Source organism: Peromyscus leucopus, chromosome 17 (assembly GCF_004664715.2).
Source record: "Peromyscus leucopus breed LL Stock chromosome 17, UCI_PerLeu_2.1, whole genome shotgun sequence".
In the NCBI taxonomy this organism is placed as follows: domain Eukaryota; kingdom Metazoa; phylum Chordata; class Mammalia; order Rodentia; family Cricetidae; genus Peromyscus; species Peromyscus leucopus.
Genome location: NC_051077.1, coordinates 49,970,351 through 50,547,066, shown reverse-complemented (window position 1 = coordinate 50,547,066; position 576,716 = coordinate 49,970,351). Strand labels below are relative to the sequence as shown.

At 41.0% G+C, this 576,716-nt stretch overlaps 2 protein-coding genes and 1 pseudogene across 2 annotated transcripts; 2 read left to right on the top strand and 1 right to left on the bottom strand.

The window, feature by feature from the left end:
* Positions 1-29,485: 29,485 nt before the first annotated feature.
* LOC114703124 (inhibitor of growth protein 1) lies at positions 29,486-31,137 on the bottom strand. The gene has a single exon (XM_028883857.2). It carries the CDS (start codon positions 31,080-31,082, stop codon positions 30,243-30,245), a length of 840 nt encoding a protein of 279 aa, XP_028739690.1. The 5' UTR covers positions 31,083-31,137; the 3' UTR covers positions 29,486-30,242.
* Positions 31,138-109,377: 78,240 nt separating this feature from the next.
* On the top strand, positions 109,378-559,333 carry Psd3 (pleckstrin and Sec7 domain containing 3). Its single transcript, XM_028883856.1, is given in 17 exon segments — positions 109,378-110,178; positions 230,243-230,351; positions 277,249-277,668; positions 277,671-278,328; positions 282,271-282,666; positions 334,410-334,613; positions 334,718-334,798; positions 337,225-337,337; positions 339,805-339,863; positions 360,111-360,200; positions 451,841-451,884; positions 474,244-474,437; positions 493,233-493,303; positions 519,859-520,016; positions 520,788-520,932; positions 527,888-528,031; positions 551,186-559,333. Coding segments are annotated over 17 exon segments (3,888 nt in total). The 5' UTR covers positions 109,378-109,392; the 3' UTR covers positions 551,402-559,333.
* LOC114703133 lies at positions 243,740-260,200 on the top strand (annotated as a pseudogene).
* Positions 559,334-576,716: the final 17,383 nt, after the last annotated feature.

Here is a 576,716-nt window from a genome sequence, read left to right as displayed (position 1 = left end):
TATGAACATTAGTGACTGAGTTTATTTATGTTAAGGGAAGAGAACAGAATAAAAACTTCCTGGAAGAATATGGACTCTCTGAAAAGCCTGCACCAGCATTCTGAAGGCACCGTCTAGCTGACATACATTAAAACACAGCAGTTTGTCCTCAGTGACACTGTAGAACCACTAACTCCTGGGATATCCTTCCACTCTTCTGCCCTCTGCTGCTCCCACCTGACATCCTCCATACTCTTAAGAGAGAGAGAAGCTTATGGTCTACATGTGAAATAGTCTATAGTGACATAATGAATGCCCTTGTTCAGCTCTGGACGCCACCTTTCCTGCCATCAGAGCTTAGCCTAGTACCCAGCTGGCTAAGTTCATGATAAATGGTAAAGTTCATGATATCTTCAACAATAGGGACTTGCCTTCAAGTTCTAGGAGGCAGCTATGGGCAATAGCAATAGCCTATATTGTTTGGGGAGTCTCTTGGGCTCCCCTGATCAACAACTAGAAAAGAGGGTTCTCATACCTGGAACTAGGCTATTTGCCTGTGGATCGTGGGGGGCACATAACACCCCAAGTGGCATAACTGTATTGCTCATCACAAACATCCTCACCCATGAAGAACTTAGCTTACAGAAAAGCTGGGGAGCTCTCAGTTGTGATCACAAAAGATGAGGTGAAAACCAGAGACATTTGGCAGGATGCAGAAGCTAGAAATGAGCTGCAGAAGTCCAGCTTTTAAACTTCCTCTTTGCCTGGCAATTTCAACCTTTATAAATGAGTCTTGGTTTCAGGAAGAACTAGAGTAAATCAATCAATGCTTATAATTAAGGAATAATGAAAACACTACCTGTCAAAACACGTGGAATAGCTAACAAAGAAATGGCGGGAAATATAACAGCCATAAACGTGTCTGACAGGAAAAATTAAAATATTATAAATTATAAGCTGCTGTTAGTTTGATTCTAAAGATTAGTCTGCAGAGAACAAAGAAAGCATAGCTGACTGCAGATGGGGACAGACTGTGGCTGACCCAGAAAATGAAAGGCTAAGTCTCAGCAGCCAACCACGTTCAAGACAGATGTGAGCTGTATCCACTTGGCTTCTTTGTGCCTCTCTTCCTTTCCTACACATCACTTCCTTTCCTCTACGTAGAAATATGACCTGCCCATATGGGCTTGATGTGGGGAAACTGAGGGACGATCTGAATGTCCCTCTTTTAAGCTGAACTGCTGCCCAATTTTGAAATCATAAATAAAGCCAAATAAGAACATAAAATGGCCCCCTCTGTCTCTCTCTGTGGGGTGTGTGTGTGTGTGTATGTTTGGGTGTAATTTTATCTTTCAACTCATCAGCTCAGGAGTATAGAAAAATAGTAACTGAAGAAACATAAAGAAACCCTGTAGGTGGAAGTTTCTGTGTCCGGCCAGCAACTCCTGGAGATGCAGCAGCTACTTCTTAAATAATTGACTTGGAGGTTTAATATTACTTATGAATGCTCAGCTGGTAGCTTGCGCTTATTACCAACTAGCTCTTACACTTAAGTTATCCCATAATTATTATCTACGTTTAGCCACGTGGAGTTGGTACCTTTTCTCAGTATAGCATTCTCATCTGGCTGTCGACTCCTGACTCCACCCTTCCTCTTCCCAGCATTCTTAGTTTGGTCACCCCACCTATACTTCCTGCCTGGCTACTGGCCAATCAGCGTTTTATTAAATCAATTCAAGTGACAAGTCTTTACAGTGTACAAGAGGATTATTCCACAGCAAAACCCCATGGGGGAAAAAAAAACAGAATTCCTGAGGTAGAGGAGAGGAAACTGCCAAGTAAGATGAACAAAATCATCAGGTAATTCAGATAAGAGAGAGAGAGAGAGAGAGAGAGAGAGAGAGAGAGAGAGAGAAGCCAGAATAGAGAAATGGTACAAATATACCACATATATACTGAAAGGGGAAAATAACTACAAATACAATGTTGTAAATTTTAAGGTGATGGACTATATTTTAATGAACTTGAAAACCTACATGAGTCAGATGACTTCCAAGAAATGTAAAAATGTATAAAAATAGCAGAAAGTTATTTTTCTAACCTAAAGAGACCACTAAGTATACAAGCTTCTATAACAGAATTGACACATTGTTCCTCCCCAGTAAAATACAGGTGTGTGTCTCTGGTGTTCACTCCCTTGTGTAATCTAGGCCCCTTGGGTGTGTGCTGTATCTTTTTTTTTTTTCCAGACAGAGTTTCTGTGTAGTTTTTGCTGTCTGTCCTGGATCTCGCACTGTAGACCAGGCTGGCCTCAAACTCACAGACATCAGCCTGGCTCTGCCTCCCAAGTGTTCGGATTAAAAGTGTGCACCACTACCACCCAGGCGTGTTCTATATCTTTTAATTCACCTCTTTCAAATAAAGCATGGCAAAAATGATTGAATGTCACTTCTGAACTTAGAGTCGAGGGAGACCATGGCTTCCATCTTGGTGTTTCTTGTCCATCCCTAAGTGCTTTCATAGCCCAGTTTCTGGCAGAAGCATTGTGCTTCTATGGAAGAGGTCCAGAAGCAAGGAACAAATACCTCTGGCCAACAGTCACTGAGAATCCAAAAACTCATGACTGAAAATGGAAGAGGATTTCTGAGTCCTTCCAAAAGTCAAGAGAACCTAGCCACAGATACCTTTCAATAGAGCTCTGTACTTTGATAACATCTCATAAGAGACCCCAAGTCTGAGGCACCTGAACTATAAGATCATTGTATGTATATGTTTTTTTCCTACAGTCATTTGTTACATGGAAATACACACATATATATGCATACACATACACACACATGCAGAGGGTCATGTTTGACTTGTGGATTCAAATGACTTAAAATAAATATTTTCTATCTGCCTTAGTTAGTACTCTATTTCTCTGACAAAACACCATGACACAGTCACCTTATAAAAGAAAGTATTTAATTTGGTAGCTCACAGGTCCAGATGGTTAGAGTCCGTGACCATCAGGGCAGGGAACATGGAAACAAACAGGCAGGCATGGTGCTTGAGCAATAGCTGAGAGCTTGTGTCTGATCCTCAAGCACAAGGCAGAGATAGCGACAGAGATAGAGATAAGAACTGGGAATGATATGGGCTTTTGAAGCCTCAATGCTCACTCCCAGTAATGCATCTCTTCCAAGAAGGCCACACCTCCTAATCCTTCCCAAACAGTTCTACCAATGGGGGACCAAGCATTCAAACATATGAGCCTATGGAGGATCATTCCCATTCAAACCACCACACTGTCTTCTAAAATGAATTCTAAAGGCTAGAGCAAAGATTCTCATCTAAGGAAATCTTGAAGGAGAAAGGAAGTGCTGGGAGGTAGGGAAAAGATAGACCCTCAGTCCTTGTGACCATGAGTTCACTGTCATGTGGATGTGAACTGACCCCTCCTTTGGGAGAAGAAGACAAACCAAGGCTCCTGGTGGTCATGAGTTTGCTGTCCTATGAAGAAGACAGACCCTTGATCCTTGTGACCATGGGTTTGCTGTCGGATGGGTGTGAACTGATTCCTTCTTTAGCACAAGCTTATCTGCCCTGTGCATTATTGCCAGACCTGGGGGCAGGAATCTTGCTGTTCAGAGATAGGGAAAGGGAACAGACAGATGAGCCAGAGGGCCATGGGCTCAACAGGCTAACATCTCAGCTCCAGAGAGTTCTCACGGCAGACCACCAACTCTCCAGAGAAAGAAGGGATGATCTGACTGTCAAAGAGGAGAGCGAGAGGTCCTCTTAGCAACCTGAGGGACAGAAGGAGGAAAATTAAAATGCATTATTATTGGCAGTGTCAATTTACTTTTCTTTCTTTAACCTTTTATTGATTCTTCATAGATTTCACATCATGCATCCCTATCCCATTCATCTCCCTGTCCTTTCATATCAGCCCTTTGCCCTGGCAACCTTCCCCAAATAAAAATAAAATAAAATTTAAAAGAAAAAACTCATCCTGGAAGCTGTAGTGTGACCCAGTGAGTCACATAGTATATCATTTATTCCATACATCTTCACTTGCAAGTATTCATTGCAATGAGTCAATGGTCTGGCTCAAGGCCTCTGGCTTCTGCTGCACTAGCAATACTGGCCCTCACTGGGACTCCTCTTGGATATCCTGTTCTTGCCCTATGTCATAGAGAGCCTGCAGCTTTGGATCTGCAGGACCAGCCCCTTCATGTGCCCCAGCATTTCAAAGATGGGGTGAATGTTGAGGTGAGTCAACTCATAGCCCTGTTTCTGGGCCTGGGTGGTAGCTGGGTTGGTCAGCCTGCCAGCTCTCCCTCATTCTCACTGCCAGGGCTCACCCAAGCTAGCTTATCCAATGCGATAGGCAGCAAGGGGTTGGCCCAGTTCTCCTGCTTTCATGCCCTCAGGGGTGGCTCATCCCCACACATACCACCTGGGCCAGCTCTACTGCACTGTCCAGGCAAGGTGCAGGGCCTGCTCTCCCAAGTGTTGCAGCCAGTGAGGAGCAGAGTCAGCAAACCCACCCTCATGCCCTGAGACCAGCTTTCCCACCAGCTGAAGGTGGTAAGAGGTGAGGGTCAATGGTGGGCATCTCTCCCTCATCCATGCCACAGCACGACAGACAAATAGTATGGCCAGCTCTACCATGCTCACATTCTCAGGACTTGCTTAACTGTGCCCCTGCCAACAGGGTCAGCTCTACTGTGCTGACCAGGTGAGGTGTCAATTTTCTTTCCCAGAATAGTAGACCTGTTATTCAAAGCTTGCTAAAACTTTTCATCTCAATTATTTCATCCAATTTTTTTTAAAAAATTAGTAAACATTTATCAGAAAGTCATTTCACATTGCCACATAATAAAATATATTCCATTACATGGTGCCTGAGAGTTAACAACTCAAAGTGCTAGCATTTAGGCTCTAATACAACTTTCAGTATTTTAAAATCACTGACTATGTAAGTTAAGTAATCATTATGTAAAGCAGAAAATGGTTTTTTAACTCCACTATGTATCTGGAGGCATTCAAATTTCCAAAGAAAGTGTTTCCATTCTTCCAACAGTTCATATTGTCTGATGAATGTATGTCTTAGTTTATCAGATTATGAAATTTTCTTGGATGGTTCTCGCCATCACCATCCTGTAGATACAGGGTATAACTATCACAAGAAGACATACTCTCCTTTTTAGGATAGCTGTTAATAAAATCCTGAGTTTGTCCATAACTTCCAAAATAAAACCAATTAAAAAAGGAAATTCAAAGCTGTTTTCCCCTGGTCCCGATAGACTCTAACAAGGTTCTTTGATACCTATGAAATCAACCACAGATGCAGAAATTAGTGTGTTCTACATGTACACTAAGCTCGAATGGAAGTACACTCTTACTTCATAAGTTTACTTTTCAATAAATGTCTCAAGGATAAGGATGACACTCAAAGATAATCAAAGCAGTGATGTCTACAGCGATGTTTCAGCAAGTGCTTAATTAATTGGAATAATTATAAAGGTGAAGAGAAAAATGTCTTATTGAGCCCAGGCCTTTGGCTCTTGTATCCATACTGCCTTTTCTATCTTTTGATATCGCCACAAATATGACATTCAGAATAACCAAGTAGAAATGAGGAGATAAAGCCCAGTAACAGCACAGGTCTGTCATCCTAGCACTTTGGAGGTAGGTGGAGGCAGGAGGATCAGGAAATCAAGGCCAGTCTCAGCCCTTCCACATAGTATACTTGAGGCCAGCCTGAGCTACATGGGACCCTGTTTCCAAAAGCACACACACAAAAAAAAATAAATGGGATTCCATTGTTTCTCAGCAGTAGGCAGTTAAGAGCAAAGTGTGAGAGGCTTGGTGATGGACCAGAATCAAGTTTGGAAACTTCGCTTCAAAGCCAACTCAGGCAAAGGCACCTAGAATAAGACGTAAAACTCATTTCAATAATTACATTCACCGCACAAGGCGAAAGGCCATTTTCCCCTTTCATCTTCCTGGCCGTCCTTTCAGACTCGTGATTTCATTTTCTTGATATGCTGAGCAGACCCAGCTATAGCTGGAACATGAGCCAGATGTCAAATAGAAACGACGCTGCTGGCATTGAACTTCCCTCTTCCTTTTAAGAACCACAAAGAGTAACGGCACTTACAGAACAAATTGATTCAAAGGCCCTGACATGAACTGTAGCTGCCTATATTTTCAACACACACTCTTCATGCCTGCATTTTTATTATTTTGCTACAGAATATAACAAGAAATTGATGCAGCTTCAAAAGAGAGGCATTTGGCCTTTGAAACACATCTTTGACTTATATCATATAAATAATTGACTTTTATTAATAGCATGGATTAATATAGTAACATTAAATTAAAATCTTATTTGTGGACTTCTATTTTTAAAATAATAAAGAAAATGCCTTCGTTAGAATATTTATTTTGTCCATAACTTAGTTATAAATGATTATCACAGTACCTTTCAGTATAAAATAAAACTCTGCCTGTCATCCTCCTATGCAAAGAACACCCTTTAAAGGTAGACATCAAGATAATTCAAATAGAATGTTCATAATAAAATCAAAATCCAAGACTAGGGGAAAGATAAAATGAAGAGTTTTTGGATTTGGGTTTTGGATTTGTACATCAGGAACTTTTTGAGTGTATGTGGTAAAAATCTGTGTGCTGGTTTGTTTTTTGTCGACTTGACACAGTCTATGGTCATCTGGGAAGAGGCACCTCAGTTGAGAACATGCTACCTTCACATTGGCCTGTAGCCAGGCCTGTGATCAATGATACACGTGAGAGCACCCAGCCCACTGTGGGTGGTGACACCCCTGGACAGGTGGTCCTGGATGATGTACTCAAGCAGGTTCAGAAAACTATGGAGAGCAAGCTGTGCTCCTCTGTGGTCTCTGCTACAGTTCCTGACTTGAAATTCTTGCCTTGAGTTCCTGCCCTGACTTCCCTCAGTGATAGACTTGTAAGATGGAATTGTAAGGCAAAATAGAAGCTTTCCTCCCCTGAGTTAGCTTTGACATTTTATCACAGTAATAAACAATAAGCTATACAAATTTTATAGTCATAGTCAGTATTCTATTGCTGTGAAGACACTGTGACCATAGCAACTCTTATACCAAAAAGTGTTTAACTAGGGTTTGCTCACGGTTTCTGAGGTTTAGTCCATTTAGCACGATGGGAAACAAGTCAGCACGCAGGCAGATATGGTGCTGAAGAAGTAGCTAACAGTTCTACATCCAAATCTCCAAGCAGAAGGAAGAAAAAGAAATACACTGGACCTGACTTGGGCTTTTGAATTCTCAAAGCCCACCCTCCAGTGACACACTTTCTCCAACAAAGTCACACCTACGTCAACAAGACCACACCTCCTAGTAGTACCACTCCCTGGTGACCAAACTTTCAAATCGATGAGCCTATGGGGACCATTCCTATTCAAACCACCACAGGATTCCTTCCCTTCAACTAGGCAAGGTGTTAAAGAAAGTTATTGGATGAGAGAATTCCCATGCTATAGTCATCTGTCTAGATCTTCCTTTATACCTGGCTGTAGCACCCAGGGTCTTCACATTTAATTCTGACTCTTGCACATCTTTAATAAACTTAGTCTTTTCCTCCAGTGAGACTTGTTGTTGTTGTTGTTTATTTGTTTGGTTTCTGTTTTTCGAGACAGGGTTTCTCTTTATGGTTTTGGTGCCTGTCCTGGATCTCACTCTGTAGACCAGGCTGGCCTCAAACTCACAGAGATCTGACTGGCTCTGCCTCCCGAGTGCTGGGATTAAAGGCCTACTACACAGCCGCCTAGCCCTATGGTGAGATTTTTAATGATTCCCTCTAATTAGGCAGCTCAGGATTCTTCTAAAGTTTTTCATAGAAACTGAGATGTAGCTCAGTCTGTAGCATGCTTGCCCATCATAAACAAAGCCATGGGTTCAATTACCAATACCCAATAAAACTGGACATGGTGATTTATCCCAGCCTTTGAGATTTGACATGTGGAGGCAGGGATATCAGAAATTCAAAATCATTCTTGGCTATGTAGTGAGTTCAAGTTCAAATAGAGTTTCATAAGACATGTGAAAGAAAGAAAGAAAGAAAGAAAGAAAGAAAGAAAGAAAGAAAGAAAGAAAGAGAGAAAGAAAGAAAGAAAGAAAGAAAGAAAGAGAGAGAGAGAAAGAGAGAAAGAAAGAAAGAAAGAGAGGAAGGAAGGAAGGAAGGAAGAAAGAAAGAAAGAAAGAAAGAAAGAAAGAAAGAAAGAAAGAAAGAAAGAAAGAAAGAAAGAAAACTGGATCACCTCTGACCTCAGTCCAACTGCTCTCTGAAATTAAGTGTAAGATCAAAGACATGAAAATTTGACCAAATTCCATTTAGGAGTCATTTTTCAGTTTCTTCATTTTAATTATTTTGCATTTGCTTCTTGAATTATGTACTTAGGAAACACAGATAATCTTCCTGGGTCTGGTTGAAGGAACATCTCAGGGCAACTGACTTAACAATGAGGTGATCTCAAGTAATCACACACGCACTGTATCTGACATGTTAGCATTTGTAAATTGCATTTGGTGCCTCAGATTTTGTGGGCTGAATTATGTCTCAAAAGAAATGGTCCTATTTAAGTCCTAACTTCTGGAATATCTGAGTGTCACCTTATTTGAGAATAGGAACTTTGTAGATATCATCAAAACGATGTTTTATTAAATTAGCTCATCCAAGGAGCTAGTGTCCTAAAAAAAAAAAAAGACAACTTTGAACAACAATTATACAGAAGATAGATGGGGACAGAGAGTAGAGTGATGGGACTTTAAGACAAAGAATGCCCAGGCATGCCATGCCAGCAACCTACAGAGACCAGGAGACTCACAAGAAGCAAGGAAAGTTTATTACCTGGAGTCTTCAGAGTCCTCATGCCTGCTGATTCCTTCATCTTGGGCCCCTTGGCTCCACAGTGATGAGAGAATAAATTTCCATTAGTTGAAGCTGCTTGTGAGACTGTATTTTGTTGTAGAAGCACCAAGAATCTAGTATATCATGTCTCACGGGATTGTCAGTGATTTGAATGTCAATGTCTTCACTAATATCCTCTTCATTGTACAGACAGGGTCTCCAACACACACACACACACACAAAAAAAAAAAAAAACACACACCTATTCAATTTACCAAATGCAATTTACATACACTAACATTTTAGACTCAGTGTGTATGCTATTACTTGAGATCACTACACTATAAACCCTGTTGCCCTGAGATGTTCCTTTGACAAGGCCCAGGAACCTATGATATATATGTCATATACACACACATATATATCCCTAATTATATATATGTGTGTGTGTGTGTGTGTGTGTGTGTGTGTGTATCCCTATATATATCCCCTAAATAGATATCAGCCAATATATATAGTGAGAGTTTTCAAATTTAGCTCTGACTGGTCTGGATCTTGCTGTATAGACCAGACTGGCCTTGAGTTGTAGCAATCCTCCTGCACCTGCCTCCAAAGTGCTAGATTTACAGCTCTAAAACACTATGTCCAAGCAAATGTAGTTGTTTTACTTTTGTGTATATGTGTATGATGTGCCTGCTCATCTGTATGAGCGCTACACATGCAGTGACTGAGGAGACAAGGGTGTTGGATCCCCTGAAACTGGAGTTAGAGGCAGGGGGCCACCATCTGGGTGCTGGGAACCAAAGCCAGACACATCTCTGCAGCTCCTCCCAATGTATTTTCGATGGCCGGAGAAATCTCATTGAGGTACTGCTTTGGTTTCCTTCTATTGCTGTGATAAAACATTATGGCCAAAGGCAACTTGGAGGAGAAGGAGTTGATTTTCCTTACACTTTCAGGTCACAATCTATCACAGGGAAGCTGGGGTGGGAACGCAAGGCAGGAACGTGGAGGTGGGCACCGTGGCTGAACACAGTTTGCTAGCTTGTTCTCCAGCCTCCTCTCAAGTTCATGATCAGCCAGCTTTCTTAAACAGCCCAGGAGCACCTGCCTCGGTATGGCGTTGCCCACAATTTGTTGGTCCCTCTGCATCAATTATTAATTAAGACGATCCCCTAAACCATGCCCACTGGCCGATCCAATGTAGGTAACTCCTCAGAAGATGCTTTCTTCTCAGAGGACTCTGAGCTCTGTCAAGCTGCTAGTGCTAAGTAGAACAGGTACATTGTGTTTTATTGTCAGTCTCTTGTGGTCCATCCCTCACCATCCTCAGAACTCATGTCAGAATGCTGTGGATATTACTCTATATAAATAAAACACTGTTGGCCAGTGACTAGACAGGAAGTATAGGCGGGACAAGGAGAGAGGAGAATTGGAGGAACAGGAAGAAGGAGGAGGAGACACTGCCAGCCACCACCAGGACAAACAGCATGTAAAGATGCCAGTAAGCCACGAGCCACGTGGCAAAAGTATAGATTTATAGAAATGGGTTAATTTAAGATGAAAGAACAGTTAGCAAAAAGCCTGCCACAGCCATGCAGTTTATAAGGAATATAAGCGTCTGAGTGATTATTTTATATGTGGGTTGTGGGACTGCGGGGCTTGATGGGACCTGGAGAGAAGCTCTCCAGCAACACAGAATCCTAACAATGACCATCAAAACTACCTGCCAGGAAGACATTCCAAAATGAGTTGAGAACAGATTCACACACAGACATTGTCCCATGCCATCTCATCAATGCAACCCTGGGCTATTGGAATAACCAACGCTCTCATTTTATCTGAGCCAAAGCTGCACAAGCTTCCAAATGTCTCATTCCCTGTGTTGTTTTCTTCCAGCACTTTCCTTACAGAGTCAGTGGAAGAAGAGGAACCAACTGCAAGCCCGAGGCTTTCTGGCAGAGCTATACCAAGACTCAGTCCAGTGATGAAAAACTGAACAACATGTTCTGCACAAAAGGCAGTGTAATCTATGGCTCATTTGTGGGCCTATTCCTGGAAACCCACAGAACAGAGTTTGTCACTGAAGACACAAAATGAGGACAGCCACAAGCCAACCGCACTTGCCTTGCCAACCAACACGATAACAGTGAGTTATCTTGTGGAACCAACTCTCTGATTTGGTGCTGTTTGAACTGGCAGCTTTTGGTATTATGCATACTCCTCACGGGACTGTTTTATCCCAGTTATTCCTTTGAAAAATCTGTTTCCTTTCAATTCTCTTTGCTCTCTGTTCCAGGAACAAGCAAAAGCACAAAGAGGCTGTGTAGGAGTTATAGTTAAAGGAAGTCACCAGCGTCTCCCAGGGCCTTCCTTCCACTGCTACCCAGATGGCAAGAAACTGACAACATGAAGCTTCACCACTGTCCCGTGAGGATGCTCTGTCCATGTGCCCATGGTGCCCAAGGATCATCAGCTTCTCCGTGGGCAGCAAGTTATGCAAACTGATCTGCTCCAGATCGTCGCCAGCCCTGGAGTGCCTGGAACGGTACTCCCTCTGCCAGCCCTGATGCTCTGTGTCCTTTCTTCCTCATGGATACCTATCTCTCTACTGAAGAGCTACAGTCTTTGATGCTACCTGCTACACCACATGTGCCATGGTCCCAACAGGATGATACTCCAACTAGGGCAGCAGTTCTTCTTCTACCAGCTGACATATCAGGCTCGTGAGCTATCCTCAGGCTTATGGTGGAAAGAACTGGACCAGTGAGATGAGGCAGCCACAGCAAAGACATGAAGACTAGTGCATCAGCACGAACACACGGACCGTGAACGTCCTGCTATGTTCCTGCCGTGTGCCCCTGTACTCAGGTTCCTGCAAGTCCCTCTGCAGCCCTGGCTTGGGCAGGTCTCCAGGAGTGCTCTAGGTCTGCTATTGTCCAAATAAGAACTCCTTACCAAGCAACCAGCTTCTCCCATGGCCCCCACCACCTCTACTCTTACTGTAGCAGCCTGGTGGAGCCGTCAGAGGGAGGCAAAGCTACGCAGGCAGAAACAGACAGGTGGCACGTGTGTTCTCTTGCTCTCCAAGTTCAACACCACTGGATCACTGCATACCCCTTGCTTCCTTCCCTCTTTCTCTAGGGATCCCAGTCCCTGAAATGAGTCACTCTGGGGTACGTACCTGTATTTGTATTTCTCCCACTGAACAATCTCCTCCCACCACATATCTCCTCCCACCACAATCTCCTCCATTCTGGTTCCCAGATTCTTCTACCACACCTGGCCTCAGCCTTCCTCCATTATAGGTAGGCAGACTCTAGGACACTTCAAAAACACCCAGGGATAAAACACATCAGGATGGCCTGGCAGTGGTGGTACATGTCTTTAATCCTAGCACTCAGGAGGCAGAGCCAGGTGGATCTCTGTGAGTTCGAGGCCAGCCTGGGCTACAAAGTGAGATCCAGGATAGGCACCAAAGCTACAAAGAAAAACACTGTCTCAAAACAAACAAACAAACAACCACACCAAGATAACACATACGAGAGCAAGCAAAAGGTATTCCTTCAGAGTTTGCTATGGATCCATCACTTGCCTCAGAGACTCACAGTATCCATCACTTGCCTCAGAGACTCACAGGAAGGCAGGGTGAGGAAGCTTTGTGGCATAAAAAAAAAATGATCCGAAGGTCAGCATCCCATGGGGGCTGTTTTGGAAACGGTGGTGGTTTGAAAGAAAATGTCCCCCAGAGGGTGTGGCACTATTAGGAGGTGTGGCCTTGTTGGAGAAAGTGTGTCACTGTGAGGGGACCCGGGCTTTGAGGTCTCTTTTTCTCAACCTTCCGTCAGTGTGACAGTCAGTCGACTTCCTGCTGCCTTCTGGTCAAGATGTAGCCAGCATCACATCTGCCTGCATGCTGCCAGGCTCCCCTTCATGATCATAATGGACTGAACCTCTGAAACTGTAATCAAGCTGCTTCCAACTAAACGTTTTCCTTATTCGAGTTGCCATGGTCGTGGTGACTCCTCACAGTAATAAAAACCCCAACTAAGACAGAAATTATATTTGTTTTCTCATTTTCAATCCCAAGTAGAAGTATGGGGTCAGCAAGCATGAGGGAACCCTGTCATAAATGGGCAAAAGTTGTCCCTTTCTTTGGCACCATTGATGAAGAAGTCTCAGACCTGGTCTTATTTTTTAATGAATGGACTAGTCGTCATTCCTTTGAAAAGTTGTATCTCCCCAATCATCCATCCCATCTATATCCCTAGGCTATATCATCTTTCCAGGACAGAACTTGTGGGTGGCTCTAACCTTCCAGATGCTGGGAGAAGGTATTTTTGAGAGAAATGCTTCAAGGGGCTGGCATTTCCTACAGGTAACTTGAGGCCCCGGCCTTCAGTCTTGTAACGAGGGCATCTGAGCTGTCTGGTTTTTGCATGGCGAGTCCAGAGCCCCAATCTACACCTCCCTTGTCATTAGGCTGCATTCCACCACAGTGTAGACATCCAGGGGCCACAGAAAACTACATATGGAGGTGGCCTGAGGAGGCAGCTCAGTGGAGTGCTGTCTACCATACAATAAAACCCTAAGTTTGCCCTCAACACCAAACTGATTTGGGGGTTCGTGCCTGTAATCTCAGCACTCCAGAGATAGACACAAGAAGCTCAGCAGTTCAAGGCATTCTTCAGCTCTGAGAGGAGTTCTAAAACAACCTGAGATACATGAGATCCTGTTGAAAGAAAAGGGACAGGGAGGAAGGGAGGGAAAGGGGGAAGGAAGGTAGGAAGGGATGGGGGGAGGAGATTGTATATAGTCAACATGTCATCATTTGTTCTCATGAATAATTTAGAAACATAGTTTGTACCACATGTAAGATTCTGCATTACACACGGGGGGGGGGGGGGGGGGGGGGGGCACAAAGGAAAGGATGCGGTGGACATTCTGCAACTACAAACTGGTACTAATCCCATTTCTGTATCCATGCATCCTCCCAGATTCGCTTTTGTTGTGGTTGTTTCTTCTTGTGTGGTTCTCTTGCACCATGATGTGGGAAGTAAGTGATGTCCTGATACCCTAGGCTTTTGAACATCTTTTGCAAATCTGCCAATGAGAAATAAGCATTCTATACTAGTCTTCCATCTCCCCCAGTCTGGTGAACAGTAAGTGATGGCACACTGGTGATTCATTGAGTGCTATTTAGTTCATTCTGTCAGCTGTTTATTAATCTGTAACTTCCTGCTGAGATGCATGGTGTGCTTTTTAAAGAAACCTTACACAGCACAAGTTTTATTTTGGGACCGGACACACTAATATACAAAGAGGATCTGCAAGAGTTTCAGAGTCCTACAAGGGGTTTTCTCGCAGCAAAAAGTTTTGTAATCACTCACTGGCACACCCAAACACTGTCCAGTGAAGTGGTAGTGTACAGATGGATGAACTCTCCTCAGCTTCAAGAAAATAATCATCTATGCCAGGGAACTGAAGGTAAGTACAATCTTGACATTCAAGGTCCATCTGAGAATCAAGAGAACTGGAATATTTTAGAGAATAGAAGGATGAGTACCATAGAAGACTCTAGAAGGGAGATTGATGAAGACTTTCAGCTAGTGGGTATCATAACAAAGCATCTCATTTTGGTGACCGTGGAGGGGACAGAGTAGACAAGGAAGAACTGGAAGGTAGGGCAATGGCTTGACAGTTATTCAAAGAGTTTCTTGCAAATGGTTTAGGAAAGAGGCACTGAAAACTTGAGAGCACAGGGAGGAAGCGGATGGGAGAGTTGAGAAATTTTCACTAAAAGACATTACAGGAGGAGGTGAAAGAGGACCTGAATCAGGGGCTGGCTTAGAATTCTTGGTGGATGGTTCTGTCTTCAAACTGAGTGGAAGAAGAGAAGAGGTGTGTTTAGGTGATGTCTGTGGGGATAATAGACTCACTTTGGGGACTGATGATGTTTATATGCCACCTGAACTGTGAGTACATTATTTGGGGCTATCTACATCATGTAGGGACATCATTCAGCCATGGGACATTAAATTTGCCATTTGAGAAAGAAGTACGATCTAGAAATACGTAATAGAGCAACATCTACCAACTTGGAAATATTTTTTTCCTCCATAGAACTTCATGAATAGCTAGTGCTTCAAAGATACATGCCTTATGTTTTGAAAGTGTTTTATACTGTTGGTATACTCCAGATCACAGCACTTTCACAGTGTCAGCTTCTATGTTGGGTGCTGGAGATGTTAGAGGAGAGAGAAGTACAAACTGAATATGATCCATCAGTTGACCTTTAGACTGTTAGTGCCTGCATGAAAGCATTACTTGTCTCTCACTATGAGAGGGCTTTAAAAATACACTGGCCATTCTATGGGAAACTGTTAGTTATACCTTATCTGAAGAACACTGCTGGGAAACTGTTAGTTATAGCTTATCTGAAGAACACTGCACAATGAAGCTCTTCTTCCCCCCCCCCCAGTAATTCTTATGCCAGTCCCAAGAAAATGGGCAAAATATAAGATATGTCTTTTACCATACAAGATGAAAATTTCCAGGATATCTTTTAGTGAGATTATCCTTTGTATTAGGGAATATGGACATAGCCTAACCCAGCTTAACCTAATCCTAGCCATAACATCAATGCTAACTCTGGTGTGAAGCCTAGCCTGAAACCTAATACTAAACCTCAGCTTCATCCTAAAGTGAATTCTGATCCCCAACACTAATGACAAATCTAACCATAGCCCTAGTTTTCAACCTAAATGTAGCACAAACTCTAACTCAAGCCTTAGCCCCTTGCTTGTTCCCTAAATAACCCTACAGGTGACATTTTAGGTGTTAACCTATTAGGTGAGGATGTTCTTTGGGACTCTACTAACTAGAAAAAAATAAAAGTTGACTTTTAGATTAAATAAGTAATTTCAAAGCAGGTTTCATCATAGAGTCTTTATCAAGATATCACTTCCCTGGCATTTCCAGAGAGGACAACCCAGGGTATAGTTTCATTTCTAAGTGTCTACAGGACACACTTGATTCTTCACTCTGCCATCAGTAAGTGGGGCTTAGGAAGAACCGCTTTAAAATTTTAGGAAGGCCGGGCGTTGGTGGCGCACGCCTTTAATCCCAGCACTCGGGAGGCAGAGCCAAGAGGATCTCTGTGAGTTCGAGGCCAGCCTGGGCTACCAAGTGAGCTCCAGGAAAGGCGCAAAGCTACACAGAGAAACCCTGTCTCAAAAAACCAAATAAATAAATAAATAAATAAAATTTTAGGAAATATTTCTAAGAAAGAAGATTTAAGTGGAGAAAGTACTTTCACATATAGCTTTCACAAAGTATAAGCTAATCTTAATTTCAGATTTTAAAAATCTCCCCAAAGAGCAAGAGTTTTCTATTCCTAGAGCCTTTCAGAAGGGCTGGGGTCACAAGCTCTTCTGTTTACATTTAAATCCCAGTGAGACTCCACCTGGCTCTTGCCAGCTAGAATGTATCTCGATTAGACCGGTGATCACTAGGGTGATGTGTGGCATTTGGCTCTGGGATTTATAGGCATAAAATAAGGCAACACACTGTACTGCACCTAGGAACTCATAGCCAAGCTGAGCAAGAAAAATGATTAACACACACAAGACAAGAAAGAATGAGATGAGACAGATGAAACTCAAATTCATAATTGGAAGATCATGAGGACACAAATGCTCCTAAGTGCTACAGTATGTGGCATTCTCCTGGATACTGAAATGACCCAACATTACAGATACCAATGGAAGCAGTAGATAATGTTTTCTCTCCTCTGTGTAGCATGAGAAACTTACCAGAACTTTGAACCATATATTCAATTCTTCCCAGGCTCTTATGAGGAGCATAGAGCATTGTTATTTGCATATGCAGAAACAGGCTTGGTGGAATTTCTTGTTTGTCCCCTAATCCCCCAGCAAGAATGGTAGAGATTTGGACTCGTGTTGCATAATTTTGAATGTCACAGAAACTCATTCTGTTTCACCGAATAGATAAGGCATGAACTATGCCCTGTCTGGAGGACTGAGCAAAGCTTAAGAGCTAGAGCAGGTAAAAAATCACTTTTGAATTCGAAGGGAATAAGAGGAAGGCAGGAATCTGGGGATGGGATTGCAGAGAGATAGAAAACATGGATACAAATGGAAACCACTGGAAGATGTGGTGCTTTGAGTGCCAGCACAGGTAGTGATACTTCATGTAAAGCCACGGAAAAGCCAACGGTGTTTTGAAACAGAGAGCAGAACTAATGAAAGACGGATCTGTAGTGGTGACCAGGGCAGACTAGAAAGCAAGTCCTAGAGGCCAGCTGGGTGACTTTCAGGGGTGACTTCAAGAGAGAGTCTGGAATGTGGTAGTAAACCTTAGTATAAAATTGACATACATGGGCTTATGGGGCAACACATAGAGGATAGGGTAGTGTTTGAGTACAGGGGATAAAGGAAGCAGAAAAATGAAAGAATTCCACAGTTTTAATAGCTAGATGGAGGCAGGCAAATCATGTGCTCTTTCTGGGTCTCTCAGGAAAAAGAATGATGGGGATGAGATCAGCCTCATGCAGACGGTACAGAAATCTGGTGCATACATGGGACTATTGCATGAATCCATCACTCTTAATGAATAAAAACAATTTCAAAATGGCAAGAAACATGATGTTTTCAATAACATTATTTATTATTTTCCTGACAGCTATAGGAAAAGGGAGGATCATTTTCTTTAAGGGTGTGGCCTCTGGGAAGTCTAGCATGCTCCGGCAGCAAGCCAAACACCCAAGAGTGTAGGAGCAGCACAAATTGAACTATGGCTATTTCTTTGTCGTTTGCTTTTTAATGACATAAAGTTGGGTAGGCAGGAAAGTGGGATGGATCTGGGAGGGGTTGAGGAAGGGGTGAATGTGATCAAAATACAATGTATGAAGTTTTTAAAGAACTAATAAAAATAAGTGTTCTCAATAACTATGTGAATGAAGGAAAAGATTGGTTAGAAGGAGTTATCATGGTGCTTTATATGACTAGATTGCATTACTTTGTACAGCTCTGAAATTTCCAAACTGGTTACAATGAGCCTTTATTTAGTTTTTATACTGAGAAAATCTTTAGGGACAGCTGTTAGTATTCAAAGAATTTAGATGTGCTATGTTTCAAAGCACATATCACACAATGAGCAAAGAAGGTGGATTCATCCTGCACTGCCTTAGAGAGTCGGAGTGGAATGGAATGGCTTCTGAGAAATGGCAAAGGAGGGGCGACCTTCACGGGAGACAGAGGACACAGCTCAGAAGACAAATGCAGCAATAACAGACAGAGCAGAGATACGGCCTCAACTGGACGGGACCAGAGTCCTCGTCAGAGGCAGGCTGACCTTTGGGAGCTGTTTACATCTCAGATAAATACAGAATCGACTCCGGAAGCAGATAAGAAGACAGTTATGTCCCAGTTGCAAACAATACCTCACAAAATACTTCAGGGGGGTCGCTAACCTCTGGGAGAGCTCTGCTAGAATTCCTCTCATTGCCATCAGGACTGTAAAGCACTGTGATGCATGTGCATTCCTGAATAAAACCAAAAATCATCCATCCAGGGGCACTACAAAATATCTCTGTGGAATTAACTTAGTGAATTTATATTTAATGAAATATAATGTTTCTAAGAAATACACTCACATGTGTGTCTTTGGGGAAAAATAATAATTGAAAGTCTAAATTATGAATATCTTAGAATGATATTCACCCATGCCAATGCCTGTTTTCCTGGCTGGTGAGCCGCTAACAGAGCACAAATCCACCACTCATGTGAGGAAATACGGAGCTGTAAACCATCCACCAGACTCCGGGATTTCGGCTACATGTGCTGCCTCGCATGACCTTGCACTCGACCACTTGAAGTGAAAACCATGGCAACTATCTCTGACAGATGAGTTCCTGACAATGGAGCCTTCCTTTCCACGCAGCTTTCATTTCACTTATTTTCGATCTGCTCAAAGTGCAGGAAGTTTTCCTCAAATTATTCTTTTCTTCTCCCCACAAAAAAAAAATTAGCCTTGCTCTTTGTTTTTGCTGCCCTCCTTCCCAATGTGGAACACCTCCAGGAAACCCCCTAAAATAACCAAATCTAGAAAGAGTCAAGATGTGGTTCTTTTCATCTGGGGACTGCTTGTTAGTTGACTTTCTATACACCTATCTGTGCCTGGCTCCTTGGCCGTGTTCACATTTGAGGGGAAATAGTGAGCACATGGAGCAGTGGAGGCGCCCAGATTCCTTGCCAGACAGTGTCCATGATTCCTGCGGAATCTTACAGGTATGGAATAAGCATAACTGTTCTGTATAGAGGTGGAGGATTTCCCTCAGTGATGAGATTTTTTTTTTAACCATTGGGGACTGTCAAAACAAACACAGCAAGATTGTCTGCTTATCTCTCCACACAGGAAGTGAGCAGCATTTGGAAAACAAAACCTCATATGCTGGTTGTAAAGTTTTAAAAGATGAACCTCAGACTATGTTTGCATCTTCAAAATATCAAAGGGGAGCCAGTGCTGGAGGAACATTTGACCTTATTTATAGAAACGAAATAATTCAACTTCAAATGGGTTTTTCTCCTCCTGCTCTCTCAGAGTGCATTTTAACTAGAATGGCTGTCAAAATAAGCTGCAACTTACCACACCGCATGGAATCAGTGTGACATCGGGACCTCCATAAGAGGCCACTGTTTGTCTAACTTTAGCTACCTCGTGTACTTCCTGTAGTGAGCTTTAGCTGGCGGAGCCGAAGGGTCCCATTACCCTCTGGCTAGCTTTGGGATCCTCTTGCTCTCTCTGCTGAGGTGTCTCCTTCTGCACTTATTACTTCTGGATTGAAAGGCTTATTCTGTTGATGAACTTATATCAGCAGAGAGCAAACAGAGTCATCTCCATCTATCTGGAAAAAGAAAGAAAAAGAGTTTCTGAATCCTTTTGCGGATGGCAATTTCCACTTGCTTGATTACATGTACATTTCATACAATTTGCTTGAGAAGTGAGCCAAGACGGTGTGTTTTTCATCCATGACTTGGTGTGCAGAAGAGGAGGAAGATGACGAAGAAAAGACCCTGAAGATTTTGAGGGGAAAAGGGACTGGAGTTTCACTGTGTCGTGGAGCCTGCTGGGATAAACAGCCATTCACACACATTTTGCATTTTAAATTCCAGGCACAACCTGAAACCCAAAGAGGAACGTCTGTGAGGAGGTAGCAGACTCCAGCCTGGTAAGTCACTGGCACTCTCTGTGGAAGGCACTAGCAAGAAAGTAATTTAGGGGGAAATTCTGTCTTTTCCATATCCAGGGTTTTGTAGAAATAAGAATTCTCACATGGTGGGAGAGGAGCTTAGGAACTTTGTAACAAGACTGTTTGGTGCTTGTTTTTCCTTCAAAGATCCAGAAAAATAGTGATTTTATCAACCTCATTCTACCCTGGCATAAAGATCAAATTGTCAGTAGCGTGGCAAGACTAAGAAGGTTAATGATGCAAATTTTGCCTTTCTTTTAAAATATTCCTAGATGTTGACTCTTGGTACCTAGGCTTTTCATGGGCATATGCTGAGGGATAGCATTGTATGTGTGCTCATGTGTGTTTGTATGTGTGGAAGTACATGTACACATGTGTATGGAGGTCAGAAGACAACCTCATGTGCCGTTCCTCAGGAGATGTCCATCTTATTCTTTAGAGACAGGAGCCTGCCCAGTAGACTAGGTAGGCTGACCAGTAAGCCCCAAGGATCCACTTGTTTCTGCCTTCCTGGGACTGGAACTACCAGTGTATGGTACCACACTTGCCTTTTGTATGTGGGTTGACATATCTGGGGATCTAACTCAGGCCCACAAGTCTTTAAGCAAGCACATCACTGATTGAGTTATCTCTGCAGCTTTTTTTTTTTTTTTTTTTTTTTTTTTGGTTTTTCAAGACAGGGTTTCTCCGTGTAGCTTTGCGCCTTTCCTGGAGCTCACTTGGTAGCCCAGGCTGGCCTCGAACTCACAGAGATCCGCCTGCCTCTGCCTCCCAAGTGCTGGGATTAAAGGCGTGCGCCACCAACGCCCGGCTTATCTCTGCAGCTTTAAGGGATTTTTTTTTATTATTAAAAACTTAATTGTATCATTTTGACAAGAAATTTAATTTAGATACACTAATAAATTAGAATAGAAATTTTGCTTTTTTGTCCTTTGTTTTATAATAGTGTTAATGTTAAAGAGATTAAAATCATCTGAAAAGCATTTAGCTGATGACAAGTCAATTATAAAGAAAATTTTAAGTGATATAAATATTAGACTAAGATACCACATATATTTTAACTGAGTAAACTTCAAAAAACAGTGTTACAAACAAAAACAAAATAAAACAACAAACCATAAAGAATATTTTATTTTTATTTATCTTTAATTCTCTCTAGTTTTATCATCAAACCCACCAAATTGGCTTTTATATGTCCTTTGCCCTCATCCTATCAATGAAGAAATATCTAAATGTGAAATTACTGCCATTTATTAGATACCAAAAAGAAAATTGTTCACTAGACACACAAGTATCCCGTCTCCATGTGGATCAGTTGCTAACAACAATATATGTAACTATTCTCTTGGAAGATGAGCAACCATACAAAGTAACGTAAGTTTATAAATAATTAGGAAAAATAATTTGACATCATGCAATCTTGTACTGTGCCATGCTTGTTCCTAAGGAGAATAGACGCCATGATTCATGCAGTGAGTAGCAAAGGCTAAGAACTGTGTGGAAGGTAGACACAATGCCAGCTTCATACCTCAGCCGTGGTGAGGTAAGTGGACAGGACAGGAAAGAGGAGCACATGTAGCTGGCGGAGTTTGGGAGTGCATGGTACACTTCCACGGCTGTGATAGTACTAGATTCTTAGGAAAAATTCTTGCAGCATCAAGCGATATTATTTCTGCCCTTCTCCATCTGGAAGTTTTCGTTTCCCTGAGATAGGGGAAGGGAGGGAACTTCCTTGGCCTCTTTAGGGCACCCTTTGTCCCCAAAAAGAAGGAATTAAAACTCTCAGTTTGGGATCCTAAGGAAACCAGAGCAACCCTAGGGGAGGCCTTTGGGATTCTAGAGGGTCCATGTTTGAATGGGTCTAAGAAAACATGAGGAGTCCAGGCAATTTTGTGTTGAATTTCTAGATAATGAATTTTGCAAATATCAGCGGAAAGGGACGTGCGTAAGTGGAAGAGAGCGGCTTTCACACTAAACCTGCCTTTAAAGCCAGAGCATCTGCCCAACATGTGCCCCCATATCTCTGACTCTTCATGATGACTTTCCAGAGGGTATCTGTGTGGATATGTAAAAGGACAGAGCCTTCCTCCTCTTTGTAAACAGATGTGGGTCATCCAGGGAGACTCAAAAAGATGGCAACCGGGTTAGTCTTGGTGACTGAGCATCTTGGCCGTGAGAGGAATGGGGGTGTCTTGGGGTGACTGTGAGTTGGCAAAATGAAAAGACAAGTGGAGAATCAGGATCCAGGTATAATGGATTGTAGGAAAGAAGAGAGGTATGTGATAGAGAACTAGATAAAAAGAAAAGGGAGGTTGGCTGCTGGGAATGAAGAAGGCACCAAGAGAGCCAGAAACTTGTGGCAGGAAGGACTTGTGATGATCTGAACTGATTCTGCTAACAGAGTATGTGTCTGTATTCTGGGTGGACTAGCCATGGTCATGGTGCCCAAAAGGTAATAGAACAGAATGGCCAAACAATTAGACATGGCTAGGAAATACAGGATTTCTCTTTCGTGCCTTCTAACTTCTAATATACGTCTCCTAATTGCTGGGTCTTTTGCCTTGATTTTAGATGCCCATTCAGTGTTGTACTGATAGGTTTAAATGTCAACTGGACACAACCTAGAATTATGTAGTGAGAGTCTTAATGAGGAATTATGTAGAGCAGGTTGGCCTGTGTGTATGTCTGTGGGGAATTGTCTTGATTGTTAATCGATGTATGGAGATCCAACCCCTTGTGGGCAGCACTAACCCCAAGGCAGGGGATCCCAAACTGTAATAGAGGAGAAAATACCTGAGATCAATAAGGATATTTAAATTATCTCTTTGATCTTGGTTATGGATGTGGCAAGACCAGCTGCTTGAATGCCTGTCATGATTTCCTTGAAATGATTCACTGTAACTTGGAAATGTAATCCAAACAACTCCACCCCACACCAGAAGAGGAAGGGAGCCACAGCAAAGCTGCCAGATGTTCATCCCCAGGTTTGTCATGTAACCAGAGTTAGGATCAGAATCTGTGCCCCCAGCAGCTATAATAAGCTGGGCTTGGCCGCACATCCCTGATAGGCTGATTGAAAGAGCCAAATTCATAGTGAAAAACAGATGAAGGAGGTTAATTAAGTGTAGGTGCATCGGGAAATGGGGCAAAAAGATTCATAGATAGGCACAGCCTTCATTCACCCACCCCAAACCCTGTCCATCTGTCCATCCATCTTTCAGGTCTTTAAATTGGGGCAAAGTTTTAATAGTAGGCAAGAGAAGTGCATAACTCAGCAGCCCATCACTGACCCGTCATTGCCTGCAAGGTGGTTGGATAAGTCATTGCTCTCCTGTGAAATCCCTTTCCTGGAGACAAGTTTCCGGCCTGCCCAGGTGTCATCCTTTTTCAGGATGACAAATGAAATTCAGGGGAGAAATTCCAATCAACTAGGTACCTATTTCAATAGTCCATGTAGCCAGTCTCTTTCGCACGTCCTCATTCCTTCCAGGCATGCTGGTTACAGTCTGTTGTAGGGTTCCTCTATGTGTGGTGGATCCTGACAGCTGAATGATTCTTCTGGGGAGTGAGAAGGCTTTAATATGATTTCAAAAATATTCCTTTGGGTACCTCCAGCTGGACTCCACTAAGGCGGATGTTGATTTTCCTTGTGGACATCTTCAACGTCTTCTTTCCCCTCCAATCCTTTGACTATGGCCTATTCCAGACTCTTTCTGCCCAAAGGAAGTAGGGCCCCTGGAATCAGGCTCAGGGAAACATTTTTAAAGGTTTTGCAAATGAGCCTTCCTGCTTATGTATGGGCCATTCGCTGACCCGAGTGAGGAGCTTGCCTCTGTACCCAGCCAGTGATGGAAGGTAATGTAGTTCTGATGTCACCCTTCTCTTCCTCGCTTGCTCTGGGGTACAGACTGCCATGTCAAGCCTGTGGTGAGTGCTTTGGCAGGCCTGCTAGAGCTCCTCTCCCCTCCTTCCCCAGGGCAGGGTGAGGGAGGTGGGGAAGCTCAGCTTTGTAACATGTAACACGCCTTGGTGGGCTTTGGAATTTTATAGTATCTGGAATTTATTATTTTTCCATCTTTAAGGAAAAACTAAAACAAAACCAGCCAGCCACATCCTAGTAGTCAGTTAAAAACAAAAGAAAAACAAAACAAGCAAACAAAAAATAAACAACAAAAAACTACAAAGAGAAAGAAGAAATGCCCATCAAATACAATAAAATGGGCTGAGATACCACAAGATTTTGTAGGAAAACTTAATCATCTAAATAGTGAATCCCAATATTGAATGTGTGTGAGCATGCACACATGTTCCTACTGGCATATGGATCTATGTGGGTGCGTGTTGGGGCCTGAGATTGAAAACAGGTATTTTCCTTAATCACACTGCACCTTGTTTATTGAGACAGGGTTTCTCACTGAACCTGGAACTCACTGATTTGGCTAGACTGCCCTGAACAGCAAGCCCCAGGCTTTGTCCTCCCAATCACAGGTTATGCTCAAAAACAGTTTATTCAGTGAATGCTTCTGACACTTCAGGTATCAAATAATAGAATCAAGGTCTCTAAAACTTCTTCCAAGCCCAGTTTTTTTTTTTTAGACAAATTTGATCGGCTAATTAAGCTTAAAGGGAACTTCATAGAAAAAGATAAAATTGGAATATTGTTAAATTCTTAGAAATGGACTTTTAATTAGTTCCTGCAAATCTTTTGCATATGTAGTTAGTCAAAGTAAGATAATATCCTCATTTAAATTAAAACATTTTAGAAAATAAAAAACATTTTTAAAAATGGGTTAGATTTAATTTTGATATGTAGAATTTCTATCCATTGACTTATCTGACATTCCCTTTCAAAACAAGGTCTAAAAAAACCAGATGAAGGTCTGAGACACCGTTTCTAATCTTCTACTTAAAAGTTGTTTGCTTTTGATGGCTGTCTCAGTATTTTCCTGTCTTTCAGTTTCCTCCTTGTTTGTTTGTGCTTGTTTTTGGAAACAGGGTCTCAATGTGTAGACCAGGCTAGGCTGGAAACCACAGCCACCACTTCCCTCAGCCTTCCAGGTGCTGGGATTTGTAGACACTAGTGAGCCACCACACCTGGCTTTTTCTCGGGCCTTTGGTTTGGAAATTAATGAATCGTGTTAATTTATGTCTTGTACTTTCAACAGCATGTTGTTGGCCTCTAGTGAGGGCCTTCTTAGGGCTGCTTCTGGTGTCAGGACGTGCTAGAGAGCCGTGAGCTGAAAGGCAGTGAGAGCTGACCGTTATAGCAAAGACCCCAACATAATAACCCATGGATTCATATACACCTCCCTCAGCCCCGCATCCCAGTGGCACTACACTGGTAGGTAAGTTTGAGAACACTTGAACTCTGAGGGAACACATTAAAATCATAATTTTGATATTATATTCATACTGAATGTTTTCATTTATACTATCTTGATTGTTCTTTAAGCCTACCTCACCAATTAGATAAGTGTTAGCTAGGTAACTCCAGCTTTATGTCTAACTGTGTCAAAGTAGACTATAAGGAACCCAGATTAGAGCACAGCATGTTAGGTTAACCAATAAATAACTAATAGAGTAAGAGGGCAGCGAAAGGCTTGACAGAAAAAGCAATAAATTTTCTGTATATAAAATATGTATTTCTTCGATAAATCATAATCTTAGGAAATATCTCAGAAGCATTAAAACAATAAACTTGAACTCTAGTTCATGAAGTAGTAAATATACCCAGGCAGTTGTGTTCTATCATGTCTTGCTCTGTACTGCACTACGTTGGTTATGCAAGAGCTAATGAATACTCTGCCTGTCTGGCACTTATGTTTAGAAATTAATGATAGGCTGAACTGTGACTAAATGTGTATCCAAGGATTGAAGCACTACCCTTGACCTGGTGGCAGCTTTGCTATTGGAAACATAGTCCGCATTTTACACATTTGCAGACGGAAACTTTTCTGACAACCAGCCCTTTAAAAGACTGAGAGCATTCGAAGGGGTTGTTGCCCTTGTCAGGTCAGTGTTGACATGCAAGCTATTTCCTCATTTCCAGTGAAACTCTAGTTTCTCAGAGCCAACTCTTTGATGGACTGTGTTGGAAGCAGTCAGAAAGCAGCCTGCATATTACCTGGTGACCCCCTCCTCCCCACAGACTTCTTGGTTTCCTTGAGCGCTCCATTAAGCTGGGATGGTTCCCCTCTTGTCTTGGCAGAAACCATAGCCTCCTGAGGGCTGTACCTGCAGCCTTGTGGCAGGCAGGCAGGTCAAGGGCACATGACAGCTCGGTCTGGCAAAGAGTCCCATACTGAAGGTAATCATTACCTTCCTTCAGCTGAGGCTACTCTTGTCCCCTAAGAGAGCAATTAACGCAACCACATTTTATGTTCAGAACTAGGGTCCTGATCCACTGTGGTTTCTCTTTCAGACATAACTGATGATGCCAATAAACGTAACCCCTGCCTGAGCGTCTCTTGTCTTCACATTTTAAAGTGCTGTTTGGTTGGAGGTGCAGTGATGAGAGGAAGCTGATCAAATCAATGGAGGTTCACATTTCTCCTCTAAGCTCCCTGTGGAAACCCCCTGGTCCTCCATTCCCTTCTCTCCTAGCTCCTGGCAGGAAGTGTGAATTCATTCCCAGGGTATTGAGAAGGGAGCAGTTGTGGTCTCCACGTGAAATGTCCCCTTTTGGCTCAGGTGTTTGAACTTTTGGCCTGTAGCTACCAGTTGGAACCTCTAGGAGGTGGATCACTGCAGATCAGCCTTAAGGTTTAACCTGATGCTACTTCCTAGGCACAGGTGGCTTCCTGACTCTGGAATCAATGCGACAAGGTGCCTCCCTCACACACTTGTCACCATGGAGCTAGGACTGCATGCCTTCCCCACCATGCAGACTGGGTCTACTGGGATTTTAAACCCAAATAAACCTTCCTCCCCTTGGGTTGGTCCTTGCCAGTCTGTCCTAACAGGTAACTAGTATGTGTTTTCCTTTGGTCTCAATTTCTTTCTTTTCTACCATATACTTATTTATTCTTGGCTTCTTCTTGTCTTAGGGACTTTTTTTGTCTAAAGCCACATTTTTCATTGGCTTTCTGATGGTTTTGATCTTCCTCATTTTCCACCTCGTCTGCATTTGTTTCATTAATTTTAAGCTGTCCTCAACTCCTTCCAGCCTCCCTGTAATCATACACACCTTATCTTAGTAAACGAAGAGAGTGACTTTTTGTGATAAAGTCCTTAATCATTCTGTCATATTCTTTTAAAACGGGTCAGAACACAAGAGGGCTTCTTAGGAGGGCCTGTGAACTCTTGAGCAATTCCTATTTCTTGGTGCTTTAAATGAACTCATATTGAAAATTAGACCACACTGCGCTATGCAATGTCTGTGAGCCTCCGTGGCCCAGTTTCTCCCTACAGGAGGGCGGCACATTCTGCTCCAATGAAATCATTGAGGAAAACATTTTGAGGTATAATTTTATGCTCATTACAAGATACCCTATAACTTCTACTCACCACATGAGATAAGCCCAGGGTGTCTCCTTGGAGAAGCTTCTGCATTCTCTGAGTGTGTTCCCTCACAAATGTCTCCAAAGCTAGATGGTTCATTGTCCTGTTTCTGTGTGCAGGCTCCAGTCTCTTAGTTACATCTCATGTCAGCAATCTTTCTTCCTCTTCTTCTCTTCCCTTTCCTTCCTGTTCATGGGGCTGCTTTCCTAGAAACTGTGAATGACCCCTTCAAAATGCACTTTCTGCTTTCTTCCAGAAATTTAATTCTTCAGATGCTGGAGTCATGTGATCCGCTGGGGCAATGTGGCTTTCACAATAGCCAGTGAGTGCTTTAACTTGTAAATTAAAAAAAAAAAAAAAAAAAGACACATGACACTCATGCAAATACTGAACAGGAAAAATAGAAACTTATGAAATAAGATATAAGACAGGGCAAGAGCCTGAGGGGGAGTCCAGAAAGCTCCAGAAACCCCAGAGGTCATCACAGCCTCTGAGGTCTAAAAGAAAAGAAATCTCAAACCCCAGCTAAGGGATTTAACTTTTTAAAATTTCTTTCATTTTTTGCTGATTACATTCCTTGGTAAATAAAGTTTACTCCCGGTTCTCATTAAAAACCACACAAACTGTGCATTTTTTTAAGAGGAAGTAAACATACTGGTTACATCAGCCCCAATTAGCCCTTGCTTTTCCTTTTAGTAGATTCAACTTATAGAGAAATGGGGACATATCTAGTAATCTCCCAAGAAGTAGCTCTTTCATCACACATCTGGACTGTCGGGAGGGTCTTCCTGAACTCTGACTTCTTTTGTACCTCTGGGTTGGTTGAAAAGGTTAGCACTGGCCTGAACTGATATAAAATGGAAGGTCCTTGGTTGGGAAGGGTTGATTGTGTTTATTCTTTCCTTCAGTCTCCCAAATACTTCTATCACATATATGCAAACACAATCCGTTGTTTATTCCTTTGTGTTTGGTTTTGTTTCTCGTCTAGTTTTCAAGTTAAAGCACTCACTGGCTATTGTGAAAGCCGCATTGCCCCAGCGGATCGCATGACTCTAGCATCTGTAACTATGGCACACGCCTCCTTAGGAATAACCCACTATGTCAACGGTGTAGATGTGGTGTCTTTTTCTCAGGATCTAATGTTTCTTCAGGAGTCACAGACTGAACTAAAGACTGATTTTTTTTTTTTTTTAGTGCTGATGGCTAGTGTAGTCCCATCATGTTCCAGGTGACTGAATAGCAAACCTGAGAGCACACCCAAAAAATATGACCCATGGTGGTTTTTCTCACTTAATTTATCCTGCTCTTACTGTAATCAGTAGTAAATAACAAGTATGTTCCTGGAACTCCGCCTGTGGTCATAATTGCCTGGAAGGTGTGTTAAAATGTGTATTGCTGGGCCTTCTTTCCAGTTTCTGATTCCGCCTGATCTAGAAAAGCCCAGTGATTTGCATTTATTTATTTTTTTTTTTTTTTTTTTTTTTTTTTGTGTTCCAATGAGTCTTTATTTATGGACACTCCAATCTGAATTTCATAGGACTTCCATGTAGCATGAAATGTGATTTTTAAAACCACTTAGACACACAGAGACCATTCTTAGCTCACAGGCCACACGAAACGAACGGTGGGGCTGGATCTCAAACACAGTCACTTTCTACCCTCTGCTCTAAGTATTGTTTGACATTTATTTGCTGGCATAGACATAATGTCTACTTCCTTATTACGTGAGATCAATAATATACAATTTGCTTAAGGCTTTGTCTAAACTGCTGGTGTATAAATTTTTAAGACAAAAAATTTAAAATGATTTGTATGTTAAAATTAAATGCTAAAGAAACAAACTGGCCAAGTCTCATTTATTTCTTGACGCAACATCTATACAGCTCACACACGCAGCGGGACGCACACCTCGGCTTCACAACAGCACCAGGCTGCACTTCCGGTTATAATACAGCAGGGCAAGGTGGCTGGAAAATGTACATTTATACACTTCATAAGTTAAAGGTGGCCACACGATGACCTAGGGTAGCAAAGGCAAGACCTGGACCCACCGCCTGGACCGCTTGTGTCTGACCTATTAAAAATGTACCCAGTCATTAAAAATGGCCAGTTGGGGAATAGGCCATGTATAAAATATGTCATGTAAAATTTACCCATTAACCTTTTTAAAAAATAATATTTAGACTTTAAACCTTTGACCAACTTGTCATGTGGATATACATTATGGCAGCGAGAAGCACACTGGCTGTACTTCAGCAACCTGGATAATTTTTTTTTTTTTTTTTTTGTAAACCATAACATTTTTGTGGAAACAGCCAAATTAAATCTCTTCTTTATACATCTGTTAGGTTACTTCCAAGTCACTCCCCAACCCCAAAAACCAGTCTGACACTTGCTGACATGTTTAATTCGAACCTATATTGGTAGTTTCTAAAACGCTGATCTGCAGACCCAGTCTGGTTACAGGTACACCATGAAGACACAGGCTGTTTCTGCCGTCCCGAGGAGAGGGTCCATTTCTACCAGTCTCTAAAAATACTCATCTGCCCATCCTGGGACTTGGGTTTGTTCTCCTGCCCGTGTGCACGTCCACACACTACCTGTTGTAAGCCCTCTCTTTCTTGGACTTTTCCAGGGCCTTGTCCATTGTTTTCTCACTCTCCCCCCGACACTTGGGGCAGTACCACTTGCCCTTTGGTTTATGGTTGAGTCCCACACAAGAAAAGTGGAACCACTCGATGGGACACTCATCGTTGTCGCAGCCGATCATCTCTCCATAGGAGACCTGATTGCACAGACAGTACGTGGGCTCGTTGGGGTCGATGGGGAGGTCTGCGGGAGAGGCTTCCCTCTCTGCTTTGGCCTTGGAGCGTTTCTTCTTCTTTGAGGTTTTTGCTTTCTTCTCCTTGGGTGTTCCTGAGGTGATGTCGTCGTGGTCGTGATTATTAGACGCGTTCTCTCGGTTCTCGTTGTTCCGCTGCCTCCGGGACCGCTTGTTGTTGGGCTTGTCCGCCTGAGAGATCGCCTCACTCTTCGATTTGTCCTGGCCGGCCTTGCCGCCGCTGCCAGTGCTGTCACCGATGTCCTGGTGTGCCTCGAAGAGCTCCACGTGACTGTCCACCTGCCTGGTGCGGTTCTCCACCAGCTCCACCATCTGACTCACGATCTGGATCTTCTCATCGCCCAGCTCCTGACTGCGGATCAGGGCCCTCTGGATGCAATGCAGTACCCGCCTCTTCTGCGTGCCGTCCGTCTCGCGCTTGAACTTCTCATAGTAGTCATCCAACTCTTTCAGGATCTCTTGGTATTTGGCGTCGATCTCCCGCATCAGCGAGACGTTCCTCTGCAGGTCGAAAGGCAGTGACTCGATGGAGTCCAGGTAATCCTCCACATAGTTCACCAGGTGGATCTGCTCCCCGTTGGCAGGACTCAACATGGTTCACCCCGGAGGTCCCCGGCGACTCGGCGGCTTTCCGCTTCCTCCACCCCCCGCCCCCTCAAGCAGCAGCACTGCAAAATGCAAAGCTCTCTCGCCCTCCCGCGCCCCCCCCTTCCCCGCCACTTCGGCCGGGCCGGCCGGCGGCTACATCTGGCGCCCGCCGCGCCGCCTCCGGGGCCGCGGGGACCCCGGCGCCTGCAGGCGCGGGCCGCGGCGGCCGAGGCTCCGGCGCACGCCCCGCCGGCCGTGCAGGCCCCCTCCCGGGCGGCGCGGGGGCCGTGCGTACGAGCGCGCACACACCCAAAGGGGGCCGGCCACCGCCGCCCACCCGCCACCGGCGTGGAGAGCGGAGAGAGCGGGGCCGGCAGCGGGGAAGGGCGCGCTCCACCGCCCGCCCGCCCGCCCGCCTCGCCGCACTTGTCCAACGTGGAAAACCCCGTGATTTGCATTTAACAAGCTCCCAGGTGCTGTTTCTGCTAGTGTAGACAGTGCTTTGAGGAACTACTGTTCTAATTACAGCCCTCCTCGGCAAGGATCACACACCGTGGTTCAAATCAGCTTCTAATTTTACTCTACATTGTGCAAGAGAAAGAGCAAGATTACTCTGGGAATTTGCGATTTTGATGAAGAACACATATTGAAAAAGATGTTATTTTTTAAAAACTTAATATCTATTCTCTTAAGCTTCAAAGGATAGCATGGGCAAAACAGCAAAGCTTAGGTTGCTCAGAGGTAATCTCCAGCCAGTGTTGCTTTTGCTGATGGACCAGGATTCAGTGTGTGAGCTGGGCTGTTCTTCAAGCTGGATCTGTTATATAGAAAACCCGTTGAACCAGCAAGCCTGTTGTGAGGTCCATTTGAATGGTCTGCTTACAATCTGCATTCAGTTGGCTGTCATCCATATAGCTCAAAGACTTGATGCTGTGTCCTTCTGCAGCCAAAGCACAAAACCGGCAGCATCTTCCTTGGAAAATTTTACCTCTAGGATTAAAAATCAACCAGGATTCCCCGAATTGCTATTCAAAGAAATATTGCAAACATGTTTTTTCTGATCTAGCTTTACTTTTCTTCCCCTTATCTGTTAGGTATTTATGGGTCTGAAGCATCCTTAAGGTGTTTGCCTTTTCATTTTTTCCATATGAGGTCACATCTGTCTCTAAGGAACACAAAGAGACAAGAGATCAAGGGGCTGTCACAAACACAAGTTCAGACCTTACAAGAATGAACAAGGGCTGAGGAGATGGTTCCATGGGTAAAGCATTGGCAAACATGTGTGAGTTCTGAGTTTGGATCCTTAGAGCCCTTTTAATCCTGGACACAGTATTGCATCTGTTACCATAGTGCTTCTACCACAAGGAGGGAGAAGGAAGGAGAGTCGCAGCAGTTCAAAGGCCAACCAGCCTGAGGTATCTAGTGGCAAGCAGGAGACCCTGTCTCAAACAAGGAAGAAAGCTAGGACAACACCCAAGGCTGTCCTTAGCCAAGCATGCCGACACTCACATCCACACACAAATATGCACAAATATAAGCATACAACCCATCACATGCACATCGAAGACAAGATCGAGACAGAGAGACAGACTGCTGCAGAATCACGGTGCTTGGACTAATGGGCGTGACTGTAGAGGCCAGTTCGACAGAGCCTTGGAGTATAAAGCGGAAGGAGGATGAGCCACACATCACGGAGGGAAGAGGAACTTCACAAACTGTGTCTGTGGCACTTGCTATACAGAGCTGAGGAAGAGCAGCGGGGCTAGTTTGACTATTAAGCACAAAGCGGCAGAAGTGCCTGCACATTATTGTTATTTTTTCCTTCCAAACCTCTGGTATCGTGCAGCATGACATACACATCCAAAGTCTGTGGGATCACTGTTGCTTAGCGCAGGTTTTAGGTGAACCAACTGGCCCAGCGAACAAGCCAGGAAAGGAAAGCTTGGCAAAAGAAATGAACCATGTTCTGTGTGGTTCGGTCATTCTCTTTCTTGACTACCTCGCCTGGCTTCTGCCTCTTGGATTTTCAAGTGGGCACGGGGCACAAAGATAGATATTGCCATTGGGAAGGAAGTAGGGAGCACTGAGGAATCTTTTCAACATTGGTTTCTTTCTTCATTTTTATCTGTTTTTTTTTTAACCATGCTTTTCTTTTTTCTAAATAAAATGATCATAAAACTTCATCTGAGGAAACTTTCTGTCTTCATAATTTGGCTAGAATAGATTTGTTCTCAGTTAGGTTTTCCAGGTTATTCAATCTGTGCTTTGTCTCCCTCCCTCACTCCCTCCCTCCACTCATCCTTCCATCTTTCCCCCCCTCCCTCCCTCTGGTAGTTAGCTTTAAACCCAACCTAGGCTCACCTAGAGAGTCTCACCAAGTTATTGTCTACATGGGGTTTACCTGTAGGCCTGTTTGTCAGGATCATCTTAATTGATTTAATAGCTGTGGGAAGACCCAGCCCATTGTGGGCAGCCATTCCCAAGGCAGATAATCTTGAACTGTATTTGTGAACAAGTCAAGCTGTGCACATGGCCTGTGAGCATGTATTCATTCATTTCTCTCTGCTGTTAACTGTGGGCATGATGTGCCAGCTGTCTGAAGTTACTGCCTTGACTGACCCAGAATGATGATGTCACTGGGAACTGTGAGTAAAAATAAACCCCTTTCTCCCGAAAGTTCATCTTTTGTCAGGGTATTTTATCACAGCAACAAACATGAACCCCTCCCCCCTCTTTCCTTTTCCATTTTTGATGGGGGGAGGATTTACTCAACTGTGAATGCTCAAATAATACAACTTTTCCTATTGTCCTCTCTGAAATATGGCAAAAGATAAATGTTCTACCAACACTCATTGCAAAAATCAATAAGAAAATGTGATTTTGAATGCTATTTTCATTTTTTGGACTATGAATCAAGCAAGACTCTTCATGATAATAGAGAATATAGGATCTTGCCTCATATTTTTAGTAGATACTAAATTATTAATGGTCCCTTCTCCTACCAATTTGATATTGTAAAAACTGACAATGTATTTTCACACTTGTCCTCAATTCAATGGCTTATTATATATTAGTATATATAATAATTTAATATATATTATAATATATATGATATATATTATTAAAACAGAATTTATTGTGTCTGACAAAAGGGTAAATTTTTTTCTTATAAGCTGGTTAGGCTTTTAAATTTATATATAAATATTTATATATGTTGATATATCTCAACATCCTTTGAAAATAAGTAGACTGAAGACTGGGAAGCAAAACAATTAGAAAACAGAATAGATATAAATTACTAATGAGCTATTAGTGAGTGAGTAATATCACAAGCCTGATGTAGAAAATGCAAGGTAAAGAATTATCTTTCTTTCTTAAGACTGCATATTTGGAGCCCCATAAATATCCCCTAACAAATCCAGCTGGTCTTGACATACCACACAGCCTTGTCCTGGATTGACATCATGTCTAGCAGTGAGTCTGAGATGTGATTACTCAGGAGGTTGAACAGGCATGTAGTTCTATACTGTTCAGGAAATGACCCCGAGTGAGCACTGAGGGGTGAGACACTTCTCCATGCACTCTGGATGGTACATGCTTCATGATGTACTCCTGGGGCAGTTAAGATTCATGGACTGTGGTAATGGCATCTCTCACACCTTTGCAGGAAAGGGCTTTACTTTACACATGGAGATGCAAAGTATGAGTCTGGCAAAGATCCTATAGAACCTGGCATCCTGGATGGTGACAGAGAACCCAGTAGAACTTAGCACTGGCTTTACAGAAGATGTTATAGAGAAGCCATGTTAGGTGAGGGCCTGAGTACTGGGGCCTTTGGGGTTCAGTCCCTGGGGTCTTGCTGACCTGATTTGGGGGATACCTGTTGTGCCAGCCTTTCTCAATAGTGACTGCACTTCCTGACTTTAACTATAGTATGTCAGAATGAGGCAGAATGGTGGTGATACATCAAGCCATGATTTCCAATAGAAAGAAAACTGAGAAGAGTATGAAATATTGGACCTGTTTTTCTGCTTGGGAGGAAGACACATAAAGCCAGTGAACTACATATTGATTGATTTAAATGCATCTTCTTACCCACAGGCTAATCTGTGCTCATTGGCTTGATGATCCCTTCAGAAGACAAGACTTACACATCCCTTTGCTTTCCCTTTAGACTCTGAGGTAGGCAAGAACAGGGAGACAGCCTGGTGGTGAGGGCTCAGAGAAGGGACCAGGTTAACTGAGACATGCTGCCTCTTCAGACTTGTAGGCTACTTTAATTTATCAATGATTATGGTAGAAATACAGAGGGTGGGAAAGAAAGTACAGATTTTGTTTCAATGTACTAATTATTAGAGAATGTCTTGAGCAGAAGCTGAGATGCCTGGTACTCACCACAAAATCATAATATGTAGAGAAGAGAGGCTTTCCTCTTGCCTGTGAACTTCATAGGACACACAAAATTTCACCAAGTGAGGAGAGTCTCATTTTGATAAATTTAATATTTACTTAAGGGGGTGAAAAACCTCTGAAATCACTGTTATTTATCTTAGTAACTACAATTTTGGGGACTCCCTTAAGCTTTGTATGCTAGCTTTGTGCCTCCCTGGCTTTCCCTTGGTTCCACTAGGGCAAAAGTGTACACTCTCTTAGTGTATCAGACTAATAGAGAAGGGAAGTGACCTATGAGGAGGTGACAGAAAGCTCAATTCTCAGAGCAGGGCAGAGGCCAGGGAAGCCAGACTGGACTGGTTTCCCATTTGCAGTGGGCACATGTAAAGTGTAATCATGTCAAGAATAAGCAGCTCATGGAATCTGTGTGTACGTGTCTTCTTGTATGTGCATGTGCAGAGGCCGGAGGACAGCCTGAGGTGTCGTCCTCGGAAATGCCGTCCACCTCCTTTGAACAGGGTCTGTCGCTGGCCCAGAGCATAGTCAAATGTTCTGGGTCTCTGACGGGCAAGTTCACCCTGTTCAGCTCAACGCTCACTTGAACCAGTGGCAATAAGTCTCTTTTTCTTGGTTCTGCTTTTCGGGAGAACTCTGACTCCACTGACTCTGATCTAGGATGCCTCCCACCCACACCCAGCCAGCAGGCTTTTGATGATGTTCACATCCTTGGCGCAGAGCGGTGCTGCCGAGCCATTCAGTGCTGGGGCTGCCAAGGAAAGTGAGTTACATGTATGGCAGTTCACAATGGAAAGACTAGTGCTGACGGAGACATTTTTATGTAGAAGGTGGGCTTTCAGCTTTTTTTTTTTTTTAGGATCAAATGCAAATATGCCTGAAAGTCATTTAATGGCTATAAAGTTTCCATAATGGCATCGGATTATATTTAGATTAAGATCTATTGTACTGCACACAGAATGATGATACCACTTATGCAATAAAATTGTAATAATTGTATTAATAGTTAACTGTATGAAACATTTGAATGCTAGGCACTATGATAAATATGTTACACTGCATATTTCCTTCATAAATATTAGATAAGGATGAGATAATGTGCGCACAGATTCACACCAGGGAATCCGAATGCATATCCAATGGCTGCAGGAATGGCTACCAGCTGCTCAAATGGGGCTCTAAGGATTAAGTGCTCTGGCCTGCCACAATGAATTCCACACATTCCATACAATCCTGTTGTTGTTGGAGCAGCGCTGGCCTTGTGGTCCAGCCAAAGCCACTCATGTACAAAGAAAACAGCTCCCTGACTCCCACAGTAAGCACTACTTTTGTCTTCTTAGAAGGAGAGAAGCCCAGTTTCGTCAGGTTCTTCCAACAGCCTACTCTTAATTTTCCACTGCCCTTTCCCCCGGGCCAGACCTGGGAAGGCTGATAAACACAGAGGTAAACTCGGGAGGTCATAGACTAAACACGACTCTGCCCTGGAAAGGAGTCAGAGGCGCTCAGCTTTCCGCTGGCAGGCAGTTCTACTCTCTCTGTGTCTTGCTGAGCTTTGGGGGAGGTTAAAAGTGCCTGTCTTCATGTTGTCACAAAACAGGGGTTCCATGGGATGGGGGAGATAAAAGCACAAGCGATACAAAATGAAAAACTGACAATGATCACAGCAAGCCAGTAAGCATCTCCCACCGCTGGGCCTGTATTAGGTGGAATGAGGTCAAGGCCAACATGAGGAGTGTGCTGTAGACGAATCTGACTCCATGTCTTCCCTTCTCCTGTGTTGGCTCTTGCCATTGGCTAGCCAGAGATGAATGTTTGGGCTGGTTTATGGTTCTCTAGACAAAAAAAATGAAGAGTTTCCACTTTCGTTGCTTATGTGATGAAGGGCACTGTATTCCAATCTGAGCTTTGATGGGGTCCTTCAGGGTCTACCATTCTGTGTTTCTCAAATTAAAGACCCCAACAAAACACTGAACCCCATGAAATTAGAGATGGCTGATCTCCCAACACCCAAAGGAGACAGAAAACAGAACCTAACAATGTAAATGGCCAACAGGTCGGCAATGACCAGGCCTCTACACAGCTTTGTTACCAGTCTCCCATGGCTACCAGGGTCAGGGACCAGGGCAGCAGACTATCAGCAAGAAAGGAATCAATAATTACCACAGAACGTCAGGTTGCACATCTGGGAGACAGGTAGGGCTAATTCCAGGTCCAACTCTGCCTTAAAATTGTCTTATGGCCATTGACAGCTGAAACAGCTTCTCTAGCTTCAGCTTTCTCAAGGTTAAAATGATATAGCTGTGAAAAATGACCTCCATGAACATTCCCTGAAACCAGAGGGTATGGCTCAGTATTGTCTTGATCCCCAGAGCCTAATGCTATGTCACTATAGGTTCCAAGTCTTGACTGCTGCTGGTGTCCTTCAAGCACAGAGCAGAGAGCATCAGCTCCAGGACATCAGAGCATTGGCCACACAGCTGGGCATCTGGGATTCTGACAAGGCTATGATAGGCAGGAAGTTATTGGCTTACCTCATACCACGGCACACACCACTAGTAAAGCAAGATATTTTCCTCAAAATCCCTTTCACCTCAGAGCTCCTAGAAGACACAACACAACTAATACATAAGATCAAGCTTAGCCAGGTAGTAGTGGTGCACAGTGGAGAGGCAGAGGCAGGCAGATGGGAGTTGGAGATCAGCCTACTCTAGTTACACAGAGAAACCCTGTCTCAAAAAACCAATTATAAATAAAATAAAATAAATAATAGTAGATTTGCTAGATTCAATTCATCACCCCTGCCCTCATCTCTTTCTTTGCAACTCAATGTTCTTCATTCTGTAGCATGAAAATGAACTGCTTTTCAATGGGAAATTCAGCTCTTATAGATGACCGTACTTTAATTAGGGACTTTAAATAATTGAATAACTTGGGTGATGGTGTTTGTGTTATTATATTAATGAAGAGGTATGTCCTTCTAATTTAGCACTGGGTAAGTAAGTAGTAGTGCATTTACCACATGAACATATTACTTGGAGAAGACAGTCAGCACATGGCTGGGCCTCTCTTTGGTCCATGGAACGCATAGAAAGCAGTTGCTCATGACACTGTGATAATACTGTTTTCTCAGTTCTGAGTAATGCTGTTACTCGAACCTCCTTGGGGAGATTTCCACAGCCTAACAGAGTTTCCAGCAGTTGGTACCAATTATCTTTGACTTAATCTACTCATTTGCTTTCATTTATATTGCTTTGCAACAGTCTTAGTTATTCATCCTTTTCCTAGAAAATGCTTACCATGATTATGGAAAGGCAGCTCTAACATCCCTTCCTGACCAGGACTAAGAATTCTTCTGAATGTGTATATCCCAATTGAGTTACAAATTCTTCTGGGATGTATTGCATCATCTCCCATGAATTTTTCATACTCTTCCTGGAATCATTTCCAGGTTACCTACACCAGGGCAAATGTGCTGCCTATCCACAGTAGCATCCAGTCCTGGTTGACTTTCTTCTGTCGATGTGATCATACTGTCTGGGTTGGTTCTTGATTCCCTTTCCTTGACACTTTGAAAATTCATATTTCATGTTTTCTCACTGAAAGATGGTTCTTTTCATAGCGAGAAACAGAGAAGATAAAACATTTGAAGAAATATTAGTTACTCTTCTCCCTGTTGTGGTCAAACATCCAGAACAAGCAAATTGAGGAAGGACAGCCTGTGGTTCCTGGAGTCAGGTGACTCAGTCCATCATGGCAAGAAAGGCATTGTGATTGAGGTAGCCCACGCCGGTAGAAGTTTATGGTGCAGTTTTTGTTTTTTGCTTTTTTTCATTCTTGGCAGATCAAGAAGCAGATAGTTTAGGTGGGAACCAGAAGTGAATACCAACTTTAACACCTACCCCATAAACCCACTTCTGCTAAGTACACACTACGGTATCAGATACCCCGCAGCTTCCCCAAAACACCAACATCGACAAATGGGGGTCAAGCATCCAACCACATGAGTGAGCCTGTGAGAGACATTTCACACTCAAACCATACACATAAAAGTCACACAACTGAGGAAGACTAGGATATCAGAATAAGACAGGAAAAACCAAGTCCTCACTATAATGCAGCAGACCCCCTAGTAGAAAGCAACACCATAGAAGGTTATGGTAGCATGCCTCCTCCACCTGAAAGACATTATGGAGGAATCAACACATACCCACACATGGTACACCCAACAGTATACACAAAACACCTTGGCACAGAAGGGGAGCCGAGATACGTGGGACATAGCCTGGAATGTTGGTTGGGGGTTAACATTAGGAGAAGGCTGGCTGTGGAGCTCATAAAACTGGAACTTCACATGGATGGGACTCTTCCAAGACCCTGGGGACAGGCTTGGCAATGTGTTTACACAGTCACATGTTCTTGTAAAATATGTGGAAAAAATATTTACAAAACTCTAAGTACTTTTGGTTGAGACCTCTGTCTCTAGTTCCTCCCTTTCCCCTCCCTCTTCTCTCATGTGGAAGTGTGCCCAGACTACGAGAGCTCTGTGGCTCCATGTGGGGGAAGTAGAGTCAGGGATAATACTGCTGGGTTTAATGGGTTATTGAAGAGGTTCATAGCCACTTGTATGTAGGACTAAGTCAATGCTCTCTCAATGTGGACATAAATTCCAAAATTCCCCTTGTTCTATACCCCGCTCCTCTTGCTGTGATGGGTAGGTATAGAGTCCAGAGCTCAAAACTATAATGAGAATATATTCTACAGGGCAGCACTGGTATGGCTGGATTGTAGCAGGAATCTTAAAAGTTCTTATTCATAAAATCAAACCCGAGGCCAGTTATTGGGGTGAATACTGGAAGGTCAGAGAGACAGAACAAGCCACAGCTATCTCACCTTGCCAGTTCCTCAGCTGGTCCTGTTTCCTCAGACTGGAAGCTTCTGTGTCCTCATCCCAATGGCTCTCAGCTGAACTGTGTTGCTCCAAAGACTGAAAGCTTAACCAGCCGAATGCTTAACCAGCCAAACGCTTCTAGTTTCTGGTCCTCACGCCTTATATATCTTTTTGCTTTCTACCACCACTCCCTGGGATTAAAGGCTGGCTTTCTGGGATTAAAGGTGTGTGTCACCATGCTTGGCTATTTCCAATGTGGCCTTGAACTCACAGAGATCCAGAGGGATTTCTATCTCTGGAATGCTAGGATTAAAGGTGTGAGTGCCACCATTTTCTAGCCTTTGTATTTAGTGACTGTCTGTTCTCTGACCCCAGATAAATTTATTAGAGTACACAATATTTTGGGGAACACAATACCACCACACTGGATGGTGCAGAAGAAACTAGGATTTAACGTGTAGAAGCAGAAACTCCTTATTGGGAAACTCTTCCTGTTATCCAATGTGTAAAATGATAGATAACTCCATATTAATTCACCTGGTCAAGATGGAAGTGTTAAGGAGGCAACTCAGTGGAAAAACATTTGCCTAGTGTGTGCGGGCCCTGGGTTCAATTACTGGCACCCCACCCCACCAAACCACCCCTGCACAAGCAAGGAGTGAACAGAAGCAGTCTGTCGAGAATAGACTGAAGAGGGGCTAGAGAAATGGGTCAGCCTGCTGCACAAGCAGAAGGAGCAGAACTCAGGCCCAGCACCCGTGCATGCCTGCAACCCAGCACTGAGCGAGGACAATCTGGGAGGATCACTGGGACGTGCTGGCTGCCGGCCTTGCTGCAGAACACAGACTTCATGTTCAGCGGGGACCTTGCTTCAAAAGAAATAAGGCAGAGAGTGACAGGGGAGGATACAAAGGCCGCTCTGGACTCAGAGCACAGATGCAGGCAAACATACAAGAACACACATGTACATACATATACCACACAAACATTGATCAGAAGCACACAAATCCATAGACACAAAGACACACAAAAGAGATTAGATTAAACCAATTTTATGTTTAAAATAATAGAAGGACTGCACAACATCTTTGTTGATAGAATGGGTGGGGTGAAAGGTCAGACTTCCTATGTGATTCTAGACACAAACAAACCCCAATGCTAGAGGGCTATCTTGATATAGCTTATGCTACAAGTATCCTATGTATAGCCTGCTGGCTCCAGAGGAAGCACCTTGGAAAACAGTCATTGATCTAGTGATAAAAAAAACCCTTGAATTCATTAACTAATAATTGGTCAAGATGTGTTGCAAAAGCAAAGTTTAATTAAATGCTCATACAGCTAAGTGGTATCATCACTTCATTTTATGTGCATGAGTGTTTCGCCTGCATGGATGTATGTGTACCCTGTGTGTACCTGGTGTACACAGAAGTCAGAGTGGGCATCAGATCGCCTGGAACTGGAGTCACAGGTGGTTACATGCTAGCATGTGGATGCTGGGCACTGAACTCAGGTTCCCTGCAAGAGCAACAAGTGCTCTTAACTGCTAAGCCAGCTCTCCAGCCCAAGGAATGCATTTAAATTGCTCCTATGTACACCTTAATTTTGAGTTAGTTGGATGCATATTTATTATTTATATTAAAATTCAAAAGGCAATATCCAAGAAGTAGCCTGCTAGATTCCCAAACTATAAACTGAATAAAAGACCAGAAGATGTCAAAAAGATCTTTCCTACATATCACTATAGAAACATAAGAGATACATAATAAAAATGATGCAGGAGAAATTAAAAAAGTGCTATAAAAAGCAAGAAATCAAGACCCAAAACAGGAAAGGAAAAAAGCAGAAAAACCATGAAAATAATAGTATAAGACATTTTTTAAGATTTCTTTATTATTTTTTGCTTACAGGTATACATGTGTGTCTACATGAGTTTATGTGCATCACATTCATGCAGGACCCACTGGAATTGGAGTTGTGGTCTCTGTGAGCCATCAGGTGGGTGCTGGGACTAAACTCGGGTCCTCTGCAAGAGCAGTAAGTGCTCTTAACTTCTGAGTTACCTCTGAGGCCCCCTAAAAGACATCTCACATGAGTAGTACCCAAACGCCAGCAGCAGCTTAAGGCCAATGTCTTCACTGATAAATACTGTGGTCTTGCCATATAGATTTTTCAAATTTCTACAGTTTTTACACAAGTCTACATAGGGTACAGCAAACACTTCTCAGGTGTTGGTTACTGGGCATTTCTTTTTATAAAAGCAACCCCTGTTCATGATTTTTAGCTTTTTGACAATGGGAAACTCATTTATCTGTGACTCTATCCAATAAACTCAGTCATGGGACAGCAGAGTCATTTTGAAAGGGGAACAAAAAAGCCACAGCACTCTTCCAAAGCATGAGTCATCACATTCCCTGGTCTCTTCCAAAGCATGAGTCATCACATTCCCTGATCTTTTCCAAGAAAAATCTGCCTTCACAGGACTGAGCGATAGATCCCTGCATCAGTTAGCATGTTTGTGTTTGAATTGCCTCTTGCTTTAGGAATACCACACAAACCACAATGAAATTTACTACATTCAAACACAGAAAAAGAAATAGGGGTGAGATGGAGCCCTGGAAAGATGGCTCTACTGGTTAAGAGCATTATATTCTCTCACAGAGGACCCAGGTTCAATTCCCAGCACCCATGTGGTGGCTCACAATTGTCTGTAACTCCATTTTAGGAGAATTAACATCCCCACAGACCTCTGCTGATACTGCATGTGGCACGCTTTCACACATGCAGGCAAAATACCCACATGTGTAAAATAAAAACAAATGAATATTTTTAAAGAAAAGAAAGAAAACAGTAAAATTCATCTTAACAGCATGTCTTCTTTGTAATCAGTAACATATAATTGAATATTTCAAATGTGAACATTAAATGTCAATATCTTTAAATATTTCTAACTTAAATGTATGGATTTTATTTATTTAAAAAAATTAAGAATAATTTATTTATTTTATGTGCATTCGGGCACCAGGGCCCACCTGACACTTTGTATAGATGTGACACTTCAATGAACTACTGAGCAAGCTACAGACTGGGTATCCTCTGCAGGTGACACCAGGGAGGCTCAGTTAGGTGGGCAGCTGGTGTGTCACCCTGCACTCTGGTGGCACTACATTGCCTCAAAGCCTCCCACACTGTGCCCTGAACCCCCAAAACAGCAGCACAAAGCTTGTCCTTGGGTCCCCAGGAATCAAATGCACAAAATTTTCCCACATCCAGATCTTATCAGCATGTCAGGCTCTGGAAAGCAGTATTACCCACTGGCCAGCTAGGTAGTAAGCTTTGTAAATATTCCTATTCCCTGGTTTCTAGAAATATGTCACACAAGTAGAGTCCTCACAGACTGTTCAGTAATTCTAAGTTCTGTTTGAATTAGTACAGTTCCTATTTCCCCCGGCTTTAAATGGGTAGAATTTAGACTTCAGGTATTGTCCTAAAGGAATGGAGACCAAACCACAGGGAACGAAGCACATTTGAATGAGAAACTTCTATGTAACTAAACATTGACTGTCTCCTCCTAAGACTTCCAGTTTCTGAAACATTTTATACATTTTTATGTATTAATTACTTATTACTCAAATACTCATCTGCTGCCCACAGAGCCTTCGTTATCCTAACACGGTTTATTCTCCTCAGTAGACCACAAAGATGACATGCATTTTACCCCTCTTTATTTTGCACTCTTAAATTGCACAGGACCAAACCCTGGCATCCATAGATTGTTTTTTTATTCATCTGATTTAAATAACCAAGTCTGAAAGTATTGATGTGGCCATTAAGCTAGGGCTGACTGGTTCATCATTATCTGAGCTGCTGAGAGACAGACGTGAACCCTGAGAGGTCAATTGACCTCTCATAAATTAATAACATAGAGACTGGCTTGGGTCCTGACCCAAGACACCTATCCTCCATCGGGCACTACTCAGTTCCTCATGTACCGCAGAAACATTAGGTTCACAGGCAGCGTGGAAGTCACAGAGGATTCTGATGAACTTTTCCTGCTACCGTGCTAATGAGTTATAATCATTGCCCACATTTGTTGAGCAGTAATAATTCAGGGCCCCTGCCATGTGTATAATTCACACTGCCCTGTGCAACTCTCACAAGCACCCTGTGGGTAGGTCTAGTATTTCCCCACAATTTATCTTGCGGAAACAGAAGGAGAGATAAAATAACATACTAGGGTATAGCAGAAGAAGGTGGGATCCCATTCTGAGGATGGCAGGCCTTCAAGTACTGTGACACATCAATAAAAGCTTTAGGCTGAAAATGCCATGTGCTGTCACCACATTGGTCAACTGAAAACGACGAGTGTGTCTGATACAGAGAAGTACCTGTCCTGGGGTAGCGACATCGTCTTTATGTCCTGACTCTCAGGCAGGACTTTTTGAGGAGGTGACTTCCATGTTGGTGTGATAATGGTCAACATTAGGTGTGTGTGTCTCACATCACTGATACCAAGGTGCTAGTTCTGAGGAGACCAGGTTCACATATAAGCACTGTCAGTGATCCCTCATGTCAACCTGGGCATCTTTAACCATCCTCAGCCCTGTTCTCTTCAGAAATTATCTACATATTTTAATAATATCCATTACATAGGGTTTTTTAAGAGGACTGAATAAAACAATTGATGTGGATGTTTATTTCTTGCACACACTAAGAACACTCCATGGCTACTAGCAAAGAATCAGACTTCTCTTGATTTATCTGTAAAATGAACCAGACATATTCAAGGACCCACAGCAGATGTGAACAACCACCCAGGCAAGGCAGGGAGAAGGAAGTCTGTTGGGGAATATTATTTTAAGGTGTATTACTTTTGTTTATGTTGTATTTGTTTAACTCTGTGAAGCTGTGTTATTGTGCCTGTCTAAAACATCTAATGAGCTAATAAAGAGCTGAACAGCCAATAGAGAGGCAGGAAAAAGGATGAATTAATAGAAGGAGAAATCTGGGAGAGGAGAGAGAGAAGGAGGAGGACATCGGAGGCCAGCCACCCAGCAACACAACCAGCCATGGAGTAAGAAAGAAAGGTATACAAAAATAGAGAAAGGTAAAAGCCCAGAGGCAAAAGACAGATGGGTTAATTTAAAGTTAAGGAAAGCTGGCAAGAAACAAGCCAAAATCAGGCCAGGTGTTTGTAATTAAGAATAAGCTTCCGTGTGTGATTTATTTGGGAGCTGGGTGGTGGGCCCCCCAAAACAGCAAACAACAATCAACAGAAGAAGTCCTGGTTGGGGTGACACCTGGCCCTGTGTGGAAGAAGCATAGATACTGCCAGTGCCACACTGGAGCTGGGAAGGAAGCTGAGAGAACGCATCTTTTATATCACAGGGTTGAGTCAACCTCTAAATTCTCTACCTCTTTAAAGAGATGTTTTTTCATGTGTCCACAATGTAATGAAACGAACCATTTTTGATTGTTAAAAATCTATTACTAATATGATCACAGGTTGAATATCTGTTTTCTGACGTGCTTAGAACTCACCACAGTGTTCCAAAGTTTACATTTTTAGGAAATTTGAAGATTTGCATATATGTAGTGAGATCTCTTAGTGATGGGACCCAAGAGTAAGTATGAAATTCACTGATGCTTCATACTAGCCTTATACACATAACCTCAAGGCAGCATCATACAATATTTTTAGTATGCTTCCATTTTAACTGTGATTTGTCATGTGAGATCAGAAGTGGAATTTTCTACTTGTGGTTCAACAAGTTTTATATTTTGGTGCATTTTGAGTGTTTAGATTCAAAATGTGTGTAGTTATAAAAAAACAAAACAAAACAAAACAAAACCCTCAATCTGGGAGGAGGGGACTGGACCTGCCTGGACTGAGTCTACCAGGTCGATCTCAGTCCTCGGGGGAGGCCTTGCTCTGGAGGAAGTGGGAATGGGGAGTGGGCTGGGGGGAAGGGGAGAGGGGCAGGAAGGGGGAGAACAAGGGAATCTGTGGCTGTTATGTAGAACTGAATGGTATTGTAAAATAAAATAAAAGGAAAAATAAATAAATAAATTGTATACCCCCCCAAAAATAAATAAAAATAAATAAATAAATAAATAAATAAATAAATAAATAAATTTAAAAAACCCTTTGGAAATGTAAAATTGATACTGTAAAATGTAAAATTAATCTAGCATGGTCACCGTAGTTAATGGTACGGGCAACACTATCTGAATATACATAATGAGGGCTGCGATGCCCAGCACCAGCTTGGGGCTTTCATGCAAACTATTTCCCCGATGAAGCCAGTACGGATAGTGATTGATGGTTAGGTCACTGCGAACGTTCTTTCCCTCTGCATCACTGGAAAAGTTACTGGAACCTTCTGACTGTCCAGCTGTTTCTAATCAAGTTAAATAGAAACTAAAGTTATGCTCTGAACAGAATCCAGGGCTCACTCTTCTTGCCCAGGGTTGTGGAGGTGGTAGGATCTGCTTAGCTCAATAGCATTGTTAATCCTGCGGAGATGTCCTCGGCTTTCTCAGCTCCCTGTCAGTTGTAGTCTCCCTAGAAGGATGCTGTGCCAAGCCCAAACATTTGGTTAAGTCTGGTGTTTGACATGGGTTAATACGATAACCAAGACCTCACTAACATTAGAAGCTCTGATGCCTGCCAGAGAACAAGGGGTGATTCAAACACCAAGTTAGAAAACATTTCTTCTGCAAGGCAACCTGGCAGCTTTGTCGGATTTGACTTTAGGTACAAACATCCAAAGTGAAATGTGAGGAAAACTTACTCTATAATATAGGAAAAGAATATAATAATAATAATATAGGAATTTGTTAGTGTGAAGGCTCTAAAAACAGGCAAACCATGGCTCCCTTCTGACTCCCCAACCTGGATGCCCCCGCACACATCATCCCACCTCTGAACAGCAGTGCACAAGTGATCACCAAGTAAATAAAATGGCATGGTGGTGAATACTATGCCAAGACGAAGATGTCTGAAAAAGTTTAGGTTCGTGGTCAGAAGACAGGAGTCTTAGACGTGTGCCGTTCTACAGCAGCAGCAGTGACATCTCAAACAGAATATTCCAGCAAGCCTCCGACTGCCGGCGAAGCAGCTGTTTTACGTGTTAGAGGGTGCACTATGTTGCTCGCCTTGCTGGCACGTTCCTCCGGTTTGTGGTACCTTTGCTTCCATTGCTCACCTCTTTTGCTTCTGTTCTGCACCTCCAGGGCCAAGTCCCACGTCCGCAGCAGCACTCTCCTGGGACACCAGCTGTGCAGGTGGGCAGAGTGGCCCCATCGCTTTTGATACACAAAGGTTGAGAGATGGACTCAAGTGACAGGGTGTCCTGTGTTCCAGCCTAGCTCTGTCACCTAGCTGTGCGATTCTGAGCTGGTCACTTGACCTCTCCGAATCTGTTTCCTCAGGGGACAGTAGAAATCTCAACCCCGTCAGAGATGGAGCTAAAGAGGACCTTCAGCAGCTCACTAGGCTGAAAGTGCTTGTGATCGTGGGGAAAGAGTGCGCAGGCGCCAGCATCGTGCCAGTAATAAAATTCCCCATACTTCTTTGTAGTCAACAGTTTAGATGCAAGGCGGGATTAAAAATCCAGTCCTTGCATTACTTGGTACAACAGGAAAAATGCCACAAATTCTTTAACTTGATTCCATCTCTTCTGGGCGTGGCCTTGTGAACTGACAACTGCCCCCTCTACCCCTCTTGCTCTGGGAAATACAGCTATGGGATTTACTCTAGCTTCATCATCTGGGTGTGACCTAGTGATGTGAGTATCTACCGAAAGTGCCAGGTGTTTAGGGTAACTTCTGGATGCCTATACTCACTGCCACCTCTCACCCAAGACTTACAGAGGGAGGGCAAATGGCTTGTCCAGAGGGCAGGTCCTCAGAGCCACATGCCCTCTGATCCAAGCTCCGGCCCTCTTTCCCTAGCTGGGAGACACTGCCTCTTCTTTACACCAGCACCCGCATTCTGAACTAACGCTCAGCTTACCCTGTTGGAGAAAGAGTGGGCCCCTCCTGGTGATTTGGCTTTGATGAATAGGCTCCTTAGAACGACTGTACATCTCCCATCCTGGCTCCTGGTCCGGGTGGTCAGCACCAGCTCTTTTTGCTCGATGCTACTCTTCAACTTAGCATCTCCAACTGGGCAGATATGTGAGGAGCTCAACAGTGAAGTCTCTAAACCTTTGCTTGAGCCTGCTTTGATTAATGTTGGGGCGCTCAAGTCAGCACAGGACTGACAGCCTCCTAAATTCTCCAGTACCCAATATTTCCAACATCCAGCAGGAAATACTACTTCTATTGGCCATTTTGTTCCCATAATCCCTTGGGGTAAAAGGGAGACTCCTAATTCTTCCTAGTTGCTATGTCCCCTTCCTTAACTCTGTGGTCTGAATCTCAGCTTTAAGTTTTGTATTGTTTTTTGTTTGTTTGTATGTTGTTTGTTTTTTAATGTGGTTTTTGCTAATCATCTCAGGCTGACCTCAAACTTGTAGCTATCTCCCTGCCTCAACCTCTGGAGTGCTGGGATAACATGTTCTACCATGCCTTGCTCATGGTCTCAATCTTAATACGCCTTCCTCCCTTTCCCATCATCTCACATCATTATTGTATCTGTCTTCCAAGCAAGCCTATTTTGTCACTGAAAAATTCCATTTTGAATACCAAACTCTGAGCGCTAATGTTTTCTCTGTCTTCGCACTCACTACACAATTTCAACCCCTTCAAGACAGATGAGAAAGCAGGTTTCCCTTGGAACACTCCCACATGCACCTACATACAGAACATGTGCACTATGTACCCATGTGTTTACCTCTCATTAGCCCTTAAGCTCTCAGGGTGGCAGGGTAGGACTGTCCCGTTTATTGAGCTCAGCTTCTGCCTACATTTTGAATCCTTACCTAATGACCTTGGACAAGTTACCTATTCTTTTTTTTTTTTTTTTTAATGTGTAAAATGCTAGTAAAACTGTTAGCTGGTGGGTGGGATTTAGGGGATTAAATTACATAATACACAGAAAGTTTTCCAATAGGGCCTAGAGTGAGTGCTCAGCACATGGGAATCAAGACTGATATTAGCTCAGCATTAGCCGAACTACTTTGCTCAAGAAATGTTAGATTAAATACTACACGGTGAGGTAGCCATAAAACTTAAGATGTGGATCAGGACATCTGATTATCAGTGAAGAAATGTGGTGTTGATTTCACTGTATCCTTGAAAAGAGGGTTGGGGTTAGAGCAATCTGTGCCCCCTTGTGTATGTGGAAGATAAGTTTAGCCTTTCTTTTACCTAACATCATGCATTTATGATATTTAGTACATCTCAGACTTAGTACTTTCAAACTGTGAGCTAATACAGAAAGTGAAGTCCCAATGGTAACAGCGTGGGAATGTGAAGGGTCAAGGTCAAGAATTAGAATATGTGCACCTGCAGGCAGATCTGCCTCATGTGCTGCTGCTGTTCTGTGTGAACCATGTCACTCTGTTAGTCCTCTCAAGCTCATAACCAATCATATTCCTTATATCTCTGAAGAAAGAACATGGAGCATTATGATCCAGATTTTCACTGCTGCATGATGATCTGGTCCTTCAATTTGGGTCAGCATCCTGTCAAAACCCTCTTGTGAACTGAGTTACTTCCACTCTAGAATCCTGGGATTCCAGGAGTCTTGCTTTTAATGGGATTCTTGTACAGAAAAAAAAATTTTAATGCATACACTTTGGAGAACTTCTTATGATACACTATTTTATTTGAAGACATTGGTAGATTTAAATATAAAATTCTATATAAATAAATTAGTAGCATCAGAAGTTCAAGCATCCCTTATTACCCACCAAATCATTCTTTTCTTACTTTATTTTATCTCATTTTTTGGACAAGGTCTCACCACAAAGGCCAAGCAAGTTTTGAACTTGTGGCAGTTCACACCAAATCTCTAAATATTAAATTCCCTTCTCTTTTTTTTTATTTACTCACCATGATGACAATGTAGGCAAGGATTCTTCTCCACTGAAACTTCTGTTGAAATGTAACCCCCAGTGCAAGGCATTACTAGGGAGAATAACTAAGAAATGACAGTGTCTGGGGGGAATCTGCTCTTGTGAATGTATTAATTCATTCTTGGATCAATGGATTAGAGGATTCATAGGTTATAGCAAGAGGAACTTGTTATAATAGTAAAGACTCCCTAGCTAGCTTGTTCTGGCCTTCATATGATATCTTGAATTGTCTTATGGCTCTACAGAGTCTCCACTAGCAAGAAAACCCCCACTTAATATGTTCCCTTGATCTTGGGTCTTTCAGTTTTCAGAACCTTGAAGTGAATATACTTCTGTTCAGGATAAATTACTCAGTCTTTAGTATTCCATTATAGCAGCAGAAAACAGAATAAGACAATATGAATGTGTTTTATAATGACCGCCTGCTACTTTCTTGCGGGCTACAATAATATATTATAGAGATTCAGTTGTATATTAAAGCTATACCTAGAAAATTCAAGGCATTTTTCTAGAGGAAGCCATTTATCAAGGAATATTTGGTGTTATTCAGTTTTTAATATTTCAGCTGTCTTCTCCTATGAATTTCTTGTGTGCCCATATACTACTAGGCCATTGGTGAACAGTATAAGCTTCTACTGCTGATCCACTAGGTAGCTACCACCCCTACAGGGCCCAGGAGACAGGAGGATGGTAGATGCATAGCTATGTTTCTTGTGCAAATGAAGCTCAGACCATCCCTTGCCTTCAGGCCTAGTAGCATGCAGAGCAGAGCTATTGACTCAGGACTATAGGGCTTTTTGCATAACCAGGTATAGTAAAGACTGAGGCCGAATTCCTGGCTAGAGCAGAGTCATGTGGCAGGGAGAGAAAGAACAGGCAGAGCCACATGGCTGGAGGAGAAGAGAACAAGGAAAGTTTCTGTAGATGGTAGGTAGAGCCACATGGCCAGAGAGAAGAGAAGAACGCAGAGTTTCTCAGAGCCAGGAGTAAAGAGCAAGGAAGGAAAAGTGGAGGACAAAGGAACAGGGGACAAAGATGAGTAGGTACAGAGAGGAGCTGAATGTGAGGATGGAGCTGACGCTGTGTAGATAGAAGTTTGTTATAGAGAAATAAAGTAAATGGATGAAAGAGCATGTGTACGTAGATTCCTTTCCCTCAGATAACCCCCCCCACACACACACACACACACACACACACCAGACATAGCACCTTCCCCCGGACTCTGGGAGGAATCTGTTCAGGGCAGGCCCTTGGGAAAATTCCATTACTACTTAAGAATATAGTCCATTATTGCTGGGCGGTGGTGGTGCACACCTTTAATCTCAGCACTCAGGAGGCAGAGACAGGTAGATCTCTATGAGTTCGAGGCCAGCCTGATCTACAAAGTGAGTTCTAGGACAATCAGAGCTGAAACATAGAGAAACCCTCCCTTGAAAAACAAAAACAAACAAAGAATATAGTCCATTATCTAACTCTTATAACAATGTAGCCCTAAATTAAGTAAGCCACCAGCTTGACAATTACGATGAGAATATAACTAAAAGTCAGCTGTGCTAATGGAAAGGCTATTGTCATTTCTGACTTTTTACCTTATTTTGGGGACATGATTTATTCTATTCATTATGTATGTATGTATGTATGTATGTATGTATGTATGTATGTATGTATGTATGAGTGCAGACACTCTGGAACAGATGTAGAGATTAGAGACAACTATTGGGAGTTGATTCTCTCCTGCCACTCTGTGGGACCTGAGGGTCAGACTCAGGTGATCGAGCTTGCATGTAGACACCTCTATCTTTTGAGTCATCTCCCTGACCCTAAACACAAATTCGTAACTCAGTAATTTTAATTTTCTGTGGTTTACTTCCAGTCTTCCAAATCCATCCCTTGTTGTTTTTTATGTCATCTTCAAATGCTAATTGGATTTTGTTTCTGGTATCATTTCAAAGTATCTTGTTTTTCCTTCTGAAATTTCTTTTCTATATAATAATTGTGCACTCCTTCCTGGAACGTTACACTTTTTACAGAATATTACTTGCCACATTATTTTTCTAAACTCTCCATTTAGCAAAGTTGTGCTCAAAGGCAAATTCCAAATACTGCAAACTTAAGAGCAAGGCTGTGTTCCCTTCATGAGGCAGCCAGTGAAGCTGAGAATAAAGAGATCAGGTGGTGCTTTGTAATGCGCTGTATCTGCTAGACTCTGCCAGGGTCTCTTCCACGTGGAAAACCTCACTCACTTTCACCTTGCCTGGGACAATTCTCTTCCTCATGGAGTGACCCTCAGTTCCTTGCAGTCAACAAAGCAGAGTTACTCAATTTGAACTAAAAGGCTGTTTCAGGTCCTGCGTTATTATTGTCTCTACCCTTTGCTCTTATAGAGATAAAATTCTAACTAAACCTTCAGGAAGATGAGTAAGTCATCTCTAGTAGACTTTGGTTGAAATGTATGCTACTCTGAGAGGGAAAACTAAAATGAGAAAAGATTTCATTATTGTATTAGTTTGTGTTCTCATGCTTTGACAAAAATCTCAGACAAAAGCCACTCAAGTGTCTGTTTAGGCTCACAGGTCAAGGGTCTGGTGCAGCATGGTAGAGAAGTCATGGAGAGAGGAGTTTGAGACAACTGGTCACAGACAGACACCATCACAGAGCAAAGATTTTCCACCATCACAGAACATAGAGAGAGAGAACATAGCACTCAGCTGCATCTCTGCTTTTTATGCAATCCAAGGCCCCAGCTCATGGTATAGTATCATCCACAGTTAGGATCCAACTTTGATTAATCTAGAAAATCCCTCACAGACATGTACAGAGGCCTAGTTCCTTGGTGATTCTAGATCCTGTTACATTGGCAATATTAACTATTGCATCATGAGGATGTTAATTTTAGTGGAAGAAAGATAAGGTCAAATAATGTGATAGTTGTAGGCTTGGAGATTATGAAGGAGTTCCAGCATTTCAGGGATGAAGAATTGAGGTCTAGCAGCTAAAGGGGATTTGACCAAGCTTCACTGAGAGCTTAGAAGTAATATCATCCCAACTCTAATGAAAATCCAGGTTTCCATCATTAATAATATATTCATATTTGTAAAATGAGAAGGTAGAGATGTTTTCATAGAAGCACTTGGTAAGGAAGGCCACATTCCCCAGGCATATCTTCAATGTAGAATAAAACAAATGTTCTATTTTTTTCTTCAGACTCTGAATGTTTCTGCATAGCTGTTAGTCCTTGAACCATCTATGGAAAATTAACTGGACTGTATTTTAGCAAATGGAATTAAATAAAACAATTATCTAAGGAAACAAAACATCCACTCAGAAAGCTGTGGTCCTGAATTTCTAAGACATATGGCTCATGGGAACAGCCTCCTGTGTGTGCAATATAACTGTTATTGGCACAGGCTTAGGTGAACAGAAACCTGACTATCTGCATATTCCTATAAGTAAACCTCAAGTCTACCCTAAACCTCCATTCTTTCTGAAGATGGAAAATCTATTCATTTTCAAGTTTGCCTATCACTTTAAAGATTGTCCAGTCATTTAAAATTGTTTCTGCCCTCCTTCATCCTCTTTCAGAAAGATGATATAAATTCTGGAGCTGTTTATCATCCAAATCTGGGTGGGGCTTCTGCCTGGGGAAAGTATGGGTTCTCCAGAGGTTCTCTGACAAGACAGCCATTGATGACCCCATCAGGGTCTTGGGCTTCAACTAGGCATCTGTCTGGCATCAGCTAGGAAAATTCCTCCTCATCTTCTGCTGGACTGTCATGAGGTCCACACTCAACATTTTATGTCCCCAAACCAGATTACTGGTTTTTCTCTAAGTGTACATTCCATGTTTCTGTTTTCCCACATGTTGCTTTCCTTCTGTTTGCAAAGTCTTACCCATACCAGTAATCTTGCCTCAAAACACTGTCTAATTCTGAAAATATTCTAAGGCCTGCACACTATGGGTCCAATGCCCGTGTTTCTGGATTCTACCCAAGTACAGCCCAGCTGCTATATAGTCCAGGCCTAACTCTGTACAGACATAGAAAGGGGCCCCAAATTACTGAGTTAATCATTCAGCTTTTTTTTTTTAACTGAACTCACTTAAAGGTCAGAAGGCAGGTGAAATGTAGTTAAGAATATAGTTATTCTAAATAAAACTAAGAACATTATGAAAATTAAAACACCCATCTCCAAGCCCCAGATTGACACTAAAAGGCTGTGTGGCTTGGAACAAGCTCCCCAGTTTATCTGAGCTCTGTTCTTCATTCATACAACTAAGGGATGGGAGTAGGGTATATGAAGGACTCTTCCAATGCTGAAATTGGGTTGAATCTGATGTATCTACATGTCATGAAAACCTCTGTGTTCTGGGTGAATTGACCTCACTCCCACCCCAAAAGTGCAGCTAGTATGTCTCCCATCTTTTTAACTAAGAAGAAAAGACAGGGCTGAGCACCAACCTCAACTGTAAAGAATGCTTGCTGATCTTCCAGAGATTCTGGGTGTGGATCCCAGCCCCCACATTTAGTGATAAGTTCCAGGGGCATCAGACAGACATGCACGCACGCACGCACGCACGCACGCACGCACGCACGCACACACACACTCGTGCACACACACGTGCATGCAAAATCAAAATGAATCTTAAATTAAAAATAAGAAAAGGCTTGTCATCATCTGAAAACCTGTTGTGTTAAATTGCTATAATGTTGCATTTGTAAAATTAAATCAATTTGTTAAGTTGCCTTCATCATTTTCTACACTCTATTATATACATCTATTTATAACTAAATATTTTTCTGTCAAATTGTAAGCATTTGTTTACTTTGCTTTCAATCTACATGCAATTCAGTTTTTAGCCCCTAAAATATCTATCCAAGAAAAAAATCAAGAAACACACACACACACACACACACACACACACACACACACACCTTTGTAACAAGTTTAGTGAGATCTGAGGCAGAAATAACCTCTTTCTGCTCTCAATCTCCTATGATTCCTTGTAGTTCACATCATCCAATACATAATTCATACTGTGGACATTCTTGTCCTTTTATTTCCTTGTAGATAATAAGGATTCTGAAAACAGAAGACATTAAATCTTGTCTTAGCCACAGCATTTAAGGATGCTCAAAATCTAGTTTCTGTATGGTTGAAATAGTGATGTCTTAGTAAGTAAGGCTCCACTGTGGTATCACTTTGCTTAAAAGAGTAATTCAGTGGCTATGCCACAAAGGTGGCTTTCTTCCTGGGGTCATGGACACCCTATGATGGCTCTGTTCCATGGTCTGTAGTCCGGGACTTAGCTAAAGAAGAAACTACTGTGTAGAGCTCACCCTCCCGTCATAGATGCATACAGGAACGTTGATGGAAAACCATGGGGCTTCTGTAGGTTTCCAGTTATCCCATTACTACTTCCTTCCTTCCTTGAACCAAGACCAGTCCTCTAGCCAAACCCAACTTCACAGGGAACTATATTCTTCCTGGGCTGCGGTAGGACAGGTTCATGGGAGATACTTGGTAAAATATAATACAATGCAAGGCAGAAAAACAAAGCTGAGAACTGTGGATGAATAGAAGCAGACATATGGGGAGTTTCAACCATCGCCATAGCAACCATAGCAAAAGCACCACCAGAGCTAGGTCATCACCACCAAAGATCTTTTGTGCTGTTTTCCAACCTTGAAAATTTTCTGCTTGAGGGGTTGTCAGACACGCAGCCCTAGGTTGCATGAAAAACCATGTGCCGGTGGAGTAAAATCCAGATGTGCACAGGTGCAGACTGTCCTCCAGAGGGTTTAAAATGGACAGCCCCTCTCCACATCAGAAGAGCAGAGGGAGCAATACAGATGTGCACAGGTGCAGACTGTCCTCCAGAGGTTTTAAAATGGACAGCCCCTCTCCACATCAGAAGAGCAGAGGGAGCAATAAGGAAGTCATTTCTTAAAAAAATTAATGTTATTATTAAAGTATAATTTACATGCCAACTTCACTCATTAACAGTATGTAGTGATATTGTGTTCCTCAAAATATTGTGCACCCTAATAAATTTATCTGGGGTCACAGAACAGAACAGCCACAATATTAAACATAGAGGATAAGCAGTGGTAGCACATGCCTTTAATCCTAGCATTCCAGAGGCAGAAATCCATCTGCATCTCTGTGAGTTCAAGGCCACATTGGAAACAGCCAGGCATGGTGACACACGCCTTTAATCCCAAGAAGTGAACCTTTAATCCCAGGGAGTGATGGTAGAAAACAGAAAGGTATATAAGGCGTGAAGACCAGAAACTAGAAGCATTTGGCTGGTTAAGCTTTTAGGCTTTTGAGCAACAGTTCAGCTGAGAGCCATTCTGGATGAGGATTCAGAGGCTTCCAGTCTGAGGAAACAGGATCAGCTGAGAAACTGGCAAGGTGAGGTAGCTGTGGCTTGTTCTGTCTCTCTGATCTTCAGCATTCACCCCAATAACTGGCCTCAGGTTTGATTTTATTGATAAGAACTTTTAAGATTCATGCTACAACAGTGTGATTTGGAGGATTTAATATCATCACAGAATTGTGCAACTATCAATGCAATGTAATTTTAGAACATTTCCATAACTTGAGAAATCAGTCTCAACTCATTCATTGCATTGCATTTTGTATTTACCATACCCCAATGCTAAGGAGCTCTGGATCTATTTTATGTCTCTGTAGATTAGTCTACTTTGTACTGCATAGAGATAAAAATATAAAACATATGACCTTTCACAACTTTTTCCTCTTATCTAGTATATATATTGAAGACTCAGTGAAAATATGAGAGAATAATGGGGGAGAGGGACAAATTGGAACAAAATATAGTGACCCCACACAGCCATGAAATCTACTACTTTGTATGTTATCTAAGTAATTGATAAAAATAACTGGGTGATAATGGTACACCCCTTTAATATCAGTACCCAGGAAGCTGAGGCAGGCAGATCTCTGTGAGTTCAAGGTCAGCCTGGTCTACAAAATGAGTGAGTTTCAGGACAACCAGGATTGTTACACTGTTGTTGATTTTTTTTTACTCTTTGCTTTTTTGGGGAGCTCGCCACCCAGCTCCCAAACAAATACACACAGGCTTATTCTTTCTTATGAAATGCCGAGCCTTAGCTTGTTTGTAGCCAGCTTTTCTTAACTTAAAGTATCCCATCTATGTTTTGCCTCTGAGTTTTTACCTTTCTACATACCTTTCTTTACTTCTTACTCCATGGCTTGCTGTGTAGCTGGGTGTCTGGCCCGTGGAATCCTCCTCTCCTTCTCCTTTTGCTTCCCTATCCTCTTTTCCCAGGTTTCTCCTATTTATTCTCTCTGCAGCCAGTCCCACCTATCCTTTCTCCTGTCTTGCTATTGGCTGTTTAGCTCTTTATTGGACCAATCAGGTGTTTTTGGCAGTCGAAGTAACATAGCTTCACAGAGTTAAACAAATGCAACATAAAAGAATGCAAGACATCTTTGCATCATAAAAACAAATGTTTTCATAGCCTAAACAAATGTAACACATTGCACAGGGTTTTTGAGACAAACCCTGTCTCAAAAAACCAAAATAATAATAATAATAATAATAATAATAATAATAATAATAAATAAAAAGACTCATCCATATTGTATCATATAACAGCACTTTAAAATTCTATAGTTAAGCAATATTTTATTGTATGTATGCATCTTATTTGTTTATTGGTTGATAGATATTTGAGTTGTTTTCACTTTGGGTGATTTCACAAATAATACAGTTATGAGCAATTGTGTTTAGGATTTTGTATGGACACACATCTTCTTTTCTCCTAAGTTCCACGTAGCAGTGGATTGTTGTGTTACATGTTAGATGTATGTTTAACCCTTTTAAAGGACAGCCAAATCATTTTCCAAAGCAGTGGCTCTGTCATATAATCTATTAAGCAGCACATAGGGTACCCAATGAATGCTTGCTTGAATCCAGACATCCTAGAGTTAATTCATTGTGGGTTTAATTTGCAGTTCCCTAAAGGCCCCTGTTAACATCTTGTGTGGACTCACTGGCCACTTGAATAGCTTCTTTGCAGTTTCTATCTATGGCTTGTTTATTCTGTATGGACACCAGTCTGTGATCAGTAAGTTATTTATAAATACTTTCTTTCTGTGGGTTGACTTTTCTTCCTTGAAGATATCACAGAATGAAGTTATTTTGCATAGGCCCTTAAGCTTACAACCTTTACGACTTCAGCTTGGACTTAGGTGCTTGAACAAGGAAGGAGAGCAACCTCACCTCCCTTCCCACACCTTTGTCCCCCAAATCTTGACTTATCTGTTTGGTTTGTCAGTACAAAATGAGTTAAATGATCCCTGGCTGTGACTCTACCTCCATAGATGCAACAATCAAGCCTTCTGTTTGTACACCAACCACACGGGACAAGTCACATAACATGAGCCAACTCAGCTGTGGCTTGAGTGGCAGCCTGTGTCTCTGAGGGTCAGTGTCTGCTCACCCTCCAGTGGAGTCATTTCTACCTCAGCCGGGAGTCAGGATGCCAAAGCCTTTCAGATAAAAGATGAAGCAAGGCTGCTGGTTCTCCTCTGGGTCATGTCACCCACTGTGAGAAGTTCCTTTGTGTCCTGAGAAGGAATTATTTAACTTCACATTTACTCCCAGATAATCTAATTAGAAGAGGTTGGCAGGCACAGTGCACGTTCCATGGACTTTAAATCAGCGTCTGTCTGCCTTCGAGTGGTTTCAGAGATAGTCAAGAACGCCTCATTGTTTCCAGCTCATGTTCCACGACCTGCCTGCTCTCAGTCCTGGGATCTAAAACCTAAAGATAAAAATGGGGACTGACTGAGAACACTAAACCCATCAATCCTCAAGCATAACTGTGCCTTTGTAAACCTGAAATCTTTTAAGAGCCTTGTGTTCCCATCATTTAAGGGAACTTTGGTGTAAGAAGCCTGCATTGAGTTTCAGGCGTCTGGACCAAATACAAGTATGCATGGAGCTGGTAGTGGTTGGATGTTCTTCAATTCATTACTAAAACGGACTCAAAGAACAGAGAAGTTAGGAGCGGTGAACGGGCACCCAGCTGTGTGGTCCGCACGAGAGATCTGCAAACACGCGTTTCGCTGCCCTCCGCTGCACACAACAGACTCGTGGCACGACAGCAACGCTCACCCTGAGGTAGATTCTGGGAACAGGTGCTGAGACAAGTTTGGGGTGATGTTTCAGGAGCCATGCCTGTAAGGATAAGGGGTACAGGCACAATGGGAGACTAAACTGTGAATTTCTGCCACGGGGAGGGGCATAGAGCTGGAAAGACCTTTCAGGGTTATCCAGAATGAAATGAGGAAACCTAGCTCTGTACCCAACATGGATCAGCCACAGGATATGGGCTGTCCCTAGGGTTGGGGATTAGCAGGCCAATACCTAAGCAATTCCTAGATAAAGACCATTGTGTCAGCTTGGGGCTAACACTCTGGCAGCTGGGGGAGTGGGTACCCTAGTTGTAAAATGGAGCATCGGGACGGCACTGTCCACTCCCCCCACCACACCTCACCTTTGCCTCCTGCCACTGCACCGTAATAAACAGAACAGAGTGTGTCCACCCCAGCCTGCCTACGTCCCCAAGAGTCTAAAGTCCCTCCTAGCAGCTGCTACTGTGGAATTATGTGTTTCAAGATTGGTGTTAGGAAGTGCTGAGAGCGAACTCTCTTTCATGGTGGGGTCCTGAGTTTCGCAGAGCAGACCTACCTAGCAGTTTCAGAGCCTGTCCTTGGACAACCAGGCCCTGGGGCTCCTGACCAGCTTTCTCTACCTTTGTCTGGGAGAGGGGAACAGACCCTCCAGCTTCCACATTTTACTCTGAATTGCTCTCCAGTTTTCCATTAAATTACTTCCCTGGTTTTCTTCTCTAAAATGTCAATCTACCTCGTGGCAATAGCCTTTCAATTCCACTGTCATTATAGCAGCCAATTTCTGCAGACTTTGAAAGTACCAGGTACCAGCTAACTACCTTTCCCCCTGCTAAGATAGTAGTCTCAGTTGGCCATTGGCAAACAGTTTAACAACTGGGCATGTTTTAATTTCCTAGCATATCTCCAATAAATGACCCCAAGCTATATGGCTTAGACAATAGGAAGTCCTTGCTCTGAGTCCAGAAAAGCATCTGGAATTGAGCTGTGGGCAGAAGAGTCATGTTTGTACTTGCTACTTTTGGTGACTCCAAGCATCCCTGATACTGTGACTACAAATCTATCTTCTACCTCTGTCTTCACGGGGCCTTATTCCCTATGTTTATTGCCTGTCTGTCTTCTGTTCCTACAAAGACACCAGTCATCAAACTTCGAGATGAACTTCAATTCAGGCTGCTTTAGCTAGCTCGAGGGCTGACAGAAACAACCCATTTTCAAATAAGATAATATTCTGAAGTCTGAAGCAGTTACAAATTTTGGAGGGATTCTATTCACTAGTTTGCTTGTGCTCAGCCTATCACTATCAACTCTAAAATTCCATATGACTACTCACACCACTCCTAAAATTATCCAGTTTCTCCAGGAAGCAGGTGTGCGGATGCAGGTTTGCATCTAGAAGGCTGTGTCTCCTTGGTAAAATACTTTGAATATACAGACACACACACATATACACATACACACACACACACACACACACACACACACACACACACACACACACACGTGCGCGCGCGCGCACACACACACACACAGAGGGAGTAGCTGCTCTTTAGTCTCTGTTCATCAGGACCTGGCTCATGGGAAAGCAAAGGAAGTATCTGGAGCACAGTATTTACAGAGGCACCTACTTTCCGGCCATAAAGCCCATGCCTCTATGATCCTGTGAGTGAAGATCTCCTGTAAGTGCCACACTGCTAGACACATGCGTGACTCACCCAAGTCCTGACTTCAATGTGTACATTGTTAACTTAAACAGTTGCTTGCCAAAGTGCTTCTCAGCGTGTTTGAACCGATTTGCATTCTCATCATCAACATCCAAGAGTATCAGTTATACCACATTCTTCAATTTGACGTCAGACTTTAGTTTTTGTGAATCTGATGGATGTGAACCAGTGTACTGACTTATAGCACATTTATTACTAGTAAATTTGAGCATACTATGTGTTTAATAACCATCAGGTTTCATTTTTTGTAGGTTTCCTTTCAAAAACTGTACCTATTTTTCTGTTTTATTGTTTTATTACTGATTTATGAATTACATTTATCAGCTAAGCTCTCCTGTGTTATATAGTAGCAGATATTTTCTGCTTTGATCTTTTTGTTTGTTTGTTTGCTTGCTTGCTTGTTTGCTGAGACGGAGTGTTGCTATGTAGCCTAGGCTGGCCTCACTCACGATGCTCCTGCCTCAGATTCTGAGTGTTGGGATTACAGGTACGCACCACCATGCCAGGTGTTGTTTTTCTTTTGTGGCATCTGTATAATATAGAATGCTTACATTTTAATACATTCAGATCACCTATTGCTGTGGAGGGCTTCTCTCCAGGTTCCACCAAGCCCCGCAGTCCCACAATCCAAGTATAAAATAATCACTCAGACGCTTATATTACTTTTAAACTATATGGCCATGGCAGGCTTCTTGCTAACTGTTTTTATAGCTTAAATTAACCCATTTCTATAAATCTATACCTTGCCACGTGGCTTGTGGCTTACCAGCGTCTTTACATGTTGCTTGTCCTGGTGGTGGCTGCAGTGTCTCTCCCTCCTTCTTCCTGTTTCCCCAATTCTCCTCTCTCCTTGTCCTGCCTATACTTCCTGTCTGGTCACTGGCCATCAGTGTTTTACTTATATAGAGCGATATCCACAGCAATATGATATAGATATATAGGATATAGAGATGATAAGAAAAAGGGTAGATTAATGAACCTACTTTTAAAGAACAGCAACTTGTTTAAAATGTTTTACATTGGTATAGATTTTAGTTTATGTTTAAAATGTTTTACATTGGTATAAATTTTAGTTTATTGATACAAACTTAAAGTTGATTTTGTTATCCTGTATATATATTTCTATTCTTGTTTGAGGTATTATGTTTATATAACTCATTTAAAATTGTAATAGATAATTAAAAAATAGATTAATAATTAGTCATCTATGATAATCATATCTGTAGCCATGTTAGTTAAGTTTTCTAGGTATACATAGATATATTTCAGATAGATAGGTAATCTTCAAACACTTCATAGACCTAGAGAATATGGCATTTAAATAACTTAGAATTCTGTTGACATGAGACACAATTGCTCCTGGCTACACCAATTTGATCCGGAGAGAATGTTGGGCTTCTAAGACATTTCCATTTGGAAGTTTGTCTTCTTGGCACAAAATGGCCTACTGGGCAAAGAACTGCCCTTGCCTTGATGGCTGACAGTACGAATGCAATGCTGTCCTTTCTGGACAAGCGGGACACAAGGAAAGTGACCACTGTACTCTGCCAAGACAGGGTAAGATGGTCTTTCAGAATTCCTGCTTCTGAAAATGGTCTGTCAGATACTCTAGGCCTGTAGCCAATTTGAATGCACCAACAATGCTGAGAAACATTAGGTGACTGTCCAGGCTGCCAACTGTCTTAGTCTACTCTTGCAAGATTCCCGAAAGTTGCTTGCATCCATCTACCATTTCTCAGGTACCATTATGTTCCTTCTCAGGTCTTTGATGTGGTTGAAGACTAGATAGTTGTAATTTCCTCAGTTATGATAAAAGATAAGTTAGATATAAAACCTTAAACTCACAAATATAAGATAGATAGGACATCTTCTTTAATATTGTAACTGCAATTCTTGCTCAATAATTGTTTTGTTATATGTAATTTTACCATGTTAAAGTTAAAACCTTCCTTTTTAAAAAAAGAAGAAAAGGGAAAGTGCTGTGGATATCACTCTATATAAATAAAACACTGATGGCCAGTGACCAGACAGGAAGTATAGGCAGGACAAGGAGAGAGGAGAATTGGGGAAACAGGAAGAAGGAGGGAGAGACACTGCAGCCACCACCAGGACAAGCAACATGTAAAAACGCCGGCAAGCCACGAGCCACATGGCAAGGTATAGATTTATAGAAATGGGTTAATTTAAGCTATAAAAACAGTTAGCAAAAAGCCTGCCACAGGCCATACAGTTTATAAGTAATATAAGCATCTGAGTGATTATTTTATACTTGGATTGTGGGACTGCGGGGCTTGGTGGAACCTGGAGAGAAGCCCTCCAGCAACAACACCACCATGCCAGGTGTTGTTTTTCTTTTGTGGCATTTGTATAATATAGAATGTTTACATTTTAATACATTCAGATCACCTATTGCTACCTTTTGGACTGTGTTTTAGATTCTTTTTCCCTAATGATGTCATGAAGGTATTTTGGGGAGTTAGAGATATAACTCAGAGGTTAAAAGCACTAGCTGCTCTTCCTGAGGACTGGGATTCAAATCCAGCACCCCCATGGAAGCTAATGACTGTCTGTGGCTCCATTGCTTGGGGATCTAATGCCCTCTCCTGGCCTCTGTGGGCACTGCACACACATGTTGCATAGACGTACATTCAGACAAACACTCATATATATAAATAAAATCCCCCCAATTTTTAAAAAGATATTTTTATGAATTTTATTATAACATTCCAAAGTTTTACTTATATGGAAACATTTAATATCATTGAAATGTATTTTATATACAGCATCAAGTTTTCCATATGAATACCCAGTTTCCATAAAGATAATCAGAAAAATATGCCTGAAGAGTTTCCATAAATTTTGACTCAGGAATTAAATTTATTAAAATGTATTCCAAAGTAAGAAAAAGAGATTATATGCAAAGACTTGCTGGGATAGGAATATATTACCTATCTGCATGAGTGAATTGCAGACAATCTACAAAACAGTATAAGGATGAGCAAATAAACACTGGTACAGTTGCATGGTAGAATGCTTGATATAAAATAAAATCACACTTGTCAAAAATGATGTCTACAAAGATAATGGAAGGATAATATTAAATAGAAAGAACTAGGTAGACAGATATTATTTTTTGGAAAATATATAGATACAAAAGAGCTGAAAAGTTCTTAACTTGTTAATAATTATATCTAAACTGTGAAATTATTAATAATTGACTTTTTCTAATGAGTATTTTTCAATTATTATGTATTACACTTTACTACCTTATTTTGTTGTCATTCTAATTATGATGGACAGGATTGTGGTTTGTGGCTGTGATTAGCTTTGAGTTCCCATTGTAGACCAGGCTGGTTGGAACTTCCAAGTACTGGGACTACAGACACAAGCTGCCATATCCAGCCTACCTACCATATAACAAAAAAAGAAAGTTCCTTTAAAACAATCAAACCAATAATTTCAGGTAGCAAAGCACTCTTGTGCTTAATGAAGAGTAAGTCACGATTGTATCTTGTACTCTAATTAGATCAAGGCAAAGCCCAGAATCTTTTGTAAAATTGTGTTAGTTCTTGAAGAATTTTGTACAAGGTTTTTTTTTTAACCATACTCACCCCCGGGCCCCCCCCCCCCCGACTACTCCCAGATTTTTTTTCTCTACCCACCCAAATTGGTGTCCCTTTTTTTCCTTAAGTGCATCAAGACCAACGCATGCATGGGTATGCACCATGTGCATACAGTGTTCCTGGGTTTCAGAAGAGGACATTGGATCCACTGGAACTGGAGTTACTGATGACTGTGAGTCACTGAACTAGTGTCCTCTGCAAAAGCAATGGTGTTCTTAACTGCTGAGGCATCTTTCCAATCCTTTGGATAGGTTTTTTTTTTTTTTTTTTTTTGAGAGAGAGAGAGAGAGAGAGAGAGAGAGAGAGAGAGAGATGCTTAAATTGTTTTTACTCCCTGCAAGGCATGCTAAAAGAATGATTTATTTAAAAAATATAATCCTTGAAAAATTTATACAAAATATCAATTAAGTTTTCATGTTTTTTTAATTCTTAAAATTTATTTTAAAAGAACCAGGATGAACTAAATTGATGCTTTATTTTGGGTCTTGTCTTGGTCCATGTGAACAGCCAGCTCTTAAGAGGGAAAATTGAGAATTTATACCAGTTGTCCTGGTTTCTACTATGGCTGGTTTTAAGGTACTGCCTTGAAACCATTGAATGATGAGTTTGGAAAAAGATATACACAATCAGCTTTCTCTTGTATGATCCATGTCTAGCATATTTCTGTTTGTACCTAGTGCCCATATGTATAAATATTAGCAATTTCAGATTTAGTGTATTTATTTATGAAAAGTAAATCTTATGGATAGTATCGAAGCTCTTTTTGTTTTTCTCCAAGGCAACATTCCCTTACCTTGCTTCCCAATCCCAAGAAACAACTACTATCAGTAATCAGGCATGTATTCTTCCAAATTATGTTTTTGTACATTATATATTATTATTATTATTATTATTATTATTATTATTATTATTATTTTAGTTTTTCAGGGTCCATCTGTATAGCCCTAGCTATCCTGGAACTCACTTTGTAGACCAGGCTGGCCTCAAACTCACAGAGATCTGTCTGCCTGTGCCTCCTGAGTGCTGGGATTGAAGGCATGCACCATCACTGCCCATTTAATACAATGCATAATTATGCTTTGAATTTCTTAATTTTATTTTTATTTTTATGTGTATGAGTGTTTTGCCTACATGTGTGTCTGTGCACCGTGTGCATGCAGTGCCCACAGAGGCCAAAAGAAGGTGTTGGATCCTCTGGAACTGGAGTTACAGAGGTTGGTGACGAACCATGTGGGTGCTGAGAACTAACTCAGTTCCTCTGAAAGAGCAAAAAGGATTTTTAACTGCTGAGCCATCTCTTCAGCTCCTGGAAAATTTAAATTTTATATTAAAAAATTCAATAGCACAAGCTCAAATTACTTAACTTTAAAATGAATAATAGTCTAAATAGACAATTCCCGAAAGAAAGCATACAAATGGTGAATAGTTACAGGAAAAAAGGTTGAGCATCACAAATCATTGGTGAAATGCAAATCAAAATTAAAATGGCACACCATCTTATTTAAATCAATAATTGTTCTTATCCAAAAGACTGAAGATAACAAAAGTACTGTTCAGCTTGTGACAAAAAGGGAATCCTGGTACACTCTTGGCTAGAATGTAAATTAGCCCATTTGTTATAGAAGACAGTATGGAGATTCCTCAAAACAGTAAAACTAGAAGTAGCATGTGATTTAGCAATCCCCCAGCAGTGTATAGACAAAAGAAATTAAATCAATATGTCAGAGAGACAGCTGCATCCCCATGCTCATTCTTGCTCAATTCATAACAGCCAAGAAATGGAAACAACCCGTGTGTATCAGCTGATGAATGGATGAAGAAAATGCAGTGCATATACACAACAGAATACTAACCAGCCATAAAAGGAATGAAATCCTGCCATCTTCTGAAAGACATATGGAAATGGAAATCATTCTAGGGCGTGAAATGAGTTAAACATAGACTGACAAGTGCTGTGTGGAACCATGTGCTTGAGAAATCTAAAGCAGTTCATCTTGTAAAAGTTGACAGTTGGATGGTGGCCATCATAGGCTGGGAGAGTAAAGGTGTAGGAAAGGTGGAAATGTAATCAATGTGTACTCATCGACAAAAACTCCAGTGTGTTATCTCATTTGAGAGTGGCTGCAGACAATAATAGCATACTGTATATTCCAAGGAGGAGAAAAAAAAATTGTCCACCAGAAAGAAATACTAGAAGTTTGAGAAGACAGAAATATATGCTCTGGTAATGTATTATGCAATGTATACATATAAAAAACATCATTTAACAGTTGCAGTTTTTTTATTTTCTTAAGGGTGAGTTTAACTTTTCAAGTATATTTTTATATTAAAATATGGAGAAGTCAGGGAAAGTGATTTTCTTGTAGGCAAATTGCAGAAATTGCACCCATCTCTTGCATTTGCATTCCAATGGCAAGAGCACTCCCCATGGACGCTTTGGCACATCCCTGAGATGAGGTTGGGAGTTACCACCGTTGGCTGGGCACGCTGTGTCCAGGAAGCAGGGTGGGCAGAAAGGGCAGACACTAGCATTCTTTACAAGCTCGGATTTGTTGAACTTTTAGGTTTCCTCTCCTGACAACTGATCATAGATTTTTCTTTTCCTTGGTTTGTCTTTTTTTTTTTCTGTTGATTTATACAGATGAATTAATGAATAGTTAGTGAGAGTCTTGACTGTCTGAAATAAAATATATGTTCTGGATTTGCGTATTTATACAATAAATTTGATCACTTAAAATGTGCTAGTGTAGATGCCTAAACAAAGCTGTTTCAAAATATGAAAGAGTTTTATTTAAATCATACCATATTTTTGTAAGTTCAGTTTTCCTCTATAAAAAATTAACACATATTCTGTTTTCTTTCTTCTTGAAATATGAAATCCTACCCACTGATTTTATTAAAAGTTACACAAGTCTATATGTTATTGGCTTCTTAAAATTCCTGAGATTGTGGAAAGTTCTTTAGGTGTATGTGAACTACTTAAAATTAAAACTTACTAGAGTCTGCTTCTTAGATCCAACTGCAGCTACAGGAGAATCAGAGATCTGATATGACCATGAGGGAATTCTCATGATCAATGAATTTCAGCGTTCATTCCTGTCTGTGTGGTATTATTTGTGATGTCTAATTAGAGATTGTTCTAAAGATTGAGCAAAGTAACCTGAAGAAAACACTAGAAAATGCAAAGCTCATGTCAGTGTTAGGAATTAGACATGCAAATAGTGTTTCAAAAGCACATAAGGATATCACTAGATGTCATTTAAACTTGTTTCCAGTTCCATGGACATATTCAGCCTACTGTTTTCACTGCTCTGGTCTTCCACAATCACTACCATATCTCTCTCTCTCTCTCTCTCTCTCTCTCTCTCTCTCTCTCTCTCTCTCTCTCTCTCTCTCTCTCTCTCTGTGTGTGTGTGTGTGTGTGTCCGTGAGCACGTGCATGCATGAGCATGCACATGTGCACATAAACATATGCGTGGGTGTGGTTGGAATAGCAAGCATGTGCCCAACCACAGTTCTATGAGTCAAGCTCTTCTGAGACTTGTGTTTACTCTGAGCTGTTCTATTCCTCATGGCAACACAGGGCTTTCCAGCCCAGCGCCAATCAGTTCCGGGAGAAGCCAAGCAGTTCCGGGAGAAGCCCATCAGTTCCGGGAGAAGCCCATCAGTTCAAGTTGTACTTCAGTTTCTTTCTGTCACTCTTCCAGAGGAGCACATGTCGTATTCATCTCTGTCAGCACTGGATCTGAGTCTTCCTTCATCTCCTGAAGTTTTCCATCCCGTTTGACCCACACAGTCAACGTCTGATTACTTGGCTGAGACCCCGGCCAGCTCCCCCTTTCAGTACCTCACCGGAGCATCTCTGCCCTCCGTGGGGGAATCCTCAGGCTTGGCTGAGAAGCAAAAAGACAGGGGTGTGTGGAGGCCAGTATAAGAACAGTCGAGAGTATGATTTTAATTTTATTAGAATTTTAATAATGTGCTGAAGAAATGAGCCTTTTTAACAACAATATAGAACTCATTATTTTGTCCATGCAGGTGAAGCTTAGCTTAGAAATCACCTTCCTGGTGGTTATTTTTCTCTCTGCAACCCAGTCCTGTAGATGACTGGAATGTAGCATCAGAAAGAAGAAATGAGCTGAGGGGAGAAAGGTGGAAGAATTAGATGGATTCCAGGCTCCTTCCTTCCTCTGACCCAGGGTGAAGTTAACGTTAATTTCTTTAATGAGCAGATACAACTGTTGTATTGCTAGGATACTCTAGTTGCTGAGATGTGGCAGAATCTGAGACAAGTGAGGTCCTGCTCTCATGGAGTTTAAATTAATATGCTAGAGGATAAAAGGACATACAGAGCAAGTAACAAAGAGACACACAACAATTGACAAACAAATAGGAATGTGCCCAGTGGTGGCAAATCCCATGGAAAGATTTTAAGATTTTAAAAAGAGTGACATGTAAAGTATGGTCATTAAGGTTTTATATATATATATATATATATATATATATATATATATATATATATATACACACATATATATGCTATGTTCTCATAAAGAATAGCATAGCAATCAGCTGTCTCTTTCATAAATTCATATTGAAATATTCATCTCCAATGTGAGAATATTAGTGGATGGATATTTGAAAGGTCATTAGATCATGATGATAGAGCCCTCATGGATGGGACTGAATGGGAATGGTGGCAGTTATAAGAGGTAGCAGAGAATACTCTAGCCTCTCACACTGTGTGCTGGCTCAGAGAGACAAAACCACCCATGACAACTTGGATCCTCACCTGGTGTTGACTATCCTGATTTTGAATTCCCAAGCTTTAGAACTGTGAATTATAAATTCCTGTAATTTATAAGTTTATATGGCATTTTTTTTTTTCGAGACAGGGTTTCTCTGTGTAGCTTTGCACCTTTCCTGGAACTCACTTGGTAGCCCAGGCTGGCCTCAAACTCACAAAGATCCGCCTGCCTCTGCCTTCCGAGTGCTGGGATTAAAGGTGTGCGCCACCACCGCCTGGCTGGCATTATTTTATGGCAGCCCAAATGAACTCAGACAGAAGTTGAGACCTTAATAAGAAATAAGCCATGTGAGCTAAGCAGCCAGAGTACACTGAGTAAAAGGCTTAGAAATAGCTAAAACTCAGGCCCCAGGGGACACAGGAAAGGGGAAGGCTACCTAGTGTGATAATGAGAATAGAGAGTTGGCAAGTACATGAGGTGGCTAGAGCCAGATCACACAGCCCTCCATCAGGTAGGGCAAGGAGCCTAGATTACCAGTGCAAGGTTTTAATCCAGAAAAGGGTCCATTCTGAGGAGCCTTAGGGACATTGGAAACGCCACAGCTGTCAGAATCAGGAAACTGTAAGATTTAGGAAGTCTGTGCGGGTTGTTTCATGGGCCAGTTGTTTGAGAGCATAAAGCAGACAGTGAAGAGAAAGGAGCCATTACAGAAACAGGATCCAGCTGTGGAGGAAAAGGGCAGCAGCGGGCATGGCGGGTTGCGTAAAGGTCTCGGTTGATGGGAGTAAAGCTCTACAGGGTGAATCAGACAGATCTTCCTGATGGAGACTGAGTAGGGTTACTGTGGCTCCATACACACCCGAGTACCTGGGACTCGGACAGGCCCCCAACACCCCATGGTGAAGGCTTGGAGCAATAAGCCAGCTCTAGAACCCACACATGTAAACCTGCAAGTTCTGGTTCCATGGGCAAATCCTCACCAGTAGGAGACCAAAGTCCACAAGCATTTTGGAGGACAGGGTAGCTTCATTGGGCTGGGGCTCACTAAGAGTGGCAACCCAGCAGCAATGAATCTTGCTTTTGATGGGTTTGGATCCAATCAGTGCTCTGTAGCTTTGGGTCTGGACACTGCTTAAACCAGGCCTTTAATGTTGATGTAAAGCAAGCCCTGATGAGGAACAAACATGGAATTTCTCTGCACCCAGAACCTGATTGTGCGTGCCACAGGCAGGCATGCCCTGGCTTAAGAAAAGACGAATCGAAGCTTCTTACACCAACAACACCTCAGAACAGCAGCGAGTGTCCATGCTTTAGTAGCCGTGCAATGTCTAATTGTATGGTCTTTAATTTTTATTGCAAGTAAAACTCTTCTATATGGCCCCAAAGTCCATATGCTTCATCACAGACCACCCTGCCTCCTAAGTAAACGTGTGCTTAAACTTTTTATTAATTGCAGTAAAATTGAGCCAAAATTATGAGTTGAAATGAAGCCTATTTCAAGGAGATGTAAGAAATATTACATAAAAATCTGTATAGCTGCTGACTTGAAACCACATAGGTAGCTCATGACCTGCCGGCATGTGTAGTATTTCCTATAACAAGGTAGCACCAAGACCATGGTTATTTTATTAGCAGCACTCATTTCTTGATGCCTTTCTGTGCTCTGGGGAAGAGGGCAGAACACGTTCTACATGATCTCATTCCCCTCTGCTCTTCCCCTGTTTGTGTATTTAGTAATGTTCCAGAGGAGCCGAAGGGCGTCGAGGGCCGTGTGCTCTGCCTTGTGTCATCTGGATTGCAGCCGCTTTCCCACTAACATGTCTTCTTCACCTCATGGAGCTCATGCAGTCACTCACGTGAACTGCCTTTGCTTTTCCTGAGAACAAAGGCAATAACAAATTACCTAAACTGGCCGCTTGGCCCACAGATATGCAGACAATAATGCACAAAGGGAAAGAGAGATTGAGGCGTCTGCTCTCGGCCACACAACTGCTGTCTGTTATACAGTGAACCCAGAATCCGACCCATCTTCTATTAACTGTCACTTTCTCCAAAACGGAACTTCGCGTGAGAGCCAGAGTTAAGCCAGTGTGTGCTCCGAGTTGGGACATCTCTATGTCAGTTCTCCTTGGCCAGTGCATTTCCAAACAATCAATGAATCAGATGGAGTCAGAAATGACTCCTGCAAATGCTATGTGGTGTTTTTAACTGGCCCGTGTGTAAGGAACTGGGGAAAGACAGCTAAAACAAAAACACTGTGGCTTGAGACCGAGTAAGCACCACCTGGAGGAAATAGAGCTTCGCTTCTCCGGCAGCCTCACCTGGGGCAACATTCTCCCCAGCTCAGGAATAAGTATGCCAGTCTCTGCTTTGCCACTTCTGCTCAAGTGTGTCCTCTTCATCCCCATCATCATCTGCTCACAGGCTGAACCTCAGCTCAGGACACCAGCGAGCAGGATGGAGCTAAAGAGAGAAGATGCTAAGATGACCTTCTCAGGTGGGTCGTTTTAGTGTGGAGGTAGTAATGAGCATTTCAGATCACTTTAGGGGTTTGTGTGTGTGTGTGTGTGTGTGTGTGTGTTGACAACATGGGTGATCTTTATTGATGGCTGAACCAGAGATCTTGTTTTTACTGACCCGCTGATGGAGTTCCCGGAATTGAATAGAAGCAGTCTTTTCTATCACGAAAGGAGCCAGTCACTGAAAAATCTCTGGTGAGACTAGAAAGCCTGACCAAACATAAAGGAGGCGTTGATTTAATGTAGGTGTTGGCAGTGCACAGGGAGCAAGGGAACGTGTAAGGTTTGGTGGAAGCCGTAGTGTCCTCTGAGAGGAAGAAACAAAGGAATAAATGAAGAGACCAAGAATTGAATGTCACACACCAGTGTCCCAGCCACCAGAGAGGCGAAGGCAAGAGGGGAGGGCCAACTAAACCAGGACTTTGGACTAACCTGAGCAATATAGCAAAAGCCCATCTTGGGGGGAAAAAACAAAAAGAGCCCAACCAAAGTGGGATGTGAAGCTATCACGTTCCTACTGAAGAGGGAGGGTCTCGAATAATGCTCACTTTTATGTAGTTTATTTACAGATAAATTGGATAGCCATCAGTAAGCACAGGGATTTAAATGAAGTGTGCGCCTGCTGTATCACACACACCACCATGCCTGTTGAATTACTCCTTGGTGATCTTCTTCTAAGGTGCTGTTGAGGAGGAGAGAGTAACAAACATGGCTGCCGTGGTGATATCAAGGCTGGCAAGGGAAGAGGGAGCGGGTGGGGGATAAACCCCAAGAACAAGCTGCATTCTGCAGGGGGCCTAGAGAACAAAAGACCTTCCTAGGTTGGAGCTCTCTAACTAGGAGGAGGAAACGGCCCTCTCCTCCCTCCCCATGTGGAAGTTTCATAAGCAGATCCAGGGTGTTGATGCTTGAGTCAGAGAGTGAGTCAGACCCCACTCCACCCAGGAACAGAGGCACAGTGGAGTCTTTCAGAGGACAGGTGTGAGTCATGCTGGAGCACGGACCCACACTGTGACATCACCACACAGCCTGTGAGGGGGCCACCAAGTGGCTGCAAAAGTAGTGGTGGCATCTGCCTTCAGTTGAGTTCTATTAGATTAATCATAGCAAGGTGAACAGCTGCTACCCGCTTTATGGACAACCAGAACTCTTGAGAATGAGTGTGAAAGGCTTTATTAATAAGGCTGTGATAATAGAAAGCTGGGTTCTGATTAAATTTTGTTTAGCATGTGTTTGTGGACACCAGTGTATCTTGTAGGGATTCTCAGAGGTAGCAATTACATTTAAAAACTGTAACAGCAAATATCCCTTAAAAAGCATCTTATAGTTAGTCATAATATATCCACACATATGTATATACAATGTATGTTTATATACACAAAACTGTTCACTACAGTGGATTTTTTAAATAATAAATATCCAGCAATAAATGATTGCTTGTTGGATATTACTTAATTAGATTATATTCTATCTATATAATGAGATGTTATAGAACTCTGAACAAGTAAAAAGATATATATATGATATAGATATGAACAGATATATATATATATAAATGAATGAATATATATTTATAGATATGAAATGAATAAAAATGAATGAAAGACAACAATTTTTTACAAATAACTATATAGTTGGATACTTTGGTGGTTTAAATAAGAATAGCCCTCATAGGTTCATATATTTGTACTTAGTTGGTGAAACTGTTTGGGAAGGATTTAGAAGGTATGGCCTTGTTGAAGGAGATGTGTCACTTTGAGGTTTCAAGAAACTCATGCCAGTCCCAGAGTGCTCGCTCTCTCTCTCTCTCTCTCTCTCTCTCTCTCTCTCTCTCTCTCTCTCTCTCTCTCCCTCTCCCTCTCCCTCTCCCTCTCCCTCTCCCTCTCCCTCTCCCTCTCCCTCTCCCTCTCCTTCTATCTCTTTCTCCCTGCACTGCGGCTGTGAATTAAGATATGAGCACTCATATGTTCCTTTGCTGCACCATTATGAAGTCTAACCCTCTGAAATATGAAACCCAATTAAATGCTTTCTTTTGTAAATTGCCTTGGTCGTAGTATTTTATCACAGTAATAGAAAGCTAAGACAGACACTTAGACACTTCGTGTGAAAAAGAACACTTGGGTTGGCAAGATCGCTCAGTGAGTAAAATTATCTCCCACCAAGCCTGATGACCAGAGTTTAAAACACAGAACCATCGTGGTAAAGGATAGAACAGACTTTGAGGAGTTGTGCTTTGACCTCCACACCTAGACATTATTTGGAAAGTTGAGGGAACAGCTATAGTCAGGTTAGATATTGCAGAAGAACTCATGTGCTTGTGGAGATGGAGTGGCAAAAGAAAGAACTGGTTTGTTAAAGTTAGCTCTTCTGCCTAATGTGTCCTTTAAAATATGTTAGCTCTATAGAAAAATGCATAAATGCTTTCAGTATTCAGAGACCAAGTCAGTCACCACATCATTGGTTGCTGAAAAACTTCTAAAATACTTCCAAGTTTCCATGAATAAGGATTCAAGTGCCCTGAAGCAATTTCATTGTTAATGTTTTCAGACTGCCATGTTTTCTCCTTAGCACCATTTTCAAGGAGTTCGGAGGCATTCTTTTCCAGGATGCTTCCTTTCTTAATTCAGACACTCATTGATCTAATCATAAAAGGAAGCCATTAGAGACACCCTATGCCAGATATTACTCATGCTTGATAAATTGCATGCCCAGAGGGATGGGAAAAAGCACATCCATAAAAATAGAATGTAATTCACATTGATTAAAACAGCATGTGCCAGGCAGCACTTTTTATGGAAGAGGAGAAGTGGCAATAAGTATCTAGGAACTCAAAAACTGAGTGCAGGAGATGCTGGGTCCCTGTGAGTTTCAATTACTTACCAAAATTTTCTTGACTGTTTATTTTGTATTAGGTGGTGCGTGGAGGATTAGCAAGAGGACAATATGGTGAAAGAATAAGTGAGGTCATAATTGCATAGCAGGGCCCAAAGTGATATATTACTATACCATTCTATTCACTTAGAAACAAGTGAAGAAGAGATGAGGTCCTAGAATAAGTGCATGCAAAACAGCATCTATCTATGGAAGGACGTGGGATTTAGAGAAAGGCAAATGTGCTGCTGTCCTTGTTGGGAAGGATGCAGACTTCAAATCGACTATTCTTCCCTACAACTTCATGTTAGAATCTAATAAGCATTAAAGCTTAATATACACCATGTTCCAAGTTGGGTGTCTTATTTCTCCATCTTTTCCCCCATGGGCTCTGGGCTCCTTGATGTTTCTTCTTTAGTTCTAGATAACTATTTCCTCCTTCTTTCCTTAGGCAAATGCCTAGAAGGGGTGTGTGTGTGTGTGTGTGTGTGTGTGTGATGCATGGCTGTACATGTGTATGTGTGGGTTCACAATCCGAGGTGTACACATGGGGAGGCTAGGAAAGTGCATTGGGTGCTCTCTTTCATTCTCTAAGGTAATCTTTTGAGCCAGGGCCTCTCCCTGAGTGTGGAGCTGTGTTTTGGCTAGACTGGTTGGACAGCAAGCCCCCTGTGTTCCTGTCTTCCACGCTCAGTCTCCAGTGCTGGATTACGGGCATGCATGGCCACACCGGACTTTACACGATTGCCAGTGATCTGAGCTCAACTCTTCACAATTGAAGAGCAAGCACTAACCCCTGAACCATCTCTCTAACCACTAGAACCACTACTGATGATGGTTTCTTCCGTGTTGTCCTAGGGAGATCATTTCTCCATCTTTGGTCTACAAAACTAAAGAGTTACATTATATTACAAGGGCCAATAGGTATTAATTTAAATATTTTGTTTTTAGTAGCTTGTAAGGGGTATTAGAACTAAGACTTGCCTGTACACCATATTGAAAGTATCAGCCAGTACTCCTGGCTCTGCTAAATAGAGCTCTGTGTGCCCTTCCCTGATCTCAGAGCCTCTAGGCTTCTACACTCCACTTGGCAGATAGTGCTCATTTGTACTACAAGACTGATCACGTAGTTCTCCAGTCTGAAATCGCCAAGAGCCCGCATTTCACTCTGAGGATAGACTGATTACATGGCCTAGCACCTCTGCTCCCTCATACCACCCCCTGCCCCCTGCCCACTGCCTCATCCTGCCCCCCCACCCCCTCATCCCGCCCCCTGCCCACTCCCTCATCCCGCCCCCTGTCTACTTTTCACCAGGACTTCTGCACCCAGCCTGGCTTACTTCTTCAGCCTCTACCAGACATGCTGGACACGCCCCCTCAGCCTCCAGTTTTGAATCACCTGTCCTTTTCCTTACCCTACTCCATCATATAGTGATCTGCCCTCTTATACCCTGTTTCTACTCATCTTTCTCTCATCTTGTGTATCCATGTCAAACACCCAGCATGTTTAGCATATAATTTGGTTTGTTGTCTGGCACCTACAGCCCACCCTCATAATATGAGCTCCAGAATGGCAAGGGTTTGTTTGGTTTCTTATCTGTTGTGTCCCCTCCATCTATGAAAGCACTCAGACTATTGTATGTATTCAATGCATATGGGTTATCTGTCTCCCAGCAGTCATGAATTGCCTGTAGTTCATGCAGGAGTAGGGCCTTCTGAAAATTTTCACATTTTATTGACATGTTAGCTGGTGTTGTAATTATGCAGGTTTTCTTTAGGTGAGCGTTCTGTTAAGATTTCATGGGCACAGCTTTCCTGTCTTATATAGAAGACACCATCTCGTGGCAGAGGTCCGGTTCTCTGCCCCTTACAGTCCTTCTGCAATATTTCCTGAACCTTAGGTGCAAGGGTCACATTGTAGATGCATCACGGGGAGGTTGGGAACCCCACCATGTGCTGTTCTCTGCATTCGAACCAGGTGTGTATTTCTGTAATGGTCTCCATCTGATGCAGGAAGGAGCTTCTTCAAGGGGTGAGGGCTGCACTTACCTGATGGTAGGAGGAGAAGGGGGGACCTCCCACTGCCAGTTTCCTGCATAATTACCAACTGCATCCTCAAAGCTTATCCTTATGCTCACGAATGAGTGAGGAATATCTTTCTAATGATGGAAGTCAACGAGCCTCAAAACAGAGAGACCAGGCTCATGGGTAGGATGATTCAATACTGTTCTGATGTCATTTCATCCCAGGGTGTGCTTTGGAGTCAGTGCAACTTAATCAAAATCCCAGAAGGGTATTTTGTAACTATTAATAAAATAATTATAAAGTTTACATGGAGAGGCAATAGACTCTGGATAACTCTACAATATTAAAAGAGAATGAAGTATGAGGACTTATTACCACAGTCAACCTCAAAGCTGTGAAGTTTTGGCAAAATACTAGAAAAATAATCAGTAGAATGAAACAGAGAATCCAGAAATTGGCCCCTAGAAATAGAGTGAACTGATCATCAACAAAGGAGCAAAGACTGAAGATTATCATTTTTTAGTGGATGGTGCTGAAAATATCAGACATTCACATGCAAAAAATCTAGACAAAGATTTACACATGTCATAAAAATTAACTCCAGTTGGATTCAAACCCAAAAATAAACTATGAAAGTATAAAACTCTAACACATGAGAAAAACCAAGTGACCTTGCATGTGTTGACAAAAATGAAAAGCTTCTGTCCAAATGTTAAGATAATTAAAAGACATAACACATACATACAGAAATATGAAACTTGTGACAAAATTATGTAAAGAATTCTTACAGCTAACTTCAAATGAAAAAAATTAAACAACAGGAAAAAGTTCTGCACAGGCACTCATCAGAGTCAAGGCACAAGTTACAAGTAAGATGTGGAAAAATACTCAATATATATCATCAGGGAACTGCAAATTAAAAGAGGCTATGCAACTATTCGGGTAGTTAACATCCAAAACACTGATAACTCCAAGTGCTGTCAAGGACACAGGCCAACAAAAGCACTCATTCGATGCTGGTGCAAATGCAAACTAGCACAGCCACTTTGAAAGACACTTTGAAAGTTTCTTATAAAATTAAAAATAGTCTTAGCATATGATACATGTTCCTTGTACTTTTCCAAACGAGTTGGCATTTATGCCCATAGTAACTTTAGTCACAACAACCCAATTGTGGAAGTAAAATGATGCCCTTCAATAGGTGAATGGATATTGAGTTGAATAGTATTTAGTGACAAGAATAAATGAGCTATCAATCAGGCCACCAAATGAGATTAGAGAGCCTAAAATGTATTTTGGTAATTTAAAAAAAAAATCTAGAAAAAAAAAACATACTATGATTTCAACCAAACAGAATTCTTGAAAAGGCAAAATTATAGACATAATAAAGTGGGCAGTGGGTATCAGAGGTTGATGGGGTATGAAGTTGAATCAAGGGACTAGAAGGGATTTTTAGGGCAGTGAACTGCTCTGTATGGTGCCATTATCTCCAAAGAAAGAGAACAAGCAGGCAATAAGCACATGTTATAACACATTGTCCAAACTCAGAAATGAACACAAAGAGTGAACCTAGTGTGAATTCTGGATTTTAGTTAACAACACATCAATATCGGTTCATCAACCTAACATATGTATGATATGAATGTAAGAGATTAGCAATAGGAAAAATTGTGGGCAGGATATGGAAGCTTTTCTGCTGAATTTTTCTATAAAATGTCTCTAATCATCAGTCTATTAAACTTGTGGTATTTTCTTCTACTTTCATTAACATGTATTAATTATGTTATTAATAGTTTTCACTGTAATATTCCAACAAATGTACCCAGCATACCAATCATCAAATCGAGCCTTCTACATACTCTCCCTCCTCATACTCCCAACCTTGAGTAATCAGTGTTCTAATTTTGGGTCAGCTTTATTTAGCTTCTACATATGAAAAAGAACATATGGTCCATGTCTTTCTGTGCCTTGCTTATTTTACTTAACATACTATTCTCCTATCTTATCCATTTGCTGAAAATAACAGGATTTCTCAAATGCTGGCAGAGAAATGAAGGAAAAGGTACTCTCATCCATGGTTCTTATGAAAAACATAATGGAAGTTCTTCAATAAAACTACAAATAGATATATGACCCAGCAATGCCACTTCTAAGTTTAATTATTATAGGTCATATTATATATCTAACCAAAAGAAATAAAATTAGCACAATGAAGGCTGGAGAGATGGCTCAGCAGTTAGGAGCACTTGTTCTTGCAGAGGACCTGGGTTCAATTCCCAGAGCCCACATGGTAGCTCACAACCATCTGTGACTCTGGTTCCAGGGGATCCAACACTTTCCTCTTATCTCAGTGGACACCAGGTATGCACCAGGCACATAGATATACATGCAAGCAAAATACCCATACATATAAAAATTTTTAAAAAAGCACAATGAAGAGATACCTGCCTGCCCTACTTATTACAATAATGTTTCTAATAGCTAAGATATAGAATCAGCTTAGGTGCCAATCAATGGCTGAACAGATAAAGAAAACGTGCTGCATAGCATCAAGTGAGATGCCCAGCACGTAAAGAAAATGTGGTGTCTATAGACAACATGATGTTATTCAGCCACAAAGTCTACTGATTTAAAAAAACATTTTAACTAGGGGTCCTCTGAGTTATTTGTCATCTTTAGGGTCAGAGAAGACTCTGTGGCTATACAAGGTGGGTGAATGAAGAATGGGATATGATACACTTCAAGGAACAGAGAGGACCAAATTTTTTTTTCAGAGAGGACCAAATTATGTAGAGTTCTGCAAGCCAGAGGAAGGAGTTTTGATTTCATTCTGTATATCATGGGATGTTTCTGGGGCAATTCTGAGTTCAAAAATTCTCTCTGGCATAATCATGAAGAGTAGATGATTCCTGTTGTGGAAGACATGAAATGTTTACAAGGTTATTGGTTGCATCAGTTAATGCATTAACCTCAAGGACACCAAAATGCATCCATGTTGCATTAAGGAATGAAAACACAGACACTTCCCCTTAGATTATTTTAACCAAGAGTGAATCCAAGTTGAATTCTCTGTTTCTCTCCCTTTGCCTTTTGTTTGTCTGTAGTTTACAGTAACTAGCCTATCTGCAATCTGGTGTGTGTGTGTGTGTGTGTGTGTGTGTGTGTGTGTGTGTGTGTGTGTGTGTTTCCTGTGAGTTGTGTCTATTCCTGTGTCTATTGCTCTGTCTGTCCCCCACAAAGGGCTTTTCTCTGTATCTATTGAACAGCACATTAAATATGGTATGGGAAAGAAATAAGGGATACTTTCAGAAATCTCTAAGAGTTTTACAAGAGAAAAAAACTTTACTCACTCCAAAAGCATTCATAAAAGCAAACAATACTGCAAAGAGATTTTATCAGCCTATATCCACGTTGCTTGCTGCATTTATGGTAGGTATGTGTTATATAAGGCCACTTCCAATCTCTTGGCTGCTTTCAGCCATCAAAATCTGAGTTTCTTTTATCCTTGTTAAGTCTGAGATGCCTATGAAACTTCCAGGTGGAGACATCACACTTACCGATATCATGAATGATGCTACTAACATATCAATATTGGCAATGGGAGAGAAATTGTGAGTTTTCAAGATGTTGAATTTGAGATGTTTAAGAGGGCTGAAAGGAGTTGTTGAGTATGCATGTAGAGATCTCAGTCTGAAACTGACAAGAGAAAGTCAAGTATGAAGATAACTTGTGGACATTTGCGTTATGTCAGCTACAGTTAGATGAAACTATGAGGTTGAAAAATGTTGCTTCTTGGATCTTGTATGCTGCATCCCCACTTTTCCTTGTAGTACCAGGAAGTCACAAAGAGGAATAAGCATGCTCTCCATGCTGACTCTTTCTAACCCTGGCCTGTAACTCAGGTCTTGTCTTCTGTAAATGCTTCCACTGGACACCACCCTCAAATTCATGGGTGGGCTAGAGATGGGAGCAGAATGCAGGGACGTGACATTGCTTCCAGTATTTTTATTTCTCTCAATTCTCTCTCTCTCTCTCTCTCTCTCTCTCTCTCTCTCTCTCTCTCTCTCTCTCTCTCTCCCTCCCTCCCTCTTTCTCTCCCTTCCTCCCTTCTCTCTGTCTCTTTCTCTGTGTGTCTGTGTCTGTCTGTCTGTCTGTCTCTCTCTCTCTCTTAGAAAGGGCCTGAAGTCCACATAGTCAACACTTCTTTGTACCAGATTCACAGTCCTATGAAGTTTCAAAGTCTCTCCATCTGTGTCATATAATCCAAATAGGATTGGGTTTCAGAAGGATTGAAAACAAGCTGGCAAATTCCAAAAATACACTTTGCCACAAGCATCTGATTCCTGGTGCGGATCTCTTTTCCATTCTATACATGCGTCTACATCCATCTGTCTAAATAGAAATTAGTTTAATTTTATCTCTGCACTGATGGAGAATTTCATATTTTGAGAACTCTCTCATCATTCTTGAAACATTTTCTCCTTTTTGTTTCTTGAGGAAGGAGAAATTTCTAAGGTAAAATTTCTCTAGGAATGAAATACTCAGAAGAGAGATAAAAATCTAATTTTGTAAAAACACTCATTAATGTATGAAAATATTGACCTTGGAAGTTATCTGGGGCTTGTGAAGAGCTATTTCTGCTCTATTCCATGCCCCAGTACATTTTTAAGCCAAATTTTGAAATTATTTTTAAACTGAATATCACATGAATAAAATATCAGTTTTCCTAATTGTTACTTGTGCATATTTAAGGTTTGAGTATATAGTATAAGCTATGTACTACATAATTTTTAAAAGCTTTGTTTTATTTCTAGAATACTGGAAAGAAAGTATGCTTCAGAAAATAGAGATAATTACATTATTTGATCTCTAGAAATGAACACTCAATCATTTGGTCTCTGGACACATTTATATTCTCAAAAATCAAGTGTCACTAGGAACTATGCACTGTTGTGTATTAAGATGACAGGTATGATAGATACACAAGATACAAATGTGTATTTTATATAAGTATATCATAAATCTGAGAAAATCATATAACGTAAGACTACAGAAGCACATATTCCATTATTTGTTAAAATGGTGACACCATGGTAGATGTACAGTGTAAGTGTGCAAAATCCTAGAATAATCATGATAGTCTGGACTTCAAAGGCTTCCTTGAGTCTCAAGGACTAGCAGTAGTTCCCAGGAAACAGCACAAAAAAAAATTGTTCTTTTCAATCTCAGTTCATACAGTGACATGAGATGGCACTGGTCAAGATAATCTTTAATGTCCTTGCTCTGGTTCTCTGCGATCTTAGACTCCAATGTCCGTGCATTTCAGCTTACAAATTCTTTCACATGTTCATTGACTCATATTTTTGGCAGGTCTTGTTTCATTTAGAAATCAGCCCTAAGGCTTGGACCTGCCTAGGCTCAGTGCACCAGGCTCTGCTGACTCCCCATGGGAGACCTTGATTTGGGGGATGTGGGGATGTGGGGTGGCTTGGGAGAGAGGGCTGGGGGTGGGAGGAGGGAGGAGGTGGGATCTGTGGATTGTATATAGAGTGAGTAGAAAATTTCTTAATAAAGAAAAATGAAAAAAGAAAAAAGAAAAGAAATCAGCCCTAAAAACTCCATGGCTTCAGAAGATGCTATGGAGGTCCAGTGTGGCAGAGGACTTGCTGCTATGACCTTAAGTAAGAGATCCCATCTCATTTTCAGTAAAGAACCTTCGTTATTCATCCATTTCATAAAGTTGTATTTCACAATAGATTTTATTTTACAAAATAGCCCCCCAAGCACTTGGACCTAATTAAAAAATAAAATAACAGTGTTCAGAATTGAGAGAACTACCTCCAAATCATATATCCCATAGAGGTCTAGTACTCCGAATATAGAAAGAACTACTAAACTCAGTCTTAAAAAGCAGAGCAGCACAGTTGAAAAATAGAAGAGATTTCAATAGATAGTTCTCAAAAGACATGCAAATTACAATGACATAACAGATGTCTAATATCATTAGTCATTAAGGGACTTTATATAAAAACCCCTGCATGAGTGTTAGTCATGATGCACTCATTTGAGTATCTATGGTAGATTTAGAAAAATACATAATTTTAGAAAAGATAACATCAAGCCCAAGGTTGTAAAAAAAAAAAAACAACTTAGAATTCTCACTTTCCACTTGATCCCAAAATTAAACATAGAGTTGTAGGATTTAACTCCACTCCAAACACAACAGAAGCAACAACTTAGATTTACACACAAAAAGGGCATCCAAATGTCCATAGTAACATTAATTTAAAACAGCCCCCAAAGTAGATGCAACTACAATATCTCTTAACTGAATAGATGAACTGTTTTAGCCATACAGTGAACACAACCTTGCTATTATTTTATGCTGTAACACTGATATACCTTGCAGACATTGTCCTAATTCATGGTGAGAATCTCTCCATGCTGGGCTATCTCAACAGCCAGATAAGATTTATTTTCCTTGTGTGTGTGTGTGTGTGTGTGTGTGTGTGTGTGTGTGTGTGTAACTACATGCATTTATGTGTACCACTTACATGCAGGAACCCAAAAGGCAGACAAAGGCATCAGATTTCATGAAAGGAGAGTCACTGGTGGTTGTGAGCTGCCATGTGGGTTCTGGAAAACGAAGGTCCCCTTCAAGAGCAGCAAGTGGTTTTAACTGCTGGGCCATCTCCTTAGCCTCCATTATCCTAACTGAAAAAATAAACAAGCTGGATAAGGTAGCATGTACCTGTAATCCCAGAACTTGGGAAGCTGAGACAGGAGGATCATATTATCTAAGAACTAAGAATCACTTAGTTCTAGGATAACTGGGGAGATACAAAGAGAAGCTGTAAGAAAGAAAGAGTAGAGGGGGAGGAAAGACAGAGGGAGAACAGAAGGGAGGGAGGGAGGAACAGAGGGAGAAGGAGAGAGGGAGGAAGGAAGGAAGGAAGGAAGGAAGGAAGGAAGGAAGGAAGGAAGGAAGGAAGGAAGGAAGGAAGGGAAATCAGAAAAGCAAACACAAAAGGCTACATATTATGTCATATTATGTGGTTTTATTCATAGGAAATGCCTGGACTAGGCAAATCCATACAGACAGAAATTAGGCCCCTGGTTCCCAGGGGAAGATAGGAGAGGAGAAAGGCAGAGGACATGTGTGATAAGATGGAAAAGTTCTGAAATTAGGTAGTATGGTGATCACACAACACTGTGAGTATACTAAAAATACTTTAAAATGGTAAGTGTTATAGGGTATGAATTAAATTCCATGGAAACATTGCAGGAAAGAAAAGGGAACTACATCCTACAGACATCATCACTTAGAGCAGCAGCATGTGTTGTGCATAAAACAAACAAATGAGTAGAAAATTCCTACTATAGAGTTTGTTGAGAAGGGATGTGTGGTGAATTCTTATTTCCACTCTGAACCAATCCTCCAGAGAAGCAGAGCTGAGCTTTCTTGGGTCACTGCTCTTGCTGGGCAGTGGCTCACAGACTCGGAGTTTGAAAATGCAATCATTTGAGCTGAGTGAACACAATTCAGCTAGAGCATATGAAAACCCAAGGACATGCATACAGGCCAGCTGGAGACGTGCTTGGGTTAAGGAAAAAAAATTTTGTTTATCCTTTTAAAGATTTATGTAGAGTGAAACTGATAGAAAAAAAAATCAAACAAAATTCCAAGCAAAACTACCACCTCCTGCAAAAAGCTCATTGAACTCACATCATGGATAAATACCTAGAATGCCTGTAGATGAATTTCTAAATGGTCTTATTAAATAAAAAACACAGAGCCAAATATAGGGGTGAAAGCCTTAGAGATCAGGAAAACAGGGAAAGTCACCAGCCAACCTTACCTCGGCAACTCTGCAGCTTCCAAAAAGAGCGACTTTCTGTCTACCCAGGCTTATTTACCTCGCTGTTCTGCCATCAGAACATCTGTCTAACTACATCACTTCCTCTTCCTGCCTAGCTCTGTCACTTCCTGTCTGTACAGGCCTCCAATTGGTACTGGGTTTAAAGGCATGTGTCGCCCCACTCTTGGCTCGGTTCCCTAGTGTGGCCTTGAACACACAGAGATCCTGCCTGCTAAGTGATAGGATTAAGGGAGTGTGCTACTGCTACCTGACTTCTTTGTTTACTTAAAATGGCTTGCTATTTCCTCTGATCTCCAGGCAAACTTTATTTATGAAAGCACAAATAAAATATCACCACAAATGCCCTTTCTTTGGTAATCTTGAGAGGGCAACTCAATTAAGATAGAACTTATCTGCATTCATCCCTAAAAAAACACAAAGAAAGGGAATCATGGTAAAATAGACCATGCTGTTGTGTTTTTCATGGCCCTATGGTAAGCTCATTACTAAGAAGCAAACAGCAATCGCCTAAGTCTTGGGAGGAAATGTCTGGTGAAGTTTGCTTCGAGTCGTTCACCGATCCATTGCTGAAGGGAATCAGATGAGGCAGGTGGGCAGTGAGAAACTCAGGCCTCAGTGGTGGCCCAAAAGAACAGAGAAAACTCTGTCATAATACAGATGACCTTCCAGCAAAGACCATCGGGATGACTCTGCATACCCAGCCTGCTGTATCTGGAATGGGAGTTGTAGCTGTCCACTTCTTGGGAGCACTTGAGATGGAACTGATGGCAGCATAAACCTTTCTGGATTTCCAACTATTGGTTCAGACAGTCCTATACAGAAAAGAAAAGAAAAAAAGAAAAAAAATCCCAAGCAACTTGATAAGTATAAACGAAACTCTCCAAGTTCCGAAAGAAACAAGATGTCATTCGCATTCCGTGGGCTGGCTGTGCTGGAGTTCCAAATGATTACTAAAGCAGTAAGGCTCAAAAGCAAACCGGCAGTCCTCAGATATTTGATTCAAACCGATGTATGTTGTAATCTATATAAATCTATATAATCTAAAGAGTTACGTATTTTACCCACATCCACAGAGAGAAATGGAATGTCCTTTCTTGAGGGACAATAAAAGGGACAGAATACACCCCTTTGATTAGCTGTCACCTCTTCTGTCACCAAGGAGAGTGAGGTCCCAACCTGAAGAGCAGGAAGCAGCAGTGAATCTGAGCTCTCCACCTGGAGCAGGGGTGGGAATACGACTGAGGAGAAGCTTCCGGGAGAAAAGAGAAATTCTCTCACCAAAGCAAGAGAAGTTCAAGTGTTAAAGGGACAGAGTCAATTTTTTTTTTTAATTTCTTGGGCAAGATAATTCAGATACAATTATACTTTTTTGCTGTCAGTTTCTTTCAAAATCCTTATTTTCATAGGAATGAATTGAAATTTTAAAGAGCCTTCAAGTTGTCTCGAAAGATGAGATTAGCGCATAGCTTCTCAAAGTAATTTACAACCATAGCAAGAGAATATCCCGTTGCTCTTTTCCCATAGCTCAGGAGAATTTTTTCCTCTCTATAATTGTACTAAAAAGGTTCTGTATACCTTTGATCTGTTCTCATGACTTGAGAGCAGATAGATGTAACTGCTCTTGCTTGTGCGGGCTTGTGAAGCCTGGGAACATCATCGAGAGATGGTATGTGTTGCCCCCAGCATGTGTTGCTTGTATCTCAAACACAGCTAGTAACAATCCCAGCCTGCACAGAGTTACCTTCAAGTTAGTGTGGAATTGTGTGGACGGGTACTAAAACAAGAAGACCAGAATAATCTAGGAAATGTGGCTGAGTAAGGGGAGTGACTGAGGAGGCAGGAAGACCGGTTGCTACTTCCCTAGTTCTGCACTGTGGTATCCCACAGGCTGGCTCACAATCCCTTGCCTGAAATCACAGGGTTAGATAAATTTCCAAACACTGAGTGTTTTGGTCTTGAGGAAAGTAACCCATTTCAGAGGTGTTCTATACACTGTGATACTGTGATACCCTTGGGGTTAGAACCGACAACTCAGAGCCAAGCACATCAACTTGCCTGTAGTTTTATCCTATGAACATCACACTAAATGATAAACAGACTAAAAATAGACTCATCAATTCAGATCAAGTCATTGCCTTCAAATAGACTCTGGAAAGCTTTTGGGATATAGACATATATAAAGATAGATAGATAGATGATAGATAGATAGATAGATAGATAGATAGATGATAGAGAGAGATGATAGATAGATAGATAGATGATAGATAGATAGATAGATAGATAGATAGATAGATGATAGATAGAGATGATAGATAGATAGATAGATAGATAGATAGATAGATAGATAGATAGATGATAGATGATAGATATAGATAGATGATGGATGGATGGATGGATGGATGGATGGATGGACGGACAGTGAGCTTGTAGCTTGCTGTTCAGTTATTCAGTTTAAGACACTACCTCTTTTTCTTGCTCAAAAGAAAATCTCCTCCTGGGCTATTGGTGGCAACTCCTCTGCAGTGGGTCCTCCACCCTCTGCTTCCTTTTGGCCTTTCACAAGAGAAACTGAACAAAAGACATCAGTACCAAACAGGAGGCCACCACTCAACAGTGTGTCTTATAAGATGTGGCCTTGACATCCAAATAGACAGATCGTTGTTAGGAATACTTCCAAGAGAGTTTTATAATTACTGGTGGGTTTAGGTGAATCATAGAGAATATGTGAATATCCAAATGATTATGTTAAATAATCTTTCCCCTTATAATTTACCTTTGCCTAAATTATATGCATCGCCTGTCCCAACTCCTTAGGCAATCTGATGTAAACAATGCTGATGATCCCTAGAGAACTGAAATGGCTGTGTTATTTCTACCCTCTGTCCTTCTGCTTCCCCCACCCCTCTCACCCAATTCCAAGTTAAGTAATAATTAAAAATATGAAGAGTAAGAAGACAGCACACATGGCAAGTATTGCCAAAGTGAATTACGTCACCATTTTGGCTCTGTACCCAGGCTTTACTTTGAACTCTTTTTCTTGGTTCCCACCTCCACTCAATGAGGGAAGAGGGGGCTGGTTTTCAGCTGAAGGACTGAGGGCTGTGTCACACCAGTGCATCCAACAGAAACATGTAAGGCACATTTATCATTTCAATTTTAAAATTAAAAAGGTGATATTAGTCTAATGATGTATTTTATTTAAACCAACATATACAAAACATTAACACTCTAATTAATATACAATAATAAGAAAATTAATGAAAATATATTTTACCTTCATCTATATTTTCATACAAAGTCTTCAGAATTCTATATGTAGGTACATTTCAAGGTTTATATGATACACATAGGTATTGGATGTTGTATTAAACAGCATAGGAAATGTAGACACTTAGAACACAAAGCAGGACCCAATTCCTCAGGGATTTATTATTCTGGGAAAAGAGTGGTCCCTATTTCTACTACACTTTTGAATCAGCTCTGCTATCTATTATAGCTGTAATTAAAAAAATAAATAAAAACCATCCGCTGGTAAGGATAAGTTCCTTCCACTACATCCAATCAAAGAAGCTAACTGAGTCCACATTGAGAGTGCTGCTGTCCCTTGGCTACTAAAAGTTACAACTTGGATCTAAAATTGAGGAAACAATACAACCAGAAACAGGGTATCAGAATACCCCATGTTTCTGTAAAGACATTTGGTGAACTCCAGATATTCTGTTGAAATTATACTGTAAAGATTCAAACTCATCTAAGAAAGGTTCAGTGTATATCAATATAGGTAACAGTGACTTGAAATGACTCTAAAATGCAGTTCAAGCTTATTTAGGAATCTAGATTCCTTCCCCATCGGAACTAGAGACTTTAGATCTTTTTTATAGTAGTGTTTATTTAAGAAACCAACTTTATGTAGAATTTTCACTAGTAGAAAATGAGAATAATAGCAGGATGTACATACTAATAATAAGACGTATTCCAGGCATACACCAGCACCACCGATTTGTTTACTATTCAACAGTGGTCACGTGATATCACTCTATTTTATTCCAAGTATAAGAAATTGAGACAAAAAAAAAAGCAGAGCAGTTTGCCCAAGATCACAGTTAGGAGACAACTGGATCAGAATTCATACCATGTTCCTTAAATTAATCATAAAGTTATTGTCATGTGTTTTATATAGATACAATATATATTTACACATAATAAATATATGTAATATATATCCTACAGGTATATAATCTGTATAGTCAGATTAGATATAGAATCCAGAGAACATATGATATTTTTCCTGAGTCCAGTTTATTTTGCATAACAAATGACTTCTGAACCACCCTTTTTCCTGCAGACATGATTCTTGCATTGTCCTTTACAGATGAATACGGTTCAACTGTGCATATTTCAATTCTTGCACAACTTGTGCAAGTGTGAGTTTGATAGGGTTATTACTGTGCAAAATTAGAGTTTATTTCTTAATCTGTTAATCATTGAACTTCAGAGTCTATTTCTCATCGGGCTGTGTCTAGGTGTAGACAGAACCCTTGTTCATCTTGGAGTTGACAGATTATGAGCACTGTTTTTTTTTTGGCTCTGCAAGCTGAAGCCTTCTCTTCTTTCACCCATCTAGCTGGTCATCCTCTCTCTCCTCTCTCTCTCTCTCTCTCTCTCTCTCTCTCTCTCTCTCTCTCTCTCTCTCTCTCTCTCTCTCTCTCTTTCCCTCTCTCTCTTTCTCTCTCCTCCCTTTCTCTCTCTCTCTCTGTGTCTCTCTCTGTCTCTGTCTCTCTGACACACACACACACACACACACACACACACACACACACACACATCCTGCTCTTCTTAAATAGGCATAGGAAATTAGAATTCTGTTTAAGTCACAGCCTTGAGAAAGAGGAAAAGATTGCAGAGGAGGTCCTCAAAACACAGAGCTAATGGCTATATACATGAGACTCACTCTATGTCATGGACAGTTTGGCTATATTACATATGACAATGCTTAATGGTGGCCCCTTGAAGCCCTGGGATAACTTTTATTCTTGGCCTTCTCTTCTCTCCCTTATTCCAAAAGAGACCAGAATGCAGTGACAGGAATTAAGGCACGCTGCCCATTGCAGAGGCTATAAAGTTGGCATCAATGCTTCCATTCATCTGCTGCTCTTCTGGGTCAAGAGGGCACAGTGACAGTATAGATTATGAAACAAAAATATGTTAACTTGAGGGCAGGAGGCAAAGGCAAAGTCCAAGTAAACAAACTATAAGGTCACTGCTAATGAGCAGAGAACTGGCTTCTCAGTAAGACTCTCCTGGTCTGTGAGGAACTTAATAAAATTAGATGGTGCATCTGTGACTGGTATGAGTGCAAAGCTGCATAATGATGATACAATTAGCCCAGTTCACACAAATTACTTGTGCACATTATGATGCAAGCTACACGATGGGATTAACTCCTTCCTCATCTCAGAGCACAAATCTTTATTTTCCTCCTGCAGGGATGGGCTGGAAAAAGTCAGTTGTCAATGATTCATCTATTTCTTCTTATTGGATCACCATGCAGAAATTAAATGAGGTGCCTAATGAGAATTTAAAAATCAACATTCTGTTGACCTAGAAGAAATATGGACATGCTTAGTTTGCATTACATTTCAGCAAATTTGTGTCATTCTGAGTTTGTTTAATTTGGATTGTGGAAGTTATACATGAATATAAATTATACTAAGGGCCCCAGGCCAAGCTATTTTTCATATTGTTTTTCAGAAGTGTAAGCATCAATCTGTTAAATCTAATCCCTAAAATCTGTATTCTGTGCCAGTGAAAACAATAGTCTCTTCAATATCAAATACTCAGCCATCAAACTGGTGCTTCAAACTGGTCCTAACGCAGTTAGTAGTGTTTTCCTTGAAAGATAAGCATTTTGGACAGCATTATAAGGATGTATTGAAAACCAAAACAAAACAAATAGTAAGGACTCACACTGCTAGTTTATTGAATATGTAAACATTAATAGACATTATGTACCAGTAGACACTGGCATGTCTCTGAGAATAAGAATTAGCCCAAAGGTGGTGCTCACCCAAACAGCTGAGCCTGTCTAAGTAGATTGCCTTGCCCCTTCCCCAACTGACAAGAGTGAGACATTTCATTACAATAGAAGCCAAACTAGGGTGTAATGTGGTATTAAACATTAGCATATGCATATTATCCCATAACATGTGCTGAATGTTCTATGGTTTATCTTAAAGCTGGTTCCTTATGTAGTGAATGGCTCCTGTTATCTTTTTAAATGTCACCATCAACCCAATATATTCTGAGCCCTCATTATCCAAGATTTGGGTAATTTTCCTTTTTCTCTTAGTCTATCAAAACTGATCACCCTTTAAGCATGCATAGGGTATTGACACCGCTCGGTACATAACACAGAGTGACCTGCAATTGCCTGTAATTGCAAGCTCAAGCTTCTCAGTCTAGCTTTATGGCCAGGCTGTCTTCTCTTCTCTTCCTTTACCATCTCTCTTCCTTCCTTTGTATTTTTTATTGAATTATAATATATAATACAGAAAAAATATAAGCTTCTTGAATGTAAAGATGATGAATGTTCACTAACCAAACAACCAAGTAACACTCAGCTCCAGAGAAACGCTGACTCCCTCCCTTCTAGGTACAACCCACCATCCTAATGGAAACCCTAACCTGACTTCCAAAAGAAAAAATTAATTAAGTCAATCTTAACATATATTAAGATTCTCCAACATGCAGAACTTGGAAGAAGTCTCACTTGGAGGACATGAGGATGCCTCAGATTCTCCAAACCTGACAGCCTATGACAGCAAACCTCATTCAAGTCCATGTGGTAGATGTATCCAAGTACCCTTAGGTATCATTGAAGTAATCACAATTTACCCAAGAACTCCCAGTTGGAGGTATCAGGAAAGGGATTGGTGAAAGCTGAGCAGGGGGCTGGCAGTGGGACTAGGATGATGGGAAGGAGCCACGTGCGGCTTCGCCTCCCTCCTATTTCCCAGTTCAACTCCTTAGTCATCTCCCAGCTTCCTACTCAGTGACATTTAACAAAGGACTCAAAAAGTGGTGCCTTCAGCTGTGACATTCAACTTGTGGAGTTTTCAGATTCTGCCAAAGACCTTTTGCCCTCCAAGCAAAATGGACACAGTGAAGGGATGGTCACTGGTACCATCTGTCCTCAAGAGTACCCTTCCTCCTCACCAGGGACAGACAAGAAACTCTTTTCTAAAATATATGTTTCTTTTTAATAAAGATGAGATGGATGCTAGTACTTGGTATGTTATTATAAAGTTGGAATTTTACTAAGTTCTTATATTGTAAAGGTAATTCAAAAATAGTAAATTAATTACTGTTGGAAAATCAGGGAGGATTACTCATAGTTCCAACCCCACTAGAGGAATACTGTATCTTAGGTTTTGCATACTAATCATCAGGTGGTGTCCACACAATGGATCCAACCTTTGCAAGGTTGCTGTAGTGATCGTCTCAGGAAAGTATTTTGTGCGCCTTTGATTTATTGTTTATCTAATCTCTACAGATAGATGCTTCATCTCACCTTGCCTTTTGGTAACATTTCACCTTAGCAAGAAACTCTAACTCTACGTATTCAAGGGAGCCACATAGCTGAGTTAAAATCAAAGATACTAGTGCAGCATGCCTGGATTATTGCCCCCTCCATCTATTAATATTTACATAAACAAAGAAATCACCTTACTGCGCATGTAGCTCAGCGTAGAGTACTTATTTGCGTAGTATAAGCTTGACTTTAGGTTCCATCATCAGCAAGGGTGGTGAGAACACAGGGGTCAACTCAAGCACCTCTAGTCTTAAAGGATGGAGGTTCACTCCTGTCCTACATACCCTACAGGATGTTTTATTAACTCAGTGACTTATTTTGAAAATATACTGTATATGTGGAGTGTTAATTGCTGGAGACTGTGGAAAGCAGTGGAGTTTGCATCTCCAGTTACTGAAGGCACATCTCATACAGCATCCAGAGACAGGGGAAGGCTCTGGTACAGGTGAGCTGATACACTGTCGCAGAAGAGGACTAAAATCGGGCTTCCGGAAAGAGGATTCTATGGTTCCCAGATGATGTCAGGCATCTGAACTCTCTGAGCTCAGGTCCTCTTGTCCATCTCAGTTCCCTCCCTAGTTCCACTTTTTCTTTAACTCCTCTTCACCAACCACACCTGGTTACCAGCTTCTCTCCAAAGTAGGAGTCCACTGTCCATCCACTTGGAGTCCCGGTCCTTAGCAACAACTGTATTTACCCTTCCTGGAAAGGAAGTGAGGGGACCTGGGAAATACATTAAACTCTGTTCAGTCTTTATTGTCTTCCCTCAAGAATTCACAGGAGATTTTCTTGTGCGAAATGTTTGAAAACATTCCTTTTCAAATCCCATATACCATTCTCCAAACATACTTTCAGAAGCAGAAATAGTCATTTCTAATTAGAAGGACCAGAGAGGACTTTGCAAAAATGTAACTTTTAGGACAAATGATAAAGACAGATAGAATTAGACCAAGTAGAGGAAGTCAAAGCATTTTGTGGGAAGACGGAAGTCAGAAGTGGCAGAAACTGAAGATATCAGAAGACTTCGAGAGAGAGCTACCACCCCTGATAACGGAGAAAGACCTGGATCTGAACGTCAGAATCCATGCTTCTCCAAGACGCCAACAGGCCCCACCCAGCATACACACCTCCCCTTGTCTCCAGCGTCCTCCTTGTCGACTGTCACCCAGGCACTCGTTGCCATAGTTTTATGTGAACCTGTTCTGACTTCTAGAACTTCCGAACTTCACTGTGTCTCTCTGTAACATTCTCCTCGTGTCCCTTCTGGAACGTGATGGCTTTCTGAAGATATTTCTCTTTAGATGCTGACGTTTAGAGCATCAGAACTTATTTTTTTTTCCTCCACAGTTCTGAATATCAGAGGCCCAGAGAGAAGGTGCTTTTCTGTCCCTCTCTTACCTTCAATTGACTGTTCCTCTTTTTCTTCAGAAGCGTCGTCCTTTGCAATACCTAGGCATGGATGCATCATCCCCCTCATTATCACTGTCTCTCCATCACTCTTCATTTAATTCGAACCTTGGTTCCTTGTTCTCAGTCTTTGTCTCATCCCAATTTTAGTTAGCCCTCAGTAATCCTAGGAAGGCAGTTTCTCAGGCTAGTAAGACAGATCACTGGTAAAGGCATTTGCTGCCAAGCCTGACCTCCTGAACCTTCACATACAAGGTAGGGTTTGTGCATGCATACACACACACACACACACACACACACACACACACACACACACACACACACACACTACAGTGTATGTTTTAGTGTGTATCATAAAATACAATTTTAATTCCCTGACATCTCAATTTATTTACCATTTGGTATAAGTAATACTTATCACAAATGATTTTTTTATTTCCATCTACTCTAGTTATTCAGTTCAATAGTTGTGTTGTCCTAGATCAATACAGTACCTCTAACATCTCAGCTGCCAAGATCATACCCTTGAGCCAACCTGTGTTGTGCTGGTTTCTGAGCTCGGTTATCTCTGCTATAAAAGCCCTTCAGCCTATCCTGGACTCCACTTCAAGATCTTCCCAATACCTCACTATTCCTAATATTCCCAAGACAGCCTCATTTCTTGTTTACATTTCTTTCTATATTCCACTATTTGTATCACTTTGGGTAAGTACAATGGCTCCTTTTATCTACCTCACCTCCGTGAATGAATTCAGCCATCTTCCTCTTCCTGTACTCGAGTACACCTACAGAAAGTTGTCATTTTCTTTTTTCATTCCAAAGTCTTGACTTCAGGCTTCAAACAAGCTCTAAACAGCTTATCACTGTTCTTCTGTTTTTTCCATGTCCCGTTCTCCTGTAGGGCCAGTCTCAACCTCTCTGTCACATCAGTGTTGACACACACTTTTACCTGCCTCTCCACATCTTCTCAAGCCAGCACACATCAACCCAGACCTTCTCCAAAGCTTTGTCTACACGGGTTACCTATTTCTGTGCTCATCCAATTTGAAACTTTCTCTCCTGGCAAAAATGTTTCTCTTCACCATGTACTCTGTTCATCAAACTCAATGGTCAGTTGTCTGGTTCACAATAGTGGCAGGCTGAGTAACAGTCCCACACAGACATTCAGAGAACATGATACCTCCTGTGGCCACCTTACAAGCGGGTCCAGTTTAGGCACTTCACATTTGCTGATTCCTCTGCCTCAAGGTCCTGGAGATGCTGTCCGTCATCATCCTTAGAGAGGAAACTTCTAGTGCCTTTTATTCTCTGTCACTGTTCCTCCTGCTTTTTTATGGAATTTCACAACTTCTATATATGAGCCAGCTCATTTTTTTTAATCATGCTGTTGTCTCCCTTATTCACTGGACTGAAGTTTCTTGGAAACCTGAGAACATAACTCTCACTTACTGTGGTGATTTGAATAAGAAAAGCCCCCGTCCGTTCATATATTTGAATGCTCAGTCCCCAGTTGGTGGTACTATTTGGGAAGGATGAGTACATATGGCCGTGTTGGAGAAGGTGTATCACTGGAGGTGAGCTTTGAGGCTTTAGAATCCCATGCTGTTTCTACTTAGCGCTCTTTCTCTCTCTGCCACCTATAAGATGTGAGTTCTCAGCTATGACTCCGGTGACATGTCTGCCTGCTTGCCATCACGCTCCCTGGCCTGGTCATGGACTAATGCTCTAAAACTGTAAACCCCAAATAAATGCTTTCTTCTATAAGTTGCCTTGGTAATGGTGCTCTGTCCCAGCGTTGAAAAGTAACTAAGATGCCTACCAACATTGAGTTATCAGTTAGCACAATTCAGCATACTCGGCAAATATTCACCAAGAGTTTGAAATTGAGAATGAGGGAGGTAGGTGAGTGGTTCTTGCCACGTGTTAAACTAGAGGCAAGGTAAACATAGGTAAACACTGGGAGAAGAACACAGGGAGAACCTACTGCTATTTTCAGACTTTATTGAAAAAGTAGAATATTTTAGGCAAAAAAAATCTCAAAATTATTTGGATCCATTTTATAGGCAAATATTCCTAATTACAGTACATGGGTTGAATTAGAAAGAAATTGTAGGCAAAGATGATGGAGATATATAAAATAATTTAGCAGATAGGCATATCTTTTTTGAAAGAAAAGGACAATATAAATACATTACCATACACAATAGTTATTTTCTTTACTGAGATTTAATATTTGACTTGATAAGATAGTTCAGCCTCATGTTTGCCTGTTCAAATTACCATGTTTGAATGAATGTCCTAGGTTATTTCAGAACATATTTGTAGTAACAAGCTGCAAAACATTTATAGTTTGTGGTTCAAGGGCTAATCAGGCTGAAAGACTCTTTCTACACTAATTGGAAAAAGGTTCCCATATTCATCCGGCTATTTTTAGACACTCACATCCTCCCACTCTTTCCAAATCAGATTGCTTTAAACTAGGAGAGCAAGTCCTCTTACTCAGGTATGTGTGTGCCAGCCCTGAGGTTCTGAGGCCCAGGTCCTTCCAACTATCTGGACTGAAACAGTGCCTGGAAAAAGTGATTAAAGTCACTCTGGCTCTCAAGTTTTTCAAAAATAGCCATTTTGTTTAAAAAAAAAAAGAAAAGAAAAGAAAAGATGTGCTTCATAACAAACAAAAGCTAATTCTATCCAAGTTACCTGGAAAAGAAGCCAGGCACAGCTCTGCTCAGAACACCAGGAGAGATGAGTGATGGAGCGGGTCGGGGAAGGCTCAAAAGGCTTGAACCGAGTCCACGCCAAGAGGTCCGCCTCTAGCAGACTGTTAAAAGGACAGTTGGTTCAGAAGCTGTTTTATAACCCAAAAGTTTCCACAAAGTGAACACTGGATGCAGTGTTGTACCTGAGGAGATCCCATGATGAAAGCAGGGTCTGGTGCCTGCTAAAGACATCTGCCTCAGCTACCCATTTCTGGGCATCTTCAAGGTTCCGCCTCCTCAATTCTCACCTACTGGATCATCTTTGGGACAGCAGAACCCAGAGAAATACGGAGAATATAGAGAAGGGGCAAACCAAGCGACCGTGAAAGGCAGCTGAGCAAGTTTGTTTCCATTTTTATTATTAGGACACAGCATTACGTCAATTCCTGGGTAGCCTGACATCTAGCATTAAGAAAAGAAGTAAAATTTAGTAAGGAAACTTTCACAGATGGATGCTAACGGACATTCCCAATGTGATATTATGCCACCATAAAAATGCATTAAGGATGTCCCATTGGCGTGTAACCAAAGCTTCTGGAATGAGACTATAGACTGAAAGGCACTGCACAGCAGTGTGGCCTGGGGATGAGGCCCCCCCCCAACTGGGCATGAGGCCCCTAGCTGGGCACCGGGGCATCTGTTGCTCTGTTCTTACTAACTCTCCACTCTTGGCCTGGTAGACTCACTTGATCTTTTAAACACCTTAAACTAACATAGAGGCATTTGGGTGAAGGAGGGGATGCATCCCTGAGACTAGCAAGGATAGGCATGCTGGAGTGGAATAGAGACCCTGTCTCTAGCTTGGGCTGCATTATTGACGTCAAGTTCATCCACGGGGGGGGGGGGGGGGGGATGAAGCTGTTTCTTCTACAAAGAAAAGCCTTAGTGGGGGCTGTCTTTGCCAAGCCTAGGAGGGATGCGGAAATGCTGATAAAACCACAGTGATTTTTACAAGCAAGGACAGATAGTGAGCTGAACAATGGCTCCTCAGGGGTGCAGCATTTCCCACTGGGCAGTGAGGAAATGAAAACCTTGAGCAGTGGACATGCAAGAGAGTGGGGTTCAGGAAAAGGACCTGTGGTCAAAGATCTTAAAGACATGGGGCAGGGTACATTCCCTTCTTGACAATTCATGAAGCCGAGGAGCATATGATAGGTTTTGAAAGTTGGGCATGGTGGTACATGGCTATAATCCAGAAGGCAGAGGCAGAAGGATCATGAGTTCACGGCCAACTTGAGATCTATAGCAAGACTGTCTCAATAAACAAAGCCCAGAGAAATCCTACACCACCTTCAGAAACTGAGTGAGTGAGTACAGAAACTCTTAAAAGATATGCTTATTAATAGATTATGTATGCATGTATTTGTGTATAATAATAATGTATACTGAACACAGAAGATAAAATATCGTTTTAGGATATAAATTGTGAGCTCCCTAACATGGCAGGCAATGCCCTCCAGGACGGAGCGCTTGTCACTGCCTGCCTCCAACTTCAGGCTTCACACTATTAAACCAAAGCACCTGGGCTCCTCTCTTCACAGCCCTGCCTCCCTGCAGGTCCGCAGGCCCCAGCCTGCCCTGCAAATCACAGGCCACAGGTTTCTTTGTATACGTGTATTGCCTCAGCAAGGCATAAATAATCTCCCTCCTCTTCCGTCACCACCTAATGACTATTTATTTTCTAAGCTTTGAGTTAGTCAGAATCTCTTCAGACAATGCATCTGTGGGAGATGTTTTGTAACTTCGAGTGAAGTCAACTATTAAGAAAAGTAACTCACTTACGTGTGATACCTATTTTATAAATTGCTTTCTTGTATTAGTGCCTGCTGCTGTTCTAGAAAACAGATAATGTTACAGTCATAATTTATAGATGAGAAGGTATAGGTCAGGAAATTCTAAGTGACTTGCTTAAGATTACCCCATCGGGAAACAGCAACAGTCCAGTCAGTATATGACTCATTAGAAATGAAAGACTCAGAAAACCCCAGGAACTGCTTTTAAACCAAATGAGATGCCTGTTCCCCTTCACCCCGTCCCTTCCCCAACACTATCCCTGTTGGCCCCTCGAATGGACCTCTGTGACCAGAGACCAGGATGTACATATCGTCTCTTGAGCTGTTGCTCCTTACAGTTTTTGACTTGGTTGGATTTTTTAAGATTTTTTTTCTACCTTAAATGCAAAACAAACAAAAAGCAACTGCATTCACATAAAGTCCCCATGCGTGCAGGTTTTCTTTTACATGCAAATATTCGTAACAAGAGGAACTTGAAGGAATGGAACCGAGCCTTCTTTCCTTTCTTCCTCCCTTTCTTTTGTGTTTTAAAAATCATTGACTGTATTTTAAAAGTTGAAGGAGAAAAAAAAAGCTAAAGGAAAGCCTGCCTGCCCCCCTCCCCCAGCTGTTATTGTAAACCCTGACTCCTATAGACTGCCGAGTTTAGCTGCCTGCCCTCCAGACTTCTGGTGAGTGAACCTAGGGTATTGGGTGCTGTTAAGGCTTATGCCTGACTTGTGTGCCCCATTCTCCACCACTACCACCCCGTCAGAGGAATAGCTGGACCTGGACAATCAACCAGATGTGTTAGACACAAAGCCCATGGGTCACATGGGATCTGGGACAGCTATGAATGTGACTGACCACAAAACTTTAAGTTTGCTTAATCCATTATTCACGGTTCTCAGGTAGCAACTATGTAGATAACAGTGTATCACAATGTCAAAAGGTTAGACAACCTGGGTAGAGAAGGAAAATGGGGAAATTCCTTGCCCTGGAATAATAAAGGTATTAGGGCTTTCTCCTCTTTCCATCACTGTAACACACTTGAAAGACAATCAGTTTATGGAGGAAAAAGGGTAATTCTGGTTCATGGTTTTAGAGGTTTCCATCCACAAGTGATTGGCCCTTTTGCTTTGGACAGCAAGACAGCAGAGTAGAAAAGAACTGTTCTCATCATGGCCGGCACATGAGAGGAAGAGGAGAAGGCAGGACCTCTCTATCCCTTCCTACAGCATGCTTCTCTTGACGGGAAGACTTTCCGCCAGGCTCCACCTATAGTGTTAATCATCTCCTATCAACTAGGCACTGAGTCTTAACATGTGGGCCTTTGTGGGCCAACCCAGATCTCAACAACACCACAGAGGAATCAGTATTTTAAAGTAGAGTCCACTGCTTAACCTAAAGCAATACTTACTCTAGACAAATGAAGTCACAGGGGTAGAACTTTCAGATCTGCGGCATCTTAATGGACCATAGAATTGAAGGCCCAGGAGGCCTTCCTGGCATTTTTCACATTTCATCCGATGGAAGAGTCTATTATTCTTCAGTTTCTAAATCCATTTGACCCTAGGGGAGAAACAATAACCCTAAGGAAGGAGATCTAATGTGAATACATGTTAAATGGACCAAAGAACCATTTTCTATCATCTAAATAACTACCTAGTGGAAATCGCTCTGGCCAAACAGTCTTACTTTCAAGTGTTGCTTTCTGTGCTCTGTCTCTACTCTTTCTTAAGCTGCCATGGTCTTTGAAGATAAAGAAGGTCTTTCTTCTGTTTCCAGGTTTCCATAGAAGGCAGAGCATGTGTGAAAAGCACATATGCTCATAGCCTGTCTGTATCCCATTAAGGGTGTCAAAACCACTTAAGGAGCCAGGCAGAGGTAAATGGGAGCCTCATGCCTATATCTATGTATATGTGCTGCTTAGCATGACTCACCCCACCATGCTGCAGTATCCCACATTGTCCTTCTCTCAGCAACAAAGATGCTCTGTGTTCCACAGGAAGCAGACGGTGACAGAGGGTGGTGTGGACATCTGGCTTCTGCCTTGCCTGTTACTATGTCTGCTGCTTGGTCAAGTAAGCTTCAGAGTCTCTCTTTACTTCTTAAACAGGGGGGTGCCAGATAAAAGGTAGCTGCTCAATTCACGTATTTTTGGTAATAGTTCTCCATTTGATGTGTAGGCATGAGGACCTGATCCCCAGTCCTCACGTAAATCAATGCGATGGTATGTGTTTATAACCCTAGTGTTGGGAGGCAGGGACAAGAGGATCCCTGGAGTTTATTGACAAGACAGCCTAGTCAATCCGCAAGCTCTAGGTTCAGTGAGACATCCTCCTATCTCAAGAAATAAGGCACAGAGTGGCCAAGGAAGAACCCCAACTCTGCACTTTGGATTCCACAGACAAGAACATACTCAAATATAGAACCCATTTTCACTTACCTTTAAATACTAGTTTATCATACGTGTTAGTGTCTCATACTCGGATTTCTATTCATGCTGCTAAATACATCAGAGTTTGGTAGTGTTTCAGTGAATTCTGTTATCTGTAATACATATATATATATATATATATATATATATATATATATATATATTACCAACATGAAGTTCTATTCAGAGTCTATAATTGAGCCAAATATTTTACTTATGAGAGACATTTGCAATGTTAAAATCCTTTGGATGATTGTTAAGTACAACTCCGAGGAAGTAAAAAGAAAACGTTGACAGCTCTAGCTTTTTTCCTGCTTCTCTTCTCTCTTTCCATCTTATGTTCATCGCAGCAAAACTGGCGTCAAAATGAGTGTGGCTGGAAGAAAGTACTAGGGAGGAGGGGACTGAGGAGAGGCAGTGGCTGGTGATGGCCTCACAGCTGTTAGGCTGTTGCCAAGGTGCAGGAGGCAGTTAGAGGGAGGGAGAAGGGAGGGGTCAGAGCAGTGGTCCTTACAGGGGGCCTGAGGAACTGTCCTGTCTTGGTGGAAACAGTGGAAAAGATGGAAAACAGGGACGGGTTCTGGCCAGTTCTGGGCTATGGTGGTCTTTATTCCAGAGACACTGATGCCCACAGAGAGTGAGCACAATCCAGTGTGAGTCTTCCTAGGCTAGCATAAAAGCAAATATAGAATTGATTGGAAAGGGGCTGGAGAGATAGCTCAGAGGTTAAAAGCACTGGCTGCTTTTCCAGAGGTTCTGAGTTCAATTCCCAGCAACCACATGGTGGCTCACAACCATCTATAATGGGATCAGGCGCCCTCTTCTGGCATGCATACATGCAGGCAGAACACGGTGTATTAATTAATTAATTAAAAAGACTTGATTGCATAGGCTTCAGTGAGCAATGGGGAGGATGGGATGGTGGCAGAGGCTGGTGAGACGCAGGCATAGGTCTGACCTGCATTCCAGGGAAACAGCAGAGACTCCGGAGCCCAGACAAGAGAGGCTGCAGTACTGGCTTTGCCCCTTGTTAACCTAGCCAACTCCCTCTATGCTACATCCTTCATTCCTTCATCCTTTGACCCTCAGCTTCATGGAGAGTAAATTGAGAAGCAAATGAGAATGACTTGGCCAGGGGAGAGCACAAAATAAAATGCAGTCAGAACCAAGTTCAGTGGAAAGGTACCTTCCTTTCCCCTAACTACTCATAAGGTGTGCTTTTAAAGGCAGTTCCTATTGGTCTGACAGAGTTTTGTGACTGCTGTTTCCAGGAAGCTCACAGCTATGTGAAATGACTCACTGGGGACAACCTGGAGCTTTCAGAAGCACGTGAAGGAAGTAGAGTCTGGATGGCACAGAGTACAGCCACCTCGGTCCTTCATCTGCACTCTCAGCCCCACAGCCACAGCCTCTCTTTGTAGAGAAGTGCTGCTCACCTCTGCCTGGCTGTGAGACCTCTGTGCTAACACCCAGTAAGTACCTCCTGCATGTAAAGGGCTCCAGAAGACATGAACCGTGGACATCTACACATGACTCACACCAGAGCACTGAATCTCCTTCTGTCTGTTTCAGCATTTTTCCCACTCACTTCAAAAGCAAATGGCCTGTTTGATCAGATGCCAGGCTGGGCACATATCAATTAAAAATACAAAAAATTCACTAAGAGCATGCCAATGTGTGCATGGGGTGGGGTGGGGGTAGCAAAGGAAATAGAAACAGGATGGAAATGAAAGACTTCCTAATTAAAATATTTTCCAAGATTTGCCATCTGCTTCTTCCGTAGATGATCACTGCAAAAGGGGTTCCAGACATGGTGTCATCTCTGATGACATGAGTTGGACTTGCCTGTTGAGAAGAGGCAAAAAAATAGTTACTCCAGCCAATGTGGAAAGAGTAGGAGGTTGAGGAGTCACAGGGACATGGGCTCTGGGGCTGAAAAAATGAGATGTGAAACTTTGGCATTTTAAAAAGCCTCTCCAAGTCCCGTATCCATGGCAGATAGAGTGACTCCTAGACACACTAATGTGTAGTGAAACAGTATGGCAGGAGCAGCTGTTCGAGCCTGGACAGACTTGGACCTGCTTCTGCATCTGTTTCATTTCCGTGTCACTCTAGGCAAGCAGCTTTACCTTCGGCAGACAGCAAGGCCAGCAACTCTGAGATACAGAATGTCATATATGCCACATTCTGGGGGTGAGAAGTGACGGAAATGGGGAGTGGGCCATGGGGGGTGTGTGTGTGGCTGTGCCATGAGTGGGAAAAAAGAGGCCCCAGAGAGAGCCCTTGCCCTCTCTGTCATGTGAGATTTAAGTGAAAGATGCCTGTCAAGATTCTGCCAGTACCATGGACTTGGACTTTTCCATCCCCAGAAACATGAGAAATAACTTTTTGTTGTTTATAAGTCACCCAATCTATGGTATGCTGCTATAGAAGACCGTCTTAGTTAGGATTTCTATTGCTGTGAAGAGACACCATGACCACAGCAACTCTTATAAAGGAAAACATTTAATTGAGGTGGTGGCTTACATTATCATCATGATGGGGTGTAGTTGGATGTTTTCTCCAGTCCTGCCAGGCCCCTCACAGTCCTGTGGTCCACTTACAAAATAATCACTCAGAAGCTTATATTAATTAAACTGCTTGGCCATTAGCTCAAGCTTATTACTGACTAGCTCTTACCCTTAAATTAACCCATAATTCTTATCTATGTTTAGCCACATGGCTTGGTACCGTTTCTCAGTTCTGCCTTGTCATCTTGCTTCCTCTGTGTCTGGCTGGTGACTCCTGACTCAGCCTTCCTGTTCCCAGAGTTCTCCTCATCTGCTCACCCCGCCTATATTTCCTGCCTGGCTACTGGCCAATCAGTGTTTCATTAAACCAGTGTACAATAACATTATCCCATAGCATTTCCCCTTTTCTGTCTAATAAAAAAGGAAGGTTTTTTTGGCCGGGCGGTGGTGGCACACACCTTTAATCCCAGCACTCGGGAGGCAGAGCCAGGCGGATCTCTGTGAGTTCGAGGCCAGCCTGGTCTCCAACGTGAGTTCCAGGAAAGGCACAAAGCTACACAGAGAAACCCTGTCTCAAAAAAAAAAAGGAAGGTTTTAACCCTAACATGGTAAAATTACATATAACAAAACAGATATCAAGCAATAAATACAGTTATAATATCTAGTCTATTTGTAATTGGCAAAATTAAAGAAAATATTCTATCTATCCTAAATTTGTGAGTGTAAAGTTTCATATCTAATTTATCTTTTATCATAACCAAGGAAAATTATAGCTATCTAGTCTTCAACTACATCAAAGACCTCATAAGGATATAATACTACCTAAGTAAACAGGAAATACATTGTAAGCAACTTCCAAAAATCTAGAATGACAGAGAGAGCTGGCTGCCTAGACAGTCACCCAAAGTTGTTCTGTAATGTTGGGGCATCCATCTTCAGCCTATAGGTCTAAATTCTCTCAGTCATTTCTCTCTGTGTCCTGTAGAATGTCTGGCAGTTTCTTCTACAAAGCAGAAACCTGAAGGACCATCTCACCTTGCAAAGTTCAGTGGTCACCTTCCTATGGGTCCTGCATGTCCAGTTTATATAACATCCTGTCAAGCAGTCCAAGCCTGAACAGTTTCTTGCCCAAATGGCCATTTTGTGCCAAGAAGAAGATAAACTTCATATGGAGTGTCTTCGATGCTCATCTTCCTCTTTGAAGTAAATTGGTGCTGCCAGGAGCAGACATGTCTCACTGTCCAGAAAAGTCTAAGTTTTTAAAACATTTTAAGGTCTTTGGAGTCTTTGACGATTACCTACCTAATTGAAATATATCTGTATATGCCTAGAAAACTTAACTAAAATGACTATAAGTGTGATTATCATAGATGACTATTAATCTGTATTTCTTAATTATACATTACAATTTCAAATAAGCTGTACAAACATAATACCTTACATAAGAGTAGAAATAAACAGTATAACAAAATTAATTTTAAATTTGTAATAAACTAAAATCTTTATCAATGTAAAACATTTTACACAAGTTGTTGCTCTTTAAAAGTAGATTCAATAATCTACCCTTTCATCCTATTATATCTATATCCCATCCCCCTTTTTTCTTTAGAAAGATATTGACTTCACCACAATGGAGAGCATGCAGCATGCAGGCAGACATGGTGCTAGAGAGGTAGTTTAGACTCCTACATATTTCAGATAACAGGAAGGGAACTCCATGTCATACTGAGTGAAGCTGGAGCAAAAGAGACCTCAAAGCCTGCCTTCACAGTGACGCACTTCCTCCAACAAGACCATACCTACTTTAACAAAGCCACACCTCCTAAGAATGCCACTTCCTTTGGGGTCCATTTTCTTTCAAATCACCACAAAGTCCAAAGACAGTAGCAACAATCACCATCATTATCAGGTTGTATCAATTTCACATCAAGCTCACTATGTTCCTCATAATGGGGAAAGAACTAGAATATGGGTGCCCAGTAGATGGGGTTTCCTGTAGTATTCTGAAGCCTGCTTGGTAAGGTGTGAGTAAGAGTGCTCAGTGTTTATTCTTGCATTTCTGACCTCCTGGGTTGTATTTTTTATTCTGTTTCTACATCCCATGCCCTTGCCTTCTATTCTTTCACCTCTTTACAGTCTCACCTAGCCCCAGCTCAGCTTTATCTCTCCATTTGTCTTTATGCAAGAATTCCAATCATTTTCCAAATATAATCCTTCTAACCACATTGATGAGGAGCTCCCCAGATAATATTTCCTTCTGATCCTACCAAGTTGTGAATACTCAGCAAGGCACAACCAAATTGGGTCAGGGACTCCCGAGGGCTCCAATAGAAGAACACCAACAGGGGACACCACCTACCCTCGGAAGAAACAGATGAGGACTGGGTGGCACAGAATCACTCCTTTGGGTTGAAACTGAATGGAATGCTTCTAGAACTACTTGGAAACAAACCTAGAGAGTGTGAGGCCAGAAGAGGCAATACTTGTAGGGCAGTGGATCCTTCTTCTAGAGACAGGAAGCACAGGCTAAACATACTGTTTAGATGATGTCTACTGGCTAAAGAGGGGCAGAAAGAGCTGGAGAGGTCAGTTTCTGCCCTCACTAACTATGTGACTTGAAGCAAATTATTCCATGTTCCCTGTTCATTCTTTGTGTTCCCAATAGGAGGGCCATGCTGCCCATCTCAGAAAGTTGTGACAAGTTGAAGTGAGGGAATAGAGTGCTCTGATACTTTTACACACATATCTTTAAGACTCTAGAATTTTATTTTTCTCTGTAGAACTGTGGAGAAGAAACTATCACCATTAGCTGAGACATGGTGTCAATTAAATTATATGTTATTTCTGTCTACATTGTATGAATCTTGACATAGTGGCAGGAAAATAGAAAGCTAGCTTAGAATCCTTTCAAAGGAACGAAACCATGGACTTCATTGAAACTACAGAGAATGACTTAGTTTAGAAGTATTAATAATATTACTATATTATTATAGATGGTAATATAGATGCCTATAATCCCAGTACTTGAGAGGTGGAAGCAGGAAGATCAAGAGTTTAAGGTCATCCTGAGCTCAAGGCTAGCTTAGGCCATCTGAGATCTTGTCTCAAAAATAACCCTCATGTATACATAGAGATGTGTGTGTGTGTGTGTGTGTGTGTGTGTGTGTGTGTGTACCTATGTCTGTGACTGTGTTACTATTACAGCACATCACAATTTCAAGCTTGTGCTTACAAATCATTTTTTTTCTTTTGGTTTTTTGAGACAGGGTTTCCTGTGTCGTTTTGGTGCCTGTCCTGGATTTATTATTTTGCACAGATTATCCTGTTTGACCTGTCAAAGAGTTCTATCAAGTGGGAATGATAGACCTGTGTGATAAATATGTTCCCTGAGGTTCAGAGGTTTGCTGTGAGTCACACTTAATGGATGGTTACTCCAAAACTCAAGCCTATGTCTTCTAACCCCAAACCCACTGCTGACTCTCACATGCCAAGTAATTCCTCTGCTCCTAGAGTCTTACTTGTCAGACAGGAAGCATAAAAATATGCAAATGGCCACCTGTTGTAGGTGAAAACAATACACATGTATACATACATATATGTGAAATGTAGATATCCATGTATATGATATTTTAATTGTTTTGTTGCATAAACAAATTTCTTCAGAGCTTCAAATGTGTGAAGACATTCCAAGAGAAGCAACAGTTATTGAGGAGTTATGTGCCGTGTGCTATTCACTTAATCCCTACATAGATAGCAAACTCATAAACTAGGTATTATTAGCTAGTCTTAGAGAAAATTTGTCATCGCAAAGAAAAATTAATTTTCCCCACATAGCCACCCAGTGGAAGGAAGATTCAGAGAAATGTTTGTCAGCAAAATTCATGTTTTCAATCATAACGCTGATTATATCTAATAATAACCATTGTTTCTCTGTACCTTACCTCCTACTTACCCAGAACCAAGGCTCCTTTAGTAGGCTTCCTAATATTTAATGATTTTTCATGGAGGTCTCCTACATGTGCCTTCCAAGCCAGCCTGTCATCAGTTCCCAAGTGCCATCAATTTCTCTATACTTCTTGTATTCCCCCCATGCAATTTAGAATTTGTCATACTGTCATGTTGTTGGTTATTTTCTGCTCTTTTCTCTTTTGAAGGACCTGCCACCCAACTCCCAAATAAATCACACACAGAGGCTTACTCTTAATTATAAATGCTCAACCTGGCCTTGGCTTGTTTCTTGCCAGCTTTTCTTAACTTATCCCATTTACCTTCTGCCTCTGGGCTTTTCCCATTCTATTACTTCTGTAAATCTTACTCTTACTCTATGGCTGGCTGTGTAGCTGAGTGGCTGGCCCCTGGAGTCCTCCTCCTTCTTTGGCTACTCCTTTTTTCCTCACTCTTTCTTCTATACATTCTCTCTGCCTGCCAGCCCCACCTATCTCTCTCTTCTGCTTTGCTATTGGTCGTTCAGTTCTTTATTAGACCAGTCAGGTGTTTTAGCTAGCCACAGTAACACAGCTGCACAGAGTTAAATGAATGCAACACAAACAAAAGTAACACATCTTAAAATGCTTTTCTACAACACTATCACCCCTGTAGTAAGTTCACAAATAAAAAAGTAGAAAGAAAAGTCCTGGGTTCACCACTTCCACCATCTGGGGCTCCTCAATCCTTTCTTTAACTAGAATGTTGGACATCTGAACATTAGTTATAAAGAGATGAAAGAGTTGTGAAGTTTCTCCTGTGATATCTTTCTAGCCTTGCCTACTTGGGCTATGTGTAGTACAAAAGCCATCAAGTCTAGGACCTGCCACCCAGGAGGAGGAGCCACCTGTCCCTTAACTACAGTGTCCCCTGCTTTACAGATTTGTGTTGTGTTGAATGCAACAATGGTATCTAAAGCACCTGATACAGAGTCTGGTGCCTCTAGAAGCTAAAACCAAATAGCGGATCCTTCTCACTGGCCTAATTCCCCGATCTTAGTGAAGGCATAGCTCCTCCCATTATGGGTAGCTCACCTCTCTCCAAACTATCGAATGATTACAATATCAAAGAAAGTTCTTTCGTAGGCTATTATGAACATTGCATATTTCTTGACCTATCGTGAAACCTTGATAGAAAAAACAAACAAACAAAACCTCTGAAATGATGGGAAAATTCACATTAGAATCCCAACCAGCCCTGCTGAGAATCTCCAAAGGCTCTAGTCAACCAGCCAGGACCCATACTGCTTCCTCACCATGGTGGGCGGCGGTGGAGCCAGCGGCAGGAAGTTGCTTTACGATCCAAGCCCAGGGTGGCAGGGTACAAAGACTCTAGCCACCTCTCAGAAGTTCCTCCTCTCAGTCACTTTGGCAACACTCGAATTTTAGAGACAACACCTTCAAATTATTGTACTGAATACATTGACCTGAACCATGAGAACCCCTAAGAAGCCATAGTCTTCAAAGAAGAGCTTCACAAAAAGGTTTAGATTATTTGCAACCGTGTTACACATATAGAGACAAAGGCCATTGAAAGTTGATTTTGAAGTTTACAGGAGGTTTCATTGATAAACCACATAGTGTCTTTCAGATCAGACTTTAAATCACAGGTATGGTTAAGAGAATTTAGGATTAAACAATAGAATGGACAGTAAAAAAGTGTGGAAAGTAATTCCATTTGGACATAGGCAACCCCCCCCCGCCCCCCCCCACATCTGTCACTTGTAGACAGTTCTCCACCAATCTGTTTGTTTTTGTGACTCTGAGCAGAGTCCAGTTCTCCAGCAAACACAGTCCTCTGGCCCCCAACTCGTCGGGGACTCCCCCTGGGTGCTAAAGGTGTGTTATTTCCTTCCACAGGCTGTTGGTGAAACCATGGGGCTGAGTCATGTCTGCCTGCAGCTGCTGAGGCACTGAGGTCCAAAACCCTGGCAAGGACCAGCCCTGCTCCCTTGGAGGAAATGGCCCAGCAGCCTCAGCAACAGCAGATGAAAACTTCCTTCCTCTTCATCCAGCTGCAGCCCCCCCCTACCCGAGCTACCCTGACTCTCCCCGCCCCTTCTCCAGTCACTGCAGCCTTAACAGCAGCCCCAGGGGGCCTGGAGGAGGGACACATTTTCCCAAGTCCCAGGGCAGGCTTCTTGGCGTGCTGGGACCTCAGATGTACACAGGATTTAGCTCCCTCTACTTTGAGCCTGCTGCCCGCCGCAGCCGCCGAAAGCCCTGGAACACAGAGACCAGCTGTTTTCAATTGCTGCTCACTGAAGGAAAAGAAGGAAGACACAGAAAAACTCCAGAATCTGGATGTAAGGAGGGGTGGTGTTTGCGGATCCCCACGTAGTAGGCGTTGCCTGGCCCCTGCCTCTGGGAGACTTGGCCAACCACAACCACTGCTATGCAGGCTTGCTAGCCCAGCTCCTACCATGAATGATGGAAGCAGCAGTCCGTCCATGGGCTGGAGGCACTGGCCAGTCACTTCTGCCCAGGAGGACCTGTGGGGTATGGATGCACAGGCCAGGAAGGTCATCGAATTCTCAGTTCCACCAAGTACCCTGCCCTATGGGGCTGACAGGGGCAAATGGACAATCCAGAGGAGAGGGACTGCTACCCAAGAGGTACTTGCGCAGAGTTATGGAGAAGAAACAGGTACCCCAGTCCTGGCAATAAGGGCTCAACTCCTCAGGTACTGCCCCACCATTCAGATCAGCCAGAGCTGCCTGGCCCCACCTGCTGCTGTGCCTCTCAAGGTAAGGAGCTGAAAATACTGCCACCCCCTAGACTCCAGCCATCACACGGCAGAGGGGATGGAGACAGGGCACAGACGTGCAAGTGTGGACCCTGGGTCCCCCTCTCCTGCGGGTCACCCATACCTCAGCCGCAGAGGTGCCCACCAGCTGCAGTATTTCTTGGGCTCTTTCCCATACTCTGCTACCTTCCTACCACCGATAACATCCTGTCCTAAAGGAGACAATGAGTATCAGTTTCTCAAGATGTCTGTCAAGGAGAAGTTGGGTAAGGGAGAGCATACTTTATAAGAGAAGGACAGAGAGAAGCACAGGGAAGTCCGCAGACATGGGATGGGGCCGTGGTCAGCTGTTACACTAGGTGTTTCCTCACATCTGTTCATTCTCACCACCATTCTGAGAAATCGAGGCTTGTATTTCCAGTTTCAGAAAAGAGAGAGTGTGGTAAAGCCAAAATCCTCTCCCTCCTTTCAAAAAAAAGAATAAAAATGAAATCTCTTTTCAAGCGTAGCTTTGAGGATACTAGGGAGGGGGGGAGGACTGGAGTGGGGAGCGGCATTTTTCAGAGCCTAAGCACAGCCTTGGAACACTTGATCTCCTTGAACACATGACTTTCAGAGCCCACATTCACCTGCCATCTGTACTGGGCACCAAGTGGATGAGCAGTCCTGGACACGAGCCTCTGACTGTCAGGAAGGGGGAGGTGGCCCCATGTGGCATCCAGGGTTCCTTTGGGCTGTTCCAGACCCTTCTTCTGACCACAGCCATGCTGTGATGTATTAGCATCCTGTTCTCTGCACCTCTGGACCACCCTTCTCAAGATGCTAGCTCCTGAGGTCCACCCTCTCCACCCAGTTCACGTGCACCACTCTCAAGATGGGTGAACAAAATTTAAAATAGTCTTTTTTTTTTTTTTTTCATTTTCCCTTTCCCAATAGCATGGGTATGTTGTTATACTGTAACAATAAGGGTTGGGTAAACTGAGTCTATATGTAAGGATTAGTAGAATGAGGTAGAAGAAAAGTGTGATGTATGTAGAAGGCCGACATGAAAGGAACTGTCAGGAAAGCGCAGGAGAGCTAGATGGAATTCACAGAAGCCTTCTGAGGGCTTGGGGGTGATCTGCTTCACCTGGATCCTGGGCCTGTCTCCTGTGCACTTCCACACAGCACCTCTCCTTCTCTTTGCTCTCTTAATTAGAGTGCTTGCGGAGCCACAGTTGAGGATGAGCCCAAGTTCTCTCTGGAGTGAAGCAATGTGAGCATACTTCCTTAAGAAATAGTTCACATTCCATCCAGTTCTTGTATCTCTCTTCCTGCAGGGACTTAGGAGGCATGACATTTGTGCATCTGAGCCCAAGTGTCTGGATGTAGGTCACACAGTAGTTATCTATGGACTTCGATACTATTCATCTCTGACCGTCTTCCCTCTGGTCTTTGGAACATAGGCTCAAGCTTCAGACCCATGGCCAGGTCTCCAGGGAGAAGGGCTTTCGGAGTTGGCCCAAGAATGTGGATCTCAGCGTTAGACACTTTATTTTAGCTTCCTAAGTGAATGTCGTCCCCTTCCCCATCTGTCCTGCTGAAACTAAAGGTTATGGAATTCCTAGGGGAAAATAGATGTCCCAAGTTTAAGTCCTAATTGTAAACAAGCCACCAGAACTGAGTTGCAGTTCCCTCATCTTGAAAACAACAGTATCCCTTGCTTGGCAGTTGTTATACATAGTCATTTGTGTTCTCGGGTACTAGTTGAAAGTGACTCTCAGTACCTCTGTGTTTTCTTTTCAAATCTTGTGGCCCTGAGGATTGAACCAAGGTTTTTGACATGCTGGACAAACACTGTGTCCCTGAGTTACGTCCCTAGCAGTATACATGTCTTGAGGGGGAGAAGAGAAGAATCAAGACTAATGTGACATTAAGGAGGACCAGAGAAGCCATGAGGTCTGAGGTGCCTCAGAGGGCTCCCAGAATCTAGTCAGGGAATATGGCTTCAGAAGCTTACCCTTAGTCATGCTGTCCAGAGGTTAATTCCTCTGCCATTGGGAGACAGGCACTGTAAAATCCATTCCCTTGGATCTACAAATCTTTTGAATGCTTTATAAGTGCTAGGTCAGGTGATCTGGCCTCCTGCTATGGTTTTTTGTTTGTGTTTGGGGTTTTTTGTTGTCTTGAGAAAAATCAGCAAAGAGTTTTTCATCTGTTCATCTTGGGTAGCTTGAAGCATCCCTGCACACCCCCAATTTGAAAGATTCTGATAATCTTACCCAGTATTTTCATGTTTGGGAATTTATCTATAAGAACATAAAAAGACTGAATAAAACATTTTCTCATTCAATCAACTATGAAGGGCAAGACCCTTGATGACTCAGTGGGCTCTTATAATTGATGTAGTAAAGAAAAGTACTGTCAGTTATATTTCAAGGGAAATGGTGATTAGATTTAGTAAAGTCTGCTCACTCCTGTGTATGTTGTAGAGTTGAGGTCCTTGTGTCAACTTTCTCAGAAAAAAAAAATGAATGTCAAGAATAAACCTTCTTTGCAGTAGTACAAATGATCAAATATATTTCCTTGGTATTTAAGCCCTCAGGCTGCAGAGCATAAGTCATGGGCTTATATCCTCTGTAAAGATGAAAGGAGGAGGTAAGGATGTAAGTAAAGATACAAGGAGGAGGTAAGGATGTAAGTAAGGATACAAGGAGGAGGTAAGGATGTAAGTAAGGATACAAGGAGGAGGTAAGGATGTAAGTAAGGATACAAGGAGGATGAAACGATGTAAGGATGTAAGGATATAAGATGTAGGGAAGTATGCAAGGAGTGAGTGCAGAGAATCAAAGCTCCTGGTTCTTCATTTGCAGGATGACTAGCATTAGTAAAAAGAACTTGGCTCTAGTTCTCTCACTCACTCCGTGACCTAGAGAGCTCACCAAGTGCTATTTCCCCTTCCTTGAGGATGTATGTGGCATCATTCCCAAATTCCAGATGAGAGAAGATGTTTAAAGACAGTCAGCAACTTGCTGGGACTCACAGCTAGGACCTGGTATCTTAGGACTGACTGTCAAATCACCTACCCTGGGCCCAGGGCTTCCTCAACCTTCTTTCATGACATCTACAGCTGGGGAGACTCCCTTGGAAGGTAACCTGGCACCTTTGGTTGACACTAGACTGATTTCCATGGTGGGGAGAGTCAGAGCTAACTAAGCCCATGTCACTCAGCACCACCAGCTTTCTGAGTCGGGAGGAGGTGGGGCTGTGGCTCATGGTGACACCATCCGAGGTCCTTCACATCCCCATGCCTAGCCTGTCAGAGTAAATCAGAAAAGTTCTGGGCCAGAGCCTGCCCTCACCTTGCCTCCTACTCCATGTTATGCTGCCCCTTTGTGGGAGCCCAAGGAACTGTCCACAGTACACCCAAGTTGGTGGCCTAAAGATATCAAAAGAAGGGTAATAGACATGATTCCAAAGAGGGTGTGGGGAAACCAACAATGCAATAATAGTTTCTGGAGTTTACAGATGTAAAAAAAGTAAGTCTTCATGTCTTACATGCTGTATACCTTAAATAGCAGTGACTACTTATATGTAAGTATATTAAAAAGTTAGTAGTAAATTTATTTCAAATTCCTGTTCCCCAAACACCATTTACAAACCCCACAAAATGTTCATAGTTCAAATTTCTAAAAAACCCGAAGAGTGTTTTTGTTTTTGTTTTGTCTTTCTTCCCTTCCTCTATCATGGTAAGAACTTGATTCTGGTTAGCTTTCTGAGCTTTCCTCACCAGTTTTTAGGAGTGTTTATGACTTGGGAAATGACACGTGGATGAGCAAAACAGACGTGGGCACAGTGGAGGTTTAACCTGCACCTTCCAATGACGGAAACAGCAGGGCAGGGGATTTTCTGATAGTCAGACCCTGTCCTGGGAGAATACACCAAATAGTTTTAACTCTCTGTTTTATATCATTGTTCCTTGAAATGAAACCAATGTTTCAACTATAAATCTTTAAAGCACATTAGATTTTTGGTAGAAAGTTTTGGTTTAGGGAAAAGGTCATCTGTACTGGGATCCAAGAGATTAAAAAAAGAAGAAGAGGAAGAAGAAGAAAAACTAAAATTTAAAAGCTCTGGTTCTGCCAATAAACTGGCCCGAGGCCTCTGATGACTAAAGCTAGCTCCTCTCCTGTGCTCTCTGGGGGCTGCCCAATGCTGTGCCAACTGTGAGTCCATGAGTCTGGAAAGGAGTGAAGGTGTTTTATGAGGTAAAGGACCAACACAATTTCACTTCATCTGTTGTACTCACATGCCTCTAAAGATGCATTCTCTTGTCACTTACCTCCATTGTTCCCTACAAAGGGGGCATGCCTTTCTTGGGGGACACTGGAGCTTCTGTGTAGAACTGAGAGTTCAACGTCTGTCACCAATTCCTGTCACAGAATGTTAGCATCTGTGTTGCCGGCTGTCAGATTTTACATAGATATTTCTTTTTCTGACCAGATCCTGGCTTGAATGAAATTCCCTTTGAAGACCAACCCTGAGCCTTGGACTATTTAACCCCCCAGGAAACTGTCACTTCCCTTCTCTGGGAAGTATTCCTTCCTTCCTCAAGCTTTTTTCACTTTTCTGGCCTGTCAGAAGTTTAGAAGCTATTCCACTCCTGACACGGTATCCTAGATAACTCTGTCTCTATTTTAATCTACCTTGGTGATTAATGCTGAATTTTAAGAAGGAATTTGAACAAAGAGAAAGCATGCACAAGTGCTCATATAGAAATTTAAACAGTGACAGCTGAACGTGCATTGGAGCATCCTGTTTAGAAGATTCTGATGTTTCGAAGACAGTGTTGATTGAATTGCAAGGTTTATTTTTAGTTCATTTCATGCTACATTGGTTTGGACAAAGATGTCTTGATTTATTACTAGAATAAATAACGGTTGAGATAGTAGAATGGGTTTCAATTTTCTCTCATCTCGTAATTTGCCTTGGTATCTCCATGACAACACCTCTCTTCCTCCCTTCCTTTGACATACACCAAGTCCTGTGGATGGTTGTACAGATGCTACCGTCTGTCGAGTAATTACAAAAACCTCTGTGTTTCTGTTCACCTACAGGAAGAAAGGGGCAAAATACATGGACTACTTTATAGCTATGTGTCCCTATGGAGAAAAGTGAACAGACTGGGAGCTGAGACCTGGGGGTTCTGGCTTTCTTTCTGATTCAAGGTAGTAAAGAGAAGACAAGTGTCTTCATTCTGAGCCTGAACTCCATGTTTGTTAGAAAGAGTATGCTATCTGGTCTGGTTCCTTCCCTTCCAACTCCACAGATCTAGGACCAATCTTGTCAATCCACTTGGCCTCTGTTGATAAAGTGGCTACTAGAGCTGTAGCTTTTGGTGGCACGTCTCCAAAATCCAGATATTGAGAAGCCTCTCTGTGTTAGAAACTTCCTTTATTTGTACAGTTAGATGTCTCTCCTGACTACAGTGGGAATAAAAAACAGATATGAGCAGCTAATTCAATAAATGTCCCCCAATCTCTTTCAGAGTATTACAAAATGATAATACAACTTGTAGAAATATATTATCTGAGCCTCTCAGATTTTAAGGCCTCCAGGAAGTTTATTTTAAGAGCACATCCTTGAATTCAATAATATGTCAGTTTCAGCAATGAATGCACACACTTGTGATCCAAGCAATCAAAAGGCTGAGGCTGGAAGGGTGCTGCAATTTCAAGGCCAGCCTGGCCTTGAAATTGGTATCAAGAAAACAAAAAGTGTCAGCTTCAAATCATTGCCTGTTAGACACTAATTATTGAACAAAAAAAAGAAAGAGAAAGAGAGAAAGAGAGAGAGAGAGAGAGAGAGAGAGAGAGAGAGAGAGAGAGAGAGAAAGAAAGAAAGAAAGAAAGAAAGAAAGAAAGAAAGAAAGAAAGAAAGAAAGAAAGAAAGAAAGAAAGAGGAAGGGCATGAGAAGGAGGTTTATTGTAGATAAAAGGGAGAGCATAGCCTGAGGCAGGGATATCTGGGAGAATCCAGAGTGACCCTGAGCAGAGCCTTGTGAAGAGAGGGGGGAGGGGAGAGAATCGAGCCAGGAGAGTAAAGGGTAGTCAAAAAGGGCCAGGTAACCAAAAGGCTGGATTATATAGGGAAGGGAAGCTGGGGGAAGGGCAGTCCAGCCCCTGAGCTGGAGAAACTTAAGGTGGGGGACAAGGTAAACCAGCCAGACCCTGTAACAGGTAGGGACTGAGGAATGCTGGGAGAACCAGGCAGCCAGGTCTGCTTTGATATGTTAAATAGGCACCTTGGTTAGCCCTGGTTTGAGACCTAACAATTATGATATGGCAATTTTTTTCTCCTTTAACGGGGTGTGTGTGTGTGTGTGTATGTGTGTGTGTATTTGAAAATATGGGATACCACAAGATCTGCTCATGCATGGTACTTAGTGAAAGAGAGTTGAACAGCGGGCAGGTTACCCTCACGGATTCTGCCTAAGGTCTCCTCAACTTTCCATCAGTTCACTGGGACACCTGACCCACTCTTTCCAAAGCCGGAACAAACAACAAAGTGAAGAAAAACTGCGTCCCTTGTGAGGATTTACACCCATTCCTTACACTGAACCGTGTCAGTGAAAACTGAACATCCAGCCGTGAGAGGAGGATGGTTACGGGCTAGCTGATGGAGAGGCTGTAGTTCCAGAATAGTCGCTCACTCGCATTTTGAGGTCATCGGCAGCTCTGGATCCTTTTTATCTGTCCTTTGTGCGTGTAGTTTCTGTGATTTTATTTATTTATTTATTTGGCATTTAACTTTCAGTTTTCAGGATGTATAGCTTGCATTAATCTTTTAATTATCTAGGTCCAGGAGATTCTGAGATAACAGTCCCAAGGTGTTCTATTGAAGTCCTCACCATTTTTTATCATTTAGAAATGCCTTTTGGGCTGGGAGAGGCTTGGGTATTCTTCAGCATGTGCTCTGCTTAATTGTATGGTGCAGTGGCCTTTGACAAACCGGCTCATTTGTCTCATGTCACAAGTGGAAGGGTCTTAGGAGAATTCAGTTATATATCTATTCAATCTTTCACCATGAAGATCCGGTGTCCCACACAGTGGCACAAATCACAAGTAATAAATAAAAGTAACAGTGAAAGATAAGTAGTAACAAATTGTGATGTGTAGGAAAAGTAATAAAAGTCAAGATCAAGGAAAGGTCAGGGTGGGATTAGGGAGAGAATCACAGGCCATAAAGAGCTACAGGGCTCATGTATGTAAAAATCAGACATTGGGCTTTCCCTCTGCTCAAGCTAAGGATGCATGCTTAGGATTGTAGGTCTTACTGTGAGAGAGAAAGGAGGAAGAAAGGAGTGGAGTTCTTTTTAACATGATATTAAAAATTAAATCTATTAGATATAAACATTGGCTTGCCCTTTGAAGGGCTGGAGAGAGGGCTCAGTAGGACTGGCCCTTGCTCATCAGCTGCGTACGGTTCCCAGGACCTGTGTGGTGGAAGGAGAAAACCAACTCCTGACAAATGTCCCCTGACCACCTCCATACATGTGCTGTGAGCACTCACACACACACACACACACCACATATGATACACACACCACACCACACACATACACACACACCACATACAACACACACACCATATATCACACACACAACACACGGTACACCTATGCACCACATACCACACACACACCCCACATATGACACACACACATACATAATACACACACCATATATACCACACCACACACATACACACACACCACATACAACACACACACCATCTCACACACACACACAACACACGATACACCTACGCAACACATACCACACACACACCCCACATATGACACACACACATACATAATACACACACCATATATACCACACCACACACATACACACACACCACATACCACACATACATACACCACATACTACACACACACACACCACATATGACACACACACCACACAACCATACATACACACCACACACATACACATATACCACATACCACACACACATACCCACTACACACATATACACACCACACATACCCATATAAATGTAAAATGAATAATTAGATAAAAATATTTTGAATAAAAATATTCTTTTTAAATCTTTTTTTCCCATTTTACTAAAAGTAGATTCTTTTCTCATATAATATATCCTGATTGCAGTTTCCCCTCCCTCTACACCTGCCCTCCCATAGAGATCCACTCCCTTTCTGTCTTCCATTAGAAAAGAACAGGTTTTGAGCCAGGCTTGGCGCACACCTTTAATCCCAGGACTTGGGAAGCAGAGGCAGGTGGATCTCTGTGAGTTCGAGGCCAGACTGGTCTACATGGTGAGTTCCAGGACAGCCAGAACTAGTAAGACATTGTCTCAGGAAAGAAGAGGAGGAGGAGGAGGAGGAGGAGGAGGAGGAGGAGGAGGAGGAGGAGGAGGCTTTTAAGAGGTAACAACAAAACAGAACAAAATAAAATAGAATCATCTAAAATAAAACCATCACATCAAAGTTGGACAAGACAAATTAACCAAAGGAAAGGAACCCCAAGAGAAGGCACAAGAGTCAGAGGCCCACTTGTTCACATGGGAGTCCCACAAACATACCAAACTGAAAGATTTTACATATGAGCCAGGCGGTGGTGGCCCACGCCTTTAATCCCAGCCCTCGGCAGGCAGGGCCAGGCGGATCTCTGGCAGTGGACTTGGTGGACACCTGTATTGGCTCTGTGCTGCTTTAGTCCCTGTGAGCTCATAACATGCTTTGCTCAGTTGATTTAGAGATCCTCGTTCTCCTGGTGTCTTCCTCCCCTCTGGCTCTTACACTCTTTCCACCTCCTCTTCCATGGGGTTCCCTGAGCTCTGAGGGGAGGGATTTGATGGAGTTTTCTCATTTAGAGATGAGTGTCCCAAGGTCTCTCTCTGCATAATGTCTAGCTATGAGCATCGGCATCTGTTCCCATCTGCTGCAGGAGGAAGCTTCTCTGATGATGGCTGAGCAAGTCACTGATCTATGAGTATAGCAGAATGTCATTAGGAGTCAATTTGTTACTTTTTCCAATGAAAAATTTCCAACTTCCTTGTATATTTACATGATATAACTTGATAAAAACAGATAGTCACTATAATGGCAGGTGTTTCTTGCTGATAGCTCTACATCTGAAGGATTATTTGCATCCATTCATAATGATACCCCAAGCCCCCCAACTAGCGCTCTCTCTCTCTCTCTCTCTCTCTCTCTCTCTCTCTCTCTCTCTCTCTCTCTCTGTCTCTCTCTCTCAGAGGTCTTTTTGCTTTTTTAGTACTAACTTTTCTCCATATGGACCATCTCTTCTTTCTGTTATTAGTATGTCTGCCACTAATGTACTTTTTAAAAACTTACTATAGCCTAGGAATCTAAACAACAGATTGGTTTAAATTATAAAGAAAACTTATTAATTCTGTAAAGAGGCAGTGAAAAGACCGTGTGAGGAGTTGACTGACATACCTCACCAAGGACCTCACAGATTGGTGGTTTGTGTTTTCTTTATCTTTATGTGCTTTGTGTGTCTGTGTGTGTGTGTGTGTGTGTGTGTGCAAGTGAATGCCATAGCACAAGTGTGAAGGTCAAAGGACATCTTCTGGAGTCCATCTCCCCTTCCACCTTGTCTGAGGCAGGGTCTCTCTTGTTTGCTACATACACCAGGCCAACTGGCCCACAAACTTCTGGGCAGTCTCCTGCCTCTACCTCCTCTGTCATAGCAGGAGTGCTGACGTTACAGATCCTTGCAGCCACGTCCAGCTTTATGTGGTTCCGAGGATTTGAGATCATGTTCTCATGCTAGCAGAGAAAGCATTTTACCCGCTAAAACATCTCCCTAGGCATCCTCGTGAATCTTCATGTCAACTTTTTCATATGACTGTATTCGGTTAGAGATGATCCTTTTGCTTTGGGGGACGATGGGTCTCAGTGAATAAAATCACTACAGAAAATGCTACAGTGTGTGTCTGGATTTCTAGCCAGATTGTATGTCCTTTAGAAGCTCATATATTAAAGGCCTGGTCTCCCCAGCTTGGTGCTACTGGGAGGCAGTGGGGGGTGGGGGAGAGCTGGGGACAAGCGGGAGGTCCTCAGGTCACTAGAAGGAGTGAGTGGCACCTCAGTCCTTTCATGTTCCTCTGTGAGCTACTTTATGCATTAAGTTAAGTAAGGATTTCTGTAAGGGCTCATGGTAGAGCCCAGATGGAGAAGTTGAATCCCTAAAACCAACGTTTAGAAAGCCAGGTCTGGTGTTACACAGTTAGAATCTCAGCACCAGAGAAACAGAGACAGTTAGATCTCTGGGGCGAACTAGCCAGCTGGGCAAGCTCCAGGTCAATGAATGAACCTGTTTTTTGTTTTGTTTTTTAAAGTGAACCACTCCTGAAGAATGACATCCGACATTGACCTTTGATCTCCCCATGTGTGCACATACATGCACTTACACACACACACACACACACACACACACTCACACACACACAGTGTGTATGTGCCCATGCATATGTGCATGTGTGTGTGTGTGTGTGTGTGTGTGTGTGTGTGTGTGTAGATTTCTTTAAATCTACCATAAAGTGGAATAACTCTCCAAGCTATCTCTGGGCTCATAAATCAAGCACAATGATGTTTTTGCAAACATTTTTCTCATGGTTTAGGCTTATGTTTAAGGAGTTCTTGAGTGGGCCTGTGGCCAGGAAGTTACAGTACTATTTCTCTTTGGCTGAGCTGCTTGACCTAGTTTTCTAAATCTAGTTTGTGAATAATCTTTGGGAAAAATGTGCCCTCAACAACTGGATCTGTTCTGAAGAATCAGCTTCACTCTTTAAACAACATGCAAAATAAACGTATTAAATATATTAAACTGAAGTAAGTCTTTCCCACTCTCTGTGATGTTTTAGAGAACTAACAGAAAATTCTCACCCTTCTTATTAATTAATTTGGGTCCTGCCAGGGATTGAACCCAGGGATTTATGCACGCCCGGCCAGCCCTCCACCACTGAGCTATACACCGCCACTCCCTCCGTTTTGTTTCTGAGGCAAGGTTTCAGTCATTTCTACAGGCTGGCCTCAGAGCCCCTCTGCAGCCCGGGCAGGCTTGGGACTTGCTTTCCTCCTGCATTAACTTCCCAAGTTCTTGAGATCAGAGGCCTGGGTCACTAGACCTGGCTACGGCTACCCTTCCTGTGCTCGATCTTTTTCAGTCGATGAGCTCTTTCCTGTGCTCACTACAAACTGTTCTCCCACCATCCTTCCTACCGTTGTGCGGACTGCTGATGGCAGTCTGCCTTTTGTACATGCCTGTTAGGGGAATTTTGTTTATGTTGGGTTCCGATGTCCAAATGAATAGAGCGCTTGGTTTGAGAGGCAGAGAAATCATGCACCTGGCTGGAATGGATCATGGAGTCGTTGGCGGACTCCAGAGGAGAAAGAAGGCCCTCGAGAGTCGAGCTGCGTCCAGAAGGTTGTGAGGGTCTTTGGGAATGGGGAAGCGAGCAGTGGTGGATTTTGTTGTTGTTGTTGTTGTTGTTGTTTTTCGAGGACGCTTGTGATCGTCTCAGGTTTTTATCTTTGATATTAGTCCGTGAGTTTTATTTTTAATAAAAAGAAATCGCAATACTAACAGTGCTTTGCATAGAGCCCCTGAAACTATGTGAAAAAATGATACAGCAGGAGGACAGAGATCCTGATCAGTGGGCGCCGACCCAGGCGTGGTGGCTGAACAGAAGAACTCTATGTCACTGCTTGCACATTCTGGTTTGAGAGGAAAACCCACCCTCTTTATTCCACTTAGTCCAGGGAACATTTTCAGTGGAGATGGACTTGAAGGTGAGTAGAGGAAAAGCTGGGCGAACTGCAAGAGTGGAAGAACATTTGAGTTTGGGGCTTCTCTCAAGTTCATGCACGGATTTCATAATCCATTATCAAGTGGTGGGACTATGTGAATGCAGAAAAAAATCATTTTCTCGTCTGGAACTTAAATTTTCTTGCTCGAAAATGTATCTTTTTATCCAGAGTTATGAAAAATTACAGTTAGCAAACTACATATATGTGAAACAATAAAATGTCATAAAAAAGGTACATATTTTATCATTAATAAATGATATCACTTATCTTCAAGATGACTCAGTGGTTAAGAGCACTGGCTGTTCTTCCAGGAGATCAGGATTTGGTTCTCGGCACCCACATGGTGGTGCACCACCATCTGCAACTCTAGTTCCAAGAGATTCAGTTCCCTCTCTGGCTCCCACAGGGACAAGGCATGCAAGTGTGCGCAGGCATACATGCAGTTAGGATACCTCTCCACACAGAATTTAAAAATATAAAACATTAAGGATGCATCCTCTAATGCAGCATTGGAGAATTTTAAATTAGGGGCAGAAAATTCGGGTGTAGATCTTCATGTGTACACTGGACCTGGAATGTTCTCCCTCGTTTTGAAAAGATTCCCTTTCCCAGGTGACAGGCAGTGGTAGCAAACAAATCATGCCAGCTTGGAAGATGTTGCTAAGAGACAGCAGAATCACAGAAATGGGTGCTGTGAATGTGGTCCAGGACCTGATGCTATTTCCAGGTGAAAGCCCACTGCGGTGAGCATCTGGATTGGGCTTGAGACACCACATTGAATGGGGCTCCTTGAGCAAGGACTGCAATTCTGGTATATGAGCAATAAATCAATACAGGTACTGCCTTTGGGAGTAAGCCTATGACCCTTGGTGATAAATGATGTCCAGATATGTGTGACATCTCTAACAGTATGCCAGTTCACAATGGTACTAACTGAAGATTTGCTTTTCTGCTTCTTCCACTCAGAGGGGAGATGATGGTTAAGATCATTATACCTGTCTTCATCATGAATGCCACACACAAAAATAATGCATCACAAAGAATTTATGGAGTTAATTTCCTTCCTTTTACACTCCTGCTCAGCCTCCACCACAGATGAAACTGATTTTTCTTTTATGAAAAAAAATTAGGCCCTCAGCAAGAAAAATCAAAATAAGTTATTCATGAACAATGAATACAGAAGATATAAAAATCTATCAGCTCACAGAAAGAGCCTTTTGATTATTTTAATAACATTATATTTAAATAAGGTTCCCTATCCTATACTCTCACATACTCTGAGGGTTTGTAGACCACAGAAGTTAGATGAGTGGTCTGGAGATATTTATGGCACCAGAATCTGAGTGTTCTTACCTTCCCTGTTTCATCAATTCATAGCCAGCCTAGCATAATATGGGAGGATATAGAGTTTGCAGACAGGTTCTTGCTCTGGCCCTTCTAGCTGGGGAGCCATGGGCAAGTCACTTGATCCTTCCCAACCTTTCTTTCCTCCTCTGTTAAATGAAGGTCATAGGAACAGAGGACCCCTAGCTGCTAGGATATCAGCGCTTGTATGAGTTGTAACCTGTAAAGGCCAGGGCGGGCATCGATCTGGCACAGAGAATGCAGACTTCGGAAAGCCTCTGTTTGCTAGTCTTCCACCCACTCTAATTATGACTGAGCTGCTTCCCATCCTGACCTTTTCTCTCCTGTGGCTGTACATCCCACCTGGCTGGGTTTGAGAGTTTGAAATACAGAATCTGGGTTCCTTCTCCTCTCTGTAAGTTTGAACAGAGATTATTTTTATATTTACCACCCCATTGTGATATGTTAATGACAAAGTTAAAGATTATATTTTGTTTATTCTTAAATTATGTCTCATGTGAACAGTGTCTTAATTCTTCACAAATTTGGCATTTGCTATAATTCAGAGCTAAAAGGATCTTGAGAATAGCATTGAGGCTTACAATTAATCAGAAAAACAAGTGAACTCGCTATAGTTTAAAAAGATAGTGTCACATGTGCCAAAGTCCTTTGATGAGGTTCAGAAGTGGAGGGCAGAAATACTAAGGTCTCGGCAGACAGTACTGACCACGAGGAAATCAGTTCTAGATGCACCTGTTCTTGCTGAATGTGCACCATGCCCCTGCTCACAGCCCACCCTGGGCACCGTGAGCAGCCTCTGGACTTCACACTGCCCTCAGCCCACCCTGGGCACCGTGAGCAGCCTCTGGACTTCACCCAATGTTCTTTTTACCCTTTTCGGTCTCCAGCAATGTATTTTAAACTATAAGGGGTCTCCTGGATTTACCTTGGCTTGGTTAGCTGTGAGTTCCAATGGCAAAGACTCAGTCAGAGGGCTGATAGCCAACGAGAGCTGAAGTGGGAGTGACAAGACAGTCTATTGGGTATGGGGAGAAAATGGCAGCACTTCTGTTCACAATTATATGCCTCATCTCTCTAATTTTACTTTTGTCTTTAAAATGTTCATGAAAGGGCCAGGGTGCAGGTCAGTGGTAAAATGGGTACTTGGCATGTACAAGGCAAAGCTTCAATCCCCAGCACATAGAAAAGTCTTCATAACGATAAATTGGCATATGCTTGATGTATTAATATGATGACATTCATATAATAGTTGTGTGTACATATAAAGTCCTCTGTTCTTGTCTTCATCTGTTTTTGTCTTTTGGTTTTGTTTGGTTTTTTGATACAAGACACCTATTATGTAGCTCTGGCTGTCCTGGATCTCACTCTGTAGACCAGGCTGGCCTGGATTTCACAGAGATCCACCTGACTCTACCTCCCAAGTGCTGGGATTAAAGGCACGCGCCACCACACATGGTCTTGTACTGGTCTTCTCGAAGGAAAGAATTCAGTCAAGAGACACAAATAGTTTAGTTGTGGGTTTTGAGGATGTTTTTTAATCAAGACTTATGAAGTCTGTGGCATATTCATGGGGAATGTGGCCCTGCTTCCTTTCCAAAATCACGGGAATCAGTTTTTCTCTTTAGAGTATTTCCTCTCATGGGGCCAGTGAGGTGATGGTTCAGTGGGTAAAGGCACTTGCTCCCAAATCCATCCGATGGCCTGAGTTTGGTTCCCAGAACCCCCATATGGTGGAAGATGGGCCGTGACACAAGCTGTTCCCTGCCTCCACATCTGTTCTCTCTCTCTCTCTCTCTCTCTCTCTCTCTCTCTCTCTCTCTCTCTCTCTCTCTCTCTGTCTCTCTCTCTCTCTCTCTCTCTCTCTCTCACACACACACACACACACACACACGTAACATTTTCTTAAAATAGAATATTTTAATAATCTTATAGAAAATCCTACAAGGGTAATGGCATTATAATAATGTCAGTCTTCGTTTGTACATGAGTGGCAACCAGGCAGGTGCTCACACTTTACTTTTGACATCACAGGAAGAGCCTAACTGTAGCTTCAAGGATATTTAGCCATCAGGGGACATTCTGATCACCAGAAGACACAGCTGACAAGAAACCACTGTTTCCTTGGTTTTCTCACATCTAAGGACCTGTTGGATCAGGAGGCACAGCTCTCAGGATAAATCTGCACTTTCCTGGCTTACCTCATAGCTATCTGCTTATTGGTTCAGGTCTTATCCTTTCTCATCACTCTTCTTTCCTGACTCTCTGTCTATCTCTTTCCTTTCTTATTTTGTAATGCACAGGAACCATCATTTTGGAATACTAGACAATGTTCTACCACTGAGCTATATTCCAAGCATATCTATGTATACATTTTAGATATATGTGCACCAGTGCTTTTGCTAATAGGGTTCAAGGGTACAGAGGTTTAAACATGGCTAGGCTTATCACACTTAGTACTATCAACATGACAATTCTTGCCAAGTTTTGTGTCTCCTGAGGCTGTAACAGCTCATCTGCAAAAAAGCTTGAGCACCTAGAACCACAAGTCTATTTCATAATACTCCTAACTATAGGAATCTCTTCAAATCTGGATTCCTTATACTACTGAAGAATAGCTTATTATTGTGAGATATAGTTCTCAGATTTAACAAATGTAGATATCCATCTTAAGACTATATTGATACTATAAAATCATCCATTATCTGAAACTCAGATTCAACTAGTGTCCTGTATTTCACAGATAACCTTAGTTTGGAGTCAGTTCTTATGGAAAAGTCTATCTGCCTGAGTGATCCTGATCGAATTACTTAACTTCTAGGGCTGGAGAAATGATTCAGTGGTTAAGAAAATTTGGTACCCTTAGCAGAGAACTTGGGGTTCAGTACCCAGCATCAACATGGCAGCTCATAACTGTCTGTAACTCCAGTCCTAGGTGATCTGATGTCCTTTGCTGGCCCCTTGATGAACCAAGCATGTTTATGATGGGCATACATGCGTGCAGGCAAAACAAGCACATAAAATCTTTTTTTTTAGTTATTAACTTCTCTGAGCCTCCTTTCCCCTCAGCTCTTGTGAACATCTTTTGGTAGCAAATGTAAAGCACTTAGTATAAGGTAAAGTCCTCATAAAATGCTCATCTTAGCATGCTGATGGCATCCATGTACAAATCTTATCTCCTTGACTAGCAGGTGGACTTTTCATCTGCACAGACAAGCACTTAAGGAGTGCATAGTTTGCCCATAAACACAACTTTTGCCCCAGAACGTTTGTAGAATCCGGTTTCCTGGCTGCTTGGCCCAGACACCTTTTTTTTTTTTTTTTTTTTTTTTTTGGTCTCCTGTTCCATTTTCTTTCCCCTCCTCCCATTGGAAACATGATGTCTTGTTCATAAGTTATTTGGGGTATGGAAACTGCTTTTAGAGGCCAAAGATCCCACAGTGTGTAGAAGATTTATTGCTCGTGTTGAATTGAAGGCTCTCCTGTATAATTCTTTGCAACCACAGATGAGAAAGGCTGGCAGGCACCAAGGCCACTCTAAAGATTTAATGCTATTTGCATGCAAGCTGTTGAAAGTGGTTATGATACTGGGTGGCTTTTCTTCTGCTGAGTTTCCACTGTTGAAAATAACTTGCTGTATGTATGTTTGACATTAATTCAGGGTGCAGGAACAGCTTCCATTAGAACTATTTGCTGGATGTGAGGGACGCTTAGATTTTTCTATAAAATTATGAAGCATAATGAGGATTTTGGAAAAAGTTGACCAGGAATTGTGGGGAGGACATGATGCATCACAGGTCTTCCCAGGCCATCCCTTGAGAGAAAAATGAAGTACCCAGCAGAGAGCAACATCATCCTTGGTCACATTCACAGCAAGGTCAACTGTAAACTGCCTGAACACAGCCACAAGTCCAGTGAAATTCTACCTCTACCAGCAAGAGTAAAGACCAGTATGAGAATCCAAGGCCACCTGGGACTGACTTTATTTTCAACTCCATGACTACTTCATGTATCATTGGGTTGCATACCATTCTCAGATATTTTAAGAGTTCCATCAAGTGCAGAGGAGCTAATATTGGGGCACTGTATGGTCACGACTATATTCCTGGCAGATGGGTGCAAACCACTAATTAATGAACTGATTGACCTTTTGGGTGAGTGGGAAAGCATTCCCTTTTACATCATTATCAGACAGTGTTTTCCATATGCCTAATTGATGGTGGGGCTTTCCGTCAGCTCTTAGGTGCTCCATGCTAGCAATCTATAAGGGAAATACCTGCCTTCAGCAGGAAAAACAGAGTTCACAGACACATGTCAGGAATGTTTCTCCAAGCATGCCAGAAAATATGTCCAGAGGGTGTAGTCTGATAAGCCCAGGAGTTACTCAACTGGCTTAGAGGGGAAAAAATGAGTCATGAGAGACAGTGGATCTGGGTTTCTAGGAACAGCTCTGGCCCATTTCACCTGTTATTGTGAGGTGACTTAGGTTCCTCAGTAGCAGATCCCATGCAGACTCTGTGTGAACTCTTGCTGCTATCTCTGGACATCCTGCAGAATACTCTGCACCTGGACCATCAAATCATGGTTCTCCCTTCCTGTCCTAGCTACATATTCACAGGGGATTTCCCATCCTTTCACCAGCTATTTGAACTATGCCCAGGAGTGTTAGTATTTAGGCTTTTGAATTTAACAAACACGTGGCAGGGTCTAAGGGCTTTGAGGGTGCTCTTTCTGTGAGAGACAGTTTTTTTTTAATGCTGTGATTCTTGCTGTGATGATGTCTTGCATGCTCTCAGATTAAGCTCTGGATGAGAAGACAGTTCTGGAGTTTCTCACAACTCAAATTCAATGAGCCTGAGCTGGGATAATAGGTATGGAGGCTTCAAGGGCTAAGATGATGATGATGATGATGATGATGATGATAATGATGATGATGATGTTTACAGCAATGATAATATAAAAAATAACCACATTGTGTCTTCTGTATTATCTTGTAAAGTCACAGCAAAATATTGTTTCTTTACAGTATTGATAAAAATCTGACCACTTCTTAAAAGTGATGGCATGTCTATCCAAAGGCTTCCTTAATCTTACAGTTGAAATAATAAACTCATTTAACAAATAGTAATTTCCAGGCTCTGTGCCAGACAATGGGATTACGAAGGATCATAATGTTTTTTAAAAGACATGTCCTTGAGATCTTTACAATATAGCTGAGAAGACAATAATTTAAATAATTAAAAGAATGATGAATGTCAGCCGGGGGTGGTGGCGCCCGCCTTTAATCCCAGCACTCAAGAGGCAGAGCCAGGAGGATCTCTGTGAGTTCGAGGCCAGCCTGGGCTACCAAGTGATTTCCAGGAAAGGCGCAAAGCTACACAGAGAAATCCTGTCTCAAAAAACCAAAAATAAATAAATAAATAAATAAATAAATAATAAATAAAATAAAAATAAAAAAGAATGATGAATGTCACAAGGAAAGGCAGGAGTCATGGAAATAAACATTTGGAGGCTCCAGGCCTGGTGAGCTGCAAGGAAATGCATCCTGGTAGGAGCAGCTAGCCTCGTGAGTAATAGGAGCTAACATTGACTGAGCATTTATTATGAACAGTCGTAACATATACATTACTTGCATCAGCACAGAACCCCATTTGCAGAGCCTGTTACTGATTTAATTCATAGATAAAAGAAAATCAAGGTCAATGAGCTGAAATACAGTAGGCTGGAGGCTCACAGCTAGTTTGAGGTGGTGCCCGAGCCCAGCTTAAGCAGTTGCACCAGGCTCTCTGTAACTCTAGGGCAGGAGGAAAAGTGGATGAGGTTGGGGATGACGACTAGGTTAGACTTCGTGGGACTCAATGGGCTGCAGTTAAACCCCATAGAGAAGTGCTGCCTAGGTGACCTAGGAAGGGGGTTTCCTTAGTGCCTTCTGCTCCTTTAGAGTTCGATGCCTCCACAAAACAAGAATGTGCAGCTTGCTCATTTACAGTTGAAGGAGGCAAGTTCTCTCTATACAGCCGGAGTTATAAGGCTTTGATTAAATTTTCTTAAAGGATCAGGCAGCCTCCCATCAAAAATTTTAGAAAGGCACTGAGCAGAGCAGCTGGGCCATACCTGCAGAAAAGTCGTGAACAAAGAAGAGAAATGGCGATGGGGTGTGACCAAGTCATTTTCCTCATGCGGCTTGAGTAGATCGGATTCTTCCCTCTGCTAGGGGCACCACACTCTGTACACGTTCCTCGTCTGCCAAGCTGGTTCCATAAACATCATCTATAAGCATCCTGAGGTAACAGACAGCATTTTACCCATCTTTGTATCTCACCTACTAATCCCAGAGAAGGGAACGCTATTGAGGTTCACTGTGACTGCTAATTCAGTCAGTCGAGCGAGACCCCTTGAGTTCCTCCACTGAGGAGCCCTGTGAATCTGTTTGATGAGTTGGCTTCCTCTTTCTTATTTCTGGTTGATTGCAAGCTTGGATGCTCAAACAATTGACTGAGTATAAATAAGCCAGGATGAGGGGAGCAATTAATGAGCCAAGAGAAGCATAAGAAACAGGGAAGTGCCTTTAAGAGCTGGTAATTCCTTGTGGAAGACGGTAGTGAGGGCAAATCAGGCAGGTGGATAATTCAATATAATTGGATGTGGTCAGGATGGGAGGGGGCTAGTTGTCAGGAAATTTGGGTAGAAACTAAAGCATCATCCTAAGGGAAGCTAAACTAAAATAAAGGTACTAAAGGGAGAGCATTCTAGATGGTTTAGTCATGTGTATAAAGTCTAGGATTTTTTTCTAATGTGTAAAAATAGTACCTGCCTGCTCCTGGTACACTCATAGGATTTGCAACCTGGCATACCTGCTCGTTGAGTCATTTGGCTATTAAGTGTGATTTGTCTTCTTACCAAAGATTAAACTAGACTAATTTTTCATTCCCTAAGTACTGTCCAATTTTAAGAATCTTGACCAACTGGATAACTTGATTTATTTAGCTGATTTTGTAAGAGTGGTATTGTTGTTCATGTGACTTTAAGGTGTTGCCAACTGTGAGCTCACATACTCCTTTAAAAAAAATTCCATGTTGTTCTAGAGAAAGGGGAAGAGGTAAGGATAAATGAAGCATAATCAGATGCCCCCGGTAGGGGCTGCCTGGCACCTGGCTGATCCCTGAGGAGCTTGCCAAGAGTAGGAAGGAAACCACGGTTAATGAATGTGCCCCACTGTGTCTGTGGATGACTGAAAGGATCCAAAGAAAGAGTTACTCAGAGTAGGTAGAGGCTAGGAGCCTCGAACAAGAGGGCTGTTGTTGTCTTGCCAAGGGAGTTATCTAGATAACCAGGGACAGGCACCTTCTGAGCCACTTCCACCAATAAACCTGATGCCCTTGAAAGACTGGTTGCTTCCATGTGTTGTCTTTCATTTCCTTCTTTCCTCAGCTAACTTTATAGCTGAGAAACCCATACAGAAGAATTCAAGCCTACCAATGGACAGTCGGTATAGTGATGCAAGAAATATTGACCGGGCTTGGTTGTGGAAACACCTGTCACACTACCAACATCTATTGATACATCAGTGTCAACCTACATAGGATGACTGGATTACAGATACAAGAAAACAGTAGTTCTATGTATAGAACTGTGGATAACCACATATTGATATATAGTTGGTACTGAAAGAAAAACTTCTCTATATTCATTCCAAGAACTACTTCAGATTTTAATTCAGATTTACAGTATTTTTTAAACTTTTCCTTCAGTCCTATACATACTCTTTAAATTCCAAAACTTCAAAAATGCTCCTTAAGCTGATGTTATTCACAAGTAAAAAAAAAAAAAAAAAAAGCCATCTCAACTCAACAAAAGCCTCCAAATAAATATCATAGTGCAACCTAAATTAGGTGTCATTTGGGAGGTGTGCTTGGATCATATACTCTCATCTCAAACTTAGATCTGAAGGTAGAATGAGAAGATTTGTGCACCCATTGGTTCTCAGGTCCGGTTCCATCACCTGGGATGCATCCCTGGATGTGGAGCAAAGCCAGGAGTTCCAATGACTAGAGGAGTCAGAAGTCAACCAGTTACCTTGGCAACAAGACTGGCTAGTGAGAGTCAACAGCACTTTGGCAGGCTGGAGGAAAATGGTCCAAGACAAGAACAGTCTGTATTTTTGTTTCTTTCCTATTCTTTTACCATCTACATAATTCATTTTTTAACCTTCCTTTTCTTCTGTTTTGGGAGTGATTAAAATTTTTAACTCAGTCGGTACTGTAAAAACAGGATCCTTTTTATTTATTGAATAACTGAGAACGAACTTTACTTTCATCCCTTCCTCACCTTCCCTACCTAGTGGGAAAGGAGGAGGAAGCTGACCTTACCCAGTCTCAGCTGATACTGGTTTAAATCTTAGACTTTGCTGAAAGTTGCAAGGATCCACCCTCCTCTTCAGACTTGTTCTTTTTCCACAATCAGCTGCTACTGCTGGTGGACAGAATGTGTTGAAGAGGGTTGTGTGCTGGCCAGGGGTTGTAGAGCACGCCTTTAATCCCAGTACGGGAGGCAGAGGCAGACAGATCTCTGAGTTTGAGGCCAGCTTGATATACAGAGCAAGTTCCAGGACAGCTAAGTCTACACAGAGAGACCCTGTGTTTAAAAAAAACAAAAATAAAAAACAAACAAAAAAAAAAAAAAAAAAAAAAAAAAAAAAACAAAAAAGAGCAAACAAAAAAGAGCCTATTGTGCTCTGCTTTCCTGGGCCTTCCCTTGCTCTGTCCTCCCCAACCCCACCTTTGGGTCATACCATCAGCAGAAGAAACAACAGAATTGGTGATTGGTGGGCAGGGGCCATCTTTCCACGTTAAGAAGAAGTTAAGAAGCCTTGGTGTATTACTCTTCTGCTGGTCCTCACTAGGGCACCATCCCATAGCTGCTTCCTGACACTATGGTGTACATTTTACCACAAAGAAATGCTAGTTCGGTGACAAGAAGTAACCCAGACATTAGACCACAGTAGTTCTGTTTTCCATAGTTACTGCGGATTGTATTTGGAGTCTCACCCAAGGGTGTATGTATTAGACTCAGTTACTGCCTCTGATGTTCTGGAGAGGAACCTTTGAGAGTTAGGGTCTAGAGGAAGGAGTTATATCGTTGGTAGGGTACTCTTTGAAGGGGTTTAGGACCCTAGCCCTCTCCCTTCCTTTTCTCTCCCTTTTCCTCTCTGTCTCCCTTCCACCCACTTTCTCCCCCTCTTCTTCCTCTAGCCTGCCTCTCTCCTTTTCTTTCTCTATCACTCTCCCCATTCTCTCTTTACTTCCTGCCATTAAATGAAGTCTTCAAATACCCAGTGTGCCACCACAGGTTCAAACCTCTGGAACTATAAACCAATATATTTCCCTTTTGAGTGGCATATCTCAAATATATATATATTTGTCACAGTGATAGAAAACTAGATGGAGATTTCAGCCTAAGTGGCACCTAGAAGTTTCATGAGCGGCATTCAACCTTAATACAACTAATTATCCCTAAAATACTCCCGGGGAATGGTCAACCTCTTCTGGAACTCATGACAGCACAATATGTTGTTTCTCTCCAAACTGGGCAACTCCATTTTGCAGAGAGAGCACAGACTAGAATGTCTCTGTTACCCAAGTGAGGTCAGCTGGAAGATGGGAGCCAACATTGGGAATTTGGGGAACTACCAAAGCAGTCAGAAAACTGTAGTTATAAAAGCTTAAATGCCTACTCTCACAGTCCTCAGAGATCTCTGATATGTTCCTCATATTGTAGTTTTGTCCCTTAAGAGTGAGGAAAAAATTGAAAATTTACAAAGAATGTCAAGTAAGGTTGAATTACAAAATCTGTTGAGGACTAGAATGGATGGTAGGAGGAGAGAGAACAGCAGTGGCATTTGGCCCCTACACTTAGAGCTGGAACTTCATGGGATAGAGAAAACCCTTTCTCTTTTGAGTTTGGATTTTGACTCCAAGATGTGGCTATGGCTACTCCTATCACTACAGTTACAGGATTAATTGTAACCTAAGACCTGGGGGATTGGAGAAAACAGGAAATAAAGGGATGATGTCTACCTTTTTTTTTTAATTGCAAGATCCTCTTGCTGCTTTTCAGCTACAGTGTTCTCTCTCTCTCTCTCTCTCTCTCCTTCCTTCCCTCCTTTTCTTCCTCCCTCTCTCTACCTCAAGTTCTCAAGTTCAATTTAGGAGAAATAGAGGAAAAGTAAAATTGAAAAATACCATTTCACTGTTGCTTTAAGTTGGGGTGCTGTAGCCACCTGCTAGTGTATGTCTCCTTCTCAGGATCTTCAAATGTCTGACACACCCATACTGTGTAGTTGTCTGGTTTCATCTACCTGTTGCATAGTTTCCGTCAGTGAGAACACACGAGCACACAGGCCTACTGCATCATATCTAGAAGCACAGGTTCTGAAAACTTTACCACATTTTTCGATCTCATCTGTTTTGTTTTGAACACATGTTGTCAATGGAGACATTGACATCATTGTATAGGATGAGAAGATGATTGGCTATACAGTATCTCCCCCAGCTTTCTCTTCTATAAAATAGGATAGTGCCTTTCTTTACAGTTGTTCCAAAGTTCGAATCACGTAACATGCTGTTTTAAATAACAAAGACTCCAGGTTGGGTAGAAAGATGCATTGAGACAGATTTCATGTCATAAGTTCCTTTGATAATACTGGCCTCCAGAGGCAGGGGAAGCTGGGAAGGAGCTCCAACAGCAATTCCCAGAATAAAGGAATTTCTTACATGGACAGACTTTAGAGGAAAGGGAGTCTCTGGCTTAGAAGGGGAGGGTCTCTCCATTTAGCAGATCAGTGATGGTTCTAGATAAGATACAGGGAAGTAATTTAGGAAGTTAATCCTATTGTCCCACCCTTCCTTAGGGCTGCTACATGCTAGGAGCTTAGAACTTTATAGAAGGTACTAGATAGGACATAAGGTGTGACTGGTTTTCTTCTGTATGGGCAAATCTGTGATCTAACACTTGTAAGATGTGACCTATTTAGGCATTTCAAATACATGTTCAGCTATCTGTATCTATCCATTGCTGGGTGAAGCCCTTCTGATGGCCACTGGGCTAGCACCAATCTATGAGTATAGCAGAATGTCACCAGGAGTCATTTTATTGACTTTTTTTTTGCCAGTTGTGTTTGGTTCTATCCTGGGTCTCTGAGCTGTCCTACCTCTGGTTCCTGGCCATCCAGGCAGTGTCAGGCACAGGCTTCCTCTTGTGTGAGCCTCAAGTTGGACCGGTCATTGCTTGGCCACTTCCACAGCTTCTGCACCACCATTACCCCAGCACATCTCCCAGGACAGATTGTACATTGAAGGTTTTGTAGCTGCGTTGATGCTCCAGTCCTACTGCTAGGAGCCTTATCTGGTTATAGAAGATGGCCAGTTCAGGCTCTGTATCCACCATTTCTAGGAGAGTTTGCTAGGGTCACTCAAGTAGTTTTCTACATCAACCACCAATTCCAGGCACCTCTCCTAGTACTCTCTCCCTCTGCCCCACCCTCTTCTTATCCTTCCTGTTTCCATGCCCACCTGCCCCCAGTGCACCTGTATATTCTATTTCCCCTTCCCAGAGGGGAGATTCATGCTCCCCCCAACCCCCACTCAGCCCTCCTTGTTACTTAGCCTCTCTGGCCCTATGGATTGTAGAATGATTATTCTTTACTCAGCAGCTAATGTCCATTTACAAGTGAGCACATACCATATTTGTCTTTCTGGGTCTGGGTTACCTCACTCAGGATGATCTTTTCTAGTTTCATTTATTTGTCAGAAAATTTCATGATGTCATTGTTTTTAACAGCTGAGTAATACTCCTCCATTGTGTAGCTGTACCACATTTTCTTTAACCATTCTTCAGCCGAGGGACATCTAGGTTGTTTCTAGCTTCTGGCTGTTATGAATAAAGCTGCACTGAACATGGTTGAGCAGGTGTCCTTGTGGTAGGATGGCACGTCCTTTGAGTCTATGCCCAAATGTATAGGGACAGCTGGATCCTGAGGTAGATCAATTTCTAATTTTCTGAGGAATCACCATATTGATTTCCACAGTGGCTGTACTAGTTTGCAGTCCCACCAGCAATGGAGGAGTGTTCCCCTTACTCCACATCCCTACCAACATGAGCTGTCACTTGTCACACCTGCTTCCTGAATCTCCCATAAAAGATTCCTGTGCAAAGGGCTAGAGCAACACCTCTGATGCACTCCCCACTATTGCTGTCCATTTGACACAAGGGGAAAGTCACATCAGAAATTCTATGTCTTCTGCCAGACGAATCTGTGCTCTCAGATATTCTTGAATAGTAATCTTCATGGACACAGCACCCATTTTCAGTTTTCCAAAGATAACTGGGAAGTGGTAGAGAATTTCTGTCAACCTCATGTTGAAAACTCACATTCCCACAATCAACAATTTAGATTCACCACTAACATTATGCTTTAATTTAGTTTAAATCTCTAAAATGTCAATATAGTTCAGCCTTATTTCTCCATTGAATAGCTTTAAATGTAAATGAAATTAAACTGTTAGTCTCTAAACTGTGCCTATTTGAATGATAAATGCGCTGTATGTACAGGCTTCATGGAAATGAGGTCTACATCAATTTAGGGTCTCATCCACCTCTCTTGGAATATCATGAAATATTTCCTCTTCTGTATTGTATCTGGCCTGAGTCTGCCCACCCAGTGACCATTCCCTAAACTGTTCAGCCACCAATGGAAGAAGACTTCCTGTGATTCTCTCCTGATACCAGCAGGGCTCAACTGAGAGAGTGAGAGCAATCTGAAAACCGGAGTTCTTCTCTTATACTGGGGGAGGTAGAGAACAGAGTGTATCCTTTATCTTCTGACTGCTGAAAAACTGTGAAAATTACAGCTTAGCCTGGGTTGGGCTGGGGAGGGGTTCTAGTGAGGTAGACAAACCGTAAAACAAGCAAAATTATACACTGAGGAAAGTACTCTAAAGTATAGGAGAGGGGCCTAGAGAAAGGCTCATCTTACCACCAAGCTTGATGATCTGAGGTCAGTCCTTTGGACCTTCATGATGGAAGATGGGAATCAACTCCCACAAATTGTCCTTTGACCTCCACATGAGTGCCATGGCACATGTACACACACACACACACACACACACACACACACACACACACACACATACACACTTGCACAAAAATAAATAAAAGTAAAAAAAAAATTATGGAGAAAGTGAGTGGATGATATCATTTGCATTGAGTACCAGAAAAGGCATCTCTAAAATGGAAGCTAAGACCAGAATAATGACAATAAAATTATATAAAAGAAGACTATATTTGAGGTGCAGTTTCTGAAGTTGGAAAAAGCTTGATGAATTCAGGAATGAAAAAAAAAAAAAGCCAATGTAATGAGAATCCCAGAACAAAAACAGGAAGTAGCACACAGAGTCGCATTTATGCGTGTAGTTTATTTCAAGTGCCATGGGAAGTCATGAAACAGTTTTGGACAGTTGGATGCTGTCATAGGATGGTATTTTTAGATTCCCCTAATCTCTGTATAGATAAGAGTAGGTATGGACAAGGATGGAAAGAGGAAGCATTCTGGGGGGCTGTCAGTTCAGGAAAGGGAAGACAAGAGAGTAGAGTAAAATGTATTGTGGAGACAGAACTGAAAGAATGTGGGGAGGGAGTGTGGATTCAGTGGGGACAGAGGAGAACTCAGGTAACTGGGCTATGGGAAAGACTAAAAAGAGACAAGTTGATGTTGCTGTGGTGGAACAAGTTTTATGTGAGACATCAATTAAGATGTGTAAGCTCTGAGGTATCTGCAAAGCATCCAAAAGAAAATTTAGGGAAATTAATTTATAAAACACCCCCTCCCACTCCTCTACCATTAGTTTTACTTTCTGTAGATCAAGTTAACAATAATCAACCACAGGCCAAAGTCTCAAATGGAAAATTCTAGAAATAAACAATAAATTTTAAAAAGCTTTTACTACAGTGTATTGCTGCCATTGTTCTACTGTGCTGATTTTTGCTCTTACTATCAGCTTGCTAATCAAACTTTGCTATAGTTATATATTATGTGCAGAACAAACAGTATATATACTATTGTTGTCCGTGATGTCCAGCATCCCCTGAGGCTTTAGAGATCTTGCACCTACATGTCAGATGGGGTTATTCTAGAGTCTTGAACTCTCAAAAAAAAATTAGTATAGAAATAAAAGTTTAGAAATTACTAGCATATGGCTTTTGGGAACCTGTTCCTCATGCTGAGTTGCCTCACCCAGCCTTGATGCAGGGGGAGGAGCTTAGTCCTGCCTCAACTCTTTGTGCCATATGTTGTTCACACCCATGGGAGGCCTGCCCCTTTCTGAATGGAGATGGAGGGGGAGTGGAAGGGGGGAGTTACAGGGGAGGCAGGTGGAGGGATGGGAGGAGAGGAAGGAGGGGAAACTATGATTGGGATGTAGAATGAATGAAAAACTTTAATTAATTAAATAAAAAAGAAATACACACAAAAAGAAATTATTAGCATATTGAAGATACTTAAATCCCTAGGAATAAGCAACATTTCTCAGGGAGTGAGTGTAGAGGGAATAGTGGACAAGTTCAGGATTAAACACATGGCCTGTAAGACATCTAGAATGTGGGCAGCAGAGAAATCTGAGTTCACAAAGATGAGGCACAGACATTGGCCAATCAGGGCACATACCAGTGGCACCCCTACTAGAAATGAGTACAGATACTATTTCTTCCACTCTGTGATTGAAGCAAATGCTTAGCTTAGCAGGGTTGGACAAGGAAGGCTGGGACACTGGTGGCTTGAAATAGTAGTTGTTGGTGTAGCATGAAATATTACCATCCAGCTACACTCTGAGTGACAGCCACAGCAGTACTTTAGTCCCTCACATTGCTATGTGTTCACAGTGAGGCTGCAGTGAACATACCTCATGATTAAATGTTTATCACACACCATTAACATGGTACCTAATATTTGATAATGATAGTAGATTATTGCTATTGCCTTGCAAATAAATATACTGTCATTGCTTCAAATAGTAGTTCATGAACTGAACAGAAAACCTTATTATAAAATAATTTATCACTGCTGGCGTTGGTGGCGCACGCCTTTAATCCCAGCACTTGGGAGGCAGAGGCAGGCGGATCTTTGTGAGTTCAAGGCCAGACTGGTCTACAGAGTGAGATCCAGGAAAGGTGCAAAGCTACACAGAGAAACCCTGTCTTGAAAAAAACCAAAAAAAAAAAAAATTATCACATTATACCAGCAGCAGCCTCATACATCTCATGTGTATCTCATCTTGTGATTTCATGTCAAGTGATTGACTTCCATCATTAGGTCTGTGTAACACACTCTATGATGTTCTCACAATGGAGGAATCACCTAGTGATGCATTTCTCAGAAGGTATCCCCATAGTTGACCAATGCAGGAGTATGTTATAGTAACTGGTACAGATCAGTTAAGTGACTAGCAGTCCTTGTATGCAAGGGGTTGCAGTAAAGAAACTGCTAAAATAGTCACTCCATTAGAGGAAAGGTTTTTATTGTGGGTAAGAGGAGAAAATATCCAAAGGCACCCAATATTTCCGGAGCAGAGAGAAAGAGAAAGAGATTAGACATGCCCAGGGCTCTCTGAGAAAAATGAGAGTGTGGGGGACATGAAAATGATGCAGGTTATAAGGAGTGGCTGTGGGAAGGGAAGCCTGTGAAGTGGAGCAGGTCTGGGAGTTGTGGCAGAAGGGGGATGAGAAGGGCTTTGGAATCTATAGTGAGTACTTGTGAGTAGGGACTGAGGGAGCCTGGAAGCTAGCATGGACTTGGATGTGCTGATAGGCTCCACAGGTATATGTCAATGGAAACCATGTGTGCCTTCTGCAAGACGCAAGGGAAATGACTTCTTTTGGGGAGACTGGGTAGGAACCAATTTCACACATTCCTGAGGAATGCTGGTTTTTATCTAACCACTAGAAATCCTTCTGTAATTCTACAATCCAGATTGAGTTCATTTCTGGATATATTGAGAACCTGAGATCTAACAGTCATAAATCCTGCAAGAGGAATATGAATATGTGACCAGAGTTACCCCAGTTGTAGGCAGAGGTGTGTCTTTATTGTTTTTGTTTTTAATATTTTATGGAAGCTTAAAAGATTGTGTCTAATGCTGTTCAGATGAGGCAACCTAAGAAACTTGGCTATAGTTAGTAGCAGAGAAATGAAGCTATTGGTAGAAGGGTGTTTAGAGGCAGTAAAGCATGCTTGTATGCCAATAGGAACAGAAGTGAGCATTGAAGATACCGAGTCCAGAGAATATCCAAGAGACACAGTTTGAAAGGGAATACTGTGATCAAGTAGCATTAAGAGCTCTTCAGAACTCTCTAGAGAAGAGGTGGATTCAGAGGCAGACATCAGGATGAAAGGTCACAGCCATCTGGGACATCCTATTTTCTTAAGTTTAAGCCAAGGTCATGGCCAAGACACAGCAAGCTTCTACTTGAACTTATTTTGTAGAGTTTTGTCCATTTAATCCCTTAATTTTGTTTTTTTTCTTTTCATCTTATTTTTGTTCATTTATTTTGAATCCAAGTAACTAAGAATAGGTTAGCAAGGGTTATTCAGACATATTTGCACCACAGGGATTATTAGTGTTTACATAGCTTCAGAATAAGGGGAGCAGACAAGCCTGGGATCAGCAACTGAAGGGGACAGACTGACGATGAGAAAGGCGTACAGACACAAAATGCACCCTGGAACCTCGATGAGCTGTCCCCTGCCTGCTGGATCTGGAAAGCAATAGCAACTACATTGCAGATGTGGCTTCTCTTTAGGCATCACTTGGTTTGCCCTTACATTTCTCCACACTTGTTACATTGTCCACATAGAATTTTCTATTCTTTCTATCAGGAGCCTGCTCTTTACCTTGTAATTCCATAACAGGCCAAAACTGTGACTTCTCTCCCACTAAGAGAAGCAGTTTCTAGACACATTTTATGTTGAATCCAGACATTCAGGTGTCCAGATTCAGGCTGTCTAGGTCCATTAGGATATAGGAGAGTGGGATTCATTTGCAAAGGAGTAACACGACAGATTTTCCGGAGTCTGTGACAGGTTGCCTTGGAGGCTCCTTGGTTTTATATTTTTACACTGGAAGGCTGTCTTTTAACTACCTCTAGTTGAATAAAAGATGTAAGGGAAGAGAGTTATCCTAAGAATTTGTTTTAAGTGATTCCTTTTAAATGAGGCTTCAACTCAACAAATAGCAACAAAGGACACAGCAGTCAATACCATGGAGGAAGAAAATAAATTAGACTAAAATGTATAGGTTTTCAAGATAATAGGAGGCCCTTATGGAACAATATATTCTTAATATGGCATGTAGTAACAGATTTACAAGCAAATAACTTAGAGATTGTCCCTTGCATGCCCCTGCACAGCTAACTGCTGAATTACACTGAGTCCTGTGTCTGCCTTTGTTTCGTAGACAGCTTTCTAGTTAATCTGAGTGTAATTTGAATACAGGAAAAGGAACCACTGTGAAGATTAAATCTCTGTGGCCACAGGTCACAGACCGAGGTGTGGATTCCACTGGGTCTGGGATTTCAATGTACTGGTTCAAATTATGTAACTTGGCATCGTCAATGCCCTTTATTACACTTGCCCTTTTTACACCTTGTGGATTTTCTTCATATCTTGTGAATGAAAAACATAGTTTAATCCTTTTACCACAGGACTATAATGTCATTGAGTGAGAAAGTCTTCAGGGTACCTAGGAAGTAGATGTGTCTCATTATGTATTGCTCAGAAGGATTGCTTCTTGAGCAACTCTTCAGTTAGAGAAGGCTAAGCTGTTCCTTGATCATTTATCACCCCTGAATCCCATTGTGTTAGTGTATCAAAAGTCTATGTCTTCTTCATACAAATAAAGGGAGAGTGATCAATCTTGAGAGCCATTGAGAAGATTTTAACTAGCTCTATCAAGAAATGACATAAACCTGTTTCAACTTATGCTGACCAGACCTACACATGGTGCACTCTCTACCTATAAAAGGGCTGAACCTGAAGTCTTCTATGGGCCCAAGAAGAAGTAAAGAGGATATGGTGTGGACCAGAAGTTTTTACCACAAATTTTCTTTCAGTTTTTAATATATATAATATTATGCATGTCTATAATATATATAATATCCTATTCTTTAAACAACTCAGTTAAAAACTTCAGCAAGCCCAAATTTATATAACAAGACTGAACATGATACTGCTATTAAGGGTCAAATTCATTGATATGATTCTACTTGAGAATTGTTTTAAGTCACATTTTTATAAAATAAATTCATCATTTAATTATTAAAAGTAAGCCTACCAAAACTCAGAATTCTCTGAATTTCGTAGATATTAAAGTGAAGATTCTTTGTTGCATGTCAACATACACAGAGTAGGAGAGATGTGGGAAGCAAAGAGGAGATTGTTTGGGCAAAGAAGTTAAATCCATGGCAAGATGATTTCAGCATCCTGCCGTATCATTTTTCCTTTCTCTTTCCTGTTTCCTCTTCTATTTTTTTCTTTAGCACCTATTATTCAACTTTAATATATGCCACAAATTGCCAAACACCAAGTAGACTTTCACAAACAAAGTAGCCTTTGTCCCTGTATTAGGATATGCTACTGCAGACAAACCCCTAATTCTCAGTGGCTTAGCATAAAAGCTTGCTAATAATCCCTGCACAGCCCAAAACATGTATTTTCAAGAAGTGGAAAGATGCTCTCTCTCTGATTCAAGAACCAGGATCCCTCATTCATGTGGCTCCAAGAATTAAACCTGTAGCTTCCAAAGTGCTTATCTACAGCCAATCAGCACAAGGGGAAAGTTTTTGGAGCCCCATATGGAGGAGATGTCCTTAGCCTGGCCGAGCAGCCTCATATGTCATTCAAACATCCAGGCTCAGGTTGAGAGCAGAGTAGCAGAGACTCAACGAGCTAGAGAGAAGCAAACCAGAGCAATTCTCTTCTGATTTAGAAGGCCAGAAACCAAGCTTTTGTTCAACGAATAATATTGAGAGTCTTTTCTTCCTGGCTTTATTGATGCTGTGGTAGAAAAAAAAAAAAAAAAAAACAGACAAAATCCTATCTTTATGGAACTAATGATGAGGTTTAAAATTCCCTTAGGATGCTAATGGTACCAACCAACTTCCATGTCTGGGCCCTTAAAAAAATATTGCATATGTACATAATGTTGTAGAATGTTTAAGAATGTTTAAAAGAACTAATTGGAAGCAATATTTCATTGATAGAAAAATATAGGTTTATATTATGTATTTATTCAGTAGATAATACATTGCAGATAAGCTGAAAAAACATGAGCTACTACTATCAAAATGAATAAATGTCATGGTCATGCAAAGTTGCTTATGCTAGTAATTCCATCACTCAGAAGGCTGAGGCAGGATGATCATGAGTTTAAGGTTAGTTTGAGCTTTCTAGTGAGTTCAAGACCAGTCAGGGCTACATAGCAAGATCATTTATTTAAAATATCATCATCATCATCATGATCATCACTATCATAACAAAGAGAAAAATCTCAAAAATGCATTATTTATGGATGCAAATATATATCAAAAAAAGTTTTTAATGCACTAGGGGGTTAGAGAGATTGCTCAGTGAATAGGTGTCTTTGCAATATAATCCTGAGGACCTGAGCTCAGATTTGCAGTCATGGCCACTTGTGCCTGTTACCTTGGTGCTGGGAGGAGGGGAGCAGGAGAATCATGAGGCTTGCTGGCTGCCAGCCCAGCTCCAGGTTATGTGACAGGCCCAGTCTCAATAGGACAACGAAGCAAAGAGTGGCAGAGCAGGACACTTCACATGCTCCATTGGCCCTCACATGGGCATGCATGGGCCTGCATCCCTCCGTATATGTACACTACAAACACAAGCAACATCCACTCATGGATGAGTGCATGCATACACACACACACACACACACACACACACACACACAATTTGCATGGGAAAGATGCATACATGTTCAGATTTTTTTCTCTAGAATGGAGCAATAGAGAGAAATGGATGGGAGGTATAGAGAATGTGAATCATAAAATTTCTCAGAGAATTTTGAAGTAAAACTTGATTAGATAAAACTAGATGCAAGTATACAGACGTTTAATGCATCACACTCTACTTTGCTATTACATTTGAAGTGTTTTTGGTTCCCTCTTTAGCTGGAGTCACTTCTTCCTAGCTTCATCTCATTCCATCCTATCCCCAGCAAACATCCAGCAAGGCCGCTAACTCAATCCCTGGGCTCCCAGTTAGGACCAGAAGAGGCTTTTCTCCTTCTTTCTCCATCAGCAAAGCATGTGAAGCAGTTTGGAACGGGCGATGGTGGGAAGGAGGGAAGAACAGAGCACAGGTGTTAGTCTCCCAACCACGAAGGCAGTAGTAACCAAGAACATGTTCCCAGTAGTTCACCTTGCCTGTTCTGTTTGCAGATAGCCTGCTAGCAGATTGCTGTTGCCTTTGTCATCTGGAAGTCAGCTCACTGGACCCTTCATTACCTCTTCTGATGTGAAGGGAGCTATTAATTTTATTAGATTCAAGAGAATCTAAAAACACTTGCACTTTTGAGACTTTTGGGGGCAATGCATGTGCTGGGACTTTATAGAACCCGGCTGTTCTTCTTGGAATAGTTATCTTTTATTAGGGCAGATGTCAAGCCCTCTGAGTCATCTTGATCCAAAAGACTGGTTCTTGCATTGGAAAAGAATTTCTAATTGTACCTATTTGAATGTCTGATCTCCAGCATATGACTGTGTGGAAAGCTAAACTTTGTCCTTGAACTGAACAATGACAGTTAAAGGAAAGGAGGTAAATCTGTAGCCATTGTTAATTTCCCAGCTGCATGATGGGTATAAGGACTCAAGACCAAGATGATCTTTGGTCCAAGGTGCCTCTCAGCAGAACGGTGTCTTCAGAGGTTACATTTTCTCTGGTTTGTGCTGTGGGATATTTTCCATTTTATTACAAATCTCTTTATCTTCTCATTTTATATCTCTTCGTTTTATAACACAACTGGCCTTGAAACCAATGCCCCAGTGATTTTCCCCATAAGATCTTAACTTTTTTTTTCCATTCTGTTTTACGAAAGGAAAAGGACGTGAATGGTTGTGGATATGCGTGTGTGTTGTGTGTGTTTGTTTGCATGTGGATGTGTTTGTGTACATGTGTGTTTGTGTGTGCAGGTGTGTGTGATAGGGTTGGGGGGGTAATTCTGTCTTCTTCACCTGAGTTCCAGAAACATCATTCTTCTTTGCTTGCTCTTAATACCTGCTTTGTGCTATTCAACCATTTCCCATGCTTCCTTCACCCACTTGTGTTGCTGGAGCTTTCTCCAGTCCTGCCCAGGCCCACAGCCACTCAGACCCAAATAAACACACAGGTGCTTATATTATTTAAACTGTTTGGCCTGATGGTTAATGCTTCTTGCTATCTAGTTCTTATATCTTAAGTTAACTCATTTCTAAAAATCTATACCTTGCCATGTGACTCGTGGCTTACCAGTATCCTTACATGTCTCCTGACTCAGCCTTCCACCTCCCAGAATTCTTCTCTCTCCTTATCCTGCCTACACTATACTTCCTGCCTGGCTACTGGCCAATCAGCATTTTATTTATCAATCAATCAGAGCAACACATTCACTGCATCCCCAGCACACTTGGACCTTCCTAATGTGACTTTAACACTTGGCTTGCAATTTCATCTTGGATTCTAGCACTAGCTCTCATGTTGAAAGTCTGCCCATGATCTTATTACTTCAATACAATGACCCCTGTGGGGATTATCCCTAGATTTGCTTGTGTGGCTGGGACCTTGGCTCCAGGTTGGTTATCTCCTAGCTGACCTTTATCTGATACAACCAGTGAGTGTGTAATTCTCATTAAGGCCTGATGACATGGGCAGGGTACCTACCAGTCAACGAGGACAGCCTGGCTGGTCCATTATCTGATGACATTCAAGTCTGTGACCAAGCACATGCTCTTCCTTAGTAGGACTAATTTCTGAGTCATAGAACACTTGATAGACTCATGTAGAGCTTTTCTGGGATCATGTCCTGACTTTCATCCATCATCAAGTTCCTAACCACTGGAGTCTCCCCACTTTGTCCAGATAATCAGTACCACTGGACTCCTTCCCAAGCCTGGACTCCTTATTTAAAGGTACTGACACCAGCCTCTGCCCATTCTTCAAGCTCTGGAGTTAAGTAGGAAAGCACTCTTGGAGGAATTCCAGTAAATATATTTATGTCAAGTCAATTCTCAGCTCTTGGCACTTGCTTTTATGACTTCCTGTGTATTTTTAATGAACATTCTGGCATTCTTACAAAAGTGGCTTTTCTAGACCATCTCTTCTTTCTTTAAGATAAGATCACTTTATTTTTTTTTTATTTGAGACAGGGTCTTCTCAAACTCAATATGTACCCTAGGCTGGCATCAAATTCCATTTCATTCTTCCTTCTATATTATCCCCTACTTTAGCATCTTTCCCAGGAAGGTCCGAATGTGGGCATATTATGAGCACCTAGTACAAATGTTCCTCTTCCCATTTCTTGTCAACTTAATCTATTCTTATTTTTACCTCTGTTCTCTCTTCCTTTGTTGTAACACTGGAGGAAGTTTTCCTAGTCGTTGCTAGAGTTAACCCATCTACCTCTGCTCTACATTGCTTTGCATCTGATCTGGGAAGTCCTTTACCCTGTTATTTTAGGTGAGTGTTATATGTTCTTACCTTTCAGTAAGTGTGTACATACATGCACTGTATGGGTACCTTGGATATAACAATGAATAAAATACAGCTCTTATGCAGGGGAAGATGGTAGCATGATACTAACTTGATTGTGTGGTAAATCAACATGACATAATAAATAGTCCTGCAAGCCCTCACCGGAAGCAGCAATTACTCTGATTGGAGATTTATTTCCTCTGCTGCTCCTACACCGGTTTCTCCATTCCAGCAGCAGAATAAGTAGAAAGGGATGAAATTTATGCAAGTATCCTCATTTTCTTAATCTGATCATCCATCCAGGAAAGATTGATTGGATGCCAACCGTGTTGCAGCACTATGTTGGGTGGCAGATAGTTGATGAGCAAAACCAGGCAATCATTGGGCTCATGGATAACCATAATGACAAGCTTTCGTCATTCAAATAAATGTGAGTTGTAGTATGTGTCATGATGAAGCGGGGATGGGCCATATGAGAGTGCATAATAAGTCATGTAAACTGTCCAAATTCTAAAAGTCACCCACAAACAGAGGTGCCTTCTCTATACTTAGGACAGTAAAACTGAGAACCGAAGGGTGAGCATTCAAGGCAAAATAGGAAGGGAAAAACAACCTAGAGGAAGTACACCCCCATAGGAAGCCTGGCCTGTGTGGAACCTTTCCAGAGGAAGGAACCTGATAAGGACATGAGCTTGGCAGGAGGCCTACAAGGGGAGCCAGTGGGACTGAAGGCAAGGTACATGCAAATCAAGCTGAGCTATCCCAGACAAAATGGTCTCTAGGGTGGCTTAAGAGATGCCTCTCTATATATCTAAGAGCCACGGAAACACTCAAGATTTGCTCAGAGGTCTGTGTGAGCAGATGGTTGGGGAGAAGACCCTCTAGCAGCACTGTGAGGAATGCTATAGAAGGATTTGAGTAAACTGTGGCAAGACTGGAAGAGCTCTGGCCTCAGAATCAGGAGTTGTGAATTATAACTTCAAGTTTTATGAAGCCAAAGATCTTGAACAAACTTCCATTGTTCTTAAACCTTGGTATCCTTTTGGGGACATCAAGACAGCTGAGAGAATATTTAAGACAAATTCATGGTCCACAGGGGTCTCATCCAATTTTCATTTTGTCTAACTCCCAAGTCCTTTATTTTTCTAGTAGGTGGACATGTTAGTGTCACATGTAGATCATGAAACCCATAACATTTCTTCTGCTCAGTACTTGGACATACTTCAAAGGCTTAGAAGTGACTGTGTCAATTAATTTTGAGCCTTTTATTTCTTCTCTTTTGAAAATTACAGTCTTCAAATACTAAGTCAGCACATCTGACACATAGTCTACATTGTAAGTAATGAGCCCCTGAGCTAAGAACTAGCACAGGCTCCATCAAGAGATTAGCATGTTGGGACAAAATGTTGTTTGAAAGTCCTGGCTCATTTTTATGTTTACCTTCCTGGTAGGTACTGGCTGGAACTGGAATTTTAACCGCTACATTCTTTCCCTTGTAATTTTTTTTTCAAGTACTATTAATGGTAAATAGTCAATTAACAGGTTAAGCTGATATGTGTCAGATGGGATTCAAAGACAAGGAGCTTTACTTTAGAGCAGTAGCACATTGTGTTGACCCCCAACCATAAAACTATTTTCTTGCTACTTCATAACTGTAATTTTGCTGCTGTTATGAATCATAATGTAAATATCTGATATGCAGAGTATCTGATATGGGATTCCCATGAAAGGGTCACTCAACTCCCAAAAGGAATCATGACCGAAGGTTTGAAACAGCTGTTTTAGAGACTCATGATGCTTTAGAAGCACATTGAGTCCAACTGCTCTCTTGTTTGTAAGACTGCAGCAGTGGGAGATATTTTCCTCTCTTAGAAAAGATCACCTCATTTTAGAAACATTTAAAGAGTAAATTGTGCCTCCCCATTCATGTCACTACCCTAGCTAATACCACAAAATGTAAATGTGTTTGAAGGTAAGATAAGGCTTGTTAAGAGGTAAGTAAGGTATAAGGTCACCAGAGAGAACACTAATGAAATATTGAAGTTACACACCAGTAATCTCAACACTCAGGACACTATGGCAGGAAGATCACCAATTAGAGGGCAGCCTGTGCTACTTATGTAGGTTCCTGACTGGCAAGTGTGGACCTGATGTGACACAAGGGCACATCCATTGGCAATCCAAGCAAAGACGCCCCAAGAAACCACGCCTGTGGACACTAGCATCCTCCAGAGCCATGAGAACGCAAGCTGCTCTTCGTAAAGCTTCTCTGTCTGTGGTATTTCTCTTTAGCAGCTTGAGGAAAACACAGGATCTCATACAGCAGCCCCAAATGTATGCGAAGTGAGACCTGGTTGTGCTTCCTTGTTTCCCTTCTCATGCAGAATAAACAGGGATGGTTTTCCATATGCTGTAAATGAATCTACTTAGAGATTCATAATCAGATTACATCCCTCCAGTGTTCAGCTCAACATTTTACAGTTCTGTGCTTATTGGCCACTTGCTGGTTTGGAGCCTCATTCTCTTTCTTCACAAGCAAGCACATTGGTGGTTAAACTGCTGAGAGTACTTAAAACTATTCATTCAACAGCTGAGTACTTATTCATTCCTTTATCCATCTATCTTTGCAAGCTAAATGCTCAAGGCTGCAACCATTTCTTCAGAAATCTGGCTTTCAAAGGTGTGGGCTTTAAATGGGGGAAACAAAGTACACTCTACTCTCATAAAAGGAGCCTATAAAATGTCTCCAGGTGCTCTTCTGTTTCAGGCAATAGATCTGCCAGGACTATATGCCCTCGGGGAGAATGTGAGGCCTGGTCTCTTTGAAGAGCCGAAGAAGACGGTTGGCTCCATTGTCCCACCAGGCTCCCTGGCGTTCAGGTTCATTTAAGTCCCAAGACGCCAACAAGCCCATTGGTCTCACCCTGGCTGCCACTTCTGGCAGAGACTTCTGCAGAATGAATCAGAGGCTGTCTGCCCTGGATCTTTGAAGTCTTTGAATGTGCATACTACTTGCTTTTAGGTTTGGGCGAGCCAGGGCTACTGCGTCACCAAGGATAGAAAGCAAATTTGCATAGTGCTTCGTTTTCCAACAAGTCTAACCAAAAAACATTCAGTGGCCAAACTTGACTGTGAGTAGACATTATCTGCCACCAGGAAGCCTACCAGCCTAAGACATCAGTCCTAGGACAGGGTGATATGCCAGCTTCTGCCCAGAGTACAAGTATCTCAGAGTTCTTTTGCTAACATGTTCTTGTCCTTAAGGAGGAGAGAGACAGATCTTGCTGGTTAATTCACATCACTCAGCATATTGCTACTGAGTACTTCCTTGTGCCAGGAGTTATGCAAGGTCCTGGAGAACAGCAATGAGTAGACATCTTGTGCTCTGCCCTTAGGGCTCAACAACATAACTCAGAAGAAGCAAAAGCTGTTTTCTCTACCCCAGGACTCACAGCCTTTAACTTTCTTACCTTTGTCTTTTCCTCCATTTATTTGTTCCTTGCACACGCCTACCTCCCAGGGCATTTCTACTGAAAAGGCTTCAGGAAGAGTGGTGATGCTTAACCTGAGCCATGAATCCCCAGTAGGGGAGTTTTATCATATAAATAATATTGATACGTGTCTCTAGTGGACTCTCTACTTCAGAGATCCCACATCCCTGTGTGATGAAATCTGTACTCTGAACCAGCTCTGCTGTACTCTGGAGGTTCTGTGAAACTTCTCTAGAGCTCAGGGAGCTGCCAAGGTCGAGAGGCACCTCAAGACTTGCAAGTCAACATTGAAGTTTGTCATTTGATAACCAGAAGCTGACCACCACTGCTTATGTTCTGAAGTACCTTGTCTACTCAAGCATCTAGCTTAGTTTCTGCTTCCTGCAGAGATTTATGACCCCATATCCATACGAATAAAAGTCCTGCTGGCAGACAGCCCCAGAGAGGCAGTGGGGTTTGCAGAGAATCACTGAAAAAATGTAATTGCTGGCAGCTGTTAGCCCCAGGGCTGCCAGCCATAAAATTTAACCCTTAATTATCCAGATATTATATGGGCAGAGACCTCTCTTGATCTAAGACAAGTGTTCACCATAGTCCTGTAATAGAGGACTGTGTATTTGTCATTACCCATTTAAAAGTCTTTGTTTCTGTTGCAGGAGTAACCAACCATTTCTCTTGCTAAGACTTGAATGATGGATGGTGAGTGCTGCTCTTAAATACTGTTCTGCAACATCAACAGCATTTCTTTTGAAACTTCTTTTGTTAGCTTCAACAAAACCTTGTCACCTCTTACTAAGGAGTTAGCATCCGGAGCTTTATGCAGTAATCCAACATTGCATCAACCTGGGAAGAAAAGACAGTTTGGCTTACCTTGAAAACTCAAGGCAAGGTTATGCTGTACTCGGGCGTTTCAAGAGGCAGAACAAAAGGATAAAGTGCATAATGCCAGGATTGAGTAAGAGTATGCACAGCCTTTGTTGAGTCTGACCTCAGCCAGAAGCATGGCTCTGAGAACATAATTTATTTGTTCAATGAATAAGTGAAAGTCTAAGAAAGGAAATTGCTCAATGCTGAAATGGTGGATAAATGAGAATCTCCATCAAACCTAAGACAACAAGGTCAAGTTACCTCATCCTGATACAATGCAGTGTTCTTATCTCCTATGGGGTCATCACAGTCAGAGTTTACTTAATGAATGCAACTTCAAACTCATTTCAACTGTAGCCATCTATTACAGACATGTCAAAAGCAATGATGCCTATGGGCTAAAGGAGAATATTCAGACTCTAGCACTGGTTAAACTAAGGCAGGCTCCCTGGAGAGACAGCTTAGTGGTTAAAAGTATTTATTGCTCTTGCAAAGAAGCTGGATTTGATTCCCAGCACCCACATCAGGTGGCTCACAACCAGTAACCCCAGTTCCAGGGGGTCCAATGCTCTTGGTGCACATAAATTCACGCAGACACACAAAATCTTTTTTTCCGTAAAAAAAAAAAAAAAAAAAAAAAAAAAAAATTAAACCAAGCAAGCCTTGAATTCATCTGGGAGTGATCTGGGAGTAACACTACCTGCCTGGCAGATAATGTGAGTGTATTCAACGCTATGGCATGTACACAGCATCATGTATAGTGTTGGTAGCCTAGAAGATGCCCAGTGAAGCTTCCCAGTCTCTCCCAGACCCCCAGAACTGGCTAACTTTTGGTGAGATCAGTGGCTGTTTTTTGTTTGATATCTTTCTATTCCTAGGATTTTCTTCCCTTTTTATTGGAGAAAAATATGATTGAAGAGTGAAATGATTACCTTTCTCTTGTTCTGTACAGAGATGTGATCTTTGTCAGTCCTAGAAGGCAGCTACTTAGAACTGTTGCTTTGAAGAGCTCTGTGCTGTTGCTTGGAAATGGCTTGTGTTCGTCCTGGAAAAAAAACCTTGGCTGAGTTCAAGGGACGCAGCTACTCTTTTCCTAACTGCCTCAAGACTCCTGATGAATGAATGGAAAGTAAGACATCTGAGAGGGATATAGGGACACCCAGCTCCTTCAGGCAAAAGTTTCCAGTGTGCATGACTCTTGTATGTGTGTTTGTATGTGGCATATGCATGTGTACGCATGCACATACAGAGGTCAGAGGAAGATGTCAGGTGTCCCCTACTGCTCTCCATCTTATTCCCTTGAGACAAGGCATCCCATTGAAGCTGAGCTCACTGGTTTTTGTTTGTTTGTTTGTTTGTTTTCATTTTTGGCCACAAAAGCCTCAATGACACCCGTTTCCATTTCTACCCCTATCCCCAACATTGGGATGATAGTCACATGTGGCAATGCCCAGGTTTTTAGATGAATGCTGGGAATCCAAACTCAGGGGTGCTCTTATCTACTGAATCTTAATTTTATTCATCAGACCCTTAAAGTTTTATCCCCATCACCACTAAGAAATAAAGTCACTTTTTACAATGGCATTTAAAGCCTTTTACAACTGGGACCTTATTTTCCTTGAAAAATCTTATCTTTTTTTCCTTGGAGTATACATGTCTATCCTGTGACCTTCCTGATTTCTCCACCCAAATCCTATTCATCCTGAAGAACCTTGTCTGTGAAGTTTTCCAGTACCACAGAGCAAGAATCTCATGCTACCTTTCTAGGTCTTTCAATATCACAGTCCTTTTCATATTTTATTTTCATTTCTTGGCTTCACTAGATTGAAAAAAAAAGTGACAGAAAAGTGGTTCTCAACTGTGGGTCGTGACCCACTTCGCAAACCTCTATCTCCAAACAATATTTATATTACAATTCATAACAACAGCAAAATTATAGTTATGAAGTAGCAATGAAAATAATTTTATGGTTGGGGGCCACCACAGCATGAAGAACTATGTTAAAGGGTCATAACATTGGGAAGGTTGAGAACTATTGTCCTAGAGACTGAGACTTGGACACTAAGGTCTTGCTTGACTAGATTAAAGACTGTTGAATAAGTTCATAAAGAACAAAATGATAGCAGTGGTGGCATGCTTTTAATGTGCCTTTAATCCCAGCACTCAGGAGGCAGAGGTAGGTGGATCTCTGAGTTCAAGGTCAACCTGGTCTACAGAGCAAGTTTTAGGACAAGCAAAACAAAGCAAAAATAGAACAAAACAGAAGGTAATTTATGTTTGTTTAACTGCTACATTGGGGCTGGAGAGATGGCTCAATGGTTAAGAGCATGTACAGCTCTTCAAGAGGACCCGAGTTTAGTGCCTAGCACCTATATACTAGTTCACAACCATCTGTAACTCCAGTTCCAGGGGCTGCAAAGCCCATGTCTAGCTTCTGTGGGTGCCTATACAGATGTGGTACCCATATGTACATTCAAGAAAAACATTCATACATACAAAATAAAATTAATAAAGCTTAAAAAAATTAATGCTACAGATAAGGAACTGGACTAGAAACATTCTAGAATATAATTTATATAATCTTATATAAGCCACTCAACAATTGAGTCAGGATTAACATATTTGCAGGTTAGTAAGCAAGTTTCAGGGTAGAATGACTCGTTTAGACTGATTCAGGCTGAACTTACAACTGCATCCTCTGTGATGTCCAGATACCAGGCTCTCAGCACCAACCCAGCAGCTCCAGAGAAGGCAAACGATACAACTGAAGATATAGGTTGTCATTAGTGAGCACCACAAACTTAAGAAAGATAAGGAAAGGTAAGGAAAAGAAGCTAGGAGACTATGCAGTAAGCTGTAAGGTGATACGGGCAAGGTAGGAGTAATAAATAAGAATCAGTAAAATGTGATAGGCATTGCTCAGGAGGTGCCAGACAGGGGAGCAATGTAAATGAAAGCAGATTCGTAGACACTGTCTATACAGCCCAGGACATGCTTGCTTGTGGTTGTGGCTGAAACAGTTGGCTGGTGGCTCTGAGACCTGTCCATTAAGAATCAGGCACAGTCCTGAGACAGGATTTCCTCAGCAATATAGTGGCTTTGGTTTTGCCACTGGAACTATGACACGGAAGCCTGTTGAACAAGAAACAAAAAGATTCAGGTCTTACAGAAGTCATGTGTGCTTAACATCTCTTTGCAATACGATACAGTGTGTGGCCACAGTATCTCCACCCATAATCATTAAAAAGAAACCTGTTGGTTTCTTTACCAGATAAATCCATCAAGTGTATCAGGGATATTGGCAACTGTATAGACAAACAGAATCCCAGTTCCATAAACCACTGATATGGGGGGCTATTAGCAAACTCTGATGGACAGATATCACAATGCACAGAAAATAGGGTGGTAATATTTCATGTATGTGTATCTATAAGTGCTGTGTGTAGATTTGCTTGGACTTCCATTCATATGGTCTACATAACTCCCGTTTCACTGAGCATCTGGAAGGGAAATATCTTTCCACAGGATGTAATCCTAGAAGCTAGGTCAGCTGGGGAATCACTTTGGAATTTGAAACCAAGATGGGGGGCAGGTGGGGGTCTATAGGGATTTCTGTCATATATGCAATGTGGGGATCTAGAATGCTTTCCTTCTCTTCTGCTGTGTAAGTTTGTCAAGCCACATGTCCATTCATCTGTTTCTCGTTAGTTTTGTTTTGTTCTAATTTAAATACACACACACACACACACACACACACACACACACACACACACACACACACTAAGCAATTTTAATGAAGAAAAATTCTGTTTTCCCTTCAAGTTTCTTTGGTGATGAGATTCACAGAAAGTTCCGAATTAAAAAGATGTACAAGTTAGAGTCCTTACTGGAATTTAAAACCAAATGCAGTTCTGATTGTCCCTTTGTGTCACTCTTTTCCTTCAAGTATGTTCCCTCTTTCTTTTGATCCTCCTTGTGAAACCACATAGGAAAAATTCAGCCTTGAAACAGTAATAGCAATCAGGGTTGGGGGTTCTTTTCAACAAGAAAAGATAATTCACCAGAAAGCCCTTGCTGACGCTATCCAAACAGATGTTCTGGTTTAGAGAGTGTTGGGATGGACCCTTACTCTAGTCTCACCCATTGAAAAGCTGTCTGCTTTTCTAAACCACATTGACTTTCAGCTTTAAACAGTCTTTATGAATGATCTGGGTTGGTTCAGAAGGTATAGCATTCTCCAAAGCACTAGCTCTTCCAGCAGCCTGATTTTCAAAGTGAAATGACACAGAAGGAAATATTTCATTGCACATTCTGAACTGACTTTCAGGTAAAGTGCAATCTATTGGATTTCCATATAGAACATATTTCTTCATGGTTGTTCCCACAGAGTCTATCACTTGATCTTCAAGGATTTGTATCTCTTTTATTTATGATAAAAGAAGTCCCAACAAAATCTGACCCTGAGTAGATAACTAAAATGCATGTCACATAATAGACATTTTTTCTATGGCAACACATCATATAACATTCAGAGCATATATACAAATATATGTAGAAAATTCACTTGACTAGCTCTGTTCGACTTTGTCTATCTCTGAAGTCATCTATTTCCCATTTTGCCTCAGAGTTAGAAGACAATAGTGAGCCAAATAGAGGCTAGAGAAGGTAATTTTTATATAAAAAGATCAAGCTTCTCAATGTCTTTCAGAGTATGATACTGGAACTCTTCGGTAGTCCAGAATATTCACTGGCCTCATTCCTGACTTGGCTCTCCCTTTTTGGGCATACCACTGGTGACAGGGGACATATTACTTCACAAATTAGCTTATGCAGCAAGATCATTACTTATCAGTAATATTCTTGTCCACACTCCCATAGTCTCTTAGCAGGTTGATTCCAGTAGATCATGAATCTTACCAGGTGGTCTTGCTAGTTCTTCTTTTCTCATAAATAACATCACTTATAGATCCTTCATACTGCAGCACATGATCTTCTAAAATGGTAGAAGATTTATGGGATCTAAAGAGAAAACAGAGCATAAATCATATTTTAACAATGAGAGAAAGCCAAGTTCAAATCCCCTAAGGTATATTTGACTACACATAAACTCCTAATGGGTTGGGTGTCGAAGCCCAAGGGCCTTCTACCCTCCCAGTCCCCTTCTCAAGCACTCTCTTCTGATCATATGGCTCTTCTTGTCCTTCCGGCGTGCTGTGCTATTTCTGTAGCACAACCTTTGTCCAAGCTCCCTCTGGTTGAAAGGCTCTTCCCATGGGTCGCTGTTGCATGCTCTCCCATTCTTTTATGGCCACATTCAAGTAAGATGAGTCCCCTCCCCCACTGAGTCACTCACAAACCCTTCAACTACTTCATCCTTCTCTACAGATCACAAATGGTGTCCCATCTGATGACACTTGGGATCTCCCAAACTAACCCTTTCTTCCTCAGGTCTGACTCACCAGCATAGAAAGTTCTACTACTAATGTATTGTGGACCTTAAGATTTTGCTTCCTTCGCTCATCATTAAGAACTTCTAAGGCTCGGGGATTAAAAGGTCCTTTTAAATCAAGGCATGGAGATACTAATAAGGACCAGAAGAACCCTTTGGTTGTTTAGGTTGGCTTTAAGGACAGGTAAATTCTAATTGTGTAGAGGAGGAGGGGCTGAGCACAGACGGTGCTAAAGAGAATAAGATATGGCTCTTGAAGATGTGCAGCATAAAGACATGGGTTGTTCTGAGAATGGAAATGCTGAAGTCAAATTTATCTTCCTTTACATCTTTGGCTTCATCTGGCACTAGGTGAGGACTGGATTGAGATGCCACAAGTCCTTAAAAAAAAAAAGCCTAGGTCTAACCATTTACTCACTGCTAGAAATCATCTCATTTATGAACTTAAAATAGTAAATTTAACCCATTTAAAAAGACCTAACCATGATGGCCAGGATGGCTCGAACCTGTATCCCAGCACTTGTATGGCTGAAGCAGTAGTCTTGCCTTGAGTTCGGGTCAGCTGGGATTTCAAGAAGGGATTCTGTTTCTAAATCAATAAATAGACTGAAGGTTCATGATGTGGTCTGCAGATAGACAGGGCATCACAGTTTGCTGGTGTGTAAGACTTCCCAGATTCCAGCCACATAATCCCACCAATGTCCAGGTGGAGTGCAGCCCAAGTCAGTCCAACCCCAGTACCCTGAGCTTGGTTAAATACACTATACTTTTTTTAAAAAAATTGAAAATATGCCTGTATTCAATTCAGGAAGTTGACCTAGAAGGATTTCTGATGGATTTTCCCACTTTAGATTGCATGACATCAGTTGAGCTTCAACATTCTTGGAGACTCAAGAAGTCATGGTGAGCAGCAGGTAGAAAAGGAGCAGTGGTGGCTGCGAATGTCCACCTAGGACAGGCTTGGGGACAGTCTGTGCAGAGGAGAGGCTGGTCGCTCCTCACAGTGCCCCATCTGCATGGTAAGGGAATTTTTTTTTTCAAGACATGGTTTCTCTGTGTAGCCTTCCTTGGTTGTCCTGGCATGAGTGGATGTTTTTAGTTCTAATGAATAAACATTACACAGAACTTGGGAGGGTGATAATATTTTGAGGGTAATCTACAACCCACAGGCAACCTCTTGTGCCATTTCTGGAAAATTTTTCAGGAGGATAGTGTGGTTTATTCCTCTAGTTCTATACCCACAACAATCTCTAGAATGTTATTTCAGCGTTATAAAACTAGAGAGCACACCCCTAACATTTGACCAGTAAATATAGTGACCAGTAAAGGGTATTTTTGATTTTATTTTGGCTGAGTCTTGTGGCAAAAGCCTGTAGTCTTAGCTACTTGGGAGGCTGAGTTAGGATGACCAAAAGTTCCAGGCCAGTCTGTGCAACATAGTGAGACATTATCTAAAAATAAAAAGGGAAATGATAGCTGAAAATATAGCTCAATGATACTGCTCTTGTCTAGTACGTATAAACAAACCCCTGCGTTCTACCCCTAATACTGCTAGTTACATAGGAAACACTGATTACCACTACAATACTTTTCTCTTTTGTTTGAATATACATTTGTTAAGACTTAGTCAAGGAATAGACTGGATGTTTGTTTGTTTATTTGTTTGTAGGGTCTCTCTATGTTACCCATGCTGGCCTTGAATCTCTGGACACAAAGAATCCTACTTCTTAGCCTGCCAAGTATCTAGGGCTACAAGCATACATCACTGCCAAGTTATTATTTTTTTTTAGAAGACAGTTATTATCATTTGAATGTCCTTCATAGTCATGTATTTGAACATCTTTTTTCTTCCGGTTGGTGGTACTGTTGGGAGAGGTTATGTAACCTTTAGGAGGTGCTGCATTGGTGGAGGAATATGTCCCTGGGAGCTGGCTTTGAGGGTGTATAGCCCTGTCCTGCTTCTTGTGTGCTAATGGGACCAGGTAACTTCCTTTTCTGCTAGCATCCTTCTCTTCCATCATGCACTACATCCTTCTGGAACTCTAAGATAGAATAAGTTCTTTAAGCTGCTTTCAGTCATAGTATTTTTTTTTTTATCACAGCAACAGAAAAGTAACTAAGACACCAGTACAAGTAACAATAGAAACAACAACAACAACAAAAAACCTTCCTAATGCAAGCGGGAGATTATTACTAGTAATATCAAGTGAATTGGTCTATTCTGGTGATAAACTGGTCACTTACAACAACTACATTAGAAGCAATTCTTAACACTGGCTATCTATTAATAGTAACTTAGTGCTTTATCAACAACTAATTAAACACACCTATTTTAACTGGTTGCCATGGTAGTAAATGGAGATACACAGAAATATTTACACCTATCAAATTTATTCTTAGCTCTTTAAACATAATTCATGTTAGGTACTAAGTCATTACTATGCAGTGCTATAAGGTGTTTGGAATGATATATCTGTGTTAGTAATGAAAAGATGTGCAAATATGCACAGATACATTTGTGACTGAATATTTATAATAACAATATTCGTGTTTGTTAATCATAAAAATTTCCTTAGTGAATCTGATAGTTAAAAATGAAAATGTTATTCATTATCATTACTCTTCTGGTAGATCATCTATTGTGTTGACTCTGGACATTCATCCACCCTGAGAAGGTAGTTGTCAGGATGGAAGAGACCTCAGCATTTTAGCAGGAGGTTGGTTAATATCTAGCCAGTGAACAGAGGAATTGTGGGAGGAGGTCAGGGAGAAATGCCAGTTGCACTCTGATGAGTCTAACACAGTTGATATGGCCTTGTACTCCAGGTGTCCTTATTGGAGATCTTTTAGTCCACTTTGCCGGGACACGACTTCAGTTGCATATGTATTTAACACTCTTCAGACTGGTCACTTCATTAAAGAAATCCCACAAAATTCAATCCAGCAGAGTAGGTAATAGAAGTCCCTGAAATTTGTCATGTTAATATATATATGTATTTGTGTGTGTATTTAATATTACTCTTTCATGAAGTGATTTTTTCCCAAAATGTAGTATAATAAACATTATAGTACTGTTAACTGTTTTTAGCATAGCTGACCCATTTACCTTTGGATAACAGAATTCTTTTGAAGCATATAACATCATTGCTATTTTCACTTGATTGTGTAAAGTTTTGACTAATTATTTATTAAGAGTAGTAGTATTTCTACCGTATTTGAAATCTTTCATTTCAGCAGTTACACAATAAAAAGGGCTATTTTTTTTCTACTTCCTGGAATGTGTTGACACATGTTCTGCTTGCTCTGACCTTGACAATTCTTTCATTAGGCAGGGAACATGGAGGATGTATTGGAGAATGTGTTCCAGGTGTGTATTGCTTTTGTTGACTGTCCATTAACCAGAACCAGTAATGGAGCCCCACCTGGATACCGTCATGCTGGGAAATACAGTCTTCTTCTGTGCCCAGGAGGAAACTAACTTGGTTTGGCAAACATATCACTGTTTCAGCCTTGCTTCTCTTTACTGATTTTAAACAAGATCAAGAAAAGTTGCCTACAAGGAAAATTGTTTATCTATCTACATTTTTTTATACCTCAAATCAGAGTGTCCCCTGAAGGCTATGGCAGTTACCAAGCTAAGTTCTTTCTGACTGAAATGGTTGAGAAATGAAGGCGTGGCATGTGATAGAAACAAAGGAGATACAGGAGCAGAGGATAATGCTGAAGAGGGATACGATGGACTATTCTGGAGTATGGGGATCATTGGAGGATTCTTTTTTGGATCTGGGGATAGTCTTAAACATTGGCTCCATAGTGATTTCTGGGTGCTCACTTTCTATCTCACTAAGTTTGAACCACTTTACCATCTACTCAATTTCTCCCACCATTGAATTTAAGATTAAACTCTTTCTAAGATGCAACCTTAAAAGCTAGAAAAAGAAAAGCAAATAAAATCCAAAGTAAATATGGAAACACTTGAGCTTGAAATCAATAAAATAAGAAACAGAAAAAAGAATATAGAAAAATCAAGGAGGGGTTGGAGAGACAGCTCAGTAGTTAAGAGCCCTTGCTACTCTTCCAGGGAACCTGAGTTCAAATCACAGCACCCACATCTAATGGCTCACAACTAACTGTAACTTCAGCTCCAGGGGAACCTAATACCCTTTGTGAGCCTTTAATAGCCTTTGTGAGCACCTACATACATGTGATACATGCATACATAGGCACATATGCATACACATATGAATAAAGATAAATCTTTGAGAATATATAAAAAAGAAAAACCAAGGAAATAAAATATTGACTCTTTGAAAGATCAGTAAACTTGATGAGCCTCTGGCCAAACTGATGAAAAACTAGATAAAGACACAAATACTCAGTATCAATATCACAAGTCATGAAGACATTAAAATAGTAACAGGGAAATACCATGAAATACTTTATCTCAATAATGTAGACAGTATAGATGGAATGAGTAACTCAAGAAGATATATGTGTGAATATAGTTATGACAAGTCTATCAAAAATGGCTATTTTTAAGAGGTTTTTTGTACTGGTCCAATACTTAATTTTGTACATTATGCAACCAGTAATTTGGTGAATTAGCTGATTTTCAAGTTCTAAATCAATTTATATTAATATGATGAATTCCATTTCTTCATGACATAGTATTAATGTGTTTGGCAGCTATGACAAAACACAGATTAAGTGGCCTAAGTAATTAAATTTATTTATTTGTTTATAATCTGGATGCTAAATGTCCAAGATCAAAGTGTGTCTTACTCATTTTATGAACATGAGTCCTCTTGGACTGAGGACCCACCTTTATGACTTTATTTAATCTATTTTGTTTATTTGTTTGTTTGTTCTCAGATAGGGCTTCTTTGTGTAACAGCCTTGGCTGTTCTGAAACTCATTCTGTAGACTCAGAGAGATCTTCCTGCCTCTGCCTCCCGAATGCTGGAATTAAAGGCAGTCGCTTCCAAGCCGTATCTGGCTTGTTTAATCTTAATCAATCCCTTAAAGGCCCTGTTTCCAACTTCACTCCTGTTGGCTTAGACTTCAACAAGTAGGTGTTTTATCTAAGAGGGTACAAGAATGCCCATGATAATTATCCATTTTATATGTTGCTGGATTCACTTAGCTAGTTATTTTCACTACATCAAGTTTTATAATAGATATTGCTCCATAGTTTAATTTCTTTGAAACTATTTATCTGGTTGGGTATCAAAGAAGTGCTGACCTTCCAAAATAAGTTGGGAAATGTTTTTCCACTTGCTTTAGAATTATTATTATTATTATTATTATTATTATTATTATTATCTGTCTGTAATGCCATTCAGGTATGTAATTTTCTAGCAAGTATTTTTAATTAGAAACTCGTTTTCTTTTAAAAGATGTATATACACATATACATACCTATATAAACACATGTCTAAACATATACATACTTTGTTGACAATATTCACTAAACTTTATCTCTTTAGAGCTACTGAAACCAAAGGAATTCTTAAAAAAAATAATATGCTATTGTTCAAAATAAGGAGAGAGAATTCATTCATTGTTCATGGACATTTGTTGACTATCTCCTATGTTCTATGTTCTAGGCAAAATGGTCAATGCTAGAGTTTTTGTTTTTGTTGTTGTTGTTTTAAGGTAAATAAATGATGTGTATTTTTGTGGTGGGCCAGAGTTGTGGATGGTGAAAATATTCACTCATAGAAGTCACCCAATAGCCCATGCCCCTTTGCAGTCAGTGCTCTGCCTCATAATGTAAATCTCACTAATGTTGAGTATTATCTGGTGCACTGAGTATCATCCCAATGGCCACGCTTGTTTTCACTTTCCCGCCAAACATCCCAGAGGCTTGTGTAGTCAGTCCTCTCCCTCAATGAAGCCATGTTTATTTATTAAATACACTCAAGGGATCAGGGCCCTGGCTACCCTAGAGAACTGTCTACTGTGATCCAGTGAACTAGGGCTGTTTATGCAAAAGAGGGATCGAAATACAACAGTTCTAATTGGTCAGTGTTGTGGTTCTGGGTAGGGCCTAGGTTCCTATGACAACCAGCTTTGTAGCAGGGGTAGTGCTTAATTTTAACTCATTGAGTGTTATGAAGGCCCCCTGAGGTTGATCAAGCATGCTATGTCCACAGTGCTCCTTAGATTTATTTCACCTGCCCCACACTTTCTGCCTTTTGAAGAGCTCCATTTAGTATGGATTTTTTTGGTGGTGGGGTAACAGTTCAGAATTAATTTCTTCCTTCCTTAATTTTTTTTTTTTGAGACAGGGTCTCACTATTTAGCCCTGGCTGGCCTTGAACTCACTATGTAGACCACACTTGCCTCAGACTCACAGAGGTAGGCTTATGTCTATTTCCCAGGTGCTGGGATCAAAGGCATGAATTACTACACCCATCAAATTAATGATAGCTTTTAATTGAGAGTTCTTTAAATCCTAGAATGGTGGAATTTGTAAATCAGGAAAGCCCATGTTTTCCATTCATAGAATAGGAAATGAAAGCCTAAGAAAGGACAAATGAAACTGTTTCTCCGTTCACACAGCACTTCTGACATTTTACTATGTGGAATTCTCCCTTACCAAGTTAGTCTTCAATTATTTGGGGAAACCAAATATGTGGCCTACAATCTGATCTCAGTAGTACCCACCTGCAATTAGCACCATGTCTCATAAATTAGAATATTTAGTCCCTTAAGGCTGTTCCATATCAACTGCTAATAGCAGGTCACACGCCGGAACCTCTTCTGCTGCCCATCTTGCCATGAATCAGTTCTGATTTATTTCCTAGAATGTCTGGGAAATCAGTAAGGCACAGTGGTGAAGGATGCATCCCAGAAGAGCCAAAGATGCACGGGCATGGAGATGGGCGCTGTGGTACTCGGGCTTTTCACACCCTCACAATACACAGTATGTTCAAACTTCAGACTCATCAAATCTCTGCCTCCTGTTTTTAAGAATGATTTTGAAAAAGAAAAGAAAGATTTATTTTTATGTGTATGGATGTTTTACCTGCATGGATATCTATTCCAATGGGCTTGGAGGCCAAAAAAGGGTATTTGATCCCCTGGAACTAGATGCAGATGGTTGTGAGCTACCATGTGGGTACTGGAAATTGAACCTAGGTCTTCTGGGAGTGCAGCAAGCACTCTTAACTGCTAAGTCATCCCCCCACCCCCGCTTCCTTTTTTTTTAATTAAAAAAATTTAGTTGTGTATGCCTCTCTACCCCCCCCCCCCCCCCCCCCCCCCCCGGCTCTCTGTCTGTCTCCCTGTCTTTCTCTGTGTGTGTTGCTGTGGAAGTTAGAGAACTTTCAGGAGTTGGTTCTCACTTTGTACCACATTGGTCACCTGATCTATCTTGCTTGTCCCAATTTTAAGAGTTTTTCCTGAGACCAATCCCTCGTACTTTCTCCCTTCCCTCCAGGTCAGTGGGTGGTTTGGGCTGAAGGTTCCAGCCCTTTAACCCGAGGAGATCGTTTTGAGGACCATCCTCAACCAGAAGCTGTCTTAATTAACCCACCTTAATGTTCCTCATCAGCATGAGCTTACATGGATTAAAGGGGTCCTTTATGAGTATCAAGGCACCCCTTCACTCAGAAATTCCCCCAGGTTTGAAGAGCCTTCTGCCATGAGCCAGGACAAAGGCCATATGTATCTTATGATGGTTGGATAGAAGTGAGCTGGGACCGCTGCTCCCTGCTGCCACAGCCTTCACTGTGCCCTCTTGTCATCCACTACAGAGCAGTTGCATCGCTGCGCTGTGCCGTCTCCTTGGAAACATCCCAAGGAAATTTTATAATTTGAATACACGCTGGAATAGGTAATTTCCATCGTTCATTTCTACCTTGGGGAAAATGTTAAAGTAAAATATTTATTTTAGTAAAAATATGTTTTTCTATGGAATCTCCCTTGCATACCAATGTTACTTTTGAAACCACGGCTTTTCATTTGTTGAATAGTTCTGGAAAAGTGGTCCGTGGCTGAAGGGAAGCAGGGACTTTTTTTTTCTCAAATGTTTTCAGGAATTGTTTGATGGTGAAACATTTTCTAGTACAGTGGGAGGATACAAGTAAAAGAAGAAGAAGGTAACTGTAATTGTGCGCCTGTACTGATGTTTGTGTTTTGTTTTTGAGGTTGCTACACAGTACAGAGAGGCTGCAGCTTACTATGGGGTTACATCCCAATAGGCCAGTCCCCAGTTGAGACTATCTTAACTCAGCTAAGTTGTGACATGAATCTTAAAAGGTCTTATTAATAAAAATACACCTGGAGCCAGGTATTGGGGTGAACTCTGGAAGATCAGAGAAGCAGAACAAGCCACAGCCACCTCACCTTGCCAACTTCCCAGTCGATCCTGTTTCCTCAGACTGGAAGCCCTTGAGTCCTCATCCGAATGGATCTCAGCTGAACTGCTGCTCAAAAGCCTAAAAGCTTAACAAGCCTAGTTCCTGGTCCTAATGCCTTAAATACTTCCTGCCATCACTTCCTGGGTTTAAAGGTGTGAGTCACCATGCCTGGCGGTTTCCAGTGTGGCCTTGAACTCACAGAGATCCGCTTGGATGTCTGTCTCCCAAGTGATAGGATTAAAGGTGTGTGTGCCACCATTTTCTGGCCTCCATGTCTGTCTAGTGGCTGTTCTGTTCTCTGACCCCAGATAAGTTTATTAGGATGCACAATTTATATTGGGGGATACAATATCACCACACTTAGTGGTGTATGCCTGTAGTCCCAGTTACTGGAGAGCCTGAGGCAGGAAGATCACTTGTGTCTATCAATTAGCCTGGATAATGGTGATACTCTGTTTAACAATAACAACAAAGTTAAGTAATGCAAAAATACATTGAATACACAAAGTCGACCAAACACTTAATAACTCAGTATAGTGCAGGTGTCGTTTATCATCTTGTTTCTTTGTTTGCTTTGAGACATTCTCCTATAGCTCTAGATGACCTTGAACTCCTGATCCTCCTACCTCCATCTCCAAGTGCTGGGATCACAGGCCATCCTGAATGTGTGGCTGCTGGGGAGACAGCCTGTATTGCCAGGGTATTTATTGCAGCACATATGATAATCAAGGAAAGGGCTTTTTGTTTCACTTTGAAGTATAGTTTCCACCACGTTTGTATTGTTGTTGTATCATGATCACCAAGTTAAAGAATAGCAAGTGAGTAAGTTGGAGACTGTACTGTACTGAAGAGCTTTACAGTCTGGGACAATAGACAACAGCGTCTTCTTATGCAACCTTAGGACCAAACATTCACCTGTCATTTATTCATTGCCATTCTCTGGGCCTGCACTCTGTGAGGCTAAGCGTCTAATAGACTGAACTGATGGAAATGGACCTGGCCTGCTCTGTCTAAATAACAGAGCCATTACCTACCTGTGGCTATAGCACGTGGGAAATGTGCTTTAGAGACTGAGAAACTGAATTTTTAAACTTAGTATTCTTTTAATTCATTGAAAATGACCACATGTAGCTATTGAATTGGACATCACAGGTGAGTTGAGTAGGAGAAATGAATGCCCAGTAGTCACAATGTGGGTGTGATAGATTGGGCCAAATGTAGATGTATGGTTATTTTTCCCCCAGTGACATATGGTTGCTGAGAACCAGTCTTTCAGAACCATCATCTTTAAACATGTGACCACACTTTGAACACTTTTTAATGGACTCTTGTTCCCACTCTGACTTACGCCAGGACTACCTCCTACTTGGATTGCTTCAATAGCTTACTAATTCACTTCCCAGCTTCCAGCGCATCCCACAGGGGGATCTTAGGGGGTGGGGGTGGGGGTGGGGAAACAGGATGATATTGTTCCTGTGCATGAAATCTTCCAGGGGGAAATTCAAAGCCATACAACAGACCCCTCCTGACATACCTACTCCCTCCGTCTTGCTTAGCCCTAGGCATGCTGATAGATTTGCTGTGCTGAGCACACACCAGAGAAGACCTTAGGAGTTTCGCATTTAGTTATTCACATGTTTGCATAGTTTTCATACCTCACCTGCTTTAGGTCCTTATTCAAATTTCACCTGCTCAGTGAAATCTTCCCTGAAAATTCCTTGCACTTGCCTACTCACTATCCCAGACCCAAACTCCTTATCTCCCCAAAGCAGTGTTATGTAGCATTCCATATACTTACCTTGTGTATTTTCTGCTTCCTCAAGCACCTTAGGCTGGAAGCTCCTTGAGGGAAGAGATATTTTGTGTCTACTATAGTTAGCTAAGTGTACCTAGTGCATAATAAATGTTCAATAAATATCACATGAATGTGTTAAAGAATAGCGGTCCATAAAAATGATAATAAAAATAATGGAGGCTAGATGTGTTTGCACACCTGTTTTTGTTTATGTGTTTGCATATCTTACACTCACCATGTGAAGCAAGAGAATCACAAGTTTGAGATAACCTGAGTATGTAGCAAGACTATGCCTTAAACAACGTGTATATATTATTACTGTTTTTCTTACCACACTTGGCCTAAATCACTTGGGTCACAGGGAAAGGTCGAGTTGAGTATGCTTGCCACTTCAGACCACCCACTGATCTTACCTTTTTAAATTCCAGAAGTCAGGCAATATCTCCTCCCCTCTCACTCTTTCCCATTTCTTCCATTCACCTGAGCACACTAACCACATTTTTGGGCTTTGTTTCTTACTTCTTATTCCTCTCATCCACCCAGCATTCACTCCACATTCAGCATATTTGTGGTGAATTTTGCTCAGACAGTATCCTCTCAGTATCATTTTGGGCTTTTGAAATTCAAGCACACCACACTTTGAGGTAACGTTGAATCGTTCTTCCTTGGGTAATGAAAAGCTTCATGCTGACAATTACTTGTTGAAGCACCATTCTGGGCAGGTACAGGATCAGGAAGTACAGAGAGGACAGCAGTCATCACTCTCCCTGTGAACTGTGTGTATGCAGTTGGTGTGTGCTTCATCAAGTATTCCATCTGCATACTGACGCATGTGCCAAAGGCCTTCTGATTGTGGAGGCCAATATTGTATGTGATCAGCAACCAACGCCTCTTTCTTTAAATGCATCTTCTAAGAGTCTTGGGTTGTTAAGTAATCCAAAATGAATAAACAAATAAAATAAAGAAGACTGAACCATAGACCGCAATGAGCAAACATTTAAATGTCTCACATTTTTAACACAAAATAATTCACACTTATGAAATATCAAAACTTGTAACAGAGAAAAATAAAATAAGCCAACGAGTTATACCTAAATCCTGGGTTCGTATGTAGCATGCAACCTTTCACATTTGTTTTTTTGCTATGCATTCCTTTCTGTACCTAAATCAGCCAGTTAGCTATCTCGGCTTTCACTGGGTTAAGGAACTTGCTTTGTAACTCTAGGAGAAAAAAAGTATTTCTAGACTTGGCCATTCATGAGCGAAGTATTCAGACTTACATGGTTTAAGAGTGTTTTGTCTGGTCCTAGAGTAACACCTCCCAGCTCTAATCTGAATACGTCACTTGATTCCAATTTTATATATTTTTCTTTTGAGGTTAAATTTATATACAGAGCAGTGAACAGCTCTTAAGTATAAAATTCAATGTTTTGATTAATATGACATCACCCAAGTAGAATATTTGCATACTCCTAGACAGTTCCCCTCATTCCTCATTAAAACAGAGCATTATCATTAATCACTGCATATAAAAACTCTGAAATCCTGCGAAAGAAACTTGATAGTTTTTCCAACATCTGACATCATAAGTATACACATTATTCTAAATAATTGATATGAAGGTAGAATTCCCCTAAAAGTCAAATAGATGACAATAATGTTGGTGTAGGTAATAGGATTCTTTTGGGGATGATAAAATATTATAAAATTAATTGTGGTGACGTTTGCACTTTTCTGCTAATAAACTAAACATCACTGGATTGTGAGTTTTAAGTGGGTCAGTTTTGTGGCATATAAATTCTCAATGGAGCTATTAAAAAAATTGTTCCGAAATGGAAATCAAGAGTATGCAGCCAGCTGGGCTCAGGAACACACCTTTATTCATAGCATTTGAGAGGCTGAGGCAGGTGGAGTTTTAAGAGTTCAAGGCCTGGTCTACATAGTGAGTTCCAGGCTAGCCAGAACAACACAGCGAGACCCTATCTCAAAAAAAAAAAGTCTCAAAAAATATATGTAGCCAAAACGTGGGAAAACGTATTATTGAAGCATTTTTAGTAAGTTCATTAATAGAAGTAGTTGATAAAAATATTATGTAATTTTTCTTGATTACAATTTGACAATTATGGAATTGTCAAATTTTGGAAATTTGTATTGATTTTCTTTTTTTTCACTCTAAATAATTACTTACTTCTGTAGCAAGATTATATTGCAGAGTTTGGGCTTTTCAGACTGTTAGAAATAGTAAGGGTTAGATAATAACGTATTGATACCTGACAGAATTCCACCCTTTCCTTTTCTCTCTTTGATTTCCAATACTGTATGCCTTCCTTGCAATTGGTTTCCTCTTTCCTTCCATACCACACATACCACTGCTCATGGTCCAAGTTAACGGAAGTATACTGTATTGAGTAATCATATACTAATGCACGCTTTTGGGGGTCGCTGCTGCATGCTTTGGAGGTCACTGCTGCTTAGCTGGTTCTTCCTCTTTTAGGGTGATATATGAGAATGCTGTGGATTGGAACCCCGGCATTCTTTGTATTAAGTAAATACTCTATCACTGAGAACACCCTAGCTAGCCCTCCTTCCTGTGTTTACAGAGGTGAATTCTTAGGCATTGAATGGTAACCCTTTGAACTGGGTTCCTGGATTCTCTAGGTCCCTCAATTAATAAGCTTATAGAAGTCAGGGTCCACCTCTCAGCCTATATGAAGTCCTGTCTGAATTTATGGAGCATGAGTTATTTTTCCAGGTAAAAGCTACAACAAGGTCAGTGGCCGCACCTCAGGATAGCAACTGCATTTTGTCCCGGGAACTCGTGATTCTTATCAACACAAATGCCAGGCTGGGAGAATCAAGGGGGCAGAAACTTAGAACATGGACACAGGGACTATATCTGTGAGGCTTTTCTATGCAAGGGAAGGGAATATCCACAGATGAGAAATAGTCCATTAACTGGGGTGCTTCACACCCCCATAAACCTGCCCTTACTGCTGGTCTAGCAGGGGGAACTGGGACAGCAGCTGACTTTCAGAAGCTGGAATGGATTTATTTCCCGGTATACTTTCTCGTTTGGGTTCCTTTGGTGGGTACCATAGTTGACTTTGATAGCCAGAGATGGGTCAATCAAGGAAAGTAGGTAGAAATTCACACACTTTCTTCAGTATTAAGAGAGCAGCTGAACTTAGAGATGGCTCACACCTAGTGGGGTGGATTTATGGGCCACCAGGAAATCTGACCCCTACCTCCCTCCTCCTTCCTCCTCTTCCTCCTCCTCCTCCTCCTCTTCTTCTTCCTCTTCTTCTTCTTTTTTTTTTTTTTGTTTTTCGAGACAGGGTTTCTCTGCGTAGTTTTGTGCCTTTCCTGGAGCTCACTTGGTAGCCCAGGCTGGCCTCGAACTCAGAGTTCCGCCTGGCTCTGCCTCCCGAGTCCTGGGATTAAAGGCATGTACCACCACCGCCCGGCTCCTACCTCCTTCTTAAACTTGGTCATGCTAGTCACTTCCGTCTCTTTGGTCATCTTCTACTGGTTATGTGAATAAGACAATAGAGCTGCAAGAGAATTACAGGACCACCATACAACTGTACAGGTGCCATTCTGCCTTTAGGTGCATGAATAGACTAGACATTCTTTCGACTGGACATGCTATTCCTGCCTCCTGGACGTCTAGGTTTGACAGTTGTGTTAACAGAGAACCAGGAATAAGAATCAGCACAAAACTCCTACATATATTCGTAACTCATAGACGGGAAACCGAAGTCCTGAAAGGGGGTGGACTCAAAGTCTTCCTCTCTCATTCCCAGTGGAGGGAGCTTTTCCAGCTCTTGTTTCTGCTGCAAGGATCAAATGGGGCAGAGGCAAGGGGCAGGGCAGAAGTGCGATTTCACTGTGGGACCGTCCCAACGGCAAGCTTGCAACGGGGACCAGGGAGCCTGCTGTATCGGGGTGAGGCCGGTTTCCTTGGGAAATGGGCCTTTACAGTTGGTCCCAGGGACTAGAGTCTCTGGATGGGGCAGGTGGCCCCGAGCACCCTCACAGGCCAATGACTGAATGAAGACTCTGCTCCCCCCCCAAACCCCGGAGGGCGCCCTCAGAGACCGACCGACCAGCGAGCGCCCCAACCGCGCGGCGACCCCGCCGAGCCTCGCGGGCGCGCGCACTGGGGCCCAGGTGGGACGGCCTGCGCGCGGCTCGCCCCTCCCGGCGCGGCGCTCCGGGGCAGAGGAAACGCCCGCGAGCGAGCGAGCGAGCGCGCCCCTCACTTTTTCCTCCAGGCTGGGGAAAAGTGTTGCGGAAGGAGACAAAGCAACAGGCAGCCGGCCGAGGGCTGCAGGACGCCGCCGCCGCTGCCGCTCCACTCCGCCGAGCGCAGCGAGCGTCGGCCGGCCGCCTCCGCCTCCGCCTCCTCGTCCTCCGCGCGCGCGGGCGCCGCCCCCGCCGGCCGCCTTCGCCTTGACGTTGCTGGGGGCCGGTCCCGGGTGCCCGCCGCCGCCTCGGGCTCCGCCAGCTACCGCCGCCGGGGTGCGCGCGGCCGCCGCCGGCCGTCCCGGGGCGCGCAACAAAGAGCCGCCCCGCACTCGCGCACCCGCCCGGCCCGCCGCCCGGGGTCGCCCGCAGCCCCGCGGTCGGTCCTCCCCGAGTCCGGAGCCCCGCGCGGGCGATGGAAGATGGAAGGAAGAAACGCTGCTGCGGTGAGCTCGCCATCCGACCCGGGCTAGGGAGAGGGTGTGTGGAGTCTTGACACGGTGGCCGTACCTGACCCGGGCTTTTCTTTTGGACTTGCCGTTTGCTCTGCCCCATCGGGATCTCTGGGCCACTTCACTTGGTGGCTCTGATAACTGTTTTTTCTTTTTCCGCCGTTTTCTTTCTTTGTGTGTGTTGGGGGGACCCCAAGAGGGCCAACTTTTTGTTGTTAAGGTTTCGTGTTTTTAATTCACCCCTCTTCTGCCTCGTAAACCTCATCTGGGGAGAGGAAACCTGAAAGCTGCTTCTTGCCTACTGGTCTAAAGAAGGAGGCATTAAAGAGGACCCGAGGTGCCCATGTTAGCCTGCCAAGTCAGCTCTCAGATTGATGATCATGTTTCTCTGTCAGAAAGAGAAAAGAAAACCCTCGCACGGAGAAAGCAAACAGGCAGGAGGAGATTATTCCGTGGAACATTTCCACTAGCTTTTAAAGACATTGAAGTGATTCTGTTTTGCATGCATTTAACTTTCGACATACATGTCCTGGCAACTGATGCAATGAAAAAAAATTGTTTTAAAAAAAAAAAAAGGCTAACACAGGTTACGAGGCTGAGTTTACCATGCTGTCAGTTCCCTCAGTAATAAGTGTTTACTTTAGCTACTGCTCTGGGTGTAGAACGATGTTAACCACCACCAGGCAGGAGATATAATGGACATTAGGATTGCATTTTCCAGACTCTGGCCCTCGAGATAGTGGGATCCAGGATTTCCGCTCCAGAGATTTTCTTGAGTGGGTCCAGGTGCGGGTATAGGGAGGAGGGAGATCTGGAAAATCACTTTAAGTGGGATTTTGGCAATCCATAGTGCAATTCATTATCTGCAATTGAGTATGTACAAAGGATGTTGCCAAGCCCAATGGCTGGTGAGTAGGACAGAATTTGTGCTCTCTAGGAGCCAGCTTTCTGTTAGGAGAGACTGAGTAGGTTCTGTGCAGCTTCCAGAGAAAGCAGAGTTCTGTCTTACAGATTTGGAAGTCCCATGAAGCAGCTCTGGCCCTTAAAGACTTGGGGTTGGTTGGCTTTTGTTTAGGTGTAGGGGAGAGGATGTTTCCTACTGAGAGAGAGCAAATACTCTCTACTCTCTCACAATAAATGCTTTTGCAGCCTTGCTTAGAGTATTTACAAATTCCCCGTAGAAGTTCTGGAGTGATTTGTCATGCATTATTCACAAACTAAGTCACCAGGGTTATGATGGGTTAATCTAGGTCTTGGTGAAGAGGTGCTGAGGCAAAATTGTGAGCATCAAGATGTGCATGCACGTTGGCCTCAGCACTGCCTTCTTTGAGGATTATGGGATAATGTCATTTGGCAATTATGAAAAGATGGTATTTTGGGGTTTGGGTTGGATTAAAAGATGAGTAATACATGCTGATCATTCTCGTTTTGTCTGCAATACATTTAGACTTGATTGGGCTTTAGGCTGACAGAAGAGGAAAATGTAACCAAAGCCTGCACTTTAGTATGTGGAATCTGGTTATGGAAGGTTGTGGGGGGCGGGTCTAGTCTAACCTGAACCTCGTTTGCTGCAGGTGTTCTCCACCATGTTCTTCCAGGACCATGAACGGCTTTCTTCCTGAGTTTTTTATTTTTATTTTATTTTTTTAATAATGCTAACATTCACCCCAGAGGCTGATGTATGCTATGCTCCTGCTTAGCTGTTTCCCTACACACCCCTGAGTTCTTTTGAGTTAAACCAACCTTGATTTATTTTAGGGGAGTGAGTACCAATGAAATTCTCTAGATTTCATGGTAGGGTGCTGATGAATTTCGCACATGAGCATTAGTTCATGTCTTGACAATCTGCTTGCATCTGTGAAAATGTATGTATATTCAGAAATGGAATGGTGCTGTTTTCCTGAGTACCCGTCTGTCTTTCTGAGTTATCTTCCAAAGCTCCATTTGTAGTGACGGTTTGAGTTTACGATGGAGAAAAGGATAATTTGAAGCATTCAGTTGACAAGTTATTCTCAAATCCGAATTACCATGCCTTGTTGGGAAATAAGGTGTCACTCATAACATTAATAATGAGCCTTTGCTTAGGCTATCTTATTTATACAAAAATAGCACACGTCCTTGCAATACTTGTTTGCCCTACCAAAAGAACGATTTTTTTCCTATGCCCAGAAGGTCAACAAACTGGAATCCATTTGGTGTTGCCAAATGGACAAGGACCTTGTTGGAACTCCAGGGCATGGGGGTGGTAGATAATTCTCTTTTGGCAACACCTGTGATATAAGGAAGCCTCCCCCCCCAGCTCTTCTATCCTCCCATGGCAGAGTCAGACTGTGAACAGGGCTGCCTTTCTTTCTTTCTTTTTTTTTTCCTTTTTTTCTTACTTAATTGTGACAAACAATGATCTTGTTTGAAATATTCCTTTATGATCCTAAATCAGTAGATACATCAAATGTCCTTGCTTATGAGCTGTCTTAAGTGGTTATTTTTGGAGTTAGAGATCTGGAGTGAGTGGAGGCATCTCATTTCTACCTGAGGCTGGGGCACTTTCCTTTTTATATGTTGTATTTTTGTGCACTGTGAGTTTGTGTATATGCATATATGGTATTTACATGTGCTGTGAGTTTGTGTATATGCCTATATTGTATGTACGTGTGCTGTGAGTTTGTGTATATACCTATATTGTATTTACATGTGCTGTGAGTTTGTGTATATGCATGCATGTATATACACATGCATGCAGGGCCAGAGGATATACGGTGCTGTTCCTTAGGTGCGATCCACTTCTGATACAGTCTCTCATTGGTTGGGAGCCTGCTGATTTATTCTAGGTGGGCTGGTTCGTGGGCTTCCTGTCTCTGCTTCCCCAGTGCTGGGACTGCGTGTGTGCCCTGCATCTGGCTTTAGTACGTGGGCTTTAGCGTGCAAATTCAAGCCCTTGTGTTTGCAAAACACTGATTTTCATGCAGGACGTGCCTTTATGTTTCATTTCAGGCCCTACCTTTTAGAAAATGCCTTCTTTACAGTGAAGTGCTAAGGTCACAGCTAATACTTTCTGAGTTCTGCCGTGGTGGACCATCTCCTGTCCCTGTGATAGCCACGGAGTCACTCCTGTCATCACCGCCAACTTGGAAGGCCTGGGAAATTTAGTTGCTCAGCATCCCACAGCTAATGAAGTTGCAGGGCAAATATTCAAACTCAAGTAGTCTAATTTGCTTAATCCCCCTTTCCTGAGTCCTCAGAGTTAGCACTGTGTGCTGTGGAAACTGAGGTTTAGGATCTAAAAGGTGATGGACGACGAATTCATCAGCAGCCGTCATTGGATGGATTTACTGGCTTGAACAGCAGCACTACTGTTACTTGGCTCAAGAGATAAAAGCTGTATAATTTCTTGTCCAGAGCACATTAAAGAGTTCCCTGTAGTCATAAATCATTGAAATAAAAAAAGCAGATTAACAATTTAAAGTTGAATGCAAGCCCCACATACTTAAATTTCTAATTATAACACCTCAGAGAAGTATCTAGAAGTTTCTGCCACAGTGGTGTTGACATAGAGAGGACTGCTTTTCCTTATTATTTCTTCCCAGGAGCTGGAGCTCAGAGCTTGTTGAGAATGCATCTGAAACAATAAGAGGGGTTGGGGAACCAGCAGAGGGCATTCCTAAGATCAGGCTACAGCTGCTCCCTGCTTGTCTGGCCTTCTGTTCTGGGACCTTTGCTAAGAAACAGTGAATTGTAGAAATGAAGCAGCTTGGCTCTTCCTGAGGCTGTTGGTCAGTGCACATGGGGAAGAAAACAGGTTAAAAAGCAGCTGTAGCTTCTTTTGCTTGGCCTTCAGGAACTCCTCGCTAAAGCCCTAATGGAGTTGCTTTTCTGTATCTAAAACTCTACTAGCTTTTTCAGAATTTGGGGTTTTGAAAACTTTTATTTTCCAAGAAGCTGCTGGGGAAGGTAGAGTGGTTCACAGGACACTCACTCCGTCACAGTTAGTGGCACAGACTCTGTGCAATTAGATGCTTGCTGTCTTTGTGATTATACTACATTCTAGCAAATTTACAGTGGAAAACTCTGTGAAATTGGAGGCAGGCTGTATGATCTTTCGGGGCATCTCCTGTGACTTCCCCTTTGTGTGTGGGAGAACTTGCAGCAGTACATGCTTGAAGAGCAAAGCTGCTCTCCTGGGTCTGGAGCTTTGTGCATGAATGCCACAGTTCGGGCAGCTGCTTTGGTTTTACAGATAGATTTCTGGTGACTCCAAAGGGTCCATGACCTACTTGCCCGGTCTGCTGACACCCATTTCCTCTCATAAAATATCCATAATAAAACAAAACAGACAAACAAAAAAAGCATCATTGCTTTCTGGCCATTAATATCTTAGTAGTAAGTTAGGGCAGAAATTAAGGTCCATACTTTTCATTCATTCATTCATTTATTCATGGAGTCTCCAAACAGGTTTGCCTACTGACCTAAGCTGACCTAAGACCATCCAGAGTCCTCAAGTCATTCTTCAGAGAGTCAAACTCCACAACTGGTAAATACTGACATTGCTGTTCCGAAGAATCCAGCTCCTATAACTGATGGACTCAGTCAAGCTCTTCATCAGCATTCCCTAGGAGAACTTTCTGTTCTCTTCAGAATGTCCTATATCTATCTCCCTTGTCCAGTAGCCAGAATTTGCATGTGGCTAGTGAGTACTTCATATGGCTGGTCTCAAGAACTGAATTTAAAACTCAATGAATTTATTTAGCTATTCAGTGAATTTAGACAGTCTCAGGTAGCTAATGACTGTTCTGCTACACAGCCAGGCACTCAAGCAAAAGTACTTTAAGGGATGCCCTCGTCTGACCTGAGCTGACACATCCCTCTTGAACCTCTGGCTGCTCTTGTGTGTTTACTGACTGGACTGTGATAAATTGAGGACTGTTCTTATTTATTTCGTCATGGCTGATAGGTACAGATGTGGGAAAAGTATATGGGAGGTATGAGATTTTAATGAAAGTGAATATAAATTAATTTAAAATGAGAGGAAAAAATGGAATTGCCATAGGAGCTATTAAGAGGAAAACAGGAACATATTTTGTAACTAGTATCATATAAATGGGAAAAGTTTTGAGTCTAGTCTGGCTGAGAGTTGTCTATTGGTTTAGCTTTATGGAAGAATGAGTGACATTGTTTTGAGAGCTCACAGAAATGATGGTAACATTGCAGTTGGCTTCTTTCTTTTCTGTAAGGTGAGTCTCATACTCTCACTTCAAGTTCTTATGAATCTGTATAGCATAGTCATGATGATCCAGTTGGACAGTGGTGGATATTGAAACAGTGAAGGTCTTTCTTGAAAAGCATACATCACTGTCTTGGAAAACCAGTAGATACTCAAAGAACATGAAGACAACAGGAAAATGCCTGGATGACATACATATTAACAAGAAAGGTGTGTTGGGCTTTATTCCTATAGAGAAGTGAATATATTCCTCTATATTCAGGCTGGCTTTGATATTCTCTCTTTTAAATGCTGGAATTACAGGTGTGAGCCACCCTTCATATGGTTTTGATTTGCATTTCTCTAATGTCTGATAATATTACGTTTCTTATGTATGTTGGCTACCTGTACATCTTCTTTGGAGAAATAATTGTTCAGATAGATTCTGGATTCCTATCTCCTATGTGATATGTGCTTTGCAAGCATCTTCTACCATTCTCTGAATTGTCTTTTTATTTTCATTTCTTGTCCTTTGCAATAAATGTTCTTTATCTTAAGCAAAGATTTATTATGCTTATATATTTGCTGAAATGAGTAGACAAGTTAAGCAAAGTAATTGTGTAACTAATATTTTTATACTTCTTTCTGGTAGAAAAAGGGCAGAGCTGGGCATGGTGGCACCTGGAGGCAGAGGCAGGTGGTCTATGTGAGTTGGAACTGCAGCCTGGTCTGCATAGAAGAGTTCATGCCAGCCAGGGCTATGGAATGAGACCTTGTCTCCTAAGGAAAAAAAAAGAAAGAAAAAAGCAAAAGGATTTAGCCTTGGACTGTGCTTCTTGAGAAGAACTCTGAAGACTGAGATCCATAGGTTGACTGAAAGGAAAAATTGAGACCATTTCTCTAGAGACTTTGGTATAGAACAGTACTTTCTTGGATCAGACAGAGACCCGCCTTTTAAAAGAAGACACTGAACCTAGTCAAATCTGCTTGATCTTTATAGATGCTATTATTTTGCCCTCTAAGTAATGTCTCCCATATTTTTCTGCTTTAGATTTCTAGGGATACTAGAAGATTCTGGTTTAGTGGCACTGTAAAGGGCCATCCATGTTCTATGAGCATCCTGTGTAATTCTGAAGAATGCTGGAATCTCAGCTCTAACCTGGAGACAATAAGGACTTTCCAGTGGGTGGCCTGCAGAATTTAGTTCCTTCTCTTTAGTTGGTGTGTTCTCTAGGTGACAAACATCCTTCCCTATGGGAGATCACAGGATGTTTGTTGATCTAGCCTTGCCTGCTTCTACAGCTGTGCTCAGGGATGTGTTTAGACCGTCTTGCCCTTGCTGAATCTCTGGAGGCCTCCTGCAGGCACACGGAACCCCATGAACCTGGTGGGGAGAAAAGGGCAGACTGAAAAGCAAAGTCAGCATCATTTTACAGAATTTCTACACCTTGATTCCTTTAGGTGGCTGGTTGGAGTCTCCCGAAGAATTTGCTAAGTGTATAGCCCCAAGAGGAGACTGTTTCCTCGGAAAGGAGATCTGATTCAGCAGGAGGCGGTGGTATGCAGTGGTTAGGGTGCAGACCTTCCTTAGTCTGATTCACATCTTAAATCTGTCACATAGGTGTATCACCCTGGGCAAATTATTTTGATCTCCCTGTGCCTCACTGCCTTGTGACATCATTGAATACCTCACTAACATCTACTGGTTGGGACAGGCTCAGGATTACTTGGAAAAGCAGGAGTAAGTGGGCAGTGACTGTGACCTTTGGATGGAAGTTATACTTATGTTTGGGTAGAACTATTATTGCCTTTCTTGAGGTCACATATATATTAAGTGGTGTACTGACCTTTCTGGCATCTGTCTGTGATTACCTGTAAAAGTGCTATATAGAAGTCAGAAGAAAAATTTTAGTACTTTGTATGGTGCTTTGGCACATAGTAGTCATTTAGTAAATATTTCTTCAATGACTTATTTAAATATTACAGACAATTAAATAGGTAAGTACAAGAAGCCTCCCAAAAAGAGACGGACAGTGAAAGTGCTCTGATGTTTAGCCTTATCTAACCATGGACTAGAATTTAGAGTGTCATCAAGATTTTTGGCCTACTAACTTTCTGCTGTTGGCCTCACTGTGGGCTTTTTGTTTTTATGGGAGTGGAATTCTCCCACTTTTTAGTCAGCATTCATGCGTTGCAAGTTTCAATGTGACTGGCATTATAAGTCTCAATAACCACCTAGAACAGAAAAGATAAGGGTAACATGGCTGTGAAAGTCCTCACCTTGCTCTTTGCCTCCTGGCAGAATCTTCTGGTAGGAGTAGATAAAGACTATGAGCTGTGTTTGCCTGGTGTGAGAAAATGGTCTTAGATTTCCCTTCCATTCATTCATTTTTTTTTCTTTGATTTTCTCTTCTCCTTTTCTTTTCCTCTTCTTCCCACCTTTTATTTGAAGACAGGGTTCCCTGTAGCTGACAGTGACCTTACTGTTCCCCTCTTCCTGTGCTCATGTTGTAGGCATGCCCTACTACTACACCACGTTTACATGGCACTAGGGTCAAACCCAGGACTTGGTGCCTGCCAGACAAGTACTTTATGAACTGAGCTACATCCCCAGCCCCAACTTTCATTCTCGACACATTTCTTCCTGCCTTCCTGTGAGGTTTTTTATGTCATAGTCTCTTGTACTGCTGAGTCCTGCTTTGGCCATGGGGAGACCTCTAATAAGACATAGTATGCTATTCTAAAACAGGAGCTCAAGTAAAGATGTGTAGCTTATAGACTTTGATAGTCTTAGGGAAACTAAAGCCAAGAATTTTTAATCATTAGGCCAGTATCTATATGTATATGATTACTCAAGTCAGTGAAATGTGATTTAATTATAAAATCATATATCAATAAGATTAGCAAGGGAGTTATAAGTTATGATCATTCTTTTCTCAACCTAGATAGTGTATATAGACATATTTGTACCATGAATTTTTATATTTTATAAGTAATGTTTTATTTTGCTTCCTTTTAGTAATGGCAATTTAAAAACAAAATGAAATTCTCTAATGATCACTTAACATCCTTTGGCCTGGAGCTCACTATGTAGCCCAGCTATCTTAAAACTCTTGTCAATCCTCCTGCCTTAACCTCCTTTGTGCTGAGATTAATAAGCATGTGTCGCTGTGCCTAGCGTGATGTCTTCCTTTGGGGGGGCAGGTGAGGAATCTATTTTAACTTATACTTCAAGGTCACAGTCCATTACTGAAAGAAGTCAGGGCAGGAACTGAAGCAGAAATCATGAAGGAATGTCCCTTACTGGCTATTAAAGCATTTCTTTTGGCATTTATGCTGAAACCACTCTATCTATGCCTATATTTAATTATTTTGGGGAATGTTTTGTTAAGTGTACACAATTTTAGTAGTAAGTACAGCCATCACAATTTGGGGGCAAACACACCCCCAAATTGTTCTTGGTAATCTCCATGTGAGCAGAATTTCACAAGTTTGCCCGAATCGTGGTGACCGACTGTGATTATTAGTGATAATGAACGTCAGCTTGGATGTCTTAGGCAGTGCCTAGTCATCTTTGAGGTGGTTAGTAGGAGCTCTTACTATGCATGTAGTAACTTCAGAAACAAAAGCAAACCCATTATATGCAAATTAGTATTATTGGGATATTAATATTAAGGTAGAGGAATTAGCACTTTTTAAAATTTAGTTTTAAAATCACTTTTGACTTTTCTCTGCCTTTCATCATTTTGTTGTTTGCAGAGATACTCCTTTTTGGAATAATTCAATTCTACACATAAACAGGTGCTGAAACTATTTTCCTTTTCTTTTATCTAGAAGACACTTTTAACTTCCGGAAAGTGGCTTATAAAAACATGACCTACCATGTTCATTTACTGCGTGTGCTACTGAAGAATAGCCGTTTTTTGTTTTGTTTTTTTGTTTTTCTGTTTTGTACTTAAGTCCAGAAGTTCACTGAAAGCGGGTAACACCCAGATTTTATACACCATTAAAACATAAAATGCTTGCACCATGCATCATAATTTCCCTTTCACCTGAAGAAATCAAAGTTCATTACATTGTCCTGGCCGCTTTCATCTACCTGCAGGAAGGATGCGTGTGTAGAGCTCTCATTTAATCTGCTAAAGCAAGATTTAGAGTTTTCAGGAAGTCTGGCATCCTTAGAATGTGTTAGAACGTCTGAGTTTAGAGAGCTGCTTCTTTATAGTGGGTCGTATTTTATGGGGCTAATTTAATGATCAAATTTGAGGTTTGTTTTCATATAATAACTGAATATGTGCTAGCATACAAAGTGATCTACTTAAAAATATAACTTTAAAATGTTACCAGAAATGCTGTAATAGATTCTCTGCAGCTCTGTCACACTGTCACCTTGCCTTTATTCCTGCACTTCATTCAACAGATATTTATTGAATTTCTCTGTCCTAGGAATTGTTTTAGGTCCTGAGATTTCATTGGTCAGCAAAACAGACTAAAAAAGATGTGTGTGTGCACGAGAGAGAGAGAGAGAGAGAGAGAGAGAGAGAGAGAGAGAGAGAGAGAGAGAGAGAGAGAGAAAGAGAGAGAGAAAGAGAGAGAGAATATGAGAATAAAGTCTTCCAGGGAAAAATAAAGGACAGGAGGGTAGTTGAAGGTTCATAGAATAGGAATTATGAAAAGCGTGGTTGGTTGGAGATGGTGACTGGCCTGAAACAGGAAGCAGCAAATGCAGAGTCTAGGCCAGGGCCACGCTTTCAGCCTTCCAGGAGCTGGGGAGTCCTGAGCAGAGAGGGAAGCAGACATGATCGGCAGTTCCTGCGGGGCCTTGCAGTATTGTAAGAGTTTTGGCTTGTGTCTAGTGTGAGGAGAGAAGATGTTGAATGAGTGTCAAGTAAGGATGTGACATGATCTGGCCCATGTTTTAGAGCAGCTGTCTCATGAGAATGCACCGTAGTGGGCAGGGTAAGGGCAGAAAATAAGAAGCCCGTTAAGAGGAAGTTCTTTGAGCAACATTGGCTTGGATGGATCAAAGAGAGATGGGGTTGATTTCCCCCCCCTTTCTTCCCTCACCCTATTCTCCTTGATCTTGGGACAGTTCTTTCCCAGACGTTCTGAGATTATAGACATGAGCCCCCATACCTGGCAAGGAACTCAGTTTTGGAGATTGTTTGCCCGGTTTTCAAAAGAGAGGTCCAGGCTAGAGATAACTGTTGGGGAGTTGTCAGGTGCTTTGACTAGATGAAATCCACGGGGAAGTAACTGCCAGTGAGAAAGGAAAGAGGCTCAGCCTGAAGAACTTGGGCTGCTGGGTCGCTGAAGGTGGAGAGGTGAGAGAAGACCACTCAATCAAGGAGAAACAAACAACTAGGGGGGAAAATCTTGACTTTGGTGTCACGAGAGGAGCTGAGTGAAGATGCTTCAGGGATGGGTCAGATGCTTCTTCAGAGGTCAAGTAAAGCTGAGGGTCAAGTACAAAGCGACTGGACACCTAGCCACGGGGAGATCGTGAAGGAGCTTCTTCATTTTGGTGGAGCAATGGTGAACAAAAATTGATTGCTGAAGGTGGAAGAGAGTGGGGGAGCAGAGAAAGAAGCATTCGATGTTCGATGTCAACGATTTCAAGGAATTTTTTTTTTTTGCTATAAAGGGCAAGTGGGGAATGTAGGGGTGAAAGGAGGTTTTACAATGGGAAAGTAACAACGTGCTTGAATAGTGGTCAGAATGACGGTGATGAGGGAAAGTCAGATGCTACCTAGTATAGTAGTGCAATTCCCATCCCAAAGCCTTGAACACAACCTGAAATCAGCCAGCTTCTTTCACAAACACTAATTCTTGTTAATGCATCCAGGATATGTGTATTGTGTACATTCATGCTTGTGTGTGTGGTGTGCACTTCCATGTGGTGTGTGGAGAACAGAGGTGGATATGAACTGTCTTCCTCAATTCCTTTCTACTGTCTTTATAAAATAAGAAGTATGTTTTACATTGTGTGTGTGTGTGTATACGTGCGTGCACATGTGTGTGTGTGTGTGTGTGTATGTGCATGCACATGTGTGCATGTGTGTGTGTGTGTGCAATCTGTGTGCACGTGTGTGCACATGTGGCAGGAATGCAGCTGCCCTGGTGTGCCATGTGATGGTCAGAAGATAGTTGGCCAGTCTGTTTTCTGTTTCTACCATGTGAGTTCTAGGATCACGTTCACGTCAGTCCAGCTGGGCGTTTAACCACTGTACTCTGTCACTGCCCTCCACCTTATTTTTACTCCCTGTGTGTGTACTGAAGGCACTTTGTGGACTGACACATACCAGCAGCTTTAAAACAGTGCTTTATTTATTTAGTTTAGGTGTATATCATTTCTGTTCATCTTAGTCACCCAGGACAGTCCGTAGGTGCAATATCCATGTTGCCTGAGGTATTCTTTGTCTGGATTCTGTTGGCAATTGATGGGGTCTTTAGCAGTCACTTGGAACACAGATTTACCGCCAACTTTTCAGCATGCATGTAATCTGCTTTCCTATGAACTTAACAGGTGACACAGTATTCACCGCCTGTGTTAGATGTATAAAGCCCTGTGTTCAGATGTAACAAACTCAAGGAAACAGATGGGTAATAAGCAATAATTTGAACAGTGCAGATGCCTCTAGATCTTGTGCGGGTGCATAGCTGCTTCTCAGATGTGGCAGAATCATGTGAGGACAAGGAAGATTCTGATCCTTTTAATCTGGGATGGGGACTGGGCTATGTTCCTAACAGGCCCCCAGAAAAAGCTGGGAGTGTTGGAGCATCTTCTGTGGAGTAAAAAGAGATCAGAGGGCAGTACTTCTTCTGAGTTCCTTTCTCCCCGCACTAGATTGTGTCCTGCACTTTATTCCAATGCTTCCCTACCAGTCCTCTTCTACAGGACCTTAGTGACTTAGAAAAATACAGCATTTCAGTGTCTCTGTCTTCCTCTCTCTTGGCATGTTTTTGATCTCTGACATAAGCCTGTGGGCATCTAGGTGTTTTGCAGAATTATCAGCTAGCTGAGGAGACTTGAAGCAAGTTCATATGCATACGCAGAAGGCCGGACTCCAGGGTCTCATTGAAAGGGCAAGGTCCTTTGTCTCTCCCTCTTGGACTCCTGACTACCTGTGCTGGTGCTGTTATTTTGTCAGTTTGGGTGTGTTCCCATTGTGTTCTAGACACCTGCCTGCCACAGGTGTCGAAGTCACTTCAGTAGCTGCCTCCCTTGTTGGAGGTCAGTCCTGTGGTTTATTATTTAAGGAAATTTGGTTGGTTTGTGGAAGATAGAGCAAACTGTTTACCACATGCTAATATCTAACTTCTGTCCTTCTTTATCACTTTGGCAGTATCAGGGGTGGATTCCATCTCCTTAAATCAAATCGAATAGTGGCAGGTGACTCCTGTACATTTGTGCCATTTTTAGTTTCATTTCGATATTTTTTTTCTCTTACTGTTTTGTTTTTGTTTTTGATTTTTCTTTTTCTTTCTTTTTTCTTTCCAGAGAAAGAACATGGAGTTGGGTGGGTAGGGGTTTTGGAAGAGTTGGGAGAGGGAAAATAGGATCAAAATATATATTGTATTAAAAAAACCAAACCAAACCAAACAAAACTTCCAGGGTGGTGAGGAATGGGCTGATGGTAGCAGCCTGCTTGTGACCTGGGACCAGGGTGACCTCCCGGCCTGGGCTGCTGTTTAGGACCATATCTTGGCCCGAGGTCTTACCACAGCTGGCGTCTGTGTTGATGTCCATGGCTTTAGTTACCATAGAAGGCCATGCAGATGACTGGGGTCTAGTCAGATACCTGAGTCCATGTTGGTGTCCAAGGGCCACACTGCCACCAAGGCCATGCTAATCTGGATGGTCTGTCTGTGTTGCCATCCAGGGCCAAAATGACATCTGAGCCTAGACTGTGGCAGAGGGCTATGTCTGTGTCTGTGGCCCAACCTCAGCCAGGGTTTGGGTTGATAGCCATGACTCCTGATACCACTGAAGGCCGTACAAATCCCAGAGTCTGGGCCATTACCTGAGGCCTTGTGGGGATCTGGGGGTTATGTTGTAGTTGGGGCCATACAGATCTGAGTGGCCTGCACTGCCACAAGGTACCATGGTGACATCCAGGCCTGGGCTACAGCTGAGGGCCATGTCAGGGTTCATGGATCTGCTGTAGTCAGGGTCTGTGTTGATGTCCATGGCTCCTGATACCATCAAAAGCCATGCTGAGGCCAGGGATCTGGGTTGCCACCTGGGGCCATGTTGGTGTCTGAGGACCATGCCAATCTGAGTGGCCTGGGCTGCCACTGGAACCATAGTGATGGTTGGACCCAAGGTACTACCTAGACACACACACACACACACACACACACACACACACACACACACACATTCCCTAAGTTTTGTGACTCCAGAGAACTCTGACTAACACAAACTCTATGCATTTAAAATGGTTGATGCTTTTAGATAGTAAGTTTTAGTAACATTATGATAATTTGCTTTTTGAGATAGCTTCTGAGTAATGTCATAGTAACATAACAGTGACATCACTGAGTGTTTAAAAGGCAAGTGTAGATGTAACCAAACATCTTATTAAAATGAGAAACACAGAACCAATGTAAAAGAGAAAGCTGAGAGGTCAGAGCTCAGAGCTAAAATCTTACCTCCTGCATTGCTCCTAGCTTCCCAAAAGAGAGCTACTTCCTGTGTGTTTGTCTTTAAATAGTCTTTCTGTTCTGCCTTCTCATTGGTTGTAAACCCAAACACATGACTGCCTTGTCACTGCCTGTAAGTACCACCCTCCAGGTCTTAAAGGCGTATGTCTCCAATGCTGGCTGTATTCCTGAACACACAGAGATCTACCTAGCTCTTCTACCAAGTGCTGGGATTAAAGGCATGCGCCACCACCGCCACACTCTTGCTTTGGCTCTAATAGCTCTGACCCCCGGACAACTTTATTTATTAACATACAATGAAAATCACATTTCAGTACAGATAAAATACCACAGGCAAGGAACTTCATGCCAAACAGACATTATACCTAAGGTCCTTGATTCCTTTATCTCTTATAAGGCAGGGAGGTGGTGTCTTCACATACATTTACAATGGAGAGCCTGAGAGCAGAAAGGATACATGATTTTTTCCTAGGTCACATAGAAGGATTTGAACTAATACTAGAACTTCCATAAATTCTGCCAGCACATCCAAGTGATGCATGCACTTACTTCATCTTCAAATTATATAGTGGGAGCCTAAGAATTTAGTAGTAAAAAGTGTGATTGTTTAGCTGATATAATCTACTTGCACTGGAAACTTTACTGTAAATTCTTAATCTAACTGTATCCTGTCTATTATTAATTTCAGTGTGAGTTTCAAGAGTTGCTTAAAGTCTTGATTTTTGATTGATCCACTATTTAAGTTTAACTATAACACCTTAATTTTATGCCTAATCTGTAGTCAAACTTTCTTTGGACCACTAGTTCCCAAATAATGACATGGAAACTTCTTATTAATTATGAATGTTTGGCCTTAGCTTAGGCTTGTTCCCAAGTAATTCTTGGGAACCTAAAATAACTTGTTTATATTAATCTATGAGCTGCCATGTGCTTCTTTACCTCGCCTCAGTTCTGTACATCTGACTCCCTCTGTGTCTGCCTGGGGAATCCCACATGTCTCAGATTCTTCCTGAGTTCCTCTCTCTCCCCGGAAGTCCCCCCTATTCTCTCCTGCCTAGCTATTGGTCCTTTGACTCTTTATTAAACCAAAGACACATCTTCACAGTGCACAAAAAGATTGTCCCACAACACTAATCCTTAGGGAATAAATAGCTAATAATATGCAATGATTTTTTTATTGTTATAGAAAGCTAGAGTTTACAGCTTGATTGTACAGATAGAAATATTGTGGCATTGTTGTTAGCAATCAAGAAATCATATTTATTGAGTGAGTATTGTTTGGCCAAGCCACCTCTGTGCTAATACTTTGTACTCATGTAATCATTAGAGCAGGCTCTAAGATTAATTTTATTATCATCAATAGTCAGGTGTCTATAGCAGTAACACCATAGTTGGAAAAGGTTAGACTCTAAAAACTATCTGATTATGAGAGTCTTGTATCTAAATTTAATTAATTAATTAAAAAACCTGGCTTTTCCTCTGTAGCCCAAATTGGCCTTGAACTCCTGGTGATCCTCCTGCCTCATCCTCCCAAGTACAGGGGTTAGAGATGTGTACTACCATACCTGGCTAGATGTTTGTTTTCAAAATAACGTTAACAGAGAAAGGGTAGATGAGTAGTGAGAAAAACATGGATAGGAGGAGCTTGTGGACATGGTGATCTTTAACCTAAGGGCAAAAAAATCAAGAACAATATATGTAAAAGTTGTCTTTCGGCATTTAGAACAAGGATATGTATGACCATAAGAGAAAAGAAAACAGAACATTTAAGACTTCTGTCTTAGCTAGGGCTACAATTGCTGTGAAGAGACACCACGACCACAGCAACTTTTATAAAGGAAACACTTAATTGGGGATTGCTTACAGTTTCAGAGGTTCAATCCATTATCATCATGGTGAGATATGGCGGCATACAGGCAGACAGGGTGCTGGAGAAGTAACTGAGTGTCCTACATCTTGCAGGCAATAGGAGTTGATACAGGAGTCTCTGTCACTGGGAGTAGCTTGAGTATAGGAGAACTCAACCCCACCCCCAAGTGACACACATCTGCTCCAACAAGGCCACACCTACTCCAACAAGGCCACGCCTCCTAATAGTGCCACTCCCTTTGGGGGCCATTTTCTTTCAAACCACCACAACTTTCTAACAGAGTTGATTAAAAATTAATCAACTTTTTGTCTTAATGCCTTTGAACAGACTAGGTCACTGCCTGGATGGTCTGGATTAAATGCTTACATTAGCAAATTTGGATATATAAGGACATAGGCAATAACTTAAAAAAGTGTTCAAATGTGAAGGAACCTTTAAGTTGTGATGATGTAATAAAGTGTGTTAAAAAATAAAATATTTTATAATAAGTAATAGATAAATAATAAAATAAGAATTAAAAAATTCCTTTTATAATTATGGACTTGCTTTGCAAAGGTGGAGATTGTGGTTTAACAATAGAATGTCAGAGCTCAAAAAGACCCTAATGACAAACCCTAAAGTCTCACTTCGTTTTGCAAATGGGGAAACTGAGAAAGTTAGAGAAAATGAATTAAGTGTACACTTGGAACAGAGCTCAGCAATTTAGTTCAAGTACACTGACTATATTATAAAAACAATTTCCAATATATAGATGAAACACATTTAGAAAATTTGAAAGTTCTTTTCGGTCTTTCTTTGTACTAACAGAATGACTTACAGGTCACTTTGTTTGTTCTAATTAGAGCACACTTGAGTTCTTTTGATTACCTTATCTGAACGCAGAGTCCAGTGATTTTCCTAAGGAATGTTTCCTCAACTTTATTTAATGTCCCCATGCTTCATTTCACTGAAAACTTGTGTCTTCGCAATAAAAGCAGAAGAAGGGATGAGGTGCCTTTGAGAATTTATTTGTTCTGCCAATACGTATTTCTCGAAATAATCTATTTTTATTTTTCCTTTTGTTTTTTATTTTTAAAGACATTTTATTACTTTTCTTTGAGAATTTCATACATGAGTATTGTATTTACATCTTTTCCTCCCTACTGTCTCCCTCCTTAAACCTCTTCCCTTCTAAGTCCTCCAACTCACTCTCACACTCATGACCTTTTCTTCTTTAATTATGGTTACACACACGCACACACACACACACACACCATACACACACACATACACACACACATGCACACACACACACCACACACACACACATACACCACACACACCATACACACTTATACACACTTGCACACACATACACCATACACACACACACCATATGCACACACTATACACACACATACACACACACACACAGACACACATACCTATTTTTGAGAGCCTCCTGTGTGCTACATACTTTTTCAAGATGGTAGTGTATAAATAACTTTGAACAGTAGATCTGGAGATCTGCAGTTGATTTTTTTTTTACACTTTGGGGGTCTGTCACCCAGCTCTCAAATAAATACATGGAGACTATTCTTACTTATGAATGCCTGGCCTTAGCTAGGTTTGTTTCTAGCTAGCTTTTCTGAATTAAAATATCCCATTTCTCTTTAACCGCATTTTGCCTGTGGGCTTTTTACCTTTCTTTATTCTATATATCTTTCTTTCCTTCTTACTCTGTGGCTGGCGGTGTGGCTGTGTGGCTGTGTAGTTGTGTGGCTGTATGGCTGTGTGGCTGTGTGACTGGCCCTGGTCTCTTCCTCTCTTCCTTTTCTGATCTCTTCCCTAGATTCCTCCTATTTATTCTCTCTGCCTGCCAGCCCTGTCTGTTTCTCTCTCTCCTGCCTAGCTAGTAACTGTTCAGCTTTTTTATTAGACCAGTCAGGTGTTTTAGACAGGCAGAGTAACAAACTTTACAGAGTTAAAACAAATGCAACATAAAAAAGAAACACATCTTTGCATCATTAAACACATATTCTTCAGCATAAACCAATGTAACACATCTTAAACTAATATTCCACAACAGATCTCTTTTTTGTCTTTATTATTAAATAACAGTAATAATTTAAAATCATTCCCTGTGAATTTCAGCAGACTATAGTTTAGTTTGCTTTGATTTAGTGAGCTATTCAGACTGCAAAGCAATTGGCATTGCTGCGGGTTGAAGTTTAATCTTGTCATTATTTAAGTATGTTCACAATAAATGCAAGCCACTTAAAAATAGTCCATCATATACTGGTTAGAAGAGCACCATGACTTCATGAGTAAATTTGCTGGATCTAGGTTTGATCTCACATTTTACTGATGGTCAGAATTTTGGGTAAATATATTCTTTTATTCTTTTCCTCGTTTCCCCTCTCCTTCTCCCCCCTCCCCCCCTCCCCTCTGGATAGAATTTCGTACTGTAGTCCAAGCTGGCATGGGACTCACTATGTTGCCTAGGGTTGGCCTCAGGCTCACAAGTATTGGGATTCAGGTGTGAACCACTACACCTGGCTGTGTTCACTTTCCTGAGGCTCAGCTTCTTCTTTGGTAAAACCTGGTTAATAGGCCTTTTGAGGATTAAATGGCTCCAAAGGAGATGGTACTTTTGAAATGTCTGGCATAGTGTAAATATTTATTAAAACATACTATGATAATGTGCCCAAGAAGATTTTAACAATGTACAGACAATAAACTGAGAGTATAATTTAGAACTTTATTTTTAGATAATTTTATGATTTGTGTTTAGAGTTCTTAGAAAATGTCAAAGTTTTGTTTGAAAGTCAATGTTTAAAATAACACTTCTGTCTTCACACCGGTTGTTCTGCATGTATGTGAGGTCATTAGCTCTTTTTGTAGTATCTTGAACTTGGTGTATTCTAAGTCTCCTCCTCATCCCACAGGCATCAGTTTGGATCAGTTCTGGAGGTCAGAGCAGGATAAGTTCTGCCTTCAGGTCACAACCTACCTGTAACTGGAGGACAGCCCTTGGAACTGGTGTGCTATGAGGACTCCCTGAACACTGTGGGTGTGTGTGAATGAGTGGGTATGTTTGTGTGTATTCTCTGGTACTCAAGATTTTTGTCTTCCCAGAGAGCAAACATAGCCCTTTAAGTTGTAGGTGAATTCTGTGATGCTTTTGTGTGCTTATCGTTTCTGGTGAATATAGTCAGACTTTAAGTTCAGTATCGTACTTGTTGCAGTGTCTGATCAGCAGCATTGTGAATTTGACTTGCTGCTGATCTCCCTGTGAGCCCAGGAAGAGACCAATGCAAGCCAAACTGCACCTATGCAGAACTCAGTCCAGTGGCTCCCTGTTCCCGCCAGGCTCTGCTTGTCTGCTTACTCTGCCTCAGTTCTGCAGCTCATCTTCCTAGGCCTAGGTATCACGAGCTGAGCGGATGAATTCATCTGAGTTGATGGAGGGTTAGAGGACTATTGTGGACATTTTAACTGTCTTGGGTGGCAATATTTTGTGCCTCCACCAGTTGCTGAGAAGCACATTAGCAAGTGCTGAGATCACTGTGTCCTGTGTTCATGTTACGTTTCAGCTTTCTTAGTCAATCCCTTTGTGGATGTGATCATCATGGGGACTGTAGATTGCAGATAAGGTAGATGCATGGAGGCATTATGTTTCACAAGCGTGAATGACCTTTTCTTAGGCTGTGCAATGAATTAAAAAAAAATTCCATTTTAAAGTGAAAAAAACCACAACAATGCTGGTGCTGGTGGTGCATGCCTTTAGTGTTTGAGGTGAACTTGGTTTATATAGTGAGACTCTACCTCAAAATAAATGAATAAATGAATGAATGAATGAATAAATAATACATTTTACTGTTTATAAAAAATGCCCTGATAATAGTAGATAACTCAAGCTATCCAGATGTATCTATAGAAGAAGAAAAAGAAAATTAGTTGTAATTTCTGGAGTTAAAACTGATAATCTTCTTGAGGCATTTCCATTTTTTGCTTTATTCTGAGTATGTGCATCATACAGTATACATTATTTTATGTTGTGTTTTACTGTGCTTAGCATTATATTATGAACATTTCCCCATATCATTAAAACCATTTGCAAATATGTTTTTAAATGAATAGTATTTAATCTTAAGACTATACCATAATTTATTTAGTCAGTTCATTGTTGTTGGAGGTTTAGGATATTTCAAATTTTTCACTTTGAGGCAAAACACTGTAATGTGATGACTACTGAGTATTAGTAGCTATATAAACTTTGACCTGCATCTCTGATTATTGCCCTCATCCACTGTCCTAAAGTGGAGTGGGAATCAAAGGCTTGATTCTCTGTTGTAAAGGTAGTATCAGTTTACATCTCCACATCACACAGTAGCAGATGGAAAGAAACTTCTATACCTTTACTGTGTTACTTTTTATTTCTTTACAGACAGTCTCACTGTGGCAGCCAGTCTAGTCTTGAACTTATATGCATCCTCCAAGTGCTTCTATTAGCACACCTAGCTTTAAAATGATGCTTGAAAGGCCTGACTTTGGTATAGCCACTAAAAGTCTAGATTGTCTTAAGGAGGTTGTGGACTCATAGGTGTGATTGGTCCTTAGGAAATATGTAATCCTACTTTGTGTTCCCCCAGTGAGAAAGCAGAGCTATAAAAGTTAATTGACTCACTCAGGACCTTGTAGATAGTAATTTGCAGAACCGCGATTAGAGACTTGACTCTTTCCTTGTCCAATATGTTTTCTGGATTCTGATCCTCACTTAAGACACAGTACTTGGCCAGCTTTGAATCATAAGTGACAAAGCCTGTGACCTAACATTCCCCCTGCCACAGTGTGCCCACTGCTTAATGTAACAGTGATATATTCATCATCTGACTGACAGTGTCTCTGTTCCCGGATTTCCAGAAATCTCCTTCTGATTAATTCTGATTAAGTCTGACTTGAGTTATGGGTTGGTGAATTGTGGATAGAGTACCTTAATGGTCTGTGTCATGTGTTCACATTCATGGCCCTGGACTGGGATGCTCGGAAATTGGCGGTTTAAGTCAAAATACGTACAGTGAGAATGAGAGAGAGATGGTTTTAGGAAGAGGCCAGAGGAAAGATGCTTGGCAGGCAGAAACAACAGATGTCTGTGGCAGATGAGATGGGGCTGGCCAGAGGAAGCATATGCCTTAGAGACAAAAGGCGTGTGGAGGGAAGAAGTTAGCATATGAACAAACAGCTGAGAGAAGGTGTGTGGCCTGAGTAGGAAAGATGGGAGGTAAAAGTGGAGACTGGCTGGAAAAGTAAGTGAGGTTAGATCATGAAGGATCTTACTTAGGTGTTTAGACCTTAACCAGTGAAAACAGGTAATTACAGGTGGAATTTAAGCAGGTTAGCTTTTTAGCAGTCTGGAGAATGTTGGAGAAGGCAGGGAAGGAACCAGGGAAATCTCTTAGGGGCCTGTAGGTGAGAGATGGTTTGGACTCTCAAGGTCGTAGTAGTTGAGATGCAGAAGTAGAAAGACAAATGAGACGCCCTGATGTAGATGAACAGAACTTGACAGTCAGATGGGGTGTTATGAGCAGACACCCTGATGTTGATGATCAGAGCTTGACGTTCAGATGGGGTGTTATGAGCAGAATGACGTAGATGCCTGGCTTGATTCACAGACCTCATGGGGCTGCCATTCTTGTGTTAGTTACTTTTTGTGTTGCTGTGACCCACATACTTGGTAGAAACTACTTAAGGGAGGAAACAATTCATTTTGGTTCCTAGTGTCACAGGGTCACAACCCATCAAGGCAGAGAAGGTAAAGCTGGACATTTCTGTGTATAGCACCCAGAATGTGCAGTCGAGTCTGGTTCACATGGTGTTAACACAGGAGACAGAGAGAGCAGTGGGAACTGGAGACCAGTTTAGCTATCGAAGGCCTGCCCCTGCTCATCTTCTTTGGTCAGGTGGGTGTTGCCTCCTAAAGACCCCACAATGTGCCAAAACATCGCCATCTGTTTGTCTGTTGGATATTGTTTTGTGGTGCTAAATGCCTCACACCTAGATTATAAGATTAGAATAAATATTAGCCACATTCCTATCCATCACTGATTCTAGATGCGCTCATTAAGGCACATAGTAGGCTTATAACTTGGTTAGTCATAAATTTAGGTGGGTAGTTGATTTGAAGGCTCACAGCCTTGAGAGGAAACATAAAGGAGCAAAAGACCTCTTTGTTAGAATGATTTTTTTTTTTTTTAAAACAGAAGGAATTGGACAGAGGCAGAGCTAAAGAGACTTTCACAGAAGCCATACCACAGCTATCTGGGCTTCTCTTGTGTAGGCCTCTGTTTATGTGGCACTCTTGTGGTATGCTTGGTTCTGGTTTGTTCTCAGGTTGAAAGCCCCACCCCTGTGAAAACGGCAAACTCCCTTCTACAAACTGGCACTATCTGAATACACAAACATATCATTTTTTCTATAGTTATTGAAAAGTGATGATTAAGAGAATTTTAGAAATCAAAGTTTTTGTGTATGCCTTTGAAGGCATATTAGAGCACTTACTTCTGTTTCCTAGGTTTCTAAGGAAAATGTCTCAATGCTTTGCCATCGTTTCAACTCCCCCCCCCCCCCCCAATAAATCAAGACCTGTTTTGACATGCTTTCTTCTGGAAAACTGGCTTTCATTTGCATGTCTGGAAGTAGATCTTTGGAAGGACTTGGCATGGGGGCAGGGTGAACAGTCTTGAGTTGGGTAATTAGCCACAATCATGTGGAAAGGAAGCAATGATTAATCTAATTAGGTAAGCCATTTTATAAGTGTTATGGTGGACCCCTGGGTAATGGCCTAGAAATACCTCCTTTCCTAGTTGATTTGATTGATGAAAAGCAGGTTTCACATGTGCAGATTTATTTATTTTTCAAAGTAGAGCTTTATTTGCCTGTTTTTTAAAATCTGTTTCTTAGATAACAGAGAGGCAGACATGTCTCGATAGTTTTGGGATAGGCTTTTCCTCCTCTTGTTTCATTACTCTGGTTTAGTGGAGCCCCTGAAAACAGGTACCCTTCAGTCTTTGTAAAGAATCTTGGTGCTATATTTGGATAGTTCAGAAGCACCTTTACTAGTGACAGCCTTTTCTGGCCATTTCTAGACAACCAAATTGTTCGTATTTGTCTTTAGCATTTCTTGGTACTTACTGTGTGCCAGGTACTATTAGATGCAAAGGATTGAAAGATAATCTAGCAGCTTCATTTCGACAGCTGCAGCCTGATGCTTGGTACATGGTAGGTACTCTATCAGTATTTGTTGAAAGACTGCATCCTTGTGCAGGTCTTATACAAGATGTCAGACCACTGAGAGTTCATAGGTGTCAGTACCCTGTTCTGTTAGGAAAACACTGGTCTGTTGTGATTCTTGGTAAAGTCACCATGCTCCAGTGTAGGCCTCACGACATCGTGGTATCCTTGTGGCCCAACTATCACGGTGGGCACAATAGTGTGGGGCTCAGAAGTGAGCTGACTTCCTTCTTCATTTCCTTCCTCACTCATGTCTTTGCTCACCCTACCACATTTGAGTTTTCTCTAAAGGTTACTTGTCTGCCTGTCTGTCTATCTACTTGATTCTTACGTTGCAAATGGATGCATTGGGCTGACTAGCCCCACTCTTTAGGGCATTCAGCAATATGTGAAGCATCCACCTTTTCAGAAACAGTATCAGTCACCATAGCCGCTAGCTTTGCATGTGGGGTGTAGCACATTCAAATGCTTGAGTGACTGATTTGGCAGACACTGAATGCTTTGTTCCTGTGTGGGCCATGCTTGCTTACCTCAGGGGGCGTCAGTAAGAAAGTGTAGTGAGACAGAGACTCTGGTGGACCTTTCTGGAGCTCCTGATTACTGTACTAATATTTCTGATAGAAAACCAAAGATAACAGTGTCAACCACTGTAGGATTATTTGGGGGAATAAATGAGCTAATTATCTTAAATTTAGTGTTATCTAAATGAAGTACTCAGTGGTTCACGGTAGAAATGAAATAAAATAGACAGAAACAAATTACTAAGCACCCAAGTGTGGGGTTCATTTCAGGCGCCTTTGGAAACTTTATAATTGAAGTTCTAATTGTAGTAATCCTTACCTAGCCACTAATGTAGTTTTTCCAAGACCTCCAATGTTAACCTAATTTCAGTTACTTTCTGTGTGAAAGTATCATAAGAGTTTCTTTTAAAAATAAACTTCCTGGGTTCAGTATCAGCCCACAACAATTTATCCAAAATAAATGGATTTTATTGCATCATTATGCAGCGAGTCCATTGCTATGCTACCATGTATTTAATGGTTTAGAAACTTTACAAAAAGCTCAACTCTTAGTTTGTATATATTTATTTTGATATGGAGTCATGTTATGTTGTTTAGTTGCCTTCAGTTCCCAGGCTCAAGCTATCTTTCTACCTTAGACTCCTAAAAAACTGGAAATATAGGAATGTGGCAAAGTGCTGGGCTGACTCTATTTTTAAATAGCATATTTGGTGGTAAAATGAAGCAAGCTATTGATAGCAAAGCTTAATAATATAATTTTAACAGGGATACTAATTTATAGTTAAGTATTCATTCAACTCATACGATTTAAGAAATAGTTGATTGGCTCTAGTAAAATGAAATACATTGTTATAATACTTTAATATTTGGGGAGAAAAAACTTCAAAGCTTATTTTTTTTACTGTTTTATGGAATATTGATAGACTATTATTAGAGTAATACTTTCAGATAATGTGGAATTGGTACTTCATTTAAAAACTGAAAATTGTTTCCTCAAATGATCAAATAAATAGTTTCCTTAGATATTTTTTCTTGTTTTTTAATTGGGCAGTACAGGGGATTTAAAACTGTACTACTGTGGTGATTGTTTTCTGGCAGCTTGACTGAAACCTTGGCATACTTGAGAATGTGGGAAAGAGGAATGTTATTGAGAATGTCACCAAAGATAGACCTGTAGGCAAGTCTGTGGAGGTATTGGTATTGCCTTGATTGATGACTGATGTGTAAAAGCATGATTTATTTAATACTGGAATGAATGTCTCAGTCCTATAAAGCTGTAATAAAAGTTAACAGCAAAATGCTAAAACTTTTTTTTTCTTGGAAAGAAGTATGCAATTAACTATATCAAAGCTATGACGTCTATTTTTTTTGTGTGTGTGTGAAAGGAACTATTGATGCTATTGATCCAAATGGCAAACATTTTCTTGTTAAATGGGAATGTGCTTGCCTAAGCTAAAATGCCCCTGATTTCATATAAGAACTACTTGTAATGAGTAGAGGGTGCTGTAGAATTCAGCTCTAGGGAAGATACTTTGTTTTCAGTTATACTGTATGAAAATCAAAACATGAACACAGATTGGATATACTTCTTGGCAGTAGATATTTGGGAAGCATTAAGTGAGAAATTAAAAATGGCTTTATGCTGCCTCCCTACGGTGTCCTAATGGTTCTCATATTCAGTGATTTCATTTGGACTTTGTAGAAGTACAGAATTTTGAAGCAGGAAAAAGATCTGAGAATCCCTTTTAGCCAATCATCTTGCAGATGAGAAAAGGACCTGTGGTTAGGCAAGGATGGGGGTGAATGATGGGTTTCATTCAGATAGAAGGATATAGACATTACAATTGTTATGGCTTTCCTTCTTGGAGGATTGGCTTGTTGCTGCCTAGTCCTGTAGCTCTGGCCTCTTTCTCCTTGGAATACTAACATTGATGGGAAGAGAAAAATGAGGGAGGGAAGGAAAGAGGAAAGAAACAGACAGTAAGAGAGAACAGAGAGGCTGGTAAAGTCAAAAGGTGGTCTGCTTTGCTTCCCCTAGAAAGTGGTCCCAGTAATGCAATGATCTGAACAGTCTGGTGCATCTATGAAGCCTGGCCATGGTGGAGACAAGGGGCATCCTATTCTTGCCATTCCCTGCTCCATTCCTAACCCATCTTGAGGTTGCTGTTTCTGTGTCTAGGTTTGTTTTTTCCTCTTTTTTTCTCTTTCTTTCTTTCTTTCTTTTTCTTTTCTTTTTTCCTTTCTTTCCTTCCTCCTTTCTTTCCTTTCCTCCTTTCTTTCCTTCCTTCCTTCCTTTCTTCCTTCCTTCCTTTCCTTCCTTTCTTCCTTTCTTCCTTCCTTCCTTTCCCTTCCCTCCCTCCTTTCTCCCTCCCTCCTCTCTCTCTCTCTCTCTCTCTCTCTCCTCCCTCCCTCCCTCTCTCTCTCCCTCCCTCTGTCTCTTTCTTTCTTTCTTTTTTTTTTTTTTTGGTTTTTTTGAGACAGGGTTTCTCTATGTAGTTTTGCGTGTTTCCTGGAACTCACTTTGTAGACCAGGCTGGCCTCGAACTTTCGAACTCACAGAGATCCGCATGCCTCTGCCTTCCAAGTGCTGGGATTAAAGGCGTGTGCTCCACCACCTTCCAGCGACTATCATTTTCTAACCAGTACATGTAGCTGCCTCATGCCATGCCAGGGAGAGAAAAAGCAAGCTCAAATACTATGCATGGTTGACTGTCAAGTTTCATAGTTTTCAAACCTTAGCAACAGGACCCCCCCTTTCCTTTCTACTTTTATATCTCCCTCCAATTCCAGATCGCTCTGCTTATTCAGCGCTTGACATTTTAAGAGAGGTTACACTAGAAACTCATGGAGCAGATGGAATGCATTAGTTATTCCTTGCCAGTTCACTCAGTCTTTTATTGATTTGTTGCTGTGAAACTTGTTGAAACCCAGCAACATGTGGGCATGGCTGCTGCTGCAATCTTGCTCACAGTGCCCTCTGGACTTGTAGCCGACTTCAGCCATAAGCTGTGTTCCCAGTTTTTACTCCTAGAGCACTTACCTGGTCTCCATTCTGATTTTGAAATCCTAGCATACTTCCCTGAGTCAAGTAGGAACTGACCTAAAAGAAATGGCAGGTTAGCTACTGGTTAGCTTTTACTGGTGTCCTGAGTAGTGTCAGATTCCAACTTATGTCTCTTAGGAAAGGTTGTTTACTTACTTTTACTTCGAGGCTCATCTATCTCTGGGTTTCCCATTGGAAGTCTTTCTATTTGGCCTCTTCCTTTATTGGCTTCTATGGTTGGAAGTAAACTCATAGCTAAAATTTCATTAGATAAGCAGTACACATTCTAGAAAAATCAGAAAATAAGGATAAGAGAAAACAATGTAAATTATCTATAATTTATCTGCCAGAGAAACCACTAAATAATATTTTGTGCACATCTGAACATTTTACATGTTTATTCATGTAGTGTTAAATGACTTTCATAAAAAAATGAGTCCATAATGTGTGTGGTGCTTTGAATTAGTGTTTCTCACTTGATGCATTTTATACATCTGTCATATAAAATAGAATTTTGTTTTTTTGGAAAGACAAATCTTCGTGTTTCAGTCTTTTCAAATAAAGCTAAGTATAAGGAAAAAATTTGAAAAGGTCCATTATCTTCCTACTCAGGTTAACATATTAAAATGATTAGCAATCAAACAAGTAACTAACTGGTTGCATGGTGTGTACTAAAGGCTGTTTATTTTCATTGCCTTCTTTACATCCCAGACAAGCTGTAAGAAGTGGATGTTATCATTAATCCTGCTATATTGGGGCTAAGTGTTTAAATATATCCCCAAACACAGATGTACCAGACTAGGATTCAGACTACTTGGCTCCTAAGGCTATTTGTTTTTAAGATACAATATCATACCTTTAGGGTTTTAACATGAAAATAACCAGTCAACCTTGATGGCAGTTTTAGAATGTTATCTATTCATTTGTGCCAAAACAAAAGGGATCACACACAGTTTCCTATATCTTTAAAGGGTGGCACATGCCTTTAATCCCAGCACTCAGGAGGTGAGGCAGGTGGATCTCTAATGAATTCGAGGCCAGCCTGGTCTGCAGAGTGAGTTCCAGGACAGGCACCAAAGCTACACAGAGAAACCCTGTCGTGAAAAACCACACACAACAAAAGAATTTAGTTAAATACTCAGTACTCCCAACACATATACACATAGCATAATAAACTTGAGATCTTTACCAACATACATAGAGCTACCTCATAATAACTATATAGATATTGATTATTGGTTTGGCTTAATTTTTGAATGCAGTGTTGGCAGACAGTTTCATTGTGTACAGATATTTTCAATGATAATCACCAGTATTCTTGTAGTACTAGTTTGTATTGAATGATAAGTTTAACTATTACATAGTAAAATTAGTCATTTCTTGTGAGTGGACCTTATATTGTAAGAGAAATTTATGTAGTCTTTAAAATATCCTTATGAACCACGTACTGCTATTGTCTCTGTTACACTTGAACAAAATAAAGCTGGAGAGATTCAGCAGGTCTTCTTTCACCATATGGTATGTGAAGTCCAAGATTTGAACCCAACGTTCCTGGAGATTTGCTCATATGTATATGACAAACGTCAAGGGAATAAGTAGCCATTGTTCCAGTGCTGAAGATGAGGCGGTCCTGACAGTCCTCATGGCTGCATACACTTGCACTGTGAGACCGTAAAAGTGCCTCTTTCAAGCTAAACCTTAGATGGAACAACCATTAAGAAGTTAAAAAGTGGTATGCTGCACTAATTTGTACATTGAATGATGGGTACGGTTGAATAATGCATGCTTACTGATCATTTCTGTTACTTTTCCTGGAAATTCCTTCAGTCATTTTCTGTGGTATAACAATTCCACAGACTGGGTAATCTGTAAACAACAAAAGTTTGTTTGGCATCTGGCTCTGGAGCCTGGCAAGCCCGTACATGGCACATGGCCTTCATGCTGAGTTATGACATAGCAGAAGGCAAACAAGCATGCCTAAGACAGATATCACACTGAACTCTCACCTTTATTTAGTGACCCTGGCCATAACTGCACTCACCCATACACGACGCGCAGCCCTCGTGACCTAACCACCAGTTAAAGGCTCTTCCTCTTAATATTGCCACATGACAGTTGAATTTCAGCATGAGTTTTGGAGGAGACAGATTCAAACTGTAGCTATACTTCTATTCATTTTTTTGGATAGTTTGTTTTAAAAATGATTTAAAATAGATTTATTCATTTTATGTATATGTGTGAGTGTCTGTCTGTCTGTCTGTCTGTATGTATCACATGTGTGCTAATGTCTTCAGAGACCAGAAGACTGTGTCCAGTTCATTGGAACTAGAGTGACATGTAGTTGTAAATTGCCTGGTATGAGTGCTGGAAACTGGACCTGGGTACTTTGTAAGAGCAGCAAGAATTCTTTAACCACTGAACCATCTCTCTAGCCCCTTTAAATGATTTTTATGAACTCTTTAAAATAAAGAAAAATTTTCACATGCATTGCAAATATTTTTCCAGCATAAGCATTTTTAATAATTGTTGATTTTCCATTACATTAATAGTGGGACTTTTACTTCCAGCTTTTCATTATAATATTCAGTAATTCCACTTATTGTTTTCTTAAGAAACTTCCTGGACATATAAATAGTAGAAGGAAGTAGATATGCATTCTATGCCTCTAATTAGTGGACTATAAGAAACTTGATCCACAGGGTATGATCTAATACCCATTTCCCGATAATATCCATGATATTATTCATTATTTAGAAAATCTTGACCAAACTGTATTTCTTTGAGTATGCATTAAGATTGAAATATTTTTTGATATGTTTATTTGTAGTTAATATTTCTTTTGTTTTGAATTTGCTGTTTGTGCTTTAAGGAGGATTTTCACTTTATGTACACGTATACACTGATCTAACAGTAGAATGAACGCACCTAGCTTCCTGTCACTAATGATATTTGATTAAAAGGTGTTGGACGTGTTTATGGAAAGGAATGAATGTTTATTAGCTTGCTTTGATATTAGCTTAGTGCTTCTTATCTGGTTTAATCTGTGGTTCAATATTAGAGAGGAAATACAAGAGGCTGGAATGGGTCATATGACTAGTGGTTGTACATATCAGTAATAGCCTGTACCCTTCCTGACTAACCTTGTACCACACCTTTCTTCCCTTCCACCACATAGTCTTCTGCTCCTCAGTCATCCCTTGTTTAAGGTCATTAGTTCATGCTGGCCAGTGGTGGTGCAAGACTTTAATCTCAGCACTGGGGAGGCAGAGGCAGGCAGATCTGTATGAGTTGGAGGCCAGCCTGGTCTACAGAGAGAGTTCTAGGACAGTGAAGGCTACACAGAGAAACCCTGTCTCGAAAAACTAAAAAACAAAAAACAAAACAAACAAAAAACTGAAAAAAAGTAATTCATTAACTTGCTGCTAGGTTGAAATGGAAGCTATATTCTGGCAAATAGTATAATGTGATGTGGAGTACTTGAGAAATTTGCTTTTCTTTTCTTTTATTTTTCTACTTATTCCAGTAGGTGTCTTAATGCATCAGAGATGGAAAACATGGTCAGGGTGTAGGCAAAGACCCTTTTCAGAATAGCAGTGACCCCTGGCCCCCCCCACCCTCACCCTCCACTTCCACACCCTGTGCTTCATTTGAAAGCTTTGCTTGCTGCCTGTCCCCTGCAGGCCTCAGCACTTCAGGGAGAGAAGTTTCTGTTGGCCTGTTCTCCTCACCTGTCCCTTTTTCTTCATCCCCTGGAGCTTGGAACACTGCTTTCTCTAGTAGCCTAACACCATGGCAACAGGCCATGGTCACTGCTTTCCTTGCAGTCAAGGGAAAAAGACTTCTTACCTTCCTTTCTCTGAAGCCTTTTGTTTGCAGTTAGCACTGTGATCCACCCTTTCCTCCAGTAAAAAACAAGGAAGTTCTGATCTGCACTCACAACTGCAGGGCCTGCTGGGTGTCATAACTATGTGGCTTTCTGCTCTTTTGTCCTCCTTTAAACCAAACTGTCCCTTGACCACTGTTGCTCAAATAGTACCCATTGCATCCTCTGCCCCTTCTTCTTTCTCTTTTTCTTTCTTTCTTTCTTTCTTTCTTTCTTTCTTTCTTTCTTTCTTTCTTTCTTTCTTTCTTTCTTTCTTTCTTTCTTTCTTTCTTCCTTTCTTTCTTTCTTTCTTTCTTTTCTTTCCTTGACATGCTCTGTATTTGAGTATATCTGGAGTTTGATTGATTGTTCTCTGTCTAGAAAGTAGTGTCTTGATGAGTGAGATTCCCTTTTTGCCCACTGCTGTTTGTGATCCCTTGGCCATAAGTATTTGTCAGATGGCCACAGGACTTGGTGACAGAAACCTTGATTTTGTTTCGTAGGACTTTCCCTCCTTGGATTGCTTCCCCTCTTGAAAGAAAAACATAGATTACATTCGCCCTTCACTTGGAAGTATACTCAAATCCAGGACATTTTGAAGTCTGTCAGTTCCAGGCCCAAGGCCAAGAGTGCAGTAGGAGTAGGTTATAGTTCACACAATAGAACTGAGGGTTTCCCATGTGAAGTCGCTTGACTGTGGTCTGAATCTTGGTGCTTTTGTGTTTCTAGTCACCATGGCTTTAAAGGAGCTTTTGGAGCCTCTTTCTTCATTTACACCACCTACCTCCTTGACTTTCCATGCAGCTTAATTCCGACAGCATAGAGAAGCAATGGATAGATAAGGAAAAGAGCCAACGGTGTGAATGTGATTGTTAGTGTTTTAATTTTCTTCCGATTTCCCATTGGTAAATGGAGTTATTTTCTCAATTATGTTGCAGGCTGTTGAATATAATACGAGCTGGGTGAGATGCCTATGGAATTTGACTACTTAGGATCATGTCTCACTGCTGCATATCAGTGTGACCCTGAGCAAGAGCCAGCCTCTAGATAAGGACAGTAGTAAATGTTCACACTACTCGTTTCTACCCTAAAGTAATGTTTTGGCCCACAGTTTCTCAATAACCTATAGTTGCTGAAAGTTTGATAGTTGCTCTCTCCTCTAGCTCTGCTATCCTGCTGTGTCCACTCCTCCCTTATAGAACAGTAGAGAAATATCAGCTTCAGTTTTAGATGCAGCCCTTCATATACTTAAGATTAGGTTCTATGATGAACTCAGTTGCCTCTCCCTAAAATTTGTTACATTGAAATCATAACCCATTATATCAGTGGTTCCCAACCTATGGGTCGTGACCCCTTTGAGGGGGGTGTCGAGCAATCCTTTCTCAGAGGTCACCTAAGACCATTGGAAGACACAAATATTTACGTTACAAGTCATAACAGTAGCAAAATTACAATTATGAAGTAGCAACAAAAATATTTTTTATGGTTGGGGGGTCACCAAAGGGTTGCAGCATTAGGAAGGTGGAGGACCAGTGCACTGTATGATGACTGTACTTGAAGATAATTAAGGTTAAATGTAATTATAAGAGTGGGGCTCATAGTCCACCAGTGTGTTCTTGTACGATGAGATAGAAGGAGTGTGAATGCATAAAGGGAAGGTCATGTGAGAGCACAGCAGTCATGAGAGGGCCAGGGAGAGGGCTCTGTCTGCAAGCCAAGGAGAGTGCCCTCACTAGAAACAAGCCCTGGAGGTCCCCTTGATCTGGACTTGCAACCCTTAGAACTGTGGGGGAAAGTGCCTACTGATCAGGTACCTTCCAAAGGCCTTATCTCATGGCCTATCATCACATTGGGGTTGGGGTTTCACCATAAGAATTTTAGGCAACCTAAACATTTAGTCCCCTGAACGGTGTTCTTAGCCATTGCCTTCTCCTGTATCTTCAATGGCAGGGATCCCCACAGTTTATTTTGTATCTTGTCACATTATTGGGTTCACTCAAATTTTCAGAGGGATTATGTGTATCAAATTAAAATCTGTTTAATTTCTACTCCTTGATTATGTCTCTGCTCTTTTGAGTAACAAAATGTGTGTTCTTACCAAACATGACAATTTTGGATATCCTTCTCTCCCCTGTTTTCAACATTACAGAACTATTTTATTCAGTATCGTTGGGACAGTTAATACCACTCTGATTTACCTTTCCAGTCTGGGCTTTTAAAAACAATCTGTAACAACGTAAGTAAAGTAGGAGCCTAATTAACACCGAGACACATTTTTTTGTTGTTCTTTTTGGTGAATATCTATCATCAGATCATTTTTAAAGTGGAAATAGATCGCAGAAATAGACTCTCCATTTTTTTTATATTTGAATCAGTAAAATCCATCGCTCTCTTTTCTGTTCAGTATGATACAGCCTTTCCTATAAATGTTATCCTATTGCACGTTTATCTTAACTCTTGATAGTATTACACAGACTAGAAGAGATCCTTCAAATGAATCCTATCTTCCAATCCTATAGTGGCAGAAAGTTTATCATTTTTTTTCTTTTTTGTGCCAGTCTCCTGTCCCATCTACTCAAAGGATGGGAGGTGAGCTTACCTCCCTGTACACAGCCAGTGACTGTGACTCCCCTGTCACCTCTGCTCATCAGATTGGGCACGTCAGCTGAGCACAGCCAATCTGGTCAACTCAGTCATTTTCTCAGGTGATTGGTTCTAAGGACCTATCTGTGATGGACCAGTATCTAGATGATGGTATTAGAGTTCAGAGCGATGAACTTGGAGGTGACATTCTGTTAGAGTGAAGTATCATTGTGTGGCGGCACCTGGGCTGTGTTGTCCTCTGTTTAGTCCCAGCCTGAGTCTGGGATTCCCGCTCTCTGCAGACAATGAGCTACTTTAAATTTCACAAGCAGAAAACTGGGCCCGTTTCTTGCCTTTGACCAGGAACCTCAAAGGTACAAGTTTATTTGACAATTTCCACGTCATCCACTAGGACACTGGTGTTCATTCATTGCCGCCTACACACATGTAAGGTCTGCATGTTCTTGTTAAGGAATGTCCTCCCTTGGGTGGATAACTGCTGTATATGTGTAGTTGGAAATGATCTCTTCTCATCCTTAACTGTTTAACTTTCAGAGGACTGCTTGGAAGAATTTTTTACCCTTTCCAAGTAGGTACTGACTGTTAAGAGAAGGCAGGCAGGCAGGCAGGGGACATGCCGGAATGCTGGCTGGTAGAACACAGGACATGTTTTAAAGGACCAATTTGTAATCCTGCAGCTTGTACACAGTTCAATTGCAAATGTCACAAGAAAGGTTGGTTTGCCAGTGGTCAGGTAGTTATTTGGGGGAAATGAGGTGGGTTTTCTTTGTTTCCCTTTGCTACCTACCATACACTTCTCACTTCAAAAGACCATATAGTTAATAAATAATCTATTGTAAGTTATTTTAAAATAGGAATTCTAGATGACTTGCTTGTGGTGGTGACTGTTTGAATGAGAACATTGCATTTAGATATTTATAGTCTGTTCTAAAAACAATGTTTACAGTTTCCATACAGTGTTTATTGTCTAGTAAAACTTTTCTCAGCACCAGACTATTTTGCTGAGTCATAATGGACTTGGGAGTAATTTCCTGAGCTGGAAATCTTATTGGGTTAACTAGGGGGTGACTGTTACTGAGGTCAGGGGCTCCCAATAACCCAGAAGCAGTGTGCAGTTTTGTATGGGTGTGTACAAGTAAGCTCCCGCACACCTCTCAAAGGGTCAGTGAGTTAGTGCCTTCTTAGGGATATAGGATCCCCAAACAATGAAGAGCAGGAAGGTCTTCTGTGTTTGGCAGTTTCAGGAGCAGTAGGAACATGGGCATAGGTTTCTGATTTATTCCTAAGTCTGGAACTGCTGTGAAGAGGGGGATTTAGTGTCTTGGGTGCCCATAGCTGTTTGGTGAGTTCTTTAAAAGTGTGTGGTTGAGTTTGGTGGTTGGTCTTTTTATTTCTCCTCCTCCTCTTCCTTCTCCTCTTCCTCTTCTTCTTCTCTCCCTCTTCTTCTCGTCCTCCTCCTCCTCCTTCCTTCTTTCTTCATCTTCTTGTTTTATTGGGAAGAGTTTCACTATGTAACCCTGGCTTTTTTTTTTTAACTTGCTCTGTAGACCAGGCTGAACCCAAACTCATTACCCTTCTGCCCCTGCCATCTGGTGCTTTAGACTTAGATATTTCTCTAGCTTCTTGTCAAACATCTTTGTTGTTGGAAGTAATTATTCTTATATCTTGGAGGGTTTATTTGTAAGTGCCTTCCGTACCTCCTCTTAATTTTGAACTTACACAAATAATTCTTAGAAAAATCCTTGTGTTTGCACCATCAGCTGATTTCCCTCATAATCTGCATATTACGTTTATGCACTTCCAACTCTATAACTAACTTGATTGATCATTTCTTTTATGGTTGATTTTAAAAAGAAGTTCATGTCCATTTGTCACTTCATTTCAAAATACATTTTAAAATAAAGTCAATTTTGTGTGTGTGTGTGTGTGTGTGTGTGTGTGTGTGTGTGTGTGTAGGTTATAGGTCAGACAGTGTTGGACATCTTCTTTGATCTCTTCCACATGAACTTTTGAAACATGGTTTCTCACTGAACCTGGGGCTCATGGACTTGGTTAGGCAGGCTGGCCACTGAGTTCCAGGGATTGCCTATCTATTTATTCCTAGAGTTAGGATTACAGATGTGTGGGGAGGCTTTTATGTACATGGCTTCCAGAATCTGAGGTCAGGTCCTCATGCTTGTGTGGCAAACACTTTATTAACTAAGCCGTTTCTCTCTTAGCCCCTAAAATGAGGTTTTAAATGACCATCTGTTCAAACTGAGTGCCAAGAAAACCTTCCTATTGGTCAAAGACCAACGGGTCCCTCTTTGGCCCCCTGCCTAGTAATACTGAGAACTCTAAGAGACCAATGTTTTAGAAGCACAGTTGTAGGCCTACATGGTTTCCTGAAGTCTAGGGAGGTTTTGAGTTCCCTATTATTGTGACGGGTGCCTGAGGGAAACAAACTAAAAGGAGGGAAGCTTGATTTTGGCTCACAACTTACGGAGCTTTAGTCCATGGGAGGCTGACCTCATGTTTCTGGGTCTTTGGCAAAGCACAAACTCACAGTAGAAGGGTGTGTCAGAGGAAGCTTGTTCACCTCTGGGAAACACACACACACACACACACACACACACACACACACACACACACACACACACACACACACACAGAGAGAGAGACAGAGAGAGAGAGAGAGAGAAGAGAGAGAGAGAGAGAGAGAAGAGAGAGAGAGAGAGAGACTCCTGTGACTAGTTTTTTCATCTTTTTAATTTTCTCCCTCAGTTATGGACCCACATGTCAGTTGTCTCTGGAGACATGCTCATAGACACATGGAAGAGTGTGCCTTACTAATCTTTGAGGTATCTCTCAATCTAGTCAGGCTGACAGTCAAAATTAGCCGTCATAGGAAGTGCACGTTTTAAAAAATTACTTTGACAGTCTAGTATCGACTGTGAAGACTGGGAAGTGGAATGGCGATATAGTGTGTAGCTGCTTTTCGGAGAATCCACCTCATCTTAGAGGCATTTCCTTTAAAGTGTTCCAGTATATTCCAGTTTACTGAGATGCCTGTCAACTCTTTCCCTAACTATAGGCTTGAGTGCTGGCAGTTAATACTGGGAAAAGTTATGCAGCCCATTTTCCATCTTATAAAGGGGGATTAAAATGCTTGCTGCCTACTCCTTTCATTGGGTGTTGTAAGGATTAATGAGATCATGCTAGTAATGTGCCTTAAACTCAATGGAAGGAGTAGGTATGGGGAACCCCAGGTGTTACATTGCTATTTAACTCTTGGCTTTTACTCTGCTATTAAGTTTCCATTTATTTTGTTCACATGTTGCTTTGGACAATAAAGCAAAAAGCTATATTAAGCTTGAGGCCCATCTAGTGGGAGTGATAATATTCATGTGTCAGATTGGAGGAGTGAGTCTAGTCACATGTTTTAACTTCCATCCACTGCAAAAATCACATAAGCTTGAACCATGAAAGTGGGGCTAGACACTTTTTCTGTGGTTCACAGGGTCATCTTTGTCTACTCAGTACTTTAATAATCTATAAGTGTTTACAGCATACTTTAAATTGAGTAGTAAATTGTCATCTTGGTAACTTAATGTGTGTACATTCTCACCAGAGGGTATGATGCATGCTGTCATATGCACTGATGTGTTGGGATTTGAGAGGAAAAGGCTGGCTGGCAAGCTTGTGGTTTCTTTGTGAAGGGTCCCATGGGGCTGCCGGTTCCCGAAGGACACAGCCCTCTCTCCATAGGTAGAGCTTTCCCTGATTCCGTTTGGAGAGGCTTCTTTTACCCTTTAGTGTTAACGTGTTCATATAGTTTCAGGTAGTATAAACTGGTGTGCATAACTGAGTGTATTATTCATCTTCATGCTCCAATCAAATACTGGAGGCAGACAACTTATAAAGAGGCGGTATTTACATGCTTGACAGTTTTCGAGTTTGGCTAGGGAAGCATACGTTGGCACATCATGGTGGGGACAGATGTAGTAGCAAAATGGTCACATCTTGAACTGAAACTGAGAGAGAAAGATGAGTAAGCTTCCATAATTCCTTCCCAAGCCCCTCAACTTTTTTGTTTGTTTAGAAAGAAAAAGTTTTATTCAGAATGAACCTTAATACAATAAAAAGACCACTCCCATCTAAGAAATCTACAAACGTCTCAAAATCAGGCAGAAAAGGAATTCCTATTAGAGTATAAAAAGGAATCTTTTGATGGAGACTTGCATACTTGGGGAAAATACCAGCCCCCTTTTCCTACACTAACAAGAAAAGTTCTCCGTGTGCCCAGTCAATCCTCAGGAAAAGCTATTGAGGAAACCAGTTCTTTGGTTGTTCGTTGGTTCATTTGTTTGCTTGGTCATTGTTCATACTTGACAAGGTCATAAAAGAAAGCAATAGATCTGATGTTTGGTAGAGACAAAGGGTAAGAGTGTTGGCTATGAACATTTGATCAGTAGTTCCCCTGTTGGTTAATGATACAGAGTCTTGTGAACATCATCAGTACTGGAGTAAGAGTCACTTTGAGGGTCATACTGAAATGACCCCCATGTGCTTCTAACGCTGGGGTATCAGCTTTGTAGCTTGTGGAGGCGATTCTGTCAGATTGATACGTGCAGGATCTTAGTGACAAGACACGTAAGATGGATGTGTCTAGTACTAACATTACAAGAGTAGCTATTAAAAAGTGAACACAGGATTAGAACCAAGGTCTGTAGCCAGAGGGTTGCTAATTGAAATTCTTAGAGTCTGAGCCACAAATATTCAGATTGAGGAGGGAGAACATAGACAAAGCTTCCAGTTCACAATCCCTTTTAAGGATACATTCTTATACCCTGCAGGACCCTCTCTCCACATGGCCTACCTCCTAAACATCCTACCCCTTCCCAATAGGGCCCAAGCATGTAACACATGTAACACAGCCTCTGAATTGTAGCGCTGGCTCTGAGTTTAAAAGTCATATTCCCAAGTGTTCCGAAAGATATTTATGAATGACCTATGAATGAAGCCATTGTGATAGATAACAGCAAAGTTTAAAATAATGTTGATATTCAGGATGGCAGTTGGGGTGGGGAGGAGGAAATTAGATGGAAGAAAAATAATTCTGAACTTTTTTTTTTTTATTCCAGAGAAAGAGAATGCCTAATTGTTAACATATTCTAAGCAACGAGTTGGGGAGTTAGGCACATTTAAAAATAGCAATTTAACATGAATGAGCTTTTGTATGAGCTGCGCTTCAATGAAGAATAAAGTAGTCATGGAAATTGTATTTTAGTAGTCTATTTTAAACATTGGATTTTTAACTAACATTTGAGATTTGTGAAAGAAAATGAAAAAGTCTGACCTAAAGGCAGCACAAGAGATTAAAAATCTGGATAAGGGTGTATACCCTGTGAAGCAATCTTGGTTACCTTATTTAAATGTTATGCTTTCTTTGAGTTTTAAAATAAGTAAAAGGGGTTATAAAAGAGAAACCACTAATTTGGAATGAGTTGAGAATCCATGTAAATGCAGGAGTCTTTTGTGCCTCTTAGCAGAAAAGTAATTCAAAGCCTCTCAGGACATTTTAACAGCTTTGGAGATCAAGGGAGGCCTTGCCTGGGGAAGTCAAGAATAGCCCAGGAGGTAACTCTTCAAGGAAGTAATCATTGCTTGTTCTGAGAACTGAATCTGAGGCAACTCAGTCTTTGAAATTAAAACAACAACAAAAGGCCAAAAACCAATAAGGGTTTTGGATTGTAAGGAAGTTTGTGTGGACAAATAAAGAATAATAAACTAGAATCAGGGACTATTTTAATTAATCTGTCTTGTCTAAATATGTAGAAATATATGTTGCCTGCTTAAAATATTTCTTTCCTTTGAACCTGAGGAGTTACTGCACCTATGGGGAATACCTTAGGTGGGAAATAATTTACCCAAACCAGGTGCCATCTGCCACAGAGTGGTAGTGAGCAGGGAGCACAGTGTGGAATATAAATAAATGTAGAGAGCAACCAGTGAAGAAACATATTATCAAGTTAGGGTTTCCACATGCACACATATACAAGTACATGTGCACTCCTCATCACACATCTGCCCTGTACACATATGGATATGCCACACACATGCAAGGAAAAGAGAAAATTCTTAATGCCATTTTGAACTTTTGTAATATTAGTAATTCATTTTTTATAATAGAAATCCCTTGACCATTCATTTCTTCAATTTCTCATTTCTTGTCCCCCCACAGCCATATTTATAGCTCCTTAAATTGTCTTTATCAGTTAATCTAGAACTCTGATTAGGAATGAATTAAGATATGTTAATCAGAATATAAAATGTCTTTCTATCTTCGTTTATCTTTTCTGTCACTGGTGTGGATTGAACCTGGGGCCTCTTGGATGCTGGACAACCACCCTTTCGTTGTGTGCATTTCTGGTCCCATCTCCTGTTCTAGTGAGACAATCCCGTGAGCTTTGTCCCCAAGCATACTGACTATAGCACCACTTAGAGTCCTCACCAACTTTCTTCTTTCCTTATTTATTTTAATTGTTTGGTCTTTGTGAGGCCGTTTCCCATTATTCTATGACTTTGGCTTTAATTTGTGACTGACATTCAAAGAGCCCTTTTCCTGATCACCTTTTAAGTAGCTTTCTCTGTTGCTGCTTCTCTTTGATCTTGTCCTTGCTGTGTATTTCTTGAATCCTAGTCAGATATGACAATGATTTTAATAATCATAATCTAAAGGTTAACCTTGAGAAAGCACCTCTTGGTCATGCTTTTCCTTTCCCATTACAATTCCTTCTTACCTACCTAGGACCACACTCCACAGGCTGACATTGATAGTTTCAAAACTCAAGTAGTAACTGAACAACATCTTTGTTGAGCATTCATCTGAGGGCTGAATGCTCCAAGAGAGTGACCTAAGATCATGGGACTTACTGTCTACTTCATCTTGATAGGGGGACCATTTACTGAATGAGAGACATTCTCCCAAATGTCAAATGAAAGAGGAGCAGCAGTGTTAAGTTATGTGTGCATCCCAAGGGATGGGCAAACTCCTAACTGTTGTCTACAGGGATGGAGTTTGTAAGTTAGTGTTGGGCCTTGAAAAGAGGTAACTAGCTGTGGCACACACACACATGTAATCCTAGCACCACTGCTACACAGTGGGTTCAAGGCTAACATGGGTTACATTGCAAGATTTTTGTTTTTGGTTTTTTGAGACAGGGTTTCTCTATGTAGTTTTGGTGCCTGTCTTGGATCTTGCTTTGTAGTCCAGGCTGGCCTCAAACTCACAGAAATCCGCCTGCCTCTTGTTAGTTTTCTGGCTGCGTTGTGTTCTTACCCTGTAAGGAAACGTCACGAAACACGACAGAATCCGCTTATAAGAGTTTATTAGAAAACAAAGGGACAGAGAGTGCAGGCCTGTGGGAGAAACACGTGCGTGGAGAAGAGGGGAGTGGGGAAAATGGCGCTGGACTTTTAAAACCGGCTGGGGGCGTGGCCAGGTCACATCACTACTCTACGCATGTGCGTAGATCACATGGTCACATTGCGCGCTTACATGACCATGCAATGTCACGGACCCTGATCATGCGAGACCCCTTGGCCCGGAGCTTGCTAGGCGGAGGTATCCGGGCCCACCGGGTATCCTAGCTACGAGACGCTTTTGATCCGGAAATGGCTAGGCGGAAGTGTCCGCCTGGTAAATGCGATCGTGTTGTAAACCCTTCACCTCTACCTCCTGAGTGCTGGGATTAAAGGTGTGTGCCACCACCAGCTGGCTCATTGCAAGAGATTGTCTCAAAATTTTTTTAAAAATAAGTGTTGATTATTAGTGATGAATTCTAGTTTCACTGGTATGATGTTTCTGTAATTAGGACTATAGAGGGAAGGAGAAGGTAGAAAAACAAGGTTGATGTAGTCAGTTCATCACTGAGTCGATGAGTGTGGTTGTGTTAGAATAATGGAAAAATATGAAGAGAAATGGAGAAGGAGGTTGGGGAAGTGATTTAGTAGTAAGTGTTTACCTAGCTTGGTTGAGGCCCTGGGATTGATCCTGGCATTGAAAACAAACTATCAAGATACAGCAAGTTTAAGCCAGACTATATAGAACTGAAATTTTGATAAAATTTCAAGAAAAGAATTTTGATAGAAAGTCTTTAAAGTTAGCTTCTAATAGACTGTGCCTTTTTATGCCTCGAGACATTGAAAGTGTCTTGGCAAAGACTCACTTTTCACAGTCCAGGCCACCTGGATCTTCTGTGATGCTCTTTGAACTCTTCTGCAATCCACATAGAAGTTGGTGATGTCATAAGCTTCGGAAGCAGTGACTTCCTGCTAGAGAGTCATCTGAGAACTTTGGGAACTGCTGTGTTCTGGACCAGTTGGGAGGAAAGGATACTAGCAAAATGCCCGTGATGAGGAATTGAGCTCACCTAACCTAAGTGATTCCTGTCTTTATTTTTTTATTGTAGCTCCCTTCCCAGGTCGTAACACAGTGACTGAAAGATTTCCAGCAATGCTGGATTCTTCCTGTCAGTCTCCCAACACTGATGGTGATTGGGAGGGACAGAAAGTGATGCCTGACACAGAATTAGCTGCTGGTGATTTGCCTAGGCCTTTTTCTCCTTTGCATTTCCCTGTGTTGAGTTAGTTTTCCACATTTTGAATAACCACCGTTCTTTCCTGTGTGAGTATTTAGTCTGTATCTGAGGTGTGTTCCGATGATACATGCTCCAAGAACTGATAGTCATTACTTACTGAATTTGAATGAGTTAGGCTCAGTGAGTTAGGGAAGGGAATGACTCTTGGTTACCCCTATGTCATTTTAATGAGAAGATCCATAACTGTGCCCTTGGTTGCCATGAAACAATGATAAAACAGCTTCCAGGAGCTTGAGCTATGGTTTCAGCTGAATGTGCAAGAGAAGATAAGGGGTAGGAAGAATAAAACTCTTAATCCATTCGTTTATATCTGCTAATTATCAGTTCTATTATTAACAATATATATTGTGTGTTTATGTATGTATGTATGTATTATGTATTTGAGAGATGGAAACCTTGCCAAAATAGCCTCAGAATTTTATATAATTAAAAACAGAGAAAATACTAAAATGACAGATAATATTAAAATGATTGATAATATGACATAATTATTTTTCTTACCTAGTTTTTCTTATGTGCTTAGGTCTCTGTTGCCTAGAAACTTTCCATGAATTCCTTTCATTCAGTTGGCTACCATAATCCAAAGCTTATTAGTAATACCTGTTTCTTTAGTATCACCATCTACTTATTGTTTGAAATATGCTTCATGGACCAGTAGCATCAGTATTGCTAAAAAGTTTGTGAAAATGCAGCCCTAGATACGACCCCAGACCTGCTGAATCAGGACCAGGATTTCAGCAAGATCTTCAAGCATATGGAAACACTCTGGTCTACTTCATTTTTCTTAGCCGTTCTGAGATAGCCCAGCTGTCATTTTTGGAAGCTGTTCTGTTCTTTTCCAGTGACCTGCCTTTCCTGGGATGATTCTGTTTTCCCAGAAATGCCCTTCTCTAACTTCCTCTCCCTTTCCTTCTCCTTACTCCTTTAGCATAGTTTATTAGATGTGTAAAATGTGCTAAGAACTGTGAGTTGGCTTGAGAGTCAACCATATATGAATATAGTTAATGGCCACTGCTGGTCAGACACTCTGGAGAACAGTTTGGAAACATAGAAAGACTTGAGTCTTACATGTATGCTTTCTTTGATTCTGTCCTCCTTCTTCTAGGAGATTTTCCTAATAGTTGGAAGAGAATGTAAACAAATGTAAAAAGGCAGGTCACTGAAACATTACTAACAATAATAAAAAATTGATAAGTTGCCCCTATAGCAGAGTTATTTAGTTAAGAAAGTAATATATGCATTTAATAATGAAATAAAAACATGTCAAAATTAAAAGTATTCCATATTGTAATGCTATTACAATATATGGTTCCTATATTTCTAGGAAATAAATGTGTAAACTAAGTTATTGAGATAAATATGTATAAACTAAGTTAACTATGTAAACTATGAAATTTCAAAATAGAAATATAACAATAATACTAACAGCAGCAACTAGTTTGATACTTTCAGAAGTCTGTGCTCTGTTCTGTGTCTATCTTTTCTTATCCATAAAAAAGTGTAAAGTCAGATCATTACTTGTAGATGAAGAAATTTAAGCACAGAGAGCATAAGTAACTTATGCCAGGTCACATGGCTCAAAAATGTTTAAATTATGATGTGTTGGCACATTTAAGATAGAGTGCATACATAAAGTTTGCAGGGGATTACTTGTTTCCCATGCGACTAAGACAGTGAGGAAGAACATTCTGGATTATATGTATAATGGTGTGAGAGGTAAGAAGAGAGAAGAGGTTCTGGGCATCTGAGGAAGTATGGAACAAAGTAGGGTAGGAAGTTCCAGAGATGAGGAGGGGTCAGAAGTGGATACATGCTGTGACAGTGATTTGAGGATTTCATCTCGGACATAGAAACAGTTAGAAAATTTTAATGTGGAAGAGCCTAGTTTTGAAATTCCCAAGTATGGGACAAAACTTGGAAAAAGATCAGCTCATCTTGACCCCAGTGGTTCAGGTCTGCAATGATGAGGTCACAAATGAGAGCCCCAGAGATGGATGGGAAGAGCATAGTGATCAACTGTGACTGTTGCCAGGTACTAGTCCGGGTAGGATGACATGAAGAGGAATATGGTTGTTCCTGAATTAAAAGATGATATTAGAGAGGTACTACAATGATAAAATTGACATTCCAGAAGATTGGTTAGAAGCAGAAGTGAGAGAGAAGAGGATATCTAGGGAGACTTCCTGACTGGCTAGCTTGCCTCTGTATGAATGTTAGTATTCCATAGTAAAATGAGGAGTATACAGTAGGCTCCTTTAGAAGTTCTACGTTCCATGGCCTTAGTAACCAGTGGTTAAACACTATATGAAAATATTAAATGGAAAATTCTAGATATAAGGTATTCGTAAGTTTAAATTATGTACTATTTTGAGTGACATGAAAAAGTGTTCTGTTTTAATGTCCCTCCATCCTGCTTGGTATGTGAATATGATTTTTCACAATGGCTTCTCGGCCAGGATATCTACTAGTGTTTCTTAATGGGAAGTGAAGTGGTCTGGGCTTCAGAATTAATTTCTTTTTGTGGCTCAGCTATCTCATCCTAGAATGAGTGGAAGTGATGGATATAAATTGTGTTGTTTGGCTCCAAAACCCTTACTGTGATATTACAGACAGGGTCTGCCTCTTTAGCCTGTGTTCCAGAATGAAGGTAGAGTGAGCTGATTTGTAGCCACCTTGTACCTGGAGCACAGCCATAATTGTCCCACAGCAGTCTCAGTAGCTGAGCAACAAATAAGCACTCCCTGAAAGCCACTAGCATTGGAAGGTTAATTATTACCTGCTGCAGCCAGATCTGTGGCAGCTGACCAATACCGCTGTCCCCTGCTTGACTCCTCCATTGTCCCCCTGCTCCTGGAGGACCCGTGTTATTCATCTTTTTTGTCATCTGTCCAATATAACCTGATGTCATTTGCCAGGTTGATCTAGTTCATTTAATTTAGGATGTATAGAAAGGTTAATTCACTTGTATTAGAGCAGTATCTTCTTGCTGTGTGATCCTTGAGACAGCTTTATTTATCAGAATCATGGAATTTTCTAGAAATCAATTCTTAGATGTCTTTAAGTTTGGGGACTACTAGACTCAAAATGACCTACCAGGATTTTATCATCCCACACTGACTGGTATGAAACAAATGCTTTTGCTTGCATTTTTCCCCTAGACCAGACAACTTTTGTGATATGGGGGGATGGATGAATGGATGCATGGATGGATGCATGGATTGTGGGTGGGTAGATGGATAGATGGATTGTGGGTGGGTAGATGGATGGATGGATTGTGGGTGGGTGGATGGATGGATGGATTGTGGGTGGGTGGATGGATAGATGGATTGTAGGTGGGTGGATGGATGGATGGATTGTGGGTGGATGGATGGATTGTGGGTGGGTGGATGGATGCATTGTGGGTGGGTGGATGGATGCATTGTGGGTGGGTGGATGGATGCATTGTGGGTGGGTGGATGGATGGATTGTGGGTGGGTGGATGGATGGAAGGATTGTGGGTGGGTGGATGGATGGATGGATTGTGGGTGGGTGGATAGGTAGATGGATTGTGGGTGAGTGGATGGGTAGATGGATTGTGGGTGGTGATGGATAGATGGATTGTGGGTGGTGGATGGTAGATGGATTGTGGGTGGGTGGATGGATAGATGGATTGTGGGTGGATGGATGGATGTGGGTGGATGGATGGATTGTGGGTGGGTGGATAGGTAGATGAATTGTGGGTGGGTGGATGGTAGATGGATTGTGGGTGGATGGATGGATTGTGGGTGGGTGGATGGATGGATGGATTGTGGGTGGGTGGATGGATAAATGGATTGTGGGTGGGTGGATGATGGATTATGGATGGGTGGATGGATAGAAGGATTGTGGGTGGGTGGATGGATGGATAGATTGTGGATGGGTGGATGCATTCATGCCCCGTTCTGTTTGCTTGGTCAGTTACAGGTGAGGACATTGTAGCTGTGTTTGATTGAAGGACCGGATAAGGCAGTCTGCAAGTGTAAAGAATCAGTGCTTGACCGATACCCTCTCCCTATACTCTGTTCTTGAGGTTTTGCTCTTAGAGGTTAAAGTTTACTTATGTAAGTCACACAGGAGCATGCTGAAAATTCAACACCTTACTGGTAAAATCAAGTTTTTCTTTGTACTTCTCCCTGAATCTTGGTCCCTTGTTACCCACTTTAGGATTTTTTTTTTATCCATCCAGTTTCTTTTTTCCCTTCTTCTCTCCCACCACCTGGCCCCCGACCCTTGTTGAGTCCCAGCCTCAGCCAGAGTCTTATATATACACGTGCATAGTTAGGAAATAACAAAATCTTTCAAAATTTCCCCTGTCAGAGCTCCTGGTGATCTTTTGAGAAAAGAATAAGGTTATAATAGCATAGATTTTTTTTTTTACTACTATCTACTTTGGTCATTCTGAAAAAAAAATTGCCTTCTGAATTGTGTTGGCTGGGTATTGTGCTTCATATAATAGAATTAGACCCCAATAATGTCACACTCCCTCACAGTTCTAATTCATTTGCTCTTGTCACAAGCTAATTTTGTTCTCATCTCCCTAAAGCACAATTAAGGGTTTGTAATCAGACTCATGTCGGGAGTCTCTGTTCACAAATTAATAGAAGCTATCAATTTCAGGTAGCCACATTTTATTATCATGGTTATCAATACAGTTTGTAGGCAGTTTTTGCACTTCATGTGTGGATTTCCAGAGTTCACTTGTAATCTAATTATTTGGAGCTCTGCTCTTATTTTCTCTTACACAAGTCGGGTTCCCGGTGTCCATCAGGTAACCGTCAAGAAGACGTGGTGAAATACTATGTTCTTTGAACCACATCTGTCTTAGGATTGTTATTGCTGTGACAAAACACCATGACCAAAGCAACTTGGCAAGGAAAGGGTTTATTTGGATTATGCTTCCATATCCTCACTGAAGGAAGAAGTCAGGGCAGGAGCTCAAACTTGGCAGGAACCTGGAGGAGGAGCTGATGCAGAGGCCATGGAGGGTGCTGCTTACTGGCTTGCTTCCCATGGCTTGCTCAACCTGCTTTCTTACAGATCCCAGGACCACCAGGCTACCCTCCCCCATCAATCACTAATTAAGAAAATGCCCCACAGGCTTGCACACAGCTTGATCTGATAGAGATTTTTCTTAATTGAGGCTCCCTCCTCTCAAATGACTTCAGCTTGTGTCAAGTTGACATAAAACTATCCACACATCTTCAGTAAAACATGAAGCGTTTTTTTGATCTAAACCTTGGAAGTGTAATTTATCACATTGTGTGTGTGTGTGTGTGTGTGTGTGTGTGTGTGTGTGTGTGTGTGTGTGTTCCTTTGATAGATGCCCAGAAACCTCAGAAGATCTGCAGAGTAAAGACAGAGGGGGTGGGATTGAGGTGGAGTTGGCTATATACTTAGGAAAGTGGTGAATCACTTATTCTCTAGTGTTTAAGAGCAGAGACCATCTGCATTTGCATTTTGTTCACTAGTTCATGTAGAGCAAGGGCGGTTTCTCCAGTGTTGTTACATCCCTTGCATTGGATGACCCCAAAGCAATTTCATGTCTCCCTGTTGTTCTTCTTAACAACACAAATTTAAAACCATTGAAAACAGCAAAGAATGAACACCTTTAACAAACTCAGAATAAGTCAGGAATGCTAATTTATCTATACTTGGTGGTTGTAGCTTGTATTACGGAAGTGGATGTGGCTTAAAAGGGATGGACTTCGCTCTTTGTCCTTGGGCCTTTTTAAACGTCACTTTTCTAACACGTGTAGCTGCAGAATGAATAGGTATGGCTCAGACGTCAGGATGCCTAAGCAGCAGCTTCAGGCATTTGGTCACCATACAGGCCCTCCAGCTCCACTCCTGGTGGTTGGGTGCAGCAGACCCAGGTGGTTCAAATTCTGCATTGGCCCACAGGCACCCCACATAGTGTGTGTTGCCGGTAGAAGCACTGTTCCAGAATGCCTCATTCTTGTGTTGTTTTTCTCCAGTGTGAGTCACAAGCACAATTGGATAACTTGTTTCTGCGGGTTATGTTGATGCCTTAGAGCACCAGGGAACAGTATGACATTCCTGGAGTGGTGACTGGTCAAATGGAACCTGCACGTTTTAACGGTCTTGAAGGAACCATCTGCTTAAGGAAGTTGCATTTATTGGAAGTTGTCAAGTTATAATTGTATATGCTCGCAGTGTTGTGACGAAGTGAAATAAGCCAGGTGTACAAAGAAAAAGAAATACTGTCTAGTTTCTTTTATGTGGAATCTAAAACAATTGAACTAGTAGAAGTAGACATCTGATCGGGAATTGAAAGGTGTTGAGAATGAGGCAGAATGGTCAAAGGGTACAAAGTCTTAAGGGAAGCAGTTTTTTTTTTTTGGGGGGGGGTGTTGGCGGTGGTATCTGTGTGGGATAGAATATTGCACAGCCTGGTAAATACAGTTAATATCAGTATAGTCAACATTTCCAAAATCAGAGTCAATTTTAGATATTCTTACCAGAAAATGATGTGTTTGAGGTGATGAATACATTCAGTGGAAAACTATAGAAGGTTTTTTTGTGTGTTTGTTTTTAAGGAAGAAATCTCAGAGTTTTGTGGGAAGGGATGAGAAAGTAGAGAAAATGATTATAGGAGGAGTTGGAGGATGGGAGGGTGCATATCTTTAAAATACAATGAATAGAATTTTCAAAGACTTAACAAAAATATCATTAAATTTTAAAAATGTATTTTGGGAAGTATTTACTTTTAGAAAGCATTCTGTTTCTTAGACGTTTAATCCTGGTAGCTGTCAGTGACTAGCTTCTACCGGGCATTTATTACAAGTGGTAGTTTGTATCTTTGTACAGTGGGAGGGAACTGTTTGATCTGGTCAGTGGAGTTAGTGCCCCCAAAGCCCTTCAAATAGTGAGGAGCTTTGGAAGCCAAGATTCAAATCATTTTGTCTTGCTTGTCTGCAGTCTTTTTAATTTGTTGACTGGCCATTAGCACTTGACTTGAAGCTAGCTTGTCAACAATTTGCTATTGAACACTGGGCAGTTCGTACATCCTGCTGCGCTGGTTGGTTTTCGTCAACAGGACACAAGCTAGTGAGGAGAGCCTCATTTGAGTAAGTCCTTGGAGACAGTTCTGTGAGGGCTTTCTCTTGGTTAGTGATTGCTGTGGGAGGGCCAGCCCACTATGGGTGATGCCACCTCTGGGCAGGTGGGCTTGAGTTGAATAAAAAAGCAATCTGAAGTCTATGGGGGGCAAGTCACTAAGCAGAGTTCCCCTGTGATCCAAACCATAGTTCCTGCTTCTAGATTCCAGCCTTGAGATCTTGCCCTGACTTCCCTTCATGGTGGACTGTAAACTGTAAGGTGAAATAAACTCTTTTCGTCTCCAAGTTGCTTTTGGTCATGGTGTTTATCACAGTAAGAGAAAGCAAACTGAAACAATAAAAACTTATCAGTGCAATTTGAAGAAACAATTTCCCTGGTAAACCACTAAAATAACTTTTAGAATTAGCAGGGGCAACCACATCATATATTTTACTGTCTTTATCCTCTTCAATAAAATGATGAGAAACAGTTCATCTAGACCACAAATAATTAATGTTTGCCTGAGAATTGGTATAATTTTTTTAGTACATTTCTGTCTTCTGGACATAATGTTCCTTTTGGTATCCATTTTTGCCTCAACTATATAGATGCTGTTTAATGGAGTCTCTTACCACATTCTGTGCATGTTGCTTGTTCTCAGTACCTGGCCATTTATAAAAGAATGCACAGAGGAGCTTTTATGAACCACAGTTATTTATAGTCATCTTGGGTTTTCACAGGGCTTCTGATTATGCTGTGTTGACTTGGATAGTTCCCTGACTCTCCAGGCCTCCTAGCACAGGTTCAGGAAAAGCCTCTGCATGTGGTATGGATGGCTGTAGAATTCTGATTGCCGACCTGGAGTCCAGGAAGCAAATTCAGGGTCTTAAGAGTGTTTGTTTTTATTTTTTAAAAATGTGAATCTCATTTGTTTCATTTATGAATTTTAAAGTACCACAAGTACACAGACCCAGAGCCTGAGGAAAGCAAAATACTGTCAGTTTGGGCAGGCAAAAAAAAAGAAAGGTAAACCAGAGACTTGACTCACTGGGCCTGTTCATTTGCTGTCAGAGGGCCCACCCATCTGTTATGACTAATTGTGAAATGGTGGGAAAGGCGGAGGAGGGGATCTTGTGAGCTAATAGATTTGGTTGTTAATTTTCTTTAAACCCTGTCTTTGAAGCTCCCCAGCTCTCTGGATACCTGTTATCTTCATGAAGGAGCTGTGAGGAAAACCTGACACTGGTATCTTGAATTTGCTTTATAGAAAGCTTTGTTATAGATGAATGTTTAGCATCTTATCTTCCTAACTCCCAGCATTCTACACCACACTTCCAACAAACAAACAAACAATAGATAAATAAATAAAACAGAAGTCACCATTTGCAAAGCTCTAAAGTCTTACAAGTTAGAATCATATCTAGGGTAGCTCAGATCCTTGCAGGAGGAATATAATCTTCCCACTTGGTTGGAAGACAACTGAAGTGGGTCCAAGCGAAGGTTGTCAGTGGAAGATGTGTTGGGGTCTGTGACAGGCTTGCTTTCATATTGATGGCAATTAGTGTGCTGCTGGGCTGTGCTCTGGAGCCCCGCTTCCTGCCCCCATTGGACCACTGGCTCTGACTCTCACCTCCCTTGGGGAGCAGCAGAATGTTCATTTGCCCTTGTCCCAGGGGAGCTGCTTTCAGGAAATGGGCATCGTGAATAGACAGCAGCTGGTAGGAAAATGAGGCTGGACCTCCAGGGGCTTTAAAAGGGGCATGGCTTCAGTTTTCGTCTCTTTTGCTCACACTGTTAAAAACAGACCGGCAGCCAGGCTATTGAGCGAGCTGACGACTGCTCTTTGCCATCGTCTTCTGACCCTGTGGCCCTTCTCCCGCGTCTTCCTTTTATTTGGATGGTCCTCTCTCACTTTTAGAAATGAAGGACTCAGCCCTTCACTTACTCCACTTTTCTGCTGGGTGCTTTTAGCTTCTCTGCTCTTGAGAAGCTCTGTGTCCCCGATTGATGTCGTTACTGACTGTCGGAAGATGCAGTTAGCCTGTCCCGGGAATGGGGAATGGTTGTAGGGAAAAGGTGTGTGGGGGGGGGACTGACCCTTCTTCCCAAGCATTAGTGTTTTCTTTTGTTTTTGTTTACAGGGAGGCACATGTCAGGTATATTATGAGCAAAAATGCACATGTTAGGATTGAATCTCCCTGTTTATTTCCAGGTCAACTGAACGAATGGATAGTTGTGTATACTTTTAGGTACTAGAGATTTTTTAATTGTAACAGGAATTTTTAATTATGGTGGATGAGCACCATATTATATTTGGATGCACTGTACTAACAAGGACAGTATAGGACAGCAAATTCCACGTTAGGCTTGTGATTATTTCATTAACAACTCATTGGTTCTCAGAGTCAGCAGAAATGTGTTTCCAGAAAAGAAATCATAGCCATGGCTTTTGTTTACAAAATCAAAGCACAAACAAATGTAGACATGGACGTGTGCATTTATAGGCATATTTCTGTTTCAACTTTAGTTTTCTGTGACTGCTCTAAAAAGCTTAGATTAAAACAGCACAGGTTTATTTTCTTAGAGTTCTAGAGGCCACAAGTAGTGTTAGGCTCTCAGTGTGCCAGCTTGATGGCAGTTCCTCTGGGGACTCCAGAAGATAATGTTTCCTTGCATACCAGATGTGTTCCATAGTCTTAGACCCTTCCTTCACTTCAGAGCACATTAGCACATTAGCATTTCTTCTGTGAGTCTGCTTTGCTGCTCTTTGTCACACAGCTTCTGTTTGGTGTCTCTCTGCTTCCTCAGGACAGCTGGGATTGCATTTAGGGCTCCCTTGAATAATACTGGAGAGTCCTGGAATCTGATTTAATTATGATTTGACTTTTCTTCATGAGTTTTCCATATGCTCCTGCTGCGCCCCCCCCCCCCCCCCGCCCCGGCACTTCCCTTTCTCTGGTCCAAGTGTGGCCCAAGTTTGTTCTTTGCTTCTGTAGACTTTTCCTAACTCTAGCCTTAACACTTAGATTATTTGCTTAAAAGGTGTCATGGCCCTTTTTATACTTATGGGTTTGTAATTAATATATATATGTATATATGTATATATATATATATATGTAATATGTAAATAAACATCCCCTTATTGTACTTTTAACGATTGTGGAAGACAAACATAGATGTGTCTGTTTATTTTGCCGTCTTACCTCCAAGTGATCACGTGATCTCTCTCTCCCTGCTCCTATCATCTCCCCCACATTTGTTCCTTCTTATTTTTTGCTGGAATCCTCTGACCCTAGTAGACCCTCAAAACGCTGCGTGTATAAACAGAAATCAGTGGCTGTGGCTGGGTGGATGCCGAGAGCTTGTAGGACTGGGAATCCTTTCCTCTTGGCCTCCCAGCCTTGCTGGTTGCAGGTAGCTTGATTGACTCACCCCCTTATCCAGCTCCCCGTCTCCTCACACCCTTGCTGCTCTGTGGCTTGACCGAAGGGTGCACCTTCTCATCCTTATTCCTTTTCTAGTTAAAAGGAAACAGCTGGGACTGAACTTCTGTCACCTTCTTAAAGGAGAAGAAGCTCTGGCCTGGTGAGACTGGTTCAGGAAGACCTGGTCTTTCGCTTTGGCCAAGGGACCAACCACCTCTAGGAAGGTGAGGTCAGGCGTGTAGGCGCACGCCTAATCAGCACTCGGGAGGCAGAGCCAGGCGGATCTCTGTGAGTTCGAGGCCAGCCTGGGCTACCAAGTGAGCTCCAGGAAAGGCGCAAAGCTACACAGAGAAACCCTGTCTCGAAAAACCAAAAAAAAAAAAAAAAAAAAAAAAAAAGAAATAGGTAGAATAGTTAGACCATTTATTTTTCCTTCCAATTTTTTTCTTTCCCTGATGCAATCACTTTATCAAGTATGAATTATTCAGGAAGACGTTTCTTTTTCTTCTTCATCTTTTCCAAGCCTGTGTTACTTAGCATAGTCTCCCTCCCCGCATTTTGAGCTTTCTTATTCTCGCTCTGAATTTCCCCTCCCCACCTTGTGACTGCTTCTTGGTCACGTGTCTCCCCGCTAAACCAGCTTAAATGGCTTCAAGGCCCCCCCCCCCTTCCATCCTCCTCCACTGGGCTGCATCTGCAATTTATGACTGGTCTGCCTTGGGGTTTTTCTTTCAAACTCTAATAAAATTGTCCTTGAGCTTCCTTTTGACTCTGTTCTTAAATTCTCTTACTAATGAGATTAGGAACCCCTAAAGAGGACCTCGATTTCCCATGTGTCCACCCTGGGCAGCTTCTTTTGTGCCTTCAGCTATTTCAGATTTGCTGTGTTTGTAGGCTGTTAGCACACCACAGACTGAGTGGCTTGTGCCGCAGAAATGAACTGTCTCATAGTTTTAGAGAGCAGCCATCTATGACCTTATGTTGTCACTGCTGAAGCCCCTTTCCTTGGCTTCTGGTGGTCACCTTCCCGATTTGTCTATCTCTCTGAGTCCCTAGTCTTGTTTTCTTAGAAGGTCACCAGCTACCCCAGATTAGGTCCTATTCTCATGATCTCATTGTAATGGTTTCCAAATACAGTTGTGTTTGAAATAGGGGGGTTAGGGCTTCAACATGCATTATCGGAATACAGTTCCGCCAGGAACACCTAACCATGCCTTCTGCTGTATCAGCCCTGAGTGTCAGGTCCCTGCCTGCATTTGGTTGGTGTGTGCACAGTACCCTGTTTTCAGTGGTCAGGGCTTTTGCTGGATAATGGGGACAGATGGGATTAAACAGGATCAAATGTGGAATGTGAATGCTGGAATTAAGTGTTGGTTTTAAGTGAGTTGTGAAATATTATTTTTATAGTGTTCAATTTAGCTTTTAATGTTTTCTGGCCCAAAGCAGCCTATAATACTCAACTCCTTGGCTTAGACTCTCTCAGATCCTCTAGCCATCATGTTGAAGTTGAGGTTCATTAGAAAAGGACAGTATGAGGTACCTGCCTCAGGCCCCACTCACATTCCCTCTCCCCCACTCCTGTGACCCCGGTCGTCCTTGCCTACTTCACTGAAAATGACTTTTACTTCTTAAGTCCTCTGCTTTTCCCTCTTCTTTTTTCTTTCCTATTTTGTAGCCAGACAGAAGTTCTTTTGCATCAGGAACATCTTTCTTTTGTGTAAAAGTGGTTATTATGATAAGATTGTGTGTTGAAGAATGTAAGTGAAATTCTTTGTAAGTGTTGAAAGGGTGTCACAAGTGAGGCTGAGATTTTTATTTGAGGCATCCTTTCTTTTACTGACATTCTTGTGCTTGTCTGCACAGCATATATGTTATATGTTGGTGATCTCGCCATTGTAACTTTATCACAAAGAAAAAAATTGCGACTTACTCCTGAATGAAGATTCGGAGGTGGTTCAGAAATATGAAGAATCATCGTGCTTCAGAATTAGAGGGAACCTCAAACAGAACTACAGATTTAGTATCTCCTATTGAGAATGCGTGGGGTTAGGAGTATTTAGATTTTTGATGTAAGTTTTAGTATGGAAATATTTGTGTATATATAATGTGATACCTTACGGCTCATATATACCATATATACATAGCCTGAAAGAAATTTCATATAATATTTTTACTGTGCCTTCATTTTGACTTTGTCTTGTAACATGAGGTTAAGTGTGGAATTTTCTATTTGTGATGTCTTGTCAGTACCTAAAAAGTTTTAGATTCCAAATTAAAGATGTTCAGTGCAATACTGGCTTTTCACCCTTCCTTCCTTCCTTCCTTCCTTCCTTCCTTCCTTCCTTCCTTCCTCCTTCCTCCTCCCTCCTCCCTCCCTCCCTCCCTCCCTCCCTCCCTCCCTTTTTCTTAATAGTGTCTCACTGTGTTGATTGGGTTGACACTGGATTGCCAGCCTTCCCACCTTAGCCTCCTGAGTGCCGAGATGAGAAGCGTGCATCACCACCATGTCAGCTATCCAGCCTCTGTGGTACTTTTATACAGCAGGGAATCTGAAGAGCAGACATTTATGTAGTACTGAGGAGTAGCAGGTACTAGCAGAGCCAGATTTTTGTCCTGATCACCTAACTTGAGACAGAAGTCCTTTACATCCTTTCAAATTGCGTCTTAGGTGTCAGGGATTGAACCTCAGCCCTCATGCATGCTCAGCATGTACTTCTACTGCTGAGCTCATCCCCAGCCTCTATTCTGTATGGTTATGGAAGAGATTTATGCCCCTGAAATAATTGTGATAAAGCAAAGGAATATGTTTTATTCAAGTAGTAATACAGACTGAGAAATGTGTTACTGAATCATGCATGTCTTTAATCAAGCTGATTATTTCAAATGCAATTTTTCAAAGATCTATAAAAATTATTGTAGAGATAAGTGAAGACTTAGAAGCATTAGTATGGGAAGAGCAGTATCAGCAGGGCTCACAATCTTAAGATGATTAATGTAAGGAGAATGAGTTTTATTTCACTTAGCGAGGTGGAAGGATATTAATGCTTTAAATCGAACCTGGATATCAGGGTCCCCACAATTGCAAAAATAATGGAGCACTTTTTAAAACTGAGACACTTTCATGTGTGTTACTCCTAGATAGAGTCTCCTATGAGACTCTGAGTATGCTTTGGACACTGACTGCTTCCCTCTCCAGCTTTAGAGCCTGCAGGTGGAGATACTCAAGTGTGGTCTGCTCAGTGTCAGACCTGCACAGTCAGTAGTGAGACTGCCAGTTGATTCTTACCTACAGTGAGGTATGAGAAGCACACCAGTCAGGAAGTGTGGAGTAGGCAGTGTGACTTCGGCATCATCAGCATCACCTAGCATATTGGTAGAAGGTGCACATTCTCAGGCCCGGGACTAACCGACTCTGAAGCTCCTGGTTGCACCACAGAAATTGTGTTTTAATAAGTGCTATGGATTGTGGATTATGTTAATTTGTGCTAAAATTTGGGAACTCCTTTGTATTTTTTAATAAAAATTTATGTATCTTGATCCTATTCATTCCTGTTTTTTCACATCTGCCTTCTGCCCCTGAACCTTGCTCCCCCGCAACCCCGGATAGAACAAAATTCAAGAGAAAATGGAGAAGATAAATGAGAAAAATAAAAGGAAGGAATTAAAAATCTCATCATGGAGGCTGCAGAGCGACCCAACAAGTCACTCCTTTGTCCATACATCTCTGCTTGCCAGCGTTCATTGCAAAGAGCCATTGGTCTGGTTCGAGGCCCCGGTCTCCACTACTTGTTCAATGCTAGGCATGCTAGGCGCCCACTCCTGGACATCCTGCTGGCACCCTGTGTTGTGGAGATCCTGCAGCTTTGGGTCTGTGGGTCAGGTCCATCATAGATAGGATGGATGTTGGGCAAAGCTGAGTCCTAACCCTGGGCCTGAGCAGCTGTAGGGTTGGTCTGTCAGATGGGAAATGGGGACAGCTCTCCCATGGTCACAATTTTGGGACTTGCTCACTCACACCTCTGTGCTAACAGAGTTGTGTGGTGATACTGTATTTCCCAAAATATCGTGCACCCTAGTAAACTTATCTGAGGTCAGAGAACAGAACAGCCACTAGACAGACACAGAGGCCAGAAAATGGTGGCACACACACCTTTAATCCTAGCATTTTGGAGGCAGAGATCTGTCTGGATCTCTGTGAGTTCAAAGCCACACTAGAAACAGCCAGGCATGGTGACACATGCCTTTAATCCCAGGAAGTGATGGCAGAAAACAGAAAGGTATATAAGGCATGAGGAACTGGAACTAGGGTCTGGTTAAGCTTTTAGGTTTTTAGCAGCAGTTCAGCTGAGATTCATTCCGGAGGAGGACTCAGAGGCTTCCAGTTTGAGGAAACAGGATCAGCTGAGAAGTTGGCGAGGTGAGGTTAGCTGTGGCGTGTTCTGTCTCTCTGATCTTTCAGCATTTACCCCAATACCTGGCTCCGGGTTTGTTTTTATTAATAAGACCTTTTAAGATTCGTGCTCCAGAGTTGGCTGTATTGTTTTGCCCTGGCGAGGTGCAGGGCCTGCTCTCCCAAGTATTGCAGCTGGTGGGGGTGAGGGGTGGCTCTCCTGCTCTTATGACCACAGGGCCAGCTCTCTCACCAACCTCTGGCATTGATGGGTGGGAGGTGGCTGAGAGGAGGGCACTTCTACCCTGCCCCTGTCACCCTAAGACAGATGGGTAATGGAGACAGCTATCCCATGGTTACAGTTTCTGGGCTGGCTCACCCACACCTGGCTAACAGAGTTGGCTCTATTGTCCTGCCCTTACAAGGTGCAGGGCCTGCCCTCCCAAGTATTATAGCTGGTGGGGGTCAGGGATGGCTCTCCCACTCTTATGACCACAGGGCCAGCTCTCCCGCCTGCCTCCGGCATTGATGGGCGGAGGACTTCTCCCTATCAGTGTGTTTTAAAAACGTGGAGAAATATACTTAAATTATGACTCCTTATACTCACTGTCCTGGTTAGTTTAATTGTCAACTTGAGACAACCCAAAGTCACCTGATTAAGATGAGACTTCCTTCCCCAAGTACCCCATGCTTGTTTGATCACTGCTTTTGAGATCCATGCTGCTCTGTCTCTTGGTCTCTGAACTGACTCACTTACCTGTTCTTCTGCACTTCTTGGCCTGCTCTTAGTATAGGCATAGGCTAGTCATTTTCAAATGGCCCCCTCTGTGTAGCATATGTTTCTGTCCTTCCCCAGCTTCTTAGCCTCGCCATTTCTGCAGATATCACTTCCTCAGAGAGCCTTCCATAAGCATCTTCCAAACTAGGTCACCTTCTATGGGAATTCCTGGGGGAGTTCCTCTTTCATTAGCAGAAGCTCTCTAAATACACAGATTATGATTATTTTCTCTCTGTTGGGGAAAAGGATAATTAACCTGTACTTGTTAAACACATCACACTAAGAAGAATTTCCAGAGGTGAATTTTGCACATTATGAACATTAAATGATTGCAGAGGTATTTTTAGGAATGCTGTCTCAAAATTCTGCAAGTTAACTTTTGATAATGGTATAGATCAGCAAGGTGGTAGGGGAGAGCCACTGGGCTAATGCCACATGCTGAACTTGTCTGTCGTGGGGTGGTGGAGTTGTCATTGGGCTTTCTGTCACTGTCAGTCATTTCCTCTTCAAAGACTAAAATAGAAATCCTAAGATACCCTTGTTTCAGGTAGCTTCTTGGTTGTCCATATAACCCTGAATGTCATTGTCCCCCAGGATGAAGGGTCAGTTGTGGGTCAGACACGTGATTAGATGTTTCACAGTCAACATAGAAACCAGTGTTGGCATTCTAAAGAAGCCCTGAGGTCACCTGGCAGCCCAGGACTGATAATGTTCCTTCTCTAATCTCTTCTCATCTCACTTCATATACCGGGATGTGCAAGCCTGACTCCTGTGGATGAAAACAGGATCTAGATGTTCTCCCTCACAGTAGAGGCAAGAGAATGACTCCTGATGCGTATAGATCAAATTTCATCCAGTACTTCAGTTAAGGCCAGAAATAGGAACCACTCAAGTTTTGACAGTTGCTTAAAGCAGTCAGGAAGGAGGTCTTGGGAATTCAAAATTGTGGTGAACCACTTCTTTCTTTGTAGATTTCCTTTAAACAGCAGCTTTTTTAAGAATTATGGAGGACACTGGGCAGATGCTCAAATTTAAGACCCGTAGCGTCAATGAAAGGGCTGGCAGTTCTGTGTATGCCTTGTCTAGCTGCATGGTGTTTCTGATGTACGGGTGTGGTCACTTTTGGAGAAAGACTACTCTCTTTTTGGTGTGGCTCAACAGAACCCATAGGGAAATATTTTAAATTTTGACTGAGTGATATTAATGAAGCAGAAAAATAACATAAGCAAATAGTTTTTGTTTGTTTTGTTTTGTTGTTTTTGTGGGACAGTGTTTCTCTGTGTAATAGCCCTGGCTGTCCTGGCACTTACTTTGTAGACCAGGCTGGCTCCAACTTGGAGATCTACCTGCCTTTGCCTCCCGAGTGCTGGGATCTTTATGCCACCAAGTCCAGCTTGTAAAATAGCTTTTTAATACCTAAAAAGAAACATAAACTTACTGTGAGTGTATGCATGCGAGAGCCTGTTCATGTGGGTGAATGTATGTGAGTATGTGAGTGTGGCTGTGAAAGCCAGGGGTCCATCCTTGGTGCCAATTCCTCAGGAGCCAGTCACTTGGAAACAGGGTCTCATTGTTCTGGAGCTCACTGAGTAGGCAAGGCTGGCCAGCCAGCCTTCCCAGGGCTGGGATTGCAAACTCCTGCCTCTAGCACCTGCTTTTTTTTTTTTTTTTTTTTTTTCAAACCCAAATTCTAGATATTGGACTCAGATATTTATGTTATATGGCAAGCACACTACTAACCGAGCTCTCCCCAGCCACATAAACTTTTTAGAACAGTTTGTCCTAAACCTGCTGCATGGTCATGGCAGGCTTTGCGTGTGTTCTTCTCTTCCCCCATGGATAGCATGTGTAGACTATGTTTTGTCTGGGGCCCACTGCTGAAATCGTGTATCCAGATTGTATTCTGATTTTTCTCGTTTCATTTTGAGTGATTATGCATCCAATGGTTTAATCATCCCCTTCGTGGGTAATTTGTTTTATTATTATTTGTTATGCTTTGGTGTAATGCTGTCTTTATTTGGTTCTCATTCTGCAGGCAGAGACATTCGTTTGGGTTAACAATGCGTCAGCACATTCCCAGAGTGTTGCCAAGGCAAAGTACGAATTTTTATTTGGGAAGTCAGAAGAGAAAACTCCAGATACTAGTAAGTGTTTCCTAACATTACTCTTGCAGGTAAAAAATAAGTGGCCGCACATATCTTTTATGTAAGCACAGTACTTCTGAGTACTACATCACTTCCGCTACCCCTGTGAAGCCGATGTGCTCCAGCTGTTGCCTAGAGCAGCCTTCCCAAGACTAGAATTGGCTGAAAGCTTGCTCTCAGTAATTTCAAGTCATGTTCTTTGAAGAATGTTCAGCTTATGATACTTCAAATTTCAAGAGTTAACTAATTCTCATTAAGATTTTATTGTCCACGTCTACCGTTGTTCTATATACCTACACTTTATTTTTGGCTCCAGTGTTATATTATGGAGAAGCAATTTCACAAAATTTTTCAGACACTGTAATCTTAGGAGAGATTTCATTTGAAAAACTATTTGTTCAATCTAACTGTCGCATTCTAAAATTAGAAGCAACTCTCTTCAAAACAGCTTAGAACAAGTACAATATCAGTTAACATCAGTAATTCTGTTGACTTAGCATGTCAGCGCTATACAATGTGCTTCGAATACGGTATCTTATTTGATCTTCATGGAAATCCCATAAATTGCTGCTGTTATCCCCATTCTCAAGAGGTGGAATCTTAAATAACTTCCTTCCAATCATAATTACTCACAACAGGTCTAGTACGTTAATCCATAGTCCCTGACCCCAAGCTTCGAGCTTTCAGTCCACTGAAGCATTGCATTTATGAGTACATTTTCCTAAAAGAAGGTGTAAATACACCTTTTGTAGAGTTTCAGGATACTTATCTGTGTCTGGGGGAGACCGGAGGTGAAGGGAGACACTGGCCTTTGGGAGGACTGAAAGGCTGAGAGCGTGTGCTTCGGAGGTAGACTTACTGAGTTAGTTTGAATCCTGGGCTTGTCACGCGCAACCTTTGTGGCATTGTGTAAATTACCCAACTTCAATTTCCTGATCTGTAAAAAAGGGATTATAGTGACGTGTCTCAGTTATTTGGAGGATTTAGAATGTGATTTGCAAAGGTCCCAGAGTCATGGTTGGTACGTAGCAAGTGCTTCTGGTTTTGTTTGTTGTCCCGATGAGGGTGAAGAACATGTCCTCATGTCCGTATCCCTGATCTTCAACAGTGACATTTAGAACGATCATCATTACTGTTTCCACCCATATCATTATCTAACCCTTGGTATCTGTTTTACACGTATAAGGAATTTGACCGGATGTGGCTGGTGTTTGGTTGAAAACAAAACAAGTAACTCTATTGTAGATTGGCATGTTGGTTGGGATTATAGAACATTTTAAGATTTCCAAGAAGTCAACGCATGCATATTCCCTTCATTCTTTTAGTCTTAAAGTGAATATTAATTAATATTTCAATAATCAGAAATGTTTAGATGCAGTACAAAGCAGTGTCGTGACTTAAGACCATCATTTTTGTTACAGTTTCTAACTTTAGAATCACCTTAATACAGTTTGAAACTTTTTGGCTACTCTTTGAACGCCACAATGTAATGTAAATCTTAAAATGTCTTATTAATAAAAACAAACCTGAAACCGGGTATTGGGGTGAATCTGGAAGATCAGAGAAGCAGAACAAGCCACAGCTTCCTTACCTTGCCAATTCCTCAGCTGATTCTGTTTCCTCAGACTGGAAGACTCTGAGTCCTCATCCAAATGAATCTCAGCTGAACTGCTGCTTAAAAGCCTAAAAGCTTAACCAGCTCTAGTTCCTGGTTTTCACGCCTTATATACCTTTCTGCTTCCTGCCATCACTTCCTGGGATTAAAGGTGTGAGTCATCATGCCTGGCTGTTTCCAGTGTGGCTTTGAACTCACAATGATCTAGATGGATCTCTGCCTTCCAAGTGATAGGATTAAAGGTGTGTGTGCCGCCATTTTCTGGCTTCTATGTTTGTCTAGTGGCTGTTCTGTCCTCTGACCCCAGATAAATTTATTAGGATGCACAATATATTGGGCGACATAATAATCACCACACCACAATGTGGTTTTGTGCTCTTTTCACTTTTTACTCTGATGAAGCACAATTTTTACTTAACTATGTAAACAACGTGCAGAATTTTCTGTGTCAAAAGTGAATTGGCAAGAATGTGCATCTGCTGGATCTCTTACATACAGTTATGGGAAATATTTAAAAAGCATGTGTGGAATATTTAAAAAGCAGTTAAGTAAAACATACACCTTTTGTACCACCTGGCCATTTTATTCCTCAATGTTTACCCAAGAGAAATTCAAATGTATACCCACTTTTATGGGAATGTTTACAACCTGCCTGTTTGTTTTGCTGTCTGGGAAGCCAAGCACATTAGAGTTTATGTTTTTTTTTGAAAAATAAGAAATGACTGAAATAAGGAAATGAATACCCAAGTAGTAGGTAGACTCTATGGTATTTTTCAAAACTTGTCATTTCTTCTTTAATACTAATTGACTTTGATTTAATATACTATTTATGGTGGAGTCTCTTCTATAGGCCCCTGAGATTTGACCTTGAAAACTAGAAGACAAGCTCTTGAAGGAATCACACACAAGTTTCTGGGTCAGAGGCATGCTTTGGCCCTTCCTTCCTTCCTTCCTTCCTTCCTTCCTTCCTTCCTTCCTTCCTTCCTCCTTCCCTCCCTCCCCCTCCCTCCCTTCTTTCTTCCCTCCCTCCCTTTCTTCTTCCCTCCCTCCTTCCCTCTCTCCCTCCTTCACTCCCTCCCTCCTTCACTCCCTCCCTCCCTCCTTTCCCTTTTTTTGAGATCCTTATTGCTAAGCCATGTAAGAACATGATTGAAAATTTAAGTCCAAACTGTAGAACCAAAGAATAAAATGGAAAGGGGAAGAGAAATGTTTAATTTTATAGTCTTAAGACTATACCAGTTAAAGGCTAATATTTTATAAGTCCTTTGAAATCATTATTATAATTTAAAATATAGTGCTATAAATATTGTATTATATTTTTGGCTGTGGGCTTAGCCTTTAACAGCTAAGCCATCTCTCCAGCCCTAAATATTATATTATAAATATATATAGAAATAACAGAATTTTAGAAACATTTTTCATTATAATGATAAAATACGAAGACCTATTTTCTACTTGAAGGAGCAGGAATACAATTTCATCTTAGATAGAGAGCAGCTCCATTGTAGAAAGTGACCTAAGCCTGAATCCAGGAAGTCCCCAGCCAAGTTTAGCCAATCAGCTAAATAGTTTCAAACCTGGCCTTATAAGGCTAAGGGGGCCCAAAGTTACAGGACATGGCTGTTACTAACCATATATGACTAGCTCTGTCCAGTCAACATGTGCCCCATGTAACTGCTCCTTGACTGACCAATTAGAACAAAGAGTAGCTCACCATGCTTAGAATTCCCCAAGTTCCTCATTAAAAGGGCGTGCGTGCCTTTGTCCAGGGTCGTCTTTGCCATTTTGTGTGGACGATTGACCCCTGCATGCTGGCTATTTCTGTTTCATAAATAAACGCTCTTTATGCTTGCATACCATTTGAGTCTGGGGTCTCCCTTCTCAGACCCTCACACTACTAATCCTGTTAAATGATTAAATGATATTTTTAATGTCCTTGACTTGTCACCTTGTATCTCCTGTTGTCAACATCTCATATTTCTGGTAATTGTACCCAAACTTGAAATTTCCTTAGGGTTGTAGAGTTGAGTTAATAGTATGGAGTATCCAAACTTAAAGAAATATATGGTGGTTCCTGTTACTATAACGCCCTCTAAAGTATGGAATATACCAGAGACTTCCTGCAGCATGCTGGATTGAGTTGATACAGAACAGGAGAAAACAACAGACCCTGAGTACATAGGAGAACTTGAAAGAAAGGAATCCCTTGTGCTGGACAAAGAAGAAACCAAACTCAGAGGAAAGCAGGGGCCCGTCCATCAGTGGGCCTATGAGAGGACTTTTTTTCCCCTCCAATAAGAACAATTTAGGTGCCCACCAGCTTCAAGACAAGAAACTAACATGGAATTTATGCAAAGTTGGACACTGTTCATGGAAATTATGACTAGCAAAATTGTACATTACCTAGAAGCTGTTATATGGGGGCTGTAGCTTGACATACCAATTTCCCCAGAGTTCTGAATGTAGGGGAAAATGGGGTATTAGGTAGTACTGAAGCCCAAAGTTGGGAGAGGGCACCAACAGGAGTCTGCAATTAGAGAGTGACATAAAACTAGTTTTAGGATGGTAAAATGTTATGCAAAATTACCCTGTGGTAACAAATAATTCCTAAAATGACAAGCTCACAATTAGTATCATCTGCACAAAGCAAGGAACCTTTATGGGAAGGAGAGTCAGCATTTACAACACAGATATCAAGACCCAAAGAGTGAGAGCAATTGACTGTTATGAAACTATAAAATAGTTTTCTGTAAGGATAAAATGGGGAAAACCATTAACATAAAGTAAGAGCATTTGAGGAAGATATGCATGTGCTTAGGAAACAGTCTGTGAATTTAAAAATACAAATAGTGGGCTAGAGAGATGGCTCAGTGGTTAAGAACACTGACTGTTCTTCCAGAGGACCTGGGTTCAATTCCCAGCACCTACATGGTACCTCACAACTCTCTGTAACTCCTGTTCCAGGGAATATGATGCCCTCATACAGACACACATGCAGGCAAAACATCAATGCATATGAAATAAAAATAAATCATTAAAAAAGTTTACAAAAAAAATACAGATAGTAAAGTGGGGGAAAAAAACCCAATGGGGTATTAGGTATAAGATTATTTGGTTTGTGGTTAGTTTAATTGTTAAATTGATACATTTGGAAGAGAGGCCCAATGACGGATTGTCTAGGCCTTTGGGCATGCCTGTGAAAGATTTTTCTAATTTGGTCTACTGAGGTGAACAGACTCATTTTGAGTGTGCGCAGCGCCATCTTATGGTTGGGCCCTGAACTGTATGAGTAGAAAAAGGGAATAGAGCAGTAAGCTTGCATGAATTCAATTCTTTGTGCTCTTGAATGTAGATGTAACCAGTGGCTTCCGGTTCCTGCCTTGGCTCTCCTGCAGTGATGGACTACACAGAACCTGGGATTAATTGAAAGGCAGATAGCCTCTCTCTGCTGTGTTACTTTTGGTCAGTGTATTTTTACCACAGCAACAGCAATGAAACTGAGACAGGGTTGTGTTCGGTTTCTGACCTAGAGCCTGATCATCTCGTTTCTGTTCTCATTGCCTCAAGTGATACCGTAGGAAGGTGAACAGGAGAGAAAGAAAGAAGAAAGAAGACCTCTCATTCCAAGCAGACTTTGTTCACTTTCACTTTTTACCTCTGATATCATTTATATTTCCATGTTCCGTATCCGAGTGTATGCCTCTTTGTTCAGTTGTCAGTAACAGATGACTGCTCACTACTCTGCACACATGTTGTTCCAGGCCTTAGCGGTCGTTTTTGTTTTCTATTTTATGTATTTATTTATTGACCATTTGTTTTTGTATGGGGGTGTGGAGGAGCAGACTCTTATCACAAATCCCAGGAACTGACTGTCCTCCTGCCTTATCCTCCCGAGTGTTTCCAGGCTGGATCCACCATATCTAGTAAGATAGTTTTAGACCTTAACTAATGAAAATCCCCATTTCTCAAGCTGCCTAACAGAAAGATTATTCTGGTGTATATATTCTCATTGCCAAATTTAATTAGGGAAATAGGCTAATCACTTTAAGTCTGTTATATGGTAGAGATTTATTTTTACTTAAAAATAATGTATTTTATCTTAAGTATAATGTGAATTTTAGATTTTTACTTCTAACACAATGTGTATGTGTGTCTGAGAAATGGAGTCTCGACTAAATGATACAAAAGAAATCAGGAGGGTCAGCTCCTGGCCCTCCCCATCTCTTAGGGTTCCACTGCTAACACAGTGGTCTTTAGCCCTTCCTCGTCAGCCTCAGCCAAGGCTCCATCCCTGGCAGTGAGTCTGCGCCACAGCTTCACCGTTTTGTTCTTCCTGTGCTCACGTTTGCTTTTATAAACATGGCTGGCAGTTGCCTCATAGATACTACTTACTCATTCTTTAATATAAAATTTTAAAAATGGCTTATAGTCATTCTAAAACAGATGTATATGATGAGAGAGAGAGAGTTCTTTTGCTCGTATTTTTGAGTATGAGTGTGTAAAACTTCACTTCTGAGGTGACTGAGCAGTCTGCTCATGACATCGTGGAATGAGGATGCGTGGTCTCTGCTTCTTCTCCAGCTTTCCTTCCATGAGAAGCTTCTGGGATCTGTCTTTACTCTTACCAGACTTGTGGCATCTCTATTTGATATTATAACAATAGCAGAGACTTTTGTACTTTTAATACAGGCTGACTGTAAACATTTGAACTTGCCACTTGTACTTGAGAACTGCCAAATCCAAGTAGTGTGTGTAGTTGCACCTGAAGCAGAAGTAGAGCCTATGTGTGCGCCCTCTGCTGGCCACTAAAGGTAGAACGCCCCAGAGCACTGGAAGGAACCTGGGGAGTGGACCAGCGTTTTGTTAGATGTACTGATTGGTTGTTGCTTTATTATATTTTTACTATGGTATTTGTAGGAGGAATCTGTTTTCCTCTAGGAGATATGCTTCTCAATCTAACCTGATGCTTTAATTTGTGCTAAAATTTTTCTAGGCCGTTACACAACGGTTCTCTGTAGACTTAAACTTAATCCTGAGTAGGTTCACTGCTTGGATCTCATGCCTCTGTCGTGTGCGTGTGGAGGGAGGGAGAGGGAGAGGGAGAGGGAGAGGGAGAGAGAGAGCGAGCGCGCGAGCGCACTGCACGCACATGTGCACCCATGTACTTCAGAAGGTCTAGATTGGTAAAATTTCTAAAGTCGTGTGTCTGGTGTCTGGATATTTTGTTCTATGCTTCACTGCTTTCTCCTCGGGAACCGATCTTAGCTCACCAATTCTGAAGTCCTGCCTTCAAAGTCCTTGGCCCCTTGGTGCGGGCAAGATTCTGATATTTGTTCCTTGTGTATCATCTGCTCATTCTTTCTGATCACTGTCCAGGCATCTTTGCTCTGCCCTATAGTCAGGAGGATGAGGAGTCTTACCTCTGGAGATGTTTATTCAATTATTTTTCAGCTATTTTCACTCTACTTATTTTGTAACTGTTACTGTTACTTCTGAGGTTGTTTGTTTGGCTGGTTTTTTTTTTTTTTTTTTGAGACAGGGTTTCTCTGTGTAACAGGCTGTCCTAGAACTTGTAACTTGTTTTGTAGACTAGGCTGACCTGGAACTCAGAGATCCACCTGCCTCTGCCTCCTGAGTGCAGGGATTAAAGGCGTGCGCCACCACTTCCTGGCAACTTCTGAGGTCCTTTTTGTTGTTGTTTGTTTGTTTTTGTTTTGTTTTGCTTTGTTTTTCTCAAGACAGGGTTTCTCTGTGTAGTTTTGGAGCCTGTCCTGGATCTCCCTCTGTAGACCAGGCTGGCCTCGAACTCGCAGAGATCTGCCTGGCTCTGCCTCCTGAGTGCTGGTAATCCCAGCATGCACCACCACCACCTGGCCTGGGGTTCTTATTACACAGATAATAGGTGGATTGAATTTATTTTCTGTGCCTCTTAGTTTTTCATTCCTATTTTAAACTATCACTTGACATTCTTCCTAAAACTTTTCTGTTTTGGTAATTGTATTTATAATTTTAGTCACTTTTCTTCATAACTATTGCACTACTGTTATGAATCGATGTAAATAATGATATGCAGGATATCTTCATTGCAGTCTGTTCTTCCATAGATACATCATTTTGAATTTCCAAAGAATTGATTGGAATTTATTTTCTAAGATTACCCAAAATTTCCTGAATTTATGCTTCCTCCCAGGTCAATTCTATTTCATTAAATTTTGGTACTCTTCTTGGAAGTTCCTATTTTACCTTAGATGTTACTACAATTTGTTTCATTACTGGTATGTGTAACTTAAGGTTTATCTGTAGGTGAGGTTTTTCTAAATGTGTGGAATATCCTTTTACAGACTAGGAATGGGATGAATCTTTGTGAGGCAGAATAGAAAGAACATGTAGACTGGCCCGGGGTAGGCTTCAGACACACTCATGTGGAGATCCCTGTGCAGGCAAGCCTCTGGGTAGCAGAACAGGCCAGCAGTGGGGCCATAATGGGCAGCTGATAGGTGGGTTACTTTTCTGTTAATCAGTGATGGCACATGTTCCATGACCTGTATCAGATGTAGGTAACGCTGGTGCTGGGTTCTCAGCTTCCCTGTATTCCTCCCTTTAGGGTAAGTGTGCTTGCTGGGTGTGTTAGGGGTTTTGACTTCTGATGTGTCTCATCAGTGATTGGAATGAGCCTATGTTTAGTTATGTGCTGCCTTTTAAATTCACTCTAGAGCAACCTTCCTAATACTGCAACCCTTTAATACAGTTCCTCGTGTTGTGATGACCACTAACCATAAAATCTTTTCATTGTTACTTCATAACTATTTCACTGCTGTTATGAATCAATGTAAATATATGATATGCAGGATATCTGATATTCTACTCCTGTGAAAAGGTCGTTCAAGCTTATCATTGGGGTTGTGACCCACAGGTTGAGAACCACTGCCATAGAGGAAAAAGGCAAACTTCTGTCCCTGTATGTCATAGTGATCCAGAAGAGAATAATTGTTTTATGTAGAAAAGGTAGAGTTGCCTATTTTATGTGGAAAAGGTAGGATTGCCTATTTTATGTGGAAAAGGTAGGATTGCCTATTTTATTGAGATAAAATTTATATAAAATGTAAAGCCTCCTATTTAAAATGTAAAATTCAGTGTTAGCCTGTTCATAGAATTATGTGTCCATGATTAGATAGATTATGGCATTTTTCCTCTCAAAAAGAAATGACCGCACTAGTAGCAGTTCTCCAGACAACCACACACACTTACTTCTTGTCTTCTATAGACTTACATTTTCTAGATACTTCCTATAGAGTACCACTAGAGAACTGGCTTTGTTCTCCAGTGGATTTTCATCCCATTAATAATGTCAGATGTCTTTTAATGTGCCTGCTAGCTTACTATTTGCTGTCTTTGGAGAAATGTCCATTCAGATCCTTTTTCTGTTTTTAACATGGCTTATCAGTCTTCCACTTTTGAGTTGTAAGAGCTCTTTAAATATTCTGTATACAAGTTTCCTATCAGATATGTGATTTGAAGATGGTTCTTTTCTTGACAGTATCATTTGTAGCATGAAAATTTTAATCATAATGTAATAAAATCAAATTTTATCTTATTTCTTACTTACACTTTTAGCGTAATACCTGTTTGCTTCCTCCAGAATAAGTAGGTTTTAGCCAGTGTTTTCTTTCAAGGTTTGTAGTTCTCTTATTTCTAGGTCTGTGATCCCGTTTGAATTAACAAATAAACAGACAACACTTGGTGGTGTGGTGGTGGTAATGGCGGTGTGTGTAGACCATAGGATGATATGCTAGGAACTAGGCTTTCTCCTTCTACCCTGTGGGTCCCAGAGGTCAAACTCAGGTCATTGGACTGCTGGCAAATGCCTTAGTAACACACCGAGCTGTCTTACGAGCCCATGGTTGAGGGTTTATGTTTTGGTTTGTTTGTTGTGTGGCTAGGTACTTCTTGATGATGGAGGGGACATGCTAACACATTACTGATTGGGTGGCCACTACTCGGTATACTTAAAATGAAAAGTGAAACTGAGACATAACAAGAACAGCAACAGCAGCGAACAAACACAAATTAGCATTGTAGCCCTTGAGGGCACAGATGAGTCCTTATTCTAATCTTTGCATGTAGCTGTAGAGTCTGTGAAGGCTGAGTCAGTACTTTTAAGAGAAACATGATTTGGCCTAGAAACCACAGACATACAAAGGAATGAATGAAAAATCCACTAACTATAAGGTTTTCTGTTGATTTATTTTCTTGTCTCCACCACAGATTGGAGTCAGTTTATAATTTTGTGGCGAGTCTTTTAGTAAGACTGTCTTTGGAACATTTCATTTAGCTTGTTCTTTCCTCTACCCAGACTTCTTTCTATCCCTATGGACAGCAGAAATGTCTTTATATTATTATATACAGTCATATGATAGACGTGCTCGGTATTACTTATTAAATGGACAGATGGTCTTCATTACTGCATCTGGACTCAGACCCTGCTCTTCCTCAGGCTGCAGTTTCATCTGCTTTTGGCTTGGTCAAGTGAGCTGGAGAGTGACTGTCAACTTGCTGTTTGGGGGGGTGGCTCATGTGATGAGCCCCCCCCCCAACACTGACCCACACATCTGCAGATCGAGCTCTTCCCCCAGCAGCCCCAGCTGCCTGGTTGGAACTACTTGGTGCTCCACATAAAGAGATAACTATGGAGTGTTGCAGACACAATCTGGAGGGCATGTTAAAAGTTTACGTCTTGTTCCTACTTTGCAGTACAGTATTTTTTCTGTCTTTTAGACTGAAGCTCATTTTTGTATTGCTTCCTTATTTGACTTGTGTGCTGCTGCTGTGGTTATAGGACCTAGTGCATGCTAGAAAAGCAACTTTAAAGATTCAGATACATAGCTGGCCCTGATTTCTTTTTCTCCCTTCCCTCCCTTCTTTCCTTCTTTTGGTAGTGTCTCACTGTGGTCCACGTGATCTTTGGACTCATAAAACTCCTGCTTCGAGCAGTAAGTGCTAGGGTTACAGTGTAGGACAACACTCCAAGCTCTGCTTTCTCCTCCCCTATGCCCCTTTCGTTCGCCTTTATCCCCCCCCTCCTTTGTCATGTCCTGTCTGCATTGAAAAGCTGAGGAGCCAGGGGCAATGACTTAGGTTTGTAATCTGGTTACTCGGGAGACTGAGGCAAAGTAATTGATCCCAATAGTTCAAATCAGTTTGGGCAACATAATGAGAACACACACACACACACACACACACACACACACACACTCCGATAAGGCATATTTAAATTTTTCTGGAGGGTAGAATTAGATCAACCTTGGAAAAACACTGGGATATTATAGGTCAGTTAGAACCAAGGTATTTTTATCCTTGGAAATTTGCTGCACCAAATATAATTAACACCAAGCTTTTTTGCATGTGCTTACTAACAATTTATGATTAAATTTAAATGATTTCCTTGTTTGCCCATGTTTTATGTTGAAGAGATAGTCTCTTACTGACTTATACAGCTCTTTGGATGCTGTTAGGATGTGCTAGAGTACATCCTTGAGTGTAGAATCCTGAAGGACTATTTTAATTGTTGAATCTGTTTCAGAAAGGATGTTTAGCAGTGTCTCCCTCATTTCTCAATGAGCTATCTAATCTTGAATTTCCTTTTGTTTTTATGCATCTTTCCACTTTTATTTTGCAAAACCAAGATTACATATTGACATCTTTCATTTATGCTTGATTTGATCCACTTGGGGGAGAACAGGCTGAGCTTTTTAACTGTGGGAAGTTTCATGTTAAAAATAAAATTCTGAAGCTCCTGGTGATGAGGTTGAAACTGCGTGGCACTCAGCTGGGTTATCACTGCTCTGATGTCTGTAAAAACCAGGTCCCCAGTCATCACCCCTCAGTGGTCTCACCCTGTGCCTCTGTACCAGTAGGCATATGACCTCATTATGGCCAGCATTAAAATCTTAGTACTTATGCCCAGGTTTGTGGTTATAATTTCAAGGAAGTCACTCTTTGCCATCCAAAGTAGCATTCCAGGAAGTCACTCTTTGCCATCCAAAGTAGCATTCCAGGATAGATTTTCTTGAATCTAATGAGTACATAAGGCTTTAAAGACGGTAAGGAGCATACCATACTGCTTTTCTTCCTCTTAAAGAGCTCCCTTTCCCTGAAACTGTATATGAGTTAGGACCACATATGATATGTGGATCTGCCTTGGCCAAGCATTAATTCGTGGAGGTCAAGATTTCTAGATTCTGTAGTGGGTGGGATCGGACAGTACTAGAAATAGTTGTTTAATATGCTCTGCACTTTAATGTGGTGAACATTCATTTGGTGTAAGAACAATGTGTTTCTAATTTTTTGTACTTAGGATATATTATATAAGCACTTCTGTGAAGGATCTTTAATAAAGGTTTTCCAAGACATAACTACCATACACACCAATGGAAGATTAGACTTTGGTTTTGATTTTGGAGATTTACTAAAAGCTGGTCGTGATGTTGAAATATCATCCCTCAGAAGGCAGAGCGAAGGTTCCTGAGTCGTGGTTCAATGCACGTGGATCCCTCTCAGCTCCTGCCTTGTTTGCAGGGTGATTGTCCCTTTAGGGACAAATTAGTGTCTCACTAACTTCAACAATCATGTAATTAATGGCAGCTAAGGTTTTGTTTTTCCTTTGCACTATATTTAAAAGATTATAATGATTCTTTTGAGTTTTACCTTTGGGCTGTTACATTGTTTATGAATTTTGTTTCAAGATAAAGGATTGTTGCAATCCATTTGCTATTTTTAAAAAGTTGAAACTTGCTTTTTAGACATCTCAGTTCTTAAAAAGGAATAAGTGGTATGGAATTTACCCGTGGAAGTTTTGAAAATGGTCACTGTGGCCTCCTAAGGAGCACTAATTCAGCAATTACTGAGGGAGCCCTGGGGGCTTTTGCACTTCAGAGAACACTTGGAAAGTACTGTTCTTCATATCAAGGTACACTGGAAGCACTGGATAAAGGCAGCTGCTTCCTTTTGTGGAAGTACTGCCCTGCCTAGGTCTTGCCTTGTTCTGCTTTCAAGCAGAAGTACTGTAGACACCTTGGATGCTTCTTATGCTTGTTAAAAACTCAGGTTCTTCTAAGTCTCTCCAGTAACTCCGATTCTGTATGCTACGGTAATGAACTCCGAAGATGTGCAGATCTAGGTAGTCTCACTGTGAAAAAGGAGAGGCCAGGCCCCTTTCTAAGGACATGAGAGCTAATGGTAAGGGATTTCTGAGATAAAGCGGAGTCATGGTAACTCCTGCTTCGTTGGATTTTCTCTATGAGTCCAATCACCGTGTTGGAGATGGTGTAACACACACCACTAGGAGATCGCCTGGCTCCTGTTACACCAGTTCAACTCTGAGAACTGTGACCTAAAAAGCTGGGCACATGTGCAGAGAAGTCACAGATTTATTGTAGGGTTATTTGGGAATCATTAGAAAAGGGCAGCTGCTAGAAAAAGGGGGTGGCAAGTCGATTTTAGAGAGGAGAATTAAGGAAATTGTAGCAATGGTAGTTTCAGGGTTCTCTTCAGCTGCCTGTTAGCAGATTAAAGAAAGTATTGGGGGGAGCTGGGTGTCCTCTCCAGCTGGTAGTGAGGTCTCAAGGATTGATGGTGGGAAGCAGACAAGGGTGCAGGCCAGCGTGGACCATCTTCTAGTTTAGGGGAGACCACATGGGTGGGGTTTTGAGGCTGGAGGAGTTGACGGTTAGTGAAATGGGAAGCCTGTGATGTTGCTGTAAGCCCAGGCATGAACATGGCGGGCACTCCCCGGCTCTCTGTTCTATTGGGATACCTTTATGGGGAGATGCTGGTATGTGGAAAACAGACCTTGGACAAATCATTTAGAGGCCTGGGCTTTCATTAGTGGCAGGTATCAGATCTCCTAAATGTCCTGTGTCATCTTGACACAAGCTAGTCATCAGAAGGAAGGAGTCTCAGTTGAGGAATGTTCCCATGAGATCCAGCTGTAAGGCATTTTCTCAATTAGTGATCAATAGGGGAGGGGTCCAGCCCATGGTGGGTGGTGCCATTCATTGGGCTGGTGGTCCGAGGCTCTATAAGAAAGCAGACTGAGCAAGCCAGGGGAAGCAAGCTAGTAAGCAGCACCCCTCCATGGCCTCTGCATCAACTCCTCCAGGTTCAAGCCCTGCTTGAGTTCCTGTTCTGACTTCCTCCAGTGATGGACTATGATCTGGAAGTACAAGCCAAATAAGCCCTTTCCTTCCCAACTTGCTTTTTTTTTTTTTTTGTCATAGTGTTTTGTCACCTCAGTGGAAAACCTTATCTTAGTGAGCATGCAGTGAATCATTACCTGTAGTTGCTAAACTGGAGAGAGATGAGTATACCATCTGGTTGGAGTAGCAGACAAGTACCATGATGGCTGTAACACAATAAGATTCCTGCGGAAATAAAGGCAGGGGCATGTGGCAGTCTTTTGAAGGCACATACTGGGTAGACTGGAAGGAGAGCATCCTCGATGAGGAGATTGTCTGGACCATGTTTCTGAGGATATGTTGGTAGGGGTGTTGGGAGGAAAACTGTTTTGACAGTGGCAGAAGCTGTGGTACTCTGCAAACATAGATTAAAGGAACAGTATCTTCAGAGGACAAATGATAAAAATTTGGGCAGGCAGAGACCAGTTTTATATATCATGCTAAAACTTTCTAACATGTGTTCTTATTGATTAAAAATGATAGGTTGCTTCTTTACATTATGTGTTTAGGAGACAGGTAAGAGGTCACTGTGAGATAAGCTGAGAAAGGTAAGTCTGGGGAAAGTGTGTTCCCACATGTGTTCATAGTAACAGATATCAAGAAGCTGTAACTAGAAGTGTTCTGGGGCCTCTCATGCAAAATACCTTTAAAGGATGGCTAGCACATGCCTCTTTGCCCTCCATATTCCCTCTTTTCTCTTTTTTGCTCCCAAGAATAGTCAAGAGCTGAAGCAAGCACACTGGTAGGTGGAAAATTCTCCAAATGATGGCAGATCAACAGGCTCAAAGTAGCCAGGACCACTCAAGTTCTGAATCATCTGTCTAATTTTCACAGAAAATATTTGCTTAGGCCAGTGTGTGTGTGTGTGTGTGTGTGTGTGTGTGTGTGTGTGTGTGTGTGTAATGCAGATGCAGAATCATCTGTCTAATTTTCATAGAAAATATTTTTCTTAGGCCAATGTGTGTGTGTGTGTGTGTGTGTGTGTGTGTGTGTGTGTGTGTGTGTGTGTAATGCAGATGAATGCAGATGCAGTATGTGTTTGTGCATGTGGGGCATGTATGTGCCAGAGTAGGTGAGTGGAGTTGAGGACAACTTTGTGGAGTTTGTTCTTTTTTCCACTTTTATGTGGGTTCTGAGAATCGAATTAAGGGATCAGGCTTGTGTGGCAAGTGCTTTTTTACCCCATACATCATCTTGCTGGTCCTTGACTTTTAAAACATTCTACGTATGAGATAATACAATATTGTTTTTCTTCTGTGACTGTCTTATTTTATTTAGCAAAATGTTCTTCATATTTATTTGTGTTGTTACAAATGACAGGATTTTTTTCTGAATAGTATTTCATTAGGTATTTATCTCACTTTTTCCCCCTCCATTTAATCCTCCAGAAATACTTAGGTTGTATCAGCATCTTGGATATTTTGAATAACAATACAAAAAACCCACAGGTGTTCTGTCCTTTGTGTATTTAGGAACAGGATTGATGGATTACGTGTTCATTCTATCTCTATGTTTGTAGGAGTCTCTATTCTATTTTCCATAATGTCTTACTACTCATTACACAGTGTGCATTCTTTTTCTTAATGCACACATTTGTTTTTGTAATGATTTCTAGCAGTATGAGTGCTATTGTTGACCTTCATTGTTCTCTTCCAGGTTGCCCGCAAATCCTTATAATACTCAGACGCTATATCACATCTTATGCGTGCAGCTTCTTGCTGTCTTAAATTAACCATATATCTATACCTGCACGGTTTGTACGTGCTTGTCTGGGTGCTGCAGTGTTCTGTCAGCTTCTGTTCAGAATTCTCCTCTCCTTGTCACCTACTTCTGCCTGGTCACTGCATCAGTGTTTATTTATATAGAGAAATATACACAAAAAATTAGTGTCTTAGTTGCTTTACTATTGCTGTGAAGAGACACCATGGCCAAGGCAGTGCATAGAAGGAAGAGTTGATTGGGAGCTTGCTCACGGTTTCAGAGGGTTGGAGTCCATGATGACTGTGGCGGGGAGCATGGCAGCAGGCAGGCAGGGGCGTTGCTGTAGCTGTAGCTGAGGACTTATCCTTTGATTCAGAGGCACTAGGCAGAGAGGGACACACTAGGAATTGTGTGGCCTTTTGAAACCTCCAAGCCTGTAGTGACACACCTTCCCCAACAAGGCCACTGCCCCTAACCCTTCCCAAACAGTTCTACCCACTGGGGAGAAAGTATTCAAACAGATGAGCTTATGGGGGCATTCTCATTCAAACTGCAGTTAGTGATACTGAGCATAGTTTCATGTACTTGTTGGCCATGTTTGTCCTTTTTAAGCTTTTGAGACACGTCTATTAGTATTCTCTGTCCATTTAAAAAAAAAAAGCCAAGTTATTTGTTTTCTTGGTATTGAGTTAAGATACATCATATTTATTAATTATCAGATGTTTGTTTTGCAAGTAGTTTCTCCCATTCTGTAAGTTCTTTATTCTGTTAACTGATATCTTTGCTGCACAACATTTGAATTTGCTGTGCAGACGGTTTTCACATCCACGTGGTCCTTGTTGTTTTTAATTTGAAGTAATTATTTTTTGAGAATTTTGTTTATGACTGCTGTCTTTAATTTTTATCCCTTCCTCTCCCCTTTTCAGTTCCTTCTGTTCTCCCTTTTAGTTTCATGCCTTTTTAAAATTATTATTGTACATATATACATATGCATATTACAAATGCAAAGTGCTGAGTCCCTTTGTTGCCCCTTCCCCTGTGAAGTGTGTGTGTTTGTGTGTGTTTGTGTGTGTGTGTGTGTGTGTGTGTGTTTGTGTGTGTGTGTGTGTGTGTGTGTAGGCTGACTATGTGGAATTGAATAATCTATCAGGGACTTGTCCCTGCAGAAAGGCTCTCCCCAGCTCATTTCTTAGCAGCCTTTTTTTTTTCTTTCTTTTATTTTGTCTGTGCTTTTGATGTCTCATACAAAAGTAAAGTAAAATAGCCTGTGCCAGTGCCAAGAAGCTATTTTTCTTGTGCTTTCTTCTAGTAGTTTTTAAAAGTTTTTGTTAAATATTTAAGACATTAGTTATTTGAGTTGAACCAAATATTTTTAATGATAATAGTCTTATATTAGATGTTTACTATCTTCTTGACAGACTAGGAGTATAATCTTCATCACCCTGGTCATCGACACTTGGGCCTTTGTTCCTGTGACAGGACAATAACTTCCTCTTTGAAGATAAAATTTTGGGTACCAGGCTGGCCTAGAACTCACAGAGATCTACCTGGCTCTGCTTTCCAAGTGCTTGGATTCAGGCATGTACCAATAGCCCTGGAACATACTATGTTTTTATGCAGTGTAGGGAGATATTTAAAGCAGGAGCCATCATAAAATGGCTTGAAATTTGGTGGGGCAGTTGGGTCCTGGCTGTCACTGATCACCACTTTCTCTCAACTTTTGCAGCAGACTGCAAGTGAGGATGGGGTTTGTGGTGGGATTGAAGCAGTCCTGGGCAGAATATAAAACTACATTAGGAGTCTTCTATTCCTTCTGGTATCATCTTTGACCTAGAGGCATGATGCATTGACCCACAGGCCTAAGCGATTGGTGAGGTTGTGATGCCGTTGCAATCTGATTAAAGAAATAGAAAATAGAAAAAAATGCAGCTATCCCTTCAAATATGAGAATTCTTCTTCCTAAGAGCTTAGAAATGTTTAGGAAGTAGTTTTGTTTCTGATTGTGTGGTTAAGTTCTCTGACTAGTTAGACAACACCCCCCCCTGGTGGGCAGTGCCTGTGATGCTCTTGGGTATCACTTCCCCAGTTGGCAGGGGCTGTTTCACTTTCTGGCCAGCAGATAGAGGGAGGGATAGAGGAAGGTAGAGAGTGGGTATCTTTTTTGTCTTCTGCTTAAAGTAATTTGGAGGCTTAGTAAAATTCCAGTTTTACCTTAGGACCATTAGGAAATCATGAAATAAAGATGTAGAACTTTCAGACTTTAAAAATACTCACATTTAAAAGATAAGAGACATCAAAGAACTCTGCTTCCTGTTAGACATTTTGGTGGGCCATCAAGAGAAACCAAGTGTGAGCTCAAGATGAACAAAGCAGTGTATGAGACAAGGGCCGGGATGGTGCTTGTTTTCTCAACTGTAATTTTTTTAAAAAAAAAAATTCTGAAGAAATACTTACAATTGAGCATTCAGAAATAGAGAGATTGATGTGGAAGTTTTTAAATTGGATGCTTGTTAACTGATAGTGTGTGTGTGTGTGTGTGTGTGTGTGTGTGTGTGTGTGTGTGTAATTTTGGGGTTCAATCTGCTTTCTCTCCTCCAATTAACTACTGACCTATATGCCTATACCCATATTTGTGTGTATTTATACCCACATATCTATACTTTGATCTCTGATATACACCTTTATAATTCTAAATAGCTATACATTTATCTCTACAAATCTTTAATCTGCATATTTATACATTTATCTCTGACATTTATCTTTATAATTCTAAATATATAAAATGCTATCTGGGAATCTGGGAAGCAAAGGTTAATTGCCCAGTTTTAGAGTTCCTATAAGATATACTCTTCTGCTACTTTTCACATTGTTCTTTAGCATTCAGAAGGATCTGATGCAGTAATCTCTATTTTGCAGATAAGGTGACTCAGACTCATCCTGGATAATTTACTACCTCAGGTCACATAGCAGCTAAGACCTGTTGCTGGCATGCCAATTCATTTGTACATTCAGAAGCTGAGTTTTCTCAGCAAATCCTGCAGCCTTACAGACAATATGACTTAAAACAATTCTTTAACTTAAGGTTTTCCTGTCTCCTTGAGGGTTAGGGAAGGAGGAGAGAGTATGAGTCTCTGCTTCCACCCCCAGTGAACCAAAGCTACTGCTTAAGTTCTATTTGTTTTACTTACTGAACTTCTGCAAAAAGTTTGAAGGAACATATTTTTTTTTTCTGCTAAGATAAAAACCAAAAACCTTTCTGGATATTGACTTACAGCCGCTTCTTTTATTTTTCTTTTGGAAGGGAAAGTATGTGTTTATAGCCCAAGACATCAGATTATTTAGTACAGATTGCATTCAGTTCTTAGCATTCCAAAGCTGATGACATGGCCATTAAGGGGGAAAACGAAAAGTCTTCATGGAGCATTCATTTCTGTCTCAAGAGGCCAAGGGGAATGCATTCTATGTTCCTTACAATTGGAGCACCTACCCGCCACTTTTTCTTGTATAACATTCAGGACTCCAGGTTAGAGCCCCTACAACCCAGCCGGACATTGTAATGTCAGAAGATGAAAGTGAAAAATATGCAAAACATTGATCTTGATTGCAAGTTACAATTTCAACTCTCAATGCTGTCAAGTAGAAATTTCTTAAAAACAAATACAAAATAACAATGAAGCAAGAACCAGCATCCATTTACCTACTGCTAAATAATCTCTCTCTGTAGCTGGAGTTTTCTCCAGTTCTGCTCTGGCCCGTGGACCCAAGTAAACACACAGAGGCTTATATTAATTAAAACTGTTTGGCCCTTAGCTCAGGCTAACTGTTGACTAGCTCTTACACTTAGATTAACCCATAATTCTTATTTATGTTTAGCTACATGGCTTGGTACCTTTTCCCAGTTCTGTCTTTACATCTTGCTTTTCATGGCGGCGGCTGGCAGCATCTCCAGACTCACTCTTCTACTTCCCAGAATTATCCTCTCTCTTTGTCCCACCTGTACTTCCTGCCTGGCTCCTGACCAATCAGCACTTTATTATTAACCCATCAGAGCAACACATTCACGGCATACAGATATCCACAGCATCTGTCTTTGTTACTCTTGCTGTCAGAGACTGAAGTACCTAGGGATCATTTATTAAGCTGCTGGTATTAATAAGAACAGGGCCATTAACGTACAGATAACCTTAATTTTACTATATGAGGAACTTAACAGTATTATTATTCATAAATGTTCCTGTTGTTTAAAATTGAACCTTGAGATATGATAGAGGTAGCATAATGTAAAACAGAACAAAATACCTTATCTTTTGAAAGACTGAGCCTTGCCCTAGAACCCAGGCTGATCTTGAGTTCCACTGTCTAGCTCAGGCTAGCCTTAAACTCACATCCTCTGCCTTAGTTTCCCAAGTGCTGGTATTATACACCTGTGAGTAGGAAAAATCAGTTTAATGTTTAACTTTTTGACAGTTAGTGACTAAATATTTCAAATTTGGGCCTTTTAGTTTTCCTTGAAAGAACTGCCATGGTGAACTTGGAGTTAATCATGGTTAAAATAAATAGAATTAAACATTGAGATCTATTTAAAACTTTTAATTACAGGAAAACGGCTAGAGACTCTTTTATGTGGTAACATGTTTTCCATAATTTGTTGGGAACTGAGATACATAGTTTGGATTTTTATATCTAGATAGTTTAAAAGAAAAGAAGGACCAGTAGGTTATTAAATAAAAATCCTAGCACCAGGGATGGGCTATCTTCCTATGAGTAGTTAGTTGGTCAGGGAGACCCCCAAGCCCCCAAAACGATACAGGTCATTGCTCCAGCTGTTCATTGCCCACCAGAACTAGATGACAAGATCCTGTTGCTGAAGACATCATATGCTTTGGTTTCAGAACAGAGAAATCAAGCTGGAATTGAGCTGGAAGCTTCCTCTCTGCTGTCTACATTTCACAGTGCCAAAGGAGGGTGCTATTCAGGTGGCTGGGGGAGAATTGTCATCAGTAATCTTCCTCAGCTGTGGGCTGTGAGTGCTACACTATCAGCTTGCTGGACAAGATGTGCCCAGTGGTACAATAATGACATGACTGTTAGGATAACTAACAATTTTCTAATTGGATTGAAGCTTTCTAGGGAGCAGGGAATTCACACCTAGTATTGTAAGCCCTGAAGTCAATAGCCAATAGCTGGGGAGGCCATGCACCCTAAGACTGTTTTTTTTTTTTTTTGCTAAGTGAATGTGTTGTCAAACTACCTTACTTAATATTTATATTTATGTCCATAGATTAGTGGTGCTGTATGCTTCGGTCACTGAAGCTTCTCTTTTGCAATGGGTGGCAGGTTCTGCAGAGACTCAGAACTGAGAACAAATAATCAGTGACTGCTCAGCCTTAACTGGGATGTCTTCATTATCTCAAGGCTCGGGACATCAGAAGAGGCAAACAGAATGTTATAGCCAGAGGAAGGAGAGAAATAGCATGGGCTTTTGTCCTTTGGGCGTGGCACAGCTCTTGTACTCTTAAACTCTGAATAGCTGTATCACCTGCATAATTTCTACAGGCAGTTAATGGTTGCTGAGGAGAGAGATTTTCTTTCCTGGCGTAACCAAGGTAAGTTGCCTAAGCTCCTATCTGGAGACCTAATTTCAACGTCATTGGGTCACAAAAGAAAGAAACCTAAAAGTAGAAGGGAGACTAGTGAAAAGAGAAAGGGAATCAGTGGGATCAGGAGGGGACTAAGAGAAGGTAGAAGGGGTGCATATGATCAAAATATGTTTAATGCATGTATGAAGATATCATCCGTTGTTTTGTATAAGCAATTGTCTTAGGGTTTCTGTTGCTGTGAAAAGACTCCATGACCACAGCAACTCTTATAAAGAAAATGTTTAATTGGGGGTGATTCGCTCACAGTTTCAGAAGTTTCATCTTTTATCATCATGACGGGGAGCATGACAGCATGCAGGCAGATGCGGTGCTGCAGTATTAACTGAGAGTCCTACATCTTGCAGGCAACAGGAAATTGAATGACACATAGGTGTTATCCTAACTAAGCATAGAAAACTTAAAAGGCCACCCCCTACAGTGACATAATTCCTCCATCAAGGCCATATCTACTCCAACAAAGCCACACTTCCTAACAGTACCACTCCCTATAAGATAATCCAGGCCAGTTACATTCAAACTACCACAGTATTACATGCTTATAAAAAACAGAAAGGGATCTTCAACACTTTTAATTAACTTATACAAATATTTTGAGTCTGCTGTTTATCTTGCATTGCTAATCTTGACTCATAAGGAGCTAATGAATTAACAAGCAGGACAACATTCATACTAGGAACCATTTAATAGGAAATGATACATAATTTAGTGTCAAATGATTGATACAAATCTCATGGAAGGGTGATTAATTCTGTGCTAAGAGCCCTTATACAAACAGAGAAGCTTCTGCAAGGTGAAGGAAAGTAAGTGCCAGCAGCATTCCATATCCTCAAATACAACTACAAGTGGTTGTATTGGAGATGAAGATCAACAGTGATCCTGGGGCTATGTGGTCAGCAACTGGATAGAGGAAGAGGGAGTGCAAGGGCCCTGGGGCATTGGGGGGGCTATGAGAGGGTGCTTTTTGTTCTTTGCTTGGAAGGGTAGGTGTCAAGTGGAGGACAAAAATGAGAAGAATGTGCTACTCTGGAGCAGATGAGAGTGAGTATAGGGTTATGTGGAGGACAGTCGAGTGCTGGCGCAGGTAGAGAGGTGAGGGAGTCAAGAATTGATCATTGAACTAAAGTGTCAAGTAAACAAGCAGTGGTGATCCAGGGAATGTGTGAGATCCACAGAAAACCTGTGCTGAGCCTTTTCACAGAGGCCTCCAGAGTGGTCCAGGAAGTGCTGAAGGAACTAGAAATCCTGAAGACTGGTTACATTCTCCCTCTCCTCTCCATGTCTTTGCTCTTCGCTATAAATTTCCCTTTTTCCATTGATTATAATTTTTAAAAATATTTTTATTTTGTTTCGTCTGCATGTATGTCTATGCACAATACGTGTGATTTGTCCTTGGAGTCTAGAAAAGGGTGTCAGATCTCCTGGAACTGGAGTTACACACTGTTACTAGCTACCATGTGGTTACTAGGATTCAAAACCTAGTCCTCTGGAAGAGCAGTCAGTGTTGAACCACTGAGCCATCTCTTCAGCCCTTGTTTATGTTTTTTGATACTAGAGTGTAATAGTTTGCGTCTAAAAAAAACTGCACATGCTTTTAATACAGTGAAATTTCTATAAGTGTCTTATATCAAAATGGAAATTTAATTTAGGCTGTGAGCAGATAATATGAGACCTTCTGAGGCATTTTTTTTTAGCTTTTTAAAAATAAGCCCTTTTATGCAAAATTTGTATAAATATTTGTGTGTATTATCTATAGGAGGAAGATTGAAAGGGTTTTCAGTGAGATTTCTCTTAGATCTAGGTAGCAGAAAACGGTTTAAGGATTAAGTTATATCTTCCTAGTCCTAGAAATCCAAAGTTAATCATTCCTCTAGGATGTTTACTATAAAATTACAAAATAGGTGTTTCAGAGTAGTTCCCATGAAAATATGATATTCCAGTTGATTTTAGAAGACCTCATGCTGGGAAGATCAAAAGGATTAGCCTATACTTTTTTTCTTTTGAAAAATGGTATAATTACTATGAAGAGAGCACTTTCTTTAATCTTTATAAACATGAAGAGGGTTAGAATTGTTTCATGCCTATATATCCATGGATGGCTGTGGATGGTAAGATGCTATGGTCATTATCTAGGATGTTACATAGACAGCCTAGGCCAGTGAGATAAAGGTCACTAAGCAAGACAACATAAAATCATGACAATGTAAGGGCCTCAGGTAAAAGTGCAGGCCACATGTATTAGGGCTCAGTAAAATGAGGGATACGATTTGTTATGGGGATGGGAAGAGTAGAGCATAGTTACATATAGGGGAATAACTTTGAGCAAAGATCTGGAAGTGACTATGTTGCTCACAGTTGACCATTGGAGAGGCAGCATTCTCTTTCTTTAACAGAATGGACCCTTCATCCTGGCATCCTGGCTTCTGGTACTGGCTATAAGTTACTGAGCCACTCTGTGCTCCCCCCCCACTCTCTTTTTTAATGCAGAAAGCCAGAAAGAATGCAGTAGTGAGAGTAATAAGTGAAAGAGTTAATGGTCCAGTCACTGAAGGGCTCTACTAATAAGGTCAAGCAGGAGCTGGCACGCTAGGTATGGCCCTTGGGCCAGTTTCTGTGGCCTTTGTAGGTACTGTCCTATTGGAGTGTAGTCTTGTATTAATCTGCTGTGGTTTATGGCTGCTTTTGCTACTTTGGCAGAGTTATTACTATGGAGACCCCAAAGCTTAAACTATTTTGAGATAGGGTTTTGTTCTGTAGCCCCTGTTGGCCTCCTGTAGTCCATGCTGGCTTAGAACTCATGGCAGGCTTCCTTCTGTTTTTCAAGTGCTTGGCTTATAGGCCTGTGCCAGTATGCCTGACAATTATCTGATCTTTTAAGGAGAAAGTGCTGATCCCTGAGTTAAAGAATTACAGATTTAACGTCAGTATGTGGGGAATCGGTTTCCAATCTCCATTTAGTTTTGCTCTGGGGAAGGGAGTCACAAAACTGGACAGTGGTGACAACATTGCCATCAGAAGTATGGTGCACAACACACACCGTACAAGCATACAGAAAATGACTGATTAGAAAGGATAGTGATACTTACCATGATTATTTTTTCTCTTTTCGTTTTTCCCTCAAGCAGAGTCTCACTATATAACTCTGTAGAACAGGCTGGCTGCGAATTCACAGAGATCCACCTGCCTCTGCCTTCCAAGTGCTGGGATTAAAGGCGTGCTCCCAGCTACAAGATGTAGAAAACTAGGCGCAGTGGAGGATATCAGTCGTCAGGTTTGTGGTTAAGAGCAGAAGTTAATTTCTAAGCAATACTCTGTGTTCTAGAGAAGTGTAAGAGCACAGATGCACGAGACATCAAGAAAATGACTGTAGTCATGGTGAAGACAAACCGGGAGACCTGAAGTATGAGCCTGGAGCAGCGCGCCTTCTCCCCGCCCTCCGGCCACTCCTGACCACCGCACCCCCTCTGCCGCCCCCCAGGGAGTAAAGGTTGCAGGGGATTGGGATCGGGAGCGAGCCAGCAGGTCAGTCCACCGAGAAAGGAGCGCGGAGGAACTGGGACCAGTCCGGAAGATTGCACCAGCAGCGGTGTACTGGTGCACCAAGAGCGCACAGGGGAGTGAGGAGCCAGGCCTCTGAGAGCCCCGACCCAGCATCCCGAGAGGCACCCCTGGCTCCTCCTCGGGCCTGTGGGGACATATCATACAGAGAGCTCTACAAGGGTCAGGATCCCTGACCCAGATGAAGTGTGGTGTTCTGATGAATTAACCAAGGAATACAAAGAGGGGGAATAAGAGTCTGCAGCTGACTGGAAGATGACACACAATTTGGGAATACTCAAATCATGTCCAAAGTAATAGTTGCGATTCTTATGGATCCAGATATCTTAGGAGAAAATGACCTTACGCACTCAGCCATCTCCATGAGCCTTCAGTTCTGCAAAACCTAAAGGTCCATTTCCTGGAGTCCAACCACATCTACACTTACTGTGGTATTGTGCTTCTTGCCATCAATCCATATGAGCAGCTGCCAATCTATGGACAAGGTGTCATCTATGCCTACAGTGGCCAAAATATGGGTGACATGGACCCCCATGTCTTTGCCGTGGCAGAAGAAGCCTATAAGCAGATGGCCAGAGATGAAGAGAACCAATCGATCATAGTCAGCCGAGAGTCTGGAGCAGGGAAGACTGTGTCAGCCAAGTATGCCATGTGCTATTTTGCCAGGGTTGGTGGCTCAGCCAGTGACATCAACATTGAAGAGAAGGTCCTGGCATCCAGTCCCATCATGGAGGCCATTGGGTAATGCCAAGACCACTTGCAACAACAATAGCAGCACTTTGGGAAGTTCATTGAGATTGTCTTTGATAAAAAGTACCACGTCATCAGGGCCAACATGAGGATGTACTTGCTGGAGAAGTCCAGCGTGGTCTTTCAGGCTGATGATGAGAGGAATTACCACATCTTTTACCAGCTCGGTGCAGTTGCCAGCCTTCCTGAATTTAAAGAACTTGCTCTAACATGTGCAGAGGACTTTTTCTACACATCCCGTGGAGGAAACATGACCATCGAGAGTGTCGATGAGGCAGAGGACTTTGAGAAGACTCGACAGGCCTCACACTTTTTGGAGTGCTGGAGTCTCATCAGATGAGCATCTTTAAGGTAATTCCTTCCATTTTGCACCTGGGAAGTGTGGAGATGCAGGCCGAGCGTGATGGGATTCCTGCAGCATACCGCCCCAGGACAAACACTTAGGCAACTTCTGCCGCCTGCTGGGAGTGGGGCACAGTCAGATGGAGCACTGGCTGTGCCGTCGCAAGCTGGTCACCACCTCAGCGACCTAGGTCAAGACCATGTCCCTGCAGCAGGTGGTCAACGCACGTGCTGCCCTGGCCAAGCACACCTGCGCCCAGGTGTTCTCCTGGATTGTGGAGCACATCAACAAGGCCCTGCACTTAACCAGCACTCCTTCCTCGGGGTCCTGGATATCTATGGGTTTGAGACCAAGAGTACCAGCTTCCAGAAGTTTTGTGTCAACTGTGCCAATGGACAGCTCCAGCAACAGTTCAATTGGTATATTGTTCAAGCTGGAGCAAGAAGAATACAGGACAGAGCAGGTCCCATGGACCTTGATTGGCTTTTATAATAACCAACCTTGCACAGACTTCATAGAAGCCAAGGTGTTGGATGAAGTGTGTAAGGTCCCCAAAAGAGCTGATCAAAACTGGGCCCAGAAGCTCTGTGAACAACACTTCAACAGCCAGCACTCCCAGAAACCACGCATGTCCAACACAGCCTTCATTGTCATCCATTTTGCAGACAAGGTAGAGTACCTTTCAGATGGTTTTCTGGAGAAAAATAGGGATATGGTATATGAAGAACTGATCAACATCCTGAAGGCCAGCAAGTTCCCACTTGTTCCGTGATGACAAGGACTCTGTTCCTGCCACCAACACAACTAAGAATTGATCATCTTCAAAGATCAACATTCGTTCTTCCAGATGCCCCATTAAGGTCTCCAACAAGGAGCACAAGAAATCCGTGGACTGCCAGTTCTGCACTTCCCTAAACCTGCTTATGGAGACCCTGAATACCACAACTCCACACTACATTCGATGCCTCAAGCCCAGTGGCGAAAATCTCCTCTTCCACTTTGACCGTGCAGCAGCTCAGGGCCTGCAGAGTATTGGAAACCATTAAGATCAGCGCAGCTGGCTACCCACCCAAGTGGACCTACCATGACTTCTTCAACTGGTATCAGGTGTGGATGAAGAAGAGCGAGCTTGCCAACACCGACAAGAAAAGTATCTGCAGGTTCGTCTTGGAGAGTCTCATCAAGGATCCAGACAATTTCCATTTGGCTGCACCAAGATCTTCTTCCGGGCAGGCCAGGTGGCTTACCTGGAGAAGCTTCAGGCAGATAAGTTCCAGGAAGCCACTATCATGATCCAGAAGACAGTCATGGGCTGGCTGCAGAAAGTAAAGTACTGTAGGCTGAGGGCAGTTACCTTAACCCTGCAGAGGCTCTACAGAGGACACCTGGCCCACAGGCTGGCTGAGCACCTGTGGAGAACCCATGCAGCCATAGTGTTCCAGAAGCAGTACCAGATACGGCGGGCCTGCCTGGCCTACCGGAGAGTCTGCTGGGCTGCAGACATCATACAGTCCTTCACTCGGGCCATGTTTGTGCGAAGAAACTACCTCCAGGTCCTCAAGGAGCACAAAGCCACCATCCAGAAGTGTGCCTGGGGCTGGGTGGCACGTAGACATTTCCAGCAGCAGTGGGATGCAGCATTATCATCCAGTGTGCCTTCCAGATGCTCAAGGCCAAGCAGGAGCTGAAGGCTCTCAAGATTGAGGCCTGTTCTACAGAACATATGAAACACCTCAATGTGGGCATGGAGAACAAAGTGGTCCAGCTACAGCAGAAGATTGATGACCCGGAACAAAGACTTCAGGACTCTATCAGAGCAGTTGTTTGCAGTTACCTCCACACATGCCATGGAGGTGGAGAAGCTGAAGAGGGAGCTGGCACTTTACCAGCAGAACCAGGAGGCTGATGCCAGCCTGCAGCTGCAGGAGGAGGTGCAGAGCCTGCACACTGAACTGCAGAAGGCCAAGTTGGAGTACAGGGTCCTAGAGGGTGTCCACAGCAGGGAGAATGGCGAGCTGAGAAAGTGAGTTGCAGACCTGGAACATGAAAATGCTCTTTCAAAGGACGAGAAAGAACACCTTAATAACCAGATCCTGGGCCAATCAAAATCTGAATCTTCCCAGAGTCTGTGGAGGAGAACCTCTTGATGAAGAAGGAGCCGGAGGAGGAGAGGGCCAGGTACCAGAACCTCCTGAAGGAATACTCCCGGCTGGAGCAGAGATATGAGAACCTCTGAGACGAGCAAACTTCGGACTACAGGAAGAACCCATCAAATCAAAGTAGCTTAGAATCTTATTCCCATTACCCCTCCATTTCCACTTCTGAGATTGGAGACACTGAGGATGCCCTTCAGCAGGTGGAGGAGATTGGTGTAGCAAAGGTAGCGATGGACATGACCGTCTTCCTGAAGCTGCAGAAGAGAGTGTGGGAACTTGAGCAGGAGAGGAAGGACCTGCAGGTGCAGCTAGAAAAGGAGCAGCAGGACAGCGAGAAAGTACAGATGGAACAACAAAACAATGGCTGCGATGTGGACCAGGATGCACATCTGGCCTACAACAGTCTGACGAGACAAGAGCTTGAGTCAGAGAACAAGAAGCTGAAGATTGACCTGAATGAGCTGAGGAAAGCTGTCCTGGCCAAGTTGTCCATGCAGGACAACTCCACTCACAGCTCCGCAGACAGCTGCAGTCTTCTACTGAATCAGCTCAAGCTGGCCAATGAGGAGCTGGAGGTCCACAGAGAGGAGGTGCTGATCCTCAGGACCCAGATCATGAACACTGACCAGCGCCGACTGGCTGGCAAGCACATGGAGCCGAATATCAATGCCAGAACAAGTTGGCCCAACAGTGAAAAACATGTGGACCAGGGAGATGCCATTGAGGCCTATCGTGGTGTCTGCCGGACAAACAGGTTGCTGGAGGCACAGCCGCAGGCCCAGAGCCTGGAGCATGAGAAGAGGTGGAATATCTCAAGGCCCGGGTGGAGGCCCTGAGAGAGGAGATGGACAAGCAGCAGCAGACCTTCTGCCAGACCCTGCTGCTCTCCCCACAGCCCAGGTAGAGTTTGGGGTCCAGCAGGAGATGACTCAACTCACCCATGAGAACCTGGATTTTAAAGAATTGGTAGAAAAGCAGGAAAAGAATGAGAGGAAGCTGAAAAAGCAGCTGGAGTACACGAGGAAGGCCTGGGATTTAGAAGCTGCCCAGGCATTGGCCCAGAGTGATGGGAGGCACCACGAACTCACAAGAGAGGTCACAGTCCAGAGAAAAGAGAAGGACTTCCAAGGCATGCTGGAGTACCACAGAGAGGACGAGGCCCTCCTCATCTGGAACCCGGTTACAGATCTGAAGCCCCAGATGCTGTCCGGCACTGTGTGTGCCCTGTCGGCCTGCATACATCCTCTACATGTGTATCAGGCATGCAGATTACACCAGCGATGACCTCAAGGTACACTCATTGCTGAGTTCCACCATCAATGGATTAAGAAAGTCCTCAAGAAACACCATGATGACTTTGAGATGACATTCCGGTTATCTGACACCTGCCGCTTCCTTCACAGTTTGAAGCAGTACGGTGGGGGTGAGGCCTTCATGACGCAGAGCACTCCAAAGCAGAATGAGCACCGTCTCAAGAACTTTGACCTCACTGAATATAGGCAGGTGCTAAGCGACCTTTCCATTCAGATCTATCAGCCCTTCATTAAAATTGCAGAGGGCTTCTTACAACCTATGATCGTTTCTGCCATGTTGGAAAATTCTCACTTTTTTTGGAAGTCAGTTGTTTGCACTTCCTCCTTACTCAGTTAATATCATTTCCTTCTTGGGTCTCTGAGGGAGCTGAAGATTAGATAGTTATAGTTTTCCTTGTTAACAAATTCAAAAAAGAAACTCACTAAAGAGGTGGAAAGTGTGTAAATTCAAAAACCTCAAAAGATAGTTTTCAGTTTAATACAAGTTAGGATGGAAAGTGATTTAGGTACATTTTGGACTCACCAAAATAGGATAAATAATGGAATATTTTCTCTGAATATGTCAAATGTTAATGGACTGACATTGTTAATGTAATTCTTGACTGTATATATTATATACACTTACTGTACTTATTGTATATTGGTTTTCTTATATTATAACCTTCTTTTATTATTTTAGACAAAAAAGGAAATGTGGTCATATATTGTGTACTCTAATAAAATTTGCCTGAAGATCAGAGGACAGAACAAGCCACTAGATTAAACATAGATGCCATGGACGTGTTGTCCACACTGTCCTCAAACTCACAGTGTTCTCCTAGTCTCTGAGTTCTGAAATTACACCAAGCTTGAAATCAAATTTTGCAATTAGTTTTTCAGTGTAATTAAAATAGTTAGTAACTGTGGGGCAAAGTGAGACACTTGCCTCACAAAGTTGATTTAAGATGAAAACTGACAGATATCCCATGTAACTATATGTTGCAGTCATGAAATGACATTCCAGTAAGTCTCTACACTGATACTACTAGTCATAATCATGACTCCACATGGTCGTCTTAGGTGTCCAGACCAGACTTTTCTCCTAAGCTTCGGTCTACCTCACTCTTCTATTGAGTGGGAACACTGGATCTAATGAGACTATGTCACAGAAAAAAAAAAAGAAAGAATAATCAATCATTAGTAAATTCAGAAGTACCTGTAAACCTGCTAAGCCAGATATCTGAGGTAGAGGTCTAAAGTTAGACTCTGATTTTAGAACCAGGAGAGAAAACAAGGTAACTGCAGACGAGTTGTATTATGTTGACTACCAGAGTGCATCAAGTCATATATAATAGGAATCCTACCAAATGGACCCAGAGCTCTCCAGACTCCATTTCCACATGTTTGGTGGTTGCAGTTAGACTTGCTCAGAAAAGAAGTATACTGAGAGCATTTAATAGAAGGGAAGTCCTGGGATATAGCCCAGACCTCAGCCAGCCACTGAGCCTTTGATTGAGAGTCAGTTAAGATGGTGTCAGTTGCATATATTAGAAAACTGAAGTGAGATAACTTGAGTTTATTCCCTCTCGTACAAAGGATAATAGGGCTGCAAGATTCTTTGGTGGGTGTTTGATGGGGTTCTTTTTTGCTTCCCTAGCTGGTGGGATGCTCGTCATTCGGGATGACTGCTTCAATACTGGTCCCCTCTTCTCTAGTGCATGCTTAAGGAAAAAGGGGAGCATAGGGTGTCTATTCCTCTCTCTCTGTGTGTAAGGAATCTTGGATGGCTGCCGCCAATTTCAGATTGCATCTCATTGGGAACTGGTGATTTGTGGACTGGTTAATATTTGGATGAGGTCAACAAAGGCTGTCCTTTCTGCCTTTTCAGTAACCCTCCTCTGGAAAAAATAATCCTACCAGGTTTCCTTAGTGAGAGTTTTGGAAAGGGAAGAACTGGCCAGTTTAGTTCAAAATAAGCTAGTCATGGTGGCACACACCTGTACACTCAATAGTCAGGAGACTGGGGCAGGAAGATGAGGAGTTTATGACCATCTTGGGCTATTTAGTGAGACCTGCCCCTACCCCAAGAAATAGAAGTTATCGGTAATTATTGTTATAATTATTACTGCTGAGCTTTTACTGGATATAGTAGGAGATATAGTAAAACCGCTCATCTGAGTGGTTTATTTGTATGCATGCTTTATTTAATCTTTAGACTAACCCTATTTATGGTTTTTGAATGAAGAGGCTGAGGACTATAAAGGTGAAATAACTTTCTTAAAGTGACACAATTATAAGGTAATGAAGTCTAGATTACAAGACCAGATCATGTGCTTTTACCACAGTGTTATACTAATCAATAAGCTAAGCATCCCTAGCTTAGAGGTCAAGAGACTAAAGCTGGGAGATCTTAAGCCATTTCCCCAGTGTAAGACAGGCTGTCAGCTGTGAGACTGAACTTCTCAGCTTTATTTCTGTTACTTAGTCTGCTGTCCCTGGGTACGCCGTCTAATCTTTGTCCTCCTGTTTATGAATTAGTCTTCTTGAGGGATGGGCCTGTTTGGTTTGCTATACTTTCAAACCCTAAAAAATAATAATCTTCTTTCATAATTCTTTCTTTGGCATGCAGCCTTCTGGAAGGGGTATAGCTTAGTGGTACAGAGGGTGAACACTTTAGAGCCATAGTACCGTGTTTGAGTTCCAGTGGTCCAGTCTTACTCACCTGGTCTGAGATGACTCACACCTCTTTTGTATGTTAGTGGTCTCATCTATAAAATGGGTTAATAAGAGTAGCTATCCCAGAGGCTGCTGGAAGGATTAGATGAATTCACAAAATGAACCTGCTTAGTGTGGTGTCTTCCTAAACAGTTTCCAATCTAATAGATTATTTATAAAAATGGACATTCTGAATTAAAGCGAACATGTTTTCTGGCACCTGGTTGGTTGCTGCTCACTGAGTGTATAGAATAGGAAAGAAATAACCTTGAAGTGTCTTTGCTTCTCATGCTGATAAGAATATTAATGATATTGAAGAAGGGTTACTTACTTTCTAATTTTTCAGTGCTGGGGATCAACCCTGGGGATAGGTGAGTGGTCTAGCACAGAGGAACACTCTAAGCCTAAGATGAGATTATTCTTCATATTTATTCCAAGCCCAAGGGTCAGTATTATGTTTTTGACCATGCATTAGTTTCATGTTATTATTTATAAAATGAGTGCTTTTACTGAGATTGCTTGAAAAGTGTTGTACGCATCCCAAGTACTATTAGCGATGTAAAAGTTTATGTCATTGCTTTTAAAACTGGATCTTAACATCTTTCAATCTTTTCATGTCATATTTCCAAGCGCTAGCAATTGCCCATTAAATATTAATTTATCAGAGGAACCGTAATGTAATCATTAGTAAAATGACTGGGTGACAGCAGCACTTACAAGTGAGATAAGGACTGTCAGCTCAGGATTGATGTCATGGAAGCAGCTTCTGGGCTGTGTTTTTGCATTTGCCTCTTCCGTTGGAACAGCGTGAGAATTAAATGCTTTTAAAGGGAACCAGCCCGTCTCGGTTCACGTGTGTCATTCCGGCATCAGAGAAAATGCTGCATAATCCTAGGATGACAGCCCCACCTCTGATGTCACCCAGGATGGTACGATCCTCTCTGAGCCCCTGCCGGCTTCCTGCTGCTGCACCGGGGGAATGGTTTACATTAACGCTAACTCCCGGCATCTCAGTTATCTCCTTGGAAGTAGTTTTCACAATTATAGAAAAGCCCTACAGTGGCTGTTTTCGGTAAGCTACCAAGGTAGAGAGCGACTGAGGCTGAGCACGCACAGCCGGAGAGCAGACTGCTCTGCCTTTGTGAGGGGCTGAGGCTGCAGTTCCTGGGCTCGGCTGGCTCGGCTGGCTCAGCTCTGGTTCCAAGTGCTCAAAGTGCTTCCATTTACATCACCGTGTGCAGGGCAGGGCAAGAGGGGCCTCCAGGAAATTTGAAACTAATTTGCTTCCAGTTGACTAGAACAGCCCATTTTGCATTAGCTTGCTGCTTCTTCTCTCGTTAACTTTTCTCAAGCGTTAAACTGATGAACTGGGCATTTTCTAAGATCAATGGGTAACTGCTGGAGCTACAGTAATCTCTGTGAGTAACCTCTATTTGTAGGTCTATGCAGGCAACTTTATCTTATTTATCTATCTTTTGTGAAATGCTGCTGTGACATTCTCCATCTATATCATTGACTGCTTTTGCTTCCTGGTCTTGTCTTTTGGCCATCCCAGGAGGAGACTTCTGGGGGCGAGCCCAAGTTCTGCTGAATCCTGCTAGGTATAGAGAAGAGCAGACTGCATTCATTCTGGGGTATCCCTGCCAACCAATCTTTAATCCCCCAGAAGACAGAAAGATGCCTTGGGGCCTCCAAATGCTTTTGCCCAGTATCTCACTTGGCTTTAGCTTGGAATATTTATTTTAGTGTCTGATATTGAATTTTCCAAATTTTTGTTTTTAAATAGAGTAGATCATCATGCTTACCTATAATTTTATTTCCTTCTGTCCCTTTGTCCCCAAGCAGTTTTCCTAGGAACAGGGCATTTTATTGCCCTATAGACATAAGCTCCTTTTTTGTGATGCATTCTATAGGCAGAAAGAGGATACAGGCTACTCTTTAGAGAGCTATGGTTTTGGATAGGATGGGGAGGAGTTTCTCTTAAAGAACCCCAGCTCCTTTTTATCTGCTTGTCCGATGCACAGTAAGGAGTCTAAATAGCCCTGAACGGATGAGGATGACTTTAGAAGTGGCACACAGATGTTCCCACTGGAGTTGACCCTGAGGTCTAGTCTCCTCTGGAAGAGGCAACTGGTTGTCTTGTGATTCCTCAGCATGTCTTTCCTATCTGTCAAAAGCATTTTAAAGTATTTTTAAGATTTATTTCTCTCTCTAGAAAAACTGAGTTCCAACTTTCTGTTGAACTTTCAGTGGTAGATTTACTTGTGATTGTTCATGTCAGTGTGTGGGACGAATCACGACTTTAAACCTAAGGTTTCTACTAAGCATGAAAGCCAATGTGGGTCAGCGGAGGCTTGGTTCTGGGTCCCGGCTGCAGAGCTTGTTTGTTTACACTGACATCTGCCTTGCAAGACTGTGCACCTAGCAGCTAAGGAGTTCCCGGCTGCAGTTGATCATCATTGCTAATAACTCCGCTTGCTTGGCACTTGGCACTCAGTGATTTTTAAAAGAATTCTATAGTGTTTTGGACATCAGTTTAAATTTCTTCACTGTTAAATAACTTCATAAAATGCACAGGATTTTACCACATCTCTGTGTTAACTTTAGCAAAAGAAATCCTGCTGTAATGACATTTATGGAGTTAGGAGTCCAGTGTGAACTTTTATTCTCTTTTTAACAAACTTAATAAAAACTAAAGAGTCAGTGTAGAGATATTTTAAAACTGGATATTAGAAGCATAGATTTATAAACAGGAAGAAGTATAGAAAATGGACAGAATGGATGCAATAGAGAGAGAGAGAGAAGAGGTAAGGCTAAGTGAGGAAATTTGGAGTGTGCACCTAAAAACCAAAAATTATGAGAAGTGGTTGAGAGACAGACAGAAGTGGGGAACTGTTCAGGCTGAGTAAGGAGTCCAGTTTTTAAAAAGCCACGATTGCAGGTAAGGTCCCACTGAAAGATCTCTGTGCTGGGAGCGGTGCTCTGTGCAGGTGCAGAAATCTGCTCCAACAGTAATGGCTTGCTTCTCATCTCATCCTTCTAACCTTCTGAACGCTGTCTGCTGCTCCGTAGTTTACAAAGCTCCTGCTGAGACTGACTGGCATGGTAAGCTACTATCACTCCTGTAGGGATTAGGACTGAATGAGAAAAACTGGGGTCTGAATCGTTAGCATATGGAATTTGGTTTGTGGTAAGCACAGCTGTAACTATTAATCACCAGGGGAAGAATGTCCAATTAATGGAACATTTTGTATTTGTATGCACATGCTAAAAGCTTGAATAATGCTTGGCAGGTCTTTCCCGGCCTTTGAAGCACATAAAACCTTAAATATGCTTGCACTTAGGGAGTTATCAATGTCTAGAAAATAGTGAGTATCATCCACTATATATAGTAGTCTTCTCCAAAATAAGACTTTTATTAGGTGAAGAGTGTGTCCCCAATATAATGTGGTTAGATTACTCATTTGGCAGTTTCGCACTCACCCCTCTCATTTTCTGATATTTTTATCATACCAAATACATTTTCTACTGCTTGGTAGGGGGGTGAGATTACCCCTGCTTTCCTTTAGTGCGGCCCTTTCCGTTGCATTGAGGGTGTAAGCTGTGCATCTTTACCTGGACAGGTTGTTGGTCACCGTTTTTCATAGTTAAGAATTATAGGCAAAATGCGCTTGAGGTCTTTTTAATTCTGCAAGGCTTGATTTTTGTATTTGGTTTGTAAATGAGGCATTTGTCTCACAATCTTTCATTAGCAAAATTACAGACTGAACGGTCAAAATTGGCACTCTTTCCCAGCATTGGGGAGCAATTGCTTCGGAGGCAGTCAAAGGTTTTGCCTTTAGCTTGTTTCTGCAAAACTTCCACTCTTGAAGTAATTCAAGAATTTGTAGTTTCCTTATATGTTATTGCAGTTTGAAACAACACACATGAGGGGGGGGGGGAGCAGGCTTTGGGTGGCCAGATGACCTGTGATTTGTAGAGGATTGAGAATGTGCTGATCTGTATTATTCTCAGAAAACAGGCTGTAGACTCTTAGTGCAGGCTCACTAGTGCCTCAGCAAACTGACTGTGATCATATATTTTTTTTTTTAACAAGTAATGTACCCAAGAACATGAATAGGAATCCCTGGGGAAAACAACAACAACAACACCCCTCTGTTTTCTATGTACTGCAAAGCCTTACTTCCTCTCAGCCTTTACCTTTTAAACGCCCATGTAATTTATTTAAGGACTAGTAGGTAGTAACGTTTACATTTTTGCGGTCAAGATCACTCTTGAATTTTTGTGTGAGTGTAGTCACTGACTATCTGAGCAACACTCACAATGAGCTCTAAACTCAGGGAGGGCAGCGGTCCAGCCAAGGCCCTCCATCATCTTCTGCTCTTTGAAAAGTACCCTGGGTTACCTGGTATGAGAGCAAACGCACATCAGAATGATGGAGCGAGAGCGGAGACTTTGGCCACTGAAATGTGGTTGGTTGTTGTCTATTCTATTGGTTGAACTATTGGAACTTTCAGTTAGGGGGTAGGAACTTGTAATTTTTTTAAAGAGCAAAAATCTAGTTACTTATTAAATATTGTCAGAATGACTTCTAGAGGGTGGTATAGTTTCTGGAGCAGGGCTCCTCATACTTCACTGTGTACATGAGTCTCTGGCCTGTTGATTCATTTATTTTAAAGTGTGTGTGTACATGTGTGCGCGTGCGCCTATGTGTGTATGTGTGTGTGTATGTGTGTGTGTATGTGTGTGATGCATGCACATGAGTTTGTGTGTATGTACCCATGGCAGTTTGTGGAGAAGCTTCAATTGCTCTCTGCCTTATCATGCCTTGAAATGGGGTCTCTGAACTGGAAACTCAGCATTTCCAGCTAGCCTGGCTGAATGTTCAGTCCTCAGAATCTTCCCGCTGGGACAGTGCAGTGGCTCAGTCGGGAATGGCACATGCTGCCAGGCCTAGTGACCTTAGCTCTGTCCTCAGAGTCCACCCACGTGGTGGTGGGAGAGAAACATTACACAGGTTGTCCCATGAGCTCAAACAGCATGGCACGGCACGCATTCTCCTGAACAAATAAACATATGTGTAACACAGTTAAAAACAATGCACGTGTCCATCCCCTAGTGTGGGTGTTATTGTCACGTGTAGCCAACCTTGGATTTTTTAAAAGATGTATTTATTTCTGTATGTGTATATATATATGTATGTATGCCATATTCATGCAGTGCCTGCATAGGCCAGAAGAGGGCGTTCGGGTGCCCTGGAATGAGAGTTTCAAACAGCTGTGAACTGCCCTGTGGGTGCAGGGAACTGAACCCCGGTCCTCTGCAAGAGCAGCGAGTGTTGTTACCACTGAGCCGTCTCTCTACCCCCCTGCCTAGCGTTTGATGTGAGTGTCTGTCGGGGAACTCAGGTCTTTATGCCTGTGCTGTAAACACTGGTGCTTCCGGGACCATCTCTGCAGGCCCTCATTTAAGTTTCTTATTCAAAACCCTCAAGATTCTTCGTTGGAAAGTGGGAGCAGTGCTTTTGTGACATCCTCCTGTGTGACGTGTATGTTGCTGTCTCAAGGACATGCTAAGTACGAAGCTCTAGGGCAGCACTGTCAAACCAAACTTCCTGTGGTAATAGACATCTCAGTGATCTGTCCATAGAGCGTAGTTTGAGAGCTGTTAGTGATGTATATGGAACACTGAAGAATTAATATGTTTTAGATTTATTTATTTTTATTTTGTGGGTATAGGGATTTTTGCCTGCATGTATGCCTGTGTACCATGTGCATGTCTGCTGTCCATGTAGGGCAGAGGAGGGCATCGAATCACCTGAAACTGGAGTTAGGAAGGCTGTAAGCCACCCTGTGGGTGCTAGGGATTGATCCCAGGTTCTCTAGAAAGAGCCGAGCCATCTCTTCTACTCCAAAATTCGCAATTTTATGCAGTGAATGTTCGTGGGCCAATGAAAATATGGCTATTATATTGAACAACACAGGTTTTGCTGAGAGGTCCGTTGTGAAATTTACATTTCACGTTACCAGCCTGGCTAACGTCATGCTAATTTCTAGAAGTGCAGCCAAAGTTGTCCCTGTTGAACTCTTCCCCAGCCCCCAGTAAACTCTGTCTGCAGGCAGTGTGTCAGAAGGAGTTGCCGGCTGTGAGCGAGCCCCCGATGGATGACAGGAGTCCTCTGCCCGTCTGGGCTGCTGCTCTTCTCCCGTGTTTACCTCATACTTAGTACGCGAGAAAAGCTGGCTGAGAGGGTGAAAGAATGCGTCTACTCTAAGATGGGACAGCTCCTGCGTTTCCAGCATCCTTTGTTCGAGCTGCTCTTTGGTTATCATGTCCTGTTTTATGTGTGTTGGAGGAGGCATTTTTTTTTTCTTTGCCTTGAGTTTTCCTAGTTGACATCCTGTAGATTGTATGGCTTTCTTTAGTTCACTTAGACAACTTAAATGTTCATTTTGCTAGGCTCTAGTGTTGTAAGGGATGTAATGGCGGAGAACAGACCAGTGCCCTCTGGAGTTTATATTCTAATGGTAACAAAGGAAAACAAGCCAGGGACTCTTCCTAAAATCCACTAGGCCCAGAGCCCAGGAAACAAGTGTGTAGAATTCATACCTGTACACCCCCGGTGGACCTTGGCTGGATGTGGCAGTCATGTTCCCTGTGGAAGCTTAGGTCCTGCTGCTCAGAATCACTCAAAAAAGCTACTTTTCTTTATTCAAGTCTCAGTGACCAAGTGTCTGGTACATGTGCCAAATGGTCTGTGGGTGGTTTTTCCTGGAACCACTTTCTCTTGAGTTTGCTAGCCAGAGTGGAAGAGCATATTTCATATACTGGTTCTAAAAGATCATTCTGAGGAAGTCATAGTCTCTCTGCAGCTAGCCTTGTGAAGCAGGCTCATTTCCTCATGATTGAAACATATTATGTGTCTATTCCATCGTTTTATTACAGTCCTTTCCCTGTGTTGCAGAAACAGATGGCTACTTAATACAGAGTGCAAAGCAATGCTAAAATTGATCTTGTTAACATTAAAATTATCCTATTTCTTTCTCAGTATATTAAATCAGACTTTAAAAGCCAGTGGGTTTACAGATCACAGAAAAGTAACTTTACCAAATACCAGGAAAGGTAAATTTTTGGAAGCTTTGCCAAATATACAATGTAGTAGACAAGATTCCAGATAGAAAAGACAACTTTTAATGAAATAAAAATTCCTTCCTAGTATAATTTTTCAATGAGTGGAACTCTTCTTCCATTCACGTCCCTCCTACATATATTTTAGACTACATTTACTTTCTTTTAAGAGGGAAAAAAGAAATGTGGTTATGTACCCGCTACTCCAGTGCTATGGGTGTGTGGTTCATATTCAGGTAAGGGCTAGAGTTCTTCTTTTTAATATTTAGCAAATCCCCTGGTCAGATTTGGGGCAGAACTAATTCAGAAGGCTTTCTGTAGAAAGAAAGGTTGATTGGGGTCTTAGAGTAGCATTCGACTGGGGGTGGGGCACCTTACATCAGGGGTGACAGCCCACGGCAAGTAGACGGGGGCAACAGTGGCTTTGGTGGAAATTTGTAGAAACTAGTTAGATGTAGGGAGAGGGAGATGACAGTAGATGTGGACAGAGTGTAGCTGGAGTTATCTTCAGTCCCGCCTGGGCCCACAGACACTCAGACCCAAATAAACACACAGAGGCTTATATTAATTAAAACTGTATGGCCTAATGGCTCAGGCTTCTTGCTATCTAGTTCTTATATCTTAAATTAACCCATTTCTATAAATCTATACCTTACCATGTGGCTCGTGGCTTACTGTTACTTTACATCCTGCTTCTCATGGCAGTGGCTGGCAGCATCTCCTGACTCAGCTTTCCTGTTCCCAGAATTCTCCTTTCTGCTTGTCCTGTCTATACTTCCTGCCTGGCTACTGGCCAACCAGCACTTTATTTATTAACTAATCAGAGCAACACATTTACAGCATACAGGGCTTGGCGGGACCCGGGGAGAAACATCCAGCTGCAATAGAGCCAGCCCTGCTGTAAAACATCCTGGGACGGGTGGCCGCGCTGGCATCTTTGTTCCAACCGGTCCCTTCTGCATATCTTCTGCCTCAAGCCCTCCCCTCTGCTTTGTCCAAGCCTTTGGCTGTCTGGAGTCTGTTTATGCCCGTACTCTCTCCCCTCGGATGCCCTGCACTTGCCACTCAGGTGTTGTGTGCCCTGTCAAACCCACACGCCACGTCTGACAGTGTTCTTTTGAATTCCCTATGTTTGTTACATAACAGATTATAGATACAAAGGTTTGCTGAGTGAGCGAATGAGTGCCGGAAACAGCGGCAATGTTTTGAAAAGGAGCAGAAAAACCAAACAAAACCTTAAAGTAAAGTAAAACTTTGCTCAATTTCTTTCCTTCCTTTTAAGAAATAATCATGCTAGTATAGTGATTTCCATAGGAATTACTTCCATGGGCTAAATACAAAATTCCAGATAAAAGGTCAGGATTAATATTTTGCAAAGTTTTGTTTGTTGTTAAAGGCAGTGGTGAGGAGATGTAAACAGCAAAAGGAAGCAGCTCTTGCAGTGGGACAACAAAGGGGTCCTCCGTTTGCAGGGAAAGACCCACTGAGTCCTGTGAAATGTCCTCTAAAGGACTGTGTATGGAGCCCATGGAAGTTGTTCGTATGTAGAAACTGCTATGACGGATAGAAGAATGGTTATTTTTGTTAACTTTACTGCCATTAAAAACAGTGACCTCACCACTTAGTGGCATCTCAGTCTTTCCCATGAATTTATCCGGTGAAGCCGGAGACTGTCAGTATAGTCCAGGCTCAGCTCTGGTTAGAGTGCGTTGTTTACACTGTCGGCACATCTTGCTGAGCTCCGTAGCCCCTTAGATTGTTAATTGCCCTTGACTGTCGGTGCCAGTCTTGACTTACTGAAAGGTAAATGAAACGTATTCAACTAGTTCTTCCTAGAGAATAAGCTTAGGCCAGGAGAGCTGATGGAGGAGTAGAGCCTGCGAGGGGTTGCTGTGTCTTTGAACTCTTTTGCTTGGACCAGTTGCCAGGTGGAGTCAGGCATCACAAGCGTTTCCTACACTTGATGTCCTTCCTTTTTCTGTCTGAACAACATTCCAGGAAAACTACTGCACTTGCAGTGAAGGACTTAGTATACTCTTTGAGAGCCCGTTTCTCTATTTCTTTCGGTTACTTCCCTGGGCCAGTCCTTATTTTCTTGCTCATTTTATAGATGAAAAATCCAGCTGTTAGGACAAAGGGGGCTCCCAAGATGATGTCAGTTGACACTTCTCTGCGCTTCGGAGTGAATTTCACTGTAGTAGATTGTGGCATGTGGGTGGCTTTAGTGGCACTGTGGTAGAGTTTCTTACAATACTTCCTGGTTAAAAATTGTAGCTGTTTGGAGGATAGAAGAGCGTCTCACTGGTTAAAAACTCCTGTGCTCTTCCAGAGGAACTGTTTGGATCTCAGCAGCAATGTTGGGTGGCTCATCACTACAGCTGCAGTTCCCAGGGGATGCAGCCACACACACAGACATATACACACATACATGAATAAAAATAATGAAGTCTCTAAAAAATTGTAGCTCTTTGAACCTTTAAATGGGCATTAACACCATGCTTCTGATTTCATGTATGTGAATAGCTAAAGTTCTGTTGGCATTTCCAGTGAGGGAAAGTGCTTTCTTTCTTTCAAGAGTTAAGGTTATCAAGGGAAGATTTAATTAAAGGTAGTGAATTGGAGTTAGATCTGAAAGGGTAAAAATAATATGATCATTTGAAATAAGAAGACATATGTCAAGTAAAAAAGACACTGGAGAAAGGCAAAGGACAGAATGTAAAGTTCAGAATGGCCACACGGTTAACTTTACTTCCAGTATATGTCAGAATGAAAACCTTTTCAACGTATGATGTCTGACACCCATTCTTCAGATTAGAAGCAATGACCTAACACTGGAAGGGGAGCTGAGAGAGACTGTAAGGGAAAGATAGGTTGGTACTGGAAAGATGCAAACCTCTCTATTCACAGATAACAAGGTATTTTATGTAGAAAACCTCAGGAAATGTATAAAATACTATGAGATCTAAAACTCAAGCTTAGCAAGGTAGTTGAGTGTAAGAGTGATAAATAACACCCCAAAGTACTTTAATGTGGTAAGAATGCACAGTAGAAATTAATTGTTTTAGAAATCCACTCAATATTGTCAATAAGAATAAAATAAAAATAATAAGATAATTAAAAACATGTTCACAAAACTATTGCTGAAAGAAATTAAAGGAGATGAAATAGTGGAAGGACAGCCCTTGTAATAGTAATGTGGCTAAGAATGTAGAACACTGTAGGTTGATTGTCATTCTTGTTAAAAATCCCAACTGTCTCATAGGTTGATCCTAAAATTCATATAGAAAATATAAGGGACCTAGAGTTGCCAGAACATTCTGGAAAAGAGAGAACAGAGTAGGAATACTCTCCCAGTTCCACACTTTACCTATTGCAGAGCAGCAGTGGTCAAGACAGAGGTATGCTGGCATGAAGATGCAGCTCACTGTGACAGCATGGAGAGTTACAATAGAACCTTGCTTACTGTGTTGGTCAGTTGAATATCCACAAAGGTATCAAGGCAATTAAATGAGCAGGGAGAATAGTCTTCTCAGCAAATAGGGCCGAGACAACTAGATGTCCACATGCAATAGAATGAACTTGAATTATACCATACACAGAGATTAACTTCAATAGCTAACCCTATAAAAGCTATTAAAATAAAATGGGAGTGTATCTTTTTAACCTTGGATAAGATAGTGATTTGTTACATATAACAAAAAGATAATCAACCAAAGAAAAACAGGTAAGTTAGACCTTAATCAAAATTACAAATTTTGTAACTTAAACGGTGCTGCCAGTCAAGTAAAAAGACAACTCATAAGATGTTTATAAGAATTTTTATAATTAAATAATAAAAAAGACATTAACAATTGTAAAATGGATAAAAGATCTGGACAGACAAGTCTTCAAAAAAGACATACAAATGGCAAACATGGTAAGATGTTCAGTGTCGTTAGTTAGCAGTGCCATCAGAAGCATGGTGAAATGCCACGTTATACCTTTGAGGGAGGTTATCCATGATCAAACGCAGACACTCGTGGAGCCCTTGACACCCTGGCAGCAAAGCATCATGGTGCAGTTGCTCTGCAGAGCCATTCCACACTTTCTTAAGACACTAGAAACATGTCCACCCGCTGACCGCAAAATTCCACTCTTAACCATGAGAACTCAAAATATATGTGGATACAGAAATTCATATACAGATTTGTTACATATAATAGCCAAAATGGAAACAACCCCCAAATATTTATTAGTTAATGAGTAAATAAAGAAAGTATGTTATCCTGTGTAATTAAATGAAGTGTGATGGAAAAGGGTGATAAAATTCTGACTCATAATTACAACTCGAATCATCTTGAACACAGTGTTGTTGTGGCATAAATGAGAAGAGAATGGCATTTATTGTGTGAATGACCTCATATGCAGTGTTCATAATACCTGTGTCCATAGAGATATAGAAGGCGGTGCTTGCCAAGGACAGAGGAAAGAGCACAGTGGAAAGTGATTGCTAATGGATACGGGATTTATTTTAGGGGTAACGAGAAAGTGGTGATCATTGCATAATTTTGTGAGTATATTTAAGACTGCTTAATGTTGTTGGTTGTTTTTTACTCTTTTGCTCTTTTGGGGGCCTGCCACCTAGCTCCCAAATAAATACACACTTATGAATGCCCTGCCTTAGCTTGTCTTATTTCTAGCCAGCTTTTCTTAAATTATCTCATATACCTTTGCCTCTGGGATTTTTCCTTTTCTTACTTCTGTGATCTTACTGTCACTCTGTGTGCTAGTGTTTTCTCTTTTTCTTTTCTCTCTTTTTTTTTTTCATTCTCTCTGTCTGCTAGCTGATCCTATCTTTTCTCCTGCCTTGCTTTTGGCCGTTCAGCTCTTAATGAGACCAATCAGATGTTTTAGACAGGCAAAGTAACACAGCTTCACAGAGTTAAACAAATGCAACATAAAGAATGCAGCACATCTTTGCATTATTAAAACAAATGTTCCATACCATAAACAGATGTAACACATCTTAAAATAATATTCCACAACTTAATATTAAAAGGGAAAAACTCAAAGTCCCACTACATTATTTTTAAAAAGCTAGCGTTTATTTATTTATTTGTTTGTTTGTTTGTTTATTTGGTTTTTCAAGACAGGATTACTCTATGTAGTTTTGGAGCCTGTTCTGGATCTCGCTCTGTAGACAGGGTCTACTGTGTTTTCCTGACTGTCCTCTAACTTGCTATGAAGACCAGGCTGGCCCTGAACTCACTGTGATTCTTCTGTTTCTGCCTCCTGGGTTCTGGGAATAAAGGCTGTACTGTCATGCCCAGCAAAACTTTATAATGTTTATTGCTCTTGTTCTCTGACAATTTCATACATGCATAAAAAGTGCATTCTGATTATTGTAACCCCCAGCTTCTAATCAGTCTCCTAACTCATTACTCCTTCCTCCTTATGGGTCTTTTTCCATATTCAGGACTTTTTTGGTTTTGTTGCTGTTATTTTGAGATCCATTGAGTTTAATCAGGATCACTTGTGTGACCATGGGTTTGGAACTATCTGTTGGAGCCTGGCGGGCTCCTCATTTGGTGTACAGATGAAGACAGTAACTCCCCCTGAAGACAGTAACTCCCTCTGTCCCAGAATCCAGCAGTAGCCAATAGCTCAGCAAGCAGGGGTAGGCCCAGAAGGCCCTTCCCTGATCCATGATTGACTGTTGATAGGCCCAGTCTTGTGTAAGCCTATTGCAGACAGGCACAGCTATTGTGAGATTATTTTGTGCCCAGAAGGCAGAAGTTCATAGCCTTTTTCTTTATCTTTTGCTCTGAAGTTCATTCTTGCCTCTGTTCTGCAGTGATCCCTGAACCTTAGAGGGGTGGTGTAAATGTCCTGTTTAGGGCTAGCCAATCAACTGTCACTTCTTAGCACCTTGAGCAGCCATGTACCTCTGCATTTACCTCTCTTCATTGCAGAGGGTTGGTTCTCTTGGTTAGGGCAGGGAGTAGCATTTTATTTTGAGTATAAACATAAACACTTAGAGGCAGTCAACTACATTGTTTATTGAAAAAAATTAAAATGTCAATATATTTCCAAGGGATAGGGACTCCAGTTGTTTAGCTGTCTAAAGCCAAGGTTTGAAAAGTTGGCTTCCTTTCCGAGTTAGGAAAGCATATCTTATTAGTTCCATCAAGAGAACCTGTAAGTACTTCCGTGGTGTGCCTGAGATTGTATACTATTTGATTCAAATTTAATGATGAAGATACTCTAAATTGTTCAAAGTGGAGTACAAAACAACCCATATGCTCAGATATACTATTACTATTTACCGAATTTTAGTATGCGGGGAGTACCATGTCTTATGTTAACACGTGCTTTCAAGTGACCCCATTTTGTTGATGTCTCCAGCCATGTCTTTCATGTTCCGTGTGTACATTCAGACATTTATCAGCTGCTTTATTAACTGCTTTGCCAAAGAGGAAGCTTGTGTTTCTGCAGTGGCTCAGAAGCAACGAAAGTTCTCTTTCATAAAATAGAAGTTAGTATACCATAGATGAGGACTTTCCTGATTCAGTAACAAAAACCAAGTTCAGAGGGAGGTTGGAGACTGACCTAACTGAGTTATTTCCCATAGAAACTTTTTAAGTTTTAAATTTATAATTTAAAGAATTTCCCAATTTTCAGGTCTCTGGCATTGAGTCTCATTTTAGTAGGGAAATAGATATTTTATTGATTATAATCAATATCCTAAATATTGTTTCCTTTGCTTTATATACTGGAATTCATCATACGATGCAATTAAATTTTATGCAGTTGGTAACCTTATATGTGAACTCTCAAAATGTTGCACTCATGGAACAGAAGATAGAATGGTAGTCATCAGGCTGAGGACAAGGGTGGAGACTATGAAGATGTCCATCAGTGGATACATGATTTCAGTTAGAATAAATCCAAGAAATATGTTTTACAATATAGTGACTACAGTTAATCATGACTACTTGAAATTACTGAAAGAGTAGAGTCTAAGTATTTTTAACATTAAAAATACATATACCAATTATGTGAGGTAATTAATATATACTTATTAGATTAATTTAGTCATTCTGCAATGATATAGATGTATGTCAAATTACCTTGAAAAATATATGTAACTTTTATTTATTAATTAATAAAATAAATAAAATGCAAAATAATTAATTACACGCAGTTGAAATCCTGGAAACCCTTCTCAGCATTGTGCTTCCTCTTACATGTGGACCTCACTGTCACTCTTCAGGGAAGTTTTAAAAATGTCTCCCTCCCTATGACAGGGAAGAGCAGACTTCTAGCTGGAAAGTATTTACTGACTTTGAATAAATATTGCTTTTTCTCAGGTCCAGTCTCAGATTTCATGGCGTATTTGTAAAGCTGCTTGGGGTTATGTCCCACATCATTATTTATTATTTCACCAGTGGCATTTGGATAATGGTACTTCCCATAATTTTAATGTTTGCACGTATGAAGGAACTGCGTTCCTACAGTCTCATTCCTGGGACTTCCTGAGAAGTAGGGTTAATATGGTGTGAGTCATTATTCTGCCTCCTCCTGTGTAGAACTTCTGTGGCAATGAATATGTTTGCTGAATAGAAGGAACCATTGCAAGGTTAGCAAAAGTATGTGTTGCAGGGTTAGGTGGAAAGAAATAGTAGACAGTTATTGAGAACCTGCCGTGTATGAGATTCATGAATACATAGGAGACCCTGACGTCATGTCTCCATTCTGTCCCGTTCCCAGGCGATCATGGAGGAAGCACTTTACTCCCACCGACGGTCACAAATGAATTTCCAGAATATGGGACCATGGAAGAAGGAGGAGGAGAAGGCCTGAGAGCCTCTCTGGACTTTGATACCAAGTCTCTGCCATGCCACCCGCCAGAGCAGCAGGATGTCCATCTTCTTGCTGGACAAGACTCTACGCTCAACAGTGTTATAGAAGGACCAAATAATGCCCCTCAGGAACAAAGTTTACAACCCATTGACTCTTTAATTTCTGCTCTAAAAGCTACAGAAGCCAGAATAGCTTCAGGAACATTTCAGGCTACAAAGGTACTAGACAAAGATGCTAAGTTTTCAGGTCAGCAGGTGGATAAAGAGCTGAGTACTGCCAGTCGTAAGCCACAGAGAGCCCATAGAACATTCCCTGCTGCCCAGGCAAATCACCAGGTTTACCTCTTTCAGTGGAAGTACCAACGGAGGAAAATTTTTCTTTGAGCATCCAGGAGGATCTGACTGCACTCTTACCTGAAGAAGCTCAGGCAGAACTGTCCCAGATAACTAATTACAGGAAACAAGGGCCTCTCTGTGTGCAGGAGCCAGTATGTTCCATGTCCTCCCTGCGGAGCTCAACAGGGAGCCAGAACCCTGTAGACAGAGTTGGTGTTTTGAAAGATCAGAGGTCTGACCTTGGAAGAGCGCACCCTAGAGGATGTGATTCGGGTGGCTTCCTGGGCCGCCAAGGCCGGACCAAACATGTAGAGTTTCAAGGAGTAGAGATATTGTGGACAGGAGAGAAGGCGGAGACCCAGCATCCTGTAGGCTTTGAGAAATCACCGGAAAGGACAGCCTCTCCTGTGAGCAAGGAGTTTGCCAAAGGGCCAAGCTCTTCCAGCTCAGCGGCTGGTTTGTGCAGGAATTCTGTTAATTTAACTGGAAGTGTTTGGGATGAAACCTGGAAAGTTCCTTCCGCAAGGCCTGGTACGAGCTTGGGGACATTGTCCCCCGTGCCACTTGCTGAGAGTGGAGAGGATGAAGTCTTCCTGCAGGACAGCAAAGAACACCTTGAGGAGAACCTTGATACCCAGGGAGACAAAGAAAGGTGAGCTCTAGGGTTGTCATGCTATTTGTGATGCCTAGAACATGTTATAGGTATTTACTGTCCTGGCTTGATGTGGGAACTCACCACACAGGTCCATAGCCTCACCTTAACAGCCAGTTTGCTTTGCAAGGTTTATTCCATTTACCTGGAGTCAACTGTGATGTTCAAAAATATTAAGTGGAGAATTCTAAAAGTAAATAATCCATGTTTTACATAACTTTTATTACAGTATATTGTTACAGTTGTTCCATTTGTTAGGATTATTAAATCTCTTGCTGTGGCTAATATGCAGTAACTTTATTATAGGTATGCATGTATAGGAATGAAGTGTTTAGGAATGGTTATAGTCTTTGGTTTCATACCAATGGCAATTTATCCCTACACATATATGGGAGAGCTGCCATGCTCATTGTCCTTGTTGTCACAGAGTGGAAGATACATTAGGGTAATTAGGCTTTTCTTCCCTTCCAGTTTCTAAGACAGGAAAGTCATCATGTCATAAAGCTGTCTTTTAGACAAGGATCAGGGCAGCCATGCTGAAGAGACCGAACACTCCCCTTGCCGATGTGTTTTTGACATGCATGTCATGTGGAGTCACTGCAGCCCTTCTGTGGCCTTCTTCCGAGTGCAGATAGTGGTTGCAGTGCAGCATGCATCCAGCCTGTAGTGCAGCCTGCTTTCCTGTCTGAATGTAGAGGTTTGGGCCATGCAGTTCTCGGGGGCGTGAAAGGACATCGCGGAAGGTCAGAGGCGGAGCAGACTCCAATTCTCTTCTTCCATGATATTCACAAATGAATCCCTTCTTCTCACAGATAGCATGTGTTTTGATATTTGGCCTGGATTAAGTAAAGTTGACATTTCCTGATATTTTCTAGCCTTCCTCAGTATTTCTTACATCTCTTCCACCTTAGAGCCTGGTTAGATAGAAGACACAACTGTCTTTCTTCTTCAGTCCTTCCGTTCATGTCTGATCATTGCTTTCGACAAGTCATCTGTGGTGTTCTGTACTGCTGTACTTTGAAGGTTAGCCTTCTTTCCATCTGTCATTCCTCACTGCACATAGTACAGTTTATATAACTGGTTCTCAACTTGTGGGTCATGACCCTTTGGGGGTGAATGACCCTTTCACAGGGATCACCTAGGACTGTTGGAAAACACAGACATTCACACTATGATTCATAACAGTAGCAAAATTACAGTTATGAAATAGCTATGAAAATAATTTTATGGTTGGGGTTTGCCACAAGAGGAACTGTATTACAAGATCACAGCATTAGGAAGGTTGAGAACTACTAGTTTATATGCTAAAAAATATGTCAATCCTGAAGGTGTGTGTGTGTGTGTGTGTGTGTGTGTGTGTGTGTGTGTGTGTGTGTGTTTGTGTGGTATGTTTGTGTGTATGTGTTTGTATATGTTTGTGTATGTGTTTGTGTGTGTGGTGTGTGTGTGTATGAGTTTGTGTTTGTGCGTGTGGCGTGTGTGTATGTGTGTGTCTTTTCCTCTGCAGTTGACACATTTAAGACGATGTTCCTTTGGAGTGACTATCAGGATCACAAAATCCCTACCTTCTGTTAAAAGTAGCCTTGATATATGGCTCTTGTCTTTACATCACTCTGAAATGTGCACTTTTACTGCTGTTCAGATTAGTAATTAATTGCTCCTTGCCTCTTCCCTCCTCTCCTCTTCCCTCCCCTCCCTCCCCTCTCCTCTCCTCCACTTCCCTCTTCTTTCCTCCCCTCACTTCCTCTTCCTTCCCCTCCCCTTCCCTTCCATTCTTTTCCCTCCCCTCCTCTTCCCTCCCCTCCCCTCCTCTTCCCTCCCCTTCCCTTCTTTTCCATTCCCTCCCTCTTTTCTCCCCTCCCCTCTCCTCCTCTCCCCTTCCCTCCTCTTCCCTTCCCTTCCTTTCTATTCCCCTCCCTCCTCTTCCCTCCCCTCCTCTCCCCTCCCCTCCTCTTCTCTTCCCTCCCCTCCCCTTCCTTTTTAGTCTAGAAATGTTTTCAAGCTGCTTGTTGTGTTCCTGACCCTGTTAGATGTGGGGCATAAAAGAATAGGGAAAGTGTGCGAGAACCCTGGTCTGTGGACTTCAGTACTAAATATCCAGATTGACCACATGGACACTATCTGGGTACTGTGAAGGGAAAGAACAGAGATCTCCTGGAGAGATAAGCTTGAGTGGACAGAAAGAGGCTAAGTCCAGGGCAGCATGAGTAAGATCTTGCTGTGAACAAGTTAATTAAGTGAGACTGGAGAACTGAGGCAGTTGGCCAGAGAGAAATTGGGGAATGAGGTCTGTACAGGATCTTTGTTTTATTTTAAGACAATGAAAAAGCTTTGAGAGGGCTAAGTCCAGAAAATTTTTTGGTACACAATGGAATGACAATAAGTTAATACCAACAAAGACAGCCATACCATTGAGTGTGGAGTCTGCCGATACTTAGGAATCATTTATGAGACATTTAATTGGTCCTTCTTATATCTGCTTTATTTCCTATTTGTAGGAGTCAGAGGTGCAGAGAGGTCAAGTCAGTCACCTAAACTTACATAGCAAATGGGCAGCCCAGCTGTGAATCACTTCTGTGTTTTCCACCTCACTTCCCTAAGTTGTCTGAATGTTCATCTTCATCTGTGAAGACCACGCTGGATATTAATTCTTCACATCTCTATGCTAACATCGATGCCCCACTCCTTCATATTCATGTCCAAGTTGTACCTGCTTTTTATGATTTTGGCTGTCTTTGCAAATGCCATGTTTATCAGCTTTTTAAAAAATTTTTTTTAAGATGATAATCTTTCTCTTCTCTTCCCCTTCTCCAAACTGTCCTATATACTCTCCTTGCTCTCTTTGAAATTCAGTCTCCTTTTAAAAAATTAATTGTTGTTACATGCATATATACCTTTATATGTTACATACATGTATAGAATATACATATATATTCCTAAATACATCAATACAACCTGATCAGTTTATATAGTGTTACTTGTGTGTATGTCTTCAGGGTGGACCATATGTATTGGATGACTCATTGGTAGGAATATCAAGCTACACCCATAAAATCTCATGAGCTGAACAAGGACAACAACAGATGTGTTAATGTGGACTGGAACAGGGGTGGAAAAGCCCAGGAGACCTTAACTCTACCCAATGGACTAAAGGCAACTAAGGAATACTGTGATCCAGAGAAATAGTCCTCTCCAGGGAAGAGCACAATGTTGGTAGCTTTTGAGAAGTTTACTTCCCTGCTGTGAGCCTGAAGTCTCTGCAGTTCTACTTTATGTCAGCAGAGGGCAGCATCTGGATTCTGACAGCTTCCTCCCCCAGAGCATCTGGTTTCTAAGTATTAATAGCCAGTGAGAGTTCTGTGCATTTTTTACTGATTGTTTACTGTATCAAATTTACATAATATTTATGTGCTTCTCTTATAATTAATGATTATAGTTAAATTATCTGGTTGAAAAAATTTAATATTTTTTTAATATGCACTATTAGAAGATGTAGGAAACTAGTTTGAAACTTTATTAAATTGCTTACAGATTAGTGGCGTGTATTAAGAATATTTTAAACCTTGGGTTGGATATGTAGCTTAGTAGTTAATAGCACTTGTTTTTGCAGAGGACCTGGGTTCAATTCCCATAGAGGTTCACAACCATCCATAATTCCAATTTCAGAGGATCTGATATCCCCTTCTAACTTCTGTGGGTTCCAGAAATGCATGAGGCACATACGTACATTCAGGTAAAACACTCACAAAATAATATAGAGAGAATATTTTAACCTAAGTAAGTTTCATATCTTTCTTCCCAAATATGTTACTAAGCCGTAAGTGTGGTAGATACAACAGTTACATTTATACAACACAATCTTTTCTCTATGGTTGGTTGAAAGCAGGAAAGTGAAAAGAAAAAAGTTAATGTTGAAAATTTTCACTTTTACTAATTTTCCAGGTTTCTCGAACAAGAGGATCACCTTAGGGGAGGAGATGATGATATTCTTGGGCCCGGATGTACGGAGGACTCCACTGATGTATACAGCAGCCAATTTGAAACCATTTTGGACAACACTTCCTTATACTACAGTGCAGAGTCATTAGAGACACTGTACTCAGAACCTGATAGCTATTTTAGCTTTGAAATGCCGCTCACGCCGATGATACAGCAGCGCATTAAAGAAGGTGGTCAGTTCTTGGAGAGGACCTCTGTGGGAGGACATCAGGATGTCCTGAGTGTGTCAGCAGACGGTGGGATAGTGATGGGCTGCTCTACAGAGATCAGCAATGGACTGCATGATTCCGCCAGCTCTGTCTACAGGAAAGGCCCTCAGGAGATTGCCCACTGGGGAAGGTAGCAGCGCCGTTCTCATTCATTTCATGGTTGTGGGGTCTTTTGTTTTTTTGGGTTTTTTTGTTTGTTTGTTTGGTTTTTTTTTTGGTGGTAATCTCTCTGGGAAATCCATGTGGAGGGTATATTTTAAATGAATCTGGCAGGTTTCTGTGGCTTTGAGCCAATGACTGCGTAGATAGAAATTTGGGATTCAAGAGAATGCCAGGTATACCCTAGTGATTTGTCAAATTGGCAAGCTGTGGGCCTTTCCTGGGTTCCTGCGCGTGAACGGAGACTGAGCCAATAGTCGGAGTGAGTGGACGTTTGCTCTGATGTGCAGCCCCGTAGACAGCGGCTGGGGTCGTGGACAGAGCCTTTAGTCTCACGTTGGCAAGGTATTTTCTCCCTCTGTCTCGCCATGGCATCCATCCTGAGAGAGAATGACAGCCCAGGCAGGGTACGTGCTCCAACGGCTGTCATCTGGCGTTGTGCGTCCCCTTGAGGATATCCGTCCTTTCACCTACGTTTCCTGACACCTTGGTTCCTCGGTCTGCCGCGTAGCCCCTCTGTCAGCAGGAAGGGAAAGCTACGCCTTGTAAGCTTTAGGAGTTTAGTTTTGAAATGTGTTTTCTGTGTACGTATCTGGAGACGGGAAGGTTACATGTGGACAAGCGCTTTAGAGGTGTGTGAAAAATGTCAGTGCTTTTCTCTTTGAGATTCTGTTCACATTGCAGCTCTCCAGTAAATCTCTCTTTTCCAACAGTCTGCCCTGTGCTCGAAGCAGAGTTTTCAGGACCTTGGGAGGGGCAGATTCAGAACCAGCGCATCTCAATACTGTGGTTGTGTTCCCCGTGAAATGCGTAGGGATTGCCTTGGGTCATGGTGAGATAATGAAAAAGTACACAAGTCTCAAAAGTACAAGGTTTTACCTGACCTAGTGATTCATTCTGAAACCTGCTTTAATTTTGTTTTCAAAATAGGGAGAGTGATACCCTGTGCACTGTATAGCTATGAGAATTAAAGGGTTAATATAGCTGAAAGCACCTAGCAAAGGCTCTGACTGCCAAATTTAGACTCTCTGAATCATGAAGAGGGGTGCCTCTAAAGAGGGGCACCCTTAAGAGAAGGATGTCTCCAGGGATGTGTCACTGGAGAAGAGTGCCCCCAAAGAAAGGAGATTTTTTTGAGAGCAGGCATTCCTGGAAGAGAGGTGTGCCTGTGAGCATAATGTTCCTGGAGTGTCTCTGGCTGGATTGTTCTGGAGAAATGTGTCGGTCTCTCAATAGTGAGTGCCACTTTAGTCTCTTGTGACTGTAAATTTTGATAAAATGCTGTAGATCATGTATGTAAAAGAATTCGATATATCTCCAACCCAACTTTCTGGGGCATATAGAAGGTTTTTATGTTGCAGACAAAATTAGGTCAAGAGCTAAGGTGGTTTGCAAAGGCTGTGACCGCTACCACGGAAGCCCCAGGAAAGATGTCAGGGAAGAGAACAGATCAGAGCCAGTGGGCAGCCCAGAAAAGATGGGTGGACGGCTTCTTCACTTGTAGCTTCTGTACCTCGACTTGGAAGAAATAATAATCACTTGGCGGCATAGGTGATGTCTTAACTAGGGTTACTTTTGTTGGGATGAAGCATCGTGACTACAGCAACTTGGGGAGAAAGGGTTTATTTCACTCACAGTTCCATGTAGTAGTTCATCATCAGAAACAACCGTAGGGGCTTGAGTAGGGCAGGAACCTAGAGGCAGAGCTAATGTGGAGACCATGGAGGGGCGCTGCTTACTGCCTTACTCATCATGGTTTGCTCAGCCCATTTTCTTAGAGAACCCAGGGCCACCAACCCAGGGATGGCACCACTCACAATGGGCTGGACCCTTCCCCATCAATCAGTAATTAAGAAAACACGCTATTGCCAGATCTTATGGAGGCATTTTCTTAGCTGAGGCTCCCTCCTTTCAGAGCACTCTGGCTTGTGTCAAGTAGACACAGAAGTAGCAAGCGCAGGTCCCAATCCTCAGAACGGACAGTTAAGGACTTAGGGTCGGAGTAGCTCCTAGTGTTTTACCATGTCAGCGTCGATAATGATGTCTGTTGACTGAGGTAAAATGTCAGCTCTGTCACCTGCCTGTTGCAAAAAGACCAAATCCCAGTGCAGAAAGAAGTATCTTAGAGGAGCTTCCTCCTGCAGGACTCCTGACAAGGTCACCCATCCCTTCCGTGTGCACTGCCAGGGGCTGGGACAGAGCAGCTGGCTGGGCACTTCTTTTTAGTGTTCTTTGAGTTGGCTCAGGGAATAGGTAGTTAGAGGTAGACAGAGTTTTACAGCTTGAAAGGGACCTTATAAAACATTATTTATAACAACAACAATAACAACAAATCACTGTCCTGGTTTGGCCGGGGGAAATCACCCAAAACCATGTGACTTGGTAGTGACAGATCCTGTACCTGACTTCAGGCTGCTTAACTGCTAGATGAGTGATTTCACTGTCCTGTCCTTCCAGGTCTTTTATATAATTATTATTTTTACATAACAGTTATTTCTTCTTGTTCTCTTTCCTTTCTATACAGACAGATGTCTGAATTGGTCTATTTTCAAGAACTTAGTTCCAAATGCTCAACTGGTTGCTACTGTTTTTGTTGTTGTTAGTGACGTTTGTGTGTGTGTGTGTGTGTGTGTGTGTGTGTGTGTGTGCGCGCGCGCGCGCATGCGCATGTTTATGTGTGTACATGTGTGCATGTGTGTGTAGGAAAATTGTTTGGGAGTGGTCACTGTAACAGAAGTCCCTTTGCTCTTTCAATTTTGGTAGCCAGGAGGAGATGGCATTTCCCTGCTACTCTCCCACATATGTCAAAGAAGAAAATTCCTTAGAACTCTCATATTCCAATATTTAGCTGGGAAGGTTCACTGTTTGAGTACTTATCCTACTCTATGTATTTTAAAGTATCACATATAAATAAAGAAGTCTGCTCAGGTCTTGGATCCACTTTGGACAGGAATGGTTAAATTCATCCAGGATGCTCTGTCTGCTGGCTAGGAAGCTGCCTGTCAGCAGGAAATAGCTCACCTCGCCCTGCTTTGTAATGCAATATTTTTAATGAAGGAGCGAAGAGGAGCATCCTCTCCCTTAGTGGTCCAGCTGGGGAGCCTCAGGCCTCCAGGGTTCAGCAGTGCTGTGTGAAGTCCAGTCACATGGCTCCAGAATTAGAAAGGATAATTAGAGACTTACAGTCACACATGCCCCCATGGGTTCCTTTGTGTCTGGGTGTTTCTCTCTCGCAGGCCTATCAGCCGAGGACCACAACTCCAACCAGTAAGTTCTGTCTGACCTGAAGACACAAATGTCATGTCACCAACAGCCATGGTGAATAATGTCCTTTTCTGTTGAGCTTGGGTTTGGACAGAGGCAATGAGAGATTGCAAATACAGGAATCTGTCAGCAGCTTCTTTTTTGGTTCTCTCAACTCTAAGAAACTGCCTTTAAAATATACTTTGTAGTGTGAAAAGTACGTTTTACATCTCAGCTTCTTAGATTTTTCTCTCTGGATAGGAGTTCGGCAGCAGAGGTGAATTGCATCTGTGAGCAGCTGATATGCCTGAGGGAAATGCTTCACTGTTCAGTACCCTGAAGTTGATATCTGTGGGGTGTTTTGCCGCCTTCTTGCCCTTCCTATGCTATTTCTTCTGAAGCCTTTTTCTTTCCTTGGTGCCTTTCTGCTTGGGAAGATGTAACTTGAAATAGCAGTGATAAAGAAATTGGTTGAAGTATAATTTAAAAAAAAAAATTAGCATCCCAGTTTGAAAGCTGAAAGGAATCTTCCTATGCCTAGTTTTAAAGTAAGAGAATACAGTGATGTGGTGTTAGTTTAGCTGGTGCTAGAGTAAAATGTTAGTTTTATTGGGTCTCAGAAGGCTTCTGGAACTCTGAACTTTTCATCTGTGCTTAGGGGTAGGACACTCAGCTGCCTCCTGGGTTAGTGGTGGGTGGATGTGGCCCCAGTGACCTCTTACAGTTTTTCTATGGTCTAAAGCTTTGTCTCTGCAGAAAAGGAGGTACTCGGTTTTGTCTTCCTAACCTTCTGAAGTGGCTGTAGTGGTGAAGTTAGGTATTTTACCACTTGAGAGTTCCTGTGGAGTTCACAGTCAGTCAAACCTAATTTTGAACCTCGGTTATCTAGTAGGGCTGTATGTATTTGTTAGTTATTTGGCAGGTGTGAATATGTATTGTTTATAAAGTCTAGGAATCTCCCCCTAGTGGAAAATGAAATGAATAGTAACTATTGCAAAGGAAGAAGTAACGAAAGAGATGAAGCGAAAGGAAACCAAGAAAGGACAGTCAAGTGGCTGCTAGTGTCTGTTCGATGCTTAGGTCAGTGAATGAGATCACTGCTAGCAAGAGTAGTGGCCTGGGAGTCAACAATCCACTCCTCAACCCTCCAGCTGCCTTCAGAGCGGTCAGCACAGACTGCCCAGCCCTGAGCGTGCAGAGGATTCCTGTAACATCACTTTCCTATACAAAGCATTATTCACTAAGGGGGCATAGGGTCAGGGGGTGGGACATAAACTGGGGATTGTGGGCCTTTTCATCTTGGCATTCAATCTTTTTACTTGTGGAAACTGATTCCTTGTTGGTAAAGTAGAAATATCCCTACCAACCAACTTAGTTTTGGTATATGAATTTGCTGAGTAATTGTCCGAAAAATAATAGGAAAGTAGATAAGAAAAATCTTGATAAAGGAAAAAAAGCACAAAGATTGGGTCAGTGTTTCAATATGGAGCAGGTGGGGTTGGTCAAAGTGACTTTAGATTTCATGCATGGATGACTCACAGTATCCAGAAATTAAGGGCAGAATTGCTATTTGTAGTCGTCACCTGGCAAGTTCAGCTTTAAACATGTTGCGTTTGAGACATGCAACGATTAGTCATTGATGAAGGGCTGGTGGGATGTCGGATTGAAGGTCCCTGGGAAGACTGTGGAATCACCCTTTTAGTGACTTGCAGTTTTCAAAGGGAGCAGGATGAGTGAGGCTGCTTACAACATAGGAGAGCCTGGGTGATCATGGTGTGTCCTTAATTTTTATACAAAATGTTGTTTACAAGGGCTTTGCATATTTTGGTCCGAGGGTTGAGATGTTGGCTCCTTGGATGTCTTTTTATGAAATACAACTTCAAGTGATAAAGGTGTGGAGGTGGGAGTTCTGACAAGGAGTCATGACTTTAAATGAAAAACTTGAAGGTTATGTTTCATGTGGTTGAGATGCTGTAACAATCCTTTATCCAACCTCAGTGTAATGTTTTCGTTGTCATTTTTTGGTGGTGGAGATTTTTACATTCTAATCTAATCTAATCCAATTTAATCTAATAGATGTTACCATTTTAATTCAGAATTAATTAGCTTCTCAATCAAAATACATTGAGCCAGGCCTGGTGGTACATGTCAGGATCCCAGCATGCAAGAGGATTAGGAGTTTAAGACCAGCCTCAACTACCTAGTGAGGTCAAGGTTCACCTGTCCTGGCCTACGTGAGCTACTTCCTCAAAAAACTAAAAGCAGTTTTTAAGAAAAATGGAAAATTGAGAATACAGTTGCATCTTTCTAGAACAAACACGAACTTGTGGACTTTCTGCTTTGTACAGAGTCTGTCAGGGATCCCTGAATGCGTATGCTGGGCAGATTTAGAGAAAAGCACTTTGGTGTTTACTTTCTCCAGCTTGAAACAGGCTCTTTGCACTTGCCATCAATGGATTTGCAAAACACAATCTATCCATCCATTAGTGCTGATGCAGCAGCACAATGAGCTGAGGAACAGTACCAACAGTTGGCTTGACAATCCTAAGCCATTTCTCCCACACAGTAGTAGCGGTATAAGACTTTCACATGATGCTTGATGGAGTTCGTCACAAAGTTAGATGTCAGCTTGTGCTTTAGCTGAAGGGTAGCAAACACCAACAGTGTCGTAGGCTATCACTTTAAAGACAGAAGAGGTAATTTATATTTTCCTTGGTTCAAAGATCTTTATAGATTAGTTTTGCCACATATGGCTTAAGCACATCTTCATACTGACAAAGGAACCCTCTGAGGCAGAGATGCTTAAAAGACAGAATAGAAACTCTTCTCTGTCAGTGTGTGCACATGTGTGTGTGTGTGCACACACACATACATACACACACACACACACACACACACACACACACACACATGCACGCACGCACGCACGCACGCATGTTGAAGTTTCAGACTCACTGGGCCATAGAGCATCTTTGATCTGTATAATTGTAGAATTACAGTTCTCAACACTGAAGGCTCATTAGAAAGACGAGCATCACTCAATTTCTGGTTCTCCAACGATTCTGGACTGTTTTCACTCTGGGGGGCACCTGGACATTGACAGCTTGTCAGGTGATTGTGGTGTGCAGCCTGGGTTGTCAAGCCTCCTGCCGCTCCTAGGTGTGGCCCTCAGACTAGCAGCATAGACATGAGCTTAGGGTATCCCAGACCTCACTCTGAACCCATTTCGTTGCATTTGCATTCCTGTGGGATATGGAAGCACTTTGAAGTTTAAGACGAACTCACTGGAACCTGATTAGAGGCAGAGTACAAAGCTAAGCAGCACAGAGTCCTTGCAGGTCTATTATAGGTAATGTGCTTGTGGTGGGGAGAATCTTCCCTGCAGAGCTGAGTCAAAGTGAATGTTCTTTCTATGAACATGAAATGATCTTTTGTGGGTGGCGGTGGCGCACGCCTTTAATCCCAGCACTTGAGGAGGCAGAATCAGGCAGATCTCTGTGAGTTTGAGGCTAGCCTGGTCTACAGAGATATGTTCAGTACAGGCACCAAAACTATACAGGGAAACCCTGTCTCGAAAAATAAAAAAAAAAAAAAGAAAGAAGGAAGAAGGAAGGAAGGAAGGAAGAAAGGAAGGAAAGAAGGAAAGAAAGAAAGAAAGAAAGAAGGAAAGAAAGAAGGAAGGAAGGAAGGAAAGAAAGAAAGAAAGAAAGAAAGAAAGAATGAATGAATGAATGAATGAATGAATGAATATAGGGCTGAAGAGATGGCTCAGAGGTTAAGAGCACTGTCTGCTCTTCCAGAGGTTCTGAGTTCAATTCCCAGCAATCACATAGTGGCTCACAACCATCTGTAATGAGATCTGGTGCCCTCTTCTGGCCTGCAGAGACACATGCAAACAGAACACTGTATACATAATAAATAAATAAATCTTTAAAAAAAAGAAATGATCTTTTCTATATCTGGTGTAATACAAATGGTGCTCACGTTTCCTCTAGAAATATAGGGGCTGCCTTCCTTTCCATCCAGGAGAACAGTGATATGATCTAGCTCCTGAGTATCTTCTGGAGCTTGGTTGCTAGCCTGTGGTGCTATTGAGAGGTGGGTGAACCTTTGAGGGCTGGGCCTAGTGGAGGAAGTGAGGTCCTGAGAGGGAGGGAGGGCATGCCCTTCATAGGGATGGTAGGACTCCATCCTTCCTTCCTTCAGCCTTTGTGAGGTGAGCAGTTTTGTTGGCCTCATGCACTCCCATATGCTATGTGGTCTTGCCTTGCCACAGATACACAGCAGCGGGACCAAGCGATTACACTAAACCCCATGAAACTGAGCCCAAATAAATCTTTCCTCTTTTCAAATTGTCTGAGGCATTTTTGTTCACAGTGGTGGGAATGCTGTTATGTTTGATAGTGAAGTGTGCGTAATTTTAAGTTCACATTTCATCCTCATTTTTTCTTATTCCAGATAACATCTTAACAATATAGTATGAGTTAACAATTTACTAAAATGTTGTGAGTCTTCAAAATTTATATTGTCAGTAATAATAGAGTTTGAATTATCTTTACAGTGTTCTCAAAGTCATCCCAGATGAATGAACTGTGGTAAAATGGAGTTATATTTTATATGTGTAATAATAACTCTAAGTCTTAGATTACTTGAAGGTAAGGAGTTATAATAGCAGTTTTTATTGCCTTTTAAATACTTAATAATGTCAACACAAACACTGTGACATTTTCTGGCCAAGATTAATATTTTAATCTTTAGGATAGAGAGGAGAAGAGACATTGAATGAATTAATTATATTGTAAAACAAAATCTTAGAAATACATATCACTTGGCAATCACTTAGGTATTTTAGGGTTTCCATCTCACCTATTAGGCTATAAAGTTCTCAGGTCTTATTTTGGGGCCCCAGAGGACCTCTGGTGCAGCGGTGGGAATGCATTGGACTTTCGCTATTCCCTGAGGAACTCAAGGAGCAACTGTTCTCAACTGCTTCACAGATCACTCCAGTGCTGGGCCTGGAGAGCCCGGCTGAGGCCCCCGACCAGGATGCTTACAATGTGGTGTCACAGACAGTGTCCTGGAAGTGTTGCTTTGTGAGGTGGACTTTGAAGGAAGTGGTTATATGGAACTGGTTGTGGTGGTATGAGACAGGGTGGAAAGACAGAACAGGGTAAGGGGAGACAGACAGAATGACAGACTCAGAGACTTTGGTAGACTCAGTAGCCACTGCTTAGATTTTGGCAACTGGGAGTCGGGAACAAAAGCTTCTTTTCCTGTTTGTTACTCGCCATGCTGAGCGGGTGCTGCTTCTCTTAAAAATGAAGAGATCACACAGGTGATCTTCTCCAAGTTAGGGGACATTGTAGACACGCCAAAGAGTGCGGGAAATAGCCAGCCTGTGGTTTCACCCTTCAGTTTAGGAGAGAAAGGATCCCACCTGCAGTGCAGACTCGGGGCCACCTCTCACCTCTTTTTCTCCTTGAGGCAGGGTAACTGGCGCATTGATGTTTATCATTCCTGTTGGACACGTGTCCATCAACATTAGGTTGTGTCTTTTCACATGGGTTTGGACTGCATATGGATGTCATCTGTTTCCTGTGATATTTCTGTTTTTTTTTCTCAACATTTGAAATGCATTTATTTACTTAAGCTCTAACATACCCGTTCATTGATATGGAGTAGTCATTATATGATAATGATGCTTCTATTTTCTTATATTAGTATTTCTGTTTTCTCTAACAGCATGGCAATATACACTTACTCTTATATAACACACAGCTTCCTGTGTAAACATGGGAATGTTTCTCTAGGCCTGGGTACATATTCGGGAATAAAAATTGATATATGGAAAGTATAATCTTCTTTTTTTTTTTGATGTATCACTCTTGAAAGTGCATACTACATTTTCATTGAGTGTGTATGATTTTATGTGTTTTTGTTTATAAGGTAACTCTTAGTTCTTCCTCCTCTTCCCACCTCAACAAAATAGCCTAGGTGAAAGGAAAATAGCCAAAAAAAAAAATCATTGTGGCCAGCTGAGTCCCCTTTCCCTTTAGGAGCTCTGGTAGAGACTCTGGCATCCATTAGTTGAGTCTGGAGGCTGTGTCTGGATCAGATTGCTCAATTACTCGTGCCCCTGTTCTCCTCCGGCAGATGCTTTTGTGGCAGTTGTTGTCTGTGTCTGACAGCTGTGAGTGTGACTTGTCCACTTCTGGCTGGCTACAGCAGAATTTGAACAGAAGGGCAATAAATATTTTCACAGTATGATTGCAGAGAAACGGAAACAAAGTTAAAATGAAAACAGAAAAACACCAGCCGCCCAAGCGTGTATCAAACACGGCTTCACTAGTTCTCCACAAAATGAACTAGATCTGTTTTGTAGGCTAGTTCAAGGTGAATATATGAGCTATTAAAGACTCTGTCCTTTTAACAAAGCACTTCTAAAACCCTGTGCTCTTATAAAAGACGGTGCTCAAGTGGCTTACTTTAGAATGGTGTTGACGGAACATCATTTTCCCCATTAACGACAACCACTCTAATTATGCTCAAACATCTGCTGTTTCTCCTTGTCCCTAGCTCTCCTCTGGCTTTTAAAGAGTTAAGGGGGAGGTTTGTGAGGTCATGTGTGACTTCACTGGGTCTGGACTTTTGAAGTAGGGCTGTTGGAGGGAAGCTGCCTGGTTAGAGGGAAGGGCTGGGAAGAGGGGGCAGGACTCCTTCAACTTCTTTCAAGTTCTTGTCCCACAGGCAGCCCCCAGGGATCCAGCGGCATTCTGGGAGAATGTCACTGTGGAGTCAGTGTGTAGCAGCGGGTGCTCACCCAGAAGCCGCTTCAGAAGTCCGTTAAAAGAGCCCTGAACGGGAGATGAAAGTCTGCCATGCGGATGGAGCAGAAGCGTTCTCTTCCTTTCCTGACAGATTCATGGGGCAGACTTTCCTGACAGAGGTAACAGGAATTTGGGTTGATTGCCTTTGTCTGGTCCCTGGTCTGAGACAGTCCGGATTATGCACAAATGTAGTTATAGAAAATTCCTCGGACTTGAAAACATTTAATTTCAAATACTGTAAGGCAGTCTTGGCCAAATACTTAAAATGCCTTTTTATTTTGTCAGTAAAGCTGACAGAAATGAGGAGGGTACTTTTTGCAGGGTAGTGCTTGGGCACGGACAGAGTTTCCTTGGTGGAGCCACGTTGATGGCTAAGGCGATTTATCCATAGCTTGGTGCTCTTAGATTGTGGATGCATTTTTAGAAACTCTGTGAAACTTGTAGCAGGCAGAGGTGATCAGTCAGAGCCTGCTCATTTATTGGGCCATTCTGTGTCCTGAGGACGCCATTCTTATTGTGTAACTGCTCTGAAAAGAAAGTTGGCTTTGCAGGTGATAGGGAAAAATGACTCGTGTCGGGAGGCCAGAGTAGGTTTGCTGCTTCAAAGGCTGCCCAGTTATCTATGGAAACAGTGTCTTCCAGCTCCACAGTTTATTTCCTTAAAGGTCTCGGTCTGCTGTCGTGTTCAGCAGACAGACAGCGTAAGGGACCACAGTGACACTGAAGACCAGGGCATGAGTGAGTGTGCCCTTTGATAATTCAGATCAGAAGACTCGCCCACCAAAACCCGAGAGCACCAGCCCCTCGGTTCTCAGGGTAGTGAGCCGATTACATTAACAGGCATGTTTGTGTGTATGTATTGGTCAGGTTGGCATTTCTTGACTTGATCACAGATTTTTTTTTTTTAGTTCCTATTTATAATAATTTACCATTTGTTTTATTGGCCAATCTGTATCAAGTTTGACCTCCTGTATCTGGATATTTTGTTTCACTTTCCTCATAATAAAGGAATAATAGAAAATGCACTGAGTATGTTTGTGGGAGGCATAGTCCAGTGGTTAGCAGTCACAGGCCAATAGCTTTAAATTTTCCCTCTGGTTCATAGGGTTTGGCCTCTCGTAAGTTACTGAAGCACTCCGGAAGCTCAGTTTCTCCATATTAAAATGTGAATGAAAAATGGTACTTATTCTAACGGGATGGTTATTGTGAAGACTAAAGTACAGAATGTGGAAGCACTTGCCATATTTTGTCTTCACTAGGAAAAGCTCAATAAATGTGAGCTTGGGCTACCATTGCTATGTTTAATTCTGTTTCCTTATGTCAGGCACGCAAGAGGACTTGGTTAGGGACACTAGTAAGATGGGGAAGAGCTTGCATTGTCAAGGTACAGGGGCTTTGTGGTCAGGCTCCGGTAGCACTTCTACCACACCCGCCCGTCAGTCTCTTCTCTGCTGCCGCCTCCCATGCAAGGTTATCAGAAGGGGGTGAGGGTCGCAAGTGCAAATCCATCAATGCTTGTGAAAACTCCTGACTGCTGGGCTGTGACGGCATGCCAGTTTTCGCATCTTCGAATGTGGGGAACAGAGCTGTATGAGTATCTTAGATACTCAGAGGTGGCCTGGGGTGCATATGAGGTGTTAGGTGGAAAGGGCTGCTGAAGGGTGGGCACTGTTCCTGTGTCCTCTCCCCAGATGCAGGTTCCTCTGCTGGGCAGTGGCGACTGTTTTTATAGGCTTATCTGTATTTCCAGCTTAGCCCTTTGGCTCGCCTCATGCCAAGGGCTGGCAGTTCCGCAGTAGTGTGAACTATGTATAGTTTCTTAGTTCCTGGTCTGTTGTTATGGATAACATATTTATCACTATTGAGACTAAACGAAATTTGTGGAAATGCTGAGCCCAGAGTAAGTACTAAATCTATTTTTACTTCTCCCCAAATCATTCTATTTCTTGGGTTATAGTCAAGGGAAGTTTAATTACAATTTGTAAATAAGTCTTCCCCCCCCCCAGTATATTGTAAAGGTCTCATGTCTAGACTGTGGTTCTAAAACTTTTGATTAAAATACCTTTCTTGAGCTGAGCATGGGATGTGTGCCTGTAATCTTAGACTTGGGAATTATAGGCAGGAGAATCAGAAATTTCAGGCCAGTCTTGGCTACATAACAGTTTTGAAGTCAGCCTGGGGATACATGAGCCCCAGTGTCTAGAGTGGCAAAAGTAATCGTCTTGTGCTACTAGTTTATGCCATTATTGTTATTGCGTCAGCCTTTCTGATAATAGTTCAGTGACGGGTGTAATTCGTACAGCGGTTAAATTCAACCTTAATCTAGTTTTCAAAACCATTATGAAAAATAATACAGTGCCAGTGGTAAAAATCAAATTGAAATCCCTACTTGTTTCTCCAAAGGAGCTTCCGTTGGAAGTTCGCAGGGTATCCTTAGGAGGCAGAACATTCGGAGTTTTGGGGGGATTTTATTTGAAACTATCTTCCTGATGTAAAAGTATAAATGTGGTCTGGAAAGTTCTGTTAGGTTTGCCAGGTCCCTGCACAGTTAAGTCCCTCCTTCTAGTTCCACGGGGTTTGGAATGTTTGGGAGTGTCCTTGTGGGAGCCGCCTGCCCGGCTGGGTCATGTCACCAGGAGCCCAGTGTACTTGACAGGTCCAGCTCAGCCCATCCTGCTTCGGGTCATCTGACCAGCCCCGAGTCCTTGGAGGACAGTCAGGGGCTTAAAATGCCCTGGACAACCTCAGTCTTGAAGCTCTGTGTTCCAGCAAGGATCTGAGTCTTTGCTTAGCTGGTTTGAGGGTGGGGTTCAGGCAGTCCTTCGGGTTGCTGTTGTGCTTGGCTGAGAGTCCTCGGCAATGCTGGGTGGGGAGAATGTAGACATCGTTAAACTGAACATGGAATTGCAGGACTATGTTTAACTTCCAGCCTCACTGTTTATCATCTGTGACCTTGGCCAGGATGACTCTGGCTCTCAGCTTCTTTACTTGCAGAATGGAACAATTGTGGAATAAAATAATGCATGTGGAAGTGCTAGACAGTGCAGAGTGCTCTGTGGGTTTGTTAGGCTTAGTGCGTGGATTCTCTGATGGTGGCTAGTTCTGACCTGGCCTAGGTAGACTGAACATTGGTGATTTGGAGGAGGAGAAAGTTTAGTGTAACTACCTGGTTTCCTTAGACCTAGACTGGTCTTCTTGAGGAGGGTTTTGTCCTATCTGTACAGGAGTGCCAGTGGCTTGCCGAGGAACTTGTATTCAGAAGGTAGGGAACCACAGAGTAGCTTCTATGCCTAGAGTGTTCTCAAAGAAGCTACCTTTTTGTTTAGGTCATGGTTTATGTAGGGGAAGCTCTGGGAACCTAAGTTGACCCCATTCTGGTACTGATTGTCAAGACTAGAAGTCACTCTTTATCTCTCAGTTTCCCGGCTTCAAAAGCAGAGGGTGGATTAAAGACCCTTTTGTGTGGGAAGGATATGATGGCTGTCTTCCCACCTCTACATTCCTTCTGCCTTGCTCTCATAATTTTAGAGGACAGTATCTGATCCCCAGTTTAAATAATTTAGGAAAACTACTAAATAAAGATTACTAATTCTTTGGGAATCTTATATAATGTATTTGATCATATTCACCTTGAACTCTTCCCCCAACTTCTATCAAATCCATTCTTACTTCTCTACCCCTGGATTTCTTGTCATTTTTTAATTTTTATTTTTTTAGAAGCACCCACTGGCTCCAGTTAATGTCCTCAATATATTCCTAGGTGAGAGCCCATCCACTAGAGCATGGTGGACATACTAAGAGCCACACCCTTAAAGAAAACGGACTCTTCCTCCCCTACTAGCTGTCACTTGTCCATAGATGTGAGTCAAACTCAGGCCATCAGGCTTTACCCTTTGAACCTTCTCACAGGTTCATGAGAAAAGGGGCTAGAACATAATGGATCAACTTAAGGAATGAATTGATGAAAGTTTGATAGTCTGCGTTTTCTGGCATTTTGACATTGGGAGGCTGGTGTTTTGTGCCATGACTTTGGATTTGACCTTACCTGACCTTGCTGTAGAGATGATATAGCTGAGCATTTTCTAAAGCTTAAAAGGGACGGAACCACAAAGGATCTGTACAAAGCACAGCCAAGGATTGCCGGACTCCGCAGTATTGTCAGCAGTAAGTTGCTTGTGTTTTAGCTGTCGCTAAGGATAAGCTTAGTGGCTGTTCTTGCCTCCGCTGGTGAGTAGCCTGAGTTTTACAACCTGATCTTACAAAAGTAACTCTTTTTTGGTAAAGAGAAAACAAATTTTAATAGCAAAGTACTGAATCGGGAAATGTAAGTTGGACACGAATAGGCCACTTCCATAATTATCTGACACAAGAGAGGCCAGGTACAATTATGCTTGATACCTGGTCTCAGGAGTTGCAGCGATGAGCACGGCTGCATGCTGTTTCTTAACTCCAGCCCTGGCTTGGCTGCCCGACAGTGGGAGCCAGCCATGTGCTAAGTCGGCAGATTCTGCCTAGGTATCCAGGTCTTCCTAGGGATGTCTCAGGACATCATAACTCCAGAAAGAGACTAAAGAGATCTATCTGCAGAAGCTAGGTTGTAGACCAAGGGTGGGCTTCTCAGGATGTGTTTTCAAAATCCACCCATGGTTGGGTAGTGTAGAAATAATGTCTGTCTTATATTGAATTCAGTTTTATGAAAACGTTTGAAGTCTGATGTAATTGTATATCATCTTGCTTACAAGTTGAATTGATATGCTAATAGCATATTATATTTTTATATATTTCTGACTTCTTATATATAGCCCTATATGTTTGGATGGCAGGTGTTCTGCACCTGCTTTCTTGCCTGTGCCTTTCTTTTCTGTATTCATAATTGTTCTGGTTGTCCTGGGCTCCTTTCCCTTCATTTTTGCTCTTAGTAAAACTTAGTAGCAGCAGATGAAAAGGAAGGGTGGGTTGCTCTGCTCTTGTGTCTTTGTCCATCTAAGGGCTCTGTGACCCTGAAGAACCTAGATCTTGTCTCCAGACTACATTAACATTGTGTCTACCTTCCATGAGATCCAAATGGTCCTTGTGCTAGGTTTTGGGAAACCTAGGGCCTGGCTCTGTCAGTTTTTAAGTTCTTAACCTCTCTTTCTCTCTGAAGCTTTCATTTACTCATCTGGAATGATTAAATGACTTATAGTCTTTTCTAACTAACAAAATTCTATTAGTTGGCTCCATGAAATCATAATACTCTGGCTGGCTCCTTACATGAACTCTTTGTGACCATTGGAGTCTAATCTATGGAACAAATCCAACAGTTGAGGAGGCCATGGACTTGGAGCAATGGACTATAACACGAAGGTGGAATACTGACCCTAGCTAGAGTATTGGGTCTTTAGAATGGAGAGGGCGTGGAAGGAGAAGTAGTTACCTTTCTGTGGCAGTACTCTCTGGGTTGTCTTAACTGGTTGACTTTCCTCTTGTTCTTTCATGGAAGAAGTAATACTGGTTACCTTGCCTCCATTTGAGTTGACTGCCTTGACATACTCATTTCAAAGCCCTAATTGTATTTAGTTTTATAAAGAAAATACAATGGCTAAAGAGAGAATATAGTCCTGTCCCTCCCTCCCTTCCTTTTTTTTTTTTTTTCCTGAAGTGACTGACCATCGGCTGTGGCTTTTTAAGTCTTGTGCAGAGGCTCTTGTTCTTCTGTGGAGGCAGAGCTATGAGGCCACCAACTACGCATGTCCTTTCACCTCTGCGACTGTAACTCCGTCACGACTCCTGGCCATGCAGGGTGTAGATACTGGAGACCCCACATTCAGGGACTTTTTCTTTTCTCTTTTTATATGGAAATACGGCATGGGGTTGGCACTCTGAAGCAGTGGATTTTCTTGTCTTTCATATTAGCTCCAGGATTTAGGGCATGGCACCCTCCCTCAGATCTCATTTTGAAATGAGATAGTTGGGCTAGGCAGCAGCTAGTATGTTGAAGAGCCAGTCATGGGCTTGAGCTTCCTCTCTTCCCTGGTGTACCATCTGAGGGGAGGCAGTGAAGGAGAAGGGGTAGGAGTAGCTGCCTTTGCTTGTGTCTCCGGTGCAGCCTGTAACCTCTGTGAGGCAGAGGCTACCTTTTAGTGTTTGGACAGCCCCAAGTCCAGGCTACCACAAAATGTTTTAACATCGATTATTCCTTTTTTGGTCAGTACACTAAATTTGGCGTTTATTTATCGAGATGTCAGCAGTCTGTAGCTCTCCACTTGGAAAAGAGTCTCCCATAAACATTTGCGGTTCCCAGTGCAACTTCCCTGCCTGGGCAGGAGAACTTTTGAACTCTTTGTACCATTGTGAGGAATGCGGTTCTTTCTTGGGAGACTCTTCCCTGTTCTGTGTGTTTTTTATGCGGCAGAAGCCTCGAGGACGCTCACTGCTCCGGGGCCTCTATTAATGTGTCTGCAGGCCTTCAGTTCAGGGCCTGCTTGAACTTTGAGAGAGAATCGACACTTCTCCAGGGAATTGTTTGCTTTTTGCCTTCTTCATAATGGCAGGGCCAGTCTTGCACTGCTTACTCGGTGTATCTTCTGGATTTGAGGCAATTTGACACCACACACCCCAAACTTCTTTTACTATTTTACAGGGAAACTTTGGAGTTGACTAATTGCCAGCACATTCCTTTAGGCGCATGCCAGTGACTTAGGTGAATGTGAACAATAGTAGTGAAGGTTATTATTAGTGCACTTGGTTAATTCTGTTAGTCAACAGAACTTCGGAGTGGTTCTGGGAGTTGAACTCAGGGTTTTGCATGTGCTAGGGAAGTACTCTTACCATTGAACCAAGTTCCCAAAAGGATTTAACTTACATGTTTATTCTCTTCAAAACAAGAATTTCAGTATATTTTCCAGTCTGATTTGTAACTTAGGTGGGCAGTTGACTCATTTGAGTTTCTTAGTTCTGGCCATGAAACTCATGAATCTTCACTTGTGGTCCACCTAGGGGAGAAGAAAGTCAAAGGGTACCATTGCCCCCCCCCCCATGAGTGACACAGTTAACAGGTTGCTGATGTGGTGTTTCCAGGGATCCCCCAGTTTAGAAGCCTTTGCTGATGCCACAAGTTCATTGCTGATGTTACTAGTTCATTGCTGGTGTTACTAGTTCATTGCTGATGTTACTCTTTATTACTGATGTTACTGTTCATTGCTGATGTCACTAGTTCATTGTGGATAGTACTGTTCATTTCAGATGTTACTGTTCATTGATGATGTTCCTGTTTCCCATTTTTTAAAGCATAGTATCTCTGTAATCTCTGCAAATGCGGCACTCTTCTAAGAGAAATATTCTCAAATCAGAATGGTACTAACGAAGCAGGCTTTTGATATTTAAGTATTGCAGTATACAGTCACCATATTCATGATTTTTATTCCTTTGGAATATACTTACCCTTAAAGTAAAACTTTATTTAAATAAGACTTTAGAAAATGCAGGCCACATTGTGAACTTATGGCATTGTATTCTGAGATTTGAGCGCAAAGCGGTTTTTGTGATTATTGAATGAACTGGTCATTGTAACCAACTTTGTATGGGACAGTTGTCTCAGATTCCAACCCTGTAGCCACATTATTTTCTTTATACCCAAAGTAAATGCTGTGCTCACCAGCTTATCCTGGAATTTGACTACACATTTTTTTTCTCCTCTATAGAAAGATCCTGATGCTCATGTGATTAGTTTCCCATGTCGCTTATGTACTTCAAACTTTCCTGGTAATCTTATTTTTCCCAGTGAAAGTATTCCATCCTATTTATGGTAGTATAGAGGTGTAGTTAAACAGCAACAAGTTCAGTATTTTCATTTCTGCTTCATAATGTTTTCAGTGGAAGTGATTCAATATCAGTGTGGTTTGAGTTCAAGGATACAGAAAAATAAGACCTACAAATATGTCAGCTAGGCAGAGGATAGGTAGCCAAGATAAATATATGGAGAAGTTCCACTGCTACAGAAGTTTACACTTAAATAGAAGATATGTGCGCCACTTCAAATCATTAGTTACTATTGCAGGAGTGAGAGGAACGACCGATGAACTTGCAGACAATTTTAATTTCCTTAGAGTTCTCAGGGGACCCAAAGGAGGAGGGTTACGTCTTCCTTCGTCTCTTCCTGTGGCATCGTCATGTTAGAAGAATTAAGAGAACTCTTGTGGTTTTTCCAGTGGGAAGATAAATCATTTAGATAAATATGGATAATTTCATAGGAGTTAAAGGTTATTAATTGAAGTTTGACCACTGTTGGAGTTTTACCACTGTTGGAATTTTATCAGCCTAGTGTTTGGACATCTTTCTTTTTTTTTTTTTTTTTTGTTTTTGTTTTTCAAGACAGGGTTTCTCTGTGTTGTTTTGGTGCCTGTCCTGGATCTTGCTCTGTAGGCCAGACTGGCCTCGAACTCACAGAGATCCGCCTGGCTCTGCCTCCCGAGTGCTGGGATTAAAGGCGTGCGCGCCACCGCCGCCGCCGCCGCCACCGCCGCCCAGATTGGACATCTTTCTTAAAGGACCAAACTCTATGCAAGCAGCAGAATCTTGTGTAGGGTTTAGGTCTTGAATTTTTTAAAAAATATTTTCCATCATAACTCAATGTGGCTATTTCCTGAAAATACTGTAGTATACAAACTAGTTGTAGTAACAACTCCTTGGCGCTGTTAACAGCATCAGTCTAGATACTATTTACAAAGTGTTAGTATGTGCACAGTCACTGTCAGCAATGAACAGTAACATCTGAAGTGAACGCCAGCAATGAACTAGTAACACCAGCAATGAACTAGTAACATCTCTGTATGCTTCCAAGCTCTTCATCTCATGTCTTATAATCACAGAGCTCAGGTTAGTAACAAAGGACCGAGCAGCATACTCACTAACATTTAAAAAAATTTTTTTTTTTTATTTTATGCCTTTTTGGGTGTTTGGTCAGAGGTGCTAGGTAAGGACTGAAGTATATCTTAAAAGTGTATGAGAAAAGATGAAAGCACCACAGGATATAGAGTTTTGTGCAGTATTTAAGGGCAGAATTTCCTAACACCCCCTATGTTACCATATTATATAAAAGTGGATGGGGGGGTTTAACATGGAGAGACTCAGCGTTGATCCTCTGGCTTATGGTTTTAGGCATGGTGGTGTGATGCCTCATACTGTGTTATGTTCTGCAGAGCAGTGACTTTTCCTAATGAGCTCCTGCAAACCTCCTGATGACTTTGTTAATAGTTGTACCAGAGGGCCAGTCTTAAGTGGTCCACCATGGGGCAATCAGCATGAACACTGAGTATCTCCTTATGAAAATTAGAATAAGAGGAAATTGTGTAGGTCTGTGCACAAATGTCCACTGGAGGAAGGCTCCTGCAGCTTACCATTTCAAGAGACATTCTGTAGTTAGTAAACTCATCCCTTGATCAGTAATTACCAGTATTGTTTGTCTTAGACACATTGTCCCTGTGTGGTCCAAACCAGGAGTAAACTCCAGGGCTGAGGTATTCTTTCTGGTCTCCCTTGTAGTTGGGATTATGGTTTTGTTCCACCACACCTGGCTTCTCCTTCCTTAATGCCTAGTTATAGCTAGAATATTTCCCAAAGAGCTCTTTTTGGCTGGATATTGAAAAATAGAATTACATTTTGAGCTAGAGTTTTGGTGGTGTAGCTCAGGCTGGCCTTAATTCAAGATTCTATTTCTTGCCTCAGTCTTCCTAGTTCTGGGATCATAGTCATGTGTGACCACACCTGGCTAAAATTGTATAATTTGAAAAAATACATTTATTTGAGTGTGTGTGTGTGTGTGTGTGTGTGTATGTGTGTTCATGTGTGCATATATGGAGGTCAGAGGACAACTTGAGGGAGCCGTTTCTCTCCTTCTACTATGTGAAATCCAGAATGTTCTGAGAAAGGGCCACTTTTTTTTTTTTTTTTTTTTCCATTTAAGGCCCTGGTGATAACATTTTTATGCCAAACTACCGTTTCTGTTTCTTAGTCTCCATACCACACGAGAGTTTTAAAAAGGCATGTCCACTTTAGAGGTGTGCACTCTTGGACCGTCTTGGATTGTGGGGATCCACATAGCGATGCTGCATAACGTACTCATGCTTTTGGTCCAAGCTGCTGTTGTGGGCTTCTCACCTGTGCCTCGGTATTGGTGAACTGGTGTGACCCACAGTGCACGGTCCCTTGACTCCCTCTCTGTCTAACAGCGGCCTCTGGGCACCCTTTCCTTCCTGGTGTCCTAGTCCTTTTGAAATATTAGTGAACCTGAGAGGATGGTGTAAGTAGTAAGAACTGTTGCCTTGGAAACAGAAGAGAGGCCTTTCAACTACCCTCCTGCTGTGACTGGTGGACAGGGCTTCTCAATCAGTTTTCCCTCCCCTACATGTTTATTAGCCAGGGCATTCTTTTTAGAGATAGAACTCTTAATTAACCACGGAAAGGGACCAGGGGCTCTTGTTAATTCAGGCACCTAATGCACTTTGTTACCCTCCTATACTCAGTCGGGTTTCTCTCTCCCAGGTCTCTTTCCTTAGTATAGGAGACTTTTTCTACCTCTCTTTCTGAAACATCCTGAGATACTTCATCCTGATTAGCAAGGAATGAAGGTCTGTCAACAGCCTCAGAGAATCCTTTATCCTCTCAGGAGTCATCCTAGCATGATGGTTGTGTGTAGTTCACAAGAGTCCCAGAAAAGCTTGCCTCCATACTGCGGCCTTCCTTGCCTACTTCAGAATGCCTGCACTTCCTGTCTACATTTCCACAAAGTATCCCATCTCTGAGTTGGTGGATTTTACATTTTTCCTGTATCATCATGTACATACATACGTGCGTGCGTGCGTGCGTGCGTGCGTGCGTGCGTGCGTGTGTGTGTGTGTGTGTGTGTGTGTGTTTAAAGAACAGGCAACTTTTAAGGTAAGGAAGAACTCCCCGTCTTACCATCAGGCTAAGAAGCTTGAATAGTGGGTTTGCCGAGCTCTGCTCTGGCGACTCCCTCCTACTCTCAAGATGCTGCTTTTTGTCCTCACCGAGGGTACATACATGACTTACCTCCCATTTATGGTCATGCTATGCTGAGCACACATGCATGTGGTGTACACACTAGCAAGCTGTCACAAACACACTGATCTGCTTTCTCAGGCCACCAACTAGTGTGGGTACTAGCTCACTGCCTTAAGCATGAGCTGTTACTGCTGGCTATGGGTTTGCCAGGCAATTTTGGTTGTAAAACTATTTTCATCCAAAAGAAATCATGTTTTGTTGTTGTTCTTTGTTTGTTTGTGTTGATTTATATTAAGTTCTTTTTTAAACACTTTAAGATAGCACATAGTATTCTAATCAACTTAGTTGATAGTCGATTATAATAGAATTTTAGAGATAGGATATTCATCTACTCTTGTAAACTCCTCACCCACAACACACGTGCCAGAATTATATGTGTGAAGTCCTGAGACAAAGGAAATAAGGACAGTTGCCCAAAATCACACAATTATTCATTAAACTGGATCAGCATTTAAATCCTTCTTCCATATCCTGCTGTTCCAGGTCATCCCCATGCAGTTTTCCGTTTCACTCTGAGTCTTCTAGAAGGTACTAACACCATAGACCCCTGAGGCGTACCACAAGGTCGCTAAAGTCAGCCTCTGTGGGACACATCCCAGCTCTGTCCTAAGTATTATTAGGATGTGTCTTATTTTCCTTGGTTGTCAAACTGACATGGAGTTCTTGTGAAGATTAAATGCCATAAAAGTCAGAGAAGAACAGTGCCTGGAATGGTGAAGGTACTTAATACATGTTGCCTGTCTGTCGTTCTTCTCTGAGTGCTCTGAATGGCAATGGCGAGAAAGTAGAGTCTATTATAAATCCCATTGAAGGTTTATGTCAGCCTAAGTGAGCAATTAGAACTCACTTAAGATTACAAAATCTCTCCCTCCCTCCTTTCTTTCCTCTCTCCCTCCCTCTCCCCCCTCTCCCTGTCTCTGTCTCTGTCTTTTTGTCTCTGACACACACACACACACACACACACACACACACACACACACCGACACCTGCTCATCTCTGGGCAAACCCTGTGTTCATCACAACTTAGCCACTTCCCTCACACCTACTACTGAGAGTGACTGAAAGCATTAGGCACTGACAGTGATGTGGTGTGCATCCTAGTGAGAGCCAGCCGAAAGTTCTTATAAGCTCTTCAGGCTAATTTTCTTGGCTGTCACATTCCTTTGAAACATGGCCTAGTAATTTTGTTAAAGACTAAAGGACAAAGGGGTTAATAATCTGACCCCTAAATACAAACACGGAGTACCTGCTTCTGCTAAGCGCAAGCCAGTGCTTTGTTCCTCCATGTAATAATGAAAATAACTATGCGGGATTGCAACTGGTGGGAGGGGGGAAGAGTTTCTGTGGAGTGACGGCACTGTGTTGTCTGCCTCTGTGAACGATGGGGGAGAGATAAGCACCGAGTACAGCTCAGAGACTGCCATGTCTGTTAGTCCACTGCCAATGGCTGTGTGGGAGGCAGGGAAGGTACAGTTGCGGGCAGGGTTGTGTCATGAGTGTGTCATGGGAGAGCTGCTGCCCAGCTCGAGTCTCGCTTGTGTGATGAGTAAGGCACTTGTGGAATGAACATGTTTGTGCTCGCATCCAGTGCGGAGATGACTTACAGTGCCTGATGGCAGAGGTGAGGGCTTTGTTCCGGAAGGGCTGGACCTGTGGAATCAGCTGAGGAGTCGCTCACCTTTCCCTGGGTGAGTGAGCATCCTTCTTCGTTCCTCCTGAGATTTGCAGCAGTGTGCCTTCTGAAAGCAGACTTCCCCTGGGCTTCCTGTCACTCGCCACCTCTTTGCTTGTGGCAAAGGCCAGAGGATTTGTGACAGGAAAAACCAGGAAGAGCCAACAGGAGGTGCTTTGGTGTGGAAGAAGCCAGAGAGGGAAATTTATCCTTTGACTGTGGATCTTTTAAGAGAAAAAAAAAGACTTGTTTTACTGATGATAGTGGTTCTCTTGTTTTGTGCCTAAGAAAATGTTTTCCTTTAAAAGGATAGAAACGATTAGGTGCTTAGTGGAGGAAATGCATTTTTGGAGTAGGGATATTTTTCTGCACCAGCTGTGATGAATTAAGAATGCCAGAAACTTGTGAACAGAACACTTGAAATGGCCTGCATTCTCTCAAGCTGGGATGCAGATATTTCTGCAGTTCCTTGGCTGTCTGGGAGAGAGCCAAACACTGGAAGTAGTGTTGTGAGATGTTTTTTCTCATTCAGATGCCATACCCTGATGATTTTGTAAAGTTAGTTGGGCTTTTGGTTTGTTTGTTTGTTTGTTTGTTTGTAGCACTCATAGAGACTGAGATTGCTGAACAAGCCAAAAAAAAAAAAAAAAAATGAACAAGGCCTAGACGCAAAACTTTCTTGAAATGCAGTTAACTGGAGTTTCTATTTTATGAGATATTGTCATTTTTGAAATGTTGAACTTTGGCTTCCATATACTTAGATGTATGTCCTCAACTGTGTGCTTTTTAAGAAAGGACAGGCTAGAATTATGTGGGTTTGCTAATTAGGGAAAGCTCTTGGGAAGCAGAAGAACCAAGAAGGAAGAGTCGGGCCATTTCCTTTCAAGGAAATCTCTGCTCCTTGTTCCCAAGAATGCTAAGGCGAAGCTGGCCTTGTCTTGATTCTTAGTTCTTGAGGCATGTTGGCCACGTCATGAAGCCTTGGCTCTCCACAAACCTAAAATTTACTTCTAGTATTATTCAAAGGAGTTTATTTCAGATAGTCGGAGCCCTGCTTGAGATGGTAAGGTGAATTCTAGTGTGAGCTGTTAAAGGCATTATATGATTTCACTATATTATTAGCTAGTTAAGCCATATGATTCATTTTATAGATGAGATACCTTAAGATCGTTCCATGATTATGCGTTTTACTAGAGAGCCTGAGAGCAGTGTCTGTACTCGACAGGTATTTAGAGCAGTGCTCTTATCGTTGGTCCCTAGAGTGACTCTCACCTTACTCAGGAACAATCCCCCGGATTTACAATGTGGTGTTGCAAAGATAAAACCAGTGCAAAGACGTCTTTGTTCTTAATAAGTAGAAAATTGCTTGAAAACCTTGGGAGGGGACCAGAGTGCTGTCAGCTCTTCATTTCTCGTTTCATTTATTTTGTGTATTGTGTTTACTTTGTGCTTATTTCAGTGTATCTGTGAACATTGCATGTTAGAGCAGAGAGGAACGGCATCATCACTGCTTTTAGAGCTTCTCTGGTCTTCATGGGACATAGTCACATCCCGTCTGCTCTGTCTGTGCATGTATGTGTGTACTTTACCTGGGTGACATTTTAAATGCTATTTTTTTTTAACTATATGAAACATTTGAACTTGTTCAAGTATGGTGTCATGATATTACCATGTGTCAAAAAAGACTTGCTTACCCCCCAATCGGTGAAATCACAATGAAAGATAGTCCCTGGGCTATTAAGTGACAAGGACTTGGATATGGTTGGCTTCCATAGTATTTGAAGTTTGATATATGTATTAATTGCTCTTTGTTGCTCTGATAAAATACCATAATCAAAAGCCACTTATGGAGGAAAGTTTATTTTGGCTTATGGTTCCAGAGAGTGAGTCCATAGTGGTGTGGAGGAATGGCAGCAGGCAGCTAGCTGGAGCAGTGAGCTGATAAATCACATCTTCAACCTCAAATGCAAAACAGTGAACTGGAAGTGAGGCATGGCTATAAACTCTCAAAGCCTGCCCCCCACGCCCCGTGACTGCTTCCTCCAGAAAGACTCAGCCTCCTAAGGGTTCCACAAGTTCCCTGAACAGTGTCCCCCAACTGTTGACCAAGTGCTCAGTCAGATACATGAGCCTAGGAGGGACATCTCTTATGTAAACCACCACAGTGTGTATATTGACCTTTGAGGAGTTGATTTTGATGTTACCTGTCACCCACTGAATTTTCAATATTATATGTATTCTCAGTGTCACTACTGTTTGAAGTTTGGAGTCTAGGGTTTTGTGTGTGTGTGTGTATGTGTGTGTGTGTGTGTGTGTGTGTGTGTGTGTGTGTGTGTGTGTATCACCATTTCCTATGCTTTGTCTCACTTCAGATCTCTGCTTTCCTTTTGGTCTTTTGGATGTATAGTTAAAACCCTGCTATAGATAAACTAGAAATAAAAATTTAATTTGAACAAGATATGTATATATTAAAAGCACTTGAAAGGAATTTGATTTGTGGAAGTAAAAGAATTTTGTTTATTGAAGGTAATTGGCAAAGCAACTTAAAACAAATTAGATTATCGTGAAGACAGCTTGACAAACAAAAAAGAAAATAAATCTGTTAGCCTTCAAAAATAGCATTGCTACTTCTTCTTTACAGACTTTGTCACTGTGTGTGTCTAGGTGTATCTCTGTAGAGTTAGGTAAAACCTGCAGAAGGTAATTAATGCCTGTCTGGTATTCTGTGATATAAATGTATTACATTTATTTAAAGTAAATGCTTTTCAAAAGTATAGGGCAGACACCTTGTGGTATGTGAGTTAATGATAGAGAGTGTATGGTGTATGGAGGAGTGTATTTGATTTTAGTAGTTACATGTTCTAGTGTGTTGTAAAACTATGACTAGCTCATCAAACATTATTTCATGATTACTATTCCTTTGGGATACTTTACATGTTGGGAATCTCCAGCCTCTCACTCATTAGGTCATTCCACCATGCCTCCAGTCCTCAACCACACAAATCTGGTCAACTTTACTTCAACATACATGACAGTAACTCATAACTCAAGATTTAATGCTGCAGTGATCCACATCACCACGGTTTATTATGGAACAGTTTGTACTCTGTTCAGTCTTTTCTTAATTTGCTTGCTCTACCTCTCGCTTGGAGCAAAATCGAAAGCCCTTGCCATGACCTCCACGTCTCACATGACCAGTGTGCTTCTGTCCCCACTCTGGTCCTCCCACTCTTGTTCATTTTGCTCTGGCTCCGCTGGCCTCTTAACTACATTGAACACCTTTAGAATGCTTTAGAATGCTTCTGCCTCATGTCTGTGGTCCTGGTGTCTCTTCCTTGGATGCTCTTCCTCAGATATCTACTGTGGCCTGTTTTCCAAGTCTCATTTTTCAAGATTTCTTTTTTTCGCCCAAACCTTCACATCCCCTCACTAGCTTTTTTTTTTTTTTTTTAATTCTTACCTGTTCCACTAACATGCCACAGGTTTTATTTGCCATCTGTTCTGTCTTCTGAAATGTAAGCACCGTGAGGGCGAGCGTTTTGTTTGTTTTTGTCTCTGCTGAATCTCCAGTACTTAGCACAGTTCCTACTACATATTAGAGACTCGGTGAGTGTTCATTAGAAAAATAGGCTACACAAAAGCAGGAGCTGATAGAATGTTTTTAGAAAGTCAGTCAATGGGCTACTGCTGGGTAGGTAAAAGTTGTAAAGGTGATGGTGTTTGAGAATCCTTGATAGATCATTTTTAATTTTGTTTTACAAGTGTAGCACTGCAGCAAATATCCTTATGTAACTTTTATATATTATATTTATGATGATTTCCATTAGTTAATCTTTCTACATTGTGTGTGTGTGTGTGTGTGTGTGTGTGTGTGTGTGTGTGTGTGTGTGATGTGTGGCATGGCTCATGTGCTGAGATCAGAGGACAGCAAACAGGAGTCAGGTTCTCTCCTTCCACTATGTGGTTTCCAGGCATCAAACTCAGGTCTCAGCTGGACAGGAAGCACCCTCACTTCTGAGCAACCACTTGTCTTGATTTCCTTGAAGTGCTTGTAAGTGTTGTTGCTGGTTCTCAGGGTAAGCACGTTTTTAAAGTTAGAAAGCTGGCACATGTTTGCATTTCTGCTCACAGTCTGGGAATGCTTATATTTCTCCTTGTACTTCACAGCGAGTTATCTGTCTGTCCAATATTTGCCAGTTCTTAGGGGGAAAAGCTTTATGCATGCTTTAACTTGCATTTATTTGATACTGATGATTTTCTCACATGTTTAGTTCTTATCTGCTTATCTTTTTTGTATTGCTTATGTACATTTATTTAGGTCTGGGCTCCAGTTGCACTGGGCTGAAATGTATTGTAGTAGTTTTACTGTCTGACTATTAAGGTTCATATCCTTGAACAGATTGGGAAAGACAGTGAAGCTTCCTCCCAGACTAAACTGGAGGGTATGTTGTTCTTTCTGCTTCTCATTTTTACTGGTTCCTCCCTTTTCTCTCAGCGTCTTTGCTTTCCTGTGACTTTTTCTCTCCGGCATTGGTGTGTCCTGCCATTGACCTCTATTCTCGTTCACGCAATCTGTTAGTTTGGGTAGTGTCATAGTCTAAGTGCCATGGATATCTGTGTCCCAGGTGTGTAGTAGTGAGAACGGTCTACTTGATTGTCTTCATCAACTCTTGGGATCCCTTCTGGACAGCTCAAATCATCATGGGAACCTGAGGCTAAAGCAGCCTCTTGAGCCAAGACCGAGATTAGAATATGCAGGACAGTTTCTTATACATTTATTTAATTTGTTTACGAATGTTGTATATGAAAGTTGTCTTGTATGGGTTTTTCTCCATTTATTATTTTAATTTTTCTTGGTGATATTGTTTATATAGTTAAATCTGTATTTTTGTGAGTATAAAGATCAGAAACATCTCTGTGAGGAAAATTAAACATTCAGTTGTATTTTCTTTTCTTCCCTTATGGTTATATTCTTTTAAAACATTTGTTTTTGTTTTGTGTGCATCTGTGTGTTATGTCTGTGTGTATCTGTGAGGACATGTGCTACAGCATACATGTACTGGTCAGGGGATACCTTTGGGGGAGTTGTTTCTCTTCCTCCATCATGTGGGTCCCGGGGATAAAACTCAAGTTCTTGGACTCACTGGAAAACACTTTCTAAGCCATCTTTCTGGCATTCTAGGTTTATTTTGTATAGGGTAGGATCAAATATTTATTATAGGAGCATAGTGTTTGCACTAGTTAGGACTCTTCAAAGCAATAGGAATCAATAGGATAAATAATCCCTTCCCTCTGTCTCTGTCTCGTGTGTGTGTGTGTGTGTGTGTGTGTGTGTGTGTGTGTGTGTGTGTGTGTGTGTGTGTGTAAGGAGGGAGATTAAAGAGCCAGGGGAATAGCCTAGTTTAAGGAACTGGAAGTGTTAAACGAGAGACCAGCGATGTAGCCTCAGCTTGAAGCTGAATGAGAGTCAGGTTTAACACTGGAAAAATCTAGAGCCTGATTTCTACAAGTGAGAACAGGAGCAGTGAGAACCAGCAGAGCCCAAACCCACAGCCTCTAAACCCACACCCTCCTGTAGGGGAGGGGAGTCATACGTGTGAGAACCATGCCACCCCTTCCTTCCATCCGAGTCAGAGTCTGTAACCTTGTGCTGCCGGTGCTCAGGGACGCTTTCCGTCCTTCACGTCACTGACCCACATTCCAGTCTGTTCTGGAAACATCCCAGGACACACGGAAGCGTGCTTCACCCATTTTCTAGGCATACTTCAATTGATTCAAGTTGACAGCCAAAATGAGCCATCACAATGTTTAGTTATGTATTTATAGTTCCTCTCAGTAAAATTATACAGCTTTCCTTAGTTTAATTCTGTGATGTATTTGTTCCTAGCTATTTTGCAAATTTTATCCTTGGTGAGTTTCTTTTCAATTATTTCTCTAATTAGTACTTCATAGTTTGTTAAAGCTCTTCTTAATTTTCATTTTATGACTGACCATTATACCAGTTTCACATTTTAAAATGTTTTCATATGTATTTGTCATTAGTTCTTTGAAAATTTCAAACGATGTCTTTTAAAATCAGTGCTTTGAGAATTTTATATAACCTTCAACAAATTAGTTCTTTGAAAGCATCATAGGACATGTTTGATCATATTCACTACCCCTCTTAACTCTTTCCAAATTCACCTGCCTCCCTGCCTACCCTACTTCCTGTTTTTGTTTTTAATTCTTCAAGAACAGATTTGTATTGCCTAAATGTTTTTGGTTGTGTGGACTCTTCTACTGGAGACTGGCTGACTTCCTCGATGCTACACTCTTCTAGAAAACCGTCTCTCCTTCTCCCAGCAGCGAACGATGGCGATAGCCCCGTGGCTTGGGGTGTGACTGTGTGACCAGCTCCTCTGTCCTTGCTGGGATCCGGTCAGGCTGGAGCTTGCCCAGGTCTCACACACGCTGTCACAACCACTGTGAGTTCGTGTGTGCCGCTGCCAGCTGTGCCCAGAAGAGAAAGTTTCCTTGTAGTCACCCGCCGCCTCAGTCTCTACACCCTTTCCACCTTCTCTTTGGCAGTGGTCACTCCCTCTTTGGGGATGGATATGTAGACAGAGTAGCTGCAAATATTTATCATTTTTTTCTTTACATGTCCCCCCCCCCCAAACTTACTGTGCTAGGTCTTTTAGAATGAGGAAAATACTACTTGGGAATGTGGCCCATGTCTTGTGCTGGTGTGTTTGATTGGTATAATTAATATGACTGAGTGAGCACAGTGTGTTTTTTTTTTTTTAAAGATTTATTTGTTTATTATGTATACAGCATGTATGACTACAGGCCAGAAAAGGGCACCAGATCTCTTTACAGACGGTTGTGAGCCACCATGTGGTTGCTGGAAATTGAACTCAGGACCTCTGGAAGAACAGTCAATGCTCTTATCCTCTGAGCCATCTCTCCAGCCCAGAGCACAGTGTTTTGATAGCTTGTGAAGGAAACTTTGGAGACCCCTCTAACCCAAACAACCTGAGTTTGTCTAGAAACTTGCACACTTCACTTGTTAGTAACTTTTTCTGGTCAGAGCATCATCCCTAAAACGTCCCTGCTATTCTTCCCCTGTATCTAACACTGTCTGTCTGCAGTGTGTGTGTGTGTGTGTGTGTGTGTGTTGATCTACCTCTCTCCCTCCCCTCTATCTCCCCTACACCCAGTTTTCTTCCAGCTTCATGTTCTCTTTTTTCGAATCCAGGGATTGACTCTGCTTCCAGCGTGTGCATGGGCGTGGGTCATCAGAGATACTTGCTCTTCTGTGCTCACTGCTGCACTAGTCACAATAGCCAAGACATAGAAGCCGTCTAGTGGATAGAGACTTATTGTGATGGGAACCTCAGCAGGAGCCTTTGTAATGCTGCAGCTGCTTAACTCTGTTGTCAATGTCTTCTCCCAACCCCCAACCAGAACATTGTCACCTCGGGCCCATAATCTTCAGCTAGAGTGAAGTTTGGCTCTTTCAAATACATGTTGTTGTTCTTTTGCCTGGAGTTTCCTAGTTGTCCCTGACTTTGGCATTTTGCTTTTTCAAAGTCAACTTTCTTTTTTCAACTTTTTTTCAAAGTGGTACTTTCTTCAGGAAAGCCATTTTGCTTACAGTATGTGTCTTACTCTACTTTCCCAATGCCTCATTGATTTTCTTCAGACTCAAATTATTATAATTGCTTGTTAAACGGGCTTATGCCTATAACCCAAGCACCTGGCAAGCTAAAGGAAGAGCATTGCTCTGAGGCTGTGAGAGCAAAGCAAGACGGTACTACATACTGAGTTCCAGGCCAGCCTGGGTATAGGGTGAATTGTGTTTCAAGAAAAAGAAAAATGAAAAGCTCTTTAGAATCACCTCCCTTGGGACTGTAGGAATACCTCAGTTGGTAAAGCTCTTTCAAGCACCAGGACCTTGGTTCAAATCCCAGAACTATGTTTTGTTTGTTTTTATTTTTTTATTTTTATTTTTTTTTTTTTTTTTTGTTTGCAGAGCAGAGCATGGTAGCATGAATTTGTAATCCCAGAATTTAGGAGTCAGGAGACAAGTGGATCACTGATCAGCCAACCTACCTTATGTGTTGAGTTCCAGGTTACTGAGAGATCGGTGTCTCAAAAAAGTGATGATTGACACGTGAGGAAGAACACTCAGGGTTGACCTCTGGCATGTACATGCACAAGCACAGATACACACTCATATATTTGCATCTGCAAAAATATATAAGTGCGCGCGCGCGCACACACACACACACACACACACACACACACACACACACACACACAGGTGTCTTTTGGCTACTGAAGAATTATATAACCTCAGACTGCAATGGCAGAGGGGTGTCTGCCTTGACTATTGCATCTGGTAGGTAAAGAGCCACTCAACATATATTTCCTAAATTGATGCTTAAGAAGGGAATGGCAGCAGTGCCTGGCATGCTAAAATCAACTTGAATGACCGCAGACAGCCGCTTGGTTGGCAGAAGCAGGCGGGGAAGGTTAATGAGTTGGAAGGGGCAGTATATGCCAGTGCTGAAAGTTTTCCAGTCTTTCCCCGGTCTGAACCAATGTAGACCTGAAGGGGCAGCTGGCTACTGTTTTCTATGTTTACTGGAGTTGGGGATAATTTTGAGGATTTTGATATGCACTTCCATACATAGATGAACTCTGAAAGCTTGAGCATGATGAAAATATAACCCTATACTTTGTGCCTTCATCCTTTAATTTCCTTGCTCCTCAGGGTTGCAGTAATGGATCCACTGAGCTTTTACAGCTTCCAAAGTGGCAGGCTGCCTTGTAAAGTTCAAGAACCCCACCTATAATAAAGATAATATTTAAAAAGCCTGTGGGGGAAAGGCAGCCAGAGAAAACACAACCCAGGAGCATGTGCTCCCGTGCTTGGTGTTACTCTGTTGACAGGAGGGAGGAAAATTTGCTCTTGTGAGCCTGAATCGTAGCAGGTTTTCAATATTGTTGTGGAAAGAAATAAAAACTATAAAATTTCCCAGCACTCGGGAGGCAGAGGCAGGCGGATCTTTGTGAGTTCGAGGCCAGCCTGGGCTACCAAGTGAGTTCCAGGAAAGGCGCAAAGCTACACAGAGAAACCCTGTCTCGAAAAAACCAAAAAAAAAAAAAAAAAAAAAAAAAAAAACTATAAAATTTCAAAAGTTTCAGTGTATTTACCTTTAACAGATTTCTGTTTTATACAGTATATGTTGTTTTATAAACTGAATTCAGGGATGGATAAGAATAGGAAGACTAATTCAACTTTTGGTTATTTCCTGTATTTCATTTATTTGTGCCAAGTCTTTGAGGAAATCTGATGTTTTCTGTACTACTGCATTTAGCTTGGAAAATTAAAAGCAAATATGTGGTGATTGGGGCAACTTCTTGAGGCTGCTGAGGGTGTGGCATTTAGCTGAGATCTACAGCTTCACCAGGACTCAGGGTTTAGTCCTTTTCCTTTCTGAATGAGGAAAGTGAGATGTGAGAGGTTAAGCGATCACAGTGAGATCATGCAGCTTTTCATCTCCAGAGCCAGACAGCTGCACTGCTGTAGACTGACAGCTGCTATTAGTACTTCTTTCTCCCATTTTACAGGTGAACAGACTGAGACACCAGTCTGTTAAAGAGTTTCTCTTAGGCTTTCTTTGAAAGTTGACCTGAAAGTCAACAAATGAAACAGATTGATCATATAATGCTCAAATGTATCATAATACTAAATATTTACTTCACTGTGTAAGATAACAGATGATTATTCCTTCTGCTAACCCTTTAAACTATTTTTTATTATAGTCTGTTCTTTATCATTCTGGGGAACAGCAGGAGCTTTAACGTATAAAGCTTGCTGCAAGGAACAGCTCATCCATAGTGGATCTATTTAGGATATGGACCACTGAGAGTTGATAAGAGGAATACCACACAGTCTACAACAACAAGGTCTCCAGAGCCTGAGAAGCCCATGGGATCTAGAGTGCATCCGTTCAATGGATTTGGAACTTTCAGAGCTCTCACAGGAGGGAGGAAATAGTTGCAACTTTTTTTTTTTTTTCCACATTGGGCTCTATGACAATGTCATCTTTAAAAATTGTGTTTACAAAATTTTTGTTTTTGTGTTTTGTTTTTTCCAGACAGGGTTTCTCTGTGTTGTTTTGGGGCCTGTCCTGGATCTCGCTCTGTAGCCAGGCTGGCCTTGAACTCACAGAGATCTGCCTGCCTCTGCCTCCCGAGTGCTAGGATTAAAGGCGTGCGCCACCACCGCTCGGCGTACAAAATTTTCATAAAAATTTCTTACATTTTGAAGCATCTTTTAACCCACAACACATCTATAGTTGTTATTTCAGGACATGATAAAGAAGTGCCCTGTCTGAGGCTGTGGGGTTGTAAAGCCATGCTAGCAGGGCTTTGAGCAGTTTATACGGGCATGTGATTTGAACCCTGAGGAATAAATAGATTTCTGCATGGTAGACGTGGAGAGGACCCTGAAGGCTGCAGGAACCATAGCATGAACTGAGACACTACAGAGCAAACAAGAGAACTGGAATGGGCCTCCAGGTCAGGACTGGACCTGCCAGATGCAGCAAATCTCAGGGCACCAAGTTTGAAGCAGTAGAATAAGAACCCTGGTGTTGGGAAGTTTGTATTTTTAAAGAAAAGGAATGTTATCCATTCCATCTGTGGACCTCAGGAAGAACAGTGATTGGATAGAAAAGAAGAATAAAACCTTGTTGTTTTAATGTCTGTAGATTCCTGGGCTACATTTTAACCTTGAATCTTGACTGCTTCTGTATTTTGAATGGATTTGCACTTTCTCTGTAGTGTAGGAGATCTTTTATTTTATTAATCTTTAGGTGCTTTGCCTTTAATAGTAAAAAAAAAATCTTTGTCAAGGTAACTATTTTTAAATCATTAATCCAAGATGACATCCACTATCAAAGCTTGAATATAGCTACTTCATTATTGCTATAACTTACAAATGGACTATAGTTTTAATATTAAATATTTGGGGAAATTTTTGTTACTAATAAGAGATGCCACAAACTATTCAGTAGAAAAAAAGAACAACCTGCCCACTGTCTGACTAGGAATTACTTTTATAGATTTGGAGCTGCTTTCTACAGTAAGATCAGGAAAAAGCAGAAGACTAGATGGCGGTGCTATGTGCCCGCTGGCAAGTCTGCTAAGAGGAAATGAGCGCCTGTGCCTCGGAGTCAGAGGACTTGGCCTGTCATTTTATTGCTTGCAACTTTTAATTATGCAATTCAGGGAGTATCTCATTAACTCCTCCGAGTCTGTTTTTGTAAAATAATTACAACTTTTATAAGGAGTTTATGAGACCCGAGAGATTTAAGTATGTGGAACACCAGATTTTCATATCATAAAGTCAAATGCATTGTCTACATCCTTCCTGAACAGGCTGGCTCATATTTACATTGGTTCAGTGCCAGATAAGAGTCCTGATTGACTCACTCACTCATCCCACTCAGAAGCCTTGAAGTCTGACTCTGTTTCCCCCTTCTCTTCAGTTTGTCACGCGTAGCTGTCCGTGAGGTTCTGCGTCTTCTTCTCTCTTAGTCATTATTTGTTGCCTTGAATGGAGTCTGTTCACCTGCTGCCTGCTCCGTGGACACTGGCAATGGCTGCTCAAGAGTGGATCTCCATCTTCAGTCTCACCCTCTTAACATTTTCAAGGCATTTAACTGCTAGATACCATCGAGAGCACTTTCTAAATTATTACGACTCATTTAACCCTAACATTTTCTATGAGCGCCCCAGTTCTCCATTAGACCTGATTACTTTTCTTATTTACTTAAGAGTTTTTCCTTGATTCCCCTTTCTGAGCATCACACACCTGTATTTTGCTGACTCTTCTGTACTCAGTCATCTAGTGGTGTCTTGTAAAGCCACATGACTGTGCTAGTCTCTATACCAAGGGACACTCTCATTTCTGTCCACCTGGTAAACCCATCTTTAGGTTCAGGTTGTGCAGAGCATAGCCTCTTCAGCTGAGGCACTGGTTTCTCTACAATTTTAGCGTGTCCCAGCAGCTTAGAACATGAAATCCTTGATGGTAGGAGCTATGCTTTCCTCTTTATTCGTGTCATGTCTAGTATGAGATATGACTGTTCAGCAACTGATGTCAGAGGGGAACTTGGTGGATTACTAGGCAGCCGGATCTTCCTCTCCAGCCTCTTGCCTTAGCAATGACATTAGACATCGATGACATCATGCTAAAACTATTCACATCCCTCTGATATGAACTGATAATCATATTACAACACCCAGAACTTAGAGTATGTTTGAACGATAGCACACTGCCTCTGGCTATAGATAGGTCTCAGTGTTCCAAGTACAAAATGGAAGTTGATCCACAGTGTGTATGGCTAGAGTTAGTTTTTCAAACATCAAAAGAAACCTTCAAAAACTTTCCAGATGGCCTTTGCTCGGGTTCTGCGCATCTGTTAATGCATCAAAGATAACCTCAAGAGTGGGCACAAAAGTACATCCAAGTTGCATTAAGCCACAAAAACAGAAACGTCCCCTTGGATAGGTTTGACAAAGTGCAAGCCCAGATCTGGATTTCTGGATTCTCCACTTCTGTCCCTGTGTTTTTGTCTGTAGTTTGTGTTTTCTGGCCTGTTTGTACTCTCTCTCTCTCTCTCTCTCTCTCTCTCTCTCTCTCTCTCTCTCTCTGTCTCTCTCTCTGTCTCTCTCTCTCTGTCTCTCTCTGTCTGTGTGTGTGTGTGTGCGCGCGCGCGCGCGCGCGCGCGCACGCGCGCACACATGTCTAATCTGTCCCTGTTGCCTCTCTGATCTGTGTTCGTGCCTGTGCCCAACAAAGGGCTTCGTTTTGTATTTATTAAACAGCAAAGAAAACATGGTGAGGGAAAGGAATGTGGACATTTTTTTTTATAGAAATAGTTGAGTTTTACAGGGAAGAAGTTACATTACTAATCCTAACTGTCTCAGAATAGCTTTCAAAATCTCATGTCATCAACCTATCTACACACATCACTTCCAACATTTATTACATATTTATTTTGTTTAAGTTGCTTTAAGCATGCTGTCTGCTTTCAGCAAATGATTATGACAGCATATACATACATATGCACATACATTGCTCTGTGTCAGAGGCAAGGAAAAGTATGAATGATGAAAGTTATGCATTTAGCTTATGTTGTAAAGCTGATTGCATGGGAAATCCAATGATTCCATTGTTCTCTTAAAGACAGGTTTAACTTAAACAGGCTGAGTAGACAGTAGGGTAGCAGGTTAAATACATAGTCTTAAGTGATTTCAAGACAGAGTATTAACTTAGCTATAAGGTCTGGTCAAAGCTCAGACTTTAGGGTCAAGAGATTTTCAGAAGAATTATCACCACAGTTATGAAGGTTAAAATGACTTCTTCAACCTTCAGAAGTAGCGTGCTACATATGTTACTGAAATCATTGTATATGATATGACATTCTCTCATTAATGGTGACATTTCTATTTATTCTTCTAAGAGGAAGTTTCCAAGGATCTTTAGGAGGGGTTGCCTTTACCTTTTAGAGAATATGGGATAACATCACATTGTGGCATTTAAAGAAGAGTATAACAAATTGGACTTTGGAAGTTAGAAGAGAAATTGCTGCTGATATAATTCCATTTAGACCCAAGAATTGGCCCAATTCATGTGAAGAGTGTAGTACATTTGCATATGACAGAAATACCACCAACAGGAGATAGTCTGTTTGTCATCTTCTGTCTCTCTGCCCATCCATCCAGTAAGCTACTATGGGATTTATTATAATTGTTTTTCATAATTAAGGAGGCTGAGAAGTCTCTTGATCCATCACTGCAAGCTAGAGACCCAGGCAAGGGCTGTTTGAAAGCCAGAGCTGGTAGTGTAGACTTCATCCTAGTTCCATTTGTGAGCCGATCAAATTCAAGAAAAGAGGAAGGTGGACCTCTGCATTCAAGCGCCCGGACAGGCGCTGAATTACCTTTCCTCACCACTTTTGTTCCATTTAGGCCCACGGAGAGTTGAGTGATACTCATTCACATGGAAAGGGGACATTTTCTTATTTATTTATTTTCCAAATTCAAATGCTAGTCTCTTCTGGATGCACCCTTATGGACATACTAAAAAAGTGTTCACTCATATATCCAGGTATCCTGTGGTCTGGTGCAAAATTAGACAGCCTAGTGCCTCTTGCTGTAAGGAGAGGAAGTACAAGGGAACTTGAGCATCTGAGCAAATAAAGTGGCTCTGAATCAATGGATGCAAAGTCCTGTAGGATGCTCTGATTTGTCTAGTATTTTTAGAGTCAGACGTGAACTGCTAGGGAAGAGACCTGATCTTCACAGATCATCCTCAGTCCTTCTTTCAAAAATGTTGATATTTGTTCAAAGGATAAAATAATAATTTCTCATCCTCCCTCTACCTTCTGAGTTAATATTTACCATGGTAAAGGACTTACTTTCCCCTAAAACTCTATATCCCTCCATGATTGTTACATTTTTTTACCCTCTAATAAGAGGCAATGTGAGTTGGGCTGTGGTGGTACACACCTTTAATCCCAGCACTCTGGGAGACAGAGGCAGGCGGATCTCTGTGAGTTTGAGGCCAGCCTGGTCTACAGAGCTAGTTCCAGGACAGCTAAGGCCACACAAAGAAATCTTGTCTCAAAAATAAAAGAAAACAAACAAAAAACTCAGAAAAAAAACCCAAACAAAACCAAACAAAAAGACAATATGGTTAGAATGTGGATGCCTGCATCAGTAGACATGGTCTTTTCAGTTGCCCCTTCTACATTATGAATCACAAACTGGATTGCACCCCACTACCCCTTCTCCATTATGGATCACAAGCTAGGTTGCACCTGTGATTCCTTACTAGTTACAGATGATGCCATAATCTGCTTTTTCTTGGCCAGTGTCCCAGGGAACTCTCACGTACAATAAAAGTTAAGAGCCATAATATAGGCCTCTGTACTGAGGACAGCTGCCATTTCCAAACCTACTGTGCGTGCTTTGAGATGTCAGTAACTCATTGACTTTCAACCTTCAGGTCTGGGATGGGGCTGGTAGGTTGACTGTATAAAAATTGCCAAGTGATTCTAGTACCTGAGTGAGTTTGTCGCCTCCAGCAAACGAGCATGCCCCAGCACTGCAGTAAGGAAGAAGGTGGATAGTTATCACACAGAGGGTCCGTGAGCCAGTGTTCCACAGCTACTGCAGAGTTAAAAGGTGTGTTTGTGTGTCTGAATGTCTCAGTGGTTTTCTTGTATTGAGAGACTTGACTGAAAGTGGGATTGTGGACTTGGTGTGTCCTGACACCCTGGGCTGCAGTGCTGTGTGCTGCCGCTGCTCTTATCAGGGATCAGCCTCCAGTCGATCCTCTCAAATCTCTGCAGTGTAGTCACATATTAAACAAGCCATCTTGGTTCCTAGATTTTTTTAATCGCTACTCCAAACACTACATTTATTTGTAGCATTTATTCTAAAGAGTAAAATATGTGCCATAAGCTAATTGCTGGCCTTTGACTCTACTTTGGGGAGTTGTGGGAAACTTTTAGCCTTATTTCTGGTTTGTAAAACTTAAGAACTCAAAGAAGCAGAAGCCACTGAAATTTTTTAAAAACGTTGTAGGAATAGGAACTCCCTGGGATGGACAACTTTAATTCTCCTATTAACCCTTCAAGGCAGATGGTATTCTGTTATTTTCATATGAGGGAACTGAAGCTGAAAATGGGGCCATAATTTGTAGGTCTGTCAATCCGTAACTTTTCCTCTTATCCAGACACTGTGTCTGTTTCCATTTTACCTGGAGTTGTATCAGGGATTATTGACTGTGCACAGTGCTCTAGGGTCTGGGCAGGTTTGAGTCAGTTCCAGCTGTGCGTCTCAGGAACTTGGTGTTTTGGAGAAAGCACTTAACTTCTCTTTCATTAAGTGTGTAGTACTTTAGAAACATTTTCAGTAAACATTTGTGAACACGACAGGGTGTGTGTGTGTGTGTGTGTGTGTATGTATGTGTGTGTGTGTATGTGTGTGTGTGTGTGTGTGTTACATATGCTTAGTATAAAACATCTGTAACTGTGAGGTGAACACAGAGCAGGTATCTCAGTTACAGGAATGAGCTTTCTCCCATTGGCAGCATTTTACTGGGGGCTACTTCTGGAAGTATTTTGGTTGCTATGAAGTGACCAGCATGTGACAACATTGTGACAAGGTGCAAAGGCGTCATCCTTGGGTGACTTGGAGCTGGCAACGTTGTATTTGCAGCCCTTTGTGGAATTTAGGCTCTTCTGTGCCAGTCTGATTCCTAGTAGGACAGGACTTCTGACACCTCTAGGGATGACAGAGCAGAGAACTCACACCTTTGCTATTATTGCCACTTGACCTGTACTTCTTTTTCGGTGGCTATGGTAAAGTTCCTTTTGTAGGGCTTGTGGGGATTGATTAATAAGATGTCTGAGGCTTATTTTATCAGTCCTCCTTTCTGCTGTAGCAGTTTAGAATGCCAAACCAAGACTGTCTCCATGAACTGTCTATGCTGAAGTTGATATTTAAAAATGAATTTTAAGAGTAGTGCAAAAGCAAATAGTATTTTCTGCCAGCCCAGAGGGAAGGATTGCGTCCTCCAGGTGCAAATGCCAGGATGGTAAGTGCGACTTGCATCTTGGGTGTTTTTCTGTCCATTGAAATGATTCGTTTTTGCTCTTTTCTCCTCTCTTCATTTTCTTCCTTATAATATCTTTATAACATCCCTTGAGTGATATTTCTTATATGTTTTATAAATACAACAAGCAAACCTTTCATGGATTTGAATAACTAGAGATCCCTGTCAAGTGAACAGATTTGCTAGGATAAACTTCCTAGGGACCCAGGGAAGGAAGGTCAAGGGAATATATCTGTGCTTACAAACTTTACGTAATCAGAAGTTGATCATCTGATGTACTTTTTTTCATTTTTGGCAAAAAGTAAGGTAAATAGGGTTAAAATGAATTGTGTGCTGATGTGTGTGTTCTCTGAAAGTTACCAGATGTGTGCTGGCTCTAGGTTCATCTCTGGTATGCTGCTTCTTGTAGCAGATAGGAATTTCAAAGTGGCTCATGTATGCACCTTGAGGCATTTAGGTCAGCAGGCAGAGATGGTAACTAGAGTTTCCACTTACAAACTTAGTATGACCCTTCTCTAGAAAAGAAAAATAGGTAAGTCAAATTTTAATGTTAATCATCTCTAGTATATTTGTGGTGCTCTAAGGATAATAGAAATGCTTAAAATGTCCTCACTTCACTGTACTGGAAAATAATATTTTAAAAGGCAATGAATGATTTGGGTGAATTACTCTAACATTTTGAATGATAATGTTTGAGACTTATACAAACCCTTGGAATTAAATACAGAAAATCAGATTACCAAAATAGCATATGCTGCCCCAAATAGAATTGACAGCAAAGAACTTAGTACCATCATTATTTGATTATCATGACTTATCAGTAAATAAAGGAACAGAGTGCAGTCTTCTTAAAAATTAGGTGGTAGAGAATTTTAAGGACACTATATATTAGTAAAAAAAATAGGCAGAGCATTCTACAAATATACAGTGCTTCTGCACTGACTGGGAGATAAATCAGTTCCATTAGACAGAAATATGTTACTAGCTAACTATGGTAAAGTGCTTTGTGAGATTTGAAAATTCTATTCATAATTCTTAGCCTGAAGTATTTTTACATACAAATAAGGATTATTTTAGCTATTTGCTTTTGATGTTTTTTGCATATATAATACTTTTGTCTTATTCCCAATTCATAGCACAATCTTTTTAGAGACATTGTAAATGTCAACTAAATCAAGAAGAACAACAGTGTAAGTTTCCTTTGCCACAGGAAGAAACATCTGTTGGCCACTTGTCTGACAGGTTTCTTACTGCATGCTGCGCGAGAAACCGTTCCAGAGTCCAAGACTGAAATGTGATAAGACAGATTGTCTACAGGAACTGATGAGACATGTATTTGTATAGGTCTGCTGAAAACAGTAACTACTTTTGCCTGAATTCTCTCCCAGGTTGGGCAGGAGAAAAGTCAGGAGAGTTTTCTTGGTTTTGTTTTTTCTTTTGCATTTGGTAGCAACTCTGGTTCTCCTGGTCTCTCTCCTCCCTTTACCAGAAAGCTTGAGAACTAATTATGGGGGATATACTGGGGTACAAACTGGTTTGCACAACTTGTAACACATCTTTACTACTTTCTTGGGCTTTTGAACTTTCTCCCTTCTCTCCTGACCAGATTTTCCATGTCCTTTTTAAGTTGCTTGAAAAATAATACGCTGATGAATTTTTTGAGAGTGCGCCTACCTCTTGGGAAGGCAGATTTTGTCACTTCTGCTTTGGATAATGCTACACTTGTAACACGAGTCTTAAATGGTCTTTTTTAATTAAAAAAACAAAACAAAACAAAACAAAAAAAAAAAACCCAGAGCCAAGTACTGGGGTGAAAATTGAGAGATCAAAGAAGCAGAAAGAAGCCAGCCATGTTCTTACTGCTAGGAAATCCTCAGCCAAGAGAGAGCGAGTTCCTGTTTCCTCAGATTGAAAGCCTCTGAGTCCTCACCCAAAAGATCTCAGCTGAACTGCTACTCAAAGCCTTTACAAAATCCTTAGTCTCAAGAGCCTCTCTCTGAGTCTTCACCCGAAAAGGTCTTAATTGAACTGCCTAAAAGGCCTAAAAGCTTAAAAGCTTCTAGTTCCTGGTCCTCATGTCTTATATACCTTTCTGCTTCCTGCTATCACTTCCTGGCATTAAAGGCGTGTGTGTGTCCTTCCCAAGCAAAGACATGAGAACTCAAGTGCTGGGATTAAAGGTGTGTGTCACCATGCCTGGATCTGTTTCCAATGTGACCTTCAACTCACAGAGATCCAGATGGATCTCTGCCTTCTGGGTGATAGGATTAAAGGTGTGTGCCACCATTGTCTAGCCTCTAAGTCTAATCTAGTGGCTGTTCTGTTCTCTGACCCCTAGATAAGTTTATTAGTGTACACAGTATATCAACCACATACAATAGATAGATAAGAGTGGAATTGTAGTCTTTAGTCCTATTTCTGCATTGTTTTCATGGAATGCTGTTGTTAAATGACCCATGCTTAAGTTGTGCAGTTTGCTTTCTTCAGGCTGTATGACCTAGGGCTGACAACTCCTAACAGGATTACAACAGGATTTCCCTAGACTGACTCAGGGTCTCCAATGTAACAAGTAGATACATACTCTGAGTTCTGCTTGTGCAGCCCCGAGACCTGCCAGGGGCTTTTCTAACATTTGTATCAAAGAACATTAATTCACATGAAGAAACTGGGCCAGGAATTGTAAAATGAGATGCTAATATATAAAAGGCTTGCCTTACTTGACAAAGCCAGAAATTTTGTTGTTCTTTATTTGTATGTGATTTTAAAGATTTGTTAATCCAGGTGCTCTTATAATCTCAGTGGTGGAGAGGTAAAGACAGGTGGGTCCTTGAGGCATGCCTAGTCTACTTGAATTGTAGGCCAGTGAGCGACCCTGTCTAAAATAAAGATAGACAGTGCCTGAGGAATAAATGACTTTGGGGCAGGGTTGGGGATTTAGCTCAGTGGTAGAGTGCTTGCCAAGCAAGTACAAGGCCCTGGGTTCAATCCTCAGCTCCGGAAAAAAAAAATGACATCGGGGCTTGTCTTCTGAGCTCCAAATGCATGCACATGAGCATATACCCACACGTACATATACACACACAAATATACAAAACCGAAAACCTCGACTGGAATGGGAGGGGACATATCTCACACTGTGATTCCTGCTTGCAATTCAAGAAGATGGATGTCCTGATAGACATGGTGCAGCTCTTAGTTGTATGCCATACAGGAAGTAGGAAGGATGGACATAGATATACCAACTCAGTGATAGGAATGTTGTTTAATAAGCAGTATATAACTTTAAAATTGTAGCCATTACCCCTGTAAAGATTGCCTAGTTTTTGAAGTATCCACTGCCAATTTTGTAGCAGTTTTTATGCTTCTTCACTGGTCAATCCTAGATCCCTTCAAGCAGCCTCCTGTAAGACGAATCTTAAAAGGTCTTATTAATAAAAAAAACCTGGAGACAGATATTGGGGTGAAAACTGAGAGATCAGAAGAATAGGACAAGCCACAGCCAACCTCACCTCACCAACTCCTCAGCCTTCAGAAGAGCTACTTCGAGTATACCCACGCATATATGCCTTTCTGTCCCTCCCCCTCTTCCTCTCTCTGCCCAGCTACATCACTTTCCTCTTTCTGCCCAGCTCTGTCACTTCCTGTCTGTCTGTACAGACCTCCAGACCTCTATGGTTAACTAGTGCTGGGAATTAAAGGCATGTGCCACCACACCTGGCCCTGTTCCCAGTGTGGCCATGAACTCAGAGAACTGGATGAATCTGCCTTCCGAATGCTAGGATTAAGGGTGTGTGCTACCACTGCCTGACCTCTATGTTTAATATAGTAGCTGACTTTTTCCTCTGATCCTCTGATAAGCTTTATTGGGGTACACAAATAAAATATCACCACAGCCCCCTTATCCCTTCTGCTATATAGCCTCTGAGACCAGTGTACAATACTGACTTATTCAGCTGACCTTAAGCATGGACAGAGGAGGCTGTCCAATGATATCCTGTGATTTTTCTAGAACGATGAGTCCTACTCCACATGAGTTATGCTTCTTTTCTTACCCACTGGATTTAGTGTTTACTGATCTTAACTTGTACAGAGAAACTCCTGAGCAAATAATGATCTTGCAATGTTTTTATATTTGATTGTGAGACATGTGGAAATGATTCCTTTAAAATTATTCACTTCAAATTACTGTGGTATGGTTTTCATTAAAGTGGACAATATTATAGACACTGCATTCTCATTTGAGAGTTGGCACAAAAGAGCTGCAACTTAGAAAAACAAGGAGCCTGGCCTGGTGATCCATGCTAGTGCTCTCAGTGCTTGGGAGGAAGAGACAGGATCTCAAAACGAACAACAACAACAAACTCAAAAATCCAAATGCAAAAAAGTGAAAACCTGACTCTTTTGGGTTTATTTAATAAAGAAGCATCAATGCCTATTAGGGTCAAAAATTTCGTTGATTAGAAATCAGTGCTTTGGAGGCTAAGGTGCTCTTTTGGTGGAGTCCAGCCCTGTGAGGCCTACTGTTGAACACACCGGCGCCCTCTAGTGGAATGCTGAACGTAGGCCCCAGTAAATCAAGGTTTAAAGAGGGGAGACAGTGATTGAAATCATCACAGTAAAGACAGACTTTTTGCTTCTATGCTGCATAGAAAAGTATCTCCTAGGACCTTCACTAATTAGCTTTTTCTCTCATGTTTTAAATCATGAGGTTTCTTTTAGGAAAATATATACATGTTGTATTGATACAAAAAATGTGGTTATTTTGAGACAATTGTCTTTATAAAGTTAATTGCCAGTTCCTACTGAATGCCGACTGATGTTTCCATGGTGTCCGATGTATTACACTGTCATCAAAATAAACACATGGTGACCGTGGTGTTGGAAGTGGTAGGGGTAGGGAGTGGTGATGGAAATGGATCTGATGCTGGGAGCTGACCAGACACTGTGCTGCATGGATCTTTGTACTTAGGTGTAGAACTCCTGGGGAGAGGAGAATCTTTCTTTTACGAGGGTTTCCCATGCTCTGGTGGGTGACCCACACTTGTGATGTTGTTATTTCCATTTTATAATGGGACAGCATGAGATAATGGACATCATTACCCACGATCCCAGCCTGGTTGTCAGTGAAACCAGTGTTGGAATTTTCACTCTGTAACTGTTCTTCGGCAGGTATTTATTTTCAAAAGCACTTTCTGAATTAGTAATTGTTACTTTTCTGGCAAAATGATCCTTAAGAATTTTCTTAAGAAGTGAAGGGGAGGGAGCGGGAGGTGGTCCCTCTGCTGTAAGAGAACTTCGTTCAAATGGCAACATTGCTAAATGTACTGTGTCGGCACATTTCAGGCATCCTAAGTCATGCTGAATGCTACAGCTTTCTCCAGATCATTGTGTCCTCTGGTACTGGTGGCTGCTGGGATGCTGCTGAGTGTAAACAAGTGTGGATCGTAATCTGATCCTTTGAACCAAATTCATAGTCTTTCCACTTTGTCTTGTTTCTTTGTAGGCATGAACTTGAAAACATGGGCCCTCTAATTCTTCTTAGGAACTCACCGGTTGTGTTGGTAGCCTCATATTTCCATGAGCTTCTGGTAAAAATTAGCCTCGTCCCCTCTCAGCATAGTCCCATACATCTCATTGCTCATCGTGTACCTCATTTCACCTTCTCAACATTTCAGAGCAGGATTTTTCTTCATATTTGTGCAAACTCTCAGTTCAGGTTTTCATCTGTTGACCTCCTATCTGGTTTCTCTGCCTTCAGTTTTTCCTTCATATTACAAGTTAAAGGGCTCCTACCAAAACTCCAAACAAATAAAATCTATGTGCTTGAAGGCAATTTTTAAAAACATTCATTTATTTAATTTATGTGTGCATGCGTGTGTATGTGCCTCAATGTATGTATTTGCACCACATTTGTGCAGGAGCACAGAAGTCAGAAGAAGGCATTGGATCCTCTCAAACTGGAATTGTAGACAGTTGTGAGCCACCATGTGAGTGCTAGAAATCAAACCCAGGTCCTCTGCAAGAGTACCAAATGCTCTTAACTTCTGAGACATCTCTCTAACTCTTTGAAGGCAATATTTGCTATGTAATCAAAGAAGTGGGATCAGCAATCCCATTTTGGGGCTATGGGTGGATAACATATGAAAGTGGTCAGAGGAAGCCTCATTGAAGAGGTAGCATTTGAGCAAAGCTTGAAAGAGAAGTCAGTTATGCTTTTTAAAGACATGAAAAGCATTGTCAACAGAGAACCACCAGTGAAAAGGCCCCAAAGCTGGAGCACGCTGAGATGTAAAAACAAGCTAGATCAGTATGGCTTCATGTGGGTCTGAGTGGTGACCTAGAATCATCTCAGCATCATTTTGGGTCTTAAAAGGGAAATGCCAAGGCTTTCCCTAAGGCCAGTAGACAGTTGAGAACTTCCTGGAGTGAGGCACTGGCCCATATCTTTCCTGAACGTTTCACATATCCAGTATCTGCATGCTTCCTTGGACATCTCAAGGCTAATCCATTTAAGACAGAACATCTCCTCTCTCTGCCAGAAAAGTTTTTCTCCCTCATCTTTGGATCTTGGGTAGTGACAGATCCAAAGTTGTGCTGGCCTGGAAGGTTAACTCTTTTACTCTCACACTTCAAAGTAGGACTTGTTAGCAAATCATTCTATCAGCTCTACCTGGAACTATGGCCACTGCTACCCCTGCAACGGTATCTTCCCTAGAATATTTATGGACTCCCACTTGGTCTCTTACACTTTAATCTTTCAAAAACTAAGACTCAAAAGTTATATTCTTTAAAAAAATTTTTTTTAAATTCATTTTACATACCAACCACAGGTCCCCCTCTCTTCCCTTCTACTTCTCCCCCCCCCACCCCCCACCCCTCATCCCCTAGTCCAAAAGGGTAAGTTCTCCCATGGAGCAACAACAAAGCCTGGTACATTCAGTTGAGGCAGGACCCAGCCCCTCCTTCCTGCCTCTAGGGTGAGCAAGGTGTCTGACCATAGGTAATGGGATCCAGAAATCCAGCTTATGCACCAGGGATAGATCCTGCTCACACTGTCAGGGGGTCCCTCAAACAGACCAAGCTACACAACTGTCTCCCTTATGCAGAGGGTCAGGTCCAGTCCCATGTAGGTTCCACAGTTGTCCGTCTCAAGTTTATGAGTTCCTATGAGCTTGGTTCAGTTGTCTCTGTAGATTTTCCCATCATGATCTTGAAACCCCTTGCTCATGTAATCCCTCTTCCCTCTCTTCAACTGGACTCCAGGAGCTTGGCCTGGTGCTCAGTTGTGGATCTCTGCATCTGCTTCCATCAGTTACTGGATGAAGGCTCTATGATGACAGTTAGGGTATTCACTCATCTGATTACCAGGGTAGGAAAGTTCAGGTATCCTCTCCACTATAGTCTAATCTGGAGTCGTCCTTGTGGATTCCTGGAAATTTCCCTAGCACCAGATTTCTCCCTTACCCCATAATGTCTCCCTCTATCAAGGTATCTTTTTCATTGCTCTCCTACTCCATCCTTCCCCCAGCTCGGACCATCCCATTCCCTCATGTTCTCGTCCCCCATTCCCTCCCCTCTATTGCCACATATCCCCAGTTTACTCATGGAGATGTCTGTTTCTCCATCCCAAGGTGATATGTACGTCCCTCTTAGGGTCCTCCTTGTTTCCTATCAAAAGCTATATTCTTGGTAGGAAGGAAAGCCAGTGAACATGAGTGTTAAGGGCATTGTGAAGTACATGCAAAATCATGAACCATAAGCTGTCTGTGAGAAAGAAAATAATATCCTGTTGGCCATGGTTGTTTACGGCATTTGTTTCCCAGGTGTGCAGAGACAGTACAGAACACAGTGTGCACAGAAATGTAAACAGCAAATCACTCAGAACTGCCGTTCACCTCTAATAGTAACACTCACCTCTGGTAATGCTATTCACCTGTTATCATCTTACACTGGATCAGCACTCACTCTGTGCCAGTCACTCAGCTAAGTGCTGCCTGCAGGCTGCTCATCCAAGAGTCTTAGAAAACAGGCAGAAGGGAACCTCTTACATATAGGAGAGCTTCGGGGAGGGGCTGGGCATGGGCAATGGGACTCTAGGACCCAATTCTTCATGCTGTATGCTAATCAGTGGCTGCTACTAGCCATCTTCTGATACACATGTCCTCACAAATGCTTATCAGGTTCCTGATGATGGATCAGTAACGGATCAAGGACTTGGAGTATTTCAGTAAGCAAAACACAACTAAAGAATAAGCAAGAGGCTTGAGGGGCTTGAATCTCCATAGATTCAAAGTTCTCAGAAAAGGTAGACTATGACTCTAAAGGAGGAGTTATTGTCTGCTTGTGTTGGACCTTGTATATCATGCTCCGAGACAAGAACTTTTGTCTTGAGAAAGAGTTTTGTAAAGTGGGCATGTTATTACATTTCTGGTGGGCGTAGAGTGGCTAGGAGAGAACACTGAAAACTCATGGAAAAGGTTTTCCACTTGTGTAGAGAGGGCATTCGAGGAGACTCAGTTCACTATTGGCAACTGCAGGTCTTGAGCAAATAACAGAAACCTAGCAGAAATACGAAGTCAGTCACAGAAGGAAGTTGGAATATACTCAGAGAGTATCATTGTGAACCCAATGATAGGAACACCATCCTTACAGTTCTTTAAGTTTTGAACAAATTTGAAAATAAGGTTGTCAGACAAAATATCGAATGCCTAGTTAATCTCGAGTTTTAGAGAGTGATTTTTTTTAAATAGTTTAAATATGTTCTTGCACTATTTGGTAAAGATGTATACATGAATCGCTATTTTGTACTTACCTGAAAGTTAGACACCTGGTCATTTTATTACTTTGATTTGGAAAAAATCTAGCAACCTGTTAAGAATAAAAGGTTCTGGGAAGGCATAGTGATCACACTCCATGATCTGATTTGGATTGTTGAGAGTTGCCATGGTTACTTGACTGTGGGAAATAAAGCCTCTACTTAACAGGAGTGGGGACACTTAATTGGTAGAGATCTTACTTTTATGAGATTGCAAAGACAAGCAGGAATGAGACTGGAATACACAAAAGGGAGACATCTTACCACTGAAAACATCTACTCTTCCACAGACTACAGGGACACAGTTTCCGTGTATATAGGGGAAAGAATGGGGTGTTACCTCCCTTGAGGGCTCATCCTGTCTGCTTTATCAAGTGTGAACAAGGCAGGGCTGCTTTGTTTTTCTCTTCATACACAGTGGCCCCTGTGTTCTGGGTCCTGTTTTTATTGAGGCTGTAAAAGTGTTACAGAAACCCCAACAGTCAACAGGGCTGAGAATGTGAGGTCATAGTAACATGACCTCACAGAGTTCAAATCCTTGGAAGGCTGGGCAGTTGAGCAGAACTGGGTTAGAGTGAAGGAAGAGAAGAAGGAGGAGCTTCAGTAAGAAGGATGGCCCAGACACGCCTTAGCCGTTGTCATGGGGATTACATTGTGTGTACTTCATTGCTGGTGAGTTTGTATTGTCATCACATTGTGAGGATTCGGTTTAAAAACAAACATTTTCTCTTTGGTTCACGTAATCTCATAAGCTGTGAAAAAAAGGACAGATTGAAGACATCTAGGAAAGAAGGAGTTTATTGTCACTTTGCTTCTCATTTTCTCCATTTACTGAAAATTATTTATTTATTGTTTTAAAAGAAGACCCAGAAAAGTCAGATGTACAGAGATTTTACAGTCACATTCTCCCCCTCCCCCCATGAGGAAGATAGAGTGAAGTCAGCTTTGTTGGGCAAGAGAATAGAAGGAAGAAGCAGATGGATGACATGAGGACTGTGAGAAAAATAACCAGGAGCTTTATTAGTATTGTTTTCAAATTTATAATTACATTTGAACAAAATCGGTCTGAGTGTATCAAGTTATTAGACCCCATTTCTTGCATGAAGTGATTAATAAAAATAAGCCATGAGCATTCTGAGAAAAGGACAGTAATTAGTGGTGTGCTGATAAAGAAAGTTCATTCTTTGGCATTTGTTTCTACTACATTGTAGCTATTATGTAGAGAAAGACTATTAGAAAACTTGTGGAAACATAACTCCAGGAAGAAAGCGCAAGTGAATGTGTTTGTGCTTGTGTGTGTGTGAGTGTGCATGTGTATGCACACTTATATGTGTATACATATATGTGTATGTATATATATATATGTGTGTGTGTGTGTGTGTGTGTGTTAGTATTTATGTATGTATATGTATAAACTTATTTGATTGTAACCAACCTTATTCTTGTGATATTTTATATTCTACTACTGATGTGGTAAAAACTATGACTTTCCTTTAATATGAAATTTCTATGAGTTTATTTATATAGATATGCTCTAGTTAAATAGGAAGTTTTCACACAATGATTGGCAGTTCTAACTTTCTAAGTAGGTTCAGAATGAAATCAATGAAGTAGTATATTCATTTTATGATGAGATCATCCTAGGGAAGCAGTTAGTTATTATTGTAGGTATTTTCTGTTGGAAATGGAAGGTGGCTTAATGTTTAAGAAAGGTTACCGTGGATCCTTGTTTGTCTGGGTCCATTTCTCTTTAGCTCATTGTTTGCCGTTGACAGTGGTTTGTAACTTGACTTGAAGGTGAGAATGATTACTATGGGTTTGGTCCTCCTCCGGTTTTTGTGCTCTGAGCTTGCCCTGTGGTCTCCACAGGGAACAAGTCAGTTGACCTGTGCACTGAGTCAAATTTCCACAGAGGTGGGTGTAAAAGGCAGTCTGACCTAATAGCCCGTTCCTCTGCTCTCCACTCTTAGATCTGGGTCCTGTTGATCGTGGGCTGGGGAGGAGCTGCTGTTTAAGGGAGACAGTCAACCAATGACTGGACGGTTGTTAAATTGAAATTTTTATTAAAAGTCGACGTTTTGGTAAATGAAATTCATCCAGGGTTGGTGGCACATGCCTTTACTTTAATCCCAGCACTCAGGAGACAGAGACAGGAGGATCTCTGTGCGTTTCAGTCCAGTGTGGTTTATATAGTATGTTCTTGGCCAGCCAGGACTACATAATAGAACCATGACTCAAAAATAGAGTAAATAAATAAAATATTAAAGATAAAATATTGAAATAATTTGGAAACCCGTCTCTCACTGGCATTTTAGCAGTTTCCTGGTACTTAACTACATTTCTGAGGAAGGTGGTAACATTAATACAAGGGGTTTTTCTAATATTGTGTGATGAGACTTGTTTACAAATACTTTATAAGAGAACAAAACATAGCAATAGAAAAATCACACATGGTTAAAAGATCCACTTAGAGGTATATGACAGAAAAGAGAAGTATAGGATTGAATTTAATGTATGAGTACAAAAGCGTATTGGGATAAGTTTTATATTACAACTGTCTTTTAAGAAATTATGTTTTTTCTTATTCTCATATATATATAAATATAAAGCATATCCACAATTATTTAAAAGGAATGTTAAAAGATAAATTTTTGTACTTAAGTATCTGTGTGAAAACAGATTTTCTCAAAATACTTCAATCAAAACAATAAGTTAAGAGATTTAATCAACAGGTGGTTCTGATAATCCTGTTTTCCTCTAAGAGCTAGCCAGCAATCTATAAAAAAAAATGTAAATCACTTAATTTTTTTATTATTAGAGAACTGTTTTTAGCCAAAAACGTGTATTAAGTATATTACACAAAGTGAATTATTTATGAAAATATTAAATGCTTTATATTTTGTTTTATTTACCAATATGGTACATATCAATAGATAAAATTGACATTAAAAAGAAACTTATTGGCGTTTTCAACACTTAAAAATAATAATGTCCTAAAATCAGAATTATTTGTTTAGGTCTTAGGCCCGTGATTTTCAACCTGTAGGTTCCGACCCTTTGGGGTTGTCATATGACCCTTCCCCAGGGGTCACTTAAGACCATTGGAAAACACAAATATTTACATGACAATTCATAGCAGTAGCAAAATTAGAGTTAGGAAGTAATAACAAAACAATTTTGCAGTTGGGGTCACCAAATTAGGAAGGTTGAGAACCACTGGCTGAGACAGTTATTTTTATAGTCCTTAGAAATAGAGTACCTGAATATTTGTTGTGAAATATTTAAATAGAAAACAGTCTTATTTAAGATAATTTTATATAGTTCATGTTACATTGTTGTAATATCTTCATCCATTATTTCTCTTTTGCTGTACAAGAAAAATTGTCTGTTTTCTTTTCTCTTTTCTTCTTTTAAGTGGTGGCCATAGCCATGCAGAGGTGAAAACACGACCAGATGCTCATTCTGAAATGGGGAGCACTGAAATTCTGGAAAAAGAGACCACAGAAAGTCTCAGTAACGGCACGAACAGCAACGTGGAAGCAGCTAAACGCTTGGCCAAACGCTTGTATCATCTAGACAGATTCAAAAGATCAGACGTTGCAAAACACCTAGGCAAAAAGTACGTTCTTAAGGCTGTTGCCTGTCTGAACTTTTTTTTTTTCTGTTTCTTTTCTTCTGAATAGTTGTCATTTCAATAAACAACTCTACTCTGTTTCCTTACAGCAATGACTTTAGTAAACTAGTTGCGGAAGAGTATCTGAAGTTTTTTGATTTCACAGGGATGACGCTGGATCAGTCTCTCAGGTATGATGAAACATCACTTCTGTTCTTCATCACCTCTAAGTCACGACTTCTTAGCAGAGGGAGTCATGTGCTCTGGTTAGGGTCTGCTTCCTGTTTTCACCCCGATTCCATTTGCTTGTGGGTTTATATGAGAGTCTGGATCCTAAACAGAGAATATAAAAGAAATAAATATGAACTGACATTCTGCATATAATAATAAACTTGAGTCCATATAGCATAGGACAGTATGACCTGAAATCAAATCCAGGAAAAAATGTCTCTTTTGAGGGTTTCTTTAATTTTTCTATTGCAGTTAAAATATGCAATTAAATTTCTTATCAACCACTTTAAGGACACTGTCACTGGCATTAATACATTCATAGAGTTGAACAACTGCCAGTCGCTAATTTCTTTTGCTTTGCTCCCCTGGGAGCTAAAACTACCTGATACGTAACTCTCCTTTTCCCTAGAAACCACTCTTTTCTCTATGTTGACTACTTCGTATACCTGACATCAGAAAATATTTGGAGGTTTTTTTGGCTTGTTAGGTATAATGGTCTCAAGGTTTTTGTATGTTGTAATTTATCACAAGATTTTTTTTAACCTTCTTAAACTGAGTAATACCCCACTGTATAGCCATCCATTGTTTTCCTGCTCACTCATCCATCAGTGGTTACTTGTATTCCATCCACAGTTCATCTGTTGTGAATACTTCTGCAGTCCACACAGGCACACACATGTCTCCTTGAGACCGTACTTTCAATTCTGTTGAATAAGAAGTTTGGGGTCCGGCACTTAAAAAGAATACTGACTGTGAAATTAGAGGTTTTTGTCCCTTAAGTATTTCCTTAAAATAGCAAGTACAAAATCTTTTCCAATTATACGTTGTTATTAACTCTTGAATGAAATAAAAATAGCTCAACCAATAAAGTCTTCAGGACGTTATCCGTGAAATGGATTGTAAGGTCTACTATCTGATGAGTTTTTTTTTTTAAGTGAAAACATACCAGTATTCATTTTTCACATTTGAGCTGATGAACATAAAATCTAGTGAGCATTTAATCTTAGGAACTACTTTGAAAAACATGTGAATCTCAGAGAGTTCTGATCATCCAGTACCATCCCTTTGTTTTGCAGGTCAGACAACAGAAGCCTGGGAGGTGAGGTGGGGGTGGTTCTAGTCCAATAGCTCCTGGCTGCTTGCAGACTGTTAGTTAATGAACACATCCAAGAGTAAAGGAATGAATTGTACCTGTGCTTTGTGCTCTTATGTGTTTATTTCAAAAGTTAAAAGTAGTGGTCGGTATGCTTTAGGATCATGAAGTGCAAATCTCTGGTAAGAAAGGAGGCTGAAGTCTCATGAAGATCAGGTTCATTACACGTACTTTATAGCCTCATGTATCAATGATGATGTGAAAAGAGGCAAAATAAATTAACCCAAATCTGCTGTGTGCAAAGCAGTGCACCTGACATTTTAGTAACAGATGGAGATCACATGACTAAGGAAACCTGATATGTAGGTTTTAACACATAGCTGGTATGATTGTACAAGTGAGTCATAAGTGTTTTTTCTTCTTTTTAAACCTACCATTTGACAATTACAATTGGAAATCACCCGCCTTTCTCAGGTTTTCTTAATATATTGGCCTTTCTGTTCTTACCATGACATATTTTATAGAAATTTATATTCCTGTCCTTTCCTCTTCCCTTCCCTTCCCTTCCCTTCCCTTCCCTTCCCTTTCCTTTCCTTCCCCTCTCCCTCTCTCCCTCTTCCTCTTTTCCCTTTTCCCCCTTTCCCCTTTTTCCCTTTTCTTCCCCTTTCCCCTTTTTTCCCTTTTCCTTTTTCTTCCCTTTTCCCTTTTCTTTTCTTTCTTTCTTTTCGTTGTGTGTGTGTGTGTGTGTGTGTGTGTGTGTGTGTGTGTGTGTAAGCTCACATGCATAGATGTGTAAAATGTTGGGGGGAGTGCAGACATCCATGTGGTACAGCAAATGTGAAAATCAGAGGACAACTTTTACAGTCAGTCCTGGCCCTCCTTGTTTTTGAGGCAGGCCTCTCTTGGTTTCTGCGGCTACCATGAGTTCTCTAGGTTAGCTGGCCTGTGAACGAACCACTGGGCCATTCTCGTGTCTTCAACTCTCATCTCTGCAGGAATTCTGAGATTATAGGTGCGTGCTACCAAATCTCCCTTTCTGCATTAAATATGGATTCTAGTCCTCAGGCTGTGTGCAGGCTCTTACTGCTGAGACATTTGTCCTGCCCACATTTTGTAGAATTTAAATAATGGTTTGTTTATATTGAGTAACCATCTAGTGAATATTTTAGGAAGTATGGAGAGAGGATTGTAGGATGCTTTTGTCTAATTATTCCCTTGCTTTTCTCTTAATTGTCAAATATTTAAAAAATGTAAACTTCTTAAACATTTCTCTCCTTTATTATTCTTTCTCAGGTATTTCTTTAAAGCATTTTCTCTTGTGGGAGAAACGCAGGAGCGTGAGAGAGTCTTAATACATTTCTCCAATAGATATTTTTATTGTAATCCAGACACTATCACCTCACAAGGTAATTGAATGAGAAGCTTGAAATTTTTTATGACTGTGGTTATTTTCCTTATTATAAAAGTTACATTTATTGTAAAAAATATGAGATTATATTTAATTTTTCTCTTTCTAGTTTATTTAAATCCAAGTTGGAATCATTAGTTTCATTTGCCATTCTTTACCTTTCATTTTAGTTTTTCATATTGTCTTTTTAAGGAATGTTTAATAACATGATATTTTTTGTTCTTTTAATTATTTTTGTTCTATTTAAAAATTCATAGTATGGCAGTGTACTTTATTTATATTGTCTTTCTATGCTGAGCTTTGCCACTCCAGAATTTGATGTACAAAGTAGTTTGTAATACATTATTGGTTTTCTCACTTATAGTCATACATAGGCAGTTTCCTGACCCAACCGGCTGCTCAGTTTAACTGGCAGCTGCTTCCCAAATAACTGACTCAGAGACTTAATATAAATTCTAAATGCTCAGTCAATAGCTCAAGCTTGTTACTAGCTAACTCTTATGCTTTAAATTAACCCATATTTCTTATCTATGCCTTGCCACATGGTTCATGGCTTGTTACTACAATTTTTACATGGCCAGCTTCCTCAGAGGGTGGCTGGCATCTCCTCTGACTCTGTCCTTCTTCCCATCATTCTCTTAGTTTGGTTAGCCTGCCTATAATTCCTGCTTGGGTACTAGCCAGTCAGCTCTTTATTAACTGATGAGAGTAATACATATTTACAGTGTATAGAAGGATTATTTCATAGCAGTCCTAATCACTATACTTTCTGAAATCCATGTGTGTTTAGCTTAGTAATTTCTTTTGCATATTTATGTATCTCTATAAAAGCTTTATTGAATCTATGATGCTTTTGTTTGATATTAATTAAAGTCTTTAAAGCTACCTTTCACTTATGGCTTTAGTGAATTATGAGTTTGTTTGTGGTACTGTTTTTACAGAGTAAAGTAATATTTAACTATTTAACTATTGGTCTACCCAGAAGGAGAGTCTTTTTCCATTTAAAGTATGGTAGCAATGCACAATTTCAAGTTTTAAGCATATTCACTTTTAAATGTGAAAAAGTTTCTCACAAGTTTATTAATTCTGGAATAAATTACTAGGACTAGATGGACAAGGAACAGTAATTCTCTCTGAATAGAGACTCATAGTAACCAAAGTCCTTGCTCAGCCCACCCTGTCAGGCCTTAGCTATCAGTTCAGTATTTGATCATCAATGTCACATGCTTGTGTGTGAACTGGTACTATTTGAACCGATTATTTATCAGTTCTATCACCGGGTCCGCACCAACTGGAGAACCCAAGAGGTGGAGGAGAGTTGTTCCCATTATGCCTGAAAGTCTAAGAGGATGTCAGTGTGCTTGAGAGTACAGCAGGGCCTGTGGGAGTGGGTACGTGCGTTCCTGAGGAGCGTGTTGGAGTGTCCGCTGCTGACTTTTACAGTAATTCCTGGAACTGCTTTTGGACCCGAGAAGCAGCAAATGGAATGAGAATAAATATACATTACATAAGAGAAACCACCAACTAAAATAAAAGATGTGCTTTTAAAAACAAACTTCTTTCCTGTGCATTTGCCATATCTCTAAAACTATTATCATCTGTTATACTTGGGTTAAGAGTTAGTAAAGAGAAAAGCTAACCTGATATTTGAAGGTAAGATGTTTAGCTCTGTGTACTTTTTATATTACTTTATAAAGTAAGATGAAAGTGATATTCCCATTTAAGTTGGGAATGTTATTTCAGTCTTTGACTGCATTTTTCTGAATATTTAATTTTTTAATCCTCCCAGATTATTTCAGTGTTTTAGTTTTGGCTTTATCTATAATGTCCTAGAAGAACAACACAATCTAAATATGGTTTTGTTGCAAAGTATGTGTATTACTATCTGTATACTTTAAGTATTAGATGATTTATTTTCACATTGATACCACATGCTGCAGAAAATTGAGAAAATAAAAATAAATGTTTTGTGATCCAGCGATATCTTTGTATTTTGATGTATTCTTCTAGAAATATTTGCATTCCATAGAATCATACTGAACATAATGTGTTTCCCATATAACTGATTATCAAGTATCTTGTCACTCCAGCCTGTGTCTCTGCACAGCGTTCCCAATACACTCAACATCACAAACGCCTGTTTCCGGAGGGTGACGTTTGTCTCCCCTTGTCAGCAGCGTCTGTCTGTCCCTGTGTTCTTGTGTCCGTGTGGATCCTTAGTTGTTTCCTTAGTGTCAGGCCGCAGAAGAGTTGCCGTGTTAAGCGACACTGCTCGAGGCTGTGCCCATGCAATGCCAAATCGCCCTTCAGAGAGGAGGTCCCAATTTCTCTATCGTTAGAGGAATTCAGCTGTCCTCGGAAGTCCTTACCGTTTGTCTCGTCCACGGTCGGCCTTCCAAACAACGTTAGCTGTGTCCAGCACAGCTCGGTGTACGCTCCGTTAACCGTGGCCCCTGTTTTTGCAGATGGAGTCCACTGCCTCACCTGTGCCATGATGCTCCTCAACACAGACCTGCATGGCCACGTAAGTGTGGGTTTGTGATGCTGCCTCCTGGAGTCTGCAACGTTACCAGCTTGTCTTTGCTTTTGTGTTCATATGTAGTTTTCTCTGCCCTTCCTTGCCTTTTCTGTCGAGCATGCCCATAACGTGTAGATAAATACAAATTTTCCACCGGGCGGCGGTGGCGCACGCCTTTAATCCCAGCACTTGGGAGGCAGAACCAGGCGGATCTCTGTGAGTTCGAGGCCAGCCTGGGCTACCAAGTGAGTTCCAGGAAAGGCGCAAAGCTACACAGAGAAACCCTGTCTTGAAAAACCAAAAAAAAAACAAAAAACAACAAAAAAACAAACAAACAAATTTTCCAAAAAAAAGAAAAAAGAAATATCCCTTTCATTCCACATGCTAGCACAGAGAGTAATTTTAAAAAGAAGCTGTATTTTGTAGGTGCCTGGTTTGGTTTCAGTGTGTGTATTCTGTATCATCTTTCTCCACCAGATGGCAGGCAGAGGCTTTACTTGTTTTGGGTTTTGTTTTGTTGTCTTTTGGCTAGGTAGTCTAGTGATTGATGTACAATATTGGAAAGATAATATAAGTTAGAACTGAAATTGCCGTTTTTTAAGTTTTAATAGGTATATCAGTTTAGTCTTTTCTGAATTCTTCAACTCACTTGCTTTGTTAACTAGCTAAAATATCAAAATAAAACCTACCGCAAAAACCAATGTATATCATTTTCTGTTTAAAATAAAAGATATATATCATAAATTTATAATGATAAACTATTACCTGTAATAGAAACAATATTTTTATCACTTAGTTTTCAAGTTCACATTTGGGAAATGAGAGTATTTTATGAAAATCTAAACTAATCTATATTTATTTAGAACAAAGTTCTAGGTCCATGTATTTTGAAGGAAAAATTCAAGTTTCTGTGTAATTGGATATATCAACCCTTGACTTAATATATTTTACCTAGTAATTTTAGAGGCTATGTGAAAACTACTAGTTAGCAGCTATCTGTTCCATTATCCTAAACAATTACACTGTTCTCTTGATACCATAGAGCTCCTTCTAAAGCAGTTAGTGTGGAGCTCTATGGGACCTTTAAGTTGAACTAGCTGTTATCAGAGGACTAGGGTGGAGAAAGGGTTCCCCCAGCAGCGAAGTCTGGGGAAATTGAGTACTAGATCATAATGTTAATACCATGGTAACATATCTGAAAGTACTCACAAGTTCATTTTCTTTTGCATATTTTAAAGGATTATGTAGAGTAATTTGGTGAATTGGAGACATGTAGCAGAAGTCCCGAAATGAAAGTATTGTAGTTCCCTAAGTGAGAACCTTTAAGGGTTGGACTTAAGCTGTGGACTGTCCGCTCCCTTCCTATAGTCAGACAAGAGGTGCTTTTACAACATGGTTTTTTGAATTATGATGACAGGTACCTCCTGCCCCTCTTTCCTTTCAATCCATACTTTCATTACCTAACTTTTTGGTCAAAAAGGATCATTATGAGTATAGATGTGCCCATATCACATTGACCTATCCAGTGATTCCTAGTATAAAGAAGCCTCTTCACATTGGATGTTTTTTAAGTCCCATTAACATAAAATAGTTCTGTATTTATCATCTTTTGATTAAGAAATATTTGATAATGGAAAAATGTACTAATATTTCATTCTTGTTGAAAAATGTTGAGGTTCTTATATAATGTCTGTAAAAGTTGTAGGATTTGGAAGACTTTTTTCTATTAAATCCTGGATTGCTTTTTAAAAAAGAGCTCATAATGCTTTAATAATACTTTGAAGTTAGCATACCTCTTACTGCTCAAAATAATTTGAAATAAAGCAGCAAGTATGGATGTGACATCTAATTTTTATTCAGCTAACCTGCTGTGGTTGAATGTAGACACACTGTAGATCTCCTGGTGTCTAACCAAAGCTGCAGAATCACAAGGGCAGGGCCATCTGTCCTAATGCCAGCTTCGGACCTCTCGAGGGGATCCAATAAAGCATCCTGCACTGGGCACAGTGGCATACTCTTAGAATCCCAGAAGTTGGGAAACTAAGGTGGGAGTATGGAGAGTTTGAGGCCAGCCAGGCTCCACAGAGGTGCACTGCTAAACAACAAAGAAGTGAGCAAACAAATCATTACATTTCCTTTGACATTGGAATGCAAGAATATTCTAGTGTTGCCTTTAGTTGTGCCGAATGTAGACAATTAGCAGTTGCCTAAAGTAGCATGTTACTGATATAAAAGGGAAAACTGTAATTACAGTAAATCTCTCTGGATCAGTATCTGGATTGTATTTTTGGTGTTAATTAGTTCTCAGCCTTGGTTGAGTGTGTAAAAGTATATGCTATGTCCTTAGGGTTGTCTAGAGTTTAGGTTTTGTGTGATTTTCTTTGTTATACAATGCATACCATTATAAATGTGTGGGATCTCTAGTTGCTATCATAAGTGCTAACCATATGAAAATGTGTTTTTCCTATCTTTCCCTCTGGATTCATTTTAAAAATAAACTTTCCTTCTAGGTGGTAAGTGTTTGTTCATAATTCTGGATGTAGATTCTCTTGCATCATAATTGCCTGTTCTATTCTAGTATGTGTGTGACTGGTTAGCATGGCCATTCTGAGGCTGAATCATTCAGAAGATGAGTGAATTCTTTCTAGTGTATGCTTCTTCCCTTTGCCTTACTGCTGTCCTGCATAGGCCACCGCCATTGACTACCTGGTCCAGTGCCAGAAAAACCCTTTGGGGTAAACTAATACGCCATTTCCCTTCTCTTCTCTACCATTGCGCCCTAACAGCAGCACAGCAGCATGACTAAGAAGTACTAAATCCAGCTTGTCCTCATGCTTTCTACAGGGAAGGGCTAACTTGGGGGTTAATTGATTTGGGCTATTTTGTTTTGCTTTGCTTTGTTTTGTGATTCTTCTTTAAGTAATGATGCTCTGTAAATGCATTGGTATGGGCCTTATTTATCCTGCTATTTTCACTAATTAAGATGATGGAATGAGTACTAATATAATAACCTCTAGTAGGTAGAGCCACATTACATGTTGCACTGCTTTTCTATCTTTGTCTGATGTATGTATCCTTATTTACCAGATCCCAATAGTGCCCTATACTGTTTCAGGTTCTGTACCATTTGGGCAAGCATATGTTCCATTAGTCAGAGCTCCTCTATCATGGGTGACTAGGCTGGTTACCATTAATCAGATTTAACTGAAGGCATGTTTAGCAGGTAAATGAGAAGATGATGTAGAAACACATCAAGGTTTTAAAAAATTCACATTGCATTATAGTTAAGCTTCATTAAATAGGCCGGGGGAAATATGAAGTATATACTGGTTCTTTCCAGAAAAATTCATTGTTGCTCTTTACTACCTAGTTTAAAATGAAAAGGAATGGTTTATCATTATCTTAGCACCAGTATCTTGTTTATACTTATCTTTGAGTACTCTTGTAGAGTACTTCTTTGATAGTACTTTGATATCTTTGATAGATACAAAGATACTACTTTGAAGTTTTGATCACATGACTAACTTGCTCAGTAATCCCTTTTATTTTTTTTCAGTGTTTCATTATTACAAAATGTACATGGAATTAAATGTCTATAAATAAAAACTTTTAAATTACAGTTTTAAGCACTAAGCATGCTAAAATTGCATGGAATATGGAAGTAGGATTGACATTTGTGTTTCCATTTTTGTTTCATTGCAAAATATTATAAATAGAAGATTTGACATATGAGAATAAATTTGATCATTTCTGTTTTGACTAGGCTTCAGGTAAATTCCAGTGGCTAAAACTAACTAGTTCTCATGTGTTTGGTGCATAGTAAGGATTCATCTCCCCTTCCCCAAGATTGTTGCCTGGTCTGAAGCCAGGTGGCAGAGGCGGAAGAGTAGGTAGGACTGGGATTCTCAGGGTGCTGCTGGGTTGGGGGGGGGCAGGAACTGGCTCCCAATGAAGAGTGAGCTAATGTGGACACTGTTGACCAAACCCACAAATCCATAGCTAGGAAATCTCAAGAAATATGCAACCAGTATCAGGCTAAAAACTCAAAACATGATTAGAGGCTGAGTCAAGAAAGTTACTGTTAGATAAATTTGTGACAGAATTTACTGTTTAACATTGGTTTTTGAGATTTCCAGTAGCAGCTTTTCCCAACATTGCTCTGTGCTCTTCAGTATTGGTAGGATCCCCTCACCAGGTATTGTGGGTAGAAGAGGTAGAGTACTGCTCCTAAGGGGAGTTTCTACTGTCTTCATTGGTTCCCATACAGATCTCTTGTCCTTGGGGCACTGAGTATCATCTTTGTGGTCAGAGTTTAACAGGAGGCATGACCTTCCTTGTGCTTGGTGTTAAGATTAAAGAATTAAGCACAGGGCAGAACCTGATAAATATGCCATATTGGTAGGGAAAAGAAAGAATTAAGTGTACATTTTGCAACAGATTAATCTTAAAATATACTAAGAGTGCCTTCACAGCACCAAGTTTCATTTGCAGCCAGCAAAACTAATTTTCAGATGGACTTTGTGGGAATTTAAAGGGTAGATAAGTATTTGGTTTACTTTAAGTACTGGAAGATAACTGTCACGTTTTTATTTAAGACAATACTTTCTTACTTTCTCTTATTGTGTTGTTTTTCTTCATTCTTGAAAATTCATACATGTGTAGAATGAAATATGATCATATCCACACCCAATTTATCACCTCCAACTTCTGTATCCTTCCAACATGTCCCCCTCCCAACCTTAGGTTGTGCTTTTTTTGCTGCTGGTATCCTACCAAGTCCAGTTAATGCTGCCCCTGTGTTCATGTGTGTGGGTCGCCCACCAGAGCATGGGAAACCCTCGTAAAAGAATGATTCTCCTCTCCCCAGGAGTTCTACATGTAAAGGCTTTACAGCCCTCCATGAAGTTGACGAGCCGTATGTAGTTAATGTCCTTGGGAATTCCTGTGTCAGGAGTTGTTATAACTAGCCTGTTGCCTTCCTCCCTTTCTCCTAGCTTCCCTGTGTCCTTCTGTCTGTGCTGCTCTGTATCCTTGGTATCCTCTGCTATGGAACCTATCCCGGGTCACAAGTCTAATAAAGGATTTTAGCTGTGAATGTAATTTCTGCCAAGTCAGCCCTTTCCATGTGATCCCTTTTCCCTTATGGCAGTGGTTCTCAACCTGCTTGATGCTATGAATCTTTAATACAGTTCCTCGTGCTGTGGTGATCCCCCCCCCAACCATAGAATTATTTTGTTGGACTTCAAACTGTAATTTTGCTACTGTTATGAATTGTAATGTTAATATCTGGTGTGTGATTCCCCACTGCTGACTTATCATATCCTGTCTTTTCTTTTGATCAGCCAGAATGGCTTCCACCAGACTCTCCTCATGTAAAACTCCTCACCAATACTGAAAGTCCACAGAAGTACAAGTAGGCTTGGATCTAGGCATGGTGGTGGTATCTAGCTGAGTTGTTTTCACCATTATTATGTTTTAAAAATAGTATGTATTACCAGAAGGAGTGTGTATGGACTAGACTGAGAATCTAGCCTTCAGCTGTGGAATGTTTTTACAGGAAAATGTCATAGTTTGATTTTTTTTTTTAAATTTTAAAATGACCTTTAGAATGCAGTGCCACTCACTATCATATTGGCAATGATGTAGCTTTTAATAAGAATCAATCCTTATTTAAGTATGTAAAAGTTTAATTATGCACTAGTCAATTTCATTCAATTCTGTGACCTCCGAAAAAGAAAACTTTCCCATTCTTTTATCTGCTTCTTCACTTTTTTTTTTTCTCTACCCTGTTTCTCTTCATGAGAACAGGTTCACATGAAGAAGATATGTCAGAATGGTTATCTCTTGAGTCAGTGGGCTCATTTAGTGGCCTTGGATCTAATCTCAACACATTACTTAATCAGTACTTTTCCTTCTGAGTTTTCACCCTTGCATAATAAGGCATGTGAACCTCACTATTAAGTCAGTTTTGCCCTCCCTCCCTCCCTCCTCCCTCCCTCCTCCCTCCTCCCTCCCTCCTCCCTCCCTCCTTCCCTCCCTCAACTTGGAGAGAGGAAGAATGACGAGAATGAGTGAAAGCTCACTAGACCTCTACTCTCCATGACTTTACTCATTTCTTCTTATGACAGCCAAGATAAAAGTCAAATTAAATCTTTGTGTTTTGACAGAGTTCAATGTGTTTTATTTCCTCAAAATTAAAAAAAAAGTGTTCTAATTAAGTACTGCTAGACTCTATTCTTAGGACATTTTTCCGACTTTGTCTTAGAATATATTTATAACTCTGAAAATGTTTGAAGACACAAACAGAGGTGATTTTTTTTTTGGTGTGTTTTAATAATATTGCATTATGAGCTGAATCTAAAACTTTAAAGTCATTATTAAAGTCCACTAAATAAACAACATACTTTTTATAATTATGAATTATACTTTATGATATGAGACAGTTGAGTGGAAAGAGTAGCATTTTTTAAATTTTTTTATTTTTTTAGTTCTGTTACTATGTGGACTAATTGAGAACAGCTGGAGTTTTATGTTTGCTTTCACACTTACTCTATTGAAATATGTCAAAAGTCAAATAGCTCCTACAATTGTTTGGTTAATACTTGTGAGACAATGGGTGAAAAAGTAAATGCTTTTTTTGTTTTGTTTTGGTTTTGGTTTTTCCAGACAGAGTTTCTCTGGAACTTGCTTTGTAGACCAGGCTGCCCTCGAACTTACAGAGATCTGCCTGTTTCTGCCTCTCGAGTGTTTCTGCCTCTCGAGTGCTGGAGTGCTGGCATTAAAGGTGTGTGCCACTACCCACTGCCTGACAAAATAAATGCTTTTAGTGTTAGTACAAAACAGATTTGAGCTTATTGAAGCCTGGAGCAGAACCCTGGAACTGAAAACTCTTCATATAGTGCATAGTGTCTTCTTACCCTGTCAGTGGCAATGTGTTACAGGAGAGGTGGATAAAACCCACCAAGATTTCCGGTACCCTTGATGTTGGATCTTCAACCTCTTAAATCTGTGATTGGAGTCTATGAAAGAAGCTCAGTCTTCATATTGCAGATTCCTGTTTTGAAAAATTCTTCTTGTTTATTTTTGAGATTGTAATTATGTTTTTCCCTTCATTTTGCTTCCTTCAAATCCTCACACTCCCTTTCAAATCCATGGCCTCGTTTTACATTAATTGCTATTGTATGCATGTGTATATTTGTATGTACAAATAGAACCTGTTGAGTCTACGTAATGTTCCTTGCATACTAGTGATCTGACAGGAAATGGGAGCAGGGGCTCCTTAGAGAGGGAGAGGGAGGTAAATACGGAAGAAGGTAGGAAGAGGAGAAACAAATGATGTGATGGGGACAAACGGAAAGGGAGAGGAAGGTAAGTACGGGAGAAGGGAGGGGGTAAAATAGCAATATAAATGGCTGAAAGGGGCACATTAACTACTAACTATCTTTAAAAAGTGCACATAATACAGTGTCTAAATGTACATATACAGTTTTAATGCAGTTTTCTCATCTGGGCTGACAGAATTCCCTCTTAAGAGCCAAAGGCCACCTAACAAAAACCCCAGTTCCAGACATGAGAAGCCCCTTTTGAGTTGTTGGCCAGGGCTGTCTAAGAGATGGCTTTGAAACTCTGCAGACGATTCTGCTTTGCCCACCAAAGTGCATCTAAAATGATGAACACCAGAGGGCAGCACAACACAGTTCCACTTTCTTGGTAGAGCCACAAACAAAACAAAAGCAAACCTGAGCTTTACAGCAGTGTCACTTAGCTGAGGCCATTTCCAAGTCAGAGGTGTACTGGTTCATCATATAGTGTAACATGTCGGAGGAGGAGAAAGTGGCATGCGTGGGTGGGGGGTGCGGGGTGGGGGGGGGTGGGGTTGATATGCTGGCTGTGTTCTATTATCTCAAGACTTACCAAGCTGGATTTTACCCACGGACAATGAGAGCTGTTAGTTTCTTCCAAAGCACGCATACCACAAAGCTTCCAGCTCTTCCAGTATTAAAAATTAATAACTTGATTATTCTGCCCAATTCTTCAGCCCTAACTCAGAATCTTTCATGGTGGACACTTTATTCTGTTGGCAGTTCCCACTAGGTCTGAGACTACTAGATAGTAGATTGAACTTAGTAGAAGGCTCCATTTCTTTGTTAGGAGCAGTGTGTCTTTTTGCTGAGTGCTTTTTGTTTGTTTATTTTGTTTTAACTAGAGCTTGGCTAGCTTGGTGAACAAAAGTCTCCATTTCCCCCTTTCATCAGTTGGGGGCTGTTTTTTGTAAAGTGGAGGACAATCCACTAACTAAGGGAAAGCCTGAAATTGAGACTGGATCTATCAGGATGCTTAATCTATTATCTGCTAACTCATATTAGGCCAAGGATGGTGTCTTAGGGTTTCTATAGGTGCAACAAAACACCATGACTAACAAGCAAATTGGGGACAAAGGGGTTTATTTGGCTTACAGTTTAGCATTGCTGATCATCTCTGAAGAAAGTCAGGACAGGTACTCAAGCAGGGCTGTTGTCCTTTGTTTCTGCTCTTTTGGGGGCACTCACCACCCAGCTCCCAAATAAATCACACCCAGAGGCTTATTCTTAATTATGAATGCCCAGCCTTAGCTTAGCTTGTTTCTAGCCAGCTTTTCTTAACTTTAAATTATCCTGTCTACCTTTGCCTCTGGGCTTTTCCCATTCTCCTACTTCTGTAAATCTCACTCTTACTCTGTGGCTAGCTGTGTAGCTGGGTGGCTGGGTGGCTGGGTGGCAGGCCGCCGGACTACTCCTCCTTCTCTTCTTTTTTTCCTCCTCCATCTCCTTTATTCTCCCTCCCAGATTTCTCCTTCTATCTATTCTCCCTGCCTGCCAGCCCCGCCTATCCTTTCTCCTGCCTTGCTGTTGACTGTTCAGCTCTTTATTAGACCATCAGGTGTTTTAGACAGGCACAGTAACACAGCTTCACAGAGTTAAACAAAGGCAACATAAACAAAAGTAACACACCTAAAAATAATACTCTACAACACAGGGCAGGATCCTGGAGGCAGGAGCTGATGCAGAGACCATGGAGGGATCTGCTTACTGGCTTGCTTCCCATTACTTGCTCAACCCACCTTATAGAACTCAGGACCAGCAGCCCAGAGATGACACCCCCCACCATGGCCTGGGCTCTCCTGCTTTGATCACTAAATGAGAAAATACCTTACAGCTGGCTCTTATCTCCTTCCTCTTAGGACTCTCTAGCTTGTGTCAAGTTGACACACAAAGCCAGCCAGTACAGGCGGGCACAATTGGGTTCTATGTTTTGTTGTGGTTTTTTTTTTTTTTTTTTTTTTGTGTGTGTGTGTGTGTGTGTGTATGTGTATAAAGTTTTACTGGAATACATCCATGCCTACTTTTAAAAATCTTTACAGAGATGGCAATGTTGAGCAGTTGTTACAGAGAACTTACGGTCTGCAAATATTTTCTGTCTGATCCTTTACAGAAATTTACAGAATTTATCTGTTTAATACTTCTTTCAGGGCTGAAGAGATGGCTCTGTATTTAAGAACACTTGTTATTCTCACAGAAAACTTCAGGTCAAAGTCCCAGCACCTGTTTGGCAGCTTACAACCCTCTGTAATTCTCCATCCAGGGGATCTAGTGCCCACACAATACATTTCTCTTTCTCATACACACAAACACATAAATATTTTTTTTAATTTGCTTTAAAACTACTTGCAGTTTGGATGTCTCCTCCCTCAACTTAATTAGGTGAGATTTAGAATGTTCTCATAAAGTTTGAACTAGGACTGTTCTAAAACATTTAAATTTATTTATTTGGAAAACAAAGAATTCCCCTCAAAAAACAAAAACATTCACTGTGTCTTTAAAAGATAGACATTCACTGTGTCTTTAAAAGATACCTGGAGAAAAGACTCTTTTCTATTAAAAGAAATCTATTTTAGGGGCAGGAGCAATGGCTCCACTAGTCAGAGGGCTTCCTGTTCTTCCAGAGGACTGAGTTCAGACTCCAGATCCGCATTAGCCAGCTCATAACCACCTATAATGTCATGTGCTGGCTAGTTTGGTGTCAACCTGTCACAAGCTCAAGTCATCTGAGAGGAGGGAAGCTCAGTTAAGACAATGCCTCCAGAAGATCAGGCTGCAGGCAAGCCAGTAGAGCCTTCTCTTAATTAGTGACAGATGGGGGGTCCCAGTCCATTGTGGGTGGTGCCAGCCCTGAGACCTGGGGTCTATAAGAAAGCAGGCTGAGCAATCCATGAAGAGCAAACCAGTAAGCAGCTCCAGTGTATATCAGTGATGAACAGTGATGTGGAAGTGAGCCAAAGAAACCCTTCCTCCCCAACTTGTTTTTGGTCATGGAGTTTCTTGGCAACAGTAGAAACCCTAAGACACTCTAGCTCCAGGGATCCAATGCCGCCTTCTGGTCTCCACTGATACCTGGACACCCATGATGTAAAAGCATAAAATCAATCAATCTCTCTCTCTCTCTCTCTCTCTCTCTCTCTCTCTCTCTCTCTCTCTCTCTCTCTCTCTCTCACACACACACACACACACACACACACAAATAAAAATATAAATCTTTCTTAAAAAGAAAATATTTTAATGCAGCAATATAATAAGTGTAGAGAATAATTTTCAGCTTATTTGGTGAACCTTTAATAAGAAAGTCTGATTTTTCCTCTTTAATACTTTTTCTTCAAAATAGCACCTTGATCACCTAAACATTTAAGTATAATATTTGAAGGTTTCAAACAAGATTCTTAAAAGTTATCGTATTTCCTGTTTGCATACTTTAACTCTCCAAGTTTGGATTAAAGTCTTCCTTGTCTCCAAGGGAGCCATCTGTGTTAGCATTTTAGATTTGAGAAGTAATACATCTCTATGTCTAAATGAGTCAGGGTGGCTTTTCAAGTTTTTATTCTTTACTGATCTCTTAAAAAGGAACTCAGGTAGTTGGTCAAGCCTTGTTTTAGAGAGGCCTACCCTTCTTTAATCAACTTGTGAACAGAATGAATATATGAGCATCTTTGCTATCCTAAGAATTCTTATTATACAAACTAGAATTCTTAAGATATAAAGTAACTCAAGGTCGCTTTACCCAGTGGACAGCTTTTGCTTGAATGATATTTTAAAATCCATGTGACTTTACATGACAAGAGAATAGAAGCATCATGAAGAAGGTTTCTGGATGAAAGACACTTTATTTTTTACTTTGATTCTAATTTTTGTGAAACTTTGTAGAAGGGAGAATGTCTAAATACATGACGGTAAGGCCTTCACCTTTGCCTGCAAACCTCTCTTAGAAGAACTACCAGTAAGCCAGAGAAAGGCAACAAAGGGCAGTGATAATCAGCTTCAACCAATCAAGTGTTCAAGAGGTAGTTGGACATCTTTGACACAGAGAAAGCCATGCGTCTTTCTTACCTTTTTTCTCTGTTGGTAAGAGAAATTGGCACACAGTGCACTATGTGATTGCACTGTGCTTCTATACTGTGTAATCCAAAGCATAGCCAACCCTCCCCACCAGCAGGGGATTGATTCTAGTCCTCTACTTCCTCCTGAATATGCCAACATCTTCATGCTCTAGTCCCTTATAGAAATAATAACATTTACATTTTTCTAAAATATATTCCTGTATGATTCAAATATTCTCTTGATCAACTATAATATTTAATATATTCCCTCCCAAATACTTTCCCCACTGAAGTTTAGTTGATTCTGATGATGAAGATATTTGAACCTGAAGGTATGTGCAGTGCGGGAGCAAACAAAGGTTTTCTTGAGAGATCTGAGCTTACTTTACACAGCAGGGCTGCATTAGGAGATGGTTTGACCACGTGCAAGGTCACCAGGTGTTTGGGATGTTCTACACTTGGCTGTGCTGGGGGGAGGTCTTTTGCTCCACCCCTTTGCTTTCCTTTAAAAAGCCTTTTAGTAAAAGGCGAAAGATTTATACGATCTGAAGAGAAACCAGAGCATCTCCCATGTTCATGGATAGGTAGGATTAACATAGTAAAAATGGCAATCTTAACAAAAGCAATCTACAGATTCAATGCAATCCCCATCAAAATCCCAACACAATTCTTCACAGACTTGGAAAGAAAAATACTCAACTTCATATAGAAAAATAAAAGGCCCAGGATAGCTAAAAGAATCCTGTATAATAAAGCAACCTCTGGAGGCAACACCATTCCTGACCTAAAGCTCTACTATAAAACTATAGTAGTAAAAACAGCTTGGAACTGGTATAAAAACCCACATACAGACCAATGGAATCAAATTGAAGACCCTGACATTAATCCACGCACATATGAACAACTGATATTTGACAAAGAAGCCAAAACTATACAATGGATAAAAGTATCTTCAACAAATGGTGCTGGCATAACTGGATGTCAGTATGTAAAAGATTACAAATAGATCCATATCTGTCACCATGCACAAAACTCAAGTCCAAGTGGATCAAAGACCTCAACATTCATCCAGTTACACTAAACTTAATAGAAGAGAAAGTAGGAAGTACACTTGAACGCATTGGCACAGGAGATCACTTCCTAAATATAATACCAGCAGAACAAACACCGAGAGCAACAATTAATAAATGGGACCTCTTGAAACTGAGAAGATTTTGTAGGGCAAAAGACACGGTCAATAAGACAAAGTGACAACCTACAGAATGGGAAAAGACCAACCCCACATCTGACAGAGGATTGATCTCCAAAGTATATAAAGAACTCAAGAAACTAGACATCAAAATACTGAACAATCCAATTAAAAATGTGCTAAAGAGCTAAACAGAATTTTCAAAAGAAGAATCACAAATGGCTGAAAGACATTTAAAGAAATGCTCAACATCCTTAATCATCAGAGAAATGCAAATCAAAACGACTCTGAGATACCACTTTACACCTGTTAGAATGGCATTGATCAGAAACACTAATGACAGTCTATGTTGGAGAGGATGCGGAGCAAAGGGAACACTCTTCCACTGTTGGTGGGAATGCAAACTTGTACAACCACTGTGTAAATCAATATGGCGGTTTCTCAAAAATTGGGAATTGATCTACCTCAAGACCCAGCCATACCACTCTTGGGCATATACCCAAGGAATGCTCAATCATACCACAAGGAAACATGCTCAACTATGTTCATAGCAGCACTATTTGTAATAACCAGAACCTGGAAACAACCTAGATGCCCGTCAACCGAAGAATGGATTAAGAACATGTGGTACATATACACAATAGAGTACTACTCAGCAGAGAAAAACAATGATAGCATGAAATTTGCAGGCAAAGGGATAGAACTAGAAAATATCATCCTGAGTGAGGTGACCCAAACCCAGAAGACAAACGTGGTATGTACTCACTCATAAGTGGGTTGTAGATATAAAGCAAAGAACAATCAGACTGCAATCCACAGAACCAGGGAGGCTATATGGGAGGGGGGGATGACTGTGGCTTAGAATAAGTTTTGGGTTTACTCAAAAATAAATAAATAAAAATAAATAAATAAATAAATAAATAAATAAATAAAAATAAAGGGATGGATGGATTAAAATAAAAGCCCTTTAGAAGAGACAGAAGGGGTGGATGGGTTTTGACCCAGCCCTCCTGACCTATCCTGTGTTTTCTAATGGTCTCTCTCCTCTATGCTTATGTCTACATATTTCTCACTTCTCCTTCCTCAAGAGTACCTTGGGGGTGGGGGGAGCAGGTCTCCAGCAGTGCAGGTCATTCCCAATTGCAGTTTCAAAGTCTATAGGTATGTTCAAAGGGTATCTTTATTACTACTGTGGAAATGATATGGTCATCATTGGAAGTATACCAGAGGAGCTACTAAAGGAACAATCAAAATAAATATGGATTTAAAATGAAGTATGTGTTTTTAAACCAAAATGACTCTGCACACTTTGCTGCTGTTTGAAAGTATTATAAATCACACCATTGTTTCCTAAACTGGTGACAGTTCCATTTACAGTAGAAATTCAGTGTACTGAGAAAGCATTCTTCATACAGTAATTTCCTTTGCTATTTAAGGCAGGGTATCCTGTAGCACAGGATAGCCAAGAACTACTTATGTGGCTGAGGATGGTCTTGAACTCCTGAGCCCCTCTTTACACCTGCTAAGTGCTGGGATTACAAGCTTATGTTGCCATGCTTACCCAGTAGTCTTTAAAGATAGTATCACGAGTCTCCTTGAAGAATGCTGAAAATATTACAATACCTCCAGCATGGCAGAGTGAGGGCCTCAGGAAATCTGCTGTAATATAACTTTGGTAATATTGATAGAGATAGTCACCATTTTTAGGACCCTGGAAATTAACCCCAGGCTTGTAGCAGTCTAGAGTGTATTCAAGGGAAACCAGATGAAAACACCTAATGTCCAAAAAGCCATTGCATAGGGTTTTACTTGTCAGGTTACATCCCTTCTCTTCAGCTCTGTGAGAACCAGCCTTTAAAACCAACGGCCTTACAAATCATAGTGACTGTGAAACCAGAAGATGAATATCTATGGGGCAGGAATGTGGTGTGATCCAGAGCCTCATTTCCAGAGGATTGTCGATGATTTGTCTAGCTACTCACCCCTGGGATTTGTCTCCCTTTGCCCTGGCTCTGCACTTACTCAGGGAAAATTGCCTATGGCAGCTGTTGAATATTGTTGTTGCTTCAGATGGTGACAAGTTGTGACAAGCACCATATCAAATTTTGTAGAAGGGAAGCTTGGGGAATTTTGTACACAAATGGAGCTTTGGTAAGTTTTGACATGGTTTTGGTCCTCTAGAAAACCTCTCATGAATACCCCAGAAAGAAAGGCTGGAGAAGTAGATAGGCTTGCAACTTCTGCCTGACCCTAAGATGCTGCGTAGGTCGAACATCCAGGGGGAGACGGGGTGAACTGCCTGCTGGAGCATTGAAAGCGAGTCTCAGCATGTGCTAGTGCCATTGCAGAATCCATCTTTGTCCATGTGGCTTCTGAGTCTCTGTTCCTTTGGCTCAGTGGCCAGCTAATGACTGGACTGGATTTCCTTCAATAGCAGAAATTCCTTCAGGGGGAAAAAAAAAACAAACTGCAGGCTCCTGAAGGACTCACAGGATTGCTGAACTATTTTAAATCTTTCACTTTCAGCAAATAATATAGGACCTACAAAGAAGTAGCGAGTATTCCCTAAGTTTTCCTCCCCCACTTACAAAATAGTAAGAGATTGAGGCATCTACTTCTGTCAGCAAAGTAGACTTCAGGATAGTACTCTTTTACTGGAGACAAAGTAGGACACTTATAACAAGAAAAGAATCCAATAAGAAGTTGTAACATTTTGAATCAATATAGGTACCTGGGAAATTGTAATAAAATAAGTAGTGTTTGTTTTTTGCCTCTGGCACATGGATTAGAACCTTTATAGGCACAGGGTTGGAAAAGATCTAGGAGAAACTTTGGTTCTTTTGGTCTTCAACATCTAGCACCTAATACAGACCTCCTAAAATGTTTGCAGTTTTCTAAGTGAGAGGAGATTCTTATAGAGAGCCCTTAATCCCTTGAGATTTTCTGGGTGATAATGATTTTTATTTGGAATTAATTCTTTGTGGCTTACTGGATAGCTGCAGAATGGGAGGGGTGGATTCCAAGAGAACAGACCAGTTGATTAGAAGGTTAGGATTTTCATCCTCTGTCCTATACATGCCTACCCTGCTTGTAGGGGAGACTAGGCCTGAAGATTGAGTTGCCTCTAGTGGCAGTGATTTAATCAGTTAGAAGCCACAAAGGGGTATTCCTCCTCTCTGGTTCTTGGACTCCTTCCTCGATTAATTAATCTACTTTGGCTCTGCTTTACACACACACACACACACACACACACACACACACACACACACACACACACGGAGCGGGTGGCGCTGGTAAAGACAGACATATGTCAAGTAGGTGAATATCTTAGCCCCACAAAAGACAGAAGTCTCTGTGCTCAATAGCCTTTCAGACCACCGCTATATATTTCTTCCTGGAGTGTTTCTATGTGCCATCCTGTAAAACAAGGGGCAAACGTTAGTGTGTTCTTGGATTTTGTAAAGAGCAGGGCAAAAAACAAGTCAATAAATGCAAAAAGACTGAAACTGTACAAATTATGTTCTCTATATTGTGGAATGAAATTAAAAGGGACTGAAGGAAATTTGTGGACATTAGAACAGTATATTCCCAAATAAACAATGGGTCAAGGAAGAAATTCAAAATGGGAATGGAGAAGTAATTTGGGATGAAAATAAAAATGTATTTTTTAAAAACATCGTTTAGGATACATTAGTAGTCCTGTATGGTGAATTTGCTGTAAGGGCCATTCGGAAAGGAAGAATGAGTACAAATCAACCATCTTGCCTATTTAGAAACAAATCACAAACACGTGTAAACTAGTGAAACAAAAGGAAATATAACATACGGCAGAAATACAAAATAGAAGAACAATAAAAATTAGTGGATTCATAGGTCATACATAGGTTTACTCTTCTATAGTATCAGTGACATTTTCTCTTTTTAAAAGAAAGTAATGATTTGTTTTTACTTTATGTGCATTGGCATTTTGCCTTCATATGTGCCCATGTGAGGTCGTTACATCCCCTGAGATTGGACTTACAGACAGTTGTGAGCTGCCATGTGGCTGCGGGGAATTGAATCAAGGTCCTTTGAAAGACTAGTCAGTGCTCTTTACTGCTGGGCCATTTCTCCAGCCCCCTATCAGTGACATTTTCAAACCATGAAAAGAGAGAAGAGATATATTACAAAATGCAGTATGAAAGAGGGAACATTATTATTGATTGACCTTGTAGAAATACAAGGATCCTAAGTAAATACTGCCAGTCATTGTATGTCAACAGAATAGGTGATTTAGTTGAAATGAACAACAACAAAGAAACTACTGGAACTCAGAAGTATAGACGCTGAGTAGACCTTTAGCCAGTTAAGGTACTAAACGAAGATCTCTCCGCAGTGAAAAGCTCATTGCATGGCTGTAGGTGTGAAGTATATCCCAGTTGTAAAGAAAATGGGAGAGGACACTTCTCAGATTCACTGTGGGAGCGATATCAATCTGATACCAAAACAGAGAGATAGCAAAGACTATCCTTTATGAATAGCCTATGTTTAAACAACCAAAGCACATCAATCCAGCCATATATCCCGAGCATTCCATTCGGGCATTCCTCGGAGGTATTCTCTGGTTCCAGGGGACAATGAGTATATGAAAATTTTATCAACCTTAAAAGTTATGCTTATACTATGCAACAGATCATTAAGTTTGCAATAGCCATATGTTTCTGTACCAGCACATGTTCCTTAATTAAAACAATTACTCAAACTGTTAATGATCACCTGAGCCTTTGAGGAGGCATCGTCTTGCTGGGGCAGAATTTTGCATTTCTGGTGATGCCTACCTACTAATCAGCCTGTGCTTGCTGAAAGTTGGGGGTCTCTGGCAGTTGTTGGAGTTAGATGACAATGGAGTTTGACATGTAGGTTGACAGACTTATCTGTAGTGTACAGTGCTGTGGGATAGTCTTTTCCTTGTGGTAGAATGTCCTTCAGAATCAGAGTCCAGTTTTTCAACCCTCAGGTCACAGCTTTGTCAACTTGGCACAGCTTACAGCTAACTGAGCGGAAAACCTCAACTGAGAAATTACCTAGGACAATTGGCTTGTGGGCAGGTCTGTTTGGGACCGTCTTTTGATGCAGGAAGGCCATCTCACTGTAGGCAGTACCGTCTTGGCCAGATGGCTCTGGGCAGTATAATAGCTAGTGAAGCCATGAGCCTACAAGCAAGCCAAGAGAGGAAGCCAGCAGGCAGCGCTTCTCCACGGTTTCTGTTTCACGTTCTGACCACAAGTTTCTGCCCTGATTTCCCTCAGTTATGGACTGTGAACTGCAAGTATAAATACAATAAATCCTTTCCTTCCGTAAGTTGCTTCTTGTGTTATCGCAGCAGCAAGATAAAATTGGAATGCCCTGTCTTTGGCTGTATGTGATGCTCCAGACTGGATCTGTGCTGTCATTTCAGTAATGCAGCAGCAGCTTCACCAGCAGTGGGCGTCCTCTCCAGGATCATGTTCTTCTGACATACAAATAAGACAAACTGTTGTTTGCATGATTGTGTCCTGATTATAACAAGTCAGTCCTGTCTTTTGGGCTCTATTTCTAATTCTACTTCTGTTGAAATCTTAAACCCCTCAGAGTCTCCCATGAAAGCTGGAACCAACTTCCTCCAAACTCATGTTGACTTTGAGATTTTCTTTAAAATCTCATGAATTATCAGTTGTGTTAGTGGTCAATCCTTTCCAGAAGGTTCCCACCTTACTTTGCCCAAATCCACCAAAGAGTCACTGTTTTATTTCATATTTCTCCTTGAATTTATATTTCGTCTGATTATCTATAAAAGTTTACTTGTGTTAGGTTTTTATACTTAGAATGTTTTTTTTTGGATCATAATTCTTATTTGCAATAAAAACTACAAATTGAAATGAAATATGTTATCACATGTTAAACATTTTAGAATGGTTTATACTTGGTAATAATTATTAACAGTTTATTAGAAGCAAAATAATGTACCAATTTTAAAAAGGAATTTGAATTTCTCAGACATGTTAAAATATTTTTTGTGTGATTAGTGATTATATTGAGGAGTCTTTAAAAATTTTTTCATTGAATGCAAAGACTTTTAAAAGACATAATTGCTTCATGATTATTCAGTTTTTTCTTTGTTCTTGGAACAAAAAAAGACCTTGCCAACTCATATTGAAATGATTTGATGATACCTTGAGGTACCTTGCTTGACCTAAGAAAATATTATGAAAATTGAATTTTTGTCATTTTTGGTATACCATTACAAAGGACATTTTAAAATTAAAGTTCCTTCCTGTGCTTTAAATAAAAAAAAAATCATCAAAACTTCAGAAATGCAGACTTTATTCATTGGAAATATCTACTGAATAAGTTGATTGGCAAGGCTTGTTCTTAGTGTCAAGCGATTCATCCAGTCTTTCGTAGGAACTCCGTGCCTACTTGCTGATGGAAAAGGCAAGAATTTTGACAAAACAGTTTTCACACTTCCACTCTAAATATTTAGAGAGCCGGGTGGGATGAGTCGAGTAGAACACAAGGAAGGTGTGTGACAGTTGCCCCGAGAAAAGGGGTGTGTTCTCGAAGCTGGGGTTCTGTGTATGTGCTGCTGTGAAACTATCAGTGAAGTACTTGTACTCTTCGTCTGTGGGAGCATGTGCTTTAGTCATTTTGACTGCCACGGTTCACATCATACCTCTGCTGTTTGTGAAGCTATCAAATAGCTTTGGAGAGCATCCTCCTGAAACTGTTGTGTTCAGACCTAAGAATGCTACCACACCCTTTGTTCACTTGCATTACATACTGCTGGAGATGCTGTACACCCGTGCCACCTCTCTATGGTCTGCATCCCTCCCCTGCATGTGCCAGAGTACTTTTGGTTCTTTGATGTCTTTTCAAGATTTATTTCTCAAGTGAGCAGCTTTGAAAGATAAAGTGACTTTGGAATGGTACTTTTTTTTTTTTTTGCTTATTGCATTGGAAGATGGATGTGATGCCTCTCTCTGGATGGAAGGGGCAGATATCCTTTTGCCCCATTCATTCCTTAGGCTTAGAGGTGCATTATAAAGAGCAGCCCACTGCATGCACGAGTGTCATTTGCCCCTGGTCAGCTTGGTGTGCGAACTGCAGCTCAGGCAGCTGGTTCACATTGTGTTCACATTCTGGCTCCTCCTGTGACTGTAAGCATGAATTCCTGTTTATCTTACTTGGAAGTCGTTTCCTCTGCTGGTAAGATAGTCTGCCAGCTTCAAAGTAAATGAATCTAAGGACCCTGAGTGTACTCAAATGTAAGGAAATATAAGCACCAATTCAGCTCATAAATGACATTTTAACCCATGCTTTTAAGTTTAAAACCATATTATATATCACTTGTATAAATGCAGCATCATTTTGCACATTTTTGTCTGGGTTAAAATAAAGGTTTAACATAATGTTATTTATACAGTATGACAGTTTTAAAAGCATACTAAGCCATGCATCTTTCTTACATTAGAATTTTATTCTCATTCTCTCTCTCTCTCCCTCTCTCTCTCTCTCTCTCTCTCTCTCTCGCACACATACACACAGACACGTGTTCAAAACCAGATCCGTTACTAACTCTGCTTATCTACATTTTAAAGAATTAGTCTTAATTGTGTAATGTTATTTTCCTTTATTTTAGAATATTGGAAAGAAGATGACCTGCCAAGAGTTCATTACAAATCTCCAGGGAGTAAATGAAGGTGTGGATTTCTCCAAGGATCTTCTGAAAGTAAGCATAGGACTGTCGGTTTTCAAATAGATTTACATTTATAGTTACTGCTAATTTGAGCTGATGATGGCTTGAGTTTTTAAGCTTTTTGTTTAGCCTCATATTGGTGGTATTTCTGTTGAGCCTTGATTTGAGTAGTTCTGATGACAAAGTTTCCTAAGGCAATAATTTCTAACAATCTGCATCATGATAAGTAATGCAGAGAGAATAAGAAGCTGTGGACTAGTTGGTAATGCCACTAGTTAGTGGTGTTTGTGTTGCAGGGGTACAGTTATTTTAGAAACAAGCATTTTCAGACTTCTGGAGGCATGTATGATGGTGTTCATCCTCAGTCACAGGGATACTCATCTGTCTCTCAAAATAGATTAAATCCCAAGTGATGTGCAGTGAATGAATTATTTGCAATTGGCATTATTATTGTAACATTCATCATGTTTTCATCAGATTGTTTTCAAGGAGACGAAATCAACTTTGACATCCGTAGATTTTTCTAGCATATTTGATAAAATATGGAATAATAATTGCTGTGGAGCATGAATATTTTAGAAGTAGGATATAAGATATGTATGTTGAGAATGTGAATTTTACAGATCTCTGTTCAGTCCTAGTCTTTCATTTAAAACTTGGTATGCATAGCTTCCTTTTGGAATCAGTCACTTTGGAAGGATTGCTCAGAATGGTAACACATTTGAATCATGCCGTGAGATGGAAACATGCTTGTGGAGAGAGGTGTCCTTCATTATAGTTTATATAACCTTTAGTCTATGTATATGGGGCACGCTTAGCTAGGGCTGTCCTGCCAAGCCACACCTCCAGGCCTGTGTAACACAAGAGGGTGGAGTTCTGCCATAGTATGTCAAGAGGCATACTATAGAAATGAAAGGAGGTATTAAATACAGTACTACCAGACTTCAGAATATGATGATTTTAATGCAACTGATTTCAAAACTTATGTGGTTAAAAATACTACTTTTCTTGTAGTTTTTGATTTACTCTATTACAAGATTTTTTAATTATTTAAAAATTGTTAATTGTTAATTATTTAATTATTTAATAATTGTGTTCTTTACCCCTTCCTCCCAGTCCCTTCCAAGTACTTCACCCCTTGCTTTCCTTCCCTTGAAATCAGGCCTTCTTTTTCTTTAGTTGTTATTGTTATATGAATGCTGTAACCTGCTCAATTAGTGTTACTTGTATGTATGTGATTTAGATGTTTTAGGGCTGACCACTCGTTACTGGATAACCAATTATGGGCTTATTCCTGAAGAAGACTAATTCTCCCACTCTCAGCCATTCAGTTATCTGTAGTTCTTTTTCTATGGATGCAGTCCTGTGAGATTTTTCCCTTACCGTGTTAGTATACCTAAAGAAGTCCAACAAGTTATTTTTTAAGATTGCTTCCTTGTTGAGTATATACTTCCATTTCTGAGGGTACAATTTCAAATGAGGATGGGAAATAGAGAGTGAAGAACTATGACATGCTGAGTATGTTGTGCACACTCTATTAAAGCTATTAGTGTTAACAACTCTTTTATTTTTATTTTTCGTGTGTGTGTGTGTGTGTGTGTGTGTGTGTGTGTGTGTGTGTGTGTGTGTTGTGTGGTGGTGGTGGTGGTGGTGGTGGTGGTGGTAATGGTATTACAGAGGAAAATGATGGAGTCTTTTTAAGGGAGGGCCTATGAGGTTTTTATCAACTCCGTGAGAAAGGGAAATTGACTGGAAAATATCTAGATATTTAGATATTAATTTAAAAGCATTTAGATATTAATAATAAGCATGTGGATGCCTCCATGGCTACAGGTATATTATTGGGTAGACTGTAAGATTTTGATGAGGCTGTCTAGAACCAAGCGTAGATAATGTACAGTGCATTGACAGCTGTCCATGTTAGCTAAACATGCTGTTCTTGATTTACTCTGACAAGGGTTGGCCTGATGCTTTGTGAAGTCCTGCAGCTAAATCATGGCTGTGAACCTCAGGGAGGGACCCGTTATTTACTATGGGCAGAATCTAGTGACTGGAAACACTAGTGGCATTGAGTGTGGAAACTGTCATGTGAAATCCGGATTTCCTTTCAGAGCAGCCCTCTGCCGCCACTCACGCATCGAGGCAGTGTTTTTGTTTTAGGATAACAGGAATGGTGTTTACTGTCAACTCCAGTGAAGGAAAGGTTTTCTTGAAAGCACTGTGACTTCATTTCATTGTTGAGTCTTCAACCTTTTCCCTAGCTTCTATTCCTCTGCTTTCTTTCCTCCTCCCCTGTTTCAGCTCTTAAATTCTTTGATGTACTGCTTGCTTTCCTTTTCACTATCTTTTAATTTGGGAGACAATTCCAATTATATAATAGGTATACCGTACAGCTAACCACAAAAGTGTATGTTACCATCTCACAGGTTTCTGAGTAACACTTTTTTCTCTCCCTCCACCCCATTTCCAACCTGTAAAATGACAGGCATTCATGACATTCTGAGATTTTTTTTTAAAAAGTGTGGTGAGAGTGAAAATAGGACTTTGAATATGTTTCTGATAAAAATATAAGTTACTGTATTAATGATCAGAAATGCTTTAATCTACTTCATTGAACTTTGTTGGTATTTTGTTTTTTCATATTGACCTTGTTTTTTTCTTGTGTAATATTAATTTAGGATGTGTTACATTTGTTTATTCTGTGGAATATTTGTTGAATGATGCAAAGACATGTCGCATTTGTTTGATTAAATAAAATTAACCTTCGTTCAGAAGGCTGAGTCTGCAGTTAGCTGACAGGAAGTGGTAGGGAGTAACCATGTATAAAGAGAGGTCTTAAGTGGGGGCAGAGCAGAAGGATCCTGTTTTTTGAGGAGTAAGGAGAGAAGGTTAGCTACTTGCTATACAGCATCTCTGAGCTAGCAGAATTTCATCTCAGCCTTTGAATCCTGAGTTCTTTAAAGGGATAGAGATCTAGATATAGTTTCCTTTAGTGGCCTTGAGAGAGCCGTGCCTGAGGGAACAGAATTCCCAAGGCTTTGGCCCATGTGGTGGAACCTGCTTTGGGTAGCTGTGGAGTTACAGTTGCTGATTAGGACAGCCGTTGCTCAAAGGGCAGCCACTCTATTTAATGAAAAACAACAGTTTTTAAATCTCCGTGGTTTAAAGTTACATTTAGATTTCTATTTCTTCAAATGTTTTTGGACCAGAAGTAACATTTCTACCTATATCGTGGTTGCGTAGTTTTTAAAGGTTTAGCATGTGTTTACCAGGTGGTGTAGGACTTGGAAAAGATTCTGGAGACAAATGTACACATGTCCTCAGAGATGGCACGCTGCTGAGAAACAAGGAGGACTTTCTTTAGTTTGAGCAGTTCTCCGGTATTAGAATGCACGTGGATAGTCTATTCTGCTTTATCTGAACAGACAGGACCAAGGAAACCACGCCCTAATCTATTTGTGTATTGAATGAGAAACGTACCTCTGTTCTTTAATTCAGAGTGTATAAGCTCTTCCTCCGCCTGGCCTTCCACTGTGCTGACAGGATGGATGACAAGATGACAAGAGACAAGATGACCCTTCTACCATTGTCAGTGCAGTTCCAGCTGTTTCTTAAATAATCAGATGAGGAATTTGAGTGTTTTGGCAAATAAGTTTTCCCCATAAGTTGTCTGGAGTAAAAGTTATAGACATCCATAATCTAAAGTAAACAAAGCAGGAAGAGCCAGCGGTAGATCATTTATCTTCGTCAAAGGTGGTAATGATTTTGATGCTCAGTTAGACGCTGCATTTTTCATTGAAGCTGTTATTCTGTTTCATTTTCTACCTCCTATTAACAGTCTCAATGTGTTTGCTTTAGGGAGGGTTTAAATGCTTTATTTCATTAAGGAAAGATAAAGAACACTGAATTTAAATTATTATAGATCTATCTGAGCAGACTCTCACTAAATTTCTTAATTAAGTGCATTTCTTTTTTCTTGCTTTCTTCAAGGACAGAGTTTAGACAAGATCCTTTTAGAAGTTTCCAGAACTTCATAGACTTTCTATGTCCATCCTTTCGTTGGTTGGATGCTTTACAGATACATACTTGGTTTTCGATGTAATGTCTCACTTGGTATTCTTAAGGAAATGTACATTCTAAAAACAATGGAAAATCTGGGCAGAAAGTCGCAAACCTTAAACAGATTTAAAGCTCAACAAAGAGAAATTAATTTTAGATGAAGATTAATACATTTTCTTGGGCAAGAAAGAAATACAATTAGAGAATAAAAATTATACGATGCAGGTTCATAACCATTAGCTTTTTATTCAGTTATGGCTGTCTGTAAGTGTAAATAAAAACAACTCAAAATACTTTGGAAAGTTAGAGATAAAATATTTTATGAGTTCAAACTCTACAAAGGACCTGTTTACACAGAGTTGACAATAAGAACTATAAGGATACTTCTCGAAAAGCAAAAGCAAGCAAGCCTACTTGACCTCCCCAGCTCCATCTGGCCTCTAGTTTGACCCATTCAGCAGGGGAGAAGACTGCTCACATGACATAAGGTGCCCCACTCTCCTCTATTTCCCACCGAAAGGTTGACCTCAAGCAGCAGGTCTTCACTTTTCCTTACCTTCCCACTCCATCGGCTTGCCCTTCCCTCTTTGCATTAGATTCTGTGATTATCAGTGAATGGAAGTATAGCTGAGGAAATATGAATGAGGCCAGATTCTATTAATCTTGTTACTTGTCTTGATATATTAGTCTTTTACAAATCTCAACATGGAATGGGACCATATAAAGGTACAAGGAATCCATTATTCCTTGTAATGCCAAACTATTCTACAACTATCTCAAAAAATGAAGTTTTAATGAAAAAGTAATGAGCAGGTTTACTAAAAGAAAAAGGGAAGGTCAGTTCTCTCTATTCAATCAGATTAGGCATCATATTAAAATTGGCTTTAATAAAATTTTACTGCTCTTTGTAATTCTTCCAAGAGTATTGGATATCATGTAACATAGCTCAGATAAAACTAGCAATATTAAAAACAATGAAAGAGTCAATGGCTTCTAACAAACTTCATTAACTTAGGACATAAACACAATAGGGGTTGAGTAGATCCTGCTTTTCTGATTTTCCTTCTTAAATGGATTTAAATATGGATTTAAATGTGTGTTTAGATATTTGTGAGTTATACAGAAGTAAATTCAGCCTTTAAAGCAAAAATACATTGGGGATTATTTTGAAGAATTGAAAGCTGAACAGCAACATGAACCTCTTACTCTTCTAAGGATGTTGCTGGGAGGAAGCATAGAGTGAGAAGGGCAGCACAAAGCCTGTTCACCAGTGAAAAGTGCCGGCCTGCACACCAGTGTCAGTCGTGTGGAGGGACATGTATAGGAAGTATTATTACTTTGAGCCTCTTGTTAGAGCTTCTGTTGCTAGATTGTTTTCTCAAATCCCCCATGCCTTTCTGACTGTGTTCTAACCAAATGGAGTTGGAGAGAAACAAGTGGTAAACTGGAATTCTCACTGGGCATGGTGGTGCATGCCTTTAATCCCGGCACTTGGGAGGTAGATGCATATGAATTTCTGTGAGTTTGAGGCCAGCTTGGTCTACAAAGTGAGTTCCAGGACCGTCAGAGCTGTTAAATTCTGTCTTCTCACTGGTCTGTGATTTGCAAAACTGAATGCATCAGAATGCTTCATGGCCGAGTTTGAGATAAACAGTGTAGAAGAATCTGGAGAGCGAGATGCTGCAGGTCATATAACATGTGATTGTAGTCCCTGTGTCTTAGAGTGAACAGAGGGACTGAGATGTAATGCGTGTCCGTTTGTCATGCACAAGGCTTCCTGATGGAGTTGTGGAAGTCTCTGGACTCCCCAGTGTATCAGAGTGTTGCTAGTGATGTCACTAGTGATGGAATCTTGGCAGCGGGTATTGATGTTCATTTTACTTCTTAATCTCTCTTAATCTTAATCACTGTCTTCATCTCTAAAGTTGTAAGATAAAGCATGTACCCCGTGGACTCATGAGGCCTGCAGTATGTGCTGTACAGCCTCTTCCCTTGTCCTTCCCCTCCTGTACCACAAGTGGGTACTCAGTTTCCCTGTCGTGTTCAGACTTCCTCCTGTGATGTCTTTGAAGCAGAATATGCCTTGGCACAAAAGGAGTTGGAAAATGGTTGGCGATCTTTAAGCATCCATTCAGTGTCAGTGCTGGGAGTGTTGTTTACAGTTTCTGTCTTTGAAAACTCAAATTAATGTTTGTTTTCCTCTTGTGCTACTGGTTTAGACAAAGAAGCATGCACAAATAATGGAGCCCCAAATACTCAGACCTAAATCTAAGCAAGATGTTCTTTTTATAGCAGCATTCTCAAAAGATCATGCCCCAAAGACTGGAGGAGAGGAAGAAGGGGGCCTCAGTCTGAAACAGGTCTAAACTTTTTATAAATGAAAAGCCAGAAGCAAATTCTCAAAAATACTTGATCTGAGTTATATTCGGAGTATGTAGTTGAAAATAGGAACTTATGGGCGGTATTTAAGTGTAGCTATAAAAAGAGCATCAACTGTTGCCTGGAGTAGGTGAGCTCTCAAAGAGAAGGTCATGTAAACCTGGTAGCAACAGTATCTATGGAGGAAAGGGCTCAGATGCTTATCCTAGTATAAGAAGGAGAGCCTTTGAAAAGAAAAGCTATGTTAGTGAGCATCTAAAGAGAAAAAGCATTGAAGGCTGTGGCTCAAAATACAGACTCTTGCTGCCTCTTTTCAGTATGGCCGCAATCAAGCTGAGTTGTGAGATGAAAGGCATGCTTCTCTTTCTACCTTCTCTGTGGAAGTCTGGAAGCCAAGATAATGGTGGTGCCTTTTGCATGGTTCAGACCTTGAATGACGGTGATGATAATGAGAATGATACTTTGAAGTAGCTGAAAATCTGCAAATCATGTTTGTACTTAATTGAAACAACAGCAAAAACCCCCACAAAGGAAGTCTGTTAGGAAGGTATGCCGGACAGATGCTACTTAAAAGTACAGTGGGGGAGGGCTTGGCCCTGCCTCAACTTGTGTGCTAGATTTGTTGACGCCCAAGGGAGGCCTTATCCTCTCTGAGGAGTGGATGTGGGGTGGGATGAGGGGAGGTGGGGAGGGACAGGAGAAGGGGAGGGAGGGGAAACTGGGATGGTATGTAAAATGAACAAAATACATTTTTAAGAATGAATTTTAAAAAAAGGAAAGTGTGAGTAGGGATGGTGGTAATCATTCAGTGTGTTGTAATGGAATATTAATGATTCCCACACAGAGTCTATTTTTAATTTGACCACAAAGCAACACTACCTGGCCTCATACTCCAGTGACTCCACAAAATTTTGAACATTGGTATGTTTAGAGCATTCTTAAAACATTGCAGCACTACCCTCTAAAGTTAGCTGTTGCTATTACTCAGACATGAGCATATAGACTTGACTCAAAGTAAGTCTCACTGCAACTTTGAACCTTCTCTTTTTGCTTATGATTTACCCAAGGGAGCTTGGGAGGCCTCTAAGAGTGACATGCTTCTGTCCGCAGGCTTATAATGCAATAGTAAATGAGCCATCACAGCAAAATATGGTTATATCATGTATATTCATTAAGGAACAGTGGAAAACATTTTCATTTAGAGGAATTTGTAGCTACAATAAAAATAGCTCACAAAGGAAAACTGTTTTATGGTTGTAGTAATAACTTCACTGTGTACAGATCAGTTTCATGAAGCAGACTCAAAAATATGAGAACAAGCAACAATTAAGGTAATCACTTTAATAATCTCTCCCTCCCTCTGTCTTTCCTTCCTTGCTTCCTCCCTCCTTTCTCCCTTCTTCCCTCCCTCTTTCCTGCCTCTCTCCCTCCCTCTCTTCATTCCTCCCTTGAGTATGCAAGGCAAGCACTCTGCTGCCACTGAGCTACATCTCCACCCTGGCCTCTTCTCCTTCCTTTGCTTCATAAACACATTGCTGTTTAAATGCAGGTATATGCAAGCCCTTGACACTAGAGACTAGCCTAAGCACATTTGGAGCCAATGTTCCAGGGAAAAAATATTAGCCACTGCAATTTCATCTTCTAAGATAAACTAAATGAAAGTAGTACAGTGATATCACCAGGCCACAGCCTGAAGATCAATTATTTTTAGAGAATATTAGAAATGAATTAGAAAAATGAAGTTAGAGTAAACATGTGTGTCAATTATGTGTTGGTAGTAAGAACTAATTTGATAACTATGTGAAAGGAAAATGGAACTTTTGAGGGTAGTAGGTCTCTAAATGGAACCTTTGGAGTTTTGAGTCCTTCTCAGAGAGTGGCTATATTCTAGCACTACAAAGTAATGGATATACTTAATGACTCTTTAGAAATGTTCTGCTGTGCTTGCTTAGTTTCATTAGGAGATGGGAGTGTGAAACAGATTTGGAAAAATTGCCCAAAAGCTATTTAATAAAGATTTATAGCATTTAAAGAAATCAGCTTCAATCAGAAAATCAGCTAACACAGAATAAATCATTTCTTTACCTGAAATTATCCTGCAAAGTTTATTCTCTGTCCGTGCTGGATTCCTGTTGGTAGTTATAGCCAGCCTTGCACATTAAACCAGCAATAGATTAAAAATATTTGGTAGGGAAATTGAATCTTCCCTGTACATATACAGACTTTATTCCTGTTATTCTCTAAATAGTATAACAATTATTTCTATAGCATTTGTATTACATTCATTATTGTAAATCATCACGAGATGGTTTGAAATATCCAAAAGGATATGTGAAGGTCATGGAGAAATGCTACAGTATTGTATATAGAATGTTTGATTGTCACATTGTTATCTGTGGATGGAGTGGGTTATTGGAACCAACACCACATGGATGTCAAGGATTGACTGTTGTTATCTGCCAATTTTAAGTTTTACTCTTCCCTCAAACTTTCCATAGGTAGAAGTAATCTTCTGTGTTCATTTTCTTCCTTCCCATCCCAGCTTTTTCCCTAAACTGTTGCTTTCTCAGAAACACCAAAAGCCAGATTCACACATACTTTTCTTTTCAAGGAAGACTTTTTATGATATAATTGCAATCATTCTCCCCTTCTCTTTCATCCCTCCAAACCTTCCCTTATGTACCCCTTCTTTCCTCTCTAATTCATGTTTCTTTCTTTACTTGTTGTTGTTGTGTTGTGGTGGTGGTGGTGGTGGTGTGTGTATGTGTGTGTGTACTGATAAATATATAAACACAACCTTTTCGGAAAGTCCATATAACGTTACTTGTGTGTATATGACAGAGCTGACTACCTGACATTGGCTAACCCACTGGAGGGCCCTTCTCTGGCGAAGAACATTTCTCCTCAGCATCACCCATTTCCTGTAGCTGGTGGTCCTTACGGCTTTTCCCCTTCCATCTTAACATTTCCAGTGGTGTCGTCATTGCTCAGGGCTTGTTTAGGAAGCCATGCTGATGAGATTCCATGGATGTATATAGCCTTTCTGACATTTCTAGGAGACACAGTCTCACAGAAAACTTCTTGGTTTTCTGGCTTACAATCTTTCTACATACTCGTCTGCAGTAATTCCCGAGGCTTAGGTATAGGAGATCTGTCCACTGCAGATCTGTCTGCTGAGACTGGGCACCACTCTACCTCTTGTTCTATGTTTTTCAGTCGGTTGTAGTTTTCTACAATGGGCTTGGTCTGTTGCAGTGAGATGTTTAACTGATGAGGCGTGAGAACTACACTTACCTGTGGGTATATTTAGAATGGAGGTAGGGATTATGCTGGTTTAGTAAAATGGCAGCTGTAGATCCACCTCCAGATTCCGTGACTTCACTAGCCCTGGGTAGTTGGCTCGGCTTCTAGTACTAGGCATGGTCTCCCTCTTGTTGAGCAGGCCTTGTATCCAATCAGAGTCGTTGGTTTCCACCAAGGTGTGTGCTGCTCCTGCACACTTGGAGCTATTTTGCCATGCTGGTCTCTGAGTTCATAGGTGTTATAGCTCGGTAGGAATAGTGTTTGCTTCCCTCTCTGGATAACTTACAGTACCACAAAGCTAGTTCTCAGGGAGAAACTGTGAGGAAAGTCTCTTAAGGTGAACCTTCTCCTCCAGTGTCCGATTTGTCAAATGGATGCATTCATCCTATTGCCCTCCACTTTCTTGTAGTCTCAAGGATTTCTATGCCTTCGAGGTTTTTCCTAGAAAATTGAAACATGGTATCCCTTTGGATACCACTGCCACTTAAAAGAACGCTGAAATGGAAAGCCAATTCAGAGCTCACCTCATTGTGAGATTACTTAATTCTTAAAGCAATTATTTTACTAGAATGCAAAAATAGGTAAATTATTACTTGTTACCTCCTCATTTACAAAAACATAAATCAGTTACTCAAAATATTATCTTAAGAGGGTATTTGCATTTCAAGAATCACCTTAGGCAAAAGTTTTGAAAGGAGATTTTTGAGACCATACTGTTTGAGACAAAGATAGTATTTCTTATCACTCCTGTGAGAGCTCAGCTCCTTTTTGCCCTTATTCTTAAGATTGATACTATGTATTGAATATTGTGGTATATGTGTGTGTGTGTGTGTGTGTCACATCTAGTGTAATTTCTAGGACAAGTAAGCTAATCTATAAAAAATACTTGCTGAAATAATTGCAGTTTTCAGAGTTATCTTGGGTCCCCTAAACAATAAGTGCATAGACTGGAACTGTCCCACTGTGCAGCCTTGTGCATTATTTTTTAATTAAAATATGCGTTAAAGCTTAAAAGAAAGGATTGCTCTTATTTTTCCACTAACCTCTGTGTCTGAGTCGAAGAGCATAGTCCTTAATAAGACAGGTAGCCTGTCACTCCCTCATCTAGCTTAGAATCAGATAGAGTACACAATAATCCAACTTGGGAAATGTCTTACTCAAAATCCTGCATGGAGTGTATATATCTATGTATATAAAACAGAGTCACTAGACTTGCCATGTTTATCTAAAGTCAGTAAAATTTAATAGGATTTACAAGTTCTCTTTGGTAAAAGCTGTACTAAATATATTGGCTGAAGCAAAGATGAGCAAGACATTAGTTCTGCACTGAGGAGTTTTTAATCAGTTATAGTAATTTTCAGATCTGACCATCCATTAAAAGCACTGGGACAAGGGGAGAAAAAATAGAAGTGAAAAATTATTCAAATGGCAGTGTATTAAAGCAGTGAATATTGGAGAAAAGTCTGGCAATTTGATACCAACCTAAACATAACTGTATAGTTGCTTTGGTTCAAAAGAAATGGAAAAAAAAAAAAAGAATCCTCAAAGCAACTTTATTAACGGTAGTTCCAAATTAGCAGCCATGCAGAGGTCATCAGTAACTGAAGAATGTAGTTCCGACAGAAGCCTACTGCACAGAAGTGAAGATATAAACTACTGATACATAGCTTATGGAGGAGAGACGCCTTACACCAGGGCTCTGCATGTGCTTTTGTTATTTGAAGTTCTTGAGTGGCCAAAACCAATGTACGATGGTGGAAAACAAACAAATAACCTAAAACATGGTTTTCTCCTGGGATGTGATGATGGGAGTTTCCTAGGCATGTAGAAACTTTCTAAGATGATGCTATCATTAATACATTTTATGGAAAATGCCATTTGGCACTCATGATAAAACCCTGATTCATTCTCTATGCTCTTTCTTCTTCTTCTTCTTCTTCTTCTTCTTCTTCTTCTTCTTCTTCTTCTTCTTCTTCTTCTTTTTTGTTTTTTTGGTTCTTTTTTTGTTTTTTGAGACAGGGTTTCTTTGTGTAGCTTTGTGCCTTTCCTGGAGCTCACTTGGTAAGCCAGGCTGGCCTCTAACTCACAGAGATCCGCCTGCCTCTGCCTCCCGAGTGCTGGGATTAAAGGCGTGCGCCACCACCGCCCAGCAATCTATGCTCTTTCTTCTTACCAACTGTCTCTCGCCATGTAATTTTCAAAAGCTGCCATGGCAATTTGAACTGTTAAGTAGGAAATAATTCAAAGTGGGTATATCAGTTATTAGTTCTTTGTTACCACTTTTAACAAAGTGCGGTGAGTGTGATGATGTGAAACATTGTGGACTTACCTGTCCTTCTTAGGTTAGAAATGGGCAGTGAACTGGCTGGTGTTACTGCCTCAGCTTTCCCAGTACAAAATCACATAGGACAGTAGTTCTCTGTAGAGGCACTGAAGCTGACTCACTTCCACGTTCATCCAGTTTCCATGATTGAACCTCATGCCGTTGTAGACTGAGGCTCCATTTTCGTTTCTGGTGTTTTGCCAGGAGTCTTCTCAGTTTGCAGAGTTGACCATTCTTTCTCCATCCATCTTGAAAGCCAGCAGTGATGAGTCAGTCATCCCACTTTTCATATCTGTGTGGGGACCACCACCACCTACCCCAGCCCACCCCTGCCCACCTGCTTTCTGCCTCATCCTATCTCTGGTTTCCACTTTTGGCTCATACTGAGTGACTATAGTCCATTATGTTGTGAAGGATGTATATGATTACAGTGGGTCAACTCGGATAATTCAGAGTAAATTTCCTGTACTAAGTAAGGTTAGCTGCTTAGCAACCTGAATTCCACCTACCAAGACCTTTATCACCAGCATCTAGATAAGTATTAGATTAAATAAGCATAAGAAGTGTGTGTGTGTGTATACAGTATCTGTAATATAAATATATATTATATATCATATATATATGTATATGCATTAATATAAAATGTTGAGGGCTTTTTGGACAAAGAGAAACAACCTTGGAAACCACCTTCTATGGGCCGATTTAGTTGTCTTTTGAAAACAATTCTGATGGATGCTGTGGTGCTAGAACAGGAGGTATTTTTTATTGGGAGCAAGACTCAAAATACCAGTGTGGAGAGAGGCTGGGTAGCAGTGTCTGATACATCAAAGCAGCCCTTCCACATGAATGCTTTCTCTGTGTGTTAATTATTATTTACAATGCGTTTATTCAGGTCATTGTAGCATGAAGTCAGATTTTTATTTTAGATCAAAGTAGAAAAATAGAAATGTCAAAAAGTTTATGATCATTTACTGGGCAGATATGTACTATTTTTAAAAAGACTAGGGTGACTTTATGCTGAGATTTTTTTTTGTACCACCTTCACATTGACTGTTAGAACTTTGTAGAATTACACATGAAAGTATAAAAATCTCATATTTCTACATCTCTGAAAACTCCAAATCTGTAATCCAAGGAATGTGACAGTACATAAAACTGTGAAACTCTCACAGTATTGTCTTACAAGCCTTCTCTCTTTGACCACAGCTAGTGGACTTCGGCAGCTTAACCGCCTTCACAGTCTGAGGAATGATGCTGTGGCATCTTCCTGTGTCTGTTTAAAAGTCCCAGCTAGGTCATGACTGAGTGTTTTGTAGACACTCTACATAAATGAAGAATTCTTTCTGTGGGCATGGCTTTGGGTTTAATCTTACTTTTTATCCAATAGGTTTTTTAAAATGACTGCATGTATTTTTTTGTTGTTGTTTTGAAAGATATGTATGTGCACAAAAAGTTGTACACTACTTTCTGCACACCCTTTAAAACTACAGCGTAAGTTGTGGGCAGGTGTTCTTTTTAAACCTTCTAAATGTGTCTATGTAAGATCTAAAACACTGAAACCAGCATAGCTAGCTTGTACATTTTAGAAAAAGCTGGATATGAGAACTAGGGAGAAAAAGGAGGCTATTGTGGCAGGAAGCCAAGGGGTCTTTTACTGGGCAACATCAATTTCTCTTCTCTTTGGCGGTGGACATTTTACTTAGTCTGCCAAGGCTTTCTTCATGTCTCTCACCACTGTTTGTTTTCCTTCCTTCTCTTCCCACCTTCCACCCAAATCTGGAATGATGTTGGCCATGTGATCACAGGCCCATGAAGGAAACTCATTCCCTCTCTGGCTTTTTCATAACTTTGAGAAGTAGTTATTTCTTGGCATTGCTTTCTGAGTCAGCGTTAGTGCTAAATCTTTCCTACCAGAGTTAATTCAGCTCTTCAACTCCTGCAAAGGAAACTCCATTCTTGACTGTGTGTGACAGTCTCTGGTCACCATCCTGCCTTCATCTCTATGGACTTCTTAATTTAGGCATTGCATTTTTCAAAAATATTTATACTTGATTTATATCCTGACCACAGTTTCCCCTCCCTCCTCTCCTCCCAGTCTCTTCCCCCTACTTCCCCTCTGCCACCCCGTTCCACTCCCCTCCTTTTCTATTCAGACAAGGGCAGGCTTCCCATGGATATTAACAAAACATGGCATATAAAGTTGCAGTAAGACTCAGCACCCTGCCTTGTATTAAAACTGTGCAAGGCCACTGAGCATGAGGAATAGGGTTCCAAAAACCAGCAAAAGAGTCAAGAGACAGCCCTTGCTGCTACTGTTAGGAGCCCCACAAGAAGACCAAAGTAGACAACTGCCACATATATGCAGAGGAACTAGGTCAGTCCCATGGAGTCTCTCTGGTTGTTGGTTCAGTCTCTGTGGGCTCCTATGAACCCAGACTAGTTGATTCTGTGGATTTTCTTGTGATGTCCTTGACCCCTCTGGCTCCTACAATCCCAAATAGAAATTTGGGGCAGTATTTGTGTTTGAGAAGCCATTCAGTCTTGAAAATCAATTTTAGGGAATATTTTATTTTTGTAATCGCATTATTTCTTTTGAAAGAAAAGATACCACCATTTAAAAACTAAAGCATGTGCCTGTGCATCACACACAGACACAGACAGCACAGGCACACATACACACACACACACAAACACACACACACCCCAAACAAACAAACAAACCAACAAACAAAAACCCAAAACCAGACAATACATATCTCTAGAAGTGCACAAGCAGTGATTAGTATCTGTGCCCATGTTTGGACTTACTCTTTGGTCCCTCATAGAGTGTGTCCTGACTCATTTCTAGGTAAATTGATAACTTTTTGACTGGCTCCACTGTATTATAGATTAGCAGATTAAACCAGTCAGCTTATATGGGTTGTTAAAATTGAAACTAAGAACAGTAACTAGAGACCTGTCTTATTTTAGATAAAATAATTTATAATTACACTGAAGAAAATGTTTAAGTGAAGAATCATGATGTAGTTTTGAAAAACGTAGTATTTTAATGGATGATATTCAGGTGAAAACAAATGTCAGCACAGAATCCCCAAACTTTAGTTTTGTTTTTCTAAGGGGTGGGAACTGTCATCAGAAACTATTATGGTATGTTTACATAGGGATTGAACAATAAGCATATATTTTTGTAATAAGGACTAGTTTTCTGTCCTAATTGAAGGTTAAAATGTGCACCATATTGCAGTCACGTTATTATCTATAAATTCATAAATTTTGATGTATAGAGGCATGTATGTAGATGGTTCTATAGGCACGGGATTCTTTGTCTTACATGTTCCTTTGCCCTGTCTTCTAAGAAGACCTAGAACCACTCACTCACTCTTGGTAGCAGTGAACAAGGTAAAAATCCAGTCCTCAGTTTTAAATACCATTAATTAGAAAGGAACTGTGGCATCTTAGGGTAGTGGGTGGATCTTATCCTAGAGCAGAGGAAAGACAGTTTGAAGTAAGACCTCTTTGTATTGCCAGAAAGTAAGGAAATGTACAAAATAAGGAGGAAGGACTGCCAGGAGATCAGGCCAATCCAGATGAGATCCTAAATAACCACACTGGAGCAATTTAAAAAAGAAAATGATAGTATTGATTTATACCCACAGAATGAACTAAATATCCATGGAAAAATAAGTGATGGAATTGGGGCAATTTATTCATTACAGAAAGAATTGCTAATAAATTACCAAGAAACCACCACTAGACATCCCAGTAATTGTACACAGGTCCATTGAAGGGTCCCAAAAGTAATAGGTAGAAGTTGGAGAAACAATATTTGCATAGCAAAGTATTTCTCTCAGGATATTAATTATTTACAGAGGGAAAATACTAACTTTACAGTATAGACACCTAGTCAGTACCATCTTAGTGGGTCATTTAAAGTTTACAATACCACCGTAAGACTGATGGTCACCATGATGTCTCTGAAGCAGTAATAAAGACATTTCCCGGTATCCTTCTCCAAACGTCTGACTTCATTGTGAACATGAGAAACCACTAGCTAACCATGAATGAATGTACACTCCAGGAAAATCGCTTATCCTTTCCAGAAATGTCAACATCCTAGACTAGAAGATGGCAGTGATAGAAAAGCTGATGTTTAAATAAAGTTTATAGTTTGATAATTAACTATACTTGGTTATGTAAAATGTAAAGAGTGGGGGGAGATTGGGTGAAAGATGTATAGGAACTCTTTGTAAACAGCATTTTTAAAGATCAAAAATTATATGAAGATGTACTGGGTGGTAAAATGTGCAAAGATTGTGTACAAGGACATTAATCGCAGCATTACTTATTATAGCAAAATAAAATGGGAGTAGCAGAAATGCCCATTGATGAAAATTTGGGCGTGTTTTATTTTATTCAGATAGCCAAATAAATAATAGAGCTGTCAAAAAGATCACATAATGTCATTTTTACTTACAGACATGAACTTGCATGCCTTCACACACATACAGCTTTCATAGTAAAAATGAAGGCTTAATTTTGTTCAAAAAATGCAGGCTTAATTTTGTTCACTTGTTCAAGTGCCTGTATTCTGGCCACATCACTGATACTTAAAACTAATTCTGTGGCCTCTGGCAAATACTTTCTCTCTGTTCACCTATTCACTCATTTGCTAATTGGGAATTAATAATATTTAAGAGCTAGCCATGAAGATTCAATGTCAAAATCTATGTGAAACACTAAGTGTATATTTAACAAATGATAATGGCTCTATTAAAATATCAGCATGCTGTTATTTTAAAAGAATAATGGTATGCATGCAAAGTTTTTCCATGCTGGGAGTCACTTCCAAATTACCACACAGAGGCTTATATTAATTGTAAATGCTTGGCCAATAGCTCAGGCTTATTACTAACTAGGCATTACATTTAAATTAACCCATTTCTATTAGTCTGTGCTTTGCCACATGGTTTGTGGCTTTACCTGTCCTTTAGCATGTCTTGTTCCCCCGGCAGTTGGCTGGCATCTCATTGACTCTGCTCTTCTTTCCCCCCAGCATCCTCAGTCTGATTGCCCCACCTACACTTTTTGCCTGGCTATCAGCCAATCAGTGTTGTATTAACAATGAGCGTAATCCACAGCAATGGTGTCCATCAAGTAAGAGTAAGCAAGCAGAGAGACCTGTATTTGTAATATAAAGGCTTTGAGTAATCTCCGAGGTCATGGACTTGTCTGTTACAGTGGAATGACAGTATGCTGCACTTTGCTGCTAGCCACTGACAGCTAGTGGTGTCTACAACTCTCTGGAACATGAGTCTTAATTTGCAAAATTAACTTAATTCTCTAAAATCTGTAATTCTAGGCTGTACAAATTTATATGACAGAATAAGGAGACTAGCTCTTTGTCTTTGTGGGAAACAAACAAAAAATCCTAAGTTTTATAATTTGTCTAGAATAGGGAATTGCAATGTAATCTTTATAATGATTAAACCCAGGAGAAAGCATCAAATGGTGATATAATCTGTAAGCTATAAGCTAAAAATAAGATAAATAGCAATTTGTTGGACACACTGTAGTAACATCCTGTCTGAGTGACTGCAAGAGCCAGAATTTAGTAGGTTCATCACAGGCCTCCTTATTTCCATATACTACAGGCAGACCATATATGGAAATATACTTTGAAATAAGTACGTTTCTGAACAATATGCTTTTTAATGACTATGTAAGTTTAATAGTCCTTTCTCTGTGTTGTCAGTACCTGTCTTGTGAATTCTTTAAGTGCTAGCACACCTTACCTGGCTACCTTGATCACCATTTCAGGTCTACACAGACCTGTGAGTCAAGCATAAGACACAGCTGCTTTTTCCTTTGAGCTCTACTTGGTTTCTTTTTTGAAAATATTTCAAATTTTGACTTGATGCGATAATAATGCATGTTCTAAATGAGGTTTACTTATGTCAAATGTTAACCAATTCTCTGGACTCACAGTTAGTACATCTCATAATTAGTACGTACTAACAATTAGTGTCCTGTTTCCCTGACCTCATTCATGCTAATATATACGTGCTTTGTGTTTTATTTTCTAAGATTTAACAAACAACAGAAAATGTTATCTAATTCTTCTTTATATGGACATGGAAATTTTAAATTTCCTTCCTTGCTTCATTTCCTATTACCTCTGTTCCAGGCATCTTTGTGGCATTGAAACATTCTATTTTCAGGAGGCACTCAAGTGAATTCACACTTAGAGGACCTCCAGGAGAGCTCAGGAGAGCCCTGATGCCAGGATGAACCTGGAACATCTGGGAGGTATGGAGGGTTAAGTTTGCTTCTCAGAAGAGATGTTCAGTGAAGCTAAGATGAATAGATTGTAGTAGGGAGAGGACAACTGGGTGTGATGGTTCTGGAAGATTTCTGGATGTTTCTTGGGGGAGTTGCTTTGCTGGGGCCATTTTGTTGAGGTTAGGAATGTAAGATCCATTTTGTTAGAAGTGTAGAGAATTTTTTAAAGGTTATCTAGATAGACCAGTGTTTCCTACATTTTAAGATAAGAACAATAAGGAATTATCAGGGTAAACTCTAAAATGACTTGAGACTTTTTCAGGGTCACTCAGACAGTCTCTGTTGTCATAAGAGTGAGATGATTTGACCACTTAAAGGCCCAGGGAGACCAAAACTGATGGTATGAGATAGTCTAAATTCTTAGGTAGCTAAGAAATTTACAAATGTAGCACCAAAATGTTTCCATCTCTGTAGCTAGAAGATAAGGTCACTGAAAGCTGTCAGAATTGACAAGAACTGAAGTGGAAAACAAGCGAGTTAGAGCTGAAATCAGATTCTGAGGAGAGAGGGAGAGAACAGGTTGTCACAGATCAGTGCTAGTGAAAATACTGTGGTGGCCATCGAGGCTGAGTTGACACAGTGGGGATGTCAGTATGGAGCCAATCCAGTGTCCACTTTTATAGGACATTTGGAAACCAAAGCTGGGAACATGTGGTGGGAAAAGCTATGTTCTGTGGAGAAGGGGCTAGCCCAAGCATACCTACTCCTGTACAGCCACTGCTGCTGTGGGCTAAGAACTTCTCTCTGGTTTGCTTGATAATGCACATCTTGCAGTAGGTCTGCAAACTCATGTCTAGGAGCTTGTTCATGAACACAGACATTGCCAAGCATCAGTTATTCCAATTTGCTAACACATTCTTTATGATTCCTTCAACTTTCTTTTGGAAACAACTACTAATTTTCTAAAGACAACTTGTAGGGCATTTTCATTTAATTTCTTTTATTCTTTAAATCTACTTGCCTTAAATGGATAACAGATACTAAATTTGACTTTAACCAAAAGGCTGAATAAATTTAAAAATGTTCTTACCCTGAAAGTATGTTTAATTGGTCCAATTTCATTATTCCACGTTGTGACATGGCTTTATTTCCATATAACCATACATGAATAATTTAAATTGATTCACAATAAGTTAAAATTGCCTTATAGTCTACCACTCCAAGTATATAACTCAAAGTAGGCTAGAATTCTAGAGCCCTGCTTATTAGTAATAAAAAATACATGTGGGCCTGTTATCTGTAGGCCAGTAGACACAAAAATGGAAACTAAGAAATAGATTTCAAAGCATATAATATATTCTTTCATTTCCAGCCCTATAATAAGGCACAGATGTTTTAAGGACAGTTTCTGGTCCATTGTAGCATAAACAATGCACTGTATATACATTTGAACTTTTTCAGGTTTCCCAGCCCTGTGTTTCTTTAAATACTCGTGATATTTCAACTAGTTGAGAACTAGTAATTAAGCATAGCAACACGCATTTTTCCTTGTATATCTACTCTTGTTTCTTCTCCAAAGATTTGTTTATCTAAAGTTTTTAAATCTTCTGAGAGAATCATGTGGTTTTGCTTCCAATTTTAGCTAAGCAGAGTTTCTAATTTGAATTAATTCTTTAATTACTTAATCTTCTTTCTTTCTTAGAGATATTTATCATTAAATTTTCATCCAACTGAATTTTTCCTAGTTTTCCAAATATACCATTCAAAATTGTTACTGAGCCACAAGTATGAATAAACATTAATATGAACACACAACTATGAATAAACACAAATATGAATTAAGTCACTAAAAGAAATCAGCCATTGGTCCAAGTTCTAGACACTTTATGATACATCAGTGCTTAATGCCTGTCCTAAAGTAGAAAAAGCTCAAAACCTCTTTAAGTAGCTCTATCTTTGAAAAATATGAAATTGTTTTAAGTGTAACTTTCAACTTAAAAAGGAAGTTACAGAGTTGAATGTTACACTTAAAAGATGAAATTTTTGGTAAAAAACAATTGGAGTTTTGTATGGAATGTGATTTATTTGGGATAGGGAAAGTGAGGGACTTTCTACTTTCCAGTATAGCTTACTTCTTCTTGGAAGTTTTTAATAGTACAAGAAAGCCAAAAAATAGTGTCTATGGAACATGACCAGTCTGCTAAGAGTTTTACCAGCTCCTTGTTCTGTCTGGTGCTTAAATCTCTCAGGGATATTGATTGTTGTTCCATTGGCTAGCATATGAGTACTGATGTGCATTCTGAGAATAAGATGCTACTTTGGATCTTTATTCATTTTCATTGTATGGTTTATCCTATAATGAACTTCACATTTCAGATCATTTTAAAGTATTAAATATAATACAAACCTTACTTATAGTTACTTTGCATTTTTTAATATATGTCATCTAGTAGTAGGGATTTCAGAAAAACAACTATATACAGTAAAAACATTAAAAAAAACCAACAGAAGTCCATCTTCTCAACTAGTATACTAACCAACTAGAGTTGAAAGTTACACTTAAAATGATCCTATTGAAGCCTCTCATTTGGTAAGTGGGGAGAAATGGGTTTCAGAGAGAAGTGTCTTGTTGAAGTTCCCCTTGGTGGGCTAGGATATAGCTTAGTGGTAGAGAGCTTCCTAGTATATGAAATGCCCTCAATTTAATTCCCAGCATCAAGAAAGGAAGTGCTGTTTTTCCTTCCTATTCCTTGGGATTCCTTCTTCAGAATACCTGAAACTTACAAATGTCATCCAGTACTAGTTATTAGAAAGTATTAGTTTATACTTTATTGTTATATGATGTTAAGCTATAGAATTAACCTTTGGTTATTGATTTGCTGTTTTTTTTCCCAGTGATCCCATTCCAGAAATTTGGATTTCCTTATTCTTAATCCATTACCCTTTTCTTGGTCTCACATTGATAAACACTTTTTAAATCAAGCAAAAAAAATTAGCTTGTAGCCATTCCCATCTGTAAGTGAGAAAGACATTTACAAGCAGTTCCTCTTGGTCACAGATGGAATAGAGGAATTCTGTACCTGCTTGTCGAGGATCTATGCACGGGAACAGTTGCTCAAACAACAGGAGATCATTTGCCACTGTTGAAAGCAAAGCCCGTGTGATTAGCATTGTGTGTCTTGTCTTTGAAAGTTCTATAAAATTAGAAAATAAGCGATAAATCAGGGAGAATCTGTACTGTGAGGAAAAAGAATAAGTTACATACTTTTCTCCCCTAAACTTGTTTACAAATCTGCAAGATTTGTAGACTCATGCATATCGTAAAATTATATACTTTCTACGTGATTTTCTGAAGTGAAAATAGCAGGCAGGCAAGGGGTAGAGTTGAATGATTGAGCGTTTGTTCATCATGTGTAAGACCCTGAGTTCCATCCCTAGGCCTGAAAAAGAGATTAATCTGAAAAGCAGATTAAAATACCTGAGTTGGAATTATAGTCCAACTCTTTTCTAATTACCTCATTGGTGAACTAAGGCAGTGCTTCTCCACTGTAGCTATGTGCTAGAACCATGTGACAGAATTGAATAGACAAATGGAAACAAAACGGTGCCCAGCCTCCATCCCCGGAAAAACCCTTATTTTAAGTAATACATGGTGGTGGTTTTTAAAGCTCCCGTGATTCTAATGGGCAGACTAGCTCCTGCAGAAGAAGTGTTTTCAAATCTTTTCAAGGTCTAATAATCATCTATTCTGTGGTTTCTTGTGTCAGTCATCCAGCTTGGTGCTCTATATGTTTTTAAAGGAGTGTCTAGTAGCTCTGTTATCAGCCATGTTGAATGTTTGCCCATTACATTCAGGAAGCAGTCTTGAGATGTTTTCATGATAGCCAGATTTGCCTTTGCAGAAACCTAAAACTCTAAATCCTACTTATCTGATGACATTTGGATATTGAAGATTACTTGTAGGACTCCACAAAGGTACCTCTTCTGATTGTGTGTGTGTGTGTGTGTGTGTGTGTGTGTGTGTGTGCGTGCCTTGCTGTATAGAACACACTGGCCTAGAACTAACAGGGTGTTCAAAGCTGAACTGGAACTGCTGATCTTTCTGCCTCAGCTTCTGAAGTGCTGGGATTCCAGACACAAGCCATCATTTCTGGGTCTAATTGCCTTTTCTTTTCCTTTCTTTTTTTTTTTTTTTTTGAAAAAATTTTCATGAACAATACATTTTGATCATGTTTTCCTACCCCAATTCCTCCTTCTCGTAGGACAAAATATTTCTCAAATTGTATCTTTTGTTCATGTGACATTATTTCCAAATCTCAACATCTTGTTTGTGGTGTTCTAGAATACCACCTGCTTTTGCGAAGTCGATCACAAGAGGTGGACATAGAGCCCCAATAATAGAGGAGGGAGCAAACGCGTTTGATGAATGTCCATTCCTCAAGTGTTGCCAACAGGGGTCCACTTAATCTGCTGATAAACACAGTCAGTAAGCAATGCCGTTTTCAGCACTTCTCAGTTTTTACTAAGTAACGTATCCTCAAAGTGTATTAATGTGTTTGGATTAAATTATTAAGCCTTCAAGTTTTTAGGTTTAAACGAAAACTGCTCCTTTGTCTCTGAGTCCTGACTGTCTTGGCTAGGATGTTGGTTGGTGATGCAGGGTGTGTTAGGTACTTGTAGCAGTGACACAGCGTGACAGAAGTGACGTACGGACGGTCCGGTTTAGACTCTTGGTAGGGACGGCGTGGCAGCGGAAGCTTTAGGCAGCTGGTCCTATGGTGCCCACTGTCGGAGAGCACACATAAATGCTAGTACTCCGCTTACCTTTTCCTTGTCATTCAGTCTAGGACCCCAGCCTGTGACCTGGAATGGGCTTCATTCAGGCCGAGTCTTCCCACCTCAGCCCAATCTCTCTTAAATGCCCCTACACACATGTCCAGAGGAGACGCCTGTGTGATGGCAAATCGCCTCAAGTTGGCAAAGATTAGGTATCACAAGGAGCATTTTATTCCAGAGCCTGGTGCCATTTAACCTTTTCATGGAGGTTTTCTCATGTGTAAAATAAGAATATTGATTTCTAAGTTCTTTGCCCCAGATTCTTAGGATTATATATACATTAATAAAATTTTGTTTATACCAATAAATTTAGCATCATACAGTCAAATAAAACCATTAATCTCTTAGATCTAAAGTAATGGAACTAAGTGGTTTTCATTTATCATATGCTAAATTACAAATAACATTGCCTGAATTTGCACATAAAACTAATTTTTGTTACTTTTGTTATTTTTTGTTCTAAATTGAAATCAGTAATAGAGAAATTTAGATTCTACATCTGAAAGTTTTGAGAAAGATTATGAATTGAACCTTGTAGAATTTTGTGGGATTTTGAAAGTTTGTCTTCCTGAAACCTATGACTTATTGGGTCCATAGGAACTGGAGAGATATAGGAGTTGAATAAATAATCTTTATGATAGTCTCAATATTATTATAATTGCTTTCTGTGTTAATAAATTTCTACATCTATTTATAAAACAATGTATATGTTAATTATAAATGATCTGTTACTTATATTTTAAATGAATTTTGCTAGACCTTTGTTAAATTTACCAAACGAATTTCTAAAACATATTTTGATTATTCAAATGAATGTTTCCTCAGTTGACCCAAACAGGATTTTTCTGGCTATACATCACTGGACAAACCCTTTGAAGAAGGCTTCTTGGTATCCACTGATTGTCATGTACTCACAGAGCTGCCTAAGAGATTTGCCTTGATTATAGCTCTCCGTGAATGTATTCCTCAGCCTCTGTCTTATTCATTCTGAAAGCCCCAACATTTTGAGGAAGGCTTACACAGTTACCAGTAGAAACCGAGCTGTGGGGGCAGGGAGAGTTGTAGACCTCTATGTAGTTTCTTTAGCATTCTGGTGTTTGTAGGACTAATAGTGCATGGCTAAGAAGGAGACATATCTGTTCGCATTATTTCTGCTAGTGTTCCTTTGTGTCCGTTCACCAGCTTGGTGTATGATTCTGAGTATGTACCGGGAGCCTCTCGGCCATCATTTCTGACTGCATGCTAAGTTTGTTGGGTCCTGTGCTGTGTCTCTATCACCTTCTAAATGATTGGATTCAGGAATATAAAGCTAGCCTCTGTGAGGCCAACTTTTTCTTTAACAGTACAGCTTTCCCTTTAACAGTGAATTTTAAGTTTTCCTCTTAGGTGAGGACTTTTGTGATACTGAAAGCCTTTGTATTGATGTTGCTGGTTTTAGAAACTTTTGATGTCAGTTTCAGAAAGAATGATTTAACACCCTCGAAAACATCAGAATGGAAATCATGAGCCTCTTTTTGGTTGACATTTATATCCACAGGCATAGACTTAAATCCAGAGAGAACTTTGAAGACATTCTGACTTAGTCACTTCATTTTTATGAGAATGCCACCCGAAACTGTGCAGTTGCTCTTTTTCTCTTCTCCCATGACAGAGGAAGCTCCGTGAGATGAGGGACTGGTCAGTGTGTTGTGTTAACTGCTAGTAGAAGTCCTGAAGGGACTCCATTAGGTTTGCTGTCAAATGAGTAAAGCCTAAGATCTGGGAAAAGAAAAGCCTTACCGTGATGGTCTTGTCAGTCCGTGGCAAAATATGACCTAGAAATGCAAACTTTAACTACAGAATTTGTGCCTTTTCTGTGATTAAAAAAGTACACTTGAGGCCTTAATATGTCTAAATATTAAAATCATACATAGTTTGTTAGTACAGGTGTTTGAAAAATAATTTATCCATATTTTTACAGAGATAGAAATTTGAACTTTAAAGGACTCAGTAATTTATCAAGGACTACATAGATCAGAACTAATATTCACTCTAGATTCTTTGCCTTCTACTTTTTCCTTGTGTGCTCTAGAACCAATGTTTGTTTATGAAAAATTATCTAGACTTTTAAATAACAGTAATTTTTTTTCCAGACTTCATACATTACCTACCCTCATACCTGTAGGTATGTTGAAAGTTAACTTAACCTTAGGGATCTGAATTTTAAAGACAAACCAAAATGGTGTGTGTGTGTGTGTGTGTGTGTGTGTGTGTGTGTGTGTGTGTGTGTGTATGTGTGTGTATGTGTGTGTGTATATGCTCGTGTGCCCCCATGTGTTGTGTGGCCAGGGTAGGGCGATTTCCCAGTTCCTTTCATTTTGGGTTCTGTATAGTCTCTCTTGGCCTCTTGTATGGTTTTGTTAGAAAGCTTTTCCTTTTTTCTTTTCTTTTTTCCTCTCATTCTCCATCATTGGACTTGGAGTTCCTTATTTTGTCCTATATGATTTGCAGACTCTAAAACTTGTCCACTAAGTTAGAAACACTACTGAGATACAGTGGTACTCTAGATTAACTGAGGATTGCTGAGTACTGCCTTTTTGACTCTTTATATTAGAGAATGGGGAAGAACAACAAACAGGAACTATGTGGAAGACACTGTGACATGGAGCATTCACCTACATTTTGTGGGCAAGGCTGGCACTTCTCCAGAGAAATATTTTGTCCAGGCTCAACAAAGTTTCTTAGAAACTGGGAATCATCTCATCACATTTCTACTCTGTACACCCATCTGTCATCCGTTCTTTGGCAAAGGTCAAGCATGAATAATGCCACTGTTTCCTCTTTCCAAAGAATAGGGATTTGAAGATGGGAAGCTTTCTACAACACTGCATTTAGGTGCAGGAGAGAGGAAGCTGCCTGTCCTAGGATTTGAAGTGCTATAACACTCATCTGTTTTATTTTTCATCTGTCAATGTTGCAAGTCTAATATGCATTTATTCTAGAAAGTTATGATAGAAACATTGACCTATTAAAAATACTAAAAACCAGAACTTTTCAATTTTAAATTTTCCCCTACCAATTGGCTTGGTAGCAAATTCTTGTAATTTTTTTTAAATGTATATTAAAAGTAGTAAGCGATTCGGTGGTGGCTTGTTAGTCCTCTTCTTCAGTATAAGGAATCCCGATTAGACATCGTGACCCTGGTTACTATAAAATAAAAATGACATGTGATATAGTATCAAGGAACGGCACCTGACCCTCGATGCTTTATCTCTTTATTATTGTTCCTTTTCATTTCCTTTCTATGATTGTGGTTTCCTTTTGTGCGGTCCGTGGCTTTTTTATGCGGAGATGCAATTGTTTTTCCTGTGCTATGCACACGCATCAGAGGGCAGGAATCTGTCTCCTGCCCTTGGTCTCTGAGATACCTCGTGTGATAGGATGTCAGGGAGCGGTACTGCAGTAAGGGTGGGTCTTCAGAGGATATGTCACCAGGAATGGAAGGAAGGCTAAACAGTGCTGGAGAGAGAAGCCCTGTGGAGGAGCTCCAAGATGCCCTAGCTCGCAGCTTGAGCCACACATGGGTATGAAATGGGTGTCTTGATCCTATTGAGTTCTGCCCCCAACTGTACATGCACCAAGCAAACCAGCTTGTCAGTGTTTTAAGCCACGGACATTGGGATAGTTCATTGTAAAGATTGCTGTGGATTACTGAGACAGGATTTATATCTGCAAACCATTAGATCTCTTACCACATCTGTTAACTGCTTTCACAAGTCATTCTGTTATTCTATTATCCTGTGTTGCTATCGAATCTGCTCATGGATGAGTTGTGTTAATTGTAGTACACGTTTGTTAAGTATTTTTTTGGTAGCTGATTTGTAGTTAGTGATAGTCTTTTTTCTCTTAATTTTTTAATACTTTAATTGTTCTTTGATAAATCCACACATGCATGTGTAGAAGGATTTCTAAGTGGTCTTATTAAATAAAAAACATGGAGCCAAATATAGGGATGAAAGTCTTAGAGAAAGATCAGGGAAATAGGACAAACCACAAGCTAACATCACCTCAACAATTCCGAAGCTTCCAAATATGAGTTACTTCCTGTCTACCCACACCTTTATTGCCCTACTGTTTTGCCCTCTCATTGGCTGTCTTAGCCCAGCTACCTCACTTCCTCTTCCTACACAGCTCTGTTACTTTCTGTCTGTCTGTACAGACCTCCAGACCTCTATGGTTGGTACTGAGATTAAAGGCATGTGTCACCATGCTTGGCTCTGTTCCCTAGTGTGGCCTTGAACACACAGAGACCCTGCCTGCTAAGTGATAGGATTAAGGGTGTGTGCTACCACTGCCTGACTTCTTTGTTTACTTAAAATGGCTTGCTATTTCCTCTGCTCTCCAGGCAAACTTTATTAAAGCACAAATAAAATATTACCACATGTATGCAGTGCTGTTTTTTATCATATTTCATATTCACCTCCACTCTTTTCTTATCCATTCTAACACTTTACAGAGCTACCAACCCTATGTACTTGACCTCATATTTACCTTTTTTGAAAATAGAACCTAATGAATCCCTTTAGTGCTTTTCATAAATTTAAGTATATGGGGCCATCCACTTGAAGGTCAACCTACCAGGGACCCCACTCCTAAAGAACACTGACTCTCCTTCCCCTAGCAGCTATTAGCTATCAATGGCTCCTCGGGTAGGAGTTGGGGCTCGTGAGGCCCCCAATCCATCCTAGAATATTGATTGGTTTGATTTTGTACAGGCAGCCACAGCTACAGCTACCATGAATTTGTGAGTGCAAAGGTCCTGTCATGTCCAGAAGATTCTTCTATGTGAATTTCCCTCTGGGGAGGGGGTAAAATATTTATTGCTGAACACTCTAAAGATACTTGTTCTCTCTTCTTTGTCCAGTTATGCATATGGCATGAGTATTAGGGAGTTACCCACCACTTTCCTCCATTGCAGAGGAGGAAACCTATGCCTGGTTCTGTAAATCTGGCTAAGAAAACCTATGATTGGGTAGCTCATGGTCTCTAAATTAAGACTACTACTATTGCTTTGCTAAATGGACATAGTATCAAACAGCCTTCTGAATAAAGAGCTGTGTACCCACAGATTAGTGGAGCTCTCCAGGAATTGTTAGTCTTATCAGAGAAGTGTCTTTGTCCAGTACATAGCTGATAGAGACTCACATCTGGTTAGTGGTGCTTTTTACCATTTACCAGAGCAGATGTGTCTGCTGAGATACCTCTGAGTGAGCATTCCTCTCTAGGTCACAGAAGTACCTGTTTCATGTAGTTTTGTGTGGGAGACCAAAATGAATCTTCTGTCTCCACAATGTACTGATTAGAAAAAGACTTATTCACAGTGCGGTGGTGGTGCACACCTTTAATCCCAGCACTCTGGAGGCAGAGGCAGGTGGAGCTCAGAGTTTGAGGCCAGCCTCAGCTACATAGAGAATTCCAGGACAGCCAAGGCTATGCAGAGAAACCCTGTCTCCAAAAACCAAGAAGAAAATAAAAAAAAGACTTTTCATAAGGAGTTCTTCCTCTCATGCCTGCGCTTGCCTCTCAGTCTCTGAGAGTAAATTTACATCATATTTTTATAATGGATGAAGGATAAAAATATGGATATGTGTAAAAATAAAATTTTAAGGCAAAGGCTAAGACATTTTGGGGGGGGGAGTTTACAATGTATATCTTCTGTTCAAATTATAAGTGTTCCCAGGGCAACTGAGAAGGCAGTTATTTAGTTTTATTTTAAACTTCTGGAAGGATCTGGAACATTTTAAAAGTACAACTTTTAATTTCCTGAGCACAATGAATGCTTGTTTTAAGGTCCTTACATCAGCTTCTACAAGCAATTTCCTTTGAAACCCCGGGGTAGTATTTTCTCATTTTGTTGTCACTGTCTTATACTTAAAGATTTATTGTTTTGTTTCTATTGTCTTTCTGCCGCCTTATAGCTCCTATCTTCAAACTGTCCAGAATAGTTGATTTAGAAGAATTACTAATATTATGTTTGGTCGAAAGTAGTAAAATTTCAGTATCTGATGGGTAAGATAGAAGAGTTCAGAGAATCAGAGTTGCTTTTCAGATTGACACAGGGGATCTTACCATACATACCTGATGACTGTTTCTCACTTTTCCGTCATTATTTACAAAGACTCACCATGAGTTTAATAGTCTGTAGTTGGGATAAATGGTCTGCTGTATTGGAAAGAGAATGGTTTTGAGGTGTTAATAAAAGGGATGGTGTACTTCAGGGGTAAATCATCATCATCACCTTGTTCCTTTTTTTTTAACACCAGAATTTCATTCCAAATCTGACTTATACAAGTAAGACTAAATTAAACTTTGTTTTGAGATCAGTGTTTGAGGCATGCATATTTTAATTACAATACTTATATAGATAGTACTTACTATGTGAGTTTTTTATTGAAAAAATATTTTTTCATACAGTATATTGTGATTATGGCTTCCTTTCCCTCAACTCCTTACAGATCTTCCCACTTTCCTACCCACTCAAATCCATACCCTTTCTTCCCTTCATTAGAAAACAAACAGGCATCTAACAATAGCAATAATAGAAAATATAACAATACAAACCAGAATAGGATGGAACAAATAAGCAAACAAACAAAAAAAAGCTAAAGAAAAAGCACAAGAAACACATAGATACAGATACACACATTCACACATGGCGAAAACTCATTAAAACAAAACCAGAAACCATAACGTATAAGCAAAAGATCTGTAAAGTTAAAAAAAAAAAAAAAAAAAACAAAAAACAAAACAAAAAAAAACCCAAAATACCATTGAGTTCATTTTGTGTTGGCCATCTACTGCTTGCCCTTAAATTTGGTTGTGTACCCAGTGATATTCCACTGGCGAAACCTAATTCTTTTTTTGTGAGTGGTTAGAACCAGTTGGAGGTAGCTTCTGGGTTAGGGATAGGAGCTTGTGTCTACTTCTTCTCTCAGCAATGGGCCCACATCTTAACCTGTGAAGGCCCTGTCAAGCTGCCACAGTTTCTGTGAATTCATGTGCATTAGTCCTGTTGTGTCTTGGTGCCTCGTTTCCTTGGTGTCCTCCATCCCTGATGATCCTCCACTCTTTCCCCCTTCTCTTCTGCAGAGTTCCCTGAGCCCTGAGGGGAAGGGTTTGATAGAGACATCCCATTTAGGAATGAATGTTCCAAGGTCTCTCTGCACATTGTCCTGCTGTGGGTCCTGGTATTTGCTCCCATCTGCTGCAGGAGGAAGCTTCTGTGATGGTGGCTGAGCAAGACATTGGTCTATGCGTGGAGCAGGGTGTCGTAAAGAGTCATTTCATTGTTGTGTTCTTTTAACAGACAGCTGTATTTGGTTTTCTTATAGGTCCATGACCTATCTAATTTCAGATTCTTGGTGACCTGGACAGTGTTAGGCATGGGTTCCATCTTGTGGAGTGGGCCTTAGAGTCAAATAGTGGTTGGTTACTCTTCAAGGGTAAATAGAGAGAATAGAGAAGATAGAGTTTGGGAGGAAATTCATTTCTTAATGTTTTCATCTTTACCTAGGTAGGTATGAATAGCTTTTTGGCTGCTATTTTAACAACTGTAGAGCCCAGGCTATTCATATGATTGTTAAAATTTTAAATATATTTCCTGTATGTCTTCAGTATTTTAGATTTCTGAAAATTGATGGCTAACTATTCAACCCAAGGCATTGGTACCCATGGGACATGTGGCAATGTTTGAAAACATATTTGATTGTTAACACCTGTTCAGATAGCTGCTGTGTGTGTTTTAATGAGTAGAGGCCAGGAATGCTGGTCATTACTCGGTAGAACATAGTGTCTGGCTCACAGAACATGACCAACAGGTGCTTCTTGGATGGATGTGTCAAATATCAGTCATGTAACAATGATATCAAATGTCTTTCTTTTCATATATGTGGAAAGATTCAACTTCGTTAAAGATCATTTTATGTGTTTTAAGTATATCATGTGATTGTCTTGTAAATATTGGCATATAAAGGATTTTTATACTCTCTCTGTGCAGTAGCAGAGATGAAAGCTAGATAATGATTATTTTGGTAGCTGGAGAAAAGACATTTATTTAACCCACTAATAGATGAGCCTTGTTGTCTTTGTTGATGATCATGCCGTGATACCTTCCTCTACCCAATGACTCTTCATTTTTGCTGAGTGGTTGTAGAATGAGCAGAGAACCCTTTAGAGCTTTCCATACTAATGTTTGGTGGGAAAGAAGTATTGCATTGAGAAAACACAGTATTTGTAATTAGGAGAACACAACAATTTAGTTAATGTAATTTTTACTTTTAGAAATCAGATATAAATGTACCATGTGATAGCCTTGTTTACCAAGTGAGGAGGCTTTTACTTTGTGGTACATACTTTTGACTCTGCTATTTTAATGAGGGAGAAAATAGTTTCAATTAATAATAGGAGCATTACTGAGTTGAAACATTGTTTAATGCCTTTTAGTAGCATTCCTAAGCAAAAATGAAATTATTAACTTCCTCTATAGGAAGTTTCAACTTGGGGGTTTATTTCCTTCTCCTGTGTAGTAGGGTAGAAACAGGAGTGTGAAGTGCTTTCCCTTGGAATGGCACTTAGAGCATTTCATAGTGACCTTTCTTTGATGGCCCAGGGTGAGTGCAAGGCATTTAGAGAAAGGACATATTTGGAATTACTGTGTATAGTAGTAGCTCTTAATGTACAGTTGCTTAAAACTGCTGTGAAAATCTCAACCTTGTTTTGAAACCTTTATCTCTCTTTCTTTTTCTATTGCCTTTTCTTTTTCTATGATTTTTAAAATCCTTTTTCCTGTACACTTTAATGTGGTATCGTGTTCTCAAGAGTACCACATTGAGTCTAGACCTAGCTCTCTTCATCTTGAAGTAATTTAGAATGAGGCAGGGTGTTCATTAGTGCATCACCAGGGTCTAATGCAGAGCTTGGCACACATAATGCTTTTAGCTAATTTTTGCATTTGTGGAATGAGTAAGTGCTAAAATGTATGGTTCTGAAATGCTGTAGAAAAATCCAAGAAGTAATTAGTGTGAGTAGGATCATAACCTGAACCTTTAATCTTGAGTGGTAAGTGCGCTCATGGCAGATGTTTGACAAACTCTATCCTAACTTCGCTCTGGCTTTCTTATTTACTTAGAAGTCCTTATTCATCCAAAATGAATGCTTGACGTTTCACTCCTGGTATCTTTCTAAGTATGGAAGATGGAACATTATAAAATCCTGGTCCTCATAGAATTTATTTTATAATGGATGGAGTTGGATAAAATGGGCTAAATATAAGTATGGAAATTAGATGAGTGGGTGGAAGGGCAATGGGGAGGCCAGATTCATGGCTGGGATGCACTGCAGACTCGCCTGTAACATTTCCCTTAGGAGCACAATTTTACTGTGGAAAGAGGTCGGACATCCAGAAGGGCCAAGCCCTCACCGGCACAGCGGACTCTTAGCCAGCACTAAGTATGTAGACAGTGAAAATAAAAGGCCAGCTAGGAAACACTGTCAAAGTAGGGGTGGCGGCGGGAGAAAGATGAATAAGACAAAAAGCAGTGTGAAACGTGTATATATTCCCTCCTCCCTCTCCTTCACTCTCTTCTCTCTCTCCTCTCCAGTTTCCATATCCCTTTCTTCCTTCGTCCTCCTCATTTTCATGTGTGTGTGTGTGTGTGTGTGTGTGTGTGTGTGTGTGTGTGTGTGTGTGTGTGATGGACATATATGCAGAGGTCAGAGGACATGCCAAGGTGCTGGTTCTTTTGTTTAAGACGGGGTTCCTAGCGTTAAGTGCTGCATCCTCCCTGTTAGCCTGCTGTGTCCAGCACTTCTCGTGTCTGTGCCTCCTGTCTCTTGGTAGGATCATGCTGGAAGTACAGACGCTTGTACTACCATGCTGTGCATCTGTTTCCTTCCCTTTAGGGGATCTGAACTCCAGTAGTCTTCAGGCTTGCTGGGCAACTGTTTGACCACTGTGCCGTCTCCCTAGCCCCCTCCCACTCTGTAGTAGATCCACATAGTGCATCGCTTGTGGCTCTTTTCTGTACAAGAACGGTAAAAGCCAGGCCTTTCTTAGACTTGAAGTTCTAAGCTGTTGTTTTATGCAAGTTCAATAACTTAATGTCTGTGTTTGCTTATTACTTGGCAGCATCTCACTAGCCCATCGATATCAGTGCAGGCTGGTCTCCAACAAATGCCTGAAAGAAACGGAGGCCAGTGATTCATAGGATTTTCAGCAGCTTTGGCACCGGGTGCCTTCCTGTGCTTTGGGAGGCGGTGGATGGTAATGGCCTCTGCACAGCCCTTGTTTTTTCTGTCATTGTTGTTTTCTACCTGTCTGGAATGGCCCTGGACTGTGTGGTTAGTGTTTTGGCTTAGAGTTAAGCATGGGTTGGCATTGATCCTCAAGAATTTTTTTTAAGCCTCCAGAACAGCATTCTCAGTGGGTGGGGAAGTGGGTGGGACATGAAGCCATGGTTTTCTGTTGCATTGCCTGGCTACAGCTTGGCATTTCTTTCCTTTTTCTTTGCGTCACTGGTATTGGTGCCGCTGGTTTCGCTCCCTGCCCCCAACACTTTCATAACTTGTTTGCTGGGGAGCTGTTCGATGTCTCAGTGTTAGATTCTCTTTGGAATTTTAGCAGAGCTCTCGCTGAAGCCCCTGGGAGATGTTATTCATTCCGTCTTCCATGATTAATGTTAAGACTTCCTCTCAGTGGGTTGTTTTTCCTCCTACGTCTCCTCCCTGGCTACCTCATACTCAGGGGCAAAAAATGAAGGATTATACACTGTAAATGCCCCAAACCCTCAAAAATGGGAAAAATGGATCATAAAGTAGGAAAAAAGGTGAAAAATAATCCTATACTTACTGCCTCCAGTAATTGTAGGAAGCAGAAAATAGCCCATTTTCCAGAAGAATGGGCATATTTACCTTTCTTTCCCTGACTCCAACTGAGGAAACCTGTAATAGTAATTTCTGTCAGGCTGTAATCCTACTTCTGTCCCCTTCTTTATACTCCATTCTCTTTCCTGCTTATGACTACAAAAGAAGAGGAAGGTCACTGTTTTCCAAACTTCCTAGGGAAGAGCAGAGTTCTTCGGGACTGCATTGAAGTTAGATATGAAGGGCGGGTAATATTGGATTGGGTTGGGTTTTATTTTTTGTGTATTTTTTTGTTTTGTTTTGTTTTAGAGACAGGGTTTCTCTATGTAACAGCCCTGGCTGTCCTGAAACTCCCTCTGTAGACCAGGCTGGCCTTGAACTCACAGAGATTCTGTTGTCTCTGCCTCCAGAGTGCTAGGATTAAAGGCCTATACTATTCATTACTCTGTAAGTGGATTACAAAAGGTTATATTGTGCTCTGGAACTAGTACATAGAGCACCATCGCTGTACTCAACACTGAGCAGGCTATTTGGAAGAAAAGAATTAGGAAATTATATTTGTTCAATGTCATCCCACATAGGAGAATACAGTGTAAGATGAATTGCTAAATGGTCTTATTAATAAAAACCTGGAGCCAGATATTGGGGTAAAAACTGATAGATCAGAAAGGCAGAAAGAAGCCAGCCACATTCTTACCACTTGGAAATCCTCAGCCAAAGAGACCTACTTCCTATATACCTATGCCTATCTGCTTTTCTGTTCTGCATCTCTGTTCTGCATCTCACTTCCTGTCTCCACCCAACTACATTACTTCCTGTCTGTCTGTACAGACCTTCAGACCTCTATGGTTAGTGCTGGGATTAAAGGTGTGTGTCCCATGCCTGGCTCTGTTCCCCAGCGTGGCCTTGAACTCACAGAGATCCATAGCCTCCCAAATGCTAGGATTAAAGGCATGTGCTAGCATTGCCTGACTTCTATGTTTAATATAGTGGCTGGCTTTTTCCTCTGATCCTCAGATAAGCTTTATTAGGGTGTACAATATTTTGGGGGACATAATATATCACTACAATCCAGTTCACTTTCCTGCACTCCATCTTTTTACGTGTTTCCTCCCTCCCTCCCTCTTCCCCTCCCTTCTTCCTTCCCACGTCCTAGCTTTCTCATTTCCCCGTGAAGCTAACACTAGCCTTGAACTCATTATATCCTGTTAACTGTCTTTGAATTTATACTCTTCCTTCAGTGCCCGGCTTACAGGCATGTGTCATGTGCCCCCATGCTAGGACTGGACTTTTCTCGCTCCCTTTTCCTGAACTGGTTACATTGTTAGGACCACCCACTTCCACATTGCAGTAGTCCTGGCATGCTTTGAGGGTTACTCTTGTGAATAATCAATTCCGTCAGTTTTCTCATTATTCTTATTTGTTCTTGCATCTGTTCATTCATTCCTTCCATCTTAAGTTCATTTTACAGGATCATTTGTTCAGCAATATTTAGTTTTCATATTAATACTTTCATGCTCTAATTAACTCCTAACTATACATAGAATTATGGTTTGATTTCCAGATTTATCCACTATGCATTGACTTGATTTTCCTTCTGTTTCTAGGCTTGGTAACAAACATAACCCTTTTTATTCATCCTTCTGCTAGACTCTCCACTGCATAGCATTTGCTTCCAAACCCAAAATTTGGGCTCTTAGTTTTCCTCCTATTCTGTATTTATAATCCTTCTGTGTCTCTATTAATTCCAGTATGGTATTTCTGTGTATTGTATATAGGTCTCATATTTATATTTATATGTATTCCATATGTACTCTGTCCAGAATAGGTGTAGAAGTGGCCCATCAAAGTATTTGCTGCCTCAGGAAACACGAGAGAAGGTGTGAAATCAATAAAATGGTTCTTGTGTGACAGTGTGTGTGTGTGAATAAAATCTTCTCTCTAGATAATCAAGAATAAAAAGCATGTTCTTAAAATATATGAATGCGTTTTTATGGGGCTAGACTTCATGTGTTTATAAGGGCTCCTATATTTGCTATGGTTATACTTAAAATTTCATTATTCTGTAAGCAATACAATGCCTCCAGGAACTCTGGAGTGGTTACTGTATGTGCAGCTCTGGAGAGAGATGGCCTTGCACAAGGGCAGGTTTTGTTCATTTTCTTAAAGCACAAGGAGAGCTGTGTCACACCTATGTCTGTCTGTATTTCAGTGTTGCTTGGTACAGATCATTTAATCAATTTTCAGTAGAGAAATGCCTATGTAACTAATTTAGATTACACTAAAATAGCTACTGAGGATCTTTTAAATGCTTGCTGTGAAATGAGAACATTCACTGAATAATGAAATGCAAAAATGCAAGAAAGATTACATCCATATATGTACAAAGGCATTTGGTGAATCTTCATGACAGTTTATGCCTAAGTATTACTTGTGGTGCTTGGCTTTATATGAAGATGAATACAAACAATGGAAATATTGATTTATATATCTGGTCCATCAAAGGTGCTCTAGCACTCATGCAATGTATAGGCATATATCTTTCTCCTGCTTCTGGGCTTATGAGTAGCCAAGATGGAAATATTATAGGTCACTCTTGAGATATATGAGTGCCCCTGTGTTAATTCACTGCAGTATATTTTCCCCCTTAAGCACCTATTTGTCTATTTGCATATCACTATGAAGGCAAATATTTTGAAAGTATGAGTTTGGGTGAATGCCCTCAATCTTTTTATGGAAATGGGGAAACAGCACTGGTGTTATGTACAAAGCAACTAGAAGAAGACATGGGCATTCTATGATTAGTTATGATTAGTTTCTTCTGTGATTGGCAGCTATTATGAGCTTGTACAATAAATGCTCCTTAGTTCTAAAAACAACCATTTGATAAATGTGTGCTATGTAAGAAAATCCCAAGGGAGTGATGGCACTTGGAAAGGCCTTGCACCTAGATGGTGTGCCTAACCCAGACAGGGAAAGGGTGCCTGTAAGGGCTAGAGGACAGCAGGATTTGAGAAGTAGGCTGGGAGCATGTTTTAGTGGAGGATGACAGTAAATATGGCTGCGTGGGTTCAGACTGCACAGTTGTGGCTATTCCTGAAAAGATAAAATGATTGGCCAGAGGCAGTGGAAGGATTCCCCAGGAGTTGAGATAGACCAACGTGTCTCTTTTCTACCCCATCTATAATGGCTTCCTCCTCCTCCTTGATTTCACACTTTTAGAAATGAGATTGACATCTATTTTTATGGATTAAATCTCGATATATTTGAGAGAGAGGGGTGGGGGAGAGAATGGAAAGAACTTACATTAATCCATTGTTTAAAAAGCCAAGTTTATTCCTAGCATGGATCATATATTACCCAGCTAATAGGAAGCCTTCACAAGGCCATAGAGCTAAGAGAAATCTGAGTGTCGGCTATGATTAGAGTTGCTTTGACTTGGCTGGAAACAGGACATAGAAGAGCATGTGAATTTCTAGGTTCTGATGTAACCCATTTATTATATTTATCAGCTCTGAAGAGCAGACCAAGCAGAGGCAGGTGAGGGTTGCTGCCTCAGGAACATCCTGCTCTTGTGGATCTGGGGAATCTCTAAGACTCTGTCACATACATTTTAGTCCCACTGACATATTACTCCCACACCCTTGTGGGTAGTAAAGTTAAAATTTTAAAAATGTTCTTTGATCTTCCACCCACTGATCTCATAGACATTTAAGCTCAATACTGTATCTGGAGAAAGGGTAGTTGAAATACAATTTATACTGTTTTATTTTTTTCTAAACCTCAAAAAATCAGTCTCTGTCTCTACACTAGTTTTGAAATTATAATAATAAATTGGCTTCCATTTTTAAATGTGTTGTTAGTCATCACACTTTAAATTACATTGAGTTACTATTAATGACCCCCTTATAGTGGTTTTCTCTTCATTAGGAACAATGTACATGCAGCCAGTGTGGTGGTATTGTGTTCCCCAAAATATCGTGTACTCTAATAAATTTATCTGGGGTCAGAGAACAGACAGCCACTAGATACAAAGGCTAGAAAATGGTGGCACTCACACCTTTAATCCTAGCATTCCAGAGATAGAAATCCCTCTGGATCTCTGTGAGTTCAAGGCCACATTGGAAACAGCCAAGCATGGTGACACATGCCTTTAATCCCAGAAAGCCAGCCTTTAATCCCAGAGAGTGGTGGTAGAAAGAAGAAAGATATATAAGGTGTGAGGACCAGAAACTAGAAGCATTTTGGCCTGGTTAAGCATTTGACTGGTTAAGCTTTCAGGCTTTGGAGCAACACAGTACAGCTGAGATCCATTCTGGATGAGGACTTAGAGGCTTCCAACCTGAGGAAACAGGACCAGCTGAGGAATTGGCAAGGTGAGATAGCTGTGGCTTGTTCTGTCTCTCTGATCTTCCAGTGTTCACCCCAATACCTGGCTCAGGTTTGATTTTATTAGTAAGAACCTTTAAGATTCCTGCTACAAGCCAGTGGTTGGCTTGCAGACTTCTTAAAATCCGTCTTTTAATTGCAATATTATGTTGAACACCAACATGTTAAGTAAACACTGTGATTCTCTATGGCCGGATGCCATTGGATGAAGAAGTGTGGTATGTCTTTTGGCTAGGCAACCGAATAACACATAGTTACTCTGATGGATTAAATGTCTCCCTAATGATAAAGGTAGGGCACCTTTTCCAGGGTGATCATCTGTGTTTTCAGTGACTCCTGGTGTAAAAACCATAAGACCGAGTGAGGCCTTCTCTGGCCTTGCTCTCACCGCCTTTGTGGCCTAAAGCCTGACCTCACATGCTTTCATCTCCCTCACGTATAAAATGAGACCTTCCAATAAACATCCAACTTCCAAGTAGTCCTGGCTATACTACGGAAAACAAAATGTAGACAGTGGTCCTTGGTTGTAGGTGGCTCAGTCCTCTGGTCCTAGTTCACTAGGGCACCACTAATTCCCCAAGGTGGACACTTTCAGGGGTGTGTGACAACGAATCTTAAGTCAGATATTTCAGTGGTGGCCCATCCTCTGTTAGAGATTGATAGGTTTTGTTCAGAAATAGTTAACCCTTTCTGAGAAAACAGGAGGAGATGAGATCCTACAGAAAACTGTGCACCCCTTGTTTGGGCAGCTAGAAGTGAGAGCTGTGAGTGAGTGAGTCCTGGAGACAGATGGCAGCGGCATGACTCACCGAGGCTCTCTCTGAGAGGGCTTTGCTCCCGGTGTGGTATGGCAGAGGACGCGGCTGCAGAGGCTTCCTCCTCCGGAAAACTATGCGAGCGCTTGTGATTCAAGTCCGAACTCACAGTGGCCAGTGCCACATTCCCTTTCCCAGCTGTTTTATTGAAATGTTCTGTCAGTCAGGAGTTGTCTTCAGAGGCTCGCGAAACCGAGTCATGCCGAGGTTGGTAATCCAGGATAGTGTGTAACAGGTTGATGGGGGTGGTTGGAGTATGCCTGTGTTATTTATGCCCAGTTCAATGAAAACCTGTTTTTTCTGCCTAAAGTAGGTGCTTAAGTTTGTTTTTAAAACTTTCTAACCTATCCCCTCTCTTTTTTGTAGAGTGTTACTAGTCTCTAGTACACAATGCTAGTACACTAATCTGAGTTGTCTGTATATTAGATAGTATCCGTAATTAGTAAATATCCCTTAATGTCATGGCTTAGAATGGGACTGTCTCAATGCGTACAGGTTTCTATTTTATCATTTTGAAACATTTGTTTAAAATTAATAATTTTTACAAACATAAGAGTATATTTCTGTTTTTTAATCCTTGTTAGTCTGTAACTCATAAAATAGCTCGTATTATCTTGAAAAGCTTTAACAAAGCAAAATATACAATTTTAAATTTTGCTACATTGCATAAAATGATAATCATGAGTCATGTTTGTATTGAAAACAGAGACAGGCAAAGCAATCAAGTCGGACTTCCTTAGAGTTGGGCTTCAGAGATGTACTACTTTGTAGTAATGAACTCCGTAACCTGCAGTTATGGACAGAGAGAGAGGCTGGTGTGAATGCTAAGCAAGGGTCTTGGCTAAAGTAGTCATGGACTAATGGACTTTCCAGTCTTCTCCAAGTGAGAGTCTGTAGTGCATTTTCATAGTTTTGCCTAAATGTGACCTACCTTTAAAGCAAGAGAACTGTTGTATGTCATGGAAAGCTGAAGTCAGCATCTCCTACTGCCTCTGCCAACAATATTCCCAGTGTGGTCTGAAATTTTTCTTTTGCCCTAGAGTTCTCTAAAACAGGCAGTATGATGGAGATTTAGTGGTTTATTCAAGCCAGAGTCAATTTCAGATTTTTAAAAATAAATTTCATAAAACAGTCAATTCCCGTCTAGCTGAGAAGAATTTTATATATGCTGTGCATCTAACATTTTACTTGCATAGAAGCGGAGTCCATTCTTTCTCCGAGGTACCTTCTAGAAAGTTGTTTATCAGGCAGAACAGAGCACACAGTGCTTCTGAGTCTAGCTTCTGGGCTTCAGAAATCCTAGCATCTGTGGAGTCTCTGTCTTAGCTGTTTCCTTTAGCCTAATCCTCTGGATCAGTTATCACATCCACCCTTCAATCCTGTATTCTTGCAGCATCCCTGCATCAGGTGACCAGTAGGTTTATTGGTGTGGGTAGCAGTCAGGTGGAGTCTGAAGTTCTGTGATGTCCAGTTGTAAATATTGTCCAGGCTTTTGTGCCGTTACTCTTTTTTTTTTTAGATCAGAGCTTTGTTTCCAAATTCATTTTTTTAGGATTTATTTCCATTATTTTTAATTATGTGTATAGAGGGTGGAGAACCTCCTGGGTCTGGAATTCTAGGCAGTGTGAGCCGCCTGACAGAGGTGCTGGGAACTGAACTCGGGCCCTCTGCCAGCGTCTACTCTTAGCTGCTGAGCCATCTCTGGAGCTGCTCAAACTCTTCTATTTTATTTTCCTGATTTGCCATTTTCTCCTCTCGTTGTTTCCTGTTTTCCTCCTGCCGCACGCCATCTCCTAAGGGGTCTCGGGGTTTTACTTAATATTCTGCAGCATTTTATGTCTTCGGAGAGCTTACGCCCAAGAACACAGCCGCTGCACCGAATACAGTGCTAATATTTACCTGGATGTTTTTTCATTAAAAGTATCGAGCAGTTCTTTTAGAAAAACCTGTAGGATATTAAAAACACATTAGTATTCTTAATGCTTACAGGGGGTTCTTTTAACATTCTCTTTTAGTTCTCTTAATGTATAAAGTCGTATGACCTAACATTCTTGTCCTACCTTTTGCCTTATTTCCCGTCAAGAACAAATACTAATACACACACACACACACACACACACACACACACACACACACACGAGTGTGAACGGCTGCCGGAGGCTAGAGTTAAACCTTGGGAGTTATTTCTTTGGTAACCATCCACCTAGTTGGATGTTGAGCGTCTCTCTTGTCTTGGAGCCCAGCAGCTTGGCTAGACTGGCAGGCCGGGCACTACCTGTCTCTCTCTCCAGTACCAGAATTAGAAGTACATGCTACACGTGCCTGACTCTTCTTACGTGTACTGGGGATTGAACCCAGGTCCGCAGTTTTGCACATCAAGCACTTGATTGACAGAGCTATCCGCCAGCATGCTTCCCCAGGGCCCTTTCTATGCAATGTACTTGAAATGTTATGAAACCTGTAGATAAAAGTTTGAAGGGAACACACAAGCCTGATGCTCCCAGAGGCCAAGCTCCCTAGGTGCCATCTTAATAAAAAATAATAAACAATCCCTTAGTACTTATTTTTCTACTGGGTCTCACTTCATCTGATTTAATACATTTTGGGGGAAGCCAAACATTTGGGAATTCGTAAAAAGAGAATGATTGGTTTGGATTTATATGTGAAAAAGAAACATAAAGCCACCTGACTAGAGAGGAAACAGGAAATGCTCTTTGTTTGTTTGTTTTTGACTTAAGAAAATAAGTCCTTCTGACTTGGTCAAAATGGCATGGTCTGACCCAGTGCTCTAGTGTGACCCTCACTAAATTCAATATTGTGGCTGCTTTGGAGGATGTAGAAGAAATTCCATTCAATATACAGATACATGAAATGTGGACTACAGCAAATGTGTTTAAAGCTGATTACCTTTATTCCTTTTGAAAATTTGAGCATGTTTGGGCTTAAAAGCTTAAAACATCATTGTAAAGAGAATAGCACATTATCTCATTCAGACCAGTTATAATGGGCGACCTCAAACCGGTAATGGCTGCCCCTGGCAGAAGCATGGCAATTACTAAATGAGGCATGTACTTACGGTGAGCTCTCCACCTCCCATTCTAGAACACTTTTAAAGTCAACATTTTCATTTAAATGGCTTTGGTCACTATAAGTAGAATGTGAACAACAAATGCTTGCTATCTGAAAAAAAAAATTTGCTATGGTGATTTTTATTACTCTTACATTTTATACCTTTGGATTTTAACTATATTTTGGAGAAGAAACTCAGCCGCCTAAGCCATTATAGTCTGTCCTGTGATCTTGTTTTATGTTATTTCTAAGACTTGGAACAACTTGGAATGTTTACTTTATTTGCTTATGGGCCTTGCCTCCCTCATTAAAATCTGCATTCCAGGAGTACACGCTTTGCATGTCACCATTGTAGCTGTCCCTACCTAGAGTAACTTCTGACAAGTGTTAAGGGTTCGGTAAATACTTGCTGAATGAACATAAATGCCAACTCGAGTTTCCCGGTAGCTGCCCAGAGGATCACGACAGGAAGAATGGGAAGACTGGCCTGGGTACGAGCAGAGGGCCCTGTGATTAGGCAGTGCTATTCCTCGGGAACGCTAGAACAGCTTGGGGTCTGTGAATGTCATCCTCTGTAGCTTGTTCCAGTCAAGGCACGCATTAGCCACTCTGCTGGGGAACACTTTGGAATGATCTTTCTGTTTCAAAAAAGGAAGCCAGGTCGTTTGGATTTTCTAAAGCACTCACCATTGTTTTCTCACTTCTTGATTAGGGGAAGCGCAGTCGACCCTTGTAGCTCAGGCTGGTGTGGAACTTGCAGTCATCCAGTGACAGTCTCCTCGGCACTTCTAGCCTCTCCCTATGTGCTTACCTTGCTTGAACAACTGGATTTAGGGTAACTGCAAGACTAGTATAGTATTGTCTTCCCTTGAAGTGTTCTGATTTTAAAATGAATGATAAATACATATATGAATATATTACTGAAGCATGATGAACCAATGCTTTTTAGATGACAGATTGTGGCTCTGTTAGTAAGTAGATCATTGAATCAATCTAATGCCTTTCAAATAGAATAGTAAGTAGCTGTTCTTCCTAGGAAGGTAAGCAAGGTTCTCTGAAAGTTTCATCTTGTATGTGCTGCGCCATGGTAAGCCTTCCTCCATACCTTTGGTGAAAGCTTAGAAAGCACCGGGTCATTGGTGTGATCTGTAACCCAGTGGTGATGGCTCAAAGTTAGAAATTCGCCTGTGGAAAGATTTGCCTTATTAGTACGTATCCGAGCCCTGGATTGAGAGCTGGCATGTAATACCCTCTGTCATCCTATAGGTGGGAAGTAGGGATGAGCAGTACATCGCCCTGCTCTGAACTTGGCTACGAGCTTGACAACACTCTTATTTAGGCCTCTCAGTAAAACTTAAAGGAATCACTATTATTATCTCTAAATTACAAGGAGAAAAAGGAACGTCTACTGTCATTTTTTTTATCTTCTCTGCCATGTGTATAAAAGAGGAAGAAACAGTAAGTACAAGTATTAAAATAAGCCCCATTAACACTTAATCACGCAGCACTCCTCTGTGTCTTTCTCCTTTGCTTCCATCATTTAGGGTCAGGCAAGGCACCCCAGCCAAGACTGTAAATAAATATTCTTTACTTATCTGATCCCTGTATGTTAGAAGCAAGGTTGCTTGTTCTTTGGGGCAAGAGTAGAGAAGGTGTTTGGGTGGTGATGCCCAATCTCTTCTCTGTCGTCTGAGCAGTTCCACTCTGGCTCAAGACTTCCATGACCCCAAATACTGTTGTCACTGTAGCCTGCCTTCATAATAGACAGATCAGTATGCATCCGTCTTTATTCAAGCATGTCTTTTGGAGGTTCCTGTTTCCTATTCTAAACTTTCAAATCTCATGCTATATTCTTTTGGAGAGAAGTATTAAAACTTTTATGTATTTGGTTACATTTCTTATGAGGCATACACCAGTAATATAAAGATGCTGTGATGAACAGGAGACAATGAACATGAGCTTTGGGTCCAGCTGTCCTCTAACTTGTGACCTCAGCAGTATCATTGACCATCTGAGCTTTGCTGTCACATATGGAACATGGGAGAGATGATAATATCTACCTCTTAGTCTGGCCTTTGGTTTTTATTCATTAAAAAGTACTCAGAATTTTGCCTGGCAGAACTAGTTAGCCTGTTTGTAGTGTGGCAGCCAACCAGAAAGCCCACACCTCCTGACTGCCAAAACAAGCAGGATAAACCTGCTCGTACATTGCCAGATTCACTTGTCAGAACTTAATCCCACGAGTGTTTTTCCATGATCCACATCTTACCTAGTGTCCAGGGGCTCACATTCAGTGGAAGAAAGTCTCATGTCATGATACATGAGCAGAGGAGAAAAAATAGATGGGGCAAGGGTTATGAGCTGAGAAACAGGTTTTCTGGAACAGTGAGGAGGCTGGAGCTCTGAGGTGTCTGAAAGATAAGCAGAGAGGAACGTGGGAAAGAGATAGCAAAATGAGAAGACAGATATAGGATGTGTGTTTGTGTGGGCGAGGCAGTGAAGGAGAAGAAGGGCCATCAGAGAATGGAATTGAATGTGGAGAATAAGATAGATCCTAAGAAGGCTTCTAGGATAGGAATTATGGAAAGATCCTACATTTCTGAATGCCCACTTAATAGTCAAAAATCTCTACATATCCCTTTCTTCCTTTCTTCTTTCTAAAACTGAAATGCAAATGCCAAGTAGATCAGTTATATCTATGCCAGTTGAATTAGCACATTCTTTTTCAACAGGTAAAACTGCTAAAAATCAGAGAGTACTCCAAAGTTTGCCGAGCAGATAAGGCTCGGGACAGAGAGGGTTGGAAGAGTTACCTGTTCATTATCATTCGCCTGAAGCAGTTCCTCAGCTGGTTTCAATGGAGAGGAGTTTTTAAATGGGTCACAAGCCTCAGCAGTTCCTTAGTTGCCTCTTCCTAATCTCCATGTTAAGATATCACCAACTCAAACTAAAATATCAAAGCCTACTAGATATGGAAGGCTGTTCCTACCCTGGAGTATGCATCTGTGTGTACTGCTAGGACCCTCTTGTAGTGTTCTTTGGGTGAAAACTAACAATGATTTTATAATGTATTCAGACACAATTAGTGAATTTGTTTTCTTGAGATACCCTTTATTTTAAACCATTGTGCTTTAATAATACATAGTTATATTACAAAAATGGCAACTATAGATAAACAAGAACAAAGTCTTCTATAAAGTCAATTTCTAGAATAGAATTCTATTATATATTTAGTCACCCCCTTTTCTTTGTAAGCACCCTAGAATCACCACAGCTTAAAGTATGTATGTCTTCTCCCCCAATGACATTGCTGGTGGCTTTGGAGATGGCCATGGCAGAGCTGTGCCCTGCTCTGAGTGTCATCTCACAGTCACGTTCCATCTGAAGGACCACTCCCTCACTGAACAGACTTGTTCCTGTGCTAGAGATGATCTTGAGGATGAGTCCGAGCCTCACAATACACGTAAGATTTCTGCTGGGTGTGCCATAAGACACATTCGTTCATTTTCTATTGAAGAAAATGTGGGGTTTTGTCAATAGCCAGCATCAGGAGAATAGAAAGTAAGGTATGTAGCACATATTCATGAAAAATAATTCAGCTTATGCTATACTAGATTACAAATATTCTTTCTTCACAGTCAGAATATATTGTGTAGAGTGATCTAGCAAGCACATTCCACATTCTTGGTGATGAATACCATTCCTGAAAGGAGAATCATGTAAATATAGAACATATTGTATTCTTTAATGTCTACAGTATTAATGTAGATGAATATATATTGAAGTGGTGGAGGTGTGCACTCCCCCAATTAACATATTAAAATGTCTTTACTTGTGTATATTTTTTCAAAAGCTTTACTTATAAGTGTGTTTTCAGTGTGAGTTTAATATTTGCACTTCGTTTTATGATATTGACTGTGAATTGCTTAACCAGTTCCCAAAAGAAGACATTTTGATTGTCCTTTCTAGGTTCTTTAAGATGCTTTTTATTTTCCTAAATGCTCTCTGAGCATCCTCACTTGTTAGTTATTTTGCTATTTCCTGTCACGTGTGCTTCTGCCATCTTTTCCTCGCAGTTTCTTAATCTTATGTAGAGCATTTTGAATAGTCTGGCACATGGAGGTAGAATAGGCTCAAAGATGAGCATATGAGCCGGTGTCTAGATGGCCCATGCCTCTTGGGATTACCATTGCATTTCTCTCTTTTTCCTTTGTACACAGTGTTTCTGCTTCCAGATGCTGAGGTTCAACTTCTCAGAACTGACCCATTCATAAAAGGGAACTCCATATTTTAGAAAAAAATTCCATCATAAAATTGATCTTTCAGTAGTAATGAAGTAAGAGTTCAATGAAAAAAGTGTTGGAAGTTGTACAATTTAGTTACCTTTTATTGTTCAAATGATCTTAGTACTTAAAGTGTTTGGAGAGAGGCCAGGGATTTATTTTCAAATGGGAAGCAGCATTTTGGTACATTGTGCTTTGCTTTGGTTCATGCTTTTGCATCTTATATTTGGTCATCTTTTTTTGAGGTTTTATTGGCCAGAAGTTATGATATTTGTTCTTATGAATCAGCTGCTTTTTGAAATGAGCACCATGGCTTTAGAATCTAACTGGTGATGCCCTAGTGTTCCTGGGATTAAAAGCACTTATAGTTAATGGGAAATTCTTTTTCAGTATGTGTTAGGCCAAATTCTGAATGTGATAGCTTTGCTGTTCAGCTGTCCAGTTCTATTCAACTAGGTTTGCCGACCAATTTTCAGATTTAGTGTTATATATACCTACAAGAAACATGCTCATATTAAATATTATTTTTATAAAGAAAACTGAAGGTCAGCAACTGTCTTCTCAGAAATAATATCCCTAATCAGCCAATCTTCTGTGGGAGTCACTGTGATGTTTATTTGACTCTTAAGATTTGTATTTCCATATGAGATCCCTTTTCTGAGATGATTATTTACACCAGCAAAAGTTTAGTTTAGCTTTTTATTGATTTTAAATTTTTCTTTACAAACTAAATATGTGATTTTCTCCGAAGTTTAAATTGATGGTGATAATGAAGAATTGAAGAAGTTGTTTTGATCTCAACTTTATGAAAATACTTATTCATAACCTTTAAATACCTGGGAAGGTGCACCAACTTCTCAGTATGCCCTTCCTCAAATGAGTTGGTTCAGCAGATTCAGGAACATTTTGGTCCCTGAGCATCACTGTCCTTTACAGCCACAGAACACTCTTGAAGGAAACCTTAGCAGTGTTTCCTATACTGTGCGTTCTCCAAGGAGCTCAACCTTATAACCCGGTGTCAGGCACTGATGGTAGTGGTAGTGATGACACCTTTTCTTCCCCCACCCCCTGCAGTCTGGGCAACAAAGGATTGCATGATGTTTCATCCACATTTTGACACTGGCAAGGATTTCTCATAGTTCTTGCTTTATCAAAACACTAAAGTCATGACAACATCAAAAAAGAGATGGAAACATACTATTAGGAACATGGGATGATGATCTTGGTGAGGAGTATACAAAATCAGAGAACACTTCTTGTAAAGAGTGTAATTTAAAATAAAGAGTTTCCACATAAAGTAACATTTTATGTGATTTTCAAAACAACCCATAAGGTGGGCTGAATATATAAACAGATAGACACGTGATATTTCCCTATCTTACAAAATTGAAAAATGAAGCTTAGCAAAACTGAATCATCTAGAGTTCCCAGGATAGTAAATGGTATACTCTCCATATCATCTTTATTATTTTTAATATTTTATTGGTGTCTGTTCAGCATTATTGTGCATAGTGGTGTGCTTTCCAAAGACATTTTCATTCATGTATATTATGTATCTTACCTGAATTCACTCTCCCCACAACTGTATTTCCTCCGACTCTTCTCCTACACTATTTCCGTTCTCCTCCCTGTCCCTCATCGACTTTCATGTCATATGCCTATAAATGATGTTAAGTATCTATGCACAATGTAGGGCTCACAAATGAAGGAAACCAGAGGATTTATCTCTCTGCATCTCACTTACCTCACATAATGCAGTAATCTCCAGGTTTCATTCTTTATGGCTGAATAAAATTCTGTTGTGCACATATCCTACATTTTCTTCCCATAATCACCTGTTGATGGACACTCAGGCTGATCCCATAACTTACCTGTTGAGAGAAGTGCGGCAGTAACCTGGACGTACAAGTATCTCTGTAGAATGTTGACTTAGAATCTTTCAGGTGTGTGCTCAGACCTGGGTAGCTGAGTCCTTCAGTAGTTTTGTTCATTCTCAAACATTGATCTGAATATCTTCAAAGGAATGTATTTAACTAATCAGACCCCGTTGTGACATTATCAAGAAAAATGTAAATCTGAGAGATAAAGCTACAAACAGTTCTATTTGAAGATGATCTTAAACACGTAGAAAGAACGGTTGGTCACAGAAAGATCACTTCGCCCATTCTCTACAGACAGATGAGTATCAGCATACTATGTGGCAGCAGAATCTGTCACTCAGAACATTTGAAGTCATCCTACTGCTTGTGGGAAAAGTTTTGCGTTAAGAAGTCAAAGGTATCGTTGAGGATTTGGGGAATCTTAAGGGATTTTGTTTTTGTTTTCAGTTCTTTCACATAAGAGCACTTAATTTTCACATAACTTTTAGACGAAACATCCCAAGAGGCCATGGATGGTCCTGTGAATGCAGTATTTCACACCAGTGGCATTTTCATGAGCTTTATTGATGGGCTGAAAAGACCAGAATGCAATATTGTTCGTAAGTCTCTGCTTTGTGTATGCACCCATGGGAGAGCCGTTGGCTGTGCAATTTCAGATTCTTTACCCTAGTAAATATTTCGATCTTAAACATTCTCCTAGAGTCAAGTTCCCAACACTTCTGAATAAACAATACATGTGGAAACAGCTTCCTTAGGCACTTTCTGTTATACAACTAAGATGCAATGTTTTGTTTCCTCCCAAGTGAAGAAATTCTCTTACACAATGAGATTATCACATACACATTTGGGTTAACTCAACTATAATATCTGTCATTAAATTGTAATCTATTGATTGATATGATTTTATTTTATCTTGATATGTAAGTTTAAGTTGTGCATTATTCATAAATTCACTTGTTAAAATAGATTCTCATGCATGGATTTGAAATATGTGAAGATTGAATAAAACTAGAAATTACTGTCATGGAAATTATTTATACTAACTTGAATATAGGTAATAATTTCCTGTAGCCAAAATTGTAGCACGAGTTTCTAATAGGTCTTTTAATAAAATCCTGGGGCCAGAATATTGGAGTAAATGCTGAAAGATCAGAGAGAGAAAAGAACAAGCCACAACCACCACCTCTTACCTTACCAACTCCTCAGCCTGAAAAACCCTCTAGTTCCTCTCTCCCCACACCTTATATACCTTTCCCTGCCCAGCAATCACTAAAGGTGTGTGTGTTTCCCAAGCAAAGACATGAGATCTCAAGTGCTGGGACTAAAGGCATGTGATTTCCAAATACTGGGATTAAAGGTGTGTGCCACCACTGCCTGAATCTGTTTTCTCTCTTAGACTGAGTCATTCTCATATACTCCAGGGTGGCTTTGAACTCACAGAAATCCAGATGGATCTCTGCCTCCCAAGTGCTAGGATTAAAGAGGTATGCCACCACTGCCTGGCCTCTATGTTTAATCTAGTGGCTTGTTCTGTTCTCTGATCTTCAGGCAAATTTTATTAGGGTACGCAATATATCACCACACAAAATAAAAATTTTAATTAAAATATGTAGCATGTTAGTATGTTTTATGAAACTGTAGAACTTTATATTTTGAAAGACTGAAAGTCATAACTTTATATAGACAAGCTAATTGAGCCTGAGATATGAAGTGGCCCTTTCCAGGCTACATTACCGGCTGGTGGCATTGCGTCACTTCACATACATATCTGAATCTCAGTGTAGAGCTTTCTCTTCATGCTCAAGCTTGTGCACTCACACACACATCCACACTTTCTCTTTCTCCCTTTCACCCATTCTCTGTGTGTGTATCTGTATATGTGGGCGGGAGGAGGTCTGTGTGTATGTCTGTGTATAGGTGCATGTGTGTGAGCTCATTTGTGGAGGCCAGAAGCCAATGTTGGACATCTTAATGACTATCTTATATTTTGGCTCACTCAACCTGAAGCTAGTCAATCATTTCTCCTTGGCTAGATTGCCAGGGAGCCCCAAGAATTCTTCTGGATTTATACTGAAACTGTAGGTGCATACCTCACTCTACATACAAAGGAATGAATTCAGGTTCTCATGCTTGTATAGCAAGCCGTTTCCTTAGGTCCTCAGTCCGGCACCTGTTCTGTTCCTCTCTTTCCTCAGAGGTAGACATGTAAAGAAAAAGGAAAAAGATGGGAAAGACCAAAAAAAGCGAGGGTGCATGGATCCTCACTGTGACATACATTTGTGATGTCCTAGAGTCTAGATGTTTAAATACTTCTGCTTCACTACTGTTTTAAAATGTTTAGTAAATTACTTAACACTTTGAACTCGTTTGCATTGTGAATGGAAACCGTCCTCCCATACTATTTGATATAGTTAACCTGCCTTTTTCTTTTGTTTATTTTTAGGGATGGAAATGTCTTTAAGTATTTATTTACTAGATTTAATGTACTTTATAACTAGATAACCAATGATAAAAATGTAATAAATGCAATCAATAAATAGAATTCTGTACCCCTGAACATATATACTTATACCGGCACCCTACAGAAGTCTTGTTTAGTGACCATGTTTCATTTCTGATGATTCTTCTCCCCAAAAGCTAATTGTCTATTTCAACCAACATGGTTTTCACTTTATTTTTAACATAATAGAAGTGTGTAGAATTACAAGAATTGGATACAGCCTATAACCAAAGTTCATAAGATATAGTGTTTTATATCATTAATATCTTGATCCAGGAAAAAAATATTGTGTTCTAGAAAATACATCATTCACAAAAATATGTATGATGACTCATTTGTGAGAGTCTATAAAATTTATATTCCTAGCTGTCTATTTAATAAGTTATTGTACATTATGTACCTTTCAAATTTTATCTAATAATTGATTGAGAAATATATTCTGACAGAGAAATGGGGAACTCTGCTGCATTACTTTCTGGTGTTCTTTTTTTAAAGATTATTAGGAGAGTACTCAAAATTGGTTGCTAATTTTATGTCCCATTTTTCTGCATTAGTCTAGGGAAATGATACTGTATTTGACTGGAAAAAAATTCTGTCAAGGCCTTTGTATAAAGAAGCCTCACAACTCTGAAAATTTTCCAGGAATTTTATTATCAGTTCTAACTACCTATGGAGAAAATGTATACTTCTATATATTTTCATCAAGTTAACCATTTGCCAACAAATAGGCTTAGGTAAGAAAGAAAGAAAAAATAATATATTATGTCACTTGGTTGTTCTAATAGGTTTCATTATATAATTTTTATAACTGAGAAGAACCCTAAAGACCTTTGCTTTAAGTGATGGAAATGATTAGTGCTCTCTACATATCATTTTATTCTCATAGGCTTATAATCACACATTTTTTTATCCTATCATGCTTGTCCAAACTTACTGTTAACTTGTCATTTTATTAGCTAAAATTATAACATTTTGTTATTATGATATATTATACAGTTATTCTCAGTGCTACCTAAAGTCTGTAACAGGAACTATAATACCCCAGGAAATCTTTTCTGAGGAAATTCTCCATACAGATAGTGAGCTGAGTACATAGATGGTCTGCATCTCATAAGGTATAAATCGATAGTCTTTACCATAATTACCTCATTGTGTAATGGGTGGAACACACTGGAGGTTCAGTTATTGTCTATACTGGTGTCTGTACTAGATATCCTTGACAAGGTAGTGATTTTGTCAAGAAACATGACAGAGGCTTCTTTCTAATTCATCTTCATCATTAGAGACTTTTTTTCTTATTTGGCCTATGAGAGGAGAGTGTGGAGAGGGAACACTGTTTATCAAATTCCTTGCTGGAAATAGTCCATATTCATTCTGCTCCTATTTGATTAACAAGGGGCACTGACAAACAGAAATTTCCAGAAACAACCCTGTGGCATGGAAAGGAAAATTATTTGGTTCATGAAAGAGTAACCTTCTGCCATACCAAGCAACCTTTTAGAAGCAGGGTTTCTTCAGGCTTCAGATGTTCTCTGACTCATTAATGCTAACATAGACTTGCTATTCTTTATCAATGGTAATTTAAAAAGGCAATATTTCTGCGACTTTTCCAAAAGAGTTATCACTTTTCTTAAATTGAAACTCGTCTCACATCCTGTTATTAGCTTTTTTTCTTTGTTTGTTTGTTTGTTTTGTTTTTTGAGACAGGGTTTCTCTGTGTAGCTTTGCGCCTTTCCTGGAACTCACTCGGTAGCCCAGGCTGGCCTCGAACTCACAGAGATCCGCCTGGCTCTGCCTCCCAAGTGCTAGGATTAAAGGCATGCGCCACCACTGCCCGGCTCCTGTTATTATCTTGTATATAAGGACTAGCATATAACCTGTCTGACCTAACAAAATAAGAAGAGTAGTTTGAAGTCAGTGTTCCCATTAACCTTAAGCCCAGTTGGACATAAAAGCTTGGATTCTACTTGTATGGTATGCAAATCAACGTATCAGCTTCCAATTGCTGCTATGTCTTATTACCATTGTTACTAACTTAGAGTTCTGAGCATCCAAATTCTAGAATGGGTTGCAAAAACTGTGCTTCTCTTTAAGCTTCTAGAGCAGAGGCTGTTTCCATCACCCACAATCTGTATTTTTGCTTCATGGCCCCGTTTCTGTCTTCAGAACCAGCAGTCCAATAACATCACACCCATGCTCACCTCTGCCTCCTTCATTTCATCTCTTCTGACTCTGACTCCCCTGCCTGCCTCTATCTTATAAGACACCTGGGATTCCTTTGTCCCTCAGACATAGCCCAAAATAATTGCCTAGCCTGGAGGTCCTGGAGTTAACCATCTGTGCAAAGCCCTCTTTGCCTTGAAAGGTAGCTCATTCATAGGATAACATAAAGCATCTCCTAATCTGTGATTAGGGCATAGATGTCTTGGGGAGGGAGTCATTTAACTACCACAGTATGTTAGAAATGGGTAGACTTTTTCTCAGAGAAAAGTAAAACAATGAAATGGGTTGCTGTTCAGAAAAAAAAAATGCTCATCAGATAGACCCTGCCATAATCATAACATGCTGGCTTTGGAGGGACTGTAAAGGTTATCTTGTCCAGCACTCATGTTCCACAGATGAAAATCCCAGAGCTTTGGAGAGACATTTTCTTAGAAATTGGAAGATGTTTTTCATAGGCAGAGCTTTAGGAACTTCTGCAGATATTAGGGTAAAAAGTAGAAAAAGAGAATCTTATTTCTTTCTTAGAACTTAAAGTACCTAGTTGTTCATGTCTCTTTTCATTTCCTTTCTTTTTTTTTTTACTTTTATTGAAAATAGATTATTTTTTTTCTCATATAATACATCCCAATTACAGTTTCCCCTCCCCAACTCCCTTCCCATCTATATCTACCTCCTTTCTCTCATTGGAAAACAAACAGGCTTCTAAAGGCTAATAAAATATAATATAAGAACATAAAATATAATAAGATAAAACAAAAACTAGCACGTCAAAATTGGATAATATGAACAAACAGAAGGAAAAGATCCCAAGAGAAGGTGCAGGAAACAGAAACCCACTCATTTGCACATTCTGGAATCCCATAAATACACTAAAATGGAAGCTATAATATATACACAATGGATACTCTTTCTGCCCCTACTTCAGCGGGGTTCACTGAGTCCTGAGGGGAGGGATTTGAAATAGAGACCCAGTTTAGGCTTACTGAGTAAGTGTTACCAGGTCTCCCTCTGCATAATGTCTGGCCGTGGTCTCTGTATTTGTTCCCATCTGCTGCAGGAAGAGCTTATCTGATGATGGCTGAGCAAGGCACTGATCTATGAGTATAGCAGAATGCCATTACAAGTCATTTTATTGCTACCGGTTTTTTTTTTTTAGTAGTATTTGGTTTTACACTAGGTCCCTGGGCTATCGTTCTCAGATTCTGGTCACCCAAGTAGCATTGGGTATGGGTTTCATCTTGTAGAGTAGCCTTTAAGTCAAATCAGATATTGATTGGTTACTACCACAAGCTTTTTGCCATTATTACCCTAGAATATGTTGCAGGCAGGACAGCATTGTCAATCAAAGCGTTTGTGGCTGGGTTGATGTTTACCTTTCTTCTTTGGTAGCCTGCAGAGTACCTTCCTGTACCAAAGATGCTAGCAGGCAGGAGTGAAGACACTGCATAGGCCCCAGCTCAACTTCTTGTTCAATGAGTTGTGTAGGTGTTGTCTTCAGCAATAGGCTATTGCTGTCGGTTTGTGCAGAGCAGCCTATAGTTTTGGCAACAGTCTGGGTTGTTTGGGGATTCCCATAGGACACATTTGACCAACCACTCAATTAGATGTAATCCAGTCCCAGTACTGGAAGCTTCATTAGGTGACAAGAGATGGCTGAATCGGTCTTTGTGTCCCCCGTTGTTTGACAATTTCATTTAGATTGCATCATATATGTGTATATTTAAGGAAGCTTCTATTGTATTAGGTTTCCATACTACCCCTCAAATGGCCCTTGATTTTAGCTCTTCCCTCCCTCATCCTCCTCTGCCCTATTCTTCTGCACTTGATTCTCCTATTCCAGAACCCCAACATCTATCCATCGCTATACTGTTTACCTTTCCTAGGGAGATCTATCTGCCTCTTCCAGTCCCTTACTCTATACCCTAACTCTATGGGTCTATGGAATGTAGCTTAGTTATCATTGAATTAAGAGCCAAATCCATTATAAGTGAACATATACTATATCGTCTTCCTGGGTTTGGATTACCTCACTCAATGATTTTTTTCCCATGCATTTGCCTGTGAATTTCATTTTTTAACAGCTGAGTAATACTCCATTGTATAAATGTACCACATTTTCTTTATTCATTCTTCAGTTGAGGAGCATCTAAGTTGTTTCCAATTTCTGGCTATTTCTGGCTATTTTGAACAGAGCAGCAATGAACATGATTGAGTAAATGTCTCTGTGGTAGGGTTTTTTGGGTATATGCCCAAGAGTGATATAATTGCATTTTGAGGTAGATGGATTCCCATCTTCATGGGGTACCACAAAACTGATTTCCATAGTGGTTGTAAATGGGCAGTAATGAATGAGTGGTCCCCCTACTCCACAGCCCACCAACATAAGCTGTCACTTATTTTATAAATCTTAGCCATATGTCTGATGTAAGATGAAATCTCAAAGTAGTCTTGATTTGCATTTCCCTTATGGCTAAGGATGTTGAACATTCCTTTAAGTGTTTCTCAGCCATTTGGGTTTATTCTTTTGAGAATTCTTTGTTCAGATATGTATCCCATTTTTTAATTGTGTTAATTTTCTTGATATCTAGTTTTTTGAGTTCTTTATATATTTTAAATATTATCCCTCTATTGGATGCATGGTTAATTGGTAAAAATCTTTTCCCATGCTGTAGGCTGCCACTTGTCTGAGGAACAGTGACTTTTGCCGTGCAGAAGCTTATCAGTTTCATGAGGTCCCATTTATTAATCTTAGTGCCTGTGCCAACAGTATCCTGAACAGAAAGCATTTTCCTGTACTAATGAGTTCAAGGCTATTCCCCACCTTCCCTGCTATCAGGTTCAATTTATCTGGTTTTATGTTGAGAGTTGATCCATTTTGGAGTTGAGTTTTATGCAGGATGATAGGTATGGCTCTATTCATTTATTCTGCATGCAACTATCTCATTTTACCCATCACTTTTAAAGATGCTGTCTTTTTTTCCAGCATATATTTCTGTCTTTTTTGTCAAAAAGCAGGTGTCCATAGATGTGTGCATGCATTTATGTCTGGCTCTCCGATTAAATTCCATTAATCAACATGTCTGCTTTTGTGCCAATACTAAAATACTATTTAGTACAATTTGATGTAGGGGATGGTGATGCCTCCACTAGTTCTTTTGTTATTCAGGATTGTTTTAGTTATCCTGTAGGGTTGGGTTGGGTTGGGTTGGTTGGCTGGTTGGCTGGTTGGCTGGTGTGTGTGTGTGTGTGTGTGTGTGTGTGTGTGTGTGTGTGTGTGTGTGTGTTTCCATTTGAAGCTGAAAATTGTCCTTTCTAGATCTGTGAAGAACTGTATTTGAATTTAGGTGGGGATTACATTAAGTCTGTAGATATCTTTTGGTAGGATAGTGATTTTTATTATGTTAATCCTACTGATCCATGAGCATGGGAGATCTGTCTTCTGATATCTTCAATTTCTTTCTTCAAACACGTGAAGTTTTTGTCATACAAGTCTTTCACTTGCTGGGATAGAGTTACCCCAAGATATTTTATATTGTTTGAGGTTGTTGTGAAAGAGGTTTTTCCCTGATTTCTTTTCCAGTCTGTTTGTCATTTGTATATAGGAGGGCTACTGATTTTTGTGAGTTAATTTTGTATCCAGCTACTTTGCTGAAGTGTTTATAAGCTGTAAGTAGTTTCCCTGTGGAATATTGTATCACTTATGCATACTATCATATCATCTACAAATAAAGATACATTGACTTCTTTCTTTCTAATTTGTATCCTATGCATCTCCTTCAGGTGTCATATTGCTCTAGCTAAGAATTCAAGTGCTATATTGAGTAGGTATGGAGAGAGTGGACAACCTTGCCTTGTTCCTGGTGTTAGTAGAAGTGCTCTGATTTTCTCTCCATTTAAGTTGTTGTCTGTGTGCTTGCTGCAAACTGCCCTTAGTGTGTTTAGGTATGTCCCTTGTATCTCGGGGCATTTTTTTTTTCTGTGTTCATTTTTTTATTCTTCTCTCATATAAATCCTAGAACTTTTATCCTGAAGGATTGTTAGATTTTTTTTTCCCAGAAGGTGGTTTATGCATCTAGTGATGTCTTTCAGTTTGTTTATATGGTGAATTACATTTACTGATTTACATATGTTGAACTATCCCTGCATCTCTGAGATGAAGCCTATATAATTATGGTGTCTGATCTTTTTGATGTGTTCTTGGATTCTGTTTGGAAATATTTTGCTGATATTTTTAAGGTTTATTTATTATGTATACAGTGTCCTGCCTGCATGTCATAAGAGGACACCAGATCTCATTATAGATGGTTGTGAGCCACCATGTGGTTGCTGGGAATTGAACTCAAGATCTCTGGAAGAACAACCAGTGCTCTTAACCTCTGAGCCATCTCTCTAACCCCTTTTATTGATAATTTTTGCATCTATGTCCTTAGGGGAAATTGTTCTGTAATTCTCTTTTTTTATTGGGTCTTTGTGGTTTGAGTATCAGGGTAATTGGTCTTATAAAATGAATTGGCCAATGTTCTTTCTGTTTCTCTTTTGTGGAATAATTTGATGAGTATTGGCATTAACTCTTCTTCAAAAGTCTGATAGAATTCTATACTCACACTGTCTGACCTTCATTGGGTGTTTTTTGGTTGGGAGACATTTAATTACTGATCTCACTGGAGGTTTATAGTTCTGTTTAAATTGCTTACCTGATTTTGATTTAACTTTGTTAAGTAGTATGCATCAAGAAAATTATCAGTTGCTTTTAGATTTTCCAATTCTGTGGATTACAGGTTTTTAAAGTCTATGTCTATGGTTCTCTAGATTTCCTGTTGTTGTTATATCCCCTTTGGGTCTCTAATTTTGTTAATTTGGATAATCTCTCTGCCTTTTAATTACAATGGATAAGGGTTTGTCAAACTAATTGGTTTTCTCACAGAAGCAACTCTGTTTCATTATTTCTTTTGTATTGTTTTTTGTTTGTTTCTATTTTACTGATTTAATCCCTTTGTTTATTTTCTGCTGTCTTCTCCTTTGGGTGTGATTTCTTGATTTTAGCCTTCAAATGTGCTGTTAAGTGACTAGTATGAGATCTCTGCAATATTTTAATGTAAGCACTTAGTACTTTGAACTTACCTCTTAGAACCATGCTCATTGTGTCTCATAAGTCTGTTTATGTTCTGTATTCATTTTCATTCAATCCTAGAAAGTCTTTCTTTTTTAATTTCTGCCTTAACCCATTTTTCATTCAGTGGAGAGTTGTTCAGCTTCCATGAGTCTGCAAGCTTTCTGCTGTTTATGCTGTTGAAGTCCAGCTTCAATCCCCAACAGTCAGATAGGAGGCAGGGTGTTATCTCAGTTTTCTTGTACCTGTTGAGACTTGCTTTTTGTCCAAGTGTGTGGTCAGTTTTGGAGAAAGTTGTGTGAGGTTCTGAAAAACTACATTCTTTTGTGTTTGGGTGAAATGTGCTGTAAATATGGTAGCCCCTTGGTTTATGATGTCAGTTAGTTCTGGCATTTCTGTTTAGTTTTTGTGTGAATGGCCTGTCTATTGGCCAGAGTAGGGTATTGAAGTCTTCCACGATCAGTGTGTGAGGATGAATATGTGACTCAGCTGTAGTAGTGTTCCTTTTATGAACATGGATGCCCTTTTGTTTGGTGAATAGATGTTAAGTTGCCATGTCCTCTTGTTAGATTTTGATGGGGACATAGTGCCCTTACCATATCTCTTCTGATTAGTTTTGGTTTGAAATCTGTTTTGTCAGGTATTAAAATGGCTACACCAGCTTGTTTCTTCTGTCCATTTGTTTGGAATATCTTTTTATTGTGGAATTCAGATAATTGATATTGAGATATTGATTTTTTTTTTGTTTTGTGGTTGTGTGTCTGTGTTTCCCCTCTTTTGATTTTCTGTTTTGAGATTATTTCTTGTGTTTTCTTGGACGTGATTAACCCCTCTAGGTTGGCGTTTTCTTTCTAGCACCTTCTATAGGTCTGGATTTGTAGATGGATAATGCTTAAGTGTGTGTGTGTGTGTGTGTGTGTGTGTGTGTGTGTGTGTGTTTTATCATGGAATGCCTTATTTTCTCCATCTATTGTGACTATAAGTTTTGTTGCGTATAGTTTTCTGAGCTGGTGTCTTTGATCTCTTAGAGTCTGCAGAGCATTTGTCCAGGCCCTTGTAGCTTTTAGAGTCTCCATTGAAAAGGCAGGTATTGTTCTCATAGGTCTGCCTTCATATATGAGTGGTCTTTTTCCTTGCAGCTTTTAACATTCTATCTTTCTTTTCTAGTCTATTTGGTGTTCTGTATGCTTCTTGTACCTTTATAGGCATGTCTGGAATTTTTCTTCTATGCTTTTGTTGAAATATTTTCTGTGCCTTTGAGCTGGGACTCTTTTCCTTTCTGTATTCCTATTATTCTTAGATTTGGTCTTCTCATAGTGCCCAGATTTCCTGATATTTTGTACCAAGAGTTTTTTAGATTTAACATTTTCTTTGACCAAGGTACTCATTCCTTCTGTCTTGTCTTCAATGCCTGAGATTCTTTCTTCCATCTGTGTTTTCTCTTGACGAGACTTGCCTTCAAGTCCCTAAATTTTTCATTTCCAAATAGCCCTCACAAAAAAATTTGTGTTTTTGTTATTGTTTCTATTTCCAATTTCAGGTCTAGAACTGTTTTCTTTCCTTCCACTGTTTATTTTTTCATAGATTTTTTAAAGATTCATTCATTTCCTCTTTAAGCAACTTTATCATATTCATAAAGGTTATCTTCAGGTCTTTGTCCTGAGCTTCAGCTGTGTTGTAACACACAGGACCTGCTGTGTTAGGGTTGCTGGGCTCTGGTTGAAACATAATATTCAGGCTGTTACTTACTGTGTTTTTATACTGGTTTCTAGGCATCTGGAATTGGGACGATTTTAATTCTTCATTGCTGATATCTGGTCTTGTCTTTGTTGGTTTGGTATTTTGTTCCTTGGCTTCTATTTCCTCTCTGTTTCTTCAAAGAGTGTGGTGGCTGTCTGTTGCCTGGTAAGAAATTCTTCTGAAATCCTTCTAGATGTAGCCACTGTGGGTTCCAGGTAAAATGTGTTTCTATATATCGGTAGCTGACACTTAGGAATGGGGATGGGCTAGAAGGGACAAGCTGTGAGGGATACACCAGGCTCTTGTTAGCCTCCTGGGAATGGGAGCAGAGAGTAAGAGAGGCTGCAGTGGATTTTCTCCTGCAGCACTCCACGTGAGACTGGTTGATTGGACGTGCAGGAATGCAGGGAAAGGTGAAGATCTGAAGTTAGCCTACCTGCTTAACTGTCTGGAGTGGGCTGTGGGTTCCTAGTGAATGCCTGCTGGACTTGAGGGCTTGGATAAAACAATGAGTTGGGAGAAGGAAACTTAGGGGGGAAGGTCTATGCCACTGGAGATGGGGCAGGGTATAGGGTGGTTTGCTGCAGAATGAGGGGTAAGCCTGGGGTTGGGCTTTGGAGGAGAACAGTGATAGGTGTAGATCTGCAGTTAACCTACATGCTCCCCTGGTGCCCTTTGTTTCCTAAGTAAATCTAGAGTTTGGAGTCTTTCCAGATCTACTTTTGATAGAGAAGTATGTGTATTCCTTTATAAACCTCAGACCCCAATGCAAAACGCTAATGAAATACTTCTGTCTTGTTTTGTAAGCTGCTCTTGCTTGAATGGGTCAGTGAGGAGACTTGTCTGTATTTGATTATGTACCCACCAACTGTCAAGTTTGTTTTTTCCTGCCTGGAGAGGGACTGTGTTGTAGAAATGGTAGAAACCCTCCAGTCTCGTTCTTACTCGCTCCTTGTCAATGCTTGTGTCTTTATGTGGGAGATCGAATACTGCTGCCCCTGGCCCCACGTGGCTGGACAGCATTTGATAGCTAGCTGTCCAAGTGGAGATGCTTCACATGGAAAAGCATGCACCAGAGTTCTAAGAATTAATAAGAAACAAATAAGAATTTCAATGTCTCAGAAAGTTTGTGTCAATTACATACTGAAATGATAACATTTTGGATGTGTGAAATGAATAAGTTATTAAATTTTCTGTGTTTATACATATGTTAATGAGATTGCTGTGAAACTTCAAATGATTAAAATTTGATATATTTCTGTCATACAATATTATTTGATGCTTTTTTTTGTTTCATACAACCAATGGTGGTCTGACTGATCTGATGCATACTACTCCTCTCTCATTTTAGTTAAAATAAGTAGTGAGGGTGCAGCTAATTTCTTAGAACTAGCTCAAGAAAAATTAAGTACTTCTCATTTATATTAATAGGCTAGTAAACTGCTCTTAAGCTTACCAATCTAATATTCTTTTACTATTCAAATGTAACAAAATCTTGTTCATTCTGGGAAAATTTTCCAGCAAACTATCTGAATTAACAAACATTTGCCTCCAGGAGTGTATTGTAATAGAAACCTAGAAACCGAGCAAGGTGCTGCTTGGTGATATAGGCCATTCAGAGAAGGCTGTAGTATTTAGAATTCAAGTAGATCCGGCATGGTATTCAACTTGGTTCCTTTTGTTACCTGAGTAGCTTTAGGCAGCTTAGCTGCTATCTCCTGTCTCCACCCATGAAAGCGAAGTAATAACATCTACCTAGAAAGGTTTACCTTAAGGATTAAATGAAGTAGTGGGGTGAAGCACTGGCTCATATGAAATTCCTTGGGAAACATGCTTTGTCAAAGCGGTTTGGGAAGGAAGCATGACTAGAACTCCTGGATTATGATGTAGTCTCACCAAAGGCCTCTGCACTCCTCACAAGCGCTAAAAGCTGAGGTGGTCCTCATACTTGTCCTAAATGGGATGATAGAGCTAGACCAGTGCTGTATCTTCTTCAAATGCAATCCTTCACCAGGAGCTTACTTCCCCTTGCAGCAGTTCTGAGAGCAAGCCAACATCAAGACTTCATGTGTCCTTCCTTCATGAAGAGAATTCCTAAATACCATGCAGGAGTGTTTATTGCCTTTTTTACCCTCCATTTACATAGCTCTCTGCAGTTGGGAGTCTGTGCTATTCTACTTGTAGGTAGGTAAGTGCTGTCACTTAGTAAATCATTGAGATGTTTCTTCTTTTTTCCTGTTACACACAAAAGTATTCTAAGACTCATTTCCTGTAGCCTGTGTATAATATTATCAAGGCTGTAATCCCAAGAGAAGATGTGTGAGGTCGTAAAGGATGCCCTCAGCACTTCTGTAATGTCAGCTCAGTGCTGTCCTTTACTGTTGCTGGTCTTTGAAAGGAAGGAAGCCTTTTCCTGCTCCTAGAGGTCCCATGTTCTTAGCAGTAGCTTTATTCCTGGAGGGTCTAAGAGTCACACAGCCAAATTCTGGCATCTTCCAGTTCTGTTTGTCTTAGTTTTCCTCTCTTTTTTCCCCCTTGCATTTACTGGTTTCTTCCTACATTTGAGTATTGTGTTAGGTATTTCTTACTTATGACTTGATTTTAAGATGCTGTGATTTCCCACACCACAGTTGGCCAGCTCCAAGGATCCGCTAACATACAAGCACAGGGACTGTCCTACTACCTCTGGCAGGGTCCTTCTGAAGTGGGAAGATGTTACATCGTTGAGTAGCCTAAAATCTGTGGACGTCCAGTGCGGCATGCTTCTCCTGTTTGGTTTGGTTTGGTTTGCTGTTGTCTGCTTGCTTGCTTGCTTTGTTTCCTTTTGTGTGAAATTTAGAAAATTTAAGAAACTCTCCCCCAAATAAATGGTCAAGCTAAGATGTCAACATAGGTCTCTTTGGTGCATAAGCATTATTCTTTACTATCACCATGCATGCTCTTAAGCTGTGGAAGCTACAGTTATGGTCATGGTCAAATTGAAACTTGGATGTGAGACAGGGAAAGTTAAACTGTTAATCTGTTGGTTTTGTTTCTTTGGTGGTTTGGTTTAAGGCTTTGGATTTCTGGCTGGTTTGATTACATTGGAACCCAACAGATATTGTAGGGGCTGAAAAAAGTGAGCAAGAGGCCGGAAACAATATTACCAGTAGGTGAGGAAAATGCCTTTGAAATAGATAGCCCTGGATCCCTCAAGCCTCAAAAAGACTTACTCAGCCTGAGATGTTTTTGTGTATGTAATATCTGGCCATTACCTATTTAGGAATATGAACTAGATTTCTTCTAAATCTGCCTCATGATTTTTCTAAACCCTTCAGGAATGTACTTGAGGGTAAGGTACTGGTCTAAACTTGCACCTAGAGTTTATATTCCCAAAAGTGGACTTCTGATTTAAAAGTATTTTTTTTCTTCAACCTCCTATATGACTTAAAACAAAACAAAACAAAAAACAGAAATTGGGATTGAGAGAGTATTGTGGGAATTCCTTCCATTCAACCAATGACCTTCGGGCTATCTGGCCCAATCGGCATGGCCCTTTCTAGGTACTTGAGGGGTTAGGGTAACATCTATGCTGCATAGGCAATTTGTTTATTGTGCTTTTGTAAAAACCAAGGGCTGGAATACAGGAAATGACCTAAAGTAACAATTTTTTGTTGGTCTTTCGTGATTAGCAATTCTTGACATGGCTGTCATCTTACAGTTACTTATAAATAGCAGTGTTGCTGTGAATTGAAGTAAAACCTAGGCACTTTACATCCATATGCAACAATCCAGTTAGCTCCATGTTATTGTAGGTAACTGGAGACCATTGATAGAGAGATACCCTTGGGTTTACCCTGTGCAAACATTAAGGTTGTAGTACACTGAGGCATATCTGTTGATATGGCCCAGGAATCCTCATTAGCTATGGGGAAGAAAGGAAAATTCTGTCACTGTTTCTGAAAGCCCGTGTGAGAGTGGATCAGCCTTAGTCTACCTGCTGCCCCAGCCCTTTCTTCTCTCAACCTCCTCACATTCAGTCTTCCCCCCTCCACCACAGGAACTGGGGGACCCTGCTCAGGTCCCCTCTGCAGTTTATTCTCCAGTTCCATCTCAGCCATCAGTTCCTAGTTTCCTCGGGGAAATCCTGCTCAAGGCCAGGATAGGTTGGAATCCTTTCAGGATTCTGCCTGCTTCTTCATTATGATATTGACAGTGTTACCGATTTGTCTTTGTTTGAGAGATTGATTATTTAATCAATGATTATTTGATTGTCTGTCTCAGTGGGAAGGGATTCTGCCTGGTTTTGCATAATAATCTGTTCCTAGTGCCTGGAATAGTAAATGAGAGAAATCAAAATGTTGAGCAGAATTAAGCATGTTTTGTCATTTGCACTATAGAGATTACAATTACTCTTACATGGCATCAAGTGGGAACCATTGTGTATATGTGGGTGGGGGGAGCTTTCTGATGGTTAATTTACATTGTTAACTTGGTTGGATTAGAAATGCACATTTAATGAGCCTTTGGCTATATACCTGAGGACATTTCCAGAAAGGGTTTACTGAGGGACAAAGACGTTACCTGCGTAAGGGTAACATCATACCCTGGGCTGGACTCAAGTACTGACTAATAAGAGAAAATAAAGCCAATGATTACCATTTCTTTGCGTACCTGATCTGCCCAGATGTGGACAAACTCACATCACCACAGCTGCAAGCTGTTTCTACTACAGTGCCTCCCCTGCTCTGGGGGACTATATTCCCTTAAACCATGACCAAAATAAATGTTTCCTCCATTAAGTTGTTTAGCCAGTTTTTTTTTAATCACCAGAAAGAGAAAATAAACTACTACTGCTTAAAATGATTGACTGATTAAAAACTAGAGTGATCCAAGCCAGGCGGTGGTGGTGCACACCTACGATCCCAGCACTCGGGAGGCAGAGGCAGGCGGATCTCTCTGAGTTCAAGGCCAGCCTGGCCTACAGAGCAAGATCCAGGACAGGCACCAAAACTACACAGAGAAACCCTATCTCAAAAAAAAAAAAAAAAAAAAAAAAAAAAAAAAACAAAAACAAAAAGACAACCTAGAGCGATCCAAACTACTAAACAAAGTAATAAAAAATTTCATGATGAAGTATGGCGGTATTTAAGGACTTTCTGATAAGAAAAGTGAGATAGAAGAAAGTGGTGTGTTCTCTGAATAAGGGTTTAGGGAAAAAGGCAGTGGAATTATTTACTTTGATTGACACTTTCTTGCATAGAAGTATAATTTATCTCTGTTACGAAGCACCATGAGGGCAAGGTCTCTAATCATTTCATTTCCTCATAGACACTGTGCCTGGCACGTATTAGGCACTTGGGAATGTTTATTATCACACTGGATGGTGTAAAGAGGTAATTATGGGTGGGTTATTGGATTAGCTTCTGGAACAGAACATTTTCTCAGCATTTACTACTCCATATACAATTATTAGCCTACTCACCTTGGAAAAACAGCTTTGAGCTTGGAAATCCAATTTTTATATTTGCATCTTGCAATTATTCTGTAACAGAGTGAAGATTACTTTCTTATAACAAGAATTTATACTATTTCCAGTACATAGAATAGGTTGGTTTACCCACCTACCTAGAGAAAGCCTATCATTCTAAGGTAGGGTTCTGCATTTTTTCACCAGGTAATACTTTGGAAAGAAATGCCAGTTACAGAGCCGTGTCCTGGAGGAAGGTTCCCATGTGCATTTTCCTTCACTCCAAACTACCAAAACTAATATGTGACTCTGATCTAAATGGCTTGACATGAATGTCTTGGTTTAAGGGGAAAAATATTTTCTTAAGTTTGGGACTCCTTCATGCTGATCTTCCTTCAAGCATGTTCATGTCATTTCATTTTAAATGTAAGAAGGTTCTATTTAAAGGATTTCCCCCATCTAGTTGCTTTGTGTGTTTGAAGAACAGATGGAATTAAAAGCATGTGATGCTACAGGCAAGATTGAGCCTTCTAGAAACAACGTGTTCTCATAGGTAAAACAGATCATAGGGTCTCTGACTTCCGTCAATTACTGTGCATACTAATTGATCTTTAAAGATGACTTAATTTCAGTTTTTAGTTTGCATCCTAGTTGTTTCTGAATCAGGAAATGTATAGTCACCTTTCAGGGCAAATCTTTTCACTTCTGCTTTTGAGATCTCAAAAGTGAAGGCATGTGTCCATGAAGCTTGCTCAGCAGCCTCTGAACCAGAGAACAAAGGCACTGTTTTGGGAGAAATTTCCAGAGTCCTAATTCAGAAAAAGAGGTTAGGGTCGAATTGGTAGACAAATGTCACCTGGCAATGAGATCAGCACAGGCTCTGATATAAATGTTAAATTCAGTGGAAGCTCATGTAACTAGACCATCTGAGGATCAGATTTTTGTTGTGAGGCATAGAGTTCTAGTAGTTGCTAAGCTGCCACATCTCCTTATATTCAAAATGGGTTCTCTGGTAGTGCTCTATCAGCTTAGAAAAACTGGAAGAGGACAGGAGGCATGGATTTAGTTTGGGTTTTTGAATGTCACAGTGTGCATTGAGTACATGCTTTGGAGCTGATAGTAAATATTGTTCTGTAGAAGGATGGCTAATTTTGTGTCACATGATGTCTGGAAAGGAAGAGTACCCAGTGCATGGAAGGGTGCCTGCCTTCCCCTATTGCAGCAAGGAGCAGAAGACATCACAGAGCAGACTTGGTTTGTAAGCTACCACAGAGAGGGTTGAGTTTTTAAGTCTCCCTTCTATAACTGTTTTCTGAGACATCAATCATATCTAGAATTTGTCTCTCCAAATCTGCTTCCATTTTATAATGATCATTTCCAACTTTGTTGCAATCTACAAAGGTGTGTGTGTGTGTGTGTGTGTGTGTGTGTGTGTGTGTGTGTGTGGTATAGTTAGCTTTTAAAAGATAAATAGTGTGGAAGACAGCACATCATCCTCCTGCACCCCTAAATAATCCCTCTGGTGTTAGAAAGTAAAAAAATCCTGTCATAGTCAGGTCCTGAATAAGTCATGTTTATCTCAGAAATACTCATCTTGGAAATGAAGAGGTTGGAGATGGTCATTTCTAAGTCCAAATCTGATAGTGAGTTTGAGTCCATAAAGGATTATTTATATTAGCTCCCTTAAACAACAGCAGCTTCCTGAAGGTGCTGGTTATATGACAGTCATGGCCAGAAAAATGTCAGCTAGCACCTGCCCTCTGACTGTCAGATCAGCATCTTGTCACCTTACTAGGCCTCAGTCCCAACTGAGGAGCATAGAGAAAGAAAGGCCTGGGGACCTTTGAATTAGGGCATTGTTAAAACCACCATCTGTTCTGAGAATAAAGGGGAAACGGCCTCCTTTGACTCCTTACATCCCACCCATCTCCTGAACCCTGCTAAGCCTCTAGATGATTGGTACTTAAAATTAATTTCCACTTTGTCTTCTCTCCAGTTCTCATAACTGAATCTTTCACTTTTCATCCATTTAGTTCATGTTTGGATTTGGTGGTTTGTTTTCATTTGTTTTGTTTGTTTGGCTAATGTTTGTTTGGCTAAAGTTTATCTTAGAAAAGAGGGAAGCTTCTGCCAGATACCATTATTATTCTTCAAATTTTCTCGTTAGGTCTCTACAAACCTTTAAGTTTGTTGATACTCCAAAGGAATTCACTATTGCTGCTGCGCTGTCGTAACTGAATGGTCCAAAGTTAAGGGCACAGTTATATTAACTTGAGTTCATTTCTCTGGGGCTCCGTTGAGCATTTTATTTACGACTACTACTATTATTATCTAAAACCTTTTTAAGAAGGCTGTGGGACTTAGGTACTAAATAGTTTACTCATTCCCAGAAAGCATCATAATGTGAAGTGCCAGCTCACAGCCCTCTGGTTAATGGATTTGCCTTGATAGTTTTTCCTACCATTTTGTTCTGTTAATGAAGTAGCTTTTGTTTTCTACTGAGGCTTTCATGGAAAGTTATTTTTTGCTGCTAAACAGCTGCTGCTCTCTGGGAGGCCTGCCTTTATTTTATTGGGAGCAATCTGTCTGCATAGGTCAGCTAATGTGTAGAACTGGCAAGGCTTCAGAGTGGCTAGTGCAGAATGGAGCCCTGTGATATGTCTTTGAATTGATATTTCCATAGTGCATCTAGTTGTAAACCGTATGTAGCCATATCAAGATGTTGGGTAGTAGAAAGGAAGTGTAAGAGAACCAAAAATATAGTTTGTTTGGGAGGCCATATTGTTTAAATATAATATATTGCATCTATATTTCTGAGCCATTTATTGTAGCAAAAGATAGTAAATTCGATGTCTAATAATGACACCAATAAAACACAATATATCCATATAATACAATAGTAGACAATTATTAATGAATGAGATAGTTTTATATGATTCAGTAAACAGCAAGAATATTTATGTTTTCATGTATTGCCCCTAAGAGGGAAACAGATATATACATATAGTATGTATGGGTTGATATACTCTGGAGCAATGGATACCAAACACGTAAAGTTCTTGTTTCTGAGCAGAGAGACTAAGCAACCAGAATAGGGAAGAGATTTAAATTGCATGCTCTCTTATAACCAAATAAAAATCAAAATTCATTGTTATTTACTATATTCAATTTTCAGAAAAGAATTAAATTCCTTTAAAAGCAAGGTCAGTGGCATGAAATCTGATAGGCAGACTTGCCTTATATTTAAGCAGTTTGATTATTCCACAAGTAGCCACTAAGTTCCCTGCCAGCTGCTGATGTGGATTCTGAGACAGCTATGACTTTAGACTGAATGTCCTAAGGATGAGGGCTGTGGGGCTCATGATGGATGGTGACTAGGATGGAAAATAAGGATTGTTTTAGGAAGGGTAACTACGGGAAATCCCTTTGAAAGACAGCCCTTGGGCTGACTCTGGGCTGGTGAGACGCCAACCATGTAGACTGTGGGAGGCTAAGGGCGAGCCACCACAGGTCCGGGAAGAAGGACACCAGCGGGAATCACTGATAAAGGTACAATGGGAAAGCAAGCCCATGATCTGTTCAAATGCTGTGTGCAGGCTATAGTCCAGCACATCAACTTGGCACGAGGCGATTGCAACTGACCTGACTAAACAGGACAGTAATGGAGATAAAGTTCAGCTCAGATGAGGCTGAGAGCTAGCAGCTTTCGTGCTTCTCAGGTGCCTCTTAAAAACAAGCTTAGAAGGTTAGAGGCTCCATCTGCTCTCAGTCCGTGGACCGTGAGTGCCATTGCAGTGGAGCTTGTCGCCATCCAGAGGAGTGTGTTCTGTTACATAGAATGCAGGGCGGGGAAGGAGGAAGGCTTTGCTCTGGCTCTAGAGAGCCTCACTGTATCTGCAGTGTTGCAGAGATGAAACCAATCATATAGCATAACATAAGGGCTCGGATCTGTTGTTTTGCGGCATCCTAAGCTGACCATCCTCATCTCTACAGGTGGATGGTGATACAGTTATTGCAGTTGCTTCTCTGAAATTGTAGGTGTTGAGCAGTTGCAAGTAGTCATTAATTACAATCTATGGCTAGTGCCATGTGGGCTGGACAGGGCAAAAATAATAACATTTCTTCCATAGCTCCCAGAAATGGAGCTGGATATCATATTGTAGGGCATAGTTTCCTTTTTTACTTTTTTAGTAACCAGTTCGGTAGAGACACGAAAACTGCCTTAGGAGATAGTCTGAATCCACCTATGGAGACTGGCAAATCTCCCAAGGCTGTAGTGATAAGTGCTATCTGTTTTGCCCACTCTGAGGAGGTCCTTGTGATGCGAATGGGACCACTTGGAATTTGTTGTGCTGCAGTGCCTTTGTGGTCCCACCTCGGATGTTACATTGGTTAAATATACTTACCATATGCTCTGGCTACAATTGCACACATTGTAAATTATTAGCTTTATTATACTGTTACAGTACACATTTTATGTCTTTGAAACATGCCCCATAAAGTATAAAGCCATTACATTCCTAACCAATTACTCGAGGAGAGAAAAGTGTACCTTAAAAAAGACAAAATGGTATCATAGACTCTGAACTCGATGTAGCCCTAAAGGCAGTAGAGCCCTAAGATCTCTAAATAGATTTTCTATTATTATTTTAGACCAAATTCCACTTTAATTTGTCAGTGTGCTTATAGAACAGTTGAAGCCCCAAGGCTTCAAAGATGAGATGGAGACGTGAAGGGAAGTGGGACACACTCTGTCATGAGGTGAAAAATCAAAGGCTCAAGGGTTCCCTTTTCTGGGCTGGTTGACAGAGCGGGGGCATGGCTGAATGTCTTAATGTCCAAGGACATCAGTACCTGGTTGTATGTTATACAGAATTCTCAAGAATCAAAAAGGAAGTCAGATTTGAGGATTGTAGAGAATAGAGGCAGCATTTTTGGCAGAATTGTTTTTACATATTATTTTTAAGTTTTGCTAGTCATTGTATTAATACCCAAACCAAGACAGGACTCTGCAGCTGGCCTGCTACCTCTGAGATGCTGGACAAGTCAGGTGTTACAATTTGTGAACATTACATCCAAAAGTAACTTAGTGTATCCGAACTAAATAGATCTTGTTTTCTAACAATGTCCAACTTGTAATTCTTGCTCAGAAGGCAGCAAGTTCCCATTTATGGCATTTGTGGCTTTGAATAATCTCCTTATTGATCTGGATTGGCTCTATTGATCTTATTCTAAGGCATGTTTAACACCCTCATTTTTTTTTTTTAACTTTCAGTATGACAGGGAGGTAAATAGCATCCTTCTGCATTTGCCAAGCAAGCCAGCAATCCTGTCTAAATACCAGGCTGTAGTATTCTAAGGTCATAGGAAACATTTAATGCTTCCAGCCAGCAACACAATTTGGAATAGGAAAGGAAGGAAAATTGTTGATCACCAAGATGCCTTTGTGGCTAACCTTCTGTCACAAACCTGTAATTGATTGAGCCTATTAACACCCTCACCCCATCTGCATTTCTTTTCCCCTTTTAGAAATGTAGCTCCGTCCATTCTCATCCCGCATGGTGCCTGCTGATTACTTGCGACTTTTATTTGTGGTATCTCTTTTGTTGTTGACATTAATGAGATTACTGCACAATATCACAAGAGAAATGGTGTTGCTATTTGGAATGTTAATGAATTGCTTGCTTGGCCAGTTGCCATTTGTTCCAGTGTGTGAACATGGTGTGTGTGTGTGTGTGTGTGTGTGTGTGTGTGTGTGTGTGTGTGTGTGTGTAAAAGAGCCGAGGAGTAGCAGGGGTGGGATTGCATTTTTTTTTTCCTCTTTGCAGCCAGTGACGTGAGCCGCGCCTGGAACAATCAGACTCGCTGCAAACAGGGTAGTTGAAGATGCTGGGGGAGGCAGCTTGGTGCTTCCTAAGCTGAGGCGATCTCAGAGCTGCTCAGGAGCTGCTTGGAGCTGCTAGAGTATAACCTGCAGAGTTCCTTCAGCATCAGAGCCTTGTAACGGGTAGAAAGTGCCTTTTTATTTCTCCAGACCTATTCCCTAGTAGACCTTCAAAATGATTGGCGTGAATAGTGTTCAGAGTGCCAGCAAGGTACGGGTGAGGACCTCAGGTTCTGTGAAGTACTCCCGGGAGGATTCTATCCGGCGGCAGTCCCACCGGTCAAAGTCTATGAAAATTTCCAACTCCTCAGAGTTTTCTGCTAAGGAGACCAAGGTAAAGAAATGCCATGTTAAATATTATTGACAGTGTATGGTGGGGTCTCAGGATGCTCTGCAGCCTGCCAGCATGTGATGTGCAGTGACAGGCTGAGAAAGTAACAGGAATCATAAAATGGCTCTAAGATAATCAGTGAGATTGGGGTGAGCAGTGATACCTGAACTCTAGATAGGAGAATTGCTGTGCTGGGCAGCAGTTTTGCAGAGCCGGTTCGGGGAAGAGAAGGATTGAACAATATTCAAACAGAGATGACTGTGGAAACTGGTGGTTGGCACGGTGGTCGTGTTTTAGTCTCAAAAAAGGTTGCCTTGACAAATGGCTTTTCAGTGTGGCGTATTTTTAGAACCTCAGGAATTTAGAAATATCTTTTGTGATTTTTATCTTTCATTGAGTTCATTTTTTTCCCTCTTCTAGTATGTCCCCTTCCTCCAGTCTGTGGAGCTAGTGGAGAAAAGTGACCCTGTTCTGTGTGCTGTATTCTTGCTCTGTTCATTGCCGGGTGTGTGTAACTGGGAGAAATTCCTCCTTTTGTGTTCCGTACATATGTATGTGCTGCTGCCATGCTGCCGTGTATAAAGCGCCGGTGTTCCTGTGACTCTGAGATAACATAATCTTGGTTCCTGTGGAATGGGAAGGGAGTGGTGATTACGTAGTGAAGTGGGCATTTACTACATGCAACATATTCTTGAGATTCTTCCCACCACCATCTGTGTGAGCAGGGTACTCAGAAACACTCCCACTCCACAGGTTTAAAAATGGAATGATGGAATCATAGGATCACAGAACTCTGGGTCTGGGGATGTGGATGATTATAACAAGATTCATGGGCTTGGAGATGTGTAGGAAAGGCTTTGGGAGGTGGATCTCTGTCATTTCAGCCTTCACATGGGTTCTGTCCAAACTCACTGGGAGCGACATCAAGCCTACACCTTTCACCTCATGCACTGCCCTCCTCCTGCTCCTTCCAGCCTCTCCCTCCTGTGCCATTACAGTATTGGAAGACTTTGGTCTTAACAGGTTCCCCTTAAGATATGGGAGGGGATGGATGGTGACTTTAAGAAATGTGCTGATTCTCCATCTATTACCTTATATTATGAACGGAGGAGTCTAACCCCATCAATCATTAGCAAATTATTTTGGCTCTGATGAGTTGTAAAGAGTTGTTGTTTTTTTTTTTCTTGGTAATTTTTAAGTTACAGTCTTAGGAAGAAACAAGCATCTTTTGACGGTCTTTGAATGTGACTTGAATGAGCATGTCTTGATTCTTATTGCAACTTCTATGCGACCTCCCATGGTATGATGCCTACTGTCTCCTATTGACAAAGACCCCAAAGGCTTAGTACAATATTAAGTCGACGTAAAGGGGCATGTGTGTGATGGTCAGCAGGATTATAAAACTGACTTTTGCAAAGAACACTAGTTTAGCATCTCTGGATTTTGTTTTACATGTCTGAATGTGCATTATATCTATAGCATGTAGTCAGATGCCCTGGGAAGTAAAAGGTCATCATGATGAATGCTTTTGTAGCCCAAACTCGCATCCTGATAAAACTTCTATCATTTTAATTCTATTCGTTTGCTCAGAATTAGGTTGTATGCTGTAATATTGGAAGCTAACAAATGCCAAATGAGCAGATTTCTCTAATGCCTTCTCTGTTTTTCAACAGTCACAGCCACTCCTGTTTGATAAGAATCTATGCACTTGGGAGATGCTTTAGTCAAGAGTATTGTATATAAGTCCCTGGTAGAATTAGAGTCAAGAGGCAATCACATGACTTGGGCAATGATAGTCTTATTAAAAAATACATTGAAACATTGCATGGTCTCCTGAGTTCTAAGTTGTTTATTCAAGAATACATCTAAACTCCTAGCTCTAGTCTCTGTCTCCTTGTCCCCCATCCTTGCCTCTCTGCCTTGTGTATGTATTCCATTAGAATGAGAGATGCAGTAGATTAAACATTATCATTCATTAGCAGTTTTTGTTCACTAAATGAAGTTAACTGAATAGCCTAAGTGCTAGTACCCTAAACTAAGGAACTGAATTTCATTATGGACATGGTAACCTGTGTTCTTCTCTACACTACACATTTTATTTCAAGTGTTAGTAATTAAAAGGCTTATTCATTTGACTTGTATCTAGTAGTAAAATTTTAGTAGTTAAAAGCAAATCAGTGTTAATCCTGTTAATCAGGTAAGTAGTTTTTTTTTTAATCTGACTGTTCAGCAAAAAAATGAAAGTTTATCGAACCTGATGATGAGAAATTTTGTCCCTTCTACCCTGTCTTAGCACTCTTTCCTCCATTCAAGACAATAGTAAGATAACATTAATTAACTCAGGCTAACTTAACTTCTAGGATTGAATTCTCTCTCAAAAATTCTGCCTAGCCCATACTACAATAAGTATAATACATTTCATCTTTTCAAGGAGTTTAATTATGTTTTATAATTTTTGAAAACTGCCATCTTTGATGTTTCCTAACTTTTCTTTTGTTGGCCATAAAACCCATTTATTTGCATTACTATGAAATCGGTTCACCTGACGGCCTCACTTTTCATCTGATTATGCAATTTTTTCTTTATTTGAGGAAAATGTTAAAAGGCTTCTGGAAGGATTACTTATTGCCTTAAATTTTATTGAATGTATCATTAAAGATTTCTTTAAACATTGTAAGTGAAGAAAATTGAATTTTCTAATCTTTGTACATCATGTTGTCACAGTCTGAGGCAAATGATTTCATCTCCCCAAACAATTTCTGTGTGTTGTTTTCTGTAGAACTCGCTACTCTTTGTGGCCCTCCCGTACCCCTAAAAAGTGATTAAATCATCTTCTTCTGAACAATATGACTTTGCCTTTTGCTAGATAATGTTAATATCAAATTCTGAAACAGATCAGACGGAGAGGATATTTAATGTTAATGTTAATGTGTTTAAGAAGAGTCCTTATACATTTTTTGAAACTAGCATTCATGATTAGACAGTCTCATTTAAACCTGACTTGGCATTCAGCCATTTGCCTTATCTGATACTGAGGGGTTACCATTAAGTTACCATTAAGCCTCCTGGCCATTAGGTGGCACTATAGACCTTCCTGCTACCAGCGCCAACTAGCTGTTGTGCGTTAAACAAAAATAACAATTTGGCATCAATTTTGGATATTAATTCTTAACTTTTGTGTATTTTTTAATTCGGTTAATTCATACTGTCCATTTATGTGTTTATCATGGTACTGGGATATTGAATGAACTCCAGGTTTCATGATACTTGGCAATGACTCTACCATCATCTACATGGCCATCCCAGATCATGCTAATTCAAACTTCACTTCTACCAAACATTTCCACATTCCCTTCTCTTTATCAAGTTATATATAAAATATAAATTACCTGAGTATTTCTTAATTTTCAACTTGCTTAGTTCGAATAAGAATGTAAAAAATAAAAATAAAGTATATGAAAGCTGGTTTCATACTTGAATTTGTTTTAATGTGCCCATCTCTTACCAAACTACTGTGTATTTATCTCATCAAAATCTCTGCCTGGCTGTGTCATTCTTTATGACGTTGCAGAGGGTAAAAAGAATGTGCATAGGTGGATCCCTGAGACACCTTGTTGGGGGAATAACATCACACTAAGAATTCTCTCATTCGTGGTTGTGTGAACTTAAAATGAACTGTTTAAAGAGTCTTTAATTTGATAAAGTAGCAAAGAAACTTGTTCCCTTCTCATCAAACTTATGGTACTTTGGGTGGTACACAGTGAAAACATGAACCATCTGCTTTGTGGGCCAAGGTGCTGGCCAGGCCTCGTGTGGATTTTACTCATTATCACTGTTCATCTTCCCAAGTGTTTTCTCTCTGAGTAAATATCAACCTGTAAATTGCAGGACTTGCAATATCCTTCTTCTGAGCAAGGTTAAGTCTTGTCATTTTGATGGACTTACACTTTTTCTGTTAAAAAAAAAATTCTAAAGACCAAGCTAGCTTTCAGGAAGTTGAGTTTTATCGCATTTTAGAAAAATCTCAGTCTAGGAAACGCTAACTGTAAACACGTGAGAGAGAAATGGAAGTGCTTTGCTGCAAAGCACTGCTTTGGGAATGCCTAATTCATTGCTTTGGAAAACATGTTGCAATAATATTGAAAGGCACCGTCAACTCTGTTCCCTTCGTTCTGCAAAGGCTCTGATTGCTCTTTCTTTAGCCGTGTTAGGTAAATGCTAATCACTTCTCCCTCTGTGAGTCAGAGCTCCACAAGGGAACCTGGAGAAGTCTTCACAATGCCCCTGTGCAGCCTCACATTCTAGTGGGCGCTTTGCAGGCTGATGTCATGTTTTTTCCCTAGATCATTTTTCTTTAGACAAAAGGCTAAATATGGGAAGGAGATTCCGATCAAATAGGTCATTCCCGTCTGCCTGTTTAAAAATGTATGTCTCATGTAATATGAAGGAAATACCTTCTCAACTGAAACGGCCCTTGCCTATATATAATATATAAATATAAAAAATAACAAAATATGATATATTTAAACTCTGAAGTTGAAGCAGAACATCTTTCAAACCCAATGAATTCATCTGTTAATTGAAAGCTTTTGGAGATATAAGATACACATTGTTATACCACAGTAGTAAGAATATCATAGATGTTAGTTAAAACCCTGGCACTGTGAATCTGGGAAGAGTGCAAAGATTAAGACAATTTTATCCCAAAGCTCTTTTTTTTTTTTTAAATGATGGCTCCATCATCTTTACACTATGCTTCCTGTGTTCTAGGAAGTTAACATTTTTGTTGTAGGTCTTGCTGTTTTGCTACTCTGCCATACTCTCGTGAGTATATGAATGTTTTTGTTCCTTTTGCTCTGTGCCCAGGGAAGACCTTATGAGGACACCCAGCTCCCTCAGCCTGCCCCACAGCTTGTGTCATTACCAGCCACTATGTGGCGGCCTCAGGACTCGAGTCAGACTTGTTCAAAAACAGAAACTTGTCTGCCTTTGGTTCTATTTCTGAGTTTCCAAAGCTGGCAAAGTGGCTCGGTTTTGTTGTTGAGGGTTTTGTTTGGGCCCCAGATGCCCAGCTTGGTGCTCTGAATTTTGTACGTCCTGCAGTGCTTTCATGTAAGTTAGCACCTTTGCCTCTGGGTTGTACAATTGACTATTTAGGAGTAAGTGTTGAACAAACCATCCTACGGCCTGGGTGACACCTGCTGACTCTTGAACATAATTAAAAGCAGATCCTCCACCATCACAGCTTGATCCGTTTTCCCTTGAGAAAGGGGCATGTGGTGGTGTGTTCCTTTGGAGTGTCTCTAAAAGAACTCTCAATGCCAACCTGTGCTCTTGTTCTGCTGTTCCCACAAGTAGATTGTGTGCTCACCTCCATGTGGCGTGGACACTGGCAAAAGAATCGCCAGTCTGTGCAGTTACGCTCGTCAGCCTACTGTTCCTGTTCATGTCAGAATTGAGGGAAGGGCAAAGGACAATCTGTGATAAGAGTGAAGAGAGGAAAGAGGACGTACCTTTAAAGGTTAATCGTTGAAAATCAGGGCAGCAAGAAAGGGAAATGTATGAGCACTCACATCCTCTAGCATAATGCCTTTCCTTCAGAGCAACCTGCTAGGTGGTGCCTGACTGGCTCGGCATTCAAGCAGTATATACATCTATAGTTGTTCCAGGGGCAATTTTAGATAAAAAATTATTCACTCATAGTGAAGCAGAAATTGAGTAGCTGAGTAAGAAGGCTTTCTCCTCAATTTATCATGAAGTTACTCTGCTGTCACTAATTGTTATTATTTTGAATTTTGCATTATCATTCCAGTAGGTCAGTTTTTTAATTTCTTTTTAAAAACCCAGTTTACCACCTCCTAATGGACACCTCTTCAAATGCATGATCGTCTGATTTCAGTTTAATTTGATTTGGGCACTAGATTCTTTGGTATACTTCATGTCAGAATTTTATGAAAATTATTGAGTAGGGTCCTTTTTTTCTTATGCCAGTTCTTTTTCATCATCTGTGGTTGCTTGTCCCTTCCAGTTTGGTTTTGGGAAGTGAAATGCTACTCACAATGATGCATACACATCAGTATGCTACTTGCCAGACTCAACTGTTGTAAGCCAAATAATGCTATTTAGCCATCCAGATAATCTCATCTGCTGATTCAGGGCTCATTTACTAGACCTCTGTGTTCACAGTAAGCACTGAGAGTCCCGTCCTGGAGCCCTGCCGCTCAGGACAGAGGAGTCAGTCCCTGGCATGTGCTTCACTGCAGTTACCTACTAAGATCTCCAGCATAAGCAAACCTGGTACATTGGCTTTCCTACCTAAGTGGATGCTTTAATTTTTATGTTGTCGAGAACAGGACTGTTTAGCCCTGTCTGGCTTCCAGCTCTTGGTCCTTCTGATATCCCGAGTGATCGGGTTATATGTGTGTGTGTGTCACCATGACCTGCAAGAAAGCAGCTATTTACTGACATGAGAGGGATAAAGACAAAGAAAATCCCGAATTATTTATGTTGATTTATGTCACTGTTCTTCACTCTTATCATGACTGGTTAGTGTTTTGAAGGGCTTTTTGTATGCTTCACTAACCCCATGCTGTGTTTTTTAGGACACAAATGATATTTTTATTCAGCCAAAATTAGTTTAAGAGAACAATGCCTTTTTCTTTTAGTGCCTTGAAAAACTCCACTGACACTTGAGGGAGGCAATCATAGATCTTGAAGGACGGGACAAATGAGAGGATGCTCTTAAGAGGTCAAAACATTGGAAAGCTGAAAAGCATGTGGTAGTCTTACCTTCTAGTCCCCAGGAAGTAGCTGAAGCACAGGAACCTACAGCCCTGCAAATCAAGTCGGGAGAGTGAGCAAAACACAGCCAGTCCCCAGGATGAAGGCCCTGGCTATCTCCCAGGGCAGCCAGTCAAAGCAGGAGACTCCTCTTTCTAAAAGCTCTAGACTTAGAAATGCTAAATGCCTTCCCCTACCTAGTGTGGCCAGTGACCCCCTGAGTTTCCTACTCATCTTCCACACTGAGTTAACCAGGGGCTTTAGGCATAAATCAGGCCCATTTTGAGGCCCACAGTGAGATTCCCCAAGGGGAAAATAGCAGTGATAAGTGAGATGTCAAAATATTTCACAAAAGGAATCTTAGCCCTCTCTCCTCCCTCAGGTATATTTTCTCAGAAGTAAAAAGAAGACCAGTATCCAGTAAACAGGAAGTTGAATAGCCCAGCGGGAGGGGAAACTCCAGGAACATAATAAAGGGAAGCCCTGGACCACATCTGTGTAGGAGATGCAAACAGCAGTTAAGACAGGGAGAGTGGGGGATTCTGGCCGTAGCACTGACAGAATGTCTGGCATGGGGCTCTGCAGCAGTGGAGATTGGAAATTTGGTAGGAGATCTCGGAGCTGAATTAGAGATAGGTTCCTTGAAAACTCATTTAATGCAACCAGTGAAGTGAGATTTGATTGGTCCTATGGTAAACACAAAACCTACTTTTTAAAAGTGTTATACTGTACCACATTGCTTAGGTACGATTTCTGTCAATCTAGTCATTGTAACACAGGCCTGAAAATCCAAATTGTGAGCGGATATCATTCTAATACTTAGAGGACATGATTCTAATAATTAGGGAAGAAGAGAAGTATATATTTATATATAATTTGTTTTGATGGACTGGTGGTAATAAGTGTTATGTTCTTTTTATTGTAAAAAAAAAATACTTCTATCTTAACAAAAGAAAAAAACTGACAATTCTGTGTAGTTCCCGAAATTTTCTTTTGAAAATTTTCTTGTTTATGAAATCTAAGTGCCTAGTATCCACTAGATTTGATGATTTAACTCAGCTATATTGATTGTTTTGAATAAAATCTGTTTCCATTTAGATTTGTCTTCATTGCTTTTTCTAATGTGTGGAAATGACAGGGAGCAGATGCCAGGCCTGGTGTTCCTTCTACTGTTACCGTCCTCTGGGGTTGTTTTTTAGAAGCCATTTATTAAAATGGGCTCAGCTTGTTGCCCAGAAAAATAGTTTCTTTAATAACTGTGCAGATTAATTTTATGATCATCTCCATAATCATTAAATATAATTCATCATTTTTTTATGTATTTAAAAATATAATTACAAGGTCTTTTGAAATTTATGTGTCCCTTATATTTCAGATTGTGAAAGGGTTCTTTCTTAGGACTTCTGCCTGCTCTACCACACAAATGATCTAACAGCAGATCATAGCAAGTGCTGTCTAGAATCCTCTCTGAGAATGGAGGTTAGGGTTGTAGTTTTCAAGCAAGGATTAGCTGTCCAAATGAAGACATCTTTAGATAAATAGCATTCCAGAGGATCAGGGGTAAGCATGAGAAATGGATTCAAGAAATGGCTATAATCACAATGGACTGGGAGCTTGTGCAGAGCTGCATATGCTAAAGAATGTCTTAGAAGTCAGCCTTCCACTCATCGCCACTAAGACTGTAAATGCATGCAATTTTATTTTAGTCTCTCAGGCTGCAAAGTTTTCTACATAAATCACATTCACATAAGGCTTCAAGACACTTGTGTCTAGCATCTATAATGAGGTGAGGAAAGATGAGCGTACTTTGATATGTTCCTGTCATTCCACCTATATTTCAGTCAACTAAAAGAGAATGCCTCTTCTCCCTCGGCTGCATACCTTCTTCTGGAGAACATGTTGATATCGTCATGGCAACTCCCTTTGGGGGAATGGTATAAAGAGAATGTAAAATACTCAACTAAAAAGGAGCCTGGGGTCTGACTCCTGTGCTCAAGTCCCTACTACCAGAAGGTCACCAGATTTAACCAGTATGACTACAAAGTAGCCAGGTAAATTTAGGTTATTTTAGATAACAATTTTTCCTGAAAAGACTAATTCAAGTTTAAATTTAATCAGATATCCTGCTTTTGGTCAGGCATTCAACATCTAGCTCTCCAGCTTCCAGATAAGTGAAGTCCAATAATCACATTTACTTCATAAGTTACAGGCTTGAATATAGCTTTGCTGATTTCTAGGCCAGTAAACCTGTATTTATGACCCACCATCTTACTTGTGGTATTAAGCATCATTATTAATGAAGGCCTTGTTTTCTCAAGGATTTTAAAACACACTGGCTTCAAGACGATTTATGAAATATTGTCAGGACTAAAAGTAGACAGGAGACTGCATCTACAGAGTTTAAAATCTAATGTCATTTAGTTAACTATATTTTAGTTAAGTGATGTATGTGTGGTATGTTAGACATTTAACAAGATTATATATAGAAAAAAATCTTCCCCACCTCATCTCCAAGGATACTCAATGGTGACATTGTGGTGATTTGTTGTCATTGTTTTGTGTCTGTATAGATCCATATTTTCCCATAAAATAGAAACAGACCATAGGCTATTTATTTTTAACAATATATTCTGGTATATTTACTAAAACTGTATTTAAATAAGTCTTGGTGGGAAACATTGTATTTCTGGAGTTGCTGTTGGAACAGTTTGTCTACTCATTCAAACATTTATGTTTAGGTTGTGCAGAGATGGGCCGCCCTTCTCTCATAATTTAGGGGGGGAGCCTGACCCATCCCCATTCTGCCACTGCTGTCACCCAGCCCCAGTTACATCTCCTACCTGAACACTGGCAGCCTCATGACTCTCCCTCGCCTTCTGCCAACTCAGAAGCTAGGATTCCTTTAAAATCATGAATCACAGTAGGCCACTCATCTGTTTAGGATAATCCACTGCTTGTCCAGCTTGCATAGAATAGATAGACATCTAGTTGTTTCTAGTTAAAAACCCCCCGGGACCTGCTTGTCTGTTTTCTTCCATGCCAAGGTTTCCACACCCAAGGCCCACTGCATCCTCCCTCGTCTCCTTTGTGTCTGTCTGGAGCTTTCCCACTCAGTTATTCCTACAGCAGCTCCTCCCTTTCTTCCGAAAGATTGTATCCTGCATGTTGGGTTGTGGTTTCCTCTTCCTTGTAGAATGACATTCTCTGGCCATCTCGTCTAAAACAGATCCTTACAATAATTAACTGATAAGCCACCAGAGCTACCAAAATTATTTCTACCTTTTTGTTTATTTTTTTTAATTTTCTGTTTTAACCTCTCTGAAATTAAATATTTTGTGCTAACCTCTGGACATAGTATTTGTTAACTGAATATGTAAATAAATGAGTGGCTTTAAGAAAAGATTAATGTATACTGTTAGATGAGTAATCCGGGTTATGGCGGCATAAACTGGTAATCCCACCTCCTTGGGATTACATTCTCCACCTTACTTTTTCAGACAAGATCTCTCACTGAACCTGAAACTTGGTTGATTTGGCCAAAATGGCTGTGCATCAAGGGGTCCTTCTGTCTCTTCCCACCCAGCACTGAGAATGTGGGCATATTGCAGCTGACTTTAAAAATGGCGCTGTATCTGAACTCAGCTCCTTATGCTTGCATGCCAAGCACTGTACTGGCTGAGCCATTTCCCCGGCTTCAAGATGGAGATCTACTAGACAACAGAAGAGAGTTCAAGAATAGCGTGGGCACCTTAGTGGTACCTTGTCCTAAAATAAGAAAGGGAAAGTGAAGGCAAGGGTATGGCTCAGTGGAAGAGTCTGTGGCTAGCCTGGGTGTAGCCCTATGTTTAATCCCAGTCTCAAAACAAAACCAAAACTGTACAACTGTCACACAATGATAATCCTATTACACGCAGCTACAAGATATCTCCTTTGATGTTTTAATACTGTGTAGTATACTATGTACTATACTATGGAAATGTATTATATACTGTACTGTAAAAAGGTATTCTGTTGAGTACATAGTCGCTCCTCAACTGTTTCCTTTTCTTGTGTTAGTCTTTGTTGTGTTGTGGTATTTGTTGTCACCATTGTGTGACATTGGACAGATGACTTAATGTATGTAGACATTAGTTACATTCTTTCTCATACAAGAGTAACATCTCATACAATTAACATGTGTGTCCAGTCAGGCTAAGTGAAAGTAAGACATGTAAAGTCTCATTGACAGTCATGGGGGGGGGGGGGGGATAGCACCTATTGTGAATGGCTAGATCATCCAAAAATACCAGGTGAAACATCAGCTGCTCAGAAGTTTGAATCTAAATCAGAAATCAGAAATGTCGCTGTATCTATTAATTCTTACTGTTTATTCTTGATAGTTTTCTAATCAACTCCATCTACTAAAAGTTTCAGAGCTGGACCTGGGAAGACGACTCAGCCACTAAAGTGCTTGTTGTCCAAGCATGAGGAACTGAGTTCAGATCCCAAGCACTCATTTAGAAAGCCAGGTGCAGTATGTCCACATTCTCGGTGCTGGGTAGGAAGAGACTGGAGGATTCCTGAGCTTGTTACACTATCAGCTGAGCATCAGGTTCAGTGAGAAATTGTGTCTCAAAAACTAAGGTGGAGAGTAATTGAGGAGGATGCCCTATATCAACCCCTGGCGTCCAACACACACACACACACACACACACACACACACACACACACACACACACACACACACACACAAATAATACATAAATCAGGGTTTCAAAAGTTACATGTTTTATAGATTTCTCTGGGCCACACTAGGTTTTGTGGCATTTTTTTCTGTGTATATCTACAATTGAACATGTGCCAGTTTTGAATAATTTTCTTCTGCTCTACCTATGAAAAAAAAAAAAACAAGAGCCCAGAACAGTGGTGCTGCCTTCCTCCAAAGCTAAGATAGACAACGTGTGAGGACTAACTCCTGCTCTGTCTCAGCTTTTCCCTCCTGGTGTGGCTCCCTCAGCTTCCTGACTCTTGTGTGTCCTATAGATACTGGAGTTACAATGCTTATGTTGTTTTAGAGTGCTGAACTGGCATTTGGACCTGATGTCAAATCAATTCATGAGCACATGTCTACAGTTTTAGTGAGAGAATTGATTGGGAAGGGATATTTGGAGTTGGTGTTTATGTTCTATAACTTAATTGGAATATGAATGCACTTGTCAGAATGTATTTAAAGGTACATTTAAGATTCAGAGAGTTCACTTTGTATCAATTATATCTGAAACAACTCTAAGCAAACGCTGAAAAATTAATATAATGCCGGAGTGTGTAGAAGTGCAGTGTGCTGATATCCACCATGTGCTTTTTTAATGGTGTTGCTTTGAAACAAGGTCATACATATCCCGTGGTGGCCTTGTGCTTGCCATGTAACTTGGCCAGCCTTGGGCTCCTGATCCTCCTACTTCTAGTACTAGGATTGCAGGAATTCTCCCTGCCATGCCTGGCTACTATGTACCTTTAAATACACTGAGAAAAAAAGACAGAATGATAAAATGGTAGGGCAAATGCATAGGTCATAATTAGGTGTTAAGACAAATAACATAAATTCATTGTAAGTACAATTGAAGGGTATATCTGTTACAATATATAATTCTCTCAATTTATAAACACTTAGCCGGGTGGTGGTAGTGCATGCCTTTAATCCCAGCACTTGGGAGGCAGAGGCAGGCGGATCTCTGTGAGTTCGAGGCCAACCTGGGCTACAGAGTGAGTTCCAGGAAAGGCGCAAAGCTACACAGAGAAATGCTGTCTCGAAAAACAAAACAAAATTTATAAACACTTAAAATGCTGTAGTACAATTACAGGGGAAACAAGGATATTTTACTCATAGGAATCTAATCCATAGAAGTAAAAGCTTTAAACAATAATAAAATAGATTAATATGCATCAATTAATTTTTGAGGTCCATACTTGGGATTTGGGATTAGATAGTAATGCTTCCAGTTAATGATGACAAAAAAAAAAAAAAAAAAAAAATTAGTGGGGAATGGAAGGAAAGGGATGTGTGCAAGCCCTGGGAAAAGAGCTGATTTCTGTGTATGTTCCAAGTAAAATCATAGGCTGAGAGAACTGAAGGGAGCCAAGGAAGGTAGCTGTATGCAAGCCTCTCAGATGGCATATAAGGCCAAGGTTTTAGCTGGCTTTCCAATATTGCTGTGACCAAAATACCTACAAAAAACCATGTAAAGAACAGGAGTCTTTGGCTCACAAGTGTGTAGGGTTCAGTCCACGGATACCAGTTAACCTGTGCAGAACGTTATGGTAGTGGAGTATCTTCTTCACCCCATGGCATACAGGAAGGAGAGAAAGGGAAATACAGGGAGGAGTCAGAACAAGGTATAATCTCCATACACAGCTGCCTTAAGTTATCTCTTCCTGGCAAGTAGGCTCTGTCTCCCACTTTTCACCACCTCCGTTAATATCAACATGTTATGAATCCACCAAGAGATTAATCCAAGGGCTGGAGAAATGGCACACATGAGGACCTGAGTTTGAATCCCTAAAGCCCACGTAGAAGCTGACTATGGAGGTCCACATCTGTAACTACCAACGCTTTCGGATGGGGTGGAAGTAGGTGGACCCTTGGAGATCACTGGCCCATAAGCCCACCTTAACTGATGAACCCCAGGTTCACTGAAAGACAGTGTTTCAAAAAATGATGGAGAAAAATGGAAAAAGACACTGGATGTTGATCACTAGTCTCCATGAATACCCACATGCATAGGCACACGTGTACACACACACACACACACACACACACACACAGAGAGAGAGAGAGAGAGAGAGGCACACACACAGTGGGGGGCAGTCAATTCAGTTATTAGGTCAGAGTATTTATAATCTAAGTTGTCTCTGGAAAGCCTGTTACAGACACAATCAGAAACGGCTGACAATCAAGATTAACCATTAGGTAAATTAAATTATCTGTTTTCGGTAGATAATTGAAAAGCATGTGTCCTACTTCTGCCTCTCATGTGCTTAGCTGCTTTTCTTTGGATCTCTTTTCAATGAATTTTTCTTTACATAAATAAAACAATGTCATTTATTAAATCCAGTGTGTGAAAGTGTCTTGTATGTTGTATGTGGGAAGAAGTAAGTTAATAGAGTCTGTCAGGTGACTAATTCTCAGCTAGGTGAAGTCAGCCAGGGTTAGCAGCAATTTTGTATTCCTTATGTAAGAGACCCTTGAAGGCAGAATAAGGAGATTCATCCGTACCTGGCATGATGCCTTCATAGTCTTTACAAAGTGCTCAAAAATGTTTATTACATGATGAGTTGTATATTAGCATACCTCATATTCATTCCCATTAAGGTAGGGCTTCTACATTTTTCTATTTCCAGTGTGGATCTGTGATGATATGTCCATTTCTGGCTAGATATCCCTGTGGCTGCTATTCTGGTTTGTACATGCACCACAGCACAAAGTTAATTGCCCAGGACATAGATTTTGGCTCTGTTTACCTGATGGCTTGATCCAAAAATTGAATCTAATTGTAGATATGGAAAAACACAAGCCAGATTTAGGCATGCATTTGTTACCTTGAATATTAGCCAAAGAGGAAGTGCCCACTAGGCTGCTTGTGGTTTTGATCTTCTTTAAAGTGTCGTGCCCTTTATACTTAGGTGAATTCCAGTGGACTCTGGGATATGGATATTTATCAAGAGCCAGTCTCGTTTCATTGTGCACTGAAGAATATTCTCTGTAAACGGATCCATCATGAATGTCTCGAGGCTAAGGTTTCAGTTTCTCCATTTTCACCTCTATCTGATGGTTATTTTCAGCCACCTAAAAAAACAAAAGTCAAAACTCATCAATCACAGCATTTCATACATTGCACAGATGTAAGAAGTCTATACAGGTGATGGAGTGCAAAAAAGGAATCAATTACAAATGCTAGTGACGCAAGGGATAGTGTCGCTCTTCGATATAAAGGCATAGAAGATCAGAACACATGTGGATCATTGGCCTTAATATACTTTGAGATTTTTCTATGAAATTTGACATTCTCTGGTAACTATAGTTAAACTTTAAATTTAAGCTAAGTCTTCCCCCTTCCTCTGCTTTCTCCTCTACTTTTTTTCCTCCCCTCCTAAGGATTTCAGTCCTTAGGTAAGATGGCTTCTGACTTGGGACGACACTCCTCTTACCTTCTGAGTTCTGGGATTACAGGTGTTTGCCACTGTGTCCAGCAAGCATGTGTTTTTCAAATTTGCTTTTCTCTGATACCACTGCCAAAGTGGGCATATTTAATTCTACACTTAAAAATCAACTTAATTCTAAATGAGTGCATGAGCCACTATTGCGTTTGGGAAACGGAGCCATGGCCTTGATGGTGGTGGCACAATTTTGGTGGTATAAATTCCACAGTGATCAGTATCAGTTTCACTAAAAATGGAAGCTGTGCAACATCTTCCATGATTTTCATAATTATTCTGGATCCACAGAGGAGAAGCCATCATTGGAATTTAGAGATGCTTTAACTAAAATACATGTGTTCTGTCAACTACACAAAATGTGCTTCTGGAGAAACAGAGAGAGACTTCTGATTATACAATGTGGTAATGGGAAAAGATTGCGGAGCCTGTGTGGGCTGCCAGGGAGGTGCTAAGCTTTGAATAAAATGGCACTTTATCATCTTCGAGAAGCAATCAGAAGTGAGGAACAAGGACTTAAAAGTAAATTTAGACAGAATTCCCATATTTTCTGTAATGTAAGTATTTGCTTTCTCAGTCTTAGAATTAATCATCTTCACACTTGAAGAAGCACCTGTCCTGTTCAGTGTCCGTGGTTCCCAGGATGAGTTGCAGGGATGGTGGTTAGAGACCAGATTTTTAAGCTCAAAGAACAGTGGCTTTTAACATCATGTCTGGATGGCATTTGAAATATTTGCTGATAATTCATACAGAATCCTCCAGGAGAGTTCTGGAGCTCTGGGCTAGGGTCCAAATTTTTAAATTCTCTTCATTTGTAAAAGTTAACTTGACAAATTTTAGTGTACACTCTCATACTTTCAGATGACATCCATAAAGGGAAAGATACTTTTATCTAGCGGCTGACTTGGAAATACTTCTGAAAGTTGCTTTTATTAAGTTATCTGCCTTTCATTTATACCCTAGTGCATAGGTTTTCTGCGGCTGCTGTAACAAATGACCACAAATGCATTGTATTTAAAAAGTGATGAAATACATCCTCTCGCAGTTTTGGAGACTGGAACTGTGAGATTCATGTGAAGATGGGGCTGCATTCTCTCTGAAAAATCCAAGGAGAATCTGTTGCTAGCCTCTTCCAGCTGTGGGGGTTGCCATACTGGCTCATGACTGCGTCGCTCCACCGTCCTTCTTCCCTTTTCTTTGGCCCTCTCTTTGCTTCTTTCAATTGCCCTCAGCCTTCTTGTAAAGATACTTCCGATTACATTTCGAGCCCACCCACAGACTTTCCCCATCACAAACCCTTTAAATTTGATCTAAAGATTTTTTTTAAACCATATAAGGAAATATTCAGAGGTTTTAAGAATTAGGACATAGGCATCTTTGGATAGTATGTTATTCAGCCTCCATAGCAGGCATCACCTCGCTGTGTGCATCCATAGGGGTGGGTCCTGTGGTACTTTTTTTCCCACTTAACCCCAGCTGTCAATCTAAGGGGAAGTAGACAGCCTGCCAGGACAGTATTAATCCGCAAACCCTGATGTCTTGGCTAAGCTAGATAATTTATCTCTAGCTATGTGAAGGGTTAGCAACCCACACCATGCCTGTGTCAGGGGGTAGAAGGAGAGAGAGAATAGTCCAAAGATCAAGGCTGGGTGTCTTCTTCAGGCATTCTCCATCTTACTTACTGAATATGGAGCTCACTGATTCAGCTGGACCAGAGAACAATAGGAATCTTTCTCACAGTTACTGGAGTTATAGATGCATGCTGCCATTCATGGCATTTTTTAAAAAAATATACGTGCTAAGGATTTTAACTGGGGTCTCGCATGTTTGCATGGCATGCACTTTATTAACTGAGCCATCTTCCCAGGTCCAGGGGTTATTTTGTTGAGCTGTGCCTGCACCTCCAGGTTTCTCCACTCACACGGCCAGTACATTTGATCATAAGTGGACAGAGAGTACAGGTCATTTTAGCAAGCTTGTCCTCACTGACAAAGGTACTTGAAGCATGTGTCCTAGCAACAGAGACTCTTCTGTGAAGCTTATCTTTTAAGAATAGAATCTTCCAGTGCTCTGCATTATTTGAATCCATCTAAAAGAAGCACAAACCCTTTTACCTTTCCCCATAATCCTTAATTTAGGGCAGGAACATACAGGGCTGTCAAGTTTAGGATTAGCAAGAAAAAAAGCAATTAATTGATAGTAAATGTAAGTAGAAAACTGGGGGTGATGATAGCTAGAACGGTCCTAGATTCAACCCAGTACCAAAGACAAACAACAGAGTAGAAGAGGAAGAATGAATGCTGTTTCGGAGTTACATTTGTGAGAAATGTCTGCGGGGTGTTAGATTTCACCTTCCTCATCTTGTGTAAGATAGGGCTTGCTCCTTTCAGCTCCGAAATTCCATTTGTGCTGATTCTCTCCTATCAGAAAGGAGGAGGAAATAGGAACCTTGACAAATGCCTCTCAGAGAAGACGGCAGGAGGTTAAGGAGGACGGCGAACAGAATCAGACAGAGGTGGTGAATATCCAGTGGCGTTAATTTGTGCCGTCACTTAACTCCTTTCTTCTGGTAGTGCTGAATGGGTCACAAACAGATTCCGAATATTGCTGGGCCCAGGAACTAGTCTATAGTCACTAGACCGGGACTGCCCTTTCCTAACAGATTGGCCAGTGCTGCTCGGGAATGGCCTGGTCCAGAACCTCATTGTCTAGGAAATGGACAGTAAACCAGAAAATAGGTAACTAAACCACAATGAGAATGTTGTCTCGGGACTTTAACAGCTGGAACTAAAAGAAAAAGTCCTTTTTTCTCACTAGAAACACAATGGGTTTGGATGTGCACAGAGAACCATTGTTATGGAGTAGAGAAATAATCATTGGGGATGTTTGGTGTAGAAAGAGGAGGGAAAGAAAGAAAAGATGAGAGTTTTCTGCATCTCTGAGTCTAGTTCTATCCATTTATAATTTGGCTACATAAACTAATAGCTCACCCTTGACTTTAACATACCCTTTGGGTATTTGACATTGAAGCTAAGGGAACTCTTGGGTTAGGGATGTGATGTAGCTCAGATAATCAGGTGCCTGCCTAACATGCAAAATACCCTGAATTGAATCCAGAATTCCACATTAAAAGGGCAGGTGGGTGATAAATGCTTCTTTTCCCAGTACACAAGCGGTAGAAATGGGAAGTAGAGAAGTTCAAGATCATTCTCGGCTATGAAGTGAGGTGGAGATCAACTTGAGCTACAGGAGACCTGCCTCAAAAAAGCGAAGGAAATCTTAGTTCTTACATGGCATGTTAGTGTGGATTGGCAGAGTTACCTGGTTTTGCTTTTCATGTGCAACAGAAAGACAATAAAAGAAGTTGATAGCATAGATTGGGTATCCCTTGTCTGAAGTGCTTGGCTCCAAAAATGTTTCAGACTTTTGCCTTGGAGTATTTGCATATAAAATTTGCATAATCAATGTTTGCATATCTTACATATTATCTTGGGAAGGAACCCAATCTGAGTAGGAAAGTCATTGGAGGGGGGTAGATATTATATGCACTGTCTGAAGGCAAGCTTACATGGGACTTAAAATAGTTTTGTTTTTACTTTTTTTTTTTTTTTTTTTTTTTTTTTACCATTTTGAGACAAAGTCTTACTATAGAGCTCAGGTTGACCCCAAAATTGTTATAAGCCCAGGCTTATCTCAATTTATGATCTGCCTGTTTCAGCCTCCCTTGTGCTAGGCTTACAGGTGTGTACTACCTCACCTGGTTTAAAACAAAATTTTATGATGTGGAATTTTCCATTTGTTGGCACTGTGTTAGGGTTTTAAAACCTTCACATTTGGAGCTATTATGGTTTATTGGGGGTGAGGTATTTTATTAAAGAGCTACATTGGTTACTTTTCTTGTCATTTTGACAAAATCTGTAGTTTCAATATATGTCTACTAAATTTGGAAGCACTTTGATAAGAAGGGAATTTGCTATGGGAATACAGTCTTTTTGCTGATATGTACACACTCAACCTTCTGAAGCCTAACTTCCTCATCTGGTGAGTGGTTGAGTGGCATCTGACCCTCCTTTTCTGTCACAGAGTAGATAGTCTTTACTGAACATTCAAGCCCTAAGAGATCTGAGACTTTATTAGAAAAGTTTTAGTATCGAAGTTTTATTATTTTTTCTGTATTATTTTCTACCATAGCTTTACATCTTAGAAATGCATTTGTCATTTCTTTATTTTATCTTATTCTAAATTAAAGTATTTTTCTGGGTAGATGCTGTAGATGAGCAAATTGATCACAAGGGCTTTATATGGAATACTGGTTCTGGGAGGGCCAGGAAGGCTGTCTTAGCTGGTATGATTATGTCTGTTTTACCAAGCCCTTGGGAAGCTTTCTGTCTCATTCTTCATCACTTACTGTACATATATATTGAGGTAGCACTCACTGAACTGTAGAGAGAATTATGACCTTAGAATAATAGTGTAGGAACTCTTAAACTATCCCAGATACATTTCCATATCTGGCTTAAGGCCTCTTGCATGTGTCTCTTTAGGTAGCATAAAAGCAATCACGTTTCTTCCATTATTGAAGAGTTGGACTGCTCTTAAAGTCCATATTAATGAAGTTCCCGGAGCATATTTTAAATGAACGAAATAGAATGCCCTGCTTGAGTTCAATCATAGTCTAATTCTACTGTACCAAGATACAATGTACAGTACTGTGTGCTATTTATAAAAGGCAGTTTTTACTTAATGCTTGTTTCTTTGTTTCATAAAATGCTCATTTGCCTCCCCTGTGAATTCTTCATCTTCTAGAGACCAATCAGTTAAGATATTCTGACTGTGAAGGCATGAGGAAGTTGCTCAACATTTACTGAAGCCTTTGACTTTGCTCCTTTACTGAATTCAGCATATGGAACAGAATAAAAACATTAATTTGATCTTATTTCCTCTGTTTACAGGCCCTGTACAACTCAATCAAGAATGAGAAGCTTGAATGGGCAGTGTGAGTATGCTAAATAGCAGCTTTTTAATAATGTGATTTTTTTTTCTTACTACCTTTCTTCATGCCTTGGAGCTGATTTTAGAGAGTAAAGTATGCATAGCCAGTTCTTATTTTATGTCCGTTGTCTTTCCTGCCGATAGGAAACCTGAGTATGCCCTGAGAACTGTTACTGTTGGTGGTGTAGTGTTTGTTAGAGTTCTGCTTTAGCCTGTGAGCAAGTACTCACCTCATCATGAGTCTTTGAAAATGGCATCCGAAAAGAAAATCTTTTGGCAAAATTGTGTTTATACCAAAACCTAAAATACATGGTGCATGCACCATCTACTTACTTGAATTCTCCTCTTGCTGTCATTGGAGATCAAGGGTGGCCAATCTTGTTTCTTATGACACTAGTGTACTGTGACATGTGTCCATATTAATGAAAAGAGAGAGAAGATTCTGTGGGTAGATAAGTTTAAGAAATGACTAAGTAAAGCCAGCCATTTGTTTTAAACTTCAAATTTAGAACATTACATATTATTCATAATCTCTAAATCTATTACATATGTTTAACAATCTCTAAAAGAAAAAAAATAAAATTCCTGAATCTGCTTGACAGTAAAATGTACTGTTTCAGGGTATATGCTTTAGGGAATACTGTTTAGATAAACTACACTTAACTTCATACAAATAATACTTTCTTGTAAATTTTCACTAGTATACAATTAAAATTTTTTAAAGAATTATTAAGTTTGCTATTGAATGGCTTAGCTGGAGAGAGAGTACCAACTTCTACGAGTTGTCCTCTGAGCTCCACATGTACCATGAGAGGCCAGTGCCCAGGCATCCTGCCCCAGGGAACGCCCCTGCCCCCGACACACACAGTGAGTTTTTAACATCAGTACCACTTGAATTATTCCATTAATTACCAGACCGTATATTGCTGTTGTAAGTGACTCCGTTTGGGAATTTAGTATTTGCAAATGTAATCACTTGTATTCTGTTTATACATGATAAACCTCACTTAAAAGCAACATATCATTTCGAGGAGTTCTTGTAACATTCTCAACAACCATGATGAAGAGCACTTGCTGTTCCTGCAGAGAACAGAGTTCAGCTCCCAGCACTCACATGGTAGTTCACAACCATAGCTCCAGTTCCTGGAAATCCTACACCCTTTTCTGACCTCCAGGCATCCTCCTTAGGAAACCACATTGCTGAGTCAGATCTGAGTTTCCTCTGCAGGAGACCACCTTGGTTGTGTCTCGGGTGACTTTTTCGGGAAAGCTCGGTTTCTCTCCTATTCCTCTCTTTTGTATCCCTCATCCGAATGCTTGGGTGTATACTATTGGATTGTGTTTTATAAAAAATAGAGGAAGACACTCTGGCCATTGATTATGTTTTAACCTCCTTCTATAAAACAGAGAAGTTGGATGGAATCGTCACACACACCTTTCCAGGTCTGGTATCCTGTTTTTGAATTTTACTTTATATCAGAGTCTCCTAGGCCCATTTCCTGTGTAAAGAACAGTGTTGTGTAGAGCGGGCTGTAAACAAAGGGCAGGCAATGGGGGTGGAAGAGGCCGTGTGGAGAAAGTCGAGGCGTCTGTCCTGGTGTGCTTTCTGTCGCTGTGATAAAACATCACAGGCACAACCAACGTGAGTTGGGAAGAAGGTTTGTTTCAGGTTAGTCTGTAGTACTGCTGAACAGCTACCGGAACTAGTGTTTGTGGAACACACTTCAGAAAGCAGTTCTCTACCTAAGCTTTCTGGGACCCGCTGGACCACACTGTTTTTCCCTTAATAAATCTGTTGCCCTGCGCGTACATTTGCACCACAGTGCCCTACCTCTCTCTGACTCCTTGCCCACTTCTTAGCCATGCCTGTTGAACTGCCCTAAGTTCAACCCAGCAGATTGTCTTCTATGATCGTTGGTCTCATTCATTCCTTAAACTTTATCTGCCAACTCTATACAAAGGCTCCCTCAATAGAAATGAGAGGGAAGAGGGATTCTAGGAGCAAGGGGCATCAAGATCATGATGGGGAAACTTACAGATACAACTGAACCAAGCTAGTGGGAACTTGTGAACTTTAAACCCACAGCTGTGGAGCATGCATGGGACTGGACTAGGTCCTCTGTATAAGGGAGAAAGCTGTGTAGCTTGATCTTCTTAAGGGGCCCCCTGGTAGTAGGATCAGGATCCATCCCTGGCACATGAACTGGCTTTTTAGATCCCACTACCTGTGGTGGGACACCTTGCACAGCCTTGATGCAGGGGGAGGGGCTTGGTCCTGCCTCCACTGAATGTATCAGATTGTGTTGACTCTTCATGGGAGGCCTTACCATTTCGGAGGAGGGAATTGGGGGGGGGGGGGGGGGGGGGGGGGAGGAAGCGGGAGGGGGATGAGAGGGGGATCTGTGGATGGTATGTAAAATGAATAAAAAATTTCTTAATTAAAAAAAAACAGATATGACATGCAGTGCTGCCCGCTTTCCTAAGTTTCAGTTACCTTTCCGTTGTGCTGCGGGGCTTTGGGCCAGCGCTTGTGTGCACCATCTCCTTCTGGTTCTTACACTATATCCATCCCTGTTATGGACATGAGTAAGTTCCTGCTCACCTGGGTTTGGGCTTCTGCGTCACCTTCGACTTCACCCACAACTTCCTTAGGCCTGGCTTTCAGCAGTGTCCTCCCGTCCCCATGCTGCTGCCGCTCAGGCGTATTGAAACGTGCGTTCTGTGAGCCCCCTAAACAAACGTGTGTGTGTCTGTCTGTCTGTCTGTCTGTCTGTCTCTTGCTGCTTTCTGCTACATTAACTGACTGAAGCATCCCTGTGCTGTAAAGCTTCAAGTAGGCCCCACACATTCTGTCTGAGGCGTCGTTTATCACACACTGTCGTCTTCACACAGTCCTCCTTTCAACTAAGCGCAGTTACTAGTGCTTGGCCCGTGGCCTTTTTACTTTGCCTCCGTTCTCTCTGTGGAACCTTAACCCCCAAACCCATTACAGCTCAGCTTGTATGACACCGGTCCCTTTGAGTCTGTCCTGGCCTTGCCAACTAGAAATGATCTCCATTTTTACTTTATCTTATAGCACTGCCAATTGATACTCTCCAGTACAGCTACTGGCAATAAAATTTCATTAGACTCCAAGTTCCTTGAGGAAAGAGACATGTCTGATTTCTCCCTGTATTTCCTCCTTTTCTTACCAGAATGCCTGCATGTGGTGAAGATTCCATAGAGGGCTATCAGAAAGGTTGATTGTGTAGATCAGTGGGAGAGCATGCATTTGTCATGTTCAGAACACCAAGCTCAGTCCCTAGCACCAGGAGGAAGAAATAAGAAGGGAAAAACCAAAAGCAGTGCTATAGAAAGAATTTGAATTATATACAAGGAACTGTGATGCATGAATCCTAATTGGTCTTAATAAAAACCGGGAGCCAGATATTGGGTAAATGCTGAAAGATCAGAGGAGACAAGCCATTCTAGACACTTCTCACCTCACCAACTCCTCAGCCGAAAGGGGGAGATCCTGTCTCCACAGATCCGCAGACTGAATGCCCCTGAGTCCTCAGCCAAAGGGGGCTGAGTTCCTCTCTCCTCCCACCTTATCTGCCTTTCTCTGCCCAACTATATCACTTCCTGTCTCAACCTTTCTAGTGCTGACATTAAAGGCGTGTGACTCCCAAGTACTTGAGTTTAAGGTGTGTGCCACCACTGCCTGGCTCTGTTTCTTTTTTAGACTGGATTAATCTCATATAGTCCAGGGTGGCTTTGAACTCAGATCCAAATGGATCTCTGCCTCCCCAGTGCTAGGATTAAAGGTGTGTGCCACCAGTGCCTGCTCTGTGTGACTGGCTCTGTCCTCTGATCTTCAGGCAAATTTTGTTAGAATATAAAGAAAATATCACCACATTTCCCCTTTTATGTGTAAAATAATAAAAGGTTTATAACTAATATAAAAAAACTATATACAATAAGTGCAATAACTGTATATAATATATACAGTCAAGAATTACATTAGCAATGCCCAGCCCATTAACGATTGACAAATTCAGAGAAAATACTCTAGTATTTACCCTATTTTTATCAGTCCAAAATGTCATACCTAAATCACTTTCTAACTTGTATTATCAACCAAAAACTATCTTTTGATGTCTTTCACACTTACACACTTTACACATCTTTAGTAAGTTTCTTTTCTGAATTTTTTAACAAGGAAAACTGTAACTATCTAGTCTTCAATTCCTTCAGAGACCTGAGAAGGAAATAATATTAATTGAGTAAACAGGAAGTGCAAACAAGTGACTTCCAAAAAATGTGAGAAATGACAGAAGCAGCTGTCTGCCTGGACAGTCACCCAAGGTTAGGGCATCTCTCTTTGGCCTAGAGGCCTAGCGTATCTGACAGACTTTTCTGTGAAGCCGGATATTCTGAAGGGCTGGCCCGCCTTGTCTTGGCAAAGTTCCACAGTCCTTTCTTTTGTGTCCTGCTTGTCCAATTTGGACAGCATAATGTCAGCACTAGAGGCAATAGAATCGCATTCTTGAAAGGTGATCCTACATGTGTATAATTCAGAATATAACTAAAAGATGTTACAGATGTGTTCAGAACATAAATGAAAGATGCTGCTGATGCAGAATTTGTAAGATAATGTACATTTAAGTATGAATTCTTTTGATGTTGATTTTAGAGCCTTAGAGGAAACAGACATATAGAATTATGGACCGCTATAGTAACTTCTATGTAGTGATACTGCCCTGTGCTACCACCACCTGTTCACCATGTCTGAGCCAGGGGCTGTGGATCGAAAAACAGAGACAAAAGACAGCAGGTCATTCGCCTCAGCAGAATGCTGAATGTTTATTGAAAGAGGGAGGAAACCTTAAATACAGGCTTACAGCACAATGGGAGAACCCCAGAGGGCAGAAGTTCACTACCAATGTTTTACAATCTTGCATCTAAGCTGTTAACGCCCAATATGCAGGATACACAAACAAGGAACTTCCCTTAAGCATTCAGGAAGGTGGAAAACAGCAGGGAATTAGCATAAGGAGGACATTAAGGTCAAGGTTGGCAAGCAAGGCGGCAGCTACCCAAAATGGGGGGGGAGGAGTGTCAGGGCCCTACACTTCCATTATGATCTTTTTAAAATGTGACTAAAGTTTCACTCAATATTTTTCTTTTTTGTATATGCATTTACAAAGTGTGGGGAAGTGTGTTGCTCTAGCATAGAGCCCTTTTTCTCTGTGTGAGGAAAACCGAAATCAGGCCGCATTCATCTGTAGGCCCAAAGACATTCAGCTGGTACCATGGCAAAGCCAGGGTTTGTTTCCTCTGATGTCAGGCCTGGCTTACCTATAGATACATAGTCTTATGACAGTCCTTATGGGAGGGCAGAAATAATATCTGAATGTTTTTATGTCAGCCTTTGGTAGAGTGCAAGTTAAGAGAGTTTTACATAGGTGTATAAGTCCCATCAGATGCTCACAGAATTACTGATATTACCAGGCAGCTAGAGAGTGAAGACCAACCACTCATCTGCTCCATTCTGTATGTTCTTCTTCTGGGTCTGGCTAAGTGCAGAGTACAAGACACAGATGTGACTATGGAGCAAGTCTGTTCCTAATGAGAACAAAGTGAAGGGAGGAGCGGCCACTCCAAGAATGAAAGTCTAAAAATTGTGGGAAGTCGGCACAGAGTTAACCTGGCTACTGGAAGAACTCGGCCACCTCACACAGAAAATTACATTTCTTTGTCTCCGTTCCTTTGTTCAGTTGTTCGTTAGTCATAAAGCGTCTATCCGTTGAGCTGCTTTGTTCTATGAAGCTTCCTGGGAATTCAGAAAGAACAAAAGTCTGTATACCACTGTGGCATTTTCCTGAGCTTTAAGGCAATTCAGAGTTCAAGTTTACAAACATCAAAGTAGGGAGTAGGACAGAGATAAGATGGCATTTGTAAATAGTTCTAGCCTTGTTTAAAATACACCCACACGGAGATCTTCAGAGAATACAACTAACAATGTGACAAAAAAAAATCAATATATTCAGAAGAAAAAATAATGAATTTAATGCCTTACCCTTCTATGATCGTTGTTATAACTGTATGACAGCTATATTTAGGAATTACAAGGAGTCTTCCTTAGAATGTATGTACTGATGGATGGACCTGGTCTCACTCTAATGAAGTCACAATATAACCCAATTTCAGTACTGAACTCCCAGGTTAAACTTCTGTTCTCACTGCTTTGCTCTTGCTCCTCATTTTAAGTCTGAATAAACATTTTATAGTTGCACCATCGAATAATCTTTGCTATTTCCTATTACCCTACCAACTCATTTGTGACGAGACCATTTCAAAACCTTTGCCGTCTTTTCTTCCAAATCAACCCGTTTCTTGTCTGCCCTGAAACAGCCCATTACCCTGGCTTGCTGGCTGGTGTAGTAGCACATTGGCTCTTTGTGCCCCTCTGCATGGATTAGGCTACCCGTGCACATTTGAAAATATGGCTTCAAAGACCAACAATTAGACTTCTCCTTCTTTCTTGTGAACTTTAAGAGTGGCTGTTCTTTCTGGTACCATTGTTGCTCAGAGAATAATTTACTGACACCAGAAAACAGAAAAAAAACCTTCAAGACTTCTTTCCACTTCTTTACTACTAGGTCTAGTGTGTGTGTGTGTGTGTGTGTGTGTGTGTGAGAGAGAGAGAGAGAGAGAGAGAGAGAGAGAGAGAGAGAGAGAGAGGAGGGAGAGAGAATGGCATGTGGTATGAGTGTGTGTTTGTGTGTGTACTATGAATGTGTATATATGTGTGGTATGTATTTGTGTGTGTGTGTGTGTGGTGTGACACTGTAAATGTGTAGATGTGTAAGGGGGGGTGTGGTATGAATGTGTGCACTTGAGTGTCCTGTGAATGTGTGTATGATGTAAGGGTATGTGTGGTGTGAGTGTATGTTGTATGTCTGTTATGAGTGGATATGTGCTTTAAGTGTGTGCGTATATGGTATGAGTGAGTGTGAGTGGGTTTAAGTGTGGGGGGTATGTATGGTGTGAGTAAGCGTGCGTGCGTGCGTGCGTGCGATATGTCTGTACACACACTTGCATGTGTACACCTTCCCATGCATAAATATGCTCAGGGAAGGGGTATGGCCGGCCTTGTCTATAAACCTTTTCTGAGAGCTAGAGAGGAAGCTTGAGGGATGGAGAGGACATGAAGCAGCTTGCCGCCTGTCTGCTTGTCCTTGTGGCTGAGCACTCTAATTCTGTTTCTCACCTAAGGCTGTGATCTGAACTTGATTACTACTCCCATTTTTCTTCATGATCTCTTAGAGTCTTTTTTCCAAGAAATGAATCCTTAAAGCGCTTTTGTCTTGTTTTTTTTTTAATATTTCTTTTTTCATATTTTACTTAACCGAGTATTGATTCTAATTTTTCAGTAATAATACAAAATAATTAAAATGTAATCTCAGTTGCTCTGTGGGAAATAGCCATCCTCGAAAAACAAATCATTTTGTTTTGCCCAAGACACTTTTCTTTTATAATTCAGACTGACTTAGATGTGTCATCTTTACTTATGAAGATAATTTCTTTCATTTAAGGTTTTCTTTTAATCATTTTTCCCATGTAATTCTCCCTATGGGCTTTCCCACCTCCTCCCATCAGGATCCTCTAGTAATAAAAATTGAAATTCCTTTGCCTGCCTTTGGATTTTAAAGTAGTGTTCTAGGGCTGAAGAGGTGGTTCAGAGGCTGAGAGCACTGACTGCTCTTGCAGAGGACCTGGGGTCGATTCCCAGCACCCACACGGCAGCTCACAAATATCTATAACTCCAAGATCTGAAATCCTCACACAGACATGCATGCAGACAAAACACCAATGCATATAAAATAAAAAATAAATTATTTTTAAAAGTAGTATTCTAAAGAAAAGTATGCTTAGCCTCATTAAAAATTTATTGTTGTTGTTGTTATTATTATTATTATTATTATTATTATTATTATTACTATTATTAACCAGAATCTCATGTAGCCCCAGCTGGTCTTTACCTGCTTTTGTAGCTGAGTATAACCCTGAACTTCTGATCATCCTGGAGTGCTGGGATTGGAGACAAGCTCCACCACACCCAGTTTCAGATAGTACTGAAGATCAAATCCAGGGCCTCATTCATGCTAGGCAAACACTCTACCAACTGAGCAACATCTCCAGCTCTTGCTCAGAATGTTTTTACACTGAGATAAAGTTATTTCCATAAAAAGATAAATCACAGTAGTTTCTTCTTTGTGTCATTGCTTTTGGGGTGGGGGGAGGCTTATGTTCATATTCCTACCATAGTAGATACTGCATCATGTGTCACTGTTGGTAAATTAATAGTTCTAACACTAATATCACCAGAGCTTTAGTGGACTGAAGATAGTGTTTACATACAGGAGGAATATGAGCAGAGTACAGTGGCATACGTGTGTGGAAATGTCATGAAGAATCACATTATTTTGTACACTTGAGAAGATTAGTTGAATGTAAAATTAACAGATGGCACAGTAATTAAAAACTGGCATTTAACTTAAGATTTTGGACAGAAGAAAACAGATCATCTGGAATTTTGTTATCTAGAATTGATCCTGAGCATCAATTGGTCTTCAATGTTTTAAAAAAAAAAATGCAAAGCTTTGGGGCAGATAATTAGAGAAGAATTCCTAAGACAACTCTATAAAATGTCGTTTTATTATCCTAGATCAGAGTTCACACTTAACATTTACATAGAAGTAGAGTTTTTTTCCTCTCTCAGTGAAAATGATGCCTTTTTCAAATGTATATAATTTAGGCATAAAGGAATCTGGAGTAATTTGCCACCAAATTCTTCACTTTCAAATGGTAAATTCAGGAGGGAAAGGGAAGAAAGACAGGGTATGTGTTTCATGTGTAAATGCTTTCTTTCTCTGAGTGATTGGATGGAGATGGACCCTTGGGGACTTTAAGGGTTCCATTGTGAAGACCGTTTTAACATAGATAAGCTGGCCTAGAAAGAGAAGCTCCCTTCACTTCACATCTTAAGTGGGGAGCATGCGAAGAAGTCACCTGCTTGGCCAGTAGATGGAATATGACTACAAAAGCAGGTTTGGAGTCACTGAGGCAGGAGAGATGCTGGGGGCTGGGTTGTGAGGAAGTGTTTTTCTATATGCTGGCCACTTAGGATTTGATAACATCTATAGCATTTGCAAAGCTTTTGGTATTTAGAAAAGCATAATGTGAAAAGAAATACAATAAGCATAATTTCTACGTGACCCACAGTATACATACAATGATTAATGCCCTGAACATGTTAAACAATATTTGTTTGGGTTTTATCATTTATCTATCTCTACATCTTAATATGCACACTTAGATGTCTTTTCAAAAAGTGAGAAAAAATTGCCATATTAATAAAATTGCCATATCAATAAGGCTAAAGGAAGTTATTTGCCTATTAAAAATTCCTAGTATGTTTTTGGAAGTCTCTTACGGGGTTTGACCTCAATGTGTTTCCAAAACCTTTTTCTTTAAAGAAACATATAAAGGCCTCCAGTTATAATGTTCTTAGTTTAGAAAGCTACACTACAATTGTTAAAAATGGATTTTTATTTAGACAGTGAAGTTATGAGCCCCCATCTTCTCCACATCTGGCAGCATTCTTACTGCTATTAAAGGACACCCCACAGAGCTCAACACTTTTAGATAAAAGCACAGCCATGCTTTCACAATTTAAAGGTCTATGCCAAAACAAGCTATTTTTAGAAATAAAATGCAATGTGTTTCATACTTGCAGCAATGTTTTGAAGTTTATCTGCATGCTTTGTTTTTATTTTTGGTAAGTATTGAGGGCAGATCCATTTTAAACTCCTCCTGCCTTATGGCATAATAATGTAGAACAGTAGAGAACCCATGATAAGTCATCACTGCTTTAGTAAGTTCATGCCTTAATTTCCCAACTATCATCTGGTTCAGTACATCTCGGTAACCAACTTAACAATTTACTCTTGTATTGAACCACATTTACCTGCTGTTTTGAAGTGTTTGGTTGATTATTTTATAAACTCATTTAAATATAATTCCATAGTTTTCTTTAACAATGAACTCTAGGATCTAACAACTGCTATAATCCATTACCCCATTTCTACCGCCCCTGAAAGAGTCCTCATGTTGAAAAGTCAACTTATTTCATATGAACTCTTCTCTCCTTTTATGACTATACAGTGATCTGTATACAACTGTGCTGACATATTTCATTTAAAAGATGCTCCTCCTCATGTGTTATGCATCCGTCTAGGTAGTCTCATCAGTGTGATACTACCCAGCAACGTCAGTGCTTGATTTGATTTTGATATCTATTAAGTGGGCACTGAGTATGCTGTGAGGAACATATCCAGGCATTTCCTTCATGGAGGAGAGCTGAGGTTTAGCTTCCTGCTATCTTTTGTGTTCCACATGGATTCCTGTGGGTGAGATGATACCCCAGTTAGGGTCGTCCTCTTGTAGTCCTGTAAATTCTGCCTTCTGTCTGGATCTTGGTCTAGCTTGTAGAGCAGTTCTGAGATGAAGCTCAGAAGTTATGGTGATCACAGCTGTGACTTGAGATTTAGAGCAGGGGTTGGTACCCCATTCCCTTCTTTAATGTTTCTGCTAGAAGAGTATATACACAGAGCAAAGTCCTGAAGCTACTGAATTTTGCTCAAGCCTACCTGATAGAGGGAAAGAAAAATGTGCACTTCAATCCCAAGATACTCCCTGCCCAACCTATAGGGATAATGTGTAAAAATTGAACCTGGCACAAGAACCTGGCACTTCATAAGCAAAGACTCACTTAACAGCCTGAGATCAAATCCTGAAATTCTAGAAGACTCCCAACACATACACTTTATCAGTGCATTACTCTAGCTTATTTAGTGTACTTCTTTTACCCATAACACATTTCTAGATATAAGGAAAAAAATATAGAGCATACAAAAATCAGAAAACACAATTTGAAGAGGCAGAGGCGGCATCAGAATCAGAGTCAGATATTGCAAGAAAGTTAGATTTGTCAGAGCCAGAACTTAAAACAATTCTGGTTAAGATACTAAGAACTGCAATGGATGAAGTAAACAGCATGTGTGAACAGATGGGAGATATTAGCAAAGAGATGGGAGCTCTAAGGGGAAAAAAGTGAAACTATATATTAACAGACTTGGTAGGGTGTTTGGGCCCATTAATAACATGGATCTGTGTCAGAAAAGACTGTAAACTTGAGGCTATATCAAAAGAAATTTCTGAATCTCCAAGGGGATGGGGTCCAAGATTTAGAAAAAGAACCGAATACCTGAGAACTCAACAACTATAGAAGGTGTAACATCCTGACAGCATGTGGAAAAGAAACAAGAGAGAAGGGAAAAGAGACAATGAACCAGTAATGACTGAGAATTTCCCACCAATGTCAAATGGCAAGCCACAGATAGCTCAGAAAACATGAGGTAGAATAAATTTAGGGAATGAGGGAGAACCCAACATTTTGGCATCTCCTTTCAACCTACAAAGCAAACCTATTGTTAGCGCAAGGAAGCTTGTTTGAAATGTGACTACACATAGAAGCTGAAGTAGCAGGATGGAGTAACACCGACTGTGATGACTGATCCTGAGGAAGAGGACGGAAGTCGCTGTATCAGTTCAGCCGAGAAGACTTAAGAGCAAGAAAACTTTCAGGAAGGAAGAAGGTGTTTGATGATAATAATAGAGGAGTCTGTTCTCCAGAAAGCCCTGATAGACCTTAATGTGTACATCTAACAAATGTCCCCGTTGGTGAGTCAAGAGCTGATAGATTCTAGACCTTGCACATGAATTGACTGATCCAGCAGGCTAAAAGTCAAAGTGCAACATTGTTCAGTTCTCCTGCACCATCAATTAATATCAGATATAATTGATATCTGTTAGTAAATTCTTATAGTAACAGCAGAGTCCATATTAGTTTCAAGGACATGTGGAATATTAACCAAAGTTGGTCACACTCTCAGTCACAATGAAATACACCTTAACAATTTTTAATTGGAAAGCTTAAAATATTGCCCTCAGACTAGAGTGGACTTAAATTAGAAATGAACAACTAAATTGTAAAATCCCCTAAAATGTAGAGACTAAGCAAAGTGCTTTTAAATAGTCCATGAGTACAGTTACTCTGAAGAGAAATTAAAATGGTTCTAATCTAAAGGAAAATAAAAACGCATCTTATTATAATGTGTGTGTTGTAGTGAATATATACTTAATCACTTAGTGACTTATGTATAGATAAAGGCATTTTAAATCAGTGATTGAACTTCCCACATTAGGAAATTAGGGGGGAAAGATCAGGTAAAGCCAAAAGTAAGTAGAAAAGACAAAGAAGTTAGTGCATAAATTAATGAAATTGAGAACAGTAATTAAGAGAGCTAACTAAAAGCTAATTCTTTGAAACATAAATAACAAAAATGAGATCTAGCCAGTGTTAACTAAATTAAAATTATTAATTTTAGATATGAAAGAGGAAAGATAACTTCAAACTATATGACACTTAAAGGATTTTAAAGAGATATTATAACCAGCTCTATGTTTGATGGGAACAAATTCTTTTTTTTTTTTTAAGATTTATTTATTTATTTATTTATTATGTATATAATGTTCTGCCAGCGTGTATGCCTGCAGGCCAGAAGAGGACACCAGATATCATTATAGATGGCTATGAGCCACCATGTGGTCGCTGGGAATTGAACTCAGGACCTCTGAAAGAACAGCCAGTGCTCTTAACCTCTGAGCCATCTCTCCAGTTCTGGGAACAAATTCTTTAAGGGCACCACATCTAGATGGTATTTCTAGTAAATCCTGCCAAAAAATTTCACAGTTATTTATAATCTCTCCAAGAATATAGAAGTAAACAGGAACACCAATACACATTCTTACATCCTGCAAGTGTTGTAACCACAAAACTGGATAAAATCATTAAAGCACAGACCAATGTATCATGAGCACAAAGTCAGAACCCTCAATATTCACAGATCCCATAAAACAATGTAGTTAGTCTTGGGATGAGAAACTTAAAGTTCACCTGTTTCAGCCCAGAAAAGGAGGGAAATAAAGCCATTTCATCTCACCACTCTCTTCAGTGTCATTTGGAGCCCTTCCTGATGCACTACAAGAAGCAAAAGGATAAGTAGACAGGTCTAGAAAACAAAGAACTGCTTGTAAGAATTGATGGGAACAATTTGACATCTGTTCAAAATGAATAAATATAGCCCCAAAGTGCAGCACTTAGGAATAATGTGAATACGGGTGGAAGACAGTTGTTTCATATTTCTGTCATCCGTGTTGATAAGAAGTTTGGAGATGTGGGAGAAAAGACGAGCCTCCAGCAGAAGATCCAGGAAAGTTCTGATAGTGTTGCTACAAATAGCGTTTCTGTCGCAGCCATCACAGACCAATGTAGTCCATACTTAGGATCCAAAGACGGCGGCCACCAGATGACGCCAGCCACCAGATGACGGTGGCCACCAGATGACGCCAGCCTGCATCTGGGAGCAGGCTGAATTTGTACCCCTAGAGCCTGACAAGGCCAATCACTGACCTTTACAACACTAGTAGTACTTGTTTTTCAAAATAGAATGTTTTAGAACCTTTATTCTTGGTATTCTGTTAAAAAGTACTGTTTCTGTACTTACAGTTTTCCTGCTTGAGTATATTTTAGTTTTTAATACTCAAGTATCAGAATCTGTAACCCCCTCTAACAGTTCTGTCCAAAAGAGTATAACATGTGTCATTAAAATGTCAAATAGTAAATTATAAAAGTATGAGAACTAATTGAAAATTTTGAGGTGTTTTTATTGATATTTATCCAGAATATTGTGCTAATATATCTAATCATTATAGATTATTATTATAATTACTTTTGCACTGAGTTTTTAGAAATTATACCAAAATTGCATTCATAAAAATGCGCTGTAATAAAATTTATTTAACGCTCTCTTTTTTTTCCTCTCAAAGTATCTTATCCTCTCTTTTTCTTGTAATGGTGTGATCTGTGGTTCACCCCACAGTTGGTCACAGATAACCAACTGTAACCACAGAGGAAGGACCATTCACGTCTCCTTTGAGAAATATGAGTCCCTGTATACATTGGACCTTCTCAGATGATTTGCAGATATCGTTGACATATTCCAGGAGCTATTTATTCACCTTTGTAGTCCTTTGCTGTGTGATTTGATTGAATCTCTTTACCTGGTTTTGCTTGTGCTGCCCATGCTTTTGGAGTCCTACCTAAGAAATCACTGGCCAGACTGATGTTGTGAACTTTGCCTTGTGTAGGTCTTATTGTGCTTAAGTCCTTCATCCATTTGAGTTGACTGAGTGCTTTTTTTTTTTCTTTTTCTTATATAAGGGTCTAGTTTCATCCTTTACAAGATAACAGGCAAGTGTCCCAATACCTGTTTTTAAAGAGACTATTCTTTAGTGTGAGTTCTTGTAGATCAAAATCAACTGACTACAAATACTTAGATATACTTCTAGCTTTCCACCCTATTCCATTGGTTGATAGGTCTGTCTGATTTTATTACTAGTTTTGATTTCATTACTGTCTTGTTTTATTATAATACCATTATCATTTATAGTTGGACTATAGCCATGTTCATGGATTTGGCAAACCATATATTGAAAATTTTTAAAGAACTGTGTACCAGTATGCATTTATCTTTTATTCTTATCATTGTTCTCATTAAACATTACATAATAACACAGCATGTACATTGTATTATTGGATATGTAGTTTATGTGCAAATACAACTGCATTTTATGTAAAGACCTTGAGTACCCATGAGAAATCTTGAATTCAATTTTCCACAGATACTAAGGGAGCACTGTTTATCAAATGAGGGCATATGATGCCTACTGTTTCTTCTTTTTCTTCTGTATTTCTTATAGTTCAGAGTGTTTTCTGGTTCCACAAGAATTTTAGGCTTCTTACTATGTATTTTTCTGTGAAATATCATTAGAATATTCCTTAAGAGATTACTTTGGCTCTGTAGCTTTCTTTAGGTAATGCAATCATTTTAATCAATTAATCTGCGCAGTCCATAAACAGGGAATCTCTTATCATTTATTTGTATATCCTTCCATTCCTTTCATCAGTGTTTTTTTTTTTTTATTTACAGTGCACACATTTTATTTTCTTGTTAGAAACAGGCCTGTTATTTTTATTTGGGAGGAAGGTGGGATTCTTTGTAAATGGAATTATTTACAATGTTTACCATTTTTTTTATTTCAAAGAAACTTAATTTTTGTATGTTTACTTTCTCAGGTACAATTCTATAAATTTGAAAGTTCTAAGTTGTGTTTATTGTGTTGATTTTTAGTTTGTTTTGTTTTGTGGTGTTATGTTCTTAGAATTTTCTTTTATAAAATCACACCATCATCAGAAAGACACACTTGTACTACTTATTTTCCTGTATGAGTGCCTTTTATTTCATTAGCCTAGTTGCCCCGGTTAGAACTTCCTAGCACCATGTGACATCTTGTTCTTTATCTTGCTTAAAGACTTCCATCTTTCCCCTTCTGATTATAACATTTGCTTTGAGCTAAATGATCTGCCTGAAAGATAGAAATTGCCCTTCTAATCTATGAAAGATTTATAGTACAGTTCTTCTATAGTAGATTTTGATGTTATTTAAAAACACACTTTTTAGTATAAAAATGGAAACATAGAAACCAGATAATGCCTTTCCTTATGTGAATAAGTAAGCTGAGTATATCTGTACAATTATAGTGCCCCATAATAATACATGCAAAACCAGTGGTTGACCAGGAGTATGGAGAATGGTAAGTGTGTTTTGCAAATGTTTGCCAATTATTAATCATTCTGGAAAAGGCAAGATTGTAGGCAAAAAAGATAGATCAGTTGCCTAGGATTGGACCCAGTTTTAAAGAGGGCTGTAGATATTCATATGACCCCACTAAAGAAGCACGTCAAACAAAGGAAGCAATTCACCACAATAATAATTGTCAGTGGGAGATCCATTTATGAATGCTAATGTAAGGCAAAGACAAACAAAAAGCAGGATATTAGCTAAGAAACCATCTCTACTACAATACTTACAAAAAATGGAGTAATTTTGTATAGATCGCTGAGAGGCACTACTTTAACTCATCATGGTTAGTTAATGTCTGAAGAACTGAAAGGGGTACATAACCTAAATTGTATTCTCCCCACCCTGAGCTCCAACCTCAGTTTACTGGGACAACACAAGACAAATCCAAACTGAAAATAATTTTCAGGATAACTGACCAGGATTCTTCAAAGTGTGAAGGTCATAAAGGACCAGGAAAGGTACAGGATTGCTACATCCAGAATAGAATTCGGAGGCACGACAGGGATGACGGTGGCTGAATCTATTATGGGATCCAGGATATGAACCTGGGACAAAAAAGTAGATTCGTGGAAAAAGCTGGTGAAACCTGAAAAAAAATGTCTCCTTAATCCATAGTATTTTACTAATGTTAATTTTTTTCGTTTAGAAAATGTCACTGTGGTTATATAAGATGCTAGCTAGCAGGAGAAGCTGGACATATGGAAACTCGATGTACTGTCTCTGCAAATCTAAAATTATTTCAAAATAAATGTAAAATATGAATGCTTAAGAGTTCCAATTTTAACTTCATTTACCTCTCAGTTCCTTACAAGATACCATTCGAGAACAAAGACCGCTTTTCTCCATCCTTCTCATAAACTGCTTTTGAAAGAAATTTTTTATTTATTTAAAATATTTGGGGGTGCTAAGTTTGGATAAAAGTTTAGTAAAAGAGTCCGGTCAGCATTTACTAAAGGAACAGGGCAGATGACAGAAATGAGACAGACCTGCTATACTGTTTAGTTTTCCAGCTCCTGTGGAAAACTAAAACTAAAACAGCAGATCCTGTGAGTAGCTTTCTTCTGCTGGTTTCATTTCTTTATTGACTGAATATTGGCCATCTGACCTGTTGACCTCTTCATAGTTGGGGTGTGTCACGATCTCAGATTTAAATTTTCTGTGCTTGAGGGTACAGAGATGTAGAAAACAAGGCAAAGCAAATAGGAGTTTCTCAGTAGCTGGTAGACTGACCCATGCCTCTGTGATAGTTGGGAAAGTAGCACCTCTTGAGACACCAAAGAACTATGGAAACACTGCCCTCCCCACGCACTTGCAGCTGTATCTGGAGTTTGGATGCTAACAGTGAGCCTGCTTGCTTGGGAGACAAAGCGGAGTTCTGTTCTCTGGGCTCCATCTATAGGTATCTGTGGCCCTCTATACACCTGTTCTTCTGCCAGGGTCAGTATAAGCGTGCAGCTTAGAGTCCTGACCAGTCCCCCCACTGTCTGGAAGAAGATGACCAAGAAGCCATCGTGGCAGAAGAAAGCAGAGCTGTGAAGATTCTCCAGTCATATCTTCATTATCTCTTAATTACTAAATCTGTAGCTTTGGGGATTTATTTGGACTGACTGAGTCTGTTCCCTTATCTGCAATTAAAAATGCTAATATTGGTCTTACATAATTGTTGTGATCACTAATACTTGGCACATAGGAGGCTGTTATTATAGTGCTTATATTTAATTAAAAATCAGAATAATGCATTTTTTAAATTTTAATTTCTTTTATTGAAAATAGATTTTTTTTCCTCATAATATATCCTGAATATGGTTTCCCCTCCTTTGACTCCTCAAGTTACTCCCTACTTCTCCTCGAATCCAAATCTACCCCCTTTCTTCCTCTACCTAGAAAATGAACAGGCTTTTTCTAAGGGTTAGCAATAAAATAAACAAAACAAAACAAGATAAGACAAAACCTAGCATCGGAATTGAACAAAACAAACAGAAGGAAAAGATCCCAAGAGAATGTACACGAAACAGAGAGCTACTTGTTTACATACTCTGGAATCCCATAAAAAACGCTAAGCTGGAAACCATAATATATACACAAAGGACCTTATAGGGTAAAAAGAAAGAAGAAAAAAATATGTAAGATAAAATAAAACTAAAAAAAAGATAAAATAATAATAAAAGAAAAGCTCTGAAATAAGTATGAAACAAGGAACCTCCAAAGATTCTGTTGAGTCCATTTTCTGCTGACCGTCTACTGCTGGGACGCAGCTTACCCTGAAGAGTAATTTGTTTCCCCAGTAAGACTCCCTTGCAAGAAGCTAAATTTTCATTTGGAAATTGTTCTGGGTTAGGAATGGGGGCATATGTCTACTTCTCCTTTCAGCTCTAGGACCCCATCTGGTCTCATTCTCAGGCTCTGTAAATTCATATGACCATCTATCCTATTGATTTTAGGGGGCCTTGTTTTATTGATGTCCTCTGTTCCCTCTAGCTCTTATATTCTTCTTCCACTGGATTCACTGAGCTCTGAGGAGAGGGATATGATAGACATCACTTTTAGGGCCGAGTGTTCCAAGGTCTCTCATTCTCTGCATAGTCTGGCTGTGGGTCTCTGTATTTGTACCCATCTGCTTCTATAATGATGACTGAGCAAGGCACTGATCTATGAGTATAACAGTGTTGTTAGGAGTCATTTCATTGTACTTTTTTTTTTAATATATAAGAACAGTAGTATTTGATATTACCCTAGGTCCCTGGGCTATGTAGTCCCAAGTTCTTGGTCACCCAAACAGAGTCAGGTGTGGGTTCCATCTCAGGGAGTGTGCCTTCAGTCAGATCAGATATTGGTTGGTTATTCCTACAAGCTTTATGCTACCATTGCACCAGCATACCTTGCAGGCAGAAGAACACCATTGTAGAATAAAGGGTTTGTGGCTTGGTTGGTGTGTACGTTTCTCCTTTGGTAGCCTCCAGAGTTCCTGCCTGTACCAAAGATGCTGTTCCTCTGTGTCAGGAACAACTCTACTTGTCTGTGTTCAATGAGTTGTATATGTGTTCTTCCAAACAATGTGGTCTTGCTTTAAGTTTGTGGAAAGCAAGCTATAGTTTTTGTAACAGCCTGCTTTGGTTGGGGTTTCCCATAGGACCCCTTTAACCAACAAGTCAACTAGATGTAACCCAGTCCTGGTTTTGGAAGCTTCTTTTGGTGACAAGAGATGGCCAACTGGGACTCTGTCTCCCCCAATATTTGATGATTTCATTTAGATTGCCTATATGTATATATTTTAGGAAGCTGCTACTGTGTTAGGCTTCCATACTACCCCTCAATATTTCTCCATATTCCCTCCTTCCTCCCCCTCACCTCTCCAACACTACATTTGATCTTACCATTCCAGTCTCCTACCCATCCATTCATAAGTATCAATTTATTATGTTTCCCTTTCTTAGGGAGATCTGTCTGTAACAACCCCCAACACACACACACACACACACACACACACACACACACACACCCCTTTACTCTAGACCTAACCCCTGTGGTTCTACAGATTGTAGCTTAGTTATCATTGACTTAACCACTAATATCCATATATAAATGAATACATACCATATTTGTCTTTCTGGATCTGAGTTACCTCACTCAGGATGATATCTGCAAATAAGGATACTTAGAATTTTTTTTTCCAATTTGTATCCCCTTGATTTCTTTCAGGTGTCTTATTGTTCTAGCTAAGACTTCAAGTACTATATTGAGTAGTAATGGAAAGAGTGAACAACCTTGCCTTGTTCCTGATATTAATAGAATTGCTTTGGGTTTCTCTCCATTTAAGTTGTCTGTGTGCTTTCTGCAAACTGTCTTTAGTATAGTGAGGTATGTCGCTTGCATCCCTAATCTCTAATCAGGACTTTTATTATGAAGGGGTGTTGGATTTTTGTTACAGGCCATTTCTGCATCTCATGAGATGATCATGTGACTTTTGTCTTTCAGTTTGTTTATATGGTGGACTACATTTATTTATTTACATATGTTGGACCATCTCTACATCTCTGGGATGAGGTGTACTTGATCATGGTGGATAATCTTTTTGATGTGTTCTTGGATTTCTTTTTCTAGTTCCATCTATTTACCTGTGAATTTCATGATGTCATTTCTATTTGCAGGTATTTTATTGATAATTTTTGCATCTATGTTCTTAGGGGAAATTGTTCTGTAATTCTCTTGGTTGAATCTTTATGTGGGTTTGTTATGATAACTGAGGTTTCATAAAATGAATTGAGCAATGTCCCTTCTGTTTCTATTTTGTGGAATAATTTGAGGATCATTGGCATTAATTCTTTGAAAGTCTAGTCCTGGGCTTTTTTTGGCTGGGAGTTTTTTAATTACTGCTTCTATTTCAGTAGTGGTTATGGGTTTGTTTTATTTAGCTTTGTTAAGTTGTATGTATTGAGAAAATTATCAATTTTTTTTTTAGATTTCCCATTTGGTGTACAGGTTTTTTTAAAGTATATCCTTATGATTCTCTGGATTTTGTCTATGTCTATTTCATGCCCCCCTTCCTAATTTTGTTAATTTGTATATTTTCACTCTTTCTTTTAGTTAATTTGAATAAGGGTTTGTCTGTCTTGTTGATTTTCTCAAAGAACCAACTCTTGGTCTCATTGATTATTTATATTATTTTTGTTGTTGTTTGTTTCTATTTTATTGATTTTAGCCATGAGTTAGATTATTTCATATTGCCTATTTCTTTTGGGTGTAATTTCTTCTATTTGTTCTAGAGCTTTCAGGTATGCTGTTAAGTTGTTAGCATGAGATCGCTCTAATTATTTCATATAGGTAATTAATGCTAAGAACTTGCCTCTTAGAACTGCCTTCATTGTTTTCCATAAATTTGGATATGATTTTCATTCAGTTCTAGAAGGTCTTTGAATTCCTTCTTAATTCCAGTCTTGACAGTTCAGTTTCCACGAGTCTGTAAGCTTTCTGTTGCTTCTTTTGTTGTTGTTTAATCCGTGGTGGTCAGATAGGATGCAGGGTCCTGTTTAAGTTTTCTTGTCCTTACTTTGTGTCCAAGTATGTAATCAATTTTGGAGAAATTCCATAAAACGCTGAGAAGGTATATTCTTTTCTACTTGGGCAAAATATTCTGTAAATATCTGTTAGGTCCATTTGGTTTATAACATCACTTAGCTCCAGCAATTGTCTGTTTAGTTTTTTGTGCAGATGGCCTGTCTTTTGGTAAGGATGGGGTATTAAAATCTCACACTATCAGTGTGTGAGGGTCAGTATGTGATTTAAGCTGTAGTAGTGTTTCTTTTACAAACTTGGGTGTCCTTGTGTTTGGAGCAGAGATAATAAGAATTACAATGTCCTCTTAGTGGGTTTTTTCTTGATAAGTATAAAGTGTCCTTCCTTACATCTTTTGTTTAGTTTGGTTTAAAGTCTGTTTTGTTAGATACTAAAATAACTACACCAGCTTGCTTCTTAGGTCCATTTCTTTGGAGTGTCTTTTTCTATTGTTTTTACACTAATGGGATGTCTGTCTTTGATGTTAAGGCATTCTTTTTGGATGGATCCTGTTTTCATATCCATATTGTTAGCCTGTGTCTTTTTATTGGGGAAATGAGACTTTTGATGTTGAGAGACATCAATGAGTAATATATGTTAATTCCTGTTATTTTGTTGTTGATGTTATTGTTGTTGGTGTGGTGGTTGTGGTGGTGGTGGTGGTGGTGGTGGTGGTGGTGGTGGTGGTGGTGGTGGTGGTGGTGTGTGTGTGTACTTCTCTTTTAACTTGATGGTCTGGGATTATTTATTCCTTGTGTTTTATTGGGTATAGTTAAACTCTTTAAGTTGTAGTTTTTTACTTCTATCACTTTCTGAGGGGCTGGATATATAAATATTCTTTAAGTTTGATTTTATTATGGATTGTCTTATTTTCTCCATCTATTGTGATTGAAAGTTTTGCTGGATATAGTCTGGGCTGGCATCTGAGGTCTCAGAGTTTGTAGAACTTCTGTTCAAGCTCTTCTGGCTTTGAGCATCTCCATTGAGTTATCAAGTGTTATTCTAACAGGTCTCCCTTCATAAGTTCCTTGGGCTTGTTCCTTGCAAGGTTTAATATTCTTTCTTTGTTCTTTATATTTGCTGTTTGATTATCATGTACTGGGGGGACTTTCTTTTCTGGTCTGCTCTATTTGATGTTCTTTATGCATCGTGGACTTGATAGGCCTCTTATTCTTTAGGTCAGGGACATTTTCCTATATGATTTTTGTTGTTGCTGTTGAAAATATTTTTTGTTCCTTTGGCCTGTGTTTCTTCTCCTTTCTCTATTCCTATTACTATTTCATTCCGTCTTTTCATAGTGTTGCTGATTTTCAAAGTGGTTCTTATGAACACTAATCAACTATTAGCAAACAGGGAGTTGATGATTCTAAATAACTTTGTTTATTGAAAGTTTAAGATAAGCTCTTATTTCAGTCTTTGTGTTTTCTCCCTTACAGAGATGATGAAGAGAAAAAGAAATCTCCCTCAGAAGGTACTGATGAGAAGGCTAATGGAACACACCCAAAGACCATCAGTCGTATTGGGAGTACAACTAACCCATTTTTGGACATTCCTCATGACCCAAATGCTGCTGTATACAAAAGTGGATTTTTGGCTCGCAAAATCCATGCAGATATGGATGGAAAGAAGAGTAAGCATTGTTATCATTTCCTGTTATATTTATTTCACCTTTGGGCTCAAATTTTAAAGTGAATTCATCTGAAATAAAGCCAAGGATAAAGAAAATTATGTCTATATAAAGAAGTATTCTTGAAGTTAGGCATTCAGTCTTAAATCAGAGACTCACTTTAGTGCCTGATCAAAGTCATTTCAGAACTCTAGAAATGGAAAACTGCTCATAGATGACTTACTTCCCTGGTTCTCATTCATTTGTGTATCCATGGCTTCAACACTATTTAGCTGTGAGTGGGATGGGCACAGACCCTGTCCTCATGGATTTACATTTCCAGTGGTTGGGGATAACTTGAATATCACATAGAGTAATCAGTGACATATGGTCCCAGAGACAATGAGGAAAGAAATTCATACCAAGGGATATGTGGCCTTTGGTAAGATGAGAAGGTGAAACGCAGGGCAGCACCATATGATTAGTATTGGAAAGCTGAAGGAGTCATATTTGATGGCTTCCAGTTTCTCTGTGAATCATAAAGTGTGATCTTTAGGTAGATAAGTGCTTTTTGGAATTTGAAAAGAAGGAAATGTGTTCACATAGTTAAAATAATCTTTGGAGAGAGTGAATAAACCAGTTTGATGTAGCTGAACAGCTAAGGCAAGGTTTATGCGTGCTCAAAATTAGTAGACTTTACCTCCTGGGTTCTTCCTACAGACAGAACATAGAGTGAGGAAGTGGGCAGTTTTGTGCTTGTGCCTGGACACTTTTCTCACAGCATTACCATATTCAGTTAAATTGCAGTGGCTTTGATACTGTCATACATTGCTGAATGGATTTCTTGATGTTTCCATAATCTGGGAGTACCTCTACCACATTTCCTGTGGACTTTGTAGACTAGCCAGACAGGCTTAATTTTTTTGACAACATTGTGTGTGGTCCCTTTAGTTCCAAGTGACACCAGTTAAAACTAGCTTAGGAAAAAGACAGTCCTGAAGAAGGAAGATTCCTACCAGTGCACACTTTTTATTTATGCCTCTGTGTAACTTTGTATGTGCTAGCTGTATTTTTTTTTTTTTAAATTGTCTGCATTGCAGCTGGGCACATGCCTCTTAGCCAGCTGCATATAGTCAAAATTGACAGGAAAGAGCTTTCTAATTCTTTCTGACTTTGAATTTAGTATATTATAGGGGAGGACTGTGTTTGCCTAACTGAGGGAATAAAGTACTGTGACTGACAGCACCCGCTTAGTTGCAATAGTAAGAAGAAAGATCCCTTAGGGAAGAGTATGGTACAGGTTTCAGAAAAGGAGTTGTTGGCAGTCATCAGTAGACAATCGTGTCTTCATTTTAACATGTGCATGCATCCTTTCCCATGCACCAAATAGGAACAACTTGCTAGTTAGCCAAACATGTTAATTTCCATTTACAGCCATAGATACACCCCTTTCTCTGCAACTTGCCATATTCAGCTTCATCGTTCAGGTCATATCCAGCGTCACCTTTTAGGTATAGGTGTGACTGTTTCCTCCAGTCAGATATTTATGTAGTTTCAGTCCTTGGGCTAATTATACAGTAGAGACTCATATGATACAACCAGTGGTAAAGGTAATGGAGGTTTAAAAACAAAGAGAACAAAATACGTCCATTTTGAAAGGCCTGTTCAGGAAACTACTTTAAAATCCAAGGTGTTGGCACATGCTAGAATCCCAGCATTTATGAAGCAGAGGCAAGAGGATCGCAAGTTTAAGACCTGCCCAGCTGCATAGTGAGTCCATGGTCAGACGAGATTACACGGTGCGTTATATGTTACATCTGTGAGTCTGTATGTGTGCCAGCACCGCCTACTTCTCTGAAGACAGTGTTGCTTATGTCTTTAATAAGGAAAACTTGTGCCAAAGTTCTACTGAGGTATTATTTTCTCCAAAATATTATTAACTTTTCTTGAAAAGACCACCTGTTCATTCAAGATTTGATATCTTTTAGTTTTTAATTGTTTTATGGGCTCAAGCTTTTCAGATTATGTGTATAATTTTTCATATGAACAGATTTTAAACCTTGACTATTTTATTTCATTTTTTGCCTTCTAAAGTATACTCAGAAATTATACCGTCAGGAGATTACTAATGATTTCAGTCAAGTCTGTGTATCTCCCATAAAAGTATGTGTTTAACCAGAACCATTAAATCTAACATTAAGAGAAAACTTTGAAAAGTCAATTTGAAAAACAAGATGTATCTTTGGTATTTTGTCAGACAGAATTAAAAAAAAAAATACAAACTCTTGTTACTTGTGAAAACCAAGAAAGTGATTACATACTCAAAATACATTCCACATGATCAAGGTCAATAATAATTGAACAATAAAAATAATTGCTCAATGTTGAAACTTTATCCCAAGCACTTCATGTGGGAACTCATCTAACTCTAACATATGAAACAAATGCTATCATCCACTTGCAGAGAAATGAAGTCATGTGACTCAGCTTAGCCCAAGCTTTAGCCAGTACAGAGAAACGGCAAGCAGACGAACACCCAATTCTAGCTTATTGTGGCTTATTGTCAAAAGGAATTTGTATGAGAAAATATGACTGGAAAACAGTTGAATTCCACATTTTTTGTAGTGGGGAACAGTCTGTTACTTGTATGGCATGCATTTGAATGACTAAAGGTTTTAAGTAGGAACAGCGGGCTCTTCACTTGCCAACCAGTACTTTTTAAATATTGATGAGCATGAATTTACTCAGTCACCTTCTATTGACCATGGTTTCTGCAGATACTTATAGCCTCGTGCCAGCCCGCCTCACAGTAATTGCTACTTTTCTGTCACCAGTCATTTGTTATCATGATGCGTCAGTTCACTGACATCATGTATAAGGAAAGTAGAGTCCTATGTAATATCACATTTCTACCTTTTCAGTAAAGATATGAACTAATGAAGTGCTTAAATAATTTTATTTCAAAGCCCATATTAGATTAGGTGCAGGTAACTAAATACTCCTCCAGAACCCAAGACTATTATAGATTATATATTATAGATAATATATACTATAAAGATATATTATATACAAGCTGTAGCATCCAAAGCACTTACATATGGTTGTGCTGTTTAGAAAGGAATCATGGTTTGTAATTAGTGAATATAAACTTGTTACTGATTACAGCATTAACTGAAGTATATCATAAAATATTAAAAGTTGAGAGGAGGAAGTATGCTGTGAGCAGGCCGACTTTCCCATGTAATTAGGCATAAACAACCCGATAGGGTGGAAGAGAGAGGACAAAAGTGGAGGTCTCCAGTACTTCTGAAAGGCTTTTGTTTGATAGAAGAAGTAATTTATACAATAAAAGACAGCAAAATGCTTCTGTAAATGGTGCTGAGGCTTTGTGTGTGGGTGTACACATACATGTACACATGCGTGCCCTGTATATGTGTATATGCATATGTGCTCTCTTTGTGTGTGTCTTTGTGTAAGTGTACAATGCATCTGTACCTCAGTTCTAACATGAAAATCAATTTCTTAGAGATAAAGATAAGAGCTCAAGAAACATAGCTTTAAGGTTTTTAGAAGAAAGTATGGAACAGTACTTTATAACCCTTAGGTAGAGGATACCTTAAGACTTAGAAAATCACAAATAGAAAACACTCTGATCTATGTATATCTACATAGATAGATAGATAGATAGATAGATAGATAGATAGATAGATAGATAGATAGATAGATAGATAGATAGATAGACAGACAGACATATTCCCCATTAGAATTGAAACAAGGTGTCTTGAAAGCTAAGTACTTGACCTTCCACAGAACTTACCTTTAACCAAAGAATTCTTTATATTGTAATTTTCTCCTAAAATTTTAAAAGTTAAAGCATAGTTTGAAAAGAAGATGCATATAGCATTTTCAGTGATTCAGACCTATAGTATACATTTAGACATAATCTTAAATTATTTAGGAAAAGAAATGATCCTTTTTTCTTTTTTTTTTTTTTAACTTTTATTGATTCTTTGTGGTTTTCACATCATGAGTCTGATCCTGTGTTTTTCAATGGGCTAAAGTCAGGACAAGCCAATTTCACAAGGAAAAACATTACTCAGATTATTTATTTAAGGGTTTTTTATTTATTCTGTATTACAATTTAAAGTAGTCAATCATGATAGGAAGTCAAAGCAGCAGGAGCTTGAAACTTTTCACATTGCAGTCCCAGGAAACAGAGCAATGAATGCTTCCTAGTGCATTACTTTTTCTCCATTTTGTACAGTCCAGGATCTCCCATCAAGGGACCAGCCTCCTCTCCAACCACCATGAGTCTTCTTATATCAATTAACACAATCAAGACAGTCCTTCCTAGGCATGCAAAAAGGCCTGTCCCTCAGAGGCTTCTGGATCCTGTCAGACTGACAACACTAACATATAGTAGAATTTATATATTGTCCAGATTGACCCTATAGTCTCCAATAAAAGGAATTATGAAATAGAAGTAGAGGGACAGGGAAGCAGAAAAAATCCATTGTGTTCTTCTACAGAGGAAGAGAAAGATACTGCTACACAGAAAACAAAACAGTTGTCATCAGTTATATATAATTGAAAAATGAGGAGGAAAACTATAAACATATGAAGTAAAAGTCATACTAATGAGCTTGATTGTGGTAATTCACAATGTATATAAATATTAAATATCAGATGACACTTAATACAATTTTTATTTGTTAGTATTTCCTTAGTAAAACTAAGGTGTTGTTGTGGCTATAGTTCAATTGATAGAGTCTAGCCAACCATGCATAAATCCCTTGTTTCTATTGTCAACACCATGTATTCAGGTGTGGTGGTGCAGGATGTTCTTAGTAGCATATTGAGCCCAAGGCCAGCCTCAGCTATATGAGACCATGTCTGAAAACCAGTAGTTAAACTAGGAAAGAAATTGGGGGTGGTGAGACAAGATCTCACTGTATAGTTCCAGCTGGCCTGGAACTTGGTATGTAAATCAGGTTGGTAGGACACTCACTGGTATCTGCCTGCCTCTAAGTTCAGGAGGAAAGCTATATGCCACCATGCCTAGCTAAGGAAAAAAAAAACTTCACTAAAGCAACAATGTCGTCAGGATGTTTAAACCACAGAGGACAATAGAAATAGAAATTAAAATTCATAAGATAAAGATGATTATGCCTGCTAAATCCTCATCTGTCACAACCAATAGCCAATAGAGAAGGTTTATGATAGATATAGCAAAGAAACAAATGTTTCAGAGTATCATGTTGGCTAACTACCAGGAGAAATAGATCAAATGTTGAAAAGTAGATTCTTTTCGGGAAAGGAACTAAAAGGATGAATCATAGAAGTTTCATTACTTTAGTAATTTTTAAGTTTTTAATTATTGCATTTTCACTGTTGATTCTGCACTGATATTACTAATCTTGGATATCTTATGTGAAATATTTTTAAATTGCCAGCTTTTTAATGCTGAGAGAACTTGTGATGGGGTGCATTTACAGTCTTCTTCACTGGGCATGCAGGTGACTGGGCAGAATGCTCAGAAAGCCAGGGGCTTCCACTCTAGAGGGATTAGCACAATTGTCTGTCATCAGAAGTTCCGAAGATTCAATCCTACATGGCAAATGTGAGAGAGTCAGTGATCCTGAGTCACACATTCTGAAAACAGAGTTATAATGGCAATGCAGGCAGAAATCGTTGCTATTGTATAACATTGGGAACAGCGACACTATAATTAAGAGATAATAAAAGGGGTTTTTTTTCTCCATAAGAGAGTTGTCTCTTGTAAGAGAGATACTCATTTAAGAAAAGACCAAAAAAAAAAAAGCAATTACTTTAAAAGAAGGCTAAGGTCTCCCCTCCCCTCTCCAGTTTGCCATTCTGTGGAAACTGGGTAGATAAGAAGTGTTGGCTGTCCACCCAAGGCCAAGAGCTGTGCAGTGAAAGAAGCCATGGATGTGTGGAATCGTCCTTTGTCATGTGACAGTTGAGTTTGGTGAAGTTTCATGAATGCCCCTTTACAGTCCTACATTCAAACCAAAAAAGTATGCTGTAGGTTAAGCTCCGTTTGGATGGCTGTGTCTTTAATTTAATCTACCCTTTTTGGCAATGAAGTTAGTGAAAGGAGGCCACCCACCATTCTCCTCAGAAGCAGTACTTTTGACAGGGAACAGTGGAACATAAACTGCCAATCTTTCAGGACCAAAAAAGTCTGGGTACAGAGTCTCTGACGTATTTCTTGCTGGCAGAGAAATGCAGGTTTCGCTGCATCTGATTTTTAGAAGTTCTTCTATTTTTACTGTTTACCCTTTAGGTTTAGTTAACATTTAAGAGAAGGAAGAAAATAAGTTCTGTATCTCTGTTATGGTAATTTGATGCATGTATTGAATTCTAAGTAATTAAAATTGAAATTAAAAATACTGTGTGGGAAATGCACAATGGTGTTCATAGGCTCTGAATGCAAGAAGCCCTGGACTCAGTCCCTAGCACCACCAGTGACAACATAAACAGCTGCTGAGTAGTTCCCGGGGCCTCAGGGCGTCCATTTCTAGATCCCTCCGCTCTGTCTGAAATCGTGGACAGGAATGAACACTGTAAGCTAATGCCATTTCCCTGTTCATTAAGCAGGCATTGTGAACTGTTGCTACAACGTTTGCGTTTTGAGTGCTGCAGTACATCAGCATGGATTTCTTTTTCCTTCTTTTGAACTTAATGGATAGACGATCTCTTCTTAACACAGGTCCTAACAAACTCAACATAAGATTCTTTTTTCTTTCTTTCCTCTTAAAGGAAGCACTTTGCACTTTCGCCTTTTCATGTTCAAGCTGCCAATGGCACTACTGTTGTGCTCTGGGGTTCTTAGTAAGTATAATAAGGCTTCCTTGAACGAAAGCGCAGAAAACAAAACTACAAAACCAAGAGAGCAGATCAGAGATGGTTACTGAGGATCTAACTTTGTAAACATTTGGTTATTTTGGACAAGTTGATGATAAAAAAAAAAAAAGACCCTGGGCTGACTTGATTGGGATTGTATTGCACTACTCAGAAAAATGTGCAATTTAAAATTTAAGAATTTCTAACTTCTAGAATTTTCTACTTAATATATTCTAATAGGAAACTGAGACCAGAGAAGCACAGCTACAGAGAAGAGTGGAACTAGTTCCCTAAAAAAGTTAATCATGGTAGTAAAACTTTATGTATGAAATTTAGAGTTTTACAGAGCACCAAGTTAAGAATTTGACCTTAGAAATGAGATAGGTCACTGATACATTTTTTTAAATTTTCTGAGCACTAGATTTGTGCCAGTAATACTCTTGGAGGGGAAGGTAGGAAGAGTCAAATATATCTCAGTAGGTGTCATTTAAACTGAGCAGAGCACGAAGTTGCAAAAGGAAGGTGATGAAATCTTTTGTGGTAGAGATTATGGATGACTATTCCAACAGCGAACAAATACAGCACAGAACCCTTAAACTGGAAATAATCGACGAAGCCTTTTGTAGTTGACACTGTGCTGGCTCATAGATGGAACTGAGCTGTTATTTCAGCTATAGAAAGAATATCATCATCCTAAGAGGGTTCTAGCTAGTAATGATGCATTAAGTAAGAAATGGCATAGCTGTACAATGTAAGCCTTCGCAGATGTTGGTTGGATGACATGATATATCATTATACTTTTTTAAAACACCAAGTTTATTATTACAATGTAGACATCATCATATTAGTGATAGCAGTTGTCCCTAGACTGCCAATCTGATATTTTATGTAGGGTGTTGTTACTGTGTGTGTGTGTGTGTGTGTGTGTGTGTGTGTGTTATTTTTGCCACTGATTCTGGACAAATATTTGTATGTATCCTGGAACAATTGTTAGTTAGATATACATTAATGCAATGGCGTATTTTAAAGTCATAGCTAAATTTAATTAATAAATATAAAAATGTTTGGAAAATAATGACAGATAATGGAAAAATATAACATTTAATACCATGTGATTATCACTCAAGAATGGTAATGACTGAGGTATGATTGTAGGTATTTCTTCTCAGATTTAAGTTCGTTGCACACACTGCTGTGTAGGATGGGATATTTTACACAGAACATGAGCTCCCCCATGTACTTAGTTCCTCTCTCCATTACTGGTAATGCCTAGTACAAGCATGTGCTATGGAAATAGATGTTATACTGTGTTGTTTAGGAATTGAAAAATAAAAAAAAAAAATTCTATATGTTCAGTGCAAATGTAACCCTAACTAGATGCAAGCCTAACTACAGGTACATGAAAGAGACTCCAGGTAAAGGATGCTCAAAGGAGGAATGCTGGAGTCTGAGAAGCTGAGAAATAGCAGGAGATTACATCATTCTTGGGAATTCATCTTAGGAATTTAGCATTCAGCTCGGCATACAACAAACTCAAGTTTTTCTTTCTGGAACTTTTTTTTGGTAGTGGTGGTGGAGAAGGGGAATATTGGAGAAATTATTTTGGCCACTCCACGTAGTTAAAAGGATATTTATTTAATGGCGTAACTCACAAATTAAGTAATGGGTAGGTCGCAGGGTCTGGGGAAGGTGTAATGCAGTCCAGCGGTGTTCTCCAGAGCTCTGCACAGTCAATCTGCACCGGCCAGTGTCCCGGCACCGAGCGAGCGCCCAGAGAGAGCGCTGGCCCATCCAGCTCTCGGGTCCCCCAGCGCCTCCCCTCGCCCCGCCTCGTAGGCGTGACAGTTGCCAGAGTCTCAATGGGGGTTGGAACTTCCAGAACCAAGCTGGAATGGCTACCCACTACAGGGGAAGATCAGTATCTGTACTTAATAGAAGCACAGGTAGGAAACCCAGAGTACAAAGGACTGGCTGGACCATTCACAGCAAACAGATGAGGGATAGAGGATGACTGATTAGTTGACAATGTTTCAGCTTCACTTTGGTGACTTGTTGCTCTTGGGGGGGATACACACTTGTCGCCCTTTTATGGAAAGGCAGGAAGCACTTGAAAGCCTAGGAAGTCTGATAAATGCAAGACCCTTGGCCAGAATTATGGAAAGCTAAGCAGGACACATATGGTGGCATCACTTGGGGTGGAATCTGTGGCAGTGGGTCTTTCTATGTTCAGGGGTGAGGGTTACCTGTCAGAAGTTACTGAAGTCTTAGGGAGCTCCTGAGTTTGAGAGAACCAGCCATGCTGTGTCCCTCTCCTTAAAGAACAGATCCTATCTGGGGGCTGCTCATCCTTGCCACTCTGAATTCTTTTTATTGACCCAGAGGGAGCGGCTTCTGCCTGGAGGCATTTTAAAGGTGCCAGGGAGCCTGGGGCTGCTTTACAATTACAGTGGCCTGACTTGAATTGCTATTTGTAGAGATGCATGCTCAGCAGTTGCTTTGGCTGTGTCATTCCATGGGTCACAGGGTGTTTCTGAATTCAAGGAGACTTGATTGCTACCAATAACCCTCCTTTCCAATTATCAGTAGCCTGCAACTTCAGAGAGAGACTGTAAGGGATTACCTACATTGCATCTGAGCACTTAACTCTTTATAATTTTACAGAGAGCCCAAGGCCTGATGATAACTCATTAGTATGCTTGTTCTTCTTAGTTCAATGTTTCTAGCTCTCACTTAAGTGAAGTTACTGTGCCTCAGGAAGATTTTGCTACGCTCAACTTTTTAAAGTTTACTAGCACAAGTTTTCCAGCATCTTCCCTCAGCCAGATCCACTTTGTAAGTGTTCTGATAACTGTTTCTTAGAATCTTAAAGTCTGTTGTCCCTGCTGTTTGTCCCTTAACCAACCCTCAGATAGCCTCATAATTTGTCACGCTGTGTTAGTTCCTATAAACCTGGTTATTTTCTGATATTTTATTGCATATCCAGCATCATCTTTTTGGTTTTTGGTTTTTGGTTTTCTGGTTTTTTTTTGAGACACAGTTTCTCTGTGTAACAGCCCTGGCTGTCCTGGAACTCACTCTGTAGCCCAGGCTGGCCTCGCGAGTGCTGGGATTGAAGGAGTGTGCCACCACTGCCCAGCCCAATAGTATCTTAATGGAGCAATTTATATTTTTTTTTCTTAAATGACTTTTTTTTCTTTTTTGGTGTTCTGAAACTGAGTCTTAGACTATAACTTGTGATAACTTGAACTTCTGTAGTTCCATTCGAGCTAGCCATAAACTCATGGCAATCCATGAGTACTTGCTGGGATTATGGTCATAAACTACCATGTCCCCCTGCCCTTTCCTCTTTATGCATCCTATCTACCCAATTGATAGCAAAAGAACTCCTCCATAATATTAATATCTTCTGGATCATATGTTGTATATCTGCCTATTTAGGACATTTTGACTTTTTAAATTGGGAATGGAGCAAACGCTATCTGAGCTGTAGATACCAAAAACCCAAAGTACTTTGTGGGGCTTCTATTCAAGTGTGAGCAGAGTGCTTGTATTCCTTGTGATAAATTTATGCAAGTATTAAGTAATCAAAGGAAAATTAATCAGTAGAGTATTTGTCTCCCATGCCCAATGCTGGGGGTTGAATCCCAGGAGACAGGAGAGAGGGAGGCAGAGTAAGGAGAGGGTTTGTTATATTTGAGGGTATGTTATGTTATGTTTGTGTAAGGAGAGAGACTGTTGAAGTTTGGAGAATGAAGGAAGCAGACACTGTGCTGCAGACGTGGGGAGAAGTCAGACTCCTGGATGAACTAACACTTGAGCAGAGTCCTAACTGAAGTGAAGGAGCAGGCCATGATGTTATCCTGGAAAGAAACGTGATAGTATGAGATTTGCTCTAACCACATTTAAAAACAAAAAAAACAAAAACAAAAAAAAAACCTCGTTTCTACAATGAACATATCTGTTTTCCTAAATAAATAAATAAATAAATAAATAAATAAATAAAAGGATATGCCGTTATTCTGCTACTTCCCCCCACCTCCCTTTTTTTAAACACCTAAATAATGTGCATACTCTGGTTCCCTTCTATATTGTTTTTCAAAGCCAGTCATTTACATTTATCCTGGACTTACAGCAGTGGCCACCCATGAAACCCCTGAGTGAGAGCGGAGAGCTGCATATATGAGTGCAGTTTGAATGTCCTTTGCTTATTAGTACCTGGATAGAAAATTCTCCATCAGTTTGTTACTGATGAACACTTTGTTACTGATAGAAAATTACTCCATCAGTTAATTCCTTGATACCTCAGTGTCAGGACAGGGCATAGGACTGAATGGATACAAATAATGTGTTAATATGTCGTACTTTTTACGCTCTCCCAGGGAAACTAAATGTGCTAAATGTCCCTTTTCCTTTAAAAAGTGGTCACACTCCCAAAGAATTTATTCTCGCTCACCTAGCAGATAGAGATTAATCACCAATAGCTCCTTAATAGGGGCGGAGCCTCAAGAGGGCCTCCTCATCCATGCTAGAACTTTGACTGGGTTGATCTTGAGCTGTTATGAGTTCATGGCTGCATCAGCCATGTCACAGATGACAGCATTTCCCAGACTTTCTTCCATCCTCCTACTCTTACATTCTTTCTGCCTACACGTTGAAGATGTTCCCTCAGACTTGGCAGGGAAAGGTTTGAGGGGGAATGAGTTGGGGGATTGATAATGGTGTCCAAAATAGGCCTGGGCACTTAAAATCAGTTCTTTATCCCCAGCACTTTGACTAGTTATGCATCTTTCCACTGACTGCAAAAAGAAGCTCCCTCTGACCATGCTTGAGAGCAACAATCCACATTGATGAGTAGAAACACAAAAATTCAGAAGGAAGCTTGATGACATGACCATTGAGCAAACTAAGAAGAGTGGGTTTTACCATAGGGCATATGACTCCCCAGTCATGGGCCTTTGGATAGTTTTACAGTAATGGCTGTAATTCCCTATGAATCAGGCTGCAAATCAAATCAGAAAGTGGTCAGTTACTCTAATAGTTATGTCCTGTTAATCCAGTAGGTCCATCTTGCTGGTAGTTGGTATTGTAGCATGTAGAATCTAGCAGTTAGTTAGACCAGTGATGTCTTTTCTCCTCCAGGAGCATGCATGGGACCTTCCGGTACCATGAAAGCTCACTAGCAGGAAATTTCCTGATCTATTTGAGATTTATTTCTTTAGAATCTGCAACTAAAGTATATACACACATTTTTTAGGGGTAGAATGTGTCCCAAACTTATTCATATGCCTGGAACAGCTGAACAACATTGTAAATATGAAACTAGTGACATTTTCATATTACAAGTTTAAAACCAAAAATATTAAGTGGGCAGTATTTATAGTAAGAGAAATTGTAGGCATCAGGGTGCTAATCACCTTCAAGTGCCTTCCTCTAGTTCAGAAGGCTTTGTGAGGCTGTTAGGACTTTGGGCTAAGATATTCTTCTAGTCCTCTCCCTTCATGTTCTGTTCTCTGTCAATCATGTAAGCATATTCATATCATATAAAAGAAGGAAATCTTTTTCTGGAAAAGCAATAGGTATAGGTTAGGCTGTCACAGTTTTTCCTTTAATAAAATACAAGTAACTGAGCCAGCGAGACTATCCTTACCTTACAGAGAAAGAATATAAGGGTCAAATGATTTTTTAATATGTAAATTGCCTCATGTTTCAAAGGAAATCAATTTAGAAAAATGATGTTACAATAGTAGTATTGTGTTTTTACCACCCTGTTGTAAACCTGGGAATGACTAATACTATCATTTGCTTAATACTGTGTGACTCATCTCCCCTGTAGCTTCTCTTATCCTCAGCTTGGACTCAGTTGCTTCCAGCGCTAATTGGAGAGTACCGGAGCTCTGCTCTGCTAATAAAGATGGAATATTATGGTGGTCCTTATGCTTGAGGATGTTTTGTTAGGGATGAGTATGTATTGATTACCTGTAACTTCCTTTATGAATTCCTGAATCTGTCATCTATGGCTTATCTAAATCTTTGCAAACCAATTGCACAAAACAAATTCTGCACACCTGAACTGTCACCTGCCAGATAGGTACCTGGAGGATTTTGCTGAGATTTGAAACAGGATCACTGGGGAAATAAAGTAATTTTTAAAGATTTCTCCATGAACCTAATGAAATTGGAAGAGTCTTGCATTGGAACTGTCCCAGCTCCGTATTTCTGCTGCCGGTTGACCTGGAAGAGCCTACATTGTTAAACTTCAGACAATGTGAACAGACTCTTCCTCTTTAATGTTGGTATGGCTTACTGACCTCTACCCTCAAAAGAGAAAGAGGTTTGTCATTTTACTCAAATAGCATGTTTTCAAGACAGCAGATAGAAGTGCTGGTGTTTTAAATGAGGAAATAGGTAATGTGAATATTTTATTTTTGCCTACTGTGCCTTTCTGATTTAAAGTTGAAAAAGCAGATGATTAGGGAACTCAGTGAGGAATGGTTGAAAATGGGACAAGATTGTGTAGTCTTTGCATTGTTTAGGGATGTGCTGTGCCTGCCCTACAGAAGTGCACAGTCCAGATACACATTCCACCTTTTTATGAAGGCTCTTGCATTGCTTAGGAATGTGGTGTACCTTCTCTACAGAAGTGAACAGCCCAGATACACATTCCACCTTTTTATGAAGGCTTTTGCATTGCTTAGGGATGTGGTGTACCTTCTCTACAGAAGTGTACTGTCCAGGTACACATTTCCCTTTGCTATGAAGGCTCTTGCATTGCTTATGGATGTGGTGTACCTTCTCTACAGAAGTGAACAGCCCCAGATACACATTTCCCTTTGCTATGGAGACTCGTGGTAAACTGAAGGCAGAACGTTATTCACAGCATGTTATAGTTCCACATAAGGTCCTCCAGTGTGGAATGTGACAGTTGGTTTGTGATGTTGAAGAGCTAGTGATAGTTTCACTATAGACCATCTCGAGAGCCGCTGCTAGCTTTTAGTTTGCAGAAAATGTGTGTGTGTGTGTGTGTGTGTGTGTGTGTGTGTGTGTGTGTGTGTGTGAAAGTTATAGAAGAATAATCACAGAATCTTGTTGGTCTTTTTCAATTTTATTTTAACCCACAGAGAGGGCAAGAAACAGTGCCCCTGCCAGGACCGATAGTCAAGGGGTATGTACTGATGCAATTATATAGCCCATTATATAAATGTCTCTGCGATTATTTGAGGCAGTGCTTTTCCTGAGAGTCCACTCTTGCTGAATCAGCTTGTAAATAATCTAATTACCCTTCTGTCTCATAGCAATCCAAGACACTTTGCCCTAGATCCAGTTTAACCTGCCTTGGCCTGAGCACACAGCAGAGTGAAAGTGCCCAGTGATAGGGTGAAACACCTGCTCTGAGTTCTCTGTGGATCCCAGATTTAACACCAGCAAAGTGGGCTGCAGTCAAGGTTCCCTTATAGAGTTCATGTTTTAGCGTATACATGTGGAATATGTGAATGGTTGCTGCACAGTATGCTCACAGTAAACATGAGCTGCTGCCCTTATTACTATGACCACAATGTTGGTACTATTGATGTTTATGTTATTATTCTCTAGAAATGTTGGAGAGAGCAGACACAAGGATATGCCTCTATTCTAAGACTGTAGCTTTGATCAGGGATGCATTTGAAGGCCCCACATTTCAGAGACTAAAGATCGCACATAAATCCCCTCCCCCCCCTCCAGTCTCGCTACCTCCTTCCCAGCTCCTCCTTCTTCCGATGTCCATAACATGTTCATTGGTCTGAATTGCCCATTGAAATAGCTTTGGAATCTTCAAGTGAACAGCCTATCAGACAGCTTTCTTAACTTTTCAGAACTGCACTAATAATTATAGTTATAGAGATGTTGGTGTGGTGATCATTACTTACCTGAAAGGTTGGTGTAGATCAGTTAGAACAGATATATATATAAGGCTAGCCTCGCAACCATAGCAGGACTTGGGTAGTCTCTTCCCCTTTCTCCCTGTTTCTTTATTTTAACATACTTCAGACCTTTGTGCTCTGGCCCTTTTCTCCTGCCTGTACTGATGTAAATGCCTCCCGGCTGATTGCCTTGTTCTACTTTCTCTTACCCTATCTTTACCCTCATCCATTCTATACTCTGCTCGAACTAAATTCTTCCTAGGTTACAAAGTTCATGGACACATGTCTTTTAAAAGAAAGAACTAGAAACTCTATTTTTCACTATATGTTGACCTACAGATTGTGAACTTTCCCGTTATAAAACTTCTGAAAGTGATAGAGCAAATATTTTTAAACACCCTTTAAATAAAAATGGATGGCTCTGTAACAATCAAAGGGAAATCCAGTGAGGTTCAGAATAACAGTGAGTCCAGGTCCCGAGACATGAGCTCACCAGCCTCACCTAAGCCTCCAGTCAGTATTGGATTAGAGATGGAGGAGGAGTGGTTAGAATACTGGAGTTAGAACCACATGGCAGGTAGCAACAGAGGACAATGACATGGAGAATATGACGGAGCAGCTGAGAAACCCTTAGAAGAAAGGAAGGAAGGAAGGTCAAGCAAGGTGGCATGTATCTATATCCCCAGCTCTGGGATGGTACAGGGAGGTGGATCCCTGGAGGTCACTGGCCAGACAATCTAACCAATCCAAGAGCCATGGTTTCAGTGAGAGGCCTTGTCACAAAAAGGGAGTGAGGAAGAGAGAGAGGAAGAGAGTCACTATCAACCTGTTACCTCCATGCACGTATGCCTATTGGCATATATGTACATGCTGGACACACACATGGTCAGGAATAAATTATGGAAGGTGAAAGAAGCCCTTGAGGGCCTGGGGATGTAGCTCAGTGGCAGTGTGGGGCCTATCCGGCACCAAGACTCTGTGTTCTAATTCCCAGAATTGACAACCCAAAACAAAAGCAAAAATTCAAAGAACAACAAAATGCTTGTAGAAGTGAGAAGTCAGAACAAATGTTAGGGATTAGATGGTTGAGGTATTAGCAATAGCCAAGGGACACAATAAGATTTAAAGACATAATGGCTAAGGGTTTCTCAAAATGATGTACTAAAGAGTTAAATTAAAAGAAACTCATAAACATAATTTTGAGGTTGCTAGTAGATATGGCTATAATTTTAAGAAAAAATATCACTTTTATAAACAAAAGTAAAGGTTAGCTGCTAACATGCCCTTACTAAAGGAATTACTAAGTCCAGACTTCAAGGACTACTTGAAGATGCCCTAGAAAGATATAATGAATGAAGGAAAAAGCAGATATGGAGGTATATCTGAATAGACAGTAGCAAATGGCAAAATAATGTCTATTTCGGTAATATTTTAAGCTAAACTAATAAATGCTACTGATACATAGGTTGGAGGCAGATGCTTGGAATTAGTCCTTGCAAGGCTCCATATTTACAGGAAATAATTCAAATGAACTACCCTTGGTGGACTTGGAAGTATGAGAGCCAAAAACTGCTATGTAAGCATGATCTTGGCATTAAATTGTATCTTTTTGTTGTTTTGTAAAACACTCTCTCACCCTAGATAGCAGGATGTTTATTCAAATATTTCTATATTTGACACCCTGCTTTCACTCAAATGTTGGGGTTCCTGTAGATTCGCGGTCTTTCCCCTCATCGCTCCCATTGTATATTTTACATAACTGTAGTTGACAGGACTTCACCCAGCTAGCTGTATGTACTCGATAGCACATGAACTTCTCAGTCAGTCTCCATGCTTCCCACAGCTGTCGTTCTGAGGAGCAGTGCTCTTCATTCCTGAGGTCAAGTGGAGCCTCACTTCATGCAGTCTCAATAGCAACTCTATGGAGCTGGTAGAGGGTAGAAATCAGAGGACCTCCCAGCCTACTCCCGTGCACAGTGGTCCTCCTTTTCCCAGTTCACTTATTCACACCCACAGTCCCCTGAGAAAATGGAGGTGATAATAGTTCCTTACTCTTAGCATTGTGGTGAGAAGCCTTGCTGCAAACTGGCTGTAGTCCGATGAACACTTGCTTGTTAGGAGGATTGCAAATCGCTTTATTTAAGTCTTAAACAACTCGATTATAATTGACCAGACCACGTCAATTATAACTATAAAAGACTATAATTATAACCATAAAAGGCCAGATTAAGTCTTCCACTTCTGTGAAAAAATAGAAAAGTAGCAAATGCCATAAAGGTGATTGGCACTGGTCCTCAGGGGCGGGTTCAGGTTGATTTTTCACATGAGCTACTCCTCAGAATCTGTTTCTGAGAGATGCACTATAGTGATGCTAAAGAACCTTTACTTGGCTTCTTAGACACAGTGCTGCTTTATGGTAGAAAAATAGATTTGTGGATCTTTGCATTGAAGTTATCTCAAGATCTCATACACTAATCTTAGAGCCCCAGGGAAAGCTTTTCAACACTAGGACCTATATGAACATCTCATAGGAAACAGGCTTTTCTCTGCTTCTCACCAGTGTTTAGCCAGGGCTTTCCTTACCCAAAGTTATGCAAATTACCCACACAGTTTAATGTATGGGCTAAAGTCCTCAGGGATTGTGTGAATTTTCAGGCAGGGGTCATTTTTGAGATAGTGTGAACTCTAGACTGTGCCATGCTAGTTCGGAGTCCACTTCACATCGGGTGACACAGTCCATGGTCACTCTTATGTGCCATATGAGCAGGATCAGAATTTATCATCTGCTAAAGTGCCATGGCTTACCTACTAAATTCTCCTTCATGTTAGTCTCTTTTTTTTTTTTAAACAAAGGAAATTGTAATGTGCTTTTTTTAAACAAATTTTTTCAGCACATACCTTCAAACTTCACCTAGTGGAAACAGAAGGATGGTATTTTCTATTTCCCCTCGAAACCTGCAGAGCGGATGTTTTGAGGTCTTTCTTGCCAGGTGGCTATCTCAGTGTGCTTCTGGTAGGAACACTTGGACTCTATAGGTGGAGAGTTACCTAGATCCCAAGCCAAGAGTCCTGAGAACTCAGCTGAAAGAGAATTGTATATGAATATTTACTAAATTAATCAGGTGCCCAAGTTAAAGAAAGCCAAATGTATGCTAAAGGAATATGAGTAAATGCACCTCCCTCTCTGTTTGAGCTAACATGTTCAGGAGAACAACATTCAGGTGATAACATTTTCTAGTCACCTGTTTCAGTTTTATTGGAATAAATAGTAAACTTTTGTCTGATCTGTTTGCTTGAGTGATTTGTTGAGTTAATAGAATATGTTAAGTGAATAGAGAAAAATCTGCTTTGTATTCTAGAATAATAAAAGGAATATAAAGACTTATGAATGAATCGATTTTAGGAATTTTTTGAGATAGTGTCTAAATCTGCTTATACTATACAAGGATCTGTGATCTAAAGATTAAGACTGTCTGGTCTCAAATCATTCTGAGTCTAGGGAAAGAGACATTTAGGTGGGGAAACAAAGGGCAATCGCACTGTGGTAATATCAGCATCGGAGTTCTACAGTCTGCATAGAAGTGATCACAGAGCTGTGCTTTGGTGGGAGCATTGAGAGAAATGCCAAGGGAGGAGTCCTTTCATAGTCATGTGTCTCTAATCTACTTATTTTAGGCTTTTTGTTTTTGTTTCTGTCTTTCTGGGAGTCATCTCTCCTGAAGGACAGCAGGTAGAGCTATGCTACCAGAGCTCTCTTTCCAGCACCTCTTCCTTCCAGTTGAATGACTATGAGCAAGACGACGCGTTCTCTGCTCACTTTTAGAAAGAGGAAAGTCATAATGCCTGCTTGGTAGGATTACTGTGAGGATGAAATACAACAATACATGAAAGTGTTTTAGAACAAATAGCTTTAAAGGAATTTTTAGTTTTCATTCTGTTGATAGCTAACAAACCAGGAATATTGAAAAAAAACAATCATCATGTCGAAGTTTTACAACTGTTCTTCTAAAATGATGATTTTTGTCAACTAAACTTTTACATTTCCCCTCCTTAGCTCCAAGAGGAAAGCGGGGATGGAAAACCTTCTATGCTGTCCTGAAGGGAACAGTTCTTTACTTACAAAAGGTAAAGTACAGTGGGTAAAACCACAGTTTACTGCTGGGAGGACACTGTGTCAAAATCATAGGTGCACACATGTCTTCCTGCAATGACGGTTTATTGAAGACCATGAGCTGTGTCAATTACTTTGCCTGTAACTCACCAGATAACCCTGACTTGACTTGATAAGGGCTCTTGGCAATCAGAAGTTCTTTTCTTCTCGTCTTAATTACAACTAACTCCCAGATCACACAGTGATATATCGAAATGGCTTTAAGAGAATTAAAGAGACTACTAAAGGCAAAGGCAGAGAACAGATGCACACTCAGAGTCACGTGGTGCAGAGTCATGTGGTGATGTATTACTGGTCCAGTACCTGAGGAAGTTGTTAGAGGTGGTTCAGAACAGAGCTTATTCAAGCCAGGTATAGAACCTTGCCGAGTTCAAGTCCCTGGAACAGGCGTTAGGAGCTTATCTCTTATATCCTATAATGCATGCACTGAATAATATGTCCACTCAGTAGATGATGGTGATAACGGGGTTATTGGTTTAGTGTGTTCGGCAGGCTCACTAGACTAGGTTTTCTGATAGGATTTTGATATGCACATGGGCTCCTGATCTACTTCAGTAAATTCATAGGTGGTAACTATTTTCTTTGCATGAACAAGTTATCAGTCTGTGTCTTGTGGTTTGTGCTGGTCAAGTAGTGGTTTTTAATCACACAAACAAGATGCAGTCATTCCTCCTTATTATTTTCATTCCAAATGCAGGTGACAAACTTCTACTGTGTAATATGAAGTCACTTGAACTAGGCTTAGCATGCAAGTTCCTGTTACATTTAGTATGGAGTCTCTTAAAGCTTGTCAGCTACTTAGAACAAGGGATAGCCTGATCATGCCCAACTGAGCTATATGAAACACTGACTAAACATGTATCCTTTTATGCTAAAGTAAAAAAGCCATATCAAACACCCATAGGACTGTTAAATTGATGCTTAGAATCTCTCTGTCTCTCTCTGTGTGCCTGCCCCTGTCTCTCTTTTTCTGTGTGTGTGTGTGTGTGTGTGTGTGTGTGTGTGTGTGTGTGTGTATGTGTGTGTGTGTTGGTAAAAACTAAAGTTTTATGGATACAGATATACACATGATCAGGAAAATGGATAGGCTCTGTTCTAACTGTTCCATAGGCAATATAGCAAGCTAGACCTTAATACAGACCAGTGACAAGGCCTAATTCCATAGATATTTATGATATAAGTTGATTATCCATTAGTGTATTATTTAACTACCTTACTTTCACTCACACCTGTACATATACACACATTTTTATGTCCTGAATCTTTTTCACTTGAGAGTTCAGATGTGTTCCAAGTTTTCTGGGTATATTTCCTGTCAGATTCCTTTCTTCCAGTTCTAGACCTACAGATCTCTTTATGGTTCAGTTTAATGCTTCCTATCTCCATGAAGGGTAGTCTCCAGAACTTCTAGCTCCTAACTTTGTGTGGACGGAGACAGGAAGGTTAAGTGATAACTATATGCTTAACTGGAAGCTGTTCACTTATTAAAGGCCAGCAGAGTTTAACACACACTATATTATGAAGAGGCAGAGATGAATTAGGACTGAGAAGAAGAAAGACACTGATATCAGGGTTATATGATGGTTTTAGAGAGAGGGACATGAAAAGAAATGAATAAGTTGGTATATACCCTATGAAATTTTAAAAGTAATTTTAAACATTTATATTTTTAATGATGTGCATATATGTGTTTGTGTGTGCAGTTGCCCATGGCGTCCAGAAGAGGGTGTCAAATGCTCCAGAGCTAGTTACAGATAGTTGTGAACCACCTGATGTGGGTGTTGGGAACTGAACTTTTGTCCTCTAGAAGAGCAGTACAAGTTCTTACTGCTGGGCCATCTTCTGGCACCCTCTTAAATGTTAACACACAAAAGACATTCCTGGCAACATGGCAAGTCCAAAGGTTTTAGGGAAGTATGCGAAGAAATGAATAGGAAGATTATATATATGTATGAATATATAAATATGTATGCATGTATATATTTCTTAATTTTATATTATAAAACATTTATAATGGTACCGTTGAGTACCTTTTAAATACCTGATTATTTGTATATCTTTAGAGAAATTCTATTCAAGAACTTTGTTCTTCAAATAGTATTTTACTTGTCCTATTCATTTTTGTTTTTGTTTGTTTTGCAAGTGAGTCGTAGATGTCTCTTGTTATTTAGAGTATTAAGTACCAGGTAGTTCGCCCATTTCCCAAGGTTACCATTATTCAACATTTAGTTGTTCAGTGTAATGTAGTCCTACTGTTTGAGCTTGTGGTGGCCTATCTAAAAATCATCACCAAGATTTTCCCGTTTGTTTGTTTTCCTGAGACTTTTGTGGCTTGGGGTCTTAAATTTAGTATTTAATCCCTCTCGTTAATGTTTTCATTTACTCTAAGATGTAAATGGATAGACAGCTTTCCCAGCACTGTTCTGTTCCCCCTGGTGTAACACTGGCCCCTGTGAAAGATTTGGTCCTGTATCGATGGCACTTCTCCAGGCTCACCCTTCTGCACAATGCTCTTCCTTCAGACCATGCTGTGCTGGAGCTCTGTGAGAGGTTTTCAGTTCAATACCATGATTCCTCCCTCATATATTCTTTCTCTAGATTGTCTTGGATGCTTCAGGTTCTCTGTCAATATAGAATTTATTTTTAATTTCTGTAAAATATGTCAATAAGTTATTGATTCCACTGAATCTATGGGTTCCTTTGAATAATACAGATATTATTTTAACAACATTAAATCTTCTAGCTCTGAGCATGACCAATCTTTCTATCTTTTCTCTTCTTTGTCATTTCATACAGCAGTACTTTACAGTTTCTACTTTATGAATCTTCTGTTATGGTTGCTTATTGCTAATGTTTTTATGTTTATTGACACTTTTCTAAATGGGATTATCAGTTCCTCTTTAAGTTGTTTCCTGTTAGTGTGTAGAAATGCAACTGATTTTATGTGTTAGTTTATATTATGCAACATTGCTGATTTATCAGTTCTAATGAGTTTTGGGTGGATTATAGATTTTTTTACATACATAAGCATATCAAAGTGTGCCTAGTTTTTCAATAATTTCATCATGATATTGATAAAGTGTATTGAATTTTGTTAAGTATGTTTCAAGGATTTGTTAAGGCATATAAATATAAATGTGAATCTCTGTATGAGGTTTTTTGTGCTTTGTTTGATTTTTTATGCTAAATTATACTCTATCCTTACTGATAAATACTTCTAGTTTGGATCTCTGATTGTTTTAATGTACCATTGAATTCAGCCTGCTATGGCTATGGGTAGGATTTTGCATCTATGTTCATCAAGAGTATTGGCTGGTAATTTTCTTTTGTATGCATATATTTGGTATCACACTGATGCTGGCTCCTAAGATAAGTTTGGATATGTTCCCTCTTCCATGCTTTGGAAATGTCTATAAAGTATTGGCATTAATTCTTAAATGCTTGGTGAATTAATTCACTGCTGGGGCCCTCTGGTACCAGGCCTGTCTTTGTTGTTATTTTTTTTTTTACATTATCAGATTTATCTTATTAGTTATAGGCATCTTATTCTGTTCTGTTTTTCCATGATTAAACCTTGATGATTGTATGTTTCTAGTGATTTGTCCAATTCTTTTAGATTGTCCAATATGTTGCTACATAATTGATCATAATACTTTCTTAGAAACTTCTTCATTTCAGCATCGTCAAGTACAGTTATTCACTCTCATTTTATTTATTTGAGTGCTTTCTTTATTATTTTAACTAAATATTGACCAATTTTGTTTGGGGAAAGATACTTCTTAGAGTCCACTATTTCTTCCCATTTTTTTTTCTACTCCATATCTTCTCGAACTTTAGTTCATTCCTTTGATTGTTTAGGCATAAAACTAAGAAATTTAATGTTGCCTTCCTTTGTATTGTAGATGTTCATTGCCACAAACTCTTACTGAAGCTACTTTTAATGCATCTCCTAACTTTTGATTTCATAAGTTGTGTCTATTTTCATTTGTCTCAAGATAATTTCATTTTTTTCTTTTAATTTCTTCAGCACATTGTTTCAGATAGTATGGAAGAGAATGTCCACTTTCTTTTTTTCTTTTTTTTTTTTTTTTTTGGTTTTTCGAGACAGGTTTTCTCCGTAGCTTTGCACTTTCCTGAGCTCACTTGGTAGCCAGCTGCCTCGAACTCACAGAGATCCACCTGGCTCTGCCTCCCGAGTGCTGGGATTAAAGGCGTGCACCACCACCGCCCGATGAATGTCCACTTTCTACATATTTTCCTCTGCTATTTTTATAGCATTATAGTGGTAAAATGAGAGTGAAATTTTTTTGGTTGTCTTAAGTCTGTGACAATTGTTAACGTAACATGTGATCTATGGTAGAGAAAACATGTGCACATAAAAAGAATGTCGTGTCTCATGTTCTGGACATGTCTAAATATTTCACCTATAGCATGTTATTAGTCCTCCATGACCTTCTTGGTTTTCTACCTGCCCTTCTCTCTCTTACTAAAGTGGAACATGGACATCTATTGTTTGCTTTTTTTTTTCTTCATTTCTGTCAATATTTGATCCATAAGTTTGGGGGAGAGAGGGAGATAACGATTTATTTTCCTAGTGATTGACTTTATTATCAGTACATTATGGTTCCACATTATGTCTCATTTGGCAGTTTTTATTTGAAGTTGATTTTGTCTGGTCTGAGAGGAGCCATTTCTTTTCTGGCTACTGTTTACATGGATTATCTTGTCCATGATTTCACCTTAAGGCTGCCTGCTTCTAAATCCAAAGGAAGGTGCTTACCGATGCATTTACTCGATCCTTTCTGTTTGTTTTGTTTGTTAGGTCCACTTAGTCATTTCCCTTTCTTTTGATTGAGTAGCATAGTTTGTTGATTCTTGCTGAAATAGTACCACAGGTGTTATAAAAATACCCTTTGTTTTTTAAGGATGCTTTTGCCAAATACAGTTCTTCTATGGCTGTTTTTTGTTTGTTTTATGTTTTTCTTTTTTTATACTCTCAGCATACACAATCTCACAGCCTCTCTGAAATGTTTCTGCTGAGAAGTTACTGATCGTCTTATGGACATTCTGTGGTATATGACAAGTCATTTTTCTCTACCATATTTTCTTTGACTTTCCATAACATGGTTGAGCTGTGGTGTGATTTCTCTGCATCCATCACTATATCTGTCCATTTCCTTCCCCATATTTGAGAAGTTTCTATCTTGATTTCTTTGAAGCATCTCCCTGTTCCATTTTTCTTCTTTTTCTTCTTACTCTTCCATAATGCATATATTGGTGTCCCCATCATCACTTAAGCTTTCCTAATGATTTTCACTGTTCTTCTCTTTTCAATCCCCCTGAGTTGAACAATTAATGTTGTTTTTTGTTTTTTTCCCTGCCTGAGCAAGTCCATTGTTGAACCCCTCAGCTAAATACTTCATTTTAGGTATTGTATTCTTCGGCTTAAAATTTCCTTTTCTATTCTTTTAGATGTTTCTGTTTCTTTGTTCCAAAATCATTTTTATTATTCATCAATTTCATGAGCATATTGAACCTCTTTATGGTGATTATTTTACATTTTATTTTATGTAATTCGTATACTTCATACTTTCTTTCCTTACAGTTGGTTTCTAGAGATTTATTTTTCTTCCTTAAACCAAGTTCCTTGTTTCACTGTATCTCTTCCAGGTTCCATTTATAATCTTTCCAACTGAGGAAACAACCACCTCTGATAGTTAAGGAAGTGCTTGACACGGAAAACTCACCGCTCCAGGCCTGGTTAGAGAGTCTCTTTAAGAACATGTTATTTCTTTGTACCTGTGTGTGCAGTTTCTCAGTTATCCGGCAGTACTAGTTTCCTTCACAGAAACCTATTGCCCGGTCCTTCCACCCTCTGATATCTGTCTTCATTACTCCCGGCTAGCTGGCTGCACAGCTGTAAGCCACCCCGCCTTTCCTTATTCTGAACAGCCACTGCGCATTCAATGTATGCCGGTTCACCAGGCAGATACCATTGTCTCTGACAGTCCTCGGGAGAGCCAGACCACTCACTGGAAGCATGTTCTTTTCCTCCGCTTCTCTCCCAAGAGGGAAACTTGAGCTGTAAAGTTCTCCCTGCACAGGGGTGTTCTCTGCACCAAGCTCTTACCTTTCTTCTTCTTCTTTCTCTGCAGCCCCCAGGCTTCCCAAGCTGTCAATCCCACTAATGCTGTGAGTGAGCCAAGGCGAAGGTTGAGTCCCCCAGATAGTCCTTGGAAAATTGAGAATACTGGCCCCATGCTCTCCTCCCTCCCTCCCTCTTGCGAGGGAGAAACTTGGAGGTTGAGTGCATTTCTCCTGATTTCATCGAGCTGTGCTGGCGACAGCAAGCCACCCACCACTTTCTTTGTTCTGAGCAGTCCCCCAGCATCCAAAGCATGCCAGTTCCATCCTGCTGATGGGGAGCCAAGAGGCACTCATTACTTGATTAGTCTTCTAAAAAGCTAGAACAGGAATGTATGCTCTACACTTCGACTTCTCCAGAAAGAGAGAGACTTCCTGAGCCAGAATAATCCCTTCTGCATCTGCTTGAGGGAGGGGCTGGTGTGAGCAAAGTCCACATTCTTCTTCCCTGTCACAGTGCGGATTTCTCAGTTCTCTGCTTTCCTGAGAGTATTACATGCTTGTAGCTAAATTCCAGCATTCTGATAAGAGGTGCTTGGGTCCACATGTGTCCTGGCTAGTTTTATGTCACCTTCACACAAACTAGAGTCACCAGAGAGAAGGGAACCTCAACTGAGAAAGTGCCTCTGTAAAATGGGGCAGTAGGCAAGCCTATAGGGCATCTCTTAAATAGTGATTTGTAGGGGGAAGGCCCAGCCCCATTATAGGTGGTACCAACTCCAGGCTGGTGGTCCTGGGTTCTGTAAGAAAGCAGGCTGCGTAAGCCATGGGAGCAAGCCAGTAAACAGCACCTTTCCATGGCTTCTGCATGAGCTCCTGCCTCCAGCTTCCTGTCCTGACTTCCTTTAATGATGTGGAAGCATAAGCTGAGTAAACCCAGGTTGCTTTGGTCATGGTGTCTCTTTGCAGCATAGAAACCCTAACTAAGACAATATGTCACTGAAATCAGTGTTTTTTATGAGAGCAAGAGCTGGGACTCCCTGTTCTGTTATTGATAACATCACTCTCAGGGAAGGTTCTTAAAATTTATTTGGATTCATATAAGAACATAGTTCTGGCATCTTGACCTTTCTGCTCTACATGTATCATAAACACTTTCTCATTAAATTCTTTCAAAAGTGGATTTTTTTAAAATCTAGTGACTGTCATAGGATGCCATTACAATTCCTCCTCCATTTCGGGTTCATGAAAGAATTTATTTTAATATGCTTGCAATATTTTCAGTTAAGTAATGTTCTGTAATGTAACCTTTTTCAGTTTTTCAGACATACCCTTTTTACTTTCTCATAGTTACAAATAATAGTGCTGTCTTAGGGTTTCTAGTGCTGTGATGAAACACCATGACCAAAAGCAGCTTGGGGAGGAACGGGTTTTTAAATAAACCAGGTAACCATCAATCACAGAAGAAAGTCAGAGCAGGAACTCAAGTAGGTCTGGAGCCTGGAGGTCAGAGGTGATGCCGCGCAGCCTCAGTGAAGTGCTGCTTCCTGGCTTTCTCTCCATGGCTTGCTCAGTCTGTTAAAGCAAACATGACCACCAGCCAGCCCAGGGGTGACACCACCCACAATGAGCTGGCTCCTTTTACATCGATCACTAATGAAGAAAATGTGCTACAAGAACACAGCCCACAGAATCAACTAAGTAGGGCTCATAGAGTCTCACAGAGTCTGAAGTGACAGAGCCTGTACCTAGTCTGAGCTAGGTCCTCTGCATATATGTGATGGTTGTTGATCTGGTATTCTTGTGGGACTCCTAACAGTGGGAGTGGGGTGTCTCTGACCCTTTTCCTCCTACTTGGTTGACTCATCCAGTCTTGATATGAGAGTTTGTGCCTATTGTAACTTGTTATGATGTGTTCAGTTGATGTCCCTGAGATGCCTGTTCTTTTCTGAAGGGAAATGGATGAGGAGTGGATCTGGGGGACAGGAAAGGTGTATTTTGGGGGGAATGGGAGTAGTGGGTGGAGAGCAAACTGCAGTCAGGTGTAATATATGAGAGACAAATAGAGAAAAGAAAAGAAGGAAAGGAAAAGAAAAGAAAGAAGATGTGCTAAAGGCTTACCTACAACTGATCTCAATTTTCTCAATTCAGATTCCCTCCTCTCAGATGACATAAAACTAGTCAACAAATGTATAGCTATTTATTTCCTTAAAATTGGATTCCTGGGAGTGTCATGAATCTCAGAGTAGAAACTATTAGCAATTATATTTTGAGACATTTTAAAATTATACATATAAAAGTTATACCAGTTTTTACTGTGTACAACAGTTTTGTAACAGTATCTGTTGCACAGCAGCCTTTTCCAGCTCATTATTGGGGTTTTATGCTTATTGTGAGAAAGGGACCATGTTCATTTTTGATGTACAGTTTACACACTTGATATTCTCTGGGAAATTGTCTTTTCTTTGATTCATTATCTGCAGGATTGAATCAGATCTGTGTGATGGCATGCACACTCAGTACCTAGAGATGATACACTCTGCAGAAGGGAGATATAAATATTTAGAAAAAAGATTGATTCATTGGTATTTTAGACATTTTAAAGGCTATGGTAATATATCTATAAGATTAAAAGAGTTTTCTTCTGTGAATCTGGCCTTCCTTTGTAACCCAGATACATGAAGATAGTTGTTGATATTCAGATTAACCATGCTCTTACTTGGCCAATTGTCTTGTATTGTCCTTTATTTCCCTGTGGAGTTGTTACAGCCTCTGATTTATATGCCCTCTTTTGTGGCCTTACTAAATTAGCATATGTGCATGCTGAGCCCATACTGGTCCTTTCAGATGATTTTGTCTCTAAAGGGAGCAAAGCTTTGAAATTAAATTCCACATATCACAGCTGTTTCTACTGAATAAATTCCATCTCCTGACTCACTTTTGTTTTCTCTAGCATCTCTATCTTTGACTAACCCTTTCCTTTGAATACCTAACCACAGGATTTCCACCCCCTCCATCTCCTGGTAAGCCTAGGCATGGGAAATACTCATGCACTTAGCATTTTATGGAGTGATGCCAAAGAATGCTGTTTCCCAGTCACCAACTTTTTCCAGCCCATTGTCTTCTCCCTTAGAAGTGCATTGGAGGGAACAGCTCTGTACATGTGCTTTCGGCATCAGTTTGCATTAGAGCTTGAAAAGACTTGCTTTTCCTGATTTAGGGAAGGAAACAGATTGCATTTGGAGAGAGTTGTGTGTAAAATTCTTTCAGTAAAGAGAAAAGACTAGCACCAAACAAACATATATGTATATGTGTGTGCATATGTGTATATGTGTTTATATATGTCTGTGTGTACATGCATATGTGTGTATGTGGTGTGTGTGTGTGTGTGTGTGTGTGTGTGTGTGTGTGTGTGTAAATCAGTAAGAATGTCAGCATGGCTGAAAAGCATCTACTTAAAATGAGAATAAACAAGCTATCAAAAGGATAACTTTTTTTTAATGAACTATTTTTTTCTTTTCTTTTGTTTTTTTGTTTTTTCAAGACAGGGTTTCACTGTATAGCCCTGGCTGTTCCAAAATTAGGTATGTAGACCAGGTTGGCCTCAAACTCACAGAGATCTGCTTGCCTCTGCCTCTCAAGTGCTGAGATTAAAGGCAAGTGCCACCACTACCCAGCTTATATTTTTTTTATTTTCAGTTTTTAATTTTATTATATTTCTCCCTAGAGCACACCTGTTGGTTGTCCAGTGCCAAATAGTCCCCCCTGAAAACATACATATACATTATATAGACTGAACAGTTATATTTAGGAATAGATATGTATGTACATATATACATGTAAAAACAATTGGTGAACAAAGAGGACATGGATTTGAAGGAGAGCAAGGAGGTGTATGTAGGAGGTTTTGGAGGAAGGAAAGAGAAAGCCATCTTTTATAACCAAGTTCTACTTTCTTTTTATTATTGTTAACATTCTTTTAAAAATAGTCTAAAAAAATGAATGCTTGAAACCTCAACTAGTAATGAACAATACCCCTTCACAGTAACCTCATGTAAATTGTAGAGACTAGAGCACCTGGAAGATTAGATTAGAGCACCTAGAGCATTGGAAGATTATTAGCAGATCTATGTTGTTTATGGGTATATCTGCCTGATTATGCTTCAGAATGGTTTTTGAGATACCACGCTGCCCACATAAAGGACAGTAAACAGACAGCCTTGGAACTGAGGTTCCATACTGCTAATGTGTCCTACAGAGGGCTATCAGTAGATACCCTAATCTTCTTGGATGCCTGATGCCTGATCTACCAGAACATAGACGCTAGACAAAAGGTAAATTGTGTAATGACAATGCGATTTGGACTTCATACACCTTTTGTTTTATATCCTCTCAAAACTGTGGAGAGCTTTTCACATGCCCAACACTACAAAAATTTCCAGGCTTCCAAAGGGTTGCTGAGACGTAGTCCTACTTACATAAAGATCAGAAAATAGAGGACAGTCAAGTAAAGTGAGCATTCATTAAAACAGTAGAACAAAGTAATAAAGGCATTTTAAAAATTTTTACCGAAGAGGGCCACCCAAAAAATGTTTTCAAACAACGAGGAATATATACAACACATAGCTGACATTATAGCACAGAGTATTTTAGCCAGAGGGAAAAGCAACAATTTGAGAAAGTGTCTCATGTTCAATAATGGTCAGTAATACTTTCATGTTTATATTGGGGGATGAATGGGGTATCAATAGCAAGCCATAGAATGAGGATGAGAAATGTGTTTCAAATAACACACGTGTCATGAAGCCTAAACAGATAGTGTCGTCACTGTCTCAGTCTGTCTTGTGTACACAAGAAGCTGCTTCCTTCGGGAAGGAACTTCAAGCTGAGACTAGCACTCCCACCAGTACCCAAGTACTCAAAGGATTTAAGTGACATTGTCTTCTTTGCCAGGCAGCTCTTCCCACAAGACCTCTCTCTGTTGGGTTCAAGAAGTGCCACACTGCTCCTCCCTCTTCCTCTTGGATGACAGTATTCTGTCCCGAAAGTTAAGCATAGCTAAGAAAGTCACACCCCTCAGTCCATTCGGCTATTGTCTTCTACATTTGGTCCGTGACTTGTGAGAGTTTCTCTTACCTTTTCTTCTTTTCATGTTCTAATGATGCAGAATCAATAATCATCCCGTACAAACCTATCAGTTCCTGCTGCAGCTTCAGTCATCAACAGGAGGGTAAATTGGTGCTCGGGTGTATTGTGTGCTAAACTGTGGGATTTGATGATTGGTAGGTTAAGTGCATTAAGTGTACCTATGACTCATATTTTCAGCATACAACGTTGATTATGATAAAATTGCAATCAGAAGGCAAGGAGCTCCTACTTTTGGGTTCAGAGTAATGAGAAAAAGGCCAGCATTTCCCTAGACCAAATTCAGTTGAATTCATCTTAGCACCAAATGAGCTCACTGTGAGGATGGGTTTGTGTGGTGATGCAAAGACCTTAAGATTTAGGACCTGTCCTGAACATCACTAGTTTTCTTAGATTCTGCATCCAGTCTCTTTTCTTACACCTAAGTTTTCCATGCAGATTCCTTGATTTTTGTCCAGAGTCTTCCCTCCTAAGTGCCTGTGTGGTTAGGTATTATTTCATCACTGCATCCCAGCCCAGGATGGCTGCCAGTAGACTGGAGAGTGTTGCTAGAGACAGAAGGAAGCAAGGCTTCTGTTTACTTGATTCTGTGAATCAAAAGCCTCTTCTAAAGGGACATAGCCACTGATCTTTCTTTGATTGTAGCTGCAGAGACACTGTGCACATGCGTAGAACCCCTTGCCCTTGGAACAGCAGTCTGTTACAAACTGCTCTGCAGTTACTTTAAGTCTTTCATCAAGATTTTTCAACTATGAAATAGACTGTAATGATTTTTTTATCCATGTAAGAAAATGCAATTTGTGCTTTCGCTAAGACTGAATAGTAGAAGTTTCCTCCTCCGGAAAGCCCAAACAAACAAAAGCCACAAGTCATCAAAAGAACTAAGCTACGTGTTGAAATACTGGGACAGAACTCCCAGTGCTCAGTCCTCCTTCACCCAGCTTCCATCCCCGCTTCATCTCAGCCAAGAAGGCTGCCGGAACAGGAAGTCGTCCAGGAACCTGAAGTTAGTCTCTCACATCCGTCATGTTTGCAACCTGACCTCTTGTCATGGCCTCCTCAGCCTGGTCACATGGTACAGCACTTTCTCAGACACTAGTAAGAACTTTGTCAGTCTTGAGTGGGGCCCTAGCTGGTCTCCCCTCCGCTTTCTAAACTCCCTCTAGGAAAACTATTGAGAGCCACTCACTGGTAGCAAAAGTCCATGAGAGCCTACAGCAGTGACAACTAGATTCAACCTCTCTGAACTAAGGGTTCTGTTCGAGGAAACCATCAAGAAAGGCTATAAAGGAATTACTACTGTTTGAATGAACTGGCTGTTTCTTGTTGTAAATTTCTTGTGTAATAACAGCTATGATTCCCCCCATTTACCGTGCATCTCCATGTTACGTGTACATGAGATCTCACGATTACATCTCAATCTTATGGGCACAACTTCCCCTATACATTTGGGGTAACTGGACAACTGTCCCCAGCTGTGTTTGTTTTTTACTAACATAAATCTGGCCAGGGCCATTCTCCAGACAAAAGTATTTCAGCTAAGATACCTTTTTATCCAAGGACAAATGCAGATAAACATTACCTCATCTCACTTACAGATAAGAGAAAAGAACCACTAGCATTTCAATCCTCAACTCCTTACCTTCTCCCCAGGTTATTTACACAAGACCCTAATATAAGAGACTTACTGCTCACATTCCTGGGATGATGTTTTAGCCATTTGCTAGATACTGAGTTAAGGTAGTTACTTCCCACTGATCCAAGGAGATTGCCTCCAGGCCAGGCAGGCAATAGGTGCCAAGCTTCTTTCTTGTGCAAATTAAGTTTTAGTTCCCCCTCAGCCAGGGGCTGTTCCTAGATTCCCTAACTGATCTTAGCCTTTAGTTGACCCTGCCAGAGAACTCCCTTTAGTCACTCCCTTTGGGTTGTAATTGGAAGCTGACATTTATTGCTTTATGTGTGGATCCTTATCAGCCCTCTCTGTGACCCCGAAAACTTCAAGCCTCCCATTGCTTTGTCTAAGAATTCCTGCTTGTGTTCTCTGAGAGCACTGGGGAGAATGGATTGAGAGGAACAAAGATGAGGACAGAGATGGAAAGAAGTAGACAGAGATGAGAGAACAGCAGAAGGGACTGAGAGGAGCTGTGTGAGAACAGAAAAGAAACTGTAGGTAGAATTGACTGAGAAGCATGAAGTGAATGGACTAAAGAACTCCACGTGCTTAGATTCAATTGACATCCCTCAGATTAGGAGTATCCTTAGCCGCTTGGAGCATCTGTTCTGCACCTGGTAGAATTCTCAGGCAGGCACTTGGGGAGAATTTGTTAGAAAATATCTCTTAGAAGAGCAACCTGAGTTTGATCCATGGAACTTACATGAAGGTGGAAGGAGAGAATCAACTTCAAAAACTTGTCCTCTGACGATGCGCATGCACCATGACACGAATGCCCCAACATACCAATGATAACTCTCTACAGTTTGAACCCTAACCTTTCTTATTCCCAGACTGACACTTCAATAATAACTAAAGTATTCATTAAGTTGAACTTTAGCCAACAAACCACAATAATATTGGTTAGGACAAGATCATAACGAGTTCTCACCTTTAAGACCCTGCTTGGTTTTTAGAATATTATAAACAACAGATATGACTGTAACACAGTGTAGCCCTAAAGGAGCCTTCAGTGTTCTGTCTGAAAAGATCAAGAACAAGAAGAATAATTTGACTCTATAAAGGTGCCAAGGAAGGGAATGGGCTACTAACACATATAACTGAGAAGGGAAGATCATGGAAGAATGATATCTAAGCCTAGATTCAAATGACAAATGAAAAAATAAAACTCATGTAGGGATTCTGACAAGGGCAAGGTTATGTAATGCTGAGACATGAAACCATAGCATATTTGGGGAGCTTCAAGATCAGTGGGATATAAAGTGTTCAGAGCAGATTTAAAAGGCTTACAAAGCCAAATTAAAGAATTGAGACTGAGTGCAGTGTGGAGCTAATGCGGACTGTTTGAAATGGACAGTGACAGAATTCTTAGAGTTTAGAAAGATCAGCTTGCTCGCAGTATGAAAACTGACTTAGAAGCAGATCCATCCATATATGCAGACTAGTTTGAACTAGGTTATTTAACAGGAAAGGGTTCAGTGGGTGAGTTTGAACTAAGGTATTGAATTAAAAATTCTATGGAATAGTAAGTGGCTGCATCCAGTGGGAATTATGCATATTCAACTCTGGAACTGAGGGGAATGCCTAGAAATACAGTCTACAGAGTCACCAACAAATTATTGACAATCCAAAGCATGGGAATAGGTGTTGTCACTCCAGTTTTATGGATTAAGAATATCAGAACTGGGAGTACAGACACACCATGTGTACTGGAGGAAAGGTTGTGAAGGAACCTGAAGGAAGTGGCTGAGAACTGAGAAAGCTAAGAGAAAGTGGTGTCATGGACATCAAGAGACGTCAGAGACAGGAATTAGACTGTCACATGAATTCAGCAACCAGAAGATTAGTGATAAAAAAAATTTTTTTTGGTAGAGTGATGGGCAGTAGATGCCAGGTTAGAGCAAAGTTGAGGACACAGGTAGGGAGTATATTGACAACTTCGGATAGCCTCTTCTGGCGTCCCTCCCTGTGGTTTTTGCAAATGGCAGATCCCAGTATCTGTCTCCTGTCTCCTGGGTCTCTGAATCTTTCCTGTCATTGCCTTCTCTCTAGAGTGAAATAAGGCCTGATCTATCGTTTTCCTTTGACAGAGGTCTTGTTGAATATTTCCACCCTATACACAGTTTTCTCCCCACCATTAGCTTTTTTTCTCTCTGATCCCCTCCCTATGGCCTCTGACTTTCACCCAAGTAGTGATGAATCAGAATCATTAACAAAATGTCCTGTTGCAGATTAGTCAGAAAATGAACATACTGTCTCCTCCTCCCAGAGCTTGAACTGACGGCAGAGATGAAAAGGCCCGTCTTAGGCTGGGAGGTGCTAGTGAACTCTAAAAATCCTCTTATGAAAAGCACGAGGCAACAAGATGCACAAATAAAATACGGACTGTGCTCATCGCTCAGTGGTAAAGCTACTTAAAATGTATTTGGGTAGATAACAGTTGTGGTTTCCGGAAGCCTCCAGGGTACAACCTGTGAGATACAACACCAGAATTGGGCCTCATACAAATACCTGCACACTTAAAACCATTTTGAAGTCTGGGAACCAATCATAGTCTGGCAATATTGCCACACTGGGAGCTCTCTGTGCCCCATGCCAAATCTTCCTTCGTTCTTTGTGTTAGTGGAAGAGAACTGTGTTGCAGCCATGTCTAGGTTTATAAAAGTCCATTTGGAAAGGGTTGTTTGTTTTTCTGTTTAAGGTATAGTTACAATCAGGAGCAATCCTGGCCAGGCAGGAAGAAGACACGGAGGAGTCCAGATCTCCCAGAAGATGCCAAGAGCTCATGCGCTAAACGCCACAGAGCCAGGACAGGCTGATCCCAGGCAGGCCTCTTATGGCTCTTCACTAACTAATCCTGTGCACTCAGGGCATTTTATTTCCTTTTGTGAAAGCGCCGACTTTGTAACCTTTCATGCTTTGAAAAGGTTAGACACCCACTTTCATTCCTTTTCTGTCTACAATGGTTAATACTTTTTAAAGAAGCAGGGAACTGGGCTCGGAAGCCTAGAACTCCTTCACAAAGAACTGTGACCACACCCAAGTTTTCTTGCATCCTAGTTTAGATTAATGACCCAGTCTTGTAGATAAATGTGTCCACTGTGTGAGTGATACAGAGTATAATCACAGTTTTTAAAAACTATTAATTCTCAATAAGGTACTGCAGCTGGAAGCACTCCTGGTCTTTGGGGTTTTAGGCGTTTCAGCTGTGCTTTAGGGGGTTCTGCTGAAAACCAAGTTCCAGTTTGATACCCAGCTAGCAGAAGCTAGCTTGTTTCATGCAGTGCTTGTGGGCTCTGTTTCCCTGGAAGCAGAAGGTAAGTCCAGGTCATTGCAGGCTCCCTTGTTCCTTGTGCATGTGTGCTGTTGTCACATATTTCCTCTTCCCTTCACACGTACCTTCATCTCCCTCCTTCCTTTCCCTGTCCCCCTTCCTTTTCCTCCATTTACCTTTCTTTCCCTACATCATTTCCTCTATCCCTTCCTTCCTTGGAGTAAATATTACTACACCTTTACCAGTCATGTAAAAGATACAGAGGGGAACACATGAATTACCTATTGGTTTGGCCTCACTGCATTTGGATGCAAAGAAAGTGCTGTGAGTGATGATCAGACCCGACTGCATTGTAGTAATAATACAAGTGTACCTTAACACACACACACACACACACACACACACACACACGCACACGCACACGCACACGCACACAATACTACAAGTGTACCTTAACACACACACACAATACTACAAGTGTACCTTAACACACACACACACAATACTACAAGTGTACCTTAACACACACATACACACACACTTCTATTTATCTTGCAGTGTGTACATATGCTCACACCATAGCACACATCTGGAGGTCAGAGAACAACTTGGGGGAGTCCAGTTCTGCTCTCCTTTTCAACTGTGTGTGTAAGTCAAGGGGATCAGACTCAGATTTGGCAGCCTTGATGGCAGCAGCCTTTTCCAACCCCAGCACTTCAGTGTGTTCAGTGTTGCTCTAGAGTTCTCCCCCTCTCCCAGCCCTCCCTCTTCCCCTCCCCTCCCCCTCTCCCAGCCCTCCCCCTTCCCCTCCCCTCCCCCTCTCCCAGCCCTCCCCTTCCCCTCCCCTCCCCCTCTCCCAGCCCTCCCCCTTCCCCTCCCCTCCCCCCTCTCCCAGCCCTCCCCTTCCCCTCCCCTCCCCCCTCTCCCAGCCCTCCCCCTTCCCTCCCCTCCCCCCCTCCCAGCCCTCCCCTTCCCTTCCCCTCCCCTCCCTCTCTCTCCCTGCCCACCCCCTCTCTGCCCCAAGCATGCCTTCAACAGCTTGGTAGTTAAGTTTAGTACTGAGTGAAAGCAGGAATGCTCTTCCACCACCCTGACCTTGTATTGATGAGAAAAGTAAATGGTGAGAAATTGTAGTTTCACTTAAATAAATTTTAAGACTTCTTGGTGTTTGGGTTTTATTCCCCGCCCCCAGATATTGGTCCAAGAATCCTATAATCTTTTCCCAAGGGCAGTTGTTCTCTTTCCAAATACCTTCATACTCATTAAATCTGACTCACTTGTCAATTTTACCCTGGCAATTTTCCTGTGCCTCACTGAAGTCCAAGGCCTTCCTGAAAGTGTGTGTTAGTGCCCCTGCCCGTAGACTGAGGAGTGAAAGTGTGTGTTAGTGCCCCTGCCCGTAGACTGAGGAGTGAAAGTGTGTGTTAGTGCCCCTGCCCGTAGACTGAGGAGTGAAAGTGTGTGTTAGTGCCCCTGCCTGTAGACTGAGGAGTGAAAGTGTGTGTTAGTGCCCCTGCCTGTAGACTGAGGAGTGAAAGTGTGTGTTAGTGCCCCTGCAGGTAGACTGAGGAGTGAAAGTGTGTGTTAGTGCCCCTGCCCGTAGACTGAGGAGTGAAAGTGTGTGTTAGTGCCCCTGCAGTAGACTGAGGAGTGAAAGTGTGTGTTAGTGCCCCTGCCCATAGACTGAGGAGTGAAAGTGTGTGTTACACCCTGCAGGTAGACTGAGGAGTCAAAGTGTGTGTTAGTGCCCCTGCCGTAGACTGAGGAGTGAAAGTGTGTGTTAGTGCCCCTGCCTGTAGACTGAGGAGTGAAAGTGTGTGTGAGTGCCCCTGCCGTAGACTGAGGAGTGAAAGTGTGTGTTAGTGCCCCTGCCTGTAGACTGAGGAGTGAAAGTGTGTGTGAGTGCCCCTGCCGTAGACTGAGGAGTGAAAGTGTGTGTTAGTGCCCCTGCCCGTAGACTGAGGAGTGAAAGTGTGTGTTAGTGCCCCTGCCCATAGACTGAGGAGTGAAAGTGTGTGTTAGTGTCCCTGCCTATAGACGGAGGAGTGAAAGTGTGTGTTAGTGCCCCTGCCCATAGACTGAGGAGTGAAAGTGTGTGTTAGTGCCCCTGCCCGTAGACTGAGGAGTGAAAGTGTGTGTTAGTGCCCCTGCCCGTAGACTGAGGAGTGAAAGTGTGTGTGAGTGCCCCTGTCGGTAGACTGAGGAGTGAAAGTGTGTGTTAGTGACCCTGACCATAGACTGAGGAGTGAAAGTGTGTGTGAGTGCCCCTGTCGGTAGACTGAGGAGTGAAAGTGTGTGTTAGTGCCCCTGCCGTAGACTGAGGAGTGAAAGTGTGTGTTAGTGCCCCTGCCCGTAGACTGAGGAGTGAAAGTGTGTGTGAGTGCCCCTGTCGGTAGACTGAGGAGTGAAAGTGTGTGTTAGTGCCCCTGCCTGTAGACTGAGGAGTCAAAGTGTGTGTTAGTGCCCCTGACCATAGACTGAGGAGTGAAAGTGTGTGTTAGTGCCCCTGACCATAGACTGAGGAGTGAAAGTGTGTGTTAGTGCCCCTGCCCGTAGACTGAGGAGTGAAAGTGTGTGTTAGTGCCCCTGCCCGTAGACTGAGGAGTGAAAGTGTGTGTTAGTGACCCTGCCTGTAGACTGAGGAGTGAAAGTGTGTGTTAGTGCCCCTGACCATAGACTGAGGAGTGAAAGTGTGTGTTAGTGCCCCTGACCATAGACTGAGGAGTGAAAGTGTGTGTTAGTGCCCCTGCCCGTAGACTGAGGAGTGAAAGTGTGTGTTAGTGACCCTGCCTGTAGACTGAGGAGTGAAAGTGTGTGTTAGTGACCCTGCCTGTAGACTGAGGAGTCAAAGTGTGTGTTAGTGACCCTGCCTGTAGACTGAGGAGTGAAAGTGTGTGTTAGTGCCCCTGCCCGTAGACTGAGGAGTCAAAGTGTGTGTTAGTGCCCCTGCCGGTAGACTGAGGAGTGAAGGTGTGTGTTAGTGCCCCTGACCATAGACTGAGGAGTGAAAGTGTGTGTTAGTGCCCCTGACCATAGACTGAGGAGTGAAAGTGTGTGTTAGTGCCCCTGTCCGTAGACTGAGGAGTGAAAGTGTGTGTTAGTGCCCCTGCCCATAGACTGAGGAGGTGTCAGTGCCAACAAATAAGGTATCTTTCCGAGGCCAGGGTCACCCTATTATTGTCATGTGAAAATAGACACTGTATGTACCCAATTAAACAAACACAGAGGGAACCTTGCATCTTTTTGCTTTCCTTGGCTTAGCATTTTTCTACTGTAGCATGGTTTGTGTATGAAAAACTAGGTTAAGTGAGACTCAAGTCTCCTCTCCGCTTTAACTGTGTGAGTGACTTTCAGAGATATGCTTGGTTTAGTGAAAGATCAAACCATGTTTTCAGTTGACTTGCTCCTGTTCCTCCTGCCCAGATTCGGAGACAGTCATACTTTCTCTGTGCTGTGTCAACAATAAAAATGGTGAAACTGGATAATTTTAGCAAAATAACTGAAAATGCTAGAATTTTTAAAAGATAGTGAGCAGATTGGGACACATCTATTACCATGTGAGAATCAAGCATTATTAGACAATATTCGACAACTTAAGACCATTGGGTGCATGAGCTGCTGGTATTTTTTGTTAATTTGGAAACCAAGCATCTCTCTTACTGTAGCGTAGAGCTGACCAGAGATGGTAATGTAGTACCAAGCGCTCTGAGAGAGGAAGAGCAGTAAACACTCAGTCATGGTGTAATCCTACCTGCATTAGCTGCTCACATTTCTATTTACAGCCTCCTACCATCAAATGGGGTTCTCACCTCTCCTGTCATTATTCTCAGTGGTCATTGAGGGTGTTTCCGCTTGCTAGTTGTTTTTAAGTGCATGTATCCAATGTAACTACTTAATAAATTATTAAGTAAATAATACTTCAGTAAACAGAATCTGAGCACACTTCATTGATGCTGATGAGTTTTGCCGCTTTCCAGATTGTACTTTATAGTACCCGAGAAGAGAATTATTTCAAACTTGATGCAATAATTTGTGATTTGGCGTCACAAAAGCTTTCATCAACAAACATTGTAAGGAAAAGACTCTTTATCTCATGCCTTAAATGAATATAAGATAAGAATTTGTGAACTCACACCCTCACTGCTTAGTGCTGGCAGAGTGCCGTCATGAGTCACACCAGACAAAGCAGTGCAGATTGCTGGGAGCACAGGGAGAGGAGCATGTTTGGGGGCGTCATTTTCACCCCCATTTGTTGGAGAAAATGGGTCATAATTGGGTGTCATGGAGCATTTTCCTTCCTTATAGAAAATGCCTTGATTGGATTTATCATTCTCTCTGTTTTACATTTAGTTTCCACAGCAAACAGTCTTGGGCTTGAAATGGTTTGATTACAATAATTTGTGCCTTATTCCTCCCTTCCTTCCTTCCTTCCTTCCTTCCCAACCCCATCATTTGAATACCATCTCCCAGCTTAAGCAGCAAACACTAGAGCTGCCAGGGTGGGTTCTGGGGGGTCAAGTCACTTCTCTTCACTCTCATTGTCAACCTGAGTATTGCCACACTACCCAGACTTGCTCTCATTGGGGTTGGGGTGGGGGGACATCTTGGTGCTTCGTTTTTCTTGTAGTAATTTGAGTTACCCACACATACCTTATTGCTAATAGTTTGCATTTAAGATAACAATAACATTGTTTTACTATTAACTAGAAAAGTAGAAACCAAGAGACTTAAAGCCCCTAATTTCAGTTTAGTCCTAATAAGCAGACTCCACCTTCCATTCCTGCCCCATGGGGAACTTTCTTCCCAGCATGAACTGGCATGTGTCTTAGAGTGCCTCAGCCTGCCTTGAGATACATTCTCTTCCAAAACAGTGTTTTCTAAAAGCTGATTAGCCAGCTTTTGACTATTATAGTAATTATTTAAGGCGAGTTTATTTTCAAAGAAAAGAGGATTGTTTGGGCTCATAGTTCTAGCAGTATATGCTCTGACCAGGGTCCCTTAAACTCCAGCAATACCATGGTAGGAAACAGGAGTTTCTCTATGATCCTTTCCCTCTTAGAAGTCATAGGACTCCACCCTGGCCTCCTAATCCAATCACTTCCAAAAGGCTCAGCATCTAAATGCTGTAGATGGAATAAGTTTCCAGCTTTTTAATGGCGTGAGCATAAGACTTTGGGAATTAAACGTCCACATTAGAATGGGGACAGAATATACTGGAAGAGAACAAAAAGATGACAGTTCTGCTAACTCTCACTCGTGAGATCCATGATAATGTAGCCTTTCTGTAGTCATTACAGTTGTACTGCAGTCTGAGAATGCCATGCAGTACCTTCCGTTCTAATGGACATATTAGCAGAGAGACTATACCCTAGGGGTAGTTACAGAGCTTCCAACACCAAAGTCATTGATATTAATAGTGAGCAACCAGCTTGTTATTAGTAGTTTATTTTATTATTAGTTCACAGCAGTTTGTTAGATACCATGATACAGGTGAGCGTCGATATAAGACTAGTTGTGACACCTCGAGAGATACTTAAAGAATCAAAAAGGGAATGGGCTAGTGGCCGGATGATCACTTAAGAAGCAAACTAAAGGTATTGTCTCTAATAGCAGAGGTATTTTCACTAATTTCTAAGAGAAAAAAAAAAACTAACGGTTAATGAGTTTAACCCATCTAACGTCATGCAGACATTAACTATCAGAACCAGGCATTTGAACACACAAGCTCTAAATCCAGATACCCATGTTCTGAACTACAGTTAGTTAAGGGTGTTGTGTCCACTTGGCAGGACAGAATAAAGAGATTACCATGGGGGATGTACAAGAATTGTCAATTAGCACCGAGTACATCCAAGTCTGGAAACCTGAAGTCCCTGGTGCGACCATTGTATACCGCTGTGTTGTTTACTGTGGGGATGGTTGTCTGGCCATTTCAGTGACCCTGTAAAGGAGAGTCAGTGAGATTGTCCCTCTTTTTAAAGACTGATTGGATATGAAAATTACAGTGCAGCCAAGCAGATTTTACTGAATGCCCTGAAGAAAGAGAAACATCTATCTATTGAATACCTAAGAAGAAAAGTCTAAACGAGAATGGAAGAGCGGGGAAGATTGCTCTGTGGACTGAGTGTTTGTTTTGCAAGCACAAAGACCCGCATCCCGGGGGAGTGGGGAGGAGACAGATAGTAACAAGAACAAACGAGGCCAGGCATGGACCAGGTGCCTGTAACCTCAGTGCAGAGGCTCAGGGGGTAGTGGACAGGAGGAGTCCTGGGGTGCTGGCCAGGCCTGGCTGCATTGGTGAGCCTCAAGCTCAGTGACTGAGAAAGACACCAGCCGTGTTCTCCGGCCTCCACGCCCGAGCCTAGTGTGCTAATACACACAATGCACACACACACACACACATACACACACTGTACACAGTGTGCAGGCTCAGAATGTCGTTGGACTCTATTATATTAGAAACTGGAGGAAAACTGCTATTGTACCTGCAGACTGTAAAGAACAAGAACAGGAAGGATTGCAACTGTGAAACTTTATATCCAGTCCATACCTGTCAAAAATACCCTGAAAGATATTTGAGAAGAATTAGAGCATGTTGCCCACATTAAGAAAATAATTCAAAGAGCAAAAGGCTAAGAATAGAGATATCAAGACAGAACAAAGCAAGTGAGCAATGAACCATGGACACAATCAAATCCAAAACAAGGAGAGACATCAGTAACATGTAAGGGCAAATAAGGTTTCTTGAAACAAAATTCATGATAAATACAGCTTAGTAAGATTTTTAAAATAAGGCATACTCAAGTATTCCAGCCAAATTTGGGATTAATGAGAACACGAAAGGTGAGATAAAATGAGTTTGTTCTAAGGCTTGTTGACCTAGCTCAGACTCATATGGGGTCTGTGATTGTCACTTCCGTCCCTGTGGACCCCTGTGAGCCTTGCATGGTTGATTCTGTGGACCGTGTTCTTGTGGTGTCCTCAACTCTGGCCCCTAGGATCCTCCCTTCTCCCTTTCTTCGGCGTTCCCTGGCTTCACCTAGTGCTTGGCTGTGGGTCTCTGCATCTGCTCCTACGGGTGGCTGGAGGATGCCTCTCTGATGACAAGTGGGATGAGCCCTGATACTGTTGCATAGCTTGGTGTTCTTGTGGGACCCCTAGCGACAGGAGTGGGGGGGTATCTCTGAGTCTTTTGTCTGTACTTGGGACCCTTTCCCTTCTCCTAGGTCCCTTCATCCAGCTTGATATGAGGGTTTGTTCCTAGTCTTAGTTGAATTGTTATGCCATGTTCAGTTGATGTCCCTGCTGCGAGACCTGCTCTTTTTCTTTCCCTTCAGGAAAATGGAAGAGGAGGAGTGGATCTAAGGGAGAGGGGGAGTCTTGGGGGAGATGGGGGACTGAGAGGAGTAGAGATGGAGAAAACTGCAGTGAGATGTAATTGTATACAAAGAATTAAAAATTTTAAAAGTCTTGTTGATATGTGTGAGGAGCACAAAAAAAAAGTACAAAATTTCTGTGGAAGATGTTTTTTGAAATTTCCACCTTACATTACCACATACGAAAGTTGGTAGAATACTTAAAAATGATAGGTAGCACGTAGTTTTAAGAATAACACTTAAACCCTAACTGCACTAAGCTGTAGAGAGATGAATGTGTAAATATGAAGGCTAGTGGAAATGGAGGGAAAACTTGCATTGCCTCTCAGTACCTGGGAAAGGTTGGTATGTTCTCGGAAGGGGATGGACAGGGGAAACATGTAAGGAAAGGAAGGGACCAATCAGTGTGCTTGATTATAAAAGCTTACATGTTTTGTTAATAATGGGCCTTTCAAGGAGCATAAGCAAAAATCAACACGCAGGTGGCTATGTGAATACCCTTAATAATGTTCAATGAAAAGTAGACTTTATAGACCATATTTTCTGAACATAAACTAAACCAACAATATTAAAACATATATATATAAAATAAGTAACTAAAGCTTTAGGTACATTCTATTACTAAGATCAAAAAACATGTACAAAAGTAAAGCTATAAACTATCTAGAGGTCAGTGAAAGATATAATTTCCAAGTTGTATTATACTATGTAACTCATATTCAAAAAAAAGTTATAGTTTTTAATTCTTCCTTAATTAAAAAAGAAAAATGTGGCTGGGTGTGGTAGGACACAACTCTAATCTCATTGCTGGGGAGGCTGAGGCAGGGGAATTAGTGTAAGATTGAGGCTGAACCATCTGTTCAGTGAGTTATAAACTAGACAGGGGTACATAGTAGATCTCATCTCAAAAGACCACAAAAGATGAAAGATAAAAGTAGTAATAAAAATTACATATAAAAAAGAAAGAAACTCAGAAGAATTAAGAGTAAAGCCTAAGTCATGGAGCCAAGAACCAGATGTTCATGTACATCTGGACTAATGTCTCAGCAGGCCAATCCCAGGTGTGTGAGGAAGACATGCCTGAGAATGGAGGTATGTGTGAGTCCTAGAGATGATTTCATTGCTGATCATTTCTCTCCCTTCTGTTGTTCCCCTCCCTCCCTCCCTCCCTCCCTCCCTCCCTCCCTTCCTCCTCCTCCTCCTCCTTCCTCTCTCTCTCTCTCTCTCTCTCTCTCTCTCTCTCTCTCTCTCTCTCTCTCTCTCTCTCTCCTCTCTCCTCTCTCCTCTCTCCTCTCTCCTCTCTCCTCTCTCTTTTCAGTTTCCTGTCTAGAAACAAAGAGACTATGTTGGGAGAACACATTCAGGATTCTGTTACAGCATAGAGGGGATTTTGTACTCAGGCTACCTGTACTTGAAACTTCTACTCAAAATTACGTGAAGAGAGTCAAAGATTTTAGAATACTGAGTCACTGAGAAACAACTTTTTGAAAGTGCAGAAGAGCCCTCCCAGCATAGCTGGGTTATAGTTATGTGGACTGATGGGATGGACTCGTACTAAAATGTATGCCTTAATAAGTTGGTTCTACTTTCAGTACTCTCTTTTCATTGTCTTTTGTTCATTTTACCTTACCATAAGACTCTGTCAGCAGCAAAGTGTAATCCCTGAGCTTAAATAAACCAAGACTTGAATCCCATTCTGGAAGTTGGCATTTAAGAGTGTGAATGTGGAAATTCTTTAGATGGCTGCTGGTGTTTACTTCATGATTAAAGGAAAAACCTTGGCCTCTCAGCTCCCTGCTGATACGGATCATTAAAGATCAACATTCAGCTTGTCTATTTTTATTCATTTTGAATAAGTTGCAGCCATTAATGTATTTGAATTATTTGAGTTTTGAATGGTATTGGTGAAAAACAGGGCAATAAGGTAGAAAGTGCTAATTGTTTTTCTAAAAATATTGAAAAAAAAAAAAAAGCAGCCAGTAATGAGAATACTAACATCTTCCCCTTCATGTGTTCACTGTGGGTTAGAAAATGATTTGTGTGTGTGTGTGTGTGTGTGTGTGTGTGTGTGTGTTCTTTATAGGAGAAACATAGGCTTATTAAACATCCAGAAATATGTACTGTCATTGTATGCAGCAGATAGGTAGTTTTTTTACATTAGTTTTAACCTTTATTTATTCCAGTGAACCCAGCAACTACTAGAAATAATTGACAAACCTATTTTTAATTCTGATTATTATTCTACTAGTGAAGTTTTTGTTTTGGCTGTCATGTTTGGAGAGTAGCCATACAAAGGAACCTTTGAAAACTGAATTATGTAGTGGTTGTCAAAAAATAAAATTGTATATGCATGACATCTTCCTATATGTTTTATGCCTATTTAGAAAAATAGAACCAAGATTTATCTTAAGTTGATCTTTCTTTTTTTTTTTCTCATCAGAAGAGCTAGGGAAATTATTTTATTGTTCATTTTCCTATTGATAATATTAACTGCCTCAAAAAATAGGCTCAGGAAAATGTAGTGTGTTCAGATAAAGGACTAAGAGGCATTGTTTCCAGCATCAGTGCCGTTCTCTTGATGCTAACTGTGAGCTTCTGCATGTGTCCATTTCATTCTGGGACCGGCTTATTCTGCCTGTTGGGGCACGCCATGCTGCAGGATCCCATAATGTGCATATCTACCTGGCCATCCTCAGCAGACTGCCATAATTTATATACATACACAAATATACATAAATATAGGCTTCATAAAAATGCCTTTGTGTGCATTCACTGTCTCGTTGGACATTGTTCAAAAATGTGAGGTTGCATTTACAAAGTTATCAGGAGTTTGACTCCACCTTTCACTTTCCCGTGGGTTTTCATGGATGCCCTAAAATGTTTTCCTTTAATTTCAGATTCAGAAAACTTGAGCAGGGGCCATACTCTTGTGCTTCTTTTCTTTATATCCATCTGCAGGATGAATATAAACCAGAGAAGGCTTTGTCGGAAGAAGACTTGAAAAACGCAGTGAGTGTGCACCACGCCCTAGCATCCAAGGCCACTGACTATGAGAAGAAGCCGAACGTGTTTAAACTCAAGACTGCTGACTGGAGGGTCCTGCTTTTCCAAACCCAGTATGTCTGTTGGTTTTGTTCTTACCTGGTCTTAGACGACGACTCCGACTCCGACTCCTCCTCCTCCTCCTCCTCTTCTTTTTCCTCCTCCCTCTCTTCCTCCTCTTCCTCCCACTCTCCATGTAAAGGGGGAAGGAGATAACCAGCTCTAACCTCCATACTCATGCTTTGGCACCCCCCCACACACCCATACATCATACATACACAATAATAATATCTTTTAAAGAATGATGCTGTAAACATTGGTATACAAATTTTTGTGTATAAGTGTTTCTTCACTCTGGTGCGCCTACCTAAGAGTAGAGTTACTGGGTTGTGTTGTAAATGTGTAGTTAATATTTGAGGAAACCATCCAGTTCTTTCCCATAGTGGTCAGGCATGTTCTTTTATATTTCCTTCTCCTGCTATGCCTAAGTTCAATTTAAAAAAAAAAAAAAAATGTGTGATTAAAAGAGATGAGTTCACTTTAATATTGATTTGGACCTAGACTAACTAGCTTCCAAGAAAAAGGAGAGTTACAAAGCATATATCCCATTTTCTCTATGTATCTTACAGAGAGAGTCACAACATTGTAATGTGATGCCGATCAGTCCTGTAGCCTTCCATTCCCTTAGTGAGCCCTGTTGAGAATGTTAACCACCAGTGAACTCATACACTGGTGTTGAGTCAATTATCTTAATGGACCATTTTAAATCAGTGATAAGAAAGAGACAAAGTGTGTTCTACCTCGATGCAGCACTACCCTAACAGCCACCCGTCTTCCTCTTTTAGGAGTCCAGAGGAAATGCAAGGGTGGATAAGCAAAATCAACTGCGTTGCTGCTGTGTTTTCCGCACCACCATTCCCAGCAGCCATTGGCTCTCAGAAGAAGTTTAGCCGCCCACTCCTGCCAGCCACCACCACAAAATTATCCCAGGTGAGCCTGTGTGATCATGCCCTGTACTTTGAAAAACATGCCTTGTAATGATGTAAATGTTTGCTAATTTTTAGTATTGGAAGGTTCTGCATATTTTGGTCTGTCTTGTAAGGTAGGCCTTGTAAGAGTGACTTGCTTAAATGCGGAATGCAGTGTGATCTGATTTATACTTCAAACAGCTTTGCATGCTTTTTAAAATTTTTTAATCTTAATTTTCTGTTACATACCTAGGGTGGGGGCAATATCCTGACTTGGTAATGAGCTTTTCACCTTTCATCGATTATTTTCCTTTCACTGTTGTATGGAGGAGTATAGACGCATTTCCATGAATCCCTTCTCACTGTAGAGTGAGAGTGGGGGTATCCAGTTGAATTCCTTGCCCTCAGGGAAGAGGCGATAACCTTTAGTTCCCCTAAACTCAAAGAGCTGAAATTCTTTTCTGGGTTTATTTACATAAACGTCTCTGCTGTTGTCAGATTAATCTCAAGATTATCATCATACTCACTACCCCCCAGAGCTGTCTCAAGAGGCACTGCCAACATTAGCCATGTCTCAAACAGCCCCACTGCCACCGACCAGTCAAGGATTTGGGAAGTTACTTGGACATCTTTACGGAATTCTTGTTTCTTACTACAGAAGCCATTGCTCTAACTGGCGGGCCAGACACTGGCACTGAGAAGCAAGTACTTGCAGTTGCGTTTGTTGGACATAGAGAATCCTATCCGGAATGCTGGATGGTACAAAGGGCAGGCTAGCTAGGTGAAAGAGGAAGCATGAGATCTGATGAGAAGCTGAAAGCAAGACAAGCTGTTGTAGGAGGTGTGACCTAAGGGGGAGAATGATCAGAGGAGAAGCCTGGGGAACAGAAGCTTTGTCCATGTTACTATGGCCCGAGAAGCCAGGAGACAAGCAGGAATAGACCTCTGAGGAGGTAAGCCAGGGCTATGTCATGGAAGAACTTTGTCCTAATCTGGTCTGCTATAACAGAACACCACAGAGTCAGTAACTGACTTAAAAACAAAATTCACTTCCTTTCCTGTGAGGTCAGGGTCCTCCTGCTTTATGGTAATCTTGGAGAGCATCATCTGGAGAGGAGAGGAAGGAGCTAGCAGGAGAAAGTTGAGGGTGTCAAACTGCTTCTTAACAGTTCACACCTCTACTCAAAACAATATTCCCAGTCACCCATGAGTGTGAAACTCATGCAACCTAGTCACCTTTTCACAACTTCATATCATCACAATGGAAATTAAACTTCCATGTGTATTTTGGAGGGGACACTAAACCGTGGCATGCTTGCCATGTGTGGGATTTTGAATGCTTTGGGAGCTCCCCCCGTATCCTCAAGACAAGAGCTTCAAGCAGGATAAGAATGTGATCTAATCTGCAATGTAGAAGTTATTATCATACGCACATCTCACACGGGTATAAATAACACATACAAACAGAAGTATATATAGCACATGCATGTATATAATGCATACACACCAAAGCATATGTATTACACAAGTGGATATAATACGTACACACAAAGGTACACACACATACACACACGAAGAAGTTATTGTTGTTACTATATGATGGAAGAGTTTAAAGAAGCACAAAGGCCCTTGGAGGAGCTTTAGTAATCCCGAAGAGAATATCTAAGCTAGATGTGGATGAAGTGGAAGCATTTGAGCATGTGACTGGGCAGTTCTCAGGGCTGGAAAAGATGAGGAGAAAGGCTGCCACCAAGGCGTGAGCAGCTGAGGACTGACTGGTTCCTAACCTACCTTGTCTCACTGTGCCCTGATTTCCCTACTCTGCTTCTCTCCACAAAGTCCTTTTCTAGATCCTTGTCTTCCTTTTGACCCTAAGTGCTCTAGTACCAGGGCCTGGAAACAGACTAAGGCACCTAAGAAACAGTTTCTGTAGTTCCTTAGATGGGAATCACCAACTACGGATTGTCTGCATTAAGAGAAGCAGAAGGGAAGCCAGATGAAGTAAAGGCAAGAGATAATGTCTCCTAGGCAGCAGAGAAGTCTTTGGTAAACTTGGTGAGAACATTTTGGCCGGAATGATGGGAGGAGCATCCATGCTGGTCTTCTTTGATGAGAGAATGGGAGATGATGAAGATGGAGAGGAAGGGAATGGTATAAAAAAGAAAAACCAGTGGGAAGAAGAGTGGCATGGCCTCAGGAGAGGTTTTATGGTGTGTTTCTTAAAACTTGTATTAGATAGTTGCTGTACAAGTGTATAAGCATGACTTTTGCTATATAATTCATCTTAAAAAGTATTAGGGATAGAAAGGACCAAGGATCAGGGAAGAGTGGCATTTAATTTTCATATATAGTGAGTATGTTTAGTGAAACATCGCCTGATCTTCTCTGGGGTCAAAGTTCATCCTCTCTTGTTGAGAACCAGTGCTTTTCTTTTTGTTTTGGTTTTTTTTTTGTTTTTGTTTTTTGTTTTTTGTTTTTCGAGACAGGGTTTCTCTGTGTAGCTTTGCGCCTTTCCTGGAGCTCACTTGGTAGCCCAGGCTGGCCTCGAACTCACAGAGATCCACCTGACTCTGCCTCCCGAGTGCTGGGATTAAAGGCGTGCGCCACCACCGCCCGACCTGAACCAGTGCTTTTCTTAGTGACTGTAAATCTGAGAACTTCAGATCCATGTGGTGATATTGTGTTCCCCAAAATATTGTGCACCCTAATAAACTTATCTGGGGTCAGAGAACAGAACAGCCACTAGATACAGAGGCTAGAAAATGGTGGCACTCACACCTTTAATCCTAGCCTTCTGGAGGCATGGATCTCTGTGAGTTCAAAGCCACACTGGAAACTGCCAGGCATTGTGACTCACACCTTTAATCCCAGGAAATAATGGCAGAAAGCAGAAAGGTATATAAGGTGTGAAAACCAGGAACTAGAGCTGGTTAAGCTTTTAGGCTTTTAGCAGCAGTTCAGCTGAGACCCATTCAGATGTGTCTAGTCTGAGGAAACTGAATCAGCTGAGGAATTGGCAAGGTGAGGTGGCTGTGGCTTGTTCTTCTTCTCTGATCTTCCAGCATTCACCCCAATAACTGGCATCAGGTTTGATTTTATTAATAAGACCTTTTAAGATTCGTGCTACAGATCCACAGACCCATAGTCTAATCAGGGCCTCCCTGAATACCAGAGGCTCTTTCATAATTTGGATTTTTAAAGTATTTAGCAACAAGATAAGCATTTTCCTGGAAAAATAAACAGTGTTGGGAAAAATTAAAGGTTCAATTAAGAGTGTTTGGTGCTGTGAGACACATTTGTTCATTAGCCTGTCACTTGTGAGTTTTCCTTTAATTTGTTCTTGTCTTGCCTCCAAACATATTAGCCTGAATTATTAAGACTGATTGCTGCCAGTGTGGCCCAGCTCTTCCTGAACAGCTCTGCTGTGTAGGAGTCATCTTCTCTGCTGTTTTCCTCATGGTGCTGCCAGAGTACATTTTCCTTCTGCGGGGGGTGGAGGGACTACTTCAAAGATACAAAGTTTTCCCCCTCCTTCTGGTGCAGCTGTCCAAACAGAATATCATGCCCCACTACATACACCTTCCAGGCGATTGAGGACCTCCCTATTCCACCATCAAAGCAGTCATTTTCAAGCTTGATGGGCACAGAATGCTCTGAAACTTGTACCACAGGCCCAGTTTGCTGCCCTATGTGATGAATATGATCCAGGCTGAGCTAGGAAGTGTGCATGTGTCTCAGACATGCAGGGAGCTGGCTAGGAAGAAAGGTAGGTGCATGCAGACTCATGACTGTGGCATTCTCTGCCTTTCTTGGACCTTTCACCACTTCTGGATGCTCATATCTCATAAAGTTACTATTTCTTGTATCTAGTTCTGTTGTCTTTGAATTCCAAACGTTGTCTTGTAAAAGTTTGAAATGGATAATCATTAGATCCTAAACACTATACATTAACTGAGGGCAAGTCACAGGATGAACACTAGTAAGAAACAAGAGTCCTGTGCTCACTTTTTCATTGAAGTATCGACCTCTTTCTAGGTGGTAGGTATTGAACCCAAAGCTTCTTGCATGCTAGGAAATCACTCTACTACTGAGATACAACCCAACTCATTCCTGATTTTATCCTGTGGTTTGACCAAGGGTGGGAACACTCAGGGTCCACTGGGAAGACAATAGGAATGTGTGTGCTTTCCCAGAAGAGGAATTCTTGTGGTTGCCTTCCTCACTGGTCAGAACTATACACCTCACTCCACTCATACTTAGACAGTCTGTCATGTCATGGCCCACTGTATGTATGTATTAAAATATCACACTAAACCTCATTAATGAATATTGTTAATACAACTGGTAAAAGTTAAATAAAGCCAGGTGCAGTGAGCATATCTGTAATTCAGCTACTTGGGAGACTGAGTTAGGAGAACTGCTTCAAGGCCAGTCTAGGCAGTAAATCAGTTAATTAAATTGAAAAGACAAAAAATGCCCTTCAAACTAAAAATGTAAGAGAAAGTAAAATCTCATTTTAAATTTTAGTTGACAAATATGAATTGTCTATATTTATAGGTACAGTGTGTTTTATAGTATGCATACATATTGATAAATGTGCCACTTTTGTGGTCAGAACATTTGACATCTCTTTTAGCAATTTTGAAATATGTATCACACTATTATAATTATAGTTGTCTTGATATACTATAGAACTCTTGAATTAATTCTTCCTAATGGACATTTTGGTCTTTGGCCAACATCTCCCTAATCTCCAAAATCCCCAGGGTATATAGCCACTATTCCACCACCTAGTATCATGGGTTAGACTTTTTTGGATGTCCCATTTAAGTGATCTCATACAGTGTTTTCCATGTATCCACGTTGTAGTATGTGACCAGAATTTTTTTTAAAGACTGAATATTATATGTCACATTTTCATTAGTCGTGGTCTCAGTTGTTGGACACATAGTTTATGTGTGTATTTTAGACATTGTGAGTAGTGCTACTGTGACCATGAGAGTGCATGCATCCTTTTTCCTTACTTCATTCCTCTAAGTATTTACCCGGAATTGGGATAGCTAGATCATCTAGTAATTCTGGCTTTAGTTTTCCAAAGACCTTCCCTTCAGTTTTCCATAACTGCTGTGCTGATGCATATCCCCACAGTTCTGAAGCCCTGAAGACACAAGGGCAGGGTGCCCGTGAGGTCAGAGTCTGAACTATTTCCCTTTGGGCTGCAGACGATGGCTGTCAGTCTAGCCTTTCATTGGTGTGTAGCATGCATGCAGAGAGGTCAAGCTTTCTAGTGTCTCCTAAGGACACTAGGCCTTATATTCTCACTGGCCTTGATGAGCATCCATCTTCTAGTATAGGTGCGTGGGGGTTAGGGTTTCAGCATATCCATTTTAGAAAGGCATCCATCTGTAACGTGGTCTATATACGCCTTGGCAGAACATAATAGGTAAATGAAAAGTTATATACTAATCTCCCTAGAGTTTTTATTGACTTTTGTCATGATCAGTGCATAGCTGATGGATTTTCCAGAATCATCAGTATATCTCTCTCCAGTTTTTGCCAGGAATACTTTAGGCATTTTGTTATACCTGGTATTTATATTATTGTTATAACTGTTGTAACTGGTATTTTATTATACCTGGTCCTTCAAATGAATCCAGTCCTCTTTTCACCCTTCTGTCCATGCTGCTTTTCTGCACTCATTTAGTTTACTTTTCATCATTTATTTTCTACTTGATAATGTTCAGGTTATTTTTCTTTTGGCTCTAAGAATCTCACTATTTTAGAGGACTCTAAGATACTGTATTTGACTCATGCTTTCTGGGTAACTCTTTACTTAAAATATTACATAGTCTTTAGTATTTGGAATTATTAATTTTCCAATAGCTTTAAAATCCTCTGTTTTGCTGTACAAATTATGCTTCTGTTATGTAAAATATATTTATTGATTATTTTAATTCCTTTTCAGCTGCCATCCATTTATTTTATACTGCACATGTAAAATTATTCAACATTTTGAACAATTTTCATGGGAAAGTAGAATGCCAAGCAGTTACACAATTGTAAGGATGCCAGAGAATTACATTATCTTTGCTTCAAGCATGTTTAGAGCTGCTGGATGCATATTATGGGTCTATAATCCCAGCACTCAGGAGGTGGAAGAAGGAGCGTAATGAATAAGTTTCAAGGCCAGCCTATTCTATTAAGTGAATCTCAAAAAAAAAAAAAAAACAAAATGGAAAGAAAGAAGTAAAGAATGTGAATATTTTCAATGTGTTATGAGAGAGCTGAGCAGCATATCTTTTTCGGTACTGTATTAGTAAGGTGATATAAATGGTGTCCAGGAATGGAAATCCTTATACACAGGATTGATTGTATTATGCTAGTACCTAGTGTGGGGACTAATGCTGTGCATGCAGTAATCGCTCGGTGTTTAACTTTGGGTCATTGAAGCTGAGGCAAGTGAGAATCCCTGCCACTCTAGGGAAGAATTTCATCTGCAGATACGTTTCATAGAAGCATTTCCGTGTAGCACAGTTTCTCCCCAGAAGGAAAGTGTTATGCAAATAAATATTCATTATGATAAACAGGGAGAAGCTAATAGCATTGCTGAGTGGGCATGAAATGAGAAGCCAAGTCACGTGACTCTCAGGAAAGGAATTTAATTGTTCAGCTTGTAACTCGCTTGTCAGGGTTTCTTTTAAGAGGCCTGGTCCCTACTTGGTGGCAAGTACAGCTGGTGAAGAGCTCAGAAATGGTATAGCTTTGTGATGAGAGACTGGCCAGTAAGGTTAGTCTCTGTTCCATCCTAAAAAGGAATATACCAAGACTGGCCTAAAACAGTGGGAAGGACTTAGGACCAAAGGCTCACTGGTCTATTTTGATAAATTGAAGTCATTAAACAGAAAGGATTTTACAGGCGTCTTGTGCTTCTCTTTGATTATTCTCTGTACACTGAATGACTTCATAATTTCCTGCAGGAGGAACAGCTGAAATCCCACGAAAGCAAGCTGAAGCAGATCACCACTGAGCTGGCTGAGCATCGCTCTTATCCCCCAGACAAGAAGGTCAAAGCCAAGGATGTTGATGAATACAAGCTCAAAGACCACTATCTGGAGTTTGAGGTACCGTGAGCCTAGGTGTTACTGAGTGCTTGTTCTTATGATCCATCTGTACAGCAAACACCTCATAGCAGTCATGGTAGTGAGCTTGCCGTGTCCTGGCTCCATGTAGGATGTCGTAATGTGACAGGAGTCCGTGTAGCTCCTCATGCTTGGGATTTTATTTAAGCACCAAACACATATCAAAGTGCACTTCAAACAAATAGCCTCCTAGTAGGAATAGTGTGCACCTGTGATAAGGGTGAACAAAGAAGAACACCAGTAGGGGGAACATGCCAGGAGGACAGCTGCTTTCTGTGACCCTGTGTTTCTTCCAGCAGCGTTTAGGTCAGAATAAAGTACAGTGGAGGAAATGAGCTGCGGGTGATAGGAAGCATCTGCTCTTCCCTGCACACCCTTGCTGCTAGGTGACATCAGTCCACTTTCCTCCACCACTCGCCGCCCTGCTTCCCAGAAGGGGATTGATGAATTAAGTCTTGGCTCATTCACTTTCATCTGGTGTTGCCGGTGTGATGATGAGAAAGGTAGCAGATTCCAAACCACGCCGAACCCATCTTCCCAGGTGTGCCCTTTGTGGTTTCTCACAAATCAAAGCTGGTATCCTCCAGCTCTCCCTCTTGACCACCACCTTCAGATCCTTAAAGGATCTTTTTCTGAAAATCAGAAAAGAAGGGAAAGAAAAAGGAAGAATGTATATGCCGTGGGTTTTTTCTTTTTCACACACTCTTCTCTCAGGCTTGCTGGTACACATTGCACCTCTGGTTCCCTTCCATGTCCTCATTCTTCCTCGTTCCCATATTACATGCCATGTCCTCCTCAGGATTGAAAGTGGGGGCTTCTGAGCACTCAAATCTTTGTCCTGTCTTTGCAGTATTCCACCCTGTACCCTCTCTGCCACAGCCACCGCCTGGGTGCCTCCTCTGTGCCAGTCCTGGCTTCTTATCTCTCATGTGATCTAGCAGTTGGCTCCTGCCGTCTTTCCTGCCTTTAATTCGCCCAAGTCCTTTTCTTTTTTTGTACTGAGTGTCAGGCTCATTGATAGTGTCACCTGTTCAGCAGTTGTCCTAGCTCTTATACCCAGACCCCATTGACCTTCCAAATAAAGCCCCCCACATGAATCTGACAGGATTTGCCTTTTTCTCCTATCTAGACCGTGACTCTGTCCACATACAGTGGTCAGATTTATTTCCCTTCTTTCCCCCACCATATACACATTCCTTTGTTCAGCCACTTCTGCCTCCACTGTCCATCCTACAGTGTTTAGTTTTCCTACTTACTGTCTTCCAAGGTAAGAGCCAAATTTCTCCTATAACAGTCCTGCTCTAGACGCACCATAAGAAGTCAGTCTGCTCTAGAACTCACCCTAGGCTGGCTCTGTGTTGACTTCCATTAGTCTGTCCTTGTGTCTGAAGTCGATTCCACAGGCTCCAGTGCAACATGGCCAGGGCCCTGTAATTGCTTGTTGGAGCTGCGACCTGAGTTGTGGCATTATATTTAAGATCGACTTAGATGGCAGAACCATATGCCTGCCACTCTTCTCCATTGTAAAGGAGTCCTTGCTCCAGTCAGAAAAATCTTCTAGGAAAGATTGAAAGTTTATTAACAAAAACTACTGAATCCTGATCGACAAAAGACTTGAAAAATCAGTGAAAAGAAAAAGCGGTAGCTCATCTTTGGCCAGGCTTGTTCATTCTTGAGAAATGTGAGTTCTCAAAAAGCAATCATTATTCTTCACACGTCTGGAGTAACCTGAAACTATGGACTCTTTTTTGTTTCACACTTTCTAATTAAATTTCCCAACACCTCACTCTCCTGCTTCCAGCACTCAGCACCTTGTTTTGAGCCCTTGACACTTGGAGGAGAGCCTTTCCCCAAGAGGTGGGGCCCTTGCAAGGCCACTGGAAGGCAGCCACTGCTAACACAGAGACCAATGTGTGGGTCTTCTGTGGGGCCCTTTTCTTGAAAATGGAGCCCATCAGGAAATAGCAATTTCATTTCCAGAACGTTGAAATCAGACTAGCTTTAGGGAAGCTGGGTCTGGTCATCATTGCCTCCTCAAGGAATTGTGTTCCAGGACTTCACTCATTAAAGTCAGACTCAGGCTAAAGTTTCAAGTGTGTTGAATTGTCTGTCAAGTTGCATTAGCCTGTGTCAATGAGGAAGGTCCGAGGGGCCCTTACTGTGTGAATGTCATCAGAACGGGTTTCTATGAGATGAATACATACTCTTGAAAAAGTGATTCGTTGTTTTTCACTAACTCAGATGAAAATTGAAGTAATGGATCATGTAGAATCTACTATGCTGTGATTTCAGCCACGGAATTGATCTCCTGTGGGTGCTTGTGGAGGCCCTTGCACAGCACCTTTTGCTTTATAAGCAACGTGCTTCGAATCACTCCCTTCTTTCCTCAGTAGAATGTCCGGAACTTTCCTGAATAGAGTGTAGGCCAGTTTGTGTATTCTGCTTACAGCTCTACCCCAGATCCTAGAATATTTGCCAGCTTTGAGTGACTCAGTGAAACTCTGTCATTGTGTATAGAGGGATCATCAGAGAAATGAGTGCGTTCAGAAAGCCTCGAGTTAGTCCTTTATGGAGGGACAAATGCCTATGTGACAGACAGCAAATCCCATTAGCAGGTGAGAAGGGATGGGCTGCAGGGCTGCAGAGCCCTTGGGTGGCCAGGGACAGGAGGAGGTTGCCAATCCAGCCTGGCTGATCCTGTGATTCACTCAGGATCAGCTCTCTGAGCTCTTGAGGATTAAGTCTCACCTACTCCTGGGCAGGTCATTATCTCGAAGCTTCCTTGGGTTTCAGAGAGGTGCTTGTCATTTTCTGTAGCTGCAGAAAGAAAAGCACTTTCATTCTGGCAGGGTATTGAACTGCTGGTGACACCACCAGGAGTGTCCCTATGTTTATGCATTGCAGTTGTGTCCCGGGTTGCTTTGAGGACACACAATTCTTCATGGCAAGCCCGATTCATAGCTCTCTGTATGGCTAAGAATTCCTGAAAGCCTTCACTCACAGTAAATAATTAGAAATTCCAGCTAATGTGTAGGTTTGGGACTTAAACAAAGACATCTACAGGAAGCAGAAAGATTTTCATGTTAGCCTTGTAGGAAAAGGTTCATTTTTACCTACAGCAGCAAATTTCACTGAGAATGGGCTGTAATTAACTAAGTACTTTCTGCTCTGACTAATATTGGGTGGAGAATGGACAGTTTTGTTCTTGACTCAATGGCCTTTTCTTGAAAGAATTTCCATGGGAAGCTTGCTTTTGGAAAGAGTAGGCTCTGAACCAAGGTTATTAAACATCACAAGACCACAATAAGGAAACTAAATTGTTTCCCAGTTCTGGGAGTAAGTATCTGCAATAGCCACACATCCTTACACAATAGCTTATTTCTACTTTATTTAATTCCCATTTTATTATAAAGTGTTTTCATTGATTTCTAAGCTCTGGGAACATTAGAAAATATATAAAGATTTAGAGGGCAGACAGGTGGTTTGTAGATAACATAAATACTCATAAAGGTCCAGCCAGTCAAGGCGCAATAGGCTGAGCTATGCTGGGAAGCATTTGTGTTCTTGAAGAAGTAGCCTCATCAAATTCCCTTGATGGCTTTGTCCTCAGCCCTTGTATTTGACTTTACTCCTTCTTTAAAAACAACAGCTACTAGAAAATGAAGGCATTGTTTATTTCAAGATGTGTTTCATGTAACACTTAAGATAGTTGCTAGACCTGAGGAGGGAGAAGGTGTGTCAGTATAAACCTCTAAATCATCACTGGACTGGGAGACATTTACTCAAGAGGGATTAGAGAAGGTGGGATTGATCACAGGTTCACAAATGTAATTGTAGAGCCATCTGCAAAACTGAGCTAACACAATGTACATAGATTATATATGGCAGCATATTAGTTTATTTGCTTTGCTTGCAGAGTGAATTCATTTAAGCAAAAGAAGCTATTTCCTTCTCACTGGCTCCATCATATCACATCCAATAGCTCTACATCTTGGTTAATCCCTGAAGGTGTCTGAATCTTCAAATCCTTTTCCTGAGACTGCAGCCAGTTGTTTATGATTGGAGTGTTAGTTGGATCATTGAATGTTGGCTTCAGAATTCATCTTGATATAGTTTGATTACCACATGAAAATTATTGTGTCAGAAATTTAACCTTCAATATAATAGTATTGAATGGTGGGTCCTAATAAGTGAATGCAGTCCTCTGTTGCTCACTCCTGCATGTCCCCTCTTGCCCTCTGCCTTGCACTGTAAAATGATGCTGCATGAAGACTCATAATTCTTTGTTCCTTATAAACTCCCCCACCTCAGGCATTTTCTATAATCACATAGATTGATAGACAGTAAGTACAGAGAAGTGAAACTTTTTTCTGTAACAAATGGCTTGAAGTGTGGGAGTGACTTTGGAATTGGGCATTGGGTAGGGGCTGGCACTGTTTTGAGATGAAGGCTGGAAAAGCCTCATAGAGATGAGTCTGTTCAGGGCTCAGTGAAAGGAAACAGCTGACTAAGGTAAGGCCCATGTTTCCTAGAGAGTGCTTCAGCGGTGTTTGGCATAATGTAGACAGACTCTAGGAGCATGAATCTCAGAAATGAGAAATAGTGTGCTCTAACCTAGGGTCCATACCATGCCTGGTAAAGAGTTGCAAAGAACTCAGCAGAATTGGCTGTAATCTAAGCCACTGGGGAAGGCTAATTTTAAATTGATTAATTCAGATGATAGAAGAAATTTGTAAACAAAATATAAATTTAGATGACAGAAGAAATTTGTAAACAAAATATCAAAGAAGTAGCTTGGCTACCTTTAATAGCATACAGTAAAGTGAAGGAGGACAGAAATTGAGAAATAATTTATCATTAAATGAAAGCAGACATAAAGATTAGGAAAATGTACAGCATGATCCTGTAAAGTGGGAGGTCTCCTTAGGAGCACAAACCACAGGTATAGCCAAGCAGCGATTTGCTGGAGAGGCTAGGGACTATAAAGTGTGAGAAGGCTTCCTTAGGAGCACAAACCACAGGTATAGCCAAGCAGCGATTTGCTGGAGAGGCTAGGGATAGAAGAGATCATTAGAATGATGGGGAAGAGCTCCCAAGGCCTCTTCAGATGTCTGAAGATCCCAGCTCCTGGAGAAGCCTTGAATACTAAGTGTCCAGATAATCGATCACAGGATATTAGCATATGTCCCCTCACACCATGTAAGGATTCCCATTCCAAAATCCCTATGCAGCCTCCCTCAGCCACCCCAATCATGGCGTCAGCAGCCCCAGATACAGCTTAATCCTCTACTGGGAGAGTGAGAGCCTTAAGTTTTGGCAGGATCCATATGGTGCTGACTCTGCAGGTATGCCGAATACAAGAGCTTCCGTTGCTTCCTGCACTGCCATTTCAAAGGAATCTAGAGGAGACTCAGACAGATTTGCCACAGAGTCCCAACAAAGGTAGTGACTTCCTAGTGGAGGTGTGCGAGCAAGACCTCTACATAGTCCCCATTAGAAGAGTGCCTATCGATCCTTCAGAGGGGAAGCTCTTAAGACCCCAGAACTAGAAAACTACTGGTGTGCCAATGCCAGCTTAGGAAGACTGCAGGCATTAGACACTAACCTCCAGGTGGGTTTGATGCCTAGACAAGTTCAGCAAAGCTTTGAGGACAAATCCTGCCAGCCAGGTGGCTTCATTCCTAGGCCAGGAGACAGGACATGAAGTTATAAAAAAGAATTCTCCAGCTTTAGGATTTAATGTTGCTTTTTTTTTTTCCATGTTGAATTCTCGGAGCACAACACACCCTTTTTAATGCATTTCTACATCTTGAAAAGAGAATATCTGATCATTGTTTTATTTTGATTGAGGCCTAGTGATGATCACAAATTAACTCATGGAGACACATCTTCATTAAGATAAATTATGGCTCAATTCCACCCATATCTAATTTAGATGAGACATGTGTTGATAATCTGTGATATTTGGTAGGTTAGATGTACTGACTATTTATTTGACTTACTTTAAATTTATAGTGGGCTTGTCAGAACATAACCCATGGAAGGAACCTGCAAAGTGGGATAGAGAGACTGTATTTTGCATTGTGAGAGGAATTTGAGTTTTGGGGGCCAGAAATGGAATGCTGACATTTGAAAGTCCTTCAATTCATGTGTTTTAAGTAAGAAGAGCTCATTGGATCATGAGAGCTCCGCCTTTACAGGTAGATTGCTCTCACTGTCCCTGGCTAGGATAGTTCCATGGGAGGACTTTGTTAGAAAACTAAGCCTGTCCCTCACTTGTTCTATTTTGCTCTCTCTTATTCTTCCTCATTCTGCCATCAGATAGCAGCAGCCAGAGGCCCTTGCCAAGTGCTTAGACTTCTCAACCTCCAGAACAATGAGTCAAATAATTCTGTCTATTAGAAGTTACTCACTCTTTGACATTTTATTACAGTGACACAAAACTGATTAAAACATGCTCTTTTATGCTTCGAAGTAGAACACTTGCAGGTGTATGAGTCCTCACATTCTTATTTATCAGAAAAGAGTGTCAGATTCCCTCACGACTAAAACCAGTTGGAAGCCCCATTGACTTAGTGGGCTGGAGTTCAACTGAGTTCCACTTCTGAATTGTGACCCAGAGTAACATATGCTCATGGCTTAACACAGAGAGGACCCACACAGGCCACATGCCTACAGAAGCTAATTTTAGAAACAACAAATGTCTACTGTAACAAGACAACAATATTTTAGGAGAGAATATTTTAAATCTGAAAAATCTGGGGCATTCTTATAGATACATCCTTTTCTGAATTTTTGTTTTTCTTGTCAATCAAAATGATTTTATTCCTTTTCAAACTTGTATATTTAAGAACAAGAATACATTGCCTATAGTCATCATGGAAACCCAAAACAACTAGTGTCTAAAGACCACAGAAGTATTAACTAGAATTTTCTAAGCTTCTTCTGAACTGTGGGCATTTTGTTTCATAGTTGTTAGTTGGACATATTTCCTTTTGATAAAATTCTGTTTACTTCCTCAGATTGTTCATTTTCATTTCCCATCACTGTGTTAGTTATTTCCACATTGAGAGCTCTATAACTGACCACCTTCCCACTCCTGAGACAATGTAAGGCCTATCTCAGCATCCTGCCAGGTGCCACAAAGCAACCCACCTTTTGAAGTAACATTATCTAGATACTAAGTTCTTGTTCATGAAAGGACAAAGACAGGACTTATTTCCCTTTATCTCCCTAGTGACAACTAAGGAGAAAAACCATTAACCTACTTAAAGATAATTGGTGTCCCTAATCTGTCTCAGTAACTGGGTCTAGAATGCCTGAAACTGAATGCCGCCTCCTTTGCAGACAGCATCAGAGACATGATATCATGTGTTTTGATCTGAATAACAAAAATAGCGCAAGTTAGTAGACCTCTTGGAAATTTTGTTTTTCTTTTTAGTGGAATGACATCCTAAATGGTGTTCAGAGACAGAGCCCAATGGTCAGCACTTGTCTCCATGCTCATTTCAGGTAGTAATAGGAAAAGGGCTCTTGGTCATGTGGACTCTCATGTGAGACAATGGAGAAGGACTAAGAAGGCCTGAGGTTGAATCTTGAAATGATTACAGCTGCCTGCAAAGGGAACAAAAGCTTACAGCACCTTCATTGAGCTTCATATAAGGAGCTAGTTCCTTGCTTTGAGAAGGCATACGAAGCATCTAGTCATGTACTTGAAATGACTCAAACCCCAAGTCCTGTCTTTATCAGCTGTGCGTATGTGCCTGAAGTGTCTTCTTTGAAGACAGTCGTAGTCTATTGGCTTAACATATTATCCAAAGGAAAAGGGTAAATGTTCTCAGAGACTTAAAAAGGAGGGGGCATAAGTAGCACAGACTTTGAAAAACCCAAAGGGGAAAAAAAATTAAATAGCACAGACTGGGAGTCACCAGCCTATAGTTACAGATACTCAGGAGAATGATGTGAGCCAAAGAGTCAAGACCTGCGGCATAGGCAGTGTATCCAGACCCTTTCACAAAAAACAATCATGCTGTGCTAGTCAAAACTGTGTAGTTCTAGACTGGGGGATCTAGCTCAATGGTGGAGTGCCTGCCTGGTGTGCACAGGGCCTTGGGTTTAATCCTCAGCATATGAATATAAACAGACAAACTTACTGTGATTCTCATGTGTGTATTGAAAACCACTTGTAGGGAATGGGTCAGTGAAACAAAAAAGATCCCAGAAATAAATCCCTGAAGAGGAGGGTGATGGCTATTCTTGTCAACTTGACCACATCTGGAATTAACTAAAATCTGAGCAGCAGCTGGGTGCACCTGTGAGGGATTTTTTCTTAATCATTTCAAATGGGAAGATCCACTTTTAATCTGGACTTTTTGAGGTGGGAAGATCCACCTTGAATCTGGGCCACACTTCTGCTGATGGCCTATATAATGGACATGGGAAAAGGAAGCTTTAGCTTTTGGCTGCTTACTCACATTATCCCTAGCAAGTCCGTTACTTCTTCAGGTTTCTGGCATATACTGAAGAGCAGCCTCGTGGACTGAACAACTACTCAATTCTTGGATTGCCCATTGTTAGATTAGACAGCCATTATTGGACTAGTGGAACCATAACCTGTACACCATTCTAATAAGTCCTCTTTAAATACATACATCTACATATAGAGAGATATATGTATATACACATACACATGTGTTATATAAGTTCTGTTCCCCTAGAGAACCCCAATTAATACAATAAGATTAAACAATCTTCAACAAAGATGCCAAGAATACATAGTAGAGAAAGGATAGTCTCTTCAATAAATGGTGCTTTGAAAACTGGAAACCCATGTACATGAAAACTGAAATCGAATTCTTATTCTATATTATATGCAAAATAAATTTCGTATAAACTAAAGGTTTAAAAATAGGACATGAGGCTGGACATGGTGGGGTACACCGTTAATATCCACACTTGGGAGACAAAGGCAGGCAGATCTCTGCAAATCCAATGCCAGCCTACTCTATATAGTGAGTTCCAGGCCAGGCAGAGCTACTGAGTGGAAGCTTGTCTCCAAACATCAAGTGAAGATAAGAGCAGAACTAGAACGGGAAAACTCAGAGAACAAAACATAGCAAGAACATAGCGTAGCTCAAGCCCCAGACACTGATCTGGACAATCATACCTTTTTCAGTGTGTCACCAACACCACAGACAACCAAAGCACAAACAGCAAATAGGACTGTGTCAAACTAGAGCTTTCTGCCCAACAAAGGAAACAACCGGCAGAGCCAGAACAGTGAACAAAAAAGCTTGTCTGCAGAGCATGTTTTCAGTAAGGGGCCAACGGGCAAACCGTACAAGGTCATTATACAACTAAATAAACAAGCAAACAGACAAAAAACAGCCTTCCGGAAAGGACCTAAGTGGATACTGCCTGAGAGATTCCATGCATTTGTCCCACCAGTACATGAAACAGTACCCATCACTACTAACCACCAGAGAAATGACGTTTAGGGCTGCTATTATAAACAGGTCAAAAGGTAACAAGTTTTATTGAAGAGAGAAAAAAAAAATGGAGCCCTCATCCATCGAATGAAAATCGATATCAGTGCTCTAGGAATTTATAAATAGAATCACTATTGGACCTGAATATATGTCAGGATGGGGAGTTACTTTCTCTCTGAGACACGCCTGTATTCCTGCTTGATTGTGGCATTGCTTATAGTAGCCAAGATACAGAAACAACCTGTGTCTACCAACTGACAGGTTGAGAAATTGGCATGTATCCATGTCTGAGTAAAATCATCTGATTTCTGTTGAGGGGTTGCGACAACTCACCATGACCAAAGGCTGAATTCAGGGTCTATTAAGGCAGTAACTGCCTCGAGAGAAACACAGCAATTTTACATTTTTATAAAAAATACATTTGAATGCATTTTACAGAGAGCTTTTGAAGACAAAGAACACGGAAAACTACATCCTGGCAGGCAGTTGCAGGGAGAAGTAAAGCAAGCCAGCAGTTTAACAGAAGCCAAAAGCATGCTGTTAGCTGGGGCATTTCAACCCCTAGTTTCTAGAACAACGTTGGGTACTTTCCCATGGGGCTTTCCATAGTGGGGGGAGGGTAGAAAAAGCAGGACAGTTTTAGGTTCAGTCAAAGATAGCTCCAGCTAAGACAAGATGGGGGAACCTTTGCCCTGTTACATTCTATTCTGCCTTAAAAAGGAAGAAAATTCTGCCGTTTGTAACATGGTTGAACCTGGAAGGCATCACTTTCAGCGAAATGTGCCACACCTTATTATCAGGGTCCTCTAGAGCAGTGGTTCTCAACCTTTCTAATGCTGCAGCCCTTTACTACAATCCCTCATGTTGTGGTGACCCCCAATCATAACATTATTTCCCTCGCTACTTCACAACTGTAATTTTGCTACTGTTTGGAATCATAATGTGTGTTTTCTGATGGTCTTAGGCGATCTCTGTGAAAGAGTCATTTGACAATCTCCATAGGGGTCATGACCCACAGGTTGAGAATCACTGGTCTAGAGGACTAAACCAATAGAATGATTACATAGTAAATAGGGGTTTGTTAGATTGGTCTGGATTAATCCAACAATTGCTGCAAGCTACAGTGACTGAGAACCCGGTAGCTTCTCTGTCCACAAGGCTGGATGCCTCAGCAGTGCCAGTCCAGTGCTGCAGACTGAAGAATTTCTTAAGAACTACTAGTATTTAGTCCATGTTTGAAGGCTGAGAACTGGGTTTTGATGGAAACAGCAGTGGCAGCAGCAACAGGGTGCATGTATTCACCAGCAAGAGGCAAGGGCAGGCAGTCAAATAACCACAGCATTTCCCGCAAACCTCCTTTTGTCTTGGATCCCTTCCTCGTTCATGTTAATCCTTCCAGAAAATGCCTTTTACAGACTTACACAGAATCTCTCACTTGATTCCAGATCCAGTCAGTTTGACACTGGAGGTCCCCCAAGCCACACGGAGCACACAATTACAAATTCTTCATGATTCCAGATCCAGTCAGTTTGACAGTGGAGGTCCCCCAACTCACACAGGGCATGCAGTTACACATACTGCATGGTATACTCACATGTCTTAGTGTCTGTGACTAATAATAAGAAAAGAGATTTCTTTCCGCTCATGGCTGTGGTTTACAGTAGAGGGCTATATCTGGACCTCCTTTACTGGCAGATTCCCAAGCCTAATTAAGTCAATGAGTTCTAGGTTCAGTTAGAGACCCCGTCTCTAAAAATCAGATTGAGAGTACTGAGGGAGAAACTCAAGTCAACCTCTGGCTTATGCACATGTATAGCCACCTGCACATATGCCTATTGCATAAATATGTACACACACACACACACACACACACACACACACACACACACACGAACTCGGAGAACAAGGACGTGTTTTTGAGGATACAGTATATAACTTCAACTAATTCTTATGGAATCAAAAGGAAGATCAAAATACAAACGAAAAGATCATGAACACGACTATATAAAATGTTTTTTTTTTTTTTTAGCTAAAATTTTTGTCTTAAGCAGGTAAAGGGAAAGTGTACAGAGCTAGCAGTATTTCTCTAGCTCAGATACTTTTTACCTTGGGCAAGTAGAAGCTTAATTTTATATACCTGTAGTTCAGGAGACAACTTGTTTCACTTTGCTGAGCATCAAACTCTTGAATTCCAGTCATCCCATCAACCAAAACAAGCCTGCACTATAGAGTGAGTTCAAGGCAGCCTAGGCAACTTAGTGAAACGTTGTCCTAAAATAAAAAGTAAAAAGAGGGCTGGAAAAGTAGCTCACTGGTAAAGTACTTGCCTAGCATGCCTGAGGCCCTAGAGGCAGTTATCTCCAGGGAGAACATAGGAAGTGAATTACAGGTTTGGGCCTGGTTGGGTTTTGATATATTCTAGGTGCAAGATACTCATTTGTGTGCAACAAAATTCTTTGAGATGGACGGAAATAAAGCATGATCTCAACATTCTGTGGGTGTCAAATTTTGGAGGTGCTTCAATCTGATTGGACTTTCTAATTTCTTCTACAGACTAGATTCCATAGGAATATGATGGCAAGGCAGGGACCATAGACTGGTGACAGTTGACAGTCTCAAAACACTCTATGTAAGCACAGCCCCTTTTGTCTGTATTAGTACAAGCTTTTGACTCCCCTTTATATCATCATATAAAAGGTTTTCATTTTTTAATTATTTTAGAAACTACCATCACTAAGCTCATTTAGAAAACATTAAAGCGGAAAGCAAAACTGAAACAAAAGAAGGAGTGCAGACATCTTTAGGTGTTTTCCAGAACGCTAGCTATACGTACTGATAATGTATGGTACTTGCTCTATTTAAATAGTGGCTTACTATTGCATGCAGAGGCTGGTATGGGAGAAGAATAGGGTGAAAACCCCTGAGCCCCAGCACAGCCTTTATGTTAGGAATCTGTTCTGCCTATTGCTGAAATTAGCAAATAGAGGTGAGTAAGCTAAGTGACCAATAAGAAAGTAAATTGCACATCAATTCTGCCATGACCTCCAGTAATGCAGACTGAAAATGACCAGTCTATACATGAATGAGCAGCCAGTTTGCAAGCTCCTCGCTCCATTTCTTTTGATTTGGGGTTTATTTCTTCATTTTCTACGTAGAGATCTAGAAGCAAAATGTGCTTCACCGTGTATATTACTGCCTATTCTGTGTAAAGATGGCCTGTTACTCTGCCTCTGTGTGCGAGATGTTGGGAAGAAATATTCAGGATCTGGTTTCTGGAGCATTGGGCTGTGAACACAGATGGGCAGTGAGTGAGTGTTACAGAGTCGCATGACTTTCATTAAGGGTGTGACTGTTGTGCTCCTGTATCATGGAATAGAGGGTGGAGACACTTGTATTAGGTAAGACAAGAGATGCTGAACAGGGCTCAGGAGAAGGGAAACCATCAGATGCAGGTAAGTTTATCTGTGGGTGTGATGAAATTAGTTTCAAAGAATATCAATTGCTGGGTTGTTTTTTGTTGTTGTGTTTTGTTTTGTTTTGTTTTAGTTTTCCAAGACAGGGTTTCTCTGTAGCTTTGCACCTTTCCTGGGACTCACTTGGTAGCCCAGGCTGGCCTCAAACTCACAGAGATCTGCCTGGCTCTGCCTCCCGAGCAATTAACATTTAACCCAAGTAGCAGCTTACATGTCCTTAGGCACAGTATTTTTTTAGTTAGCACTCACAGGCCTTGTTACTAATGAAGAAAAATAACTTTTTCCTACATATAAAGATTTTTTTTACAGGGAATTAAGGATAAGCTTAATGAAAATAGGGAAAACTAAAGAGGTTACACATTGAAGAAAATATCTTAGCTTTTTAAAAGCCACTAGTGTTTGAGTTGTATTTGTACTTGATGTTCACAGAAGCTCATGAAAACAGCTAATCCTAAGAAAGAAATTAGCAGAGAAAATTTGCTGGTCTATCTCCCCCAAAACCATACTTTAACATTTGGGCGCCTAAGTAGTCTCAACTCTTGGACTTGGTAGAAATCCCATCTGGAGTTATCAAGCCATGGGTTAGGTCATGCAGCCTAGACTGCTAGAATTCTGTTACACTATCGGGACAGCCTTGAGGGAGGCAGGTGAGTATGCACTCAGAAATACAGAAATGATGTGAGCATGTGTGTGTAGACCAAGACCTACTTACTGATACCAACAAAAGTAACAAGAAGTCCTTGAGGCACCCCTTCTTTTCATAAACTTTTTGTCCTTTGTAATGAAAGACACTTACCTGATGGGGCTGAATAATGGCAGAACAGTGGTCTAGCATGTACTAAGACCCACATTCACTGGCTCAATGACATTGTCATCCACAGATAGCTCTGGTAAGACTATTTTCTTGCTGCTACTGTGCTTTTCATGGACTGATTTTAGACATCCCATCTCATTTTTAATGTCCTTGATTAGATATTAGACACTGTGTTAGTGTCTAATGCAGTAATGATGTTGTGGTGTGATATTAAATTAACTTAAAATGCCTACTTTTTGATATTTCACCTTTGTTCTACATACCCCATTATGGATCATTCAGTCATAAAATTGTCAGTGAACTATAATCCTTCAATATTGTTATTGCCTGTGTAGTGCTAATTCATTCTAATTAATAAGGTGAGAGACCACTATTCTATGGCCCAGGGTCCTGGCCAATCTTAGTTTAGCTTCCAAGTCTGTATCAAGCCATAAATGTGATCCTGACACATTACATGTAAATGATATTTAAGAATGACCATGCAGATGTAATCTAGATATAAATAACCCTGAGGAAATCTTTATCTTTTTAGTGTATACTTGGATTTGTGAACTTAGAGGGTCCCTACCAATCAGAATGAGATCAAGTCACTATCCAAGTGAGGAAGCAGCAGAGTCCCAACATAGTAGTTAAGTTTCTTGATTTATCCCTAAGCTTATAATGGGTAATAAAGGCAGTTCTTCTCTTACTGCTCCATAAGAGATACATGTAAAAATAAATCTATATTTTATGGCCCTCTGAAATAGTCCTCTGTCTCTGAAGAGAAGAACTCAGTTTCAGCCAGACAGCTTATATTTGGTGCTCTGATTAGGATTTGTCACAGATAATATCTCAATAGCCAAGGTCAAGAGGATATGGGGAGAGAAGGAATAGCCTTGGAATGATAAGTCAGACCTTAGTGATTCATGGGAGACATGGGAATGGTGGAATATCTAAAATAATGATGTATTCTCAGAAGTTCTGGAATTAATAACTTACCAGGCATCTACTGTCAATGTCTATGTCCCTGTTGTTTTCATTTATATAAAAATTGGCATAGTCAGTTTATATAAAATATATCTAGAATATATTTTCTGCTAGACTTGGAAGAATTTAATTTCTCTTACATATACTTTTTTCCATTCATACATTAATGGGTGTTTTGTTTACTTTTAGCAAACAAAAGCAGTTGTTTTCCTTCACGTGAGAGCATCTTGGGGACAAGGGAGAAATAAACAAGGTTCTCTAAAAATTAAAAGTACAAGGCTGTTGGATGGGGACAACTGATAAGGAGAAAAATAAGTGGAGGTGTGAGAGAAGGTGTGATGATTTAGATTTGGCAGACCTTGATGTGACGATGACATCGTGAAGTCTGAAAGTGATGAAGGACAGTAGTGATCTCCATGGATTTGTGGGTAAAGAGCTTTGGGGCCAAAGAAAATAGAAAGAGCAAGAGGTCCTGGAGGAGTGTGTCTGACACATACAAGGGCAGCCAGGAGGCAGGCCGTCTGGTACACTGTAGCCCAGACACTTACTTAAGAGGAAACCAGTGGTGTTGGTGGCACAGGAAGTGACAGTCAGCAAAGATTAGAGGTTTGGAGGCCACTTGGAGGATTTGAGGTTGAGGAGCATTTTAAGGACCCGAGGCATTGCAGTACTTTAAGCGGTGACAGCATGCCATGCCTCACATCACTGACTTTTGAGAGGAGTGTAGGTGGATGCGAAAGGAGGGAGCAAAGACTAGCAGCTTCCTGAATTGTCTAGACGTGAGATGATTGTGCTTGCTTCAGATTTGGTAGAAGGAGAGAGAAGACACAGGATTCTGAATATATTGTGAAGATGGAAGAATGGGACTTACTCGGAGGATGAATGTAGGGTATAGGCAAAGCAGAGTCAAGTCGAAAAATGTTTATTATCAAATTTTCTTTGTGATATAAAATGCTCTAATTCATTCGCTGTACTGGTATTTTAGTCAGACTCGGGAACCTTAAAATTATATATACCATCTTAGAATCTCTTAGAAACTGTAAGATATGCATATAGTAGACATACAGGAAAAGACTAAGAGAATTGTATTCAGCCACAGAGAACAAGTAATTGACGTAACACTAACAGTGTACTTAATCGTCACTGATTTAATGTTCATTATGTAACCACATTGTGGTGAATAGTAATGTCTATCAATAAACCATTAACTATTCAGAAAACAACAAAGTTATACCATGCCACAATTTATTAACCAAGTAACTTTTTCATAAAAAAAAAATTAAGACGAGTTTCATTGCTTCTCAATAGGGATGTTTTAATGCTTGTGTGCTTTTGGCTATAACTAGTAGAAAACTGACCAAATGGTTAAACAGTGTAAATGTTTACATCTAACTTTAAAACAAATATAAGTGGATGGTTACTGTCTGCTAAATGCTATCATTGTGGATGTATAGTCTTCCTAAAAATATTGATTTGTTTTTATGAACATAATGGCTTTTTGCTTTCATGCTTATTTCATGGTTTCAAAATGGCTACCTTAGTTTCAAGCTTTGGGTTTATCACTTGTTATTAGACTAGCATAACGGCTTTTACAACAATGCCCTAGCAGACTTACACATACGTGTCAGGGGCGAAGGCCAGAGCATATGGCAGAAAAGGAGACTGCAGGCGTGCTGGGAATTGCTGGGTTTCATTTTAAACTTTGTTTCCTCTCCTCGGGCTAGTCACATGAATATTTTTAATTAAAAAAAAAAAAGAGAGAGAAAATTCAGTTCCATTTGTGAGGAGGAACAGGCTGTTAGGGAAGCAGCAGTCCTTCTCTAAATGTCATCGATCAGGTTCTTCAGGCAAGGTTGGCTGTTTGAATATTGGTTGTTCTGCTAGTCTGATACATCAGACTTTTAAAAAGAAATTAAAAAAAAAAAACTGTAGGGGAGGACTGGTGGAGAGTCTGCAGAGGGCTTGCATGAGGACCTGAGTTCAATGCCTGGCTTCTACAGAAAAATGACAAGCTCTGAAGAATGGACCTATGATCCCAGTGCTGGGAGGTGGAGACACAAGGATTCCCGGGACTGGATGGCCGGTCAATCTAGGCAAATTGCTGGACTTTAGGTTCATTGAAAGACCCTGTTTTTAAAAATACAGAGGGAGAGAGAGAGAGAGAGAGAGAGAGAGAGAGAGAGAGAGAGAGAGAGGGAGAGGAGGGAGGGAGAGGAGGGAAGGAGGGAGAGGAGGAGTGGAGAGGAGGAGAGGAGAGAATATAAGGAAAACAACAATTGAAGATATTGGCTGGTCTGGGCAAAGATTTTTGGGTGGTATGACCCCAAAAGCATTGTCAGTGAAACTAAAAATTAACAACTAGGGTTCATTTAGTTGGCACATGTCTGCACAACAAGGGGAATAATCAATCAGCAATATAGAGAAGCAACTTGCTGAATGAGAGAAAATATTTGTGAATGACTCATCTGATGGGTAATATCCAGAATGTATATGGAGCTCAAACAACAGCAAAAAGAAAACAAGGAAAATTTTAATTAGAAATCATGCACAATAGGAGTGGGTGTGGAGGTGGGATTACAGAACAGAGCAAAGGGATATGGGATGGCAAAATGACCTGAATGGACATTTCTCAAAAGAGATTGTGCAAATGACCAACAATTATGAAAAATGTTCAGTATTACTGATCATTGGAAAAATAAAAATCAAGCAAAAATGAGGTAAAATAGCTCTTATCAAAAAACAAAAACAAAATAAAATTGACACATGATCCTAGTTAGTCTTAACAATAAAAACTGGTAATCAGATATTAGGGTGAATGCTGAAAGATCAGAGAAACAGAGCAGCAGCCACCAGAAACTTCTTACCTCTACAAAATCTTAGACCAAAAAGGGCAACCCTGTCTCTACAAATCCTCAGACTATGGCGAAATCCTGTCTCTACCTGCCTTATATTCCTATTTCAACCTCCCTAGTGCTGAGATTAAAGGCGTGAGCCTCCCATGTGCTGGGATCAAAAGTGTGAGCCACCACCACCCAGCTCTGTTTCTCATTTAGACTGGTTCAATCTTGTGAAGCCCAGGGTGGCCTTGAACTCCTGATCTTCCTGCTTCTTCCCACGTGCTGGGATTAAAGGTGTGTGCCACCACTGCCTGGCCTCTGATCTCCAGGCAAGCATTATTGGTCAGAACACAAAATATCACACAACGTAAAATTTAAAAAAATATGGTAGTGATGCAGAGGAATGGATAAGACTCATATACTGTTGGTGATGCCAACTTTTGTAATCACTGTGGCATGCTGTATGCATGTTCCTCAAAACCTACAAACAATTACCAAATTATCAAGCAGTCCCACTCACTCCTGAATATGCAATTGAAATCAGTATGTCAAGAAAGAAATTTGCATCCATGGGTTTATTTCACTGTTTGTAATAACTCAGGTAAGGAATCTCAACCTAAGTGCCCATCAGTGGATAAACAAATGGATAAAGAAAATGTATATTATTACATATTATATTATAATCATGTGTGTTTACATGTCTTATTCAGCCATAAAATATGGATGTGTATCTGGCATTTATAGCAGCATACATGGAACTGGGCGCCATCATTGTTATATAAGTCGGGCTTAGAAAGAAAAACAAAAACACATGTTCTCTCTTAGTGGGTACTAAAATCTTGATCTTAAAGAAGTGGAAAACAGAATTTTGGTAGCCAAAGCCTGGAAAGGAGCTTGGGGAAGGAATTAAAAGATAGTTACAGGGATGCAGTTGGAGAGAAGTGATAACTTCTCATGGTCTACAGTGCCTTGGTAACATAACTCAGTTGACAATGTTTCATTGAGTATTTGATGAGAATAGAAAGGCTTTTGACTGTTCTCAGTACAATGTCTGGGATGATACTTAGGCCAAGTACTATATCTAATCATACACATTGTATACATGTATTGTAGCTTCACACTGTGCCCCCAGGGTAGTATGTACAGTCAATATGAGTCACTTAACAGTAAAATGCTTTTGAAGAAGGAGGATGGTCTTCCTGCCTCCTCTTCCTTGATGTTCCCTGAGCCCTAGATTCAGGAGTTGTGATACAGATGCATAGCCATTGGAGCCGGGCTCCCCACAATCTGTTGATTTCTGCACTGTGTCCAGATGCGGTTTTCTGTGATGGTCTCCACAAAGTGCTATGATTGAAAAATTATGAGTTCAATTAAAAAATAAACTAGGAAAAAGGGAAAGAGTACACTTACTCTTCCCACTGTGTTGTTTGTCCTTGTGTACCAGCTTCAGCTTAAAACTTACCTGTCCTAGTTTATCTGAGGAAAGTCTATGAGCATCATGTCTTCTAAGAAAGGAAGAAAGAAAAATCGCCCTTCAAAGATGAGGTCAATAGTCAGCCAGAAGTACAACCTTCCTACTCCTCCAAGAAAGCCCAGTGAAAACTCAAACAAAGGCTTTCATGACGAGTTGTTTTCTTTCATCAGAAGGGAGGCTAGCCATCTGAGTTCCGAGGCCGGCCTGCATTGCCTGGCCTTGCTTTCTCTAACAGTAGAGTAGTTCTTTTCCCTGGGCCTCCTTCACCTTTCCCTCTGCTTCCTCTTTTCCTATGAGCAGATGACTCCTACATAGCCATGCCTCTGTGCTGTGGTTAGCAAAGTCACATGACTCACACGTGACAAGGCTTTGTAGTGGAGCTGTGAGATGCATGAAGGACAGGGTTTCCTGCGTGTCTTTTTCAGGTACATCCCTCCATGGTACCTGCTTCTTCTTCTTCTTCTTTTTTATTGGACTTTCAGCTCTTTATTAGATCAATCAGTTGTTTTAGACCAATTAGTTACTTTAGACAATGTAACACAGCTTTACAGAAGTAAACAAATGCAACATAAAAGAATGCAACACAGCTTTGCATCATTAAACAAATATTCCACAGCATAAACAAATTTGACACATCTTTAACTAATATTTCACAACAGTAAAGAGTCAAAATAAGGAGTCTACAATCTCACAGTATGTATTGATGCAATGACCTGAACTCAGATAACCTAATTTCAAACTCAAACCTTTAGTCATTGTACTTCAGTACTACTGTACTCCATCAAAATGAGGCATTTTTCCAAAGGAGGTGATATAATAAGGAAGAGTATGAGATTCTGAAGTACAAAGTGTGAGCTGTCAAGACACTGTGATGGTTAATCACAGTTGGTAACTGGACTGTCTTGAGAAACGCCTAAAAGATCAGTGGAACACAGTTCTCTGTGTGTCTCTGAGGGTGTTTCCAGAGATGACTGCCTGGGAGGTCAGTGAACTATGAAGAAAGGTCGATCCCACATGTGGGTAGAACCTTCCCTTCACTTAAACTGGGAGTTCAAATGGGATGAAAAGGTACCTGCTTCTTCACAATAATAGAAACCACTGGCCATATCGCTTCTCTCCTTGCATCGCTTGTATGTCTTATCAAAACCCTGCCCTCCCCATCTCCTCACTGCATGCACACTTCACTTCATGGACCAGTGTGTCTCAGCCTGGCTTCCTGAGTCTGCTTTAAACTGCCCATATGTCACTTATACAGAATCATGGACTCTTTGAAAATAATCTTTGCAGAATTTTAATTTTGCCACCAAGGCAGTTTGGCGACAGTGTAATAAATTCTTTAAATAGATACGGTTTTAGAACCAGTGTGTCCTTTGGATTGCCTCTAGCTCTGATGTTGGGGCACATGTAGCAATATGTAATGCTGGTGACCTTTTGATTAGAGAATGGTCTGACTAAGCTCTCATGTGGTCCTCTAAGGCAATGTTCTCTGGTTTTTGTTTCCTTATTTATGAAAATTGGAATATTCAAGTAGTAATTCTTTTACCTGCAAATAAGGAATGTTGATAGTGCCTTCTTGCATATATAAATTTGTGGTTTATCTTTATGAATCTGGGGATGTAGGGAATCTTAGGGTTGGGTTCAGCTTATTGGGTCAAAATATCAGGCTCTCTGTCCACCCCCCTCTCTGTCTGTCTTTCCATGCCTTTCAATTTTCCCTCAGGCCTAGCATGTTTTTCCTTTGTATCTATACCTCCTATCCTACATCACATGGTAACAGCTTTAGGAATCATATCAAATGGGGAGAAAGAGTAAGGCTTTGGGGCTAGAGAGATGACTCAGTGCTTAAGAGTGCATATTGCTCTTAAGAAGGACCCAGTTCAATTCCAAACACCCATGATGGACAGCTTATCATTGCCTGTAACTCTTGGAATATCTCCTGCCTCTGGCCTCAGCAGGTACTGCACTCAGGCACATGGGTACACAAATGTACATAGTTAAAATAAATCTTTTTTGAAAGAATAAGGCCATAAAACTGGTGGCTTCTCCTCCAAAGCCCAGCTCTGCTGTGGGATGTTCTGTATGTCCTGTGGGAGCCCGTTCTCGGGTTCCTCATGGCTTTACCCAGCAGGTCCGCATAAAGGATGATTAGGACCACGGGCCTGAGTGCAGGTGTCTGAGATGGTCTGCACTCGGCTGTGCTGTGGGATGGTCTGTATGTCAAGTTGCTCTAATTGGTCAATAAATAAAACACTGATTGGCCATGGCTAGGCAGGAAGTATAGGCAGGACTAACAGAGAGGAGAAATAAAAGAACAGGAAGGCAGAAGGAGTCATAGCCAGCCGCTGCCAGGACAAGCAGCATGAAAAGATGCCAGTAAACCACGAGCCACGTGGCAGGGTATAGATTTGTGGAAATGGATTAATTTAAGCTATAAGAACAGTTAGCAAGAAGCCTGCCATGGCCATACAGTTTGTAAGCAATATAAGTCTCTGTGTTTACTTGGTTGGGCCTGAGCGGCTGTGGGACTGGCGGGTGACAGATTTGTCCTGACTGTGGGCAAGGCAGGAAAACTCTAGCTACACAGCTCTCCCATCAAAAAGCAAGTTCTTTCCCAAGAGTTCCCAGCATTCTTCTGTCTACTCATTTCTGGAGTATCACAAGGCCCATCTTAGTTGTTAGAGGGGCTAGGGAAACGGCTGTATGCTTTGTGTCTCTCTTTAGAGGGCCAGGGCAAAGAAGAGGAAATTGACAATAGCTTTTGATTGACCAACAGTGTCTGTCAGAGTTCTTCTGAGAACATGCATTCATTTATATGGTCAATTCCAGAAAGAAAATGTTTGCAGAGTGTATCCCACTGTTACCTTCCTTGGATTCAAATCAAAGTTTCCTACCTATGTATCCTGACTTTAGGCTTTTCTGACTTTATTTCCTTTTGAGTAAAAAGAAATACTAATATTACAAGTTTTCTATGATTTGTGTGAATAATTTCATGTTAGCACGAGGGCACTCAATGGATGTTCAGTGCCATGGTTGGATGCAGAACAAATTGAATGGCTAGCAGGCTTCTTACATTGGACAAAAGAACTTGGAAATGTAGCACTTGAATCTGATGTATACAAACCTCTAACCTAACTAGAAAAATCCCTGAAAGAGATATAGTCTTAACAGCTTTTGCCTCCGTTTGTTTGGACGGTCTTATAACTGACATGCTCTTGTTTAGAAATGAAACGTTGTAGGACTTGTCCAAAGTCTTTGTGTATGGAAGCTGCATGCTGAAAAGCATGTTTTGACTGAAATGTATCAAATCAGGACTCTGTACATTTCAGTGTGCTGTGCAGCAGTTCTAGATAAGTGACTTAGACAAAGAGCACTGTTGGGACTAGGAGGAAACAATCGCCTCTGCAGTGTTTTCAGCCATTAGAAAAAATATCAGCCCGAGAGAGATGGGGACGGGGGAGGGGGACTATCTGGAACATAGAAGGCATTCCATAAATAGCCAGTCACAAAAGAAGTGTAGAATGAGAAAAGCATCAGAAAGCAATTCCATGTTCTGCAAGCCTCATCTTGTTTCCTAGTAACCAATCTTCATAGTGTGAGGAGAATTGGCTGATCCTAGAAGAAAAGCAATAGAAATTCAGAGTGGCTTCTAGGGTGTATTCAGCATGGAAGGACTATCCAGTTGACCCTTCCAGAGTTATAGAGAGTAGATGACTGTGTTCAAGCCAAGTACATTTGAAGCCCAGGTCCCATGCAGGAGTCTCATGTGAACCAGAGGTTACAGCTCCTCCTGCCCAGAAGATAAACCTCCACCTTGGGTATGTGCATTTCAGATGCATGGCTACTCTAGCCAGTGTATTGGCATTTCTCAGAATCCAGAATAAGTGCTAATGAAAATTTTAGCTTAGTTTCTTGTCTCAATAAATGAGTCATCATCCTGCAGTTATGAGTACCCAGGTAACTTGGCGGCTTGGGGGAAAGTCAAGTGTCCAAAACACTCTCGTGTGATGGGTGCTGTGTGCCAGGTTGGCTGCACACAGGCAGTTGGGACCCTCACTGACTGCACTTCTCTGATTTTTGCCTTCAGAAAACCCGCTACGAAATTTATGTCAACATTCTGAAAGAAGGAGGCAAGGAGCTCCTGAGTACTGAGGGAAACGAGGCAGTGGGACTAAAGAAGTCACATTCAAGTCCTTCCCTGAACCCAGATGCATCTCCAGTCACTGCCAAGGTCAAGCGCAACGTGTCAGAGAGGAAGGACCACCGACCTGAGACACCGGGCATTAAGCAAAAAGTTACTTAGAGTCCATCCACGGCCAGGAAGTGCTGGTCATGGAGCAAAACAGAGTTTTTCAAGATCTTTCTGGTAATCCGTGAATATATTTAAAAAAATAGTCTGTGACTAAATGGTGCATTAGTAACCTTTTATATTGTATATTTTTGTTAGTTTCTGTACAGGTGTCTTTGCTCTTGAGTTTTTTCTTGCTTTGATGATTTGGGCGACTTTATAACTAATGCACCTTTTGTGAGGGGCAGAGGATTACAGATCCTTTCTCCTTCAGCTTTCTCTTATTTGCACTTCTGCACAGTTATTTTATGTCTTCCCAATCAACCGTTGTACTTTTTTTTTTTTAGGTTTAAATTTTTAATCCATTGTGAAATACATAACTGGACAAGCATTGTGCTTTAGGAAATCCTAGACTTTACATGTGAAATCCTGCCCGGTCACGGAGGTGAAGTTGAATGCTTATAGATGCTCACCTAAAAAAAGGCAGTGCTGGGCATCAGGGTGGCCGAGGGTGGGGCGCTTCTGCATCCATCCTGGCACCTGTTGTTCAGTGCTGGACACAGGCAAAGGGGGAACATGAAGAGGACAGGACTGGAGGGAGACCTTAGGGAGGCACCCGAGTCTGCCTCACAGGTGGATGCCATTCCAGCCATGCAAGGGAAAGCAGAGGTGGCGTCACCTTGCTTGAAGGGACGCCCCCTAGGGCGGAGTGATCCCAAGCTACTTTTGTTTTCTAAAGGGTGGTGGCAGTAATCAGCCCTTTGGGAGGGAGCTGGGAGTTGCTGCAGTAGGGTGTGTGGCGTTCTGTAGGAATGTGTTACCTCACTCCCATGGGGTCTGAACTAGGAATCAGAATCATCTCTGTCATTGATTGATACCCTTCCATCCAGGAATAGATTCATTTTTGCATAGATCTGCAGGCACAAATCCTGTCCTGGTTGAAACAAAACAATGTGGAAAATGAGGTCCCTTCCCCCTTTTTTCTTTTCTACATTAGGACAAATAAGGAGCAAGCACAGCTGCACGGGACAGTGACCCTTCAGACCCAGTCTGAAGTCAGTCTGATCGTAGAGACCGAAGATGGAGGAATCCGATGACTTGGGTGCAGTCACTTAGTCTCATCTCCATCTCCATCTCCAGAGCCATCTGACTCTGTCACTCTTAAGATTGCTCCTGAAATTCTTTGTATATGTTTGATCTCATTTTTTTCTCTTATATTCATAATGGTTTCACCTTACAGTTAAACAGTCCCTTTAGAATTCAAGGTATTAAGTAGAATATTGCCTGTAGAGGAAGAGAAAGGAATATAAAAGGTGAGCTTCCTCTATGGCTGAAGACTCTCAGGTTTCCAACCTTGAAACTGTATTCTCTAAAACTACTATCTTCCCAACAACAGATCTTCAACACTAACAGGATGACATTTGAATATTCTTTATGTCCTTAGACATTTTCTCTATTTCTACTTGGTTAGTTGAAGGTACTATGACCAGAGAATCAGCTGCTCTTGCATGAATAGCATGATTCCAGTAAGTTAGAGGAAGCCTGTTAGAAATCATGGTAGTTTATAGAGACATATCACTAGGATCAACTAGCATTTAGTTACAGGATTCAGTATTAACCTGTACTTCTTTTCACCTCTATACATGTCTGTCTTGCTTGTGCCCAGGAATAGTAACTCCCTCTAAAGTAGCTGCTTCTTTCATGGTATTTTGCTACACTATTGAAAAACGTCCTTTATTTTCTATCTTGTTTAGGTAAAGGCAATTGACTTGATTTATATTTTAGAACCATGAAGCTAACATGGGTAGTTACCATTGTGGTTCATGTACCTAAGCTATTTCATAGCTTCCCATTGAACCCAATATTTCCTGAGCAAGTTGCCTTTCTTCTGGAAAGTGAATTATCACTGTCTGCTTTTTGCCTAAGTATTTGTAGTCCCTGAAGGGAAAGAGGTACCAAGACCTTTGAGTCTTGAGCATCACCTTTGAGCATCAGTAGCTGAAGAACAGTTAACATGTTTGACTGTGTTTGTCCACAGAGTGTGTCTATCTATGTATAGGATGTTTGTGTGTATTTGCCTGAAGTATCTAATATACATTGAATGGTACCTTGCTCTAGAGTTTCTGGCATGGAGAACAGTCTGAGAATACCCTAGCGTCAGCGCTGCCACTGTTCCTATCACAGGACTCACTAGTGTTGGCTCCAGAACTTAGGGCCATGCTCATAGATAATCAGATGACGAAGACACTGTTGAAGCTGTGGCCTACTATGCCCGCATCATTTATCTTGAAAAATAACTATAACATTCTTCTGTGAGTTAGAATCCCAGCCTGCCCTAATGTAACGCTGTCCATCTTCAGGGGATAGGCTTAAAATGTGTCTTCCCTGAGGCTTCTGGAAGGATGTTGCCTGCTAAGAATGCCCAGCAGGCTATGTTTATCCTGTGGTAGGAAACACCTCTGATCTGATGGAACTCTGAGAGTCTGGTTCATAGCCAATCCCATTTCCCCCACAGTATTGAGTCATAAGAAATGGAAGGTGGTCCTTAGTACAGCTACTCTAAGCCTGCTGCCCAGTGCACGGTACAGGGAGCTCTCCTCCCACTCCTTCCCATGGTACTTCATCCTACCCCATCTCTACCTACTTTCATCCCTACCTCAGTGCCCTGGAGCCTCGGAGTTCTTCTCCATGTGACAAAAGAGCATCTACTCTAAGCATACCCTTAATAATGACTTTCAGTGTAGAAAATCTCAAGTCATCAAAAGACTTTGATGATAGTCTTGTTGCAAACTGACCCTGTATAACATCGTTGTGTATTGTGGGGTAACACCCTACCTCACATGCTAACTTCTAAAAAGGTTTGCCAGGAACTCAATTTTAGAGATTAAAATCTAGTTACTTCCACTCAGAGTCCTTATTTTATTGGTATATCATTGGCATTACTGAAATGTACTTTAAAAAATATATCATTTACCTAACTCTTAGAAATGTCTGATTAAGCCAAATGCTACTTATATACATTTCAGTTAATCACAGTGAATCAAGCATGTGTGTTGGGGAGTGCTCTGGTAGAAATAATTTATAGATTATATGTCACTTTTTAAAATTGCTCCTAGGTAAATAAGATGGAGCCAATTTCTCATGCCATGATCTTGTGAAGTTTGTAAGGCACTCTGTGCCCCTCCCATTTATTTCCCTCATCCTGAAGATGAAACTGTTTTCAGGAAAATGGAATGTGAGGGAATTGATTCTGGAAGAGGAAAACCTGGCTGGTTTTTCAAGGCCCGTCTAGGTTTGTGTTATAATCTGCTCAGGAAGTTGAGTGCAGGCAGGTACACTGGCTCCTTTGCCTTCTGCCCTTTATATAAAGAGCAAGGATGAAGGGCCGTGCTCGGAAGTAAGGAGCGACTGTCCTGAGATGCACATCTTGTCCGCCCTGATGATTAGAAGTCAGTTTCTCCTTTGTCTTCCCAAACGAGAGAGACCTTAGATGAAGTTAGCTGTATATGGAATTTGAATTCTTTGCCATTTTTTTTTCTAGTAGTCATCAGTTAAGCCTCACTTTACATTAAGTTTCTTAGTTTTAAACTTCCAAGTTTTTTGTGGTTTAGCTTTTGTGGATGCAAGATTTTATCAGGTCAGTAGCCCCCGTTCCTGGTTTTGTCAGAGAATACCTTTGTTAAGTTCAGGGGACAGTGTGCTCTTCACTTGTAAAGCTCACACGAGAGCCAAAGTCGAATTGTAGCATCAGTTAAACCTAGACTCTGGTTCAAGAATGGTAATGCTGAGTGATCTGTGTCACTCATCCAAACAGACCAGTCAGTTTTGTAGGCAGAGGATCCCCCTTGCTCCAGGGCCTCCTACTTCATTCCCCAGTCCAGGCTGCTGGTGAACCTCTAGAGCAGCAGAAATCCCCCTCTTACTTTGGACATCTGCCATCATCATACCTTCCAGAGGACTTTATCAGTCCACATAAAATAATCCATGATCTGTTGTAGAGGTACTTTGTCACTGCATTGCCCTTCCGACTCCTTTCCATCCTTCACATTTAACAGGCCTGACATCTGGTGTCATTCTCATTCTGCATCTGTAGAGTGGGCATCTTAGGTCAGCTCATGCATGTGGAAAGAATGTCAGTAAATACTTGAATCTGCATGGCAGTTTGCTGATTGCGTGCAAGAGCAAGGGATTCAGCCAGTTACTTGTACATACAGTAGGTTTCCTTAGGTCTCGTGGACGCTTCTTTGTAATTTATGTGTATATCTGTTGTACTAAAGTATTTGGGGAAATATTTGTATAGATAGTATGTCACATGTCAAAGGAAATGCTCTCCGTCACCCGCTAACGTTGTATTTGTGGGTATTTATAGTTATATGTATGTATGTGTATCAGTGTGTAGATTGTGTATCAGTATATGGTATATGTATGTTGAAATTATTTTTGTCTTTAACAACCAGTATAATATGAAAAGAACGTTTAAAAACCTCATAGGAATGATTATATAGTACAGTTGTTGAGAGTTCATATAGTGGTATTGTTTTATTAAACTTAAATTCAAATGATATTTTGATTAAATTTTTAATAAGACTTTACAATAGAAAATTCCATCTTTAAGCTTTGAATTACCAGGGCAAAGATAACTAAACTTGTGAATCTATTGAAGTGTACAGTGTGCAATACAGTAAGAACTCACTATAATTTGAGAAATACAGGAGAAGTGGGGGGAAAGCCAGCCTGGGCAGTCTTAGCAACTTTAGTATTAAGAGCACTTAAAGCTGAGCTGATAACTTTGGGCTTATTACAAAATGTGATGCTTTTGAGCTCGCGTTCTTTATTGTTGTAATTAGTCCAGAAAAACACATAGCTTTCTGAAGAACTGAATAAGTACCCAGTGTACCTTTTATGTACCAGTGTATATTTTAGAGTAGATCACACACTCTCCTGGTGCCACATCCTTACCCTCTTTGTTATAAAGGAATATCACAGACGATACTGAAGTCTATCAGGGCATCCCAAGATCGGGTACTGTATTCCAGGTTCGCAGTTGCACAAATTAACAGCTAGTGTCACAGGTAAAAGGACTTTAGGAACAAGTTAAAACTTTATTTAATATTTTTATACTTCAGTCTCTTTTTCCTGACTCTCCCCAAAGAAGAGCCACTGGCCTTAGTTGTTTGGTGTTATTGCTTATATTATAGAGTGTAAATAGTCACTACCGTTTTATTAACCAGCATGTTTGGTATATTTAAAGCAGCGACTGGGTGTGTTTGAGTGAGTGGCTGGCTGCAGTGTCTTTGTTCATGTCTGAGTGAGAGGATTGGAACTGTAGGGTCTGAGACTATCCTCAGCTCCAGGCTGCAGACCCATATTGGTAGTTACACTTGAGTTTTGTTTTTATTAACTCTTCAGTCTCAAACTATTTTTGCAAATATATATTTCCCAATTTGTTCTTTATGTGTGGTGGGCTGGCTCTGTGGCTGATCAGCAGGGCTTCTGCAAGAATATTTCCTCCTAAGAATTACTTGTGATTTGCAGAAAACAGCCATTTGATTCAGAAATCACACAGAAAAATGAGTAGTAGAAATAAGGTATATTTTAGGCCATAGTTACTTGAAATGTTTGGATTTTAATATAAAGCCATGGAAGTTGTAAAGCCAAGTAACCATTGACATGGATAATAATATTCACTCTAGAGAGTATATATGCACATTGAATTTTTATGTTGTTAGAATACTTTTTTAAGCTTTAGAAATAAGAGTTATTAGACCAAATTGAAGTGGAGGGGTAAGCTGGCTGTTTTCCACTCGGGGTCGCAATGTATGTGTTAAATCCTTTCCTAAGAGATTCACTGATTAACTGCCCCCCTTAAAGTGTTTAAGGAAAAAATTAATATGCCTACAACTGCATCTGGGTACACACACACACACACACACACACACACACACAGAAAGAGAGAGAGAGAGAGAGAGGAGAGAGAGGTTTTAAGTTATACCTTAAGTATGGCCTTAAGACACTGAAGGCCAGAGTATTCTAAAGAGATGATAAATGAAGACAGTGTAAACTGTATCACAGATGTGTTCCAAGAACCAGGGAAGACGGATGGAGCACTGGTGTTTGACTTTGAGAGGCATCACAGTTTTAACTGAGAAATGGGGATGCATGCCATGTCCTTCCTGGTGGACCACCAACTGGAAGGCATTCTTGGGACTCATAGGCAGTGACTCTCCAGCATCCCCCACTGGCCCTCTGCAGATCATTCATTTAAGAGGCGAGTGTAAATGGAGAAGCCATATTACATTCAGAGCCCCAAGTGTGGATTGCCTGCCCTGGCTCCTCAGCTATAGGTGAGAGAGCTTGCACTGGAGTATGCTGAACAGCTGAACACTTATCCATAGGCCAGGATCTTCAGGAGCAATAGAGGTAGGGACCCAAATCCAGTGTCCTTTTGCAGGCGAGAGTTCAGCTCTCCATAGCAGTCCTATGAAAATAAGCACTTTGACTTCAATTCCTGGAAGCACTGGTGACTGGAGAGAACTTTGGAGCTCCACTTAGCGTTTTGCCCATCAGTCTGTGCAAGCCTTCGGATACACCCACAAGTCCCAGCCACAAGGCTCCATGAAGGACCACACAGCAGGTCTGAGGCACTGCTCTGAGTGCCCTTTACCCCGGGCAGTGGAGAGCAGGGTGAGTTTCCTACGCTGGAGCTTCTCCTTGGCCTTCTGCTCCACTCGGGCTTTCTGCTCAGCAGCAGGTATATCCTGGGTTCCGGAAACAGGAATCCAGCTGTCCCAGTGGCTTGACCCTGCTTAGGCAAGATATCAGCTCTGAGAGCGACTCAGTCATGGAGGGAGACACATAGGGTGAAAAGATCCTCAGCTTGACGCTAAGATTGCATTGGGTCTTTTCAGGAAACCGATGGGCACATTGAGTTCTGTTCAGTGCCAGATGATATCTTCCCCTTTGCTCCCCGATGTCCAGAAATGGATACTATTTCATTTCTGTGGGAAGGGTCAAGGAACATAAAATTGCTCAACAGTGCTCTGTTCACGTGAAAGTTGTTGAGCAAAGGCCGACATGCCTCCCTGCGCTCCCTTCTACCTCAAGTTTTTGGAATTCACTTCTGGAACAGAAATTTAGACAAGGGAAGACCCCGTGTTGTCAGCCTTGGGGACTGTGGGACGTACGTAAGGGTGGCAGTTTGTATCTGTTGAGATAAAACAGGAGCCGGGCTTTTACAGCCTCGTCACTGGTTTCTGTTTCCTGTGGCTCCAACTGATTGGCAGTGCATAACATTCCTTTTCCTCCAAAGTTTTCTCCACCGTCCTTCCTGTGTACCGCAGCCCCGGGGCCACATGCCCCTGCACGTTGTAAAAGTAATTAGCGACCAAACAGTAGCCTCCCCTTTTCAGTGGCCAAACTGTCAGCTTCAGCCGGCCTGGGAAAGCTAGCGGCACCACACCGTGTACTGAAAACCTGTTCCTTATCACATACCAGACTCAAGAAATGCCACTTCCTAATTGCGGCATTCATGGTGGTAGTCTTTTGAATGGAACAGTAATTTATGTGCATATTGTTAAAGTGTTTAAAGAATATTTTGAAAATTAAGTTTACATTTTACAACTGCTTTATTTTTATTGAAATAACTGTATATAAATATTACCCTATTCCACTGTTATTAAAGTAAACCTAGACCTTGTAGACAAGTGGGTCAACTGTATAGAAGCTGTGATGTCTACAGTACATTTCTCTATTGTATAAATGGCCATGAATAGAAATGCCCCTGTGTTTTTATAAGTTGAGGGTATTTTGTTGTTTTATAACAACAAAATTTATTGCATTTGAAATGGTTTTTATGTAATAGAAATCATGCAAACAGTGAAGGATTATAATATGGTATATGTAAATGTACAAACTTTAGAAAGAAATAAATACAACAAATTCAACCATTTTGGGAGAATGTTTTTATTTGCCTATTTATCCAAGTTGAATCATATTTTGAATAATAAGTAGTACTACACTCTGTACCCTTCCATAAAAGGGCAGGCATGGGGACTGGGGACATGGTTTAGTAAGAACACTTGCTGTGTAAGCATGATTACCTTGAATTTGGATCCGGGTACTCAGATAAAATGCTGGATATGACCGTGCATGTGCTCATAACCCAGTGCTAAGGTAGACTGAGACAAGAAGATCACTAGGAGGTGCTGGCTACCAGCCTTGATCTGGGTTCAGTGAGAGACTCTGTCTCAAAGGAATGCGGTGGATGGACAAAGGTACATGTATCTGCATATATATTCACATACAGCCAGCTGTGGCAGCACACATCTGTAACCCAAACACTGAGAAGGCAGAGATAGGAAGATCTGCAGAGTTTGCTAACTGGCTAGCCTAGCCAAACTGGTGAACTTTGGGTTCAGTGAGAGAGCCTTTTCAAAAAATAAGGTGGAAAGCAATTGAGGAAAAAACACATGTAGACCTGTGACCTACACACACACACACACACACACACACACACACACACACACACACACACCAAATAAATAACAATACAATGATAATAATAAGAGATATCCAAGATGGAAGAACTCCAAGATGAAAAGATTTGACCTTTGAAGTTGAATGAAGTATATCTACTCTGATAGTTGGTACTAACTAGCCTCCAAGAATGTCTATGAAGCTTGGTGTCAGCATAAAGACCTTAGATATGTTAAAGATTACAGGAAGGGGCAGGGAGTAACTTCTTGAAGCAAATTCAAGAATTGTTTACCCTCCCAGTGATATCTTATCCACGTGTGCAGTGTAGCTAATCTGTCCTAAAATGCAGATGCTCATCTCCATAGCTTTACTCTGCTGTGGCTAGCATTCACCTTTGTGCTCCCTAAGAAAGCCTACTATAATTGAGGTCTGTGGATTTAGAAAATGAAATTCCACTTCAGCTTCTGAGTATTGGGAACAATGTCAGGGTAGGAGGCATGGGTTTTCTGAAATGAGATGACTGGCTGCATCCCGCTAACCGGAAGCACCTTCGAGAGGTCAAGACTTCTGTGTTGTTCATCTCAAGAAATGAGATCTATGGGGAGTGAGGAGTCACCGCGCCTCTCTGTCCCCTGGCTCCTGTTTGAAGCCCTTAGTTGGAGTGTGCGGCTCAGGCAGCAGGCTCATTGCCTGGCAGCCTGCCCTCCTGAGGCAGTTGTGAGTGGCTCACCATAGTCTCGGTGGTGCCCAACTAATATTGGGAGGACCATAGGGACTGGAGAGATCATTTTAAGAACATTCCTAAGAGGAAACTAAAACCCAGGTCTAATTAAGGTGCTGTAAGGAGTGAGTAGAATCTGTTGCATCCCCAGATTAATTTTTTGGAAATGGCCTTAGAAGAGACACCTAGAGGGACAGTTGAATCACTGTCAAATCATCTAGAAAAGTTTTGTCAACCAAGAACAAACTCTGATTAAGAACAAAGAAAACAATATTTACTTGGAACTGATTACGACTAAAAATCTAGGAAAACATGCCTGGGAGAAGCCATGCCTGGGGTTGCTGTCATACCTCCCTGCTCTGATAGACTCTTACTCTTGTGGAACCATAGCCAAAATAAATGCATAATTTACATTTGGTTGTGATGTTTTATTACAGCAATCAGAAAGGAACTAATTGAGCACGTAAACATGCATGTATCTGTGATCCCAGCATCGCTAAGGCAGCACCAGGAGGATCCCTCCCTCCAGCTCACCTGACAGCCTGGGTAACACTGGCTGCTGTGCGCCAGGCAAGGAAAAGACAACGTATCAGAGGGTGACAGTGCTCCTGAAGATGACTCTAAAGGAAGTCACCCGTCCTCCATGAGCACCCACACACGTGTCCTCACAGGAAAGCAGGTGTACACACACACAGATGAAGCCACACATGAAGTATTAGTTATCTAAGCTATAGACCAGTAAACTTGAACTTCGCTCTGGGCGTATCTTTAGACAGAAAGCAAGCAGCAATGATTAGAAGTCAGAAGAGGCTTCCAAGAAGAAGTTATATTAGACTCGATTTTCTATTCAGTAAGGCTGGTAGATTAGACATGTGTAGTAAATAAAATATCGGGACTTTACATGAGTTAACATGGTCTTTAATGAAATAGGCCCTGGTAAAGTGAGAAGTACAATCCACACACTCACCCCGTTGGTGGGCGTGCAGCCGCTTAAATAGCACTAATTAAAACCTGGAGATGCATCTCCAGTGTCCTCTGCAAAGCCTGCCTTTGGCCCCATCTGTTCAACACTTTAATTAATATCTTGGCAGAAGCTACAGAGGCAAGTTTATGAAAAATGAGTATGTCATAAAGCTGGGACAGAATGATTATCTCAGATGACAGAACTGGGATTCAGAAAGATCTCATCGGGCAAAGAAACAGGGCAGACTAACAGTGTGATGTGGAGAGCTGGAAGTGACGGGCGTGCACAGAGACAAGCCACGACTTTGAGTTGCATAGGACAGTGACTCCACGGGACAGAACGTCATAGGATAGTGAAAACACAGCACAGAATGTCATAGGACAGTGACTACACGGGACAGAACGTCATAGGACAGTGACTACATGGGACAGAACATCATAGGATAGTGACTACACGGGACAGAACGTCATACGATAGTGAAAACACAGCAGAGAACATCATAGGATAGTGACTACACGGGACAGAACATCATATGATAGTGACTGCATGGGACAGAACATCATACGATAGTGACCACACGGGACAGAACATCATACGATAGTGACCACACGGGACAGAACGTCATACAATAGTGACCACACAGGACAGAACGTCATACAATAGTGACTACACGGGACAGAACGTCATAGGATAGTGACCACACGGGACAGAACGTCATACGATAGTGACCACACGGGACAGAACGTCATACGATAGTGACCACACGGGACAGAACGTCATACGACAGTGACTACACGGGACAGAACGTCATAGGACAGTGACTACACAGCACAGAACATCATATGATAGTGACTACACAGCACAGAATGTCATAGGACAGTGACCACACAGGACAGAACGTCTCCAATCTCCAGCTGCAGAAAACTCAAGGAAAGCCCAGTGACACTGCCACCAAACCATGGGGGCTACATTTCTGGGTTTGGTTTCTAAAGCAGAGGAGGTGAGTCTGATGCTATTGAAACCAGCAAGACCAAACGGGGTAAGTTGTCTCCAAACTGGCACACTCACGCGGCAGAGTGTGCAGAAATATTAGCTCGACAGCAAGAGCTGCGGACCATGGCGTGGAGAACAAGGGAAGGGTGTGAACGGGGGATGGCCAGGCCAAGACAGGATGAGAGCAGGCTGGTGTAAGTGTTGAAATGTGCTGGCAACCACCAGGCCACTCTAGCCAGGGAAGCAGGCAGGCTAGCTGTAGATCTTCCGACCTCCTTCCACTCCCTCATGCCCAGTCCCAGAGTCTCCCCTCCTCCAGCTCTGCAGCAGACCACCTGCTGCAGTCCTCTCCCTTTCTGCTCCCTTCTTCAGTAGATCACACAGAACTTCCCCTACACACCCTCCTCCCCCGCCCCCCCTCACTTATTGCTTTATCCTAACCCCCAAACCCAACAGCCATTCCCTGGGAACCCGCAGGCCAATCAGGCCAGCAGAGCACTTAGGCTATCTGCAGACCTTCAACTCTCCTTTTGTTCCTCCAAGCTTAATCCCCCAGTCTCATCCTCAGCTCTATGGCAGACCACCTGCTTCAGCCTCTGTTCCCTCTCTGCCCCCATTCCCAGGGGGACTAAGTAGATCCTAGTGGAACACCCCGCTTTCCTCCCTCCTTTGTACCCCCTCTCCTTAGTCCATTCCCAGTCCTGTCAGTTCTCAAAACCTAGAAATACATTTTGCTTGGAACCCCCAGTATACACATCTATCAGAATCCAAGAAGAATTTCCTAGCAGACAACATACAACCAGTACACTGAGAAGACAACAGAACCAAGGGACAACCAAGACAACAAAAACAAGACCAGTTATCATCACCTGGAATGACAATCGTCGCAAACCCAGATGCCTAAACTTCAGCACAAAAACCACAGTCAATAATACCTAGGACGATATGTCTCTACTAGAGGCCACCACCCTCCATCAGCAGGCCTCGGGTATGGCGGCATGGCTGAGACAGAAGACAAGGACCTTAAAACAGCCTTTGTGAATGTGACAGAGACACTTAGAGGGGAAATAATGAATGAATCCATTCAACAAATCTAAGAAAACAAATAGGAGAAGGAAATGAATCCAACAGTTCCGGAAATAAATAAGACCTGAATAAAACAAGACCTGAAAGTGGAAAAAGAAAGAAACCACAAACTGAGGGAAATCTGGAAGTGAAAAATTTAGGAACTCAAACAGGAATCTCAGAGGCAACAGAATACAAGAGACAGAAGAGAAAATCTCAGGCATTGAAGACAAGATGAAGAAAGAGATAACCCCAATCAAATAAAATGCTAAGTCCAAAATTGTTCTAAAAAAAAAAAAACATCCAGGAAATTGTGGACATTATGAAAAGACCAAATCAAAGAATAATAGGACTAGATAAAGGACAAGAAATCCAGGTCAAAAGAACAGAAAGTATTTTCAACAAAATCATAGAAGAAAATTTCCCTAACTTAAAGAGATGTCTACCAAAGTACAAGAAGAATACAGTACACTAAATAGACTGGATCAGAAAAGAAAGTCCCCTCAGCACAAAATAAAACAGTAAACATACAGAACAAAGAAAGTGTTAAAAGCTGCAAGGGAGAAAGACCAAGCAACATATGAAGGCAGACCTATTAGAACAATACCCCACTTCTCAATGGAGACTCTAAAAGCTGGAAGGGTCTAGACAGATATGCTGCAGATTTTAAGAGACCACAGATGCCAACCCAGACTACTATATTCAGCAAAATATTTAATCACCATAGATGGAGAAAATATGACATTCCAAGATTAATAAGACAAACCAAATTTAACAATATCTCTCTACAGACCCAGCCCTCCAGAAGGTGCTAGAAAGAAATCTCCAACCTAGAGGCTAACAACATCCAAAAAACAAATAATCCCAGACCAGCCAATCAAAAGAGGAGAAACACATGCATACACACACAGGCACAGGAACACACACACACACACACACACACACACACACACACACACACACACCACAACCACAAAATAACAGGAATTAACAAACACTGCTCAGTGGTATCTTTCAACATCAGAAGTCTCATTTCCACAATAAAATGACACAAACTAACAGTATGTGAAAAAAGGATCCATACTATTGCTGCAACCAAAAAAATACACCTTAACATCAAGGATAAACATCACCTCAGGGTAAAAAGGATGGAAAAATATAATCTAAGGAAATAAACCTAAGAAGTAAACTGGTGTAACCATTTTAGTAACTAACAAAATAGACTTCAAACCAAAACTAATCAGAAGAGATAGGGAAGGACACTACATACTAGTCCAAGAAAAAAATCCACCAAGAGGACATTGCAATTCCTACTATCCATGCCCCAAACACAAGGGCATCCAAGTTTGTAAAAGAAACACTACTACAGTTTAAATCACATATTAACTCTTATACACTGACAGTAGGAGACTCCTATACTCCTTTTTTGACAATAGACAGGCCATGCACACAAGAACTAGAAGAAATGGGGGAGCTAACTGAAGGTATAAACCCAATGGGCCTAACAGATATTTACAGTACATTTCACACAAACACAAAAGAACATACCTTCTTCTTACCACCTCATGGAACTTTCTCCAAAACTGCCACAGACTCAGACACAAAGCTAGTCTCAACATACACAATAAAATTTAAGTGACACACTGCATCCTATTTGACCACCACAGAGTAAAGATAGGTATCAACAACAGAAACAACAGCTTACAAACTCATAAAAACTGAACAACTCACAACTGAGTAAAACACAGTTAAGACAGAAATTTAAGAAGAAATGAAAGACTTTCTAAAACTAAAATGAATGCACAGCACACCCAAATTTATGGGATACAGTAAAAGCAGTTCTAAGAGGTAAATTCATAGCACTAAGTACATACATAAAAATATTGCAGAGATCTCATACTAGTAACAATACACCTGAAATCATCAGAACAAAGAGAAAAAATTACACCCAAAGGGAATAGAAGGAAAGAAATAAACTCAGGGCTGAAAGCCTTAAAATAGCAACAAACAAACAAATAAAAACAATATTATCAATGAAATTAAGAGTTTGTTCTTTGAGAAAATAAGATAAACAAACCCTTTTCCAAATTAACTAAAGGGCAGAGAGAGAGGATATTAACAAAATTAGAAATTAAAATTAACAATCCTGATTAACAAAATTAGAGATAGGGAGTGCATAACAATGATACCTACGAAATCCAGAGAATCATAAAGACATACTTTAAAAACCTGTACTCCACCAAATTGGAAAATCTGAAAGAAATCAATAATTTTCTCAATACCTACCACTTAACCAAAGTTAAATCAAGATCAGATAAGCAATTTAAACAGATCTATGACTGCCAGTGAAATGGAAGCAGTAATTAAAAATCTCCCAACCAACCAAATAAATAAATAACAAAAGCCCAGGGCTAGATGGTTTTAGTGCAGAATTCTACCAAACTTTTAAAGATGAATTAATGTCAATACTCCTCAAGTTATACAAAATAGAAAGAGAAGTAACATTGCCCAATTCATTTTATGAGGCCACAGTTATTCTGAATCCCAAACCACATAAAGACCCAACAAAGAAGAGAATTACAGACCAACTTCCCCTAAGAAGATAAATGTAAAATTTTTATCAATAAAATACTTGCAGACAGAATTCAAGGATACATCAAAAAGATCACCAACCATGATCAAGTAGGCTTCATCCCAGAGATGCAGGGATGGTTCCATATATGTAAACTGATGAGTGTAATCCATCATACAAACAAACTGAAAGACAAAAACCACATGATTATTTCATTAGATGCAGAAAAGGATTTTGAAAAAATAAAACACTTCTTCATGATAAAAGTCCTGGGAAGATTCGGGATATAAGGGACATACCTCAACATAAGAACGGGATTTTACAGCAAGAACATGGACAACAGCTTAAATGGAGAAAAACTCAAAGCAATTCCACTAATATAAGGAACAAAGCAAGGTTGTCCATTCTCCATTCCTATTCACTATATAGTACTTGAAGTCTTAGCTGGAGCAATAAGACACCTGAGGGATATCAAGAGGCTACAAATTGGAAAGGGAGAATTCAAACCATATTTGCAGATGATATGATAGTTTACATAAATGACCCTAAAAATTCCAATCAGAAACTCCTACAGATGATAAACACTTTCAGCAAAATAGCTGTACAAAATTAACTCACAAAAATCAGTAGCTGTCCTATATATTGATAGGAATTCTAGCTGAGCCCACATGATCGCTGCATGCCCTGGCATGACACTTAGTCATTTCTGCCTAGCCAGGGTCCTTTGTCCTATGTAATCCGTGAGCTACATGGTCACGTAATTTGCGCACAGCATGATCATGAAATCTATGTGCATGCATGGAGTAGCCACACAGGCCCATGTGTGCATGCACAGGTAGTCCATAAAAGGCGGGTCCCATGTGCCCTACCTCCTCTCCGTACATGTCCTTTCAGCAGGCCTGACCACACGTTCTGTCCTGTCCCTCCCTCCTCCTAATAAAACTCTTATAGTGGGTTTTGTACCTCGTGACTTTTCCTTGTAGGGCAAAAGCACCGCATAAAACCAATCAGCCCCACCCCACCCCGCCCCCGGCACTCTGCACCAGGGAATCTGTGCTGAGGTTTTGCTCCCTCTATGAGACAGCCCACTTTGCATTTGCTGGGCTGCCGGACTGACTGCTCCGCGCAACACCAGCTGCTGCGATTGGTGAGCCCCCCACTTCCAGCCAGCGTAAACAGTCTCCTGAACCTGTGGGAATGACTATAGACCATCTGGCGCCCCTCTGGGGTTCCTGAGACTGGGGGTACCTCCAGCCACAGCCTTCACTGGCTATGGCCGGCCCCCAATGCAGGCTAAAATTTCTAGCCATTTCCCACATCTACGGTTTGAGATATAATTCTTGCTGTCCGACTCCTGTCCTCAGGCTGCGTCCTCAGGCTGCATCCTCAGGCTGCATATGGCCAGTTCATTCCCTCACTTGACAAAGCAGTGAATGCTGTTGGACTCCTGGGGGGGGGCGCCTATGCACGCCTTGGCCCCCACCTCCCTCCCTCTTGTCGAAGCATCATGGTGGTTTGTGCCTGCTTAGTCTCAGGGACGCCTGAGGCTTTGGCCTTGGATCATGTTTGTTTATTTTTATTTTTTTTTAATTTTTTTTCTCTCTCCTGCAGACATGGGAAATAAGGTTTCCAATCCCATCAGTCCCACCTCTCCCCTGGGATGCCTTCTGGAAGCTCTAAAACTTCTCAGCTTAATGTCTTGCTTAAAGATTTCTAAGCTTGTCTGCCTCTGTAAAGGCATTTTACAGCAAGAACATGGACAACAACAACTTAAATGGAGAAAAACTCAAAGCAATTCCACTAATACAAGGAACAAAGCAAGGTTGTCCATTCTCCATTCCTATTCACTATATAGTACTTGAAGTCTTAGCTAGAGCTGCTCTGCCATTTCTTAAAATGGCCCAAATATGTTTTACAAAATAACAAAAGATGGCCATGGCGCAGTTCCTTAGACCCCGATATTTTACGGGAATTATCTAACTTCTGCCAGCGAACAGGCATATGGAAGGAGTTGCCTTATATTCAGGCTTTTTTCTATCTAAGCTCTAAACCCTCCCATCTCACTTCCTTTTCTCCTGCCCATGTGCTCCTGGCTATGCACCCCGAACAGAGGAATCACTGACTCCGGAACCTCCAGCTCTGGAGCCTGCAAATGAACCTCCGCCTATCCGACCTTCTGCTCCGACTCCTGCTCCCAGGGCGCCTGCTGCCCCTTAGGCTCCTCCCCTGGCTTCTTCCTCTTCTCCAGTACCCGGTGCTTCCAAAGGCTCAACTCTGGCTCCAACCTTCACACTTCCCACTACCCACTCTCTAACTGCTAAGGGAGTTGACCCCAGCCATGCCAACCCACCAATCATTCTCCCTTTGTGAGAGGTGGCCGGCGTGGGTGGACTGGCTAAGATTCACGTCCCATTCTCTCTTGTAGAATTCTCTCAGATAGAAAAGAAATGGGACTCCTATACCTCTAATTCTGCTTCCTTTATTAAACTACTCCAATATATTACCCAATCTTATATCTCACCTTCCATGATGTATATATGATACTTGCTAATAACCTACTTCCTGAGGAGCGCAGCGAGTCTGGGAACAGGCAAGAACACATGTGGATGAGGTTCACCAAACCAACCCTGCACACCCTCCAGGGTCTGAGGTGGTTCCTGATTGGGACCCACATTGGAATTATAAAACCTATGGCAGGTCTCTAGCCAGGGATAGGTTTATCACCTGCCTCCTGGCAGGCCTCCATAAGGCTACCCTAAAAACCAGTAAACCATGAAAAGCTAAAAAATGTAATTCAAGATAAGGATGGAAATCCATCTCATTTCTTAGAATGGTTTACAAAGGCTCTCCTTCAATATACTAGCCTAGCTCCTGAGAGCCCAGAGGGCAGGCAGCTCCTTATGACCCACTTTGTCTCACAGAGTTTCCCCAACATTAGGACTAAACTTAAGCACTTGGAGAGAGGGCCCCTGACCCCACAGGCAGAAGTGTTAGCAGTGGCATTTAAGGTGTGCCATGGGAAAGATGATAAAGCCCGAAAATAGAACTACCACATGCTGGCACATGCTACCCAACTGGCTCCCCGAAAGCCTCCGGGTCCCTCCTTTAAGTATGGTAGAGAGAAGGTCACTGGGCTCCGGTGTGCACCGCCACCCCACATGGGCCACCAATGGGGCCTCATTAGAAGTGCCACCAGGAGGACCACTGGTCAGCTGACTGCCCTCATGCACCTTGTGTCATGGGGACATCAAATCAGGACCACCCTCCGGCTGACTTCCTAGGCTTGGCCTTGAACAATGACTGAAGCTGCCCTGTTCCCAACCCGGCCATGCCCATTTCACACAGGGAACCCAGGGTAGTCATAATAATATCTGGGCCACCCATTTCCTTCCTTTTGGACACCAAAACACTTACTCAGTCCTGAGGGAGTTTTGGGGTCCCACTTCCCCTCATTTTCCTATTGTTGGGGTAGGGGGACAGCCTTACCCACCTCACCAGACTTAATTGTGCTTTCAGGGGTGCCTAACGGGAGGAGAGTTTCCAGCTAAGGTAGGAGCTTTCATTTCATTTGCTCCCTCCATGTGCCTTCACTCCAGAACGGTCAGCAGCGTTTCTCCTCCTCATGCACAGTGACACAGACAGGGCCCTGCTCTCTCTCAAGTTCCAGAGGACACCAGGATCCACTGCCTTGTCACCAATTCCAGAAGAATGAGGTCTCACCCCACAAGCTCTTCCTTCCTGGTTCCCTCTTCTAATGAACTACTCAGCTAATTGTTACAGAACCAACCATAGAGCTGGAGGCCAAGAACCAGGCGGTAAAGAACAGTAACAGTCTAGAGGTATTTACACCCCCAGACCCAAAAGGGTCTGGACTCAGCAATTGATCACCTGTGTCTTCTGAATGCTAAACTAGTAAAAGAAACGGGTGCCTTAAAATAATCTGTCTCTGATGAGGCTTATCTCAGGTAAAAATTAAAAGCATGTTCCAAATATCCCCTCCCCCACCCCCCTCCCCCCCTCACTAACACTGACCAATACAGCGGAGTACTAAAACATTACATTATCATGGTCACCAGCTCAAGATTTTAAATTTTCCATGGCTGCTTCTTCTGAGCTCCAGAAACCAGCTTGAATCCATCTGGACAGGTCGGATCTGCTTCAGAGAAGTATAAACCCAAACTTTCCTGGTTCCGGGACCCCCTTCCTCACCCTGGGACCCCCCAAAGGAGAAATTATATATATATATTTCTTTTTTTCTAAGCTTTTTTTCTGTCTCACCAGCACTTTCTCAGATACAAGCAGCCAGAGTCCCAAGCCGAGAAAGATGATGGACAGCTCCAAAGCAACAGATGACAATCCACCATCCCAGGTCGCCTGGCTACCTCAGAAGCCCCCTTCCCTACCCACCCTCCAAGACGCAACTGACACCCACCAAATCAGCTGGAAGCAGTTTTCCGGAGAAACAGTGCCCCATACCCACTCATCTGCCATCTTTCACAAAAACAAAGAGTCCGGGATGATAGGAATTCTAGCCACGCCCCCCATGATCGGGCATGTCCTGGCGAGACACTTAGTCATTTATGTCTAGTCATTTCCAGGCCCTACTTCCTACATAATCCATGTACTATGTGGTCACAGAATTTGCATGCAGCGTGATCACATAATCTATGTGCATGAATAGAGTAGCCATGTGGGCCCATGTGCACATGCACTGGGTAGTCCATAAAAGTTGAGTCTCATATACCCTCCCTGCTCTCCGCACATGTCCTTTCAGCAGGCCTGACCACACATTCTGTCCTGTCCCTCCCTCCTCCTATTAAAACTCTTATAGTGGGTTTTGTTGTGCCTTATGACTTTTCCTCGCAAGGTAAAAGCGCCACATAAAACCAACATATATAAATAACAAATGGACTGTGAAAGAAATCAGGGAAACAACACCTTTCACAATAGCCTCAAATAATTTTCAGTGTTATATGAAAATACAAAAAAAAAAAACAGGATGACTAAAACAATCATGAATCTTGAAGGAGTATCTGGAGGTATCACAATCCCTGATCCCAATTTGTACTATGGAGCTATAGTAATAAAAACAGCAGGATATTGGCATCAAAACAGACACATCAATCAATGGAGTCAAATTGAAGACCCACTCATAAATCCACACACCTATGGACACTTAAGTTTTGATAAAGAAATGAGAAATACACACTAGAAAAAGACGGCATCTTCAACAAACTGCTCATCAAACTGGATGGCTGTATGTAGAAGAATCCAAACACATTTGTACTTATCACCTTGCACAAAACTCAACTTCAAATGGATCAAAGACCTCAACATTAAACTAAATTTGTTGAATCTGATAATAGAAAGTGGGGAATAGCCTTGAACTCATTGCCACAGGAAAATGCTTTCTGAAGAGAACAATTGTTGATCTTAAGGCATTAAGATCAACTGAGACTTCATAAAACTAAAAACTTCTACATGACAAAAGACACTGTCATTCAGACAAAGCATCAGCCTACATAATGGGAAAAGTTGTTTGTTTGTTTTTTTACCAGTAGAGGACTAATATCCAAAATGTATAAAGAACTAAAAAAACTTGATATCAAGAAAATAACTAACCCAATTAAAAATTGGGGTAGTGATCTAGAGAGAGAATTCTCAGAAGAGGAAGCTCAAATGGCTGAGAAACACTTTGAAGAAAAGTGCGACAATGTGGTGGTTTGAAAGAAAATGGCCCCACAGGGGAGCGGCGCTGTTAAGAGATGTGGCTTTGTCGGAGTAGGTATGGTCTCGTTGGAGGAGGTGTGTCACTGTGGAGATGGGCTTTGAGGTTTCATATTTGCTCAAACTACCGTTTAGTGTCTCACACCACTTCCTGTTTCCTGTAAGTCAAGATGTATTGAGTCTCAGCTCCTGCTCCAGCACCGTGTCTGTCTGTAGGCCGACATGCTCCCTACCATGATGATAATAGGATAATGGACTGAACCTCGGAAAATGTAAGCCACCTCAATTAAATGTTTGTTTGTTTGTTTGTTTGTTTTATAAGAGTTGCATGGTCATGGTCTCTCTTCACAGCAATAGAAACCCTAACTAAGAAGTTGGTACCAGGGACTGGGGTATTGCTATGATTGGTCTAACAATGCTTTTGTTTGAAGGAATTCTGGATCATGGGACTGTGGATTAGTAAAACAGTTGGATGCTTTAAGTTCTGCTGAATGGACCATACTAGTAGAGTTATTTGAACTGTGGAGGGCTGGCTCAAGAGGTTTCAAAGGAGAATTTTAGTATGTTGCCTGGAGATCATTCTTGTGATATTTTGGTAAGCAAATGGCTGCTTGTTGCTCTTATCTAAAAAATTTGCCTAAAGCTAAAGTGAAGAGTTTTGGATTAATTCTGTTAGCAGAGGAAATCTCAAAACAGCCTAGTATAGACTCTGGCATGTGGTTATTAGTGGTGACTCTAATGAAGATTTATAATGACAAGGAGCAAGCTGAGCAGGGTAAATTACAAAATATAAAATTTATGGAAAAAAGGAGCACCCAAAAGTTGAAAGGAACTAAGTCCTGTGTTCAAGGAGATAAACTGATTAAGAAATGGAATAAAAGGATTGGTGACCTGGGGGCAAGACCCCACCCAGCTAAGTTTCCAACTTGTAAAAAGGGATTAAAGAAAAGCTTAGAGCCCAGTGTGGTGGTGCACACCTTTAATCCTAGCATTAGGAAGGCAGAGGCTGATGGATCTCCAAGTTTTAGGCCAGCCTGGTCTACAGAGCAAATTCCAGAAGAGCTGAGTTGAGAGCTTACTTAGGTGGTGAAAGACAGAAAGTTGGTGGAGATGTAATTGAATAGGGGCGGGGCATGGTCCAGTCCGGCAAGCAGCAGAACTTGGGTGCTTCAACCACATGGTTCTGGCTTTAGAGTCAAGGAGAGAAGACAGGCACTATGGAAGCTTCCTCCATGACTAAGGAAAGCTGATGAGGTCAGGCATGTCTCACGGGTGTCCCTGAATGGAGGCCTAGAGAGGCCATTGCATGAAGATGTGAAGGTAAAGCTTGGATTGCCTCGGCGATCCCAAGATGTTGGAGATGCCAGAGCCTTGGGCTACCTGCCAAGGAGAGCTGTGTGGAACCAGCTCAAGAGATAGAAGTGTGTTGCAATCAACAATGCTGAAAGGAGTTGGAGATCTGAAGAGCATTTTGACATGAAACATGGAGATCCAGAGTTTGGAGTTTGCCAACCTGGTTTTTGGTCTTGCTTTGGTCCAGTATTTCCTCACTATGCTCCCTTCCCTACGTTTTGGAATGGTAATGTATATCCTGTGCCATTAAGTGTTGGAAGTATGTAATCTGCTTTTTTATTTTGATTTTTACAGGTGATTGTAGCTGAGATTGTCATGTATCTCAGAAGAGACTTTGGATTTTAGACTTTTAAATAAGTTTGAGACTGTTATATGAGCCTATGAGGACTTTTGAAGTTGGACTGAATGCATTTTTTCATTATAATATGCCTACAAGCCTCTGGGGTCCAGAGAGTAGAATGTGGTGGTTTAAGAGAAAATGACCCCCATAGGGGGTGGCATTATTAGGAGGTGTGGCTTTGTTGAAGTGGTCTTGTTGGAGGAAGTGTGTCACTGTGGAGGCAGGCTTTGAGGTCTGGTATGCTCAAGCCACACCCAGTGTCTCAGACTACTTTCTGTTGCCTGCAAGTCAGGATGTATTAACTTTCAGTTCCTACTCCAGCACCATATCTTCCTGCACACCACCATGTTCCCCACCATGATGAAAACGAACTAAACCTCTGACAATGTAACATTTTTCTTTATAAAAGTTGCTATGGTCATGGTATCTCTTCACAGCAATAGAAACCATAACTAAGACAGAAACTTCCCAAGAACTATGGACTTTGATAGATTAGGTCTTTGTTTTTTGTTTTGTCAGATGATGTTGAGTTTTCTGGCCTGAATGATACTTCCATCATGGAGTCAGTTATGTTAAGGTCTGGAGACCTGTTACAAGGCATCCCTGACCCAGAAAGACAAATATAGTATGTAATCACTTATATATGGATATTAGCTGTTAATTCAATGATAACCATGCTACAATCTGCAAAGCAACAGAATAGAATATAGAGTATGAGAGCAGGGAAGCACAGATAGATTCCCTTGGGAAGGGAAATATAAAAGACAATTATGGATTGCTGCTTGGATTCTAAAGGTCCCTCAGGGGAGGGAGTGAGAAGGTGAGACATCAATGACTCAGACACAGGGAGTCCATTGAAAACAAATAATGAGCTCACTTATTCAATAACAGGAAAGGCCTTGTAAATCCTCCTCCCAGTGCCCAGTCTATGTGGTCATCCCTCCTTGGCTGGGCATGATCAGGAACTCTGACATCACATCGACTGTTGCTAGGTCCTCAGGCAGACTCAGCATGATCAGGAACTCTTGACATTGACTAGGAACTCTGACAGTGACTGTTGCTAGCCCCTCAGGCAGACACCAGGTTGGCTTTTGAGGAGTATGTTATGTGCATGCCTTGGCTACTAGTCTAAGCCTGTCCTACTACAATGGATGGATGAGTGTGGGGCATCTGAATGGGAGGATCAAGTGGAGAAAAGGATGGGATGTGAGGACAAGGGAGGGAATACAGGAAGAGACAGCTAAAATGAAGGCCCCTTGGAGGAACAGTATGGAAACCTATTACAGCAGAAGCTTCCTAAAATACATATATACACATATATATATGAAGGCAATCTAAATGAAATTGCCAAGTGATGGAGGAGACAGAGCCCCAACTGGCCATCTGTTGTCACCAAATGAAGACTCCAGTCCCAGACTGGGTTATATCTAATTTAGTTGTTGAACAAAGAGGTCCCATGGAAATCCCCAAATAACCCAAGCTGTTACCAACAACTCCTCAAACAGAGGGCAAGGCTCTGTTGCGGAAGACAGTATCTGTACAACTCATTGAACACAGAGAGGTCAAACTGGTGCTCATATAGATCCTTCACCCCTATGTGCCAGCATCTTTGGTACAGGAAGAAACTCTGCAGGCTGCCAAAGAAGAAAGGTAAACATCAACCCAGCCATAAACCCTTTGATCTATAATGGTGGCCTTCCTGAAAGGTATGCTGATGCAATTGTGGCACAAAGCTTGTGACAGTAACCAACCAGTATCTGTTTGAAGGCAAATTCCATGAGGTGGAACCCACATATGATATTGCTTTGGTGACAAAGAATTTGGTACCTCATAGCCCAGAGACCTAGGGTAAACCCAAATACTATTGTTCTAAAAGAATAAAAATAAATAATAATAATAAACAACATAGCAATAAAATGATTCCTAATGACATCAGTGCTTCCTCAGCCATCATCAGAGAAGCTTCCTCCTGCAGCAGATGGGAACAAACATAGAGACCACAGCCAGACATAGAGAGAGTTAGAGACCTTGTAACATTCAGCCCTAAACAGAATGTCTCCATCAAATCCCTCCTCCTCAGGGCTCTGGGATCCCCGTGGAAGAGGAGACAGAAAGACAGAAAGAGTCTAAGAGCCAGAGGGAATGGAGGACCCCAAGGAAACAAGGCCTTTTAAATCAACATGATAGATGATGCTCATGTGAACTCACAGAGGCTGAGGCAGCATGCACAGGGCCAGCAGGGGTCTGCACCAGGTCCTCTGGGTGCATATTGTGGCCTTAAGTTCAGTGCTTTTATGAAATTCCTGAGTGTGCAAATGAGTGGGTCTCTGTCTGATACTTGTGCCTTCTCTTGGGCTCTTTTCCTTCTGTTCATTTGTTTTGTCCAATTCTGTTGTGTTAGTTTTTGTTTTGTCTTCTATTTTATTTTATTATTATCCCTGAAAAGCCTTGTTTGTTTTCTAGTGACAGACAGGGGTTGGGGGTGGGGTGGGGCGGAAGGGAGTGACTCTGGATGGGGGAGGGGCAACTGGGAGGAGGAGAGGAACTTAATCAGGACACAGTATGTGAGACAAAAATACCCCTTTTCAATAAAACACACAAAAAGGAAATTACACCAGTTTAGTGAAATGGAACTAGTAGGGTCACCTCTAGGATCCATGATCTCATCGTCCGTGTTTTGCTTTCGTCTTTGATAAACAGTAAAACTATACGCACAGGAAAGATTTTTTTCAAACAAATTTCTTCATATTTTATCATTAAAAAAGCTGTTGAAACACATCTTGTTGGAGAAGGAAATAGTAACAGTCACGTCCAAGTGAAGGAGTGTGGCAAGGACCGGTAACTGACATTAAGAGGGAGAAATCTTCCAGTATGCAAGGCCGTGCACAAGACACAGGGGGATGGAGAAATTCCCAGTGGCTCCAGGCATCCCCAAGAGGGCCTGAGGAGGAGTGAGGAGGCACCAGGTGAGTCATGGACCATTGCCTACAGATGATGGATTAAAGAACTTGCTGAGCATGTGCGTGCCTGGCACTACTAAGCACATGGGATAGAGTCTGTTTACAGGGTCTCTTTGCATTTAAGCTAAAAGGAAGTCTGCATCTGAGGTGGCTGCTCTCC

Coding starts and splice junctions, on each gene's coding strand:
- LOC114703124 (XM_028883857.2), bottom strand. CDS start 31,082: ATGTTGAGTCCTGCCAACGGGGAGCAGATCCACCTGGTGAACTATGTG.